This window comes from Pinus tabuliformis, chromosome Q, assembly GCF_031772625.1.
Source record: "Pinus tabuliformis cultivar Carrire ecotype Pingquan chromosome Q, CPIR1, whole genome shotgun sequence".
Taxonomy (NCBI): domain Eukaryota; kingdom Viridiplantae; phylum Streptophyta; class Pinopsida; order Pinales; family Pinaceae; genus Pinus; species Pinus tabuliformis.
Genome location: NC_142296.1, coordinates 1237612673 through 1238123482, shown reverse-complemented (window position 1 = coordinate 1238123482; position 510810 = coordinate 1237612673). Strand labels below are relative to the sequence as shown.

At 38.3% G+C, this 510810-nt stretch overlaps 1 protein-coding gene and 1 non-coding gene across 3 annotated transcripts; one reads left to right on the top strand and one right to left on the bottom strand.

The window, feature by feature from the left end:
* Positions 1–140383: 140383 nt before the first annotated feature.
* LOC149224287 (U6 spliceosomal RNA) lies at positions 140384–140489 on the bottom strand. The gene has a single exon (XR_016249799.1). It is a non-coding gene; the product is annotated as a U6 spliceosomal RNA (small nuclear RNA).
* Positions 140490–180099: 39610 nt separating this feature from the next.
* LOC149224286 (Phosphatidylinositol 3- and 4-kinase family protein) lies at positions 180100–508940 on the top strand. Of its 2 annotated transcripts, none has more exons than XM_089386063.1 (26): positions 180100–181336; positions 237083–237424; positions 237532–237693; positions 264949–265119; positions 265300–265458; positions 265629–265756; positions 266117–266423; positions 266642–266810; positions 266997–267214; positions 285521–285679; positions 285820–286002; positions 306333–306878; positions 307107–307466; positions 349258–349472; positions 350803–351001; positions 351129–351259; positions 351404–351557; positions 400904–401170; positions 401368–401445; positions 406867–406911; positions 407379–407551; positions 407662–407857; positions 457627–457767; positions 507111–507319; positions 507945–508106; positions 508216–508940. In XM_089386063.1, the coding sequence occupies exons 1-26, from the start codon at positions 180290–180292 to the stop codon at positions 508472–508474; spliced, it is 6180 nt and encodes a 2059-aa protein (XP_089242189.1). In that variant the 5' UTR covers positions 180100–180289; the 3' UTR covers positions 508475–508940. The 2 variants fall into 2 exon arrangements, with proteins under 2 accessions (XP_089242189.1, XP_089242190.1); XM_089386064.1 differs by lacking the exon at positions 180100–181336 and adding an exon at positions 181405–181479.
* Positions 508941–510810: the final 1870 nt, after the last annotated feature.

Sequence of the window (510810 nt, the reverse complement as noted above, 5' to 3'; positions counted from 1 at the left end):
TGGAGAATTCTTTACAAGTAGCTTTCGAGTTTGAGGCCAAAGCTTCAGAAGAAAATGTACTAAGCCTCCACCAACTAAAGCAAGGTTCTCGAAGCCTTATCTTTTAGAAATGTCTCTATTAGTAACTCAGAGCAGCCTTTAAATCAGGGAAATGATTACACAATAGATAAAATTGGCCAGCACTTATCAAAAATTCCATCCAGCCAGATAGTCGATGCTCAATCCTACTTTATATTTTCTAAGGACAACCAATAACTCCACGAGGATAACATGATCCCTATTTAGCAAATACACCAGCTGCCCGCTCAAATGGCTGGTACCTTAAATCATAGCCCTGTATGGATAAAAACTGATGACTACGAGTTACATTGGCTCTATATATTGATGACAGTTTCTTTAGCTTTGCCAACAATCATTGTACTCTAGTATAGACTAAATGGACACTGGAATTTCCATTATCCAGAAGATGGAATCTTACCCAAGGCATTCACAAAAGTTGTTGCCAACCCACAACTGGTTGAAAATAATCTCCATCATCATAATAAACTTTATGCCCATAATATGCACAAATGGTAACACATGATACATCTCCCAAACCAATGGAGTCCAACTAAAGTCTAATCCGAGATCCTCCATTCTCAACACCTTATACATAAAAAAACTTGTTTGTAATCGGCCTCTCTTTGCACTTTTGGGGCAATCACTAGTTATATTAAGTTACTTGAAAAATCGGTCTCCTACAATGTATTTTAGGTATCAGAGGAGGGAAATGGTTATTTCTATTGATTGAGGAATCATTTAGGCAATTTCCATTGATTGAGGAATCATTTAGGCAATTTCAGTCTTGTAGAAAAGATTTGTGTTGGTTCAGCTTGGGCTCGAAACTTTTTCGTTGTCATCTAATTAATGAATGCATTAGGTTGACCATAACAAAATATCCATTTTCAGAATACACATTATCGTCCACCCTTGCTTTCAACAATGCCCATTCACATGTCGCTATTCTTCCCCACTCTATGCCTTACGGCGTTTCCTTTGCAACATAAGGTGCAAATGCTAGTATTACATTATCTACTTTAAATTTTGTTAGGTTTTTGTTATTTGTAATTTGTTTTTTTAATAATGAAAATGTTTAATAAATTTTGAAGTTTACCAGAAGTGCAAATTAGGGTTTACTTTTTAGGTTTTTGGTCAGTGAAGCATTGAATTTGAGTTGAGTCATTGAGGTATGAATGGTGATAATGGAGTGACTAATATGGTTGATCTTATAAAGGGTTAATTAGTCTAGACAACACTAAGATTTGGTCAATCTAGCATTGTAGTTATGTCATGTGGGAGGTGTTTAAAGGGTTTGTTCTCATTGGAGGAGGACATGCTAGATATTTTAAGCAAGTTGGCTCAAGGCTTAGCCACCAATGGGAGTAGACATTTGAAAGGATTGATTCCATTGGAGGAGGACATGCTAAACATTTTGAGTGAGTTGGCTTAAGGCTTAGCCACCATTGACACTCGAGGTGGATTACAATGAAGGGCAAAGGCAAAAGAATGAAATGGAGAGCATTTTGAGGGCCTTAATGGTGCATTTGATATTCCACCAATGGATGTGATGATGTTGATATCAAAGAGCTCAAACAAGGTTTCTCTACCCTTGACAAAGATGGAGCCATTAAGCATGTTAGTGATGGTGACATAATATTTATTTGTAATGTCCCCTTCTCTGAATGTTCACTAGCTTAGTAGCCTATTTGGTTCTTGTAGGCTATGAAAGGAAAAAGGGGATCAATTAATTTAATTATTTGACTATTATTCGTGTGAAAGAGCAACATTTGGAAGTGATAGTAAATAATTAAATTAGAAGGGTGTTATTAAGTGACAATGGGAAAAATAATAAAAACTTTATAAAGTCGCTTTATATTATTGAGCTAGAAAAATGTAAAAAGGGGATATCCATGGTATTGGAATGACTCGCGGTATTATGATGACCCATGGTATTCTAATGATAAAAGTTATAAAAGGAGAACTGGAGCTCACTTTTGAGCATGCATTGATTATTTGTCTAAATTAATTTGGTGAGCTTTTGGACCTTATGAGAAAAGAGTGAGTGCCCTCGTGAGGATTAGTTTTGGTGGTGAGACATATCCACCTGTTAACGGTGTTAGACCCGCCAACATGTCAAGGGGATATCCCCGGTAATAAGTCCCAATTAGACCTCTGACCGTTTGGTGTAGGAGTCCCAGCAGTGGGTCGTAAGGTAATTCCTTGACCGTGATGTCGCACAGAACCAAGTGAGATAACTCTGTCAGTAGCAAGGGTGTGACTGTTGCAGTGAATCAAGGAAGGTGAATGAGAGGTTCTAACACATGAGGGGTGAGATGAGTGCCCCCTTGGCAACCTGTAGTAATACTCAGTTGAGAAGGGAACACACGAGCGAAGATGCATCACAAGCTAGAAAGCAGGTCATCTGACAATCCAAAGTGATCGTTAAACCAACAACACATTTGCAACAAGATTCATATAATTGCATACGAAGCATTTCATACACAAATATGTAAGTTAGACAACATACATTGCTAAGCAACCGGAACAGTCCAACTACAATAACAACATATGCATGAAAATGTGTTGGCTCTTATTATATAAAGAAGTGTAAGTCCCAATCATAGAATACATCCATGTAAACCTGCTAGCCCCAACAGTGGAACATTACAGCCACATCCACCTGCTCCTCCAAAGAGATGAACTAGCTCCGTACAGTGGAGAAGCCAAGGCGTTTTACAATATTGTCTAAGCTTTCTCAAAGATAGTCTTATCAGAAGCTTGGCTGACCAAAACCTATATAATGAGTTATGAGGGACTATTAATAGCAAAAGGTGGGGTGACCCTTGACATTCCCTTTTGTGACAATTCAACTACCCTCATGACTCTTCACCTACTCTATGACTATTACATCCAACTATTGACACTTGACTTACACTTGACATGACTCGACATTACAATGCACATGTGCTCATGTGAGACAACATGGCTTGAGAAAGCCATGCAAGACATCACTGACACTCAGTCCACTGTGATGAGACCAACTCTTTGACATGCTTATGATGGTGAAGGTGGTGAGCTGATGCCAAGCTTGGTTGCCCGTGATGGTGTGCATGCACCTCATGGTGACATCTTACTGAAGCAAACTCTTGCCTCCGTTGCAACCGGTGCATTGGTTCGGCTCCTTCATCCAACTCGTCTGCTAACATGTGCATGGTCTTCTTGGGTGCAGTTGAACCGGTAACACACTGATGCATAGTGTCTGTGTTGATCTTCAAGTGTGTGTTGGTGGTCATGTGCATCAACTTGTCGACGTACATGTTCAACTCCAGTTGGAATTGCTTCTTGTCTTCGCCTTGGTGAGTGTGTTGAATGTGTTGGATTACATGCGTGCGCACAATGATATGCATGTTGTTGAATCTCTTGCATGCAATCAACAACATTGCTCACCATGTATGCTCCGTGTTTGCTGCTAGGATGGATCTTTAACTTGTACAGGCGCAGTTTCATCTGTGAGTGCATGTTGCGCCCACTGTTGTTCCTGTTCTTGTTGCAACTCATTCGTCTGTCTGTGCAGCTTCATGTTCTTCTTGAGTTGTTTCTTCAGCACATGCAACTCCTTCTTTGTTCCATTCTTTGTCTTTGCGTGATCTTCATGTCGCGTCATCACCTCATAGCCCAAGTCTCCAAAGTTTCTTTCATTATCAGTGGATCTGCTTGACCTTGCAACTTTGTTCCGCCTCTGTGTTGTCAACAACCTTCCTCTTGCATTCATTACATTCGTTGCATTTGTTGCATTCATTGTATTCACTGCGTTCGGTATGTTGCCTTCAACTATTATTCATGATGTTGCTTGTTGTGATATCTTGATGTTCTTGTCTATGAACAACTTGATATCTTCATGAGTAGGCAAGCTCATAGACATTTGATCGACTGCATCTACAGGCGTGCTCTGAACGGTGTCTTCAACTCTGCCCTCTTAGAAACCATTGTACCTTCACTGTTGAGAGGCAGATGGACACCTGCAATACCTAGATACATGGCAACACTCATGGCAAGCAATTTGTTAGTTGAAAACCAAACTAAACTTGAGAATTGACTTGCAACATCCCTGTGTGACTGCTCATGAAGGTTGCACAATTTCGGCCAGGAGGTCAGGAGACTAACTGCCAAGACTGCACGAGGCACATTTGGGCTGCTGGGAGACTGGCTGACTGTTGGAACTGCGTAATGCATAGTCCAGTCTGGTTGTTGACTGCTGGAATTGTGCGATGTGCAATCTCAGCTGGCAATGGTTGTAGGCTCAGTGACTGCATTGCGCAATTTTCTTGGCCAGCAGTCATTGTCCCTCAGGATTGCGCAAAGCAGGCCTGGGGAACAGCTGCTGGGAAGAAATGCACATTTCTAGAGAGGAAGGCAACACCTTCCCTCTCAGGATTGCACAATGTTGTCTAGTAAGGCAGAGTCTGGGTCAAGGTTGGCCAGACTCGTCGACGGGCAACTGAACGCGAATGTGAATGTGAATGCATGCTGATACTGAGTGTAAGAATAAGTGAATGATCATTCATGCAAATGGTGAATGATAGATTTAGAACATGGATCAACATGCATGTGGGTGAGGCGAGTCGTCGAATCGTGGCTGTTCGCGAAAAACAGTTTCATGCATGCAACAACAACGAGATGTTGACGAAACCGAAACGATGTTAAGACAAACTAATATACATGTAAACGATAGCAATCATTCAAAGAAATCAAGCAAACAGTACTCATACAAGCGAAACACAAAAAGTGACAGAAATGCAACACAAGGCATGGGAAGGGGGCTTACCCCAACAAAACTGAGTTAAATGTGCCGACTGTTCCTAGATGTGATGTGGGATGTCAGAATGTAAGGTTGATGTGAGGAATGAGCTTTGCAGCATCCAACTGATGAGTTTCGATAACATAGAGGTTGTGGCGTGCATGCCACAAATCTAGGGAAAATGACACATGGTGGGAGGTTTCTGAAATGATCCTTGCATGTAACCTCCACTTGCTAAACATAGATCCCTGAAACAAGGGATGCTTTTGCATGCTGCCTTGGGAGAAGCAGCCCATGCATGCAACTCTGTTTTGCTCGGTCCTAGAGGGAGTCAGTCAACTCAGCTGCACATGCAATAGGTTGTTCGACTACTTGAAGGAAATGCGCATTTATGGCTGGGAGCTGGGCTAACTACCCAGGAGATTTGTGCAATTTCTGGGCAAAGCAGTTGACTGCTGCCCAGATTTGCACAAACTTTGGGTTGAGCAGCCCTGCTGGGGAAAATTGCGCAATTCTTGTTGGGAGTGTTGACGAGAAGAATTGCGCAATTCTGGAGCCCAGCATGCTGCTAGTCAGGATTGCGCAATTTCTGGAGGGAAGGCTAGTTTCCCTCCAGAATTGTGCAATTTCTTGGGCGAGCTGCTTAGCCTATAGCTGGACCAAGTCTATGTGATCAGCCTGTGAGGGGAATGCATCCAGTTGTGATCGACAGGTTGCCTTTGTGCAAGAGAAACACTGAAGCTTTTGTACTTGATGAAGCAAGACAAGATGTTGTGCAAGGTTGGTAGGGAGGCTCCAAAACGAAGCTAAGGCAAAATTTTAGAGGGTGGTTGTAGCCGCTACAACACCACCCTAATCAATAAAGGAGGGGGAATCATCTAGATTTCTCACAGGTGTTTAGTGACAAGAATTTTGCCAATGAATGTGGAGCTTCAATAGGAATCGACTTATCCATTTGCAATAGTTCCATATTTTTCATAGGGAGGTTGTGGCCTTTTTACGAGATCAAAATTCTTTTAGACAGGTCGCAATTTATTGGAGAAGCATTATTCAACCAGCCAAATCATGCCATTTGTGGGAGTTATCTACAAGTTCCATAAATCAAATTTATGCATCTTAAATAAATTGTCCAACATATAATATTTTTATTAATATTATTAATTGATTAGCTAAGTTGTTACTATTTATTTGCCTATGGTATGAAGGTGAATTAATGCATTAGCAAAAATATTTTGTTGTGGCATTTTTTTTAGTTTTTGTAGCATCGAATGGTGTTTTAGTCACAAAGCTTTGTGGAGAGGCTAAAACACAAGCGTTCTCCAAAACCCATAAATAGTTTCAGGAAAATCCACATAGAAATGCCTTAATTAAGTTAATTAATTTGTAATTTTCTTAAGTCTAACTAATGGAAAATGATTAATTAATAACAACTAGTTGACGAATGTGAGATTTCTCTAGAAACTCACACGGATCAACTTGGAGATGATCTCAACCATCGTTTAAGTTTTAATCGTGGTCGTTGGAGTCCCAAATGGATATTATAAGAAGAGATCCATGGGTAGGTGGAGAAATAAACTTGGAGAGCGAGTTTCTTTGGGCAAGTTGATTTTCTCGAGAGCAACACTTTGTTAGAAGAGTTCGAGTCAAAGAGGAGACATAAAGACAGAGAGGAGCAAAGACACTGAGTCTGGAGGAAGTCTTCTAGTTTCAGAGACTCGGTTACAAGAGGGTCGAATTTCCTCAGTGGGGTTGCGCAGGGCCTGCATAGAAGATTCAGAGGCAGAGTTCAATTTGTCCAGTCGAAGGGTCAATTCAGTTGTTGGAGGCCGGGATAATTTCCGGAAGAGGCCATCGAGTCATTCTTAGGGGCCAAGTTGGGTGGACGGCTTGATAGTTTGCAGTTCCAGGCAAAGCATACAAGAGCCTACACATGTGTGAGGCAAAGGTTGACGCAGGGGTTTTGTGGAGCCCAGTTAGTGTCAGTTTTGGAGTTGGATCAGTGTTAGGTGAGACAAAATTTGTCTCACTAATTTTTGTTGTCAGTTTCTCTTGTAGAGGATTGTTAGTTTTAGGCATCCAGTTATACTCAGCATTTCTCACTATTGCATAATAATAAAACCCTCATTTGCTGCACCAATTTTCCCATAATGGGTTTTTTCGGGAACAATAGTCCAAAAATAATTGTGTCATTTTTATGTGTATGTGCTAGCATTTCTCAGTTCCTATTTATTTTCTTACGCATTATTTTCTTTGGTGAAGAAATTGTAGTGTGAATAATTCATTATTTTGTTGTAGACAAAATAAACTGCATAATTAATTTATCAGTTAGAAGAAATATTTCCAGTTGTTGCATTTCAAGGAACTTTCACATGGGATCAGAGCAAATTTGATCAGACAAGAAGCACATAAGCGGAATGAAGAAATTTTCCAGATTCAAAGGGAGTCTAGCAACTCGATTTCCATATTTGTGTTGAGGGTGGCCAGGCAACTCAAATTGTTGGGCAGAGGGTTCAATTTTTTCTATTTCAATGAAGCAGATAAATATTTCGCTGAGCAGATTTCTTGTCTGGGCGCAAAAGGGTTTTGCAGCAGTTGCTAAAGCAGAATCAATGTTAGGTGGAAGAGAAAGTGCACACACAAAGGTAATTTCTCTCAAAGGGTTTCTGGCTTCAAAAATCCAAATTTCCAATTGCAGCGGACATATTTTCTCACTCCATAATTGAGTGTGAATAGTAGAGCTAGCAGTTGAGCAAGAGAAAGAGGGAGATTTCAACCTCAAGTAGATTTTTTATAGAAATGGCCATATTCGGGCTCAGTGATCAAGACAGATTGGACGGTTCCTTCAACTATGTCATTTGGAAGGACAGAATGTCCTTTCTCCTTGATGAGCATAGTCTGAAAACTTATGTAGATAACATTGTGGTAGAACCTACTGATCAACAACAACTAGCAAACTTTAGAAAAGAAATGGTCAAGGCGAAATGGATGATTCTTGATGGGGTCCAGGACCATATAGTCTCGCATATTTCTGGAAAGAACACTGCAAAGAGATATGGGATGCTCTCGTAGGGCTATATCAGAATCCTTCCAAGCAGTGGAAGACGTTTCTGAAGGAGAAGATGTGAAATATCATGATGCAGGAGGGTGAAGGCGTAGATCCCTTTCTCACCTGAATTCAGGATATCCGAGATCAACTTACAGTTGTAGGAGAAGCGCCTCAAGATACAAAGCTTGTGTGTTTAGCCCTAAGCAGTGTCTCCGAGGATTTTGACATCTTTTTCTAAGGTATTGTGGGACGAGATACATTACCAAGTTGGGACAAGATGTGGTCAGATCTGTAGTAGGAGGAGAAGAGGCGAGTACTAGTGAAGAACTGCATAAGGGGAAGCAACAGCAAGGGATCGGAAGGTGTGAAGGAGGATGATAATGTGGCCCTTGTATAAAAGGTTCTTAGTCAAGGACAAGGTTCACAAGGGGAGAAGAAGGAAAAGAAGGATCTATCTAAGGTCAAGTACTTCACGTGTGGTGAGTTTGACCACTAATATCCTCAGTGTCTTCAAAGGAATAAGGACAAGTAGGAGAAGCAGGATCAGGTGGCAACATCCACAGAGATAGACAAGTTATCCTCCAGGCTAGAGGAATATTTTGCTATGGTTGCAGTTATACCTCCAAAAGTGAGGTGAAGCAATATGGAGCTTTAGTCCCAGAGCAACACAAAGATTTGGGCAGGGTCCATTGAGGATTGCATCAGATGGTGTTTCCTCATGGATCATTACCTTGCTATAGGGCCCACATTATTCAGTAGCAGGAGGATCAATGTCAATAGTTGTAGTCAGATTCCAAAGTGACAATTGCAAACTAGTTGTAGTCAGGTGTTGAGGAGCAAAGAGAAGGAGGCTCAGTGCTGAGTCAACAACAGCTCAAATTTCTCAATTGACAGTGCAAAGGCTAGTAATATTCAGATGCAGCACAGAGGCACATTTGATTGAGTATTTTGGATGCTTCTCAATTGAAATAGTTGCAGTAACAACAATAATTGAGAGGGAGATGCAGTGCAGATGTAGTGTTGGAATTAGTACATGATGTATAGTGCAATGTCAGCAACAACACAAATGCAGTAGGTTGGTTCAGCTATAGTCAGTAGTAGACGAATTAGAGTTAGCGTAGTAGTTGGTGGATAGTGGCAGGAAGCTACAGTTGTCAGACATCAGTAGCATGGTTGGAGGATGTTGCAAAGATAGGGTGTTATGACAGTTGTGCAGTACTAATTGGAGAGAACACCTTCCTCGCTAAGAGGGAGTGTTAGTTTTTGTAGTATCGTATGTCGTTCTAGTATTGAAACTTTGTGGAGAGGCTAAAACACATGAGCCCTCCAAAATCTAGAAATAGTTTCAGGAAAATCCACCTAGAAATGCCTTAATTAAGTTAATTAATACGTAATTAAATTTTTCTTAAGTCTAACTTCGGGAAAATGATTAAATAACAACAATTAATTGAGGAAGGTGGGATTTCTCTAGAAACTCACATAGATCAACTTGGATATGATCTCAACCATCGATTAAGTTTTATTCGTGGTCGTTGGAGTCCCAATTGGAGATTATAAGAAGAGGTCGATGCGTAGATGGAGAAATACACTTGGAGAGTGAGTTTCCTTGGGCAGATCGATTTTCCATAGAGAAAAATTTTGCCGGAAGAGTTCGAGTCAGAGAGGGGACGCAAAGATAGTGGGTCCGGAAGAAGTCTTCCAGTTCTATAGAATCAACTACAGGAGGGTCGAGTTCTTCAATGGGGTTGTGCAAGGCCTATGCAGAAGATTCAAAGGCAAAGACTGATTTGGCCAGTCAAAGGGTCGATTCATTTGTTGATGGTTGGGAGAATTTCTAGAAGAGGCCAATGAGTCATTCTCAGAGGTTGAGTTAGGTAGACGACTTTATCAATTGCAGTTTGAGGCAGAGTGTACAAGAGCCTGGCATGTGTGACTCAGAGGTTGATGCAGGGGTTTCGTGGAGCCCAGTTACTACCAGTTTTGGAGCTAGGTTAGTGTCAAGTGAGACAAAATTTGTCTCACAAATTTTTGTGGCCAGTTTCTCTTGTAGAGGATTGCCATTTTTGGGCTCCAGTTGTACTCAAAATTTCTCACCATTGCATAATAATAAAATCCTCAGTTGTTGCATTGGTTTTCCCACATTCGGTTTTTACAAGGACAATTGTCCAAAAATAATTGTGTCATTTTAATGTGTGTGTGATAGAATTTCTCAACTCCTATTTTTTTCTTCTGCAAAATTTTATTTGGTGAATAAATTGTAATGTGAATAATTCATTGTTTTGTCATAGACAAAATAAACTACAAAATTAATTTATCAATTAGAAGAAATATTTCCAGTTGTTGCATTTCAAGGAATTTTCACAATTTTGTTTTGTATACTAGCCGAGTTGGCTTCACTAGAACATGGATGTCTCTTACAAGTTAATATTGTAATATTGTTGGTTTATTTGTTGTATGGTCTTCATGTTTATTTATCAACAAAGTGTTTGACGAAATGTTTGCTTACATAGTGTTTGACATAATGTTTAAATGGTCAAAAAAAAAATTACAACTTTATTTCAGTAGGGGACATTATAGTGGTATCGGAGTTGGTTTTCTTGCCAAGAAGAGGGTTTCTAATTTCCTCCCAGTCAGGTTCAATGGCAATAAGTTCTCTCAGAGAAAAAGATGAACATAGTTATCTTGCAGAAGCACTTGCCGGAATTCTTACAAATATTTGAAGACTATAACAAGAACTTGAAAAAAAGTGTTTGAATACTATAATAATAACCTAACAAAAGTGATAGAGCGGGTTGGAGCATTGGCACTCCAATTGTTAGTTGACGAAAATAAGACACATTTATAGCTCAATAAAGATGATGTTCTAGATCAAGAGGAAATTAAAGGGGTGAGGCTTCAAATTATGTGGATGTTGTTGAGGTAATGAACAAAGTTTTGTATTTAGATTTTGAAGAGGAAAGCACTACAAGTTTTCAGCAAGATCCTTGAAGCTAATGAGAATATTTTTGAAGTAGAAGTAGATGAAAGCACTATTGGAAGAGACATGGTGTTGGATAAAGGAATTCATGTGTGTAAAGTTTTTTTACCTTTGAATCTAAGGTCATATATTATGCATTTCAAGGGTAGTTCCTTCTATGAATGAATTATTTTTTAACGTCCACGACACTGAAAATAGTCTATGGGACCACCAACATCCTTGCTTTTCACCTTTTTCAATTCAATCCATTTCTTATTCAAATTGATGATAAGTTGACCCAACTTTCTAACAGTCCCCTTGCTGAAAAGACAATGCCAAGGGACCGATGCTAAGATATTGCCACAATTATCTATGATTTCTCTGAAAGCATCAAATTCCAAAATGAAGTGTTTTTCTGATTCCACTGCCATAAGTGGAAAAATTATACACGCTTTCTTCCCAAGCTCCTTAACGTCTTTTCCATTGTCCCGTTTCACACCGAAGTTTATGTAAGTTAGTCTTAATTGACCAATAAGAATCTTTTCTCTCCACAAAATGCTAGCTCCAATGTACTCTTTTTGTTTGAGATCAAAGGTAGGGTTGAATTCCTCGACATAGCACTTCTTCTTTCTAACCAACTCTTTTCCCCATATACACTTATGGAAATTCTCCATAAAAAGAATCTTTAACTCCTTGTTATTTTTGGAAAAGGCATTGAGGTAGATATTCCATTTTTGCATCCATTTGTTGTTTTTTCTCATCCATGTTTTCTTTCTTTCACTCATTCCTTTATTAAAGATAAATTTAGGCCATCTACCCGCTCCCATTCGCTCAATTCTTTTTAGATATCTTATGAGACGCAACATAGAAATTGCTTTGATGGGAGCTTCTCCTGTTTCACTCAACATAATCTCATAAGGAACTAAAATTTTTATTTTGAACTTGCTCATGATCAAGTGTTTTTGGATTTTCTCAATTTGTTTCCATTTTGAGATGGGGGTGTTGTTAGCCCATAATTCACACCCATATAGCATCATTGGACGAACTAGGAGTCCAAAAAGCACTTTAATTATTTTCCAATCCCATAACTTTGCCTTTGTACATCTGTTTGGAAGAGAATATAATGCTTTCCACCCTCCTAAAATTCTCTTCATTCTGCAATCCTCCCTATTAAGCTTGTTGTTGAAATCAATCCCAAGGTACTTGTACTCATTTACTTATTCAAGAATGTTGCCTTCAAAGAAGATCATATGTTGGATTTGCTTCCTTTTATTAGAGAAAATCATTATTTTGGTCTTGTTGGTATTGACTTACATCCCCATTGCTCTACAAAAATGCTCAAGGGCATATAGGTGCATCTGCAATCCATGGGTTAATTTAGCAATCAATACAAGGTCATCAACATATAAAAGAAGCTTTATCACAAACTCCCCCAACCGAACACCATCTCCACCTTGCATATTTAACCACTCCTCCAATTTATCAACATATAAACCAAAAAGAGTAGGGGATAAAGGGTGGCCTTGCTTGACTCCAATGTCACTTCTAAAGCTTTCTGAAAGGCTTGTTGAAGCTCTAATTTTGACTTTCACCTCTTCATAGAGCCTATAAACAACTACTCTATAACACAAAGGAATTTCAAGTTCTTTCATTCTACGCTAAAACTCATCTCTAGGGACCATGTCAAATCCCTTTTTAAAGTCAATAAAGTAGAAAAATACTTCTTCTTTTTCCGCCAAACCTTTTCAACAATATGTCTCAGTGTGATACCATGATCCACTATAGAATACTTCAGCCTAAAACTTGTTTTCCCTTTTTCCCTAGTTTCTTTTACTTTTGCCCACTTACTGATTATATTTTCTACCATGCAACTGAAAAGATTTCCAAACAAAGGATTGATCATAATGGTTCTATACTTGGAAGGATTATTAATGCCTCCACTTTTAAAAAAGGGTATTGCTAGGCTAGTTATCCAATCTCTTGGGAATCCTTGTCGAATGATGTTGTTGAATATTTCCATGATGTGAGGTGCAAGGGTGTTCATTCCCCACTTTATATATTTTGCTTGAAGTTTAACCAAGTCCTTTGCCTTTTTTGTTTTCAACTTCTTGATTCCAATATCCACCTCCTATAATGTGAAAATATTTGTAGTTGTGTTGATCTTGTGGGGAGGATCAACCTCTGATTATTTCTCATAGAGTTGTATTGCATAGTCAAACCATTGATTAGTTGTAATATTATTTTCAGATTGCTTCTTCCTTGGCTGAAGTTCCTACCAAAAAAGCTTTGGTTTATTCTTTCCTAGATATATTAACGCTTCTCGACTTGTTTGCATGAACTCATCATTTTTTCTTTTTAAAATCTTCTTATATAACTTTACATTCATCTTCTCCTTGCCTACCTTTTTCAAGGTTTTCCTTGCCATTTTTCATTCCTCATCAAACCAAACATTTACAGGAAAACAATTTGATTATGATTTCCTATTTTTTGCTCTTTTGCACTTCTCAAGTGCACCTTGAATTATATTTTCAACTCATGACTATTGAGGCTCTGGAAATCAATTTTCTCCTTCCGAATTGATCTCTCTTGCATTGTCTTCAAGATAGTACAATTTTTTTGTGTTAGAAGAATTTCTCCCCTTAATAGTGATTCTCAAGAACATTGGGTTTTCCTCCTATGATGCCTTTCTTCTAACCAAGATAACTTTATATAAATTGGGTTATGGTGTGATTTTAAGTCCCAAATATGCTCTGCAATATTAATTTAGTCTATCTTTTCTATTAAGCTTTGTGAGTGAATGAGATAGTCAACGACACTTAGCCCATTGTATGTGTTGCAAGTGAAGTTCCTAGACCTTTTCCATCTATCTAGACCATCACAAATAATTAAGTTGAAATCACAACACAACGTAAGAAACTCCTCTCCAAAATGATAGCTAACTTTGTCATATTCTAAACACCTCGACCATTGGGGATTCTCCTCTTCAGTATATTAAAAATTCCAAAGAAGTGGACACAATGGTGCACAAGGTTGGGACTAATCTCGACGAAGCATTTCTACACCAATTTTTTTTATTGGTAATTTTTTTTTATTGCAACCTTGAAATTATGGAAGATGAGCAAAGACTTACACAACATCAAGGACGACCTAGCACCACGGTAGGAGCAAGAGTACAATCTAGACTCCATGAATATCTTAAATTACAATGGCAGGGAGCATATATCCAAAAATACTAGCAATTCTGGTCTAATAAATCAAACTCTTTCTCACAACAATCAGGCATGTTGGGTCAATGTTCATGTTCAATCATGGATGCACACACCCTGTAGAAATGTTGGTAAGCAATATGAAATGGTTGAAAAGGGGATAATCAAATTTATTTTCATACCAACAACATAGAAGGCCTCAACATGCAACTATCATGATTTTAATGTACAACTGTTTTTTATGGCAATAAAGCATAGGGGTAAAGGGCATTTCCCATTATGGCAATTAAACATAGGGGTAAAGGGAATTTTACAATAGATATGATGAATATGGATGAGGAGGATTATATGGGGTGTGCAAAGGAAATGGAGATTGAAGAACTACTAAATACCAAGTAGAAGGACAAGCTTGAACCTTCATATAAGGATTTATCCCATGAAGTGTTTACACAATCTTGTGTGGTTTATATGCTACCAAAGTAACACAGCCAAGGAAGTTTCACAATAGTCAAGATGGTTATGTAGTCAGAGCATCACGTAAGGCTGAAGATGGAATCTTACATCCATTGAAAAATATAATTTTCTTCTTTCCTAAACCACCAATGCTTGTTCTTCATGACGAGATTGAATATATTGAATCAAAGAGGTGTGGCACTAGTGGTGCTAGTAGTATATCTTCTCACTATTTTGATTTTATCATAAGATTGAAAGATGATCAAGAACACCAGTTCGCACATAGACTTATAGTAGTACTCAACAATGTAGATTTTTGTCCCAATTAGACTCCTTTCTATTGAAATGTCAATCCTAACTGGTTCAATGGGTCTCCAATTACTCGTTTCCTAAGATTAGCCTATACTAGGGTTAGCCTGTACTAACTATTATGTACAATATGCACAAGGATGCCCTTGAGTTTGTTTATGAGTGATGATTATTGAGATTAACAAATTGAAGGGAAAGGAATCCTTTGTATGTAAATACTTTAGAAAATGATGATTCCTTTAGAGTGACTAAAATCGAGGCTTAATATGGCCACAATGGGATTTTCTCCTATGCAAGGAGACTTAAATAATGAAAGAATCAAATGCAACTAATCCTATGATGCAAATGGACAAATATCTTCAAGGAGAAGGATAGCCTTACTCCAAGCCAAGAGATAAACATCTAATACTAAATGAGAATGGAGATAATTAACATGAATTAGTTGGAGCTTAAGATAAACAAATAGAGTTGACCAATCAAATAAGTGGTTCTAAGTTTTGGTCACTTAATGTAACAAATATGAGTAAACAATTGTTTAATCACCAAACCATCGCTTGCACATACACCTAAATTCAAAGAAGATTGTGCTCGAAGCAAAAGATTATGTCACAATTGTTGGAATAACCCTAACAGAAGAAAACAAGTGAAACCAAATTCTTATTTCACTAAGTTAGTAGTTAGTTATTTAGCTTAGTTAATAAGAGTACGCTCAAACGCAAAATGAAGATTCAAATCCATTTTTTGCCAACCTGCAAGTTAGCTTGATAAGATGTGAAATAAGCATTACTAATCCATCTCAGAAATAGTCCTAAATGGAAAAGCCACACTTATAAAATAGAAATGAATAAGTATAACCATAGATTATATTTATGGACAGAAAGAAAAAATACAACAGTGCTTAAACACTGTACATAAACGAAATTCTCCATTAGTTGGTTCAATTAAAAAAAACCAAAACCCATGTACATAAAAATCAATTCTCCTGTCCTCATGAATTTTTTATTTTGAAAGTTGAAAATAGAGAACCTCTCCGCATATTTCTTTACTATATGGTTAGTTAAAAATAGCTTATAACAATTCGATTTAACTTCTTAATATATGCAAAGTTGATTCTATTCGATGTGATTTGTGTTCCATGGGCTTGCCATAACACTGCAATTTAGGTAATCTCGATGGTGACTCCACAATCAATGAATTCATGTTAGAGTCCTTTATTAAATAATTCAATTTTAGGTGAAATTGTAGGGCTCTCTCTGCCATTGCATTACTATGGAATAAATGGAACTCCTTGACCAATGTGTTTGATTATAACTAATGAGGATGTTCATTATTAAGGAGAAATGGCCAAATGGACCATGAAACTCGGGATTCTCCCTAGATTATATGCAACTGAGTTGGTTTGTCGAAGATCCTTTCAATTTGCAGAAAGTGCCATAAACAACCTGGAATATACATTCAACACCGAGATGACTTCAATATCGTGACGAGATTCGCAATGGGGTTAGTTGCTTGAAATCAAATTAATTTTGTTGAGCCCCATTAACCAAATCATCGCTTACCTGCAACACGTGTAAAATTCAAAAATTAATTATAGGGGCAGTTGAAATAAATAAAAAACAACAATTAAAATATTTGCATCTAAATTGTGACAGACTCTTGTATTAAGAAGCTAGATGATAGGTTGAATATAACATATTTATTTATTTATTTATTTATTTTCAGTGGGGGAGAAGCATCTTCGCTGAAGAATCATCATACAACATATATCGTCAAAGCGAGCAGATTTCATCATACAACATTTATCGCCGAAGCGAGCAGAATTACATCATCATCCAAACACATACGTCATCATCGAAACAAATATGCTACAACATCGCGCAGCTCCCACAAGAATCGAACATGGCTGAAAGGTGCGAAAGCCAACCGCCCCAACCAACACATCATACACTGATACTGAGGACATCACAGGTATCAACCACCTTAATGCGGCTTCAGAGGGATGATAAGAGAATCGAGAAAATCATGGTAGGATTTAAACAATAATGTATAAATCACATAAAGCACACGACAGCTCTCAACTGCGACGCGGGGAATCGACTTGTATATTTCTCACTTTAATAATTGTAACCCTCGTATTTGTGTGAAACCTTATGAAATCAATGGTAATTAAGCTTTTAATGAGATTTAATTTGAATGGCGATTAAATTGTAAACTGAAATCTCTTTATTGTGATCAAACCAAGGAATGTAAATGTAATGTAAAGGTGAGAAAGACAATGTGGATGTCGTCATAATGATGTTGTAAGAATACACGAGATCATGAGTTTTGACTTATTTTACAATGTGATTAGCATGCATAATTAGTTTATGCTCGTTCGATAAATTTGTGTATCATGCCATGGCAATTTCACCTTAAGAGTTTGCGATAAGTTACCAAAATATTGTTATCGCAATATTTCATAATGAAACTGCAATGTAGGCTCAAATGCTTCACCAATGCACTTTCCATAGAACATTTGTGATATTATTTATGTCTAGATATCATCGCAATTTTGACCTCGGAGAATGTGACAGAATCACGGAAGACCTTTTCAAGGATTTAACTTTTCAAACCGAGATATTCTGAACACAGTTTAAATTCTTAGGGGCTTCACGAGACATTAAAAGAAAAAGCAATGGAGTCAGTGGAGACTTATAAACAAACCAAAAGAAGCCAAAAAGATATGAAAACGAATTATTAGATGTTAAAGCGAAATATGCTAGAATTTATAAGAAGGACTCCTTAAATTCGAGAAACTTTAAGAGATGCCATGGCCATAACAACTGGCAACACATGGGGATGAAGCAGTTATCTTTGGTTAAGATGATAGACTTAGGTAGAAGTTTCTAAAGATATTTGTACCTTATGCCACTTCCAAGGGTCCCACATGAGATGGAAATGAAGAAAGGGGAGTGCCTAAAAGATGAGAGTACTTGAATGTTTAGTGCTAAATCATTGAATCCAATCAAAAGGGAATATTCATTAACATTAAATCACATCTCTACTAGTGGATAGTGAAAACAACTAGGAGGATATTAAATATTAGTATCTATCAGTTACAAAATTACCTCATTACCTGACATTACTTTGCTATTAGCAGGCCTGTTCAATACCCCAATGAAGTTTGCATGGTACCATGTATGCATGAACCCGAAGCAAGCGGGCATGTTCAATACCCCGACAGGTTTGCATACATTTCCCGCACATGTGTGTTTCCAACTCCCTTTGATGTTACATTTATATTAGTATATTTTAAAATTGATATTTGAATTTTAGATGCAGGGAGCGGGGTGGTACGAGAGGTTATGAATAAAAGATACACATGTGATACTTAAAGATATACCTCGCTAGGATTATCCTCTTCAACTAGAGTAGAGAATTGTATGTGGAGGGTTTGGGAGGGATTCAAAATTTCAGCTTGGTATTTACTCATTCCTCTATATTGATGGAATCACAAACTTAGTTCATGACCCAATGTTCCCCATGACAAATGGTTAAGTGATAAGAAACAGGAAACTTGATAAGGAAATCCAATTGAAAATACAGAGAGTAAAAATTTCCCGGTGAGGACCAATTGAGGTTGCTTGATAACATAGTCCTTTCAAACAAAAAAAATGATAATTACATAAAAAATAAATAAACCCAAGCAAGCAGAAAAACTCAAAATTACAGTAAAAGAAATCAAACCATTGAGCCTTGAATGTTTTTAACAAGATAACACAAAATAATGCAATCTTAACTCATGGTTAATAAACATGTTTTGATAGATGGAGATGGTGATAAAGATGTCTTGTAGAGTTATGATTAATAAGGTCTTCCTACAAAACCTAACTAATATGCAATCATGTTTAACATTTGCTTATGATATCATAACCAAGATACTTGGGTTCTTGTAACAAGCCTTTTTAAAGTAAGTATTTGAGGATTGGAGCTAAATTTTAAACAAGCATTACCTTGATAATAACCATCTCTTAGTTCAAAAGTTACCATGATTACTCTATTCAAGAATGAAACAAAGCAAAACACAATATTCTAAACTAATTCTAATCCTACTATATACAATATGTACAAAAATTTGTATAAGTAAAATCGATCAAGTGTACGCATATTTCCAGTGAAGCCATTCCATAAGTTCAATTCCTACAATCAAAGATATGACATGCATCAATAAATGCAATAGAACAAAGCAATAAGAAATAAAATAAAAACACAACTATGTACATCTACCCTTACAAAATGAAAATAAATTAACTTATATACAAGAGTCTTTCCTTGGAATGAATCCTCCAAATATATTTCAAAAGGATCAATGAAATAAGGATGAATATTTGACATTACTTGGAGAATATCCCAAGGGGATGAATATGATAGGATTTGTAGGGATGTTGTACCTTTGATGATGAAGCATGTGGACACACAATGTTAGTATTGAAATTATCTATTTTATGTTAACTGAAGTTAGAAGGATAACTCCAAGACCAAGCTTTGTTTACATGGATAGATTTAATGCTAGGTAGAGGAGATGAAACCTTTTGGAAATATGCTTCCATTAGACTATCAAGGTAGATATTGTTGAAAATTTGGTGATCTAATTCATTAGTGCATACATAATTGTGCTTATATACAGGAGGAAAGGGAAAAATACATGAAGAATCCATTGAGAGGTCCAAACTTAGGTCATTTTGTGATGAAGGTAGCTCTATGACATTATCATCAAATTTTTTATCATAGATAACCTCCATTTCTTGAAAATGATGTGATTTATTTGAGTCGAGAGAATCAATAAAAGTACAGAAAGGCGGTTAAAAATTATTAGGGATGGGTAAAGAGTCATTCTCACAAAAAGTATGATCCTCAAAGAAATTTAAACTTGTTGAAGGCAAGTTTCATCAGAAAGATTTATAGGATCACTATTGGCTGTACTCTGATTTGCGAAGAGGTCTAGGTATAACAAATAGTGAACACCAGAGTGTTTCATATTAAGAACATCCATATGATTTTCTTCATCATGGATGTGGAAGGCGGTCTAATTTGATGGTAGATGTTTTGTTAAAGGAATAGGAATTAGTACTAAGTCTGCTTTCGAAGAAGGACTAATGCTCATTAATCATAGTTTGAGATATAGTTATTCCTACTAAACTTGCTCGAGGTTGATCGCAAACATTCGAAGATAAGACATATATATCCTCAAATTCCATGAATGGACTTCAATTATCATTTTGAAATTTGAGGATTTACAAAGGAAACTCCAAGTGTTTGAGAGTTTGTAAAAATTTCCAATTTGTTTGTGGGTTCAACAGGATTAAGAAAAATGTCAAGACTATTTTGTTTGCCCTTGTTAGATTTATTATGTTTACAAGAAGAAGAAACAATAAATTGAAAACATTGTAACAAATCATCTTCTGAAGGAATATCTTTGAGGTGAAATCTAAAACAAAGAGATTTAAATATATCATAAAATTCTTCGATTGATTCATCTTCTTGCATTGAAAGAGTTCTTATTTCTAAACATAACTTCTCATAATCATAACACCGATGAGTTGAAATAAAAATATCAATGAAATGTTCCCAAGATTAAACAGATATATCTGGAAGTGTTTTATACCATCCTCGAATCCGTCCTTTAAATGTGAGAGCAAACAACCTACATATCTCATTTTCATTAGTGATATTAAAATAATTACATTTAATAATAAATTGTAGAACATGATATACACCGGAAACTACATTCTCATTATCATATGTTGGTCTGATCAAGGACAAGATTGGTTTCCTGAGAAAACATCTAGTAGGTTCAAGAGAACTAAAAGCATGACCCAAAGTGCAATCCATACTTAGTAAAAATAAACATTCTACACATATAGGAATTTGTGGCCCTCCTTCTAGCACCAACTATGTTGAGGCCTAGAAATGTCATAGCTCAAACATGGGAGGAATTGCCTAGTCAGAGTCCCAATTAGCCTTGTTTCCGTTGAAATGACAATCATGACTAGTTCAATGGGTCTCCAATTACATGTGTCCTAAGATTAGCCTATACTAAATAGTATGTACAATATGCATAAGGATGACCTTCAATTTTTTTACGAGTGATGATTATCGAGATTAACAAACTAAAGGGAAAAGAATCATTTGTATGTAAATACTTTAGAAAATTATGATTCCTTTTGAGTGACTTAAACCAGGGCTTAGTCTGACCATGTGAGATTTTCTCCTATGCAAGGAAACTTAAAGAATGAAATAATCAAATACATCCTATGATGCAAATGGACAAATCTCATCATGAAGAAGGATAGCCTTACTCCAAGCCAAGAGCTAAACATATAATACTAATCGAGAGTGGAGATTATTAAGATGAATCGATTTGAACTTAGGATAAACAAATAAAGTTGACCAATCAAAGAAGTAGTTCTAAGTTTTGGTCACTTAATCTAACAAATATGAGCAAACAACTGTTTAATGAATTGTCACCAAACCACCACTTCACATATACCTAAATTCAGAGGATACTGCACTTGAAGCAAAAGATTATGTCACAATCTTTGGAATAGTCATAGCAGAATAAAACAAGTGAAACCAAACTGTTATTTCACTAAGTTAATAGTTAAATATTTAGCTTAGTTAATAAGAGCATGCTCAAATGCAAAATCAAGATTCAAATCCATTTATGCCCAACCTGTAAATTAGCTTGATAAGATGTGAAATAAGCGTAAATAATCCATATAAGAAATAGTGTTAAAAGGAAAAGCCACACTTATAAAACATAAATGAATAAGTATAACAAAAGATTCTATTTATAGACAAAAAAGAAAAAATACAACAATGCTTAAATCTTGTAAATAAACAAAATTCTCCATTCGCTGATTCAATTAAAAAAGATCAAAACCTCTGAAATACAAAGAAATTACAGTAGTGTTTTTTTCTCCATCTCCCCTAGATTTCAACTCCCCTCCTACAGACTACGGGCCAACTAATATACAAAAATGTTATTTACTATTCTGCAGTCCCTCTTTGTTAGATTCGAAAACCCCAATTACAGACTGCAAAAATGGCAATAATACCAAAACTCTCTTACAACAACCCACAATGTTGGATTCCCCAACCCCCAATCCTCATGAAGTTTTTTCCTTTTATAAATTTTGGAGTAGTTGAAGATAGAGATCATCTTCACAGCTTTCTTTACCAGATCCAACCAACTACTTAAAAATAGCTTATAATCTAGAACTTCTTTATAACTACGTTTGATTATAACCAATGAGGATGTTCGTTGTTGAGCAGAAGTGGCCAAATAGGCGATGAAATTCGGGATTTTCCCTATATTAGTATGCAACCAAGTTGGTTTGTTGAAGATCCTTTCAATTTGCAGAAAGTTCCATGAACAACCTGGAATACATGTTCATCACCGCAATGACATCAGTATCATAACGATATTTGCAAGGGGGTTTGTTGCTTGAACTCAAATTAATTTTGCTGAGCGCCATTAACCGATTTAGAGCTCACCTGCAACACCTGTAAAATTTGAAAATTAATTACGGGGTTGTTGAAAGAAATAAGAAACAACAATTAAAATATTTGCATCTAAATTGTGACATACTCTTGTATCAAGAATCTCGATTATATGATGAATATGAACACTTTAGTGATAACAAGTACATCGCAAGTATCAACCAACTTAATACGACTTTAAAGTGATGATAAGAGACACGATAAAATCATGGAAGGATTTAAACAATAATGTATAAATAATATTGCATGTGTAAGGATATTTTTATTATGAGTAAGAGAGTGATTTCTTATTATTGTATTTTTTCCATCAAAGCTGCGAGGAATATTGCTATAGTATTGTGTTAACTGAGGGTTGTGCTGATTGCGTTGAAAGTTGAAACTCTTTCATAGAACCTTAGTCAAATGTGGAAGCGATGAGTCTTCCCATACTACCTCAATGTATTGCCGCTACAATTAATTGTAAAACCTTCCTCTCACAATCTTCCATATGGAAGTTGTGAGGAATTTGAATGAGATATCCTAATCATGTGATAAACGATGACTCAAGCACGGTAGATACAATATAAAGTAATATTAATTTGTGTTATTAAATCATGTGGCTATTATTACAATTACTACTTCTTTTTCTTTTTTCTCTTTTTAAGAACGAAAAAGCATAATATTATATCATATGTTCAAATATACAGGATATGATCTTCATCATACTGTCTATTACAACATTCAGGGCATTTGGGTGAGCATATCATGCATCCCCACCAAAAAATAACAGGTTTAATAAACTAAACTAAACATATAATTCATCAGCCCAGTATTATCCATGAAAATAAATAGTAGGCAAGGATATAATCATCAGTAGAGGGTCCAATAATGGATCCATACCTTCTATCCAGGCAAGTGAGTAATCAGCATGTCTATTCATCCATACTAGTTGGAAAGCTGATGTGGATAAACAAATTCATCATACAAAAATTTACAAAAAAAAGAGTGGAGAAAAAAAGAAGTTACCCTAGAAATGGAAATTCTCCAACTTCAAAAACATTTTCTTCCCATGTTACCTCCATATGCATATTATCGATCTTATTGTGCAGTTCCTTTTTTGATAGGCCATCAGCTTCCTTGTTCTATTCTCTGCCTATATGGTATAATGTGGAGTCGCTGTGTTGTTGCCATAGAAGATCTATTCTCCCCAGCCAACCGACTAGCAAGGGATTGTTGATGGTTGCTTTGCCTTTGACATGTTCAATGATGATCTTGGAATCACCATAAATATGAATGTGAGGAATGCCAAGGAAATTATGGAACCAAAGGAGACCCCATAGTGCCATGGCTTCAACCCTGGTGTTGGTGCCCCTACCCCCATTCCAGTAAACCGTGTAGGACATATGAGTTGAAATTGCTATCCAAAAACCACAGCCACAGGTGTTCCTTTCTGCAGCCCCATCAAAGAAGCCCATTGGATATTCCATCTGTAGGTTGATTTGCTCGTGTTATCTGATTCTGGAGCATGTGGGTTGTGTGGAGTGTATGGAAAGATTGGTGATGATTCTTTCAAAAACCATAGAAAATTCTTCTATGGAATTCTGGAAAATGTACTTATTTCTCCAATTCCAAATCACCCAAAAAAGGAAAAGTGGGATGATTCTCCATATAGATTTCTGAGTGCTCCACCATTTCAAAGATTCCACAATGCAGTCATGTTGAATATAAGGAAAACCAATGTGTGATGAAAGTTTTTTCCATACCTGTACTGTATACGGACATTGGAGAAATATGTGGTTATTGTTCTCCACATCCCTTTTGCATATGGAGCATATGCCAGGTCCATGCCACTGCCTCTTCTGCAAATTTTCCCATATTAGATTTTTGTTGTGGTAGACCAACCATGTGAAGATGATGATTTTGTTTGGGATTTTGGTTTTCCAAAAGGCATATAAGACATGATGCTCTCCCTATCTAGCATCCATGTTGCATAGAGTTAAGTATGTATCAGCAACGATAATATTATCTGATACCATCTTCCTAGTCCATATGAATTTATCATGTGATCCCGTACGACAAATGCCGAGTTGCTTCATGCCAGCAGTGATCTGGTTCCACTCCAGGTCCATCTGCCCAAACAAACCTATATCCTGTGCACTTTTCCATATGGGGCGTGGGCCCTGCTAATGAGTAATGACTTGGCACCAGAAGTATATGCCACGACCATTTAAGAAATGTATAAGCCCCTCAAAAATATTACAGTCAATGCCAACACCCAGAATCTGATCAACACCGATGAGGATTATGTTGCCAAATTCCATCTTCCATGCAAGATGTTGGATAAAATTTTTAGCAATCTTAAAAAAACTAAGCTAGATAGTCGTTTCATGAGTGGTTCCAATGGTACCTTTACGATACCATAACAAGAAGTCTTGATCCTTAAGGTATTTAGGCTAGATGACCCTACTACAAGTGCCAGACCCAAATATACCCCTCCAAAGAGATTTGATCAATAGTGACCCTCCAAAACGACACAGGTCCATGACTCCCCATCCACCCATCCCCTTTGGATAAGAGATGTTGGATAGCTTGACCAAATGATATATTTTTTTTACCATGACTCCCCCCCAGATGAAATTAGCCATGGTACGGTTTAGACTGTTGATAATAGAGACATGGATATGAAAAAAATGTGCCCAGTAAACCCCCAATTGAATAAGGACAACTTGGGTAAGTATGACTCGACCCCCTAGAGACGGACACCTAAATTCTCACGTAGAATCCTTTTGAAAAAATGATCTACAAGCCATTGCCAATCAACAACTCTGTAACTATAAGGTTTAATATGATATCCAAGGTATTTCATACCATTTTGGATCATCACCGCCTCGATGCCAAAAGGATTTTTGATATATGCAATAGAATCCATGTCACATTGTCCATGATACAAAATAGATTTATGAACATTCATATGCAGGCCAGTGGCATTTGCAAATCTTTTGAAAATATGAAAAAGACATAACCATGCAAGTCGACATAACATACCCATGATGAGTACATCGTCGACGAAGAAACCATGCGATATGTTGATGTTGTTTCCCATCTGTAGAGCCTGGAATTGTTCTTGTGCGACCGCCTTTTTTATGTGCAAGATCAGCCCATCCATCGCCAAAATGAAAAGCAGAGGTGAGAGGGAGCATCCCTGGCGAAGTCCCCGACCAGCCCAGAAGAATTTAGATGGATATCCATTTATGATAACAACATAATTGACATTAATAACACATGCCATGATCCAATCGACACATCTGGGTTGTAGGCCAAGTTTGATGAGAACCGGTCTGAGGAAACCCCAATCTAGATAGTCATAGGCCTTTTGTAAGTCGACTTGCATAATTGCAACATTTAATTATTTGGAATGTATCGTATGCATGCATTCTTGAGCATTTGCAACAGTATCATGTATTAGCCTGTCCTGGAGGCAACCGTGCTATTAAGGTGAAATATGGTGTGATAGAGTGCATCGCATATGACCAGCAATGGTTTTTGAAATGATTTTGTAAATGAGGTTGCAGAGTGATATGGGTCTGAAGTCTGCAAAGCTTGTTGATGGAAAACGCTTCGGAATGAGTGCAATATAAGTGGAGGTGATATGGTTATGAATATTACTAGTGATCCTCGACTCCTCCACCATGCCCAATAAGTCATTTTTGAACAGATCAAAGAAGTGGGTGAAGAGTTCTACCATCCATCCGTCCGGTCCCAGAATTTTATCACCCTTGGAAGGATTTTTGAACGCTAAGTAATTCCTCTTACGTGACCTCCTTAAAAAGTTCTTTATTTGAACCCTCATCATACATAGTCAGGTATGGTTCAATCCCGCATATGAGTTCCTCCGCAACATTATCTTCATTACGACCATTTGCATTTTGGAAATGGGTGACAACGGCATTACTAATCTCCTCCTATGTTTGGATGTATTGTCCATCAATGTTTTTGATCCCCCATATAGTGTTAATGTTGCATTGGTGATTTGCAAAGCGGTGAAAAAATTTAGTGTTGCGATCACCTTCCTTGATCCATAAAGCCTGACTTTTCAACCGCCATGTGGGTTCCTGTATAGAGAGGAGTTGTTTCTTATTTAGCTCAAGGGCATGAATACGGGACCGAGTAGTTGCAGATAGACAGTTGGAGGTCATCATAGGGAGTAAAGAATCTAGTTCCCGCTGAATGTCAAAGAGATCCTTTTGCAGGGCCCTATACTTTTGTTTCTGCCAAGATTTGACCTCCCCGCGAAGGATGTCTAGATTGTCAAGTATGTTAACCATAGGGGAAGGACCATTTGCAAAAACACAACCCCATGTATCCATCACCAATTTATTAAAGTCTAGATCCTCAAGCCAAGTCCTATTAAATTTGAAGGGTATGCCCATGCGGATGTCCATTCTCCTCCATTGCAAAGTAATGGGTTTGTGGTCAGATATAAAATTGCTGATGATTTTCGCGTGGACATCACCAAGACGGCCCAGCAGCTGTTCATGAACCAAAAAACGGTCTAGTCACTTAGCAACATATGCCTCGCCAGTGCGACCATTGTCCCATGTGGGAGCCATTTTCGCAGGGCAGATATCCACAAAGTTGTGCATCAGAATGGCATCTCGAATCATCCCAGCCAGGGGATCAATCTTCCTGGTGCGACCCCAAACTTCATCCAGTCTGATAGTGCAGTTGAGGTCCCCAACGATGATGAGTGAGGCCAACTCCATCATACCAGAAGTTATCAACCTGTCCCAAAATACAAAACTATCCTTATATGGAGCATAAATGTTCATGATATGAACAAGACCATCAAGGTTGTGGATGTTTCCCCCAACCAAAATGACAGCAAAGCACTTGTAATCTTTAATCTTGACCCACTGAGGGTCCCATATGGCCACCAGACCGCCAGAGAGGCTTGCAGTAGCAATAGCAGTAATATACTAATTCAGAAACATTTTTCGAAAATATTGTACAACTTGTGGAACATAATGCACGGTTTCTTGTATAAGGATGATGTAAGGATGCAGAGTGGAAAGGAGACGCTTGAGAGCAAGGTATTTCGAGGCAACCCCTAGACCCCTGATGTTAAGGGAAACGATAAAAGTCATGAGAATTCGTTTTCAGGCATCCATGCTCTAAGGGCCTGTGAGGGAGGGATGTCAGCGATAGGTACATCGACCAAAAAGTGATCCATGGGAGAGGTATGCGGGTTAGGCCTGGGTCGTCCCCAAAAATGACGGCTACCACAATTTTGTTTCCGTTGGACAGTAATGTTCCTAGCCGAGGATGGGCTGATGTGAGGTGATGTGGATCCAGAAGGTTTATGAATAGTGAGAGTGCATAAATCCAACGTTTTCCTTTGTAAAAAGAAGTCCAGGTCACTTCCAACAAAGTTAGAGGGAGAGGCTAGTGGTGAATTAGGTGGAGTGACACTGTTCCTAGGACCCTTAGCCCTATTAGGGAAGCGGGAGGGTGACAGTGTTGGAATGTACGAAATATGTGAGGTGGATGGAACGTACAAAATATGTGAGGTGGATGGAATGTCGTGGTATAAATGGGGTGCTGAAAATGGAGCAGGGATTTCCTGACAGGGGTAAGGTCCCGGAGAAGGTTGACGGATGTGTGGGACAGGACTAACAGGAACCAAAAAATCAGATTTGGCAGAGGATATCAGGGAAGACAGAACTGTAATGGGCGAAGAGCCATATATGGAAGAACCAAATGCATGAGTTCTGTTTGAATTAGAGCCACATAAAATACCTCTATGTTGCCGATGTGGAGCACCATGTTTCCCGTTCGAACCAGGATGACCCCTTCCAGAGTGTGACATCGATGATCCGCCGAAACAATTCCATCCATGCAATCGACCTCCTGGTCGACGTGGGCAATGGGCCATCAGATGCCCAGTATGGTGGTAGAACGAGCACCTGAAGGGTACCCCCCAGTAATCCAGCCTCTGAGATAATTGGGTCTCTCCCTAGTGTAGTTCAATATGGTCTGGAAAACCCCCCCAATACCCCTTCTCAATAAGTATCGAGGCAACTCGTTTTTTTGGAGCCCCCAGACAGCGCGGGTCAACATAAACAAACTTTCCAATTGCATTGCCAATCCATTAGATCCTGCTTAGTCCATAATTCAATTGGCAAGCCAGGAAATTTCACCTAGATCAACTTGTTTTGCAGCGTGTTGTGAAGTGGATTATACTCGATATACCATGAGTGAAGAGCCAGGAAGCTCTTGCCATTTATCCACAGGATAACTTTGATTTTCTCCAAGTCCTCCTGACTGAGAAAATGAAATTTATAACAACCTTTCAACAAGCATACAACAGTAAGAAAGTACCTAAGCATAGATTTCCATTTCCTTTCGACCCAAACTTGCATCTCAGTCACTCATTTCAGAAAAGTACCACCTGCCGACAAGAGTCTGTTTCTGGAGGTTGGTTATACGATCAAATAGAACAACATTATCCAAAGCCAGAGCTGGAGGTGGGGTGGTGGTTTTGATAGATCGATGCCTCTGCTTAGAACGTCGACCATGAATTGCATGTGCGCCACCCTGTGGAATAGGAACCGCATGAGCACCATCTGGCACCCGGTCATCCCCTAGGATAGTGTGCCATGCATCGAGGGAGTGTGGGCCACTACGACATTCATAGCCATAAGTGTTTTTTCGAAGAGACTCAGCATCCAAGGTGGCTCAGATGAGAGCCTCATTGGCAGACACGTCGGATGCATGACCCTCCATAATCCAAATATGGAAAGAGAAACACACAAGGATACCCGTAGGCCCCTCTGACAGAGTAAATGAGAAGTACAGGGAAGTAGATGGGAAAATAAGGAAGGAATGTCCCGAATTAATCACTCCGTACCTCGGGATCAGGTAGGCAGCATTCACGAGGGAGAGAGAGCATGCAGGGAGTAAAGCATACAGCCCGCGAAGGATCAGGACACTGCCAGAAGGTCATCCAAAATGGGAAAATGCCAAGGATACTGACACAAGGAATAATCTGCTAGATTTGGTGTGATGAGCAAGGCCTGAGATCACATGGGGAAGCGTCCGGATGATGTGTGGCCATAAATGTGATGTGTTGTAAGGTGGTACATGCCACCTACCCACCGTGGATTAAGAAAATCGCCAGAAAAGGCAATATTCCAGCAATCGGAAAATAACCAGAGGGAGCCCAACACCGATGACTCGTTGAAACCAGTATCAAACTAGAGAGAAGGCAAGGTAATAATAGTAAAATGGAAGGCCTACAGTCCCTCACAGCAACAACAACAATAACACCCAACGCAGGTCATCCAATAGTTACAAATGCAAAAACCAAAATGCTTACAGGGCCTAGAAATAATGATGGAGTTGGTCCACTGGTGCCAATGCAGAATGAAAATGTTTGAATTCAAACAAGAGCACAGCCCAGAAGAAAATGTAGATAAAAATTCCCAAATAGTATCAAAATCGGACGACATATGGGAAAAAATGAGAGGATATAAGTGGGTAGTGAAGATGCAGCATAGAATGTAACTTGCAAGTGCAAATATCAGTAGAATGTGACAGAGTTCCGACAACAATAGATTGAGAATTAACATGCTAATACCTCTATAAGCCCATAGAAGTATAGACCTAAACAGAGTTAAGCAGGCAAAGAAGAGGTCAAAAATCCCAAACAATACGTCCAGATGCCAATAAACCCAACTATTATGGCCGATAGAAGAGCCTATTAACACTAGATAGAGGAATTCGACCCATGAACCAATGTTGCATACCTGGAATTTAATGAATGTAGAAGATAGTAACACAGTTGCAGTTTGTAATGACGTTGGTGCAGTATCAAGAGCAATACAATAGCCTTTTGGTGCTTAAACCCTAGTTCTTCAGCTCCTCCACACCCCACCTCGTCTCACAAACACGTTCTCAAATATCCTTTGCAGTTTGCCCACCACTCAAGTTGTTGTGTTGCAGATGTCTACACACCAAGAGAGGATCTAAATTGTTGCAGTTTTCTTTGTTTCAGGAAATCCCAATGCTTCAGGCAGTTCCTCTATTTCCTTCCAACCCTTCCTTAGCTTACCTACCTCTAGGGAAAGGAAATTTTGGGACCAGATTGAGAATTGTTAGAGGAGAAGACAACCAACACTCTAACATAGCGATAAAGTACCTCAATTGTATGAATTTTAGTGAAAATTTGGTTGATGGCATCAACTCTTATCAAAATCATGAATGTGTGGATCAAATAAAGCACAAGAGATCTCTCAATTGCGACATGGGAAATTGACTTGCATATATCTCACTTTAATAATTGTAACCCTCGTATTTGTGTTGAACATTAGGAAATCAATGGTGAAAAGATTTTATGAGATTTAATTTGAATGGCAATTAAATTGTAAACTGAAATCTCTTTATTGTGATCAAACCGAGGAATGTTATGTCAATGTGAGAAAGCCAATGTGGATGTTGTCTTAATGATGTTGTAAGAATACACAAGATCATGACTTTTGACTTTTTTTACAATGTGATTACCACATATAAATAATGTACGATTGTTCAATAAATTTGTGGTATCATGCAAAGGCAATTTCACCTTAAGAATTTGCTATAAGTTACCAAAATATTATCATTGCAATATTTCATAATGAAACTGCGATGTAGGTTCAAATGCTTCACCATCGCACTTTCCATAAAACAATTGCGATATTATTTATGTTTGGATATCTTCACAATTTTGACCTCGAAGAATGCGACAAAATTACTGAAGACCTTTTCAAGGATTCAACTTTTCAAAGCGAGATATTCTGAGAAGAGTTTAAATTCTTAGGGAGTTAAAGAGAAATTAAAAAAAGCAATGAAGTCAGTAAAGACTTTTAAACAAATGAAAAGAAGCCAAAAAAATATGAAAATGAATCATTATATGCTAAAGTGAACTATGTTAGAATTTACAAGGATTCCTTAAATTTGAGAAAATTTAAGAGATGTTGTGGCCACAACACTTCCTTAGAGCCAAAAACATATTTGATATTATCCTCTTAAGGCCTGTATTTTTACCCCTTTATTCATTCATAACTAGCCCTCTCACCATGCCCCCTTCACAATCCATCACCTATCATTTTCTAGGAAAAAGGGAGTTTCTTGACTCCCCTCTAATTTTAGAATCATTGTCACCTAAGGGGCCATAAATGAACTTCCATTTACTGGAGGATAATTGCATTGTCACTCTTTGCCTAACCCCAACCATAAACCAAGCCCAAAAAATAAAAGATCATAGAATATCAATTCCCCTAAAGGGACCCTCATAGAACCCACTTATAACACCTCGGAAATGACCCATATGTTGCATTTTACACATCTCTATCAGGCTTGTGAGAAAAGCTGAGTTGGGCCTACATGTCCATTCGTAGATACTTATTTTAGGGCTTGTGTGCGAATATATATTTCGTGACTAGAATTCCTATGTGATTAAATCCAATGATCCTAACAATACAATATGTCAATAACACCCATGTTAATAAAATACACCACTACTATAGACTAAGGACATGAGAGATGGGGGGCCTAAGACTCCACAAGAGGGAAAGTTGAGGTATGGAACCATGGCCTAGTTCCTAAACCATGAAAATAATATAATATTCATACTAGTCACTTCATGAATATAACCCAAGTCATTAAACATGGTCTAAGCCCAAGTCACCACTTGACATTATAAATCGAGTCTAAAAAGTGAAAATGGACAAGGTGGCTATGTGAATTCTTCATGCAACACTTCGTGGAAATATCACATGCATACATAATTTAGATATCCCATAATTCTTACATCATTACATGCTCATTTGACCATCGTTGTTGGTTGGTCCATTGATGGTTCATCCCTAGTTCATTATTGATATGTTGTTAGTGAATTGTTGGTTTATGCTACAGACGTTAGGGTAAGTGAATCAAGGAAAACTATTGAACCCTATGACCTAGTAAATTGTTGTGAATCCCTTAGTGGAGTTATGTGTCCAATTCTCCTTTCTCATCTTGAGTAAGGTTGGAGTTTGTAGGGGGAATTGGTTGGGTATAATTGTCCAGTGTGGAGCTTGAGGGGTGCCTGGAAGACTCATTAGGGTAGCTAGAACTCCTAAAATTAACAAATTTTAGACTTTTTGTCTACTTTGTGTTGGAATCCCAATGAGAATAGTGGCACAACCCATTGAACTACAAAAGTAGAGAAGGAGGTTCACTACCTTGTGTTTCACAAGTTGGAGGATCCAGGATTGTACGTAGGGAGACTAATAGAATTGGTGTCTATCCTAATACTTGTTTTAGTATCGTTTGTATGGTCGTAGTTGGATCTAGGTGAGCCTTTTCCCATGTGGAGTTCTAGCCTTGACTCAGGGGTGACCCACTACTGAGATATTTGGAGTGGTGTGGTATATGGTTGGGTGGAAGGTCCGAGGTCTATGACCAACGAGTGAAACTTTAGGAAAATAAGTGTTCTTGCATCTCATGTGCTATTTAATAAGTGTAATTATTTTATTAATTAATGTTTTTAATTTATGAAGTTGCACTTAATTTATATGTGCCTAAGTCATTTGCATGATAATGGATATAGTTCGACTTGCACATTTACGTCATTAATAGGACATGATTACCTACAAAATTTCAGTGTACGTAGTCAATGGATAATATAACAATTATGCAATTGATTGGAGGTTAACAATAAGAAAAATCCATGTATATTGTTGAAAAGTAGTTTACAGGTGGTAGATCCATTGGTACAACCAATGGGAAGTTGATCATGACTTTAGTTGGTGAATGGTCTACTTGAATAATAGTCAATGGGTGATAGATGAGATATGGATTCTCATGTAAACTCTAGGCATAAAATCAATTGAAAATTCAATATCTCTTTTAGGTGGAAACATTGGAATACCCTCAAAAATATCCTTACATTCCTTTAGCACCAGATAATCTTCAATGACGGGTACCTTATCGTTGGCTTCCTCCTCCATATGGGCCACATAAATCTAACATCCTTTCCAAAAAAATTCTTCATTTGCATTGTTAATATTTCCCTTTATGGAAATAGGTCGTGGAATTTCATGTGCCTCCCGTTGCTTCCCTTTTCCATCAAGACAAATAAATTCCTTGTGATAGAAATCTAAGATAGTATGATGCTTGTTCAAACCAATCCATGTGGTAGCTAAATGACCCCAAAGGAATGATATTAAAATATACTTAGTACTTACACCATTCATGTCTATCGTGTCAAGCTAATTTAAGTGCATAAAGTAGGACAAAATATTGGTATCAATCCGGGTGTTAGTAAACTTAGAAGCACAATACAAACAATAAAGAGATAGGCTATATTGGTTGTGACATTTTAGAACTAAGTACTAGAGCTAGTTTATCAATGTCAAAGCTTAGAGTTATAGCAAAAGTTGAAGAGCTAAGTTAAGAAAGCATGAAACAAAACTTAAACTAATCACACTACTTGGAAAATAAAGCACACATGTATGAAATATAAACACTTAGGATTTGGCATGCACAAAGGCCTCCCACACATGTCATAGTCTTCTACACAATCATTTTCAAAGGATTTGCAAGTTTTCACACTGACATCAAATGTTTATAAATGAAAAAATTGAACACGGATCAAGAGGTTTAATTTGATGGATTAAAAATGTACTAGGGCTTTTTCCACCAGTAAAAGCAGATGGAAACTCCAATAGTTGATTATCCAATCTATTAAACTCAACCTAACACCCCTTAAAGAGCCAAGAATGCACTATGTCATTTTCTACTTGTGAGAGAGAAAGTGGATGGATACTCAAGTAGTTGTTACTCAACTCATTAATTGGTGTATATTTAAGTCATTGGTTTAATCTAAAAAATTAATGAATGATAACGAATCTAAATAAATAGGGAACTATGATGTTTGTTGATGCAACACCAAGTGAAAATCTACGAGAGAGTTAGGGCCTTTTCCACCAAGAAAGGTAGTGGACTGCACTCTCGATCCTCTACTTAGCTTGTCAATTAGGATGTCTTCGCATGCGACAACTATTCTATGATAATTGTAGTCCATGAAAAGTACTTTAAACCACAAAATATGACCAATACATAATAAAATATAAACGATAATATGTAATCAATTATGGCAACAGGCTCACATGTAAACTACGAGCATAATAACATAAAATAACTAGTATGAATAAGATAATTGAAAACACATAAAAATATAAAGTTAAAGAGTATGAACATGAAAGAAACACATATTAACAAGATAACCAGTATGTGTGTTGTACCTCAGGAGACAGTTCCTGGCTGTGGGGGAACCAGTGCCTAAGACATTTTGAGATTGGATAAAAAGATAATTTGAAATCAATGGAAGGAAGGACAAGCCATGAGGGCTTGCAAGCAAAACTTCTATGTTTGAAAACCTAGCCTTCTAAAACAGAATGGCCAGAGACTATGAGAGCTGCAGGGTGGAGATGTAAAGAAGAAAATGAAGGAGATAAAGTTTTGGCACAGGAAATTAAGAATCTATGCTTCAACTTTGTAGAAAGAATGATGGATGAAGAAGAAAAGTATGAATGAGATTCCTGGATGTGGAGCACTTCATTAAGGGCTTCAAGATTAATTTTAATGATTACAACGCAATTTTAATGAGTACAATGAAGTAAATTCATTAAAAAATAAACTAAAGCACCAACTGCATCTTACACTGTCCAAGAGAGGAAAAACATATATGAATGCTGGAACACATGAGAAAAACAATCACTGCAACACCAATGTTGGAATCAAACTGCAATATCATGTTCAGATTTCAGAATGAATTTTGTCTACATTGTTAGTCATGGGTGACTATGCCCTTCCATCACTAAACCTTTCTTGCATCCTCTGCCTCTCCCGTACATAAATGGTCTCGAGAGTGATGTATATAATTTTCACAAAGTCATATAGGACATCTCCTAGAATGAGGGAAATTCACACAAAAATCTTGTAGCAATTTTTTTTAAAGATTTTTAATATTCTAGTTGTGCCAGATTGGTCTACAACATCTAGCTCCAACTGGGGACAACACGTTGGGCGCAAAGTGCTAATAACTATAGATCATTAGCCTTAGTTGGGCATGGAGTCATAAAACTAAATTTGCTCCCAATTAGCTCCAAACATGTAAAATACGAAAATCTCCCTAAACTTTGTTTTATCTGGACATCTGATCCTTATTCACCCTTTGAAACAAAAACTTTTGCAACCTAAAATGAAATGCTCAGTAGCAGAGCTTATTTATGTACAAATATCTACCTATTTACAAAACTGATTTTGCTTGAGTATAATCAATTTTCTAATGATACCACTCCATCATTTGAGCTTTGGAGCTCATACCACTTTGTACTTGGACTTTGAAAATGATAGCACACATGAGCAACAACAATGTTTCAAAATAAAAATGTAATACATACCCCCACATAGATATTCGTTGTTGATCGAAGAAAGCTACCATATAATCTGCTACATGATCATAAAATCCTTGGTGAACAACTCCAAAATCTTGCTTTAATTCAATAGAAATTTGCTTACATATATTAGAAGAACTTCGCCAACTAGGGGTGCAGTTTTCTCTACCATCATAGCGATTTAGGGAATTTATACCATCCCTACTTTTAAAATCTTCAATTTTGAGCTCTTCATGAAAATATTGTTGGGTAATTCTCATAACATTTTCAAATGGCAGTCCCATCTTTTCTCTTGGAAGAATATACTTATCATTAAATTTTTTTAGAACCTCTTGTCAATCATATCTTTCCCATTTGTTTGCAAACAAATTTGCATGGGAACTAGTATCCAACCCTCCCTTAGAACCATATGAATAAAAAATAGGGGCTTCTTTAAAATTGACAAAATAAGTTTTATTTGAGAAAACTTGCAGCTGAATGCTTTTTTTCAGTGACAAAGCCATGTGAGTCATGAGATTTGCAATAGTCTTCAAATAATTCAAAGGGCAGTTCTATGAGCTCTTTTGAAGAGAAAAGCATGCAATTAGAACCTAGGAGAAAATCCATATTTCTACTTGCATCAAAACCATCATCTTTGTTAATAAATTCTTTTTCAGCCAACTCTTTAATCTGGAAAGAGTCAATAAAAGTTTGCTTTGATAGACACTTACACCTATGCTTCATGACATCTTCTTGAACAATGATTTTTTTACTAGCATCTTCTTTACATATGGCAATCCATGACTTGAGATGTTGTTGTTCAAAAATACCCTATGGTTTATCATTACATTTGTTCGTAGATAAGGATACTGGAAAACATGTCTTTAATTCTTCCTCTGAATCGTTTGTATTATAAATAGGAGCATGCTTGAAATTTACAAAATAAGACTTGGAATAATTAATTTGAAATTGAATTTCTCTTTCGTTGACAAGGCCATATGAGTTACAAAAGGTGTGAGTTCTTTCAAGAGACTCAAGGGGTTGATCCACATATTCACCATATTCCATAACAATTTTTTGAACCAAAACTTCCTCACTTTCCTCATCATAAAGCGGTGGTCCTTTCCATAGGTATGGAATTTGATCATTGTCAAGAACTTCTTCTTTATTCCCAATAGAAATAAACACGTTGCCCTCTTTCCAATTGGTTGTCAACAATACTTCATTAACTTCTCCCAGATGATCTTGGATAGATTCTTTTTTAGAAAAATTATCAGTCTCTTAAAAAAAAATTGGTTGTCATTTTTAGAACTTTCTTTTGAAAAAAGAAAATTGGATGGTACTTTAGGCTCATGAGGGTTTGGCAAAGCTGCTTGAATATTTTCACATGCAACTTCAACCTTAATTTTTTGAAAGGTATTTTCATCATTTTTAAGAACATCTTCCTCATTTTCAGCAAAATTATTTCTTTATCAGGTTTGTCAACATCAATTCTCATCAACTTCATAGCCACAATATTGTTTAGTGGAGAAATATTCACAACAACCCTCAAAAATAAATTGTGATGGATATAGAGTTTTGCGAAAGAAATTAAATGCTGCATGAAAATCCTTCAAAGAGGAAATATTGGATTGAGGCAAGGCTCTATACCAAATTTGAGCATCTCCATCTAATGAATAGAAAAATAGCTTCATTAATGTGCCTTCATGTGTGATCCCCTGCTGGTCCATGCATACATGAAACTCCCTGAGGTGCTGAGATGGATCTTCATATTCATCTTCTTTGAATCTTGGAAGAAAAGAATTCCAATCATGAAAAGAAGGCACAAGATTTGGGAAGCTGGATATTGAAGAGAAATTTAAGGGAGCAAACATATTTGCCAAGAACACCAATATTGCCATTTTTGTAACTTCAAAAGAAAAAAAAAACCCCAAGTGAAGGCCACAGATGAGAATATACAACCAACTGCTGAATCTTGTCACCCTCAAGAATAACCTTCAAAATTTATAAACCCAAGGAAAAATAATTTCGTGTCTCTGCTCCCCGACAACGATGACAAAAAATGTTGTACCTCAGGAGACAGTTCCTGGCTGTGGGGGAACCAGTGCTTGAGAAATTTTGAGACTGGATAAAAAGATAATTTGAAATCAATGGAGGGAAGGACAAGCCATGAGGGCTTGTAAGCAAAACTTCTATGTCTGAAAACCTAGCCTTCTAAAACGGAATGGCTAGAGACTATGACAACTGCAGGGTGGATGTTATGAAACCAGCTCAAGAAAAGATAGAAAAGACAGATCAACGCCTTAGAATTCAACCTCTTCGAGGGGGCAACCTCCTTTACATTACATAAATGAACAATTCTTGGATGATTCAAATGACAAAACCTCCTTTCTATATATAGGAGTCTAAGGAGTCACAATATAATCCAGCCGACCTAACAATAATAATATAAAGCCACAAAAATAACAATAGAGGGATTCTATGGGGCACAGAAATAACAATATGGGGGTAATAGGGGCACAACAATATAAATAAGGGGTATAACTACAATAGTAATGGGGTAATCACTAGTATTATAGGGACCCAACATGCCCCTCTCCTTCAAAAAGTGTTGTCCTCAACGCTTGAGTAGTTCTGGATACTTTTGCATAAAATTCTCATCCTCCCATGTGGAATCTTCAACGGATAAGTTCTTCCACTTGATAAGATACTCTGAAATTGATCGATTTCGTAGCTGTCGAGTTCTTGTTTCTATGACTGCTTCCGGTTCCAATATAATTTTTCCTTCCTCATCAAGTTCTGGCAATATTGTTTGAACTGGGAGCTTGTCGCCTATAACCTTCTTTAAACATGAAACATGGAAAACTGGGTGCAATCGAGAAGCTGCAGGAAGCTCCAATTTGTATGCCATAGTACCAATCTTTTGCAACACCTTGTACGGACCATAATACTTTGGTGATAATTTATTATCCTTCTTAGCTTGCTTTAGGGACATTTGCTTATATGGTTGTAGCCGTAGGAATACCCAATCACCTACATCAAAACTTCTTTCACTGCGATGTTGATCTGCCTGTTGTTTCATTCTATTTTGTGCCAACACGAGGTTATCCTTTAAGAGTTGGAGGACTTGTTGTTGATGTTCGATGTGATGTTCCACTGCCTGAACCTTAGAATTTTCTCTTAAATATGATGTGATGGATGGTGGTTGATACCCATAAAGTGCCATAAATGGGGTCATTTTTGTTGCTGTATGGAAGGAAGTGTTATACCACCATTCAGCCAGAGGCAACCATTTGACCCATTGTGTCTGTTTATCAGATACAAAGCAACGAAGATATCCTTCCAAACATTTGTTTACTATCTCAGTTTGCCCATCAGATTGAGGATGATAAGATGAGCTATGAGCTAACTGAGTACCAAGACAAGAAAATAATTCTGTCCAAAAATTTCCAGTGAAAATGGGATCTCTGTCACTTACAATAATCTTTGGGTTTCCATGTAGCTTTTGAATTGTTTCCATAAATGCAGTAGAAACTGTACTGGCTTTAAATGGATGTGATAATGCACAAAAGTGTGCATACTTGGTAAGTCTGTCAACTACCACCATGATGACACTCTTTCCCTCAGACTTGGGTAAACCTGTGATAAAATCCATTGAAACCTCCTCCCAACGTTGGCTTGGAATGGATAAAGGTTGTAATAGACCCGGTGTCTTAATTGTTTCAACTTTATTTTGTTGGCAAACCAAACATTCCGCCACAAACTTTTGAATATCTGATTTAAGGCCATCCCAAAAAATTCCTTCTTAACCCTGTGGTAAGTTTTTAAAAATCCTGAGTGCCCTCCTAAGGGAGAAGTGTGCAATTCCATAAGAATCTTTTGTTTTAGCTGGGAATTCTTACAGAGGTATAAGCGATCTTTGTACCATAACGAATCATTTTTCCAGCTAAATGTATCAGACGTACTGGAATCTTGTTGTAGCTTTCGAATAAGTGCCCACACTTCTTCGTCATTCTTCCATTCCTCCCTTGCTTCATTTATCCAATCTGGTTGGATAATAGAAATGGCGCACAACAATGCTTCCACATCCTCATCCTTTCTTGAGAGTGCATCTGCCACCACATTTTGCTTCCCTTTTTTGTAGATGATTTCAAAGTCATAACCCAACATCTTTGTGACCCACTTTTGTTGCTCTTCAGAGGATAATCTTTGTTCTAAAAAGTATTTAAGGCTATCATGATCCGTTTTTACCTTGAAGTGTCTTCCCATTAGGTAGGGTCGCCATTTCTTAAGTGCATGGAGTATTGCCAACATTTCCTTCTCATAAATAGCTTTGCTTAAAAACTTTCCCTTGATTGGACGACTTTCAAAAGCAATGGGTCTTTCATCTTGCATTAGAACAACACCAATTCCATTTCCTGAAGCATCACATTCCACAATAAAGGTTTTTGTGAAGTCCGGTGCTTGGCACATTGCCTCTTTAAGATGTTCAAAGGCCTTTGTTGCTTCCGGAGTCCATGAAAATGCATCTTTCTTCAATAATGTTGTTAGAGGTGCTGCTATTCTCCCATAATTCTTAACAAACTTGCGATAATACCCTGTCAACCCAAGAAATCCTCGCAGATGCTTTATGGATGTGGGGATTTTCCATTCCTTAATGGCTTTAATTTTGCTAGGGTCTACCTTAACTCCTTCATGAGATACAATATGACCCAAATATTCCACCTCCTGGACTCCAAAGAAACATTTGGATCTTTTTGCATATAATTGTTTCTCCTCCAATAGTTGTAGCACCCTGTCAACATGTTCAACATGATCCTTCCAAGACTTGCTGTAGATTAGTATATCATCAAAAAATACTAACACAAATTTTCTAAGGAATGGTTTGAAAATTGAATTCATCAAACCTTGAAATGTTGAAGGTGCATTGGTAAGGCCAAAAGGCATGACCAAAAATTCATAATGACCCTCATGAGTTCTAAATGCTGTTTTCGGAATGTCTTCAATCTTCATTCTGATTTGATGATATCCCGAACGAAGATCCAACTTGGTGAAGTAAATTGATCCATGCAATTCATCCAGTAATTCATCAATGACAGGAATGGGGAACTTATCTTTAATAGTGAGCTTGTTGAGCTCCCTATAATCTGGACACATGCGCCATGATCCATCCTTCTTGTGCACCAATACTACTGGAGCAGAGAAAGAACTTTGACTCGGTTGAATTATACCAGCCTCTAGCATTTCTGCAACCATACGTTCAATTTCACTTTTTTGGACATAGGGATATCTGTACGGCCTGATGTTTGGAGGAACACTTCCTGGAATCAGATGAATAGCATGATCATGATCACGCATAGGTGGGAGACCTTTGGGAGTCTCAAATACCTTGGAATGATTGTCCAGGACTTTTGGAGATCTGGAGAAATAGATGATTCCGATGTGGAAACATCTAGCGAACATAATTGTGCAATTACACCTCTTTGCTCCTTTTTTAGAAGCTTTGTCATACCATTAGAGCTGATTATCTTTCCTGGTTTCCCTGCAATACCCCTTAATTCAACTTCCTTTCCTTCCGTAGAAAATTTGATGAAAAGTTCTTGAAAATTAAAAGCTATTGTACCCAAGGATTGTAGCCATTGGACTCCTAGTACAACATCAGCACCTCCCATTGGAATGGAAAGCATTGGGCTAGTCAATACATATTCTCCCATGGATAGCTTGATATTATGGCACTTTCCAAGCAATTTATTGTTCCTCCATTTGCAATCATCACTTGACACTCTGGTGCTGGATATAGGAAGCAATTCAATTCTTTTGCTACCCTACAATGAATAAAATTGTGGGTGCTTCCTGAATCAATCAACACTATTACCTTTTTCTTCTTGATTTGTCCTTCTATCTTGATGGTTTGAGGAGTGGTAATTCCCGCCAATGCATTACAAGATATGGTCGGATTTATTTGTTCTTCATCTAGGCTTTGTTCCTGGAGTATATCCTCTTCTTTTGACCTTTCTTGCTCCTTTTCTTCTTCCTCTTCACAATCTATGTAGAATAATTTCTTCTCAGCACACTTATGACCTTTAGTGTATTTGCTATCACAACTGTAACAAAGCCCTTTTGCTCTTTTTTCTTCCAATTGTTGTGGTGTCAACCTTATAGGTTGTGGAAGACTAGGGGCAAAAACACTTCCATCTTTATAGTTGTGAGTGGTATGCTTCCTGGTTGCCATAATTTTGCTTTCCATTTTTCTTGCTAACCTGAATGCCTTCTCTAATGAATCAGGTTCCCAAAGGCGAACATCATGTTGGATATTATCCTTTAAAGACCCTATGAACACATCAATCCTATGCTCCTCTGGAATATCTTTTACCCTTATGTTCAATTTTTGGAACTCCTCAATGTGCTCCATTACTGAACCCTTTTGTTTGAGACTTATCAATTGGCTAAAAAAAGTGTTGCTTTTTGTATCCTCATAATGTGCTTCTTTCGTAAAAATTGCCCAAGTGATAAATTGTTTACGAGAGCAAAGCCATTGATACCATACAAACTGATTTGGTTCCAAATATACAGTTGCCATACGTACCTTTTGTGTGTTTTGCACATTATTGAGATCGAAGAATTGCTCCATCTGTAATATCCATGTGGCAGGATCCTTGCCATCAAACTTCCTCATATCGATTTTTGGAATATGGTGAGTCTTCGATCCAACATTAGCATCTATGGAATCATGATTAACATTTCTTTTATTCTCATCATGAGTTTCCTTTAGTACCCTTTCATCCTTAGTGCCCATTTCTTATAGCAACTTATTCATATTTATCTTCTATTCGTCCATGTCTGTCTTCAAATCTACCATGTCTCTCTTCAAATCTGTGTTCGAATCATGCATCTTAGCTTCCATGCCCTTTATCTTAGATTCCACGCCATTTATCTTAGCTTCTGTTAGCTTTTGTGAGCGTGACATTTGTTGCACTTGTTCTTGTAATTTTGATATATCATGTAGCATTTCTTCCTCTTCTTCATGAGTCATGCTAGAGCTTTCAGGTTCCTTACTAGGTGTTTGCATTTTCTTTCCTCGGGGCATCAGTTACCGATAATAATGCTTTACTATGCCCTTTGAATTCCTTCAAACCAAGCTTATGCAAAAATTTAAAAAAAAAAACTACACACCTTTTTTCACTTTGTAGAAGCCTGATATTGAATCTGATGTATCTCTGTAATTTCAGATCATTCAGTTCTAAAATTGTGACCTGTAGTAGCCTTCTGAGTCCTCTTTCCAATGCCACAAGTCTGACCCAAATTGGTTTCTCCAAGGAAGAGTTATGCGAAATCTCCCACAGTGACTTGCTTATAGACTAGTTCAGTAGAGCAAACTTGTACGACGTGCCACGAGTCATTGTTTCGACCTATGGATCTAAAAAATGCATAAAAGAAACTACAGTCCGTCCTCTTTCTGTACCTTCTTACGAAATTTCAATCCGATCCTCAGAGAGAAAGTTATGAAAATTTTCCCCAGGTCACCTGTTTTGAATGTAATTCAGGAGTCTGCAAAAAGACCAACTTCCTCAGATCATATCTCTGCGAATATCACGCAAAAAGCTCTAAACTTCGGACCCAAGGTTCAGCACAATTTCTTCTCAAATGGATTTTTTTTGCGACTTCTGAAATGTCACAGAAAAAAAGTTATAGTGAAAATTCCACGATGACCTGTTTGGAGCAGCGAAACCCTAGAATCCAAAGCTCTGATACCAAATGTTATGAAACTAGCTCAAGAAAAGATAGAAAAGATAGATCAACGCCTTAGAATTCAGCCTCTTCGAGGGGGCAACCTCCTTTACATTACATAAATGAACAATCTTGGATGATTCAAATGACAAAACCTCCTTTCTATATATAGGAGTCTAAGGAGTCACAATATAATCCAGCCGACCTAACAATAATAATATAAAGCCACAAAAATAACAATAGAGGGATTCTATGGGGCACAGAAATAACAATATGGGGGTAATAGGGGCACAACAATATAAATAAGGGGTATAACTACAATAGTAATGGGGTAATCACTAGTATTATAGGGACCCAACAGTGGATATGTAAAGCAAAAAATGAGGGACACAGAGTTTTGGCACAGGTAATAAAGAATCTATGCTTCAACTTTATAGAAAGAATGATGAATGAAGAAGAAAAGTATGAATGAGATTCCCGGATTTGGAGCGCTTTATTCAGGGCTTCATGATTAATTTTAATGATTACAACGCATTTTTAATGAGTACAGTGAAGTAAATTCATTAAAAACTAAACTAAAGCACCAACTGCATCTTACACTATCCAAGACGGGAAAAATATGAGAAAAAAAATCACTGCAACACCAATGTTGGAATCAAATTGCAATATCATGTTCAGATTTCAAAATGAATTTTGTCTACATTGTTAGTCATGGGTGATTGTGCCCTTCCATTACTAAACCTTTCCTACATCCTCTGGCTCTGCTGTACATACATGGTCTCGAGAGTGATGTATATAATTTTCACACAAAGTCATACAGAACATCTCCTAGAATGAGGGCAATGCACACAAAAACCTTGTAGCAATTTTTTTTTTATAGATTTTTAATATTCTAGTTGTGCCAGATTGAGCTACAACAATGTGCAAGTTGAACAACAAATGAAATGGTGAGCATAGGCTAGGTTGTGGGGGGCCTCCATTCCTTAACAAGCAGACCAACAGGTTACCAACACTTGGGAATCAAGAGAGAAACATATCTTATATGAAATAGAGTTGAATAAAATCTTCAAAGTTTAAGTCTAAGCTCACAAAGTATTGCTTCAATGTCTTCAAATTACAAACTTACTTAGCAAGCACTATTTGTTTGCTTTTATAAGTATAAATGAAACTAAAAGTATAAATATTCTCCTTGCTAATTATTATGGGCTATATTGAGATTGTAAATAGATCAAATTGACCTTATGACGGGCTTAGATCACAGGGAGAATAAAAAAATTCAAATATGAGCGAGAACACAAAACTGCCCTGTGTTTTTGCTGCTAGATTGGGCGCGTTAACCAGAAATCCCAGGGTCGATTCAATCAAACGAATATGTGTTTATCCATCTTGGGACACTTTTCAACAAAACCCATGTCTCATATTTCACCCATGCAACTTGCATGTATGAGAATGAATGACCAATTATGAGAGATGTTTTTGTTGAATTAAAAAGTACCAACAAAAAACCCCAGGGAATGTATTTATTAGACAAAATATTACAAAAATATATCATAAGCAACTTGAAATGGATTTCCCAAGGCCAAATGGAGTGATAAACTATAAAAAATAAGTCATAAATGAAGGACTCACATATTGGATACTATTATACCAACTCATTAATCCTTGCTTTTCCCTTAGATCTAGTTGAACGAACCAAGTCCCACGATGCTTGGTCTTTTTCAAACTAAATTTTTCAACAAACTTTGGGTCCTTATAGCTATGGATAGCTCCAAAGAAATTTAGATTGTTGGTTTGGTCAGTAATCTTACCTCCAACTTCTCTAAGGTGCACTTGATGATCAGATTGTCGACTATCCAAGGCTACAAATATCTTGGGCATGCTTCTACTCATGTCTCCCATTGTATCAACTCCTTGAACATTATGCATAGTTTTGATTTTTGCGCCCTTATGAGGGTGTTCCTTAAATAGACGGTCTTCCAGATAACACGAACATTTAATCCGTGGATATCTTGACCTCTTTTCTAACGGGTCTAATTTATTTCACTAACTAGGTGTGGATTTTCCTTGCTAATTTGGCTGAGAGTTATTATTAAAAAATTAGGGCTTGTACACTTTCATCCTTTGCTCTGTCTTATCCTTCTTACAATTGGTTTACCATGAAATTGGTTTAAGTGAATTTGTTTACCATGAAATATGTCTAGAGGCTTACAAGTTGAATTAGTATCTCAGATGTTACTGCAACAAGCGAAATTAATGGTTTTTACTATGAATTTTTCTATGGTTTTGAAGCGTTGAACTTCTGGGGTATTTTTTAGGCCTTAAATGATGTATTTTGGTGGTGAAATCCAATGAAATTGTGTGGTACACACAATACGTATAACCCAAATGAAAAAGAGTGGAGAGGTATTTCTAATGAGATATAAAAAAATGTAAAACAAAGTTTGGATGAGAAAGTTACACCTGAAATTGTGAAGGGTATAATTTAGGCACCAATCTACTTATGGGAGGCATAACCCCCTACCTAGAGCTTAAATTCATGGATAGCTCGTGGATGGTAGAATTCATCCTTTGAACTGAATTTGAAATATGGGCATCCTAATTCTTAAGGAATCAGCCTAAAAATGCCTAATCGAATTAGGGAAAATGGATTAGACTAACAAAACTTCAAACAATCATAACTCTATGCTCCTTTGAATTTTGAGAAAATTAATAGTCGATGGAAAGCTAATCACTATTAGAATTTGAATTTCCACCTAGAATTTTGAATTGAGTAGTATAATTTCTTAGAAAACTAAAAAGAAAGCTCCTAATGACTATAGGGGTAGATTACATTTTTGGTGTTATGTGTGTGTGTGTAGTCAATTAGGGTTATCTTAGTTAGTTGGGAGGAAGAAATATAATCCTCCCTACCCAAGTTCTATTCCCACAAGTGACATGATGGATGTTGACAATATTGATAGTATATATATATATTCCTTGTGTGGAATATACAATATTTCACTTGTGAAAATAAATAAATAAATCTCTATCGCTCTATATATATATGTGTGTGTGTGTGTGCAGAGTTATGTTTGAATGATGTATAGTTCTACTTGAATCTAATTGTTATTGTTGACTAGCATAATTCTTTTATACAAATTATAGATTTGAAGTACCAATAAATTAAGTAGATCATATGAAGCCATTTTTTTTTTCCAAATGAGGACTAGAGATATGATAAATGTGCAAGCGTCCTATATCTATGAAGAGGGAGAAGTGAGTGGAATGAGACCTAGAAATGTTGTGACATAATCAAATGGTCATTACTAGAACAAAACAAAGAACCAACAATTGGCTAATACCACGCGAAGTCTAAAGGTGGCAGAACTCATTTATAAATCTGACAATGAATGGTTTGTTAGAGCCAAAGAATAGAAACAACTCATTAACACTTAGATTTGCAAAATTTAAATCATTTTTATCGAAAGATAGATCATAATTCTAAATTTTAGCAATTTATAAAACACCAAGCATATAGTAGAAGGGAGGGTATTGATGACTCAAGGCACTCTAGAACTATAAATAAGCTTCGGTCTCACTCTTTATTGCTATAAGTGTTAAGTGGAACTATGTCACACACACTAAATATGCTATAAATATATTTATATATAATTAAATTAAATAATATTTTTTATTGTGAATTTTATTTTAATTAATAAATTTAATTAATTAATTAATTTCATATATATATATATATATATATATATATATATATATATATATATATATATATATATATATATATAAAGTATTAAATAAAAATAAAACTTTAGTATACAAAGATTTGTATAGTTTAAAAAAGGGAAGTATATATTTATATATTTTGAGGCTTATATGGAAAAAAAATAGTATGTTTGACGCTGTGGAAGGAAGGTCAGGAAAAATTGGTCTACCTCCAATGAGGATTTGGGGAAAATGTAACCAGTGAAAGGATTTATTAGCCGAGTCGGAATCAATTCTTACGCCATGGATAGTTAGCTCTCTGCTAGAAAAGGGCCAGTACATGGTTGCTACTAGTGAGCAAACTTTTGAGTTTTTTTAGGCATAGCGAAATCAGAAAAAACATGCTTGAATTTCAAAGGGCCACGATTTTCAGCTCGTAAATTAGATTTTGACATATGACAAATCAAAAGAAACAAATTTTCAAGCAAATTGCAATTATCTACCCAAAATTTCAATATGAGGTTAGGAATTCTGAGAAAATCAGAGAGAAAGTTACAAGTATGTTAAACAGGCAAAAATGGGCCTAAAAGGTTGTAGCAATCTACAGGGCTTAACTTTTTGCCCCAGTGTCAAAATAATGCAAATAAGTAGTTAATAGAGAGCTATTGATGAGGACAATATTTTAGAAAAGCCATAATTTAGAAACAAATGAGATTGATGAGGGAAAATGTGATGAGAATTTATAGGTATTGGAAAATGGGTAGTTCACTTAGGACTTCTAGATGGCATATCTTTCAACCCAGGAATCAGAAATCGACAAGTGAGTAGTCAATAGAAAGTTATTAACTAGCAAAAAATGATGGTGAACCCATAAATGGAATTTAACACGAAATATCAAAGAAAACATCTCGAGAAGTTACAAGGCCATGATAGCCTGTAATAGTAACACGGGAATGGTGCAGGAAAGATTGGATAAATAGCTACCAGTATGACATATCAATGAATACAAATATAACTGTGATAGTAACAACTATGAGGAAAACAGGTGGCTGGTAAATTTGATCCATGCTATAGAATTCTTTCTTAGAGAGAAATTCAACAGGGCATTGCCATAAGTGTCAAGTGAACTTGCAATTAAGCCATGTCAAAGGGCTGTGAACTATAGACCGTAGAGGAGATAAAAAAAATTAGGTCGAGGCATGATCGACAAATTATTATTAAACACTGCTATATATATATATATAGATGATATGTGAAATGTCTAATTGGTGAATGCGTTGTGTATAAAGAGGAAATGAGTTTTAGTGCCACATATATATATATATAATATTTTATGTAAGGTTTATATAAAACATTGAATATATATGTGTGTGGGGCACTAAAACTCATTCCCTCCATATACACAATGCATTCACCAATTAGAGATTTCACATATTATAGTATTATATGTGTATATGTGAAATGTCTAATTAGTGAATGCATTGTGTATAGGTAGGGAATGAGTTTAAATGTTTTATATAAGATTTATATAAAACACGTTATAATAAAATATATACATGAAATATATACATGAAGTGTTATATAAGATTTATATAAAACACGTTATAATAAAATATATACATGAAATATATACATGAAGTGTTATATAGTCTTAAAATGAAATATATATATATATGGGGTCTTATGTCTTAAATAAGAGTTTCACATGTGGACTATGCATTGTGTATATGCCTACAAAAATTTATAATCACATTCCCTCCCCGCTGAATATGGAATGCAATATCTAGTCGAGTTCGAAAGTGGTACCGTGATCGATGGTATGAGCATTGAAGGGTGAGAGAAAAATTGTGGGCACTCTTTGTCGAGAAAGTTGAAATGCGTTGTGTAGACATGCATATTTTACTTATAATGTAAATTAAAATATATACATCTATATGGTTTGTGTATAATGGATTTCAGGGCGTGGTTACAGGGCATCACCCTTACCTGCCGCCAAGCATAATATGACTATACTGTGGTTCAGGGCCGCGGATGTGTTGTGGCATGGTGGCAGAGAGCCACGAGCTTTATAAAAACATGGTTTGGCGGTAGATCAAGTCAGACACCGCCATGGATCCAGGGAGGTGGAACCTCGATGAATCAATGGAATCAAGATTGGGTTGGAGGAGGCACATTAATGGGCGAGCAGGTTGGCAACCGAAAATGATCTCCACCATTGGATTGATGCAATCTCGGTTGTTACATATTTTCAAGCACCAACTTTACTGTTGATGTTTGTGCTAGTTATTGTTTGAAATTTTTTGAGTCATTCGATTGACAAGATCTAACCATCAAGTGATCGCTCATTTGAGGGTGGGGTCATTGCTTTGTTTTAGGTGTTAGCTATTTAATTCAACATTATATTAAATATTCCTTAGGTATAACGTGTTGTGGAGGAATTGAGGAGGGAGGCAATATTTTTTTAACACACCCATAACTAAACTAATTTGCATTTTCATATATATATATATATATATATATCGTATGGTGGTTTATGATCCATAAATATAATAAAATAATATTTTGTATTTTGTATTTTATTTAATTAATGAATACACTAACTAATTAATTTAACATGTATATATATTTAATTGAATATATATGTATATATATATATATATATTTAATTAATTTAAATTGAATTGTTATATATATATATATATATATATATATATATATATATATATATATATATATATATATATATATCATAATAATAATAATAATAAAGTGAATATTAAATAAAAACAAAACTTTAATATATAGATATTTGTATAGTTAAAAAAGGGGATATATCTATATGTATGTGTGGAGGCTTATGGAGAAAAGAAGATATCATGTTTGACCCTGTGGAAGGAAGACCAGTAAAAATCCCTCTATCCTCAATGAGGAGTTGGGGAAAATGTAAGCACCACAAGGATTTATTAGTCGAGTTGCAATCAATTCTTATGCCATGGGTAGTTAGCTCTCTGCTGGAAAAAAGGCCATTACAAGGTTGCTAACAGTGAGCAAATTTTTGAGTTTTTTTAGGCATAGCGAAATCATAAAAACATGCTTGAATTTCAGAGGGCCACAATTTTCAGTTCGTAAATTAGGTTTTGACATATGCCCAGTCAAAATAAACATTTTTTGTGCAGATTGCAATTATCTACCCAAAAATTTAGTGTGAGGTTAGGAATTCTGAGAAAATCCGAGGGAAAGTTACAAGTATGTTAAATGGGAAAAAATGGGCATAACAAGTTGTAGCGATCTACAGGGCTTAACTTTTTGCCCCGATGTCGAAATAATGCAAACAAATAATCAATAGAGAGGTATTGATGAGGAAAACCTTCTAGAAAAACCATAATTTGGAATGAGATGAGATTCATGACGAAAAATCTTATGGGAAGTTATAGGTATTGGAAAATGGGTAATTCACCTAGGACTTCTAGAGGGCGTATCTTTCAGCCCAGGAATAAAAAATTGGAAATTGAGTAGTCAATAGTAAGCTATTGACTAGAAAAAAATGATGGTGAACCCATAAATGGAATTTAAAAAGAAATATCAAAGAAAACATCTCGACAAGTTACAAGGCCATGATGGCTTGTAGTAGTAACAGGGGAATGGTGCATGAAAGATTGGCTAAATAAATGCCAGTATGACATGGCAATGAATACAAATATAACCATGATAACAAAAATTATGAGAAGAATAGGTGGATGGTAAATTTGAGCAGACAACGATGCTATAGAATTCTTCCTTAAATATAAATTCAACAGGGCAATTTCTTTAACCTCCTCATTATTGTTGTATTTATGATATTAAAATGATATGGAAGTTTATGCATTGTATATGCACGGATATATGTGAAGCATGAGCATGTGTGTGTTGAATACATGTTGTTTAACTACATTAGGGTGAGGTATTTATGCGATAGCTCATATAAAATCTGACCAATGTTATTTTATTGTTGATATTGCAGTCGTCATCATTGTTATCAAGATAAAACCACATGTAACACATGCCCTGCAAACATGTGCTCTCAACTTACGTGAAGGACTTGGTAAGATGGATCATCCAAAAATTGTTAGTCAGAGAAGGGGATGCCTGAGCCTGGAAGACCAAGTGAAAATGGACAGTGCGAAACATGCATTTTCATATGAAGTTAATGATTTAGTGGTTAAATCAGTTAGTGAGACTAGTATTGGACTCTGAAATTGACAGGAGTATGATTGTTCGACTCTTCACCCTTGATTCGATGCATCATATTTTGAGAGCCTAGGTAGCTATGAGAGCTTGATGAATCCAATTTATTTCTCGAATATCCATGAATTTAACATTCCATCGACACTTAGAAGATAAGTATCGATTCAACTACATAGTTTATTTTTGTATATTTGGATATATGATATGTGAATTGAATTTATATGAATAGAATATGTGTGGATCAATTATTGGTTTATGGAAAGGAAATTATTATTCTTCATAGAACTCATGTTTGGTTCTAGTAAATATACCAGTTAAAATGTTGTTAGGTGGTGCACAATGAAATAATATAGATATGCAAAGACATAGGTTAAGTGTTGGAAAAGCAACACAATGGCTACAAAGCAGGTATAAAATCCTGATAAGATTTGACAGTCTGATAACAAGAATTATCTATAAGTATGACAATTAGTGAGTTTTCCATGGATCAAATGCATGTACCTTATGCAGGGTTTGTGCACATGTTTTATTACAAGGATATGAGACGTAAGTGGTTAAACTAGGAAGTAGGCGATATAATATGTTTCCTACAAGAAATAACATATAGCAGGAGGAATTTCTTACATGAAAGAGAGAGCAACAATGGTAGAAGGACTTACTTACATGTTAAAGAGAGAATAAGTGTTAGAAAGACTCGCTTACGTGATATAGGGAGCAATAGTAGTAAGAGGATCTGCTTTAGTGTTAGAGGTAATTGACCTCTAAGGTTGAAATGAAGGATTATGGCCAGATACACTATTTCTTGGGATTGAAGATTCGAATTGGGTGGATCTCACTATGTACATGTATTTTATTAGATCATTAATGTACCTGGTTAACGCCAAGCCTGATATTTTATTTATATTGAACACCCTAAATATGGTCGAATTAAGGCAGATACATTGGGTTGCAGCAAAGCATGGTTGAGGCATCTGTGTGGTATATTGGATATGGTTTGAGTTATGTATTAGGCGTTGAAGTGAGGTTACATGATATAAAAATTTAGATTGGGATAAGTGCATATTAATTGAAAGAGCACCGTGGGGGTGCTGCTTAAGCTTAGGATTAGCTATGATATCTTCATCTAGCAGGAAGCAAACTTCTATTGAACTCTATATAACAAAGGTAGAATATATCGCAACCTGTGTCACAAGTTGTGAAGAAATATAACTTTGGAAGCTTCTTACATAACTCTTTGATTAGGTCACTCCATATGAGAAATGGTGCAAAGAGGATTAGTGGTGCTCCAGTACATATACATAAATGAGCAGATTGCAGACATTCTCACCAAGCCTCTGTCTAGAGTGAATTTTATATACTTTAGAGACAAGCTTGGAATGACGCAGAATGTATCCCTCATTGAGAGGGAGGGTTGATTTCTTTGTTGGATTAGTGCGGACCATCTCCTAAATCCATAAAAGACTTTGGCTAGTTAATAAAGGACTTTGACCAAGGGAGATGGATACATTCACCTGTGAAGCCAAAAGGACTTGGCTAGGTCATAAATGAATTTGAACAGAAAGGTGAATGGCCTAAGGCAATTACAGGGGCAAATTACAGGATTGAATAGATCTTCTCCTAAGAATCCAGAAGGACTTAACTAGCTCATAAAGGATTTTTACCAAAGGAGATAGATGTAATTCACCTGAAAATCCATAAAGAAATTTCATTGGGTGAATGTTCCAAGGCCATATTCTCTCCTGAGAAGCAAAAAAGACTTGGTTGGGTCATAAATGGCTTTGATTGGAGGAGATTAATACATTTTCCTAAGGAGACATAAATGATTTTGGATAGAGGTAAAAGGCCCCAGATACTCACATTTCTCAATCTATGATCAAATTATCTATAGACATGCATCAAATTAGCAAGCTCATGAACTTTTCTTATGAAGGAGAGATTTTAGCTAAGGGGAAATTTGTTGTGGCCAAGGAGAATTATAGTTAGGTTTCTCAAGATAGGTAGAAAATTTGTATATGTTAGGGTTGGATAAATGAGGAACTTAGATGAGACAACATTTATTTATGAAAATGAAATCCATAAAGAGTTAATTAAAATTGGGAAGTTGTTCAAAGTTGGTAGCTAGATTTGTGGGCCATTTGAAATACTGGAAAGGATTGACCCAATCGCATATCATATTGCATTGATACATCCATGCATATTCATGATATGTTCCATGTATATTTACTTAAAAAGTATGTATCTGATACTAATGATGTAAATGATTGGAATATGATTCATGTGGATCCCAAAGGGGACTTTCAAGTAGAAGCGATATCCATTTTGGACCAGAGAATTGAGGAACTCTCAAACAAGGCCATAGGGTTGGTAAAGGTCTAATAAAAATGTTACAACCTTGAGAACACTATGTGGGCGTTGGAGGAGGCTATATAAGAGGCATATCCACACCTATTTTGATTGTAGATATGTATATGATGGACTAAGGACAATTTATAAATATGGGGGAGGGAAATGTAACACATACAAAATGACCTCAATGTTGTATTGTGCATATCTTTATTAGGTTGGTGGGCTAGGTTGAGTTTGGCCTACATGCCAATGTGTTTATACTTGGTTTAGGACCTGTGTTCCTATATTTATATATTTTGAGGCTAGAATGCCTATGTGATTAAGGCCAGTGGGCCTAAAAATGTAATATGTAAATCACATACATGTTAATAAAATATGCCACTATTGCAAACCAAGTAAGATATTTGGAGGGGGGGGTTAGGAATCCACAAGAAGAAAATGTGAGGGGGTGGAATTATGGCATGGTTCCCAAGCCATGAAAACAATATAATATTCATAAAATCAATTTATGGTTATAATCCAAAGTCATGAAACATGGTATAATCCTAAGTCTCCACTTGATGTTATAAACAATGTCTAAGGGGTTGAAAGGAACAAGGCAGGGTATGTGAGTTCCCAAGTGGTGGGGGTGATTTCCTCATGTGGCACTTTGTGAAAATATCACACACCTACATAAGTTGTGTCCGCCATCATACATTCCACCATTCCATGCTCATTTAACCATCATTATTCATTCATCCCTTGTTCATTGTTGATCCATTGCTAGTGCGTCTTTGTTATGCGCTACACACTTGAGGGCAAGTGAGCATGGATAACTACCAAGCTCCGTGACTTGGTAAACTATTGTCAAAACATTGATGGAATTTTGTTTCCAATTCTCCTTACTCATATTAGGTAATATTGGATCTTGTAGGGGTTTAGTTTGTAGAATTTCCCAATGTGAGGCATAAAGGGTGCCCTAAAGAATACTGAGAATAGTTCAAACCCCTGGATCTATACTATTTTGTGACTTCCTAGCTCGTATGTGATGGAAGCCAAAGGACATTAGTGGAATGACTCGATGGAATCTAGAGATAGAGAATGGGATGCACTATTTTGGATTATATAGGCTAGGGGATGCAAGGGTGTAGTTAGGGAGGATGTTTGAGTTGGAACTTGACCTAATACTCATTTGGTACTATATATATGATCATAGTTGGGTCTAGATAAGCCTTTTCCTATGTGGATTTATAGTTGCAACTTGGGGTAACCAATTCTTGAGAGATTTGGAGTAGTGTGGTCTATGGTTGGGTGGAAAATTTGAGGTCTACAACCATTCAATGGATAATTACAAAAACAAGTATTCTTCTATCTCATGTGTTATTTAATTGGTATAGTTATCTTGTTAAATATTGTTGTTAATTTATGAACATGTTGCACTTAATTTATCTTTTCCTTAGTCATTTGCATGATTTTTCATATTGTTATACTTGCACATTTATATCATTTATAAGGCATGATTTCCTACAACATTTACATTTATGAAGTCAATGGATAATATATCAATTATGTAGTTGACAGGGAGGTTGATTGTAAGACAAATATATGTATACTATTGATAACTAGTCGACGGTTGGAAGATCCCTTTGTACAATTTATGGCAAATCTGTTGGAAAATTATATATTACGGAGCAATGGAACACATAAAATATTGCAGAAATATAAACAAAAAAAACGCATAAAACAAGAGAGACACAGATATACTTGGTTCACCCAGTTTGGGCTACGTCCACCCCGAACAGCCAGTCCTTCCTTTTTATTATCCAGCAAAATGAAGAGACACAACCTACAACAGATTCGTTGTAATATCGTTTTCTCTCACAGTCTCACCTCTCTACTTCTTGCTCAGAGAATACACATATATTACACAGACTCAATACAATACCCTCATACAAAGAAAGGGGTTGCCTTCTAGGGCAAAAAACCCTAAACTAAACATAAGTTCTAGTGTCAGATCATTCGCTTAATGAACGGCCCAGATTGAATAGAAATTACTATACTTTTACAAAGCAATTTTACATCTGTTTTTAGCTTCGGGGGCGCTGCCCCCGAAACCCCCCGCCAAGGGGGGGCTCCCCAAAGGTCGCAGCCGCCCCCCTGGACCCCCGCCTGCAACGAATATTTTACAGGCGGCGTTGCCGCCCCATTTCGAACTGGGGTCCAATGTGGCAATACCTTTGAATACAGAAGATAATCAGGCTCCACACCCAACAAAATCAACCATGTATTTGTTTGTTGGATGGTCAATTCAACTAATAGTCGGTGGGTCATCAACATACGATGGATTCTCATGTCTATTCAATGGGTTTGTTAAACTTATCAATCAATGGATTAAGTTGACCTCCAAAGATAGATAATGGAAGAAAACCTTAGTATTAAAATGCAAAAATTCAGATAATGATGGTTTTTTAGGTGCCTTGTATTTCTGGATTTAGGTGCTGCAAAAATTTTAGAAGTAAATATTGTATTTTCCCCTCACCCTTGAAAAACATGAGAAGGATTCAATAAAGGAGATAGGTATTAAATTGAAACACCTTCAAGCCTAGCACCAAATCCCAAGTTAATTACTGGAGCTTCAAAAAATACCTTGTGTATTGTTCCTTCAACAATGAAGAATTGGAATATTTTTCTCCTCAAAAGGATTCCTGAGGCCCTCATGCATTGGATTCACTAGATCCACTAAATAACATAAGTGAGGATTGGGTCAAATTGCATAGAATCCACCACCACCGTATCACTAATCACATAAGTTTTTTAACAACCCCATTTTGTGTCAAGTCTCCTTTTTTCTTCTAAAATCAAGGATGAAAAGGCATATAATAATCATTTACCACACACCCATAAGAAAAGAAACGAACACATTTAAATAAGACCACACAATTTCCCACAGTACGAGTAAAGGAAAAAGATCCCATAGCAAAATAAACTATGGAGCTAACCTCATGAATATCGATCCCCATAAGGATCTTACCTGTCAACATCAAACTCTAGATTTCATCCAATTTTAGCTTCATAAAATATGCTATGTTCATTCTCAATAGGTTTGGATACTTCAGAGGACCAAAACTTTGCAACTAGGGGAAAAATATTTACCCAAGTTTGCATGATTGCCAATCTTTATATTTCATAACTAAAAAATGGGGTCCAAGGTTTTACGAAAAACATAAACAAGACTCGCCTTCAAATAGAATCCAATATTTCTTTATTTTATGCACTTCTTACCTTTTTGATTATTTGAATCCCTTTGGTCACTAGATTTCCTTTCCCTTTTGTGCAACCCACACCACCCCTAGAACTAATGGAAACAACCTCATAAGTTGAGACTCCAAGGAAATGAAGATCCCTTGAAGGAAAAGAGAAATCCCCTCAAATTACAATAGATGAACTCCCATTAACACCACCTTCATGTGTCTCCAAATCCATAATAGTAAACAACATAGATGAAACCACATTGAACTAACTCCATTAACATATGGCACCAACCAAAGGAGAAGCTATAACCCCAGTTAAATGACCAACATTAGGTCTAGCCAACTCTTGTTGTGAGAGCACATTCCCATATCCCTAAAGGCATAATACTCCTATAAACCCAAAATCTAGAGGAAATGCATAGTTATCATTATTTGAATAGTCACGATTGAAAATGTATGTTGTACTTACCTAATTCAAATATTGTGTGCCCAATGGGTGAATTGAGATATTGATTGGAGATGTAAAGGGCTTTTGCTAGACGATCTTGTAGCTTGCAAAATTTCATTAACCAACATTGTTTCCTCCACACGTGTTTTGGCATAGTCATAAATCCCATCCCTTGTCATTTAAGATACTCCCATGCCCTATCAACCTTAGCTTTATAGATAGATAGTACAAAAGTTGATGGAATGGACACCGAGTTGCAACTAGATTCAAAACCTAAAATATGAGCCAATGAAACCCCTCACATAAGGGATGTAACCCAAATAGCTAGAACTTCAAGATGATTTGGTGTCAAATCAACCTCATCCATCTTCATTGTCCACCATTTATAAGGTCAACAAATCCCTAAAACCCTTTATTAAGCTTCTATATATCAATTTCAAGGTGATATGAGGTGAACATGTTTGTAATACTATCAATGAGACCTCAATAATTCCAATCCATATCTTATGCATGCTTGAACATTATTTAAAGCCTAAAAAGTCTAATGATTTATTCCACATACACTAAAAAATAACCCCCTCTTCATATGAAGGAGTTGTCAAGATAGTGAATGTACATGAAAAAGAGGGCATGGAAAGATTATGAGAGTGCATCAAAACAATTTATTATTATTTTTTTAAACCATAATTATTAGTGTTTATATATATATATATATATATATATATATATATATAAATTGCGTTCGTTCGCATGCAAAATCAGGATTTTACATCGTATTTTCGAGCCTACTGAGGGCTTCTGATACATAAATTTTACCCCATCCATTCCCTGATATTTTTCCCCATGTTTCTTACAAAAAATTCTCATTTCTTGTAGCCTATTACTATACAATCGACATAATTGAAATAATAAATATATATAAAGTGTGCCATTCAAAAAAAAATTTCAAAACCAGAGTGAGAGAACAGACTATTCTTCCATTAGCGTTGGACTGTTCAGATCCAGTCCAGTGAATTCTTCTTCATTTCTCTTGCTGCTCTCCTCCATCTTGAGCTTCAATTATTCAATTTTATGACGCAACACATCCACCTCATCTTCCAATTGGCAAATTCATTCCTTCTTTTCTAATTGTCGCTCCTGCATGGCTAGAGTCTCAATTTGCTGTTGATGGATACATCATTGCAAAATTTCCAAACCTTCTTAAATCTCCAAGTGTTCCTACACACAGTCATTATAGGTCTGCCTGTTGCTGTCACAAACCAGAGCTTCACCCTCCCTCGACCCCCATGTCCTAGGCCTGCGACAACCCCATGAGCCGGAAAAAGAGCTATTCTCTGTAGAATTGTTGTGCACGCTCATGATTTTGTCCAGAATTCCACTGATGCCCCACTCCAAAATGCCACAGACCCACAAATCCAATATACCATAGACCCCCAACTCTAGAATGCCTGCGACCCACAACTCCAAAATACCACTGACCCCCAACTCTAGAATGCACACGAGGTTCTGCTCCAAATCCCCCACCCAACTCTGTTTATCCTGACAATTTGTGGCCTCACTCAGACTACTAGCCCTCTATAATTTGACACTCAAGCTCCCTTTGCAGCAGCTAAATCCTCCAGTGACCCCCATGAAGGTTGGCGCTATGACCCAAAACTCAGAACAGATGCTCAAAGACCCCAGCTTCAGCTACCAAGCCTTCGCAGAGGCCACCTGAGCAAAGATTAACCTTAAACCATAATAGCATATCAAACCGTTACTCCTTAAATAAAAGGTGCAGGCCTGGATAATGATGTTGTACTGAAGAATGGTACTAATGGAGCTATGAACCCAATGTTCCTCCTTAATTTCCCAACTATCAACCATGATTTCCTAGCTCTTCTGCTGGTGCTTCATCCTCACCCAAGCCTTCCTCCAATAAGCGGACAAAGTAATTATGGGTAGAGGAAATAAATGTTTCTCCTAATTTCCCATTAACTTGCCTTCGCCTGTGATGGAACGCCGACCTTTGCAACAGAATCCAAGTCCTGGGGGTTGCATTATCACGCTGTGTGGTTTCCCAAGCACAAGTGCAGTACCAATATGAAGGACATGGACATGTTGCTGCAACAGACTAATATAACGCTTGACAGAAGGCACAAGGATAGGTCGGGCTATGCATGGGACGATGCAACAAGGATCAAAGAGCAGGAGGCTGAAAGAAATGGGGGAGGGGACTGTTGAGCCTCAAACCTGCACCTTCCTATACACCCTCTCAGCCTTCTTTTTCCACTTACTTCATCCACCCAGTTGTTAAATCATTTCATTATAGTCTAAAAGGAGTTTTTTATATGGTTTTCTGACTATGCTTATGACTGTTGTTTGGTTTAGTTTTTTGTTCATGCAGCTGCAGAAACTTGTCAGTTTCCGCAGCCAGCACAGGATTCCGCAGCTATTTTGTTAAAAGCTATGCTACAGGTGTCCTATGAAGAAACGAGCCACATGGGCAAGCTCCAGGTGATGGATACATGGAACGTGTCCCTTCAAATCAGCCAAATCATCCATGGAAGGTCACGGTCAACGAGGGTCAAAGGCAAAGCCAACCAAGGAGTTCAGCGGTGACACGTCTCTGTTTTGAGCACGTGAACGTTTACGTGGCACAGTCCTCAGCTCACGAAGACATCGACACACCTGGAGATCATCCCCGTAACCTGAATCCAATAGCTACCACTCCGAAGATTTAATAGACATGATGACAGTTACGCTAGATCTCGGCTGAAGGGATCTACGTGTCTTTGGCAACGCAGTTAATAGCGTAGGATTCAGTTAGTTAGTTCAACACTTTTTCATTATAAATAACGCGTCGATGAATGCTGTAGAAAGGCTTTTGGATATGTAATTTCTGAACTGTTATTGTTATCACCCCACTGTTTTATATATGTTGCTGCTTTAATATATGAGAAGACTTTTCTGAGTTCATTTGTGTGACTACTCGTTGACTGGCTGAAGTGGCAGAGGGCCCCTGCACGCTGAAGCCTTGTAAATTTTTCATTTGGTTTTATTATGTTTCTGCTTTCATAATCTTTAGCTTGTACATAACACGCTGTTTTAATGTTTCTTAACTCACTACTGTTTATATTTTCACCTCTGTTTTCTTATAGCTGTCAGCTGATCAGTGCTTTTCTGCAGGTTTTCTTAGGCAGCCCGGGCAAATTTTCATCTTTTTGATAACTATTGACATATGAGATCATCTTGTCCTTCCTGCTAACTTTCATTTTCTGAAGTTTAATTCCAGCACTGTCTTTTTCAAGTTGTGATTTGCTTATTTGTTTTTTCTATTATTTAGATATCATACTGCTCATCAGTTTATGGTTTCTTTCTATAGTCAAGTCACTCTATTAGCAAGAAATCAGAATATTACTAACTGTAGTGTGATTTAGTTATCATATTGCTTAAACTTATTCATGATTGCTTCCCACAAGGTAGATTGAGCTGAAGGGTAAAGGATCAGAAGAGTTGAAGTAGTGTGATTAGTTTCCTTTCTGCAATTTAATTTCTTGCAATTTAGTTATCATATTGCTTAAACTTATTCATGGTTGCTTCCCACAAGGTAGATTGAGCTGAAGGGTAAAGGACTAGAAGAGTTAAAGTAGTGTGACTAGTTTCTTTTATGTAATTTAATTTCTTGCCATTTAGATATCATATTGCTTGACTTGTTCATGATTGCTTCCCACAAGGTAGATTGGGCTGAAGGGTAAAGGATCTGAAGAGTTTAAGTAGTGTGAATTAGTTGCTTTGCTTTTAGTTTGAGTTGCTTTAAGTTCAGTTTTTACTTTCTTTTCATTCAACAGCAAGGATACTGGGCCATTGTCATTAGTTCACTGTTTGATGCATTTACTTCCTCTTAAGAATTGATTTCAGTTTAGTTGTTTTAAAGCTTTCTTCTTGAGCACTTTCAAGTTTGAGAAAATCACTGTAGAAACCACCATCACCATCCATACTACATACTTCACTTTCATTTTCGCAATCGCACATTAGGGAAAGATAAATCCAAAAACAAACTAAAAAAAACTCAAAAACGACAAAAGACTAAGGAAATGGTTATCTAGTACATATAGTACACTTCACTTCGTCAGTTTACGAATCTCGGATTGAAATTTTAAATAGCAATTTAGATCACACTAAATTGACCAAACATTTTGGCGCCGTTACCGGGGAAGTGAAATTAGGTAGCCAATTTCTTAAAAAAAAAAAACAAGAAAATTTCAAGGAAGCAAAATTGATAACCTCTCAAAGTATGCTCTCCTCTTGCACTTAGTGTGATCTCGAGGATCAGAAAAGAGAAAGTTATTGGTTTAATAGTTTCTTGAGTATGCTCTCTTCTTGCACCTAGAGTGACTTGGAAGATCAGAAAGAGAATTATTAGCCCGACTTGAAGAAAAATAAAAAAATGACATGCATAAAGCAAGAGATTCTAGGGGAAGGTTTTTAGCTAGAGCCAAGAGTTCGATTTTTACAACTCCATCTACTCCAAGGAATAAACAAGAGACACCTCTATCATCTCCAACATACACTCCTAGCCCTAGGATTCCTGGTATTCAAGAGGCAGTAGTTGACTCTCCCACACCATCCATCGAATCTGAATTAGGAAGAGATCCTTTCCTTCCTTCTATAGGGAGACAATTGTAATTGAAGAAGTAGAATCACCTGAAGAAGAAGAGGGAGAAATTCCTTCTCGTTCGCCCTTAATAGAGGAACCAGAGGACTCTGAAGTCTTTGGGGAAACTACCATGACAGAGGAAGGAGCAAACGGATTCGATAGAGGTAGAGGTAGAGGAGGAGGAGGAGGAAATAATGGAGGAGGTAGAGGTAACATTGAGGGAAATAGGGATGGAGATAACTCATTCGGATTTCCTATAGTCGATGAGGACTCTCGAGCAACAATGAAAAACATCTCACCATCTGTCCTCCCAAACTTTCATGGGTTAAGAAATGAGGATCCTGAAACTTTTCTATCTGAGTTTGAGGTCGTGTGTCGAACTTATGATATCTGGAAGACTCTCAAAAACTCAAACTGTTTCCTTCAACATTGAAAGGAGCAGCTTTGAAATGGTTCATGGGATTACTCACTCAATCCATTAGGACTTGGAATGATATGAAACAAACATTTTTGGATAGGTACCTGGACTATTGTATGCCCACCAATCACAAGGATGAGGTATTCAAAATGGTGCAACGAGAAGATGAAAATTTGGAGGATTTACTTGAAAGATTTCAATACAACCTGAAAAGAGCAAAAATGAGTAACTTAGATGAGGAGACCTTGAAAGCCCTTCTATTAAAAGCCATTAGAGATGAATGGATAGATATTTTGAACATGATGGGGAAAGGAGACATATCTCAACTTCCACTTCATGATATAGCAGAGCTATGTGTCCATCTCTCAAGGGGGGAATCTAAAACTCAAAAAGGGCCTAGAGATCCTTCTCTCATCAGAGCCAACAAATCTGCAACTGGATCAGTAAGTAGGGCTGAGATTGGCAACATGCTTGATGAATTCAAAACTGACATCTTAGGGAGTCTTAGTGAGCAACTAGACACTCTTACGATTCACAATAAGCAGAAAGCAGAAGTTGAAGCTTTGGCTATCTTTTGCCCAAAATGTAGAAAGAAACATGCTCTAAGGGAATGTCCCTTAGATGCAAAAGTTGTAGAAACATGTGTAATATGTTCAGAGAATCATGAGACCAAGGATTGTCCTTCAATTCCTGGGCTCAAAGCTGTCTTTCAAGAAGATCCAAATACAATCGAGTCTCTCTGTTTTGTTGCAAGGAGACCTTGGCAAGGGCAACAAAATCAAGGGTTTAACAACTCTATGAACTTTCAACCCCCACCAAATTGGAATCCTTGGCAACAACCTTGGTCCCAACCTCAAAATCCTTTTCAATCATGGGTACAAGGTATGCAAGATCCTTATGGGAGATTTGCTCAATTTTATCAATATCCTCCATCTTTTCAAAACCAACAAGCTCCAAAACTTCCAAATCAAAATCCACAATTATCATTGCCATTTCCACAACAACAACAACCTTCTCAATAGAATCCAAATTCTCAACTCTTGCTTCCATTCCAACAGAAGTCAAATCAACTTCCTTCTCAGCCATTGCCAAACCCCAATAATAAAAACCCTCAAAATGCTTACATGATGGAAGGTCAACAATTTCCTGCCTATATGATTGTTCCTCTCAATGATGTACAACTCAGATCAGGTAGAGTCTTAGATAAGCCTTCTATAGATGCTCAAAATCAAATCATTTCTAAGGAAGATTCTCTTGAAGCCAATAAGGATTCTGAAGCATCTCTTCAAAACCCAAGCACTCAAAAAGGAAAAGAAAAAGAGTTAACCCCCACAACTCCTATAGTTGAGCAACCTGCATCTTCATCCACACCTCCTTTTCCTGAAATATTACAAATTGACAAAGGGGTGGAAAAACAAATCTTGTTGCCTGACTATGATTTTCTAGATGAATTGAAGAATGTCTGTATCAAGATTCCCTTGTTACAAGCCATTAAAGAGATTCCTATTCTAGCGAAAACAATAAAGGAGTTGAGTCTTAAAAGACCAGGAAGGAAACCAAGAGATACAAGAAGAATCCACCTGGTAGGAAAAATTGCAGATATCATGATGGGAAAAATTACTATGCAGAAGTATGTAGATCTCGGTAGTCCAATTGTCAAAACACATATCAATGGGGTAGAAATTCCAAATACTTTGATTGATTTGGGGGCTGCTATCAACATCATGAGTAGACAGACTATGGAACAGCTGAAACTTCCTAATCTTCTTTTTACACCTACTTTATTGCAACTTGCAGATCGATCAATTATCAAACCAGATGGTGTATTAGAAGACATTTCAGTCTCCTTAGACTCTTGGGAATATCCAGTAGATTTCATGATTTTAACTCCCAAGAGTAATTTAGGAGGACATCCTCTCATTTTAGGAAGACCTTGGCTAGCCACAGCTGATGCTTTTATCAGTTGTAGGTCTGGGGATATGTATATTTCTGATGGTAATTCGACAAAGAAATTCAATCTGTATCCTCCAGCAAAAGCAATTACAGAAATAGGAGATAATGAGTGGATTGATGATGAAGATACTATACAACCTGTCTTTACCATTTCTGAGATCAGTGAAGATAGTCAAATTCTGAACACATTAGAAAACTTTGAAACATCTTCAGAATATGACCACACACAATTTCAGTTGGATTCTGACATTGAGTATCTATCATCTAGACAAATGTCTCTTTTCTCTATGGAAGAGTTTGGTAGTTCCGCCATTGAGATCTTTCCAGGAAAAACATTGAATATCAACAAAAACTTGGAAAAATCACAACAGGAAGAGCTAACCAAAATCTTGCAAAAACATTCTACTGCATTTGCATGGGAGTATACCGATATGAAAGGTATTGACCCTAAGACTTTTATTCATCACATCTACATTGAGGAAAACAGTTGACCAATCAGACAACCTCAAAGAAGGATGAATCCAAGCCTTAGGGAGATAGTGAAAGAAGAGCTCCAAAAGTTACTTAATGTGAACTTCATTTATCCCATATCAGATAGCCGATGGGTTTCTCCTTTGGTTATAGTACCTAAAAAGAATGGTAAATGGAGGGTTTGCATTGATTATAGGGAATTGAACAAAGCAACTTTGAAGGATCACTTTCCTTTACCCTTTATTGATCAGGTATTAGATACTTTAGCAGGCAAAAAGTATTTCTCATTTTTTGGATGGTTTTAGTGGTTACAATCAGATTCAGGTAGCACCTGAAGATCAGGAAAAGACCACATTTACCTGTCCATGGGGAACTTTTGCTTACCGAGTACTTCCTTTTGGATTATATAATGCACCCGCAACATTTCAAAGGGAAGTACTAGGAATCTTTTCTGATCTAATTCATGATTGTGTGGAGGTTTATATGGATGATTTTACAGTTTATGGTAATTCATTTGAAGAGGCATTAGAGAATTTGGAAAAAGTCCTTATAAGATGTAAAGAAACAAACCTTTCATTAAGTCATGAGAAATGCTTTATGATGTTTACTGAAGGGATTGTTTTAGGACATCATATTTCAGAGGATGGGATTAAAGTTGATAGATCAAAAGTTGAAGTCATCTCCAAGTTGCCTATTCCAAATTGTCAAAAAGATGTTAGAAGTTTTCTTGGATATACTGGATATTATAGAAGATTTATTGAAAACTTCACCAAAATAGCATCTCCACTCTTCAAATTACTTACAAAAGACTGTGAATTCAAATGGGATCCTGATTTTCAATCTGCATTTGAAACTTTGAAAACAAGAATATCTGAAGCACCCATTTTAAGAGGGCCAAATTGGAAACTTCCTTTCCATATTTCTACAGATGCTTCAAATACAGCTCTAGGAGCTGTGTTGGGTGAAAAGGATTTAGTTCCTTATGCCATTTACTACACTAGTAAAAATTTGACTCCCACTGAGTTAAACTATACTGTGACTGAGAAAGAGTTCTTAGTTGTTTTTCATGCAATCAACAAGTTTAGACATTATATAACAGGCTATGAAACTTTTGTCCATACTGATCATTCTGCAATTAGATATCTCATGAACAAACCTGTTACTAATGGCAGAGTTATGAGATGGCTTTTACTTTTACAAGAATTCAATATTACTGTGTTAGATAGACCAGGGAAACAAAATACAGTAGCTGATTTCTTGTCTAGAATCCAAAATACTAACAAAGATTCTCCTGTAGAGGATAAGTTTCCAGATGAATATTTGTTTGCAGTAACTACTAAGACTCCTTGGTATGCATATATTGCTAACTATTTGGTTACAGGGAAGCTACCTCCACACTTATTTCCTAATGAGAAAAGGAAAATTATTCAGGAGAGTTCAAATTATTCATGGATTTCTAATGAATTGTTTAAGACAGGGCTAGATTGTGTGATCAGAAGATGTGTTCGGGAAGATGAAATGCCTGACATCCTCAAGGCATGTCATGATGAACCATGCGGTGGGAACTTTGCTGACAAGAGGACGGCCTATAAAATCCTTTCTTTAGGATATTATTGGCCTTCTCTCTTCAAAGATGCAAAACAATATGTCAGAAGGTGTGATAGCTGCCAAAGAGTTGGGAGACCGACTCTCTCAAATGAAATGCCATTACAACCACAGGTACTCATCGAACCCTTTGAAAAATGGGCTTTAGATTTCATTGGACCCATTAATCCACCATCTAGACAAAAGAAGTATATATTGGTTTGCACTTATTATGTCACTAAATGGGTAGAAGCCAAAGCATTGTCTTCTGCCACTGAAAATTCAGTTATTCAATTTCTTTTTGAGGATATTTTTATTCGTTTTGGTGTCCCAAGAGAAATTATGACAGATCAGTGAAGTCAATTTACATCTAACTTGATGGAGAAGCTGATGGAAGAATACAAAATCAAGCACAGAAAATCTACTCCTTACCATCCGCAAGCAAATGGCCAAGTGGAATCTACAAACAAAGTTCTTGAGAGCATCATCACCAAAAATGTTCATCTCCATAGAAGAGATTGGGCAGAAAGGCTTCCTGAAGCCTTAGGGGCCTACAGAACTACATGGAGGAACACAACAGGACATTCTCCCTATGAACTTGTTTATGGGAAAGAAGTCCTGCTCCCCATTGAGTTTCAAGTCAAGACCTTCAAGATGGCAGTCCAGTTGGGGATGAATCTATCAGAAGCCCAAAAGCACAGAATGGAGCAGCTGAATGAGCTAGATGAGATCAGACAAGATGCAATTTTAAGGACTGATCTAGTTCAACACCAAAGAGCTAAGTGGCATGACAGATACATCAAAGAGAGAAAGTTTCAAGAGGGAGATTGGGCTTTACTGTTTGATTCCAAGTTTAAAGACTTCAAAGAAAAATTTCAGACTCATTGGCTTGGGCCATATGAGATTGACAAAGTCTTTAACAATGGAGCGGTAAGAATCAAGACCATTGATGAATTTCAGACTCCTCTTATTGTGAATGGCCACCGATTGAAAATTTATCATAAGCCACTTTCAAAAGAGGAGTTTGTCAAAATGTTCCAAGAGAATTCTGCAATAAGGCTGGTGGAGAAGAATCCTTCTCCCCCATCAGCCTAATCTTTGTTTCTTTCAGTTTTTGAAAAATAAAAAATAAAAAAAATATGTATAAGCCTAAAAACCAATCACAGATTGGCGGTCTTATGCAGAAAATGTAGAGTGAAAATCAGGGACACCTGACACTCTATATTTTCCAAAAAAATATCCTCTCCTTCTTTTCCATCTTCACTCCACCTCATTTGCCATCTCACTCCATCTCCATCTCATTCTCATTTCCATTTCACTTCATTCCACTTCATTTTCACTTCATTCCACTCATTCCATTTCATTTCATTAATAAAAGTCCCTTTCAGGACTATTTTCATTCAGTTAGTTCTTTTCTAACTATCTTTGTGCAGTCAAGGGGATGCTGTCTCAGTTTCCGCAGCTGGGAAACCGTTTCCGCAGCCAGAAGCAGTTTCCGCAGCCAGAAATGATTTCCGCAGCCAGCATCACTCTGTTTTCAAAATTTACAGTCAACTGTTAGTGCAATCATCATGAAATGCAGGAGTAATTGAGCTAAAGACATGGGGCATCTTCAAGACATCAAAGAAGAGCAACTGGTTAGAAGCCTTGAGCAAGAATTGACAAAGTTTCCAAAGGTATGATCAAAAATCTTTATCAAATAACAATTCAAGTCGTAATTACGCATAGTTATTAAACCATAACAAGTTCTACTATGTGCAATGATTTGATACGATAGCTCCACTACCACTCCCATTCCACGATATCACTCCACACACCTCGCATTCATTTCTCTAACGGTCTTATGATTATTCCGAGTTTAAACTCAAGTATGACTGCACTTCCATTTATTACCCGTACTCTTGAGACGTGACCTATTGTGTTACGGCTCTTCCCAGCCGTAATTTCCGCAGCCGTCTGTTGAGACGTGTAAAATCTCATACACAGTCATCCGACTCGAAAGAATCCCGCCGTTACTCCACTCGCTTATCACTCCACTCACACTCCACTTATACCATACTCCTCGCATGCATTCGCATTTTATCTTGAACTTGTTTACTGCTGCTCACCCTCTGTTCCTCCGGTAATACTTCCATTCCCTGTTCTCCATTTCCGACTGCAGTCACTACAGTCATCCTAAACCCTGACTGTAGTCACTACAGTCTATCCTAAACCCTGTAACAGAGCTATTTTTTCCTTAAACCCTCACACGCAGAAGAACTCTCAGTGGAATTTAAAACAGAGGATGGGAAAATCACTGAGAGCTGAGCCGGAAGGACCGAAATACTTGGAGGGTTATCCTCAAGTTAAGGAATTGCTGAAGAAATTCAGATGGCTACGATTTATCCAGAAGTTTAAAGGCTATAACAAGGAGGTGACCAAATCTTTTGCACGATCTTTTAATGGACAAACAGTGGAGGTTGGAGACTTAAAATTCACAGTGACCGAGGCCACAATAGCAGCTGCCACAAGCCTACCTCAAGAAGGTGAAAGGTGGTTTAAAAATAGAAGTGTGGACGATCAAATATGGAGAACCATGCTACAAAACCAAGGTATGGATACCACCGTATTTACAAGAGGCATCCCTGTTCATGTACTAAAAGAGGAATGGTCTAGTCTACTGTTAGTCATCCAGAAATTTATCACGTGTGAAGGTCGTTTTGGCTCTATGTATATGTATCATGTTAGACTGATGATGAATTTCATAGACGGTCACACTCTTAATTTGCCTCATTTTCTGCTATCAAGTTTGAAAAAGATGAGTTTTACAGTTCAAAAACACGTAGGCAACATTGAACCTCATCTCTACCATCATGGGCTCATAAAAATTCTTATTGAGGATCAGTTGAAGAAAACTAAGGATACTTGGGAGCAATTCTTGACAAGAAACTACTTCCAAGAGCCGTCTGAGGCCTCTGGAAGCAGTCCACCAAAGATTCCAAGGAAAAGTAGGAGGAAAGAAAAGAACATTACAATCCAAGACTCCCCTACAATAGAAATTCAAGAAACTGTCCACAAAGAAGAAGAAGACAGAGCTAAAAGTAAGAAACAGAAGAAAGAAAAAGGCAAAAGAACCATTCAAGAAGTCTATCCATCCCCTAAGCAATCCATAGAAGAGGATTATCAACCTCTGTCAGAAAGATTAATAGATCTTCAGGCTGCTGCTATAGCCAAGAAAAAGCAAAAAGGAAAACAGAGTGCACAAAAGAAGAGTACTAGTTCATACTTAAGAAGGAGCACTAGGCTAAAAGGGAAGGGGAATAAAACCAAAGAAAAACAGTCTCACTTTATTGATTTAGGTGAAGAGACACTTGAGAAATCTCCAGCCCAGCCAAGCATTGAGTCAAGTCCTCCACGTGAGGAAAGCCCTTTTCGGCCGGAAAGAGAGAGCAGTCCTCCTCCACCAGATTTTGAGTTTAGGCCGAGAAAGACACCTGAGGTAGATCCTAATCAGCAAGAGGTATATAACTACCTGGAATCCTTAGAACAATCAGCTGCAGGACCAAGTACCTCTCTGCCACTTGATGCACAAGTTCAGTCTTTGAAACAGGAAGTATTTGAGTTAGAAGTCCTAAATAGGCATATCATACAGGAAAATGAAGCACTCAAAGAGCAGAGTAAAGTAGACAAGATTGTCCATGATAACACTATGCTCCATTTAGGACTGTGGCAAAAGAAAAACAAAAAACTGAAGAAGAAGTGCAAAAAGTTAAGCAGAGCATTGATTAACCTCAAGTTCAAATGTCTAGTCAGGAAGCCAAGGATGATGTTAGCATCAAGGAAGAAGAAAAGAGGGCTAGATGTCCTTGCAGAAGCATCAGAACATATGGATTAGAGGGAAATAACTCAATTTTGGTTGCATGAGGACATGCAACACCTTCACAGTGGGGGTATGTTGAGCCTCAAACCTGCACCTTCCTATACACCCTCTCAGCCTTCTTTTTCCACTTACTTCATCCACCCAGTTGTTAAATCATTGCATTATAGTCTAAAAAGGGGTTTTTATATGGTTTTCTGACTATGCTTATGACTGTTGTTTGGTTTAGTTTTTTGTTCATGCAGCTGCAGAAACTTGTCAGTTTCCGCAGCCAGCACAAGTTTCCGCAGCCAGCACAGGATTCTGTAGCTATTTTGTTAAAAGCTATACTATAGGTGTCCTATGAAGAAACGAGCCACATGGGCAAGCTCCAGGTGACGGATACATGGAACGTGTCCCTTCAAATCAGCTAAATCATCCATGGAAGGTCACGGTCAACGAGGGTCAAAGGCAAAGCCAACCAAGGAGTTTAGCGGTGGCACGTCTCTGTTTTGAGCACGTGAACGTTTACGTGGCACAGTCCTCAGCTCACGAAGACACCGGCACACCTGGAGATCTTCCCCGTAACCTGAATCCAACAGCTACCACTCCGAATATTTAATAGACATGATGACAGTTACGCTAGATCTTGGCTGAAGGGATCTACGTGTCTTTGGCAACGCAGTTAATAGTGTAGGATTCAGTTAGTTAGTTCAGCACTTTTTCATTATAAATAACGCGTCGATGAACGCTGTAGAAAGGCTTTTGGATATGTAATTTCTGAACTGTTATTGTTATCACCCCACTGTTTTATATATGTTGTTGCTTTAATATATGAGAAGACTTTTATGAGTTCATTCGTGTGACTACTCGTTGACTGGCTGAAGTGGCAGAGGGCCCCTGCACGCTGAAGCCTTGTAAAGTTTTCATTTGGTTTTATTATGTTTATGCTTTCATAATCTTTAGCTTGTACATAACACACTATTTTAATGTTTCTTAACTCACTACTGTTTATATTTTCACCTCTGTTTTCTTATAGCTGTCAGCTGATCAGTGCTTTTCTGCAGGTTTTCTTAGGCAGCCCGGGCAAATTTTCATCTTTTTGATAACTATTGACATATGAGATCATCTTGTCCTTCCTGCTAACTTTCATTTTCTGAAGTTTAATTCCAGCACTGTCTTTTTCAAGTTGTGATTTGCTTATTTATTTTTTCTGTTGTTTAGATATCATACCGCTCATCAGTTTATGGTTTCTTTCTATAGTCAAGTGACTCTATTAGCAAGAAATCAGAATATTACTAATTGTAGTGTGATTTAGTTATCATATTGCTTAAAATTATTCATGATTGCTTCCCACAAGGTAGATTGAGCTGAAGGGTAAAGGATCAGAAGAGTTGAAGTAGTGTGATTAGTTTCCTTTCTGCAATTTAATTTCTTGCAATTTAGTTATCATATTGCTTAAACTTATTCATGGTTGCTTCTCACAAGGTAGATTGAGCTGAAGGGTAAAGGACCAGAAGAGTTAAAGTAGTGTGACTAGTTTCTTTTATGCAATTTAATTTCTTGCCATTTAGATATCATATTGCTTGACTTGTTCATGATTGCTTCCCACAAGGTAGATTGAGCTGAAGGGTAAAGGATCTGAAGAGTTTAAGTAGTGTGAATTAGTTGCTTTGCTTTTAGTTTGAGTTGCTTTAAGTTCAATTTTTACTTTCTTTTCATTCAGCAGCAAGGATATTGGGCCATTGTCATTAGTTCACTGTTTGATGCATTTACTTCCTCTTAAGAATTGATTTTAGTTTAGTTGTTTTAAAGCTTTCTTCTTGAGCACTTTCAAGTTTGAGAAAATCACTGTAGAAACCACCATCACCATCCATACTTCATACTTCACTTTGATTTTCGCCATCACACATTAGGGAAAGATAAATCCAAAAACAAACTCAAAAAAACTCAAAAACGACAAAAGACTAAGGAAATGGTTATCTAGTACATATAGTACACTTCACTTCGTCAGTTTATGAATCCCGGATTGACATTTTAAATAGCAATTTAGATCACACTAAATTGACCAAACAGGGACCATAATAAAATGGAGAAGAGGAGGGACGAGAAGAATGAGAGGATTAATGAGATGAGAGGAAGAAGGGTGAAAAAGGTTAGGGAGGAGAGGGGTTAAAGGAGAAGAGGGGAGGGGGAGGGAAAAAAGAGAGAGAATGAAGCTCGAGGGGGGGGGGGGTTAATGAAAGCTTATGTGAGACTAACCTTGCATAATCCTAAGTTGTTGATACTTTATAACCTCTTGGTTAAGCCAAGAATGCCATCCTCAAACCAATAATTCAAGCCTATGAATAATATTAGGGAATTCCTATCATTTCCTCGACCTCATTCACAATTCTTTTTTCTTCATTCAACTGGCAAGCCAAATTTACTTTCTTATCTGCTTCCTGGTTATTCCCTCTTAGGATATGAAAAAAGGACACAAAATCAAAGAAGGGAATCATCCCTTGGGATCTCTTAATAATTTGATTTAGGTTCATGTTTTTTGCTGATGAAATATAGTTCATATGCTTTATGATCAACATTGAGTCACCTAAGACTTGGATCTTTCTGATGCCCTTTTTTTGAGCCAATGTTAGACCGAGAAACAAACCATAAGCTTCAGCTTGATTGTTAGTCTTCCTACCCAGGCCCCAAGCATATCTATCTTCAATGATTCCTTCGGGATTAATGAGAATCCCTCCCCCTTCTGCCACCCCACATCAAAACAAGTTATTACTATGGGTTATATTTAAAATGATTTACAACTTCATTTATTTTGTCATAATCAGTGGCAATCTAAATTAAGTTTTGACATATAATAATATATTCTAATTAAGAAAAATGGAAAAGAGGCGGGAGGACATTGTCCCTATATTACTAATGATACTCCTACACATTTAAGCTAAAATATAGTACATAATTGGTGGAATGGAAAAAAATTAATAACCATATTCTTAAGTGTATAAGTAGGGAAGGCACATGACCAGACAATAGTGCATGGTGTGCATGTGCCAAATGAAGAAGAAAATGTAATCTTGGACTTCCTGTAATAAGGTGTTACTCTATGTTTCCATTTAAATGTCAATGACATAAAGGTTTGCATGCTCTCTATACTAAAAGGAAATTCCAATCTTTGGAGAAGTTTGCTTTCCCTTTTTTCTATACAAAAATGGTTTATTTCATTTGAAGCTCTCAATGGTTCTATTTATAAAGAGGAAAGAAGGGTTGTCTTTGTTGGGAATGGGGTTTCTTTCGCAATGTCCTAAAAATATATGTTATAAAAATATATGAAATATATGTTATAAATGTAGTCATGTTCATTGAATATTACAATCCCAAGGACATCATACTTTTATGTATGTGGAATAATGGAATCAATGCTATCAATAAAACTATCTTCATTGCATTATACGTTATCCACGATATTTTGGTGGTTTAATACAAGTCACACAGAAAACAAGAAATACATTATTTTTACTTGTAAGAAATAGGAAGATATGACATGTATATGTTCATTCTTTCTAAATGTGCTAAGATAAGTGTTCTCCATGCAATAAATCTCTCATATGGAAAGTGATGAGGGTGGATACTCATTTAATGCAAAAAAAGGTCGAAGACTCCAACTCTACACTTTACATTTTGTTGTTGCCATGATTTTTTATAAATGCAGAGATTAGAAAATGGTAAATACTCCTTGTCTCCTATTATGTCTATGCAATTGATGATAGTGTTTGAATGATGTTTAAATGGTGTTTGAATGTACACTTCATTGTTCCCATATTTTATACAAAATTCAAAGAATAGAGAATATCAAATAGTCTTTATCACCTCTTTTACATATGCAAATGGTAAAAACTAGTTATTTTTACGATTGCTAGAATTTTTACCTCTTGATTTTCTATCAAATGCTGGAGCTTTTGGTTAGCATTGTCAAGGAATTTAGTTTTAATAACAATGAAAGAAAGTAAGTTGTGTATTTTTTTATTGATAATATATGACATATAATGATGGTCTCCCACTAATCTTGTCATGAAATTTATTTAATATAGTGCAAAGGCCTAATTCATGGAACATGTTTAGATTGCTTTATTACAACATCTTTTGCATAATTTGGAAATAATGATAAACATAAAAAAATATGATGTGTTGTTTCCTTAATAATCTAAGATAAAAAAGAGATGTCAATGAACTAAAGTAGAAAATCTTTTAAGGACAATTATGGTTTGAATTAAGTGTTAATATAGTAAATTCAAGAATATAAATAAGCTTTGGTCTCCATATCTAAGCAATGTCAATAAAACGAGATGGAACATATATTACATTAAATCTAGAAAGTGCTTTCTTTAAGTTTATAAAGTGGTTTCTTTGGGATTTTATTCATCTAATACTTTTTTTTAATACAAAAATGAGTAGTATTAAGTAAAATATGTTCCTGGTCGCAGCAAAGGAACTCAGAGGTTACATCTTCTGAATTCAAATCCGACTGAGTATCATAAGCATCACTGACCATCTACTCATAAGGAAAAACTAACCCATCAAGAGAAACTGAGAACAAACTTTGAAGATAGCTACATGTTTACATATAGAAATCCAAACGACAACATAAGACTATCTATAATCTTATCAACATAATCACAATATACCTATGACCACTACATTCTACAGACCAGAGCGATTCAATTCTTCACTTCACAAAAGACAAAACGCAAAAAATCGCAACAAAGCTTACGAGAGTAGTTAATTGATGATTGAAGTTGACTTATTCAGATCAATTTCACGACCTCCCATATTATCCTCATGCTTGACTAGTTCTTCTGGTGCATCGTTTCTCAATTTGAGATCCATCACAATGCCTCTGAGGGCATCTACTTCATTCAACAGACAAGAGAACTCCTGAATATGACGAATTTATGAGCTTAGAATGAGAACGCCCAAGAATTCTTGTATTTTACTTTGAGCCAACAATCCCAAAGCGTCAGGTTATGCACGAACAAGGATGTTTAAGCCACCTTGTCAGCAAACCAGAGAGTTGCAGAAGACTAGATTGGAGCTCTTTGCAGAGCTTGCAGGGAGGAATCTGCCTTAACACCACAGCGAAGACGAAGAGCCAAACCAAAGTCAAAATCGAAGCCAATTGAGAAGATAACTATTTTGAGGAAAGGAACACATGGTTGAATGGGCCTGAAAGGATGCATCTCATCAATTTAACTCTCCAATTCCTGTCAATCCACACGAGTTCAACCAAACATTAAATTTTCCTACACGTCGACTAGATATGTCCATCCTTGTTCAGTGTGAAGCGTAATTCTAGTGCTCGGGCATATAAGCTTTGATAGTTCGAGCATGCAAGATCAGGCATAAGGACCTTGCATGACAATAATTGAAATAAATTGACATGTTCCTCTTGGAGAACAAGCCAACAATCGATCACATATGAATCAAACTTAAATCAAGATCATCATTACCAAGGATTGTGTATGATAAGAAAGGGAGGATCATATGACAAGGGGAATGAATACAATTTTTAAGGGTTGCTGACAAAATCCACGAAGCCAAATCCAAAAGGAATTCCACACATTAAATATCATTTGATCCATTAGGGAATTAAGCACTTGGTTTTATACCCATTTATTTCGAGATCAAATTCACCCATATAGCAAGCATGGTTTCCCTTCGCATCAACCTCCATATTTTTGTTTTTTGAGAATATGAAAAGAGTTCTTAGAACGAAATGCAATCAAAATACTTTTGATTCTTTGAGTAACCTACCTAGGGTGTTGTATTTCAGATTCCTCCCAATATTGAGATACTAGATCAAGATTAAGGAGTCACCTAAGATAACGATATCTTCCACGCCTTTATTTTTGGCGATGAGTAAACCATGGAGGAGTCCATACATTTCAACTTGATTGTTTGATCTTCTCCCTAATCCCCAAGAAAACCTAACTTCAATCATTCCTTTGAGATTGATTAAAATCCCTCCCCCTCTTGCCACCCATGGGTTTCCTTTTGAAGCCTCATTAAAATGAGGAATCAATTTTTTTATGTAATTACCATTCTTCCAATTCCTATTGAGGAAAACACAACTTCTAGTTGGGACTCAAAGGGTTTGAGGGAGGAGACTTAACAAAATAGAATTCAAAGGAGAGGAAACATACCCAATTGTCTTTCAGAGGATCTAAATAAGCATCTCTAGTAAGTGGATTGGCCTTAAGGCAGAAGGAGAGGGCCTTCAAAGGAACAAACATAGGTGACCAGGGGGCACCTTTGAAGATTACAAAATTTCTAGCTTGCCAGATTTTCTAGCATAGGTATTTGGGGATAGAAGTCCAGAAAGATTTGAAAGAGGTTTTGGATCTAAGGGAGCTCAAATAGAGTTTGTTCCATGTAGAAAAAAAATTCCTGAATCCCATTAGGCCACCTAATTTTTGAGAAAAGAGGTTCAAGGGAAAAAATACTAAACTAATTTAATGAAGGAGAAATCGAGAAAGAGGTGAGGGATAGATTCTTCCCAAACTTTGCACAAAGGGCACCTCGATGGGCCCAAAACTCCCCTCTTTCTTAAGTTTTCCAAATTAAGGATATTATTATGAGACAAAAACCAACAAAAGATATTAACTTTAGGAAGAGCATTAGGACTCCACACTTTGTTTCAAAGGGAATATTTTGGAGGGATTCTTGATTCATAGAGAAGTTCATAATATCCTTCTTTAACTGTGTATGTTGAGGATTTCTACCCTATCTTGTCCTGAAGGTGGCAATTGATCATAGTTCTTCCCAACCATTTATTTTCCAGAATTTCTACAATAGCATTGATATGCTCAAGAAGATCTCCCATATTCCATCTGGTCCATAATCCTTCCTCATTCCACTAGGATATTTGGGTAAGAGTTGATATTCCATTTTCCTTCATGTATTCTCTTAATGACCTCAATTCCTTGCATTTATCTAATGAAGATTGTTGTAGAATTGAGTCCTCCCATAGTCTGATAAAATATCCATTCCCTCAGATCCAATTGAAGTGTGTAATTATTAGGGAAAACGTCGAAGAAATAAGTTTCCAAATGGGGGAGCTTTGTCGGATCGAACCAATTTCTGACGGCCAATAATATTTTTCCCTAAGAGTTTAGGCCCACTAGGCATCAAGGTGAGCTCTAAGATTCCAATCTAGCTTTGCACCAAAGGCAATATTTTTCAGGGAAGGATCCATTATGCCCAAGCCTACATGTTGTTTGGGAGCTCTAATAGTGTCCCATTCAATGAGGTGGAACTCTTTTGTAGAGGATTTGCCTCCTTCCCATAAAAATTTCCTCATGAGGCTTCCTAGCCGTAAAAGAATTTGCTTGGGAGACAAAAAAGATGAAAATTGAATTTGCTTGGGAGACGCCCTAATGTCTTACTCACTTCTTGTCCCATTTTCCTTTGTTCTTTGCATTACCTTTCTAGTCTGGTTTAGTCTCATATCTGCGCTTCGATTCTTCATAGCAATGCTTTAGCTTTCGAATGGCCTCCTCCAGTGATCTAGGCTCATCGAACTCAATTCTGTCTTTGAATTCCATCAGTAACTCACTAGTGAAACTCTGAATCTTGGCCTTCTCCTCCTTGAGGTAAGGAACATACCTCAATAGCTCCAAGAAATTTTTGTGTACTCTTCATCTGTCATAGATCCCATATTTAGCTCATAGAATTCTTTTTCCCTGTCATCAAAGTATCTCTCTGATAGATACTTCTTCTTGAATAGCTACTCAAACTCACTCTAAGTCAAGTCTTTCTCATGTATACCTCTAACATTCTTCACATCTTCCCACCAAATGTATGCTTTACCTTTGAGAATGAATGTAGATACTATGGCTTTCATGTTATATGAATAGTCATCCAACTTGGAGAACTTCCTCATGCCAAGCAACCATGCCTCTGCATGCTGCGATTTATTCACCTCTCCATTGAATGTAGGTGGCTTTGCTTTCTTAAAATAATTCAAAAAATACCCCTTATCGCTCCTCCTATAAGGATGATAATGATATCGATCATCATGCTTTTCAGAACAAGAACTAGCGGACAAGTATCTTCGCTCCTTACTTTTTCTTTTCTAAATACCTGCCCAAGACCTAGTACCCTATACTTGGATGAATGAGGGGCTTAGGAGGTACCACTATAGACCCGGCATGGGATGGTATTTCACTACCTTACTCTTACCTTTACACCTTCAACCTAGGAGATAGAGTGATGGATGCGGATGCCCAATGGTACCTGTGTTTATCCCCTCTTATATCCGGAGTGTCCAATAATTTGCCATCTCTGACGTTGTCATATCTATCTGACCTGTGACCACCATGCGACCTACTTCCATATGCCCCATTAGTTTTTTCCTCCTTCTCACGGTTGATCTGCAATGTTCCATGTCACTACAAATCTAACAAACTCTAAAATATCATTGCATTTACCTGTGCTAGCTTCTCCCGTGCCTGTATGATTACGTCATTATCTGCCTTACAACTCTTTGTAGTCTACCATCTTGCTAGTCATTTGATATTACTTCCTGCAAGGTATCTCAAGTCAGCGAAACCAAATCACAATAAACCAACGTACCTTAGTATAGTTCAGGGAGGATACCTTGTCTACAAGATCAACAAATCAGCATGATACATGTATAACATAAACATGATAGCATATAGAAACATAACACATAAGCATATAACCATGCAACAATCATTCTAGCTAGAGTCCAATCACTAATGCATGACCATGTCAATCACACATACTATGACCTCATGCATGACGAAATCAACCGTATCAATGTACGTGGACAATGCACAACCATAAATGTAGACGATACACCAACATACATTCGGACAACACACAAGCATAACCATGGTCTACACACACTCATTAACACATATAATCAAGCATAAACAAACAATACTTGTAACAACAGGCAGCAACATGTAACCAATCATACAAGGACAATACATGTAAGCAACATGTAAAAAAATTTAACCAATCGTATACTAATAACGATGCATTCCACAACAACACCATCAACTTCCACATGGTCACATTGCTACAACCATGATCAACACCATGCAAATGCAACAAGCACATAGAATAAAAGCACAAGAGACACACAAGCAACCAACATGCATGCATGACCAACACGCAACCCATCCAGTTCGAGGGGTGAACCATGCTCTGATACCACTTTTTGGTATCAGTTATGACCCAACGAGAGTGCAGTCCGCTGTGATACCACTCAGTAACACCCTCCTCCCACATCTACCCAAGTAACTGGCCAACTAGAGTAAACATGCGACGAGAGGCCACTATGATATGATTTGACCTCCTAAGTTACGTTAAGGAAGTGGAACCGATGAAAACACACCATACAGACCTTCAACATCAGCATTAGGACCCTCAGGAACCATCCCAACCTTTCTGCCAACCAACCCTTGGGTCCCACTGAGATTTTGGACCACTTGACCCCCGGACGCTCCCATGCTATAGGCTTGCCAACGTCCAAGAGGCTCTGGATGCTCTCATGATAGGCATGCCAACATCCAGGGACTATTTTGCTCAGTGTTGTGCCAGCGTCCCCAGGATTTGAGCCACTTTTTCAGGCCTAGAGCCCAAGTCACTGCCCAAAATTGAATGACACCTTCAGAACAGTAAGATAACAGGGAAATGACAATACAAATACAATTACTTGAACAAGACCTTGACTGGACCCCTACTAGCCATGACAGGAATTTCATCAAACATATCACGAATATGTAATCTACAGGAGTAAATAATATATCTAAGCATAGGGGTCTCATACTTAGTTGAGAATTGCTAAGAAGCATTGATGCCTCAACACATTAACTGCCATTTCATCCATTAGGTCATAGATACATTTTTCATTCATTTACAAGTAGAAACATGATGAGATCCATACATAGCTACTGTCATAAAACATATACATAACCAGCATGATAGCAACAGAAATACGAAGGAAATCACAACCATATAATCCACACATAAACCAGTATAATACTCATAGAAATACAAGGATAAATAACCTCATATTGATGATACAAAATCCAAACCCGGGATGGGACTTCCACGTTCCACCCAACCATAGAATGGCTGAGCCAAATCTCTCTTTAGCCATTCACCTTTGTGCCATATTCCAAGCATGAATGTGGGATCTCATAGAACACATCAATCCAAAACCATCAAGGGCTTCCAAAGGCCATCCACCTTAACCCATAAAATAGTGATTCCACCTCACGGTCGGACATCACAAAACCATCATCAGATTGGTCTCTATCCAAGCCTTCCAGGGCTCCAGAGTGTTTGTCCAACCAAGGCTTCCAGGACTAGTAACTCAACCCACAACTTATTCTGAGCTTCTAGAGCGTTTGTCCAACCAGGGCTTCAAGGACTAACAACTCAACCCACCAAGGACTTCCAAAGTGTTTGTCCAACCAAGGCTTCCAGGACCAGTAACTCAACCCAAGGTAAGGAAACATGCGAACCAACCAAAACAAAACAAGGAAATAAATCCACAAGCACCATGGCTATCCAGGAAATAGCAAGGCTAGGAAATCCACTGTCAATCTCGGCCATCCTCCATGCCAATGAAATATCATGACCAATAAACCACATGCATATGCCATGCATGCCAAAACTAGTGAGGAAACATACATGCAACTCGGTACCTACAGGAAAAACCCGATGTAGATGCTGATCTCGATGTCCTCTTGTGCTTTCCTGCGCTTTCTTTGCCTTCTTGCTCCAAAAATCCAACTGTGCCACACCCTCCACGAGTGTTCCAAGAAAACTCTAAGTATCCAAGAGTATGAGAGAGAGAAAATAATGAGAGAGCTCCAAAACTAAACTGACAAAAGTTTGTGTACTGATCCTCATATGCCTTTTTAAGAATGAGGCCTCTATTTTATTCATTTTCCTCCTCACATGCAACTTGTGACCTTTCGCCTCCCTTTTCTCCTAAATTCCATTATTTTCATAAATAAATGTGCCAAAAAAGTCTTTTTGCCTTTCCAAATCCTTAGCCATTTCCTTTGCCAATTTCCTTAGCCATTAATAACCAAATGAACACCCACATTAGGATGTCTTAACAAACATTCATCTTGGAATAAGTGTGTCATCCACCATGGTTATTATTTTTCCTTTATTAACTTTTATTACATGGAATTTTCACTAGGGTTGTTACAAGATTTTCTAGGGCATCAAATTTATTGCTTGAGCCCTTTTGGGCACCGAATTGACTTGAGTTTTCCTTACTCGCACTAATCATGTTATTGTTTTTTTATGTTTTAGGTTGTTGATTTTTTTTTTCCTTATTGAGGGGCTTGTTGCTTGTTGGATCATATTCTTCTCTTTGATTGATGCCATTGATCCCTTGTTCTCCTTGATTTTCATTTGTTGTAGTGGCCTTAGAGAAAATCATGGCAAAGTGACCATATTCGTGGCATATCCTGCAGTTAAATGGTGGTTGATCATAATCAATTTCCTGAATATGAGCCCAATCGTCCATACAAAGGTTAATAGCCGCAGGGACACCTTTCTCCATATCAATCTCCATGGAGATTCTGGCACAAGCGAATAAACCCTCTCTAGGCTCTACACAATCAATATTTTCCCCCAAAGAGTTTCCTATTAATCTGAAGGTGGCGTCGTTCTAGAAGTGCAGAGGAATATGTGGAAGTTTAACCCATACTGGAACAACAGTGGGGATATCATAGTTAGGATTAAAATTAGGGTTCCATTGATCCAAATATAACCCTTGAGGGCGCATGAAATATGGTCCACTGCTAAAGATCATATCTCGATCCTCCTTGAATTCAAAGTAGAAAGTGAAGAAATGCTTTCCAACAAAAGAAGAAACAACATCCCCCTTCATCTTAGGTTTCCAATTGTCTCGATCCATGTTTTGATAGATCTAGGGGAAGGCCAAAGGCTTGTAAATTTCCCAATCAAACATTGATCTGCAAGCTGCAAAGCCTTAGTCTGAGCTTGAGGAACCCAAATCAAGATCTTTAGGATTTCATCAATCTTTTTTGTAAAACTTAGAAGGAGGGGGCTTCTAGAACTTAGGGCCATTAGCCACCAAGTTGTTGCAACCGTCTTGGAGAGCTAAGAATCATGCGCCATTCTGGCTTCCTGGCAAAAAGAACCCCAACATCAGAGTAAATAATAAAAAGAAACAAGGGCTAACTCCTCAACAAATGGTGGCTTTTATTTTGCTTCAAGGCCATAACCTGCAATGAAAACACTCCACCTGAGATATTTAGGCCCAAATCGATACTGTGAACCCAAAACATAAACGAAAATAGAAAAATCACAGCCAACACTGCAGGACAAGGCTTCAAACCCTAGAGAGACCGCAAACAAAACTTCACTATTATGAATCACATAGCTTTTGTAATGTCAAATTTATATTTTACTTAATTCAATAGTACATTTTTTTTTGGTTACAATGTCTTTAGAATTATAAATTCTTATATATTAGATAAATAAAAAATAACTAGCAAGTTCCCCTAAAGGTGCAAAAGTACACCGAATGAATAGAATATTTGGGAAGATCATCTCACCACAAACAAAGCCATTGTTGAATGCATTCAGATGAGGTTTGTCAAACTCTCCAATGAAATCAAAAATTAAAATATAAATTATTAGTTATTAAATATTTGTGATTAATTTTTTCGAGATTAGTCACAATTAAACATTATCACACTAATTCTTAACCACTTAAATTATAATTAATTTATAAAATATTGTTTTCCATATAGAAAATTAAATCATTCATTAAATTATTATAATGAAAATTTAATAGTTTGATATTTTTATAGTAATAAAAATTTCAAAAAATTAATAATATTTTCTTTCAAATTTATTGAAATTATATAGTTAATCATCAACTTTATTAAACTTAATTACACAATAAAAAGGTCAAATAACTTTATATTTGTATTGAAAAAAACCCTTCCAAAAAGTCTCATTTCCACCTAGATATTTCTTTTACATAAATATGGCTTGTTTCTTTATGGTGACATATGTTCAAGTCTGATTTTTTTTAACATTATAATTTTGTAACTAAATATATATTTTAAAAATTACACAAGCACAATTTATACATAATGCAGTGTATTCTAAACATATCCGTATATATTATTTCCCTTCAGAAAATTGTATCTTTTATTATTTGTAGAACTTATTTGAATTTCATTTTTGTACATCTTTGTGTTTGTAATAAATGCTTTTTTCATATTTGTAAAAAACAGAAATATATTTTGAAAAATACCATATCTCTTTGCACATTTTCTATATAATGAAAAAACACATATATATCAAAAATCTGTTTTGAAAAATACCATATCTCTTTGCACATTTTATGAAAAAACAAAATGTCGTTAGGAGATCCTAACACAGAATGTCCGTCCTCTTGGAGACACTGCAGTGGATGAATATAGATATAATTTTATAATTATTTACTACAACATAAATGAACAAACCATATTAGATTGCATTAATTAGACTACTTGTAATTGAGATGGTGGGACCACAACAATGATTTATTGTATTGATAAGAAAGTAGAAAGGTTGTAAAGAAAAGTTTACATATTGAATAAGGTCATTTGGCAAATTAGAAAATTAATTAATTTGCATATATAATTTGGTACTCTGTAAAATGGGATAGTTTATAACTCATAAAAGCTAGCGAGAATTTTATAAAATTCATTAAATATTAAAACTATTTTACATATAAAATTTACTAAATATTTTATTTCGAAATAAAATCACAGAATTATCCCATGTATTAAAAATATTTATTAAATATTTAACGTGTTTTATATATAAAAATATTATTTAAAAAAAAAATAACGTGATTTCAACTTTGAGATCATTAAAGTCTATTTTAATATATAGTAATTGTTTTTAAAGACGAATGAGCAATTATTATTATAGCTGCGGTAGATATGGTATTTAATTTTTGTTTTGATTGTATATTAGTTTTTCTTCCACCAAACATTTATGACATTATTCATAGTTTAACATTGATAATTTAATTTTTGTTGTTATTAAATTTATTTGTTTGTAAGGGAATTGGTTGAAGTTTTATTATGGGTTGTTTAGTAACTCTATTTCTATTAGTTACTAATTTTTTGTTTTTTGTTTTATTTCTTTTTATTTTTTCATGAATTATAATTTTTTCATGACTTTTTTTTTGTATAAGCTTGTTAGGACCCTTTTTCTATTTATATTTCATGAAAATAAGTATGATTTCTACAAAATTGCAAGTGGCCTCAACCTGCCCGTAGGAAACCAGGTCTGTTGGCCACCTGTCTGCATCGAACGCTATCCAAAATTTAAAAAGAGTTTTTCTTACCATCCATGCTACATTGGCAACTTTATCAATTATATAATTCTTGCTAAAAAAGTAAATTCTAGTCGTCATATAGACAAAATTATACTGACTGATCTGCTTCATTCATCTGAAGAATCCACAGGCGCTGGGGCTTTCACGCTTGAACCTGGAACTTCACTTCTCATCATATTCTAAAGGCTCTGTTCAATCCTGTTCACAGTGAGGTTGTTGTTATACAATTGCATTTGGACAGATTGTATCTCCCTTTGCAGGTCCTTCATACTTGGCTCAACTGGTCTATCCTCCTTCGGGTCTTCTCTTTCGTTATAGGTTGTCATAGCGTGCGCCAGAATGTTTTTCATGACCCAATATTGTTGGATAGTTTGGCGAAACAATATTTGGCGTCCTCTGTTATTCCCAGGGTCTTTCACGATTGTTTCCCATTCCTCTGCCTCGATCTCTTGATTTTCAATGTTAGTGTTTAGTTCTCTTTCCTAGGTTGTCATAGCGCGGACCAGAATGTTTTTCATGACCCAATATTGTTGGATAGTTTGGTGTCCTCTGTTATTCCCGAGGTCTTTAATGATTGTTTCCCATTCCTCTGCCTCGATCTCTTGATTTTCAATGTTAGTGTTTAGTTCTCTGTCCCATTCAGAGATTACATCTTTCACCTTAGGCAGGGTTCCTACGTAGTATGCATTGATCATGTTCTGCATACTCTCCTTCTCTGTTTTCCTGCCTCTTTTGCTCGGAACTTTGCTTGAAGTCAGTTCCAATTCTTTCATCTTTTTTCCAGCCTTTCCCAGTCTTCTGTTTCCTTTCCTTCTCGGTTGGTTAACTTCGTTCACCATCCAATTTTCCTTTCTTCTTTTTTCTTCCCTTTCCAAGCGGCGCACCTGTACCAGGGCTGGATCACGGTTTATGTGCCGAGTCTCTGAAGTTCTTTGCACTCTGATTTTTAAGCTACCTACAACAGAAACCAGGACTACAACATTGTAAGTCATCATCAAATTAACCATAATGAACAAATAGAAATTTGTTCTATGTGAGTTGGTAACGAAATTGAATTATTTCTTTCTGTTCCTGTTTGGATACTTGGCTTGATAATTGGCCTCTCTCATTTTGGGATTCCCCAAAAACTTCCCTCATTCCAGGAGGGACTTCTCTGGCACGAGCGTTTTCATCTGCTCCATGCCCTGAGAACTGTGATAAACCCCATTTACAACCTTATTCCTTGCTCCCTCCACTGAGATTTGAAGGATATTGACCTCCCCAACATCCTGGTTGCTTCCCATAAGAATTTGAAGAGCCCGACTAATCGACTCCCATAAGGATTCCCTACACCTCCACCCTATTATAATTGCAACCCTGTCCCCCGAATTCCCAATATTCTTTCTGCCCTGGTTATTGCCACCCCAACAAGCAAGACATTGCTTCTTAATCTCGCACTAGACTACAATTATTATTCTGGTCCATGAGAGAGCTATCCTTCGCCATTGGGTCCCCTCAAGGGAGCTAAGAAAAAACCTACTTAGATTAGTTTCTCTCCCCTAGTTGTGTCCCCAGTTACTGCACCTATTCCAGTGAACCTTATCTAGGTCCAGCGTTGGCTCTGGATTGAGGAATATCAACCCTATCAATAAGTCAAAGGAAACTTCTAACCTTCCGCCCATTTCTGAGACACTTTCCTTCTCGAGCCCCATTCTCAACCATAACAACTTATAAAAATTGTTTCGACAGATGCAGTGGAAATCCCTTTGGATGACCCAGCTGGTCGTTGAACGAATCAACTTTCTACCCATACCCCAGGACCTATCTACCCTGAGGCCAAGATCAGGGTTCCCAAACCCCCTTCCCCGGATGACAAGCCTGTTGATCTCTCCCTAAGATAGCAGGCCAAAACCCAAGAAGATCAGGAGACCTCAACAGTGAAAACAATTGGGGGCACCATTAGAAATATCCAGTGATCCGCTACCATATTCATATTTTCCAGACAATGATGAGTGAGAGTAGAGATGACATACCAGTTCTTGCAAACGATAACCGAACGTTACTCAACATCCTCCAACCCTCGGCTTTCACCACCTTCAGCTACATGTCTTATCTTGTCTTGCTGCATGCGAATGCCTCTCAACCTATCCTTCTTAACATTTTGTTTTTCTATCCACCTGCCCCGCATGTTGCCTGAAGGACTTGCCACGTGATTTCTTCCTTTGTCCGCTGCCCTTTCTCCCGCATGTCGCCCGAAGGACTTGCCACGTGATTTCTTCCTCTGTCCGCTGCCCTTTCTCCCGCATGATAGTCTTGGGATGGGGTTCCACTGACTTTCCCATTATTGCAAATCATTAATTCTCTACTACCGTCGGCTACTCTTGCCATGAGTTTTCTCCAACCGCCTCTCCACTTGTTGACTATGGTTGCATCTTTCCTTGCCCTCTTCCCTCTGCCATTCTTGAAACCTGACCATCCTCTCTTACCTCTGCCCTCTTAAGCGACTGCCCCCACCCTGTATTACCCATTACCCCATTGTAATTTACTAGCTCTCTTGGCCCCTGACCAACCTCTTCTCCCTTTGCTCATCGTGCCGACTAGCTGGCTAGTCCACCCTCGGCCCACCATGGCCGCTGACCGTCCTCTCCCTCCTCTAATCCGCAAGGCCTGTCACACGCTGATCGAGAGTTTCATGACTTATTATTATATTAAAAACATCTTTCAATAAACTAAATTATAAATAATTATATATTAACAAATGCTACGTAGTAGCTGGTACCTGCTGCTCAATTTAAATATGAAACTATTATAAAACTATATAACTTTATTTAGTGATAGGTTTAAGTTAGGGAATATGATTTTTACCAACAACTAAATTAATATATCCATTGACCCAATTTTTGGGAAAAAATAATATATCTATTGACGCTGAAATTATGGCAATCTAAATGAATTTGTTTTGTGCTCACTATTGTAATTAATAGAAATGGAGCAAAAATCAAAGTCTTTATAAATTTTGTTGAGATTCTAAATTTATTAATTCTCTATCATTTCAAAAAAATAAGTTAGTAATAATAATATATATATTTTAGTAATAATGTGTAAAAAAAAATTAATAACAATGTTTATTGAATAGTTTAAATTTTAATTTTAAATTAAAATCATTATTATTTAAATAAATATATTCAATCTATTTAAAAATCTCAAAACAATTAACTTATACCATTTAAACAATTAAAAACTTATTTTAATATTTTATTATTAAATTTAAAATTAATAAAAATCTTCAGATACAATCTTTATATTCACACTTTAAATATATATATATATATATATTGTAAACTATAAACAAAATATAATGTAATAAGATAATCAAATGTAATTGGGCTAAGATAAATAAAAGATATTTGAATTTAATAAGGCATGTGAATAAAGAATATGTGGAATTACTTCAATTGGATGAAAAAAGTTTATAAAATTAGGTAAATATATAAATTTTCAAAAAATTTACAAACGAGTTATTTGTTGTGAACCTCAAAGGTTTAAGTTGTCTAAAACCAATTTGCATTCCAAATAACAAAACTCTCCTTTAAAATTATCTTTGGTAAAAAAAGGAAAAAAATACCAATTTGTATTCCAAATAACAAAACTCCCCTTTAAAATTATCCTTCGAAAAAAAACAAGAAAAAAAAATCTTTGGAAAAGAAATTATCTCTGAATTAAAGGCCAGAGAGGGGGGAATTAAGTTGATCCCTGGATCCTCTGATCTTGAACACAACACAGTCACATGCGAGAGAGAAGGGCATCTTTGGCTGTGTTAAAAGTGCCTAACACAGTCACATGCGAGAGAGAAGGGCATCTTTGGCAGTGCTAAAAGTGCCTAGCCAAACTTGAGAGCTTTCACTGGAATGGACGAATCAATAAGTGATAACTCTTCTTTTCCCATGAATTCCCCAGAAAAGAGAATATTTGCATCTATTTGTAGTGCAACAATTAGTACAAGAGTAATTGCACATTTTATATATCTCATATTCAACTTCAGAGTTCCTAAATTACATCAAAGTATAGCCTATAGATACATGTTGAAAATAATTAAATTCTAAGAATAGAAAATGTTGTAATACTTGACTCCAGATATAGGTGCAGGCTAATGGATGAGGAAGTCCAATTCAGAATTTAAAGCCAGTTCTTTTGGACACCTAGCGTTGCTTGAGTGAAGGCAAAAATCGGGAACATAACAAATGTATGGATTCAGTTACGTTTCTTGAAATTGATTTTAGTCGGAGCAACATGACAGTACCACAATTTATTCCACGGAAGTAAGTGATTCTTTATCAATTGTCTCCTAAGTTCTTTTGAAAAATCCTTCTGTGGATAGAATGTTCTAGACATACCACCTTAGAAACACCATTCTGAGTATAAATGAAAATAAAAAAATCCAAAACGATTAGAAATGAAATATAAATTGCATCTACAAAATTCCGGTGCAATTCAAAGCTTGCTGTGAAAAAACAAAACATACCATTTTTCAGATTAAGTCTCTAACAAGGTGTTCAAGTATATCATTCTTCAATCGACAAAAAGTAATTCAAATTGATCTGAGCTTCCCCTCTTTTTCTCCTTTTTCACTTCATTTATTCCTGTATTACCATTTCTATGGTACTGCGTTACAGTACATTTTGACATTACATATTTGTTAGATACTTTTTTTCAGAAAGAAAAGCATTATATTTATATTAAGGCAATATATACATCATAATTCTTATGGGTCTCATGAAACAAGACCGCCACTGAAAGGTCAAATATTTTAGGAGAAAACAACATAGCATCTAGAAAAGGAAGAGTTGTAGCATCACATAGGAACATATTGAAAACTTGAGGAAAAAGTCATCACCACCATTGACTCATTGTACTTCAGGAATGGGAAAAGAAACCCACAATATTTCTGATTACAACCTTCAGGATCAAAAATATAAACTCAATACCCTCCAAGACGTGCTGCAGTCATGAGATAGGAGGATAGAGTGCTGAGATAGAAGACAACACATATTTGAAGGAAATGTTTGAATCCTCAAAAAATTTTAAATTCCTCCATTTCCAAAGGCACCAGATTGTTGTGGGAAGGATTGGGCGTTTGATAGCATCTTGTCTTCCCCACCAGGCAAAAGCTGCATCAACAGAAGTGAAGTTAGGGTGCTGAAAAGAAAAATACGAAGCAAGATCATACCAAATTTGTTGGGAGGCCATGCAATTGAAGAACATATGGAAGTTCGTTTCCTCCTCCGTTTTGCATAACACACATCTGCTGGGACCATGCCAAGATCGCTTCCTCAAGTTTTCCCAAGTTAAATTCTTGTTGTAAAAGACTAGCCAAGAGAAAATGATCACTTTGAGGGGGCAGGCGAGCTTCCACCATAACACTGGGAAAATCTTTCTAGCCGGCTTAATTTTCTTGGAAATGAGATTCGAGTAGATGTCCTTGACAGTTGCTCGTGAGTTTGAGAGAGATAACGACCATACCATATGGTCAACAACCCCGGCCCGCTTCAGACCTGCTTGATCAATGAATAATTTGAGGTTATCCCAGAGGAAAGACAATGCAGAGGGATACCAAGATCAGCTGCATTCTTAAGTAGAGGATAGGGTCCTCTCCATTTATCAATAATCCTGTTCCAAGTGAAAATACCAGACCTGTGGAGATGAAAAAGAAGAGGATCTGGAACCTGTAGATTTCCTTTGAAACCAACAAAAGAGTCGAGACCAATGAAGATCTTCCTACCAGAAAAAATTCTCCATTTAAGATTGTCAAGAAAGTAATGCTCAATTCTCCTGAAACTAAGCCAAATAGCAGACCCCTGTTTGATACCAATAGAGCCAAACCTAAACCAGAACTCCAAGCTCCTTCCTTTTGATATTTATGGCGAATAATTGCACTCCATGGATTTGTGTCAAAAATGCCTCTCCATAAGGATTTATAGACAAGGGCTTTTCCAAAAATCCTTATATCCTTCAGACCCCAACCACCCAATTTTTTTGGCAGAGATAAGAAGTCCAATTTTGAAAGATGGATTTTGCCTCTTTCCGCTTTTGCCCCCCAGATAAAATTGGCAGAGATTCTGTTCATGGCCTGAATAATGCTAGCCGGAAGAAGAAAGAGGTGGGCCCAGTAGACCGACAGCTGCATCAATACTGCTTGGGCAAGAACTACCCTTCCACCCAGAGATAAGGACCTGAATTCCCATAACGATATCTTGCTATGAAAACGTTCAATAAGCCACCTCCAATCATCCTTTGAATATGCCTTAGGTTTAAGGCGAAAACCCAGATACTTGATTCCATCAGACAACGGCCTGGAGATAATCCCAAAGAGCTAGGAAATCCAATTTATGAAGACCTCATTTGTATCATTGTGGAAGAGGACCGATTTTGACTTGTTGATGGTAAGCCCAGAGGCCTTCTGAAACCGGTCAAGAATAGACTTGATGCATATCCAAGAGACTTTAGAAAGCATAGCAAATAACAGAACGTCGTCTACGAAGAGGTTATGAGATATATGGATATGCTTGCAGATTTTGACCAGAACATAATCTTTTACCTCCACTGCGCGGTTGATATGCAAGCTCAGAGGATTGATGGCCGAAATGAAAAGAAGAGGCGACAGTGGGCATCCCTGTCACAGGCCCCTTTCCGCCCGAAAGAAAGGAGAGGGAAAACCGTTAACCAAAACAGCATAGTTAACATTTTCAAAACAAGCCATAATCCATCGAATCGGGCCCTGCTCCAAGCCGATTTTTGCAAGGAGACTTTGCAGATATCCCCAGTCCAGTACATCGTATGCTTTCTGAAGGTCAATTTTCATGATAGCTGCATTTGTTTTGTGCATAGACATAGAATGTATGCATTCTTTTGTACTGGAAACTACATCAAGAATATTACGGCCCTTTAAAAAAGCATGTTGGTTAGGAGAGAGAGAAGATGCCAGAGTCCCTTTAATTCTCTCTGCAATAATCTTAGAAATAATCTTGAAAGTTATGTTGCAAAGGGATATGGGCCTAAAGTCCAGAAAAGATTGAGGCTCTTCCTTCTTAGGAATAAGAGCAATGAAAGTGGATGAGGTGTGCGAATGAATGCTGCCTGAAAGTCTGGATGCTTCCACCATGCTGAGCAGGTCCTTTTGAATAGGTCAAAGAAATGAATAAATAAGTCAATTGACCATCCATCAAGGCCAGGGGATTTATGCTTCTTAAATGATTTCATAACATCAAGGAGTTCCTTTTCAGAAACTGGGCAGAACAGGGCTTCATTTTTCGCTTGGTCAAACATCTCTGGCATCAAATTTATGCCCCATCTTATGTCGTTGAAAGCAATCTCACCATTCCTGCTGTATTGTTTTTTGAAGAAGCCCATAGCCTGCTTAGTAATATCCTCCTGTGAGACAGCTAAATTGCCCTGGTCGTCCTTTATTTTCCATATGAAGTTCCTTGCTCTCCTTGCATTTGCATATTTATGAAAAAATTTCGTGTTTTTATCTCCATCCTTCATCCATAGTGCTCTGCTTTTGAGCCTCCATTTGGCTTCCTCCTATTTCAGCAAACAGTATTTCTCCTTTTCCAAATTCCTAATGCGGCATTTCATCTCAAAAGAGCATGTGGAGTAGTCTGTAGATGCCAGTACCCGGTCCAATTCCTGTTGGATCCTTTGATGTTTTTGAAATTGGTCCAATTCCAGTACCTTCTGATGTTTTTGAAATTGCCATTTTTTCACCAGACCCCTTATCTCTACCAATTTATCTCTGAATGAGGAGAAAACAAAATCTTTATCTCTGTCCTTTATCCTGTTCCATGCATTCTGAATATCCTGTCCAATTTTAACACTACAAATTGATATGAAAAACTCGAGGAGTAGGGATATTCAGGAAAAGTTGGGCGAGAGTTCAATTTATAAGAAAATGGGGCTTCTTCTCAGTGATTTATATTGATTTGTTTCAATCAAATCATGTTGTCCATGTTTTAGCCACATGATTCTTTCCTTATCCCGTGGACTTAAACAAAAATATTACAAGGACTAGAGCGTAATATGTCAATTACGTTGACCATTTGGAGACTTTTGCGGGTTTTTGTATGTAGGTTGAGTGATTGTGCTAGAGGTGCTTTCATTATTTTTTTCAACTTAGAAGCCAAGAGGCAGATTTAGTGGTAGGCCTTTAATTTTGGGAAATACCAAGACAATGAAACTTTGGTTTCCTAATTTCAATCCAACAACTATGCCTGTGACAATGGCTGCACATTCAAACATCGCATGCACATAACCAGGATATCAAAAGGCTGACAATATGTTCAAAATTGAGGAATTCCAAGTCGACATATGACAAAATAAAAAAATAAAATATAAATAAATCGAACAATTTTGAAATGACAGATTCAAAAGATATAACATTTAGTCATTGAAAGATCTGAAAATCTGAATCTTGGCCTAAAGAGATTGAATAGCACTGTCAATGGTCTATGCGCATCCAAGCAGCGACCATAAAACACCAAACCCTACCGCTATGTTTTTCTTCCTTTGTTGGTCTGTAACTTTCACGTTTTCACCAAACCCTTGAATCTACTCGACCAGAATGGTGATTTGGAGGTTACATATGTTTTTAGGTAATTCATTAAAAATATAGTAACCTATCCAAATGTTGGCAATGATCTTATCCAGGGGAGCTAAGTCCGCAATCTTCAGGTCAACTGGAGTCTTCTTCCACTTCCACTTAGCCTAATATTTCTATTATAAAATCAAGAAAAGAAAGAAACAGTAACCAAAAAAAACAAAGATAATTAGGAAAAAAAATTATATTTAATTTCATTCATATGAAAGTCCAGATTGTAATATTAAAATTTTGCATCCAACTTCGAATTTTTTTTTTCTTTTTCTTTTTTTAATTAATATTGATATGGATTTTATATATTTTGTTTTAATAGAAAATTAAAAATTAACAATTTTCTAATAAAATTTATTAATAGAAAATTAAAAATTAACAATTTTCTAATAAAATTTATTAGATCACAAATCATTTATAAAATCAGGATTAATATTGATTTTTTATAGGTTTTTTCTACAAAAAGGATTTTAAAAAATTATAAAAATCATATGCTTTCTTATTTCTTTTTACTTCTAAAAAATAAAAATAAAAAGGTTAAAAAAGAAAACAAAAAAATCATAAAATTAAATAAAAGGGAAATAAACTAATAGATAAACGATAAAAAAATTTGGTCAAAGACAAGCTAATAAGAAATCAAAAGCAAAAATGCATTATACCATGTTTTATATATATATATATATTTCTTATATTTTGGTGAAGACGTTCAACAATACAATATTTTATGAGTTGTTTTATTTTTGTGAAGAAAATTTTGTCTTTGTTATTTTTTTGTTTAATTAAACTATACTTAAACTAAGCAGCAAGTACTAGCTACTATGTAATCCTTGTCATATAACACCAAAACTCTGATTAAAAAAATAAGAATAAAAAATATTATCTTAAATTAGTTTGATTTCAACCTTTAGATCATTAAAGTTTATTTTAATATATAGTAATTGTTTTTAAGGATGAATAAGCAAGTATTATCACATACATAACGCCAAAACTCTTATTTGAGAAAAATCTTGAACAAAACTAATATCACTTCAACCAATATTTGACATAGTCATGCTTTATTTGAATACCATAATAGAGGGTTTGTTTGAGGTAGAGGGTCATGCTTTTGGGTCATTACAAAGAAACTCTTATTTGATATTTGACATAGTCATGCTTTATTTGAATACCATAATAGAGGGTTTGTTTGAGGTAGAGGGTCATGCTTTTGGGTCATTACAAAGAAACTCTTATTTGAGAAAAATCTTGAACAAAACTAATATCACTTCAATCAATATATTACATAGTCATGCTTTATTTGAATACCATAATAGAGGGTTTGTTTGAGGTAGAGGGTCATGGTTTTATGTTATTATAAAGAAATTTATTGGATTGATCTTTTTAATAATAATTTTTTTGGAAAGAGATATTTATGTAAGGTAATGAATAGTATGTGAGATTGTTGTTAGGGTAGTTTAGGTAAATTCGATTTGGTCAAGTTACTAATGGTTTTTGAGTTTCAGGTTCATGAGAATTTATGGTTTTATCTATGGTATTTATCTCTAATACATCCTATTTAAAGGTCGAAAAACGATAAGTTAATTTGTCCTAGTGACTAGTGGGATCCCAACAACAATATCTTTAGATACCACTATTTCTCTCGATGTTTCGTGATCCTAACAACTACTATCATAGCCAAGGCCTAAGAAAAGAGTTTTGGGTAGTTGCAGAAGCATGGAAATATGTTGTGTGGTTGTAGTGGTAGAATAGTGACGTAAACAAGTTTTGGAGGCAAAGGGGGGGTTGTAGAGAAGATAATGTATATGTGCAATTAAAGGCTACGGGGACCCTTGTAAAGGAGAATGATTCCCACTAAAGTGGACGCGAGCATGAATAAAGAAAGATCACATGGATTCAATTAGTGCAAATAATGTTCAAAGGATAGGTCTAGATATGGATCAACAAAGCTAGAGATGCAACAAGCGAGTGGTTGTATGGATAAGAAAATGGAGATTGAGTCAATGGTTTGAGGATAGTGAAGGAGCTAGTGTGTGATGAGAGTTGTAATGGTGAGTGAACACCCGAGGGATTTTGGCCCAAGGAAGGTGTATTTCCCTAGGAAGTTGTAAGACCTATTGTTCAGGCATACATGTTGTGCAAGAGCACAGATTGTTGTAAGACCCTAAGACTTTGATCAAGCATACATGTAGTGAAATAGTGCATGGCGTCATCACGTTGTGGAATGGACCATTTAGATAGGTACAAGAGCGATAAGTGTACTAGTATCCTAGCTTGAGGGGGGGAATGTGAGATGGTTGATGAACCATGTACATGACAAGGTGTCCTAGATAATTAGCAGATACAACAACTGGTTGCACATTTACTTAGTTAGATGTTAACCTTTTTATATGGACTTTGACACAGTGATCGGAACCAGGTTAATCTACCAAGTCAATTTTAAAGGGGAGATTGTTAAGATAGTTCAAGGAAATTTGACTTGATCAAGTTACCAATGGTTTTCAAGCTCTAGATTTATGAGAACTCATAATTTTGTCCATGATATTACTCTTTAATATAGCATATTTAAAAACTAAAAAACCCCATATTATTTTTTCCATAACTAATAAAATCCCAACAACAATGTCTTTAAAAACCACAATTTCTCTCGATATTTTGTGAACCTAACAATTATCAGATTTAATTATTTAAACAACATTATAGCTTTATGTTTTATTGCGAACAACTCTAGGATATGTTTAAAGGTTACCTCATGCAATGGGTTTAAAGGAAAATTTAGGCATCCTCGAATATCATGTGGATCATGTAGGATTGTCAGATTTAATTAGCTGGACAACTTTATAGCTTTATGTTTTAATGTGGACAACTCTAGAAATTTCTAAAAATAATGCACTAGCTTTAAATGAAAATTTAGGCTCTCAATAAAGTATACTTGAAAGGTTGCATAATGCACTAGGTTTAAAGAAGAATTTAAGCATCCTTCTATATTTAACAAAGTTATGTTAATGAATATCATGTGAAATCGTGAGATTTAATTATCTCGACGACTTTAAATGAGGTATCCCTAAAAAGGTTACAATGCATCACGTTTTAAGGAAAATTTAAGCATCCTCGATGAAATTTAAAATATCTATGATATATAATTAACAAAAAAATAATTAATAGTAAATTAATGATTAAATATAATAATAGGAATTTTTTAAGTAAATAATATAATATGGTAAATTTTAAATAATTTTATATAATAAAATAACAATTTTTATTATATTTGGTGAAAGGTTTAAATATAAATATATAATAGTTTTATAGAGCAATTTGATTGGTCATAGTTTTGTTATGAAGTATTATGTATACTATGAAATTTGAGATTCAAATCGAGTGACTAATCCATGTTTGTGGAAGAGGCTTATATAAGCACAAAAAATTAGATCCATATTAACTCTAGATCTACCAAGTGCCTAAAGGGATCAAATATCTTGAAGTGCAAACTTCTTTTAGAGTGAAAATAGAATTGATCTCTCTTGGTGCTTGTGAAATCCAGCGTTAAGATGGATCTAGATTGGTCTTTCCCCCCTTAAATAGGCTATATTCCATATGAATACCATGGATCAATACATTATTTTTATTTTTCTTATTTTATTATTTTTATTTAAATAATGTAACAAGACATGACATTATATAATATTGTAGGTTACCATTGGATCTCAGTTTGCAAGCAGGAGACAAGGAGCTCAGGAGGGGTCAGAGGATTAGGTGGAGTTGCTTGTTTGGCTAGTGACTCACTCTGGAACAGGGTATCTTTGGTAGTCGAAGATGAGTTTGTCAGGTTTATGTGGATTCAGATTAGCGTTGGAGTCTCTCCTCTGAGGGACATCTACATTGCAGTTTGTTACTTCCCCCCAGCCTCTTCACCATTTGCCATCCATAATGGCTCAAATGGGGAACCATTTATAGACTTGTACACCGACATCACCCAATACTATGCTCTTGGGGAAGTCATCCTCTTAGGTGACTTCAATTCTCGCACTAGAGATCTCCAGATCCCTCTCCACGACCGATCGAAGGATGTGTTTTACACCCAGGGGATAGATCCATATTCAGTAGCGCTTCACCGAATGTCAGATGATGCTTTGGGGACCACTACAGTTTATGGTAAGCATCTATTGCAGTTGGGGGAATCCCAAGAGTTGTTGATTCTAAATGGTCTCCCCTATTTACCAGACTCTCGCTTTTTCACATGCCGACCATATGGCAGGGGTGCTTGTGTAGTTGATTATGAACTCACTAGACATAACTTACTCTCTTTTATTCACCATTTATTAGTCTCCCCCATCCCCCTTGTTGATCATGCATTTCTTCCCTTCTCTATCCGGTTTGACCCTCCCCTTCCACCCCATCCCTCCCCTCGGGTCCCACCCTGAATTACCTTCCAATTTGATGAAGGAGACCCTGAAATCTTCTCCTCTACCCTATGCAAGATTCTCCCATCAAAGACCCAGTTCTCCTTGGTTGATTCTTCTTCCACTAAATACACTTGTCTTTCATCTGCCATTTGGGAAGCAACACTCAAATCCTTCCCCCACTCCACTTGTTACACTTCCATATCCCCTAAAGTTGGATCTTTCCCCATGAACAAATGGTACGATGACGAATGCAAGACTCTACATCGAGAACTTCAATTTGATTTCACCCACTCTCAAATGTTCTACTCCGACCTCAAAGCTTCTTATCGTCATCTCCTTCGTCACAAGAAACAACTCTTTGTCTCTCATAGAAGATGAGAACTTTCTGCTCTCCTTGTCCACTCCCTAAACAATTTTGGTGTATCATCCTTCCCCGATGCTCCCCTCTTCCACTTGACCTCGACCCTATATCCATGTTCTCTCACACTTCCAACCTTTATAGTATTCTCGGGGAAGCCCAAATTCATGTTACTCCCCACCCTCTTCCTGCTACCTATTCTCAGACATACATATTAGAGAATCCATTTGGGTGATGAACAACAACAAAGCAGCTGATGAGGAAGGCTACCAAGCATAGTTCTTTAAGCATGGTTTCTGTGATTTTCTTAGTTACTTGGTTGATCTCTTCAACCATGTAGTTTGTGAAGGTTTTCCACCGACATGGTCACACCACATCATCCATCTGATCCACAAATCAAGTTCCAGATCAAATAACAATAACTATAGAACAATCATGGTGGGCCACACGTTCTCGAAGTTGTATGCTATTTTTCTACATAGGAAGCTCTCTAGTGACCTTGAGCAGAGACAACTCAGAGCTAGGAGACAGGTAGGGTTTCGACCAACTCATCAGAACATTGACCACATCTTCACCCTTTGCGCCGTGATTGAGGAGGCACTACACCTCTCTTCGAAATTCTACTATTATTTTGTAGATTTTCGGAAAGATTTTGACTCTGTTCCGAGGGAGGACTTGCTCCAGAGACTCAAAGATATTGACATCTCTACAACCCTATTGACTGTTATTATGCACCTATATCAGTCCGTTCTTGGTCATCTTCACGCGGCCCATGGGATATCTAATTTCATTCGAAACCCTATTGGGGTTAAACAGGGTAGTCCACTATCCTCTACCCTGTTTGGGATCTATATTGATGAGATGGAAGCATTTCTACATGATCGTATCTAGGAAACTGATGGATTCCTTCTTCACCAAGTTCTGATATCTATTCTACTCTTTGCTGATGACGTCGTCCTCCTCTCCTCATCCCCAGAAGGATTACAGAGGTAGCTGGATGCCTTAGCTCTGTTTTCTGACCATTAACAGTTGACGATCAACCTGGGTAAAACCAAGGTTATGATCTTCAATGGGGTGAAGAAAACCTCATACCTTCACTTTCTATTCAAAGGGGAGGAGATTGAGATCACCGACATGTATACTTACTTGGGGGTGTAATTTTAAGGTCCCCGCTTCAGTTTGCGACCAGTGCTTCAACCATAGATCAACAAAGGATATGGATACTTAGCCCTTCTCGAGAGACAGTGCTTTCGACATCACTTCAAAGACATCTCGTCTAAGATGAGCCTCATGGACACCTTGATCCATCCCACTATTCTATATGGCTAAGATATTTTGGGACCGTCTTTACTTGAGTTAGATTGGGCTTCAGCTGAGAGAGTCCAAATTCTTCTTCTCTGTCGCATCATTAGGAGCAAACTGACAGTACCGTAGCACATCATCCTTGAAGAGTTTGGAGCTCATCCCTTTCGGCTTGAGACAATATTTAGATTGGTTTCATTCTTGCATCGTGTCCAGGGCTTTGCAAACTCGATAAATAGTAGGGACCAATATCCTTACTTGGCATATTTCTCTTCTGAGACTATTACCCATTCTACTCCCTCAGGCCAAGCCATATGTTGGTTTACAGGAGTTTCAAATCTCTTAGATTCAGTGGGAATTCAGTTGGATTGTCTTCGTCCTTCCCAATATTCCTTAGATGCTCCTAGTCACATTTTACCTACTAGACGGGAGCTAAACAAGATCATCATGGAGGACATTTACAGGCAGTTCGTCTAGGTCACCTGGGTCAATCCTCTGAGAGGGTTGCGCCCAAAGATGGCCTTCTACACTGAGCACTTCTTGGAGTTAAGAGACGAGCTCATTGTTCAACCCCAGTATACGTTTCACCACTGGATGCATGATCTTCGCATTCCTTTAGGGCAGTTCAGAGTAGGTTCTCATAGACTTCAGGTAGAGACAGACCACCAGGTGGATAGACCAGATAGACTCTGCCAGGTATGTCATTTACAGGAAGTGGAGACCGAGGTGCACTTCATTCTTGGATGCCCTTTCTACTACGAGATCAGAGGAAGGTTTCATTGCTTTTTCAGAGATCTCAGACCCTCGCTAACTTTTTTAGGTATCCCGATCAGAGATGTTTGGCCCTATATATGAAGGAGGCTCTCAGGTTCCGAGTGCATATTCTTCAGCCTCCCATCATACCAAACACCACAGAGAGGATCACGACATTTTTCAGGGCATTACCTTCAGATAGGGGCACCAAGAGATTGATTGATATTAGTACGTATCTAGACCCCAGATCAGTGGGGCTCCGTGGGACCTCGCCGTGACATACGAGATCTCAACAGCAGATCCATCTCAAATCCGTTCCTGGGAGACGGATTAGGTCCTCCAACATTCAGCAACGCGTGAACCCCCCAAAAAACGATTTAGTGGACATTTTGCACTTGCCACCAACTCTTCATCGGGCCAACAAACTTTGTTGAGTTTCTTCAGTGTTATTCATTCAGCCTCAGATGTTAGGAGAGATGGGTTTGATCCTCAGACATATTAGCTCCTGGATCTTCTTCGATAGGGCCAAATGTTGATTTAATTCATGCATTGTATCTTTTATAGGAGACCGTTTGGTTCTCCCACTTTGTATGGACATCATTGTACTCAACAGTCCCTTTGACCTACTTTCTGGTCATTAGTTGGACACAAATATAATTATCTTATCTTATAACATCTCTTTCATACTAAAGTGGATATCTCCTCTCAACGCAATAATAATAATTGGAATTAACTCAATGTCATATAAATATGAAAGTAAGCCCCATTACCAATTCTTCTTAATACTTATATAATCCAAAAATAAAAAACTCAAACTCTTCCCAAAAAAAAATGAATAAACATGATTTATCATTATAGCAAATAAAAAATTAAAAACTTAGAACAACTCAAAATTGATTAAATGTCCATGTATAAACCAACACAGATCCATATTAAATACAGATCTAACATGAGCCAAGAGGGATCTAATTTCTTCACGTGCAACTTTTTTTACAAGTCGATATTAATTAAATGTTTTGTATAGTTATTTAATTTTTTTTTAGATATTTTGAAATTTTTCATTTTGACCGACATGAACAAAATTTCATTTTTTATAATGGACGGACAATGTTACACATCATACAGACTATATAATAAGTCTCTTAACTCAATAATATAATATCAACACAAAATTCATTACAATAAATATAAAATACCATAAATATAATCTATTACGCTATCAATTTAAAAATAATAATTAAATAACCTAAAATTGGTTAAATATCAAGATACAAATAATAAAATATCAATAAAATAAAACAAATATAATTTATAATAATATAATTCAAAAATTATAAATTATATATAAAATTTTAAAATAGCCTAAAGTTTATTAATGTTATTGGGCAAATAATAGAATATCAACCCACTAAATCCTTTAACAAGGACTAACAACTTTTTCCCATGTGAGACTCATACATGTATAAATGGTTAGTTATAATTTTATGTGTAAGACGGTAAGAGAATTGAGCATTCAATTAATATTTCTTTATTTTAACATCGAAATATGTTAACCATCTTTGCTTTTCCATTTTAATTTTTATTCATTTTCATTTTCATGTTTAATTGTTTTGTTTATATGTATGTTTTACGAAAATTAGCTACATCTTCTGATCAAATTTTCTAAATAATTGATGATTAAAAATTAAAGTATATATAAATAATATTTATAAATTAAAAATATTATTAATATTATTAAAAATTTTCATAATGGGTAGATATATATATGAGATAAACGAGTGAAGTGCTTACTGCCCAACTGACTCTATAGACAACTAAAGAGGGTGGCATGCCATGTATAAGACACCCAAATGCATTTATAACAAACACATGGATTATCATATTCTAGAGAGTTCTCTTGTAGCTTCTATGCAATGGAGAGGGACTTTGGGCTTGGAGAATAGAATTACCTTATCATTGGTGGGACTCTTGCATCCCCTTCAGAGTTCAACATCCTTGAGATGTGAGGTTGGGCAGCCAAAGAATTGGGTAGTGAGTTGGAAACTTTTGGAATGGAACAAGCATGCCATAATTCATGTCAAGTCTGTGTTTTTTAGTAGGTCTAATGCCCTGTATCTTTAGGAGGAAGGAGATGATGGTAATCTCAAGGAAGTAGATAAGATTGACACATCTGCTGGGTTGAAGAGATCTCATGCGGTGGCATGTTGGCTTAGTTAGTGTTAGTTCCTCATCATGGTTACAACCAGGTGTTGGTGGACTTTTTATTTTTGGTATTTGTTGCTTCACTATTTTCAGGGGTTAAAATGCCGCATCAACGCAAGCACGACCATCATGGAGATGGGGTTTGTGGCCAACAAAGCTAGTCACATGTCGAGATGCATGCTCAGGAAGGAAGACATGCTTATCACTCCACTACTTCACCTAGTATGCAACAAGAGATCCAACAACTAGAGTGACATGTTTTTCAAGATAGACAAGTTTACTCATACTCATAACTATTAGATGAGGTTACTCACTACTTCCTCGACCCTGGCCACACTAAGGGAAGGAGGAACTAGTACATGCATGTTATTACTCTCCATCGGCAGTTAAAAAATCGGTTGGGATGAGGGTTAAAGGAGAAGCACGAGGACAAAAATGACATCATCTCTTTTCAGAACGACATTCAATGAACCACTGGAAAATGCAAGTTTGTTTGGATAGGTTGGAATCTCTAGTAGCTCACATCGAGAAACACATTCAGTGTGAGTTTAAGCCCTCAATGCCTCCTAGTATGATCGTGAAGGACCCGAATCCAGTTATATTATCGAACTCTTGATATGGATGCATGTTGTGGATTTTTGTCAACAATTTACTTTTTGGTTGCATAGTCTTTTATGTTTAGTTGTTAGTTGTGGTCTTTTTGTAAAAACTTAGAACTACTATATACCGGCCAAAAATATGGTTTCTAATATGGTAAAGTGAGGTCGATATATTTTGAGCATTAGTTATCAGTGATGCAATTTGACTCTTGGAGAAATACAACTAACTTAATAATAATAATAATAATAATTGAAAAAATATTAATATTAAAACCATTAATAATGTTATGTTAGTATTAGAATGAAAATTGTTGTTATTAAAGGGTTTTGCAGCTCTCCAATCAATGGTGAATTCTAGTGATTCAGAGAAGAAACCTAGCGAAGGAATGGCAGTTCAAACCTTGATTTGGTATAGTGCCATGCTAAAATCCGGATCTGTTCTTTTGGTTGTTCAAGAAGTTCCAACCCTTCATGTTCCTTTAAAAGGGGATGCCTCTAATGTTGAAGATTTATTTTCAGAATAGAGTATGGTCCGCAGATTTGATGGGTTTTGGCTGCGATTGAAAGGTCCCTACAAGTGGATTTATGATACGTGGAAACTACTCTTGACTAATGATCTGAATATTTACCCTTTGGTTCAAATTTTTTTGTTGTGGTTCTTGATAATATTGAGGATAAGTAGAATATTTGTGAATCTAGGCCCTGGTTTTGGGGCAGTGCTGGCCTTTTCATGTAGCCCTAGTCTCCCACCTTTGATATGATTATGATGTCAATTTCCACAAATCTTGTTTGGGTAAGGCTCCCAAACCTTCCACTACATCTTTGGAACCTTCCAACATTATCTTCCATTGGTAATGCATTGTGGAAGTTTTATTGTCGTAGCCCAAAATCTGTTAATTTTTATAAAACCACTTATGCTTGAATATGTGTTGAGATGGATTTCAACAAGGGTTTTCTTGCTGAGATTAATCTGACAACTCTAGACTATGTGTGGGTTCAGAAGATGGATTATGAAAATGTTTCATTTCGATGTCAAGCATGTTATGAAACAGGGCATGTAATAAAAAACTGGCTAAAGCATTTGCAGAACAACAAAGTCCGAAAAAAATAATTGGAAGCCCAAATGGTGGGATGGAGCTTAGAGAAAACATTATGCGGTATATAAAGAATAAGAGACTCAGGGTAAGAAAGAAGCAAATGAAAAACATGAAGAATTTATTTATAAAGTAGGTTCACCGAAGGAAACAAAAATGAGTCAGGAAGAGGTGTATGAGGATCTTATAGATTTAGCGACGGTGGAAGCACATCATACCCTAGTAAAACCCGAACCCCCCTCTGAATCCTCAAGGGAAACAATTAGAAAAACAACTTCTTGGGCATATCAAGCAAATAAGGAAGAAACAAAAAACAACAATGCTCACTCATCAAAGGGTGGTACATTGAATACAACAGAGAATACAACAGAAAATGTGAGTTGGATTCAAGTGGGGATGAAGGGAAAAAATATTGCGCCAAGAAAAACCAAAAGGCATTCAAATTTAAACAAAATTAGTGAAAAATGGAAGGTAAATGTATGTGGATCTTAGGAGTCTTTTGGAAACATTTTAATTGGAATGAGACTGAAATTTTCGTATCATTGGGCAATCATTTGAGGGATTGGATTGAGCCTCATGCTCGATCTCAAGCCCACAAAGAATATCGGTAGCTTAAAAGAAATGTAACAATTTTGGGCCGGATCCCAACCCTGTTTTTTTAATAAAACTCTTATACCCTTGCAAAAAATGTTGTTATTACATTATTATAAAAATTCATTTTCAAATTATAAAACCAAATTCATAAATATAAATATTTAATTTAAAAACTAAACAAACAATTTTATAAATATAAACATTTTAATTAAGAAGTTAAACAATAAATTACATGTAGCATGGTATTTTAAAGTACTAATTTAGTTATATATAGATTTATTAAATACATGATTACACAAATGTCACTAATAGAAAATAACAATCATAAATGCATGTACTAAGAATTAATCCTCATTTTGAATGATAAAACTTGATTTACATCAATATTGTTTAGCACAAAGATTACAAATTATCATCCCTTATAAATAATCAATTTTATATAGTTTTTTGGTCCCAAGGGGCAACTTAGTTAGTAATCTGAGACATGTGAAATCATTGAAACTCAAGAGACCCTGGTTCAAATCCCCCTATTGCGACCCGGGCTACAAGGAGGAGGACATATCGTAACCCCCATAGGTTTACTGACAATTGCGTGTTATGTAGACTGTTGGGTTCCTCTGAGTTACAAAAAAAGAAAAGAAAAGAAAAAGAGAGCAAAAACAACTCTATATAGTTTCTTGACTCAAAGCTCTCTTTCTCAATGGTGGTTTTGACTTTTTAACCTCTTAACCATTATCTTTTATCATTTTCCCTTGCAAATTCAAATCTTCATCTTCCTCTCTTTCTTTACCATTCATGTATGACTATTCACCCTCCTACCACAATGCTTCTTTCTATATTATTTCCTTTTACATCAATTCACAAATCCTCTAACACCATTTTAGCCCTGTTCTTATCTATGTGTTAGTACTTACTCCCTTTAACTCTTCTCTAAGTTCGATTTGTTGTGCTTGCCTTTCCTCTTGTCTTCTTTGCATTTCTAGCATGTTTTCCTCCTTTTGGTTAAGATAAATGTGTTAGTTTTATATTTCACAATCTTGATGTTATTTATATTTTTGTAAAAAAAAAATAAAAAAATTAAATATATATATATATTCTAAATAAATTTAAAATGGTTTCTACATTTATAAAAATAAAATTAAAATTATACTTTATAATATATATTTAATTACATTACTATTAAACAATGTATAGACCAGTGTAGATCCATTTTAATTCTAGATTTACTCAGTGTCGAAAGGGATCAAATTTCTTTTCAATATGAAAGAGGTTTGCACAATGTTTTACGTAATTTGACTTAGTCAAAATGTTTTAATTAATAATTATAACTATGAATTCTAGTTTTATATTTTAATATTTTTTAATTGTAATTTATTTTATTATTATTATTATCTAATTTAACAAAATCAAAATATTTACTTAACATAATTTTACAACATCACCCGGATGCGGGTGTCTTTAATAGTTGTTAAAGCCTATGCATGCGCAGCCGGCAACTGGCAAGCACACACGCAAGGCAAGTCGGTTTAAGGCAGGTAATTAATCGTCATTAATGCAGCCACAAGCTCGAGGTACGCAGCTGGAGGTTAACAGGATGGCGCGCATTCTCCAGGCTTCATTTGTTCTGGTTCTTGCCGGAAGCATCGCTGTATGTCCGATCTTTGCAAGTAGAGGTCTCCTCTGGTGGTCTTGGTTTCAAAGTCTCAGTGTTATCCAGAGAATTAGGAAGTCTTCTTGGTCTCTTAACAATTCTCAGTTGGTTAGTCTCAGGAATACAACCCTGAATCTCTTCGAAGGTGTTGGGCGCTCTTCGTTAATTTCTGCCTTTTGTGTCTGGTGTCTCAGGTCTGTCTTTGGCATTATCTCTGTAAGGCCTTTGGTCTCTGTCCCTGCTGTAGGTGTCTGGTTTGGGAATTGGGTTCACTCAGTCGTGGTTGGGAATGGTCTGGTAGCTGGGTCTATCTCACGTGAGCTTAGAGTCTGTGTCTTTCATATTTCAATCTGGTTCTCACTTTGGGTCCTATTAGTCTGTCAGTTGTTTTTCCCTTACCCTTCGTCCCTTAGTTTCATCACTCTGCTGTTATACTCGATTATGGCCCGTCGTCGGGGCATTCCCAGGCGCGGGAGCAATTCGGGGTCCAGGGGAGGGCCGCGGGGGCGTGGGAGCTCTGCACCTCGTCGTATTACACCATTAGCCACTGCCTCGCCTTCCTCTCTGCCCTCAGATGATTCTGGTCCCTCCCTTAATAGCTCTCTTCATACATCCAGGTTCAAATTCAAAAGCAGGCTCAACAGACCGCTCATCTCTGCCATAATCACGGTCATCTTCTCGGAGGAAGAAGACGAGGTTGCCAGCTTAGACGAAGATCCCAAGGAACAGTCGTCTTCTCAGAACGCCAGTGCCTATTAGAGCAGTTTGGCGGATGCTGTCCTCAAGGTTTCTGTTGAGGTGCACGAAGAGGATAATCAGGAAGAGGCTGGCACTCAACTGAGCTCTCCTCAGGAGCAAACCATTGCTTGTGAGTCAGGGCACCTATACGAAAGTGTCCTGCACCTGGTGCCTCCGCCGGATGGCAAGTTGATGGAAGTCGAAGACGAGGTGATGGTTACCTGGGAGCGCTTACCGGACCAGGTCAATGATAATGATGCAGGTGAGCATAAGCAGGTCTAATTCCATTTGCCTTCAGCTTCAGGACGGTTTATCAGTTTTGGGTTTCAGGATCTTGTGGTTATTCTCAGTGCGCATGGTACCTCATGGACTTTATTTTGGATTTCCTTTTTGTAATAGGATAGTAATCAGTAGTATGGCAGCTCTCTCTGAAGAGTTATGTACTGTTTAGCTTCATCTCTATATAGGTCTGTTCAGGGTTTAAAGTTATGACTACCATTTTTGTAAGCAGAAGGAACAGCAATATCTGCACAGGTTTTTTGACAGAGGGCTGGCTACGGTCCCCTCAGAGGTTCAAACCTCTTTGTACATATTTTTTCTCTTTTTAATCTAATAGAATAGCCTTTACATAGAAAAAAAAAAAAACATAATTTTACAACATCTCTTTCGCACTGTGCTCAAGAACGCCTCTCAATACAAAAAAACATTTAAAAACATCATAACAAATTTAAAAAATCATATAAATGATTCAACTAAATTTAACATATAATATAAAAGTGAATTATCATTCTAAAAATGTAATTATATTTCCCCATTAAATGTCATTTAGTGAATTAATCTATAAATGATTAGTTGGCAGTAGTTTGTACTCTTAAAGCACTCCTTATAATGTCATTGACCTAGTGCCCTAGTGAACACTGCACGCATTTGCCCATGTGCCCTAGTGAACAGTGCACGCATTTGTGTACCCTTTCATAACATTGATAACTTTTGGGTTTCTCGCTGCACTTTCTCTCCCCATCAACAAAGTGGAAGTACTCAATTCCATTTGCATGAAGTCCTCTTTCCTCTCATGAGGGGTTCTATATCCTTTCTCTCGTAGAAATGGTTTACGAATGGTTCATGCATGAACGAAGTAACCAACAAATGCCAACTAGGTGTTAGTTCGATGGTTCGGGTCAATATAGTGTTGAACTATTCACAAAGTTCTAATTCTTGCAGTGATCAACCTCATACATATGGCATGAGTTTGAAAAGGGACGAGGCCAAGTCCAAGTGTGGGTGACTAAACTTGTTATTCAATATACAACGACTTCAATCGACTTGTCACTGAAACAACTAGGTTGACTCAACTTGGCAAAAACGTGGTGGTGTTAATATATTGTCTAAGTGCTAAGTAGTTGAAACTTGACAAGAACTTGAGATGCAAAAAATACTTGGCAAAATATTTTTCAAGCCATTGAAACTTAAAAATGGTTATTATCATTTTTAGTTTTTTTAAGGTTTTATAAGTTTGGTATAAGTTTGAGTCATATTCTTATTCTCGAGGTTCATTGTGTTAGTTTATATATGTTTTGTTGGAATCAATACCTTCATTTTTGGCACCTAAGTTGTAGATAATCCATTTTTTATAGTGTGGTACATTTGGGCATGTTCATGGAAGTACTTTTCCAAAAAAAAAAAAAAAAATTATGGAGAAACCAATCAATGGAATTTATCTAATGCTCTGTAATTTATGTTTCAACTTGTGAATAATGATGCATTATTATTGAAGATCTTACTTTACAACTACCATCAAAAGCTAAAAAAATGGAAACAATGTTCCAAGCAAAGATAATTTGCTTTCAGAATTCCAATTTTCAGATACTCTCGTTTTATCTAGTAGATAAAATAAGTAACACATCTGTGAAATAGATTGAATTTAATTTATGTATATGGGTATGACAATTAAAAATAACAAAATGAAATTTATGATAATTAACTCTAATAATATCACCTATGATACTTTTATATATGATAACAACTTGGAGGAAGTGCCTTCATACAAATATCTTGGAATTTATATTTATGACAACCTCAACTAGAATTATAACATTGAGAAAGGGATAAATGGAGGGTGGAAGACTTATTATGGGTTTGAAAACAATTTAAATATGTGGACCTTTGAGTATGGGATAAGAAAGAAACTCCTCTTTGGCTTTCTCATTCCTCCTATTATTGTATATGGGTGTGAAGTTTTGAAATTCAGTATCTCTAAAGAGTCATGGGGAAAGATAGAGTATATCCAAAATAATTGTATACCCTATGATTTCAAAATTAAAGGAAATATACCTTATCCTATCCTCCTCATATAAACGGGGCTTCCCCTGTTGAGAGCATAGTGATGACCATGTACCTAATGTATAAGAACAAGTTAAACAACATGGAAGACAAGAGGCTTCCTAAAATTCCCTTAAACACCAACCAAACCCACCTTCCAATCAAATGGACCTAGCATGAGGATGCCCAATCTTGGCTAAACCTTTAGGGAATAACGAAAGAGATCATTTTGCAAAATAAGGATAATTTTAAAAATATTATTACATCAGAATTTAATGAGAAAATGTGGTGCGATAAAGAGTTAAATGGAAAAGGAAAATTAAGATATAATAAGGACATGATCAACCCTAATCTAGAAGATCAAAAGTATTTCTTTGTTTTGATGTGTAAAGAAGATAATATACATTGCTAAAATAAGATTAATTTTCATGAGCTCCATAGTGAAATTAGGCTTTGTAAATTCCCAAAATGCCTTGGGATGAACGAGTTTATCATCTTTGAGACACTAAGAGGGTTGAAGATGAGAAACACTTTGTTAGAATGCCTTACATATTACGAGATTATATCTCATTTCCAAAATAATTGTCATATTACCAACTTTTTATCCTTTTCACTTAGTAAAACTATGGTGGCCTTGGAATGATTCTTATAATTATTTTTAGTGTAAAAATAAATTTTGAAAAAAAATCAAGTAACCTCTTACCTTTTTACAGTTTGAGATCAATATGGTCTCAATGGATGTTAATCATCATCATAATCATCATAATAGTAGCTAAGTTTAATTTTGAGATTAGTTTTTAATTTGGTTGACAATTGGACATGGTTCAAAAAGTAGATTCCAAATGGAAAGGTTGAAAAACGGGAAAAACATCACTCACATTAGAGATAAGTTGAAGATTAGGTACTACAAAGTAATTATGGAAAAAAGTTTTAAGATCACCAAGCTACCCTTTCACATGTTATGACCAAAAGAATATATGGATGGTATAAGCACAAAACAACAATGTGAAATCTCACATACAATAATAGAAAATCCATGAGGGAGATCAAATATGCATGTAGAGAGGAGCTTGCAACAATGTACACATTTTGTACTCTCATTTGTGTTACTTTATATAAAGTACACAATGGTGAGGAGAATAATCAATGTTGACCTAGTCTCCAATAAAATATAATGAAGTGGGCAAGTGATCAATTTAGACTATAGTAGCAAGATTTGAATACAAATAAGATTAGGTGCAGAGAAAATACATTATGAAAAATCGAGTAAGACTTTGTTACAAAAGTATATATTTCATAGATGCAAGAATTCCATCCTCGTGGTCATGTAAAAAATTAGAAAAAATAATTATTTTTTTGAAAAAATGATCATATAGTTTATAATTTTAGGTATATGGGGATTTTAAGTTTTTCTTTAGAGTTTTTGGGTTTTGTGTGTGTGTGTTTTATGGGTGTATTGATATCAAATACACAAGGTATGTTATCAAATATATTCAAAAGTATGTTAACCATAGCAAATCCATGTTTTTTTTCTTTTCACATAGGAAAAAAGTCGTAATTTTATTCATATGAAGAAAATTACATTTTGTAGATGCTTAGAGCATATGCATATGAGCTGTTCCTGAAAATCAGGACGCATAAGAATACAAAAACAAGAAAAGAAATATTGTGCCAGCAGGCCTATATTTTCCTGCCTTTTTTTTTCTCCACTTTTCGCCAAACTCCAGTGTTGGCAGTGGGAACAATTATAGTAAGCTGGTTTTCCTCTATATACATTTGTTGTTCCTTATCAGATTCCGATCCTTCGGAACTATGTGCTCGTTTGGCACCGCTTATTTCCAGCTGTAATTCTTGTTGCCGTACCAAGTTATTTGGCCCCAAAATGGGCCCCCCGGTGCTCTCTTCCTGTATTTTTTCCTGTCTCCTTTGCATGTCTGTGGGTTCTGTCTTTAGTGCCTCCTCCTCCAGTGGTTCGGTATGCTGCCAACCTTTGGGTTTTTTCTGTTGTTCCTTGTTCCCTTTTTGCTCCTTACTGGCCAATGGACAGGCATATTGTAGGTGCCCTGTCTGTAAGCAGCCGCGACATCTGAATGTCGTGTTCTCGTAGTCAAGTGGTTGTGTCCACAATGTATTATTAAAATTCAATGTGATGTGGTCTGGGAGTCCTTGACTTAGATCCACCTCTACACATATTCTGGCATATGTGAAGATTCCCCGGATAGCTCTGTCTTCATCTGTTTTAAGATGTTTTCCTAAGGAGTTCCCAATGGCTGTTAAAGCTTTTTGGTGCCAAAAATGCAGTGGGAGGTTATGCAGCCTTACCCAAACTGGCATCGTTGAAACTACCATGGTATTGGCATCAAAGTCCGGGAACCAGGGGGTGATAAAGAGACCAGCACTGCCCCAAAACCAAGGCCCCTGATTTATGATGTTGTCTCGTTCCAATTCTGTGTTGAATCTGACTATGAAAAAACCCTTAGGGCATAGATATATTTCACATTTAGATGACCATGATGTGAAAATCCATTGATGCAGTGCATCCGCTTTTGGCCAGTAACCATTAAATCTACATATAACAACATTGTGGATTAAATTTGTGTAAAGATCTGTTACCTCCGGCAGAGATACAATAAGCATGGGTGATTCCGGCTTCTGTTCCACAATGTAGGGGCCTGGAAGCTCTGTTGTGGGTGCTGGTCTGTGTTGTAATGGTTCCTTTCCTTTGACTGCATCGCGAAAAGAGCCTGTAGTTTTTGAGCTGGCTCCCTTACACCCGCCTCGCAGTCTCAAGTTGAGGATGATGGTTGAATCTTTAACAACTCCATAGTCCTGGAGTGTGTATTGGTCCTACAAGCAGAGTCCTGAAAATAAAAGATTTTGGTATGTTACTGGAGTTCCCAATTTGATCTGGATCTCCTTTTTTTAATCCATAACATTCATCCCTTTCCTGATTTGTACACAGCAATGATGCCTTCTATCGATCTGATAAAAATTTGCTTCAGATCAGATGGATCAACCTTATCTAGGCCCTGATTTGCTGGGTTGAATTCCAGATCTGGCGGATCGATGGCAGATGTAGGGTTTATATGTCCTTCGGTTGTGTAAAAGGGTTGTCCACCTCTTGTCAACAGTTTTTCAGGTAGAGTCGTAGCAGATCCAGAGTGTGTTTCAGCAAATCCAATCCATTCAACAATAATATCATGAGATCTGCTCGATTCATACCTAGTAGCGCACATTTTTCCCTTCTGGTGTCCATTCGCCGTAAGGATCTCGGTTTTCAGATCTGGATCGTCCCTCATTATTCTAATGGGAAGTAGAGTCGCTACATTCTGTTCGGCTCTTGTTCGCACAGCCATTTCCGACAAGATCGTTGCTTCACTGTCTTTAAGCACAGTTAAAAGATCGAAATTAGGGTAGAAATGGGTTTTTGTTTGCAGATCTGGTCGATGGTGGGCTGCATCGTCCATGCCATGTCCTGTTACAATGGATTCAAACGGCACACAGTGAGAAAAACCCTGAAACAGGTAAGGAGAGTACGCCTGTGACCTGAGTGAATATCGATCTACCGTAGGGGACTGATCAGCCACAGGGGATTTGTTGTCTGGCTCACTACGGAGCCAAGTCCTTGGCAGTGTGTTCGATTCGGTTAATCCATCGACCGATTTCCAGCAGGGGATTCCTGCTATCACTCCCCCATTGCTGATCTGTAGTGTGACGGTGGCGCTGAGGAGATCAGAAACCCTAGCCATCCTATTCTCCCGTGATTCCAATCACTCTCACCAAGTTCCCTCTAATTATAGCAAATCCATGTTATATGGAACATTCACCCAATTTTGTACTATTGTTGAAAAATTGCACAACAAAAATCAATATGGCCAAATCTTGGTACTGTGATTTAAACTTAGTCACCCATAGAGACAAGGATAAAATATGAAGTTGTTGATGTGTTTTTCTTGATTCTAATATCCTAACTCATTAATGATTAACCTCATGTTTCAAAGAAACCATATAAGAGCCCCTCTACCCTTTGATAGTCTCCTTGAGAATGCTTAATCTTGTGTCCAACTTGGCCCTTGGACTCCTTAGTGACAAGAAGTAGGTCTACTGATTTTCCTTATTGAAAAGTTAAATAAAAATAAAAATAAAAAAACCAACCATATAAGATCCCTTCTCCCTTTTGATAGTCTCCTTGAGAATTTTACTTGTGTGTTGTGTCCTGAGAATATTTCAAGGTGCTTTCATTTTCTAGTGAAAGAATGAAAAAGTAATTAACTAAAGGAGTGGAGAGATATTTTCCAAAGGGTTTTGTCACTTTATGGTGTGTTTTTGTATGTTTCATTGGTTACCAATGTGAAATGGAAGGCATATTTTCTTCCTCCTCCCTTCTCCCTTCTACACACTTTGCATCACCTTCAACATGCAAAATGTGGATTACAGGAGGAAGGATCACACCTTCACAACCTCACTCTAGCACCAATTCCATATCCTTGTACTCTGAAACTTGACTTATGTTCACTCCATGCCTTTGTATCCCTATTACTTTTGCAAGTTCACTATGCATTATCACATTCATATTATCACACATAATCAATCTTCTATAATCTCCCCTTTGATCATTCAATCCTATAACTTTTTATATTGGCATCAATTTTAGGATGCAAAATGTGAAGGTCTATCACTACATTAATTCCATTCACCTCACCTCCTATCTCCACCTTTTTGTTTTCTCTTCCATAGAAAAAGACACGTAATTTTATTTATCTTGAGGAAAAATAAAATTACATTTTGCATATGGTATGAAGCATTCCACACATAATTGCCACATGGGCATAGAACTAACAACAAAAAAGACATACATATTACACATATATTGGAAACTAACATAAATAAAAAAGCATTTATGGATTAACCAAACTTCTTTCCCTTCTTTTTTTGCACCTTGCGCCAACCATCTGTAGCATGATTGATTTGAACCAATGTTAATGCTCCATCTGCAGCCTCTCAGGGACCTTCTTTTTCCTAATAAAAAATTTCAGAGAAATGGGCTCTTTTAGATCCCCTGAGCCCATCCGAAATCAACATACCAGTGGGCGGAGCACCTTGATGAATCCAAATGTCTGGTCCAAACCAGGCTAGGGAAGATGAATGACCTAAAGCCTCACCGACTGGGAGATCACCTTGATGAGTTGGGACTGATATTTCTTCTTTTTCATAAGGGATTTCCTTGGTTTCTTCAACTTCATCATCCAAAGGAGGATGGTGTGGGAATTGCCATCCCTTTGGCCTCTTTGACTTCCCTTTCTTATTCTTAGGATTCTTCTTTGCTTGTCGACATGTACTCTGTAAATTTATTATTTGGAAACATATATGACATTGAAAAGTAGTGTTCTCATAGTCTAAAACCTTAGACAAGTGAAAGTTCTTGTGTTTAGAATAAATGATCTTGGATCCCTTTGTTGAGATCAATCTCCACACATATTATGGAAAATGTAAAATTCCATTGTATGTTCTCTCCAAATCCATTTTTTCGAATTTTCCTAAAGTGTTTTTGATGTTCTCCAAGACTTTGTATTATTAGAAAGGGAGAGGGAGGTTACGAATCCTCACCCAAACCAACGTAGTAGATACCACCATGGTTGTAGCATCAAACTCAGGGAAACATGGAGTGATGAATAATCTAGCACTGCCCTAGAACCAAGGCCCCTCATTTAAAACAAAGTCCAAATTATTTTGTGTAGCGAATTGGACTATGAAGAAGCCCTTTGAACATAAGAAAATGTCACAATGTGTTTTCCATAAAGAGAAAATCCATTCAAGTAAGGCTTCAGGTTTTGGCCAGAAGCCATTAAATCTACTTATAATTGCCTTAGATTGGAGTATAGAGAAGAGAGACGAAACCTCCTCAATATTGACTTCATTAGCTGGAGCCTCCTCCCTTTATTCTATAATAGAGGGACTTTGAAACTATTGGTTTTAATCAGATAGGGATGAATTTTTTCATTGTAATACTTCCTTGAATGAAGCAAATTTCCCAACTAAGGGCCTGACACCCGATGCACCCCCACACAACCTTATGTTTAGTATAATGGTTGGGTTCCTTTTGATACTGTAAGTTTTGAGCTCTAGAGGATCCTCGAGAACCTTCCCTTCAAATTGCAAACATTGGAACTGAAGAGGAAAGCCCCATTTGTCATGGATCCACTGCTTTAGGTGAGAGAAAAAGTTTGTATCTCTAACCCAAAAAGGAGAGGAATTCCCACTGATATTTTTTACAATGGGCTCCCAGAGGAGGCACATATGGTGGAGTCACCCCCAACTCCATTGAGCTTAATATATAGCATATCAGATAAAAATAGGAGAGATGATAGAGGATGAGAGGCCAACCCCTATTATAAGAATTAATTACTTTGAAAGATATTATTTCATGTGATTAACAATTTTAGACCAATAAATTGAGATATTAAAACGGAAAAGGTATTTTGCCTACACAATTTAACTGGTTCAACCCTCAACCAGGACTAACCTATGTTTGTGGAAGGAGCTTAGATAAGCACAAAAAATTATAACCAACCTAGATCCATCTTAACTCTAGATCTACCAAGCGCCTAGAGAGATCAGCTCTCTTGAGGCACAAACCTCTTTTAGAGTGAAAAGAGAATTTATCCCTCGCAGTTCTTGGTAAGTCCAATGTTAAGATGGATCTAAGTTGGTCTTTCCCCCTTTAAGTGTAGTGTCACTTCTTGGTGAGATAACTTTGATGACACTTGGAGAGGGTGATTTTTATGCAGTGATATAAAGATTATGCATGTTAGACTTATGTATATGCTTGTATTCTATAGACCTGGTTTAAGTCACATGGTTGCTACGTGCTTATGATAAAGACTGGTTTTGGTTAAGTGCATATTATCAATGTTTTCTCTATTGGTATCCTAATTTGGACATTGGTGTATGACATGGATGGTGATATAGGATTAAGACACATAGATCCATGGATGATCATGGTTATGTGGAACATATGGTTAATTATGATTTATGGATGATACATGATTTGTATGATTATATATGCTTAATCTTGTATTGAGCAAGATGTGGCAGGAGATGTGATTATTTGCAAACAAGGATGTTCAAATTATAAATGGTTATGGAATTCATTTCTTCAAAACCAAAATGACTGTGGAAGTCATGCACAGTTCTTGGTCTTGGAACAAGACCTTACTATTGAGCCATCAGATGGGTATGAGCTGACAATCAGTACCTTAAGGTGAAGCGCGGAGTTTCAAAGCAAAGTAGATGAGAAGCCATGGAAATTAGGGTGAAGATTCCTAAGCTCATGAAAGATAAAGATGTGGAGTCTTGGATCTATAATAAAAGGATTAGGGTGTAGAGTCCTAAATCCATGAAAGATAAAGACGTGGAGTCTTGAATCTATAAAAAAAAGGATTGGGACATAGAGTCCTAAATATGTAAAAGATCAAGGTGGGAAATCTTGGATCCTTGGGGTAGATCAGGGCACAAAGTCCTCAATCTACTGAGGCACAAAGATGCATGCAATAGGGATGTGAAATCCCTATTCTTCGAAATAAATATACCACTCATGGGCAACTCAGGGATGAATTTCCTTAATAAAATCTCATTCTGACAATTCTGGAGCGACTTTCTAAAAATAGAAAGTGAATTCAAGCATCTCAAGTATGACTTTCCAAAAATAGTAAATTACCTTGCATAAATTGGTAATCAAGCATAGTTGAAGGAAAATCACTTAAATTATCATTAAACAATCTTAACAGTTCAATCTCGACTTAATCCTCAATATTATTAATATTATTATTATCTTTTATGAGACTACTATATTCTTATTAAAAAGGGAATTATAAGTCACCTTCATCTCCTCAAACACTTCACACCTCTCTCTTGTATGATTCTCATGGCTCTACGTAACTCTCTCTCTCTTTTAATAATACATTACACTCTCTTTTATGCACTCACCAAAGAAAGACATATTCCTCTTACACTTATAAATACATGTCATAAAATATTCATGTTACACTCTCTTTAATGCATATGTTACACTCTCCTTTCTAAGGCATGCATACCTCTCCTTAATGGCATGAGTTACCCTCCTTTAAATGGAATACAAGGCATGTATATTACATCTCTTTATGAAAAAAATTGCTCCTTCTATATATGTGTCTCATGTCTTCTCACTTGAGGGGAGGTGCATTGTGATACCAAGAGTTGGAGAGATTAAAAAGAAAAAAATATGAGAGGGAGAGACTTGGAGAGTAGCCAATTTCTTTCGAAATGAATTTGAAATTCCTAAACTAAATTACTAAGTAGCTCTACCTGGTGGAGCTGACCATGAGTGGTATTGGGAGGAAGTGAAACTTATCTTCCTTGGCTTGCCTTGTATATCTCTCTACTACTATATTTTGGTATTGCTTGTGAGCTTATACAGCTCGGGGGTTCCAGGGGGAGAAGTTCTTCTTGGATATGGTTGGGAGGAAAATCATATGGTTCAAATGAGTTGGTTAAAGAATCAGAGATGGATCATATTCTCAGCGATTGGAGTTGAATATCTTATCAGGTATAATTTTAATTGTTCTAAAATTGTAGTATAACATTAGCATAAAAGAAAAAGTAGAAATTTAAATTGTTGTAAGCATCTAATTTTGGTTTAAGCTTATGTTATCTGGAATCTTATTGGCTAGTTGAAAATGAAGACTAAGAGCAGTCTATATGTATGGATGTTTAGATCTCAAGATTGGAATTATTATTGGTGTAGTTTATGGTACTAACCTTGGTATTGTAGCATTTGAGAAAGGAAAGCCAAATATTGCTAAATGTAATTATAATGAAGAATTGTGAAAGAGGTTGGGTAAGAGTTTCATGACTTATGGTTTTGTGTTGTTTTAATTGAAATAGGTAATTAAATGCATTTTAGAAAGGATTCCATAGTATGCTTGTAATTGTTTGACAAAATCTCTGAATGGGTAATGTTATCAATTTATTTATGCATGAATAAGTGCTAACTTGCAACTTGCAAGAGAAGAAAATGAACATGTACCCAAAATATATTTGGAGGAATTATAGAATCAGCCCTTAAAAGAAAATGCAAAAATAATGGCAGCTAAAATATGGTTTGGAAGATCAAAGGCTTGAGGTAAGTTTGAGGTAAATTTCAGTTATGGCTTATGTTTGATATTCTTATCAATAATTCAATGTTTTGTGATTCAAGTTTTTGGTATAGTACTATTAGAATTTTGACAGAAAGCCTTAATGGTTGTAGCATTCAAGGTTTCCATGTGTTTGTCAAATTGTAGCAATGGTTGCAATAAGCTTGTCAAATTATGTCAAAGGAATTAGCTTGCAGGTTGTAAAATGTTTCAAGAACTCATATGGTGGATTTAGAAATGTGTGAATTCAATTAACATATCTTAGTAGCATAACTTTGGGTTGTCTTTCCTCATGTAGAGTTGTAGATGAAAGTTTGTATTCCATGTGTTTGAAAAAAGTGGTAAATGAGACATTAAGGATCTAATTTTTTGTTGTTTTAAAGAATCACATCCCTAGGAGTTTTGGATGTGATTCAGCCCAACATCAGGGGGTATCCATGCCTTTTGGACCTGTAACCCCCCATTTGATTCCAAATTAACACTTTTCAGAACCCGGATCGTAAATCTGGGTGACTTTTTCAATTATTGCTACCTACTGTGTGTGTCTGTTCTCGAGTTTTTGGTGAGGGAATAAAAGGATTTAGTTATTGTTTTAATGTGCCAATATTTGAAGTTTTAATTTATGAATTTTATGAGTTAGATAGGTTGAGTAAGACTATTATATTCATGTTGCTAATGGTTGTCAAAATTGTCTTACAAGATGATGGTTGCCAAGTGTTTGACAAAATGCCTCAATGGCTGTATATTGTATGCTTGCAAACTGTTTTGTCATAACGTTTCAATGGCTGTAGCTATTTACATTTATGAATCGTCTCTAAAAATATTCCTAAGTGAAATTAGGATTTGTAACCAAGATGTTTCTGGAATGTCTCAATGAATATGCATGATAATCCCATTGAGTTAAAATTCATGCTGATAAAGTCAAATTTGGGTAAGTGAATTGTTGTAATGTCAACTTACATATGAATTCATAATTATTGGATACCACTCCTATAGAAGTTGAATTCTCCTTTTAAGTAAAGAATTCATAAGCATGTTATTTAAAATAAAATCAAATTAGTCACTCTTGAACACATTTAATTGCAACAAAAGTAACAATTAGCTTGTTAGAAATTGTGGCTCGTAAAGTTTGATATTTATTCATCCCACTAAAGACTCTTTCTTTTAAATATGATTTTTGAGCTTGAGGATCAAGTGATGGTTGTCGTTTGGTAGTTTGGCTTTGGGGTTTGAGTGAGACGTTGGCTTTGGGCTTGTCTTGGGATTTGGAAACAAAAACATTAAAATAGCATTTTGAGTCTTAGTGTTCAATATTTCTCTATAATACTGATGGTTGGTAAGGTGGGACCTTACATTAAGTAAGCTATATTCCATATAAATACCATGAATCAATACATTATTTTTATTTTTCTTATTTTATGATTTGTGTTTACATAATATAACAAGATAAGATAAGATATTATAACATTTCTTCCATACTAAACTGAACAACCCCTCAATATAATAATAATAATTAGAATTAACTCAATATTATATAAATACGAAATAAGTCCAATTACTAATTCTTCTAAATACTTATGTATTCCAAAAATTAAAACTCAAACTCTTTCATCCAAAAATAAAAATACAAACTAAATTAAAAAAATTAAAACAACTTAAAATTGATTAAGTGTCTATGTACAAATAATATAATAGAACACGAATGCAAAATTCATTACAATAAATATAAAATAAAATAAATATAATCTATTAGAATATTAATTTAAAAAAATTAAATAATCTAAAATTTGTTAAATGTCTAGACACAAAACACAAAACTCACTCATTACAATAAATTAAGGATAAAATAAATATATCAATTCAAAAATTATAAACTATATATATAATTTTAAAATAGCCTAAAATTTATTAAATGTTATTGAACCAATAATAAAATATCAACACTTATTGGACCAATAATAAAATATCAACACTTATTGGACCAATAATAAAATATCAACCCACTAAATCCTTTGACCAGGACCAACAACTTTTTCCCGTGTGAGATTGATACATGTATAAATCTATAATTTTATTTGTGTAAGATGGGAAGAGAATTGAGCATTTAATTAATACTTCCTTATTTTATTATGGAAAATATGTTAATTATCTTAATAAAATATGTTAACTGTCTTTGCTTTTCCATTTTAGTTTTATTCATTTTCATGTTTAGGTGTTTATATATATATAGTTCGACGAAAATGAGTTATATTTTCTGATCAAATTAAAATAAAAAAATATTAAAAAATAAAAAATATTTATAAATAAAAAAATATTATTAATATTAATATTATTATTAATATTTAAAGAGTTTTTGGATAGATGAATATATATATGAGATAAATGAGTGGGGTCCTCGTCACCCTACTTACTTTACAGACAATTAAAAAGGGGTGGCATGGTCTCCCACCACATGCATGAAACATCCCATTGAACTTCTAATGAACATATGGATTACCATATTCAAGAGAGTTTTCTTACAGCTTCTATGCAATGGAGAGGGATTTTGTTCTTGTAGAATAAAATTCCCTTATTGTTGGTAGGACTATTACATCCCCTTCTGAGTTCAACATTCTTGAGATGTAAGGCTAGGTAACCAAAGAATTGGGTAGTGAGTTGGAACCTTTTGGAATGGAACAATCATGTCAAAATTCATGTTAAGTCTGTGTTTTTTAGTAGGTCTAATGCCCTGCATTTGTAGGAGCAAGGAGACAATGATAATCTCAAGGAAGCATATTAGATCAACACACTTGTAGGGTTGAAGACTACATTTGGAAACAAATTGGTTTCATTGGATGGTGGGAAAAGATCAATCGTTGAGATCTCAGGTGGTGGTGTGTTGGCTTAGTTAGTGTTTGCTTCTCCTCGTGGTTACTACTAGGTGCTGGTGGAGTTTTTATTTTTGGTATTGTGTTGCTTCACTATTTTTGGGGGTTAAAATGTTGCATCAACGCAAGCATGTCCATCGTGGGGATTGGGTTTGTGGCCAACAAATCTAGTCACATGTCGAGATGCAGGCTCGAGAGGCCGGGAACACAGATCACTCTACAACTTCTCCTAGTATGAAGCAAGAGATATAGCGACTAAAATGACACGTTCGTCAAGATGCGTAGGTTTACTCAGACTTAGAACTACTAGATGAGGTTGCTCACTAGCTCCTCGACCCTGACTGAACTAAGGGAAGGAGGACTCGAGTAGCTCACATGGAGAAACACATTCAGTGTGAATTTAAGCCCTAAATTCCTCCCAGTATGAGCACGAAGGACTCAAATCCAGTTACATCATCAGACTCTTGATATGGATGCCATGTTAAGGATTTTTGTCAGCAATTTACTTTTTGGTTGCATAGTCTTTTATGTTTAGTTGTTATTTGTAGTCTTTTGTAAAACCATAGAACTACCATATATAGACCAACAAATTTGGTTTTCGGTATGGCAGAGTGAGACCAATATATTTTGAGCAATAGTTGTCAGTGATATAATTTGACTTTTGGAGAAAATACAATTAATATATATATATATATATAGAATTATTAATATTAATACCATTAATACTATTATATTAGTATTAGAATGAAAATTGGTGTTATTACAAGGTTTTTGCAGCTCTTCGATCAATGGTGAGTTCTATTGATTTAGAGAAGAAATATATTGAAGGAATGACAATTCAAGCCTTAGTTTCGTACAATGTCATGCTCAAATCTAGATCTATTCTTTCAATTGTTCAACAAGCTCCAACCCTTAATGTTCCTTTAAAAAGGGATGCCTCCAATGCTGAAAAATTCTTTTCGGAACAAGGTATGGTCTGCAAATTTAATGGATTTTGGCCGCGACTAAAGAGTCTCTACAAGTGGATTTCTGATATGTGGAAACCCCTCTTGACTGATGATATGAATATTTACCCTTTGGCTTGGTTTTTTGTTGTTGTTGTGGTTTTTGATAATATTGAGGATAAGCATAATATTTGTGATACAAGCCCTAGTTTTGGGGCAGTGTTGGCTTTTTCATGTAGCCATGGTCTCCCACTTTTGATATGGTTACAGTGTCAATCTCCACGACTCCTATTTGGGTAAGGCTCCCGAAATTTCCCCTGCATCTTTGGAACCTCCCAACATATCTTCCATTGGTAATGCATTATGGAATTTTTATTGTAGTAGCCTGGAATCTGTTAATTTTTATAAAACCACTTATGCTTGAATATGTGTTGAGATGGATTTCAACAAGGGTTTTCCTGCTGAGATTAATCTGGCAACACGAAACTATGTGTGGTTTTTAGAAGCTATATTATGAAAATGTTTCCTTTCGATGTCGAGCATGTTATGAAATAGGGCATGTAATAAAAAATTGTCCAAAGCATTTGCAAAACAACAAAGTCCGAAAAGATAACTAGGAGCCCAAATGGTGGGAAGGAGCTTAGAGTAAACATTATTAGGTATATAAAGAAGAAGAGACCCAGGGTAAAAAGAAGCAAACGAAAAATATGAAGAAGTTATTTATAAAGTAGATTCGCCGAAGGAAACAAAAACTAGTGAGGAAGAAGTGTATGAGGATCCTCCAAATTCAACAATAGTCTAAGCGCATCATACCCTAGTGAAACCCTGATCCCCCTATGAATCCTCAAGGGAAACAATTGGAAAAGTAACTTCTTGGGCATATCAAGCAAATAAGGAAGAAACAAAAGACAACAATGCTTACTCATCAAAGGGTGGTACATCAGATACAACAAAAATTATGAGCTGGATTCAAGTAGGGATGAAGGTAAAAAATATTTCGCCAAGGAAAACCAAGAGCCAATAAAATTTAAATCAAAAGTAGTGAAAAATGGAATGTAAATATATATGGATCTTATGAGTCTTTTGAAAAAGAAAAATAGTTGGAACAACACTAAAATTTTTGTATTATGAGGTAATCATTTAAGAGATTAGATTAAGTCTCCGTACTCAATCTCAAACCTAAAAAAAATATTGGTAATTTTTAAAAAATATAATGATTCTTGACGAGATCCCAACTCTCTTTTTTAATAAAATGCTAATACCCATCTATTTTAAAAAAATGTTGTTATTACATTATTATAAAAAACCATTTTAAAATTATAAAACCAAATTTATATATATAAATATTTAATTTAAAAAAAATAATAAAAAAATAAAAAATTATAAATATAAACCTTTTAAATAAAAAGGTTGAACGATAAATTACATCTAACATGATATTTTAAAGTACTAATTTATTAATTTATTTGTATATACATTTATTGAATACATGATTACACAAACGTCACTAATAGAATCTAATAATCATAAATGCGTGTACAAAGAATTAGTCCTCATTTTGAATGATAAAACTCGCTTTGCGTTAATATTGTAGAGCACAAAGATTACAAATTATCATCCTTATAAATATAGTAAACTCAACATAGTTTTTTTTACTGAACTCTTTATTTCTCAATGGTTATTTTGACTTTTAACATCTTGACCCTAATATTTGGTCAGTTTCCTTTTCAAATTCAAATCTTCATCTTCGTCTCCTTTACCATTCATGTCGGATTATTCACCTCCTTACCACACTGTTTCTTTCTATATTATTTCCTTTTACATCAATTCACACATCCTCTCACACCATTTTATAAACATGTTCTTAGCTTTATTCTACATTGTTTTTGGATTTTTTATATATATTTTGAAATAAATATTAAAATTATTTTTAAATTTATAAAATAAAAATAGAAATTATACTTTATAATATATATTTTAATCTCAATACTATTAAATAGTTTATAGAAAACACACATTTAAAAACATCATAACAAATTTTAAAAATTATGTAAGTTTTTTTTTAATTAAAAGGGAGGGGCTAGTTCCCAAGAGAAGCAGAATGGGGCCCTTTTTTTATTACATTTCTATTTTGTCAGACGCGCTGACAACCATCACATCATACATTACATTCGTAATGGATCACATTGAACGTTCACCATGGAACCAGCATACAGCGGCAGCAGGGGGAATCGAACGTGGTCGGGGAGCGAGACAGCCGACAACCCCGACCGCCCGATCATGCACTCATGTGCAAAAATTATGTAAGTTATCAAACTAAAATTTAACATGTAAAAATGTTAATTATATTTCCATATTAAATGTCATTTAGAATGACGTAGATTAGTTGATAGTCGTTAGTACTCTTACGACACTCCTTGTAATGCCACTGACCTCGCGTAACCCATGTGCCATAATTTAGGGATATGTAGTATAGTGGTAACCTTGCACTCATGTGTACCACTTTTTCGTAACATTGATAATTTTTGGTGGTTGTTTTGCACTTTCTCTTTCCATCAGCAAAGTGAAAGTATTCAATTAACTTAACAAAATAAAATAAAATAAATAAATAAATAAAAAATAAATTGAAAAATATCTTTCAAGTCATTGAAACTTAAAAATTGTTTTTTTAATCTATTTTTAGTTTTTGCAGAGGTTTTATTAGTTTTTCTAAATTTGATTCATATTTTTATTCTCGAGGTTCACTGTGTTAGTTTATGTATGTCTTGTTGGAATCAATACCCCATTTTGACACCTAAGTTGTAGATCATCCATTCTTTATAATGTAGAACCTTGGGGTATGCTCATGGAAGCACTTCCCCCCAAAAATAGAATAACATGGTATGGAGAAACCAATCCGTAGAATTAATTAGTGCTCCCTACTTTATGTTTCAATTTGTGAAGAATGATGCATTGTTATTGAAGATCCTACTTTATGACTACCATCAAAAACTAAAAAAATGGAAACAATGCTCTAAGAAAAGATAACAAATAAGTAACAATGCTCCAAGCAAATAGGTAACAAATATGTGAAATAGATTGAAGTTAGTTTATGTATATGGGTATAACGATTATTAATGAGAAAATGAAATTCTTGATAATTAACTCCAATAATATCACCTAGGATACTTTTATATATGACAACAACTTGGAGGAAGTGCCTTCATACAAATATCTTGGAATTGATATTTATGAAAACATCAATTAGAATTATAACATTGAGAATAGGATAAATGGAGGGTGGGAAGCTTATTATGGGTTTGAAAACAATTGTAAAACTGTGGATCTTTGAATATGGGATAAGAAAGAAACTCCACTTTGGCTCTCTCATTACTCCTATTATTTTATATGGGTGTGAAGTTTTGAAATATAGTATCTCTAAAGAGTCATGGAGAAAGATAGAGTATATCCAAAAGAATTTTATACCCTATGATTTCAAAGTTAAAGGAAATACACCTTATCCTATCCTCCTCATATAAACAGGTCTTCCCCTATGGAGGGCATCGTGATGACCACATACCTAATGTATAAGAACAAGTTGAACAATATGGAAGTTAAGAGGCTTCTTAAAATTCCCTTAAACCCTAAACAAACTCACCTTCAAATCAAGTGGACCTAGCATAAGGATGCCCATTTGTAACAACCCTGGTGAAAATTCCATGTAATAAAAGTTAATAAAGGAAAAATAATAACCATAGTTGATGGGACACTTATTCCAAGTTGAATGTTGGGCAAAATCATAGTGATGGGGATCACTGGTGATTGATTAATGGCTAAGGAAATTGGCAAAGGCAATGGAAAAGGCTTTGGAAAGGCAAAGTGGCATTTTGGCACATTTATTTATGAAAATAATGGAAATTAGGAGAAAAGGGAGGTGAAAGGTCACAGGTTGCATGTGAGGAGGAAAATAATGGAAAATGAAGAAAATAGAGGCCTCATTAATAAAAAGGCTTTTGAGGATCAATTCACAGACTTTTGTCAGTTCAATTTTGGAGCTCTCTCTCTATTCTCTCTCTCTCATACTCTTGGACACTTAGAGTTTTCTTGGAGCACTCTTGGAGAGTGTGGCATACTTGGAGTTTTGGAGCAAGAAGGCAAAGGAAGAGCAGGAAAGCATAAGAGGACATCAGGATCAACAACTACAACGGGTTTTTCTTGCAGGTACCAAGTTGCATGTATGTTTTCCTCACTAGTTTTGGCATGCATGTCATATGCATGTGGTTTATTGGTCATGATCTGTCATTGGCATGGAGGATTTCTTGGATTGACAGTGGATTTTCCTAGCCCTGCCATTTTCTGGATATCCATGGTGTTGTGGGTTCATTTCTTTGTTTTTTTAGTTGGTTCTCATGTTTCCTTTAGCTTGGGTTGAGTTACTAGTTCCTAGAAGCCCTGGTTGGACAAACGCTCTGGAAGCCCTATAACAGCTTGGGTTGAGTTACTAGTCCTGGAAGCCTTGGTTGGAAAAACACTCTCAAAGCCCTTGGTGGCTTGAGTTACTAGTCTTGGAAGTCCTGGTTGGACAAACACTCTGGAAGCTCGGAGGAAGTTGTGGGTTGAGTTACTAGTCTTTGAGCCTTGGTTGGAACAAATGTTCTAGAGGCCTTGAAGGCTTGGGTAGAGAGCAATCGGTGATGGTTTCTGATGTCCAACCGTGTGGTGGAATCATTGTTTAATGGGTTGAGGTGGCCTCTGGAAGCCCTGGATGGTTTTGATTGATGTATTTTATGATATCCCACATTCATGCTTGGAATATGGCATGTGGGTGCCTGGATGAAGAGAGATTTGGCTCAGCCATGTCTATGGTCGGGTGGTTCGTGGAAGTCCCGAACTTGGTTGGTCTTTGCATAATTAATATAAGGTTATTTCTTCATGTTATTTCATGAGTATTGTACTAGTTTATATGTGGATTATATGGTTGTTGTTTCCTTGGTATTTCTGTTGTTATTATGTTGGTTATGAACATGTATTATGACAGTGGCTATATATGTTTCTCATCATGTTTTTACTTGTAAATGAATGACTCTAACTAGAATGATGTTTATATGGTTATATGGTTATGTGTTATATTTTTATATGCTTTCATGATTATGTTATACATGTATTAAGCTGATTTGTTGATCCTGCAGATAAGGTATCCTCCCCGAATTATGCTAAGGTATGTTAGTTTGTTGTGATTTGGTTTAGCTGACATGATATGCCTTGCAGGAAGAATATCAAAGATGACTAGCGAGATGGTATACTACAGTTCCTGAGACTCTCACTATGGATCAGATGAGCAGCATGGTGTTGGGCACTCTTCTGATTTGGAAGACACGTCGAGAAGCTTAACAACAAAAATAAGGATGTGTAAGGCAGACAATGATAGAATCATACAGGCACATGAGAAACAAGCAGATGTAAATGCAGCGATACTTAAGAGTTTGTCAGAATTGCATCAACAAGGACCCCTTCATATCAACCATGAGCAAGACGACATAACTAATGGGGCATATGGAAATAGGTCTCCTAGTGGGTACAAGTCAGATAAACATGACACGATCAGAGATGGCAGGTCCTTGGATACTCCAGATAGGAGAGGTGATGAATGCAAGTGCTATTCTAGTTATGGTTCTCACAGGCATGATCAATATCGTTATCATACTTACATGAGAAGTGACGGGAGATATTTGCCAGATGAGTTTAAGAAAGCAAAGCCACCTACATTTGATGGAGAGATGAAGAAATCACAAGATGCAAAGGCATGGTTTCTTTGTATGAGTAAGTTCTTCAGGTTGCATGACTATTCAGAGAACATGAAAGCCATAATAGCTACATTCAGTCTCAAAGGTAAAGAAAATATTTGGTGGGAAGATGTGAAGAATGTCAGAGGTATTCATGAGTAGGACTTGAATTGGAATGATTTCAAGAGACTATTCAAGAAGAAATACCTATTGTAGAGATATTTTGGTGATAGGGCAAAAGAATTCTATGAGTTAAAGATGGGATCAATGAAAGATGAGGAGTACTCTAGCAAGTTCTTGGAGCTACTGAGGTATGTGCCTTACCTCAAGGAGGAGAAGACCAAGATTCAGAGATTCACTAGTGGATTACCGATTGCATTCAAAGATAGGATTGAGTTCGATGAGCCTAGATCATTGGAGGAGGCTGTTATGAAACCAGCTCAAGAAAAGATAGAAAAGATAGATCAACGCCTTAGAATTCAGCCTCTTCGAGGGGGCAACCTCCTTTGCATTACATAAATGACCAATTCTTCGATGATACAAATGAAAAGACCTCCTTTCTATATATAGGAGTCTAAGGGGTCATAACATAATCAGAGCCGACATAACAATAATAATGTAAGGGCACAATAATAACAATAGTGGGCTTCTATGGAGCACATTAGTAACAATATGGGCACTACATGGGTACATCAATATAATAAGTGGGTTGTACTAATAACAATAAGGGGTTACACTAGTAGTATAGGGGCCTAACATGCCCCTCTCCTTCAAAAAGCGTTGTCCTCAATGCTTGAGTAGTTCTTGATGCTTCTATATAAAATTCTTGTCCTCCCATGTGGAATCTTCAGCGGGTAAGTTCTTCCACTTGATGAGATACTCTGAAATTGATCGATTTCGTAGCTGTCGGGTTCTTATTTCTGTGACTGCTCCAGGTTCCAATATGATTTTTCCTTCCTTTTCAATATCTGGCAATATTGTTTGAATTGGGATCTTTTTCAACTTTTGAATAAGTGGCCATACTTCTTTGTCCTTCTTCCATTCATCCCTTGCTTCGTTTATCCAATCTGGTTGGATAATAGAAATAGCACAAAACAATGCTTCCACATCCTCATCCTTGAAGAGTCTTCCCATTCAGTAAGGTCGCCATTTTTTAAGTGCATGTAGTATTGCCAACATTTCCTTCTCATAAATAGCTTGCTTTAGATGTAGCAGTAAAAATACCCAATCGCCTACATCAAAACATTTTTCACTATGATGTTGATCTACCTGTTGTTTCATTTGATTTTGCACCAAAGTGGTGTTATCCTTTAAAAGTTGGAGAACTTGTTGTTGATGCTCGATGTGATCTTTCACTGCTTGAACCTTTTTCTTCTTGATATGTCCTTCTATCTTTAGAGTTTGAGGAGTGGTAATTTCTTCCAATCCTTTACAAGATATGGTCGGATTCATTTCTTGACGCTCGATGTGATCTTTCACTTCTTGAACATTTTTCTTCTTGATATGTCCTTCTATCTTGATAGTTTGAGGAGTGGTAATTCCGACCAGTGAATTACAAGATATGGCTGGATTCATTTCTTCTTTCTTGATGTGATCTTTCACTTCTTGCACCTTTTTCTTCTTGATATGTCCTTCTATCTTGAGAGTTTGAGGAGTGGTCATTCTTGCCAATAGTTTACAAGATATGTTCTGATTCATTTATTCTTTCTTTGGGGTCAGGTCCTGGCATATATCCTCTTCTTTTGATGTTTCTTGATCCTTTTCTTCCTCCTCTTCATAATCTATGTAAAATAATTTATTCTCAGCACACTTATGACCTTTAGTGCATTTGCTATCACAATTGTAACAAATCCCTTTTTCTCTTTTTTCTTCCAATTGTTGTGGTGTAACCCTTGTAGGTTGTGGAAGGCTAGGAGAAACAACACTTCCATATTTATAGTTGTGAGGGGTATGCTTCCTGGTTTCCATAATTTTTCTTTCCAATATGTCACAAAGCCCTTTTACTCTTTCCAATTGTTGTGGTGTTGCTCTAAAGAAGGTGTTGCTCTTTGTATCCTCATAATGTGCTATCATTTCCTCCGTGAAAATTGACCACGTAACAAGTTGTTTACGAGAACAAAGCCCTTCATACCATAAAAATTGATCTGGTTCTAAATATGAAGATGCAATACATACCTTTTGTAACAGTTGTACACCATGTAGATCAAAATATTGCTCCATCTGAAGTATCCAATTTACCGGATCCTTGCCATCAAACTTCCTCATCTTGCTTTTTCTTGATTTTAGGAGCTCGATCTTGAAATGACTCTAACTCTGTACTTTCGGATCTTTAAGTTCTGAAATTGTGATCTGTAGTAGCCCTCTATGTCCTCTTTCCAATGCCACAAGTCTGACCCAAATTGGATTCTCCAAGGAAGAGTTATGTGAAATCTCCCACAGTGACTTGATTATAGACTAGTTCAGTAGAGCGAACTTGTACGACGTGCCACGAGTCACTGTTTCAACCTTTGGATCTGAAAAATGCATACAAGAAACTAAAGTCCGTCCTCTTTTTGTACCTTCTTACGAAATTTCAATCCGATGCTCAGAAAGAAAGTTATGACGACTTTCCCTAGGTCACCTGTTTGGAATGTAATTTAGGAGTCTACAAAAAGACCAACTTCCTCAGATCATATCTCCGCAAATATAGCGCAAAAAGCTCTGAAATTCGGACCCAAGGTTCAGCACGATTTCTTCTCAAATGGGGTTTTTTTTGCGACTTCTGAAACGTCACAGAAAAAAAAGTTATAGCGAAAATGCCATGATAACCTGTTTGGAGCAGCGAAACCCTAGAATCCAAAGCTCTGATACCAAATGTTATGCAACCAGCTCAAGAAAAGATAGAAAAGATAGATCAACGCCTTAGAATTCAGCCTCTTCGAGGGGGAAACCTCCTTTACATTACATAAATGACCAATTCTTCGATGATACAAATGAAAAGACCTCCTTTCTATATATAGGAGTCTAAGGGGTCATAACATAATCAGAGCCGACATAACAATAATAATGTAAGGGCACAATAATAACAATAGTGGGCTTCTATGGGGCAGATTAGTAACAATATGGGCACTACATGGGTACATCAATATAATAAGTGGGTTGTACTAATAACAATAAGGGGTTACACTAGTAGTATAGGGGCCTAACAGAGGCCATTTGAAATTTAAAGCATTGCTATGAGTAGTCGAAGCGCAGATCTAAGACTAAGCCGGACTAGAAAGGTAATGCAAAGAACAAAGGAAAATGGGACAATAAGCGAGCAAGACCTCGGGGTACAGGTAATAAAGAGAATGCAACACCATCTAAGAAGTTCAATGCATCTGACAAAGGACAAAGACTTTGATCTGAGGAGTAGAATAAGGATGAAGGTTGGAAGCCTTTACAGTGTTGGACTTGTGGAGGAGAGCATTGTAGGAGAGATTTTCCACAACATCAGGGTGGTAGACCACAAATCTACAGTGCTCGGGAGGCATAGACAATGGGAGATGTTGGGCAGAGTATTCCTAGGATCAATGCAGCGCTAAATAACGGACAGGAAAACCATCAAGCATCTATCATTGAGATGGAAAATAAGCTTGTGATCAAGTTATTTCTATTTTGATTGACCATGGATCTAATTATAATTATGTTAATCCTCACCTGGTGGATAAGTGTGGTTTGAATAAACAAGTGCATGTAGAGTGTTCGTTAGTGGAGTTGGCTACAGGTACCAAGAAGAGAGTTCATCACTCAGTAAGATATTGTACATTTGATTTGAATGGTATGCCTACCGCAACACATTTGAATGTATTACCATTGGGATCATACAATATGTTGTTGGGCATGGATTAGTTGTACCTTCGTAGAACCAAGGTGGATTTTTATGACAAAGCCATTGAGTGCTTGAATGACAATGGGGAAAAAGAGTCTTGCAAGGTAAGAAGAAAGCAACATCAATTAGAATGGTGACATCTATGCAAGCCAAGCATAGTCGGAGGAAGTGGTGTGTGATATTTGCAATGCACATTTCTAATGACAAAGGTAAGGGATTTGAGGCTGCAAATGTTTTGAGTAGGTACCAATTTTATAGGAATTTTAGGATGTATTTCCTACAAATATTTCAAAAATTCCACCTCACAGAGAAGTAGGCTTTTATATTGAGTTGGTGCCAAGGGAAACTCAGGCATCAAAGGCACATTACAAGACGAATACACCTGATTTGGTAGAGTTCAAGTTTCAGTTGAAGGAAATGTTGGACAAGGGATACATTAGGCCAAGTGTATAACCATGGGACACACCGGTAGTATTTGTGGAAAAGAAGGATGGTACTCTCAAGTTGTGCATTGACAATAGGAAATTGAACAGAGTGACCATCAAGAACAGGTATCCCTTACTGAGGATTAATGGCTTTTTCGATCAATTGAAGGGAGCAATAATGTTCTCGAAGATTGATCTGAGATCCAGATATCATCAGGTATGCATTAAAGAGTAGGGCATCTACAAGACAACTTTCTGTACCATGTATGGGAATTATGAGTTTGTTGTAGTTCCATTTGGTTTAACTAATGCTCTAGCTACCTTTATGTGCTTGATGAATAGTGTGTTGCGTTCGTATATGGACAAGTTTTTTATTATGTTCATTGATGATATATTGGTATATTTAAAAATTGAAGAAGAGCATGCCGAGCATTTAGTAGCAGCGTTGAGATTATTGAGAGAACATCAGTTGTATGCTACGCTCAACAAGTGTAGTTTTTTTTAGAATGAGGTACACTACTTGGGATATGTGGTTTTCGAGGATGATATAGAAGTGGACCCAAAAAAGGTAAGATCTATCATGGGGTGGGCAACTCCCACGAATGTGGATGAGGTGATATCTTTCATGGGGTAAGTAGGTTATTATAGGAGTTTCATTAGGAACTTCTCGTAGATTTCTTATCCTATCACATCATTGTAGAGGAAAGGTAAGAGGTTTGAATGGACAGAGGAGTGTGCGACCAATTTTGAGAAGCTCAAGTAGTTGTTGACACATGCACCAGTGCTAAAGATTGCATATTCAGACAAAGAGTTTGTAGTATGTACATATGCTTGCAATAGAGGACTTGGTGGAGTCTTTATGTAAGATGGATAGGTGGTATGCTATGAGTCATGGAAACAAAATGAGCACAAGCAGAACTACCTAACACATGATCTTGAGTTGGAAACGATCATACATGCATTAAATATGTGGAGGCGCTATCTTCTTGGCAGGAGGTTTGTATTGATGAGCGATCACACTGGTTTGTGGTATCTATTTGAACAACCGAATATATATGGAAGGCAGGTTCGGTTGTTGGCCATGATCAACGAGTTCGAATTTGAGATCAGTTATATGAAAGGTAAATAGAACATGGTGGAAGATGCTTTTATCAGGCGGATACAAGTAAATCACATAGCAGCTATGAACTCCTTTGGGACAGATTTATAGGATAGGATATTGTAGGCAGGTCAGCAGGATGACAGGTATATGGAGATTGTGCATAGATTGCAACAGAGTACATGTATAGGTACATGTACAGGTACAAATAATGGTACATGTATGTACAAGTAGTTGTACTAGTACAGTTACAGATGCAGGTGCACAAGATGTGGACTATCATCTCACGACAGATGGATTGGTTAGATTTAGGGACAAGATATATGTGCCAGATAACAATGAGCTCAAGAAGGTGATCTTGAGGGAGTTTCATGTGAAACCATATTCAAGTCACCCAGGATATCAGAAGACACTGACAATAGTGAAGAAATTTTATTATTGGCCAAATTTGAAGAGAGACGTAGCAAAGTTTGTGGCTAGGTGCTTGGATTGTCAGCAGGTGAAGGCAGAGTGTAAGCATCTAGGTGGACTACTACAGTTGATTCCGATTCCAGAGTGGAAATGGGAGGTCATTTCCATGGACTTTATCACAGGTTTTCCGAGGACAATGAGACAACATATTCCATCATGGTAGTGGTGGACAAGTTGACAAAGGTAGCGTACTTCAATCCAGTGAAGTCTACATTCTGAGCGAGTGATGTAGCATAGGTCTTCATCACGGAAGTGGTCAAATTGCATGGAGTTCTGAAGAATATTTTGTTAGATACATATGCAAAGTTCACTTCCAAGTTTTGGAAGGCTTTATTTGCAGTTTTGGGCACAGAGTTGGACTTCGACACAACTTATCATCCACAGATAGATGGACAGACAAAGAGGGTCAATAGGATATTGGAGGACATGTTGAGGATGTATGTGATGCATCAACAATGGAAGTGGGAAGGGTACCTTCCACTGGTAGAGTTCACTTATAACAATGGGTATCAGGAATCCTTGAGGATGAATCTGTTTGAGGCATTGTATGGGCGGAGTTCCAATACTCCCATCAGTTAGAGTGAATCAGTGAACAAGGTGTTGATTGGATCAGACATGTTGATAGACATGGAGCAGGAAATGCACGTAATCAAGAAGAATTTAAAAGCAACACAAGATAGGGAGAAGAGATATGCAAATCAAAATAGGTTGTTCAAGGAGTTCCAGGTCAGGGAACATGTGTACTTGAGCATCAAACCGAAGAAGAGATCCTTGCGGATTTGATCATGTGCCAAGCTGGAACCTCGTTATATGGACCTTTCAGGATTATTGAGAGGATTGGGTCAGTAGCTTATGAGTTGCCTTCGATAGTGAAACTTCATGATGTTTTCCATGTGTCATTGCTTAAGAATTATGTTAAAGATGTTGATCATGTGATTGGATGGTCTGTATTGCAAGTGGATCCAGAAGGATAATTCCAGACGGAACTGCAATTTATTTTATAGAGAAAGATTTTCATGCTCCAAAATTGAGCAATCAAGCAGGTTAAACTGCAATGGAAGCACTTTGGGCCCGATGAAGCTACATGGGAGATGATGGATCAGATGCGGGATATGTATCCTTCCTTATTAGCTAGTTAAGCGAATGTTTTGGTATATGTCTTATGTATATGTTTTTTGTACATGTTTTGGTGATGTTTGGTACATGTACATATATATATGGATGTAAATATAGCCATGAGCTATGTTATAAAGCTCCAAAAAGCGGTATGGGTGTCATGACATTATGTTGTTATACTTGTTATGTTGTTATGTTGGTTTGCTTCTTAGCAAGATGATCATTGTAAATATTTTAATGAGATAAGTTGTAAATCTCCATGGGAAGTATGTTTTTCTTACAACAACCTTGTTGGTTGTAGGTGTTGTTGAACACCGAGGATGGTGTTCCCCCAAGGGGGAGGGTCCTTTAACAACTCCAGTGAAAATTCCATGCAATGTTGGATGGATTAAAGATCTTGTACAAGCATCGATGAGAGGTTTGTAGTACACAGAAAACAAAACTTAGCAGAAAAAAAGGTTGAAGATTCGTTTATGGGAAAAGAGAAGGGCTGCAGAGATTGGTTTTTCTTCCTTTGGGACCATTTACGAATCTGCACTACGGACATGCAGTGGTCAAGAGCTGCATGCAAAGCAAAAGGACAACTCTAGTAGCAAAGGGCATAGTGCGATGGAACGAGAAAAGGTCGAGATGAGCATGGTCCCATATAACCTGGGGTTTTGGACCCAATCATCAAACGCAGAGCAAACCAGCACGAGTTTAAATAGGGAAAAAAAGTCCAGAGGCGATGGTAGAGAGGCAGACCCAGATCCGGAGGATTTGTATCAAATTTTTATCAAAACTATCTCTGGGAAATCGATAATGTTATGGGTCTGGAGTACGAATCAAGTGACAGATCTGAAGCAAAATGCCCAAAATGTCACAGGTATTTCTGCTTCATTACAAAGTTTGATTTTTTTCCCTAGAAAGTGTTACAGGAAGATATCTCTTTGAAAGACTATGGTATTCAAAGGAACTCTACCATTATCCAGAATCTACAACTAAAAAGAGGAGCCCCAAGAGTAAGCACATATGTCAAATCAACATCAATAGACAAGGGTCAGGCATCTTTTAAAGATGTATTAAGAGGGAAAGCTGGTACTCAAGCCAAGAAAACCCCAAATCTGACAATTCCAGGTTTGTACATAGTAGAAAAGATGGATCAAGCTCCATATATGTCCATAGAATTACCAAAAGTAAGTGGTCTCTTCAATACTTTACAAGAAAAAGCTATCATTTGTCGATTTAATGGTTTCTGACCCAAATCTGAAGATCTAAGTGAGTGGATCTATCTCAACTGGACCAGAGACTGTGATATTTATATGTGTGCAAAATGTTTTTTTGTGGTTCAGTTTGATAGTCAAAAAGATTACAATCATGTCATAAATGACAGACCATGGTTCTGGGGAAGGGCGGGGCTCTTCGTAACCCCATGGTTCCCTAGTTTTGATGCAAACTCAATGGTGGTCTCAAAAATGTCGATTTGGGTAAGGCTTCACAATCTCCCACTACCTTTTTGGCACCATCTGGTCCTAGAAGGCATCAGAAACTCTTTGGGAAGGTTTTTAAGCTAGATCGAGAAAGAATGGACAAAGGGATCTTCACCTTTTCCAGTATCTGTGTGGAGATGGACTTAAGAAAAGGCCTTTCGGAATGTATTCATTTGACACACAAAGATTTCAAGTGGACACAGTGGTTAGATTTTGAAAACACTCCCTTTAGATGCTGGGTTTGCCACCAAACATGGCACTTGCAAAACACATGCAAACAAGCAAAGAAAAAAACAAAAAAGAGACCGCAAAAGCCAAAAGGATGGCAATTCCCATAATCCCCATCGTCAGATGAGGAGGATGAAGAAATGGATGAAACTCAACAACAATCGAAGACAGAAAAACAACATGGCTCTCTAGAGGAGGGAGAAGGAAAGGAGAAAGAATAGAACAATCAAGTAGAGAATCCAAATAGATCTACAGTTGTTCTGACCCTCGAAGACCCATTAGAGGAAAAAAATAACAATCAAGGCACATGTGGAGTTAAGTGATCTCATGTATCTAAAAGTTCTGATTCAGATAAAGAAGTTCCAAACATCTCTAGAAATAATGAATTGACAATTGTCTCTACTACTCCATCACCTGGGATCTGGCAAAAATTTCAAAATAAAAAAGGGAAAAAAAGAAAATTCCATTTCATATGCCAATCTATAATTTTATTTTTATTTTTATTTTTTGGTAGCTTTGCTACTATGCGTGTGCCTTGTACACACATGGGTCCCTCGGGACAAATTCTGAATGCTTTATGCATATACTCAATGTAACTTTTCATTTTTATTAATAGAAAGTTATTGATTTTTTCTTTGGAAAAAAAAAATAGATCATGATAGTCTTAAATACTTTTTGAAACAAAGATTATCTTTAGAAGAGCAACAAGAATGGGTGGCAAAGATGTTGGGTTGTGACTTTGAAATCATCTACAGAAAAGGGAAGCAAAATGTTGTTGCAGATGCACTCTCAATAAAGGATGAGGATGTGGAAGCATTGCTTTGTGCCATTTCTATTATCAAACTTGAGTGGGTAATCGAAGCAAGGGATGAATAGAAGAATGATGAAGAGGTATGATCACTCATTCAAAAGTTGCAGCAAGATCCTAATACATCTGATACATTTAGCTGGAAAAATGATTATTTATGGTACAAAAATCGTTTATATCTTTGTAAGAATTCCCAACTCAAATAAAAGATTCTCTTGGAATTGCACATCTCTCCCTTAGGAGGGCACTCACGATTCTTAAAAACTTACCATAAGGTCAAGAAGCATTTTTTTTGGGATGACCTTAAATCTGATATTTAGAAGTTTGTAGCAGAATGTTTGGTTTGCCAACAAAATAGAGTTGAGACAATTAAGACCCCGGGTCTATTACAACCGTTAACCATTCTAATTCAACATTGGGAGGAGGTCTCAATGGATTTTATCACAGGTTTACCCAAGTCTGAAAAAAAGAGTGTCATCATGGTGGTAGTTGATAGACTTACCAAGTATGCACACTTTTGTGCATTATCTCGTCCTTTTAAAGCCAGTACAATTGCTATTGCATTTATGGAAATAATTCAAAAGCTTCATGGAAACCCAATGATTATCATAAGTGACAAAGATCCTATTTTCACTCGAAATTTTTGAACGAAATTATTTTCTTGTCTTGGTACTCAATTAGCTCATAGCTCATCTTATCATCCTCGATCTGATGGGCAAACTGAGATAGTGAACATATGTTTGGAAGGATATCTTCGTTGCTTTGTACTTGATAAACAAACACAATGGTTCAAGTGGTTACCTCTAGTTGAATGGCGGTATAACACTTCCTTCCATACTGCAGCAAAAATGACCCCATTTATGACATTGTATGGATATCATCCATAATCCATCACATCATCTTTAAGAGAAAATTCTAAGGTTCAAGTAGTAGAAGATCACATCAAGCATCAACAACAAGTTCTCCAACTCTTAAAGGATAACCTCACTATGGTGCAAAATTGAAGGAAACAACATGTAGATCAACATCGCAGTGAAAGAAGTTTTGATGTAGGTAACTAGGTATTTTTACCCCTACATCCATACAAACAAATGTCTCTTAAGCAATCTAAGAAGGATAATAAATTATCACCCAAGTACTACGGTCCTTACAGGTTGTTGCAAAAGATTGGTACTATGACATACAAATTGGAGTTGCCTGCATCTTTTTTAGTACACCCAGTTTTCCATGTTTCATGGTTAAAGAAGGTTATTGGTGACAAGCTTCCAGTTCAAATAGTGTTGCGAGAACTTAACAAAGAAGGAAAAATCATATTTGAGCCTGAAGCAGTAATAGAAACAAGAACCTGACAATTGCGAAATCAATCAATTCCAGAGTATCTCATTAAGTGGAATAACTTTCCCGTTGAAGATTCCACATGGGAGGATGAGAATTTTATACAAAAGCATCCATAACTACTCAAGAATTGAGGAAAACACTTTTTTGAAGGCGAGGGGTATGTTAGGTCCCTATAATACTAGTGTAGCCCCCTTATTGTCATTGTTAGTTTACCCCCCTTATTGTTATTATTGTGCCCATGTAGCCCCGATATTGTTATTGTTGTGCTCCATATAAGCCCACTATTGTTATTGTTGTGCCCTTGCATTATTATTGTTATGTAGGCTCTAATTATATTGTGACCTCTTAGACTCCTATATATACAAAGGAGGTCTTGTCATTTGTATCATCCAAGAATTGTTCATTTATGTAATGTAAAGGAGGTTTCCTGCGCGAAGAGGATACTTTTTAAGTCATTGATCTATCTTTTGTGATTTGGTTGCATAACATTCATGATTCTCTTGCACCCATAGCCATAAACAAGAACCCACAATAGAGGAATTAAATCGAAGTCTCTCTTCTTGCAATGTAAGAGGTGCACACTTCCTTAGCCAAATTTTCTTCCATATTCCATTACCTCTGTCACCCATCTCCACCATTTTTTCTCTCCAAATGTTGCACTTAATTTTTATGGGTCACGTAAATTCAAACCACCAACTAGCTTTGGGTTTACAAGTGTCTCCCACGCCACTGAGGACCACATTTTTGCTTTATTTAATCCACGCGAGAGAAATTCACACCACTTTAAAATGAAATTGTTCCAAACAACTATTTCGACCCTGACATAACAGACATCTCGTAAATTGGAAAAGCTTGAAGAACTGATTTTGTAAGAATCAATCACCCTGCGAAATTGAGGGCTCTAATGTCCAATTATTGACCTTGTTTGTAAGTTTTAAGAGAAGATCATGCCAGCAAGAGATTCTCTTAGGATGTTTCTGCTAATTATTTTGGGGTTCCTTTAGTGTTAAATTCAACTAAAACATTTTGAATTATAACTAATATGCTTAAATTTTATAATGCTTTGCAATGTTTAGAAAGAAAATTTCCTTGAATAAAAAATTTAAAATAGTTTTATTTTATTTTATTTTTAAGTTAGAAAACTTTCTTTTATACTGACGAGGGAGCATAAGTTGATAAAATATTCTTGGATTTCGATGGAATTATTTGAGTCTAAAAAATAACTACAAAAATAAAATACAAGAAAAATATTGAAATTATCCCTTGTATTGGCGACTAAGGGAACACAATGGTAGCTATTTTCATTTATTTATTTTGTACTTCTATTCATTTTTTTAAATTTCATGTTCTTCTTAACTATCATAGATACATCAAACATTAATATATTGTTGTTGTTATTGGGTTATTTTTTTTAACAATTAAAAAATTTGGACCATTTTTTTTTGCTATGTGTGTGTCATCCTTGCGTAAGGTCCATGTTAATATTCTTTGTATTATTCCAATTTTATTTGATGTCTTGGGAGAGACCAATCCTTAATACAATATTAATGAAAGCCATGCAAGAAGCTGTCAATAGGTGTTCCATCATAAGATAAAAAAATTGGTAGTCATGGAATCAAGAGGCAACAAGATAGAAGTTTTTAATGAGGCCACTATAAAGGTGGTATTATCTTATCTACATGTTTACTCTCTTAAATATAATAGATTACAGTTGTTGTCCTCATTTATATTTTTCTTGGGAACATAGGGGTTGGGGCAAGTGATTTTCTTCATAGAGTGAATCATACTAGGTGGTGAAGTCCCCTGGTGGATTTTTTCTAGGAGCTCAATAATAATGTTTGCGACAACACTTAAGGCAACCACATAGTGTGGAGGAAATAAGTTTATAAAACTCCGATGATGGTAGTTGGACATTTTGGCAATGATCACGACATAGAGACAAAAGAAGTATTGAAAACCCTTAATAGTTCAATGGAAGATAAGGTTAACTATAGGGATATGAATCACTTATTTTTCTTTTGTTTCAATATATGCTAAGATCCTTTCTGGGGGGGTTAGGGAGGCAGGGTGTGTTTAATTTGTTTCTTTGATTGATTTCAAGAAGAAATAACTTTGCAACAGCCATGGAAGCAGAGGGATTTACCAAAGTGGGGAAGGGTTTTTTTTTTTTAGTAAGACTAATTCTATTAACAAAGTAGAGAAATATAATTACATGGGGACCGAAGTCAAGACTCTGCTCTGATGAGAGGCAGAGTTGTCAAGAGAAAATAGATGAGAAGACAGAATTCAGCTCCCGCGCAGGGGACCAGGATGATACTCTCTTGGTACTTCATAGTTAACAAAAACATCAAAAAACACACAAGAAATCCACAACACAGTTTACATAGCATACTAGCCCGAAGATAGACGAAGCATAACCAAAAAACGAAGCCGAGGGAAGCTCGCTAGTCATCTTGTGGTTCTTCCACGATACGACACCATCCATATTCTGGCATATCCTTAGCTTGAGCCTCGTGCTGATCAGAGGGACCAGGGTCAACCGGCATCATCTCCGCATCCTGAGTGCTGCAACCCGGAACATTCAAATCCTGCTGAGGCGCGCTACCAATTCCCAACTGGATGGAAGGAGAAGGAACAGAGACTGCCCCCGAACCTCCCGGATGAGAATCAGAGTCCTCCAACTGAGTAGTCTCATGGAAAGCCACTGTAATGTGAGTCGTAATCCTAGGCCGATGCAGGGAGCTATTAAAAGAGAAAATTGTTGAGCCAGATGAAGAAGGAGGCCTAGGGTGGTGTCTGGAGGCACGGAGCCGCCCTCTCCCACTGCGCGTGCTGGGGTAGCGACCGGAAAACATCTCACTGGAGAGGGAAGGCGAGTCAGAGGACGAGCTTGTTGGCACGCGCCAGGGCTGGCCTCTTCGGCACCCCATTCTTTGGCAAAGTCGAGGCATCTAAGAGGGGGCAACAGTGAGATGCGAGACAGGCAGAGCAGCTGTGATGCAAGCGAAACAACAGAGACACCGAGACCAGGAAGGGAGCCTGCAGATACCCCTAGCCGGCGAAACCAAATTGATTACTAATTGATTCTCTCCAGAAGACGTTCGGGCGACTTTAGGATAGACAGTGCCTATCTCCCGCCACCCTGAGTCATAAACGAGGCCTGAGACCAGATACTTTGGCGTAGGGACAGAGGCTATGACAAACCAACTTAAAAACCACCACTCGAAGCCAGAGACAAGACCTGAGACCGGATAATGAAATGTCACGACAAAGACCACCAAACAACAGCTTGGAACCCAGTAGAGGAACAAGAGGAGCAACATGAACCGCTTCAGAAGGGCCGAGTCGAGCTCTAGATAAACTTTCCCCTTCAAATGCCGAGAGGCCTCAGAAATAACAGAGCTGACCTCAAACAAACTAGAAATCGAAATAAGTCCAGAGGCGAGGGAATGAACCAAGTGAAACGGCCCGAAAGACTTCATCGTGAACCCAAGACAGAGCCGGGCCTTAACCCATTCTGGCATGCCTCGAGATGCCTCTACCATTACTGCAGCATTCAAGAACGCCGCCATCTCTTGCAGGTCTAAGCGTGCGGAGGGAGGAGCCATCGCGGTGGACAGGAAATATGAACCGAAGCCACTGGAATGTGAGTTGTTTAACCATAAACTACGCGCATGCCAAGCGCTCACCAACTTACAAGTTTTTAACACATTGTACTGAGTGGGCAGGTGTCGGACAGCCTCGCCCCACTCTTGTCTCTTCACCTTAAATGCTGCCTCAGACACCTGCATCCGAGGGGGGAAGGTTTATGGTTGGTGAAAGTCCATAGCATCAATATGTTAAGAATTTTTGTTTTTGTTTTTGCAACTCTAATTTGTTTCTTTGTTTGCTTTCAAGGAACACATAATTTTGCAGTGCTCATGGTAGCAATGATGAATATAACAAGTGATACATCGAGGTTTTATATTCCTAGCATGGTCACAACATGATGACCAAAGTTGCATAAGCTTTTGACTAGCGAAAGCCCATACCAACAATGGTTGGGTAGTTAAGGGGATTTATTTATTTTCTTTCTTTTATTTACATTTTCAAATGCTTAAGGAACAATACCAAATGAAACTATATAATTTTGTTGCAGATAGGAGGGAAAGGAGTCATTCGTGAGTTAATAGATACTAATAAAAAGGGGACTTTGTTGACACAATGATCAACTTGTGAATGATTGGAACCGATGAGGTGGACATCAATGGCATGTTGTGTAACTTCTCAAGAATAAGTGAGCTTGATAAGGAGGAAATGTATAATCACAAGAATGACCTTACAATGGTTGAGACCAATAAGGTCAAGCGCTTAAAAAATAGAATAATGTTCCATATCATTATATTAGACTTAAGAGAAAGAAAGTTAATGGCATTTAATGACACAGAAAAATTTAATACCTTATTTTAGTTTCTTATACTGCACATCTATAATTATGTAAAATTATACTTATATGACTTTTTGCCCAAATATATATGTATATAAACTACATATACTCGTTTAAAATATAAATTTATTCCAAGTATCATTTAGGAGCCAAAACAATGCCTTTTAAAATATTAAGCTCAAGGCTGTGATAAAGTTTCTCAATTTAATTATTTTGATATATATATATATATGCAGCGACCTAAAATAAATATAATAGGAAGAGTATATAGATTTGACTTACTAGGTTATAGGGAGATGATGAAGAATTATAGATTTGACTTACTAGGTAATAGGTAATAGGGAGATGATGAAGAAAAGTAGGAAAACATGAAAATATTGTATCTCACCGCTTTGTAACTTACCCCCTTTAAATAATATAAATATGAAAAACAAGTGGGAAAAGTGAAAGTGGATAATATTTTATTTATATCATCATTTCGTTTTCTTAGCTTACCTTTTTTAAATATTTAAAAAGCGTCAATATGAAGGTTTGACAACTAATCTTGTCCATAAAAATATTCACTTTTACTTGATTTTTTTGTGGGTTATTTTCTTCTTTATATTTTTATATAATAATAAAAATGAGTTATTTTATTATTGTATTATTATTACTAGTTTAAATTTATTTCAACTTTAGATTTATTAAAAGGGATTAAATCTTTTCTCATGTAAATATTTTTAGGAGTGAAAAGAAATTTGATCTCTATAAGAACTTGATAGATCTAGAATAATTGACATTAAAATATTGTAATATATATGTAGTTGACATGGAGATATTTTATTTATAATTTGTGTTCTTTATATTACAATAAATTACATTTTTTTTCTCGTAATAAAAAGTAAAACATTTTTTTTACTCTTCTTCATATTAAATAGTGAAAAAATTGCTTCTTCTTCATACTAAAAAATAAACTATTTTTTTTTTTACTTTTTGTTACTTTATATTTCTATATAAAATGATGTAAAATTAAAATGCAAATTAAAATATTTTAATTATAATAGACATTAATTTCTTTTATTGTTACTATTTTTAATTTATTAATTTAAATTATTATTTTAATATTTTTAAATATAATATTTTGTAACATCATTTTCCATATAATAAATTATAAAATGCATCGAAACCCCCCATATATATATATATACCATGTATATGGATTCATGCTAAATCGTATAATATGAATTTATGGTTGAATTTGTTAGTAACCAGTTCTTAAATAGGTGTTTGTTGAGCAAAGCTTTCATAATATCGTGGTTTGATTGAGACTTGCAATAGATTATGAAAAATTAATGCTGGTATGGGTAAGTTAAGTGGGTCATAGCATGCATGGAGTTAAGCCCTCTGGTATGGAAAAAGTGCCGGTAAAAAGTGTCATACAAATAACTTTATATTAGTTTTGGAACATGGAATATTGTACTTGGGCTGCTGTAAAAGTTAAACTGCCCATGAGCGTAGTACCTGTATAACCTATGTGACGTACCCTTTTTGAACTCTAGAAAGCTGAGAAGAAAGACGGGAGAGAGGAGAGAAAAATATTTTAGCTATCTCATCATTTTAGTATAGCTTACTTCTTTTTGAATATTAGAAAAATGTTATTTTTAAAGGAAGATTTGACACTTTATTTTGGATATGTTTTTTTTAATATTTTTTTATAGAGTCTGTTGAGGTATTATTATTATAAGATAAATGTGTTTGTGCGTAGTGAATTTATTGCTATATATATAAATTAATAGTAAGTTATTATTAGCAAAAAAATATTATTGTGTTGAGAGGTATTTCTCAACACAGTTGTGGTGGGTTTTTCCGGTGAAAATTCGATAGCAATTTATTGGAATCACAAGTTTGATAGCTAATTTCTGCACAATGAAAGCGTCCCAGGGGTTTTTCAGGGTGCTGAATCCAAATATGTACTTAAAAAACCATTTTAAATAATACAAATCAAGATTTAACCTCAATTTTTTCCGTCGGTTTCGTCACCATAATCTCCAAAAAGTCGCACTAAAGACAACTCCCTTTCCAACCTAGTACGTAAGAGATGTTGCGTCGTTATTTTCTGTAAATATTTTGACTTAGGTAAAATAAAATAAAAATAACTTTATAAAAATAAAAATAAAAAATACGCTATTATTTTTAGTCGATTTATATCGGATAGTTAAAGTAAATTAGAAATTAAACAAAAATAATCTTATGTTAAAATAAAAATAAAATTATGTTTATGTTATTATTTTTTAAAATTAATTTTTGTTGGGTAGTTAATGTAAACTTGACTTGGTCAAGTTACGGGTGGTTTTTGAGCTCCAGGTTTATGAGAACCCATGATATTGCCCATGGTATTCATGTGGAATATAGCCTATTTAAAAGGGGGAATTAAACTACCCTGCTTAACTCTAGATCTACCAAGTTTCGAGAGGGATCAAATCTTTATATTTAAATTTGCTAATCATGAACTCTTGGGAGATGTATTAGTTGAATAAAGTTCTTATTAGTCCTTGCTAACACAGGACAACTTCTAATGTTTAACTTTATAAACCATTATAGTATTTTTTATTTTCATTAAAAAAAATAATGTGCTAGGATGTAATTGGGTTAAAAGTTTGTGTGTTTTATTTCAGCTTTCTTGACATGCGTTCCATGTCATCCTTTGGTTATTTCAGCTTTCTTGACATGTGTCCCATGTTATCCTCGAAATTTGGTTACCTTGAGAATTCACAAATTTTCATGGGGATCATAGTTGGCATCTTGTAATCAAAATAAAACTAAAGCTAAAAATAGGAGTTGTCTATAATGCGACTTTTTGAGATTCCGGTGACGGAATCCGGCGAAAGAAATTGAGATGAGATGAAATCATGATTTGTTGTAGTTAAAATGGTTTTTTAACTGCATATTCGGATTCAGCACCCTGAAAAACCCCTGGGACGGTTTCATTGTGCAGAAATTAGGTATCAAACTTGGATTCCAATAAATTACTGCCGGATTTTCACCGGAAAGGCTTTCAAAAAGTCGCGTTAAAGACTACTCCCTAAAAATATATTTAAGTAAATTATAATCATATCACCTAAAACTAATTAGTTCTTTTCATCCAATTTTGCTCAACCAAGTACCATCGCATTTAATATTTTGTTTACCGTTGTGCAGGAAAGCCTTTACAAGTGAGACTTGAGATTTAATTTCACTTTCATTATCTTCATCCTTTTTGAAAATTTAACATAATTTGCAGGTTTATTTTTTCTTTCTTTCTTTGATTATTGTTGGTTTTCCCACTTAAGTCTTCGAGCTAAAAATATTGAGTCTCAAAACATATTAATCTTTATGTAAGACAATGGGATTATCTTTACTTAACTTATTTATTATTCAAACAATAAAATATTAATGTTTTGATTGTTATGAGTAAGTACCATTTAAATTAGCCCCAAGGGACAGCTCAAATGGTCGAGTTCCCGTTGCTAAGCCCTCGGGATTAGGCTTGTTAACATTGGCTGACCGGAATGGAACTGCCCCGATATTTACCGTGGATGTAGCGGCCATACCACAACTTAAAAAAAATACCATTTAAATTGATATGCATTTATTTTGTTATTAAAACAACTAAATATAAATAAATTGATGCTTTCATTATTAATATTTTTATATGAGGAGAGTAAGAAAAAGTATTAACATTTTACAGAGTCAATTTGCTGGGCTCATATCATCTCTAATCTAAAACACCAGCTTCATTTATTTTATGAGATTGATGCACCAGATGTCCCCATTAATGAGTTTTCCCTCGTACTTCTTTATATGCAGCATACCTCTCAATTTGTACAAGGTGGGATTTCGGGTCAGAAATAAAGGATTGATACCCATCGACCAAATTCAAACGGTCGGAAACGTTTCGGAATGAATGGAATATCTCTCCATCTTGGCATGTCGAGTGAGTTCTTTCGAATGAGTTGCACCTCAGACATGGTTTTTTGAGATAAATGTTTTACGTTTCGGAATGAATGGAATATCTCTCCATCTTGGCATGTCGAGTGAGTTCTTTCGAATGAGTTGCACCTCAGACATGGTTTTTTGAGATAAATGTTATAAAAACATGTGTAAATTTATATTTAATATTAAAGATTTACATATAAAAATAAATAAATAAAGTAATTATCTTACTATTTAAAGTTCAATTTTTTTCATATTATTTTTTATTTTATTAATATAAATTTATTTAATTATTTATAATTTATAATATATTTTTTCTAGATTTTTCAATTTTTTAAGAAATAGATAGATTATATTTGATTTAATTGGAGTACGGGTAAAACTTTTACATATAAAGATAATAATTCTTCTGTAGTAAACTAGAATTGTTCACTAAACATTTTATTTTTATCTGGTCTTTTCCATGCAAGGATTCTTACAACATTTGTGCTATATATCTATAAAAAAAACCCCACAATATTTAGAAAAATTGAAAAATTATAAAACATTCAAACATTACTAAATTGTTTGTCCACTTGCTTCCATTTCCGCTTGTTCACCATCAACTTGCTCGTTCTCAACCACGTCCATCTGGTGCAGGGGAGGTTCTTCTAGAGTTTGTTTTTGGGGGTCATTGGTTGCTTCTCTTCGTGAGCACTCGGAGGGGGAGGGAAGCAAGGGGGTGCATAGAGACCATAGACTTCTTTTAAAACACCAATAGTCGTTGTTTCCATTGTAACCTCAATATTGTCCACTTTGAGATTCTGATTGTCACCTTCTTCGCTAGATTCCCCACCATGAGTTGGAGGCACTCCAATTCTTTTCTCATATCTTACAATTGTAAGTTAAGCAGGGCGAAACGTGATCGAGCTTCTAGAGTTAATTGCTCCCTAAGCTTCAACATCGTAGCCAAGATTGCTTCCATTATGGACAACAGGTGATCCTTGTTGTTGTTTATGCTACTTTCTTGGCTCAGGGAGGCCATAATACTAGACACGGAGGCTCTAACATAAATCATTGAATATTTCAAGGATAATGTGCTTCTTTTATATTGTATAATTCCTTCTCATGTTGCTCCAGCAACCAATGCTTCATATTTAATGCCCTTGTCTAAGGTTTGCATCATCAAGTCACAATATCCCTACTCAACTCCTTCACCCAACTCTTGGTCACAGTCGTACTAGAGTATATCAACGCTGCCATGGATTCGTTATTCCTGCTTCCCTATCTAGAAGGCCATTCCCAATAACTTTGCCTGCTCGAAGAGCGAACCACCGGTCTAATCATATAATCGGGATTAGAGCCAGTAATAAATAGATTGACGAGTTGTATAATCCACTTGCTCATACTTTTTATGGGCCTTAATCTTCCTAAGGACGTTAAGTCGAGATTCATGGAACATGAACAAGGAATTGATCGCCTTGATCCTGAATAATGTTCCTCTCTTATAGATTTGCTCCTTTATTGGCTTGTTTGTCGACAGGTGAGTTATTTTCCCTTTTTATATGGTAAAAATCAATAGTTTCAAACTTTTGAATCTGGATCCATATTCTTATGATCAATGGCATCTAATATTTCCCAAGTGAGCTCTTACTTTGGTGAAATTTTAGTATTATTATCATAGAGTCTCCAAATACAATAAATTGATGAATTCCCTTTGCTAAGGCTATCCTCAGCCCTTGCCATAGTGTTAAGGCCTTTAGTTGATTGTTTGATGTCCATCCCATGCCCTAAGCGAATTTCGTCACTATTTCTCCTTCGGGGTTGTACATGACCCCTCCCGTCCCCTCCCCCCTTCAATTTTATTTTATTAATGTGAAAAATATATATTACAATTTTATTTACTATGCTAATGAAATGATTTTTTATCTATATATAAAAATTATATAGATTTGAAATCTATTTTTAAAATTTTTTGATATATAAAATTAAATATATGTATATTAATTGTATATTAATTCATTTATAAATAGAAAGTTAATATATAGTGTTGATAAGATTTAATTTACATTTAAGTTTAATTTATATGCTTTCTTCATTGGATTCCTAGTGTCACACATTTCAATTATGTTTTTGTTAGTATATGACACACAATGCCAAAGAAAAAGACATAATTGTAAAAGCTATAATTGTATAGGATATATTTTATTTCTTATTGATAAATAAAATCTTTAGTTAATAAAAGAAAAGGAAAGTTTGGTTGGGGTAGCTTAGTTGGCAATGGTTGTTGAAATGAAGTCTCACAAAACCAAAAGTCTTGGGTTCAAATCTTGTGCTAATGAAATAATTTTTTATCTATATATAAAAATATATATAAATTTGAAATCTATTTTTAAAATTCTTTGACTTATAAAATTAAATATATTTATATTTATTCATTTATAAATAAAAAGTTAATATATAATGTTAATAAGATTTATTTTACATTTAAGTTTAAATTTTATATGTTTTCTTCATTGTATTCCAAGTCTCATACATTTCAATTATGTTTTTGTTAGTATATGACATACTATGACAGAGAAAAAACCATAATTGTAAAAGCTATAATTTTATATGATATATTTCATTTCTCATTGATAAATAAAATCTTTAGAATTTATTAATAAAAGAAAAAGAAAGTCTACTTGGGGTAGCTCAGTTGGCAATGGTCGTTGAAATGAAGTCTCAATGAACTGAAAGTCTTGGGTTCAAATCTTGTGCTACCCCCATCGGGGTGAGAATATGGACATGATGAAGATGCAGTCCTACCAAGCTTACTAAACAAAAAAAATAATCATATTAATATATGATAATCTCATATTAAATATATTATTATTATAATAATAAAAATGTTTATTTTTAGTAAGCTTGGTAGGACTACATCTTCATCATGTCCAACTTCTCACCTTGATCAAGGGGGATAGCACAAGATTTGAACCCAAGACTTCTGGTTCGGTGAGACTTCATTTCCACGACCATTGTCAATTGAGTTACCCCAAGAGGACATTATTATTATAATTTTGAATTTTCTTATTAAATTTTTTTAATTTAATAACACTCAGTATTATATCTTTTGAAATAATGTAACACAACCCTGTCTTAATTGACTTTCTAAAAAAATAATTACTCTTAATCAAGTTTAGACATCTGAAATGTTAAATGCGGGTTTTCTGAAGGAAATCCTAAAAAAAAATTGATTAGTTTAAATGTCATTCTTAATTGTCCCCAAATGCAACTGGAGAAAGCTCGACTATAGTTAAGCCTAACGTAACGAAACATATTGTCTAAAATTTTCAAGTAAATTAGTTTAAATTGTACCTAATTATATCAATTTGGCCTAAAATTCTCAGCTCATTCAAAGTGAATTATGAAACTTTGTAGGTAACGAATACTTGCATAGTTGAGCAAATTCATGACATAAAGGGAAGTTGTGAAGTTTAAACATGTGATCGGATGTGTAATCGTCAATGGAATCGTTGAGTTTGTTTGGTTGAGGTTCATCGTCTTCTTGTATTGTCTTAAACCTCATATATCTAGCAACTCTTTGCCATTTATTCAATCCGCCAATCTTTAAGCTTCTTAATTGGGTGTCTAAGTACAATATTGGTTTTAGTGAAGCTAGTCGGGGAGAAGTAGAGGACACTTACCATTAGTAGAGGGTAAGCTTAATGGTCTCCAAGTGCGTAACCATTATCTACATATCATGGAAGCATAGGTAACATAGTAACATATTTGATGTTGGAGTTCTTAATTCGCAAGAAACATAATTGATTTTTTAGTTTTTTAATTTGCAAGAAATATAAGTGGAATGTAATAAACAATTATGTGACAACTAAACCTTTGAATGGCACAACAAAGTAATCATTTTTTACATAAAACTTGACATACATGAACCTTGGTGCAAATATTTGGATTGCATGCTTCACTAAGCTATCATAATAATTTTATGAGCATTTCTTATATTACTGATAGTCCAAATTCATTTAGTTTTGTGTAAATCAACTACACAAAATCATTAATATAAGACCACACAGTTTCAATTTATATAAATTCATACATAAATTGAATTAAATTCTTTTGTAATAACTTGATTTAGGCTAATAATTAAGTAATATTTTTTGGGAAATTTCTACGCCAAGGACTACGCTATCATGAAGTCCTGGTTGGTATTGTGGTTGATTAAAAATTTTACGCTAAATTTATAGTTTAGTCATGAAGGGTTTCTCAACACGATAAAGTTTGATGGTGAAATAACAAAGCTAGGTGGGTAATGGCATGGGGTAGAGTCATATATGTTGAGTAATGGTCCGTAAATGATGTTATATGAATTGGAGATTCATTAATAGCTATAAATAACTAATTTGGATCATGTGACATTATATATAAGGTTATGTAAGAGTTAAATTACTTATGGGTGAAGTTTTTTCCCTGTTGCTTTATAACTCATTTGGGAAGGTATCCACGTAATCCTTGTGACTAAGAGGAAGTTGTTTCTACACAATTGATTCCATATGCTCAAAGGATTAACAAGTAGTCATATTATTACTTTGTATGATTATGTCATTAATATTGGAATGTTGTTTCATATGTTAAAAAGTTTCATGCTCTTATTTAAATTTGCTTTATGTTAAAAAGTTTCATGCTCTTATTTAAATTTGCTTATGTTGTCATGTTATTGTTAAAAATACATAAATTCAATGGAATGTAAATGAATATATATTTATTTTTATGAAAAAACATTATATTTAATATCAACGCTTCAAATCAAAATATACATTAATTTGTTTTTTCAACTCTTATTTGGTCACCTTAATTTAAGAACATACCAAAAACATCAAATCATTAGTTCTTCATTTTATTAAAGAGAAAGTAAATGAAGATATGTGAGTTGCTAATAAGTTAATATAGATGGCATGAAATCTATGGTTAGGTGGAGTTGGAAATTCCAAGTATAATTATTGTTGTACTTTTATAGTGTGGATGCTCAATTGTTTGGAGGGAATGTACACTATATATTGGTACAAGAGCATGGTTATGTTGTACCCATTATGGTAGCATATAAGTATATTACATGAATTATTGCACGACAATCTCGAGAGTACAATTAAGGGAATAGGTTATTTGTGTAGCAAACAATCTTTATTATTTATGGTGAGTTTTTTTCCTAAATAATTTTTGCAGTGTGATGACCCTAGTTAATATTCCTTCATTTCAAATAAATTATAATTAATTAAAATGGTTGAGAGAGGGACACAAATTCCATTGCATGATGAAGGAGAATGTTTGAGGGATTTGTTGTTTTAAATATCAATCCCGATTGGTTGAGTAGTTTTAAATGGGTTGACTATGCCATAAATAAACTGAAAGAGAAAGGGATAGGCCCAGGTGTCCTTTAGCTCCAACAACAAGCAAGAAGAGGACAAAAACTTAAAGGTAGCATAGGTTGTGATGTCTTGAGGGGGTTGACTGGCATGGAGCTGGAAGGAAGAGGGACGGTTAGTTTGTTTGAAAAGAGGACCTTCATTCACGACTCTCTCTCTCTCTCACACATAGAGGGCATGGGTAGAGAGAACAAGTTCTCCGAGGTCATGTAGAGGCAGTGGAAGGAAGAACACATGGAACACTATAGTAAGAGAACATAAATTCCCCCAAGGGTGGAGGCGAGAACGCAAAGAAGGCAATGACAAGAATTTGTTCTTGCTAAGCTTTGGAAAGATTATGAACTAACTAAAGAAGTCTCATGATGGTTTTGTTGGGTAAAAGCATGAAGGTTGAAGAACACACTGGGGAGCTTGTGGATTAATGAAACTACTGGTTAAGTGAGAGACACTCTCATATTTGTGTGGGCTAATGAAACACCCAAATTTACCTTGCGGCTAAATATCTAGTGTTTGACTCACTTATGAAGTACCTGGAGAGGTAGTCTCTTTACCACAACAATAGCTTATCCAACTAATGAAACTTCCCTTGTAAGTGGACTCTCTTCTCTTGATAGTGAGCTGAGACGCTCTGTACTATGGTATCCTAGTATGGATGTTGATCTTATTTGAAAGCCCTGAAAAGACCTGTAACTGGTGGATGCAGGCAGGGTAGCCTTTTGACATCTTATTTCAGTTGTTTATTGGTTGAAGATTCCCCTTGGAAACACTCCACCTCAAGCTTTGGAATCTGCTTCGAGGGTGACAACTACACGTAACTGTGGTTGTAGCTTGTCTATGGTTGGGTGGAGAGTTGAAGCCCCACTCTCAATTGCCAGCCAATTTGCCACATAAGATAAGTATTTAATCATGTTCCTAACATTTAAATGACATGTACATGTTTATCATGTTGGCTAAAAGCTTATGTTGATTTAAGGAGTGTGATATCATGCGTGTTAATGAGATATTAAATCTCTTATACACGTGTCTGAGAATTAGTGTAAATATTGTATGTTTAAGTGTTTGAATCTCTATGTTGCTTTCATTAAATTGACAAGTATGAACTACTAGTCCTTTTGTTGTTTATTTTCTCTATGTATGCAATTTGATTGATTAAATACTCCGAGGTTGAATTCAATCTAATTAGTTGAGCATGAAGGATGAGTAAATTCTTGTTGTTGGAATGTTATCTTTGTGTTTTAATGACCTCCGTAATTGACCTGTATATATGGTTGGTGTTTATTTATAAGCTCAAGAGGATTATAAATTATATATATAGCTACAGGTTGAGTTGGGTCAAGATTTTGCTAAGCTCAAAAGAAACAACACCATGTTATATGCATATATCTAAATGTGTGTGTGCAGAGGTCTAATAGCCATGGCTGAGTTTCGTTTAAGCACATATTTCCAGGAGGAAAATTGGTTAAGTGTGTGAAAAGGTGGAATAGTCGGGACCTTTTGAGGTCGAGTAGCCTCACAAAACATAGCTAGCAAGGAGAATTGACCTTAGTTGGGGTCAGAGCTTCAACGAGATTATAGGTCAAGGGTTGGGACCTAGGCCAAGTTGGGGGTCGGGGCCATGGGAAGAGTTAGGTTTCATGGACTTGCGGATTAGGCAGATCTCTGACTACCTAGAGTATCACACCTATCTAAATGGAATTGTCCATGGTGACAGGGTCACCACGTAGGATGCCACACAGGTTGTGTCGAGTTTCCACGTGGGAACCATTGATAATGTGGAAGACTTATAATTGGCCTAGTTGTGGATGGTTATAAATTTCTAGCCATAAGTGAAGTTTAGGAAAATTCTATGTCGTTGGAAAGGTCTCAATGAGACAAACAAAATGACGATATCCATTTTGCGTCATGAGGGAGTCGAAAAAGGTCAAGAATTCGGACCCCATTTCCATAATTAGACCATGGAGATTGTGTCAACATCGTAACCACCTCCTTATAACCTTCATTTTTTGTCGGGGTTAGTAGAGGGTACGTTACAGGTAGTATTTTTTATGGCTTGTTGGAATTATAAGTTCTAATCATTTAATTTGTAGTATGGGTTGTGTTGATAGAGATCAATTAACCAACAATAGTGATAAGGGGTTTTATCTGGTATGAGGTCCAAATTAGGCCTGGCATTGTTTAGGGTAAGAGACCCATCCAGATTCTAGCCCAGTAACCATGTTTGTTTTTTTAGATGCTGTGAGATCTGAAGTTATCATCACAACGACAAGATATCCATTCTAAGCTAAAAACTATCCCAATGTGAGAATGAAACTAATATAAACTAATTAAAATTTGAAAGTTAGATAAGGACTAGGAAGCAATGAGAAAATAAAACACCACAAATACACATTTAAGGAAATAGTTAGTTGATATCCATGACCACAATGAATGCTTAACTTACTAGAGCAATACTAAATAGTTAGTTTTTGGTATAACAAGTGCTCATTAATGAATGTTATGGAATTGAAATAATAAACATGTGATATGAGATTATTTATTCCACAAATTAGTCTGTGACCTAGTAGTTTTACATCTCAAAAAGTACATACAAGAATAAACTTCCTAATTAATAGTCTAAAACAAACACACAATGCAAGTCAAACTATGACTTCAGTATTGGCTAATAAGGCTTCTCAATATACATTACAACGAATACAAATGCACTAACTTCGTAGTTGTAGACTGTAGGGATTTCAACAAGATTTAATATGTCCTTAATACTGAGAGTTTTACAACATTTATATACTAAGTTAGTAACTGCCCCTTGGGAATGTAGGACTTCTCTGGGGTCAGTTACAATTCTTTAGCTTTTCATGACTTTCAAATATAATAGAGGAAAATACCTAATCCTTAGAAATGAGACTGACAATAAAGGCATCTCCCTTGCATTCAATAACTCATCCAATTCTCTACTCACTTCTTCACTTGCCATGGCCTCTCCTTGGGCCCTAATTGATGGGAGCTTGTTCATTTTGATGATCCTCCCAGCCAAGGAGTAACGTTGTTAGTATTGTGCCATTGAGTGGGCTATGTATTTCTCTAGTTTCTCTAGTATTTTCAAAGCTCGATTCACAATCATAGTGTTGAAAAAATGTAGCAAGAGAGGCTCAATTTGACTTCAACCTTAGTCAAATTGAGTAAATCAAGTTTCCACATCAGCAGGACAACTTGGAGGCATTTAATTGGTGTGACATGGCTCTTGTCACTTAGTTAGCTCAGTAAATTCAAGTTAGAGGGCTTGGAGTTAGATTATGCATGTGTGATTGCTAAATTTTAGTAATCCAATTCAGTGATTTTTAGTTATATTCAATTAACTGACCTCTAACTATTGATAGAGTCGGTTGAAGGTCAATTGAGAAGTGGGAAAACAATATGACTCAAAGAATTTTCAATTAACTGATCAATCAACCCAAAATAGCTAATGCATGCAAGGAATTTGAATTCATCAATTTGAAGTGGAGATGAAAAGGCAGTGTAACATGAGTTGTATACTAGTTTGAGTGTACAAATTTTACATGAGGTCAGGAGATCAATCCTTGGGAATTGCGCAATCAATTAGGAGGAAATTACTATCTTTTAGGGGCTAATTTCCTTAGGAATTTCACAAGGAAATAGGAGGCTAGGATAGAAAATATTTGGCCAAGTGTTGGCCAAAGTTTCCCGTTGAGTAGAGAGAACAATTATTATTTTCAGGTTGAGCTCAAAGTTGGAACAAACAATTGTAATAGTTTTTCTATTCAAATGATTAATGCAAAGAGGTTTGAGGGGATTTTCCCAGTTGAGTTCCGTGAGAAATCACTGTGTATTTGTGGTTTTGATTATTGCATGTCTATGCATGTTGTTCTAAATTGTGATTTACATTCCACACATCAATAGAGTATAATTGTGTCTCTTGTTTTCCATTGTGAAATATTGAGCAGTTGCAATTTATATCAAATTTCGACATGGTATCGGAGCCCAAAAATGACATTAGAACCAATATTTTGAACTCGTCTCTCAAGAATTTTGATTTTGCAGCTTCAGTGAAGCAATTTTTCTTCAAGATCAGGAGAATGTCTTTCAACAGACTGATATTGGAGTATGCCCTGGAGGGTAGCTCAAATTTCATAGCTTGGAACGATAAGCTGGAAGTAGTGCTCAATGATAATGGTGTGTTAGAATATGTTAAAACTAACATTGCACAACCTCCAGAGTTGGATGCACAACAATTAGCTTAATGGAAGATGTTGCAAAGACCAGGATAATTCTTTTGGAAGGTACGAGAGACCATGTGGTCTCAAATCTCCATGACAAAGAGACACCATTTTCTATGTGTAAGACACTAACTAAATTATTTGAAAATCCCAGTGACCATATAAAATCGGCCTTGAAAGATAAACTTCCAAACATAAGAATGTAGAAGAATGATATTATTCCGTAGTATCTCTCCATATTTACACAAGTTTGAGATGAGCTTGGAGGGGTTGGGGTGATTGTTGCGGAAGACAACCTGGTGAGCCTAGCTCTTCTAGGCCTTCCAAAATCCTGGCACAACTACCAAGACTTTATGAATGGAAGGGAAAAATTACCGAATTGGGAAAGGTTGTGGTCCGATTTGGTTCAAGAAGAGTTCAGGAGAAATAACAGGGATGGAACATCATCCAAAGCTGAGGATGAAGAGAAATTTTCATTAGCTGGAAAGGGGAAGAATAGAAAAGGAAAGAAGACCCAGAGAAAACCTGAATCCAGCCAAAATAATGGCAAGAAGAAAGACTTGAGCAAGAAAAAATGTTTCCCCTGCCATGAGTTCAGGCACTATGCAACAAAATGTTCACACAAGAAGCCTTCAGGAGGAGTAGTAGGTGAAGCACTGGCTTCACAATTCAAATTAGACTTCACCCTAATAGCATGCATGGGAAACATTGTTATGGGGAGTGTGTGGTAGCTTGATTTTGGTGCCTCTTTCCATATGACAGGGTCCAAGGACTTTTTCAGAAGCCTACAGGAGAATGATCTCAATATGCATATCGAAATGGGGGATGATGAGAGGTACAATGCTACACGAATTGGTACTATCACCTTTGAGAGGGAGAAAGCCTTTCCTCTTCGCCTCAAAGATGTTATGTTTGTAATTGGGCTGAAGAAGAACCTGATCTCTGTAGTAGTATTGGAGGATTGTGGCTATGATGTTATTTTTAGTAAAGGGAAAGCCTTTATGAGACACATAGCTGCCGAGCAAGTGAAGCAGATCAGGGTTCGTGTGAAGAACCTACACAAACTTAAGGTGGGATATTACACTACATTGAGCAGTAAAGCCAAAAAAGTGCAAAGTCGAGATGTTGGAGAACTCTGGCACACAAGATTGGGTCATCTACACCACAACGCCTTAAAAATCATGCAAAAAATTACCACCGGTCTCCCTAAAGGCTCTCTTGACCAGAAGGATGTCTGCAAGGGTTGCAGATTGGGGAAATATATAAAAATCCACTTTCCATGACCAAGAGAGCAGATCAGATGCAATCTTAGAGCGAGTCCACTCTAATGTTTGTGGACCCTTTTCTATAGCCTCCACAAGAAAATATAAGTACTATGTTATCTTTATTGATGATTTCTCTAGAAAATGTTGGATCTTCTTCATGCCGAAGAAGTATAAAGTTTTATGAAAATTTATTGAATTCAAGGCATTAGTTGAGAAGAAGACTGTGAAGAAGGTGAAGGCTCCCAGAAGCGACAATGGAGGTGAATTTGTTTCGCATGCCTTCAAAGATTTCTATGTGAAAGAAGGAACTCGAAGAGAACTGACAACACCCATAACCCATAGCAGAATGGGGTAGTTGAGAGGAAGAACAAGAACATATTGGGAGAAGAAAGGGACATGTTGCATGACCATGGGCTGCTATTACATCTATGGGTAGGAGCATGCAGAACCAGAGTCCTCATAGGATACTTGGTATGATCACACTGGAGGAAGCTTTCTCTGGGAGAAAGATTGATGTGTCTCATTTCAAAATTTTTGGAGCTTAAGTTTATTTTCATGTATCCAAGGATTCGAGGAAGAAACTTAAGCCTACAATAGAGTTGGGAGTTTTTTTAGGATACACCGATACTCCACACAATTATCGAGTGTATATACCTTCACTGAGGATGAGAGTTGTAAGGAGAGTTGTCAAGTTCGATGAGGAAAAGGCTATGAGATGATCTTTGGAATGAGAGTTGATTATCCCACTAGAGCAGGAGATTCTAGCTCCAAAGGAGGAGACTCAGGATGAGCTTCAGGAGCCATTGGAGCAACCACATGCAAAGGAGCAGACAAGAGGTAGAGTGGACACACCCACTTAACCATAATCTTCCAGAGAGGGGAGAAAGAGAACCTGAGAAGTTGATAGATTGGTGTAGGATTCTAGGGAGAATGTGGGAGCCCCTACATCGCAGCAGAGGCAAAAGAGTTAACCTAATAGGTACACTAGGTACACGGATCTCATGACATAGCTCATTGAGATAAAACCTTCTTAATTTGAGGAAGTAGTTCATCAACCTGTTTGGGTTGATCCCATGGTAGAAGAATACGAATCCATCATAAAAAATAGTGTATGGGAGGTCGTGTTGAGACCAAAAGGGAAATCAGTGGTTGGTCCAGATGGATCTATAAAGTGAAGCATGTAGGTGATGGGAGCATCGAGAAGTATAAGGACAAATTTGTGGCCAAAGTATTCTCTCATGTAGAGGGAGTGGACTATGAGGAAACATTTGTACCAATTGCAAGATATTCCTCAAACAGATCCATTCTAGCATTAGCTGCGCTAATGGGGTGGAAAATCCACCAGATTGATGTGAAGACCACCTTTCTCGACGGTGTTGTTGAGGACAAAATTACATAGAGCATCCATAAGGTTTTGAGACATATGATCGAGATTCACATGTGTGCATACTCAAGAGAGCATTTTATGGTCTCAAATAGGCGCCTCAAGCATGGTACACGCAGATCAACAATTATCTCAATGGATTGAGCTTCACCAAAAGTGAAGCAGATGCAAATCTCTATCACATTGTGGTAGATGGTAAATTGCTTATTCTTGTTTTTTTATGTTGATGATTTAATATTGACAAGTGATGAGCAGTTGATTTGCTCTTGTAAAGAGGATCTTGCAAGGGAATTTGAGATGAAATACATGGGCCTAATGCATTACTTCCTCAGGCTGGAAGTATGGCAAGGTGATGGTGAATTGTTTGTGTCTCAGGGGAAGTATGCCTCTGAAATACTTCAAATATTTCACATGGAGAATTGTAAGCCCATGGACACACCTCTAGCTACAAACTAGAGGAAGGAGAATGCCACTTCAGGTGAAGAGGTTGATGCTACCATTTACAGGCAGCTTGTGGGGTCTTTGATGTATCTTGTGAACACAAGACCCAACATGTGTTATGCAGTAAACCACCTAATTCAAGCCATGGTGAGGCCTACCAAGTTGTATTGGAAGGCAACAAAACATGTGTTACAGTACCTCAGAAGCACTACTGAGTATGGATTATTGTACAAGAGGACAGAGGGTGTGAAGCTTCAAGGCTTCACTGATGCATATTGGGTAGGAAGTCCATCAGACAACAAAAGTAATTCAGGTGCTATCTTCAATGTTGGGTCTGCAGCTATTTCCTAGTATAGCAGGAAGCAAAGGTCTATGGCGCTCAACTTAGCAGAGGTTGAATACATGGTTGCAAGTTGAGCAACATGTGAGGCCATATGGATCAGGAAAATACTTAGGGGTCTTTTAATTCAGGAGATGGATCCAACAATGATATGTTGTAATAATCATAGTTGCATTAATCTCTATGAGAATCTGGTATTCCATCACAGGTCCAAGCACATTGATATCTGGTATCATCATTTGCAGGATTGTGTGCATAGGAGAATTTGTTGCTATAATACATTCCAACTGAGGAGCAAGATGTTGACATATTGACAAAGGCATTGTTAAGAGGTATATTTGAATTCCATAGGTGGAGGATAGGGGTGGTGAAAAATCCCTTTTTTGCTAAGAGGGTTCAATTTGACTCCAACCTTAGTCAAATTGAGTAAATTGAATTTCCACCTCAGTAGGACAACTTAAAGGCAATTAACTAGTGTGACATGTCTCTTGTCACTTAGTTAGCTCAGTAAATTCAAGTTAGAGGGATTGGAGTTCAATTATGCATGTGTGATTGGTAAATTTTAGTAATCCAATTCAGCTATTTTCAGTTAAATGACCTCTAACTATTAATAGAGTCAGTTGAAGGTCAGTTGTGCAGTGGGACAAGAGTCTAACTCAAAAATTTGTTAGTTAACTAATCAATTAGCCTAAAATAGCTAATGCATACAAGGAATTCAAATTCCTCAATTGAAATGGAGATGACAAGGCAGTGTACACATGAGTTGTATACTAGTTTGAGTGTATAGGTGTTGCATGAGGTCTAGAGGCCAATCCTTGGTAATTGTGCAATCATTTAGGAGGAAATTCCTATCTTTTAGGGTCTAATTTCCTCGGTAATTACACAAGGAGATAGGAGGCTAGGTGAACAAATATTTGGCTAAGTTTTGGCCAAAGTTTCTTATTGAGCACAGAGAATAATTATTCTTTTGCAGGTTCAGCTCCAAGCTGGAGCAAATAATTGTAATAGTTGCTCTATTCAACTGATTAATGCAAAGAGGATCGAGGGTTTTTTCCAGTAGTGTTCCCGTAGAAATCACTATGTATTTGTGGTTTTTATTATTGCTTGTCTATGCATGTTGTTCTAAATTGTGATTTACATTCCGTAGATCAATAGAGTAGAATTGTGTCTCTTGTTTTTCAGTGTGAAATCTTGACTAATTGCAATTTCTATAGATAGATTCATATGTCAATTCATGTGTTTTGGTTTTGGGGACTTCTGACAGGGCTTGAGGGTATTCTTTGCGCCACAATTTCAATTGGTTTACCACATTCAATACTTCTTGAAGTTGCTCCTTGGCTAGCTCCTAAAGTGGTAGTAGCTAAGTTAAAATCTCCTGCAAAATCTATAGACATGAGTACACTTATATGACCAAAGACTTGTAAGAGTCATGTACTTTTGAAGTGCATACTTTGTAGTCCTACAGCTTGATGCTTGTATATCTCATGTTCCCAGTGCCTTCAACAATTTATCTTGCTACTCTAGCTCAACTATATGCACATATTTCTTCTTTATATGCTCTAATAAATCCTGCACATTTTTCTCATTGGCTTGAGAGAACGTTATGCTTATTGAGGCCATGACAAGTAGGTCCTTTCAAGTGTCAAGTATTGTGGGTACTAGTGGTAGTTGCGGCATAACATGCACCTTATTTTCATGCTCCATGATCCTATTTAAGTTGTGATCGAACCTTAAATTTCTCAAATTAACCATTTATTTCCTTTTGGCTAGTGTAATGCTTATCTCTGTCATCAGTAGGTGGTGTCTTATACTCTTTAGAACTATGAGTGGCACTGAGTCAATCTCTATAGCATTTGAATCTTGTTGAGCTTATAGTTATGTGTAACACCCCCTCCCACATTACCCGCTTTTACAAGCTCTCCTGGGTAAACATGAGTTGAGTGTCACTATTACATGACTCGACCTCCAAGTTCTAGTTATGGAAGTGGGGCCCACAAACTGAAAGCTTACTGACATCCCTTGGGACTACAGATCACTCAAAATCTTGACAACCACCCCAGGTGATCAATCCCTAATTTGGAACTCCTTTTACTGACTTAACACCCCAACCACACCGTTGACACACTGTGTGTGGGGTTATGAGGCTCCGACCACACCCATAAGCCTGCCTGCCAGTGCTTGTGACCAAAAATCTGTTGTTATGTACATGTGGTCGCGAGATCTATGCCACTTTTTCAGGAAAGCCCCAAGCCACTGTCCATAACTACCTGTAACTTTCTAGATTCATCAATAAGGTGTTGACAAGGCTAACCATTCAAAACTTGTACAATTTCTTGACCAGAACATGCCTATTGCAAGATAGACATTTCGTCAAACACATGATAAACATATAAGCTACAAGTCATGAATGCATATATGATCATAAGACCCTGAACTTCATTTGAGAATCACCAAGAAGGCTCAATGCCCTCTCTAGCTAGTTGCAACAATACTTGTTATCCCATGCCTTCATCAACCATTCAGTGACTTATCAAATCATAAAAAGGATCCATAGCTAGAGCACATCATATAACCATAATAGCAACCATGACAAACCAACCATAAAATCCACATAATAACAAGTGCATGTGCTCATTAATTACATTAGAAGAATAACTCATATTAACTTATGAAAAATCCAACCAAGTCAAGGACTTCCATGTACCACCCGATCATATATTTAGTTGAACCAAATCTTTCTTTCAGCCAAGCAACCCTATGCCATATTCCAAGCAGAATGTGGGATCTCATGGGATAAACCAAGACATGACCAATAGGGACTCCAGAGGTTAAACCACCTCCACCCTTAAGCTATCGTGATCTCACCTAAACTGACCCTGAGACCACAAAACCAAACCAAGCTTGGATGCTTCAGAATTCCTTCACCATACCTTGAAGAATTTTCCCGTCTCCACCCACATGTCGAGGGATTCTCGGAGAAAACCATCTCTACCCCCAACCCTTGGGATTTTTTTAAAATCACCTCACCTGGTTCCAAAACCTTCAAAGAATCCAAAGCTCAACCAAGAGTGAATCCCATTACACCATGACTATCTAGGAAATGGCAAGGAAAGACTGAAACCACTATGAAACTAGGAAAAACCCATGCCAATGACAACAAATGAACCAAATAAACAAATGCATGTACCATGCATTCACATCCCAGTAAGGAAATCACACATGCAACTTGTTACCTGCAAGAACTTCCTGTTGAAGTTGTTGATCCACCCTTCTCCTTGCTTTCCTTCACTTTTCCTTTGCTTGCCTGCTTGTCTTTCTCCAAATCCAGGTGAATGCCAAAGTGCTCCAAGAATGCACTAAGTGTGCAAGAGTGTAAAAGAGCCAAAAGTTAAATTGAAAAAAAAACTGTGAATTGTTTCTTTGATGTATTTTTATCATTTATGTCTCGTTTTTTTTCATTTTCCTCTAATTTCCCCTACATGCAAATTTGTGTCTTTTCACCTCCCTTTTCTCCTATTTTCCTTATTTCCCATAATTAAATGCCAATTATTGCCTCTTTTCCTTTGCCAATTCCTTTTTCATTTTCCATAGCCATTATTGAACCACAAGTGATGTGCACTAAAGTGTTTGCTCAACATTCAGCTTGGAATACATGTCCCATGACCTTGGTCTTATTTTACCTTTATTATCCTTTATTACATGAAACTTTACCTCAGGGATGTTACATTATGGTTCCTCTTGTTGAACCTGGAGAGCCTTTTATTTGTCTTTAGCCTTTGCTTCATCTTGCAGCATTTTCTCTTCTTCTTCTTGTCTTCTCCTTTCTTCCTCAACTCTTTTCCTCTATTCATTATCTTTCCTCCTCTTGTTTTTTGAGTTCAAGTTCTTGAGATATTTTGGCAACTTCTTGGTCTATCTAGATTGCTTCTTGCTCTTGCTCCAATTTTTTTTTTTTAAATTATTTCTTGCTCAACTTTTTACTATTGGGCCAATGCTTCTCTTTTTTCTCGATCCCTTTCCTATTTAGTTTGATAGGATGGTAACTTATCCTTGGAACAACCTATGAGAAGTTTAAGGCATTCTTCTACTTCTCTTCTGCCAAAGTCTTTATTGATAATCCCACTTGTGCTTGCATCAATTGCAATGATATTTTACTATATACCTTGGATCATACCCATGGAATGTAAGGTCCTTGAAATGAAAAAAAAATAAAAATCAATGCCTCATAATCTTCTTTAGCTCTCTTAATATCCTTTAATTGTTGAATCTTGTTGAGCTTATAGTTATGTGTAACACGCCCTCCCACATTTACCCACTTTTACAAACTCTCCTGGGTAAACATGAGATGAGTGTCACTATGACATGACTCGACCTCCAAGTTCTAGTTATGGAAGTGGGGCCCACAAACTGAAAGCTTACTGACATCCCTTGGGGACTACAGATCACTCAAAAGCTTGACAACCACCCCAAGTGATCAATCCCTGGGTTAGAACTCCTTTTACTGACTTAACACCCGAACCACACCGTTGACACACTGTGTGTGGGGTTATGAGGCTCCAACCACACCCATAAGCCTACCTGCCAGCGCTTGTGACCAAAAATCTGTTGTTATGTGCATGTGGTTGCAAGATCTATGCCACTTTTTTAGGCAAACCCCAGGCCACTGCCCATAACTACCTGTAACTTTCTAGAATCATCAATAAGGTGATGACAAGGCTAATCATTCAAAACTTGTACAATATCTTGACCATAACATGCCTACTGCAAGATAGACATTTCGTCAAACACATGATAAACATATAAGCTACAAGTCATGAATGTATATATGATCATAAGATCCTGAACTTCATTTGAGAATCACCAAGAAGGCTCAATACCCTCTCTAGCTAGTTGCAGCAACACTTGTTATCCCATGCCTTCATCAACCATTCAATGACTTATCAAATCATAAAAAGGATCCATAGCTAGAGCACATCATATAATCAGAATAGCAACCATGACAAACCAACCATAAAATCCACATAATAACAAGTGCATGTGCTCATTAATTACATTAGAAGAATAACTCATATTAACTTATGCAAAATCCAACCAAGTCAAGGACTTCCAAGTACCACTAGATCATAGATTGAGTTGAACCAAATCTTTCTTTCAGCCAAGCAACCCTATGTCATATTCCAAGCATGAATGTGGGATCTCATGGGATAAACCAAGACATGACCAATAGGGACTCCAGAGGTTAAACCACCTCCACCCTTAAGCTATCGTGATCTCACGTAAACTGACCCCGAGACCACAAAACCAAACCAAGCTTAGATGCTTCAGAATTCCTTCACCATACCTTGAAGAATTTTCCCGTCTCCACCCACATGTCGAGGGATTCTCGGAGAAAACCATCTCTACCCCCAACCCTTGGGATTTTTTTAAAATCACCTCACCTGGTTCCAAAACCTTCAAAGAATCCAAAGCTCAACCAAGAGTGAATCCCATTACACCATGACTATCTAGGAAATGGCAAGGCAAGACTGAAACCACTGTGAAACTAGGAAAAACCCATGCCAATGACAACAAATGAACCAAATAAACAAATGCATGTACCATGCATTCACATCCCAGTAAGGAAATAACACATGCAACTTGTTACCTGCAAGAACTTCCTGTTGAAGTTGTTGATCCACCCTTCTCCTTGCTTTCCTTCACTTTTCCTTTGCTTGCCTGCTTGTCTTTCTCCAAATCCAAGTGAATGCCAAAGTGCTCCAAGAATGCTCTAAGTGTGCAAGAGTGTAAAAGAGCCAAAGGTTAAATTGAAAAAAAAACTGTGAATTGTTTCTTTGATGTCTTTTTATCATTGATGTCTCATTTTTCTTCATTTTCCTCTAATTTCCCCTACATGCAAATTTGTGTCTTTTCACCTCCCTTTTCTCCTATTTTCCTTATTTCCCATAATTAAATGCCAATTATTGCCTCTTTTCATTTGCTAATTCCTTTGTCATTTTCCATAGCCATTATTGAACCACAAGTGATGTGCACTAAAGTGTTTGCTCAACATTCAGCTTGGAATACGTGTCCCATGACCTTGGTCTTATTTTACCTTTATTATCCTTTATTACATGAAACTTTAACTCAAGGATGTTACATTATGGTTCCTCTTGCTGAACCTGGAGAGCCTTTTACTTGTCTTTAGCCTCTGCTTCATCTTGCAGCCTTTTCTCTTCTTCTTCTTGTCTTCTCCTTTCTTCCTCAACTCTTTTCCTCTATTCATTATCTTTCCTCATCTTTTCCTGCTCTTGTTCTCTGAGTTCAAGTTCTAGAGATATTTTGGCAACTTCCTGGTCTATCTGGGTTGCTTCTTGCTCTTGCTTCAATTTTTTTTTTTAATTGTTTCTTGCTCAACCGTTTACTATTGGGCCAATGCTTCTCTTTTTTCCCGATCCCTTTCTTGTTTAGTTTGATAGGATGGTAACTTATTCTTGGAACAACCTATGAGAAGTTTAAGGGATTCTTCTACTTCTCCTCTTCTACCAAAGTCTTTATTGATAATCCCACTTGTGCTTGCATGAATTGCAATGATATTTTACTATATACCTTGGATCATACCCATGGAATGTCAGGTCCTTGAAACAAAAAATAAAAATAAAATTCAATGCCTCTTAATCTTCTCTAGCTCTCTTAATATGCTTTATCTGATATGCCCTTAGGTGTAAAGACATGTGTCGCCAAATATACTTCTTGATTCATGAGAGGGCTTCACCTACCCATGTGTAAACCTAATATGTTATTTCTCGAAGTACCACTTTGTCAGTTACAAACTTGGGAAATAAATGGGGAGCTTTAGTTGTTCTACATATTATAATGTAAGTGCCATCTTGGTCCACAAACCAATCAATAATTCAGGGCACCAATTGCCTCGAACTTTCAGACATACACAAAACAACTTCATTGAATATGACTTCATACAATGGCACTAGTTAGTCTTAGCAAATCTATGCGTATGGATGTATCTAATTATCTTCTCAAAGATATTTGTGTAGATATGGATTGGCTCTTCGTGAATTGTCCACCTCATGTTCATTGTTGGGAATTCCATCGTCGCACAAAACATGTGAAATAGTAAGAGGCCACGAAAATTTGAGGTTGCTAGCCTTCTTTAGGATTATAAGCCTATTCAAGGTTTTCCCTTGGAGAGCACGATAGGATTTCTGCCTACTTAAAATATCCTTCCCTTGACAGTTGCAATGTACATGAGAAGAACCCATCCTTCGGGGAAGGTCTCAACATTGGAATGACCATATAACTGACACAACATGACAACTACTAGCTGGAATGGGGTTTTCAACATATTCACTAGATATTACTTGTTTTTTGATGTCCTGAAAGTTCCTCTGCTACTTCACCATGTCTTCAATAGTTTTATAGTCAAAATTTTAAAATGTGTTAGACAATTTCCATCTGAGCACACTACTTGTTTGGGTAGCTACAATACATTTCAATATGAGATGCACTTAATGAAGCTATGGGCTTCCCACAATTTTCCTTGATCATGGCTTCTTTAGGGTTAGCACGTTTCACTAAGCATTCAACTGTCTCTGCACATGGGAGAAAACTTGAATGAACAACCACTTTAGGCAGCCAAGATCTTTTAGTAGCCTTGTAAACCTCCGAGTCCATGTCATTTGGAGGCATATTCTCTCTCTGAAACAATTGATATACTTTTGACCATGTGTATGTGGTATATTTATCAATGAAGCATGGATTATTCTATAAATCAGGACTGTATGAGTTGCGAGGTTCTTCTTCATTTGGGGTCCTAGATGTTGGAACTTTGCAATCTTGTTTCTTAGACATGTACATGATCCTCCTTTAAGTTCAATAAAAACAACCAGCTCTTGTTTTGTGGATTGGCTCATAATGTTAGATACAAAGAATTGAAAGGTTTGGGTTTAAGGTTGATTATGCCCATGCAAAGGTAGCAGGTTCCAATAATGAGGGAAACAAATGACTATAAAATTTAACTTGGGAAGCACACTTAACCATATGAGTTAAAAATATTCACAATCTTGACTAGGATGGCTATGTATCTTTCTATGAAGAAGTTGACCCATGTTATAAGGGGATAAAACTAGGGTTTATGGGTGAGAAAAACACTTGTTCATGTACCCAGCCTTGAAAACATAAAAACTAGTTGAGAGTTAATCTAAACAGTTGAATTATGAGCATTGGGATGGCCCTAGGCATGAAATCCTAGGTATTCTTGCGGGAAAAACCTTAGGCAACAAAAGAAAACAAGAGTTGAGAACTTTCGAGCTAGTAGGGAAAAGTTTCCAATTTTTGTTGCCATGAGAAAATACCTTAGAGGCCAAAAACAAACTTGTGGCTACCTTGGGCACACCTTTGGGGTTGAATTGAGAAGGAAAATCAAGAGGTAAACTGATTGGGAGGTTGCGAAGGCCTTTCTTTCAACTTAGAACATTGTGGTTGTGTCAAAAGTTTTTTCTTCTTTTCATGAGTTGCACAATGTCACTCAAGTACATGGAAAACTAGAGAGCGTGATGGTTGAAGGAAAAAAGTTTAGCTCAACCAAAATCCTAAGAAAATTACCCAACACTACTCAATTGATTAAGGCAAGAAGCAAGGAAGAATTTTAAGCGAGTAAAACAACTACTAGGAAATTAGCCATTCACAAAATAATTATATAAGATATAATTGAGGCTAAATGAATGTGAACAATCATATACTTGAGTTGAGCTTAGTTAATTTAGTGCTAAAGAAGACAATTGAGATGTATTACTCCGTAAATGAATCATTTTACACCCCAAAGACAAGCGATGTGGTGAAATAAGGTACTATCGGGCCCTTTTAAAGAGTCATCATGGTCTTTATTGCATTAATTACTGGACTAAGTCATTTTTTCCTTAATACGAGCATGTAAGCTCCCACAATCCATAATAATTGTGAATGTTTTTTTGGAGATCTTTACTATGTATGTGATGCGAGGATTTGTCCAACGTTTCAGTGGTCTCTCCACCCATCCTCAAGGACCAAACAAAGCAAAATGATTAGAAAATAGTGCAATTAGTTTTATATAGATGTTAGGAGAGGCAAAAAATGAGTGTTAGGTTTCAAAGTTCATTGGTCAATGGTCAACTAAGTTTCCAAAATACGATTAAGAAATTGGATAACAATATATTATTATTGATCAAATCAAGATTAAAGTTTTATTAATAAATGAAATTGGTTGGCTAGATTAAATAATTAATAAAAAGGCTCAGTGTAGTAATACATGACTGAAGAAACAAGTTTACAAGAGAAAAAATTAGTTACGATTTCCTTCCTTGAGTGATATTTCACTAGGCTAAAGAGCTACTGGATCTCGTGTATCACTAGATTGATCCTCAGTATCCCTCTATATCATTGGGTTGAGCAACAATGCTCCCCATGCTTTAAATCCTTCAAAAAGGGTCTTAAGTTCCACACATGCTGAACTTAATTAGATAAAGGTTAATCGAGCATTATAATTTGGGTTAGGAGGCCTTTGATCAAGTGAGACCCTTTCAATTCATACAGACAACAAGATATTAGAGGATTTAAGGGGGTATTATTGTAGCAGCTACGGCATGGTGTTATAATGTGAAAGGGGTTTTACAAATTGATTCCAATGTCATCATTTGTATTATTGTAATTTTTTCTTGTCAAAATCACAATTTTCCATTGTCAACTTTTTTCAACTAACCTATTTGACAATGAAGTCTTGGATATAGATAGATTGTTCTAAAGCTAAGCATGAGCTATTAGAGTTGTTACCTCCAAAGAGGATTCACTTTTTTTTTTTTAAATAGTATATTGTGTAGCTAGTATTGATAGTCCACAAGTTAGTACTAGCATGAACTTGTGACTTGTCAAGGGCCAAGATATCTAAAGACACTCCCATATGGGAGCCCCAACAAAGAGGATGGCTACCCTTCAAGCCTCATTACAACGAGCAAATAACAATCATTTACCATGTACAAACTTTACCCTCCTCCAGTTTTGAAGCTCAAAGTAAATTGTTAAATCATATCTATGAACATAAAAGAATCCATATTGTACAAGATTTTGAACAATAAGAACGAATTAAACTTACTAGAGAATTCATATATGGAAGGTTAATCAAAATGTATTAAATGAAAAATGAAAAGAAAGATATAAAAATGTCTACTTTTATTTATTTATTTATTATTAGTATTATACCGAAAAGGGAGTGTAGATCAACTAGACTCTATTTTAGTGTGATAGAATTACCTATACTTTGAATTATTAATGATGATAATGACTATAAAGTAATATCATATTGATTATATGAATGCAATCCAATTTTAAGAGAAAATTTTCTTTACAAGCTTCATCTCTTATGACCACTTAATTATAACAAGTGTGAATTTTTCTTTACAAGCTTCATCTATCGAGACCACTAATTGTAATAGAAATGTGAGAATCAATAGTGTGTGCCTAACAATCTAAGTAAATATAAACAATATACCCTTTACCCATATAAAAAAGAACAATAAGCAAAACTTAGACAATGTCTTAATAAGTCCACATATTGCCAAGAAAGAAGCATGCTTTAGCACATAGAAATAAATAAAGAAATAAATTATTTTAACATCCAAGAGGCCAAAAATAGCCTATGGGACGAGCCGACTAACTAACAAATTTATGCATTTCAACCCTCCTTTTGTTCAACGTAATGATGAGTGCCCCCAACTTCTCAACCATCCCCTCACTAAATAAATTATCCCAAGAGCTTGTTGTGAGGATATTTGTGTATTTGTCCCTATTGTCCTTGAAAGCTTCACATTCTAAAATAAAATGTTTTTCAGTTTCCACTTTTCCAAAAGTGCAAAAAGTGCACACTCTTTCTTCCCAATCTTCTTTAGGTCTTTTCCAATGTCCAGTTTCACAACGGAGTTGGTGAGAGTTAGTTCTTAACTAGGCAATGAGAATTTTGGCTCTCCATGATATATTGACCTCTATGTACACTTTTTGATGATGATTGTAAGTGGGATTAAACTCTTCAATATAATATTTTTTCTTTCTCCCTATCTCTTTATCCCAAATACGCTTGTGGAACTTATCAATAACAAAATATTTTATCTCTTTACCATTCGTGGGACACATGTTTAGGTAAATATCCCATTTACTGAACCATTTGATATTTTGCCACATCCAAGTCTTCTTTCTTTTGCACAAAATGTCATTGAAGACAATCTTAGGCCATTTGTCCTCTACCATTTTCTATGTTTTTTTTTTAAATATCTTATGAGCCGCACCATAGCAAGTGCTTCAATAGGGACAACCCCCATTTCACTCATCATGATATCATAAGGGATTGAACTTTTAATTTTGAACTTGTTTGTGATCAAACGTTTTTAGATTTTCTCAATTTGCTTCCACTGTAAGTTAAAGGTATTACTAACCCACAATTCACACCCATAGAGAACAATCAAAATCACTAAAAGCCCAAAAAGGGTTTGGGTAGTCTTCTAGTCCTATAACTTTGCCTCTCTATAGGGATTTTGAAAATCATAAAACACTTTCCAACCTCCCAAAGTCCTCTTCTTCTGTAACTTTTCCAACTTAGATTTTATTGAAGTCAAATCCAAGGTATTTGTAATCTGCTACTTCTTCAAGAGTGTTTCCTTCAAAGTAGAACTTATGTTGATCATGATTTCTTTTGTTAGAGAAAACCACCACTTTCGTCTTGCTAATATTGACTTGCATCCCCACCATTTTACAAAAAAGCTCAAGGGAAAGTAAGTGCTCTTGCAAGCCAAGAGCAGATTTAGCAATCAAAATAAGGTCATTTGCATACAAAAGAAGCCTTATCACAAAATCACCCAAAAGGGCACCATCACCATCTTGATTGTTTAACCACTCTTCAAGTTTGTCAATATATAGACCAAAAAGTGTAGGTGACAAAGGACACCCTTGCTTGACCCTAATATCGCTCCTAAAACTTTCAGATATGCCAGCTGAAGTTTTGATTTTGACTTTAACCTCTTCATATAGCCTATGGATAGCTACTTTGAGATGTAAAGGAACCCCAAGTTCCTCCATTATGTGCCAAAGTTTATCCCTAGGGACCATGTCAAAAGCTTTCTTAAAATCAACAAAGCAGCAAAAGACTTCCTCCTTTTTCTCCCACACTTTTTCAATGATGTGTCTTAATGTTATACCATGATCAACCATGGAATGCTTGGGTCTAAAGCCTGCTTTCCCTTTAGCATGTTTACCCTTTTCTTCTACCCACTTGTTGATTCTATTTTCTAGCATACTTCCAAATAACTTTGCAAACAAAGGATTTATCATTATGGTCCTATACTTGGAGGGATTATTGGTGTTATCGCTCTTGAAAAGAGGCATTACTAGGCTAGTTGTCCAATCTATAGGGAACCCTGCTAAATGATGCTGTTGAAGATTTTCAATCTTCAATGACACTTATAAAAAAGATTTGTGTTATAACATTTTTGTCAAGTGGAGTCTCTCTTTTTTTTTTTAACTGAAACATGTATGTTTTATTTATTGGGGAAAAGATTAGACTTACGCCATGGCAGCCATCATTACATTGCTTCTGTTTCTGTTTCTTGTGCTATTACAAAATGCAGATTGCTCATGGATTACAAGAATGGAATGAGCTTTCGTCATTTACGAGGAGTTGTCCTTTCCCAAGAGTGCAACCTTTGTTCGCCAACAGGTCTGCTTCGCTGTTCAAGTTTCTAAGGATATGGATGAATTTGTAGGAGTTGAAGTCGAGCAGGACTCTCTTTAATTTGTTCAGAGTTTTGTTGAGGCTTGCATTGGTGAACAATTTGCCTGTGTTTAAATTTTTTATTAGGATCTCTGAGTCTCCAAAGGCTTGGAATCCTTTGTCTCCTCTGTCTCTGGCTATTTGGCAAGCTTTGAGCAGGCCTTGGATCTCAGCTTGATTGTTGGTTTTCTACCCGATGCCCCAGCAGAAGCTGTCCCTTCTTGATTCGGCCGAGGCATAGATGACCCCTCCTGCTCCTGCTGTCCTAGGATTACCTTTGGAGGCTTCGTCGAAGAAAATCGTAGTAATTTTTTGTTTTCACCACCATTCTTGAATAGTAGCTTCGGAGTCTCTTTTGTGCCATTCTGGATTCGCTGCTTGAGGGGCTGATAACTGCTTCCGAGGGTAGGGGGAAAGGGGGCCCAACCACCTCTCTTCTTCAGGGAGAAGCAAAGTGTCATCTGAAAAATATTGTTGTTGAGCTTATTCCAGGAGGAAGGATTTGGCCTTTACCACTGTCGAGAATGGAGCTTGCACCTTTTCGTGGAAAATCAGATCATTCCTGGTCAGCCAGATCTGCCAGCATACGTATTTGGGGATAGCGTTCCAGACTTTTCTCCAAAATGATTTGTTGGGGATTTTGTTGGGATAACATTGATTCCATGCGTCAAATAGATCTGCTACAGAGTTAAATTGGGGGACTGTGATTTGTAGCTCATGGAGTATGAGTCTCCAAACTTCTTTAGCAAAATTACATTCCATGAAGAGATGCTTGGCTGTTTCTGAGCTGCTTCTGCACAGCTCACATCTATGCGGCCCAGCTATGCTTTTTTTTCATCAGATTGTCTCCTGTTAACAACTTGTTGTGAACCAGTGTCCAAAAGAAGAAGTTTACTTTAGGTAAAGCTAGCGGATCCCAAACTTTCCTCCAAAACTCCGGAGATTTACTGCTATTCCTGATTGGCTGGAGGGCGTTGTAAGCTTCTGCTGTTGTGTAGCTTCCAGATTGCCCCCACCCCCAGCTATCATTCATTTTCCTGTTCACTGGGGCCGCTTCTTCCAACAATTCTTCAAGGATGCGTTTTTGCTGGTTTAAGCGATCTGGAACTCCAAAGAAGTCCCATCCTTGCCAATCGTCATGACAGTCCCATTTGGATAATTCATAGACGTTGTTTATCCCTGCGCGTTCTAACCAATTTTTTAGTTCTGTGATTTCTTCATTTTCCAGTGAGGGGGTCTCGATCCATTATACAGTCATGCCACAAATTTGTTTGCTTGCCATTGCCTGGGATCCTGTACGCCTTTCCTTTGAAGAAGCTCAGACTTTTACTGCATAATCGCCATACTTGAGTACTGTAACTTGATTGGCTTGCCTGCAGATTTCTGAGCGGCACTTTGTGGGCATACTTCGACTTCAACGTTTCGCTGACAGGATGCTTGGGGTCTTTGAAAAGATTCCACATGATTTTGCCTCCCATCGCCAGGTTGACTAATGCAGGGTCGCGGATTTGCAAGCCTCCCTCAGAAGTTGAGAGTTTGACCATGTCCCATTTCACTAAATGAAATTTGTGTTGATTTCCTTTCCCCCCCTGCCAGAGGAAGTCACGAAGGATTTTGGAGATTTGATTCGTCACACTTTTTGGGGCGAGAAGGAAGGCTGCTTGGTAAATTGGGAGTGCGGATAACACAACCTTGATCAGGATGACCTTGCCTCCTTTTGGGAGCCAATAATCTCCCCAAGCTGAGATTTTTGATTTAATTTTGCTGATAATTTCGGACCACAACGACCTCTTGTTGCAACAGTTAGTGATGGGAAGGCCGAGGTATTTAATCTTCTCCCAATGGGCATGTCCGTTGAAGCCAAGAAGATTGGAGATACATGTGAGCTCTTGTTGGCCAATGTTCTAACCATAGATTTCACTTTTTCTTTCATTGATTGAGGCTCCCGAGACCTTGCAATAGCATTTTAGGACAGAGTCAAAAGCTTTGGCTATTCTAACAGAGGCGCCTCCCATGAGGAGAGAGTCATCCACAAATAGAGCGTGGTTTTGAGCTGGAGAGGTATTGGAAGGTTTGAGGCCAGGAAGGGAGCCTGAGACTTTTTTAGCTGATAGCTTTCTACTGAGAGAATCCGCCATCAGGATGTACAGGAAGGGAGAGAGCGGGCATCCTTGCCTGAGGCCTCTCTGGGCTTGAAAAAAAGGAGTAGGGCGACCGTTTACAAGAGGGGCAATCCAGGGGTTGTCAGTACAAGCAGAGATGAGATTGACGAAATGGGGGGAGAAGCCATAGGAATGGAGGACTTTGTAGAGGAAGGAGCGATTGACTCGGTCAAAAGCATTGGCCATGTCGAGTTTTATCAGCATGCCTTTTTCTTTTCGCTGTTTGCTTGAGTGAATTATCTCCTGAACTTGGATGACATTATCCAGTATGTGCCTGCCTTCTACGAAGCCACCTTGATTGCTTGAGATCAGCCTGTTGAGCAATGGCTTGATCCTGTTTGCTAGGAGCTTTGCCAGAATTTTATAGGAGGCGTTGCAAAGCGATATAGGCCTGAATCTGGCGAAGGTTTCGGGATTGGTTTCTTTAGGGATAAGGGCGAGGTAGGTGGAGTTAGTTCCTCCTCCTACTTTGGATTTTTTCATGAAACCTTTTATCATCTTTAAAAGGTCCGCTTTGATGTTGTCCTAGCAAGTTTTATAAAAGTGAATTGTGAATCCATCAGGCCCAGGGGCCTTGTCCGAATCCATAGACCAGATGACTTTTATGATTTCTTCTTCAGTGATGGGCTTAATGAGAACGGAATTGTCTTCAGGGCTGACCAAGAGAGGAATGTTGGAGAGGAGATCAACATTTTCTTCCTCGTTGGTTTGAATGTCTGCGGTGTAGAGATGTTTGAAATGTCTTTCAGCTGCCTCTTTTATCTGGCTGAACCCTTTGCAGATCTGCCCCTCTGCTGTTGTTATTTCAGAGATATGATTTTTGGAGAGTCTTGCTCGGTATTGGCGATGGAAGAAGGAGGTGTTCCGATCGCCAGCCTTCAACCATAGACTTCGAGATTTGATTCTCCAATACTCTTCCTCCATTCGGAAAGATCGAAATGATGAGCATTGTATTTTAACTTCTTTGTTAAGCAGCGTTGGAGTAATATCTCTGGTTTCCATTTCGACTTGAAATGCCTCTAAAGACTGAACAATTTCTTTTCTTTGACTGGTTGGATTTGGGGCAGGTTTCTTTATCCAATTCTTTAGGGCTTGCTTTGTGGCTTTGAGCTTTTGTTCCCACACATAACTGGAGGACCTTGTGAAGGATTTGGCCCATGTTGCTTTCATTGTGTCAGTGAATCCGTCCCTTTCTATCCAAAGAGGGCTGAATCGAAAGGGGATTGGACCTAGGTCTTCTTCATCTTCCAGAATGAGCTGAACTGGTTTGTGATCTGAGGTCAGTTTGGGTAGAATTTTGGTGATGATTATCTTCTTGTTCATCATCAGAGCGCCTTGGACTAGGAATCGGTCCAGACGGGTTGATATATGGTCCTCTCCCACTCTGTTGTTGGACCATGTGTAGAGCCCTTTGACTGGATTGAAATCAAGAAGATCCCACTCCTGTATGAGGTCTTCCACCATGGGGAGCATGGTATCTCTGCTGTTAATTCCTCCCCTTTTTTCTTTGGATTTTAAAACAATGTTTAAATCCCCAGCAAGAATGATATTACTTGGGGAATGCTGCTCTAGAAATTCATTAAGTGAATTCCAACAATCTCTCTTTTCAGAATACAGGACAGGTACATAAAGATTGAAGAGGGATATGGTCAACTTACTTAGACAATGCGTTAGTTCCGTAAAGATCCAGTGCTGGGTCTCATGGGATTTGTTCAGCTGGAAGAGATCTTCTGTCCAAAGAGTTGCAAGCCCTCCGGATGAGCCTCTTGAGCTGACTGCTCTTCCTGCACTTTTCTTCCATTTCTTCTTGCTGATGTCTAGAAGGGCTTTCCCCTCTATCTTAGTCTCTTGGAGCATGAGAATGTCTGAGGGTTCTATTTTGAGCAGATCCTTGACCGCTTCTGCTTTCGTGGGATTGCCCAGACCTCTACAGTTCCAAGAGACGAGGCACATTATTTACCAGGGGTGGGGTGGGAGCCTCCCTTAGGGGGCCTGTTCCTGGAGTTTCTCCCAATAGACATCTCTATTGTGGGCTGGCTTCCTTGGGTTTTGAGCCTTTCTGCCTCCTCTTCCCTTGCTTCTCTACGGGATTTCCTGTCGACTTTTCTTGTGGGCTGCTCGTAGGTTTCCTCCTCCGAGGAGTCGGAGCTATCAGCTGGTTTTTTCCTTGTGACATCTGCATATGAGGGATTGGAAGGGATTCCTTGGGGGACTTCCAGGTGAGCCATTTCCTCATCTTCTTTGTTAGAGATAGGAGGAACAGTCTGATCCAAATTTTTCGAGACTATTGTAGCTGGCTTGCTCTGTCTGTTTTCTTTGTCATTTGAGTTCTTTTCTTGGGTGGGGTTGGAGCTGCTTGGTGCCTCTTTTGAAGTGCCTTTCCATTGCCTTTTTTGTGATTGGTGGTTTTTTGTATTAGGGTCCATTGCTCGTCGTTCTGTTTGTCTGGCTGTTCTTCTGCCTTTTTCTTGCAATGTTTGGCGAAGTGCCCGTAGCCATGGCAGTGTCTACATTTGAATGGAAGTTGTTCATAATCCAACTCTTGGACATGCGTCCATCCTGCGACTGTTAGTTTAATGGCTTCCGGTAGACCCTCCTCCAGGTCAACTTCGACACAGATGCATGCACATGAATATTGATCTTTTCTTGCAGCTTGATCTATGTATTTTCCTAATCCATTGCCGATGATCTGAAGAGACTTCTGGTTCCAGCAGTGGAGGGGAAGATGGGGAAGCTGCACCCACACTGGTACAACAGATGGGACATCCTGAGCTGGGTCGAAATCTGGCGACCATTTGTTGAGATATAGTCCTTGGGGGCCCATAAAATAAGGTCCGTTTCTGAAGATTAGGCTTCTGTCCTCAGCACTTTCAAAGACGAAGACAAAGAAACCTTTACCTACAAAGTAGCTTTTTATTCCTTCTTTGATTAACGACGTCCAGTTCCTTTGAGTCCATTCCTCTACCGACTTAGGCGAGGGCCAGAGGCCCGTGAACTGGCCTATGAGGCCTCTCTCAGCAAGATTTAGAGCTGCTTTGCAGGTTTCTTCTTCAGGGAGGGCTACCGATGGTATGGAATCCATCTTCTTGACAAACTTCTGTTGTCTGGCTGAGGGCGGACGCTTGGTGTTCGAGTCAATCATTGCTTTGAAAGCAATCACCTCCGGGGGAGGGGGCAGGGGAGGGTCCAATGGATCCAGACCCCCTGAGGGCGGCATGACTGACTAATCGCAGTAGATCTACAAAGTTGGCCCAATCGTTCAGCAGGAGGATTCGCTCAGCAAAAGGGGATGTCGAGTAGGAAAGAGAAGTTGGAGGCGGCCCAGATCGGGGGAGGCCGAGAGCGAGAAGGCCCAACAGCAGGGGCTGCCAGGCGGGGAGGCCACAGGAGGCAGCACAGGGGAGCAGAGCGGCTAGGTCGAGCCAGCTAGAAAAAAAACATTTAAACAAAATTATCCACTTAATTCATTAGATTGTCAAGTAAAGTCTTAACCAATTATAAATAAGATTAATAAAAATATAGATTACTCTTAAAAGATATATGAAAATTACATAAATTAAAGTTATAAATAAAAATATGTCCATGACAAAATTTTGTTATAATAATAATTTTATTAAAAATGAAAGAAGCAATCACACAAAACATAATATATTTTATTTTACTATAAATAATTATAAAACTAACTTTACTATATTATTTAGAAAACATAAAAACATTTAAAAATTTATTTAAATAAATAAATTAAAATTAAATTAAATTATCAACTATATATTAACTTATAAATGTGGCTTCCATATATATTTTATTTTACTATAAATAATTATAAAACTAACTTTACTATATTATTTAGAAAACATAAAAACATTTAAAAATTTATTTAAATAAATAAATTAAAATTAAATTAAATTATCAACTATATATTAACTTATAAATGTGGCTTCCATTTAATAAAGTTTCAGCAAATCACAAGTTAATATATATATATATATATATATATAAGTTTTTTTTGTTGTCTTCAAATTTTTTTTGAAATATCGAAATCTTTTTAAAATATATTAAAACCTATATAAATGTATTTAAATAAATAAATTAAAATTAAAATTAAATTAAATTATCAACTATATATATTAACTTATAAACGTGGCTTCCATTTAATAAAATTTCAGCAAATCACAATTGAGTTAATAGATATAAGTTTTTTTTGTTGTCTTAAAATTTTTTGAAATATCGAAATCTTTTTAAAATATATTAAAACCTATATAACTGAATAGGTTTTTCCACTCTCGGAAAAATTTCACCCTCCCCTATATATTGTTTTAAAAATTTCAATTATCTCAATCTTTTTTTAAAATATATTAACCCCTATGCACAAAGAATTGTAATTGTCAACTAAATTTCTCGTGAATTAAAAATTCATTTTACCAAGGAATAATTGAATTTTTTATAATATTATCATGCACCTAACTTATATCATAATTCCCCATCAATAACTCCATTTGTTTCATGTCGTACGCTAAAATTAAGGATTTGTAACAGAATTATAACAGAATTGTCATCCCAACGAAAAAGGAATAGACCCGTTGTCGAACATGGTGGAGCCTGACATTTAGCTGTCTCTACGTATGAAATACCATTTCAAATACATGTTTGCGTATGTAATAGAATACGGCGCATTGAAAAATCCGTATCGTATTCTTCCCGCATGCCTGCATGTCCAATTTTGACCTCCATCAATGCCTCTGAATTGAAGCACACGGACGTCATAAGCATTTAAAATCAATTGAATGCAGTAGGTTCACACCACTGGCCAGGCCGCGCAAAAATTCGACGGACAGAGAAACACCTCCACAGACCCACCCTCGGCCGCTGCATCGTCTCCGCCAACTGGCGATTCAGATGAGCGGAACGCCTTCGTCTCCAAGGATGGCGGCTGAGATGAAACTATGATTCTGGCCGTCCACAGATTAAGCCCTCCGAAGATGGATGCTTTGACAGAGCTCTGCGACGTCCTGGCGCAGCACCCGCAGCTAGCGGTCGAGAAAGTGGGCTGGATTCGGAGCAGATGCCCTCCGCCGGGCTCCCTGAGAGACGGATCTCCCAGGGTCACAAATTCTCACATCAATGCAGTGCTCGCCATGGCGAGGTTTCTCTCACAGGCGCCGGCCAAGGCCGCCAAAGATCAGTTAAAAGTCGTTCTGGAGTTCCTCGAAGCGGTGCCTCGGTCTTTCAATAAAGATTTCTGGCCGAAATCCTTCGGATTGGAAGACATTGCGGGATTCTTTACAGACCTGACAAAATATTTGGCGAAGATCGTGGATTCGGACGGGGATGTGTGTGCAGAAGTTAGCAGTGTAATTGCCGGTGTTATACAGAGCATTCAGGGTTCTTATTACGATTCGGCCATCTGCAGGGCTTTTCTCACTTCCTTGCCTCAAAATTGCCCGCGGCTCGAGCCCGCGGACGCAGAGAGAATAAGTGCGTGCTTGCTGGATCACTGGATTGTACCGACTACGAGCAGCAATGCTTTGGTGGCCTCGTCGCCGTCGGACACGTCGTCATCTCAGAGCTCTTCGCCTTATGCGAGAAAGCAGGCGTCGTTCTTGAACGGCGAGGGTTCGAGTCCCGACGGGGCTGAGACACCCTGTTCGACTCCGAGAAGCACGCCTTCGAAGATGAAGGGGAAGGAAGAGTACAGAGAAGGCGGGGACGATGTTGTCAAATCTGCCAGGGCGAATGGAGGAGCCGGCCCGGCAGGTCGCAGTAGCCTAGATTACTTGGCCCTGACTTATGGCTTCAATGACGCAGCGGCAGCAATGAAACAGCACGTGGCGGCATTCGAAGAAGAGCCAGTCGAGGTCTTGGAGAAGCAGGAATTTGCCTTCAGATTGTTCGCGAATTTCTTGGAAAAAGGATCCGTTAAAGACCTGCATTTGCAGCAGCTCAGGGTTGCTGCGGCGATACAGCTCAAATCTTTACCTGCTTTTCTAAAGGTACGTGGATGAATAATATGGATTGCATAAAAAAAAACGAAAATGTTAATTTTGAGAATCCTGAGGCGTATTGCAAAAATTGAATGTACCAAGTGAAATTTAGGCCGGTGTTACTGGTCAAACCTTTACCTGCTTTTCTAAAGGTACGCGGATGAATGGTATGGATTACATGAAAAAGCGAAATAAAATGTTAATTTTGAGAATTCTGAGGCGTATTTCGGAAATTTAATGTGTCAAATGAAAATTATGCCATTCTTGATTAGTAGCCAGAAAATATGCCGTTCTGATTCGTTAGGTTGGGGTTTAACATATTGTAGGCAATGCATCACGGGGTTTAACATATTGTAGGCACTGCATTGCGAATGATATGAAATTCGTCTGTTAAAATCACTCTTTAGAACATAACCTTTACATACTGCATTATGAAAATTCTGAAATTTGAGAGTTTAAAGAACGGATAAAATGCTGAAATCTTTACTTGGTTATCTGAAGACTGAAATTACATGTATGAAAAAATAATTGCATGAAAAGGGATGCATATTTGTTAATTTCAAGGCATGTGAGGCACTGAGGTGCCAAATGAAATTTAAGGCCCACTTGTTTAAAAGTTAGCTTTAAGATTTCCTAATGTGGTATCTAAAATTTTCTTTTAAACTCTAGTCTGTCAAATCAGATGCAAAGTTTACAATTTATGGCATTACTGTCTATATACCCAGAATATTTGCCATTCTGATTTGGCAGGCCAGGGTTTAAAATTACGGAAATCTGAAATTTTACTGTTCAGAAAATTCTTTAAAATGAAATTTTTGGTACCACGTTATTAAAATTCTGAAATTTGACAGTTCAAATAACTTATAAACGCTGGATTCTTTACATAGTTTTCCGAAGGTCTGCATTCAAATGGAAAACATGTTGGTTTTGAGACCTTAACTGGCTCCAAACAGTCTTGAGAGGTCCCAATTTTAGGTTTATTTTACAAATCTGATGCACTGAATGCAATTTCTGCCATTCTTGTTTAGCCACCAGAAAACATGCCATTCTCATCTGGCAGATTAGGGTTTAACATAGTAAATAAACTCTACATTATGAGAAATCCGAAATTCGACTGTCTAAATAACTCTTTAACACAGAATTATGGATACCACCTCACGAGAATTCTGAGATTTGACACACACTCACTGATAAAAAGATGAAACCTTATATTTTGACTTTTAGAACTACAAATATGGATTGCAAAACAGGGAAAACAATTGTTAATGTTGAGACAAAATTGGCCCCAAACAGTGTTGGATGCTCCCATTTTGTATTTTATTTTGAAACTCTCATACAGCAATTGCAAAACAAGCCATCCTTGTTTAGCATCCAGAAATTACTCTATTCTGATTTTGCAGATTAGAGTAAAAGCTAAAGAATTTTAGTTACTACATTAAGACAAATGTGTAATCTATCATTTTGAAAGCTCTTTAAAACAGAATTACAGCACCACTTAATGGGAATTTGGAAATTTAATAGTTCAAATAATTGATAAAAAGCTGAAATCATTAACTATTTTTATGGAAGACACAAAAAAACATGGATTGCATAAGAAGGAAACAAAAAACTATTATAACAAATTTGTGACCTCAATTGGCCAACTGGCCCCAAGCTTTTGCTGTGGAGACTGGAGAGTCCCATTTTGAGGTTTATTTTTGAAACTCTGATGCATCAAATTCGTTCAATAGCTAGATAACGTGCAATTCTGAATTAGCAGATTATATCATGAGAAATCTCAAATTTAAGAGTTAAAAAAAATCTTTAGAACATAATTTTATATACTTTATTATCAAAACTCCGAAATTTGATGGTTCAAAAATCCCCAGATAACTGATAAAAAGCAGGCTTAAATTTCGACTTGTAGAAAATAGACCCCAAACAGTGCTGGACAATCTTGTTTTGAGGTTTATTTGAAAATGTAATGCAAGTATGCATTTAATAAGTGTTAAATTTAGTTAACGATGGTATGTTCTATGCTTAGCACAATTACTTCAATGTATTTGAAGCAGCCCAATGGCAATTTCAAAATTAGTTTCCAATAGCAATCACATTAACCATAAATCACATTGACAGTAACAGTAGATAGAACATAAAATAAAATGCAGAAGACAAGCCAAGATAAGAGGACACCAGATTTGGCAGATGCCAGGGAAAACCCCCAATGTGGGGAAAATTCTTTGATCAATTCTTCTTATTATTATATGAAATGTTCATCACAGAGAGAGAGAGAGTACAAAAAGTCAAAATTGACTTGCCAAATTAAAGTCAAACAGCCTTGTCAAATCTGCAGTCAACTGCAGTCAAACTCAGCCCTGACCAGAAAGTCAAAAATGGTCAACGCAGCTGTCAAACTTCTCCTTTGAAGCTTGGTCAAAGGCAGTCAAACTTGGCCTCTAGCAGTGGTCAAAGTCAGCCCAAAACAGTCATAAAATCTGTGGTCAAACGTGGTCAACATGAAGTCAACCCTGTCGTCATACAGACCTGCGGCCAATGCAGGCCAAACAACCCAGAATTTCTCGATTTCTGTGCCAATCAATGTGGCCTGGTCAAACAGTCAAACCTTTCAAAATCACAGTCAAATTTGGTCAAACAGATCCTGGTCAATGCTGGTCAAAGCTCATCAACAGTCCTGAAATTTGGCCCTGCAATCTGCCCAGAAAATTCGTCTTCCTTGCCACACATGTGAGAGAAAAAGAATGCCCAATAGCTGTACGAACCAATGAGAAAAGGAGAGAGAAGAATACGTGAGTGATGATAATGCTCAATGGGGTGAGAGGTCACTTGTATTTATACAAATTGTTGAGGGTGAAGCGACACGTCCATTGGGCTTCATGAGACTACATGATGATGTGGCCGACTTGAACAATTTGCACGTGTGGGCATAAATTAAAAAACACACTTCTGCTTGTCCAAATTAGATGATCTTTATATAAATTTTGGTCCCCTCGAAAAGAGGAATTTAATGCAATCATCATCTCCATCAAATGAGCTGTCCAAAGTGGAATTTGGCCATAGTTGCTAATTTTAACAATAAGCCATTCTGATTTGGCAGACTAGGGGTTAAAATAGAATTATAGATACAGCATTATGAGAAACTTGGAATTTGACAGTTCAAAAATCTCTTTAAGAAAGAATTATAGATATAGATATTGAGAATTTTGATATTGGAGTTCAATTAAGACAAAAGCATCTGTAGTCTTTACCTACTTTGCAGCAGGTACGTGGATGAAAAATACAGATTGCATAACTAAGGGGAAATTGTTAATTTTGAGACTGCAATTGGCCTCAAACAAAGTTGGACGGTCCTGTTTGAGGATTTTTTTTGGGGAATCTGATGCTCTGAATGCAATTTAAGCCATTCTTGTTTAATATTCAGAAAAGATTTCATTCTGATTTGACAGATTATGGTACAACAGAGCATTGACTGTGTTAGCATGGCTTTTCCAGCCCGAGTTGACCTTAGGAGTGACAATCCACAACTTCAGAACGATCAGACATTGGCTCTATGGCCCAGCAACCTTGCTCGCAGTTTGCAGCCTCGAGAATGGTTAACAGGCTGTTTTGTTGTTTGAAACGACCTCAGGAAGATAAAATTGGCTGCAAATATTTGGCTGAGATAAATGCCTCCTTCGCTGTCTTGACGTTATGCCTCAGGAAGTATAGGTGGATGAAGAATTTACACCATAAGTTCCTTCACCAACGAACCATGGAAAAACCCTCATTTTGCTTGCCAAATCAACAGTTGAACGATTTCCCTTAGAAGAATTATGCCAAACAAATGATGAGGAGAGAAGGTTGACTAGGGTGGAATCTTTCACCATCGAAATCAGTTAGAGAGAAGGGGATCAACTAGGGTGGGATCACCTCCATTGAAACTAATTAAAGAAAAAGGGGTCTTAAAACCCTTAGAGCCGCAACTCAAAAGAAACAAAGATATTCCCATCCAAATCGATGATGATAAAATGATTCTCTCTCCCTCTCTCTTATTTATAGATTCCTCATGGGGTCTCCTTTCCTTATTTAATGAGAGGGGTTGCAAGTTTAGCCCCCAAATTTGGCTTTTTGCCGTAGCTACCCCAAATTTACCCATTGTTGCCCCCAAAACATTGGATAATGGGTTTCTCCTTTATCAATGACTATAGCCTATGGGGTTGAATAGGCTATTTTGTCCTCCTTTTGGAAATTAATCAATAGGGAACAGTACAGAATCACTGCCATGTCTGTACTCTGAACATTCCCTCTCTTTCTAATTATCATTGCAATAGTTAATTTGATGGATTTTGAGGAGACCAATTCTTATGTTGGAATTTCCAAATGCTGATTGAATTTCGATTGTGATAGGACTTCGAATATTGAAGCTCGACTATTTGATATTCCCCCTGTTAGGTGCAAGTTGAGAAGTTAGTTGAGGGGCTCCAAGCTTTAACTTTCGATTCCTTTGTTCTTCAATAATTCCGATTCGTAATTGAAATGATCCAAGCTAGAGATTTGGATTCTTTTGTTTTTGAATGATTCATTGTTGAAAGGATCCACGTTGGACTCTGGAGTTTTATATTCTTCATGTTATGGTTTTGTTGGTTGACCACTAACCATTTTGGTTTGAACAATGTGGTGGTTTTGGGTGATCACTAACCAATTTGCTTCGAACAATCTGATGGTTTTGGATGAGCATTAATGAATTTGATTTGAATAATGTGGTGGTTTTGGTTTACAACTAATCATTCACTTCACTCGTGTAGGAGAGTTTCTTTTTATTAATGTGCACCCCCCTTAAGTGTAGACGATACCATCTTTGACTTTAGAGAACATATAGAATTGGATGGGGATCAAGACATCGACTCTCCACGCGACAAACTCTTTGACAATGTTGGAACTTATTACCTAGAAATTGAACATCTTCAAGAAATCCAGTGCTCACAAACTAAACTGGTTTGAAGTAATTTGGGATATGAAAGATGGTGCCTTTGCCATATCCTAATCCATGTTGATTTTTGTTGAATGATAATTCTTCCCAAAGTTTGACAAACATCTTGGAAAGATCATTTTATTGTTCTTTTTCTTCTTCAATTTTACTATTGTTGTTGCCATCATTTTGTCCTTGTGACTCATTTTCAATCACTGTTTCCTTCATCAATTCACTGCATGATTCTATCTCAATCATATTTTCTATTTCCTCTATATCAACCATCAATTCCTCTGTATCACATTTAGCACGAATCATCTGCGTTATGTCCTGTCTGTCACAAATTACATCAATCATTTGTATAATGTTTTCTTTGTCACATGTTTCATCAACCTTTTCAAGAACCTCCTCTGTATTACATTTTGCATCAATCTTCTTTACTCTAGGTCTTTTCTATCACAACTTGCATCAAATTTTTGGACCGATTCATTTTTATCACAAGTTGCATTAGTTGTTTGGATGAGATTTTTTGTGTCATAAATTGTTTTGATTTTTGTATGAGGTTATTTGTTGCAGATGTTGAATCAAGCATGTCATCAATTTGATTATGCTTACCTCTTAATTTTATTCAAGTGCACCAATCAATTGATCCTTCATATCTATTTGATCTTGAAGATGAATAAGCCAATTGTGTAATTCATTTTTGTAATCTTGTAATTTCATGATTTCTTGAGACATGTTTAATAACGTCTTTCTTGCTATACCAATTTTTTTTTCGCACTTGCTTGCACTTTGTTTATTTATGTCATTCTTGCTTGATTTTAAGTCATCGATCATGCACCCTTGAAGTGCGATTACAATGTCTTTATTTTTGATGATTCACTAGACCTCCATATTCAATTTTAGGTAGGTCTTTTACAATTCACTTTTGTCTTGAATAGAGTTTTTTACTTGAAAAGGTTTTAGGCAATTGTATTTGGACAATGATTTAATCAATTTGATATTAACACGCCTTATTACTTAATGTGTGATGTGACGATAATCAAGTACCAAAACTAAACCAGATAGAGTATCACACATTTAAAATCGTACACAATCAACTAAGTACAAGTATCCTTAGATCCTCTTATTCATTTTTAGGTTGAATTTAGGATATGTCAATGGAAAAATTCTCCTTTGAAGATATCCTTCTTACAATTGCAACCAAATGAGCTACAATGATAATCATGTCTCATCATGAATTATCCTACAAACTTATTTGCAGGTAATAGTAAATTTGAACCTTTTACAAAATAAGGCTCACACTAAGTCTTCTTTTGTTGAGAAGTGTAGCAAGAAAGTCTCAATTTGACTTTGCCTTGGTCAAATTGAGAAAATTTGAATTTCCACATCAACAGACAACTTGGAGGTAGTTAACTGAGGTGACATGGCTCTTGTCACTCAATTAGCTTAGTAAATTCGATTTAGAGGGAGGGCTTGGAGTTCAGTTAAGTATGTGTGATTGCTAAGTTATAGCAATCCAGTTCAATTATTTCCTGTTGTACACAATTAGACTAGTTCCAACTGTAGGTAGAACTAGTGGAAGATCAGTTGTGTAGTGGGACAACAGTCTAACTCAGTGATCATCTAGTTAACTGATCAAGCAACCTAAAATAACTAGTGCATGCAGAGAACTCGAGTTCCTCAGCGATGGTGGAGATTCCAAGGCAATGTACAATTAATTATATACTAGATTGAGTGTACAATTTAGAGTATTGGTCAGGTGATCAATCCTTGGGAATTGTGCAAGCAAATAGGGGGGAAATAGGGTCCTATTTCCTTAGGAATTGTGCAAGGAAATAGGAGCGAGTGCAGGCGGTGCGAGTGCGGGGAGCGCGAGTGCAGGAAGAGTGAGAACAATTGTCCTCAGAGCGAGAGATCACAATTGTAATTGTTTCTCAATTGACTTGATTAATGCAAAACAAGCTTAAGGGGTTTTTAGCAGTTGCTTTCCCTTAGAAACATCTGTATACTTGTGTATTTGATGTGCATGTTTGCACATGTTGTTCTAAATTGTGAATTAATTTCTGCAGAGCAGTAGAGTAGAATTGTGTCTCTTGATTTCGATTAAATTTCTTGAGCAATTGCATTTCTATCACCATATTTTTAGATCTTTTGTTTTTGAATGGTTTCCTTCTTTCATAAAATGTCTCCAACCCTTCATAAAAAATTTCTTCAACCTTTAAACTAGATTCCCATATAATACTTTGTTGATCAGTGTTTGTCATTGATGTCAACCCAAGCAGCACCAAGGGCTACCCTGATCTTGCAAGGGCATTTTGACTTGACAACTCATATTATTTTGCGTCAAAGATCTTCTCGATGGATTCTACTCATCGAGATGTTTTTGTTGATATATGGTACGCCTCCCAGTTCTTCACGGTTTGAGAGTTATTTGCGTTTGAAGTTAGTAACCCAGTTAGTGGGCTAAAACCCTATGGGGTTGTGGCATGGCACTCATAATTGGTTGTGGTCATTGAATAGTCAATAATTAATAGTGTTTTTTTGCTCCTAAAATCCCTCCAACGTTCACTTATTGAGGACCCTCTCAACTCAAGACATTCATATAAATAATGACCCTCATATCCTCCTCTAGTAGGGATTTTGTGGCTTCAAACAAGTCATCGTGGCATTTTCGCTATAATTTTTTTTGTTTTGTTTTGTTAATATCCACAAAGCTTCAGAAGTTGAAATTAAAACCCATTTGAGTCGAAATCTTGATGAACCTCCTGACCCAATTGCAGATCTTGGTTCGCTATATTTTCGGAGATATGACCAGAGGAAGTTAGGGTTTTTGCAGACTTTCGAATTCCATGTCAAAAAGTTGGCGTTGGGAAAATTGTCATAACTTTCTCTCTGAGCATTGGATTCAAATTTTGTAAATAGTCATAGAAAGACGACGGACTGTAGTTCGTTGAGTAGCATTTTTAGGGCCGAAGGTCGCAACAGGACACGTGGCACTTTGTACAAGGTCGCTCTACTGAACCAGTCTATAATCAGGTCATTGTGGGAGATTGGGCATAACTCTTTCTTGAAGAATCCAATCTTGGTCAAACCTGTGGGGTTGGAAAGAGGACTCATAGAGCTACCACATGACGAAATTTCAAACCCTGGAGATCCGAAATTACATAGATACAACAGATTCAATATCGAGCTCCCAGAAGGCAAGAAAAAGCATGCATTAAAGGATCACTGCAGTAAGGACCACACATCAACAGTCAAGGGTAAGTCTCCTACAACAAGGTATGTATGATTAGTGTTTACATTTGAAATATGAGTATCATCTCTGACATATGTTTTTGCAGGACAATGTAAGTATATACAGGGTCTTGGTTATATCTCTATGTCTCTATATGTCACAGTTAGTTTTGATACCACATTTCGGATGTCCTATTCTTGATACTACACATTTGATGCTACATATTCTTGATGCTACACCAAGTATGCCAAAACTATATGATGTTGTAAGTTCCTGTTACTTGTCTTTTCATGGTTGATAGAATGGTCTCTGTTGTTGTTTCTTAGAACTTGGTCCATCACAAGTCTAGGGTCTGTCATCAATTTTTATTATATATATCCTATGAAACCGGATTCGTCCTAACCCCTGGACGAATCCCGAATCGGACGAATCGGACACGATTCTGTCCTGACACGTGTCATATTTCCATGACTCGTCGTGTCATATCCGGGTACGTCGTGTCATGAGCGTGTCAGAAAAATTTGGAACGTGTCACGATTTTTGGAACGATTTTTGGTTTCGGATTCGTTTTTAGGGGTTTAAGTTCGCTGTTTTCATTCGCATTCACTGCTTCTGTATAGACCAACAAGACCACTGTTTCCAAATTGGAAGCTAATACTGATATACATCAATGACTCTGAGACTGGGAGTTGTGCAAAAGCTCTCTGGCAATGACTGTTTTGCTTTATCTTCTTCCTTTTCTTTCATATCAGTCACTGTCAGGCTTCAGCAAATGTTTGTTTCTTGAGCTGATCCCTGGTGGGTTTGCAGAAGCATTGAAGTTAGGTTCTCGTGCAAGTGGGTTCTAGACTTCTAGTGGTTGAGCCTCCAGGGTTTGATCTCCTAATGTTTCCTACTTCATCATTTTGCTACAGCTGTCCTATTAGTTTCATAACAGTGAGAAAATCAAACTTAAATCAACATAAAAACCCCTCACATCTGCAATGTGCATAAATCTAATATGACAGTGGCATAACCTTATTATAATTTTCACTGTTTGTTTCAAAGTGCTCCAGTACAGCTCAGAAAGTACTGAAAATTTTCTAATTATTTGGCACACTTGGCACAGGGAAATTTCATTAGTAACTCATTTATGTGACCAGTACCACTGACATTTATTTGAATTTTGTATGTAATATGCATGCTAATAGCTATAGATGAAGATCTATGTTTGAAATCAATAAATTTGTATCATTAATTAAAATTTGTGTAAGAAATATGCTAATAACTAATTTTTAAGATATATATATATATATATATTTTAAATATATATATATATATATATATTTTAATAAAATAATATATAACGTGTCCTAACCGTGTCTTGTTCCGGGGTCAGCGTTTCCCGAATCCGACACCACGAATCCCGAATCCTACGTGTCCCGAATCCTCGTGTCAGGTGACTTAGTATATATCTTTAGGTCAGTTTTGGATATAGTCTTGCATAGAGTCCAGGCCTCTATCAAGAGTGAGAGTCTTTGTCTACTGCTGCAACAAGTCAACAACACAAGTGACAAGCACACTCTAGGTACACATTGTAATTTTAATTTGTATTTATTCATTATTTTGCACTTACATGTGTTTTGCAGGTAGAGGTAAGTTGAAGGGTATTTTGTTTTGTTTTGGGATTAGTTTCGTCAGGCAAACTTTGCATGCAGGTAGAAGAAGATTCAAGTACAACTTCAAGCAAGAATTCAAGAGCATAAGTATCAAATCAAAGGAAACATTGCAGTGGGACATTCTTTGAAGACATGACATCCATCCACATATTGTAAAGAAGTATCAAGGCCAAGAGTCATCATTGTAAAGTTGTAAAAGAGTCATTTGTAAAAGAGTCATCATTGTAAAAGAGTCATTTGTAAAAGTGTCATCATTGGAAGAGTCATTATTGTAAAAGAGTCAATCTGCCTAGAGTCGAAAAGACATTATTGGGAGGTATAGGAGTCTCTATTGGGATGATGTCAGGGTTGGGTTGCAGGTCATAGTGTGATTGTGTGTTATGTCAAAATCATTGTAAATCATATTGTATCGTGGATCATTGTCCCTGGTACGGGAATCCGCACTCTTGTCTCATTTCAATCATTATAGGGTGGCAGGGAGGTGCTAGGTTGGTGCATGAAGTCCCCTATAGGTTGGAGCTTGTGAACACTTTAGGGTGGTAGGTTGGTCTAGGATGTTGGGGCATCCATTCAGTTGACTATTGAAGAAACCAGGGCGTTGGGGCGTCCTTCCAGTGGGAGCTGGAGAAGAATGCTTTTCTAGAATTCTAGGAAGTTGTTGCTTTCATTTCAGTTGGGGCTGAAGATTAAATAATTTATTAGAAAAATGTTTAGTGGTTTTTGGCTCGGAGGGGGTTTTCCACCTAAAATTCTTGTGTATACTGTGTTATTTTATTTACTGTTATTACTGCATAAACATTAATAATAATTGAATATTAACTAATGCTCTGAAAAGATTTAAAATTGCTAATTGCCAAGGAATGGTGATTCACCCCCCCTCTTAGTATTTCCAACATTTCTTTTTGCTCTATAGAGGAATTGACAACTGGGCTAGACTCGTACTTGCGTGACATGTGGTTGATTCCAACCGCTACCACTATAATCTCTAGGTGAATCCATACGTGCCCCCATGCATGGCCCACACCATAAATCAAGGGATTTGAATCTTGAACCTCAAATTTGCACAATATCTTCATATCATGGCGATCGTCGATCGAACTACACCCTTGGTGGCGATTCACATATAATACTTATCAATCTAATGATCCGACCAATTGTTTTCTGAAATACCCCTTTAATTAATTTTTAATAATATATGGAGAAATATATCATAAATATAACACAAAATGATTTATTGACCCAATTCGCAAATTTGCCTGTCAAAACTTGTATGTGGTGAGACGACTCCATAGCGAGCTTGATTTTGCCAAAATAATGGATTCCAATGACTGCTACAAATTCGTTGGTTGATCTTGTTTGCAAGGTGTCGAATGAGAGACTATTGGTTAGGAGAGAGATTGAATCTTTAAAATTCACCGAGATTTGGAGTCATGAACGTCCACTACAAACTAAAGCCTTGAAAATCCTTTATGAGCTTCCTTTTGCCTTATCAAAGGAAAGGCCCTTGATAAAGTGATAAATATTTCATTGCTCACCATGCTTGGGAGTCAATGACGCAAGTTTACTTCACATAAAATTTCCGCTTCACTAGACTATCCAAGCATACTCCTCAAGCCTTATGAAACATTATCATTACTGGTGGCACATAATTCTGTACTTAGAATGTTGTTCCATGAAAGCTGAGCATGTACAAGAGTGTCTCATTTGAGTGAAAGGAGAGATATAAAGTTCACTATTCCAAGGTTAGTGAAATTGTCGGGAGACATGGGAAATCTGAGGCCAAGGTTGTTGCCTTTCTTAGCTCAATGCAAAAAAATGAAATCAGAGGAACTACCTATTGCTTCTTTGGGTCTTGCGTTGGTTGATACCATCCCATTTATCTTTTTAACTCCCACATGTTCTTCATTTTTGCTAGCAGATTTATCCAAGCAACCTTTAGAAAACAAATATACTCCCATTGTGACTGTGCAAGATTCTCAGGGTTGCAATACCCGTCCCCTAGGGTTAGAAGAGCAACAAAACAATCAAATCCAAACTACAATAACCCAAAAATAGATCGTATATTTACCTGCTTGAATATGAAATCAAAATCCCCTCCACATAGACAAATTCGATCGCTTAAGCTTATTCGTAAATAAATGGCATGGTTCAGACAACATCAAAGAAGGAATTTTGTTCATATTTCAAATCTATTTGAGCTTTTGTTTGGGTGATTTCATGACCAAATCTAGTAGACCATAGGTCACGCAAACAACAAAATGAGAAGGTTGGATTTGATTCATATCAAATGGCTTGAGAATAAGCAAACCGCAATCGTTGAAGAGTAGATTGCGTGGATTAATAACCAAATCTAAGCTACCAAGATGTAAATATTTATCGATTAATTCTTCTATGGAGATCGCTCTCTTTGTAGAGATGAAGATGCTAGATCAATATTCAATGCAAAGATAGAATTTATAATAAATTAAGATGATCTTCGATGAACAAAAAACTTTTAAACTCACGCTTGCGTTCTCAAGATATTGATAAGAGGTGCATAATAACACACCATATGAACTTTTATCATACTTTCCATGGAAAACCCATCGCTGTTCGAAGCGGGAGCGAGGAGCGACATTTTCAAAAGCTCTCACGCGGGGAATGATTTTGGGAGCGAATTTTATATAATATATATTTTTATATATGTTGATGCATATATGTCAACAAAAGCATGTAGAATGATGAATTAGTGATAAATAACATAAAAACATGGATTAAGCCATATAATACCATTCATCTAGTAGTTATAATCTTCATCAACCACAGGTCCACAAATTACAAGTTGTCATTTATATAGCATGTAAGGGTGCACATAACCAAAATAGCATCCAGTGCAATCCATTTTTGAATCAAAAAGACATCAACAAATAGGCTCTAGATGGCCTCTAGCATCCAAAAAAATCATGCTACAATAAATAACTACATATCATCAAAATTATTGTCTATCATGGGATCTTTGTCACTAATATTACCCTTTACGCATTAACATAAGATAGAAAAAACGTAGCATGTCAAGTCAAGGTTTTGTTTGAGTGATGGGTGTATTTTTAGTGCGGGCATGATAGAGGAGTTTGACAACCAATGTCACTAACATCAAGGTACATAGTGGGCTTGGTGCTCTTGATTAAATATGAGTTCCATACCTTGTGATATTTTCACCATTGCAGCAACTGTAAATTATTTGTCTAACTGAATATTATTATGTGCAAATTATTTGCTATTACGACAAACAACGAATAAAATCACTATTGCAATTTTCAACAAAAATAATGCACTGCGGAAAATAAACTAGAAGCTGAGAAAATAGATGCACATGATAGAGGAGTTTGACAACCAATGTCACTAACATCAAGGTACATAGAGGGCTTGGTGCTCTTGATTAAATACGAATTCCATACCCTATGAAATTTTCACTATTGCAACAATTTATTTGCTATTACGGCAAACAACGAATAAAATCGCTATTGCAATTTTCATAAAAAATAAAATGCACTACGGAAAATAAACTAGAAGCCGAGGAAATAGATGCACACACAATAAAAATGACGCCATTGTTTTTGGACAAAAGTCTTTGGAAAAATCCAATGTGGGAAAACTGGTGCAACAGATAAGGGTTTTATTATTATTATTCAACAACAAAATCTGAGTACTATATTTGGATGCCAAACTGGTAATTGTCTCCTGAGAAATCACTGGCACAAATATCTGAGAGATTTTTCTCTCTCACCACAAGCAATCCTGGCTTGATTTGGGCCCACAATTAGCTCCCAATCTGCCTTTGCTTCACTGCGCAGGATGAAACTCTCACTGCCTGGAATAACTGCGATCTTCCTCTGCTGACTGTCTCTGACACTAAGAAGGATTTGCTGGCCTTCTGGAAGAATTTTCCCCACACCGCTACTGAATTGATCTCTCCTCTGATTGAATCAAACTGCCTCCTTGAGGCTCAGCACAACCTCTGTGGAATAACTCGACTTCTTTCTGCTGACTCTTCCGACGCTAGAAAATCCTCTGGATTCACTCTGTTGCTGCTCCTCAACCTTTGCTACTCAATCATAGGCTCAAATTCTTCCCTAGTTAAATATCTGCTCTCTAGGAAATTCAATTTGCCTTGATATTCCTCTCACTCGATGTCTATCTCCATCCCCATTGTCTTGCTCTTATAATCTCTCGCTAGTGAACCAACAACCATGATTAGATCTCTATCAACGACTAAGATCATCTCAAACTCAACCCGTGTGAGTTTCTAGAACATTCTCACATTTCCTTAGGAAAATTGGTTAGACTTAAGAAAAAATTAAATGATGGTTAATTAATTTAATTAAGGTGCTTCACAAGCTTATCTTGCGAAATATTTTTTGGGTTTTGAAGATCACGTGGCCCTAGTCTCTCTGACACATCGAGACTAGAACACCTGTCTAATGCTACAAAAACTAACATACCCCAAAGTACATGAGAAAATCCAATGGAAACATTGCAATCCCCCCAATCGTGAAATCCTGAAAACCTGATAGTATTGCTGGATTTTGAGTGAGATGTAAAATTCTACTTTCTCCATACGAAATCCAATGAGGTTGAAACCACTCTCAAACATCATGAGTCATATCATGGTGATGTTAAAAATTTAAGTGAAAGGATGAAAATGAAAGATAAAGAAGAATATCACTTTTACTTTAAGAATTTAACATTACCATGAATTGGATATCAATACTAGGGCCATAGGCTTGAATATTAGGCCTCCCACTCAAAAACTTTTGTTTCTTTGAAAAAAATTGCATTTGGAACGTCTTTGTGAATTTGTTTTTGAGAAATCCAGGGAGCGAATTTTGGGAGCGCGTTCTTAGGTCGCTCCCATGAAGAGCTATCTCATTTTTGCCATTACTCATCTGGAGTGATGTAGATTTGCATTGGAATGAATTTCGGAAGCATGCTCCCGCTCGGAGTGCGCTTCAAGAGCGATTTTTTTTTTTTTTTTGGGGGGGGGGGGGGGGCGCTCCCTTGTAGCCTTGAGAAAAAGTACCATGAAGAGCTATCTCATCTTTGCCAATGCTCATCCGGAGTGTAGATTTGCATTTTGTTGGTGTAGGCGACATGACTTCTCTCATGGATCACTACCATGGGACAATTTTAACTTTACCACTTCATAACCTTGCTCTGATATTATCAACCTCCCTTAAGCATCTCTTTGATACCATGTTAAGAATTGAGCATAAGTGAGGCAAAAAGAAAATGACGGAAAAAGCTTAAGTCATTCTTTTCTCATTGTATTGATCTCATGATATGAATTTATAGTACAATATTTTGACCATTCTAGATCTAGATCTCACTGATAAGTCGTCAATGGATCATGACAACACCTCATCAAATATAGGGTTTATAATTCATGAAAATTGTGGTCTTGGACTTTGTGATTGTTTAGGGTCTCATAGTCTAACAATTAATGCAAAAATAGAACAAGGAAATGAAGAGGGAAGAGGTTCCTCACTTTGACTTACTCTTAAATGAATAGGCCTTCATATAAAAATTATAACAAGAGGTTTCTACATTGAATTTACAACAAATGAAGAACAATAAAAATACACCTCGCAACACAGTAGATACAATACTTCATTTCTTCATTGAGTCTTCAAAGGTTTGACATGTAATAAATCCCATCAATCATCTCCAAGCTCCAAACTTCAATCACTTCTCAATCTCTCTATAATCCTCCAATCTCCACTCACACAAATGAATGGAGATGAAGCTCATATTTATGGAGGGTGTTTCTCTTTTTTACAATGAAATACAATATTTGCTAACTAACTCCATGACAAGTCAATGAAACAATAAACTAATTGAGAAATTAGATCATAGGACTTAAATCTCTCCAAAGGAGTTTGCTCTATCTAAAAATATCAAGAAATATACAAGATAAGAATACATGAAGGGGGTGCACTACTAAAGTAAGCATTTGATCATTTCAGTGTTAATTTATGTCAAATTGAGCACTTGATAAATTATTAACCTAGAAGATTATAGATTTATTGAATAACTTACACAACTTGGAAGCAAAGATAAAATAACCATTCTTGTAAAAAATGACACACAAATCTTGCCCAATCACAACTCTTCATTAATAAAACCTTAGAACTTACTTGGGTTCCCCTCTTGGGAAAACGACCCAACTTAGAAAATAGAAAATACAAAATAAATTCAGATCTGATCCAATAGATTTGCCCTAGATCGGTGCTCAATATTTTTTTCAGCTATTGGATGAGGTTGTTAAGGAGGTGGGGGTGGCTAATGTTGTTCAAGTCATCATAGATAATGCCTCTAACTATGTTCTTGTTGGTAAACTGTTAGAGGAAAAACACAGAACCATCTTTTGGACCCCGTGTGCTGCACATTGCATAGACCTCATGCTTGAGGATATTGGCAAATTAGATTGGGTCAAAAACACTATAGATCATGCCAAAAGCATAACAAAATTTATCTACAATCATTCATGGATTTTGAGCTCGATGAGGAAACACACAGGGGGCACGAATATTATTAGGCTTGCCATCACTAGATTTGCTACTCATTTTTTGACATTGCAATCTATGCTTTCACAACATAGAAACTTGCAAAAAATATTTTCTAGTGAAGAATGGAATCAAAGCCAGTGGTCTCATAAACAGGAAGGCAAAGAATTGAAAAAGAAAGTTGAAGAAATATTTTGGAGAAAGGCAGTAGAGATTGTGAAGCTTGCTAAGCCATTGGTTAAGGTGTTGCAGTTGGTGGATGGGGAAAGATTGGCTATGGGCTTCATTTATGAGGCTATGGATCAAGCAAAGGAGCAAATAAAGAGGGCATACAAGGATAAAGTGGCTAAGTATGGGCCCATTTGGGCAATCATTGATGAAAGATGGAACAATCAATTCCATCGCCCTATACATGCAGCTGGGTATTTTCTGAACCCATGGTATCATTATAAAGCTAAGGAAACAAGAGCTTTGAAGGGGGAGGTTAGAGATGGATTGATTGACTGCATTGATCGCATGATCGCATTGGAGTCTGATCAGTTAGAGATACACCGACAGTTCACAACCTTTAGCAATGCGTCAAGTACCTTTGGGAAGAACCTAGCAAAGATTGCAAGGGAAGCAGGTGAGCCAGGTAAACAAAAATTTCAATTTTCAAATTCTTAATACTTATTTTGTTAAATCGTTTATAATTTTAAAGTTGGATATAATTTGTAATTTTGTTGAGCTAACTCATTACACTCCTATGTTTTTTGCAGCACAATGGTGGGAGGCTTTTGGTAGCCATTGTCCTGAATTGCAGAAGTTCGCAATTCTTATTGAGTCAAACTTGCAATGCTACTGGGTGTGAGCGCAATTGGTCTGTCTTTGAGAGGATTCACACAAAGAAGAGAAACCGTTTGGATAAAAAACGGTTAAATGATTTAGTCTATGTCCAATACAACCTTCGACTTAGACACAACCAATTGCTGAACAAAAGACCCGATTCAGATTCCATTGTGTTGGAAGACATTGATCCAACATCAGATTGGGTAGTGGAGAGTCATCCAACAGAGTTTGATTCTGATGAGGATCTTGATTTGGATTGACAGGTGGAGGCAGCACTCGAACATAATGTTCAGTTGAATGCAGACCCTGATCCACTTGTACCAGCCTCAGCATCAGGGCCAACAAGTCCTCCAGTTGCAGGCGCTTCCTCTACTCAGCCACGACAAAAGAGCATATCTCATCTATCTTAGCTTGCAGCTACTGAACAGCCTGTTAGTGCTACCACTTCTATAGTTGCAGTTGGAGATGGTGATGAGTAGGAGCCATGGGGTCCCCTGTCTGACTCTGATCCAGAGGTTGATCCAGATGATTTTGGCTCCTCTAGCGGTAGCCAGTAGTACTGGTCACAATTTACTTTTGTTGTAGAGGCCATTTCTAGCCTCCTTGGTTATGTGTTTTTGTTTTGATCTCTATATCATCATCATGTATGTATTGGACAATGCATTAGGTGCCATTTTGATATAATGGATATATTCATGAGCCTACTTTGATCATATGTTTTCTTCTATCTATATTCTAATGTTGTGTGTTTGGAAACATGAATGAAAATCTTTAAAATTATGTTTTTTAATAAAAAATAAAAAATAAATATTTAATGTATTTTTTACAATGACCGAGTCATTGAAATCGAGTCGGCCGAGTCGATACCGAGTCGGAGTCGGAGTCGGAGTTTTAAAACATTGGTGGTCGCATGTCACTCCAAGAAGTATCCCAAGCCCCCAAGAGCTCCCGGAGCTCAATGTATGCATCATACACGACCCTCATAAGAGGGTCTCTCAACGACACCAAGTCGTTCTTGGAAAGTCAAGAATTTGACCTTTCCTAGGGGCTTTGTCAAAATGTTGGCGACCTGCTCATCTGTACTGATATGTTGGAGCCTTATTGCTCCCCTTTGCACCATATCCTGGATATAGTTGTACCTGATATCGATATGCTTGGAGCGATCATGAAATACAAGATTCTCTGATAAACGAATCCCGCTTTGGTTGTCACACAGGATCATGGTAGTATCCAATGTAAATCCAAATAGCTCATTGAAGAGCTTCTGCAACCAGATTGCCTCACAAGAGGCCATACTTGCAGCAATGTACTATGCCTCAGCGGTGCTAAAAGCCACTGACTTCTGCTTCATGCTCATCCAGGATATCGAGGCAGATCTCAAAGAGAAACAACACCTGAAAGTGCTCTTTCGGTCCACCACATTGCCTGCCCAATCAACATCGGTATATCCATGTAGTCTCACATCTCCGGCAGTGTATCTCAACCCATGAGTGATTGTGCCACGAAGGTATCTCAACAGATTCTTGGCACCAATCCAATGTGTGTGGTGAGGCTCAACCATGTGTTGACTTAACATGCTGACTACAAAACATATATTCGGATGGGAGTTCACCAAGAACATCAATGCTTCGATGAGTTGACGATATTTGATAGCATTTTGTAGAACAGGCCTAGCAGCACTACCGCTTAACTTCTTGAAGTCAAGCTCCATCGGAGTAGTCACGGGCTTGCAGTCCACCATACCGAATCTCTCTAATACCTTCACCGCATATTTTCCTTAAGAAAGAAAAATCTCCACTAGTTTCTGCCAGACTTCTAGTCCTAGGAAATAGTGCATCAGTCCCATGTCCTTCATCTCAAACTCAGAAGCCAACTCTCTCTTACATTTGTGAATGAGAGGCTCTGTGCCTGTCAGAAAGAGGTTGTCAACGTACAACACCAGTATGAGAGGTTTGTCATCTTCAACCTTAAAGTAAAGGTTAGGGTTAGCTTCACTCCTAGTGAATACCAACTTCATCAAGTAGCTATCGATCCTCTCATACCACGCTTGGGGTGCTTTCTTTAGCCCATAGAGGGCTTTCTTCAACCTACACACATGAGATTCTCGATCATGAATCTCAAATCCTTCGGGTTGTTCCACATAGACTTCCTCGTTGATGGAACCATGCAAGAATGCGGTCTTGACATCCATCTGATGTAGGTTCCATCCTTGCGAAGCAGCAAAGCCCATGATTGAGCGAATGGTGGTGTATTGGGCAACAGGTGCAAATATCTTGTCATAATCTATGCCTTCCTTTTGAGAGAAGCCACGAGCGACAAAACGAGCTTTATACTTTTCAGCACTTCTATTAGCTCCATGCTTTATCTTGTAAAGCCATTTCGAAATGACAACTGCTTTGTCCTGGGGTCTGGGGACCACATCCCAGACATCGTTCTTCATGATGGACTCATATTCCTCAGTCATAACATCCTTCCATACTTGATGCTAGACAGCTTCTACGAATGATGAAGGCTCATTTTGAATGATCGTGCTCATGAGGGTCAAGTATTCCTGATACCTGGCCGACTTCTTACTTTCACGGAAAGTCCCTCTAGGTGCAATGTGTCCTTCGACATCATCAAGTGTCCCCTTGAGCCATTAAGGCCTCTTCCTAGAAGAGGAAGGTTCTTGCAAAGGGGGATCAATAGGATCCATAGGTTCTTCTACATTGGGCATCGTCTCATCTTCCTTTTCCTCTAGTTTCTTGGTGACAACTTCTCGAGATTTCCTCAATATAGGAAGATTGTCAACTTTGCTAAGATCCATATCTTCGTCAAAGGTGACATCATGGCTAATCTCGACATCCCTTTGACCAACCACATAGATTTTATAGCCCTTAGTATTTTCGCTATAGCCCACGAAGATTCCTTTCTTTCCAGATGCACCCAATTTATTCCTTTTCTCTTTCGGCACATGAAAATATACAGGACTTCCAAAAATTCTAAAATGAGATACGTCAGGTTTCTTACCAGTGAACATTTCTTCGGGAGTCTTGGAACCCAATGCTTGATGAGGGCATCGGTTTTGCACATATATGGCGGTATTCGTAGCTTCGGCCCATAGAAACTTTGGGAGCCTTTGATCATGGAGCATAGCACGGACAACTTCCACAATCATACGATTCTTCCTTTTGGCCACACCATTCTGCTAAGGAGTATATGGTGTTGTAGTCTCCCTCTTAATGCAAGCCTCTTTGCAAAAGTCATGGAACTCATTGGATTCATACTCACTCCCATTATTAGTCCTTAAGATTTTGATCTTCTTTTCGGATTGATTCTCGATCAAGGCTTTGAAGTGACGAAACCAGGAGAACACTTCATCCTTCTTTTTCAAGAAGTATATCCAAGTCTTGTGAGAATAATCATCAGTAAAAGTGAGGTAATATAAATATCCTCCCAAGGAATTCACATGCATCATACCAGATATGTCGGAGTGAACCAACTGTAATATATCAGAGGTCTTGCTATGGCTTGAGGGGAATGGTCCTCTTTTGAGCTTTCCTTCGGCACATCTAGGACATACACCTTCTTGCTCTAATTTGAACTTGGGCATCCCGGTCACCATTTGTCTCACATCTAGTAGAGCTTTATAATGAAGGTGGGCAAACCTCCGGTGCCATAGTTCGGACTGAAGAGATGTGTCACAAGTCATGACACCCAACGGACTTCCTCCGACATGATATAAAGAGTCAACCCTAAACCCAAGAGTGAAAGCATCTTTGAAATTCTTTTTCCATACACGTACCTTGCCATCGATGAAGGCCACCTTGTAGCCTTTGTCTTCCATTGCCGAAAGGGACACCATGTTCTTTTTGAGATCAGGTACATATAGGACTTCTTGCAAGTGAATTGTATTACCCTGATTCAATTGTAGAGAGACATTCCCTACGCCTTTTACGAGATATTTAGAGTTGTCCCCAAGAACAATTTCCAGGTTGGTCTCCTTCTCTATCAGATTAGAGAGAGTTTCTTTGTAACTAGTGAAGTGCCTTGAGGCACCACTATCAATAAGCCAATTTCCCAGCGAGTCCGGGGAAGTAGTAGTAGAGGGGCCGCTGGTAGATAATATTCATCTTGCTTATTGTTAACAATGTTAGATTCATACCTGGAGTTTCTTGCCTTCTTGGAGGGTTGACCATTTCCTTGATTTCCATCATTCTTTTTTCCTTTGCCATTGAACCTGCTCCTCTTTTGATTGTTGTTGGAATTGCCTCGGGAGTGATTTTGATCATCGTCATGAGATGTGTCCTTTCTATTTGGGCACTCCCTCGCATAGTGGCCATTTTTGTTGCAAATGTAACATCTACCTTTCCTTCCACCTTTAGGTCCGACCTTTCTCTTAGATCTTGCCCCATAATTATTTCTCCTTTTAGCATGAGAGGAGAATGCAACGAGATTGCCTCTAAGTGCAGGCATTTCTTGCTCTTCCATCCTAGTTTCTTCTTGAATGCATCTTGCCATCAATTCCTCAAATCCCGGGATTACATTATTGTTGAGAAGAGTGGTTCTAAATATATACCATTCAGATGGGAGCCTTCCGAGAGTTGTGATGGTCAATTCCCTGTCAGCAACGACTTCCCCAATTGATAGGAGATCATTCTTGATCTCGATGATCTTTGAGAAGTATGCTTGCATACTCCCATCTTTGCCCTTCTTAATTTCCTTCAACTTATTTCTAAGGAACAGAACTTGAGTTGCATCATTAACTTTAAATAAGCTTACTAGTCTATCATAGATTTCCTTGGAGGTGGTCAGCTCAGAAACATAGGCCACTAGGCATTTGTTGATAGAGTCTTGGATGATCTTCTTTGCTTTGACTTCTCCCCTGGTCCACTTGTTCCTAGCAGCAATAGATGCATTTGATGGAGGCCCAACGATTCTGCCTCTCACATGGTCCAACACTTCCTGCTCTTCTAATGACAGATCGAGAGACATCTTCCATCTGTGATAGTCAGACTTCTCATGGAGCTTGTCTTCAACGGGGAAGTGTGATGAGGACCCCATGAAGTCTTTGAGATTGCTTCAACAACGTTCGGTGATTGCTCTTGCTCTTGCTTGGGCTTTGTCTTCACCTCAGCTTTGATACCATGTTAATTTATGGTATGTTTTATACTTGTCGGAATTGGATGATCGTTAGATCAATCCTACACCTCTTGATGAGAGGAATCAAGGAAAAATATCAGCTGCCATAAATAAGATGACCCACATGGAGTTTGGCTCTAGTTGCCAATTTTAACATTAACCTTTGGAGCTACCTGTTTCATCTTCTTTGTTACGACTTTGCTTCTTGCAGTTGCTCGAGTAGACATGCCCTTTAGTCTATACAAGTTGCTCTCTCTAAATCCAATGACGTGGCCATTGTTTAAGATAGATCCCCTGGGTTTGGTTAGTGCTTGTTGATCCTGGAATGCTACACCAAACCCCTTCTTCTCGATCATTGAGTCTGAGAGCAAACTCCTCCTGAGTTCTAGCACACATCGCACGTCTTTCACTTCCATCCTGCCTCTTGACTCAAGTTGGAATAACATGTTCCAACCTTTAACTGCATGCTTCGTATAAATGCCTAACTTCACATCCAATTCTGAGTCCCACTTAGTCAGGGTGGTGAACTGCTCTTGTGCTCCTATCATATGTCTTGTGTGTAATGTTCCAAACTAGAAAATACAATGAATATCAGGACATGCACTAAATTGCAACCAGGAATTTTCACATACGCAGGCACAATTTTTCACAAATATAAATAGGCCAGAGAGCCATAGAATAACAAACATAAAACTGAGCCATTTTATTGATTTTAAATCTGGAACTGAATACAATGGAGTGAATAGATAGAACCTGGGCTTGCTATTGCAAGTATGCAATACCCAAGTGAGAAACTAAGTGAGATCTCCAACTAAAATAGCTCAATCTATCCAAACCAGTGAAGTGCCACCTGTATAAGGCCTGTGAGTACCCGCGGGTTTTGGTGGGTTCTATATCGAGCCGGGTCACTCGCATGGAACACGCGCTTAAGACCTGGACTCGACAAGTATTTTATTATACTTGGCTACTCGTATAAGATCCGCGACTATACTATAGAACTTGTATCCGACCGTTTTTGGTCTAAAATGCGGATGCAAATTAGAGTTTAATTTACTGTCAATCTTGGTAAGTAAACTTCAAGGATCATCCAATATATATGGACTTAGAGACAAACTAGACTAAGCTAGGTGAAGAAATGCCAAAGCTCCCGTACAGGAGGTTTTTCATTGGGATCTCTAACATCCATTTAGTCATTTAACAAAATGAAATCTAAAAATTAAAAGACATTGTGATAAGTGTAAGAAATATTACAGCTCCCTTACAGGAGACTGCTCATTAATATTTCTAATCATCTTAATCAACAAAACCTAATTCTGATTGATTGCATGAAATATTAAAGCTCTCTTACAAGAGACTATTCATGTATATCTCAAGCATATAAATTAGAAATTTAAACTAATGAAATCAAACATTAAATAACAAATCAGATTCATTGAAGGAAACATTAAAACTTTCTTACGAAAGGTCATTCGTTAATATTTCAAACATATGATCCTAATAATTTAATCTAATGAAATTCACAAACAAACATAAAATAAAAGCCTACCAAAATAAAAGTGTACTTGCTAGGCAATGGGGATCCTTCCAAGGATTCACAAGCACACCAAAAGAGAAGTCAAATGTAGAGGATCAAAGAAGCTCCGTTTTATTCATCATCAATTGCAAATTGCAACTACAACCATTACAATGATTCTCCAAATCTAACTTCTCATTACCAACCTATAAGATACTAAGATTCTAAATTAGAAATGAAGGACTAGGTTCTAAAATTCTAAAAATTAAGATTACAAATGAAGGAAATAACACTCCTATTTATACAACAAGATGAGATAACAAAGTCATAATGATGATCCACTACTCCCTCTTCAAATCCACATATCTCTCAACCAATGGTGACACATAACCTTATCCTTCATGATCTCCTCCATGAGGTCCATGATCTCCTCAAATTCGAATTTGAAGATAGAGTGCCACATAAGGATGCCATGGAATCTTGCTTTGTACCTACACATGTCAAATTTCTCATTCCATTTGTTAGGTATAAGTATATGGATATTATTTTTTAAAGTTTAACCACAAATTCTCTTAAAAATACTAAGAATTAATAATGTTTTGGAAAACACAATGGTAACCCATATAATGATGAAAGTGAAGCTAATGTGATGACATGGTGGTGGAATAGAGGTGAGAAAATGTATGAATGGAGAGAAAGTGGATGTTGAATGGAGTGAAAGTGGATGTAGTTTAAGGATAATTCTTAGGCCCAACAGACCCCTATAGAACTCGTCGAGCCTCAAAAGGCACATTTTTTTTGATCTTTCGATTTTTTGGAAATGAGGTGGAGGGAAAGGGAAATTGGAGGGAAGAAAATGCTTTATAAGCACCTCTCTGCCTTCTATTTGTCATTCACTTGTCATTTGAGTGTTTGGATAATTTTTATGATTGTTGAGTGACTCCATTGCACAACGAAGGAGCTCTTGGAGGAGCCTAAAGGAGGCTTCATCGGATCAGACCCAACTTCAGGTAGGCTTCATGAACCTTGTTTGAATGTTTTGGATGTAAATTTTTTGTATTCAATTTCGTTTTTTTTTTTTTTGTTTTGAATTTTTTTATTTTTATTTTTTTGTTTTGTATGTTTGGGCTTGTTTCTCAGCCACATAGCGGCCCCGTGTGGTTGAGAAACTCAGCCACAGGGCCAAAAAACTTTGCAAATTAAAAAAATTCAAAACCAAAAAAATTTTGAAAAACCAAAAAAAGTTTAAAATTTGTTTTTTTTTTTTCTTCCAGATTCTGTTACCATGCCACCAAAGGGTTCTAGAAAGTCTCGTGATTCGGCATGGACACATGGTCAACGAATCATTGTCGGTAATGACCACCATGTCAAGTGCAATTATTGCAATGCCACAATGCATGCATGCATAAACAGGCTAAAATACCACCTAGCCAGAATTCCTGGGAATGGTGTGGGATGTTGTCAAAATTGCCCTGATGAAGTCACTACTGAAATGGTAGCTGCTTTGGAATCCATTAAAGAAGAAAGTTCTAAGAGGGCGAAAAGGAAGGATGAAATTGTTGGGATGGGTAGATCTTCATGTCAGAGTGAAACACAAATTCAAAGTCCAGGTATTGGTAACTCCTCCTCAAGTGCTGTGGAAAACAACAATATAACCTCTTTTTTCTTTAGTCCTCATACAACTCCAAGATTTCAACCAACCTTGGATAGTTTTAATGAAAAGAAGAGGAAGTAGGCAAATATGGCAGTGAGGAGGTTTTGGTACCATATCAGTTTTTCATTCAACTATGCAAAGTCTTATTTTTATCAGCCCATGGTGGATGCCATTGCAAGTGCTGGCCCTGGATACAAAGCCCCATCTTATAATGCACTTAGGGGGAAAGAGCTAGATGAGGAGCTTGAGTGTGTAAAGGAACAATTGGAAACCATTAAAATCTCATGGAAATTTACAGGTTGTACAATTATGTCTGATGGGTTGACAAATCATAGGGGTAGAACAATAATAAATTTTGTTGTAGCTTGCCCTAAAGGAGCCAACTTCCTAAAATCCATTGATGCATCTGCAAATGTAAAAGATGCACATTTGATTTTTACACTGTTGGCTGATGTGGTGGAGGAAGTTGGGGTTACAAATGTTGTCTAAGTAATTGCGGACAATGCAAAAAATTATCTGGCAGCTGGAAGGTTGCTTTGTGCCAAATAGCCCACCATTTTTTGGACTCCATGTGCTAGAGGACATTGGGAAGTTCGAGTGGGTGCAAGATGTTGTGCAAGAATGCAAGCAAATTACCAAATATATTTATAATCATGCTTGGGTGTTGAACCTTATGAGGGAATTCACACAGGGTGAGCTCAGTCGCAGAGTTGTCACACAGTTTGCTACAAACTTTCTTTCACTCCAAAGCCTTTTGTATGAGTACCAAGCTTTGAGAAGAATGTTTTGTAGTCAGCAATGGGTATTTTGGAAAGATATCACAAAACTAGAAGCATTGTTTGTGAAAGCATCTGTGTTTGGTGATAGTTTGTGGGACAAAGTCACTGAGATTGTCAGCTTCGCTGAGCCCCTTGTGAAAGTCTTGGGATTGATGGATGGAGAGAAACTTGCAATGGGATATATTTATGAGGGCATGGACAGGGCCAAAGAGGCCATCAAGAATTTCTATAAGGGAAATGAATCTAAATATCTCCCTATATGGAAAATTATTGATTCTAGGTGGGATAGGTAACTACCTTCACCATTGCATGCAATAGGAGCATATCTCAATCCGAGCTTATTCTATAATAAGGGGGCCTAGCATTCAAAGAGATCCTGAGGTGATGAGAGGTGTCATGATATGCATTGAGAAGATGTTCTCGAATCAAGATATTCAGGACAAAATCAACATACAACTAGATATGTACAAGGAAGCATCTGACATGTTTGGATTCAGCTAAAGCCAACGTCTCAAGGACAAGAAAATGCCTTGTAAGTGCAAATTGTTAGAACTTAGCTTGTAATTTTGCTAGTTCTCTTTTAAATGTTTGGCATTGCAAACTGATAATATTTGTTGTTATTATTATTATTTTTATTTTTTATTTGTTTCGGTTCATTGGTGGATTGATTGTGGCATTGAGGCACCACAATTACAAGAATTCGCCATCAGAGTTCTGAGTCAACCCTGTAGTGCTTCTTCTTGTGAGCGCAATTGGTCAGTGTTTGAGCACATCCACAACAAAAAGAGAAACATGTTGGAGCATGAGAGGTTGGAGAAGTTGGTTTTCATCTATTACAACCTTCGAATGCTCACAAAACAAGTGCAACCAAAGGATACTGATCCAATTTTATTGGATACTATTGATTTAGAGTTTGATTGGGTTGTGGAGGAGGAGTCCTCTGATTTGAGTTGGCTTGATGAAGAGACCGAGGATCTCTCTAGTTTGCCATCTCAAATGGAGACTCCAAATACACCTGCCTCATAGTCGCTTCAACCTTCCGATTTTAGCACTAGCTCCACGAGGGCTTATTGTAAGTGTAGTCATCCATGAGTGATGAGACTCAAGATTGTTATGAACTTACGAGACAATCATTTATCATTTATATATTTGAATTCTGAGCTTGCTGACATTTTTGATTTTAATCACGGAATCACGAGTCCTTTTCTTATTCTGTATCTGAATGTTTTGCTTACAAAAATCGAATATGTTATGTTGTACTTTTATAGATATGAGATGATGTTATGAATTATTGCATATATTGTAGTTTTTATAACATATAAGGATTGGAATTGTCATTAGTTTCTTTTTTGTGTTTAAAATTTACCATATTTTAACGTTTTTTTTTTGTATTTCGACGAGTCTTATAAGGGTCGTTCCCGAGTCTTATACGAGTCGACAAGTCAATGTCATGACGAGTCTTATATGAGTATGATTCGTGCAACATTGATCCAAACACATTGCTTAGAAATTGCTGTTGTTGTTGTTGGAAACAAACTATGAAATGAACCCTCAAAATTGCTCCAAAATTTTTGAAAAATTAGAGAGAGACTCCTCACATCCCAACAAATAAAACCCAGAAACCTTTTGAGCTAATTCCAAATGACCCGAAATACCCAAAATAGTGCGAAAATCCCAGCGAAACCAGCAATTCGCCTTGCTATCTGGGATAATCACCCTCAAAATTCTAAAATTTAACCACGAACTCCTCTCATAAAACCCTAAAAACCCAGAAAAATCTCAAGTTGAATCCACCAGTGACTGTAACCCCAAAATCAACATTTGGCCCTTCACAGTGTGCTAGTGAGCTATAGAAATCGATCTGTTGCAAGAATGCTCAATTTCCCCAAAGGGAAGCTACTGTAAATCCCAAACAAAATTCCTTCCTCAAACTATCGGCCAAAATCAGCTCCAATACCTGGCAAAACACTATTGCTCAATCCCTGCCAAGAGAATAACCAGTAAACACCAACGCAACCCCAAAAGAGAAATTACGGCTACAAATAATGCTGATCTTTGCCTTGCAAATCCTATACAAATTCACTAGCATCAATATGGAAAATCACCTGCAAAATAGTTAGAACTCCAACCCACAATAGTTGATCCCCCAATGAGCAACTCGAATTGCCTCTGTGCCCAAGGAGTGGCAAACTGAGTGAATACCTGCAATAAAGCTTTGTGGAAATCCTGAATTGGACTCCCCAAATTACCTCACTAGGGAGACACTCAAAGTTCAAAATGAGGGTGGAATTTCCACTTGGAAATTCCTTGTGCTAAACAACACTGGTTGACTTGGCTAAGCATCTTAAGCAAACTCTCCAATTCTGAAATAAAATGCCAAATAGCATACCCAAAATGAGGCTCTAACCTTCCTTTTATTATTTGCTTTACCTTCTTCATACCATGGGTCAATTTCTCTCACACTATGCTTTGATACCATGGTTTGATTCTTCCCATGGTTCGATTTCCATTTTGGTAACCTCCACAACTTATCTTCACTTTAATTTTTCTTTTCTCCTAAGTTTGGCCTTCTTTTCTCTCCAAAAATTATATTGAGTCCTCATAACTCATTTTACTAAGTTTATTTGCAAAAAAATATCTATTATTTGCCAAGATTGCAAAATTGAGAATTTCACTTCACAAAACTATTAATTGGGGACATGACATTGTGGCTTTGCTATACAGTAGCTATGCACTCATTGGTAATGTGGTCGAGGTAAGGTAAGAAACAAGTGTGAATTTTGTCTTGAACTTCTTGGCAAACTCCTAAGCTTTCGTCGATGCAACTACAACTTGTGGCATGCCTTTCCCCCTTTCCTCCTCTTCAGACACTATGAAGCAATGTCTTGTCTTACGATTATAGAAACACTTGACCTTAGTTAAGTGCTTATTCTTCATTGGTAGTTAGGCCAACTCCTCACTCCTACTCGAGCTCTTTACTTTGCCTTTTGTAATCAATGCCACACTCTTGTCGTCTACTTGCTTGTTGATCTTGCCTTTTGATTGTAACTTGATTTCCTATTGTATGTAGTCATCCTTGAATCTATCAAATGTAGGTAGTTTATCTCTTACACAAACTCCTTTAGTGAATGGATCCCATGCCTCAGAGAACCTGTTCTATGCCACATTTATTGGTTCTGAGTCTTCTATATTTTTTCCCATTGCTGCAAGTTGATCACCAATTTGCATGATCTTCATCAGATAACTCATCATTGAGTCGGATTTGGTCATCTGCATAGTCCGTTGCATATCTTTCAATATCATTTTCCTGTTTATTGTCTTGCTTCGGTATAATCCTATCAATGCTTTAAACATCTCCTTGGTTATCTTCTTCTCAATTAAGTGAGGGATCAAACGATCCTTCATGGCATCCATAAGTACCTTCTATGCCTTTATTTCCTTCTTTGCTAGAAGGGCCTTCTCCCACGAATCTGACGACTTTGGGATCTTGGTCTCAACAATCTCCCAAAGATCGTTTTCCTCGAGTACCAAGGTGACTCTAGCCTTCCAAGGTAGGAAGTTTGACTCTTTGTCTAACCTGTTCTCATATGGAAGACCAACTGTGGCAGTTTAAACCAAATCTTGCCAAAGATTTTTTGAAGAATATTATGCTTGGTCCTTTAGGCACCCAAATTTGAAATTAATATGTTGGTCACTTTGGTAACTTAATCCACATTGATTCTGTTTGGAACCTGTGGCTTGATGTCTCGACAACCTTTCTCATTCTCGCCCTTGATCTCTTGCTCAAACTCGTAGCTGGCCCGAGTTGTAGCCCTTGCAAACTTCGACACCTTGTCTTGTGTTCAACAATTACTATCTTTTGCTCAAACTCACAGTTGGCCCGAGTTGTAGCCCTTGCAAACTTCGACACCTTGTCTTGTGTTCAACAATTACTTTGTTGGTTGGCTTCTGTTGCGTTTGCATGCAACGTTGTTTCCCCACGGCTATGGCTGCGATGACTGGAACCTCACTACGTCAACATGTGCTTTCTTCGCATGTAGCTTCAATTGGCATTGACTTCCTGCATTTCAACAATGGTTGTTGTTCCCATGATTTATCCACAATTTGTTATGGTGGTTGGGGTGTAGTTTGAGGTTGCGGTGTTGTCCTTGCCCCACGACCCCAATGCATTATTTCTTGGTGGTTTTGTCCTTGTGCTGCAACAACCCGACTTTTTTTTTGTATAGTAACTTCAAAAAAAAACTTCAGCCTTGTTTATGTTAGAACCTGCTACCTTATGCAGTCGTACTCAACTTTCGACCCACCGTCAATCCATATAGGCTTCAGAGTTAGGCAAAAATTTTCTGCCACGTACGATTGCGCTTGATCTTGGCCCTTGCAACCCATGTAAGAACTTGGCACCTTGAGATTGACTTTTCAGAGTTTACATTCTGATATCATGTTAATTTCTGTCGAACCTAGCACTTCATAAATTATTAACCTCGCTGATTGCAGCTCTACTGAATAACTTATACAACTATGTTCTTAACATTCAACAAAAGCAAAAGTAAAATAACCATTTTCATAGAAAACGACACATAGATTCTGCCTAATCACAACTCTTCATTATTAAAACCTCAAAACTTACTCGAGCTCGTATCTTGGGAAAATGGCCAAAATACAAAATAAACCTCGATCTGATCCAGTAGGTCTGCCTTAGATTGGTGCTCGATCTTCTTTGTTGATTTGGATCTCCAGCCTCTCTACACTCCCTCGAACCAAGCACACTGCTCACTAAGATGCCTCTCTGAGTCTTGTGTTGTCGTAGTGTGTTTTTTCCATCTCTGTAGCCTCCTCTTATAACTTTACATTGGGCCAAATCCCTAACCCTAATCTCCAAAGCATAATATTCAAAACAGGTCGGGTTGAAGCAGTAATTGGTTAAATCGGTTGGTTCATTTGCTGCCATGGTCAAACCGGCCATAAACTGGTTGATTACGTCATAAATTGATCGATTCATTAGCATCTCGGTTGCAAACCCCATCGGATACTGTTTTGGGCATACTTGAGCGGTTTTGAGAGAAACTAGGGGCCGTTTCTCTTCAAAAACAACCCTCCAAACCTTTAGAAACATGCTTGCCTTCTCATTTGCCTCGCACATCTCAACCCTAGCAATGTTGACAATCAATGGTAATGTTAAATTCTTAAAGTGACATTTCATTTTCATCCTTTTACTTAAATTTTTAACATTACCATAAATTGACTCAGGATGTTTGAGAGTGGTTTCGATCTCATTGGATTTCATATGGAGAAACTAGAATTTTAGATTTCACTCAAAATCCAGCGAACTTGATGAATTTCAGGATTTGGGGGATTGCAATGTTTCCATTTGATTATGTTATGTGTGAGGTTATGAGATTTGTATTTGAGCAAGAGCATGAAACCCTTTAAGTATCTTGATGTTGGTGGCTATAATGACCAAAAGTCGTATACGCAACAAAAATATTTAAAATACTTATTAGACAAGACATCCATCGTAGGATAGTAATTGTAAATTGTATATTGTATAAAGAATTGATGTAAGGTGGTTACAAATGAGAATGAGGGTCCTGTATATATAGCCAGGTAAGTACCCTTTCACGAACAAACATGTCTCTAAGAAATGCCTTTTCATTATTAACTAACTAACCATTAGTTAATTTACTTATTATTTATTATTATATTTATATTATTATGATTATTATTTATTATCTATTTTTGCATAATTTATGTTCATAACATTGCCTTCCCCTTCAAAAAAACATTATCCTCAAAGCTTGTTGATGAAAGAACTTGATTTCTTTTTCTGTTACGAATGTCTTTTGCCTGATCTCTTTTTCTGCCATGCATGTCTTCTCATCTCGGAACACTCATCTTTGTCGATACAAGTTGATATGATCCTTTAAGTGACATACAAAATTGTCACACTGAGAAGGGATCAGACCATCCAAATTAATCTTTTGTTGAATCTTGCAGTGACTGGAAACTTGTGATGAATTGTTATCACATGAATGGATTGCATTGGCATTCGTATTCTTCGGAACATCAGGTTGTTGTTTCTGTTCTGAATATGTAGCTTGATTGAGTTGTCTACTCTTGTGATTCGGATGTCGATAAGGAATTCTGGTGATTTGATTTTCCCTTATCTGATTTCCTTTAGCTATGGAAGTTGCATGGTTAATTTCTGGATCTTCACTTGAATCTTTTGTTGCTGGAACTGCAATTTCTGAGCACATCTTTACTTCAACTAGCTTGTCCTTTTCTAGAGTTGTGATGTTGACGGGATCAATATTTGTTGTTTTTTCGTCAACCAAAATTTCTACATTTGATGCTTCCTTCTCGATAACTTGTTGTACCTTGTTTTCTAATGACTTCTTTTTCTTCTTAAGCTTTTTAATGTGTCAGTGATTTTTCGCTATGGTCTTTAAGCCGAGAACTTCTTCATTTTTGTCGGTGGTGATCTTGTCTATTTCTCTTTGTAAATTTTGTAGTACTTTTTTACCTTCTTGATAAATTATTTTCGAAATATCTTGTATGTCCTCTGGTGTTACTGAATTTGGTTTTAGATTAACATCCTGGAGTGTTATTTTCTTGTTCTTGTAGGAAAATGTTAAAACCTCTTTTTCGTATTCAGGATGAAGAAACCAAGGGTTTCCATCCATGACGAACCCATAATAATGTCACCTTGATTGCTCCATAGTGTTTGAACTGAGAATTGCAAAATAATTGTATAATCTTCAATGTTTAACTGTAAATTGGTTATGCCATATTTTTTGTTGCCAAAATAGTCTAATTTTTCGATTATATTTGACTCTGGAATCAGTGACTAGTTTTCGATTTCATGCGTTACATAATTTTTATCTTCGACAGGGGAGATAACAATAATGACATCTTTTCTCGCAATAGACCCTTTAATTCTAAATAGCACAGAAACATAATTACGTGAAGTTTCTGGAAAATTTCCTTCATTACTGGTCTCCATTTTTTTGTCTTAAATGAGCCTTAGGGTTTTTAAGGTAACCGTCTCTAATCTTTATAATAAATTATTATTATTTTTTTGTATCTTTGGTGATTGTCTTCACAAATTTCAATCAAAACTTCTTTCAATTCCTTATTAAAATTTTGAATATTGTTTTATAATATTTCTTTTTTGAATATCTTAATTAGTATTTTGGGGAATTTGTAATTAAATTGAATAATTTCCCTATATCTTTTATAATATAACACCCCCTTTTTGTTTGATTTTACAAGTCTAAAAAAAATATGTTGAGATAGAAAAAGTTTATAGCAAATAATGAAAGGGTGGTTGTATGGATGAACACAACTGTATGTGGTTGTATAGATGGTGAAAGTGATGGTTGGTGATTCAAACTTGAATGGCTGAGAGGCAAGACGATGGCGACAGGGGACGGTTGATAGGAGGCCACAACATGAAACAACGATGGTAGCTGGAGAATGTTAGGCATGGCTAGAGCAACTATAGGTCAATGGTGTTGGCTAGAGAATGTTGGACAACGACTATTCAGAAGTCGAGGGTGGTAGTGAGGTCGTGGGACTACGACTCGACGGGTAGCTCGAGTAGAGTAGTCAACGAAATTGTAGTTTGGCTGGGGGCTCAAGCAATATGTTGGTGGTCGTGGCTCTGGTAAGGTGACAGAAGGGCGACTGCGGATGGACTACTACGGTGTGGAGGGTGCGGAGTCACGAGGGACGATGGTGTGAAATAACTATGGTGACTGTGGTATGTAACATTGGCAACAGTATCAGAGAGGAACGATAGGTATTGTGGGGCTTCTTGCAGCGGAAGAAGTGGTGGTGTGCTGCACGTGGGTGGACGACACCCTGCGTGCCGTGGGCAACGACTTGACGATGGTGTTGTCTAGAGGCGGAGGTTGCGGCGCGGATAGGGTTGCTGTGGCTGCAAGCGGTTAGGTGGCGGTAGTCGTGAGCCGGTCAGTCCGACATGAGTTACTATGGCGGTCTGCAGAAGTGAGTCTGTTTGATTGTCGACCAGGTAATATTTTTATTTTTATAAATTTATTTCTTTATACATTTTTTTTTAATACATCTTTTAATATGATTTTAATATATTTTTTTTCTTTTCAAATTTTTTTTTTTTTAAATCTCTCTCTTTTTTGTGTTTTTTTTTAATGTCTTATATATATTTTTAATTATATATTGACTTCTTCCTTTTTTTGTTTTTTTTTTAATAGCGAAAAATGGAGAAGCTCCAAAAGCTGTAGCGAATGCTTCAGTCACGACAACAACAAAGTTGATGACGATTGGTGGCCTAACGCTGGATCAGACGTAGATTTGATACAAATGTAACGACCAAAAGTCGTATACGTAGCGAAAATATCTAAAATACTTCATAGACAAAGACATCCATTGTAGGATAGTAATTGTAAATTGTATATTGTATAAAAAATTGATGTAAGATGGTTACAAATGAGAAAGAGGGTCTTGTATATATAGCTAGGTAAGTACCCTTTCACGAACAAGCATGTCTCTAAGACACGCCTTTTCATTATTAACTAACTAACTAACCATTAGTTAATTTACTTATTATTTATTATTATATTTATATTATAATGATTATTATTAATTCTCTATTTTTACGTAATTTATGTTCATAACGGTGGCATTGATTGTTGAACTTCGTTGATATTGGTGGTATTGATTGTTGAACTCCTTTACCATTGCCTTAACAAAAATGTACCCTTCACTCAAAGGAAAATAATTGTTTAGGCACGCTAAGCTTTTTCTACCATATTATAAGGTTAAGGAGATGCACCCTTCACTCAAACCAAAAGAGAAAGAGGGTCCTGTATATATAGCCAGGTAAGTACCCTTTCACGAACAGGCATGTCTCTAAGACACACCTTTTCATATATATATATATATATATTTTCTTTCTCTAAATAAGACTATACTATTATTCACAGTAAAAGAGTAAAATTACAGCATGCTGAGCATAGTGAGCCAACTAGCCTGAAAGGAAGGCCGTTTGAGACAGACAATATCCAAAACTGAGAAGTTGGACTGGATTTTGTTTTGCATTCCCACGCAGGGGATCCTGAAAAACATAAACAGCAAGGAAACACAACAGAAACTAGAGATTGACCTCGACACAATAGCAGAAACTGAGTTTGACACATTTAGCAAAAAAGCCCTATCAACTGGGCCGCAAAACCTGTTAAGACGCTGCAAAGCTTGACTAAGCATCTGGTATCTCCTCCACGATCATGCACCAACCCCCTTCAGCCAGGTCCTGAGCTTGGGAAGCCTCACTTTCGCGTGTGATCGGAGGAACAGGCACCATAGGATTGACATTGACAATGCTGGCCGACGGTTCCATCTCTCGCTGCAAGCCTGCAATTGACATCGGAGCACTGGGTTCGCCCTCTGCATGGGCATCCTCTGTAATTGGCATTGGAGCACTAGGATCGCCCTCTTCTTGGGCTTCCTCTAGAAAGAGGACAGAAACTTGTGCAATGATCCAAGGGCGATTAAGGGAGCAATTAAAGGTGAAGATAGCAGAGCCGAAGGAGGGCGAAGTCGAAGAGCCTGGAGAGTTGGGTTCAAGGAATTGGCTGGGCCTCAGAATGCCCCCTCTTCCACTGTGTGATCGAGGTTCCTGACTCGAGGCGGCGTCACCAGAGGAAGGGCGTGAAGGAGCGCCTCGTGCTGAGCCTCTGCCGCTGAGCATCCTTTGGCGGAGCTGAGGCATGACAACGGCGCAAATGTGAACACAAACACTAGGGGAGGTACCGCGCGGGCCGAGCTCACCAGCTTGCGGACGAGTGCCCACAACCACAGCGGAGGACAGTGAATCAGAGCCAAAGCCCAACCACCACGAAGCCTTTGCACCAGCAAAACCCGCACCCTTCCAAAACAACATAAGAAACAGTGTAAAATAACCATGGCGGAAACTGGCTGATATACACTTTCCTTTACCTCGAGACCCTCCCACCATAACTATGGCATTCATGGGAGCCGAAGGCTGATAACAGTCATCGCATGCGAGGAGGGACGGCATATTAATGCTGGCCTCAAACATTCCCTTACATTCTTTCAAGCCCACCTGCGGACAATCCTCCCTCCACATGGCCTTCCGTCCTCTGTTCATGGCTGGCAGATGGCGCATTGACTCTGTCCACTCCAGTTCCATCACTGTAAATGCGCCTCTAATCACCCGCATCCGGGACACCTTTTCATTATTAACTAACTAACTAACCATTAGTTAATTTACTTATTATTTATTATTATATTTATATTATTATGATTATTATTTATTATCTATTTTTACATAATTTTTGTTCATAACAGTGGCATTGATTGTTGAACTTTGTTGATATTGGTGGTATTGATTGTTGAACTCCTCTACCATTGCCTTAACAAAAATGTACCCTTCACTCGAAGGAAAATAATTGTTTAGGCACGCTAAGCTTTTTCTACCATATTATATGGTTAAGGAGATGCACCCTTCACTCAAACCAAAATAGGCATGTTAAACTTTTTCAGTTTCTACCATATTATAAGGTTGAGCAATCCAAATATGAAAACTTTGAGCTACATGATGTTTATGTAGCTCTTGTTGATGATCCCATTTCTAGTAGTGCTGAATCAATTATGAGTTTAATGACCTCTGCAAGTTGGTGGGCTAATGGAGAACGAAATAACCTATATTACCCACAACCCCTCACATTCTGGAGCCTATGGAAAATATATAAATATAGAAGGGTTGAGATCAAATCAAATCATCATCAATTTGGAATCAAATCATCTGTTCTCTTGAGTTGTAGCTTTGAGGGTTTTAAGACCCTTTCTCTTCTTCTGTGGTGGAAGGTTCCACTCTAATTAGTTTTATTTCCTTTTATTTTTCTACTTTTTTTTTTGGCAACAAGGTTTTCTCTATACAAGGAGAAGTGAAGTATATTTTATGGAAAGACTTTGTGGCAAGGGAATCGAGTCACCTTGAGGCTGGACGAATTGTTTCCGAGGCTAATTCTTGGACATTTCGGAGTTCTCAAGTGTTCATATCTTGCAAGATCAGTTCGTGGCAAAAGAAATACCCTTTGAAGTAGGTTGGATATATTATTGAGGTTGGATAGTATCTTTGAATAAACTCTGCCACCGAAATTGTGGAATGGATCCAATTTTGTGACCATTCAAAATAGTTTGAGGTTGAAAGGTCTTCTAAGCCAACTTAGACACTCATTGAGGCCAAATGAAAGTCTAGAACAGGTCCAAAGTTTCTGAGGTTGATGTAGAAAACTTTGGGAAGATTTTGGAAGGGTTCAAGCAAATTAATGCCAGTTTCGAGTTCAGTCACCACTCAAACATCTCACTATCTCTTTGAAGCAACTCAGAGTCCACTCCTGAGTTTCCATTGCATCTCAAACAGTCCCCGTGGTGGGGTGAGGATTTCGTACTGAAGTCAGAACTGCCCAAACAATTAGAGTGTAGTTTGGTTCAATTGAGTTAATCAGTGGTCACGTTCTGAATTAGATTGGCACTTTTTGGAACTATTATGGAATTGGTTAGTTTATGCTGGAGCCTGAATTAGATTAACATTGTTTGGAAATGTTATGGAATTGGTTGGTTTATACTGAACTGTTGGAATTGGACTACATTAATACTGTGAATTGTTGAATGATTGAACTATATGGTTGACTGTGTTGATAAATGAATAATATCAAATTTTGAAGGATATATTTATACTGGAACAACGTGTGTCATTTTCTAAGTAGAAAAGTGTCTTAAGAAATCCTAGGCAAACAAATTACCCTAGTATATTACAATGAGTTTCATGGGTGATCATGTTGATCAATGATTTGTAGTTTTGAAGTCTAGTTTTGTTGCTACTATGATTTCTACTGAGGTTGTAGAGGAGTCTGATGAGTCCTCAAAGTTTGAGCTAGATGATTTATGTAGCTCATGTTAATAATCCCATGTCTAGTAGTGGTGATGAGTTTGATCATGATGAGGAGTGATCACTGATATGTAGACTTGTAGTAGGCCATTGGCCCCATAATTTGTAGCATTGTTTTGGACTTTAGAGGCCATTTAGAGCCTCATTCATGGTGTATTTTGTCGCTAATATGTATTGCACTCGGTGCCATTTTGATATGTATTTACCTTTACATGGTATATAGATGAGCAAAATCTTAAAAATAGTTGTGTTATTTTATTTTATTATTTTATTTTTATTTTTTCCATTAAAAATTAATTATTTCATGTATTTTTTTAATGAATTGTTCATTGAGATCTGACCAGTCTGGTTTTTCCGATTCCGATTCAAAAACCAATTGAATAGGTGGACCAGTCTGGTCAGCGGTTCTGGTTTTGAATACTATGCTCCAAAGTGATTGATGGCCAATATTAGATCTTATCTCACTTGAGGTCAAGCGCTGAGATTAAAACATATTCACCAAAGTAATTTGCTTTACTGTAAGAGGATTTTTTAGAAAGGAATTGTGTTCTTGGACAAACTAAATTTGCAAACATAGTTCCTTTGCAAAAATTCATCTTACAATATGAATAACTGTGAAAATCTGCATAAAATAATTTACTTTACTTTTCCTAAGTTTCTTTAGCTCAACAAGACAACGTAATAGTATGTGCTTTTCCTAAGTTAAAAGCTTAGGTTAAGTTACATTAACAACTTGCTCACACTAGAGCAAGCATCTAAGGAGTTTGTGGGTAACTTCTACATGCCTAGACACAAGGGCTGTGCAAAAGTACCTAACCGAGCTACAAACATCAACATTCAAGATGCTTAAAGGGCCACATACAAGGTGTCCTTTGAGATGCTAAATCAACAATATATATAAAATAATCTTTGACTTGGGAGGATGTGTTCCAAGGTCCACCTAAGAAAATTCACTAAATGCGCGCTCCAAGATGCATGAATGAAAAAATAATAAAATAATCCTTCTCATGTATCCACTCCCATGAGACGAGTTTAACAAATGATAAAGTAATGAAGTATTTACAACCGCTGACATGCAGGGCTTGATCAAGTAATAAAATATTCTCCTCTAAAATGTACCCGCTGTTGAAATTTGGTACCGGATGACAGGTGGTTCCCTAAGGCTTTTGATCTTTGGCCTAGGGAAAAGTGTCCAAAAGAATTTAAATTTTCTCCTAAAGTGACTTTATAATTTTTATAAAGTCAAATCTAATTTAAAAGTGACTTTAAATGATAAAGTTACTAAAGTCTAATTTTAAAATGACTTTAATAAAGTCAATGTAAAATTAGAAAGGAAAAGTGACTTTGAAAATAAATGACTAAGTGGGTCTTTATTAAAGTGGGTGAATTAAAAAATAGAAAGTGAGATTTAAATGAGCATTTAATCTCAGCCTTAGATTTCAATCTATTTCAACCATTGGATTTAGGGATTCCCCAAAAGTCACTTAGGGATAGATTAAAGGAAGGAAAGGAGGAAAAGGTCATTCATTCTTTCATGAGCAGATTGAGAGGAGAGCAAGAGAGCAAGGGAGATTTCTGGATAGTGAGGAGAAAGAGGCAACAACTTGGCACACATTCCAAGGCAGTTTTACAACAGTCCGTACAACAGTTTTGGAGGAGGCCGTACAACAGTTTTGAAGGAGGCCGTACAATAGTCCGTACCACGTTTTGGAGGAGGCAGTACATCAATTTTGAAGGAGGCCGTACAATAGGTCGTACAACAGTTTTGAAGGAGGTCGCACAACAGTTTTACAGCAGTCCGTACAGTAGTTTGGAGGAGGCCGTACAACAGTTTGGAGGAGGCCGTACAACAGTTTCCAGTTGACTGTGAGGCACGAAAATGAGATAACTTGTAAAAGTTTGCTTGTTGATTTTTGTTGAATATTTCTCTCACTGTAAAAGAATTTTCCAAAAATAAGAAAGAGCTTTCGAACTGGTTTTTCCCAAGAGTTGTAGGGGGTTTTTCCAGGGTCACCTTGACCAAAAATCACTGTGTTTAAATGTGTTAAATGGCTATTTGTATGTGCTGATATCTATTTTTGCATTTTCTAGCATTCTGTTATATTTCTAGAATTTGTGTTTTCAGCAAAATTTATTTTCCTGTTGTTGAATGTATGGATATGGGAAAGGGCATTTAACTATTTTGGAGAAATAAGATGAAACTGAAAACTGGGGTGGGAAATGAGAAATTTTTACATGGTATCAGAGCTTGAGTGCTAAAGTGCAGTTTGGGACAGCAAGAAGGAAAATTACAGTCTGTTGATTTTTCACTCAGAAAATTCCAGCAAGCTGATTTTTCACAAACATCAGTTTTATCCTTACTACAGCAGTGCTATTTTTCAGTTTTAGGACAGCAAGATGTCGTTGGGATTGAGGGTGGAGAATAGGTTGGATGGGCATTCCAATTACAGTGTTTGGAAGGAGAGAATGCAGAGTACTTTGAGGAGGCAGAAGTCTGGGACATCATGGTGCATATCACACAGAACCCTGTTGTTGCGCCTACTGATGCTACTCAGTTGGCTGCTTATAATAGAAAGAACAATAAGGGTAAGAGACTGATTCTAGACGGAGTCAAAGACCATTGCATTCCTCATGTGAGAGGAAAGAGAAATGCCCATGAGATGTGGACAACATTGTCCAATTTCTACCAGAGTACCAATGAGAACCGGAAAATGGTCCCGAAGGAGAAGTTGAAGACCATTAAGATGGGCAATGATAGTGCAGCTGGATATCTCACAAAGATTACTAATATGAGAGATGAGTTGGCAGCAGTTGGAGAGGTCATTCCACCCACTGAGTTGGTGCGAATTGCCGTGAATGGCCTCCCCCGTTCATGGATGAACTTTGCTGATGGGGTTTGTGCACATGAGACCCTTCTCACATGGGAGAGGTTTTGGGATGATTGCATTCAGACAGAGATCAGGAAAGGTCAGCTTGGGGCAGCCAAGCCAGTTGAGCAGGATGAGGATGTAGCACTGTTGGCAGGAGGCAAGAAAGGCAAAGGGAAGAAGCAGGCTTCCACAAGTAATGGTGGCGGCAAAGGCGAAGCTAAAGGTAAACAGGGTAACACACAGAAGGACTATTCCAAGGTGAAGTGTTGGAATTGTCAAAAGATGGGACACTATGCAGTTGTGTGTCCGGAGAAGAAGAAGAAGAAGGGGAAGAACCAGAGCATGGCAGCTTCAACAGAGGTTGAGGACTTTGCAGATCGTTTTGACCGGGAGTTTGCGTTCACTGCGTGTAAGTCCTCTAGTGCAGGATCACCTGCCACACAAGTTCGAGGGAGCATGCTTTTCCCTTGATTAGCAGAGCATCTTCGGGTATCTGGTATGTGGACAGTGGGGCTTCATGTCACATGACATGAGTTCGTGAGTACTTCTCAGAGCTTTCAGAGAGTGGCACTGATATACAGGTAGTACTCGGTGATGACAGAGTTGTTAGAGCAGTCGGTGTGGGGACACTGACATTTCAGAGGGAGTCCAAACCTCCCTTGAAGGTGTCAGATGTTCTTTATGTGCCAGGGATGTGGAAGAACCTCATATCCGTATCATCTTTGGAGGACAGAGGATATGAGGTACTGTCAGGGGAAGACAGGTGTTGATGTATCCCAGGGGCACTCCCACTGATTCAGCTAGAGTGATAGGTGTACGCCAGGCAAAGGTGTACAAGTTTGCATTCCAACCTCTTTTGGCATTGAGCAATAGTACCAACAGTAGAGCTAGCAGTTCTGAGCTGTGTGAGATTTGGCACCGCAGGATGGGGCATATGTATCATGGAGCCTTGAGGACCTTGCGGGAGATCACTACAGGTGTGCCAGATTTCAGTACTGATCACTTTGATACTTGCAGAGGATGTGTGATGGGCAAGTTTGCCAAATCCCCTTTTCCCAGCAGTTATAGCAGAGCCATTGAGATTCTTGGTTTGATTCCTTCTGATGTGAGCGGTCGAATGTCTCATGTTTCCTTTAGTGGATATGAGTACTATGTTTTATTCATTGATGATCACTCCAGGAGGACTTGGATTTATTTCTTGAAGATCAAGAGTCAGGTTTTCAAGCAGTTTCAGGAGTTCAGAGCTCTTGTGGAGACATAGACAGGTCGAAAGATCAAGTCCCTGAGGTCGGACAATGGGGGAGAGTACACCCTTGGAGAGTTTGTTGACTATTGTGCGGAGGCAGGCATTAGGAGGGAGTTCACTGTTCCTTACAACCCCCAGCAGAACGGGGTTGCGGAGAGGAAGAACAGATCCATCGGAGGGGCTGCCAAAGCCATGCTACATGATCAGGGGTCGCCATTGTTCTTGTGGGCAGAGGCCTGCAACACAACTGTTTATTTGCAGAACAGGAGTCCACATCGTGCACATGACTTTAGAGGAGGCTTTTTCTGGGAAGAAGCTTGATATTGGTCATCTTCGTATCTTTGGGTGCATTACATACTCCTACATACCCAAGGAGAAGAGGACCAAACTAGAGCCCACCGCAAAGAAGGGTACCTTTGTGGGCTACAGTGAAACCTCAAAGGCCTTTCGGATTTACATTCCTGCACAGAGGAAAGTTGTTGTCAGGCGGGATGTGAAGTTCGAAGAGGAGAGGGCCTTTAGGAGATCACGGGAGTTAGAGTATCTGGATCAGCCAGACCCTCAGCAGCAGTTGAGTCAGTCACAGGGATCCAGTGGGCAGGGATCAGGAGGATCTGGAGGTACATCTATGAGGATGTCAGGTCCGTCAGTGAGCAGTGGCTCGCCGAGCCAGAGGGGTGGTGCTCCGGGCAGCATGTAGAGCAGTTCACCAGGGAGTCCACTGATGGACAGTTCACACGGTACCTCAGCTTCTACAGGTTCAGGTGCAGGCAGGAGGACAACAGACAGACAGTCAGGAGTTTGGGTCCTGATGATGATGAGGAGGAGTTTCATTCTCCAATGGGAGAAGTACGCTCAGGGAAAAGGAAGCCCAAGTGGCTTCAGGAGACCTTGAGAGATGCCACATCTGTTGTTGAGCCTAAGAGGTCGGTCAGAGAGAGTAGACCACCTGAGAGGTTTTGTAGCTATATGGCAATGGCTACCAGCATCCTTGACTTTGAGCCTTCTAGCTATGAGGAGGCAGCTAGCCAGCAGGTCTGGAGAGAGGCCATGCAGGAGGAGTATTCTTCTATCATGAAGAATGATGTTTGGGAGGTGGTGCCGAGGCCTGAGGGCAAATCCGTGGTTACTTCCAGATGGCTTTACAAGGTAAAACATGCTGCAGATGGCAGCGTTGAGAAATTCAAAGCGAGGTTTGTGGCTAGAGGGTTCTCCCAGGTAGAGGGAGTTGATTATGAGGAGACCTTCGCTTCCGTGGCTCGATATACTTCGATCCGCTCCATTATATCAATAGCAGCAGAGATGGGTTGGAAGATCCACCAGATGGATGTGAAGACTGCATTTCTCTATGGCTTCATACAGGAGGAGGTGTACATTGAGCAGCCACAGGGCTTTGAGGTGCATGGGAAGGAGTCCCATGTGTGCAGACTGAAGAAGGCCCTTTATGGCCTGAAGCAAGCTCCCAGAGCTTGGTACTCCAGGATAGATACATACTTGCAGGGGATGGGTTTCACAAAGAGTGAGGAAGATCTGAACCTTTACTATATTGTGATAGGTGAGGAGCCTCTCATTCTGGTGCTCTATGTGGATGACTTGGTCATTACAGGTGCAGAGAGACTCATAGAGCATTGCAAGAGAGATCTTGCGTCAGAGTTTGAGATGAAGGACATCGGCTTGATGCACTACTTTTTGGGTTTGGAGGTGTGGCAGGAGGAGGGGCATTTCTTCATGGGGCAGGGGAAGTATATTGTGGACATCCTTGGCAGATTCCACATGGAGGATTGTAAACCCATGTCGACACCGATGATCACCAACTAGAAGAAGCTTCATGCTTCGGATTTCGAGTTGGTGGATCCCACATTGTACATGCAACTGATTGGTTCCTTGATGTATTTGGTCAACATTAGACCAGATATTTGTTTTGCAGTCAACACGATGAGTCAATTTATGTGTGAGCCTAGGAAGGTTCACTGGGTGGCTGCAAAACACATTTTGCGGTACTTGCAGGGGACAGTGGATTATGGTCTGGACTACAGGCAGGGGGATGGAGTGAGATTGGCAGGTTGTGCTTCTGATAAGAAGAGCACTTCAGGGTGCTGTTTTGGGTTGGGTTCGGCAGTAGTGTCATGGTTTAGCCGGAAGCAGCAGTCAGTAGCATTGAGTTTAGCGGAAGCAGAGTATATGGCAGCCAGTCTAGCTAGTTGTGAGGCCATCTGGCTTCGCAAGATGTTGTTTGGCTTATTTGGTCAGCCGTTGAGACCTTCAGTGATTTACTGTGATAATCAGAGTTGCATTAAACTCACGGAGAATCCAGTATTTCATGACAGGTCAACGCATATCGGGATCAAATATCATTTCATCAAAGACTGTGTTCAGAAGGGCACTGTGAAGCTTGAGTATATTCCCACTGATGAGCAGGTTGCAGATATTCTTACCAAAGCCTTACCATGGGGCAAGCATGACTACTTTAGAGACAAGATGGGTGTAGTGCGGAACACCTTCTTCGGTAAGAGGGAGTGTTGAAATTTGGTACCGGAGGACAGGTGGTTCCCTAAGGCTTTGATCTTTGGCCTAGGGAAAAGTGTCCAAAAGAATTTAATTTTTCTCCTATAGTGACTTTATAATTTTTATAAAGTCAAATCTAATTTAAAAGTGACTTTAAGTGATAAAGTTACTAAAGTCTAATTTTAAAATGACTTTAATAAAGTCAATGTAAAATTAGAAAGGAAAAGTGACTTTGGAAATAAATGACTAAGTGGGTCTTTATTAAAGTGGGGTGAATTAAAAAATAGAAAGTGAGATTTAAATGAGCATTTAATCTCAGCCCTAGATCTCAATCTATTTCAGCCATTGGATTTAGGGATTCCCCAAAAGTCACTTAGGATTAGATTAAAGGAGGGAAAGGAAGAAAAGGTCAATCATTCTTTCATGAATAGATTGAGAGAAGGAGAGCAAGAGAGCAAGGGAGATTTCTGGACAGTGAGGAGAAAGAGGCAACAACTTGGCACACATTCCAAGGCAGTTTTACAGCAGTCCGTACAACAGTTTTGAAGGAGGTCGTACAGTAGTCCGTACAACGTTTTGGAGGAGGCAGTACAACAGTTCTGAAGGAGGCCGTACAACAGTCCGTACAACAGTTTTGAAGGAGGTCGTACAACAAGATGTACAACAGTTTTATAACAGTCCGTACAACAGTTTGGAGGAGGCCGTACAACAGTTTCTAGTTGACTGTGAGGCACGAAAATGAGATAAGTTGTAAAAGTTTGCTTGTTGATTTTTGCTGAATATTTCTCTCACTGTAAAAGCATTTTCCAGAAATAAGAAAGAGCTTTCGAACTGGTTTTCCCCAAGAGTTGTAGGGGGTTTTTCCAGGGTCACCTTGACAAAAAATCACTGTGTTTAAATGTGTTAAATGGCTGTTTGTATGTGCTGATATCTATTTCTGCATTTTCCAGCATTCTGTTATATTTCCAGAATTTGTGTTTTCAACAAAATTTATTTTCCTGTTGTTGAATGTATGGATATGGGAAAAGGCATTTAACTATTTTGGAGAAATAAGGTGAAACTGAAAACCGGGGTGGGAAATGAGAAATTTTTACACCCTCCAAAAAGAATCTCCAAATATAAAAGGGAGGCCAAGCAAATGCATGCAAAAACCACACTTGTGGCCTTGCTCTAGCTCAAAGATCATGCAAGGTGCATGTAAAAAGACACTTGTCGTTTTAATGTGCTATATTCTCCTCAAGAATTCTCCATATAACCATCTCCAAATAAAATGATATCAATGCCAAGTCAAAGCAACACCTAAAAGAGGTGTATCCTAAAAAAACGTGCTAGAGAGCCACCTCATCCAACTTACAAATAGTAAAATATCTTCCAAATGAAGTGCACCCTAGGAGAATGTGCCAAGGGTGGTTACACTCCATCAAAACATGTGCCAAAACTGTGTGTTGTTTTGCAAATCTGTCAATTGATTTTCCAAACCACATGCACAAGAGAATAATGCCCTAGAGAAGTGTGCAAAGTCAATGACAAATAAAATATTCCTTCACAATGATGCTTAGCCAGCTAAAAGAGGTTTGCTCTATAGAAGTGTGCCATTTTCTCGAAAATAGTAAAATGATACATGTATGCCTTGGAATTTGTGTCCAGAGAGAGGTGTGCCCCACATAAAAGCCTCAATCAATCTTCCAATAACCCCTCCAAGTGTGACAAGACACCAAATGAAGTAGGGAACCCAAGTAACTAACCTCGACAAAGATAAAGAATAATCAATTTAACCATCAAATGCTTAAATTAATCTCAACATGTAACCATTGCCCACATTTAATAATCCTTGGATGTTTAAATCACAAACATTTGTGCCAATGAGGGTTTGCTCTTTAATGAAGTGTTATACCATGCAAATAAAAGATGTTCTCCCTAGCAAAATCCCACCATGATAACAAAAAAACATACAGCACAACTCATGGGGCATCATCACCAAGGGATTATTACATAAAAAATGCATCATCCAACCTCAGGAAAATGATAGATTACCAAAATATATATAGTAATTGTTAACTTTTTTTTTTTAACAGAAACAATTGAATTTTATTAAAAGATATGGTTGGGCCTGAGCCAAACAACCTCTATTACAGTCAATTGTAAGATTTCTGGCGTTTTAGAATCCACAAAATCTGGCTTTTGTATTGGAATTTCGCTGTTGCATTTGATTCTTTTTGGGATATCTGAGAGTTCCTTGCTTTGCGCTTAGAGTCTAAAAAACCTGGCTTTTCCTTACCACTTTTCTTTGGTGGATTAAGACAGACTTGACTTACCCAGAATCACTTCCAACAACTCGAAAATTGTAACCTCAGACATTGCTATTCGGTGGCAAGCCAGTTGCATGGTTCGATTTGTGCTGTTGGAGCAGCGATGAGTCAAGACCTGTAAGGCTGCAATGATTGACTTTCTAGTAGCGTTTGTCTACCTGTGGCGAACGCATTAGCTGTGGCATGCCAGTTTCGATGTTTGATTTGAACTGTTGGAGCAACGTTGAGTCTAAACTTGCAAGTCTGCGGTGATTGACTTTCCAACAACGTTTGTCTACCAGTGTCAGAGCCGTGGGTCAACGTCGGTCTTCTGCATTCAGATGTGGTTTGGGTGAGTGATGTGTTCGCCAAGGTTTGCACTTTCATGGAGACAGATCTGTTGCGTAGGGAGTGCGAAACAGAGACATTGCCTTCGCTACCCTGTCCATGCTCAACTATCCTTCTCTGTTAAGGAATTGAGTGCCTTTCGGTTTCAGCATCCTTGTTCAGAGTTCAGAGGATATGCTAGAATGAGCACGAAGTGAAGTTTTGAAACATCTTTCTTATTCTTTCAAGGGTCCTGTTAAGCACAGAGCTATTGAGTTGGTCGCCAGTGTTAAGGATTTTAATTAGGATTTTGGAATCCCTGAAGACTTGAATGTTTTCCCTTTTGTTCCTCTGAGCAAGTTGACACGCTTTGAACAGTCCGTGAATCTCGTCCTGGTTATTAGTGCTCTGTCCTAGGCCCCAACTGAAGCTGTCCTTTTTGTGCTCGTCTGAGGAGTAGATTGTTCCTCCTGCACCTGATATCCCCGAGTTTCCTTTGGAGGCTCCGTCGAAGAATATCGTGACTTTGCCCTGATTTTTCCACCACTTATGAAAGTCCGCCTCAGAGATTTGAAGCCGCCACTTTGGATTGTGGCAAGGCAGGGAGAGGTTCTTTTTGTTGCTGGCCCGTCTCTAGGATTCACCTAGCTAGCTGAGCTCTTCAGGGAGTAGAGAATTGTCTGGCTTGTGAGGTCTATTTTCGTAAGTTTCCAGCAGCAGAGCTTTGGCCTTGGTTGTCACTGTATTGATGGATTGTAGTCTGTTGTTGAAGATGGCTTCATTCCTTGCCAACTAGATTCCCCAACAGATGTATTTTGGAATTGTATTCTAGATTTTGGCCCATGTTGATTTGCTCTTCAGAGTGTGTGGATAACTCTCTTTCCATGAGGCGAAGAGACTAACTATTGGAAGTTGCTTTGGAATTTGGGCTTTGAGCCCCAACATTGCTTGCAACTAGACTTCTTGAGAGAAGGGGTAGTCAATGAACATGTGTTTAATCGTTTCCTGAGCCATGCAACAGAGGGCATCTATGGGGACCAATAATTCCTCGTTTCTCTAAATTATCTCCAGTGAGGACCCTCCTGTGCATGAGAATCTAACAGAAGAAATTGATTTTTGGGAGGCCAAATGGGTCCCAAACAAGCTGCCAAAGCTTTGTAGAGTGGATTTGTTGCAGTTGATCTTGAAGAGCTGCAAAGCCCTGCTGTGTTGAGTAAGCTCCGGTCTTCCCCCAGCCCCACTTGTCCCTCGAATGGAGATGCACATGACCCAGACCAGAGAGCTTAGCTAGAAAGAGATGGAGTTGGGGGAGCATCCAGTCAGGGGGGTGATGGAGAGCTCAATTACTCCAATTCCCAGCAGAATCCCAAGTGCATATGTCAGCAAGTTTGTGAATACCTTTTTGGATGAGCCAGTTACGCAAATCTGCAATTTCCGGAGCAAGATTTAGGGGTTGGAGGCCCATGATCTTGTCTTCCCACAGTCCAATTCTTTTCTTGTTTCTTGGGATTTTGTAGAGCTGGTCTTTAAAGAACTCCCAACCTTGGCTGCACAGCTTCCACAACGTGGTTCCTTTGTGGGAAGCTCCTTCTTCCATATTCTTTATTGAGAGTCCGTGCAGATATTTTTTAATTAGAACTTGACTTACAAGATGTCTTTGATTTGAGAAGATTTTCCAGAGAATCTTACCTCCCAAAGCCAGATTGGCCAACCCAAGATCTCTTACCTGTAGTCCACCTTCAGATATTGGCCTTTTCACTATGTCCCAACTTACAAGATGAATTTTTTTGGTTCCCCTTTCCTCCTTGCCATAGGAAATTTTGAATCAGCTTAGCTAGCTGTTCGGTGATCATTTTTGGAGCTAAAAGGAATGAAGCCTGGTAGATGGGAAGGGATGAGAGAACTGACTTAACAAGAGTGAGCTTCCCGGCTGTGGTAAGCCACTGCCCGCCCCATGCAGTCATTTTTGCCTTGATTTTGCTAATAATTTCCATCCAATGAGGGGCCTTGCTGATTCCCAATGTTAAAGGCAGGCCTAGATACTTAAATTTTTCCCAAGAGACATAGCCGGTGAAGCCCAAGGCTTGGGCAATCCTAAGAATAGTTTGTTGGTCTATCGCCCAACCATACACTGCACTTTTCCTCTTATTGACCATAGCTCCGAAGACTCTGCAGAAGCTTTGGATTACTCCATTGAAGGCCCTTGCTATTTTAATGGAGGCTCCTCCCATAAGGATAGAGTCATCGATGAACAAGGCATGATTGATTGGGTTTGTTCCGTTTATTGCCCTGATGCCAGGGAGAGTCCCATTGAGGTTCTCTGTTGAGAGCTTTCGGCTCAGGGAGTCTGCCATCAGAGTGTACAGGAAGGTGGACAGAGGGCAGCCTTGCCTAATGCCCCTCGAAGCTTTGAAGTATTTTGCCAGCATGCCATTTACTAGAGGGGCTATCCAAGGTTCTCCAATACATGCTTTAATCAATTTTAAAAATTCAGAACTGAAACCAAATGCAAAAAGAACTTGGAGGAGGAAAGAGTGCCTTACTCGGTCAAAGGCATTCGCCATGTCCAGCTTGATGAGCATACCTTGCTCTTTGCTTTGCTGGCTAGAATGGATGATTTCCTGCACTAGTATCACATTGTCCAGGATATGACAAACCCTCCTTCGTTGGGCGAGATGAGTTTTTCCAGCAGTGGCTTTATTCTATTTGCAAGTAACTTGGTGAGAATTTTGTAGGACGCATTACATAGCGAGATTGGCCTGAAGCGGTCGAACGCCACTGGGTTGGCTTCTTTGGGAATTAGTGCTAGGAAAGTGGAGTTTGTGCTTCCTCCCACTTTGGCTTTTCGGAGGAAGCCTTTGATCATTCGGTACAAATCAGCCTTGATGATGTCCCAATAGATTCTATAAAAGTGTATGGAGAACCCATCGGGTCCTGGAGCTTTGTCTGGTTCCATCTTCCATATGACATTGCTGATTTTGTCTTCAGTGAAGGGCTTCAGGAGTGTTGAGTTATCCTCCTCGTTAACCAACCTTGGAACGTGCTTGAGGAAGTCTTGAGCTTCCTTGTCATCCTCTGCACCTTCTTCTTTGTACAACTGCTGAAAATGAGAGGTTGCATCCTCTTTTATCAGAGTTGTGCCTTTGAGAACAACCCCATCCGGCGAGGTGACTTCGGCAATTTGATTTCTAGAAAGACGGGTTCGAATCTGCTTTTGGAAGAAGGCTGAATTTTTGTCTCCAGACGCAAGCCAGAGATTGCGTGATTTGAGCCTCAAGGATTCTTCCTCCTCTCTGAATGACCGAAGGGTGCTGATTTGGAGTTCTTGCTCGCTCTGTATTTCTGAGCAAGTAATGTCTTGCATCTCTAGGCCCATTTGCAGATCCAGCAGTTGCTTTGTGTTCTGTTTTCTATGACTAGTGGGGGAGTCTGTGGGCTTTTTTATCCAATGTTTCAAGGCTGTTTTGGTGGCTTTTATCTTTTGCTCCCAGACATAGCTGGGCGATCCGTGAGCATGGATGGACTAGGCCTTCTTGACTGTGTCCATAAACCCTTCTCTGTTTGCCCAGAGAGGGCTGAACTGGAAGGGGATTGGCCCCAAATTTTCTTCTTCTTCCAGCAGAAGGAGGATGGGTTTATGATCTGAAGTCCACTTTGGCAGAATTTTTGTGGAAATGATCTTCTTCTCGGAGAGGAAGGTGCTCTGAAGTAGGAATCTGTCCAACCGGGCTGAGATATGCTCCGCCCCTACTCTGTTATTTGTCCATGTGTAAAGCCCTTTTTTTGGCTTGAAATCCAATAAATCCCATTGTTGAATCAGGTCTTCCACTAAGGGGAGGAAGTGGTCCCTGTTGCTAGTTCCTCCTCTTTTTTCCTTTGGGTCGAGGATTAAATTGAAGTCTCTCGCAATAATTATATTCTTGAGGGAGTAGGCTTCAAGGAAATCGGTCAGGGTTTGCCAGCATTCTTTCTTTTCTGCATAGAGGACAGGTACATAAAGATTAAAGAGAGCAAAGTTAATCTTAATTGGAAGATGTCGGAGTTCGGTATAAATCCAGTGCTGTGTCTGAAAGGAGCTCTCAAGCTGAAACTTGTCCTCCTCCCAAAGAGTGGCTAGCCCACCGCATGTACCTCTAGCACTTACAACTTTTCCAACTTTTGTTTTCCATTTTACTTTGCTGACTTCCAGAAGGGCTTTGCCTTCTATTTTAGTCTCTTGGAGCATGAGGATCTCTGGGAATTCTTATTTCAATAGGTGACTCCTTCAGCTTTTGAGGGGTTCCCCAGTCCTCTGCAATTCCAAGAGACTAATCGCATTATTTACTGGCAGAGTGTGGGGCAATACCTCCCTTGGGAGGCCTGGTTCTAGTATTTCTATCGATAGACATCTCAATCGTGGGCTGGCTGCCTTGCATTTTTTATCTCTCTGCCTCTTCTTCTCTGGCCTCTCTGTGAGATTTCCTCCCCACTCTTTTCGAGGGCCTCTTAGTTGTCTCATCTTCCGAGGATCCCGAAATCTTTGGGGTCTTCTTCCTTGTCATATCTGCATAGGTTGGGGAACTAGTGACACCTTTTGGAGTTCCGATTTGGAGAGGGCCTGTTTCCTCTTGCCTTTTGTTTTCTTCCATGATGATGGCCTGCTGTTCAACCTCTTTATCTGTTGGATCTTGGAGTTTTTCTGGTGTGCTGAGTATTTCAAAGGGATTTGTGGGTATGTCTGCTCTTGGTGGGACTGAGCTTCCCTCTGCTTGGGCTTCAGGAGGAGCACCCCTCCCCGTGAACAAGGCTTTCCCTTTGTTTCTATTGCTCTGCTTAGCTGTTCCTGGTTTCTGAACCTGAGTCCATTGATCTCCTTTCGCATTATCGACCCCATCCTCTGATTTCTTTTTACAATGCCTGGCAAAGTGCCCATAGCCATTGCAATGTCGACATTTAAATGGGAGTTTCTCGTAATCTAACACTTGTATGTGAGTCGAGTCAGCCACTGTGAGTTTAATAGCTTCAGGGAGACCTTCCTCTAGGTCTACTTCTACACAAATTGTCGCACAGGAGTACTGGTCCCTTCTTTTTGCTCGATCGATGTATTTGCCAAATTTATTGCCTATGGTTTCTAAGGATTTGGGGTTCCAGCAATGCAAAGGTAAATGGGGCAAGTGCACCTAGATAAGGACAGCCGAGGGCACATCCTGTGTCGGATCGAAGTTTGGAGTCCATTGATTCAGATACAAACCCTGAGGCCCCATGAAATACGGGCCGTTTCTGAATATGAGGTTCCTATCTTCTGTTGCTTCAAATACGAATACAAAGAAGCCTTTGCCGATGAAGTGACTTTTGATACCTTCCTTGACCAGAGATCGCCAGTTCCTTTGCACCCAGGCATCCACAGCTTTAGGCGAGGGCCATAGCCCAGTGAACTGTCCAATAAGCCCTCTTTCTGCTAGGTTCAATGCCGCTTTGCAGGGTTCTTCAGTCGGCAGAGCAACTGTGGGGATGGAATCCATTCTTTTGACAAACTTCTGCTGGTTTTCGGTTGCTGGCCGTTTATTGCATGCCACAACCAGATCCTGGAATGCAGCTAGCTCAGGTGGAAGGGATGGATCCAATTTGCGGCCCCTCCTGGGGCCATGCCGCTGGAGCTGTTGCTCCTCATGCGCGCCCAGGGCTCCTGATTGCTCCTACCGTCCTCGGATGCACCAGTCTCCCTCTGTCTGTGGCTCCTCGTGCACAGAGCACAGCGCTATGTTCAGTAACTGTTAACTTTTAATACCATATCTGATTTGATTTTCTTAGCTCTTTATTTTATGCCAGAAAGTAATATTTTACCCAGAAACTATGCTTTTCTGAAAACTGCTGAAAATGAGTACGCTTGTATTTTAACATTTAAATAAACTTGCACCAGTGAATAAATGGAATACCAGTCACATAACACAGCAGAAAAAATATGCCCAACAAATATTCCTTCATTTTCTGGTACACTGGAAAGTTAGAGCCTCCTTTAACAAGGAACTCAGCTTACAATGAATATATTACAGAAATTACAGCATTGGAACCTAGCGATTAGGCCCCCAGAAATTCAATTTGCAATTATGTTAGCTGTCTCCAGAAGTTTGGCACACCTGAAGTTGTTCAGCTACTACACAAATGCAGCGTCAACCTTCTCGGCCTCTCCGCATTCACTGTTTGTCTGCTGGAATTTGGCTTAAGCCTTAAACACTCTCAGCCTCCTCCTGTGCACAGCAAATTTTCGGCCTTGACCCCAAGCAAACTCTGCCCCTTCACCGATGCACTCAGCCTACAAAACTCTTGCTCACTCAAACCTCTAGCTGCACACCTTTGTCTTCTCCAGTATCGAGTCTCTCTCTCTCTTGAGAAAATAGCTCTCTCAATCACAATGTGTCTTTCACCTCTCTCTTAGGTTTATTTTATAATTTCATCAAGCCAAATCTCTAACCCCAATCTCCCAATTGATGAATGGCTAGGATTAGATTCTAGGCCTTACTTGAGATCAATGGTAGAGATTAGATCTTAGTCACACTTAAATAATTAAACTATCTATTCGTAGAAACTTGGCTAAATAGTAAATTAATTAATGTACTTTACCTTAGTTAAACTTAATAAAGAAATCATAATAGTCACTTCTCATGAGCAAGCACCTAAAGAGGCAATCTGACATCTTTTGCATGCTTGATAACTAGCCTATGCAGAAGCACCTGTCCGAGCTAATAACATTAGCAGTAACTCCACCCTCTAACTCTAACTATAGAAAAAGGACATCAATCAAGGGTACTGACATCATCAAACATATCCCTCTAGGTGATGTCTACAAAATCCCTCAAAAGCAAGATGTGTCACCCCACCATAGCAGCATTGTAGAAGAAAGGGACTAAGAAAATACTAGCTCCAGCCAGTCATCAAGTATGCTCCTCATCGCACAACTTACACAAGAGGATCATGCAGAACACCCCTTCCCAGTGACAAGCTAGCATCATAACATCAACACATCTAATTACTTGGATGCTCCCTGGAGAAGATAATCCATGAATTAGGAAGCATTCATGTGTCAAGAGAGTGTTCCATCAAACAAAATATGAAAGTAGCAACAAAACAGTGATATGAACATCAACCATGACAATCCACTGAGAAGATAAATGAAAACCCTCTTCCAAGCTGTCCCTATCAAATGATCAAAAGCCAAGGAGAGAAGAAGAAGCTCCATGAAGGTGTATATCCCCCAAATCCATCAAAAGCTCCAAGGTACTAGCGGTGAACTCCACTAATATGATGTGTAACAGAATGTATTACGGGAAATCTGAAATTTGACAATTCATGTACTCTTTAAAATAGAATTATAGACACTAGATATTGAGAATTCTCAAATTTGATGTTGTAGATTATCCCGAAAATCTTAAATTTTTGACTTTTAGAAAATACAATAATCTAGTGTTACATGGTAGCTCCAAGTTGCATTCTTGTTAGTGCCAAGTTTCTTGAGGGCTATTGATAACCAGCCTTGTTTTCACTACAATTGTGTTACCCTGAATTGGTCTCTTATTTATTCTTGTACAATGTCTATGTTGTAATTGCTGTGAATTGACAAATAAATTTAATTTTTTCATAGCAAGTTATTAACTCGTCATAAATTTTGAATATATCACATGGGCATATCCTTCATACAGCAGTGGGAAAACCACCACACGGTAGAAAATAGGAATCTCTCCGGCCAAAATCCTTTCAAATTGACCACCCCTATCTGATACTAACAGGTTTGCATGTGGGGGATATTTCCGCGTAACCCAAATTGAGTCAGGATTGTCTATCTCAAGATGGTTAAGATGATTGGGCCATTTCAGCTATCGTAGTTTTGCTTTATCCTGCATGTGATTTCTTATCCTCACTGGATATTTAAGTATAATTATTCTAGAACTTGTTTCTTTTGAATTCCCAGCATAAGCTATTCCTTATACACAAATCTGCAAAGTCTTTTTTTCTGGACTGGCATACACTTTTGGGAACTTGTTGCATTTTTATCCTTTCACAATCCTTTCCGCTTTTTGATGATTTAGTCCTTTGTGGTTTTATGGGGCTTTTGATTGTTTGGGGAATATCTTTGTATTTCTCGAAAGGTATAAATTATAAACTGGTACTTAGGATCCATATATATATATTTTCAGACTCCTAGCATTTTTGGTGTTTACCATGCTACAGTTCATTGTATTTGTTGTAACCAAGTGTGAAACCAAGAACCAGTGATATTGTTTTGCTTTCTGTGCTTTGGATAACTTGTACAGATACGGAAGAGGGACTGGCCTGAACAAGGGGTACTTCTCAAAACAAGAATAAATACAAAACTGTCTGTCTGTCAAGCAGCAGCAGTGGTTCAGACTAAAAGTCTTCTATTATCTGACTTAGATGGAAAGGCCACCAAAACACTATTGCGGGAAACTCTTGCTCTTTTGTTGGATGCTGCGGATGCTTGTGTTGTTTCATATTGGCGAAAATTAAGGGCCTGTGAAGAGCTTTTCAGCTCCTTGCTTTCTGGTGTAGTACAAGTAGCTGTTACAAGTGGAAATCAAGTGTTAAGGGTCTTGCTTCTTCGTCTCAAAGCACTTGTGTTAATGACTTGCACCCAAGTAAGTGTTGTGATACAAAGAACTATGTATACTAAAATTATTCTTAAAGAAACTATAGTCATATTGGTGTGTGGATTTCCGCATATTTAATTCATGATTTCTTGTAGGCTGATACCTGGGGCAACAACCAAGGAGCTATGTTTGAGAGTGTGACCAAAGCTAGCTGTGACATTATTACTTTTGGTTGGGACAAAGACCATGCACCAATAGAATCATTTATTCTGGCATTAGCTGCAAACATTCGGGAGAGAATTGACTATGGCGAGCAGGTTTGTTATAAGTTATTTGGATATCTTTGAAAACACCTACAAGTGATTCATAGGAGCGGTTTTGTCATGAAACCTTTATCACGGTTTTATACCTATGTTCTGATGTTATACTTACATAGGTTTCTTTCTTTATATTATTTTCGGCATTTTCTAGGAGTTGCACTGCCGCTCTGACATTGTATTCATACTGGTTGTAATTTTCAGTTCCATTGACGTGCTTTTGTGGTAATTTGTTGGACATTAATAAAATTATCTTATCTTTTGGTAATACTGACTGCAATAAATGATATTTGATATGGCCCCATTCCAGGCATAATCATCTTAAATATTCTAAATAAGATAGAATAAGGAATATAAACTATGTATCTTGAAAGCATCTTGGATTCCATACAGTAATTATTTATACATAATAGTAAACAAAATTAATAACTGAATGGTGGGACCTGAATTAAAAAAGAATAGAGTCATTGTAAGTTAACACACCATTATCAAACAATAAAATGCTACGGCTTAGCACCATAGTCTATGGATCTTCAAGTTCACACCATCATTACAATCTAGGTTGCCCCAGCCTCCAACTACTACACATGATTGCGTAGGATATCTTGTCTTGAGCATTTCCTCATCCTCAAACCTCGAGGAATAGGGATGCCCAAGCATTGATGGGACTTTCTGTGAGCATCTGGAAGGCCCATAAATGTTAAGCTCCAAGGGACAGGGATGCCTATGCATCATTTGGACTATCTGAGAACATTGGAGATGTCCCCCAAATGTCCCCTTGGGCTTGAGGATGAGGAAATGCTAGGGATGGTTAATCACACCAAGTTATGCAGAAACTTGACAAGCATCTGTTTAACAACAATCAATGCTAAACTGAAGTTACAAACAAGCAACCAGATTTATGCAGGATAATGCTCAAGTAAAACCCATACAAAGTGCACGTGAATTGATCTAATTAAGTGCGATAGACGGTAAATAAACATAAACCAAACCCAAAGCAATTTCACAAAAGGGTCACTGATTTGGCTGGCTGTAACAGGCTGAATCTGTGCCGATAAATAGTTTTAGTCAAATACAATGAAAAAGATCCAGAGTTGTCACCCGATGATCTTACAGAATACATCAACAGGTTACAAATGGAGTGATAAAGTCAAAACAAGTCATCCTAAATTGTGCGACTTGGATCTGAATCATCTTAAATCCTGCTACCTGGGTCCCACAATCGACTCAACAAGGGCACACATTGCATTAAAATGCAATATAATAAAATGTTTTGCAGCAGTCTTCAAAAGAATGTGGAACATGATATGCCATCAAAAACCTTGAGTAAGGGCTTCTACTCCAGCGCTCAGTAAATTTTTCTAGCCTAGGTGACTGCTGTGCTAATGTTCTCTTATTATACGCCATCGAAAACATCATGTAAGTGCTTCTAGCCCAAGCATAGTGTCAGGCGGCAGGCCAGGATGGTAACTCCGAAACTTAGATAGGATTGCATTAATGAGAATAGACTTATATAACTTATGAGAGCGACCCTTATGTTTCATCTTTGGAGGCCGATTTCTATTCTTACTGTTTGTATTTCCTTTTATTTATATTTACAAATTATTCACCCAATCCCAAGGATTAGGTGTCTAAAATTTCCCCTCTTAATCTGAAGGCGTATTTGTGAGTCCAAGCATCATTCTTATTTTTTCAAACTTTTCTCTTCCAAGTGCTTTGTGAAGATGTCTGCAATTTGCTCATTTGTGGAACATTGTCTTAGATGAATAGTTTTGGCCTCTACATGATATTGAATCAAATGATACTTTGTGTTGATATATTTGGTTTTATCATGGAATTTGGGATTCTTGGCCAACTTAATTGCAGAAGTATTGTCAATCAGAAGAGCAGTACAGTTCACTTGTTTCTCCTGCAAGTCTTCCAAAATTTTCCTGAGCCACACAATCTCCTTTGTTGCTCTGCAGCTGCCATGTATTTTGCCTCCGTCGTGGAATTTGCTGGAACTAACCCTTTGTGACTTCCAGGAGACAGCTCTTGATCCAAGATGCATAAGATAGCCTAGAGTTGACACTCCATTTTCCTCATCTTCGTTGAAGTCTGAATCAAAATATCCAATCAAGCTGAAGTCATCCACCTGTGAATATTTGAGTCTAAAGTCTCGAGTTCCTTTCAAGTACTTTAGAACTCATTTTGAAGCAGACCATTGTCCTTCACAAGCCTTTTGCATGAATCTTGAAGGGACTCGAACATCAAATGACATATTTGGTCTGCTAGTGGTGAGGTAGACTTCCCACAAGCTGTCTATACTTGGTTGCATCCTCAAATTCCTTCCCTTCTTTAGATGTGAACTTCAAATTTGTTCCATTGGAGTAGACAAAGGATTGCATTCAACCATGCCAAATTTATTCAACAATTCTCCAATGTACTTCTTTTGAGAAAGGAATATAACCTTGGATGTTGGGTTACTTCAATGCCCAAGTAGTAGTGTAGGTGTCCCAATCCCGCCATCTCAAATCCTTTCTTCAATGCTTTGCTCTCTTTATGGATGGAATATTGTTTTCATTGTTCTCTGTTATCAACAAATCATCGACATATATTACAAGATAAATGACAATTTTGCCAACTTTCTTGACAAATAGAGTTGCATTGTCAAGATTAAAGTGTTTGAAATTTAATTTCAAAAGATGGTCAGTCAACTTTTCACACTAGGCTCGTAGTGCTTGTTTTAGGCCATATAAGGATTTTATGAGTTTGCACACTTTTTGTTCTTGTCCCTTCACAACAAAACCTTCTGGACTAGACATGAAGATGTTTTGTTTCTGTTGGAAATATGGTAGCCATGGTCAGTATTTTCATCATTTGAATAAAAGAAAAAGGGAATTAAATTTTGAATTTATAACTCCACATTTGATCAAGTCGGCCCCTTGGAGGCACCCATTTGACCCCTTTGGAAGACAATAAATATGTGAGCCTCTCCTCCTCATTTGGCACATCGATGATACATAGTTCTGTCTATGTTCTAGCGAAGGAGTGAGGAGGATGAGGCCGAAAATCTCAAGGAGACTTGGCTTATGTTTTTGGTCAACTGTTATGTTTTGTTTTTCTGATGTATAGATGAATTTTGAACTCTCTCTCATAAGGAAAGATTTCTGGGTTTTTCCCTGGCCTCAGGCCTAATTTTTGCGTTTCTTGTCTCATTGTCTCATGGTTAGCTTCTACTGCTCTTTCATGTTTATTGGTTGAAATTTTCTTTTGTATAACTGCTTAATGATATGTTGTGAATGCTATGTGGATTTAATGCTAACTGATCATTGGAAGTAGTTATCTGTTGAATAAATTTATTCAAGCTTGTTTGCCCTAGAAATATAAACACTTTCAAGTGTCCATTCAAGAAAGCGGTCTTCACATCCATTTGGTGAACTTTATCCATTTTGTGTTGCCAAGGGAATGAGAGTATGGATGGTGGTCCATTTTGTTGTGGGGTCAAAGGTCTCTTCATAATCAACACCTTTCTGTGCAAATCATTTTGCCACGATCCTTGCTTTTGTTGAATGGTGTTGTCATTGATGCCAACATCGATCTTGAACGCTCTTAAAATACGTCGTGGATTACAGTACTTGGAAACTCCAATGGACAAGGAGCCCTAGTAGGAAGCATGCCTCTATAGTATGGTCAAGAAGTACTGCTTTCAATGACAAAATGACAAGGAGGACTGAGGCCTTTAGGGTCAAACTCACCTACATTTGATGGTCCTAGTCATGCTGATTCTAATGGTATGTAACACACCTCATAACTCCTCACGGTTGAGGAGATATGATCGTTCAAAATTGGTGCCCACTTCATTTGGTCAAAGTCTCCAAAAGCTAGATGATGTGGCAAGTTATTTTTGGCCTAAAAATCAATGATGAACCTAATCTTGTCAAGCTCATTCACGAAATGGTCAAAGGAATTTTATTTAAATTTATCTTTATGGCCCCTAATTAAATTTAGGCTCCAAGTTAAGTCGGCCTCCAATCTTTTGGCTCCAAAATGAAATTTAAAATTAACTTTTGAAATTCTCCTTCCCTCTAATCTAAGGTTGGCTTCCCTCCAAAATTTGTTCAAGTCGGCTTCCTTTAAGAAACCTCCTTTGATCTCTATATAAGGGCATTTGGATCCTCCGTTAGAGAACACAATTCCTTGCAGATCATCTGAAATTTCTCTGTAATTTTCGACCTAGAGTAGTCCTGAACATTTGAAGAAGCAGGTCGAAATTTTTGAAGGATTGTGGGACGTTATGTTTATATTCTTTTGGGTGTGGCTTTCATTAGGGTTTTTGAGGTCATTTGGCGTCCTGTCAAGACTAAAATGAGGCATTGTTGCTAGCACATTCATACATTACTCCTGGAATAAATGCTCTGACTCTGTGGCTTCAACACTGTGTTTCTGAGACAAGATTGAGACCCTTTCTGAGATCATGCGGCGCTTCCTTTGAGACAAGTCTGAGGTATCTTCTGAGGACAAATCAAGACTGATTCGGTGGTAGGATACTTCTGTGTTTATTTGTTGCAAGTTGATCTACTTATGGCATGATTTGAGGCAAATCAAACTAGTAAATCTTGCTCTTTTAAAGGTTGATTTAAAACATGAATAAGGGTTTACCCTTGAGGTCCCCTTGAGGTCCTAATTTAATCTCCCTTCTGGCTTATTCTATGATTACTTGTGTGCATGCATAGAAACTCTTTCTACCCTTCAATTTGTGGCTGTAGCCCTTCATTTTTTTCAAGAGTTTCCCCTTTTTTGATCTGTGTAACATTCGAAGGCACACTTGAGAGGCTAATCGGAGTTGTTTTTTTGTTTTGCTGAGCCCTAGTCCGAGGCTGATCCAGACCTTTTTGCAGACTGTAAGGAAATTACAGGCCTGTTCTATGCCCTAAACACACAGTATATTCGCACATATTATCTGAGGAAACTTCACTGAATTTGAGTAAGTGTATCAGTGCTATTCTTGACAAGTTTTGGCCCTCCAAGAGCAGATCTCTATGGCATCTCATGAGGTTGAATTGACTGACACATCAGGTTATCTTTGTGTTCCAGTTTGAGACATCATTTGAGCCATCCTCATTGAGTTTACTATGCAGATCGTGAAGAACTTTTACCAAAGCTTGATCCAAAGCAAAAAAGAGCCCCTGAGGTAACTTCGGCATTGTAGTAAGGCATGTCTGACCTGTCTAAAGCATATTGAAGACTCTAGCAGCATCATCACTAAGGGCATTTGGATGGCATCAGAGACTACTGTTCCTAATCACTGTTTCTGAGTAAAGTCCAAAATCTTTTGGACACCAAATTTCGTTTCGATGTATTCTGGTAATGATTGCTACAGTTTCCTTCGAATTTGTGGCTTGGGGTGTTTGTTTCAGTGACATCTCTGAAACAGTATAGAAGGTTGTCTAGACTCTACAGTAAGGATAGAGTCCTTTTAAAAGGTGTGTTGACTGGAAGCAATTTTGTAAGGTGCATTGAGTAGTGTAATCAAAGCCTAATATATGCATCTATGCAGAGATCCTTTGGCAATCTAAAATGTGATGCGTTGGATTGAAGCTTTGTGCAGACATGTGTGGGGATATTTCCTTTGGAGCTGTTGCATTACAGAATATGTGTTCAGAGGCAGAGTGTTGTTGCTAGTATTCATTTGATCTGGAAGTTTTTCAGAGCATTTGAGCATGTACAAATGATGCTACTACTATGGTTGATGGTTTGATTCAAGAGATAAAGTGGCTTGAAAGTTGTTAAGAGTTTTGACCATCAACTGAACAACCTCCAATTTTGAGTGTGAGTCATATAGATTTTTCAATTTCAATGTACGAGAAGAACTTGTAACTGAAACTATATAACGACTGACCTCCTCACTTACAAAAGCAACAATTAGGTCCTAGGTTTTGTTGGCCTTGTTCTCCTAAATGGCTAGTTCCTTATCTGATGTGGGCTTGGTGGGTAAAGTTAAAATTATCATCTTCTTCTTCACAGATGCCTTTTGCATAAGTCATTAAAAATGAGGGTATCTCTGATTTTTGAGGACCGTTCTCTATAATTCTCCTTGTCTATGAGCACTATGCCAACAATAAAAATGGGGAATGCATCTTAATTTTTTTTCTTGAACTGAGGTCTTCGTAATGTATGATTAATCTTTGATGGAGAAATGCACGAGATTTCAGAATTTCTTACATAAGCCAAAAATTATTAAACCTGATATTAAATACCCAAGTTGTAATAGCATATTCAACTCAAATTTCCATTGCAAAGCAATGAGTTGCTCATACAACAATAAAAAATCGTGGGTCACCTAGAACACTAGGTTTGAATTTTGTGGCAACTTGACAAGTTGGTGACTGGGTTCACATATTCTATCACAAAAGGAGTTGTCATTCTAATGTGCAAAGAATTAGTAGTGGGGGTTGGCACACAGTCTACATATTAAGAAGCAAGAAGCATAAATCCAACGATATCTAATAAAGCAAAGGATGCATTATAGAATAAAAAATAGAACATAACTCAACAATCGAGGTTTGTATGTAGATTTATATATGGAATTGAGGAGAGAAGTGTTCGAGCTCCATTTCAATCTTCAACAACAAACACAAGCAAAGAGTGAGGTCTTCGTTCACATCACATAATCCTTAAATTCAATAAATTCCTCGGTAATGTAGTGCCGATCTTCACTAACCCTAAATCCCCCTTTTCTTCTTAGAAAACAACGTAAAGAGTTGGCGTTTGTGGTGGTTGTAGCTGAGTGCTTCATACAACAATGCAAAACGAATCATTCTCATTGTTACAGGGAAGAATGCGTACTCCCACTGGCCGAAACTCATGCAGATGTGTGAACAAAAGGCAATCTTTGACCAATACAAGAGGAAGCACACTTAATCATGTAGGATCAACTTGAAAAAGAGGAAAAGCTTATGTGAGAACTGATGCAAGCAACCTATTAGAATATGCCATAAGAAGGTGTTTCTCTGATCAAAGAAGAGATCTTGCAATTGCATATAGGAAAGCTCTAAGCACAAGAGTGGATGGCATAAACAGAAAATATAGGCAATGAAACCAAGCTTGGGGAAGGGAGACAGGGCTGGGTGTTACAACTCATGGAGAATATGAATGAGCCATGCCAAAATAATCAAGCACCCAATAGGTTGCAGGTCTGAGAGGCAGAGTCTAGCCATAATGACAGATTTGACGAACAGAGTGGGCAGGAATGTTTCTGAGCAGATGGCAAAGAGGCGTTACAACAGGACAAACAACCAGGTTTTGATACCATGTCAGGCTAGGATGGTAACTTCTGAACTTAGATAGGATTGCATTAATGAGAATAGACTTATATAACATTTAAGAGTGACCCATGGGTTTCATATTCCAAGGTCGATTCCTATTCTAACTATTCATATTTCCGTTTATTTATATTTAGAAATTATTCACCCAATCCTGATGTTTAGGTGTCTAACACAATTTAAAATCTGTCTGGTTTGAACCGGTGACGTGCCAAATCGGTTGGTCAACTCGCCTCACACATTAGACAAGTAAATGAATTGAGGATTTGGGGACTAGTTGGTATGAGCTAGGTATCAAACCAGTCGGTTTGGTACTTAATTGGTACCAACTGGTCCTAACAGGCTAAGTTTGGTAAAATTGTCCTGATTTATTGTTGGTGCACGTGGCAAGGATGGGACTTGCAAGTGATGTTTTAGGTGTCTTTTTGGAAATTGTGGGAAATTTCTATCCAAAATTTGCTCCCAAGCTTATAAAAGCAACCCTGAGCTTCTATTTGCCTCACACTTCTCATTTCTAGATTTTGTGATCATATGAGAGCTTGGAGAGTTCTGCAACAAGAATAGCAAGTTTAGAGGTTCTTTGTCATCTTGGAGCTGGTTTGGAGCTGTCTAGTGGAGTTGTCATCTTTGGGAGGAGGCTTTGGCAGCTGGTTTTCATTGCTAGGTATGGTTTCTTTCTTGAAAAGTTCTATTTTTGATTGCTGTCCCCGTTTTTAATGCGTTCCCCCCTTTTCAAGTAAAAACAACCCTTCTTTGTAGGCTAAAATTGTATCTTTTTTGTTTTCAAATTTATCATAGGTTTTATAATTTTTTCTTTTTGACTAGAGGAATTGGCAACTGGGCCAAGTCTTGTACTCGTGTGACATAGGCTCAATTCCCACTCTTACCCTATAACTCCTAGGTGAACTATGCCGCGCCAAGCACATGGCCACAGCTAAACTCGAGGGATTTGAACTTGGAATCTTGTGGTATATAATACTTCATTTTCATGGCGATCACCAATTGAGCCGCCGTTGGGGGCTACCATATGTTTTGTATTTTACTTATTAGCATTTTTTTCTCATTTGCAGATCTCATTCCCTTCAAAAATGAAACTTCATCATCCACTATGGCCCCCAAAACCAATGATGTTGCATGGGTTCATTGTGATGTTATTGATGGCTAAATGTTGTGCAAATATTGCCAGTGCTTAAATGGAGGAGGGGGCATCCAGAGGTTGAAAGTTGAAACTATGCCTGGTTGGTATAAGAGGCCATGTAAGACCGTTTGATGAACTAGATGAAGTGATAGGACCTATTAGGGTAGAATACTTTGAAAAGTTTGAGGAGGCAACGACTAGGGAAAAGGCTATACAAGTAGAAATTAGAAACATAAGTTTGATGAGTGATAATATTGATCAATGATTTTTAGTAGGCCAATGTCCTAATAGCTTGATTTGTAGCATTGTTTTTGGACTCTAGAGGCCATTTCGAGTCACATTGATTATGAATTTTGTTGATGATATGTTTTTCACTTGGTGCCATTTTGATATATGCACCCTTACATGTTGTACACGTGAGAAAACTTTGCATATTTTGTCTCTAATGGTTTGGAATCATGGTTTGAAATCTTAAAAATAATATTTTACCCTTAAAAATTTATTATGTTGTGTATTATTTTCAATTCCTGTTCATCGAATCTTGTTTGATACAGTCTGTGTTGAGAAATCTAGAGAATTAATGATTAAGAGATTTCTCTTCTTGATAATTGCTTGTGATATGCTTTTACTTCTTGTATTATGATCTTCTCTTCGTTATATTATCAATGTGTTCTCTTCATTAAGACAATTACTAAATAAACAATAGAAGATGAGACACAATATGTAAGCTTGTCAGCTAGGGCCAAAACCTCTCTCTCTTTGAGAGGAAAACCCAATCAGAAAATTCTTCTTATGGATCTTCAATTGACGAATACCAAGACCATGACAAAGACCCTTGCCTCTAGTGTCCTCCCAAGACCCTTGTCACTAGCCTTTTCCCTTTCTTGGCTTCTTCTAGATCTCGAACTGCTCTCCTTGACTTCTTCTAGAGAATCTCAGTCTCTATTCTCTTTCCTTGGCTTTTTCTAGAGAATCTCGGTCTCTATTCTTCCACATTACTCTTCTTGGCTTCCCCAGAGAATCTCAGTCTCTTAGGTTAACCCTATTTCAGAAACCCTAGAATAGTATATGCTCCTTGATTAGTTTCTTCAAGAGAGAGACCTATAACACTTCTCCTCGGCTTCCTTCTGCGAGATCCTATACCCAAACAAGGTCACTTCAATGCAACAACAAGTTCTTTGATCTTCTCTCTATGCCTTCAGTTCTTCTTCTTTTGCACGCGGGAGAGAATGTAACCCAAATTAGAAACCCCAGAAGAATCCTTCCTTTGCTATACTTCCTTTGTTCTTCGCTTTACTTCTAGTCCTTTCTTCGCACTTCTGCTTGTAGGCTCTTCTTCACTGAATTGCTTGCTTCTAAGTGAGGCCGAGTGTGGCTATATATACATGCTGTCTCATGTCCTTTAGGCTGACATGATCATAAGGAGGAGAGCCAATATCATCTTCTAGGTTCTTCGTTTGTTGTAGGCCGATTTGGAGAGGGCTAGTGACAAAGTCTTGGAGGAATACTTTACATAGACAAGTGTGACTTTGTACAATCTGTAACATGACTTCATTACATGACAATGACTCTTTTATTCTTTTATGACTAGATGACAAAATTCCTAAAGGCTCTCAATGCGAGCCTTGACTCAAAAATAAAATCTCTTTGTCATGAAACCCATGATGCAAGCATTACAATGTTTAATTTTTCTTCTTTACATCTATTTACATAAAATCACAATTATATGTCATTACGAAGACCGAGCCTAGTTACACTTTTCAACATTTTGATCTAGTTCCAGTTCGAACCCTAGTTTGATAGGTGGCCTGGTTCAAAACCTGGTTTTAGATTTTAAAACTATGAGCGGCGAGCCCAAGGGCACTCTGTAAATTTTTCTAGCCTAGGTGAGTGTTGTGATAATGTTCTCTCATCAAATAACTCAAACACTGGAAAATTAAATTTATGACCTTCACAACTTGCTTTGAACCAACATTTGCATGGTCATTAAATCACCTCAGATAGAAGTATATGGCATGTATAGAAGAGGTTATATTTACAACAATGTTGCTTGCTAGTTTCTGCGTTTCCTAGACAACAAATTGCCTTTTCTCCCCATTTAACTATAAAACATGCTGAAACAATATATTGTATGACTATATCTAAAGGTATATGGTTAGATTTGAAGACGTACAAGTTGTGCATAAAGAACAAACAACTCGAACAATGTTATAGACTATAAGGCCTACTATACTTGCTCATCTCTTTATCAAATCTTGTTGAGAGATAAAAATAATACGAGAGAAATAATGATAAAAAGCACGTCCATATCAACAACACCACACATAAACTATGCCCACCATGATTTACCCTGGAAAACCCCAACTGGGTAAAAATCGGCCTAATAGTATATCTATTATTATCTTATGGCTTAACCGTATCCATTTCTTAACTTAAAAGTAGTCAAGCTGACTCACATCTTGGCTCAGTCAAGTGAGCCCTCCGCTCAACTTAGGCACTTTACAATAAAGAATCCCCAAGCCTTTTAAATGCTACATCACATGTAATCCATGGGTTCTAATACCACGGGTTACAAAAGCCATGCGCCAGAAACCGCCATTGGGACATAACAACTTTGACTCTTTCATTGAGTCAAGTTTACTGTAACATTCCCCCCTTTAAAATCGATAGGGGAAATGCGCATGCTCTCTCCTCCTATCACTTAGGTCTACTCCAAGACTTTATTGATAGGGGTGCCCATGCTTAATTAGGTCTTACAGTTGTATGACTATATACATCTAATTTATAAATTTCATCTCCAAAGTATATTTTTTCTTTGTTATTGTTGTCCAACACTTATGTAACCATTATCTTACATCTGCACACCTTCTCACAATAGGTGCTCTCCTCCCCAGATCTCGTTTTTGTAGCTGCATCTCACCTTGTTGAACCTCTATTTCCTCTCAGACAATCTTTATGTATGCTAGTAAAATCCCAATTGAGCTTCTCTATGTTGACTTTTGCCTCAACATACAATGTGTTGACATTTGCAACCATCACCTTCTACAGGCGACGATCTTTTGGCTCTAATACCACTTGTTAGAGATAAAAGCAATACAAGAGAAACGATGATAAAATCACATACATAACAACAACACCACACATAAACCATCCACGCCATGATTTACCCCAAAAAACACCAACTGGGGATAACCAACCTAATATATCATTTACTATCTTATGGCTTAAATGCAAACATGCCTTGACTTAAAAACAACCAAGATGGCCAATATCTTGGCTCGACCAAGTGAGCCCTCCGCTCAACTCAAGCACATTACAATCGCGAATCCCCAAGTCTTTTAAAGGCTTCATCACACATGTAATCCATGTGTTCTAATAACATGGGCTACCAAAACCATGTGCCCAAAGCCACCATTGTGGACCTAACAACTTTGACTCTTTCATCGAGTCAAGTTTACCCTAACAAATGTACTCCTTTTCTCCTTGATGCACTCTTCCTTTCTGTACCTGCATCTCGATGGATTTCATCACAGGGCTACCCAAAATGCAAGGGAAGGACTGCATCTACATGGTGGTAGAAAGACTAACTAAATTTGCACACTTTTTTGCCATCTTAGCGATTATTCAGCCAAACAAATGGAAAAATTGTTTTTCAAAGAAGTCTTTAGATTGCATGGTCTGCCAAAAAATATAGTCAACGATTGTCATAGTAGATTTATGGGCACATTTTGGTAGGAGTTATAAGGCTTGGGGGAACTGAATTGACCCCTAACTCTAACTATCACCCGAAAATGAGTAAGATAGAATTGTGAATAAGTGGATTGAAGGGTACGTACGCAACTATGTGACCGGTCACAAAAGGCGTGGATTAAGTGGTTGTAAATTAGGGAGCATTGCTACAACACCATCTACCAGTTATCCATTGGGCTTACTCTCTTCAAAGCTCTGTATGGATATGATGCACCATATTTCATCGACAAAATTTTTGGAGACAACAAAGCAATTCTTGCCAAAGACTGGATACAGGCGAGTCGGTACATTCTCAAGGTACTCAAGGAAAACATACAGGTTGCTCAAAATCGGTAGAAGTTGTATGCAGACCAGCATAGAACAAAACACAATTTTGAGATAGGAGATCTTGTTTTCTTGCAATTGTAGCCCTATAGATAGTCTACTGTCAAGAAGAGCGAAGCGGAAAAATTGAAGCTGAGGTTTTATGGGCCTTACAAAGTTATCTGTAGAGTGGGCGAGGTGGCATATGAGTTGGAGCTACCAAGTGATAGCAGAATCCACAATGTATTCCATGTATCATGCCTCAAGAAGGTTGTGGGTCAACAGGTCACCACCTTTGTCGAATTGCCACCATTAGATGAAGAGGGTCAATTGGAACTGACTCTGGAAACGACCATGGCCGTGCGGGAAAAGAAGTCAAGGGGAAGAGTAATTCTGGAATACCTCATCAAATGGAAGAATTTACTAGAGGAGGATGCGACATGGGAAGGAGAGTGGATTTTGCAGCACCCAAACTTGCAATTGTTTGAGGGAAAGCAATTTCGGGTGGGAGGGACTGTAATGTCCTCAACAAATTGAGGACAAAATAAGGCTCATTAGCCTATCCTTCCCCGTAGGCTATGGTCCACCTAAGAAGGGGAAAACCCCCAAAACACCCATTGTTGCGCAAGTTTTGGGGTAGTTGGGGTTAAAAACGTAGAATTGGGTTTTGAGTAAGATTTACTCAACCATTTATGAAGACAAAACCCCTCAAGGAAGCTTATAAATAAAGGAATATTGTATTCATTTTGGCGTCAAGTGTGGATCATCTCATCTGTTTTTGAGCATTAGCTTTGAGGTTTTTAAGACCCCTTCTACCCTACTAATTTTGGTGGTGAAAGATTCCACCTTAGTTAGTAACTTTGTTTATCTTTCTCTTCTTTGTTTTGGCAAACAAGGAATCATTTCGCTGAACGAGGAACGAGGTCACTTGTATTTGAAGCAAACCAATCAAAATATCTTGCAGTACCTATGAATTCGTTCTGAGGCCAAGGTGAAACTTTTTTTGAAGCAGACGAAATTTTGAGGTAGGGGAGATCAAAGGAAAAACCCTTGTGACAATTCGAAGTTTCCAACATCAGGAAATATTAAGCATTGGCATTGTTCCAGTACATGAAATTTGAGTGGGGTTAGGTAGTGAGCGAATCTGGTGGCATCCAGATTCCGGTGGTAAGCTAAAGACTCAAGGGAGTGAGGCGAGGGCCACCGAAACACTCTGACATTGCAGTAGGTCAAACAAGGGCATGCGATCAAATCATGCTATGAAGGAGTTAGCAACCGACATTCAACCAAGGGTTCTGAACAACACATTTATTTCTGAGTAGGAATCTAGCAAAGCGTTGAAAATATTAATTGAGGAATGAGATCTTGTTTGGCACAGAGAGCGAGCAAGGGTACGACAATCGCTCATCTCAATTTTTGGTCGTCGAATGCACCAAGGGAAGAATAACGCGAAATTTGGAGTAGCATTTCGGAGTTAGAAATTGCATGATGGACATAGCCCGAGGATGACACCCTTCTGTGAAACAAATCGTTTTTTACATGTAGGAATTTCCTATGACGCGAAGCATTCCGTGAAGTTCGAAATTCGACCACATGAAGAGCCTAACAGAACCGAGGTCACTGTTTCGACGAGAATAGATATTGCAGTAGTCCTCCTGTCTATGGTGAGCCAACTAGTTAAAGTATGGTCAATTGTCTAGTTAGAAGTTTTTGTTTTACTGTTGCGGCTTACTGTGATTATCTGTGAAGTTTCATGACTACTGTGGGTCCACTATTTTATTGAATTTAATAAAAAAATAAAGTTGTGATTAAACCAGCACTTGGTTGAATCTTTATGCTATTATATTATATATATCTCTGGACAATTGTTGTGGGTCCGCTATTTGGAAAAAATAGATTTTGTGGAATTAATGTTTGGTGGAATACCCACGTTGTAATGTGAATTTTGATAATTTATTATCACAAAAGGATATTTTGATGAGTGTAAAGAAAATAATAAGGCTTGGTAAAACCTTATCATCTGAAGAAACCTAGGGCAAAATTACCATAGCATTTTACATATGTACATGTGTTGTACGCTAATTGTATCAGCTATATGTAGAGTATAAAGTAAGGGGATGGTGAACAAAATCGACCAAGTGCCCAATAAAATACAATAAAGTGGGTGATTAGTCAATTGGACTAAACCACATATAGGAGGAAAGATAAATGTCAGTACAAAATAGATGAAGTACATCCATGATACATTGATACATGTTCACACATGTTCACCAATCTAATTCTCATCTAGTAGATCCAAATATTTGTTAAAGTTTGAATTGAGGAAAAGTGCTAAATGTCTTTGATCAGAATAAAGCCATCAATTACTACTACAAAAATTTAGAAGATGCTTACTCAAGTTGGAGAAGCATGAGAGAAGAAGCATGTGAAAGTGTGTTCAAGACCTTGCAACACTCAGAGTTTCTCTGGCCATTCTGTTTTGGCAAGCGAGGCTTTCAGAATTAGAAGTTTTGGTTGCAGGCCCTCGTAGCTTGCCCCTCCGGCCATTGATTGTAACAATTTCCTTAAATTTTAAGATGTCTCAGGCATTGGTTCATTGCAACCAGGAACTGTCTCCAAGAGTTACAACAACAAGAAAATTTGTAGAGATGCTGCACGAGTGAGTGAGATCAAACTGATGAATCATGGGTTGCAGGTGTGGAAGAGCAAAAGGGTTTTGCAGGCCACAAGTGTGGGTTTTCTGAGTGTTGGAACTCCACAAGTGTGAGGAATAATCCGCTGGTGTAGATCTAAAGTTTTTAGGGAGCCAAAATTCTCAGGTTCTAACTGCTGTAAATTTTTTTATTTCTTCGTGGGACATTTTCTTTGTAAGGGAGCCCTTATTTATTCTGAGAAATGAAAGTGAAGGATAAGTTGGAGGGTTTATTTTTTTGTTGTGTGATTGATTTCCTAATGCTTTCTCATGTCAAATTTTACTGTTAAAAATACCAATGTATTTTATTCAATAATTTCAAAAAATAATCTACTGGGTTAGATAAATTTCTGGGTTATAAAAATTACTTGGGATATAAATTAGATCTGGTATTAGGACATTACCATGGTATCAGAGCATCGACTTTGAGAAGTGGGAGATCGGTTTTTTCTATGGTTGAGTGTTTGATTTGGAAGGATAGTCGCAAATGGAAGGTGCATCAAAGATTGGTTGGAGGGTGCATCAAACTATGGTCCTTGGAGAGGATAACATTGATACTAATGGAGAACAACATTTCAGAGTCTGCACATAGGAAATTAGCCCCTCCTATCGATGTTACACAACTAGTTGCCCATAACCAAAAGGATGTGAAAGCCAGGAGGATTGTTTTGGATGTGGTAAAGGATCATGTGATCCCTCATTTATCCAAAAGAAGATTGCCAAGGATGTGGGAGGCTTTCACGAAACTATAGCAGATTGAAAAAAAAATGGGAAGATGGTGTTGAGAGAGAAACTTAGGGGCATTGAGATGACGAGATCAGATGCAATAGCTTCTTATTTCACCAAGATCACACAAGTGTGTGATGAGTTGCGGTTTGGGAGGTTGTGATAGAGCAATAGTTTGTGAGGATGACCTTGAAAATTTGTAGAAACGCTGCACAAGTGAGTGAGATCTAGCCGCTGAAGATTGGGTTGCATGTGTGGAAGTGTAAGAGGGTTTTGTAGGCCACAAGTGTGGGTTTTCTGAGTGTCGGAACTCCACAAGTGTGAGGAAAAATCAGCTGGTGCAGATCTAGTGTTTTTAGGGAGCCAAAATTCTTAGTTTCTAATTGCTGTAAAATTTTGTATTTCTTTGTGGGCCATTTTCTCTGTAAGGGAGCCCTTATTTATTATGAGCAATAAAAGTGAAGGATAACTTGGAGGGTGAATTTTTTCTGTTGTGTGATTGATTTCCTATTGCTTTTCTCCTAAGATACCGGATCCGGCAGAGGCAGGTGGAGAACCGCCGGATCCACGGATCTGAACCGGATCCGGATCCGGATTCGGCAAAATACGTTGAAAAATACGTTTTTTTTAAATCGCGGTTTTTTTGAAACGGCTCGCCTTTACCGGATACGGATCCCGCCGGTGACGCCGGAAGCGGTGGATAGGTGGCCGAAAAGTTAAAAAGCGAATCGTTTTTTAGGTTTTGTGGTCCCGCACGCGGTGTTTTTTAGGTTTATTATAACCCTTCTTTTGTCCGACTCGACTGTCATTCCTGCACAAACTGTTTCGTTCCGACCGCCGGCCCCTCCTGCACAGTAATTTTTGGTTGATTCGTTCCGACTCCGGCCCCACTGCACGCGGTGTTCACTGTTAACTCAGTCGGGCAGAGTGTTCACGCCGGTTCCCCTGCACGCGGTGGCGGTGTTCACTGTTCAGACAGTCGGGTTTACAGCTTAACAGGTATTCTTCTGCGCGTGTTTATTGTTACAGTGATTTAATATTTATATTGTTTAATATTTGTGTTTATTATATATATATGTTATATGTATAATGTTATATGTTTATTATAATATTTATGTTAAATATTTATTATATATATATATGTTATATCATTATATGTTATATATGTTATTAATAATTATATTTACGGTCATATAAACAGTTATATATGTTATACGTATCAGTGTGTCTATTATTTAATATTTATATTATTTAATAATTAATATTTATGTTTATAACTTTATATTAATATAACTTTATAACTTTATGTTTATAACTTTATAACTTTATAACTTTATGTTATACGTATCAGTGTGTCTATTATTTAATATTTATATTATTTAATAATTAATATTTATGTTTATAACTTTATATTAATATGTTATATTAATATAACATAATGATAATAATAACAGTTATATTAAAATTTAATATTTAATATATGTTATTTAAATTTTTTAAATGTATTTAAATTTTAAATTTAATTTTTTTTAATGTTTTAATTTTTAATTGTTTATAAATAATATTAATATATTATAATTTGATTTTTAAATGCAGTTGCAAGTAACTCTAGAGTCTATACCATTATCATAATGGAACCATGACAAGATTCACAACATGAGCATGGTGAAGGGGAAATCATCAAAACAGATCCAAAATCTCCTCTGTGGCAGTATGTGGAGATTATTGGAAAAAATCCCGGAGGTGGTTCATTTAAATGGAAGTGCAATGAATGCCAAGATATAAAAAATGGCTCATATACTAGAGTGAAGGCCCATCTCACCGGTCAAACTAACACAGGGGTGCAAGTATGCACCGGGCCAAAAGATGCAAATGGCAAACCTGGCCAAGGTTTGAGTCCTGGAAAAATGAAATTCTATGCATCTTTGCAAGAAGCTGCTGATAGGAAACTTGCTAAGGGAAAACACCCTGTGCAAAGTTCTACAACTAGGGCTCCATTGCCATCTAGGCCTGTTGCTACATCTAATAAAAGGGCCACTCTAGGCCCTCTTGAAGCGTGTTTCAATAATCAAGGTAGAGACATCGCTGATGAACATGTAGCTCGTTGCATCTATGCAAATGGGCTAGCATTCAATTTGGTGCGTTCCCCTTACTGGCAACAAATGATTAAGGCAATTAATGAAGCGCCAAAGGGGTACAAAAGCCCTGGATATGAAAAGGTCCGCACTACCTTGTTGGCATCAGAAAGGCAATCCGTGGATAGACAGCTACAGGCAATCCGGGATACATGGGCAGAAACAGGGGTGTCCATCATTTCTGATGGATGGAGAGACCAAAGAAACCGCCCATTAATTAATGTTGTTGCAGTATGCCCCCAAGGGGCAATGTTTTTGAAGGCTGTTGATTGCAGTGGAATAGAGAAAGATGCATCTTTCATATCCACAATTCTTATTGATGCAATAGAAAGTGTGGGGCCACATAATGTTGTCCAAGTCATTACGGACAACGCACAGGTTTGTAAAGCTGCAGGTTTGATTGTGGAGGGTCGATATGACCACATCTTTTGGACTCCATGTGCAGTCCATTCATTGAACCTGATGCTTGCCAAGATTGGTGAGATTGAATGGATTAATGAAATATATGTAGCATCAAAAGAAATCCAAATGTTCATAACAAATCATTCAATGTCCCAAGCCATTTATCGGGGTTTTGCAAAGTTGGAGCTACTGAAGGTAATTTTTTTAATCAATACTATTTGTATTAGAAATAATGAAATTCTTATTTTTAATTACAAATTTATATATGGTTTCTCATTTGAGATTTGGCCTTTTGAAACTTATAGGTTGCTGAAACTCGTTTTGCCTCCCACACTCTTGTCATAAAGAGACTTGTGGAGGTGAGACAAGCACTACAAGCAATGGTCATTGACCCTCTTTGGGAATCATGGAGGACTTCCACTTCTGATAGAGGGCAAAAAATCAAGTCCATCATTCTTGATGATGCATGGTGGGACAAGGTTCAATATCTTCTACGGTTCACTGAACCAATCTTGACCTTGATCAGGGCATTTGATACAGATACACCTTGCTTGGGGGAAGTTTATGAAAACATTGATAGTATGTTGGAGAGGATAAGGGAAATTATCAGGGCAAGTGAAAATGACCCTCATGAAACATTCTATGATTTAGTGAAGGACATAGTTACAGAAAGGTGGAACAAAATGACCACGCCATTACACCTTCTGGCATATGCATTGCACCCTAAATACTATCATTCTAAAACTTTGTCTTTACCTGGTAGAGCAGCACCAAACAAAGATTCTGAAGTGGTACAAGGATACAAGACAGCCTTGAAGAAAATTTATAGAGATATGGGAGTTGCAATGGAAGTCCGCCAAGAATTTGGAGGGTTTGTACAGTCTACTGGTAGCTTTTCAGATCCAGTAGCTATGGATGATCGAGGACATCTTGATCCTATTACTTGGTGGGGCTTCCATGGTGGGGATAGCATTCATCTGTCTACTCTAGCCCCACTAGGTTGTTATCACAGGTTGCTAGTTCCTCATCAGCTGAGAGGAATTGGAGTACATATGGCTTCATCCATTCAGTGAAGCGAAACAGGTTGGGAGCGGCAAAGGCTGAGGACCTTGTTTATGTTCATTCCAACCTCCGTCTTCTATCACATGTTGAACCAGAGTATAAAAAAGGTCCGAGCAGGATGTGGGATGTGGAGCCTGAGATCTCTGACTTGAACCTGACACTGAATGCCATGACTCACCTCAACCTACTTGAGGATATTGTTCCACCACCAGTTCAGCCTACTGATGCAACTTCCTACATTCCAGGACCCCCATCATCTATTCATGATGTAGAGTTGCAATATGCAGAAGATATAGATCCATTTGAGGATATGTAAATGTATTTACTATTATCATTCATGATATTATGAATCATGATCCTTAGACCTTTTTGTTACTTTGTATGAGGGACGATGCACCATTTCAATGTTTTAACTTTTAAGTTTTAATCTTCATATTTATGATTTTATGATTTATCATTCAATGTTCTAAAAATGTTTGATGGTTTCATGGAATATTTGATTTTTTAGCTTTAAGGTGTTTTTATATATATTGATTGTACGTGACGTATCCTTGCCGTATCCGGATCTTAGATTTTCAAAAAACTAGCGGATCCGGATCCGGATCCGTATCCGTATCCGTATCCGTATCCGAATCCTGGTAACTTAGCTTTTCTCATGTCAAAATTTAGAGTTAAAAATACCAATATATTTTATTCAGTAATTTCAAAAAATAATCTATTGGGTTAAATAATTTCTAGGTTATAAAAATTACTTGGGATATAAATTAGATCTGGTATTAAGAAATTATCATGGTATCAGAGCATTGACTTTGAGAAGTGGGAGATCGATTTTTTCTTTGGTTGGGTATTTGATTTGGAAGGGTAGTCACAACTGGGTTGAGATTTGAAGATCAGTTGGAGGGTGCATCAAACTATGGTCCTTGGTAGGAGAGGATAACTTTGGTACTAATGGATAATAACATTTCGGAGTTTGCAAAATGGAAGCTTGCCCCTCCAACTGGTAACACAACACTGAGAATAAAAACCTCATTCCAGGGCATGGGGGATTGAGAACAGGTCACATAGAAATTTTTCCTTGGGATATCGACCCTTCCTGGGTTACGAAGGTACTAATCAAATAGTCGATGCTATGCAACTAATGGCCCATAACCAGAAGGACGTGAAAGCTAGGAGGATTGTTCTGGATGTTGTGAAGGATCATATGATCCCTCATTTATTCAAAATAAGATTTCCAAGGATGTGGGAGGCTTTGACGGAACTATAACATAATGATAACGAAATGGGAAGATGGCGTTGAGAGAGAAACTTAGGGGCATCAAGGTGACGAGATCAGATACAATAGCTTCTTTTCTCACCAGGATCACACAAGTTTGTGATGAGTTGCGGTTTGGGAGGTCGTGACAGAGCAATAGTTGGTGAGGATGATCTTGAATGCCTTCATTAAGCAATGGGATCCGTTTGTCAAAGGCATTGTGGCACAAGAAAACCTTCTTAATTGGGAGAGACTTTGGGATGATTTCATCCAAGAAGAGATTTGAGAGGAAGCTTTGTATGGAGGCTAGTGCAAGGGTAATAATAAGAACCTTGCATTTGCTTGTCAGGAAAGGAAGGGCAAAGGGAAGGCCAAGAAGAATTCAGGTGGAGAGGCTACTGCTCAGGTTGGAAAGAAGAAAGATATCAGCAAGGTTAATTGCTTTGCTTGTTACAAGACCGACCATTATGTAGGTCAGTGTTCGAACAAGAAGAAGGGGAAGGTAAAGGCACAATAGGTTGCAACTTCACCAGACACTCATATTCGTGAGTTTGCCACCAAGTTCCAAAAGAAGTTCTTGTGGGTGTGTTGCCTTTATGGCACCATAGCCAAGGGTGCCTGGTTCATGGAAATTGGTGCTTCTCCTCATATGATTGTATCAGGGGATTTATTCACTAATATATCAGAGGATAAGTCAGATCTATATGTGGAGCTTGGGAACAATACCAAGTGTACTTTAGAGGGGGTTGGGACCATTTAGTTTCAGTTGGAGTTGGGAGATCCGTTGAAGGTGACAAATGTGTTGTATGTTCTAGGTCTAACCAAGAACCTACTTATAGTCTCAGTCATGGAGGACAAGGGGTTTGAGGTCTAGTTCAAGGATGCATAGGTACTTGTCAGGCCAAGAGAGTTTGGTCTCAACTCACGACGAGTAATTGGAGGAAGAGAAGGTAACCTCTACATGTTGAATGCTTAGCTTGTACGATCCATAGTACATGATAGTGACAACTTGTGCAAGTTGTGGTAGAGGAGGTCACTTGCATCACAGAGCTTTACCCATACTAAGGGAGATTGTCACTGGTCTTTTAGAGTTCAATGTAGAGTAGCAGGGTGTACTTGGCAAATATGTGAAGAATGCTTTTCCTAGTGATAACAAGGTTATCAGGTTTGGTGCAGACATGTGTACATGTGTGTTCCTATGCCAGTGGCATCTTTGAGTGGTTATAGTTACTATGTGATCATGACATGATTTTACTTCATGAAGATCAAGGATGAGGTCTTCACTTGGTTTTGAGAGTTTGAAGGCTCATGTGGAGAACTGAATAGAGTAGAAGATTAAAGTTTCGAGATCAGATAATGACGGTGAATATACCTACAATGACTTCAAGGATTTGCAATGAGGCAGGAATCAGGTAGGAGTTGACAATACCTTACAACCTATAACAGAATGGGGAGAGTAGGGCCATTGTTGGAGCTGCCAAGGTAATGATTCATGATCATGATCTGTCCATGTTTCTTTGAGCAGAGGCATGCAATATGATAGTATATGTGGAGAACATGAGTCCTCATGAGGTCTTGGGGGACAAGACTCCTCAGGAGGCATTTCACATTTAGAGGAGTGAAATTGGAGTTTGTCCATTTCCTCGTCTTTGATTTTCCAATATATGTTCATGTACTTTAAGAAAAGAGGATGATGTTGGAGCCTTCAACACAAAAGCGCATCCTTGCAGGGTATAATGAAACTTGAAAGGCCTACAGGGTATACATTCTAACGTAGATGAAGGCTATGGTAAGTTGGGATGTCAGGTTTGAGGAGATTCGAGCCTTTAGGAAGTCACATGAACCACTTCCAACAACAACAAAGGATAAGGAGCAGGAGGCTTCGGAAATTGAGGAGAGACCAGTGCTACCTACAACAAGAATGCAGTCTTTAGATTAGGAGTGAGGAGTAGGAGGCTCTTTCTAGTTCTGTCAGGAGGAAGTTGAGATGGCTAGAGCAGACTCTCAGAGATGCTTATGAGCATGCAGTGGCTCCTAGGGGTACCTTAAGGGATTGTAAACCACCAAGGGAGTTTCCTAGTTACATGGCTCTCAAATTAGCATCATTGGTTTCGAGCTTATCGGCTTTGAGGAGGTAACAGGTCAATAGGTTTGGAGGGATGCCATGATTGAGGATTATAACTTCATCATGGAGAATGATGTGTGGGACATTGTGCCAAGGCTAAAAGGGAAATCAATGGTGGGCTCTAGGTGGATCTTTAAGATCATGCATGTTGTGTATGGAAGCATTGAAAAATATAAGGCGAGGTTTGTGGCAAAAGAATTCTCCCAGAAGGAGACAATGGATTACTAGGAGACATTTGTTCCCGTCGCAAGGTATACCTCTATACGAGCTGTTATATCTATTGCTTTAGAGATGGGGTGGAGGATACATTAGATCGATGTGAAGGCAACCTTCCTCAGCAGAGTGATTGAGGAGTTGGTGTACATTGAGCAACCTCAGGGCTTTGAGGTGCATGGGAGAAGTTCTGATGTGTGCAGATTGAAGAAGGCATTATATGGACTCACGCAGGCATCAAGTACATGGTAGTCGAGGATTGATGGGTATCTGCTGAGCATGGGTTTCAAGTTTCAACAAGAGTGTGGCAGATCCCAATCTGTACCGCATACTAGTTGGTGATGATCCACTCATCTCGATACTTTATGTGGATGACCTATTTTTCAGAAGGCTAGAGAAACTCATTGAGACGTGTCAATAAGATTTAGCTTCAAATTTAAGATGAAGGACATCAGCATGATGCACTACTTTTTGGGACTGGATGTGTGGCCGCAGTCAGATGAGGTTTCCATGGGACAAGGAAAATATGTAGTTGATATCCTAAGGATTTCAGGATGGTGGATTGCAGACCTATGTCTACACCCATGATTGCTAATTTGGAGAAGCTAAATGCTTCAGATTCAAATTGGTGGCTCCCACTTTGTATAGGCTGATTGGTTTTTTGATTTATTTGGTCAATAGTAGGCCATATATATGTTTGTTGTGATTCTGTGAATACCCTAATCTAGTTTATGGTAGAGCTAATGAGGGTGCATTGAGTTGCAGAGAAGCATGTGCTTAGGTACTTGCAAGGTACAGTGGAGTATGGGCTGAGATATGTTAGGAGTGGTGGAGTGCAACTGCAAGGTTATACTGACTTAGATTTGTTGAGAAATCAAAGGGTTTGCAGATTAGGTTTTGATTCCCCTTACTTGATAATTACTTGTGAGATTTGTTGGCATTTAATTACTTTATTATATCTTCTTCATCAAGCAATTACCAAAACCATAAAGTACATGAAGATCACAAGAACAAAAGGAACACAAGATATAGGTTCCAAGCTAGAGCAAAAGCCCTCCAAGGGGAAAATCCAGAAAAATTCTTCTCTTCCTATAGAATCAGTTCAAAATGAGACATTTGAGACCCAAAGACCAAGATCAAGACCTCCTCAAGCACAAAGTCAGCCCTCCAAAATATCCTTCCTCAAACAAGTCAAAGTTCATAAGATCAACAACTTCAAAACTTGCCCAACTTCAGAATTTTGGCCCAGCTTCACAGTATTTCAGCCGTGCAGCTTCAGAGATTTTCAACCCTGCAACTTGTAAAGATGCCCCAGAACATTGCACGTGTGAACAAAAAATAACAAAATGAGAAAGATCTTCTTCTTGCTTTCCCTTCTCTTCTTCTTCTTGACATTTGCACTTGATTCTGCTTCTCTTGTTTGGAGATCGAACTTGTGAGTGACAGTGTCCAAATGAAGTCAAAGTTTCTTCCTTATATAACCTTTCATGTGGTCGAATTAGGCCTCCTTTAGGCTGACTTCTCTTTTGTAGGGCTAACTTGGTCTTGGGGTCCAATAGACTCTTCTAGACTAAAAAATAATATTTTCTTTTCATTACAAATTGCTTGAAAGGGACTTTGACTCATGACAAAATTTCTTGTTGACTCAAGAAACCCTAGAAGCATGAAGAACATGCTTATCTAGAGTATTAATAATAATAATAATAAATTCTCTTTTTTCTTTTGTTTTTCATAAAATTTACATTGATACAAGTAGAAATACAATTATGAAGACCGAACCTAGTTACATTTTCTAACAAGATTGAGTTGGGAGTGTAGTGGGTAGGAAGAGTACCTCAGCATGTTGTTTCAGCTTGGGATCAACAGTGATTTCATGGTTTAGCAGGAAATGTTCTTTTGTGGCAGTCAATTCAGCAGAGCTAGTGAGTTTGGCAAATTGTGAGGCTATTTGGCTTCGCAAGATGCTCACCAAGTCATTTCGTCTTGAGTTTGATTCTACTATGATACTATGTGATTATCGGAATTGCATCAAACTCTTGGAGAATTTAGTGTTCCATGATAGGTGCAAGCATATAGAGATCATATATCACTTCATAAAAAATATAGGGTCCAGAGAGGAGCTATGGAGCTTCAGTATATCTCCATAGATAAGAAGGTTGCATACATTCTCACCAAGCCCCTGGTAAAAGGGGAGTTTGTCTTCCATAGAGATAAGTTGAGAGTGCTGCAGAATGCCTTCCTTGCTAGGAGGGAGTGTTAATATTGTAGCCGTGGATAGGTACTTTCCTAAGTGTCAAGCATGCAAAAGTTGTCCAAGCTTTCTAAGGAACTTGATCCTGTTGAGTGTCTGTTAAGATCTTCCTAAGTCTAACTTAGGAAAAGCACATTGATTAGTTGCACGAGTGAGGGAGATCGACCTGCTAGATGCCTGAGTGAAAATCGGCTGCACGTGTGAGGACAGATCCAAACGGGCCACTGTGTGGAAGTGCAGGGGGGTTTTGCAGGCCACACATGGGGTTTTCTGAGTGCTGGAAGGCTGCAAGTGTGAGGTAAAATCAGCTGGTGCAGATCCAGAGTTTTCAGGGAACCAAAATGCTCAGGTTGAAGCTGCTGTAAAATTCTGTATTTCTCTGTGGGCCATTTTCCCTGTATGGGAGCCCTTATTTATTCTGAGAAATAAAAGTGAAGAATAAATTGGAGGGTTTATGTTCTCTGCTGTGAGATTGGTTTCCTACTTGTGTTTGTGCTGTCAAATTTTACTGCTAAAAATACCATTATATTCAGTAATTTCAGAAAGTAATTTACTGGGATAAATAAATTTCTGGGTTATAAACTTTACTTGGGATATAAATCAAATATGGCATATTGCAAATAAACAGAGTTTGGGGATTGGGAAGTGCTGCACTCATAATGTTGGTACATGCTCATGACTTTGTGTTTGGCTTGATCATGTGTGCAGACATGGGACGGGCAGGAGGTTTGAGTGTCTGGGACAGTGGATTGGCACAGTGAGGTTGTGTGGGCACATGGAGATGAGGGCGTTCAGATTTTAATGTGGCATGATTATGACATTAGGCAGAATCAAGAGAAGAGGAGGGAGGTTGGGACATGAAGTTTTTCCTTTACTTGTTTGCTTGGGTGGCAAGGAACTTGCTTTGGATTCAACCTTCTACCATTGGGTTTGGAATCTCTTTTTTGTGTAGGCATTCACTGTTCACCTTAGTCTTCTTCATGTCTTAGCCGTTGGTTCTCTTCCTAGGCCTTGTGAGTAAGCTGTTATATTTCACCAACTGTTTATACTTGCAATGGAGCTCAAAGAGCATTTGTTACCTCTCCGCTTTAAAGCTTCACGGATGTTGGTGTTCCTCATGACATAGGCTGATTACTCCTCACTCTGAAGTATGCCGTGATATGTTTGAACAGATTCCATATATACTTGCATTCTCTATTCGTAGTGATATTCAGCAAATGTCATCTCGATATATTCCTTCTGTGGGGTGGTGTGGTATTCAAGAATTATTTGTGAAGGTCCCAATCAACACTGAATATCCCAATCATAGAGAGGAATCATGTTTGCCAAGATTAAAAATAATAATAATTAGTAACTCCTAATATAGTAGAAAAATAATTCTCACAACCCCACAGATAATAATATCAAACAAATTATATACAATTGTGTATGAATGATTATAAATTTATAATAATTTGCTATATATACTAATCCTCATTCATTTTCATGCAAACCCAGTTGTAGGCTGATTACTCTTTACTTATAGAAGTGATCCCTTATATAAGCTAGAGGGCCATAACGGTTTTGCCTGCTTTGTTTGAACATGATGGTTCTCCAGGATGTCAAACAGGCTTTGTTTCTCTTTTGTTTATATGAAATAAATAGCAGTTTCATAATGATAAAAGGATACATTATCAGAATGTTGTCTTTGCATTTAAAATTTGAGATTTTCTGTTCTGCCATGACTTGTGAAAGGAATTTAGTAGGAAGTGTTAGTTGGTGTTCGAACATTTTTGACATGATGTTGTCATATTTTTAGGTATATAATATTTATACCTATTCCAGAGCCTCTAAAATTTCAATTTGAAATAAGCAGATGGATTTGTTTTGCTAAGTCTTTTTTTTTGTGTGTTGTTTTCTCAGGAGGAAAAAGAGAAGCAAAATGTCCCTGTAGTCCAGTTGAATGTGATACACTTGTTAGCTGACATGGCGCTTCTGCTAAAACGGCCTGAAGTTGTGGAGATGATATTACCTCTTTTTATTGAGAGTTTGGAAGAGGGTGATGCTTCAACACCTAGCCTTTTGCGGCTTAGGGTATGGATATTTGTTACTTACTCTGAATGGAGCCTTTGTCAGTATGTTTGATTTAGGGAAGCTGTATAAACAATATATATTTTTGTAGTTTTTGATTAAAAATAATTCCCTACTTTGCTGTGACACAGCCATAGAATGTGCGACTGACAATGATTGTGCACATTACATATCATTTTGCAGCTTTTGGATGCAGTGGCTCGCATGGCCAGCTTAGGTTTTGAGAAATCATATCGTGAAACAGTAGTATTGCTAACAAGGAGCTATTTAGATAAACTCTCTACTGTTGGATCAACTCAAAGCAGAACATTAGCTCCAGAAGCTACTACAGAAAGGGTTGAGGTTTGTATCAGGTCTATATGCTTGTGACTTGCTACAATAAAGTATAGGTGAAAATTTGTTACCAGTCCAATCCTATTTTACATTTTTTGACAGAAATGAGATGCTTGGCTTCATTGTAATAGACTGCAATTTTTTAATCAGAGACACTTATCCTGTTATGATTGATGCAGACTTTGCCTGCCGCATTTGTTTCAGTTGCCTCTGGTCTTACTGATGCTAAATTAAGGTCTGACTATCGTCACCGTCTATTGGCTTTATGTTCTGACGTGGGTTTAGTAGCAGAATCAAAGACTGGCAGGTATTAAAACGATGATTAAAATAAGTGACAGAAACTCATGAAACAATGTAACAGGAGATAGATTCCTTAGAGAGATGCAGAGGAAACATATTTTTGTGTGTATAATCCATATGGTTCTTGTGTTCATGCCTTATGATGCATAGCTCTGAGTTCATTTTTGGTTGCTGAAATTGAGAATGAATTAATCTTCTTGGTTTGCCCTAATGCAATTTGTTGTGGTATTTGTATACTTGCACGATATAAGATATAAGCAGTGAAGCACTCAACCTAAAAATATGAGTATTAAATACTTGTTGTTGTACTTGCATATAGAAAAGAGGCTTAATCTTTCAATTACCAATGGTTTTTCTTTTAATGCAGGAGTGGAGCTGATTTGCTAGGGCCGCTTCTGCCATCTGTTGCTGAGATATGTTCAGATTTTGATCCTACCCAAGATGTAGAGCCTCCTTTGCTAAAATTGTTCCGGAATTTATGGTTTTATATTGTGCTGTTTGGTTTAGCTCCACCTATCCAGACAAATCAACCATCTTCCAAGTTGCTTTCTACAACCATGAATAGCCTAGGGAGCATGAGTGCCATGGCTCTTCAAGCAGTGGCAGGACCCTATATGTGGAATGTACAATGGTCATCGGCAGTCCAGAAAATCACCCAAGGAACACCGCCGCTTGTAAGATAAATTCACTACCAACAGCATGGTTTTGCTAATTGTGTTCTACAAAATATGAAAATTTTTGTTATAATTTTTTGCCATATGGATGCCAAACTAAAACAGTTATATGCATACGTTGAAAATGTTGGATGTCAAACCTTTTTCTAAGCTGTTTCTATTTCCTTATTTTAGCATTTCAGAGGGTTGGAGCAAGCTTTTAATATATTGTTCTCCAGGTAGTGAGTTCTGTGAAATGGCTGGAAGATGAGTTGGAGCTCAATGCACTACATAATCCTGGCAGCCGTCGAGGTAGTGGGAATGAAAAGGCTGCTGTAGCCCAACGTGCAGCCCTTTCAGCAGCTTTAGGGGGGCGGGTTGAGATAGCATCAATGGGCACAATTTCGGGTAGAATTTTACTTTCAGCTTGTATGAATCTTTAAGCCATTTTTTTGTGTCTTCTAGCTCTAGACATCACATGGATATATGGCGAATCCGATGCTTCCTTGTCAAGATCTCTTATTGAATCATGTGATGAACTCATTCTAGTATTTAATATTTGATCTCGACTCATGTATTTGCATCCATAAACAGGTGTCAAGGCTACTTATCTTCTGGCTGTGGCATTCTTGGAAATTTTACGTTTTAGCTGCAATGGTGGCATTCTTAAAAGTGATTCAAGGGAAATTCAGCATAGAAGTGCTTTTGGTTGTGTTTTCAAGTACCTCGCTACTCCAAATCTCATGCCAGCTGTCTATCAATGTCTCACTGCAATTGTTCACCGGGCCTTTGAGGCAGCTGTATCCTGGCTGGTATTCTCTTTTCTCTACTGATTATATTTTTAATTTTCCTATTTTCTTCCGTCCTGGACAGCCTATAGCTTTGTATGCCTGATGCCCCAAACACTGATACCTACAATATGACATGGCATCTACTGTCTTATGGTCCATTGAAATTGGATTTGACATAGACAAGTTGTGTCTGGTGATTATAGTTATTAGTCTGAAGTTTATAGCACTTTCATTTTCTGTAGGTATGGTGGTGAGATAACATATAGTTAATGGGAACATTCAATGTTGATTTGTTCTGGTTGCAGAATGTGCCTTCACATGTACCTGTCTCTATTTTTAATTGGGCAATTATTTATATGCAAATTTTCAACTACTTGTGACATCTATGTCCATGAATAGATGGACATATACGATACTATTAAAATCTATAATGATCCATCAGATCCAAATCCATGTTATATATATGTGTGTGCGGGGGAGGGGGGGCACATTCTAAAAATTACAGTATTTAAATACTCACATGACTGAATTTTGTAATTATGATATATGTTCTATATTGATATCTTTGCAAATTTGAAAATTCACTTTGATATTAAAAGCCATTTATTGTTGTTCTAGTATTTAGATAATATTATTCTATGCTCATTTAGGTAAACAAATTAAAATTCTATTAAAGGAGCATAATGTACAAGATTACATGCCAATCATATGCTTTTGCTGGTCTGCTATGTGGTATGATATTCAATATTTGAGCCTTAGACAACTTGGCTACAAGATTGATAATCATTTTCACTCTGATAGTCAAAACATAGATGTTTCATAGTCTGCAATTGATGCAATTTTACAAATTGGATTAGCCACTTTAATACTTTTTATGGAGATAAATGTCCCTTGAGGGCTGCAAATTTTCCTCGATCAGAAAGTCAAAATTGGCAATAAGTGTGCTTTCCTTCTTTTCTTTTCCTTTTTACATCAATCCACCCCTTATCTTCAACAGCCAAAACAGACTGGTCCTTTGAAGCTTATGAGTTCTCTAATGGTCATGATTGCTTTTCACAATTGATGCACTTCACTTTTCCATTTGATCCATCAAACCCCCCGCTCTTGTTGTTCTTATCCAGGAGGGATACTCATGTAGATAAGGTCCAAATAGGGCACACCTTATGCAAGAATAAAACAATGCATGCACTGCCTAGATGAGTTCCTTCCTTCATTGAATAGCGGAACTTTTCTTGAGGAACAAGGTATTCAAAAGCGTTTCCCATAATAGAATTTGTCTTGAAGTACAAGTCAATATGGGAATAGCTTTGGACTACAAGCCAAGTCAACATGGTGACTTCTTAAGTAGGGTGTGTTACAACAAAAACTAGCCCCAATGTGGAAAAATCCCTGTCACCAAGGTGCAAGCTCATGCTGAACCTAGGGGGGCTTCCTGCTGTGAGTTTGTGACCATAAAAGCTCTTCCCTACTTTAGGCTAGCTCTTTTACTCTGAAACCTGGTAATGCGTTTTCAATAAGGTAGATTTAAGATGTACAAATGAACGTGCAAGTCTAGTATAAAATGAGTATGTTTGAGGTGCAAATCTGATTTTAAGTGATGTTATTGTCATTAGTTTTCAGGTTTGCAAAAAAGTGAAGCTGGATAAAGTTTATGATTTGGAAATGAAAGTTTAGGTGCTTAAATGCAATTTGGAATTTACAATTTCTGAATTAAATATGATGCAAAATTGCAAAAATTTATAACAGAAATCAAGAAGGTAAATTCCAGAATGCAAAATATGTGAAAAAAGTCTAATTCTAGGTCTAGAAATGAAGTATTTATACTCAAATGCGATCTGGAAATTAAAATTTGTGTGTTAATCTAAATTCTGGAAATCCTTAAAATAAAAAAGAAAAACTAAATTTAATTTCCAGAATGTAGAAATTTAGATTTTTTAGTTTATGGTCTAAATTAGGTTCTAGGCAAATGTGCAAGGCTGGAAAATGAAATTTTGGAAATGAATAATGCACAAAAGAAGCAGAAAATTCATAGTAGAAATGCACATGTATTTTCCATATTGCAAATGAAGTAAAAAGAAGGTTCAAGAACTAAGTTTTTGGTGGTGAGAAAGGGTGTACTAGTGCTTCACTAACATCCTAGGAATCATCAAAAGTCTGCATATATTCATGCTATAGAAATCCTAAGATTTGGAAATTAAATCAAATGAAATGAGATGTAAATTTCAGAATTGAGCCTAGGTGTGTTTGTTTAATTTTCTCCTAGATCTGGCTATTACTACAGTGTAAGAAACTGTATCAAAAGAAAACAACCACAAGAATTCAGAGTGGGGTTTCACACCTAAATAAGCTTGGCCATTTGAAGTAGTGTTCCTCTTGAGTAGCCTTGGTCTACCACCTTCTTTTACATCTGTAGCTTTAATCTCCAACATAGATAAGATATAAGCCTTGTACAACATGAAGAAAAATTGCTCCAATATATGCATACAGAAATTCTTGTAGGAATTTACAGGGTAAGTTCCTCAGAAAGAATACCAAAAGGACACCGCTCACAACCAGATCTCAAATCAATACACCAGTATTTTTGACGTGGTTAAAACCCTCAGAGTGCAAGGAGGGAAACAGTCCACGGCCTGTCCCAACGTGGGTACAGACAATTTATTAATCAAAGAATGAAAATTTACATAAGCTTCTCTCATGCACGGATTACCCGAACAATGACCCTCCATGCGCTTTAAATAGAACTCATGGACCAATCGGGTGTCAAGCCACGGATCAAGTGTCGGTAATACCGAGGTGAGAGTGAACCGTCGGATCACTACATATCGTGACCGTCGGATTGTAAGTTACAAAATGTACAACGGTAAAGAAACACACTTTACCTAACTCTAACCTAACTCTATACTAGACCAAGTTGAACTTAACTATATCCTATGTGTCGGAATATCCTAACATCCCCCCTTAAGAACAACTTGGGATAGGATTGAAGGATTTACAAATATGACACAATAGGAGAAGGAAGGAGGCACTAGAGCCTATCCCCCCTTAGTGACAACTTCCTGAACTCCAAGCATATATCGAAGTTTAGTGAACTTCGCCTCTGTGAGAGCCTTTGTGAAGATGTCTGCAACCTGATCATCTGTTGGACAATATTGCACTTCAAGAACATGGTCATGAATGAGCTTTCTGATGAAGTGCATGTGTAGTTCAATGTGTTTGCTGCGCTGATGCTGGACTGGATCTTTGCATAGCTGAATGGCACTTTGATTATCACACCAAAGTGTGGTTGGATGCTGCTGCTCAAAGCCAAACTCTGATAGGATCTGACGAAGCCACAAGGCTTCCTTACTAGCTTCCACGGCACCACGATACTCTGCTTCTGCTGACGAAAGAGAAATGGCAGCCTGTTTCTTACAAGCCCATGTAATAGGTCCTGAACCAAGAGTGAAGACATAACCGGCAGTAGACTTCCGATCATCAAGGTCACCAGCCCAATCAGAATCAGTGAAACCAACTAACAGAGGAGCTGCTTTGGCACTGTAATGAATCCCAAACTGTACTGTACCTCGAACATAACGAAGTATTCTTTTAGCTGCTTTCCAATGACTTTCACGGGGGTTTTGCATAAAACGAGCAACAAGGCCAACAGCAAAGGAAAGATCAGGACGAGTATGGGTTAAATACAAGAGTTTTCCGACAAGTTGACGGTATAAGGTAGCATCAACTTCAGGAGAAGTACAAGAGACTGAAAGTTTGACTCCAGACTGAAAGGGAGAAGGGGCTGGCTTACAGTCTTCCATGTGAAAATGACGAAGAATATCACAAGCATACTTGGACTGGGAAAGGAAAATACCTTCTTGGGATTGCAAGACTTGAAGACCGAGAAAATAGTGTAAGTGTCCTAAGTCTGTCATTTCAAATTTCTTTTTAAGGCTGGACTTCACATGGTTTATAAGGTTGGGATCACTACCAGTAAGAATAAGATCATCAACATAAAGAACAAGGATGATAAGAGAGTTGCCCACTTTCTTGGTGTAGACAGTATTGTCAGAATGACACCTAGAAAAGCCAGATTCTAAAAGAAAGCTATCCATTTTGGCATACCAAGCCCGAGGAGCTTGCTTGAGGCCATAAAGGGATTTCTTAAGTCGACAAACGAGGCTGGAGTCTGTTTGTATGAAGCCAATGGGTTGTTCCATATAGATTTCTTCCTGCAAGTCCCCATGCAAGAAGGCAGATTTAACATCCATTTGATGGACTTCCCATTTTAAAGAGGCAGCAAGGGAAAGAACAAGGCGGATAGAGTTCATTTTGGCAACTGGAGAGAAGGTTTCAGTGTAGTCAATGCCTTCAACCTGTGAAAAGCCCTTAGCAACTAGACGAGCTTTATGTTTATCAACTTTCCCATCTGGTCCATACTTGGTTCTGTAAACCCATTTGCATCTAACAAGTTTGCGTCCCTTTGGTAGAGGAACAAGATCCCATGTATCATTTGTCATCAATGAATGATATTCTTCATTCATAGCTGCTTCCCAATGTGGATGGCCTGAAGCTTCTGCAAAAGTGTCAGGATCATGATTTACTGGAGCTTGAGCCAGTAAAGAAGAGGCTCTTTCAAACTGAGAACGTGTACGTCGCTGATCTGTAGGATCACCGGCAAGATCACCTGCTGCATCCCGAGTAGCACGGACCCATCTTGGAAGTTGAGGATCCTGAGAAGGTGGGGGAGGATTATCATCCTCGCTTTCATCATCAGAAGAAGAAATGTTTTCAAAGATAGAAGAGATAGGAAGAGGTGGCACATCCGCCGGACTAGGCTCGCAGGCCGATTTATTTTCATCAAATTTTACATCTCTTCTAATGATAACATTTTTGGACTTAAATGGAATAAGTCTATAACCTTTTACATCTTCAGAATATCCAACAAAAGTACATTTCTCACTCTTAGGTTCTAAAGCTTTATGCTTTTCATCTGGAATATGGGCCCATGCTTCACTTCCAAACACACGAAAGTGACTTACATCTGGTTTAATGGAACTCCAAGCTTCTTCTGGAGTGATATTCTCTAGAACCTTAGTAGGAGTGCGATTGATTATATAATTTGCACAATTAATTGCTTCGGCCCAAAAACTAAGACTGAGTCCTTTAGATTGCAGCATACAATTAGCCATTTCCTTTAAGGTGCGATTTTTCCTTTCAGCTACACCATTTTGTTGTGGAGTGTATGGAACAGTATGTTGCATTTGAATTCCATTTTCGGTGCAAAAGTTGATGAATGCGTTTTTAACATATTCTCCACCATTATCAGTTCTTAGCTTAAGAATTTGATGTCCAGATTGTTTTTCAACAAATGCTTTGAAGGCCAAAAAAGTGCTAAATACTTCGCTCTTGAGTTTTAAGAAGTATACCCAAGTGCGTCTGGAGAAATCATCAATGAAAGTTAAGAAGTACTTGCAGCCAGAGAATGAAGCAACAGGAAGAGGACCACATAAATCACTGTGCACAAGCTGTAAAGGGGCTGAGGCGTGCCAAGAGGCACGTTTGTCAAAACTGTCCCGATGATGTTTTCCGAGTACACATCCGGAACAAACACCATCTTTGCAAGATACCATAGGAAGACCTGTCACCATGTTTTCTTTACATAGATGCTGAAGGGAGCGATAGTTTAAGTGACCATACCGCTCATGCCAAAGTTTGCTCACTTCATCATTATGAGCAACAAATACTGAGGGAAGATGGGATGACCCAAAGTTGTGAAACTTATACAACCTTTTGGAATCATCAGCAAGACCAGTAGCTAGAATCTGTTTAGGATCTTTTAGATCCTTGATTACAACATCATGAGGTGAAAATTCAACAATTTTACCTTCACCTGAATGAGTTATCTGATAGACAGATAGAAGGTTGCAGGATAAGTTTGGAACACATAATACATCATTGAACTGACCATTGTCTAGATGAACAGTTCCAGTCCCTACAACATTAAGAGATCTATCATCACCAACATATATATTTTTGGTGTTACAATCATTTAAAGAAGAAAACATGGCTTGGTTTTTGGCCATGTGACAAGAGGCTCCAGAATCAATGAGCCACTCATGAGAATGAGAAGAAGAAGAAGATACATTTAATGCATAACCAGACTGAGATGATTGACGATGACATGCAGAAAATGCCGTTCCGGAAGTTGAAGTTGAAGTAGGCTCCAGATGGATGTTATGTTTCTTCATTGCGGCTTCCAAGGCTTCCATCTTCTTAAAGCATTTAGATTCTAAGTGGCCATCTCGATTACAAAAGTTACAATGTCTGTCAGTCTTCTTCCATTTGTTTTTATTGGTCTTGTCATATTGCTGAAATGATCTTTCATCTTGAGGCTGAGTTGGTTTAGGACCATTCCTTTGAGGATAAGACTTCTTAGGATTCTTTGAATTTGGTTGCTGCTGGGCGGCTAACGCTTTCGAGGAAGAGTTTCCAAGATTAAGAAGACCAAGGTGTAAGAGTTTTTCTTGTTCTCTTATTAAGGAATCACAAAAGGAGTCAAAGGAAGGGGGCTTGTAGTCTTTGCCTTGACAAATGAAAGCTTCCCTGGTAGAATGGAAAGTGGAAACAAATACAGAGTAGGCTGGTCCCAACTTAGTAAGGATGGAATAAATAAGGTTACCATCTTCTTTCTTAACTTTAACACCTTCCAAGAGATATCTAAGGGTCTTGAATTTGGACAAGAAATCTTCAATGCAAGAAAAATTATTAGGATCCAAAGTAAGCAACTCATTCTCAAGTTGATGGGCTCTAATTTCATTTTTAATCCCAAAAACTTTAGCAAGTTTTTCTAATGCTTCATGAGGAGTTTCAATTTCTGCAATGTGGAATCTAAGATCAGGAGAAACAGACATTCCTATCAAACCACGTGCTTGATCTTGTCTATTTTCCCATTTTTCGGCCTTGTCTTCATCTTTGGGTTTCTTCTCTTGGTCTGTGGCTATTCTGAAGAGACCTTTACTTCTAAGTAAATCTCCCATGTAGGCTACCCATTGGAAGTAGTTAGTGCTGTCAAGAATGACTTGGCATGGACTTTCCATTTTTTGAAAAACAACTGAAGCTGAAGATGCTGAAAGTAAGTGGTCCAATGGATAGATCTCGAAAAAATAGGCGGTTTTAAAAAAAACGGCTCTGAAAAAGGCTTCCGGATGAAGAAGTTATGGCTTTTTGAAAAAAAATTGTTGACGTTGCCGGCAAAGTGCGCGAATGTGCGGGAATGAAAAAATCCGCCCCCACAAAATGGAGACTTGAACCCAAGACCTCTACTCTCTTAAAAGGTCTTTGAACCAATTGATCTATACAAAATATTTGAGAGAGAGAGAGAGAGAGAGAGAGAGAGAGAGAGAGAGGGGGGGGGGGGGGGGCCTCGATTTGCGTGCTTGCCTTGGGAAGACTCTTTTCCCCTACAAAACACAAAACACAAAACCCAACACGAATATCCAAAGAAAAACGAACCTTACGGCTCGAAGTTAGCTTTAGCCAAAAAACTAGAAATTTTTAAAAAAAAATCTCAAAGTTAGCTTTTAGCCGAAAAACTAAATATTTTTCTCAATGTTTCTGATTTTCCGAGATCACACTAAGGTGCAGGGAAAAGAGCATACGCATGAGAAAAATCCTTTCTTTCTGTTTCTGATTTGCCCAGATCGCACAGAGTCGCAGGGCAAAGAGCATACGCAGAAATGAAAGGTATAGATCCGGAAAAAAAAGGCTAAATAAACCGAAACCGAAATAAGCAGAGAGAAAATGACAGTAAACTGCAAAAAAAAACACTGTATACCTCCCGATCTGAAAAATGACGCAGCTAGGGCTACCGGAAACCTTTTCGCGTGAAACGAAAGGGGTTCCTCACTGAAACAGATGCTCCGAACGCAACAGAGCAGTCCTCTCGGCCCGAAAGCAGTCAGAAACAGCAGATCTAGGAAACGACAGCCGCATGCAGTTCTACCGGCTTCAGATTTGGATCACCAACGGACGCGGCCCTCAAATAGCTCCGATACCATGTAGGAATTTACAGGGTAAGTTCCTCAGAAAGAATACCAAAAGGACACCGCTCACAACCAGATCTCAAATCAATACACCAGTATTTTTGACGTGGTTAAAACCCTCAGAGTGCAAGGAGGGAAACAGTCCACGGCCTGTCCCAACGTGGGTACAGACAATTTATTAATCAAAGAATGAAAATTTACATAAGCTTCTCTCATGCACGGATTACCCGAACAATGACCCTCCATGCGCTTTAAATAGAACTCATGGACCAATCGGGTGTCAAGCCACGGATCAAGTGTCGGTAATACCGAGGTGAGAGTGAACCGTCGGATCACTACATATCGTGACCGTCGGATTGTAAGTTACAAAAAGTACAACGGTAAAGAAACACACTTTACCTAACTCTAACCTAACTCTATACTAGACCAAGTTGAACTTAACTATATCCTATGTGTCGGAATATCCTAACAATTCTATTATTCCAAAATATGATCACTCTCTTAACAACCATTACAAGTAAGAGGGGCCTCAACTTTATAGAATTCCAGGCTAAATCTCGTCACAATAAAGTAATAATATAATAGTGATCAAGTTTGATATGTCAAACTTAAATAATATAGTATTACATGGACATGAATTTATCATCAAATAATCTTTTATCTCTCCACATGAAAGCTCCAAGAGAGATAGGGCACATTCTAAAAGACTTGTATTGAGAAATTGTTAAAATAATTTTGTACAAGTGGGGCACCCTAAAGGGAGGAGTCAAAGTGGTTACAGCCCTCTAACAATGATAAAATAATCTCCATGACGAGTGCACCCTCTAAGTTTCCTCCAAAAATAGCATAAGTGGTCTTCGAGGTCCAACAACCATCTTAAAATAACGATCCATAGGAACATATGCATTAGGTCCACATTGACCATGTGAGATAACCATAAAATATTCCCCATAAGAGATAGTATGCCGTAGGGAGATGTGCAAAAACTCCCAAAGGTATGGTGAATTAGCTCAAGTTGGTTAACCTTTCAATAATGTGGAAACACAATGTGAACAAGGCCAATTAAAAGTGGAATGCTTTAGCTAGAAGAACATGTAAAAGAGGACAAGAGCACATAACTAACCATCAAACTATGTGCAAGCTTCAACCAACTCCATAGGAGTGTGTGCTAAGGGATGAGAGGCCAAAGCCTAGTCAAATGAGGTGGCACATGTGAGTAAGAAAGACATTAAAAGATACACCAACGAATTGATGGGGAGGGCAACTTCTACAAAATATTATAATGACGAAAATCTGCCATGTAACAACCAATTGAAAGTAACAGCTAGAGCATCGTGAGTAAGGGGAACAGTAATATGATATACTCAACAAAGATCAAGCATTGAAAAACAACTTTGACAAGATAAAAGATATGTGATAAACAATTGAAGCAATCTCCACTAATGGTACAAACATAACCAATCCATCAAATATGCTAAAGAGAGTGAAAGGGCATGACAAACTTATTGTGCAAATTTATTCTCCATGGTTACCCTCATAATTACATGTGCACCATGATAATGCCCATGATCTGCAAATTGGTCCATAGAAAGTTCATATGTATCATGCTTTCAAGTGTCATGAAAATGGTCCTTGGACACCCCATACGAAATATACCGTAACAGGATGCGCTTCCTTTTCAACTCAAAATAGTTCAATGAAAACTTAAATTGGTAGGTTGGAGATCTCGAGTGATGCACCCTTTTATTTAGGTAGATTTTGCTTCAACGCTAGTTCACTAAAAATAGAAACTCCTAGAATAACATGTGTCATGAACTAAAAGTCAAATAAATTGAAATGAAAAGTCAAACTATAGAGAAATGATAGTGCAAGTCATTTGCTTGAAATATTCCCTAAGATAGATGCACTCCTCATGTTGCTAATAATAGACTACGTGGAACCAAAAGTAGTGGAAAAGCACCTCCTCAAGTGATGCATCTCCTTCCAGATTGCAATATCTTTGGACCACAAGTTAACTTGGAAAATGGTTGCTTGGTGTGCAAGTCAAGTGAAATTGATGCAAACTTGCACTACACGTTGTTGGAAACCTAATCCGCTAAGGGTTAAGGTGTGGAAATTGGACAGTCAAAGGGAGTCCAAGAGACGTTGGAAGATGAATCCAACAATCACAAGAATGTATTATAAATGCACATCTATGCTAACAATAAATGCAATTAATGATTTACCTTTCCTATCTTGACTATGTTTAACATGGTACCAGAGTAGGTGTACTCCTACCCTGCCCAAATATGAGCCACTAATTTTGTGACCTCTTTGTGCATGTCAGTTTTGCATTTCATGAATATGTTGTCAGCTAAATTCTAGTTGTGAACTCTGCCCAGTTTTGTAGTAGCTCTAAGAAACGTTCCATGCATAATTACACCTTGTAGAAACGCATCCGTTCATCCTAGCTACCAAATGCACATGGGCTTGTCATATCTGTTTTTGCGCTGTCTTGAAGAAGAATACGCCTCCTCTGCATCCCTGAAATTTATGCAGTCACTTAAATGACCCTCAGTAGGGAATTTATGTGCTGAATTACATTTGCGTTGAATATCATTTGCTGTGAACCATTGTTGAGACAGTCATTCCATTGAGAGTCAGTTGTTCCAGATGCGATGGCTCTCAGTCAAGAGAAAATTGTTGTTGTGTTGTTTATTATCTAAAGTTGTCATTGTTATTCAAGGACTTGTTGGTTCATATTATATAATGTTGTTAGTGCTATTCAAGAGCTATCACTACTATAACAAGTCGTTGGTTCATGTTATTCAAGTTTACATTGAGTAATGTGCTTTGAGTTTTGTGCGTTGAACTTATTTGTGTTGCTACACCACTAAGAAACTTGTTTTGTTCAATTCTTGAGTTTCGTAAAACATTGGCAGAGGAAAAGACACGCCAACCAAGATTTCCTGCACCACGAAAGTATCGAGCTTTTGTAGGAAGATATATGGGTCTTAAAAAGAGAAGAGTTCCCAGAGTTTTTGTCTAAGGAAATATAAGATTGTAGAATTGATATCCTTGTAGACTTTGGAGGTGTGTCCATGTCTGGTACTGAAATGAGGTTGTCGAAGTTTAATGTTGCGTTGAAATTCTTTGTGCATTGAACTGTTAGGCTTTTGCTGCATGCGTTGGCTCATATCGTGAGTTACATTCCATTCATATGCTTGTTACCTTGCATTGAACGTCGTGCTGATTATGTTGACCACGTTGGCTAGTCCTTGCTGCGTGAATAGTTCATGAATTAATTCTGAAGTGTGAATACCTGCATGGGATGGTGCGTAACACCTGCAAGTTCTGGTGAACGCTGCATCTATTTGAATGCTTTACATGGAAAAAAAACAGTTGTGCGAGCAGAGAGAGAAATAATTGACGACTCCTGCATTGTCCAATTAGAGGTAGCCTCTAGCATTGAAATATGAAGTTGTGATATGAGCTTCCAGTAATAAACCACTTGAATTTGAATTTGGTGGTAGCGCATTTGCGTGTTCATCAGGTTTTGCATTTAATTCACCATTTGGGAGCAACATATTTTCAAGAAGAACATCATCAATGATGCCGCGAGTAAGGTAGAAATTATGTGGACTTTCCTTCGGCGCATTAACATCGGCTTCAACATTTTTTTTGTGTAAGGATTTGAAAACCCCATCGCTTTTATTTACTATGCTTTGGTTTGAATGATTTGATCTCAAGACAAGGACAAGATCATTTTGACACATCAACGAGAGACTTGAAACATGCATTGTCTCCTAGATGGTTGGACAACATACTAATGTTGGTGAAGAAACCATAAGCTTGAATGTTATTCAAGAATATGTAAAGACACGCCAAGAGGTCTCAGTTTTGTGAGTGCTTAAGTTTGTGTTTTGGTTTCTTAATTTAAAATTTGTGGGCTGGAATATTCAAAACACGCCAAGTTCCATGCAATTAAAAAAGGCATTTGTGTCCTTTACAAATCGAGTGATATTCGAACTATTTGAATTTTCCCACGACTCATGGAATTTGGCCTTTCAATCACTTGGAAGATTTTGTGAGTATTTACATGAGAAAAAGCTCGGCGTATTTTTTGAAAATTTTGTTGCAATCAAAGATGCGAAGAGAGAAGGTACATAGTGGTTTATGTGTGCGTTGAAGGCCTAGTGCACTCCAAGATTAGCAGATATAAACTTCTATGGCTTGACATAAGGATTACATAAATACAAATCTTTGAGTAACCAATGAGTAACTTTGGGTCATTGACTGCATCAACAAGGTTTTTGCAAGCTTTTCCAAATCCTATTCAAAGTTTTTTGCGAGCTGAGTCAAGCTACTCTCGACTCTTCTGAATTCGACTTTGTGTTGACCCAAATCAAAACATATAATTTAATCTCTACAGTTGTCGAGAAGGCTTGGTCAAAGGCTTTTGAGAGGGGATATGAATTACTTCATGGGGAGGAACATAGCGCAGTCAGATTTCCTACACAAGAAGCTCTGTTGTATTTCTTTATTGTAATTTTTGCTCCATGCAATAAACTGAAGTTATCAACTAAAGCAGTGAATCTCGCACTGCTCGAGATATCCAAACTATTTCATGCATAGGATTGAAGAAGGACATTCTCTCGGTGGCATCACTAAATGATTCAAGAAAAAATTATGCCTGCATTATATATTCAATGATGGTTTGATGCACAACTCGTATTCTTCATTTTTGAAATCTTCAATAGTTGAGGTTTGTCTAGCCCTGCTATAGTCTCCACTAGGATTGTTGAGCCTTTATTTCTTTGCTGAGAAAATGGCCAAACTTGATCATTTGCTAGACTTATTAAGCAATCTAATCCTGTCTACTGATGACAACACAGTCGGAATCGACAAAGACTCTCTCTTTGAAATTTAGACCTCTCTACAATATGCACAAGAACAGATTGATTTTTGTAGTCCGAATCTCAATTGCAGCAAGAAGAATTATAGCAGTGGAGTCATCATTCTGAACCTGTTTCTGTTCAGAACATTGGAACAGACTCACATAAACAACAAGTCAATAATGTTATAGTTGATTTAGATCTAGTGCCCAATGAAGCACTGAAATTACATGCAGGTGCAAAAATTCAGCTTGCACTTCCCAAGTCGATCATCATACCTTGGGAAGAGCTTGTCCATAACAAGTACAAAACTGGTCTTGGATATAACAAGGATGTGTCCTTTCATATTCTAGATTACTCAAAGCCCATCCAGTTTCAAAGTGCTGGATTCCTTCATGACAGTTCACCTTCACCTGTTCTAGATTCTGCTCCTCCACATTCGCAGCCAAAAGTTGTTAAATGCCAACACTGTGATCGAGTTGGCCATATGAAATATCACTGTTTTGATCTTCATCCATATGAGCACTGCCGTAAAACCACTCATTCTTAAACAAATTCTTCAAAAACAAGCCTCCTGCAAGAACAAAGATTCATCTTGGATTGATTACTTCTTGGCAATGGGCTTCAACAACCAAGAAAATATTTTAGTCATATGTCAGAATTTCTTCTAGAATATTAAAAGGTCTTGCGGTTGAGTTTTCTCCATCATCTCACCTTGTATCTGACAGGGGGAAGTGATTGTCATCTACAAGCTTCTAAGCCACATCAAGCGAGCCTGAGCCACAACCTGCCATACGAGATTCAGAGTTGTAGCTAGAGACAAAGATGCCCTTGAGCATGCCTTCGGTTGGTGATCAACCTTAAACCATTTATGCGGGGTTGAGACATCTCTTCAAAGAATTGGGGACACTTCCTCTAGCAGAAGACTTCAACTTCTTGCTAGTGTTGGAAGAGTTCTAGGAATTGGATTAAGCATTTCAGAGTTAGTGGTCATCCTTAAACCATCACAGGTTGAGACCTCCCTTTTCAGGTTGAGATTCTCCATTTTTTGCGGGGTGAGACCTCCCTTTCAAGGTTGAAGGTTTCCCTCTTCAAAACATGAGGAGCACTTCCTCTAGCAGAAGACCTCAACTTCATGCTAGATTTGGAATAGTTCTAGGAACAACACTAAGCATTCCAATGTTGGTGGTCATCCTTAAACCACCCCCCTTATACCAACATTTCAGAGAGCACATTTAGTCTAGTGCTGCCATGCATTTTGCACGTTTTGTATTACAACTCTCTTCTTGGACTCATACATACCCCTTTGGATTAGGGGGGGGATGTTGGACACCTAATCCGCTAAGGGTTAAGGTGTGGAAGTTGGACAGTCAAAGGGAGTCCAAGAGACGTTGGAAGATGAATCCAACAGTCACAAGAATGTATTATAAATGCACATCTATGCTAGCAGTAAATGCAATTAATGATTTACCTTTCCTATCTTGACTATGTTTAACACACGTTAAGTTGAAAAGCTTGCTTTGTGTGCAAATCAAATTAATCTTTCAAACAAGGCACATGATCTTAGAGTAGGTGACATATGGATTGCATCTTCAATTGTGGGCACTGGTTTTCAAAACACATGTTGTCTTTCTCTTGAAACCTTATTGCCCTACATTCAATCCTTATGTAGATACTTTTAACTTCAACTCTAGTGGACTTAGAATTCCCAAGATGACTTTGAAAGTTTATGCACATAAATCATTGAACTTCATTTCGAAATGCGTTCGGTAAGTTTCACACCCCCAAAACACTTAGAAGGCTTATGACAACTTATGCTAAATTGTGTATTAAAGTGGATTTTGAAATGGGGTTGACTTAAATAAATACGAAGTGAGTTGGTTGATAAGGTTTAGAAGCAAAAGTTGGAATACAAATATGATTCCTTTAGATGCAAATAATGTTTTTCCTATGGAAACTTGTTGGTCTCTTATCCAAAATATGTGCTAAGGCTATTAAAGGATCTTTGAAAATCTTTTGGGGGAGGAGTAGAAAGAAGAATAATTGTAAACCTAGTTAGTAGTAAGGTGTTGAGGAACATCACCATCTAGTGGAGGTTGTGGTCAACAGAGGCAAAATTTGCAACCAAGAACCCACAAGCACATGGGTAATAAGCTTCTCCTTGAAGAAGAGTCTTTCATACTTGAGAAATTGATTGATGTAGGTTTGTAAGTTGAGGCTAAAACCTACTAAAACAACGTATCAAATTGCAAGTTAAATAAAACTCCTCTTGGTCCAAAATCTCCTAGAGAAGTGAAAAGGTTAGATCAATATAAAAGTTCACGTAGTAACCTAACCTCCACCCAACTCAAACGTAGGAAATTACACATCAATGGGAGTACATACATGAAAGCCTAAAGGTAAGCAAACCCTCAATACTTGATTAGGGCTACAAGGTTTATCTAGACTTGACCTCTAAGGTGAATTATGGAGATGGGTTTAGCAAAATTCCTCTGTTTCCAATCTCCTCAAAACTCGATTATGCCACTACCATCAATTTTTACTCAATGAGGGCTTTCCACTGATATAGACCTTATCCAAAACAGAGTTCCAATTATGCCACTACCATTGGTTTTTACTCAACGAGGTCTTTCCAGTGATATACACCTCATCCAAAATGGAGTTCTGGATAGAAATTACGCCCCTTCAAAGGTTGGCCTTGCTGGCACATTCTTCATATGTCTATGCAACCCCACCTTGGTGGATTGTGCGACAGCCTGGGCAACTCAGTATGTTGGCTATTGCTCGCCTCTTAGGCATACTTGAATTGCCATATGGAAGCGGTCAATGTCTGGTGGCTCGATAATCCGATCACTTGACACTGTTGTTGGGCGGACCTCTCGATGCTCGAGTTGCCGATGGGTTGATGGTTCGATTGGCTGACCATCTAATGCTCAACTTGTAGAAAGTCTACGAAATTTTGCAACTGCTAATATCGACAATCTGAAACTAATTTCTTTTCATATAGACACAAAATTTCTCCACTTTTTTTGCAGCGGAATAAGAACAAAAATAAATACACAATCACACAATTCAATAACAAATTTTTCTAGGGAACCCAACTGGGAAAACCCTCTGCTTGCTTGATAATTTTATTGATAGAAGACTGAGCAATAGATCTCTTACAAATACAACTTTGTCTCAATAGAGAATATAATGATCTCCCTGCTTGAACTAAGGTTGAAACAATCTACAAGACCTTGATTTCCTTTCCTTCTCCTTTGCACACACTTGGAGGCCTATTTCCTAGCGCAAATCCTCCTAAATCCTAGCGCATAGGCTGCCCCTATAAAATAGGAATTTCCTCCTATTTCTTAGCGCAATTCCCAAGGAAAATTGCTCTCTACCAACTCACACACAAGCTCGTTCTTGCACACACTCTCTCACAAGCTCACACACAAACTCTTGCTCAATAATGATACAATTGTGCCTTCGCTCCTCTTTATAAAACCGTTCGAATGGCTAAAATCTGGCAAATTATATTTTAGGAAATTGATTTTGTGATTTATGAGTTAACTGAGTTGAACTAACTCATGCAATGCGTCTCATCTAAATTCTAGAACTTGAGATTCAATCACTAGTCCTTTTCCCAAATTAACTCGCACTAGAAGACAAGAACTTGGCCTTCCACTTCAGCACATTAGTTAACTGCTTCATAACTCATCCTAACTTTTAGGAATGAATCCTAAATTATAGGAATTCATTCTAACTTTTAGGAAATTGGAGCATGCTAAGGAGAAACTTGTTGTGGTTCCTTTGATTAAGGCGCAAATCAAGGAACCCTTTCTCACTATCATTTTCAACACGATTTGTCGATGGTAGGATAACTGATTTGCTGATGGGCCAATGACTTGATGACTCAATAGCCACATCACTACCATTGCGGCTGCCACATGACGTCTAACTTGGTGCCATGTCATTGACATGTTGGCAACATGTTAGCAACATGTCTGCGCCAAATTGTTGATACATCATGTCCATGTTAGCTCCTGCAAGATCACCCTCTTGATTGGGTTTTTGTGATGTCGGGGAGATGTTTTTGGTTGAATAGAGGTAGTTTTCCTTGACACCCGACATGCCAATTGCCAGGATATTTCGATGCCTGGTAGCTCAACAGCCCTTTGAGGACTGGCTCCTAGTCGCAGCATTTGTCGGTCATAAGACTAGGGGTAACACCTCCAACCCATTAAAACGTGCTCCTGATTCTCCCGAAGATTGCTAGAGGTTTTCGCTTTTCCAAATGATCCAATGCTAAGATCTCCTGTTCCTTGACAAATCTATTAGGATGGCTGGCATCAGGGACTTCCACTTTGGGTGTTTTGGTGAAGTGCCCGATCCCTCCCAATTACTGATGTCCAATACCTGTGAGCATTCTTCTCTGCCTATCCATTCTCAATGTTAAAGGGGACAACCCCTTTAGGATTTAGGGATCGCACTTCAATGGCTGTGTTGGGCCTCTTGACACAGCAAATATGGCCACCCAAGTATGTCACAGCCCCCGATGTGCTGGACTTGTCAGTGTCGGGGAAATTCTGAGTGACTACTGCTGAGGACACCCAATATTTGTGCTCCCATACCTTGACAAGGAATTCCGGGCCTGTTCTAAAGTTCTGAATCTGACTCTGACAAGGCAGAGGCTTGCCCAGAAAACTTTGAAGACTCGGAAAACTTTTCACCATGCTGAAAGTCACTAGGAAGTTCCAACAACATCATGAAAAATGCACTTCCTAACATCATCATCTAACCTGGGGGGCTAGAACCATAATCCATGAACAAGATGTAGCACCTCCAATATAAACAAGTATGCCAAAAGCACACCATGATGAGATAGCATGCTCCATAACCATCAAATGTGGAACCAAGGGGTGATCAACAAGGCGAGCAAATGTGTGAATACCACCGAACCAGCAAGCATAATCCCCAAAGAAGAGAAGTGAAGCTCCTCAACCAATGATCTCCAATGCCAAGAAGAAAGGATTCTCAATGAAGGAGTGTTTTCCCCATTGTCATCAAAGGCTCCAAGGTACCAGCAGCAAATCTCCATCAATGAAATCAAAATCACAATGTGAAACCTCATACAAGCAGAAAGCATAAAAAGTGTAAATGATGTGTAAGAAGAGATTATATTGTTCAATGTAATAATGTGATACACAAACTAATGATGTCTTGTTTGAGAGAAAATCACATGTACAACCACCTATCAAAGTGGCAAGACATAAAATAGAAGCTAGTTAATACTTTACTTTATTACAGATTCTTCTTTAAGTTAAAAGTACCAAGTATGATACATAATAATATGACTTTATTAAACATAAACTCTGGCATCAGATTATTAATTGATACAGATGTAGTCATCATTTTGATGAACGAGTGGGTGTTATTTTTAACTCCAGGAAGACAGGATATCTGCAACTGGGGATGAAGCAGAGAAGAGAGAGGCTATAGTTTCTGCACATGCCTGCTTCTTTATACAAAATGTATCTCACCGGGATGAACATGTCCGTGACATATCTATCAGTTTGTTGAGTCAGCTGAGAAATAGGTTTCCACAGGTAGACAGTCTAGTCTTTGTATGTTTAAATCTTCTAAAAATGCTTCATTTGGATTAATAAATTCATGATTAATGCATTGACTTACATTGCACAGTGCGGATTGGAAATTTTGATAGGTTGAAAATTTGTTCTTTTTGCAGATTTTGTGGAATTCATCTTGTTTGGACTCATTGCTTTTCTCAGTCAATAATCATGTACCATCTGCACTTGCTACTGATCCAAGTTGGGTGGCTACAGTACGTTCTTTGTTGCAGCGGATTGTTCGGGAATGGATTTTTCATTCTCTTTCCTATGCTCCTTGTACAGCTCAGGGTCTTCTACAGGTATACCTGAAAGTTACATTGTTTGTGGTGTTCGTTTGTCTGCCTCATGTTTAGCTTTTTTTCTTTCTGAATGATAGTATCTTCTTTTAGAGTTCAGAGGACAGCATCCATTGACATTAATATGGGTTATATGGCTGATCAGTACAATTGTTGCAGACGGAAGATCTGATGTTAGAATTTCTGTTAATTTAGGGTTTTTTGCCCTAGAAGGCAACCCTCGGTTTATACGAGGGAATTGTATTGCAGCTGGGTCTTTTTCTGTATCTATTCCTACCTTTTGTTAGCACTTGATCACAAGTTTTGACTCATACAATTTTATAATATAATCTTGTAGAGATGCTTTCTTACACAAGTATATGAATTAGTGTAGGTTGTTTTACAATGGGAGCATGTAAAATTTGTTGTTCCAACCCTTTTCCTTCTCACTAGCTTTGTCACATACTTTTACAAGGGTGTTGAACAGTAGAGCCATTTTTTTTTTTGCAAAGAAAAGAAAAGAAATCTGCTTCCAACTCTTCTAAATGTAAGGCTCCATCCTCCAAATTATCCTCCTCTAGGTTGTTGTCCCAAGTGATATATGCTCTATCAAATTGAGCCCGCTCAGAATAATGTGTCAACAACCTCAAGTTGTAGTGTACATAAACCAAGCTTTTTGCTCATTTTCATTGGGATAGTTTCTTTTGACATTCTGGATTAAGCTATAGGTGCTGCAACACCTCTATGTAGAATAAGTATTAACCACCTATGAAAACACTAGGGAGGGAGCAATTTTTTTTTTTGGCGGGAGCATGCTCCCAAAAATTGCTTCCAAATGGGAGCGGTTTGGGAGTGCACTTCCTAGGTTGCTGCTTAAGTGCTTCTCTTTGGAGTATCAAAGAAGACTATCCATCACATCCCAAGGATCATATCATCACAACTCTTGGAAGAAGAAGAAAAGACCTCAAGGACCCTACCTCCAAGAAAGAAGGACTCTACACTTGAAGTATTCTTGGAGGCCTCCACATTCTACAATCATCAACCAAAGGAAGCAAGAAAAGCACTTCATCATCAAAATCAAAGTGATCTCCCTCTCATTGAAGAAAGGATCACATCTCAAACATCTTTGAATGAAGAGGATCATCTCCCCTTATATTGAAGTAGAAGCATTGTCATTCTTGAAGGAGGAAGACATCATCAAGGAGGTATCTTTGTTTGACAAGTAAGTACTTTATATTTTATGTCTCAACCTACAAACCAAATGACTTTTTTTTGCAAGGAGAACAATAAACTAGCTGGGACATCAAATTACCTCTCATAGAAGAACATAATAGATTTACAGCATGCTTCATACGGCATGAAGGTATTTCAAATTAAAGACCAACTTCAAATTTGCAAGGATGCTAGGACACATGTATTCCATAATACCCAGAAATCGTTTTGGTAAATTACACTCGAAGACGAGCAAGTTTTCCTAATCTGGAGAGTAGAAGGCACAGAGGGCAGAAAGATGTCCAGAGAGGCTGACGCGGGGCCACACAGAGTTTCAGAGGGAGTCTGAAATTCTGCTAAGCAATAGTGGGGATCTAGCGCCGGAGCCGGGGTGTGAGACTGGGAGGCCAGAGGGCCGAAGTTTTCAGCCAGCACAGGATCGAGAGGAGGTGCAATGCAGTCCCAAAAGTAGTGACGCATTGACTACGTGGGTGTGACACAGTATTGCATAGAGGCAGCGTAGTCCCATCAACAACGACGCAATGACTGCGTTTGTTTGACACAATACTGTGCAAAGGCTCATCTCTAGCACAGATAAATGCCAAATCTTCCAGTGATAGGGTGAGATCATCTCACTACCTTTTTGCCTAGTTAGATCTTTGTATAGGATTGCTAGTTTGGGCATCCGAAGAATTGTATTAGGAAAACTACTACTTAATAATACAAATCCTCAATTGCTACATCGGTTTTCCTGCATTGGGTTTTTCCGGGGACATTTGTCCAAAAAAATGGTGTCAATTGTGTGTGTGGTTATTTCTTCTTGCTCAATTCTTGTTTCGGCATATCATTTAAGTTGTGAAGGTTGCAGTTGTATTTATTTCGATGTTTACTGTATAATATTGTAAATAACTTGATTCAGTAGGAGAAATATAATCAGTTGCTGCAGTAGGGATTTGGGGATTTCAAATTTTCACACAGACGACGAAGAAGTTGAAGCACAAGGGAATCCTTTGGAATACAATGCAGTAGTGACGAAGTTCTTTCAGCTTGTTCGACATTCTTCTTCATCTCATCTCACAAACAAGAAACGGAAAAGGAACATATTTGATAAAGATATATGATGTAATAATGAAATCCTTCATCAACCAAAGAGAATCAGAATTCAACAAGGAATGTTTGATAAGCAACCTATGGATTCACTAGAGAGTGGACAGGTTCTCTGGATTGAACCATAGGGATGACATTTGATGCCATAAGACATCCTTTGTATCATATCTTGTAAAGTTTTGTAGATGTTCTATGCTAAGAGCAATTTCACTTTTCTCACAGCAATCATACAAGTAGATAAGCAAAATGCAGATAGAACATATAAGCAGATCTTACAGAAGACAAATCAGAAACAAGAAAAATGTATGTGTTTGTTTCGGCGGTCAACAGGATGCTTCAACCAGCAAAGTCTCCTTTGGTCAGCCAGCCCAGCATGTGTCACAACAGCCCTCCAACCAGTAGATGAGTCAACCCAAGTCAGTTCTACAAAAGTCAACGCTGTCTTGAAAAGTCAACGCAGGGGCAGCAAGCTAAAAGTCAACGCAGCAGCAAAACGGTCAACCCTTTGACCTCGATTTTTGTGCCAGGTAGTATGGCCTTCAAAAATCGAACCTCCCACAAGTTTTCAGCTTGTTTGGACCAAGCGTTGACCAAAGTCAACGCTGGTCAAACTTCTGCGAAACCCTAGCAGCAGAAAAATCCTCTTCGTCCTTCCCACGTGTGGCTGAAATTCGTCCTCCAGGTAGCTCGTACTTTTTAGGATGAGAGAGGAAGATGTGAGTTGTGTTGTGATCAAATTCTCTCCAACTTTTCCTATATATATATATATCCATCAATGAGGGTGTGTGACACATCTGTTGGGCATGTGAGCCTACATTACAAAACTGGCTGACCTTTGCACATATAATTTATTAAGAATAATAAATTCAAATTATAAGTTCTGCTCATCGGATTAAGACTATTTTTATATGGATTTTACACCTCTCAGAAAGAGGAATCCAACAAAAATATTAGCCTCTTAATCTGAGCATCAGAACATGGAGTTTGGACCTAGTTGTCCAAATTTAACACTCCCTCTCAACTAGGGAGAACTCCATCTATTAGTGCAATTAACATCGTGAGTCATCCCGCCGAAACTTGCTTTGCTGGCTTCTTTATTTCAGAACAGAAGTGGGTCAGTCACAAAGACATCATTCCCCGACTGACATAATCAGTCCAGAGGTCCCAGACCTCACAAATCTTGATCCCAGATCAAGTGGTTGGACCATGCCATCCTAGATAGAGAGTACGACAATCTCTGATGCATCCATCAGTCTTTGCTAATAGTCTCTAGCTTTTCCACACCTCATTGGCCAAATGAGAGGTACTTCCCATGAGCCCTGAACTCAATGGGTAGGATGCATACGGGGCACAGATTAAATGAGTGGCGAACCAGCTCAATAATCACAAGGGTGGGGCAGAAGCATTATGAGTGCTTATAGCTCCGAGAAGCTATCCCCAAAGCCCCCCAGAGCTCCCAGAGCTCATCGTCCAACAGGACCCACATCATAGGGTCTTTCCACGACACCAAGACTCTCACGGAAGGTTAGGAACTTGACCTTCCCCAGGGGCTTAGTGAGAATATCCGCGACCTGCTCATCAGTTCCTATATGATCGAGCCTTACGGCGCCTCGCTGTACCATATCCCGGATAAAGTGGTACCTGATATCAATATGCTTGGATCGGTCGTGGAACACAGGATTCTCAGTCATACGAATCCCACTCTGATTATCACAGAGTATTACAGTGGTATCTAGCACATGTTGGAACAGCTCACTAAAGAGCTTCCTCAACCAAACTGCTTCACAACAGGCCATACTAGCAGCAATGTATTCGGCCTCCGCGGTGCTCAAAGCCACCGACTTCTGCTTCCTGCTCATCCATGAGATCGAAGCAGAACCAAGATTGAAACAGCATCCAGATGTGCTCTTACGATCCACCACACTGCCAGCCCAATCGGCATCAGTATATCCCCGGAGTATCACACTCCCGGCAGTGTATCTCAGCCCATGGTTTATCGTGCCCCGAAGATATCTCAAAAGATTCTTGGCACCAACCCAGTGAAAATGATGAGGCTCAACCATCTGTTGACTCAAAGTATTCACTGCAAAACATATGTCCGGACGGGTGTTCACTAAGAACATCAAAGCTCCTATGAGTTGACGATACTCAGTAGGATTGGCCAAGATAGGCCCTGCAGCGCTGCCACTCAACTTCTTAAAGTTGAGTTCCATTGGTGTCGACACGAACTTACAGTCCACCATCCCAAATCTTTCCAGAAGCTTCACAATATACTTTCCTTGAGAAAGGAAAATCTCTCTAGGTCTCTGCCAGACCTCCAGGCCTAGGAAATAGTGCATCAGTCCTAGGTCTTTCATCTCGAACTCAGCAGCAAGCTCCCTCTTACATTGATGAATGAGAGGGTCATCACCTGTCAGGAAGAGGTCGTCCACATACAGCACTAGAATGAGAGGCTTTCCTTCCTCAACCTTAAAGTAAAGGTTTGGATCAGCATTGCTTCGAGTGAAGCCCAGCTTCATCAAGTAACTATCCATCCTCTCATACCAAGCTCTGGGTGCTTGCTTTAACCCATAGAGGGCTTTCTTCAACCTGCAGACATAAGTGTCTTGATCTTGAACTTCAAATCCCAGAGGTTGTTCTACATACACCTCTTCCTTTATTGCACCATGCAGAAAAGCGGTCTTGGCATCCATCTGATGAAGACTCCATCCTTGCGTAGCAGCAAGGGCTATGATGGATCGGATGGTGGTATATCGAGCCACAGGTGCAAATATATCGTCATAGTCAATTCCTTCCTTTTGAGAGAAGCGACGGGCAACAAATCTTGCCTTAAACTTTTCAGCACTCCCATCAGATCCATGTTTAATCTTGTAGAGCCATTTAGCGGTGACAACAGATTTGTCCTTCGGTCTCGGGACCACATCCCAGACATCATTCTTCATAATAGCCTCATATTCTTCATGCATAGCATCCTTCCAGACTTGATGCTTGATGGCTTCTTCAAAAGATCCAGGTTCAGATTGTATAATAGTACTCATGGCAGCTAGATACCCTTGGTATCTACACGGCTTCTTGCTTTCTCGGAATGTTCCCCTTGGGGCAGCATGACCCTCAGCATCTTCGAGGGTGTCCCTGAGCCATGATGGCCTCTTTCCTAGAGAAGGGGAAGGATCAATAGGGTCCATTGGCCCTTCAACATCAGGCATAGTCTCATCCTGGGGTTCTTCCAGATTTCCAGGTCTTTCTTCATGGTTTTCTTCAGATCTAGGAAGATCTACTACTTTCTTCAGGGAAGCATCTTCGTCAAAAGTGACATCATGGCTTATCTCTACTTCCCTTTGACCAGGTACATAGACTCTATATGCCTTAGAAGTCTCACTGTAGCCCACAAACATTCCTTTCTTCCCAGTAGCATCCAGCTTACTTCTCTTTTCTTTCGGCACATGAAAATAGACAGGACATCCAAAAATTCTAAAATGTGAGACATCAGGTTTCTTACCAGAGAAAACCTCTTCGGGAGTTTTGGAGTCCAAAGCGGAATGAGGGCATCGGTTTTGAATGTACACAGCAGTATTTGCAGCTTCTCCCCATAGAAACTTTGGAAGACCTTGGTCACATAGCATGGCACGGGCAGCTTCCACAATAGTCCTATTCTTGCGTTCAGCAACACCATTCTGCTCAGGAGTATATGCAGTGGTAGTCTCCCTCTTAATGCCAGCTTCTCTGCAAAAGTCTTTGAACTCATTTGACTCATATTCAGTGCCATTGTCAGTCCTCAAAATCTTGATCTTCTTTCCGGTCATATTTTCCACCAAGGCTTTGAAGGTACGGAACCACATGAAAGCCTCATCCTTCTTCTTCAAGAAGTATATCCAGGTTTTGTGAGAGAAGTCATCAGTAAATGTCATATAGTAAGAACATCCCCCCAGGGATGTTACAGGCAACATACCGGAAAGATCAAAATGGACCAGTTGCAATATCTCAGATGTCTTTGTGACACTTGAGGGGAAAGGTCCCCTTGTATGTTTTCCTTCAGCACAGCCCTTACATACACCTTTATGATTATTTCCAAAATCAGGCATCCCTGTCACCACCTTCCTTGCTTCGGGAAGAGCCTTGTAATGAAGGTGTCCAAATCTTCGGTGCCATAGTTCGGTTTGACGGATAGTATCACAAGTCATAGCTCCCAACGGACTCCCTCCAACCTGGTAGAGTGTACCAACTCTAAAACCAAGTGAGATAGCTTCCTTGAAGCTCTTCTTCCACATGAGTACCTTTCCATCAGAGAAAGTTACATTGAATCCTTTGTCTTCCATGGCAGATACAGACACAAGGTTCTTCTTCAATTTGGGTACATAGAGTACATCTTGTAGATGGAGGACTTGTCCTTGAGACAAGTGGAGGGTCACAGTCCCGGTCCCTTTCACAGGATAAGTGGCATTATCCCCAAGGATAATTTCTATATTAGTATCCCTTTCAACCATGTCAGAAAGTGCTTCCTTGAATCCGGTGATGTGTCTTGAGGCACCACTATCGATTAGCCAGACATCCATAGTGTCGGGCGGAGATGCAGCTGAGAGAGCAGATATTAGAATATACTCATTTCTTTTATCAACAACATTAGACTCCTCATACCTGGTATTTCTGGTCCTTTTAGAAGGTGGATGGTTTCCTTCAAAGTGAGCCTTCCTCTTTCCTTTGGATTTGTCATTTCTTTGATTCCCATTCCTTCGGTTGTTGTTGTTGTCGTCACTATCGGGAGAATTCTTCTGGAAGGGGCATTCTCTAGCATAGTGTCCAGTCCTATGGCAGGTGAAACATTTACCCTTCTTCTTTTGAGTCTTAGTCCTTCCTTTGTCCTTGGAACCACCAGAGTTCTTCTTTCGGGAATGAGCAACATAGGCAGCATTTCTTTCATTATCAAATTCCTTCATCCTTGTTTCTTCTTGCATACATCTAGACAGAAGCTCATCAAAGTTAGGGATGGTATTATTGTTGAGAATGGTAGTTGTGAATACTTGCCATTCATATGGAAGTCCTCCAAGTGCGGTGAGAACCATCTCACGATCAGCTATTGTCTCCCCGATAGCTAGCAGATTGTACCTGGTTTCGGTCAACTTCATAAAGAAAGTTTGAATAGACTCGTCTCGGCCCTTCTTCATATTCTTCAACTTGTTCTTGAGGAATAACACTTGGTTCACATTGTTTACTCGGGACATAAGTATCAGTTTGTCATACATCTCCTTGGATATGCCTAGTTCAGATATGTAGGCAACCAGACTCTTATTTATGGATTCCCTGATCAGCAGTTTTGCTCTGATTTCTCCCTTCTTATACTTGTGTTTAACAGCAGCAGAGGCATTTGATGGAGGTTCTTGAATCTTCCCTGTCACATGATCTAGGAGATCATGATCTTCTAATTTGAGATCTAATAACATCTTCCAGGCATGGAAGTCATCACTTCTAGTCAGCTTGTCATTCTCCCCGAATTCAAGCTTAGAGGAATCCATTTCCTTCGATGATGATTGCTATAGATAGAGTTTGTCTTCACCTCAGCTCTGATACCATGTAAAGTTTTGTATATGTTCTATGCTAAGAGCAATTTCACTTTTCTCACAACAATCATACAAGTAGATAAGCAAAATGCAGATAGAACATATAAGCAGATCTTACAGAAGACAAATCAGAAACAAGAAAAATGTATGTGTTTGTTTCGGCGGTCAACAGGATGCTTCAACCAGCAAAGTCTCCTTTGGTCAGCCAGCCCAGCATGTGTCACAACAACCCTCCAACCAGTAGATGAGTCAACCCAAGTCAGTTCTACAAAAGTCAACGCTGTCCTGAAAAGTCAACGCAGGGGCAGCAAGCTAAAAGTCAACGCAGCAGCAGAACGGTCAACCCTTTGACATCGATTTTTGTGCCAGGTAGTATGGCCTTCAAAAATCGAACCTCCCACAAGTTTTCAGCTTGTTTGGACCAAGCGTTGACCAAAGTCAACGCTGGTCAAACTTCTGCGAAACCCTAGCAGCAGAAAAATCCTCTTTGTCCTTCCCACATGTGGCTGAAATTCGTCCTCCAGGTAGCTCGTACTTTTTAGGATGAGAGAGGAAGATGTGAGTTGTGTTGTGATGAAATTCTCTCCAACTTTTCCTATATATATATATATCCATCAATGAGGGTGTGTGACACATCTGTTGGGCATGTGAGCCTACATTACAAAACTGGCTGACCTTTGCACATATAATTTATTAAGAATAATAAATTCAAAATATAAGTTCTGCTCATCGGATTAAGACTATTTTTATATGGATTTTACACCTCTCAGAAAGAGGAATCCAACAAAAATATTAGCCTCTTAATCTGAGCATCAGAACATGGAGTTTGGACCTAGTTGTCCAAATTTAACATATCTCTAACCTTACTCTCTTAGATAGGATTTCATTGATGTCATTAGTTAATTTTCTTTTTATGCATTTATATTTTATGTCTTTATGTTTCATTGTTAGTGTAGGTTTTCTATTCCAACAGATGTTTCATATAATTGATATACATGATGATTTTGATCTAGAGTGGATATCTATCTCATGTTACTTTTTTTCCTTGGATATAGGATTCTGGATTCTCACATTCCTTCAATCTAGAATCCTATATCCAAGAAAGCAGAGTAGAAAGCAACGGATCAAAATTTTTCAAATCAATGTCATCATTCGGTTTCCAGTTGTATCATCGTAAACCCAATTTCTTTCAGAAATTATTGTAAATGATGCTAGTATGACCATTAAGCCATGTAACAACACCTAGGTAAGCCTTGTTGAAGAAAGTGTAACTAGGTTCGGTCTTCATAATGACATGATCTTTGTATTTGATGTAATAAAAGAGAATAAATTATTTTTGTAATCTTGTTGCATGGGTTTCATGAGCAAGAAGTGTAATCCAAAAGACTTCTTCTTGATGTCTTTAGGATTTATTTATCTGTCAAAGAGTCATGTCATGTATGTAGAAACTCTTTATGAGTTCATGTAAATATGTACAAGTCTTCTAAGTTGTCTAACAACCCTCCAAGACCAAGATCTATGCCTCAAACAAGCCTTCCGAAGTCTGCAAGCAAAGCGATAAGGAAATACATCATGTCGGCTTCAATGAATAAATTAAATATATATTTAAATGACACATCAGCTTAAGACAAGGTCACGTCGGCTTGGATATATAACACAACCACTATAAATACCTCGTTGGGGTATCCGCAAAGGGGCAGGACTGAATTCGCATAGGGTTGTAACTGCAGAGAGCCACAGTCAAGGGTTGTAACCGTAGAGAGCCGTAGACAAGGGATGTAGCCGCAGAAGCCGCAATCAAGGGTTGTAATCGGAGAGAGCCGCATACAAGGGATGTAGCAGCAGAAGCCGCAATCAAGGGATGTAGCCGTAGAGAGCCGCAATCATGAAGAGGAGCCGTAGTCATCTGAAATTCCGCATGAAGCTGAGTTGCAACAAAGGGTTTGACTGCACCTCGTTTGGGCTTTAGGTGTAGTCATAAACTCGGGTGCTTAAGGACAGACAGATCTCACATTATGGATGTATCACTGTGTATTTGCATAAGAAAACAAAGGTACTGTCTTGGCATCATAATAAACAGTATTCGGTCTCCTAGCAGCCTCAACGTATATATGTATATGCTTGTATTTCGGTGCTCTTACAATAGCACTCATTATAGACACAGTCAAATCATTATTAAGGAAAGGCTACCATGATACAGTCTCGACATTACTACATTAGGTCTCAGAACAAGGAGATCTTAGTCTAGGATAAAGGATAGATACAGTCCTTATGACTATCACAGTCTCGGTGCAAATGATGAGGAGCAGTATCTTCATAATGAGAGGAAGCAATACCATACCCTCAACATAGTTAGAAGAAGCAGTCTCATCAATGAAACAAGGACTATCTCAGTACATGATAATGAAGGAAAAGACTTTATCATGGCACACGCATAGTCAGGATCCTATCCCAAGTTATGACTTCAGGACTTGAAGGTCATAAGCTCAATCTAGCCAAGAGATCTCAATGACATGATGAAGAAGCAATCAGTATAGATCTCAGTGATGCAACAGTAACAACTTGAATGGTGCAGCAATGAGGATGATCTCAGCAGCGACAGAAAGGAGGATTGATATCTTGGTCTTGGAGAGGCAGAGTGTGTCAAGGGTCATGGTCTTGGTATTCGTCAATGGAATCTCTATAAGAAGAATTTACGTATGGGTTTTCCTCTCTAAGAGGGAGAGGTTTTGGCCCTGGCAGAGAGCCAAACATTTTTGTTCTTGTCTCTTTTTTTGATAGTAGTTTGATGAAGTTAATTTACACATGCTAATAATGAAGTAAACAATCAAGCTAAGATGAAATTGGATTAACACTTCACAAATTGTTATCATGTATCGAAGAATCACCCTAAATATGCCTGCCCTAGATTCTTCAACAAGCCTGTGATTTTTGTCAAAGGATTTCATTCTAGAAGTTTTTTAACCTCCCCGAATTATGTGTGTTTGTAAACATGAATAAGCGACAAAGTTTTTCTTCCAATTATAACCCCAAAGCTAAGGTGGAATTTGTTGACAAGGTCTTAGTGTTTATCGAGTCTATGTAAAAGTGTGTTTAGGAATATTTTAGTGCATGGTTACTCATAGTTAGACACCATTACTAAATTATTTTATTATAGACACTTGGTTTCATACTAGATCATATTGTGTTGCAAAATTGGGTAGTGTCTTGAGGGTCTATGTTTTAATGTGTATTTCCCTTTCCAAGGGTTGAATATATTTGTAATATCTTGATGTAAAATATATTTTAGTGCATGGTTACTCATAGTTAGACACCATGGCTAAAATATTTGAGGGCGGAAAAAATTAATTAATCACCTCTAGTCATTTAATGAATTTTTTTTGGCAAAATTAAAAAAAATCCTAAGCCAGAAAATTAATTACTTTTGAGTAAAAAAAATAATTTGAGAAATTAAATTCTCTCCAGGTGGAAAATAATAAAAAAATCGCGGGTCAAAAAAATAATTAATTTTTGGAGGACTCCCACCAAGGGAAAAATGGATGTATTAAGAAAATTTGACCCTTAGACCTTGGTGGTTAAGTCAAAGTGAAATTTTTGAGGATATTAATCCAAAAAAACTATAATATCTTGATGTACAATATATTTTAGTGCATGGTTACTCATAGTTAGACACCATGGCTAAAATATTTGAGGGCGGAAAAAATTAATTAATCACCTCTAGTCATTTAATTAATTTTTCTGGCAAAATTAAATAAAAATCCTAAGCCAGAAAATTAATTAATTTTGAGTCGAAAAAATAATTTGAGAGAAATTAAATTCTCTCCAAGTAGAAAATAATAAAAAAATCGTGGGTCAAAAAAAGAATTAATCTTTGGAGGACTCCCACCAACGGGAAAATGGATGTTTTAGGAAAATTTGACCCCTTGGACCTTGGTGGTTAAGTCAAAGTGAAATTTTTGAGGATATTAGTCCAAAATATTATTTTTTGGATTAATAAAAAAGGGGTTTTAAGAGAAATTCAAATTTTTCCTCAAAAAAAAAATGCAACGACAAAGATCAAGTTATTTTCAAAGGAAGATCAACATGTGAGATTATTTTGACGAGGATCAAGCCAACTAGCTGTTATTCCCACTTGGAGGGGTTCTATTCTCCTATTTTCTATATAAAGAAGCTATTAAGCTCCTCATATCATCTTTGGATGATTTAATATGTGTTGGGATCATGATTGCCGTTACACCAAAACCCACAGGTGTTAGTAAACGGACGCATCGCCAGAGTTAACAGATCCTCGAGAGGTGGTTAGTCCATGTCACGAAACACAGGGGAGCGCTGGATTATCCAATGCCCAACAATCTCCCCCCCAGCGTGCGCCGGGTGTGATTCGAACTCGAGACCTTTGGGTAACACATGTATTGAGCCTTGCTCTGTTGCAATTGTATTTCTCATAATAGAAAGGCTTTGGGGTTTCAATTACATGGTGTTCTTCTATCTGCTGATCTGTGGTATGGGCTAATGATTTTTATGCTCAATATTATACGTGCTTCATAAAATTGTTATTTCATTTGTTGGATGACGGAAAATCTATTGGTACAAGTATCTTGCCTTATGTTGAGCCTCATGATTGTTTCATTTTGATACTCTCCCTTACCTATTCTTCCTTTCTTTGACCATCATCATCAAATCAATAAGCATCAAAGTACAAGGTTTTTGACATGGTAAAGTATTTAATTGTCTTATCTTTCATATTTAATAATGTTCCTTATTATTGAAGTTAATATTTGTATTCGCTACGAATTCGCATGATTTTGCAACTAATCTATGTTTTTGTAGCCAATTCCGAGGTTTACCAAGATCAGAGGTGCCAACTAAGAGGAAAAAGATATGGACAGGTGGAGATTGATCCCTTTAACGATTTCCTCCTATTCATCCGAACCAGATCATCAAAGGATTGTTCGATTGTGTGGTCAAAGGGTAAAGTCAACTTGTTGCTGAATAGGTGAGTGAGAGTCCGAAATTCCTACGCTTCACGATTTGCTTTGCCAAATAGCAAATCGTGAGCAATGATATCTTGATATTTGTTAGAATCTTAATTTAGAACTCTGTTAGCTAGGGTAGGCGTAAAAGCCTCGAACAGTTATTGACACGGGCTTTTATAAATACCGTGCAACAAACATGAACAAAAGGTTAATTATATATATGCAACAATATTGTTTCAAACTTTATTTTATCTATTAATGAAGAATGAAGCTTTGATGCTAGCTGACTGTTCGATTAAAGTTCTATGACTGCCTGTTTGTGGAGGGCCCCTGCAAACAGTGAAGGTTTTGCATTTTCATATCTTTTCTTTATCATTTGTTGTAGTTATTTACATGTTTTAGAATCGTTCTACAGTCTTGATTTCAATCAAATAGCAATAACAAGATTTCACTAATTATTCATTTTTTTGAATTGATTTATAATGATGCTAATGGTAGTGTGATTGCTTTCCATAGATTTCTTTATAATTTTAGAGTATTTCATTTTAGAGCTTGAGTGATTTCTTTATAGTTTCATTTTACAGTATTTCATTTCAAAGCATGTGTGATTTCTTTATGGTTTTCATTTCAAAGCATGAGTGATTGATAATGAGTAAATGTGTGGTTTTCATTTTGAATAGAAGTCAATTTCATTTTTGTTTTTATGCAAAGGATTGCTAGAATGTTAGATGAATAATTCTGCTTTTAGAGATTAAATTTGTGTTGCAATAGATCAATTAATTTTTCTTAATGAGATAGTGTGAGTTTGCTTTAAGTTTCATTCTGCAAGTGTGAAGAGCATTTTTGATTTCATTAGAAAGGAGTGAGGAAATTTTAGGTGTTAAATCCATTTTCTTTGAAGAGTAATATAGAAATGAAAAACATCCTTAGAAGTAAATTTCAATAACTCAATCATGTACATTAATAATCTGATTTAATAAAAGGACTTCTAGCATATATAGTGCACTTGCACTTCATAAGTTTACCAACTCCAGTCGATAATTTATGTAACAATTTAAGACAATTAAATTGACAAGCACCTTAGATGTTGGGTTTGGTTCTATAGGTCTAAATCTCTTATGATCTAACAATTTACCTTTAAGTTTTGAATAGCGATCCATAGGCATGCTAGCCTTTTGTCTCCAAGTTCACAGATTGCGGGGAAGAATAAACCGTGTTTGGATTCTGAGCTTTCATTTTATGGGGTACTTTGCAACATTGTTTTAAGAAACGGCCGTTTCGATACCGAAACGGCCGGGTTGATCCGAGCCATTACCCTCTGCTGTGACCCGGCCCTTGGAACGGTTCGATTGGCCGAGTCAGCCATGACTCGGCCGAGTCATTGAATGACTCGGCCGAGTCATTGAATGACTCGGCCGAGTCATGGCTGACTCGGCCAACTCGGCCGAGTCATGGCTGACTCGGCCAACTCGGCCGTTTCTGTTATGACTCGGCCGAGTCACAAAAAAATGCCCAGCATCATGTCAAACTGCAATTTAATAAAATTTTAATGGATTTTTTAATTGTTTTTTGGTTGGTTTGGACTCCAAGCAGTTATAAATTTTCATGGTAATGTTAAATTCTTAAAGTAAAAGTGACATTCTCCTTGATCTTCATTTTCATCCTTTTACTTAAATTTTTAACATTACCATGAAATGACTCAGGATGTTTGAGAGTGGTTTCGGCCTCATTGGATTTCATATGGAGAAAGTAGAATTTTAGATTTCATTCAAAATCCAGAAGACTTATCAGTTTTTCAGGGTTTCAGGATTGGAGGATTGCAATGTTTCCATTGAATTTTGTCATGTATTAGGGTATGGATTCTGGAACTCGTATTTAATCAAGAGCACCAATCCCTCTATGTACCTTGATGTTAGTGACATTGGTTGTCGAACTCCTCTGGGATTCGCTCCCAAACCAAGAGCTTCTCAAAATGTCGCTCTCGCTCCCGTTTTCGCTCTCGCTCTCCACTTTCGCTCCTGCTCCCAAGTAACACTGAGCCAGATGATGTTGGCAACTCTAGCAGTAGCAAGTAGTACTGGTCACAGAGTTTTGTTGTAGAGGCCATTTATAGCCTCCTTGGTTATGTGTTTTTGTTTTGATCTCTATATCATCATCGTGTATGTATTGGACAATGTACTGGGTGCCATTTTGATATAATGGATATATTCAAGAGCCTACTTTGATCATATGTTGTCTTCTATCTATATTCTAATGCTGTGTGTTTGGAAACATGAATGAAAATCTTTAAAATTATGTGTTTTTATAAAAAATAAATATTTAATGTATTTTTTACAAGGACCGAGTCATTGAAATCGAGCCGACCGAGTCAATACCGAGTCGGAGTCGGAGTCGGAGTCAACCCTCAGCCGAGTCGGAGTCGGAGTCGGAGTTTTAAAACATTGCTTTGCAGAAGGGTTTTGGTTGGTGATCTATTTACATACATCATTCATATTAAAATCACTCATTTTTTTTTAATCTCTTTCTCTTGTGCTATAACGAAATTTACATGCTATTAAGGGAAAATTTTATTTTGTAAATATTTGTAAATAATTTTTCTAACCCTTGTATTTTAATTCTAACCCATTTTAATTTTTGTATAGCATTTGGGGTTTGGGGTTTTGAGTTTTGAATTTTTGTATATATTGGGTATTTGGGCTCTCCATTTTTTCATTTGTGTAGTTGATAGCTCAAGAGTTCGAAGCAACAATTGATTTATGGGCTATTCATTCAAGAGCAGAAGACTGATCTAGGTCCTTGAGGGTAAGATATAACCTTTTATCTCCCATCAACTCAACGTCTAGCCTGAAGAAGGAGGCCACTACCTTTTTGAGGCCTTTTGGAATGATTTTGCAGTGAAAAATATGTGTTTCCAGGGGGCCGAGTTCTTTTCAAGGGTGCTGTGGTGTTTTTGGGGCCTTTTAGGCCTAGCCGCAACCCCTGGGAGGGCGTAGAACCCTAGCAGCAGCCCTTAAGGGCCTAGCTGCAGGTCTTAGGGCCTCTCCTAGGCAGGCTGCAGGCCTAAATGACCTTGCCTAAAGCAGCTGCAACCATTGTGGGCTTTTTATGGGGTAGCTGCAGGCCTCAAAGGCCTTCAGCCCTAGGTCGCAGGCCTAGGAGGCCATTTTCCTTTAGCCGCTAGCCCTATTGGGCATTTTTCTTCCATAATTGGGCATTTTTGAGCAAGTTATGGGGTTTGGTACTCATTTTCTGACTAATTTTTTGTGGTTGCAGGCTTGGGGCATCATTGAGAGTTATCTGGGACTGATATCTATTGTTTTGGATCATAAATTTTGAGTTTATTTGGCTAACAATTTGTTTGCAAATTAACTAGCTTCTTGGGCCAGGGTTTCAATGGCCAAAGCTGCTAAACAAGCCACCAACCAGCCATAAAAGCTCTAGCTTCAGTCATAAGAGCTCTGGTCCACTTAATTTCAAGCTAACAAGTTGTGTTGCAGGTGTTTGAAGGAGTTCTAGTCCATTGGGAGGTCAACTAGCCATCAAACTAGGCCTCTAGGTGTAATGGTTCGCTCTCCAACCTTGTCTCTTCCTCACTGTTTTATAAATTCGATCTGAAGTAGGTTGTTAACAATGGCAGTGGCATAATTTCTGAAGTAACATTGTAAAAAGCCCTAAAAAGCACATTCATATAAGCTCATAACTAGTGCACATTAATCTCAAGCAATAAGAAAGACTTGTCTCATGGTTTCTAGGGTTTTCTAGTTGATTTTGGAGAGGTGATATGCATTTTCCTGAGTCTGATATATTAACTTCTGAATCTGATATAAATGCTACAACACTGAAGTTCATAAGTTTTGGTGCTAAAGTTTTGATCCAAGCAGTCCTGACTCCTAATACATTTAAGAAGTCATAATAAGCTTGGTAACATAAGTCGGTTTTCTCTAAGTGGTTGAACTAATCATTGTTTTCTTGCTGATCACTCTTTGCATTTTGCACCATTGGCATAATTTTGCAACTCAATATTTACATCCAAGTGTGCTCAACCTCATTTGTGAAGAGAATTTAATTGCACATGTCATTGTGAACCTTGAATAATTGTTAATGCTCTAAAAGATCATTGTTCATCTTGCTTTGTTAAGTCACTCTTAGTTACCTCATCTCAAGAGTATTAATTTGACATTCGCATTCTATTGATATCATTTTGTTGCATCTTACTCTTGCAAGTAACCTATTGCTTCTAATTGATAAGTGACATAAGGAATTGGATAAGAACATCATCTTGCTTAACATCATTGTAATCTAAAGATAATCTTGTGATATCATCTCCTTTGGGATAATATCATGATTCAGATTGTGATATTGATAATTGCTAATTGTGTTTAAATTCATCTTGCTCCATTAGTATTGCTAATCCCTGGTTTCCAATTTACATATCAAATTGATAAAGGATTCATTTGAGCATATATTACATTGAGATCTCTGATCATTGAATAGATCTTGAAGTGATTTGTATTTGGGCATTTTATTGATCTTATTCCATTAGCACATTGTCTTGGTTGAGATTGTTTCCATAACTACTCTCTTTAAGTACTTATTTGTGCTATTGAATTGAAATTTGACTTGACAGTACTCAGGAAGATCATCAAATAATCTCATTTAAGACCCTCACTCATAACTTGCATTTCATCCGAGGATTAGTGGTGCATTAATTAATTTACCGCCAAGCATAAGCTTTGTTGATAGAAAGATAGGACCACCTTTCTCACCCAACTTGCGAAGTTTATACCCTCACTTATGGTTAACACGGTGACCTTGCAGTCGTCAAGGCCACAGTTTCTGCAATGCCAAAGGTATTTGAGTGGTTAGAACTCCAGGGGAAGTATTGTTAATAAAGCGATAGCTTTCTTTCCATGGGTTTCTTTCCACAACCTACATTTGAGACTAACTCCAACACAGTTGAGAGAAAGGATTCACTTAGAATAGGCATCTAATCTAAAATTAACAAAGAGTTTGCATTTGACTTAGTTCCAGGTGTTGCATTTCATATAAGATAGTTTTCATCCTAAAGGCCACTGTTCATCCAGTAACATGCTATCTTAATTCATATTGTGCAAGTAATTTGACTTCTAAGACACTGGTCTCATACTTAAGAAATTCTTAAGCTAATCAAATTGTGCTAAATAATCTAAATTTGCCAATCATCATTAACCAAGTTGTTAGGACATTCAGTTGTGTCACCTGAACTCTTCATCTCATCCATAGGGACTACCCCCTTTAGCCTGCTGTAGGGAGACATCTTAAATGGAGAGGGTCGGGATCAGAGTGATAGCCGCTGCCCCGAGTGTTGTCGCCTTCACCTGTACAATTTAGGCGACAGCAAGGTGCATGACCTCCAAGTCTCTTGCCGTACCTTGTAACTGCCACTGAACTCCAAAGATCCTATGCTGTGCTGGTGAGATAGGAGAGCCCTTGAAAATGTGGAATAAGATTTGCATTTTCAGGTGGTAAGACACCATAAAAGTGACTATTTTGAAAAAAAATCTAAATTTGAAATTTAAATACATAATGAGGACAAGGTAAATTTTTTTTCCTACTATCTGGGTAAGAAATAAAAATATACAGTAGCAATTGGAGTTGAAATTTGTATTAATTTCCTCTTATGACCAAAATAGGTCAAAGGAACTAATGATTACGGCCACTGCCAGAACCAAAACTGGAGTGAGAAAAATTACACCGCATCCCATAAAAGAACTTATAATTTTTTGTCTATCTTGTATATAGGTTAAAATACATAGACTAGAGAACAATCTGAAATTTTTTCACGCTTTAGCAAGGTGTAAAAGAATGCTAGTCTGCCAGTCTGCTTTGTTTTAATAGTGTTTTTTGAGTTTTAACAAGGGTTGCATTCTCCAACACTGTATAGTTCTTAGAAGACTGTATTTTGATAGATGATTTTTTTATAAACCGTGTGGTTTAAACCAGTGATGATAATATCGGCGAGATATCGCCGAATATCGTGATATTTTCGTCGAGCCGAAATATCGCCTAGAAAATATCGCGATATTTTGGCTCCCGAGCAGGCTAGGCCTAGGCTGTGGCTAGAAAAAGGGAAATTTGCCTTTTTTTTCCTCATTTCTGTTTTTGAGTGTTGGAGAAGGAAGGGGAAGAGTTTTGTGGTGGTTGTCAAGGAGGGATTGAGGATCAAACAATGATTATCACCACCAACTAAGAGTTTTTTGTGGATCAAAGATTGAAGAACAGTGAGACGAACTTCATTTCTTCCATTAATAGGTATGTTCTTAAAAACCCCGATGTTAATGATTTTTCATAGATTTAGGGTTATGCTTGCTTGCCTCTTTGCCTACCAACAATTTGTTTCTTTGTTTTTTTTCCATTTGCTATGATTTTCATACCCATTGGGTTTTCTCCATATTTGGACAGCAAACTTCATTTTTTTTTTCAACTTTCTTATGCACCCTCTTATTGCCATTTTTCATTCACATTGCAAATAATGTAGTAATTTTTAAAAAATGAGGTGCTTATTACTTATTTTTTTGTGTTGGGGGTTTAATGCCGATTTTTTGTTTTTTGTTTTTGTGCCCTAGGTTTGAATTAGTTCATTACAAATGTCAAATATGCCAAAAGCCTTGGACCTATTTTGGGACTATGGAGAGCCTGTTGATGGGGCGAATCAGGCATATCTATCATGCAAATTGTGTGGGACCAAGATGTCAGGAGGGGTTACGCGATTGAAATACCATCTGGCTAGACTCCCTGCACATGATGCAGATGTAATGCCTTGTATGGTTTGTGCAGAGGTTATACAAAAAGCTCTTGAAGCAATCACTGAACAAGACAGAAAGTTAGCTGCTAGGGAGAGGGCACTGGTCTCAGATAGATAGGAGCTAGTTTTATTTGTTTTGCTACATATAAGGTTATAACTCATGATGATGAGATACTTTTATATATGTGATGTTATTTTGTATTGGTTCTCCACATTTGAGCCCTTGATTGGACAATTATCATAGATCAACAGGATTTGGTATGGCCTTTGATGTATCATTTCTATTTGACATCATATATATCAGTGCTTTCTTCATATTTATGTGCCAATGTGTTTAGTTCATGTTTTTATTGCTTTATATGTTTAAAAATCTGAAAAAATTATTATATTATGCATTTTTTATGCTTGCCAATATTTGCCGATATTTTCACCCATATCGCCGATAAGATGTTTTCTGGACCCTCGCCGATATTTTGTCGATACCGATATTGTCAACATTGGTTTAAACAATGTCAATCTGGTGTTTCACTGTTAACAATGCATTTAGGCATTTCTTCAGAATCTCCTTGTGGAGGTTATTACAATATTCAGATAGATTTTAACATGATTGTAAGATTGTTTTTCACTTGTAACAGATGACATGTAAGTTTCATTTTGTCAAACTTTTGTTCCTTCTGTTGTAAGATTTTAATCACAGAAATTGCTGACTACCTTTTATAGGAAAAATTCTGCAAATTGAATACATGGCAGAGAGCACCTCAAACGAGCGATGTAGTCTCTTTGCTGTCAGAGATAAAACTTGTTCCAGGCAAGACAGACAGCTGGAATGGTATCCAGACGGCTAATATTCCTGCAGTCATAGCTGCTGCTGCAGCAGCTTCGGGTGCCAATATAAAAATGGCAGAAGCTGGTAATTTGGAGATTCTGTCTACTGGAATTGTCAGTGCAAATGTGAAGTCCAATTATGCTGGAGAAATTGCTGGTATGAGAAGGCTTTATGTCAGCATTGGTGGTTTTCAATCTCAGACAAAAAAGCCAACAGTAGCTTCAGAGTCCTTTTACATAATGAGGAATGCCAGTCAGAAACCAATTAGCAACACACAGTTGTTGCAGCCTGAAACTGAGTCATTTAATGAGATGCTGGTTACTAGGTTTCTACACCTTCTACAGCAATTTGTGAACACAGCTGAGAAGGGGGAAGTTGTAGATAAAGCATCTTTCCATGAGACATGCTCTCAGGCCACTGCCCTTCTTCTTTCTGACTTGGTGAGCCTTTCATTTGTAATGGTTCTGTTACAATACATTACCTAGGATATGCTATGTTACTTTTGTAGGAAGTCTCCCTCACAATATGGAATCGCCAAATTTCCTTTAGAAGTATTCTTATAGAAGTATTCAAAGAGTCTATTCATCATTTATATGCTAACGAATACTGCAATTCTCAATGCTATTCCATGTATAAGTATGGACTAAAAACATTTGTTGATATTTCAGGGCACTGACTCAAAGATGAAGATGGAAAGCTTTTCACAGCTACTGCGTTTACTTTGTTGGTGCCCAGCTTTTATTTCGACATCTGGATCAATGGAAACAGGGATGTTTATATGGACATGGTTAGTTTCTGCTGCACCTTACTTGGGATCCCTTGTTCTTGCAGAATTAGTGGATGCCTGGTTGTGGACAGTAGACACAAAACGTGGTCTTTTTGCATCTGGAATTGATAATTCAGGGCCTGCGGCAAAATTGCGTCCTCATCTTACACCAGGCGAGCCCAAACCACTTCCAGAAAAAGATCCAGTGGAGGGCATAACTGCTCATCGACTTTGGCTTGGGTTTTTCCTTGATCGCTTTGAGGTGAGAAGATGAATGGAATTCTTGAAAATGCATTTTTGCTTGAATAAATGTATTCATCATTTGGTCCTTTATTTGACATATATTATCTTTGTTTATCATTTCAATTTATATGAGTTCTTTTGAAGCTTATCAGATTTCTGCTTCATAGTTTGAAATTGCCAATTTCAGACGTTCTTTTCTCAGCTCCACCCATGTTTGTTGTGAGGCTGTAATACTATTGGACTCAGAATTTTTTAATTGCTTTCTATCGATTTTGTAAAACCACATCATGGATGGATTTTCAATAATTTCCTTGTAATAGGAACTATGGGTATTGGCTTATGAGTTATTACTGATGGTCCTGATAGTGTTGGTTATCATGAATATCAGTGAATTTTCCACCTGTGACTGTCCTGACTGACTTATGATTGGACCCCAAATCCCTGAACCATAAAGAGCTTTGGGTGTGACAATGTTGTCGAGTAAGTGGTTGTAATCGATGTTCTCAAAGGGGAGGGAGAACCACTTTCATTGTCTAGAGCAGAGAGGCAACATCCTCCTTATGCAGCAGGGCATATGGTGTGACTACCTTAATTGCTTGTCCCTGAAAAATAAGGTTTGTAAAACCTGTTGATTTTGGAATTTAAAATCTTAACTTTGGTTTTGCTAGGATTTACTCTCTTTTGAATCAATAAAACTGGGACAAACTTTCTAACTGCTTTTGGAGCCCCCAACTGTATGAGATAAAAATTCCATGAGCAAATAAAATGATGTAGATCATTATACTAAACATAATACAACCATAGCTTAATCATATGTTCCCTTGGTAGTCCTCCAGCTCATCAACGTGTAATTCAAATAGAAAAAAAATGAAATTTATGTTAGTGCCAAGCTAAATAAAAGGAACTAGTGACTACAACTAGCAATAATAGCCAAACAAAAGATGGTGGTGCCAAGAATACCTGTAAAATTAGATCAAATGAAATGAAAATGAGTATGTGATTAACAGGGAAAAAATGACATCTAATAGGCACAGAGCCTAGTTAGAGATGTAGCTGCCACAAGGAGAGTAGGGAGTTATCCTTGCACATCTTTGCTATCTCAATTGTGCAAATGTCATTGTCAAGTGTTTTGTTGAATAATGTTGTCAGGAGAGTGACTTTCATTCATTGGGCCTTGGGGACTACCCTGGTTGGCATTGACCCTCTCCTGATGGTGGTTGGGGCTGATAAAGATGGGAGAGCACTCCAGTGTTGAAATTTTCAGCATTGGGAAAAATCAGAGTGTTTGGGGCATTGTTGAAAGCATTGACATCAGCAAAAATCACCAAGGGCTTGGGCGTGGGGACATCAAAAAAATCAATGCAAAAATTGGCAAGCCATCACAAATATTAAAAAATCCAAAATAAATGATTTTATTTTCAATTTTTTTAAAATATGAACCCATGACAACATCAAATATGCACATTATCACGTAAGTACGCAAAACACACACACACACACACACACACTCACTCACACACACACACACACACACACACACATCTATATATATATATATATAGAGAGAGAGAGAGAGAGAGAGAGAGAGAGAGAGATGATGTAGTGGATTCCAAATTAAAGTTGATACTGAATACTTAATCCAGATAGTTGTTCAATCAAGGACTCAAAACGGGACAACCAATACAAATTAACATCAAATATTCATAATGCTAAGTTACCAGGATTCGGATCCGGATCCGCATTCGGATATGGATCCGCCAGTTTTTTGAAAACCTAGGATCCACAAACGGCAAGTAGAAGCAAATATAAAATATTTTATAATTTTTAAAATTAAACTTTATATAAATACAAAATTAAAAACTAAATTTATATAAATATAAAAATAAAAGGATATGCTAATTTTAAATATACAATTTCTACATACAATAAATAATTATTATATAAATAATTCCTAATGTATCATTTATAAATGTTAAATTTAATTAATATAACATTAATTAAATTTATATAAAAATAAAAAAACACATGTGAATTTTTAAATATATAAGTCCAATATAATACTTTAAAAATAATTATTAAGTTAATCATATATATATATATATTTTTTGTTATACAGTGGAATTGGCAACAGGGGCAGCCTCGCGACTCGCGTTACTCGGGGTCGATTCTGACCGCTACCTTTATAACCATTGGGAGCTGCGCCTGCCCCTCTCCACAACACCGGGTTAGTTCGGGGGAATTGAACTCGTGACTTTCAGTACGGAGCCCGCCTTTCTAACGAACTTCATCGCAGTGTGATTACCAACTCGCCTACCCTTGTGGGGCTAAGTTAGTCATAATATAATTAATGCATCATTTATAAATATTTAAACACTAATTATTAGTTATAATTATTTATATTAAGAAAATTATTGAACTTATAGTTATTTTAGAAAGGTACTTTTTAAACTTGATGATATTTCTTGGTCGTGGCTTAATATTTTTAGGAAAAGTCACGAATTTTCCATTTTTTTTAGACATTTGATTTTTGCCTCATGATTTTTGGTTTTCATGTTCAACTCATGATGTTTTCAAGACATTAGTGATGTCTTCAACTGTGGTTTGAATGGTGAGAAAATGACAAACCTTAACAAACATTAAAAAATAAAAAATAAATTTATTTTTTTTCCTTTTTTTTTTTAACTATAAACCAACAAGAACATCAAACAATCACATTGCCACATTAATACAAGAAAAACCATTGATATATAAGATGTATAGGATGCCAAGTCACAAATCAAAATTGATATTGAAATATTGAATCTGGATTGTTGTACAATTAAAGACTTATAACTAAATCCACAATACAAGATTGCATCAAATATATAAAATTTATGTCATCATAATGAGTCATCTACAATGATCAATCTAGAAGCTATTTATTGATTCCCTTTGCCTCTTTAATAAGAAAAGATAATGACTCCTCTGCTACTAGAAGGTATAGTGACATCAATTTGATGACCACAATTTGGTGTATGAGCATCAATATGTGTAGAAGTGGCATTGAAGTTGGCATATCAATGTCCTCACACCTAATTGTTTCCCTCTCAATTGTTTCCGGTCATCCTTTGTGCCAATGCGCTTAGTCCTCCTCCTTTAAGAAAATAGGTGCCTCCAGAACAAGCCCTCTGATCTTGACCTTCGATTGAGACATGCTTTTAATGTTTTTTAGGGAAACACACCCACATAAGGGTGTGTCTCAAGTTGCTTCACCCACAATCGAAGATTGTAGGGGACATAAACAATATCGTTGAGGCATTGAACTCTAACCTATAGGAGAGTCTTAATAAAGTTAATGGGTCTCAAGGGTCAAAAATTTGAAAAATTGTAATTGCTAACTCATTGTGCTTCTTTTTGTGTCAGTTTTCAAATACACTCCAATTGCACTTACACCTTGAAGAGCTAGAAGTTTGGCTAAGTAGTTGAATAACAAATTTCCATAGAAGTGGTGCTTTTCCACATTAATTTCTCCACAAAATATCTCTAACAATTAAGCAAAAAATCCTTAAATTACATTTCATTTGAGTAGAAAATGTGAAATATTGTAAACAAAATCCATCTTTCAAACAAAATATGTAATTAAAATTGTAAATTCTAATGGTTTAATTAGCATCACAATATTCCTTTCTTGGTCAACAATGTTAATCCAAGTAGTATGCTTGTATTCTTATACAAATCTATCTTTTGATGAATTGTTTCTTAATCAATGAGAGTAGGGACCATCCTCTAAAGAAAAGTATGGGACCCTCCCATACTACATGAGTAAACAAAAGTGGGAATGAAGAAAAACCATGGTGCATGAATGGGACGATGGCGCATCTTATTCCATTGGTCATCAAAGAAATATTGGATTACTGGATTTTTTTCAAATCCAGGATCACCTTTGTCCTTATAAGATTGGATAACTTCTTTGGCATATCCATGGCTTCATATAGGGAGCACATTCGGGTCTTTTCTCCATCAGCCAAGGAAATAACCTTTACCAAAGGTTGCTTAAGTGTGCACACTTCCTCCACTCACGTGCAGAAGGAATCTTGGTACACTAGTTTAGCAAAGGTAAGAACAAATGCATGGCTATATATAAGAATCTCCTTAGTCTAAATATAAATGCATGGTGAGGTAACTAGGGTTTTCTGTAGTAGCCGAAATTGCAGCCATAATTGTACGTCCGAAGTTGAGGTCAAAAAAGAGAGTTGTAGTAGTTGTGTAGCTAACTTAACTTGGGTTGACATTACAAGAAGAAAGTTCTTCAAAGGAGAAGTTGACTTAGTCTTGGAGGGGTCTTGGTCAAGGGTCATATGTCTTGGAATTCGTCATTTGAAGTCCTATAAGAAGAGAAGAGTTCTTGTGGGTTTTCCTCTCAAGAGGAGAGTTTTTGGCCTATATCTTGTGTCCTCTTGTCTTATTGTTCTTTATTGTTTGGTAGTTCTTTGATGATAAGAACACTAATTATAATCAAGCGAAGGAAGCTAATCATGTTATGTAAAACTACATCACAAGCAATTATCAAAGTAAGAGAAGTCACCTAATCTAGCTGCCTCTAGATTTCCCAACATGGTATGAGAGCTAAGGTGACAAGACAAGAAAAGGCAGCTTGAAGAAAGAATCTAAGGAGCATCAAGGAGGACTACCCATCTCATCTCAAGGATCATACCATCTAGAAGCAACAACAAGAAGAAGACCTCAAAGACTCTACTTTCAAGAAGGACCTCACCTCCACTCAAAAAAGGACTACACATTTGAAGCATCTTGAAGTCTCCATATTCTACACTTCTACATACCAGGGAAGCAAGAAGAAGCATTGCCATCATCATCAGAGAAATCAAGGTGATCTCCCTCTCTTTGAAGAAATGATCACACTTCAGGGATATTTGAAGAAAGAAATCTCAAGAAGAAGTATTGTCATCTTCAAAGAAGCAAACATCATCAATCCTCAAGAAAGGCATGAAGTTGAAGATATCATCATCAAAGGAGCATCTTCACTTGACAAGTAAGTATCTTTATATCTATGTCTGAATCTACTATCAAAATGACTTGATTCTGCAAGGAAATCAATAAACTGGTTGGGTCATCAAATTTCCTTGCATGGAAGAAGAGGATAGATTTAATCCTCAAAGAGAATGAAGTTATAGGACATGTTAAGGGTTCAATCTCCAAACCATCACAAGAGGATGCAAACATCATCAATCATCAAGAAAGGCATCAAGTTGAAGATATCATCATCAAAGGAGCATCTTCACTTGACAAGTAAGTATCTTTATATCTATGTCTGAATCTACTATCAAAATGACTTCATTTTGCAAGGAAAGCAATAAATTGGTTGGGTCATCAAATTTCCTTGCATGGAAGAAGAGGATAGATTTAATCCTCATAGAGAATGAAGTTATTGGACATGTTAAGTGTTCAATCTCCAAACCATCACAAGAGGAGGCTCAAACATTATCGAAGTATATGAAAGGGGAAATAAGGGCTCAAAGAATCATTTTAGAATCAATCAAGGATCCCCTCACGCTTTATGTAGCAAAGATGGAGAAATAAAAAGAAATATATGATAAATTGGTAAAATTGTTCTCCATAAGCATTGCAGGAGAAGTTATATCTTTGAGAACCGAGCTATACAATATGAAGGTATCAAAAAAAGAATGGATAGCACATCTTATGAGGGTATCACAAATAAGAGACCAACTACAAGAGTTGGGGGGAAATAATGTTCGACAAAGAAATGACCATTGTTGTGCTCAATGCAGTGTCTGATGAATGGGGTAACTTTGTATCAAGTATCTATGGAAAGAAGGAAGCTACTCCATTTAGTGAACTTTGGTCTTTATGTAATATAGAAGAAACTAGATTGAAGGCAAAAAGTGATGTTGGATCAACCGAACAAGTTGAAGCATATGCTGCCATGGACAAGAGAAAAGGAAAGTTTGGAAAGTTTGGTCTTCATAAAAAGAAGAAGATCAAAATGTCAAAGATACAATGCTATGAATGTAATGAATATGGGCACTTTAAAAGGAATTGTCACAAACTCAAGAAGGACAACAAGAAGAGAAAGGAAAGAAATGAAGCCCATGCCACTGAAGAAGTGGAAGAACCTCAAAAGAAGAAATCAAAGAAGGGGAAGTGAAAGATCTCTACTATGACTAAGATAATATTCTTCACTTAGTTCTTTCCAGTTTTGTAGAAGATAACTATCATGATAGAAAGCATCACTTGCATCAAGATACATTAGAGTTGAAATAGAGATGACATTGCCATAGAAACTTGGAAGGATAGCTGAGGTAGAAGTCTACATAGTTGTGGCAGTCATCATGATAGAAAGAAAGTAGTTCATGACATCTCTATTCAAAGCATATAAGGATAACCATAGTAGTAGTATGTATGGTTTGAAGGAAGTCATTTAGCATGATAGAAGATAAAGAAATCATCATACATCATCATCATTAGAAAGGAGCATTTGCAGAATAGGGATCATCTAGATCCTCCACTAGAATCTTTATAAGAAGGTTCACCTCTACTTGGAAGAAGCAAGTGTCTCAGTGATAGTCTACGATCCACCTTGTGTGAGATCCATTGGTAAGGTATGATGATGAACATGTGCAACATGTTGAAGTTGTTAAAATCGCGATATTATCGGTTTATCACGATTTTTTCCCAAAGACGAGAATATCGCGAGTAGTACTCGCGGGTTTTTTTTTTTTTATACGCGATTTTTCGAAAAAATTGCGATTTTTTCCCAATTTATCGCAGGGTGTCGGGGCAGCGCGGTTTTATAAGGCAAAAAACGATTTTATTTCATTTCATTTGCACAGCTGAGCGCGCGGAGGGCAGTGGAGTGTTGGAGAGGCTTGGAGCTAAATCAAGAGCGTGGAGGAGAAAATCAAAGAGTGTGCTAAGGAGGAGACCGATTATCTCCATAAAAACGGTATGGGCACCAATTTTTTTTTTTTTTGTTTTCATTGTTTTGAAACTTTGTTTTTGGTTGGATTTGGAATGGGGTTTTTGACATTTGTCCATTGTAATTTTTTTTAGTTTTTTTGGTTGGGTTTGGAATGGGGTTTCGTAAAATGTATGTAATTTTTTTTAGTTTTTGTACAATGTAAAAATTAAAATACTAAATTGTAAGTTTGTAACTTGTAAATACTAAATTGTAATCCTTATTTTCCCATAGGTTCACAACTTCACTGAAACACCATTCAAGTTTTCAACTTCAAAGTTCAAAAACAAACATGCCAAGGAAATTGGACCCTTTCTGGGAATTTGGTGAACCTGATGCTCTGAATGATAGACTAAACTTGAGATGCAAGTTGTGTGGGTTCCCTATGTCCGGGGGGGTGTACAGATTGAAGTATCACCTTGCAAAAATACCTGGATTTGATGTAGGGCCTTGCACAAATACAAATCCTGAACTCATCTGAAGACCCATGAAAGCATTGGAAGTTTTAGACCAGAATAGAGAGGCCAAAGAAGAAGTGAAGAGGCAATTAAAAAAGTCAGCTGAAGCAAGTGTCACTGGTTCTACTGCAGCATCAATCAATTCGGTAGCTGCCACATCATTTTTTGTTCCTCGAACCACACCTGGTTCACAACCATCTATCAGTTCAATGCTAAAAAGAACTGAGAAAGAACAAGCTGACAAGTTGCTGGCAAAATTTCTCCTTTGGAGTGATATTCCTTTCAGCATTGTAAGGAATAATCCATTTTTCCAATTTGCTATTGATGCTATTGCAACTGTTGGCCTAGGGTACAAAATCCCTTCTTATCATGATTTCAGAGGCCAGATTCTTCAAAATGAAAAGCTTGACTGCACCCAAAGATTTAAGGATTTTAGGGCATCATGGACACAAACAGGATGCACTGTTATGTTAGATGGTTGCACTGACCAAAAGGGGAGAACCCTTATAAACTTCTTGGTTAGTTGTCCCAAGGGGACTGTTTATCAAATCTGTTGATGCATCTGCACAAATCAAAGATGCAAGAACTTAATGTGATTTGCTAGATGTGTTTATTTTGGAGGTGGGTGCAGAAAATGTTGTCCAAGTCATAACGGACAATACTGCAAATTATGTTGCTGCTGACAGGATGCTTATGGACAGGCATCCTACTTTATTTTGGACACCTTGTGCTGCACACTGTATTGATTTGATGTTGGAGGACATAGGGAAAATTCCCTTTGTCAAAGATATTGTTGAGTCATCCAAAAGCATTACAAAATTTATATATAACCATACATCTGTGCTTAGCTTGATGAGAAGATTCACCAACAACAAAGAGTTAGTGCGCCCTGCCATTACACGGTTTGCCACCAGTTTCATATCTCTTCAATCCCTCTTGAATTCTATGTGGGATGTGAAGAGAATGTTTCTTTCAGAGGAGTGGTGTGTTTGGCCAATGAGCCGCAAACCAGAGGGAGAGGCCGTATGCAGACTAGTTTCATACCAGGAAGACTTCTAGGCGGGAGTGTAGGAGGTGTGCGTCGTTGCTAAAACTTTGGTAAAGGTTCTTCGGTTAGTTGATGGTGAGAAGCCCGCAATGGGATATTTGTATGAGGCCATGGACAGGGCCAAAGAAGCCATTCGGCCCTACTATGATGATAAGGGAGATGATGGGTTTCAGAGACAACTCCTCCTATGGGGAGTGATTGATGAGCGATGGAACAACACACTCCATCGTCCCATTCATGCTGCTGGGCTTTTCCTGAACCCCACATTTTCTTACGCATATGGGTTTGTATTTGATGCTGAGGTCATGGATGGATTCTTACCCTGTGTCCAGAAGATGGTGCGATCCCCAGCAGAACGTATAGAGATCTCTAAAGAAATTGAGACATATAGGATGGTAGGTGGCACATTTGGCTTTGAGATGGCTGTCATTGATAGGATGATTAAAATGCCAAGTATTTTTTAGTCTGTAACTTTGTTTCAAATTTCAGTGTCTCTTCAAATTCCATTTTTTTCTTATGTTTATTTAAAATTTTATTTGTAATTTTGTTGTAGATGCATGGTGGAGAATGTATGGTGGCAGGGTACCCCTTCTGCAAAAGCTTGCCATTCGCATCCTCAACCAAACATGTAGCTGCTCAAGATGTGAGCGCAACTGAAGTGTATTTGAAAAAATACACAACAAGAAGCGCACCAAGTTAACATTTAAACATTTAAAATATTGCAAATTTCAAAATAAATTTTTGAATTCATTAAACAATATATATATATATATATATATATATATATTTTTTTTTTTTTTTTTAATTATTAATTATTATTTCATGATCTTTGTACAGGTTGGAGTCCCAACGACTTAATGACATGGTCTACGTCTACTACAATCTTCGATTGTGGGTGATGCAACTTGAGAGGACACCTGATGTGGAGGTCATCTCATTGGATGGGATTGACACCACTGCTGCATGGAGGGTTGAGGTCGAGAGGCCTCTCATGGAGTCTGCTGATGATTGGTTAGTGCAGGATGTAGTGGAGGGGGAGGAGGAGCAGGAGGAGGAGGAGGAGGAGGAACAGGAGGAGGAGGTGACACCACCTGCCCGGGCTACCCCTGCCACCAGTAGAGGACGTGGTCTACCTCCTATAGCTCCTACTTCTAGTTCTTAAGCTTCTAGAGCACAATAGAGTCCACTGCCAGCTCCACCAGCGCCAGCATCTATATCTGGAGGGAAAGGGAAAACTGTGGCATTTTCTTGCAAGAGGGGCAGAGGAAATCAATAGTATTAGACTTTAGTTATTTTCTTCATTTTATTGTATATGACATTATGACTCATGAGATACATTATTATAATTTTTGTTGATATTTTGACGCTGAGTTGGGACTCAGGAGTCAGGACTTACTATTCAGGACATGATTCACTGTTATGTGTGATTTTAGCACTAGAAATAATATTAAACATCTTATATATTAGTTATTTTATCATATTTATGTGTCAATGTATTTATTTTATGTTGTAGATGGTTTAGATATTAAAAAAATTGAAAAAAAATGAAAAAAATTTAATATTTTTGTACCAAACGATTTTTTCCCAATTATTTCCTATTTTTTCCTCGCGCCAATATTATCCTGATAACGATTAATGCAACATTGGTTTGAAGTACTTTCATCTTCAAACAAGAAAAGGAAGTTGCTAGAAGGAAAGTCTAAATGACGAAAAGAAGGAAAAGGTATGCATATATTTGATAGAGTCATGTCATTATATAGTTACAGACAGCTTTGTCGAATTGCTCCATCTTATGAGCATGATCGAAGAAGGTTCTCTTCCATTAGAATGATGCATGAAAGCATGTAAACAATGTACGTTGAACTCTTCTACATATTGATAAGATGAAATCAACATAATATGACCTCATATGGAATATGAGGTGGTTGATAATCATGGTTCCTAAGTTGAAAGAACCATGTAAAGAAAATCTTGAGGAAAACATGTGAAGAAAGGAAGAAGAGTTCGTGGAAGATGCAACTATACTCCCATAAGATAACTAGAAGAATTAGCTATGACATCTCCATGGAGAAGGTATGAACTTTGAAGACCTTGATGAAGTCTGAAAAAGAGGGAGACCCTTGATATTGAATGTCTTGGAGATGGAATCATACATTTGTAGGATGTTGATGTTGCAAGAAGCTAATGTCACGATGAAAGACCATCTTAAAAAGGTAATTTTAATTTGATGTTCATTTTTTATTTTTGAAAACATTTGGCTGGGTTGTAACAGGGCTACTAAAAGATAGTTTTAGATGTCACCTACAACTAACACTCATGTGATTGGATAAAAGATCCTGAAAGAAACATGACTTGGAAGAGGTAGCTGTATGAAGAAAAGACGGATGTGGAATAGAACATCACTTTCTGATGAAAAGAAGGATGACACGACTATTGGTTTAACACCATGATTCTTTGAAGGGAAAGTGATGGAGAAGTTGGTTGATGTCCTACGATAAAGTGACAATGAATAAGGTTCCATGATGAAGAAGATAAAGTTCATGACATTGGAAAGAGGAGCCCTACAAGCAGCTGATAGTGTACCATGTTTGTTAGTTTCTATAGCATCAGATGTGTTCTAGCCAAGAAATTTGGTGGAGAGGTTAGAATACATAAGATCTCTAAGACCCAGAAATCGTTTCTGGAAATTCCACCTAGAAGTGACTTAATTAGATTATTAACCAGTTTTTAAATATTTCCTAAGTCTAAACTTAGGGAATATGGTCAATTAATCAAAATTAATTAAGTCAAGGTGAATCATCTAGAAACTCACACAAATCGACTTCAAGATGATCCTAGCCATTGATTAAGATTTAATCTTGGTCGTTGGAGTCCCAACAATGGATTACAAGAAGACGACAATTTGCAATTGGAGAAGACACTTTTGTAGTTAGATTTTCTTGGCATATTGATTTCCAAAGAGCAAAAACAGTTGCCGGAGAGCTAGAGATCAAAGTAGGGGTCAGTTAGGGGCAGAGACAATGATCTTGAGGAAGTTTTCCAGATTCGGAGAGGGATTAGGAAGAGGTCGAGCTATTCCCAATGAGGCAACGCAGAGGACTGCGCAGTTGCTTCAAAAGCAACTCGATTTTTCTTGAGAGAAATTCGTTTTCAGATCCAGATGCTTGGCAGAGGGTCCATAGTGGTGGAGAAGCAATTTCCTCAGCAGAGACAGGACAAAAGACTTCATCAAAGGCAGTTCAGAGGCTAGACGTCATAGGGTTTGCGCAGAGCAACGGACATGTTGACACAGGGGGTCTAGGAGGACAAGTTTTCTAAAGGCAAGTTGTGCCAGGGTTGCTTGTGGAGGAAGGTTAATTCCCTTAAATAAGTTTGGCCAGATTTACTTGCTGTTTGGATTGCCAGTTGGGCATCCATAGATTGTACTAAGATTTTGCTGCTGCATAATAAAATAAAACCCTCATTTGCTGCATTGGTTTTCCTGCATTGGTTTTTTCTGGGGACTTCTATCCAAAAATAATGGTGTAATTTTTGTGTGTGTGTGCTAGATTTTCTCAGATTCCAACGTTATTTTATTTCTGCTGTTTTTATTTGTGAAGGTTACAGTGTGTTTATTTCGATATTGACGTAGCAATAAACCGAATAATTAATTTATCAGTTAGGAGAAATACCAACTGCTGCAATAGGATTCCAGTTGTAGGAATTTTCACAATGTTCTCCACCGAAGAGGAGAGAGCTGTTGTTGGAAACAAGTCCCCAATTAAGAGGGATCTTGGGCAAGTCCCTAGTTAAGACGAATCTTTAGTATATTCCTTTTTATAGGAACGAGTATATTCTCCCCAGTTGAAAGGGAGAGATAGACACATCATTCTTGTCTTCATGTTATGAAAAAAGAATGGGGGATTGCGTATGCATCTAAGATTAATTCCGATACTCTTTGAGGATGTGGTAGGGCATCCAATAGGGAAGAGTAGTTGAAGAGTGGACATTCTCATACTAAAGAATTCTCATAAGAAGAGTCGGATTGGTAAGCCATCTTATAAGCTATCTTATCAACTTATACTAGTGCGTCTCATTATACCAGCCAACATTGTCACATAGCAAGGCCTTGACTAACAACTCTATCTCTCCACAACATCATAGCACAATGCCGGTGAGACCAATGATTTATACACCTAAATCATTGTCTCTCAAGGCACATACCTGGGTGGGGTATGTGCCTTGAGAGACAATGATTTAGGTGTCTATAAATCATTGGTCTCACCGCACATACCTGGGTGGGGTATGTGCCTTGAGAGACAATGATTTAGGTGTCTATAAATCATTGGTCTCACCGGCATTATGCTCTGATCTTGTGGAGAGATAGAGCTATTAGTCAAGGCCTTGCTATGTGACAATGCTGGCTGGTATAATGAGATGCAATGGTATAAGTTGATAAGATAGCTTATAAGATGGCTTACCCATCCGATTCTTATGAGAATTCTTCAGTATGAGAATGTCCTAGTACCTTGTATGGATTATGAATACCTCCCTAGTTAAGAGGGAGTGTTGAAATGTGTAACTAGGTTCGACCTTCATAATGACATATGTAATCATGATTTTATATATTTAATGTAAAGAGAAAAATAAAATTATTATTGTCATTCTTGAGACATGGGTTTCATCCTTAAGGTTATTTAATTTATAGGTCAAGCACCCATTGGGTGCTTCTAGGGCTTGTCATTAAGTCAATTGAGTCATTGTCATGTATGGAAGATCGTTTTGGGCATATTGTATATTGTAAAGAAAAAATTATTTGAGTTAAAATTAGAGTCAAAGACCTGCCAAGACCTTGTCAACGTGCAAGCAACAAGTCGACCTATCAAACAATGAAGTCGACTTCCAAGTTCCTAAAAATGACATGCCAGTGTAATGAACTCTCTAGAAGCCTATATATAAGTGGGAAACTGACCACATTTGAGACCATCCATCATTATCAAGAAGTTCAATCACAAGACAAGAAGAAGTCCCATATCAAGCAAAGGAGGAGACAAGAATAGAGATTATTTCAAGGACTGTTTTGGGCTTTCTTTCCTCACACATGTGAAGTTAGGGCATCAATCTTGTTGCATCAAGTACCGAATTACAGTCACACAAGTAAGCTGAGATTTGTCTCTAAAATAAGTCTCCTTTGCAAGCCGAATTACCTAGGAGAAGAAGCCATCTCAAGCAAAGGAGAAAGAAAGGGTAAACCACCATATTCTTCCACACATGCAGAAACTAGGGTTTTCTGCAGTAGCCGAAATTACAGGTTTGAAGTTGAGGTCGAAAAAGATTGCAACCGCTGTGTAGCTCACTTAACTTGGGATGACTTTACTAGCAGAAAGTTCTTCAAAGGAGAAGTTTGACTTCGTCTTGGAGGGTTCTTTGTGAAGGGTCATAGGTCTTGGAATTCATCATTTGAAGTTCTATAAGAAGAGGAGTTCTTGTGGGTTTTCCTCTCAAGCGGAGAGGTTTTGGCCTGATTGATAGCCTATATCTTGTGTCCTCTTGTCTCATTGTTCTTTATTATTTGGTAGCTGTTCGATGATTAGAACACTAATTATAATCATGTGAAAGAAGAAGCTAATCAGGTTAAGTAAAAATACATCACAAGTAGTTATCAAAGGAAGAGGAATCACCTAATCTAGCTGCCCCTAGATTTCTCAACATAGTTTATGTTGAGGATCTCATTTTGACTAGTGGTGTTGAGTTTGATGATTGATCGTGTTGAACAATGATATGTAGTAGGTAAGTAGGCTGTAGCATGTTGTTTTTTGGACTATAGAGGCCATTTATACTCTTCTTGATTATGCATTTTTCTTTAGATATGTATTGCATTGATGCCATTTTGATATATTCACCCTTACATTCTATATACATGAGAAAACTTTGCATATTTTCTCTCTAATGGTTTGGAATTTTTAAAATATGATTTTTAATTAAATTTTTAATATTTCATGTATTCTTAGTAAACCGAGTCATAAAATTCAAATAGGTTTGATTTCAAGTCGAATCCAAGCAGGGTTTGAGTGGACCCTTGGTCAATTCCAAATTTGAATTGGAGTTTTAAAACATTGTTTCAAATCCCATAAGGTTTATATGGGCATGTGTTTTTACGTCTTGGGAGGTACCCTATGTTTTTCACGGACAACACCATTATAATTCCAATGAGATGCAAGTTTAAATCCTTGTAGGGCATGTGAGGATTATGTATATAGCATCATAGGCCTCTTATGGTTGGCCATCCCTGATCCCTTTAGTGCTCACTCTCATTTCATTTTGTTCTCTATAGGATTGGAGGCCTCGAGATGGATCTATTGGGACACATGGCTTAGGGAAGCCATTAGTTTTCTAGGGGTGATCACAACAAGTAAGCCTTCTTCGAAATGTGTTTAGTGCACCTATGTCTTTTCCACATGGCCTTGTGTCATAGAGTCTGTGTGCATCTCCTTGGATGTGGTAAATATAACTCAATTTCTCCATAGGGCCTTCCCATAGTTTACAACATTCCATGTTTAATAGTGACTAAAAAAAATGGTTGCCCCTTGTTTAAGAAAGAGAAAAGCTATATGGTGCACAAACACTCCTAGAAGAAGTCCTTGCAATAAATCTTTGTGTCATCTCAAGTGGAAATCAACAATGAAGAGGTTTGTCTTATGGAGGATGACAGGGTAGTTGTTGATGTGAAAGAAGATATGTCTAACCATACAGACAGGGAAGATGAAGTCTCCGTGGCAGGGAATAATGATGAAGAATCTCCAATAAGAGCTTATGGGGCCAAGAAGGAAACCCCTCTTCAAAACTATTCAATTTTATTGAAGGATTAGATTGAGAAAACTAGGGCTAATTGCTTAATAGTACCATCTCTAATCAAGATAAATAATGAAGACCAAGGCCCTACAAGGACTCCTCTAGGGACCTTCACTAACAAAATCAACGATAGCTTGATCAACATACTCAATACACTTTCTAGGGTACCTAATGGATGGACAAAGCAAGGAATTGAACAATTACCAAACTAACAAACGAAGAAGAATACCCCAAACCATCTTCCGTCCAATAGATATAGTTTAACGCTCAATGGATCGATCTTGTTAGCTTCTAGAAAACTTGAACATTCACCATAAATATTTATGCATCAAATAGCAATGAAGTGAAAAGATTGTCAAGAATGGACACCAAAACACCTTAATAGCTAGATATGCAATCTAGCTAACTCCATGATATTCGTGCTGGTAAATGGTGAGGATTATGATTTCATATATCATGTTTAACAATTACCTATATATTTTCCCTTGCAAATATATTTGTATATGCAATGTGATTTATACTTGTAATTATAGTGCACTTATATTTATTTATACATATATTTATTGACGTGAAAGAAGATACGTCTGACCATACAGATAAGGAAGATGAAGTCTCCGTGGCAGGGAACAATGATGAAGAATCTCCAATAAGAGCTTATGGGGCCAGGAAGGAAACCCATCTTCAAAACTATTCGATTTTATCGAAGGATTAGATTGAGGAAACTAGGGCCGATTGCTTAATAGTCTCATATCTAATCATGAAGACCAAGGCCCTATAAGAAGGGCTGCTCGAGGGACCTTCACTAACGATAGCCTGATCAACATACTCAATACACTTTCTCGGGTTCCTAATGGATGGACAAAGCAAGGAATTGAACAATTACCAAACTAAGAAACGAAGAAGAATAGTTACCCCAAACCATCTTCCGTCCAATAGGTATACTTTAATGCTCAATGGATCGATCTTGTTAGCTTCTAGAAAACTTGAACATTCACCATCAATATTTATGCATCAAATAACAATGAAGAGAAAAGATCATCAAGAATGGACACCAAAACACCTCAATAGCTAGATATGCAATCTAGCTAACTCCATGATATTCGTGCTGGTAAATGGTGAGGATTATGATTTCATATATCTTATTTAACAATTACATATATATTTTCCCTTGCAAATATATTTGTATATGCAATTGTGATTTATACTTGTAATTATAATGCACTTATATATATTTATACATTTGATCATAGATATATACATATTGGTTATAGGATGTAGTTATATATATGTATATATTTATATATTTGTCTTTATTTATTTGGACCTCAATCTATGAAATACTATATCATTAGATGAATTTCCTAATTAGTGTATATAAATACACACACACATATATGAACTCCGCGGAGCTTAGCCTAGTAAATGCATAAATGTCTCTTTTCACAAAGTTTAGGTTTTTGGCATTTTGTGTGTGTATATATATATATATATATATATATATATATACGTGTATATGAACTCCATGATATTCGTGCTAGTAAATGGTGAGGATTATGATTTCATATATCATGTTTAACAATTACATATATATTTTCCCTTGCAAATATATTTGTATATGCAATTGTGATTTATACTTGTAATTATAATGTAGTTATATATATTTATACATTTGATCATAGATATATACATATTGGTTATAAGATGTAGTTATATATATGTATATATTTATATATTTGTCTTTATTTATTTGGACCTCAATCTATGAAATATTATATCATCAAATGAATTTCCTAATTAGTGTATATAGATACACACAAATATATATGAACTCCGCGGATCTTAGCCTAGTAAATGCATAAATGTCTCTTTCCACAAAGTTTAGGTTTTTGGCATTTTGTGTATATATATATATATATATATATATATATATGAACTCCCACTGAGCTTAGCCTAGTAAATGCATTAACGTCTCTTTCCGCAAAGTTTAGGTTTTTGACATTTTGTAACTTGGTGTCTTGATGATCATCGAGGAATTTGAGTTAAAATGTTAGTAAGATCTCCCATAAGCCATAAAAATACAAATGTTAGGGTAGGTAGTGCTACACAGAGGTGTGCATCACATATCTTGATGAGATATCTCCCTTGGAGGATGCATTACTTGGCTAGCCATCTACTTGGCACATGTGAGTGTTCTTAGGCTTCCCTTGACTTGGATGATGTTGGCATGATTTGAGGAGGAAGTTTTCCATGGAGACCTTCCATATGATCATTGGAGATGATTTGGCTAAGATGATTATGTATCATGATTAGCTAAAAGTGTGACAATTTTATCTTATGTATTTTGCTAGACCATGCTTAGTGATCTGTGAAAAGTGCTTTTTTTTGTCTAGATGGTTATTTTGGACTCATTATGGTTTGTCATGGCCTGTCCTCTTAATCCCCATTTCATGTAAGTCCTTGCTCTTATGGCTTGTACTAACCATCTCATGTAGGTCATTTATGACTAAGGTGGGTGTGTTGGAATCTTGAATTAGGCACATGACTTAGGGAATCCCTAGGTATTTTTTTTTTTCACTTAACTCTTATGTAAAAGTTTTGCTTATATATTGTAATGATTGTTATACCTAGAGAGTGCACTTATTTTATATCTAAGTATGGATCTTTATGTATTTGTTACACTTTTCCTTAGGTGATCATTTACGTAGCAATTTGGCATCTCTTGACATGTATCTATTACTTGGTCACTCTACATATTTTCATGTGGAGACACAACTCCTAAGGCAACTTTACAACTCGTGAGGCTCTAGTCACAATGCCCTAGGCAGACAAGGCCCCTTCTACATGCACTTGGACTATCCATGTCAAGCCACATCATAGATATTGGAGCGCTTAGCCAGTTTACACATTGGATGGCATGTGTAACACATCTTGATGAGACGTCTCCTTTGGAGGATGCATTACTTTGTTGTTGGAGCACTATTTGGCACATGTGAGCGTTCTTAAGCTATCCTTGACTTTAGGATGTTGTTGGCATCATTTGAGGAGGGACATTACATGTTGGAGACATTCCATATGACTGTTGGAGATGATTTGGGTGAGCCACTCCTTTGAGCCTTCCACATGCCACACATGTGGACTTCCTTCATTTTGGGCATAACCATTGGCGTATTTGGTGAATTTATCTTCATTGGAGGCACATTTTGAGAAGGTTGCCTTGCATCATGAAGGGATTTTGTTTTATGTTGACCTCCTCTTGGCTATTTTAGTTGGACATCTCCCTCTCTTGGGGGGATATTGTACATATAGCACACCTCTTCATGTATTTTATGTATTGTTTGACATTGTCTCCTTTTAGTTGGAAAACAAGTCTATTGTGAGATCTCCTATACTAGTTCTAAGGAGATGAAACTATTATTGTAATATGAGGGTTGTTTAAGCCTCTTATATAAATGAGATTCTCCCCCCTCACACTTCAATTTGTTGTTAATTGGTTATTGAGAATACAATTTTGTTGGATATCTAGCTATTGAAGTGTGTTGGTGTCCATTCTTGATGATCTTTTCTCTTCATTGATTTTTGGTGCATAAATATTGATGGTGAATGTTCAAGTTTTCTAGAAGCTTACAATATCGATCAATTGAGGGTTAAAGTATACCTATTGGAAGGTAGATGGTTTCGGTTAACTATTCTCCTTCATTTGTTAGTTTGGTAATTATTCAATTCCTTGCTTTGTCCATCCATTAGGAACCCTAGCAAGTGTATTAAGTACATTGATCAAGCTATTGTTGATTTTGTTAGCAAAGGTGCTTCCTGGAGGAGCACTTCTTGTAGGGCCTTGGTCTTCATCATTTATCTTGATTAGAGATGAGACTATTAAGCAATTGGCCCTAGTTTCCTCATTCTAATCTGTCGATAAAATAGATTAGTTTTGAAGAGGGGTTTTTTTCCTGGCCCCATAAGCCTCGATGTCTAGATCATTCAAGAGCACACCCTCCTACCTCCAGATGAAAGCACAAGTTCAACATGCTCCACTACTTTCCATGCATTTGATATTCATGACACATCTCTCGATGATTTTGTTAGACACCTAATTTTCCGGGATTATTGTGAATTGTAAATAGTTGTAAATATGAAACTGAAAAGTCATTGGGCAAACCAACAACCCACGTAGTTGGAGAATTGTTTCTCCTTTGTAATTAATTTGTGCCTCTCATCCATGAATAATACATCAAATTTTGAACAATCCTTAGTCTGACATGGTATCAGAGCTGAGTGCTCCTCTGCCAAAACCTGCTTTTGCTGTCCTCCTGCATACCTGTCCGCCAACATTTATTCTCTTTGCTTGTTGACAATTGTGTAATGTAACCATAATCTCTATGTGTCCTCCACCAAGGCCTATCATCTTTACAGTGAGGCAAATAAGAAATTCATACTTTCTAAAGATGTCATATTCCTTGAGTCCACCAAAAGTGATGACTCTATTGAGAGACAACTTGATTGTCTAGAAAGGATTTCTCCGATGAAGACATATCATGAATTTGATAATGAGATTCCAAATGTTGAAAGGGAGAGCCCAATTCTGGGTCAATCTTTGGAATCTCCCTCTGCAGAACCAACTCCTCATGAAGAAGTTCCAGACACCTCATCATATTTGGTTTATGTTATAAGTAGAATTGTGATGTTGAACATTGATGATGCTACACCCTCAGAGGAGCCATCTAATCCTTCTCCAAAACGACCAAAAAAGTGGTTGATCAAGACACTTGAAAGTGTCCATCCTGATGAGATCAGAAAGACTAGAACCAATTGTTCTGCTAGAGATGACAATGGAGGTGCAAATTCAGGTGATGTGGATGGCACAAATATTTTGTGTAATTGGGAACTGAATTTGTCCACTGACTTTGAACCCACTTCCTTCAAAGAAATTGCTGCTCATGATGAAAGGATATAACCGATCTAGAAGGAATGTGATGCACTCATAAAAATGAGACTTGGAAGTTGGTAGGCCCTCCATATGGAACCAAACCAATTCACTGCAAGTGGGTCTTCAAAAACAAGTATAAATTAGGTGGCTCACTTGACAAGCACAAAGCAAGGTTTGTGGCAAAAGGATTTGTGCAAAAAGGTGTTGGCTATGAGGAAACGTTCACCCCTGCAGCAAAATGGGCGGCTATCTGAACCATATTATCTTTGGCAACATAGAATGGATGGGAAATCCATCAAATGGACTCTAAGACAACTTTCTTGAATGGGGATTTGAATGAAAATGTTTTTGTCTCAGCCTGAGGGTTTTGTTGTGAAGGGACAAGAACAAAAGGTATGCAAGCTCATCAAATCCTTGTATGGCATAAAACAGGCAACACGAGCATGGTATGAAAAGCTAATCGAGCATCTTCTGAAGCTAAATTTCAAACACTACAATCTTGATGATGCAACTTTGTTTGTCAAAAAGGTTGGCAAAAACAATTGTGTATCTTGTAGTATATGTAGATGATCTGTTAATAACTGGAAACAATGAAACCTATATTACATCCGTGAAGAAAGAACTGAAGAAAGGTTTTGAAATGATAGACTTGGGACATCTTCATTATTACTTGGGCATTGAAGTCAATCAAAATCCAAAATACATATTCATTTCCCAAAAAAAACTACATTGGAGAACTATTGAATATATTTGGCATGACAGAATGCAACTCTCTCTCCACTCCAATGGAACAGAACTTGAAGCTTACATCGAAAGAAGGGAATGAATTTTAGGATGCAATGAAGTACAAACTTGTAGGAAGTGTCATCTACCTCACCACAACCAGACCAGATATCTCATATGTTGTTAGCATCCTTTCCAGATTCATGCAAAAACCATGCGTGGGACATTGGTCTGCTGCAAAAAGAGTCCCGAGATACTTAAAAGGAAGTCAAGATTATGGACTCAAGTACACCAAGGTGGAAAAATTTAGTCTTATTGGACATTCTGATTTAGTCTTCGGCGGGGAAAAGGAAATTGAGTATCAACTTCAGGATATCTCATGAGTTTAGGATCAACAACTATCTCATGGAGGTCACTTAAACTGTTAGTTCCAACAGATTCCACAACAAAGGCAGAATATGTGGTGGCCACAAAAGCAATAAAGGAAATTATGTCACTTAGGAAAATACTTAAGAGACTTGCAGAAGAAACAAGTGAACTCAACTCCTTTACTTGTTGACAATACTTCTGCAATCAAGTTGGCCAAGAATCCCAAATTCTATGATCGAACCAAGTGCATCAACACTAAGTATCATTTGATTTGATACCATGTAGAGGCCACGAATGAGAAAATTGCAAACATCTTCACCAAAGAACTTGGAAGAGAAAAAATTGAAAAGTTCAGAATGATGCTTGAACTTACAAACACCCCTTCAGATTGGTGGGGGGGGGAATGTTAGACACCTAATCCTCTAGGATTCTGGTGAATTGTAAATAGTTGTAAATACAAAACTGAAAAGTTATTGGGAAAACCAACAGCCCACGTAGTTGGAGAACCGTTTCTCTTTTGTAATGAATTTGTGCCTCTCATTCATGAATAATACATTAGAGTTTTTGAGTGATCCTCAGTCTTACAGATTTAGATGAGGAGGATATAGAAAGCAAGCCTATCTTTGAGGAGGATTGTGATAACAACGAGATTGAGAGTTTTGACACCTTTCTTCATCTTGGAAGACACAAATGGGATACATGATGCTTTTAGCTATATATATATTTACACCTCACTTTCACGTTTTATCACTCCTTTTATTTTCAATGATAATTGTCCATTGTCAATTTTCAGTTTTAACATTTGAGTCTAGACTGTATATACTGAAGTCCTCAAACCAAGTCTTTGAGTAGCCACTCTTTACTATTTTTGTGTTTGTTTAATTTCAATTTAATATTTCAGATTTTAGCATTTACTATTTTTCTTATTACTGATTAGATTCTAGAATGAGGACTATAAATCAATGTATCAATATTTTACTCTGTTACACCAGAGCCGCTACCGAGAGGTGGGAAACCCGTTCCAATGTTTCGCGTGCTCCCGGGAGCTTTGGAACTGTATGGGAATGTTACCTTTTCAGCAGATGGGGGCTGGGGAAACTTCCGGGAGCTTTGAAGACTCGTTTTTTTGGAGTTTCGACATTCCCTGGGGTTGGGGAATACAAAGCCTGTAGAGAAATATGCTGAACTGCCCACAAAACATGAGCCTATGTTGAAACCTTCGCAGGAAGAAAGGCCAAAGACATTCTTAACGCCGATATCCTTAATTAAGAAACTGGAGCAATCTCTTGATGGGTTAAGGAAGCATTTGGCACCTCGACGTAAGGGCGATATCTGGGATGTCATGCTGATGAGTATTTCTTTTGCTGTTTATGTATATATATAGCAGAAGATTGTGTGTGCATATTGTATGTGGCAGTCAATGCTTAAACATTAGAGTTGTTTTTTCTTGTAAGAATAACTAGAAAAACATGTCAGAGAACTGATAATGAACTTGACATTTTATATATATAAAAGGGGAGAGACTTAGGGAGAAGAGACACCCAAAGAATATATTTATATATAAGAGAGATTATATATTTATTATTTATATATTTAAATTGATTTTAATATTTGAATATTTTGAATCAATATTAATTTTGATTATTATATAAATTATATAATTAAAAAATATTTTTTATTTTTATATATATATATATTTTTATTATATAATATTAGCGCTCCTGATTAGCCGTTTCCTGTAAATTTTGGGGAAACCTCTAGCCATTCCGGACACCCGTACCCAAGTTCCCAACGTTCCCACATTATAGAAACTCATGCAACATATATGTTTTACTATTTCTGTTTCATTTATGGTTTATGAATCAATGCATATTATTACTGAATTTGAATTACGTTTATATCATTTTCACATTTTAATTTAGTACTATTTTACTGTTTAGTATTTACATTGCAATGATGAATTTACATGTGTTGGATTTTAATTGTTGGGATTTTATTGTTATTTTTATATTTTTGGTGACAGGGTCCCCGATATCCTGCTGCCCCCCTTGACTTTCCCCAAAATAGTGGGGTACTTCCACTCATCCCACCCTGTGCATCTCCCCGCTCTCATGCTCCCCTGTCCTGGAAGCTTGGTTGAACATTTATTAATATTAGTGACAGCTTATTTAATATAAGGTAATACTATTAAACACGGGTCTCTAGTATTGGAGTGTTGTTACCCCAACACCATTATATTTTTCTCTTTGGAGCTTACAGAATATGCCTTTTAAACAGTTGAAACTGGAAATATTCCAAGGTAAGTATATAATGCACACTGTCACCTCATGCAATCTCTTGGCACTTTGGGTTAGTCCTTGCTAACCTTTGGGAAATCCTTTTGTAATCTGGAAACAAAATATTAACATAGAAGACCAAAGAATGCCTCCAAACTGCGAGAAGCACTTGCTGTTATACGAAAAATCAGAGCTATAATCTGCAGTAAATCAATCTGAAGAGCATGTAACAATGCAGATTTACACATAAGGATGGAATTCTGCCTTGAAAACTGTACAAGTTGGCTCTTAGATGTTGGATTTTCCTTGCACCCTAGGTCAGGTCTATGCCCTAGCTAGGAACACAAACACACTAGAGATGACCAACAATAAAGTACTTTGCACAGCGGAATATAACAGCAGTGAAATCAACAATAGTACACAAGAATTGTGGCCCAAAACATGTTCTTATCAGTCCATCAATAAGAAAATCATAGGGCTCCCATACCAGGCATCATGGCCCTTTACAACGCCTGTACAAATGCTAATATGCAATAAATTACAAGTCCGTCCTTTGACTGAAACAATGACGGCTGAGGCCTAATCCATCAGGCTCTCATCTGCCCATAAAAAACAAAGAATGAACAACTTAACTTGCTGTTGCTGTCCTTGGCAACAAGTCTTTTCAGTCCCTTGATTCTGGCTGTCCTTTGCCACCAAAAACTGCCCAGCCAACTCACTTTAGGTTCACAGTCTACTTCTGCCTACCTGGCAGCTCTACCATCAGCTCCTTAAGCCTGGGCTTATCCCTTCAACCCATAGGCTACTGCTGTACCATAATTTTCTCCTCAGCCTGCTCTTCTTATGCCCTCATAGGCCAGAAATCCTTCGCTGTCCAATACAGGCTCTCCATTAATACTTTAGCAGTCTTCTGACAGGTATCAGTACCATGTTCAACACCTTAATATGCCCTAACCAGACCTTGGGTAGGTGTATTCGAAGTGCTGTTATGTTTGCGGTCTGCTCTTAATCGACAGAAGAGGGCTTCAACCTGCCTCGGTCTTCCAGACAGACTCTTGTTCTACCTATGGGTAGGGTCTGCTAGGCCAATTCAGGCTTTGGCCTCATTTAGGAATACTCAGCCTTGCCTGTGGCCTTCTATCACAGACTTCAGCCCTCTGATCCTCTTCTTGTAACCTCAGACAGCCCTCGGTTCCTCTTCTTGAACAACCCTCCAATCCAGCCCTTCTTTAGTCACAGAACTCGGCCTCAGCTGTCCCTTGCTGCAGCCTCTTTTAGTAAACTTGAGACGTCCTTAGTCTGATGCGAACAGAGTTCGTACTTCCTGTTAACTACTCCAAAAGACTTGGAATATAAATATCTCCATTGAGATACAAGAATATAAATTAGAAAGTATGAATAAGATGATGATACAAATGAGAGTGAGGGGCCTGCTTATATATTAAGCAGGTGCCTCTTCATGGAGAGTCATGTCCCATTTAGACATGCCTCTTCAACCTAATTACTAATTAAGTAATCATTATTAAAATTATCCTCATTATTTATATATATTTTATTCGTAACATTGCCTTCCTCCTCAAAAAAGCTTTGTCCTCAAAGCTTGTTGATGCAAAAGGCTTGATTTCTTTTTCGGTTTCAAATGTCTTCTCGTTTTAGGACTGTCATCTTTGTTGATAGAAGTTTATATGATCTTATAAGTGACAAACAAAATTGTCGCACTGAGAAGGGATCAAACCATACTAAATTAATCTTCTGTGGCACTTGGCAATTACTTGATAACTGGGATAACTTGTTATTGTCAAACTGGATTGTGTTGACATCATTTTTCTTTGGAACATAATTTTTTGTTTATGTTCTGAATGATACGAATTCGTAGATTGATTTAGATCTTTGTTCTTGTGATTCGGGTGTAGATAAAGGGTTCTTTTGGTTTGTTTTTCCCTTATCATATGTGAGGCAAGATTTTGATTTACTTCAGGCTTTGATACCAAATGAAGCGAACAAAGTTCGCACTTCCTGTTAACTACTCCAGAGGACTTATAAAGATCTCCATTGAGATACAAGAATATATATTTGAAAGTATGAATAAGATGATGATACAAATGGGAGTGAGGGGCCTGCTTATATATTAGGCAGGTGCCTCTTCATGGAGAGTCATGTCCCATTTAGACATGCCTCTTCAACCTAATTACTAATTAACTAATCATTATTTATATTTATATTATTTATATATATTTTATTCATAACATAGTCCTCTTCTATTGCACTTGCCACTATACTTCAACGCTGTGGCTTCTTTTATGGCAAATCTCCTTGCACAAGTGTAATCCATCACACTTATGAATAGCCTCTTCCTTGGCTCCCTATTTATATTTCTCTAATGGTTGACTAAGGAGCTCCCCTTCAAAAGACCCCATTACAAAAATTATAATATAATATTAGTTTCCTTGTGTTATAAACCCACACCTTTGGGTTCAAAACCCGCAAAGTTGGGTACTTTGCCCACAAAGACATCCATTTGTGGGTTTTCTCCACACAAACCTAGAACCGAAGGCTTCTAGGAGTACCTCCAAAGCTACCCAAATTTCAACATTAGAACATGAAATTTGGCCCTTAAAAGTTTAGATCTATGTGTGGAAATATAAAAGAGCAAGCTTAAAGGTCGAAATTGTGAATAATGATTGTAGTGGAAAGAGCTCTATGGGTTATGAAGATATGGATTTGCAAGGTCCACCCAAGATTCATTCGTAAGAGTGCCACTATATACATGTCCTATTGTATCAACCACTGGTGCTGCATAACAACTCTCTGATACTCTTGTTCACGAGGCTCTTGTTTGAGCACCATTGGGCTTGTTACCCACTATTTTGTGGATGATATCCCTAGGAGAAAATTTTCTCCAAGATGGTCCTCAGTTGGTAGCCAACAACCCCTTGCAGCCACCAACTACCTCGTTGTGCCATTTCTCCGCCACTTGAGCCAGCCATGTGGTTTCTCACACATCTTTAATGATCGTATGTTTGAAGGTGGGCCTCCTGAACCTAAAGGTATGCCTTGTCATTTGGTGATTGAGTATTGAGGTCTATGCTCTTGTCCCCTAGACTTCTTTTGGAAGTTACCCTTGCACCCTAGTCTCGTGGGATCTCTTTTACTAACATTTGGGCTCTTTGGATGGTACTTCATGGGAAACCCCAATTTTGGTTGCGTGTTTCCACTTCTTCATCTACATATATCACTCCCCTTCCACTCATTATAACCCCATTCATCATTTTTGTCACCCAGGTCCACATTCCTCCACTAGGTCCACACTCCCCCAGCCCTTGCCCACACCTCGGGTCGGGCTTGGAATGATGCCCCAGAGGTTGATGCAGCTGAAAAGAAAAGTAAAAGAAAAAGTGGCCACATTCAACAGGGAAATGTACTACAAAATGCAAAATATGGTCGGGACAAACACATTTAACACATGGGCAAAAGCAAATGCATGAACTCTACCCCGTCATCATGGCCAGCACCTTAGTTCCTATAGGCCCTAGATGAGCCTCCTTTATCATTCGGGAACCCATGATTGTCCCAACCCCTGGTAGGCAATGCACCACCCTACCTTAAAAGGGGTATTCACTGCTATTCTTACACATCATGCTCTTATCCTTTGAGCCCTGAGCAGTTAATCAAAGAAAAGTCATAAAAGGCAAAAGGCATATAAAGAAGGGGGGTAAAATCAAGGCCGGGGCACCTCATGTACCACGATTTCTCCCTTCTATACATTATATACCCAGGTGTGGGCTTCCCTTTTTTTAGCTATCCTTATACCCCGATATGTGGCCTAGGATTGCGTCTCTTCATTCCCTATTCCATTCATCTCTTTGCCACATGCCAACACCATTTGAAGGGTGTACCTTGGACATATTGTCCCCTTTAAAGGTAGAAACTATTTAATAAGGTTCTTGGTTAACCCTCTTTGGAGCTTGGAGACATTGGCACATGCCAAAGCCCATTATGGAAGGGCATGCCATTACGAAGTGTCAACTTGTTTTCCATGGTTTGTAAGCTCTTTTACCTGATTACTTTAATGACTTCTTGTGCTGGAAGGCTAGGGGACGCATTGGATCTTATGCAGGATTGCAGATGGTTTCCATTCTAAGTTTGGTCTCCCTATACGGGCTCCTAACTATCAAGAGGGCTGCATTAGCACATGTAGGGTGTGTGTAGAGAGCCGTGAGCCTCCACAACAATAGACACCACTCCATGGATCCCCAAATATGGTCAGAGATTGCTCGAGATTCGCCTATTGGACGGGGAAGATGCATCTGGTTCATCATGCCCAGCCAACCCCACAAATATACCATGCACTTGGCAGATGGCCTTAGACTTGTATGTTGATGTGGCATCACTTATATTATCATTTGAGCCCTTACAAATGGTTTGCAGGCATCTTCGATCTACTTGGAGACCCATGAGGTTATTTGGGTGCCCCCACACCCACTAGGAGCACCACAGATTTATTGTTTGGAGAACAAGGGGCCACCCCCTTGTCCATCACTTTTGAGAGTCCTATTCATTAGTATGGCACTTATGGACTTCATCAGGTCCTTTGAAGGGCCCAACGACATGTATTATTCATCATTTGACCTCTTGAGAGGCTTATTATTTTGTTTTTGAGCTAGTTTGGTGGGCTTGTCACCAAAAGTTAGTTATTTTGCACTTTATTTCATTTTAGGGGCTAATGTAGGCCTAATTAGGTAATTTGAACTCCTAAGAAGTGTATAAATAGGAGTGATGTGAATTCATTTTGAATCATCACTTGGATTGGATCATATATTCTTTTAAGATTTTCGCTATCTTTTGAGGATGAGACTTTTTGGATGAATGGATGAATTTCGATGTTTCGCTGTTCTTCTTTGTCGTGGAGCTTCTATAATTGGCATATCTTGGTGATTGGATATATTCTTCTTACATGTAAGTACTATGCTGATGCTATTTTGATTCTTTAAGTTGTTGCATTCATGATATTGCGGTTTTCACTATTTTAGCATTAATTTGTTTCTTTTCTTGGAATGAAATTGTGGAAATCGAATCTCTAAATAGTGATATATCATGTATGGGCTATGTTGGAGTGAATGAATGTTTCCAGAGGCACTTTGTCTTGATAAGTCACCAAATATTGTTGAACGAAGTATAAAGACCTTGAAGCTCCTTCCATTAAGCCCTAATTACACAAGGAAGTTGCTTTTTAGGCCTTCTTGACAAGTGGAAATAAATCCAAACTCTTGATCTTCCATGACTTCATCTCTCCCAAAGGATTGGGCACTAGTCCTCCATAGGTGATCACCTTAAAGCATATCTTTTGCACCTTTTCCTCCTCTCTAGGTCTAGCCACTCTGGGTCACCTAGGGCATCATTTTCCCAACAAAGTACCCATAGAAAAAGTTCGATCTCCTCGCCTCTCCTGCGCTGGTGTGTCCCTAAGGTCTCTTCCAAATTTGAAGAAATTCCGACAGTGGGATTGTGAGATATTCCAAGCCCTAGCCCTAAGATCAAACTTTGCTGTAGATTTCCCTAGGGTAGCACTTCATAGGATCATTTTGGCATCTTTAAGTGGAAATTCTTTCTATGATCCTCTTACCCTCTTCACTTAGGTTAAAATCGTCATTGGTTGCTAAACTCCCTCCTCTTAATCGAAGTTGGGTCCACTTGGCCCCGTGTGGTCCCATTTCTCATCAAAGTCAATCCTTCAAAGACAACTCGAGAATCCAAGTTTTGCAAGGATTTTAGGGATTGGGGAGCTCCTTCACAAGTCACACTTCTTTAACCTAGCCTTCAAATCCTCACATCCTTCCCCTAGAAGGCCTTGTACCTCGCTTAAGAAGCAAGCAAGCTCCAACATTGACTCCCTCCTAGGAAAGGATCATTGAGGTCACTTCATATTCATTGTTGATTTATCCTTCACAAGTGATTCTCCATACATCAGGTATCCTTTGTTAGGGTCCAACCCTAACCCCTTTATTTATGTATTAGGGTCGAGTCGTTATAGTTAGTTAAAGAGTCAATAGAGGCCATATTAATAATTGTAAGTGGTTGACCCGCATTTAAGAAAGGGACCACAATTAGTTGCAAACAGGCCATGGTATTAGATAGATGGTATTGAGAGAACCAATGACCCATGGTATTGTATGTATGAATCCTATATAAAGGATAAAGACTCCCCATTGAAAAATATTGAGTCTTATTTTGTAATCGAGCTCTGCTCTGCTGGAGGTTGCCCCCTCGAAGAGGCAAGTGAACATTGCTTTCATCTCTGAATAATAAAATACTTGTTGTTTTTCTCATTTTATTTTGTTTTCTGGGTTGTATTTCTTTGCATATTTGGTATTTTGGAATTTCTCGCAGGTCAAGAGCATAACATCCTCCTATTAGGTGAAAGTCCGTAAGGAGTAGGGAGCCTTGGCTGAGGTGACAGTGGGCTAAGTCTCGATTGTTGCCCTTGATCTAGCAGTTGCCCCTTTAGGATTCCCTTTTAGGTTCCCTGCTAGTTTGAGTGGTAGCGTTTCTTGCGTCGTTGTCGGGGACATGAAACGTGTGTTTTTTCCCCATATGACATATTGACATATCATTATTGGTCACTGCATTGGAAGAACGAAGCCCTAGTTCTTTGTTGAACTTTAAGGTCGATGCTTGTAGCTTGAAGCAAACACTTTTCTAGGCATGTTTAAATTCACCTTGGTGACCTCTACGTATTTTTCATGTATATCTCAAATAGGTTGTCTTTCTTTGATAAATTTCTCGCTTTGGACATTGCTAGCATCCCTGGGCACCCTAATCATGTCATGGGAAGGATGGTACGTGGGGTGCCCATGTTTGATGGTGATCCACTCTTCGCAATTGACCACGTACAAAGATTTAATGCACATGCTTCAAGAGAGGAGGTTGTTCACCAAGATGTCCTTATGTTGTTCATGAGATCTCTTGGTGGTCATAACTCATGGCTGCATGATCATGAACCTAAGAGCATCTCATCTATTGAGGAGTTCGTTGATGGCTTTCTTAGACATTTTCAAGTATGCCCCACATTAAGCATCCAAGAGGAAGCCTTCATTGACCATCATCAAGACATTGAGAATCTAAGTAATGATCAGGGAGACGAGTCTTCCTCGGGTCCACATGACAAAGGGGATGATTTTGAGAACACATGTGTTAGGAAGGATGAAGTTAAGACTAACCTTACCTTTCTCGAGGATATTACTCCTGATGACTCTCCTTTTGAGAACCTTGAGGAAGGTGATCCCATTTGCCCCTTAGAAGATGCCATTGGAGGTTACTTCCATATTGAAAAGGATAAATGGGAAATTGTTGGTCGTCAATATGATTGTGCTCCCATTTACGATACCGACAAGGAGGATGAGGCTGAAATTGGTCCTCCCTTTATCTCGGGTATTATTTATGATGACATATCCATTGATGCCCTTGCGAAGGAGAAATTTTATTTCCCCTTGCATAAGGAGGCAAAGTTGGAAGTGATCAATTTTCTTGTTAGTAGAGGCCTAATCTGTGATACTAAGGAAATCGATGTTGAAATTTGGTAACGGAGGACAGGTGGTTCCCTAAGGCTTTGATCTTTGGCCTAGGGAAAAGTGTCCAAAAGAATTTAATTTTTCTCCTAAAGTAACTTTATAATTTTTATAAAGTTAAATCTAATTTGAAAGTGACTTTAAGTGATAAAGTTACTAAGTCTAATTTTAAAGTGACTTTATAAAGTCAATGAAAAATTAGAAAGGAAAAGTGACTTTGGAAATAAATGACTAAGTGGGTCTTTATTAAAGTGGGGTGAATTAAAAAATAGAAAGTGAGATTTAAATGAGCATTTAATCTCAGCCATTGATCTAAATCTATTTCAGCCATTGGATTTAGGGATCACCCAAAAGTCATTTAGGGTTGGGTTAAGGGAGGAAAAGGTGGAAAAAGATCATTCATTCTTTCATGAGCAGATTGGGAGAAGGAGAGCAAGAGAGCAAGGGAGATTTCTGGACAAGGAGGAGAAAGAGGCAGCAGTTTGGCACACACACCAAGGCAGCACTTCAGCAAATCCGAACAGCATAAAGAACAAGCAGAAAAAGGCAGTTTTGTGAGCAAAATAGTGGAAAAAAATATTTTTCAGCACGAATATCGAGGAGGCGATTTTCTGCACTTTTTCCGAGGGCTGTCCGTACAAGTCCGTACGGCCGTCCGTACAGTCCGTACGGTCCGTACAGTCCGTACGTCCGTACAGTCCGTACATCCGTACGGTCCGTACAGCTCTTCCAGCATTTTTCAGATTGTCGTTTGGGCTGAAAACAGATAAGTTTTGCTTGCTGGAAAATTTCTGTTTTGCTGATTTTTTGCTGAAAAATTTTCTCTGTAAAAGGCATTTTCCAGAAATAAAGAAGAGCTCTCAAACTGGTTTTCCCCAAGAGTTGTAGGGGGTTTTTCCAGGGTCAAGTTGACCAAAAATCACTGAGTTTAAATGTGTTTTAATGGCTGTTTTAATTGCTGATTTTTTATTTCTGCAATTTCCAGCACTCTGAAAAAATTTCCAGAATTTGTGTTTTCAGCAATATTTATTTTTTCAGTCTGTTAAATGTATGGCTATGGGAATGGGCATTTAACTATATGGGAGAAATAAGGTGAAACTGAAAACCGGGGTGGGAAACAGAAAATTTTTACATGGTATCAGAGCTTGAGTGCTGAAGGGCAGTTTGGGACAGCAAAAGAGAAAAAATACAGCTGCTGATTTTTTCACTCAGAAAATTCCAGCAAGCTGATTTTTCATAAACAGCAGTTTTATCTTTACCACAGCAGTGCTATTTTTCAGTTTTAGGACAGCAAGATGTCATTGGGATTGAGGGTGGAGGATAGGTTGGATGGGCATACAAATTACAGCGTTTGGAAGGAGAGAATGCAGAGTATCTTTGAGGAGGCAGAAGTCTGGGATATCATGGTGCATACAGCACAGCACCCTGTTGTTGTGCCTACTGATGCTACTCAGTTGGCAGCTTATAATAGAAAGAACAACAAGGGTAAGAGGTTGATTCTAGACGGAATCAAAGACCATTGCATTCCTCATGTGAGAGGAAAGAGCAATGCCCATGAGATGTGGACAACATTGTCCAATCTCTACCAGAGTACCAATGAGAACCGGAAGATGGTCCTGAAGGAGAAGCTGAAGAACATTAAGATGGGGAATGATAGTGCAGCTGGATATCTCACAAAGATTACCAATGTGAGAGATGAGTTGGCAGCGATTGGAGAGACCATTCCATCCACTGAGTTGGTGCGTATTGCAGTGAATGGCCTCCCCCGTTCATGGTTGAACTTTGCTGATGGGGTTTGTGCACGTGAGACCCTTCCCACATGGGAGAGGTTTTGGGATGATTGTATACAGACAGAGATCAGGAAAGGACAGCTTGGGGCAGCCAAGCCAGTTGAGTAGGATGAGGACGTAGCACTGGTGGCAGGAGGCAAGAAAGGCAAAGGGAAGAAGCAGGCTTCCACAAGCGGTGGTGGAGGCAAAGGCAAAGGTAAAGGTAAACAGGGTAACTCACAAAAGGACTATTCCAAAGTGAAGTGTTGGAATTGTCAGAAGATGGGACACTATGCAGTTGTGTGTCCGGAGAAGAAGAAGAAGAAGGGGAAGACCCAGGATGTGGCAGCGTCAGCTGAGATTGAGGACTTTGCAGGTCGTTTTGACCGGGAGTTTGCGTTCACTACATGTGAGTCCTCTAGTGCAGGATCACCTGCCACACAGGTTCAGAGGGAGCATGCTTTTCCCTCGATTAGCGGAGCATCTACAGGTATCTGGTATGTGGACAGTGGGGCTTCACGTCACATGACAGGAGTCCGGGAGTACTTCTCAGAGCTTTCAGAGAGTGGCACTGATATTGAGGTAGTACTCGGTGATGACAGAGTTGTTAGAGCAGTCGGGGTGGGGACAGTGACATTTCAGAGGGAGTCCAAACCTCCCTTGAAGGTGTCAGAGGTTCTTTATGTGCCAGGGATGAGGAAGAACCTCATATCCGTCTCAGCGTTGGAGGACAGAGGATATGAGGTACTGTTCAGGGAAGGACAGGTGTTGATGTATCCCAGGGGCTCTCCAGCTGATTCAGCTAGAGTGATAGGTGTACGCCATGCAAAGGTGTACAAGTTTGCATTCCAGCCCCCTTTGGCATTGAGCTGTAGTACCGACAACAGAGCTAGCAGTTCTGAGCTATGTGAGATTTGGCACCGCAGGATGGGGCACATGTCTCATGGAGCCTTGAGGACATTGCGGGAGATCACTACAGGTGTGCCAGATTTCAGTACTGATCACCATGATACTTGCAGAGGTTGTGCGATGGGCAAGTTTGCCAAATCCCCTTTTCCCAGCAGTGACAGCAGAGCGACGGGGATACTTGATTTGATTCATTCCGATGTGAGCGGTCGGATGTCTCATGTTTCCTTGAGTGGATATGAGTACTATGTCTTATTCATTGATGATCACTCCAGGAGGACCTGGATTTATTTCTTGAAGACCAAGAGTGAGGTCTTCAAGCGGTTTCAGGAGTTCAGAGCTCTTGTGGAGACTCAGACAGGTCGAAAGATCAAGTCCCTGAGGTCGGACAATGGAGGAGAGTACACCCTTGGAGAGTTTGTTGACTATTGTGCAGAGGCAGGCATTAGGAGGGAGTTCACTGTTCCTTACAACCCCCAGCAGAACGGGGTTGCGGAGAGGAAGAACAGATCCATCATAGGGGCTGCCAAAGCCATGTTATATGATCAGGGGTTGCCATTGTTCTTGTGGGCAGAGGCCTGCAACACAGCTGTTTACTTGCAGAACAGGAGTCCGCATCGTGCCTTGGGGCACATGACTCCGGAGGAGGCTTTCTTTGGGAAGAAGCCTGATCTTGGTCATCTTCATATCCTTGGATGCATTACATACTCCTATATACCCAAGGAGGAGAGGACCAAACTAGAGCCCACCGCAGAGAAGGGTATCTTTGTGGGCTACAGTGAGACCTCAAAGGCCTTTCGGATTTACATTCCTGCACAGAGGAAAGTTGTTGTCAGACGGGATGTGAAGTTCGAGGAGGACAGGGCCTTTAGGAGGTCACGGGAGTTAGAGTATCTGGATCAGCCAGACCCTCAGCAGCAGTTGAGTCAGTCGCAGGGATCCAGTGGGCAGGGATCAGGAGGATCCGGAGGTACATCTATGAGGATGTCAGGTCCATCAGTGAGCAGTGGCTCGCCGAGCCAGAGGGGTGGTGCTCCGGGCAGCATACAGAGCAGTTCACAGAGCAGTTCACTAGGGAGTCCACTGATGGACAGTTCACACGGTACCTCAGCTTCTACAGGTTCAGGTGCAGGCAGGAGGACAGCAGACAGACAGTCAGGAGTTCAGGCTACTGATGGGGATGAGGAGGAGGAGTTTCATTCTCCTATGGGAGAAGCATGCTCAGGGAAGAGGAAGCCCAAGTGGCTTCAGGACACCTTGAGAGATGCCACATCTGTTGCTGAGCCGAAGAGGCCGGTCAGAGAGAGTAGACCACCTGAGAGATTTTGTAGCTATATGGCGATGGTTACCAACATCCTTGACTCTGAGCCTTCTAGCTATGAGGAGGCAGCTAGCCAGCAGGTCTGGAGAGAGGCCATGCAGGAGGAGTATTCTTCTATCATGAAGAATGATGTTTGGGAGGTGGTGCCGAGGCCTGAGGGCAAATCCGTGGTTACTTCCAGATGGCTTTACAAGGTAAAGCATGCTGCAGATGGCAGCATTGAGAAATTCAAAGCAAGGTTTGTGGCTAGAGGGTTCTCCCAGGTAGAGGGAGTTGATTATGAGGAGACCTTCGCTCCCGTGGCTCGATATACTTTGATCCGCTCCATTATATCGATAGCAGCAGAGATGGGTTGGAAGATCCACCAGATGGATGTGAAGACCGCATTTCTCAATGGCTTCATACAGGAGGAGGTGTACATTGAGCAGCCACAGGGGTTTGAGGTGCATGGGAAGGAGTCCCATGTGTGCAGATTGAAGAAGGCCCTTTATGGCCTGAAGCAAGCTCCCAGAGCTTGGTACTCCAGGATAGATGCATACTTGCAGGGGATGGGTTTCACAAAGAGTGAGGCAGATCCGAACCTTTACTTTATTGTGATTGGTGAGGAGCCTCTCATTCTGGTGCTGTATGTGGATGACTTGATCATTACAGGTGCAGAGAGACTCATAGAGCACTGTAAGAGAGATCTTGCAACGGAGTTTGAGATGAAGGACATCGGCTTGATGCATTACTTTTTGGGTTTGGAGGTGTGGCAGGAGGAGGGGCATTTCTTCCTGGGGCAGGGGAAGTATATTGTGGACATCCTTAGCAGATTCCACATGGAGGATTGTAGACCCATGTCGACACCGATGATCACCAACTGGAAGAAGCTTCATGCTTCGGATTCCGAGTTGGTGGATCCCACATTGTACAGGCAGCTGATTGGTTCCTTGATGTATTTGGTCAACACCAGACCAGATATCTGTTTTGCAGTCAACACGATGAGTCAGTTTATGTGTGAGCCTAGGAAGGTTCACTGGGTGGCTGCAAAACACATTTTGCGGTACTTGCAGGGGACAGTGGATTATGGTCTGGACTACAGGCAGGGAGATGGAGTGAGATTGGCAGGATACACTGATTCTGATTGGGCAGGTTGTGCTTCTGATAGGAAGAGCACTTCAGGGTGTTGTTTTGGGTTGGGTTCAGCAGTAGTGTCATGGTTCAGCCGGAAGCAGCAGTCAGTAGCACTGAGTTCAGCGGAAGCAGAGTATATGGCAGCCAGTCTAGCTAGTTGTGAGGCCATCTGGCTTCGCAAGATGTTGTTTGGCTTATTTGGTCAGCCGTTGAGACCTTCAGTGATTTACTGTGATAATCAGAGTTGCATTAAACTCACGGAGAATCCAGTATTTCATGACAGGTCAAAGCATATCGGGATCAGATATCATTTCATCAGAGACCATGTTCAGAAGGGAGCTGTAAAGCTTGAGTATATTTCCACTGATGAGCAGGTTGCAGATATTCTTACCAAAGCCTTACCACGGGGCAAGCATGTCTACTTCAGAGACAAGATGGGTGTGGTGAGGAACACCTTCCTCGGTAAGAGGGAGTGTTGAAATTTGGTACCGGAGGACAGGTGGTTCCCTAAGGCTTTGATCTTTGGCCTAGGGAAAAGTGTCCAAAAGAATTTAATTTTTCTCCTAAAGTAACTTTATAATTTTTATAAAGTTAAATCTAATTTGAAAGTGACTTTAAGTGATAAAGTTACTAAGTCTAATTTTAAAGTGACTTTATAAAGTCAATGAAAAATTAGAAAGGAAAAGTGACTTTGGAAATAAATGACTAAGTGGGTCTTTATTAAAGTGGGGTGAATTAAAAAATAGAAAGTGAGATTTAAATGAGCATTTAATCTCAGCCATTGATCTAAATCTATTTCAGCCATTGGATTTAGGGATCACCCAAAAGTCATTTAGGGTTGGGTTAAGGGAGGAAAAGGTGGAAAAAGATCATTCATTCTTTCATGAGCAGATTGGGAGAAGGAGAGCAAGAGAGCAAGGGAGATTTCTGGACAAGGAGGAGAAAGAGGCAGCAGTTTGGCACACACACCAAGGCAGCACTTCAGCAAATCCGAACAGCATAAAGAACAAGCAGAAAAAGGCAGTTTTGTGAGCAAAATAGTGGAAAAAAATATTTTTCAGCACGAATATCGAGGAGGCGATTTTCTGCACTTTTTCCGAGGGCTGTCCGTACAAGTCCGTACGGCCGTCCGTACAGTCCGTACGGTCCGTACATCCGTACGTCCGTACAGTCCGTACATCCGTACGGTCCGTACAGCTCTTCCAACATTTTTCAGATTGTCGTTTGGGCTGAAAACAGATAAGTTTTGCTTGCTGGAAAATTTCTGTTTTGCTGATTTTTTGCTGAAAAATTTTCTCTGTAAAAGGCATTTTCAGAAATAAAGAAGAGCTCTCAAACTGGTTTTCCCCAAGAGTTGTAGGGGGTTTTTCCAGGGTCAAGTTGACCAAAAATCACTGAGTTTAAATGTGTTTTAATGGCTGTTTTAATTGCTGATTTTTTATTTCTGCAATTTCCAGCACTCTGAAAAAATTTCCAGAATTTGTGTTTTCAGCAATATTTATTTTTTCAGTCTGTTAAATGTATGGCTATGGGAATGGGCATTTAACTATATGGGAGAAATAAGGTGAAACTGAAAACCGGGGTGGGAAACAGAAAATTTTTACAATCGATAAGGCTCCTACTTATGATTCTATATTCAAATCACCTGAGCCTTTGGATTATGATTTTGGGGAAGATAAACCTATTGGATATAACATTCCACTCTCCTCTTGCCTTCTTCTTTTGTTCATCATTTTGAGAGTGATCCCGCGCTTGTTCTCATATGATCTCAAGTGACCTTGATCCGTTTCCCCTTTCTTAGTATACTATCGAGGAAGAACCCCTCGTTGAATATTCTTTATCTCCTTAGGCGCCCCCTTAGGATCATGATCAATCTATAACCTCCCCTTTCCAGTGTGATCTTCATGGGCAACCTACTTGTGTTTCTCCATCTCATTAGTCTCTCGTTCCTACTAATCATAACCTTGTAGAGGCCATAAAATATGACATAAATGATAAGGACCATCATATGCCCGAGGTTGCCATCCATCAAAAGTTTATGGGCCTAATCATTGACATCTCTATATTTTGGTTAGAAAAGAGGATCTCATGGACTAGATTACATCCTTTTCTTACCTCTTCTCACATGGTCATGCATGTGTGGGCATTCAATTTTCCTACCTCCCATTGGCCTTATCATCCATATGAGTCTGTCCACATTCGCTTTGGCATTTGCTGCGTTAGTATTCATATAGGCTGGCATATTTATATTGATTGAGATGATGATGTTACAAATGAGGGGCCCACTTATATACTTATGCAAGTGCCCTTTCACTAAATGGTCATGTCCTTAGAACATGTCTGTTCATTAACTAATTATTAGGTAATTAATCATTAATTATGGTTGTTATTGTTTATATTAATTTTATATAAATTATATGTATAACATTGCCTTCCTCTTCAAAAAGCTTTGTCTTCAAGCTTATTGCTGATAAGGCATATCATTTGTTTCTTTGTCTTTTAATCTATCTGTATCTTTCGGATTTCTTCGAATTGTCTTCTTTGATGATACAAGATGGTAAGATCCTACGAGTGATAAATAAGATTGTTGAACTGAGAAATGATATGACCATCCTAAATCAATCTTCTTTGGAATCTTGCAGTTGCTAGAAACTTATGATGAGTTGTTATAACAAGACTGGATTGTGCAAACTTCAGTGTTCTTTGGAACATAAGTTTGTTGTTTATGTTCTGAGTGATATGGATACGTAGATTGATTGTGTTGTGTATTCTTTTGATTTAGAAATCGATAAGGAGTTCTTTTGGTTTGAATCTCCCTTATCATGTCTGTGCCATAAAATACTACATAAATGATAAGGACCGTCATATGCCCAAGGTTGCCATCCATCAAAATTTTATGGGTCTAATCATTGACATCTCTATATTTTGGTTAGAAAAGAGGATCTCATGGACTAGATTACATCATTTTCTTACCTCTTCTCACATGGTCATGCATGTGTGGGCATTCAGTTTTCCTACCTTCCATTAGCCTTATCATCCATATGAGTTTGTCCACATTCGCTTTGGCATTTGCTGCATTAGTATTCATATAGGCTGGCATATTTATATTGATATGAGATGATGATGTTACAAATGAGGGCCCCGCTTATATACTTATGCAAGTGCCCTTTCACTAAATGGTCATGTCCTTAGAACATGTCTATTCATTAACTAATTATTAGGTAATTAATCATTAATTGCAATTGTTATTGTTTATATTAATTTTATATAAATTATATGTATAACATTGCCTTCCTCTTCAGAAAGCTTTGTCTTCAAGCTTATTGCTGATGAGGCATATCATTTGTTTTTCTGTCTTGTAATCTATTTGTATTTTTTGGAGTTCTTCGAATCGTCTTCTTCGATGATACAAGATGGTAAGATCCTATGAGTGATAAATAAAATTGTCGAATTGAGAAATGATCTGACCATCCTAAATCAATCTTTCGTGGAATCTTGCGGTTGCTAGAAACTTATGATGAGTTGTTATAACAAGTCTGGATTGTGCAAACTTCAGTATTATTTGGAACATAAGTTTGTTGTTTATGTTCTGAGTGATACAGATACGTAGATTGATTGTGTTGTGTATTCTTGTGATTTGGAAATCGATAAGGAGTTCTTTTGGTTTGACTCTCCCTTATCATGTGTGTGCCAATTTCCTGATTTACTTCAGGTACTAATGTTGTTGAGTTGGTTACAAAATATTTACACAGAATTTTCATCGTTTGAACGACAACATCTGAATGTAGTTCATGTGTGTGCCAATTTCCTGATTTACTTCAGGTACTGATGTTATTGAGTTGGTTACAAAATCTTTACATAGAATTTTCATCGTATGAACTGGAACATCTGAATGTGTTTTTTTTCAATTGACTTGTCTTCTTCTTGAGTTGTGATATTCACTGGATTTGTTTCCATTCCTTCCTCTTCAACTTGAATTTCTACATTTGAGGATTTCGACGCTTTTGTCTTGATAAGCTGTTGTACCTTGTTTTCCAATGACTTCTTGTCCTTCTTAATTTGGGTTAGTAATTTTTCACTATGGTCTTTAAGTCGAGAAACTTCTTCATTTTTGTGAGCGGTGCTTTTATCAACTTCCCATTGCATATATATATATATATATATTTTTATTTTATTTTATTTTATTTTATTTTTTTCTTACTTTCATGAGAAATTACTTTTGAGATATCTTGTATATCTTCTGGTATTATTGAATCTGAATTCAATGTAATGTCTTGTAGTGTTATTTTTTTCTTCCTATAGGAGAATGTTAAAAACTTCTTTTTCGTATTTAGAATAAAAGATCCTAGTGATTCCATCTAGGATGAACCCAGAATAACGTCACTTTGATTGCACCATAGGGATCGAATTGAGAATTGCGATATAAATGTATAATCCCCAATGTTTAGTTGTAAATTGGTTATGTCATATTGTTTTTTATTCCAACAGTCTAATTTTTCGATTATATTTGACTCGGGAATCACCAATTGGTTAGCAAGGTTAGGGTTTATATAATTTTCTTCTTCGGTGGGAGAGATAGAAATAGTAATATTTTTTCCTGCAAGAGTCCCATTAATTCTAAATAGCACGAGAGCATAAGTTAATGAAGTTTCTGGAAACCTTCCTTTATTTCAGAATTAGACCCCATTTTTTTATATGAGCTTTAGGGTTAAAGGTAACCCTTCTAATTTTGTAATAATATATTTTTTTCTATTATAAAACTCTGTCAGTGCCTCTGCTCCAAAATTTTTATCTTCATGACTAGGTGGTTTTCCTTCGGACGGCCTTGGGATGTCCATGTCAACATCCTTATTGGCTTCTTTAGTGTACGCCTCTTCCGTCAATTTTACTGTGGTGGTGGAGCTGGTGGAGGGACTTGTTGGTGTAACATTATTTGCTTCTGTGGCGGCAGTTGATGCGTCATTTGTTGATGCTGATGTGGTTGGTGCTGTAGTGTGTGGTTTGTGTAATTGGTGTGCCATTCATTTATCATGGTTTCACATGATATCCATGAATTCATTCCAGCTTCGCATTATTTCATATCAGTACTGCTTGAAGTTGTCCATACAAATATTTAACTTCCTGATTGCTTCATGAATTTAGCCTAGTCAAGGGCTCTGATACCAATATGTCACAATAAATGTTGTGCTCAAAAGAGAGAAAGGATAATGTGAATGTGTATCTGATAATGGTCAAATGATTGATGAAGATGATGACAAAGATGGAGGTATCCGTGTATAAATGCACCGTAAATGTTCTCTCTCTGAAGAGTTATGCCTCGACTTTTTAACTAACTTTGCATCATATTATTATGGTATTTATTACCATTTACTGTTATTCTATTTATATCCTATTTTATTATTTATTACATGTCTGGTATTCGTTACAATTAGACTTTCATGTGTACCATAAAATGTTGATTTTGTTCTCTAATGTCATATCACATTGACAGAATTGATAGCTGTTTATATTTTCTTATGTTTCTACATATGTAGGTTGTTCGACATGGCAGTATAGAACAACTTCTGCTGTTTGGTCGCATGTTGCAAGGTTCATTAAAGTCTCCATCCCAGTTTTCATGCCATCCAGCTGCAACTGGTGCTTTTTTCACTCTGATGATTTTGGGGCTCAAGTATTGTTCTTGTCAGTTTCAGAACAATTTACAGAATTGTATGTTGGGGCTTCATCTGCTCGAGGACCGTGTTTACCGGTAATATATTTTATTTATTTCTTTTTGGTGTTGCAAACTAAACTTGAGGAGCAAGCTGAAAAGCAGACAAAATGTGCAAATATTTCTTGAATCACAAAGTAAACTTGTAAACATTCCATAAGGATAATCTAAAAAAATTATATTTCAGATTAGTGGGCATGTGTTGCCCCTACAGTTGATTTAAACAATGTTGCAAACATCGGCATCGTTATTAAATCGACAAGGGTCTGAAAAACCAAAAAATTGTAAAAATCGAGAAAATATCAGTAAAAGTTGGCAAACATAGGCAAAATTAAGATACCTCTAAAATATTGGTAAAAATCAACAAACATCGGCTAGGCCAAAAAAATGCGATTTCGCGATAAAATCGGTATGTTTGCAACACTGGTTTTAATTTGTATAGTTACCTAAACCTTAGACTTTTCTTGTGTGTGTATTTACTGGCAAATGAACGATTTATGTTTTTTGTTCAGTTCAAGATGTAAGTGGCAAAGCTAAAGAAATAAATTGATTTCAATCAACTTTTAACAAGACGTTAATGAAAGCATGGCTAGAAATCTGAAGGATCTCCAGATCCAAGGTCTTTACGCACTCTTTCAGTTATCTGGTTTACAAACCGTGTAATGTCCATTGATACTGAAAGATGCCTTGTTGTCTTATATCTACACATCATGATCACATTTAACATTTTGGGACATGATTCTCTATGCCATCAACTATGATGGGTGTATATTGGCTTATGCTTCTTGCTATAGTAATACCTCACATTTCATGCATTGTTTTGTTTTGTTGTGTTCTTCTCTTTTCTTTGTTTTTAGGAGTATTGCTGACACCCTGACAGTCATGGGTGAATTTTGGCTTATGCTTTTTGCTTTAATAATATCTCACATATTATGCATTGTTTTATATTGTTCTTCTCTTTTATTTGTTTTTAGGAGTATCCCATCGACCTTTCTCATTAGTAATGTGGACAGTGATAAACCCATCTATCTCCTCTGTATAAAATTATAAATCAAGCCAAACCAAGACTTTAGATTTGCTATTATCAAATCTGCAGAGTCCATCTGGGAAATCACTTGGTGTTATAGTGAAGGCAGTCAAGTAGACTTTCAAGTGGGACTTTAGAGTCTCTAGTCCATCTGTCCTAGCTTTTCATGCCCTGATGCCAATCTCGTAACTGTTTTAGTTGATTTCTTTAATATTGCCTTGTTAGCGTTTTTTTACATAATTAACAGCTAATGCTTTCACACTGTGTCACCTATAAATGAAGTTGTTCCTTGGTATCTATTGTTGCCTTCTAACAGTTTATTGCGATTAATATATGCACTAGAGCCGCATTGGGTTGGTTTGCTGTTGAGCCAGAGTGGTATGATTCCGAAATGAATGGACTGGCCCAGGCGGAGGCCCAGGCTGTTACTGTTTTTGTACATCATTTGACTGCAGATCGAGCAGAGTCTCCTCATGTTGAAGCAGGCTCCAAATTGCGCGAAAAAGAAAATGGAACTCTGTTTGGAAACATGGTGGGGCAGGTGACCAATTCTTCCCAAACTGTGTGCAAACTACTACATTTACTGATGTTCTTTTCTACTGACCTTTAAGAAGGATAATTTTATCTAGTATTTTGGATGTTTTACAGAATATTGCTGTTTCTTACAGATAGATGATTCTCATCCAGTTTGGGGGAAAATGGATAACTATATAATGGGAAGAGAGAAACGAAAGCAGCTTCTATTGATGCTTTGCCAACATGAGGCGGACAGGCTTGATGTCTGGGCAAATCCTTTAAAGTATGCTCAGCATTCTGACAGTTTCCTTTTGCTATATACACTTATTTACAAATATTGACCCCATTTTCATTGCTTTTGACTAAATCATTTAACAATATTTGAAGGTTACTCTCCGACTGAGTGTTCAGAACATTTTTGGCACAGGGAAAGTTCAGTTTCCAGGTCCAAAATTAGCTCGGAACGTTGGGTAGAATATGTAAGAACATCATTTGCTGTGGATCCTAGAATTGCAATTAGTTTGGTTGCCAGGTTTCCTTCCTTACCTTCTATAAGGGCTGAAGTCTCATCGCTGGTGCAGGTACATTCATGTGGCACTTTTGTTATGTTATTTTATTGCCTTAGCTTTTCTGAATTCTATGTAGGCAAGGCTGTTAATTATGACAGGCAGCACATTTTCTCACTTGCCATGTATTTGAGGACCAATGCTAGTTCTTTAAAACGATAGAAAAATTACTGTATTTAAGATTGCAAAAATATAAAACAGTTTTGGGTTTTGCTTGGAAGAACCCTGGAATTTTAGGGGATATCACATGGGAGGGAAGCATCCTGGAAGAGAGAGAGAGAGAGAGAGATTTATATTAATGTCCATTAGAAATGAAACTGGGTCAATTGGACTAGAGACTACATCCATCATGAGAAGCAAGAAGCCCATACAAAAACAAGGTGTAAGGGAAAACTTCTAAAACAGAAATGAGTACAATCACAACAGAAATGAAGCAACATAACTTGGGCATACAAGCTTGAGCAGGCTATCCCCAGGGGAATATCCATAGAAAGTGGAAGTGTGCTGCTGAAGAAACAAAGTCCTGATATACGTGCAACTGCAACCAGGTGAGGTGGGAGCTAGCCCTGTTCATCCACTCAATTAATAATGCGGATGTCCATACCTATACCCTGCCTGATAGTGCTGTCTACAGAGTGGCTGATGCTGATGGGACACTGGGATATGGACCAAGGATGATGATTTTCATGTAGAGAGAGATGAACGTAATAATGCATTCTTGAGAAGGTAGATGGCTCTTCTGGCTTGCTTTGTTTCTTCCATAAGCTCTTGGTATGATGCAACAAGTACCCTGGGTGTTGCAAACTAGAGAACAAAACATGATGAATCTAGTGGTAGTGTCCAACTGAGTGTCCATGGGACATTTCATCTCCCAATTATTGAGACCGGAGAGAAGTAATCTGCTTATCTGTGGAAAATGGTCTGTAAGAGCACAAACTTCCCTAATGTACAACGCAAAGCACTGCTGATCATAGTATCTGAAGAAGGTTGATAAGGACTGGTGTAAACCTGCAGAGACAGTCAAATATCCCTCTATTCTTGTAGTATATAGGATATTGAAGGAAGGCGTTTGTCAGTGTCTAACTCACCCAGGGAACAAAATCATATTATTCTGGGAGGACGATGACCTTTCTGAACCCTTAACTTTGTGTGAGCACAATTGAATATGACTAAGTGGTGAGCGCGGCCTATCTAATAGAGATGGAGCCATGGTAATCATAATTGGCTGGTTTGGCCTACGCCAATTTTTTTAGAACCAGAACTGACCAAGAGCCAGAACTTGGATAAACTTGAATTGCTCATAAATCCAAATCATTAGAAACCAAATATTTAAAGTTTTCTCTTATATATAGTATGTAAGGCTGAATTTATCAAATTGGCACTGAGTACAATACATGTCTGAAACAAAATACATAAATATTGAGGCTATAAATTGCCTCTAGATGGATTTGGATTTCCAATTCCAGTTTCATTGGTGACAATCTTTCTTCTTCTCCCTATCCCATTATTAATCAGAAATCTCTTTTCACTTGGTCTTTTCTGCCAGAGCATCCTCTATAGTAAATATTTAGGCTATAAATTGCCCGTTGATGGATTTAGATTTCCAATTCCAGTTTCATTGGTGACAATCTTTCTTCTTCTCCCTATCCCATTATTAATCTGAAATCTCTTTTCACTTGGCCTTTTCTGTCAGAGCATCCTCTATAGAGACTACTATTTGGTGTCTAATCTCAGTCGAGAAGGAAGGACATCATGTAGCATTCCCACGTTTGCCAGCTAAGTAGCTAAGTGATCTTACACTCTATTCCCCCCCACCCCCCCGCCACTGTACATTTGTTCTTTTTCTTGGGTTTTTCAGTTTTTTGAGCTTGATGGCTGCTAGCAGGACCGGCTCTGTTCAAAGCTGGTCTTGATAAGAACCAACCTCTCTTTTTGATATGGCTCAGACTCTTAGACTGGGATTTGTTTCAGGGTAATTTAAGGCCCTTCAACTGTACTTTTTGTGCTGGTAAGTTTTACAATGGTTATATAATTGCATTTTCACAGTGAGTACATAGTGGCAATACAACAAATTTTACAATGCCTAGACAATGGCGAGTGCCCAGTGTTTTGTCAGAGGTAGCAGAATGAACTGTGCTGATACTACTTGTTAGAGACTTAATGTTATATACACAGAATTGTATATATAAAAATTATAATATTTTGAGTCAAGATTGATATATGTTGAATGCAATGTACAAGGTGAATGTTATTATTATGTGTAAGAGGCTACAATAGATAGTTGTGACCTGGTACTGCTTGGGTTCTCACTTAATGTAAAAGTCCCGATTCCCAACAATAAGTGTGAGACCCCAAAGATGGATTGAACGAGCTCCCACTGTCACCTAGGTAGCCTTACCTCTCTCATTAGGCTAAGTCTCTATGAGCTCAAGTGGGGAATCTCTAAGACAATCTATGTCCAACAATGTCTGAAGTACAAAGGTTGTCAAAGGACTTGGGACAAATATGGTTTTAGTGTTTGGGTGTAGCAAGTGAAATGCCAGATTTGTACTTATGATATTTAGCACAATTAAAGAGTACAAAACAACTAATATTCAATGTTCCACAAAGTCTCCGGGACGGGGAGACGCGGGTGCGGGGAGACGCACAAAGGGGACGTGTGGGAGAACCCTGAAATTTTAGGGAAATTTAGGGGAGACGGGGAGACGTCGAGGTATATATAATATAATTTTTAATTATATATATTATAAATTTATATATATGTATATAATTTTGAAATTTTCATGTTCATATTCATTGTTCAATAATGCTAATTCATCAAGATTCAATACCATAAGGTTCAATAATAAAATTCAATATGAAACTCAAATATTCAAATACAATGTACATTGATCCATATCATTCATCATTCATCAATCATCATTCTATAATTTACATCATTCTATAATTTACATTGAATCATTGATTTAAAAATTAAATTGAAAATTGAAAATTCTGAATTCATCATTCATCATTCTAGTCTTCTAGATTCTAAATTGAACACTAAGTCTTCACATGGCTGAGGATAACAGTGGTCTACTTCTTGCCTCAGGACCGAAGTTGCAGAGATCTGCTCCTTGCCTCAGGGATGAATTGAGGTCTGTAGGTTGTAGCAGACCTTTTCCCAGCATTGAGACTGAGGTCCGATAAGAGTATGACAGCAGTTCCAAAGTGAAAATACTGCTCCAAAAAACAAACCAGAAATTATGACCAGAAAAGCGCAAGACTTGTGACCAGATAAGCCCAACGAAACCACCTCAGAGATAGCAAAAAATCCACGAAATTACTTCACAAAATCACCTCAGAAACGAGTTTTTTTTGTTTGAATTCGGTAGTCAAATGAAGAGGCCCAGCTTCAATATATTCAAGATTACGCTAAATCGTTGATATGTTGCCGCCTGCCGCCTGCGTGGAGCAAGAGGGAGGATGCCACTGCAAGTTTGCAACGACTGTTAACTTATTCGGTAGTCAAATGAAGAGGCCCAGCTTCAATATATTCAAGATTACACTGAATCGTTGATATGCTGCCGCCTGCCGCCTGCATGGAGCAAGAGGGAGGATGCCACTGCAAGTTTGGAACGACTGCTAAGTGCTAACAGCAAGTCGCTGCGTGGAGAAGAGTGAGGATGCGCTGAAGCTCTCGTGGGCGCAGTGAGAGCAGATGGAAGAAAAAAATGCGTTGAGGTAAGAGCATAATGAATGGCGGCAGAATGAAAACTTGAAAAGTGGAGTTAACCCTAACTTGTTCATGTAAATTTTTATTTGTAATTGTTAATTTAGTTTATTTTTATTTTTTATGTTTTTTTAATAAATTAATTTTCATTTTTTTTAATTTTTTTTTTTGGTTTATAAAGGGTCATTAGACAAAAATGAAGGGGGGACGCCCAGAAGAACCCCATTTTCGGGGGGACGCCCAGAAGAACCCCATTTTTGGGGGTGACGCCCAGAAGTACCCCTTTCGGGGAGTCGAGTCTCCCACATTGGGGAAACGCACCCCCTTGCGTCTCCCCGAGTCTCCCCAAAAGGGGGACGTGGGGAAACGCACCCCCGAGAGTCTCCCCGTCCCGGGTGCGTGGGGTGCGAGGGGTGCGCGCACCCCACCCTGGGGGACGCGTCCCCGTGGAAAACTGCTAATATTTCTTATGCCGATTAGTAAATCTGATTTGAAATATGTTGCTAGAAATATTAGATTTGCATGAAGAAACTTTAAGTCTAATTTAGGGTAACAAAGTGAGGATTTATTATATTTAAGAAACAATCTGAAATGAAGTAGTTTCTGTTATTAACTTTCATATTGCAAAACAGATATTAAATTGGGTTTTTTATGAGTTCTTTTGGTGCCAGAGGGGGTCAAGTTGGGCTATGGTGTCAAATGGTCCTTTTGGAGGGCTGTTTTAAGAAAGTTATAGTTACAAACCTAGCTACAAATTGTGTGCTACAACAGCTCTAAGTTGTTTGGAAATTACTGCAGAATTTGTAAAAGGAAGGGGTGTCTAAGAGATCCACCTTCAAGTAGGAAGCTAACTAAAGTAACGACTAAGGAACTATCACACATAGTTTTCTTTTATTGTAACAAATATGCTGCTCCTTGGCTTCTTGTACTGTCTTTCACAAGTGCAATCAACAATAAGATCGAACAGTAGCACACGAATAAAATGGCCTCACATTAACAAGATGGTAACATTCATTCCTCAAAAGCTTTCACAAGAATCTAGGGAAAAATAATTTCCAAAAATTACAAGCACTTTCAGCAACCATTACAAGCGGAGAAGCCTCAAATATATAGTTTTTAGGTTCAAAACACTCCACACTAAAATAATATATCTTCTAAAAACCTCTAGATCTATCCTAGGAGAAATTAGACAATCAATATTCCCCAACTAATTTAAGAGGAAAAGTCAAACAAATAGTAAAATATGGTGGACTAATGCCACATGTATAATCTCCAAGAAAGATAGAGCTTAACAAGGGGGATGCCTTGTCAATCTAAGTGAGAAAGCAAGTTGAAAATGAACAAAATACTCCCTAAGAGTTCCCCTGCACTAGACGAGGGGATAGTCATGCCCAAAATGGGTGAAATGATTAGTGCTTGAGCCTCCTAGCCTCCACATGTTTGATGGAAACATAAAATGTGAGGGCTGTTACCTCAATCTCCTCCAGGACCAAGTTGCATCGCTAGAATAAGCCTCCAAAATCATGCCAAGGATGTGGTGAGGTAGCATGTGTAGCCTCCCAAGAGAAATATCACAATCAAATGATATGCTATGTTTGAAACAAGGTGCTCCAAGTGGCATCCCAAGGTGACATGTTCTCTTCATGTGTAACAAACATGTGTCCAAATGGATGAATCTAAGGGAGGATATAATAGTGCCATGATCTAAGTGCCAAGCGAACAAAACCGTAACCACCTCCAAGGAAGGAGGGGGACGGCCTCATATCAAGAATAAATAACAATATGTAAGAAGGGGCACCTCGACATGTTTGCACTATAGGTGGCGCTCCATAAAAATGTCGTGGGCCACCTCCAAATAGCACACTTCTAATGTGAAAACAAGTAATTAAACTCAGACACTCTAGCCAAGGAGGCATCCTAATTGTATTATAAGGGAAATTGAAAATGGGGACATTACAAATCCTCCTGCCCCAAGATTGCTTGCCCTCAAGCAATCCATATCTATTAACTTTAAAGGTGTTTTCATACAAATACTCGGGTCCCATATGTACCATTGTACCACATTATGTTTGCATGCCATCTAATCATGAGTGGATACCTCAATACCTAGATCTTAGATAAACCATGTACTCCTCTTCCCACCAATAGATCCACCTAGATCTCATTGCCAACTTGAACTTCTCATATCCCTCATGTCTAAGGGCTCTTGCTATGTTGTGCCCTTAGCTAAGAATATCCTCCCAAAAATCACACCATAAATAGAATACCAACTCATAATATCTTGCCAATCTAACCCGTGGGAAGGATTGAATGCATGCACACCTACACATGGAACAAGTCTGTTATGTCGATGCTACTCCATGCTCAACTCATGCTGTTCCGCCCGGTCAAACAACAAGATCCACCTAGAAAACTTTGCCCCTCTCTCCATTGTACAAAGGTGGAGTGATAGTGTTGCAAGTCGTGTCTATGTTCTCCTGAAGAAGGTTACTTGTGAGCAGAAGCGGGACCAGGGAGCACATTTTCAAAAGCTCTTGGTTCGGGAGTGAATTTTAATATAATATATATTTTTATATATTTTGATGCATATATGTCAACAAAACCATATAGAATGATGAACTAGATATAAAAAACATAAAAACATGGATTGAACCATATAACATCAATCATCTAGAAGTTATAATCTTCGTCAACCACATCCGCAAGTTAGTAACATACAACATATCAAGTCTCATGATTCATCAATCTTAAAGTTTCAAGCTTTCAAAATTCAACATATAACATTTATCATCATTGATCACTAAAGTTGTAACTTGTACTTGTTACCATTACCATTATTACCAAGTAACCAAATGATAACAAAGAATATCTAACATGAAATGAAATGTTTCAACTTTCAACTTTTACGAAGCATCATATTCATAATTCATTACCAATTCTAATTTCAAACTTAAATTGTCATATATTGTTTACAAAAAATACCATAATAAATATGAAAGAGTCAATAGTTTTAAAAAATAACAAAAACTAGAAAAGACAAGTAAATCTATTATCTACTACTTCCCTTTTGCCACGAGAAATTTCTAATTTCTTGTCTTGTGCATTATTGGGAGTCTCCTGCATAGTCGAATGGCCTTGGTGTTCTTGATTAAATACAAGTTCCAACCCTAGTACCCTAGGTGCTCTTGATTATTGGGAGTCTCCCCCGCATAGAGGGCTTGGTGCTCTTGATTAAATACAAGTGCCATATGTTAGTACATGACAAAATCCAATGGAAACATTGCAATTCCCCTTATCCTGAAATCTTGAAAAAATGATAAGTCTGTTGGATTTTGAGTGAGATATAAAATTCTACTTTCTCCATATGAAACCCAATGAGGTTGAAACCACTCTCAAACATCCTAAGTCATTTCATGGTAATGTTAAAAATTTAAGTAAAAGGATGAATATCTTTCATTTTCATCCTTTTATTTTAAGGATTTAACATTACCATAAACTGCATATCAACACTAGGACCATAGGCTTGAACATTAGGCTGCCCCAGCCAAAATTTTTTGTTGCCAATATTCAATAGCTCCCTTTATCACTCCTGAATTGACAGGGACTGTTTTTTTTAGGGAGCGCACTCTTGAAATTCGCTCCGACAGGGAGCGAATTTCGGGAGCGCGGTCCCGTGTCCCTCCCGATGTGCTCCCGCTCGGAGCGCGTTACAAGAACAGGTTCAAGGGGGGTGGGGGCGCTCCTCCCGCAACCCTGCTCCTGAAGAGTGTTGCTCTGAAACTCCCTATCATGTTCGTCTTGCTGCCTTGCTAAGGACTTTAGCGGTTCCTCAATGCTAGATAGGTTGGTTGCTGACTCGACACATACCACTCTAGTGTTGTCAATTTTACTATTCTGTTGCAAGATGGTGCCTCAGACTATCAAGATCCTCTACTTCAATACCATAAGATCGGTCTTAAAACGCTGAATCTTCTCCTGACAACTCTCACCTGAAAGTTCTGTAGCCCCATTGGATGCCTCTGCATTTGTTTGCACCTCATTAAGGGCTGGCCCCAAAGATAGATGCTCAACTACCTCGATCATGACTCCAACTTGAGCCTTCAGCTAGCTCTCCAAAGGTGACTCATCATGAATACTACGCGTGTCATCCTCCTCCTCATTTCCATGCACTTCTGTGTGCTCTTCATGTCGGATTATTATCAATGGCTTATCTCTCAAATTTTCTTGAGTGTCTTTGTCTTGGCCTTTTTCACACATGGGATCAATCTGTTGCTTATTATCTTCAACCATCAAATATGGATGCATAGGTGAGCTGTTATCAACATTTTCTTCAAAGGTATTCTCGAGAAGATCAATGGACTCAACTATTGTAGAAGAATCCTCGTCAAAACAGTTAGAAGGAATCTCCTCCTACTCTTCCCTTGTCACCTCCTTCATTTTACCTGACCATAAGTGGTTAGGCCCCCAAGGTTCCTTACACATAAAGCATAGACCTTTCCTTCTTAGTTCATTCTTGTTGCGTGTCTTACCCTTTGCATCCTTGTCTTCAACACGAATTCTCATCAACTCCTTCTTGGTCAACTGCCTTTTGAATAGTTTCATGTTATACTCAACCAACCTTTTGGCTAGTTCATAAGCATCAGTTGATACAACTTGTTCCATTCCTCCAAATGGCCAACAACTTGGATTGCAACTTCTTTCCAATGGCATCATGGTTATCCATAACTCTAGCCACGATCTCTAAGATCTCGAGCCTCTTTCCATAGGTAGGACCCAAGGTGTCATGCAACCCCTGAAAACTTTCTTCTATCTGCTGAAAAACTTCCCACATAATGTCATCGTTGTAAGGAGGCATGGGTGAAATTATCCATATGAGATCACTAAGACAAGAGGCAACAATAAGTCTGATTGCCTCACAAGTGTTCTCCAAGAATTTTTGCTATATAAAGGCAATCGTTGTTGGTTTTAGAGCCCAATTTAGAATCCTCAAATCTGATTGGCTCACCTTGGAAAGTTGTGAATCTAATTTTTCCATATGAAGGAGCGTTTTTTCGGTCACCTTCATGTTCTTCAAATCTGACCCAAAGTGCAAAAATTCAATTCCCCATCTATTGTTCTTTCTGTAGATCCCTCAGCTGCTCCAGCTGTAGAATAACATGGACTCCTTTTGAGAAGGGTCTGCTGTTCTATTTTGTCCTTTCGTTCAAAGAAGCATTGCATCCAAAAGAAACAATTAGTGATTCCATCTTCTTTTGAAGTTATTGAGGGTATTTCTAAGGTCTAGGGTCTTTTCAATATCCATCTTACCATTATTTAGCAACAACATATACAAGGCTATAACACAATGCTATACAATATCAAAATCTGACTCTCAACCACAATCAACTCAACTATACTTTGACCCATAAACATCTTATACTCAACTCAACATATCCTGATTGTCAACTCAACAACAATTTACAATAGTACTTTGACTCAATACAAACACAACAATAGACTTTGATTACATGGCTGACTGTTAATTTTAGTTAACAATGGTATGTTCTATGCTTAGCACAATTTACTTCAATGTCCTTTAGCAGCCCAATTTCCAATTTCCAATTTCCAATAGCAATCACAATAATCACATTGACAGTAAAAGCAGATAGAACATGAAACAAAATGCAGAAGACAAGCCAAGACAAGAGGACCTCAGATTTGGCGGATGCTAGAGAAAAACCCCAATGTGGGGAAAATCCTTTGATCAAATCTTCTTATTATTATATCAAATGTTCGATAGAGAGAGAGTACAAAAGTCAAATTGATATGCCCAATTCAAAGTCAAAACAACCCTGTAAATTTCTACAGTCAACTGCAGTCAAAATTCAAGTCTAACCAGAAAAATCAAAGATGGTCAAAGCAGCAATAAAATGTCCATAAAAAACTTGGCCTTCGCCAGTCAAATTCTACTTGATCAGGAGGTCAAAGTCAACCCAAAATAGTGAAGTCAATGGTCAAACTTGGTCAAATTGCTGTCTGAAATCTGCGGTCAAAGTGCTCAGAATGCCTCGATTTTCGTGCCAAAATATGCGGCCTGCTGAGACATAAATAACCCCAAAAAATTGAAGTCAAATGATACCTGGAAGGTCATGGTCAATGCTGGTCAAACTGTAGATTTTTCGTGAATTTTGACCCTGCAATTATGTCTTGTAATTTTGTCCTCCTTGTGCCACACGTGGGAGAGAGAGAATGCCCAATGTTGTACTAACAAATGAGGGAAGGAGAGAGAATGTGTGTGAGATGAAGATGCCAAATTAGGTGGGAGGAGGCTTGTATTTATACAAGTTGATGGGGGTAAAGAGTCATGTCTATTGGGCTTCATGAGTCTACATGATGATGTGGCCGACCTGAACAAATTGTACATGAGTGGGCATAAATTCATAATCATACTTCTGCTTGTCCAAATGAGATGATCTTTCTATCAATCTTGGTCCTCTCGAAAAGAGGAATCTAATGCAATCATCATCTCCATCAAGAGAGCTATCCCAAGGTGGAATTTGGCCCTAGTTTCCAATTTTTACACTCCCTCTCAACTAGGGAGAATTCCATTTGTCAATCCATCCATCATCATCGATCATCATGCCATCTTGTCGTCATGACACATCTTTGTATTTCATCCGTGCTCTGCTGAACATTGCTGAAAACTGATACGGATAATCAAGAAGAATCGATCAAGAGTGAGTTACAAGACCTTACCACTCCACTAACAAAAGTCAGTCCAGAGGTAGAACCTCAATTAGACTTGATCCTAGATCAAGTGGTTGAACACCATGCATCCTAGACACAGGGAGTACAACAATACACGATGCGTCCATCGGTAGTGCTATGGTCCCTATCCACTTTTCCCAACTCATTGGCTAGATGAGAAGTACTTCCCATGAGTCCCAAACTACATGGGTAGGATGTATGTTGGGGTGTCAACAGGAGAAGGTGAACCACTCATCTTGCTCATATGCCATAGGAAAAGGTAAACTACTCATCGCATGCATATGCAATGGTAGGGGAAGGGGAACCACTCACGCTACACACATGTCAATCGTCATGGGGTATCACAAGGGAAGGTGAACCACTCACCCTGTATACAACGCACCAATAGGGGAAGGTGAACCACTCACCCTATGGTTGCTCAAAGCTCCAAGAAGTACCCCAAGCCCCCAGGAGCTCAATGTCCAACACAAGCGAGACCCTCATGGGAAGGTCTTTCCACGACTCCAAGTCTGTCACGGAAGGTTAAGAATTTGACCTTCCCCAAAGGCTTCGTGAGGATATCTGTGACCTGATTATCAGTCCTAATGTGTTGGAGCCTTATTGCTCACCGCTGTACCATATCCCAGATAAAGTGGTACCTGATATCAATGTGCTTGGAGCAGTCGTGGAACACGAGATTATCTGAAAGGTGAATCCCACTCCGGTTGCCGCAGAATATCACAGTGGTATCCAACACGTGCTCAAATAGCTCACTGAAGAGCTTCCTCAACCAAACAACTTCACAACAGGCCATACTAGCTGCAATGTATTTGGCCTCGGTGGTGCTTCGAGCAACCGATTTCTTCTTCTTGCTCATCCAAGGAATTGAAGCAGAACCTAATGAGCAACATCCAGACGTGCTCTTATGATCCATGCAACCTCAAATTCCCAGCAGTGTATCTCAATGCCTAATTGATTGTGCCCCAGATATATCTCAAGAGATTCTTAGCAACAATCCAATGTATGTGATGAGACTCGACCATAAATTGACTCAACGTATTCACAACGAAGTATATGTCAGGATGAGAGTTTACCAAGAACATTGGGGCCCCCACAAGATGTCTATATTCGGAAGGGTTTGCTAATTCAGGCCCAACCGCACTTCCACATAGCTTCTTGAAGTTGAGTTCCATTGGAGTAGACACAAACTTGCAATGCACCATCCCATTTCTCTTGAATAACTTCACAATGTATTTTCCTTGAGAAAAAAAAATCTTACCTGGCTTTTGCCAGACCTGTAGAAATTTCTGTTTTCCCACCCCGGTTTTCAGTTTCTCCTTATTTCTCCCATGTAGTTAAATGCCCATTCCCATAACCATACATTTAACAGACTGAAAAAGATAAATATTGCTGAAAACACAAATTTGGAAATTTTTCAGAATGCTGGAAATTGCAGAATTAAAAATCAGCAATAAAAAACAGCCATTAAAACACATTAAAACACTGATATTTTTGGTCAACTTGACCCTGGAAAAACCCCCTACAACTCTTGGGGAAAACCAGTTTGAGAGCTCTTCTTTGTTTCTGAAAATTGCCTTTTTACAGTGAGAATTATTCAGCAAAAAATCAGCAAGCAAATTTACAACTTATCTCCTTTCCCGTGCCTCACAACAATCTGGAAATTACAGCAAACAGGACAACAATAAATGCTGTACGGCCTCCGTTTTATGTGGAGAAAAAATCAGCAAACTGCTCCTCGATTTTTGTGCAAAAATTTGCCTTTCACTATGTGCTGAATCAGCTGTACAAATCTGCTCAACTGCTGCCTTGGAATGTGTGCCAAGCTGCTGTCTCCTTCTCCTCCCTGCTCAGAAATCTCTCTTGCTCTCTTGCTCTCCTTCTCCCAATCTGCTCATGAAAGAATGAATGACCTTTTCCTCCTTTAATATAACTCCAAGTGACTTTTGAGTGATCCAAGTGACTTTTGGGTGATCTCTAAATCCAATGGCTGAAATAGATTTAGATCAATGGCTGAGATTAAATGCTCATTTAAATCTCACTTTCTATTTTTTAATTCACTCCACTTTAATAAAGACCCACTTAGTCATTTATTTCCAAAGTCACTTTTCCTTTCTAATTTTTCATTGATTTTATAAAAGTCACTTTAAAATTAGACTTAGTAACTTTATCACTTAAAGTCACTTTTAAATTAGATTTAACTTTATAAAAATTATAAAGTCACTTTAGGAGAAAAATTAAATTCTTTTGGACACTTTTCCCTAGGCCAAAGATCAAAACCTTAGGGAACCACCTGTCCTCCGGTACCAAATTTCAACAAAACCTTTAGGCCTAGGAAGTAGTGCATTAAACCTAGGTCCTTCATCTCAAATTCGGAAGCCAACTCCCTCTTGCATTGATAAATGAGAGGGTCTACACCTGTCATAAAGAGATCATCTACATAAAGGACCAGAATGAGAGGCATGTCCTTTTCAACCTTGAAATATAGGTTAGGATCAACTTCGCTCCTTGTATATCCCAACTTCATAAGATATCTGTCAATCTTCTCATACCAAGCCATGGGGGCTTGCTTCAACCCATAGAGGCCTTTCTTCAACCTGCACACATGTGTCCTTTGATCCAAAACTTCGAACCTCGAAGTTGTTCCAAGTAAACTTCCTCCTTAAGCGAGCCATGCAAGAAAGAAGTCTTAACATCCATTTGGTGTAGGCTCCATCCCTAAGAGGCAGCAAGATCAATAATCGATTGGATAGTGGTATATCGGGCAACTGGTGCAAATATATCGTCATAGTCCACTCCTTCCTTTTGAGAGAAGCCTCGAGCAACAGACCTCGCCTTATACTTTTTAGCATTCCCATTAGCTCCATGTTTGATTTTGTAAAACCATCTAGATGTAACCATAGACTTGTCCTTGAGCCTAGGAACCATGTCTCAGACATCATTCTTCATGATTGATTCATATTTCTCATTCATCGCATCCTTCTAGACATGGTGCGTTATGACTTCTTCGATTGTACATGGCTCAGATTGAACAACAATACTCATAGCAATTAGGTACCCTTGATACTTGTTTGGCTTCTTACTTTCACGAATGTCTCTCTTGGAGCAACATGTCCTTTAGCATCTTCGAGAGTATCCTTGAGCCACAAAGGTATTTTTCTTGAGGTAGAGGGATCACCAGGTGGTGGATCAATGGGATCCATCGGGCCTTCAACATTGGGCATAGATTCTGCCGAAGATTCAACTTGTTTATCTGAAGCATTATCATTCTCCTTTCCTGGAATGGGGAGATCTCTGGATTTCCCAAGGGCAATGTCTTCATCGAATGTAACATCATGGCTTACTTCCACATCTCGTTGACCAGGCACATAGATTCTATATGCCTTTGAATTTTCACTGTAGCCCACAAATGTTCCTTTCTTCCCACATGCTCCCAACTTGTTTCTCTTCTCTTTAGGCACATGAAAATACATGGGACAACCAAATATTTTAAAATGAGAAAGGTTTCTTACCAGTGAAAATTCTTCAGGTGTCTTGAAATCCAATGCTTAATGTGGACACCTATTTTGATCATACACGACAGTATTGGCCGCTTCTCCCCATAAGAACTTTGGTAGACTTAGATCATGGAGCATGGCACGGGTGGCTTCCATGGTCGTTCGATTCTTCCTTTCAACAACTCCATTTTGCTCAGGAGCGTATGCAACGGTTGTCTCCCTTTTAACATCAACCTCTTTGCAAAAGTCATTGAATTCATTTGATTCATATTTGGTTCCATTGTTGGTGCTCAATATTTTGATCTTCTTCCCTATTTGATTCTCCACCAAAGCTTTGAAAGAACGAAACCGTTTGAAAACTTCATCCTTCTTCTTCAAGAAATAGATCCATGTTTTGTGAGAGAATTCATCCAGAAAGAAAGCATAATATAAGTATCCTCCTAATGATGTTACGTGCAACATACCGGATAGGTTAGAATGGACGAATTGAAGAATATCAAAAGTTTGACTTTCTCTTGAAGGGAATGGTCCCCTTTAAGTTTCCCAGTTGCATAACCTTGACAAACTCATTCATGATTCATGTTGAATTCAGGCATACCTGTGACCATCTTCCTTACCCCAGGTAAAGCTTTGTAATAAAGGTGGGCAAATCTCTGATGCCATAATCTAGATTGTAGCGAAGTATCGCAAGACATGGCTCCCAAAGGACTTCCTCCAACTTGATAAAGACCATCAACCCTAAATCCAAGTGTAAATTCATCTTTAGGGTTTCCTTTCCAAATACGTACCTTTCCATCAATGAATGCTACCTTGAAGCATTTATCTTCCATCGCAGAAATAGATACCAGGTTCTTCTTCAAATCGGACACATACAATACTTCTTGTAGATGAATGGTTTGAATTTGATTTAAGTGAAGAGTGACATTACCTATAACTTTTATGGGATATGTGGCATTAATTCCAAGAATGATCTCCAAATTATTCTTTTTTTTCGTTCGAATTTGAGAGGGCCTCTTTGTACCCAATGAAGTGCCTTGAGGATCTACTATCATTCAACCAATGATCCAACGTATCCGGAGGAGAGGCAGTTGATAAAGTGGAAATAAGATAAAATTCATTTTTTTTTCTATAACATTACTTTCCTCATACCTGGAATTTCTTGATCTTTTGGGAGGTCGACCATTTCCATATTGAGCAGCAGGAGCATTCCTCTTTGTCCGGCCAGGGTAACTCCAGAATGGGCAGAAGAAATTGATTGATTATTTCATTAGACAGCTATTGTTTATATACATAAAATGGACGGATCAGTTCATCTTCTTGATGACTGTTCACGTTCCAGGTTACCCAACCGTTGAAGATTAGGTGTGAACATTCCCCCCCTTAATCTGAAGGGATGTTGGTGAGTCCAAGCATTGTTCTGAATCTTTCAAGCTTTTCTCTTCCAAGCGCTTTGGTGAAGATGTCTGCAATTTGCTCATTTGTGGAACAATGACGGAGATGGATTGTTTTGGCCTCAACATGATGTCGGATCAGATGATATTTAGTATTGATGTGCTTAGTACGATCATGGAACTTTGGGTTCTTGGCCAACTTTATTGCAGAGGTGTTATCAATCATGAGTGGAGTTGATTGTACTTGTTTTACCTGCAAATCTTCAAGAATTTTTCTGAGCCACACAATTTCTTTCGTTGCTTCAGCTGCTGCCACATATTCTGCTTCTGTTGTGGAATCTGCTGGAACTGATTGTTTGCGTGATCTCCAGGAGACAGCTCCTGATCCAAGACTCATAGCATATCTTGAAGTAGATACCCCAGTTTCTTTGTCTCCATCGAAGTCTGAATCAGAGTATCCAATCAAGCTGAAGCCGTCCACCTGTGTATACTTGATTCCAAGGTCTTGAGTTCCCTTCAAGTACCTTAGAACTCTTTTTGCAGCAGACCAGTGTCCCTCACAAGGCTTTTGCATAAACCTGGAGAGGATTCCAACAACAAATGAAATGTCTGGTCTGGTAGTAGTGAGGTAGATGAGACTTCTTACAAGCTGTCTATACTTTGTTGCATCCTCAAATTCCTTTCCTTCAATAGATGTGAGCTTCAAGTTTTGTTCCATTGGAGTAGAAAGAGGATTGCACTCTGTCATGCCAAATCTGTTTAACAAATCTCCAATGTATTTCTTTTGAGAAAGAAATATGGATTTTGGATGTTGGGTTACTTCAATGCCAAGATAGTAATGAACATAGCCCAAATCAGTCATTTCAAAACTTTTTCCTAATTCTTTCTTTATGGATGCAATATAGCTTTCATTGTTCCCTGTCATTAAAAGATCATCTACATATACCACAAGATATACAACTGTTTTGCCAACTTTCTTGACAAATAAAGTTGCATCATCAAGATCAAAATGTTTGAAGTTGAGTTTCAGAAGATGCTCAGTTAGTTTTTCATACCAGGCTCGTGGTGCTTGTTTGAGGCCATACAAGGACTTCACAAGTTTGCATACTTTGTGTTCATGTCCTTTCACAACAAATCCTTCAGGCTGGGACATAAAAACATTCTCTTTTAGATCTCGATTCAAGAATGCAGTTTTTACATCCATTTGATGGACTTTCCAACCGTTCTGAGCAGCTAGTGCAAAGAGTGTCCGGATGGTGGCCCATTTTGCTGTGGGGGCAAAAGTTTCCTCATAATCGACCCCTTCCTTCTGTGCAAAACCTTTTGCCACAGCCTAGCTTTGTGCTTGTCAAGTGAGCCATCAGCTTTGTACTTGTTCTTGTAGACCCACTTGCAGCCAATTGGTTTGGTTCCAAATGGAGGATCAACCAGCTTCCAAGTGCCATTCTTTATGAGGGCATCATACTCCTTCTGCATCGCTTCTTTCCATTCATCATGAGAAGCAGCTTCTTTGAAGGAAGTTGGTTCAAAATCTGTAGACAAGTTCAATTCACAATCATAAGTAACATCCATATCAACAGGTGAAATAGAGTTATCTACATCACCTCCATCTTGTCGGTTTGTATTTCTGGTTCCTGTTTTTCCAATTTCATTAGGATGAACACTTTCAAGTGTCTTTGTCAGCCACTTTGGGGGACCTTTCTGAGATGGTCCAGGCTGCTATGTTGATTGAGTTGGGACTGAATCAAGATTGAGTCTCCCAATTCTATCAATTACATCACTTAAAGGATCATCCGGTGTTGGAGTTTCATGCAAGGGAGATTGTTCTTCAGAGGAAGATTCCACATGTTGATCTAGTATAGGAATCCCCCCTTCAAGATGTGGAATCTGATTATCAAACTCTTGAAATGATTTCGTTTTTGTGAATCTATCCAAGCGATCAAGTTGCTGCTCAACAACACTGTCAGATTTGGATGATTCAAGAAAAATGACATCTCTAGATACAACAAACTTTTTATTTACTTCATCATAGAGACGGTATGCTTTAGAGGTGTTTGAATACCCCAGGAAGATACACTTACGACTTCTAGCACCAAGTTTGTTTCTATGTACCTTTGGTATTAAAGCATAACAGGTGGAACCAAAAATCCTGAGATGTTTTACCGAAGGAACATGTCCATACCACAATTCATAAGGAGTCTTGTTTCTTATAGTACTAGATGGACATTTATTCTTTATATATGCAGCACATAGAACAGCATCAGCCCAAAACATTATCTTTACATTTTTGAAGAAAAGCATGGATCGTACCATATTGAAGATTGTTCTATTCATTCTTTCTGCTACACCATTCTATTGGGGATTATAAGGTACAGTTGTTTGATGTTTGATCCCATGTTGGCGAAGATAGTTTTCAAATTCATTTGATGTATATTCTTTTCCATTATCAGTGCGAATAGACCCAATATGAGATTGTGCATCATTTTCAATCCACTTATGAAAATTCTTGAATGTTTGAAAAGCATCAGATTTGTTCTTCAATAAATAAACCCAACACATTCTGGTGTAATCATCAATAAATGTCATGATATATTTATTTCCATTTGCAGAAGGAACAGGCATTGGACCACATAAATCTGAATGAATGAGTTCAAGCTTCCTATGTGCTCTTGAATGTGAATCATGAAAAGACTGTTTGCTATGCTTTCCTAGAATGCAAGCATCACATTGCTTATGTTTTCTAGGAATGGTAGGCAAACCAGCAACACCATTTTTCTTCAACAAGCGGAGACTATCATAGTTTAAATGTCCAAATCTAGCATGCCATAATAAACTTGACGGAAGTGTACCTTCTTCATGAAGAGAAATATATGAGAAATGTTGGGCATGAGCAGAGGTTCCTTGCAGTTTAAGAAGTCTTTCTTCTTCTATTCCCCTCATGACAAGTGAGTGGTCAGATGCCTTTCTTACCTCAAGCTTTCCATCAAACATATGAATGGAGTGACCTCGCTGGCGGATGTGGACCAAGGACAACAAGTTTCTCTTGAGCTGTGGGAGATATAGAACATGATCCAGAAGAAAGTCTGGAAGACCAGGGAGTTTAAGCCTGATTGTGCCAAGCCCTGATGGCTTGATTTTTGATTGATCTGCAAAGTATACTGCTCCATCAACATTGTCAGTGAAATCTTCAAAAAAATCTTTCCTATGAGTCATATGACAGGTTGCTCCTGAATCAAGCAACCAATCATTTTTCGAAGAAGCAAGTGAAGCATTCAACAAATCTTCATTTACTCCAATGTTACATTGTGCCTCAATATAGTGAGCGGATTCAGGTGCTTTACCTTTGTCTATGTCATCAGTTTTACCTTTTTGCTGATTTCTTCTCTGCTCGATTTTGTCCCATGGTAGTTTGCATGTAGAAGCATCATGTGATCCATTTCGTTTGCAGCGAATGCAATGCAGATCTGCCTTTTCTCCTTGAGAATGTCTGCCCCCCTGCCTCTGAAGTATCTTCCTCTTCCTCTTCGTCCACCTCTTCCTCTTGTAGAATCTTGAGCATGATGCTTTTCTTTATGAGCAAGGCAAACAGTCTCTTCAGAAGATTCAGGGACTGTCTTCTTTCCAAAGGCTTTCTCTCTTTCAGCAAACTTTTTCACAAGAGTCAAAGGTTATATCTTTAAGATTTCCATTTGCTTGTAATGACTCAAGATAATTGGAGTAGGTAGGATAGAGTGCTTTGAGAAAGGCAATAAGAGAGATATCCAGCTCAACCTTAGTGGATTTAATATCATGCATTATAGACTTTATTTCAGATGCAAGAGCAAGAGGATCATTATTTTTCAGTTCAAGAGTGAAGAGTTTAATCATGAGCTGAACAACTTCAAGTGCAGTATGTGAATCATAGAGTTCTTTCAACTTTTGTAAAGCTTCAAAGGCAGTGGAATAGGATGAAATATGACGACTTACTTCTTCATTTACAGATGCTGCGATTAATGCATAGGCTTTGCTGTTCTTGTTTTCCCAAATGACAAGTTCTTTATCTGATGTAGGCTGCACAGGGTCTTTGTCTTCTTCTCCGACACACACTCCTTTCCACAACTCATTGTAGATGAGGGTGTGTTTTACCATCCGAGACCATTCATAATAGTTCTCCTTGCGAGTGAGAACTATTCCGACCATAGAGATGATTGAATGCATTCTGTAAAAAAAATGTCTTTGCTGATAAAAAAAAAAAACTTTCCTTACGTTACAGCCTTCAAATCCCTCTAATGTTTGCTAGAAGCATCAACATTGAAATGATAACTTTTCAATGCAACATTATCATTCAAAAGAAAACTGTGTAATAAATTGCGTAATATCAAACACTTTGATTGATATATATAAACACTTTGAAGAACAACGCAATACTCTGAATGATAAATAAACCCTTTGAAAACTGCACAATACTTTGACTGCTTTGAAAGACTGCTTACATAAACTGCGCAATACTTGACTCACAACATTACCATTCGGACATCCACACTCACATGGAATAAAACGCACAATTCCAAATTATTTACCATACCATATCCTTGCGGTCGTGAGTGATGACAAACAAAATCCGAACTGCTCTCAAATAATAAATGATGACAAAACTGCTCTCAAATAAATTACAGTGCTCTCAAATAATAAGCGATGACAAAACTGCTCTCAAATAAATTACAGTGCTCTCAAATAATAAGTGATGACAAAACTGCTCTCAAATAAATTACAGTGCTCTCAAATAATAATCAATGAGCGAGCGGATGCAATGTACAGGTACCATGTCATAATTTGGGCACTGCGCTGGCCGAGAAAGAATTCTAAGTCTTTCTCTATTTCTTCAGGCTGCATGTTTGCACAAACTAGAGTAACAACATATTCCGTTACGTCCTCAATGTACTCAAGACCATCATATTCAAAGAGCGCCAGCTTTTCCTTCACTTCATCTTCCTCCAGCAACCCACATTCAAGTAACTTGTTTTTAATTTCCTTTCGCAACCGGTGCGCCTGGTCACTACGACGGCTTCTCTCCTCGCATTGGACCTCATAACCAAACTTCTTGTTAATATAGAGCCACCCCTTCCACTTTCTGACTTAAAAACTAAAAATTGGATTTAAGCCCAAGGTGGTAGAGATACCAAAGAATCATGGGATCAAGCAGACGTATTTTAATGAGGAACGCAAGGCTCTTAGAATGTTGGTGAAGCAGCATATGGTTAAGCGCTTCGGATGTGGAGGGAAAGCCAATCCGTTTGTGTATATGGCGCTAATTCCCCCTAATATGAGCGAGCTCGAAAGGCTGGAAGAGGCAAATGCCGTGGGAATGATATGATTCGGTCACGAGGAACTCGAAATTGCCTTCAGGAATCAGCTGTAAGTTTTAACGATTCAAAATGGGCAATAAGGTATATGGTGTGGAGAGGCAACAAAACGGATACGCAAAGAATCAATGAGGCGCAGACAATCAATGATGCGCAGAGAATTAATAACACTCTGGGCGGATGCAGCGCTCAGGGCAGAGCAGCGCTCAGGACTGAGCAACGCTCAGGACAGAGGCATGAGTTACAACCAATTTTAGAACCTGGGACCTGTGCTCTGATGCCATGTCAGGCCAGGGTAACTCCAGAATGGGCAGAAGAAATTGATTGATTATTTCATTAGACAGCTATTGTTTATATACATAAAATGAACGGATCAGTTCATCTTCTTGATGACTGTTCACGTTCCAGGTTACCCAACCGTTGAAGATTAGGTGTGAACACTCTTTCCTTTATTGTTGAACTTGTTGTTCCTTTGATTGCAATTGCCTTTGTAATTGTTGTGGTTGTTGTTGTCACCATCCCTTGGAGTATCATTCTTGTGAGAACACTCTCTAACATAGTGGCCAAAGTTGTTGCAATTGTAGCACTTTCCTTTCCTTCCTTCTTTGAGTCCTTGGTTAAATCCTTGACCTTGTTTCCTTAGACCAACATTGTTCTTCCTCTTAGCATGAGCGGGGAAAGCAATAGGATCATTTCCATTTGAAGGCTTATCTCTCTCCATCATCCTTGTTTCTTCTTGAGTGCATCTATCCAATAAGTCATCGAAACCAATAATCCTCTCATTGTTGAGGATGGTGGTGTTAAACACATCCCATGCTATTGTTGTTGATTTGTGTAGCTTGGGAGGTACTCCAAGCCCCTGGGTTCAGGGTTTGGAGAGAAAAGCGCCACATAGGCAGCTTGTGGGCTTGGAACCCAAGTATGGGGTTTTGACACCCATTGAGATTTGGGACAAAACATTGATGGATTTACATGTGATGGATGAGGATGATGGCACTTGGAAAGACGATTCTAACAACAATGAAAATCGTCTGAATCCAAGTAGTTGTTAATGAGATATGAAATTTTGAAGTTGACTAGTAATTATTGGTTGTCAAGTAGGCCGGTTTGAGAGCCAATGGATGTGTGACTTCAAATGTGACGTTGAGCCCTTGTATGTGTATAAATACAAGGCGTATTGAAGTTATTTGAGGCATCAAAGCATGAACAATACACTCTCAAGGGATATCTCTGAAATTTTGTGGAGAAGAAGCTGCAGCAAGGGAGCACAAGACAATGTGAAGGAGGCTAGGAAATAACGTGGGAATTTATGTGATTGAGACGCAGTGTTGTTAGTGACAACGTGGCATTTGGAGGGCTGTTTGGGCTTGTGTTAGGGGTTGTTCTTGGTGCATTTGCAGGGCAAGAGAGCCACAATTAAGAGAAGGGTGTTGCTGCGGTTTGAAGAAAGAATTGGGAGTGTGCGAAGGAGACAATTACCATAGTCCACTATTGTGCTAGGCTGCAGGCCATAGCCAACAAGTGGAGCCTATAGGAGTTGCGTTCAGGGTGGATAGCAACCCTATAAGGCAGGAGGAGTCTCCTTAAGGTGGACCGCAGTGAAAAAAGAGGCTAGTTACTAAGGTGCATGGAGGTTAAGGGTTGCACATTATGCCCTAACTAGAATTGCAAGAGTAGCAAGTAAACAATGGAGGACAACAATACTTGGAGGTGTATTGGGTCAAGATCTTTGAGCAGTTTGGATCATGTTTTGAGTAGCCAGCTGAAGCCAAATGTAGGACCTTCCGAGGTGGAAAAGTATCGTACTAGGAGCAGATTTAGCAATGACGATGTTAGGTCCCTATAATACTAGTGATTCTCCCATTACTATTGTAATTGTAGCCCTTATTGTTATTGTTGTGTATTGTCCCCATATTGTTATTATTGTGCCCCATAGAAGCCCACTATTATTATTGTTGTGTCGTTATATTATTATTGTTATGTCAACTTTGATTATATTGTGACCCCTTAGACTCCTTCATATAGAAAGGAGGTTTTGTCCTTTGTCTCATCCAAAAATTGTTCATTTGTGTAATGTAAAGGAGGTTTGCTCCCTCGAAGAGCATGATTTTGAAGGCGTTGATATATCTTTACTTCTATTTTGTGAGCTGGTTGCATAACATTTGGTATCAGAGGTTTGGATTCTAGGGTTTCGCTGCTCCAAACAGGTCATCGTGGAATTTTCGCTACAACTTTTTTTGCGACGTTTCAGAAGCTAAAAAAACACATTTGAACCGAAATCCCTCTGAATCTCGGGTCCGAATTTCAAATCTTGTTTCGCTATATTTTCGGAGATATGATCCAAGGAAGTTAGGGGTTTCGCAGGATCTCGAATTATATCTCAAACAGGTGACCCGGGGAAAATCGTCATAACTGTCTTTCTGAGCATCATATTGAAATTTCATAAGAAGTTACATAAAGAGGACGATTTGTAGTTTTCTGTGTATCAGTTTTAGGTCCTAAGGTTGAAAAGTGACATGTGGCACTTCGTACAAGTTCACTCTACTGAACCTGTCTATAATCAGGTCATCATGAGAGTTTTTACATAACTCTTCCTTGGAGAATCCAATCTTGATCAGAATTGCGGAGTTGGAAAGAGGACTCAGAGGGCTACAATAGGACTTAATTTCATACCTTGGAGATCCGAAATTACAGAGATACAACAAATTCGATATCAAACTCCTACAAAGTGAAAAAAGGTGTGTAGTTTTCTTAAAATTTTGCATAAGTTTGGTTTGAAAAATTAGTTTGAAGGAATTCAAAAGGCATAATGAAGCATTATTATCATTAATCGATGCCCCGAAGAAAGAAAATGGAAACACCTAGTAAGCAACCTGAAAGCTCTAGCATGACTCATGAAGAAGAGGAAGAAATGCAACATGATATATCAAAATTACGAGACCAAGTGCAACAAAATTCACTCTCAGAAAAAGTAACAAAAGCTAATATGGATAGTTTAAAGAAAGACATGGAAGCTAAGATGGATGGTATAGAAGAAAAACTTAAAGGCAACATGGAAGATTTGAAGACAGGCATGGAAGCTAATATGAATGGTATAGAAGAAAAACTTAAAGGCAAGATGGAAGATTTGAAAAATTTGCTTCAAGAAATGCTTACTAATGGCGAAAGTGTAGTAAAGGAAACTCATGAGAAGAACAAAAGAAATGTTAATCATGATTTCATAGACTTTAACGGTGGATTGAAGACCCACCATGTTCCAAAGATCGATATGAGGAAGTTTGATGGCAAGGATCCGTTAACATTGATACTACAGATGGAACAATATTTCAATCTCCATAATGTGCAAAACACACAAAAGGTATGCATTGAAACTTTATATTTGGAACCAAATCAGTTCATATGGTATCGATGGCTTTGCTCTGGTAAACAAACTGTCACTCGGGCAATTTTTATTGAAGAAATGATAGCACATTATGATGATACAAAAAGCAACACTTTTTTTAGCCAATTAATAAATCTCTAACAAAAGGGTTCAATGATGGAGCACATTGAGGACTTCCAAAAATTGAATATAAAGGTGAAAGATATTCCAGAGGAGCATAGGATTGATGTGTTCATAGGGACTTTAAATGATAACATCCAACATGAGGTTCGACTTTGGGAACTTGATTCATTGGAGAAGACATTCAGGTTGGCAAGAAAAATGGAAAGCAAAATTATGGCCACAAGGAAGCCTACCACTCACAACTATAAAGATGGAAGTGTTGTTGCCCCTAGCCTTCCACAACCTACAAAGTTGACACCCCAACAATTGGAAGAAAAAAGATAAAAGGGCTTTGTTACAGTTGTGATAACAAATACACTAAAGGCCATAAGTGTGTTGAGAAGAAATTATTTTACATAGATTGTGAAGAGGAAGAAGAAAATGAACAAAAAACATCAAAAGAAGAGGATATACACCAGGAACAAACCCTAGAGAAAGAAGAAATGAATCTGACCATATCTTGTAATGCATTGGCCGATATTACCACTCTTCAAACTATCAAGATAGAAGGGCATATCAAGAAGAAAAAGGTAATAGTGTTGATTGATTTGGGAAGTACCCATAATTTTATTCATTGTAAGATAGCCAAGGAATTGAATTGCTTCCTATATCCAGCACCAGAGTGTGAAGTGATGGTTACAAGTGGAGGAACCATAAATTGTTCTGGAAAGTGCCATAATATCAAGCTATCCATGGGAGAATATGCATTGAATAGTCCAATGCTATCCATTCCAATAGGGGGTGCTGATGTTGTACTAGGAGTCCAATGGCTACAATCCTTGGGTACAATAGCTTTTAATTTTCAAGAACTTTTCATGAAATTTTCTTCGGAAGGAAAGGAAGTTGATTTAAGGGGTATCACAGGGAAACCAGGAAAAATAATCAGCTCTAATGGAATGACAAAGCTTCTAAAGAAAGAACTTTAAAGGATAACATCCAACATGAGGTTCGTTTTTGGGAACCTCACTCATTGGAGAAGGCATTCAGTGTGAGAAGAAAAATGGAAAGCAAAATTATGGCAACAAGGAAGCCTACCACTCACAATTATAAGGATGGAAGCGTTGTTTCCCCTAGCCTTCCACAACCTACAAGGTTGACACCCCAACAATTGGAAGAAAAAAGAGCAAAAGGGCTTTGTTACACTTGTGATAAAAAATACACTAAAGGTCATAAGTGTGCTGAGAAGAAATTATTTTACATAGATTGTGAGGAAGAGGAAGAAAAGGAACAAGAAACGTCAAAAGAAGAGGATATACACCAGAAACAAACCCTAGAGAAATAAGAAATGAATCCGACCATATATTGTAATGCATTGACCGAAATTACCACTCCTCAAACTGTCAAGATAGAAGGACATAGAAAAAAGAAAAAAGTAATAGTGTTGATTGATTCGGGAAGTACCCATAATTTTATACATTGTAAGATAGCCAATGAATTGAATTGCTTCCATCTGTAAAGGGCCATAATGTAAAGCTATTCATGGGAGAATATGTATTGAATAGCCCAATGATTTCCATTCCAATGGGTGGTGCTCATGTTGTACTAGGATTCTAATGGCTACAATCCTTGGGTACAATAGCTTTTAATTTTCAAAAAATTTTCTTTGGAAGGAAAGAAAGTTGAATTAAGAGGTATCACAGGGAAACCATGAAAGATAAACAGCTCTAATGGAATGACAAGGCTTCTAAAGAAATAACAACGAGGCGTAATTGCACAATTATGTTTTCTAGAGGTTCCCACATCGAAATCATCTATTTCTCCAGATCTCCAAAAAGTCTTGGACAATCATTCCAAGGTATTTGAGACTCCCGAAGGCCTCCCACCTATTCATGATCATGATCATGCTATTCATTTGATTCCAGGAAGTGTTCATCCAAATATCAGGCCTTACAGATATCCCTATGTCCAAAAGAGTGAAATTGAACGTATGGTTGCAAAAATGCTAGAGGCTGGTATAATTCAACCTAGTCAAAGTTCTTTCTCTACTCTAGTAGTGTTGGTGCATAAGAAGGATGGGTCATGGCGCATGTGTCCGGATTATAGGGAGCTCAACAAACTCACTATTAAAGATAAATTTCCCATTCCTGTCATTGATGAATTATTGGATGAATTGCATGGATCAATTTACTTCACCAAGTTGGATCTTCGTTTAGGATGTCATCAAATCAGAATGAAGACTGAAGACATTCCAAAAACAACATTTAGAACTCACGAGGGTCATTATGAATTTCTGGTCATGCCTTTTGGCCTTACCAATGCACCTTCTACATTTCAAGGTTTGATGAATTCCATTTTCAAACCCTTCATTCGAAAAATTGTGTTAGTATTTTTTGATGATATAATAATCTATAGCAAGTCTTGGAAGGATCATGTTCGACAAGTTGATAGGGTGCTCAAACTATTGGAGGAGAAACAATTATATGCAAAAGCTTCAAATGTTTCTTTGGAGTACAAGAGGTGGAATATTTGGGTCATATTGTATCTCATGAAGGTGTGAAGGTAGACACTAACAAAATTAAAGCCATTAAGGAGTGGAAAATCCCCACATCCATAAAGCATCTACGAGGATTTCTCGGGTTGACAGGGTATTATTGCAGGTTTGTTAAGAATTATGGGCAAATATTTGCACCTCTAACAACATTATTGAAGAAAGATGCATTTTCATGGACTCCAGAAGCAACGAAGGCCTTTGGACATCTTAAAGAGGCAATGTGCCAAGCACCGGTCTTAGCTACGACAAACTTCACAAAAACCTTTATTGTGGAATGTGATGCCTCACAAAATGGAATTGGTGCTGTTTTAATGCAAGAAGAAAGATCCATTGCTTTCGAAAGTCGTCTAATCAAAGGAAAGTATGTACACAAAGCTATTTATGAGAAGGAAATGCTGACAATACTACATGCACTTAACAAATGGTGACCCTACCTAATGGGAAGACACTTCAAGGTAAAAACAGATCATGATAGTCTTAAACACTTAAGATTATCTTTAGAAGAGCAACAAAATGGGTCATAAAGATGTTGGGTTATGATTTGAAATCATCTACAAAAAGGGAATGAAAATGTTGTGGCAGATGCACTCTCAAGAAAGGATGAGGATGTGGAAGCATTTCTTTGCGCCATTTCTATTACCCAACCAGATTGGATAAATCAAGCAAGGGATGAATGGAAGAATGACGAAGAAGTGTAGGCATTCATTCAAAAGTTACAACAAGATCGCAGTACATCTGATACATTTCGCTAGAAAAATGATTTGTTATGGTACAAGGATCGCTTATACTTATGTAAGAAATCCCAACTCAAACCAAAGATTCTTATGGAGGGCACTCTGGATTTTTAAAAACTTACCACAGGGTTAAGAAGGATTTTTTTTGGGATGGCCTTAAATCGAATATCCAAAAGTTTGTGGAAGAATGTTTGGTTTGCCAAAAAAATAAAATTGAAACAATTAAGACCCCAAGTCTATTACAACCTTTATCCATTCCAAGTCAACGTTGGGAGGAGGTTTCAATGGATTTTATCACAAGCTTACCCAAGTCCGAAGGAAAGAGTGTCATCATGGTGGTAGTTGATAGACTTACTAAGTATGCACACTTTTGTGCACCATCACATCCATTTAAGCCAATATAGTTTCTATTGCATTTATGCAAGCACTTCAAAAGCTACATGGAAACCCAAAGATTATTGTAAGCGACAGAGATCCCATTTTCACGGGAAATTTTTGGACAAAATTATTTTCTTGCCTTGGTACTCAGTTAGCTCATAGCTCATCTTATCATCCTCAATCTAATGGGCAAACTGAGATAGTAAACAAATGTTTGGAAGGATATCTTCGTTTCTTTGTATCTGATAAACAAACACAATGGGTCAAATGGTTGCCTTTGGCTGAATGGTGGTATAACACTTCCTTCCGTACTGCAACAAAACTGACCCCATTTACGACACTTTATGGATATCATCCACTGTCCATCACGTCATATTTAAGAGAAAATTCTAAGGTTCAAGCATTGGAAGATCACATCGAGCATCAACAACAAGTTCTCCAACTCTTAAAGGATAACCTCACTTTGTCGCAAAATAGAATGAAACAATAGGCAGATCAACATCGTGGCGAAAGAAGTTTTGATGTAGGTGACTGGGTATTCCTACAGCTACAACCATATAAACAAATGTCCCTCAAGCAAACTAAGAAGGATAATAAGTTATCGCCAAAGTATTATGGTCCATACAAGGTGTTGCAAAAGACTGGTACTATGGCATACAAATTGGAGCTTTCTGCTGCTTCAAGAGTGCACCTAGTTTTCCATGTTTCATGCTTAAAGAAGGTTATAGGTGACAAACTCCTAGTTCAAACAATACTGCTAGAACTTGACGAGGAAGAAAATATCATATTGGAACCTGAAGCAGTCACAAGAAAAGAACTCAACAACGACAAAATCGATCAATTTCGGAGTATCTCATCAAGTGGAAGACCTTACCTGCTGAAGATTCCACATGGGAGGGTGAGAATATTATACAAAAGCATGCAAAACTGCTCAAGCGTTGAGGACAACACTTTTTTGAAGGAGAGGGGCATGTTAGGTCCCTCTAATACTAGTGATTCCCCCATTACTGTTGTCATTGTAGCTGCTATTGTTATTGTTGTGCCCCTATTGTCCCCATATTGCTATTATTGTGCCCCATAGAAGCCAACTATTGTTATTGTTGTGCCCTTATATTATTATTGTTATGTCCGAAGGAGGTTTTGTCCTTTTTCTCATCCAAGAATTGTTCATTTGTGTAATGTAAAGGAGGTTTCCCCTTTGAAGAGGTTGATAGACGTTGATCTATCTTTTCTTCTATTTTGTGAGCTGGTTGCATAACAGACGAGATTGGATGTCATAGAGCTAGTTGGAGGGCAACGAGTTGCCCACCCAAAGTAGCCCTAGAGTAGCAGAAGGACTTTGTTAGTGTGAGATTGGATGAAGATCGGTGTTGAAGTGCAACAGTTTGATGGATGAAAGTTGTTGCTAGCCTAGAAGATTGGAGCTCGGACTAAGGCACTACTAGTGAGTAGTACGGAAGCGAAGGACCGGCAAGACGAGATACGACATAGAAGCTACAACGACGTTTGTCATTGTATCTTGTAAACCATAGACTGTTGTATTACTCAGTTTGTTTAATATAACGAAGATTGGGATTGTACATATTGTACAATCTTGTTTAAAACTGTGTATATTGTGCGTATGTGATTTACTGCTTTATATTTCCGCTGGGCAAAGTAGTTATGGTTGAGATTCTTGGTTTGGTAGCATCAGTGATTTTAAGACTCTAACCTAGACCCAAGGTCGTGGAAATTCAACACTTGTAAGACCTCCAAGTGCAATGAGAGTGAGCTCTCTGTCAGCAACGACCTCTCTAATAGATAGAAGGTCAGTCTTGATTTGTGTGATCCTCATGAAGTAGGATTGGATAGGCTCCCCTTTGTCCATTTTGATGTCCTTCAACTTGTTCTTGAGAAAGGGGATTTAATTTGCATGGTTCATTTTGAACATCCCAATCAGCTAGTCATACATCTCCTTAGATGTTTCCAAATAAAAAATGTAGGCAACCAAATGCTTTTGAATGAAGTCTATGATAATCCTCTTAGCTTTGACCTCACCTTTTTTGTACTTCGTTTTTGCAGCAGCAAGTGCACTTGAAGGAGGCTCCACCACTCTTCCCTTTACATAGTCCATTGAGTCATGCTCTTCCAAAGTCAAGTCCAAAGTCATCTTCTATGCATGATAATCAGATTTGTCCTTGAGCTTATCCTTAGATTTTAAGTAGAATGTAGAATCCATTGAAGCTAGACCAAGATTTTTGTCTAACAACTTTCATTAGTGATTGCTTTTCTCTCTCTTGCTTGGGCTTTGTCTTCATGTGGGCTTTGAAACCATGTTAATTTTAGTTAACAACGGTATGTTCTATGCCTAGCACAATTTAATTCAATGTTCCTTAGCAGTCCAATAACAATTTCCAATTTCCAATAGCAATCACAATAATCACATTGACAGTAAAAACAGATAGAACTTGAAACAAAATGCAGAAGACAAGAGGACACCAGATTTGGCGGATGCCAGGGAAACACCTCAATGTGGGGAGAACCCTTCGATCAAATCTTCTTATTATTATATCAAATGTTCAGCAGAGAGAGAGAGTACAAACATCAAATTGACTTGACCAATTCAAAGTCAAAACAGACCTGTAAATTTTTGCAGTCAACTGCAGTCAAACTTCAGCCCTAACCAGAAAAGTCAACTCTGGTCAAAGCAGCAATAGAATGTCTTCAAAAACTCGGCTTGATCAGGAGGTCAAAATCAGCCCAAAACAGTGACAAAGGCAACAGTCAAACTTTGTCAAACTGCTGTCTGAAATCTGCGGTCAACCTGCAATTTTGGTCTGCAGTCAAAGTGCTCAGAATGCCTCGATTTCTGTGCCAAAAGATGTGGCCTGCTGAGACAGAAATAACCCCAAAAATTCGAAGTCAAATGATGCTGGAAGGTCACGGTCAATGCTGGTCGAACTGCAGAATTTCTGTGATCTTCGGCTCTGCAATTCTGTTGTGTAATTTTGTCCTCTTTGTGCCACACATGGGAGAGAGAATGCCCAATGATGTACAAACCAATGAGGGAAGGAGAGAAAATGTGTGAGAGATGAAGATGCCAAATGAGGTGGGAGGACACTTGTATTTATACAAGTCGATGAGGGTGAAGAGTCATGTCTATTGGGCTTCATGAGCCTACATGATGATGTGGCCGACCTGAACAAATTGTACATGAGTGGGCATAAATTCAAAATCATACTTCTGCTTGTCCAAATGAGATGATCTTTATATCAATCTTGGTCCTCTTGAAAAGAGGAATCTAATGCAATCATCATCTCCATCAAGAGAGCTATCCCAAGGTGGAATTTGGCCCTAGTTGCCAATTTTAACATTGACAGACTCAATACATACACCACTCAGTGCTCACAAGTCACTCTCAACAATTACATAGAGGTTCAAATATGATATGAACACCTCATGTAGAGTCACCATCCTCTCTTAGCAGCATATAAAACTCTGACCTTACAATTTCTTTTACAGTGCTCGATATTAGTACAAATCTATGGCTGAAGTATAACCACACCTATGACTACAACAGCCATACACTCTCATCATTACAAGACAAGGCTCTCTGCATCATACATATGCATACTCACTCAAACTCTGACCATGGACATCACTGTCAATTCTCTGACTAGCAAGTCCAATGGTGTGACCTCTGGTCACAACAATGTATCAAAACCTTTCTTACACTTAGCTTAGACAACAACATATATAAACTCAACTTTGACAGTCATAAACATTACAGGGTACACATATATACATAAGAAAACATAGTGGGATATATATCCTTCATTAAGTCACTGAGCCATCAATCCTGCAATCACAAACTGTTAGCAGCATGACTGTTATTTACACCAGTAAAGCTTTGCCTCTGCCTCTGATTAGCTACAGGTGCCTCTGTCTAAACATATGCTCTGTTTTTGTCATAAAAATTAAGCCATATAGCAAGCAGCATCACAAAAATGCAACAAACTCGCTCCTTGTCTCTGCCAATGCTCAGCTACAGGCCTCAAGATGTTCCACCACGATCCTTTGTCCATACACAGAGCACATGCACAACACAGTGTTTAAGTTCAAATGCAGTTACAGAACATGCCTTCGCTGGATCTAGACAACTCCTTTTGTCATGCATCGAGGCTTTGTTTCTTTATTAGAACAATACAATTGTGTACTACATGCACATACTTTGCAATCACACCTCTCCCAGCACAATAATCTCACCAATGTGCTTATTTACAGATGTGATCATACCTTGATCACTGTGCTACTCCATGTATACATGCTCCAAGAAAATTTCATCAATAATTTGTTTGATAGTAGTGCGTGATCTTATTGTGCTTTGTCTTGAAGAGCTCTACTACATCCACCCCACATCCCAATTCATTGGATGCTGGTGCACGCTCCACTGGTATATTCGATCAAACTTAAACAATGATCATAATATCACTGTGCTATTGGCATTCACAATGATCAATTCGACTCTTCGGGCAACCATCTCAGGCATTGCCCAGGTTATTCATTTGCATGTATTTTGACCAAGAGATTACTTGACCACAAAAAATGACTCTTAGAAATGTCGGCTCGATCCTTTTCTCAACCACAATCCTGACCACAACTTACGTTCAGTGGTTTGACTGTAATTGCAAAACACATACAGCTCAAACGTCATATCAACGATCGCCCATGGACCCTTAATATAATTTGGCTTGATAAATATGGTGGCTCCCTTCAACAATACGGATTCTTCAAATATGCCAATTTCGGAGGCAGTATATCAGACCATAATCCGGAGACTTCTCTGATTATGACACTCAGACTTTGATCCCAACAATAGATGGCACAGATCTGATTAAGTTTCTTGAAGTGGCAAACTCGGCCTCTGGAAGTCGATTTCTTTGGTCTCTTGTGAACACAAATCGACCCTGGGATTTTTGACAGTAGAGAGAGGAATCGACCTTTCTGAAAATGGTTCTATGTAGGGTTTCTTTGTTGATTTGGCTAGGACTTTGTATACATTTCAAGCACTTTCTGTTGGTATAAAATCAGCCTTCTCAATGCCTCTAGCTAGAATACATACATGTTTTTGTTAGTAGGATTTCATAAGGAGTGGAAAATTTGCTCTTCAGAAAGTAAGTGGCTACGTGCTTCTGTACCCTCTCTAATTAACTCTGCTTGTTCTTACATATGCTTGGGTGCCATATCTCTTAGCCATATAAGAACACTGGTGTGATCATTGTTGTAGGAAACACCCCCTCCCCCGGATCTAAACCAGGGTCTGCTTCATGTATGGATCCGTGGTTTGGAAATCCAGAATTGCGGATTGGGCAGAAAAACACGGTTCTTGAAATTTCGAAACCGTGCCGGTTCGATCCGCGGTTCTAGATTTTTGAACCGCATATCTGGTGGTGGATCTGCGGTAGATCGGGTACAGATCCCGTGCAGATCCGATGCCCGACAAACACATCGTGTGGCCGACCCAAAAAATTCATTTTTTTTGTCTAACTTGAGTTAGGGGTGGGTTTAGGTTGAGTTAGGGTAATGATAGATGGGGATAAAGTTCATTTCCCCCTTTCATTTCCTCACTCTTGTATTTTTGAAGAGCTTGGGGAAGTGAGGAGAAACAGAGGAGAAGAGAGGCTTGAGGAGAGCTTGGAGGAGTGAAGGAGGAGGAGCTAGGAGCAGTGAAGGAGGAGGAGCTTGGGTCAGTAAAGAAGGGCTTCCATCTACAAGAGCTAAAGAGGTAAGTGCAAACCCCAAACTCCCTAATTTTTCTGCCATTGTTGTTTGTATTTTTTCTCCTCCCTCTCCTACACTTTCCCATTCTTTCTTCTTGCTCATTTCATTGCAGTTTGTCCATTTTATATTTATATTCCAAGATGGTGTTCTTTTGGCTTCTATGTATCATTCCACTTTGGTTTTCATGATGGCAAGGGGGAGTAGGAATAGAAGGGAAGAAGAACAAGAGGATAGTGGTCCCCATATGAGTGACCCAATGTATGATGAGGAGGAAGGGTTTGAAGATGAAGGGGGTAAAAATAGCACTGAAATGCTAGAGGGGAAAGATGCTTTGACACCCTTGTGGATTTTTTTGACCAAACTTGAAGGGGGAAAAGGTGGTGGAAGCCACAAATTTTTGTGCCCTCATGGTTGTCATGAAGGAAAACCATATAGTGGTTCATATACCCGTGTGAGGAGGCATCTTTGTGGGCTGTTGGATAGTGATGAAAAAAAGGATGTTGTGGGGATCACAATTTTCTGAAAGGTTCCAACCGAACAAACAAGAAAATACATCCAAATAGAGGAGGTTGCACAACAAAAATACAAGAAACAAAGAACTCATTCTCAATCAAGTGCAACCTCTAGATTTGGTAGCTCATCTCCTCATGATACTTTTGCAACCTCTGAAAGTAGAAGAACAATAGGGTATTTCTTGAATGTTGCTGAGAGGAATGATGTGGATGGAAATATAGTCCGGTTTCTTTATGCTTGCAGTGTACCATTCAATGTTCTTCGCTCTCCCTATTGGCATGATACGATTAAGGCCATCAATGAAGCCCCAAAAGGATACAAGAGCCCCAACTATGAGAAAGCTAGAACAATGTTATTAGAAAGAGAAAAAGCAAAGGTTCAAAGAGCTTTGACACGTTTTACAAATGAGTGGGTGGATTGTGGGGTATCCATTGTATCAAATGTTAGAAACCAACATTTGATAAATGTTCTTGGTGTTTTTGCTAGTGGTGCAGTGTTTATTACATGTCATGACTCCTCCTCCATCAGTGCAACTTCCCAAAACATTGCAGATCTCTTATTGCAATCAATCAAAGATGTTGGTCCTAATAATGTGGTTCAAGTGATCACTGATAATGAGCGTACTCATTCTCACATCTTTTGGTCCGGGTGTTTGGTGCACACATTGAACCTTTTGATGCATGATATTGTGAAGCATAAATAATGTGGATGGATTAATGAGATTTACAAGAGAGGGAAGCAACTCATCAAATTTATCGTCCCGCATACAAGGGTAAACTACTTTTATGGCACATACTCCAAGTTGCAGTTGCTTAAACTTGCAAAAACAAGATTTGCAAGTTATTACCTCACCTTTAGGCGGCTAGTGAAGATGAGACAAGCTTTAACTAATATGGTGATGTTTGAATCATGTGAGGAAATTAACATTGATAGAGATGGTGCTAATGTAGCCAAGGGCACTATTCTTGATAGTTACTTTTGGTAACAGATTAAATATGTTTTGCAATTCACTAAATCAATTTATTACATGATCAAATTTGCAGACTTAGATTGACCAATAATTGGGGAGGTGTATGAGCAAATGGATAGCATGTTGGGGTAGATTAAAGACATTGTTGAGCCTAGAGATATGAATTCATGCAGAGGTGGAAAAACGTTGGCATATGCTAAACATTCCACTGCATGCCTTAGCATATGTTCTGAGACCTAAATACTATCATCCATCATGGCTTTCAACACTAGCACTTGGGGGGGAGGGGGGGAGTAGGAGAAAACCACACCTAGGTCTAGAGGTTCTAAAGAGTTATATGAAAGCATTAGATAAATTAGTCCCAGATGAGGAGTCATCTGCCCTGCGACGAAAATATTTGAGCAACTATATACTTAGCATTGGTCCATTTGGGAGCATGCATGCAATTAGAGATCGAGAGAATTTTTCTTCTCGAGTGGTGGAACATGCATGGTGGTGCTACTCCACTTCTACAAACTTTGGAATTGCGGGTGCTATCTGTTAACGCTCGAATTTGCCCCAGGCTGAGGAAGGCAAAACTCAAGGCAACATCAAACCACGCTCAGCCTCGTAGCTAGCCCTACGAGGACAGGAGAGGGCTCTCTCTGGGTCAATCTCGGAAAAATATAATCAATGAGGCTCGAGATGACTGAAATTGTAACTAATCTTAAGCTAGGTATTAAGTGCAGAGGTTTAAAAGTGATTTTTTGGGGTTTTTGTTGAATCAAAGGGAAAAGCAATTTTGGGTGTGGGGATGAGACACAGTTTCTGCAGAGGACTGATTGGAGCAAGGTAGGCAATTGTTTGATGCCTTAAAAGCTAATGAGGTGAGTAGATCAGACAGGTGAGGAGCTAAGGAGAGCAAGGAAACCTCAAGAATTCTCCTTAAACAGATGAAAACATAGGAGATCAAACAAACTTAAAGGCAGAGCATTACAGATTATGAATTCTACCTTAACACTTCATTTGTTCAATTACAGAAGATGAGAGAAGGAAAATGATACACATAACAACCTACAAGTACTGAAAGAAGCACACCATCAAGACATAAAGCCACATGAATTCCAAACAGTGCTGCAAAACCCTGGTCTTTCCTTTGCCAAAATGCTGAAGTAAAATGTACAATAGAGTCTCAAAACCTTTTCCCCAAGAGTCCAACCATGAAAATGACTAAGAAAATACATAATATAGGCAAGCCAACCCATTCCTTGCCTCTAGGGGTCGAGCTCATCATCCTAGGAGCTGTTTCAACCAATTCTAAACAAAGCACTACAATCTAGGTAGTCAAAACAACTTGTCTCTATAAGGTAGGAAACTGATTCATTCATTTAATTTTCACTTTTTAGTGAATGAATCTTCTAGAACAAGTAATAAAGTGCCAAAATTACATCATGTTTCATTAATTACATCAAGAGGAGTGAAAAAATCACATCACAAGTCAAAACTGGTCAAACTGGCTTCGTTTCCTGAGCTGAAGATGAAAATTGTGCCAAAAAACCCTGTGCGCCGCGCGCCTGAGCCCTATGCGCCGCACGCCTTTCCACCTGTTTTTGGGGCACTTCCCGGCATCCAAATTGAGCTCAGGTTGGCTTGTTGGAAAGCCCTGGATGTCTACTTTCCAACCCAAGTGGAATTTTCCAATTTGGTGTCCATTTGCCCTCCAAAAGTGCATTCTCCCGGAAGTACTTCCTGCTGGTGCAAAAGGTGGCAGAAAGGTGATTTTCATGGTGTTTTTGAGCCTTTTGGTCACCCAGAACTTGATGAAATGCTTTGGCCATAGCTTAGCATGTATATTTCATCATGACAAATCCAACACTACAAGCCATTTGTGATTTGGACCTCCCAATCTTATGGGTCGCACGCGGCGCGCTACGCGTTGAGCCGAAAAACCTATTTTTAGGACAAAATTTTCAAAAATGACAAAAATTTCTCCGAATTTGCTCAAATTCGGAGTAAAGACCCTCTATCATGTATTGTGCCCCGCCAATGAAGCCTCAGCGAAAATTTGGAGTGGATCGGGCTTTTTCCGCCGTTTTAGTGCCTTGCTCAATCGCCTCTTAAGGATCTTCATTTTTGCTTTGCAAACATGCATGCGACCCCAATAGTGAGTTTTCATATGACGAAGCATGTCCTTGTCTCTGTTTGCCTTCACCAACAATTTCTCCAAATGAGTGTTCACCCGAATGAGCATAGACTCTCGATCAATCGGTGTCAAATCACCGGGTCTCTTTCGGGCCAATTCTCGGTCTTCCCGGATTTTCCGTAGCTCATAAAGTGTATGTTCATCTTCCAGCTGTTTGTTGCGCTACTCCAAGTAGTTGATCGTCCACTTAGCCAGCTGCGATTTCTTTTGCAGCGAGTCATTTTCAGCCCTTTGCTGTCGGATGATCTCTTTTAGCTCCGAGCTAGGAGAGCTCGCATCAAGATCAATGATATCCGTGTCCTGACCTCCTGAAGGACCCTCATCAAACATGGGCCTCTTGCCCCTATCCTGGATCTGTACCTGTGCTGAAGAAGAAGGCGAGACCCTTTCCACATGATGTGGAGATAATACTCGCTGTGCTGATGAAGTCAACGAGACCCCTTCCACCCCGGGTGGAGATAGTACTCGTCGTGTAGATGCAAATAAGGCCCTGTGGCCTCGCTGGTATGTCACATATGGAGGAGCACTTATATGCTCAGTCTCGGGAATGCCTGGCTGGTGTGAAGGCGCTCCCTCATCATGAACTATCTCGGGAGGCGGCTGTAGCACTGCGAAGTAATCACGGGAGATGAAATCCTCCCAAGTAATGCCCTGCTGTGCCAACTGATGCATCACTATGATTTTGATCAACGCATAATGATATATGCTCTTATGCTGATGTGCTGGGCTCTTCCTTTGTACTAAAGGCACCATCCTCTCTATGTTGCGACACATGAAAAACGGAATGTTCATCATACGTACCCTCGTGAAATGCATCAACAAACGGACATGGTACGCATAGAGACGCGAGAATCTGCCCTCACAACTGAAATATCGAATGATGAGTTTCATCAATGGTGCATACTCATCCCTCAGGAATCTGAAAGGAAAAACTGCGCTCAATTGTCTCATATACCCGGATTTGATATATGGCTCATAGTAGAATCTGTCTAATAGCTGGCGTTTACTCCATTCCTCCCCTACATTTGGTATCCTGGTGGCCTGAGCAATAGTCTCGGGTGACAAGGTGAAATTCACTCCGGCAAGGTTTACATGACCATCCTGTAAATGTAGAACAAATAAATGGACTAGTTCCCGATGATGCTGGATCTGTGAGATCATCTCACAGTATTGGAAACATGATTGACGCCGAAAACATTCCATTGCAAGTGGGCAAGCTTGCAATCGGGCCAAAGAAGTAGGCTCCTCCCCGACATGCTGACCACTTTTGCCACCTTTGTGACACCTTCGTGGCACATTTGGCACATTTACCTCCGGTGTAGAATCACTATCATACTCCTGCTCATAGACTGACTCGGTCTCTGACATGTCTTTGAAAACAAGATAGCCGGAATATATATGCTGATGTATAAACTGCGTGCACAATTGCCTGTAAACTGTTCTTTTGCTCTAAAAATGCTGTGACCAAGGGGACACAAATGCACAAGGGAATATTAGGAAAGGGGAAACATTAGGGAATTAGGGAATTTGGAAATAAAAACAAGGGACTTAGAGAAGGGAAGGGAAATGATAAGGATAATGTGTTTTGTAATAGAGGTGAGGGACTAGGATTTGAGGGATTATAGTGTAGGATGAAGGAGGAAATTAATGGGGAAAAATAAGGGTGAATTTGGGAATGTGAAACAAAGGGAAATGGAGAAATAATGACAACCTTGGTTACACTCTGTTTTTGAAACCCTTACAACAATTTTTTGCATTCAAACCCTACAGCAATTTCATTGACAAGGAGGGCTTTCCACTTGGATTTCTAAGGCAAACATATCATGAACCCATTACATTTATCTTTCAAAAACCAAGCACAAGTGGTGGATGTGAGCCTACCTGCAAATTTGTGCGGAGAGGAGGCGCGTTCATGCGTTTCCAAGCAAATTTTGGGCTTAAACCCCAGTGCGCCGCGCGCCTCACCCAACGCGCCGCACGCGTGTATTTTTACATTGCGATTTTTTGCCTGATGTGTCGCGCGCCTAGGCCAATGTGTCACGCACCCCTGAAACTGCTCCAACTTCCTCACAAACTCACAATTTCGCTTTGGAATGATGTTCTTCACTCTTGGCATGCAAAATGAGTTGAAAATGTCATGAAATATGTTTATAAAGACTCCCTTTTGATTTTTGCTTGGTCCATGACCCATTTTGTAATGTTTTGTCGTTGACACTTTTTCAGGATTAATAGACTTCTGACCTTTTTGGTTTCCTCCTTAAATTTGGTTGAAATAATGATTTTCTTTGCAATTCTTTGCAGGGATAGCTGTGATATGATCTGGCAAAGGAGACCAAGGCTGCGCTTGGACGATTCAAGAACTGAAATTTTTGAAGATTTTTACAAAAATGAGATGACGACTTATCTTCAAAACATAGTTTTGAAGAGAAGTCCTAATTTATCTGTATAATGATGAAAATTATTGAAGTAACCACCTATCGAGGACATCCCTCTGGCCTGCTGGTCTTCTTAGACTTTGCAAAACAAGACTGACTCAACCCAAGACCTAATGACCAAGAACCATTGTTATGACCCAGAAATTTGAAACAGGACTGTACATGACCTTTGAAGACTTGTTTTTATGAATAGACCTGAACCAGCAGTGCCAAGCACGAGGGGAATGAGTAACACAAACCATTCCGTCAGAGTTATGGCATGCCTAACGAAATGCAACTAATCGAAACTGATGGGACACCTAAACATGAAATGCAAAAAAGAGCTTTGATCTCTGACGGAGGGATAACTAGACCGACTCTAACATTGGCTCCAATGGGGATGGTAGCTCCTTGGAGATGCCAAGAACCGCAGATCTCTGCAAGAGCTAGACAGTGCCTTCATCCATTGGGCGATGGAGTCATTATTCCAACAATTAACACAAAACTTTGACACATTTATTGACTGCAGATTTGACTGAAAACTGAATACAACTCTGACAAAACTGACTCAATTTTAAAACTGAAAGGACTAATCAACTGACTCGACAAACTGTACTCATAAATACTAAGACCTGAAACTTAAAACAAAAGCTTGGTGGCAGTACATGGCCACCTGTGTTTCTTACAAGACAATATATCCTCAAAATATATCAAAATGCCAATGCAACCAATCAAGAAGATGGCTTCTTGACTGATTCTTCTTATCAGATCTTCTGGTCAACAGTACAAACCTATCACTGGGCATCCAAAAACATAGTTGACCATGGCTGCAACAAAACACTGTAATAAACACTTTCACTACTGGCTGCAACAAACTTGCTAGAGGATCGTAAAAAACATGAAGATTTGCCATTGCCACCTCCTGCTGAAAGATCAAGGTGTCCTTTGTTTCAAATTTTGATCTGCCTTCATCATGTGCTTTGGTAAAAGTATGCTCATGGGCTTCAAAAAACTCTGAACAGGTAGATGAGCAGATCTCCTCTTGTATGCTATGATCTTCTGTAGTCTGACAATATGGTAGGTCATCTTCATATGATATCACAACCAAATTATCAAGTTCCTTATTACATTCTTCAATATTATCAAGCACAATATTATCATTTATATCGTCTGCCACAAATTCACTCAGAGAAACTTTTTCACTTGCTTGAGCAAAGATCTCACCTTGCTGTTCATGAGCAGACTGAATGACCTCCTCATGAAGACTCTGTTCTGATGAGATGGGAGCACTTAGATTTGTAACTCTGTTTTCTTCATGCCAGATGATCTCAACAGCCGAGTTTTTCTTTATAGGATTCGACACAAGGTATTCTTGGTCATCATGATCTGAATGTTGATTTAAAAAAGTTGACTTGACTGCATCACATTCTGAAATTGAATCTTGACTACCCTGCACGTTGTCTTCTTCTGTGGGCAGATCTGAAATAGAACCCTCTCTTTCATCATCTTCCACCATATGACCATCTTCAGCCTGCTGATCTTGATTCTGCTGCAAAATGTCCTGATCATCTGGAAGAAGAGGGATCAAATCAGATCTGCTCACTGGGCTTAACGTGGAGATCGCAAGGAGAGGTCAATCAAATTTCTTGCAGGGGCATAACATTGGAGGAGCTATTGTCAACCATACAAATATCTTGCTAGACTTTTAACAGGTTATCAAAACCATATTTGGCATGTATTACTAGATCCATATTTAATATAATAAGGCTGAATTTTTGATAAGTATTATCTGTGTTTTTCTTGATAAGTTTTTGCATAGTGTCGTGGCGTTATTTAAATTTTCAACAAAATTATCTATGTGATTTTTTTGAAGAAATTTGAATAGGAAATTTATCAAAGATTTTAGGAAATAATTAAAAGAATATTACAGTGGTATCCGAGTTGGTTTTCTTGCCAGCTTGAGGGTTCTAGGGGTGATTTCATCAGTGCTTGGATTCATAAGTGTTCGTGGTAGTTGAATTTGTTATGCAAGGCCGATTTTATTTCATGGGAGGTGAAAACCAAGGTGAATTGAATGGCCTTAGCTGAGTTAACAAAAACTGCAAAGAAGAGGCCAAAAACCCTAGCGCAGGTCAAAGTCTTGGCGCGAGCAAGCAATTGCGGGAAAAGCCGAATAATTGTGGGGCTGATTTCATTGCAAGAGCTAAGTTCAAGCGAGTTTATTTTTAGGGCCAAATTCGACCACAACCTTGTGCGTTTGAAGGACACATTATTTCACACAAGGACCAAATTATTTAAGTTTGCCACAAAAGATTCATTATTTTGTTGGAAGGGGCCGGTTTTGTGGAACTCAGATTATCCTTTTGCATTGTGGCTGAATTCCTTTGTTTATAGGAGCTGAAGCTATCGTTGCATTTGAAGCCAAGTCGTGTTCTTTGATCCATTGCTTGAGGGTGAGATAGTAGGGGTTGAGTGCAGCTTGTTCGCATAGTTGAGTCATCACTTCTTGCAACGGTCCAATTAAAGGGGAATATCCATTGCCTGAGGTCGAGCTCGTAGGGATTAATGTAGCCAATTCATTGAGGCCAAGTTTGAATTGTTTATGTGGTCGAGTTGCTATAATTTGTGAGGATTCATATTTTCAGAAGAGGGCTGAATTGCTCTTAAAAAACCGTGCCCAAATTGCCAGTTTGTTGCTGAAGGAACAAGTTGATAAAAACCCTAGCGTGAGTGCAGTCAACATGCTTATTTTCCATTACCCCCATAACCTAAAATTGAGGTAGATTCGTTGAATTAACTGGAAGGACACATTGCCAGTTGCAAGGGCCGAGTTTCTTAAGCAAAATGGAGGACAAATTTGCCAAAATGCATTAATTTGTAGCGGATGATTTTTGCCTAATTTGGAGGGCGAATTTTCCTTGAGAAATGGTTGCCAGTTTTCATATCAAGGGAGGCCAAGTTGTGGTTTTAATTTCTGAGTCACATTACTAGTTGCTAGGTCGAATTGATTTGCTGGAAAGGGCAGTAATGTCTAATCAAATATTTTGAGTAAAAGGAGAAAGAGTTACAACAATCTTGGGCAAGTCTTCTCGAAGCATTTCTTCCAGGTTCTAACTCAACAATTTGGTAAAATTCCTCCAAAGATTTCCATTCAATAGAATAATGCCGAAGTTTTGGCATTTTAATTTTGCGTTGCATATTGTTTTAATTGCTGGTGATTTTTGTTGCAAAATTTTTGAATGAATTTTGATGGTGTTTTTCAAGCAAGATTATGCCATAATTTTTTTGAAACAAACCCTTGAATTTTGGGAAGGCTTTTTAATGGTTGTTAGCATATTTAACAATAATGAAAAGTGGAAAATAATCCCTTCAAATTACTAAAGAGGAATTTGGGAATTTGCAAGTTTATTGCCTCAAGGACCATAGATGGAAACAGGCCATAGATGGCCTTGCAAATGCCATAGAAAACTTGGCAGGAGGGCAATAGTAGTTCAACAATAATTTGTTCTTTGGATAGCGATGCTCTTATGGAGCAAAGAACAAGACAAATCAACAAACCCTTCTCCAAATGGAGTTCATATTAATTTTCAGCAAAAATAGTTGGCGAATCTACAGAAAGAAAGGGACGTGGGAAATTTGATTTTTGTAATTGGATTATATTTAAAGTTTATGAAGACAAGGGATGTTCTCTCTCAATTGGAGCAATTGGAAACATGCTTGTCCAAAGTAGTCCAATTTGATTGGAGGATATTAAGTTGGGTAGCGAAGTCATGAATACGTGCCTTGATCCGACGCCGGTTTATGGAGCATCCTTGTAAAGAGGTAAGACTTACAATTGCTTCTTGCCTTTGTGAGATCATAAAGATCACTACTCCTGTTCACCCCTACAACGATGACATTCCAAGAAGGGTGTTATAGCTGATTGTGGGGAGTTTCCGAGGATTGTAGGATATCGAGGCCTTACCATTGGTAAGAAACCCAAGATATTGGATATGTGGCTAGAACTAGAATGGGTGCCATTATGTTCGATCTAGAATGCAGTAATTTGATTTTCAGATATTCCACTGTTTCTTCACCAACATTAGAGAATATCATCCTGGCATTGTAAAAATCAACATGCTAAATATTTTGCCTTTGATTCTAGGCGATGACGATGCCATTTGCAAGCAACTACAATCGAAGGTGTTGGCTATTTCGAGGACTTTTAAGTCACATGGCAAAAAGGCAAATGCACTAGGAAACACCTCCTTAGTACCCTTTTCTTCAACAAAAATCAGAAGTCAAAACTATGGCGTAGGGGCATCTCTGTAATAATCAGAGTAGCACAACGTTCACATGGTGGCTTGTTTAAAGGATTGCTGATGAATAGTGATAGTTGACATCTACTATGATAGAGGTCCTGAGTAGTTAGAGTAGAGGGAGATTATGAGTTTGTATCTTATCGAGTGGGAAACTTATGGGAGATTACTTCTAGCCAGGGGTACAACACAATTGGAGTGTTGGGACATTGGGGATTCTATATTCCCTATTTGGTAGTGGGATCTAGGGATCTGTCCTGGCATACAAATTCTTGATTCCATATCAATGTTGCAACAGGGATTCTTCAGATTCATTTGGGATATTGGTATTGAGATTAGAATTGCTTGGGTCAAGCAATTTCGAGAAGCGAGAATTGTAATATGCCTTTTTCTGGATATTGGGAAAGGAGAGTATCTCATTAGCTAGGGTTACAAATTAAAATTAATTATGGGCTATGAGAGAATCAATTAATTAAAAGTGACTAAAGAAAAATAACTATTATAAATCACTTTAATAAAAGAAGAAAAAAGACTCCGTGCTATTCAAATGACCCATGTAAAGCCTCAGTTGGAGTTAATATAAATTTGGATTTCCTTCTAAAATGTCATTTATATGTCTCATTCTTTATTTTCTTGGAAAATAATGTGTTATTTAATATTTGACTCTCTCTCTCTCTCCCATTTCGGAAATTTCTAGACGTTTCGTGCAACTTAGGTTGGCCTTTAAAAATATAAGATGAGTCCTTCTCCGTAAAATAGGTTTTTTTTTAAAACATACATTTTCCTTAATGGTGATTGGTGGATGTCCCGCATTAGATCTATAATAATTGAAGAAACATAAGAGTCTAAAACTTCTTCAAAATTTAATGTTCTTAAACGCGGAAATATTTATGTGGTTCAATATTAAGATGTGCTCTTGAAAAGCATTTTCCATGAGTTTTAGTGGAGAATAAATCATAGTTTTAAAAACCGGAACCATTGACTGAACCGGTCCGCCTAATAAACTGGGTTTCAAACCGGAACTGGTCAAACCGGGACTATGTTAGGATTTTCCTACACATAGGAAATAGTTAAGTATAACTTGGTCTAGTGTAGAGTTAGGTAAAGTGTGTTTCTTTACCATGTACTTTTGTAACTTACAATCTGACGGTCACGATATGTTCTAGACATGAAGTGATCGGACGGTTCATTCTCTCCTCAGTATTATCAACACTTGATCCGTGGCTTAACACCCGATTGGTCCATGATCTCTATTTAAAGAGCATGGAGGGTCATTTGTAGGGTGACTGTTCATGAGAGAAGGTTATGTAAATTTTCTTTCTTTTACATTAATAAATTGCCTAAAGTGGCCGAGTTGGCTCGGGGCATGGACTGCTTCCCTCTTTGAGGGTTTTAACCACGTCAAGAATACTAGTGTGTTGATCTGTGGTGTGTTTGTGAGCGGTGTCCTTTGGTGTGAACACTAGTGTATTGATCTGTGATGTGTTTATGAGCGGTGTCCTTTGGTGTTCTATTTGAGGAGCTTACCCTCTAAATTCCTACAGATTGGTCATATCTAAATGAACCGATCTTTAAAAAAATACATGAAATAAATAGTTTTTAATAAAAAAATTATTTTTAAGATTTAAAATCATGATTCCAAACCAATAGAGACAAAATATGCAATGTTTTCTCATCTATATACCATGTAAAGGTGAATATATCAAAATGGCATAGAGTGCAATACATGTCAGCAACAAAATACATAATCAATGAGGCTCTAAATGGCCTCTAGGGTCTAAAAACAATGCTCTAAGCTATGGGGCCACTGACTGACTGCAAGTCTACATATCAAATAATTACAACATGGTCACTCCTTGTTATGATCAAACTCATCACCACTACTAGACAAGAGATCATCAACGTGAGCTACATAAATAATATGGCTCAGAGTTTGAGGACTCCAGTGGTAGTAGTAGTAGTAGTGGCAAAAATAGACATATAAACTACAAATCATTGATCAACATGGTCGCTCATGAAACTCATCATTGATTTAGCGCTACTAGAAATGGGATTGTCAACAAGAGATACATAAACATCATCTAGCTCAAAGTCTTCAGACTTGGATTGCTCAACCTCATAACATGATAGAAATTGAAAAGGTTTAACATTCCTAACCAATGATTTTGGTTTGAGTGAAGGGTTCATGTCCACAACCTTATAATGTGGTAGAAAAAGATTAGCATTCCTAACTAGTTGCTTTCCTTTGAGTGAAGGGTACATTCTTGTTAAGGCCATGGTAGAGGAGTTCAACAATCAATACCACCAACATCAACAAAGTTCAACAATCAATGCCACGAACATCAAGGTTCTTAAAGGGCTTCATGCTCTTGATGAAATGCCAATCTCATACGCTCATGCATGATAGAATCAAATGGAAACATTGCAAACCCCCAAACCATGAAATCCTGAAAACCGTGAAGTCTGCTGAATGTTGAGTGAAATCTAAAGTTCTAGTTTCTCCATATGAAATCCAATGAGGTCGAGACTCGAAAGCACTCTCAGACATCCTGAGTCATTTCATGGTAATGTTAAAAATTTAAGTAATTTCATCCTTTTACTTTAAGAATTTAACATTACCATTAATTGCCAACATTGCTAGGGTTGGTATGTGTCAAGAAAATGAGAAGGTAGGCATGTTTTTCTTGGAGTGACTATTTTTGGAGGAAAACAACCCCAAATTTACCTCAAAACAGCTTCAAAACTCACAAAACTGCATTCTGCGGGGTTTGTAGCTGCCTTGGCAATAAACTAGCCATTTTATGATGGAACCGTCTGGTTTGACCATAAACTGGTTGGTTCCGTCATAAACCGGTCGGTTTGGTCTGGGTCTGGTCAAATCGACCGGTTCCGTCATAAACCGGTCGGTTTGGTCTGGGTCTGGTCAAACCGACCGGTTCCGTCATAAATTGACCGGTTTGGTCTGGCTTTTGTGAAATTTGGGCGAAATGGACCCTTCAACCGGGTTTTTTGGCTGGTTTGACCCGGTCGCCCAATGAACTGGATGGTTTGACTGGTTTCTTGTTCAAGCCGGCTGGTTTTTAAAACTATGGAATAAATAATCTATTTTCGCTTTGGTAATAAACAAATACTTTAAGCACTTGTTGTTGTGTATTCTCCCTTGTTGTAAGACAAGGACAGACTATAAGTATTAAGATGGTTAAATATATTTAAAAGATTAATAATATTTAGTTCCGGTGAAAGAGATTCATACTTTAGCTATGAGTGAATGCCTTCTCTGTTTGCCTTAAAGCTTTTCTTAAATGCTAAATAATTGCAGTGTGCTGTCACTTTTTTTTGGAAGCACTGCTTCTAGATACTTACAGCGGGCGTATCTATCCTGTCAAAGACACCTAGAATTGCACCCAATCTCATTTGCATCCACTCAGGCGGATTTGAACCCTGATCTTTGTGTTAATACAGGCCGAATCACCTCGATGTTTGCTGCCAGACCACACTTCCATGTGCGAACAGTGATGTTGTCTAGGAATAGCAGTGCATTCCTTTTCACAGTGTTACTTGGGAGCGGGAGCGACATTTTCAGAAGCTCCCGGTTTGGGAGCGAATCCCGGAGCATTTTTTATATAATATATATATTTTCTATATTTTGATACATATATGTCAACAAAAACATGTAGAATAATGAATTAGATATAAAAAACATAAAAAAACATAAAAAAACATAGATTGAACCATGTAACAACAATCATCTAGAAGTTATAATCTTCATCAACCACATCCACAAGTTAGTAACATAGTAATATACAACATATTGAGTCTCATGATTCATCAATCTTAAAGTCTCAAGCTTTCGAAATTCAATATATAACATTTATCATCATTGATCACCAAAGTTGTACTTGTAAGCTAAGTGTAACCATTACAACAAATAATATCTAACATGAAATGAAATGAAACAACTTTCAACTTTCATGAAGCATCATATTCATAATTCATTACTAATGAGTTATAATGGCCAACTTCAAACTTAAATTGTCATATATTGTTTAAAAAAATATCATAATAAATATGAAGGAGTCAATAGTTATAAAAACTACTAGAAACTAGAAAAGAGAAGTAAATATATTATCTATTTCTTATGCTTGGGCCTCTTGCCACCATGAGAAATGTCTAATTTTTTTTAGTCTTGTTAGAAAATCAGGATCTTTGTCATTAATATCACCCTCTAAGCATTAATATTCAGAGGTATCTTTGTCATTACCTCTGTATCTGTATAGGGATCTTTGCCATTAATATTACTCTCTAAGCATTAACATAAGATAGAAAAAACATAGCATGTCAAGTCAAGATTTTGTTTGAGTGATGCGTACATTTTTAGGAGGGTCATGATAGAGGAGTTCGACAACCAATGTCACTAACATCAAGGTACATAGAGAGATTGGTGCTCTTGATTAAATAAGAGTTCCATACCCTAATACATGACAAAATTCAATGGAAACATTGCAATCCCCCAATCCTGAAATCCTGAAAAACTGATAAGTCTGTTGGATTTTGAATGAGATTTATAATTCTACTTTCTCCATATGAAATCCAATGAGGTCGGAACTACTCTCAAACATCCTGAGTCATTTCATGGTAATGTTAAAAATTTAAGTAAAAGTGAATGTCACTTTTACTTCAAGAATTTAACATTACCATGAATAGCATATCAATACTAGGGACATGGACTTGAAAATTAAGCTGCCCCACTAAAAAATTATGTTTCTTTCAAAAAAAATTGCATTTCGAACATTACTACAAAAAAAATTGCAAAAAAGGCAAAACGCTCCCAAAAAGGCAGGGAGCGAATCTTTTTTTAGGGAGCGCGCTCCCGACCCGCGCCCGAGTTGCTCCCGCCCGGAGCGCGGATTGGGAGCGGGAGCCGGGGGGGGTGGCGCTCCCCCGCAACACTGCCTTTTCATGTCTGTTCAGTTTATGATCATAAATACATAGCTTTGGGAACACCTGGTGTTTGATGTTTGGTTACAATAGAATCTGGTTTAATATTGGGCATGTTCTTTATAGACTGAACATACATGAAAATGACTCTGCACACCTGGTGTATAATGTTTGGTTACAATAGAATCCGGTTTAATATTGGGCATGCTCTTTGTATACAACAAAGGAGGTCTCTAGTGGTGTTGTGTGTATTGCATTGTTCAGGATGATTAATAATGCCTTCGATTTTATCCTTACCTTTATGCCCTTGTTGTTGGTGGTTTATTTATTTATTATATTTTGAGTGACAGTCCATGTGCCCAGCTGGCTTTTCTTTTTCTTCAGCTGTATGGGCAACTCTGTAATATTGTTATGCTACTATGTAGAAAATGATTTTGTATTGATTTTCTGCAGCAAAATATCTTTCAAATGCGTAATATTGCAGAAGCCCTTCCTTTCTTTGTTACTGCAAGAGCTGTCGAAGAGAACTCACCACTCCTCCAGCAATTACCACACTGGGCACCATGTTCAATTACAAGAGCGCTTGAGTTTCTTACTCCAGCTTTCAAGGGACATCCACGTGTTATGGCATATGTTCTTAGGGTTTTGGAATCATATCCTCCTGAAAGGGTTACGTTTTTCATGCCTCAGCTTGTGCAGGCTCTGCGCTACGATGAGGGTGTAAGTATTTTTCTTTCCTGATAATCATTTTATTTCTCAATTTTTTTATCAATCCTTTGTAAGCAACATCTTCCTGAAGTTGGGTTCACTTTAACAAAGTGGCATTTGCATGGTTCTAAGAAAAGTAAGAGTTTGCCTGAATCTGGAGATATTCTTGCTGCTTGTTAGAAGTTGACATTTATTCCTTTTATTTGCAGAAGCTTGTAGAAGGTTACTTGTTGGGAGCTGCACAGAGGAGCAATCTGTTTGCACACATTTTGATATGGCAGCTTCAGGTAGGGGACATAAAGTGATTCCTTTGCAACATTTCTCATGTAAAAGAAAGAAAAGGGAGTGGATGACAGAGAGTTGAATCAGGTTAATTTGAGTTCTACTTGGACTTTCAGAGGTCTGTAAGTTTGAAGTATAGCTAGTCATCGATTCAAAAATAGACTTGCTAGTTGCTATTTCGAGAGTCATTATTTATGAAAGATGCAAGTTGTGAGTCACTGGATCTAGTTATAGTTCCTATCTAAAATGCACAAAAGAAGAAGTTTAGCATGGAGTCAGAAAACATGCAACTTAGTAGATTATATTCTCTTTTACCCTCCTCTGAAGTCTTTCTTATTGGTTGTTTATTTCTGTGACACTAGTGCAGCCTTTTTTAATGCCTTACCTCAATAATTTTCAGATGCAGACTGTGCAGCAGATTTTATCTGTCCAACGTTTCAAGTGGACACTCCACCAATCATCAGGGAGCAGAAAGCTTTTTAAAGATGATTAAAGCAAGTGGTGAGAAGCCCTTAAATAGAAAACACCAGGTAGCCATTAGGGAAATCAAGGGTTACAAGTCAAAGGGTCAAATGTAACGGATAATTAATTAAGCACAAAGATTAAGAATCAAGGGTACAAGTCAAAGGTTCAAATATAACGATTGATTAATTAGCTAAAATGATTAACAATTTAATGAAAGATTAAAAAGTAAAAATAACGATTATAACTTAAATTTTTAATCTTTTTGCCTAATTAATTAATCATTATTTTTGAACCTTTGACTTGTACCCTTGATTCTTAATCTTTTTTAGCTAATTAGTTAATTGTGATATTTGAACCTTTGAATTGTACCCTTGATTTTTAAAGTAACATCCCTTGTGATGGACCCTTGTTTTGTAAATATAAATGATAACTGTGTGAAGCATGGAAGATCACGACTGGCTGGGATATTTTGTAAATGTCAAATATAGATAAAATTTGATTGGCTGGCTTGTGGGGAGAGGGTTGATGGATCGATGGTCGAGGGTGAGTTGCGACTGGTGGGCAGGCGTGATAGAACACCCCAACACCAGGCAGTTAGAAACAAAAATGATGAGGCGGAAATGGGCCGCCGTCATGACAGTCTTCTTGATTCCATGACATAGAGATTGTCTTCTTGACAAGGGGAGAAAAGGACGTAAGCAAAAGCATTAGTCAGAAAGAAGTGCTCGCGAGAGGAATGTTGTGAGAAGTAGAGCACAAGGAGTGCAAGGTAGAGCTGAAGAACACTTCTGTTCAACTTAGCTGAGGTATGTTGTACTCAGAATTGATGCATGGGAGCAGATGGACTGTGGTGTCCAAGCTGGAGAGATCAGTGGGAGGCTCAGAAGAGAAAAGTTGGGTGAGGAATGCTTGCCGAAAGGGGTTGATAAACCACTTGGGTGCTTGCTGAGGAGGCTAATAAACCACCCAAGGCAGAGCTGAAGAACTCTTCTGTTTAGCATTGCTGAGGTGTGTTGTCATCAAAATTGATGCATGGGAGCAGTTGCACTGTGCTGTCCAAGTGGGAAAGTACAATGGGAGGCACAAAGGAGAATTTTGTGTGAGGAGTGCTTGCCGTAAGGGGGCTGATAAACCACTTGTGTGCTTGGTGAGGAAGCTGATAAACCACCCAATGCTTGCTCAGTAGGCTGATAAATCACTCAGGTGCTTGCTCTAACGCTGATAAATCACTAGGCAAGGTAGTAGTCACTAGGAGTTCTTGCTTAAAGGGGATGATAAACCATTGGGTGCTTGACGAGGAGGCTGATAAACCACCCAGTGCTTGCCCAATGAGTTGATTAACCACCCAGATACTGTGCTACTGGACTTGCAGTGGTTGGCTTGAAAAAATAACTGATAAACGACCATAGAGAAATCCCATATTGTTAGAATTTCCTGAGCCCAACACTCGGTATTCCGTTCCCAACAATTACTAACTGAACAAATACACTACTAGGTTCCTAACCAAAATATTTAGCGGAAGAAAATTTATTCAATTTGAATCACTTACCCATAAACATATTTTTTCCCAATCAACAATACTTCATTAATAAATTGATCACTAAACTTACTTGGTCTCCCATCTTGGGATAATGGTTGAGAAAATGCAAATTACAAAACTGATCACCAATCTCTCTGCACTCTCTCGGACCCGATACATGCTCACTGAGAAGCCTCTCTCAATCTTGTGCTACTGTTGTGTCTTAGTTTCAACACTTAAGACTCAATTTATAACTTTACTAAGCTAAGATTGACGACCAAAATTAGCTCGACAAGTTCACTGAAGATAAATTGACATTAGTTACCTATCCCAGCTTTAGCTTTCTCTAATTTAACTCAAGTACAAGTCATAAATTTAGCTTGATTTACATGCACATCTCATGCATGTCACATGCAACACATTCACATGCAAGCTCCTAAAGAGGCAAAGCAAGCCCCTTCTAATCTAGATACATGACTGGAAGTACCTTCCGAGCTACAAAACTCAACATATACTCTTGGAAGGCTGAGCAGTACGCCAGTTGAATCTAAGTTTGAATCTCGGAGAGGACACTCCCCTGGACTGTGGATTTGGCTCGGGGGCAGACAACTGCAAGAAATATTTGGCAGTAGTTGGCCTATGGTTGGGTATAGAATTGTATATATTGGTTTTACATGGCTTGGAATGCATTAACACTGATTCGATGGACTGGGCATCTCTGCTTGTATTTGCAGTGAGATGTGTTTCATGAATAAGTTTGTATGCTCAGAATGTGAGGGACGTGCATGTTCCTATGAATAATGGTATATCTTCGATTAAATGCATGACTCTGGCTAACTGTTTAAGAGTCTAATTCAAGTATTACGAATGGGTGAATGTCACAAATTAATCATTTTGACCATTAGAAACCTGTGAATGGGCTCTGAAGGAGCTGTTGCTGATTAATGAACTTTATGGGGCTCTTTATGTAGTATTGATGGAACTCAATATTTGTAATATATGGGACTCTTGCTTTCTTGCGAATAACTGGTAGATATCAAGCTTTATGTATATATATATATAGTAAGAGTATGTGTAAATCGATGGGGTCTGGTATAAGTGTACAAGGTGTTTCAATCATGGATTGGCTGGGTCTAATCTTAGTTCAAAAGTAGCATCAAAGTTGTGCCCTTGTGAGCACGCTCTTTCTGTAGGCAGTGTTGTAGTTATTGCGCTTGTTTGCACAAAATGTGAATGCTTTCTTGCGTTTAAATGGTTATTGGACAAGAATTAAGTTCTCAGAAGAAGAGTTAACTCCCTAAATCTATCGGAGAAGACCTAGAAGGGCATCTCAATGCACTAAGGAAGAATTCGCCCTATGAACAGGGCAAATGCAGGCTAGGTCGAACTAGTCTAGAAGCTTAGGTTTTTGGGAAACATGGTGAGGGTGATCCCAAGATAGAGCCGATCCTTGAACGGGCCGGACTTAGCAGAAGTGGAATAAATGTTTAAAGAATTAAAACTAAATTAATTAACTGAGGTTTTATTAGCCATGGGGCCCAATGAGGCTAATCCTTTTGTGATTCGAGGCTAAACATGACTCGTGTAGGAAGAATCGTGTCGTGTGGTGGGGCCTAGCTAAACTAGAGGTTAAGAGGTTCGAAACCGCACATATTGAACGTTTGTTGGAGGGCCTAGATGGGTGAACTTTTGATTCGGGTGTCGTATTTTGATAAATTTTATATCTTTGGAAAGCTCTTGAGGAGTTGGATGCGATGGTGGCATCCAAAGTGAGTTCCACACGCTTTGGAAGAGGAAGAATTTGGAGCCCCTTTTCCGTAATGAGACCTTGGAGATCGGGTTAGCTTGATGTAACAACCTTCCACTGCTCGGGAATAGCTTAGCGGGGTGGGAGGGTGTGTTACACTTAGTCTTTGTGCTTAATTAATTATCTGTTACATTTGACCCTTTGACTTTTAACCCTTGATTTCCCTAATGGATACCTGGTGTTTTCTATTTAAGGGCTTTTTTAACACTTGCTTTACTCATCTTTAAAAAGTTTCTGGTCCTTGATGATGGGTGGAGTTTCCACCCGAAACGTTGGACAGATAATATCTGCTACACAGTTTGCTTCCAAAAATTATTGACAACATGAATAACTGTGAAAATATGCATTCACTAATAATGTTACCTGTTCCTCATGGGAAGGGTGTCTAGAATTATTTATTTGAATCCCATTTATGTATGTTAACATAGATAGGTGTCAAAGGATACATACATGTTGTATTGGTCTTAATTGAATAGTGATATTTCTGATGACAAGGTCTAGATACACTTTAATATGCTGATGTTGCAACCTAGCTATCAAGCAATAGATCATCAGTGGACGGTATGGATTCCTTTGACTAGGTAAAGGTATGATTGTTGTGCCAAGAGGCCCTCTACAGCCCAGTATGAGGTGGTGGTTTTCACATTAATGTTAGTTTGGTGTTATATATTTGTTACATTAAAAAGTGATAAAAAAATAATTAGACCAGAAACTAAAAAAATACAAATTGGCTTTAAATTTTGACTTCAAAGGGTTTGTTATATTGCAATTTTGTTTTAATTAATAAAATTATAATTTATAACCCTATTCTTGGGAATACAATTCATGGTATGCACATCCCATTAAGAAATCAAAATGATGATGATTCATATGATTAACCATGATATTTGAGAGTCTCATGTTTAAATTTAGTTAATAACCATTTAAAGACGTAATACAAAAAATAAATTCTTTTACTAAGATATATATATATATATATATATATATATATATATATATATATAATTTATGTTAAAAAATTAAAATAAAAAATAATAAAACATGTCAAAAAAAATGCGATGCATATATGTATGTAGCTATATGTATTATGAGGGTTTTAATATTTTCTTGCCGCAATGAAATACTTAATGTCCATGTTGTATTATCTTTGTTATGTACTTGACCCAGTAATATTCTTAACAGATTATTGAAATTTTAAGGAAGGGAACATCAAATATAAAGAAGTGAATATGGTTAACTTAATTATATGTCGGTTCAGGAATTTTTTTATTCATATTTATAAGAATGATATAATATCAAGTAAATAGAATTAGAAATAAGAATATTTACATATAATATAAATAGTATTATAAAGAACTAGCATAGATCCATCTAAACTGCAGATCCATCGAGCGCTGAGAGGGATGAAATCTCTCAGGACTGTCTCAGGGTGCAAACCTTTCCTCAAATTTTGCAATCAAAAAGAGCTTTGCACCTGGAGAGAGTGGATCTCTCTTGGCTCTTGGTAGATCCATAGTTAAGATGGATCTATGCTAGTTAGGCCATCCTCACATTAATGCTATACAGAGTAACACAGTTTTTAGTGTTAGAGATGAGATATTGTAGTTTCAATGACCGACTCTTTCCAAATGGCAGGGGGAGTGCTCTACTGAAGTAGGAAAGGATGCTGGTACAACTAAGGTACGTTGCATTCTTTAATTTAAATAGATTTGTAATTTAACAGAGCTAATCATGTGTAGTCCATACAAGGTAATGTGCTATTGAATGAAACTTCTGACTGCAGTGCTTATTTAGTTGTCCATTGATACTTGGGCTTCAATAACTTTTTTGGCCTTTTGAGATTCTAAAAATCAGTAGCTATGCTGTCTATTGGCCTTCATAGATTGAAGAAGTTTCGTTTTCCAAACAGTGAATTGTGTCTCAAATTTTATCCATTGAGATCAACTTAATTGCAGATTTTTAAATATGCATTTTTAGATAGATATTGATGCACAACTGAGAAGCTGTCAAACTAAACATATAACCAAGTGTCATGTAGAGCCAGACACTGTATGGCTACTTGAGTCTACCATTATGCTATTTACGTTTCTGTGTATGGTCTGCTACCATGGTATTCTAATTTTCACTGGCACATGTTAATATTGTAGGATAATTCATTCAATGAGCTTTTGCCAATTATCAAGCAGCGTATCATAGATGGTTTCACTCCTGAAGCATATGATGTGTTTGTTCGAGAATTCCGCTTTTTTGACAAAGTTACTTCTATTTCTGGAACACTTTATGATTTGCCGAAGGAAGAGAGGCGAGCTGGCATTCGGAGGTTATTTTATATTTTATGGATTTTGGATGAATTAATACATTTAAAGAGATGTGGATTTCACCAAAGTAATATACATCTTGAGAGACTATGTGGTGTTTTCTTTTGTGTAGGGAACTGGAGAAAATCACACTGGAAGGAGATGATATTTATCTGCCAACAGATCCGCACAAATTGGTCCGGAGCATTCAGTTGGACAGTGGGATACCATTGCAATCTGCTGCAAAAGTTCCAATTATGATCACATTTAACGTTGTGGACAAGGATGGTGATCCAAAAGATATAAAGCCTCAAGCATGCATTTTCAAGGTCTTCCAGAGCCTTCAAAGCTTATTTTGATATTTGTACATTTATTTTCTTTGTTGATTAACATTTCATAGTCAGTTGAAGCCTCTTTGTCTCTGATGCTGTATCTGCAAGGAAATGTAAACATTTAGTAATCACTTTTGTTTTTGTACTGGTTGGGCACATCAAGGAAGAACTTTGCTGGTGTTTATGAATATTGAATCAAGTGTTGCATCGTTATCAGAGTTTAAACTTATTCTCTAATTGTCCTTAGAAAGTTGTCTACTTCAGACCCTGAATATATTAGTAAGCCAAATTTTGATTCAAAGCATTAAGCACAATAATCTTTTCCATCAATCAGGCATAAATCAATAGGTAGGAAATATTTTTGAGGTATACCTCATATGTTTTTGCACACTTATTTCAGCCTTCATGAAACTTGGTCTTGTAGTTTTGCCAAATTTCAACTTCTGATGGATACCTTATAATGAATATTGAACATTCAAATGCGGTTTGTCACTATGATGCATATTGCATCCCAATATTATATGTAAGATGTAACGCTTCCATCTGATGGGTTCTCCATGCAAATAAAGATCGGATAAGATAAATGCTACTTGTGACATAGATTGCCATAAATGATAAAACAATGTTAGTGCCTCAACTAACTTGAGGCTTGTTAGCTAGGTGCAAGGGTTAAATTTCACTAAGGTTTGTCACCCGCAGAATGCTTGTATAGGATAATGTTACTAGTGACATAGATTGCCAGAAAAGATCGAGTGATCATAGTTCTACGAGCTAGTTTAAGGTTAGTTCGCTGGGTGCATTTGTTGTTTTCTCACAAAGATTTGTCCTTTTTGAACCGTGTATCAAATGAACTACATGAAGCATTAAAGGAAGCTGTAGCTCTTGTTTGTATCTTCATTGAATATCAATTCCTAGCTCTTTTGAACAAAGTTATTGTGATTGCTTGGGCATTGTATGAGAGTGTTGCACAAATTTTAGGTTCTACTAGAAATTACAAATTTTAAGTTGCATAGATTTGATGGTTTTTAAGTTGGAGATTTTATCTTTGACTTCTTTGTCATCCATTTTTTGGATGTTGGCCTATTGTTTTAGCTTTCCACTAGATTGTGTTGTAGGGATTTGCCATGATGTAATTTTGTAGGCATTAGTGTCATCCATGTAAGTGTATTGTGGATCTTCGATTTCAGTGATTATGGGTGTTGCAAGTCTTTTGTTCTCACAATGTTAGGTTTTCAATAATACTTAATTCCTAGTTCCTACAAGATTTAGTCCATATATGTATTATACTTGTATATTACCCATTTTTTGTGTTTTCTATTTGACCTACGTCATCGTAAATCTGTCATTGGTGACTTTTTAAAAGTTGATTAAGCACATTGTAATGTTATTTGTAGTCGTAGGAAGACTTGGTCAAAGATGATCACTCTTCACAAATTTCGTACCTTTATAAATACCTAATACAATAGTGTATAGCATGTATAATTGTGGGAGAGGTTTTCATTGCTCGCATTTTTCTTGTCTTTTTTATGTGGGTCATGACATTGCTATAACTTTGTGCATATCCATAGGCATCAACCTAGAATGTAGGGATTTATGGAGTTCTGCAACTGTGATACCGTAGGTCTCTCCTGAATGTTAGATTACCTTGAACCCAACACCTGATATTTACTTCCTAGTAGGAAGCTTACTATATAAACACACAACTAGATTCCTAACAAAATATTCAGTAGAAGCAAATATAATGATCTCAATCACAATGACACACATTTTTGCCCAATCAAATCTGTTCATCATTAACAATGACTCAAAACCTACTTGGGCTCCCATCTTGGGATAATTGCTCAATTGAGGAATTACATATACAACAATAAAACTGGAGTTATCCACTTGATTTGGATCTGTCCCCCTTGCTTCTTCTTGTACCTTCCTTAGACCCGACACACTAGAGTATGACACTCCTCCTCTTGAGGCTAGTGTCGTTGTATGGTGTGTGAAAATTTCATCTATCACAACAACTGGAAATTATTTTTCTTATTGTTAATTTATTTAACAATTTTTTTGCTGTTTGCTATGACAATTATCAAATAATTCACCTTGTGATTTTCACAAATAAATTGTGGAAGAAAATAGCGCTAGAAATTGAGAAAATCTAGCACACACACATAAAAATATTACAATCAGTTTTGGACAGAAGTCCCCGGAGAAACCCAACTTGGGAAAAGTAATGCAACAACTGAGGGTTTTATTATTATGCAGCAGTGAGAAATTCTTAGTACAATAATCTGTATATCCAAATCTGGCTATCTTGTAGAGGAAATACTGGCAAAAATTGGTGAGTCATTAATGCAATGTACTTGTCAAAAGAATGAAAAATAATTTTTTTATTATTATTACAATGACATATTAAGGCATGGGTTTCATGCTTGGGTCATCTTTTATTAGTCAAAGTCCCCATTGTGGACTCCTAGGATTTATATTGAGTCATTAGAGTCATTGTGTATTTTATGAGAGCCTTCTTGGGCTTTTGAATCTTGTAAAAAGATTTATTATTGAGTCAAATTAGGTATTTGACACCTCCACACCAAGTCGGCCTCAAACTGGGTAATTCAACCTCATGAGAAGCCTATATATTGGAGCAGTTCAAATTCATTTGGAGCATTCACTCTCTCTCACACAAGTTCAATATCCAAAAGGAAGAGCTAGACAAATGCGAAGTAGGAAACAAGGCTAAAAGTTGTGCGAGGTTGGAGAATAAGGGAGGAAAAGGCAAGATCGAAATTTTGGGCTATCTCTCTCTCTCTCTCTCGTGTGGATTCCTCTAGGAGATCGAAGTCTTTATTGTCAAGTTGAAGTTGCTGCTGCTGCCATTCGCTGGGTCAAAGTGTTGCTGCTTCAAGGTCGAAGTCGCTGGAAGAGGAGACTGACTTGGTGGTTGGAGGAGGTCTGTGTCTAGGTTGAAGAGTCCCAAGAAAACTATTGAAGGAAGAGATTTTGACTAGGTTTTCCCCTAGATAGGGGTTTTTCCTCGACAGAGTGCCTACATCTTGTGTTTTGTGTTTTTTGTGATCTTCATACACACATAATTTGGTAATTGCTTGATGAAAGATAATATAACAAAGAAGTAAAAGAAGGCAACATAATTCACAAGTAATTATCAAGAAAGAGAAATCTAACCCTAACTCTACTAGCATTGATTTCTCAACATGGTATCAGAGCTAAGGTCAAGGAAGATTGAAGATCACTCTGTTGGCTTGAAGGAAATGGGTACTCCCTCTATGATAAGTTATATGAGAATGGGATTCAATACTGCATGAAGCTGGATCAAAAAGATCTTCTACTACTTATTCAACAAGGTCAAAAGTCAAGGGTTCTTGGCTGCACTTACAGGTTCACTTAATGATGATAATGCATGGATTATTGACAGTGGAGCATTAAGGCATATGATAAGGGAGAGTAAACGACTTCACACTCTATCAAAGGAACCATCTTCTCATGTTGTGGAATTGGGAAACAACAAAAGCTATGCTGTTAGAGGCCCGGGATCAACATCTTTGAAGCTGAAGAATGGAGCTAAGCTACATCTCAACGATATACTATATGTTCTAGGCTTGAAAAATAATTTTCTTTCAATTTCTTGCTTACAAGATAAAGGGGACAGAGATGCTTTTGTTGATGGAAAGGTTTTGGTTTGGGGAAAGATTCAAGTATTGATAAAGATAGGGTTATTGGAGTTCGTGAAGGAAGCTTATATCAAGTCGTAACACCATCTCCTCAAGCTCTAGTTCTTTGGAAATCAATCCTATTGAGCTATTGCATAGAAGATATGGTCATTTACACTCAAGGTCATTCCCACTATTAATCAACTAGTTCATGCCACATGGCATCCCCAATATCAAAGAAGATCATGAAGTAGTTTGCAAGGGATGTTCTTTGGGTAAACATACAAGAAAACCATTTAGAAATAGTGAAACAAGGTCTAAAGAAATATTAGACCTCATTCATTATGATGTGTGTGGGCCTATGTTTGACAAATCACTTGGAGGTAATCTTTACTATGTAACATTCATTGATGATCACTCTAGAAAGACATGGCTCTACCTTCTCAAGAAAAAATATGAAGTAGGAGTTTAGATGTGAAGTATAAACCCTAACTGAAAGGAAAATAAAGACTTTGAGATCCGATAATGGTGGAGAATACACTTCTAAAGAATTGATTGCATATTGTAAAGAAGCAAGAATTAAGAGGGAGCTCATTGTTCCCTACTATCCTGAACAAAATGGAGTGGCTGAAAGAAAGAATAGGACAATTGAAGAAGGTATATGAACAATGCTCCTTGATCAAGACTTACCAAAATTCCTATGGGGAGAAGTAGCATATGACAACAATATATATTCAAAATAGAAGTCCTCATAGAATTCTTGAGAATATAACAACTGAGGAAGCATTCACAGGGAAGAAGCCAAGTGTAGACCATCTCCGAATCTTTGGGAGTCTTGCCTATATCCATGTTCCAAAGGACAAATCAAAGAAGTTTAATTCTACAAGCATCAAAGGGATCTTCGTTGGCTATAGTCTCTCCTTAAAGGCATATAGAATCTACATCAAGGGAAGGAAGACATATTGGAGTAAGCAGGGACGTAATATTTGATGAAAATCGTGCCTACAAAAGATCCAAGGACATTCCTATTGATTCTGATGACGAAGATATACCAATATTCGAATAAGAAGAAGTACAACACGACAATCCATCTACAATTCAAGAAGAAGAAGGACCAAGTGAGCCTATTCAACCTGTGATCATACCAAACACAAGGAAGAGGCCAAATTGGTTAAAAGACACTCTTGAAGATGCTGAAGGACATGGAGCTATGAAAGGAACCTTTAGAGAAAGTCAAAGATTGAAAAGATATTCTGGTTATGCTGCATATATGACAAAACTGATTGACGCTGAACCACCTACATTTTTAGAAGCTGCTCATCAAGAAGTATGGAAGAAGGCAATGCAGAAAGAATATCAATCCATCATGAAGAATGGAGTTTGGGAAATCGTTCGTAGACCTAGTGACAAATTGGTTGTCACCTCCAAATGGATCTATAAGATTAAGCACGCTGCTGCTGAAAGTACAGACAAATACAAATTTAGATTTTTTGCAAGGGGTTTCTCTCAAAAGGAAGGCATAGATTATGAAGAAACTTTTGTACCCATCGCAAGGTATACTACCATTAGATCTTTGGTTTCATTGGCTGCTACAATGGAATGGAATATCCATCAAATGGATGTAAATACAACATTTCTGAATAGAACCATCGATGAGGAAATATACATGAACAACTCGAAGGCTTTGAAGTAATAGTAAAGACACTCATGTCTGTAGACTCAAGAAGGCCCTATATCGTCTGAAGCAAGCTCCTAGGGCATGGTATGCAAGAATGGATGCATACCTTCCAAGAATTCGATTTGTGAAGAGTACTGCTGATCCAAGTCTCTACATACAAGATTGCAAGAAGATGTTGGCATCTGAATTTGAGATGAAGGATCTGGGACTGATGCACTATTACCTAGCTTTGGAAGTATGGCAGAAGCTTGGGGAGATATATCTGGGGTAAGACAAGTATATCATCAAGTTGTTGCAGAAATTTGATGGATTCCAAGCCCATGACTACTACTGTGATCACCAATCTCAAGAATTTGAGGAGCTCTGACTCAAGTCTCGTAGATCCTACCTCCTATCTTAAGTTGGTGGGTTCTCTGATGTATTTGGTAAATACTAGACTGGATATATGTTTTGCTGTGAATATTCTTAGTCAATTTCAGTTGGAGCCTCGTCATGATCACTGGATAGCTGCTAAGCATATATTGAGATATCTTCGTGGCACTATACATGACTGCCTAAGGTATGATAGCAAGGAAGTCAAGCTGATTTGCTTCACAGATTTTGATTGGGGTGGCAGTGAGACCGGTGGAAGAAGCACTATAGGTGGATGCTTTAGTTTGGGATCTGCCATGATCTCATGGATTAGTAGAAAGCAAGATCCCATTGCTTTGAGTAGTGCTGAAGTAGAGTATGTGGCTGCATGTGAAGTAGGAAAGGAGGTTGTATGGTTGAGGAAGCTTCTGACAGATTTGTTTGAGAAGCCTCTGGATCCTACTGTGATAAACTGTGATAATCAAAGTTGCATCAAGATGTATGAAGATCCTGTGTTTCATGCTAGGATGAAGCATATCAACAATAAGTTCCACTACATTAGGAACTTGGTGCAGGATGGGATCATGAAACTACAATATGTCCCGACAGACGATCAAATAGCTAATATACTAACAAAGTCTCTTCCTAATAAGAAATTCGAATATCTTAGAAGCATGCTTGGTTTAGTTGATATTGTTGATCTTGTTGACGATGATAAAAGTTTGGAAGAGATTTGTTGAGGCTTTGTGTGTGAGACACATTACCTGGGAGGACATCTGGCCGACATTATGTGTTGATGTCTAGATCCCGAAGTAGGGAGGGTGGCATTGGTCATGGAGCTCTGACCACAGATATACACCTAGATCCCTGGGTTGATGGTTAAAAGTAACCCTGATGGTACATAGAGAGGCTGAAAGCTTTAGTTCATCTTAGTCCCACTTCGATAAATTTCCCTGGTCAGGAATCCAGTCCATGGCATTGCGGTGCCTAAAATCTTCATAGTTCATATGTTTTGAGATCTTCCTTGTACTTGTATATGTTGTTATGAATACCTCCCTAGTTAAGAGGGAGTGTTGAAGAATGTAACTAGGTTCGGTCTTCATAAATGTATTTGAGTTATTATGCAATGTACTTGTCAAAAGAATGATTTTTTTTTTAATTATTATTATAATGACTTATTAAAGCATGGGTTTCATGCTTGAGTCAGCTTTTATTAGTTAAAGTCCCCATTGTGGACTCCTAGGATTTATATTGAGTCATTAGATTCATTGTACATCTTATGAGACCCTTCTTGGGCCTTTGATTTTAATCATGTAAAAAGATTTATTATTGAGTCAAATTAGGTATTTGACACCTCCACACCAAGTCGGCCTCAAGGATTTCAAGTTAGCCTCAAACTGGGTAATTCGACCTCACCAGAACGCTATATATTGGAGCAATTCAAATTCATTTGGAGCATTCATTCTCCCTCACACAAGTTCAATATCCAGAAGAAAGAGTTGGAAAAGTGCGAAGTAGGAAAAGAGGCTAAAAGGAGTCCAAAGTTGGAGAAGAAGGGAGAAAAAAGCAAGATCTAAATTTTGGGCTATCTATCTCTCTCTCATGTGGATTCCTCAAGGAGATCGAAGTCTTTCTTGTCAAGTTGAAGTTGGGTCAAAGTTCAGCTGCCATTTGCTGGGTCAAAGAGTTGCTGCTTCAAGGTTGAATTTCTAGGTCGAAGTCGCTGGAAGAGGAGGCTGACTTGGTGGTTGGAGGAGGTTTGTGTCTAGGTTGAAGAGTCTTAGGAAAACTTTTGAAGGAGGAGATTTCGATTGGGTTTTCCCCTAGATAGGGGTTTTGCCTTGGTAGAGTGCCTACATCTTATGTCTTGTGTTTTTTGTGATCTTCATACACACATAATTTGGTAATTGCTTGATGAAAGATAATATAACAAGGAAGTAAAAGAAGCCAACGTAATTCACAAGTAATTATCAAGAAAGAGAAATCTAACCCTAACTCTACTAGCATTGATTTCTCAACAAAAATGTCTAGAGGGAAATTACCCGCACTCCGGGCAATTTCGACATTGAACTGCCTCTAAAAGGCAAGTTGTCCAATTGGGTCTGTGCAGGCCCTATGTCAACCTGAAGCTGCCTGTTGCTACTACTGCTCGAATCGTCAGCTAATCAATCTGTCTTGCGTGCTACTGACTGGGAAAATGTCTCTCCTGCACTCTGGAATTTTTGTTTGGCCTCTGGAACTGAAAACGTCTACCCTCTTCAACAAATCGAATTGCTCTCTGAGGCTTCTGTGCTAGGAATGCACCTCCTGGAGAAATTTCTTCCTCTATGCAAATGCACTCGCTGGATCAAGAATACTTCCTCTAGCCTCACTGTGCTTGCCCCTCAATATCTCTACTTCGATCTCTAGCTTTCCGACAACTGCTGCTGCTCTTTGGAGATGGCTAAGGAAATCAGACTTCTCAAGTGTTTAAGTGTATTATCCAGGTGCCCATCGACTTCTTATAATCCTCTGTTGGAACTTTGACGACCAAGATTAAAACTTAATCAAGGGCCTAGATTAATTCCCTATCGATTTGTGTGAGTTTCTAGAGAATTCTCACCTTATCTCAATTAATAGTAATTGATTAACCATATTCCCCAAGTTTAGACTTGGGAAATATTTAAAATTCGGCTAATAATCTAATTGAGCAATCTCTAGGTGGAATTTCTAGAAACGATTTCTGGGTTTTAGAGATCTCATGTGTTTTAGCCTCTCCACAATGTTTTGAGACTAGAACATCTCTGATGCTACAAAAACTAACCCTCCCTCTTACCGAGGAAGGTGTTCTGGTGTTGCAACATTGTTGCTACAACACCCTATGTCTTTGTATCACCCTCTATCACGCTGTTGATGTTTGGCTGTTGTTGCCCACCAACCACTATTCAACTTCGATGCTGCATCTGTGCTGCTGCTGACACTGCCATATTGCTACCAACTTTGCATTTGCACTACAATTCCTCATTTGTCGCTATTGCAACTACAACTACTACAACTCTAACTACTGCAACTGAGAAGCATCCAAAATACTGAATCAATTGCGTCTGCTGCATGTCTTCTGGGTTCTGACTGCTACTAGCTATTGCAATGTCATTGAATAATCTACGCTACTGCTGACTCTGCATTGTGCCACTTCGCACTGCTACCAACTCTACACTGCTCTCCTCAACACCCGACTGCAACTAGGCTGCAATTGTTTTTTGGGAATTTGACTGCATCACTAACACTGATCCATCCTGCTACTGAATACTGTGGGCCCTCGTAGCGAGGTTATGATCAATGAGGTGGACTCCTCAATGGACCTTGCCCTATCTTTGCAACTCTGGCACTATAATTCCATATCGCCCCACCTCTCTCTTGGAGGTATAGTTGCAAACATAGCAAAATAAGATCTACTCATGCTGCTGCTGCTATTGCTCTGCTGATGCTTTCACACTGTTGCTACAGCTACTGCAATAATGAATCTGATCTCCCCAAATCTTAAGTACTAGCTTCCATAAGGCTGCTCCCTCTGAAACTACACTCCCTCTAAGTCTCAATCTCCCTATGGGAGATCTCTTTGCTCCCACTGTCCTCTTGTATTGGAACCTGGATTGCGTAGCTTTGCGTTGGGAATTTTCCAGTTGGAATTGCAACTGCAATTCACACTACCTGTGTCACTACATCTAGCTCTGCAACTATCTCTCGGGTACTGACTACAACTAGATTTGCAACTGTCTATTGACAGATTGCGTGTGCTGACAGTAAACCTGCTACTATGATACTATGGGCTCCTGTAACAAAGGTGATGGTCTCGCTGCAACGAATTGGAATTGATCTGATTGATCTCCTTGTTGCAACTGCATTGGACCTTGCCCATCTGACACACTGGAGTTTCAGACTCGTCCTAGATTTGGTGCCTCACAATATCCTTTTGAGCTTGGTCCCTGTCTAGGACCCAACTTCGCTTTGCAACTTGCACTAGGCAACTCGCACTTCCTTCAGCAACTGTCTCTGGTAACTGGAAGTCGATCTGTTGTCTAGATCTGTGTTTTGACTAATTCGCACAACCTCCTCTGGCACTCTCGTATGACCATCTCTGCAAAGCTGCAAAATCTACGAAACTCAAAAAATGGGAAAATAAACAGGAATCTCCTCTTCTCCTGCTTGGCTACCCGCTCTGCAATTTGCACTCCCTTCTGGAGTGAGAAAATATGCTTGCAGCTATTGCTGACTACAATTGGAAATTTGGATTTCTAAACTAGAAACCATCTGAGAGAAATTTCCCTCTGTTGTGTGTGCTTTTCTCTTCCACCCAACGTTGGTTCCGCTACTGTAAACTGTTGCAAAACCCTCTACGTCCAACCAAGGAATTTTCTTAGTGAAAATCTGAGCTGCTGTTGCTCCCTTTGACTGCTGGATTCACTATTATGGGCAAATCGATTTTTGTGCAAACATGCAATTGATAATCGAACCCTTGCCCAACAATTCGATCTGCCTGTTTGGGTACTGCGCAATGTTGGAGAATTTCAGACTACTACTCCTCTTGAACAACGAAATTCCCTTCTCTACTTCTGGGTTTCTCGGCTGATCACTCACGCTCTGATACCATGCGAAAATATCATCTATCACAACAACTCGAAATTCTTTTTCTAATTGTTAATTTAGTTAACAATTTATTTGATGTCTTCTACGACAAATATCAAATAATTCACACTGTGATTTTCACAAATAAACTGTGGAAGAAAATAGCGCTGGAAATTGAAAAAATCCAGTACACACACATAAAAATAACATAGTTATTTTTGGACAAAAGTTCCCGGGAAAACCCAACTTGGGAAAACCGGTGCAACCACTGAGGGTTTTATTATTATGCAGTGGTGAAATTTTGAGTACAATAATTTGGATGTCGAAATCTGGCTATATCATGCAAAGGAAATATTGGCAAAAATGTCTAGAGGGAAATTCCCTCACTCGGGGCAATTCCGACACTGGACTGTCTTTGAAAAGCAATCCGTCCAACTAGGTTTGTGCACGCCCTCTGTCAACCTGAAGCTGCCTGTTGGTACTGCTGCCTGAATCGTCTGCTAATCAAGCTGTTTTGCCCGTTGGTGGTTGGGAAAATGTCTCTCGTGCACTCTAGAACTTCTGTCTGGCCTCTAGAACTGAAAACATATGCCCTCTTTAGTAAGTCGAATTGCCCTCTAAGGCTTCTGCGCTAGGACTGCGTAGGCTCCTGGAGAAACTTCACCCTCTCTACAAATGCACTCGCTAGATCTGGAAAACTTCCTCAAGCGTCATTGCCCTTGCCCCTCACCGTCTCTGCTGCAACTGTTGCTGCTCTTTGGAAATCGAACTTCTCAAGTTTTCAAGTGTATTCTCCAAGTGCCCATCGACTTCTTCTTATAATCCTCTATTGGGGCTCCAACGACCAAGATTAAAATTTAATCAAGGGCCCATATTAATTCGCTGTCGATCCGTGTGTTTCTAGAGATTTCTCTCCGTATCTCAATTAATAATGATTAATTAACCATATTCCCTCAGTTTAGACTTAGGAAATATTTAAAAATTGGCTAATAATCTAATTGAGCCTCTCTAGGTGGAATTTCCAGAGACGATTTTTGGGTTTTGTAGATCTCATGTGTTTTAGCCTCTCCACAAAGTTTCGAGACTAGAACACCTCTGATGCTACAAAAAATAACAGGGCGTGTCTTTCTCCTCTATTCAACCTTGCTTTTATAACTTTGCATTGTGCTAAAACCCTAAATATAACCCTAATCTCAAAATGATTGGCGGTTGAGATTAGATATCACATAACTTGATATCAACAACCAAGATTAAAACTTATTAAAGTAAATTTTGTTATGTTTCCTATGTTTCTATTAGCTCAGTAAGCCAACATATTAATATGTGCTTTTTCCTAAGTTAGACTTAGGCTAAGTTACATTAGCAACTTGCTCATATTAGAGCAAGTGTTCTAAGGACCCTAGACACAAGGCATGTGCAAAAGTACTTGCCTGAACTACAAAGTCAACACTCCCTCTTAGCGAGGGAAGTACTTGTGGAAGAACATCCTCCACCTAGATCTGACTCCAATCTCACCACATCATCGACTACTGTAACTATTCCTTTTGAATTGGAAGACTTCTGTGCTACCTGCCTTGGAATTTGATCTCAAGACCTTAATCTCAAAAACATGCTCCTAGGAGGCTACTCCTGAGCATGCATCAATTGTAGCTAGCTCGCACGAACCCGTTCTAACCGATTTCGAATAGGCTCCTTACCCATCTTCCAAATTAGAAAACTGAGTCCCTGATATCAACTCAATTTTTAGAGCATTTTGCTCAATCTCTATCACTAACATCAATCTTGTGCTAAGTCCTTCTAGCACTGCTATGGGTTTGTCTCGGTCTTTTGAGACACACAGACTTTGCTGCCAATCTCCGATCGGTACAACCTCTGTCTCCCTTTGAGGGCTGACCTCTGCCAATCTTGCTGGCAAGTTGGTACTTGTGAAAATTCCAATATGGAATCCTATTGTAGCAATTGGTGTTATTTTTCCTAATTGTTAATTAATTTAACAATTTATCTGCTAAGACAAATATCGAAATAAACGCACTACAACCTTCACAAATAAAATACTGCGGAAAAATAATGCGCTAGAAACTGAGAAATGCTAGCGCACACCCATAAAATATGAGACAATTATTTTTGGACAACTGTCCCAAGAAAAACCCAACTTGGGAAAACCAGTGAAGCACTGAGGGTTTTTATTGTTATGCAACAGTGAAAATCTAAGTACAATCTGGATGCCTGAAACTGGCAATCCATAGCAAGAAAATTTGGGCAAAATTATTGAAGGGAATTTACACTTCCTCCACAGGAAATCCCGACACAATTTGCCTATAGAAAACTCGGCCACCTGAAGCTTCTGCGTCACCCTCTGCACTGGACTTCACAGTCACTATGATGTCTAACCTCTGACTGGTTTCTGATGATGTCGTTCTGCCTTTTGTTGCCGAGAAATTTTGTAGGAATTTACAACGTAAGTTCCTCAGATAGAAACACCAAAGGACATCGCTCACAAACAGATCATAGATCAATACACCAATATTCTTGACATGGTTAAAACCCTCAAAGAGGGAAACAGTGCACGGCCTGAGCCAACATGGCCACTTCAGGCAGTTTATTAATAAAAGAAAAAAAATTTACATAAGCTTCTCTCTTGAACGGTCACCCTACAAATGACCCTCCATGCTCTTTAAATAGAGATCATGGACCAATCGGGTGTTAAGCCACGGATCAAATGTCGGTAATACCGAGGAGAGAATGAACTGTTAGATCACTTAATGTCTAGAACATATTGTGACTGTCGGATTGTAAGTTACAAAAGTACATGGTAAAGAAACACACTTTACCTAACTCTACACTAGACCAAGTTATACTTAACTATTTCCTATGTGTCGAAATATCCCAACAAATTTGTCTCTTCGACCCTCTAGAACCTTTGCTCGGCCTTTGGATATGAGAATGATTTCCTCTCCATCAAATCAAACTGCCCTCTCTGAAGCTGCCGTGTAGAGCTCTGGGCTGCCTCATTGGGATAACTCGGCCCTCTTGCTACTGCTTCTCCGTATCTGGAAAACTTCCTTCGGATCATTGTACCTGTCCCTCATTCACTGCTTCGATCTGTCGTTCTCTCTGATCACTGATTGCTGCTACTATGGAAATCGATTTGCCAAGAAATTGAACTGCTCAAGCGTATTCTCCATCACCACATCGACATCGTCTTATAATCCATTGTTGGGGCAGCAACGACCAAGATTAAAACATAATCGATGTCTAGAATCATCTCTGGATCAATCCGTGAGAGTTTCTAAATCATTCTTTCCTTATGTCAATTAACATTGATTAATTAACCATATTCCCTAAGTTTAGACTTGGGAAATATTAAAACAAATGGTTAATAATCTAATTGAGAGACTTCTAGGTGGAATTTCCAGAAATGCTTTCTGGATTTTGTAGATCGCATGTATTCTAGCCCCTTCACCAAATTTCGTGGCTAGAATACATTCGATGCTACAAAAACTAACCCTCCCTCTTAGCGAGGAATGTGTTGTAGTGCCGCACACCCTGCCACAACACCCTGTCTCTGCATCATCTCCTGTCGCACTGCTGATGTCTAGCCATATTGGCCACCAACCACTACGCAACTTTGATATACGCTGCATCTGTGCTGCTGCTGACACTGCCATATTGCCGCCAACATTGCATCTGCACTGCAACTCCCTCTCATCTATTGCTGCCGCAACTGCAACATCTGCAACTGTAAATCATGCAAGATATTGAATCAACCGTGTTCAGTATGATGCATCCGTATCCCGAGTCCTGACTTCTACTAGCCTTTGCACTGTTTCTGAAGAATTTGTGTTGCTGCTAAGTCTACATTGTGCCTCTCTGCACTGCACTCCTCAGTATCTGACTGCAATTAGTCTGCTACTGTCACTCTGGAACCAACTCCGTCAACTACCACTGATCCATCTTGCTATTGAATACTGTGGGCCTCTGTAGCAATGTAATGATCCAAGAGGTGGAATCCTCCAGGACCCTGCCCAAACTCTATAGTTCTCTAGGACTACAGTACCAAATCTCCCCACCTCACTCATGGAGGTATATCTGTGGACATCGCGAAGTCTTCCTCCAACCTGGAGAGCAACCTATCGATCTTTGCAGAAGCTACCTACTGGTCCTGCTTCTCCTCCTCGTCCTTCTTCCTAAGAGGACACTGGGTACTGTAATGACCAAGCTCACCACATCTGAAGCATTTGACCTTTGATAGGTCCTTTTTCTTTCTCTACTCTCTCTGTCCCTGACTGGGACCCTTAGATGTGAGGGCCACATTCTCCTCCTCCTTCACCACCTTCAATCCGCTGCTGCTGCTAGTGCCACCACTGATGGAGCTCTTTAACAAAGCTCGTCTCAACTCCTCTTGTTGCATATCAACCACATCTTGTCCCATTTTGTTAGCCTATCTCTGCCCAATATGCTTTGGACAAGGACTTGCCATTCCTCTAAGACACTGTTGAGTGCCAATCGCACTAGCTTCGTGGGTTGAGGCATTGCCCCAACAACTGAAAGTTGGTCAATGTGAGGCCCACATTCTTCTCCTCCTTCACCACCTTCAATCCGCTACTGCTGCTGCCGCTGCCACTAACGGAGCTCTTTAACAGAGCTTGTCTCAACTCCTCCTACTACAAATTGGCCCACATCCTGTCCCATTCTGGTAGCCTATCTCTGCCCAATATGCTTTGGACAAAGACCTGCCACTCCTCTAAGACACTGTTGAGTGCCAATCACACTAGCTCCATGGGTTGACGCGCTGCCCCAACAACTGACAGCTGGTCTCAGACCTCCTAATTCTTGGTTAGGAATGGATTTATGCCTTCGCTTTCTGCATCCGGATGCATCTCAACTTCTCCTCAAGAAACATCTTCCGCTACTCGAAAGTTCCCTCGTACTACGTGGACAGAGCATCCCACATCTGTTTGGAAGTATCTTTGCCAACTATATGTGAGACAATATGATCCCAGACTCCATTGAAGATCAATCGCTTTGCTCGTGCCATCTCTTTTTTGTATTCTTTTTGCTAATCTGCATCCTAGGGAACGAACACTACATTATCAATGTAGGCTTTCAGGCCATATTCATCTAGAAGGAAGGACATCCTAGACTTCTAGATGACATAGTTGGAAGCTCTATCCAACCTATACTGATCAAGAAGCCCTACAGTTGCCATCTCAACGAACTGTTGAAAACTCCCTCTTTCCTTTTGCTTGGCTAGTGCTCTGCTATTCACACATCTTTATGGAGTGAGAAGATTTGCTCACAACTACTTCCAATTTTCAAGGAAAAATCGAACTTCTAAGACTTGAAGTTCCCTAAGGAAAATTTTCCCTCAACTGTGTGTGCTTCTCTCTTTTCCACACGACACTGGCTTTGCTCTAGCTAACTGTTGCAAAACCCTCTGCATCCAGCTAGAGATCTGCCCAATGGAAAATCTGAGCTTCTCCCTCTGCCTTTGGAATTACTTGATCTAGAAAATCGAGTTTTTTCTGCTTTGAAAAATCAAGTTTTCTAAAGCAACTCGTACTGCCTAGTCAAACACTGCGCTGCCCCTAGAAATTTCGGTTTGCTGCTCTTACTGAACAACGAAATTCCTTCTTTTGCTTCTGAGCTCTCCGACTGACAAATTGCGCTTTGATACCATGTGAAAATTCCAATATGGAATCCTATTGCAGCAACTGGTGTTATTTCTCCTAATTGTTAATTAATTTAACAATTTATTTACTATGACAAATATCGAAATAAATACACTGCAACCTTCAGAAATAAAATAGTGCGGAAAAATAATGCATTGGAAACTGAGAAATGCTATAACACACACATAAAATATGAGACAATTATTTTTTGATAAATGTCCCCGGAAAAATAAAACTTGAAAAAACTGGTGCAACAGTGAAAATCTGAATACAATCCCAATGCCTTAAATTGGCAATCCACAACAAGAAAATCTGGGCAAAATTATTGAAGGGAATTCACCCTTCCTCCAAAAGCAATCTTGCCACAACTTGCGTACAGAAAACTCGGCCTCCTGAAGATTTTGCTTCACCCTCTGCGCTGGACTGTGCTGTCACTAAGACGTCTACCCTCTGACTGGTTTTTGATGAAGTCGTTCTGCCTTCTGCTGCTGAGAAATTTGTCTCTCCGGCCCTTTGGAACCTCTGCTCGACCTCTGGATATGAGAACAATTTTCTCTTCGACAAATCAAATTGCCCTCTCTAAAGCTACTGTGCAGAGCTCTGCGCTGCGTTACTAAGATAACTCGGCCCTCTTACTGTTGCCTCTCCAGATCTGGAAAACTTCCTCCGTGTCGCTGCCCCTGCCCCTCACTCACTGCTTCGATCCCTAGCTCTCTCCGACATCTGACTGCTGCTACTATGGAAATTGATCTACCAAGAAATCAAACTGCTCAATTGTATTCTCCATCACCACATCGACCTCGTCTTATAATCCATTGTTGGAGCACCAACGACCAAGATTAAAACATAATCGATGGCTAGGATCATCTCTGGATCGATCAGTGTGAGTTTCTAGATCATTCTCGCCTTCTCTCAATTAATACTGATTAATTAACCATATTCCCTAAGTTTAGACTTCGGAATATTTTAAAAAACGGTTAATAATCTAATTGAGACACTTCTAGGCAGAATTTCCAGAAACGATTTTTAGGTTCTGGAGATCTCATGTATTCTAGCCCCTCCACCAATTTTCGTGGTTAGAACATCCAATCCTACAAAAACTAACAGTATTGCCCTTCGTACCTCTTGCTGTGTACTGCCAACTCAATCATTTGAGCCCTTCCTAGACTTCTACTAACAACCTGTCGTGGTAGATCCCGTGCCTAGTGACTCCTTGTTGCCGACTAAATCTTGTAGTTACTTGATCATGCCAATGTGGCACCCTGTTTGCAACACATTTCTCTATAGACTAGCTGTAGTACCCGCAAACTGGGGTCGTTGTATGAGCTACTATTTTTTTAAAATTATGACTTTCTAAAAAAAATTGGCCTTATGTTTTTTTTTCTTTGGCCCCTAAAAAGAATTCTGCTCATATGATCATGGCCTGGCCCTGATGATCCAATATGAACCTAGTACTTACAATTCCAAGATTGGTTTTCTTTAGAGTTCCAACTCTAATACCATGTAAGATTTCCTTGAACCTAACACCAGGTATTTAATTCCTTGCAGAAAACTTACTGAATCAACACATAACTAGATTACTAACAAAATATTCAGCTGAAGCAAATATAAGGATCTGAATCTCAATGACACGAATACATTTCTTCCCAATCAAAGTAATTCATCTTTAATAATGGCTCAAAACCTACTTGGGCTCTTGTCCTGGGATAATGGCTCAATTGAGGAATTACATATACAACAATAAACTTGTAGTTATCCACTTGTTCAAGCCTTGGATTTGTCCTCAATCTCGTTGATCTGGATCTATCTCCCTCCCTGCTCCTTGCACCTTTCTTGGACCTGGGACATTGGAGTATCATACTACTCCTCTTGAGGCTAGTGCCACTTTATGGTGTCTTTCTCCTTTCCTCAACCTTGCACTTTACATTGAGCTAAAACCCGAACCCTAACCCTAATCTCGAAGTGATTGACGATCGAGAGTAGATCTTGCGTCACTTGAGATCAATGACTAAAATTAAGACATACTAAAGTAAATTACTTTACTTTTCCTAAGTTTGTATTAGCGCAATAAGCCAACATATTAATATGTGTTTTTTTGTAAGTTAGACTTAAGCTAAGTTACATCAACAACTTGCTCACATTAGAGCAAGTGTTCTAGGGAGATGTGGCCAACTTATGCATGCCTAGAGACAAGGCGTGTGCAAAAGTACTTGCCCAAGCTACAAAATCAACACTCCCTGTTAGCGAGGGAGGTACTTCTGGAAGATCCTCCTCCACTTGGATCTGTCTCCAATCTCACCACATCATCTGCTGTTGTAGTGACTCCCTCTAAATTGGAAGACTTCCTTGCTACCCACTTTTGCAATTTGATTTGAAGACCTTTTTTCTCCCAACCATGCTCCTTGGAGGCTTCTCCTAAGGATCCATCAATGTTAGCTCATACCAATTAGTTCTAGCAGATTTTGAACAAGTCTCTCGCCCATCTTCCAAATTAGAAAACTAAGTCTCTAGTATCAACTCAATCTTGAGAGCCTTTTGGTCAATCTTTGTCACTAACATCGATCATGTGCTAAGTCCTTCTAGCACCACCATGGGTTTGTCCAGTGTGGAATCCTGCTCGCAACACAATTCTTTGTAGACTAGCTGTCACACCCACAAAATTGGGTTGTTGTTTGATCTCTTTTTTATATATTTATGAAATTATGCCTTTCTAAAATATTTTGTTGCCTTTAATATTTTTCTTTCTCTTTGGTTGTTTGGTCGATTTATTTTGGGCCCTAAAAAATATTCCGCTTGTATACTCGTGGCTTGGCCCCAATGGTCCAATACATACCTGGCACTTGCGATTCCAAGATCAATTTTCTTTAGAGTTCCAACTCTGATACCATGTTCGATTTCTTTGAACTCAACAATCGATATTTAGTTCATAGAAGAAAGCTTATTGAATAAACACACAATTAGGTTCCTAACAAAATATTCATCGGAAGCAATTATAACAATATGAATGACAATGACACAAACAATATTCTACCAAATCAAATCAGTTCATCATTAATAATGACACAGAACCTACCTGGGCTCTCGTCTTGGGATAATGGCCCAATTGAGGAATTACATATACAACAATAAACCTAGAGTTATCCACCTGATCAAGCACTAGATATGTCCTCGATCTTGCTGATATGGATATGTGTCCCTTGCTGTTCCTTGCACCTTCCTCAGACTTGACACACTCGATTATCACACTCCTCCTTCTCCTGAGGCTAGTGCTGCTGTATGGTGTGCCTTTCTTCTCTCCTCAACCTTGCTTTTATGACTTTACGTTGAGCTAAAACCCTAACTTCAACCCTAATCTCAAAGTGACTGATGGGCGAGATTAGATCCCGCCTCACTTGAGATCAACGACTAAGATAAAAATTACTAAATTAAATTGCTTTAGTTTTCCCTAGTTTCTATCATCTCCATAAGCCAACATATTAATATGTACTTTTTCCTAAGTTAGACTTAGGCTTAAGTTATATGTGGGCTAAGTTAAGGAGATGTGCATGACTTCTGCACACATAGACACAAGGCCTGTGCAGAAGTACCTGCTCGAGCTACAAAATCAACACTGAATTCATGCCCAAGTTGTTCAAGTCATTCATAACACATTGATATTTGTTTTTCATATTTTGAGGTCATTACAGATATCAATGTTACCAGACTCAGAAGCGGAAATAAATCAGTGAGGAAAAAGAGCGAAGAGTTTTAATTGGATTGGGAAAAAATCGGGAAAAAAATGGTGAATTCAATAAATAAGATATATACATTTATTTAATTAAAAAAAACATTTTCATTGATATTCAATAAAGCCATGTCCAAACAATGCATAATATCAATAGATGTCCAAAATATCATGAATGAATAAGTATCTCATATATGTTATGAGTCCAAACATGATCCAAAGTACCGAGCCCCGACTCCTAACCAGTGATTACATAGAACCAGAAGCATCTGCTTCTAAAAGTTTACAAAATATTGCATACTAATCAGTGAAAATTCAGTAACTAAGAGTCTAAGACTCTAAGAGTGAGAACTAGAAGCGATTCCTCCCACTCCTTTGCTTGCTTGACTCTTGAATTTCTCCAAGTCATGTAGGCTTAAAAGAGGAGCCTCCTCTAATTGGACCCAATTTGATGCATTTGTAGTTTGCAGATCTATCTCTTCAAGGTCGATTGGTGAATGATCCAAACCTGTCATTATCATGAGACATTGAAATGTGAATTAAAGTTTGAACTTTAAAGTGCAAATCAGATTATCAAACTTTAAATTCAGGGTCTCACCTAGTATTTGCTTGTTGCGAAGTCGTAGATTGTAATGAACAAATACAACGTCATTTAAACACTTTTGTGTTAATCGGTTGTGCTTCTTAGAATGTATTTTCTTAAACATGCTCCAGTTGTGCTCTCAACCTGAAACACTGCATGATTGGTTTAAGATTTGAATGGCGAATCTCTTCAAATTTGGCGTATCACTACCAAAGTTTTGCCATCAAAGACCTTGCAAGTGGCAAGTGTTCATGAGTAGTAAGTACTAAATACTAAATAGTAAAAACTTAAAAAGACAACAAATATTAATATAACATTTAATGTACAAAATAATGTTTAGAACAAATTTAATGAATTGATGAAGCCTTCAAGCCTCAAAGGGTGCATGGCAACATCTTAGTCCTTTCTCGTATAACATTGGCATAGGAAAATAATTTAGCTGGCGCCCTATAATCCCGTAGTTGGGCAAAGACACAACTTTGAAATTTTGGAGCAGGGAAGCACCTTTCAATGCATGTCATAAGTCCTCTGCCAACCTCCCCATCCTCATTAAATTTGCGCTTATCATAAAAATACTGTGGGTTTAAGAAGTACGCAGCAGCATGTAATGGGGAATGAAATTGCCTATCCCAACGTGCATCAATAATGTCCCAAAGAGGCAGATACTTTGTGTCCTCATCCCCATATCTTCTTTCGATGGTCCCCTTTGCGAGATCCATCGCCTAATAGATGTAACCCATAGTAGGTTTGTCACCATCAACTATCCTGAACGTTCAAGGTTTCAAACTTAATGAAATATGAAACATTGAAAATAAAAAAAAGCTTGAAATGAAATTTCGAAAATGAAAATGTTAAAAGACTTGAAGTACTTGAGAACTTTGAGAAGGGACTCTGTAACAACAATAATCTCTTCGACATATTTCCAAAAACCATCATTAAACACAAGCGCAACAATTCTAGTGTCTTCAAGGGCCTTGGAATGTTTAGGTGTCATCCACTCAGGTCCCAAGAACATCCTCTTCAGATTTATCTTTTGCTCAACCACAAATTGCAAAGATATGAAATTTGTTGCAAATCTAGTCACTGCAGGTCGAACAATTTCTTTACCTTAAGTGTATTTTCTCATGGTGTTTAGGACAATAGTGTGGTTGTATAGGTATTTGGTTATGGATTTTGCCTTATCCACAACCTCATGTATCCAATGAAGTTTACCAGTGTCCTCAAGCATTAAATCTATGCAATGAGCAGCACAAGAGGTCCAAAAAATAGTGGGGTGCCTAATCTCAAAAAGTCTACGAGCAGCCATATATTTAGCTACAATGTCGGGGACAATTTGTACATGTTCTTCTCTCACTTCTTGAACGACTTCCTCCATCATTTCACAAATAAGTTGGGCAGTCTTAACCTTTTCTGAGGCATCCACTGGTTTGAGAAACATCGGGCCTGCTGGACAAGATACAAGGAAATTTCTTAAAGTTCTATTCCTCTGATCTGTCCATCCATCACTCATGATGGTGCACACTGTTTCTACCCATGATGAACGAAACTCAGATAGCACAAGCTTGACATCTTCAACACTCTCTAACAACAAATCTGTCCTAAGGCTCTCTGATGAAGGTGCTTTGAGTCCTGGACCTGCAACAACAACTGCATCAATCATAGCTTGCCAATAAGGACTTTTGGCACAGTGGAGAGGTACGTCAGAATAATACCAAAAGTTAGCAATGGCCTTCCTTGCTTGACTATGGATATTTTGTTTCCAACTAGTGGCATCCAATGTTGGATGCAGGCGGATTCATTTGGCCTTGAGTTTGACTTGGACTTGGAGGCATGTGTGGGAAACTTGGGAATGACAGTGAGGATTCAACAGAGGGAGATAAGAAGGGGGGGTATTGGAAGAAGAAACGTCAGCATCAAGAGTTCCTATTTCTTTTTTTTGCTTTGCTTTCTTGGCATTATGCTGACTCAACATATGAAGGGCCAAGGTTGCTTGGTGTTTGACATTTTCGTCAACCTTGTTGCAGAGACCTATGTCATGGCCAGGTATCTGTGCAAGGTGGTACTTGAATCTATGAATGCCTCCACTACATTTTGCTTTGCAAAATTTACAGAGGAGCCTGGGGTTTCCGGGAATCTTGTCACAATAAGCCCAAGCAAAGTCTTTTTCCCTCGGCATTGTTGTTGTTTTGGACTTGTGTTTAAATTGTGGCTTCTGTTAAGAATCAAGATCTGAGATTGTGGGTTTTGTTTAATTTGTGGCTCCTGTAAAAGACAAAAAAAAAAGATTAAAAATAAAAAATGCAGGTATTCTGATATAAGTTAAAATTTAAATGATCATAAAATTTAAATCATCACTGTTCTTTTGACCCAGTAAATACCTCTAGTATATTAGTAGTGTACTCAGTAAACTACTAAACAGTAAAATTTAAATACTAAATACGAAACCAGGCAAGCTGACAGTGAACATGGTGACTGTAGCTCAATTATAAATATATATTGTATATAAATATATGTCGCTGGACTCTTCATAAGTTCATTGACTCAAATCTACAAATAAATTGTTAATAGCCAATAAATTATCAATCTGGATATTACATTTATATCCATAACAGTAATAGAAAACTTAAAAGTTAAGTCACTACAACTGATATATCACTCCATATGCTCGTCATGACAGATAGAGATTAATGTTCTGAGGTCGATAATTCTTAACATATCGCTGACCTCATAAGCATGCATCAGGAACCAAAAATGGTTACACTGTCACAAAGCCCTTGCCAATGGGTACCACATATTCACTTAGGCAAACAATGGGTACCGCATATTCTCTCAGGTAAACATGTGAAAAGTTCAGAGCAATATCCTCCAGTAGAGTAAACATGGTAGTTCAGGAAATGAAGTTATTTGTCTCTGATGTAATTGCAAACAAATTTGATTGAAACTTCAATACCTTCGGCTTCTCTAAGTGGCAATTATCCAAATTCTTCCTGGACAGAAAACAGAGAGACCGTGAGGCATGTATATCAATTTGTACCTGAAAACATTACTGACCATTGCAACATCTAGCCAGCTATAAAGCAATGATAACATTTCCCTACACAGTAACCATAGTGCTTCTCGTAATAAAATCACAGTGAACCGCGAAGGCAGACTCCAGTGAAATTCAAGCGGCGGCGTATCTGTGAAATGGCGTGGAGAGTAAACGGCAGGTGAATAAAACCATAGCAAATTAACCTAAAAACTTGCAGAGTCAATCTGGGATAATTGCCGAAGTCGTGGAAGTCGCATCTAATCGCCATGTTGCGAGCCAAACTTGTGTTGACCACGAGTCAAACTTGGTCAAACGAGTTTGACTCAGAGCCAACTCTGCTCGTTTGGCGGCCGAGCTGACTTTGAGTCGTGATTAATCGCCAGACTCACCGATTACTGTTTCACTGACATATAGTTAACTCTTGTTGCTTGAACTTCTCTTCTCTCTTTTTTCGTTTTTGCTTTTTGCATTTACTGCAATTTTCTTCAATGTTCCCCCACTGGTAGTATCCATCTAATTGTAACTAGTGGCACTGTAAATTCCTGTAGCCAACAACATAAAATTTCTGGGCAGGAAGTTTTAATGCATATCAAAACCATTGTACTGCAGACTTAATCTGTGATAAAACCTGTGATTCGTTTGCAATCCCTATTTGTGGAGCGACATTTTCTGCACCTAAATCAACACAAAATTTTATTTCATTATTGCGTCATAGCTCCCCTTAGCTTTAGATATTCAGATAGATCTCAAGATTCTAGATTTTCAGATGGTGAAACTTGCTATCCAATAAGAACAGGATGAGCAACTTGCTATCTGATGAAAACGACAGAATGAGTTTTAGGCCAAAATGATGGAGGACATGATGAGAAAGCTTCATTTGCCAATGACCACACAATGATAGAACTTGCAGGAACAACCACTGCCTTAGCCACACAATATTGGTTTTCCCTTTCTTCATTGGTGCTGTAAGATAGACAGCAAGCTATTTGTCCCAGAATTTGACAGAGCTCTAATTGGGGACAAGTTGGATTCTTGCCTTTATAGCCACAAGGCTTACTTCAAGACTCAATCCACGTAATGACAAATTTGTAGAAGGTTTTTGAAGTGGAGGTAGACATGGAAGAGCATGCCCTTGCCTGGGCACCCTAGCATCAACAAATCAACCTCTCAAGTTGTCATTCCCTGCTTGCTTCTCCTTTAATGCATCTGTGAGTTTCTCAAGGCTCTGATCTTGAGTTTCTTTGATCTCATTTATTTGAAGCATCCATCTCTCAGCAAGGTCATCATACTTTTGACAAGCATTCAACTAAATGACCTTTAGTACTTTTCAAATCATTTCTTGTACAAGAAAGGTCCTCATCCAACAGAGGAGATCATAATAATTCTTCAAGTCCTATTACTCATCAAATAGATTGGACATTACCGTCTTGAACTGGGACATCCTCTTCATGACATTGGGTAATAGAGTCCTGCAATTAATGGACTTCTATGTCAAAGTTGGATATTAGTTTCCTGCAATGAAATATTTTGCTCACGAATATTGAAAGTATCATTTTGTAGAAAAGTAAGTTTATTGTTGCTGGAAAGACAATCTTTGGGGGTTATGTAAGTTTGGAATATTCCGTTGTTTGGAAGGAGGGAATGCACAAGTGAAGTTGAAGAATCATGAGAAGTCCAAGAGACCTCTTGGAATATGAAACCAAAGGTCATTAAAATTGTGTTTTTATGTGTATCATTTAATGATATCAATATGGTATCTCACGCTTTATCTTATATTTTTTCAGGTTTGTGAGTCTAACAGTGGTATCAAAGCTGAGCTTTTATCCTTATTTTTTGCTTGTGCTATGCCAGAATGGCAATGGACCTGCTTGTGGTTGTCAATGAATGGAAAATCCTTTTGTTGGGCTGTGCTCTCTTTGGAGGAGTTAGAAACCCCATTGGTTGTAGATCTGCTTATTCTCACACATGGTATTCTCTCATCCCGCTATGTTACTGTTCACACCAATTTGTATCTGCTAATACAATTTTGATTGCATGTTAGAGATGCCCTTTGCATGGCCCTAGAGCTGCTTCTTCATAGTTCTATGGCCTATAGATCATATTCTCAGGCTTTTGTCCATAGCGACACTTCAGATTAATTTCTCATCTACTGAAAATTTGATGTTTGATACTGCATGCTTGAGTTTGGGTGCTTAATACATCAAAGCTCATTCAAAGGAATTAGCGATTATTGTCTTTCTCCATGATCTTTTGGTGCTCCTTTTGAAGGACTAGCTCAACATCTTAATCAATAACCATTATGCCTAAGTTCAAGTAGTAGGGTTTTCTTCGCTCAAAGGTCTCGGACAAGCCGGATCACCACCAAAATCATTGGTGATATACATGGTGAAATCTGGATGGAAATACTTTGATGTCGAAGATGGAATCCGAGATTGAAATCATCTCACTGCTAACGTTGATTCTGTAGAGGGAGACAATAGAAGGTGTTGAGGCAATTGTTCTTTTCATTTTGCATCATTTCTACCTCTGCTCCATTAGGCACAAGGTATTAGAGCATAACTCTAGTCATTATCGTTCTCGTGTGGGCAACAGAATCAAAGATTGAACCTCTTGCTTGGGTTGATTCAAATCATAAACCGGTCAAACCGGCTGGTTCATTAGGCCGAGCCATCCAACCGACAGAAATTCCGGTTTTTAACCTTGCGGGCTAGGGTTTTTGGACCTAACCAGCGGTAAACTGGCTGGTTTTCCCATAAACTAGTCGGTTCTGCCATAAATCAGTCGGTTTATTGCCAGGTCGGCCGCGAACTGCACATAAGGCGATTTTGTGCGTTTTGAAGCGGTTTTGAGGGAAACTAGGGGTTGTTTCGCTCCAAAAACAACCCCTCCAATCCTTTAAAAGCATGCCTCCCCTCTCATTTGCCTCACACATCTCAACCCTAGCAATGTTGGTAATAAGTGGTAATGTTAAATTCTTAAAGTAAAAGGATGTGATTCTATCATGCATGAGGGTATGGGATTGGCATTCGATAAAGAGCATGTAGCCCTTTAAGTACCTTAATGTTGGTGGCATTGATTGTTGAACTTTGTTGATGTTGGTGGTATTAATTGTTAAAATCCTCTACCATGGCTTTAACAAAAATGCACCCTTCACTAGAAGGAAAATAATTTGTGAGGCATTGTAAGCTTTTCTACGATATTATTAGGTTGAGGAGATGAAGCCTTCACTCGGACCAAAATCATTGGTTAGGCATGTTAAAATTTTCCAATTTCTACCATATTATAAAGTTGAGCAATCCAAGTTTGAAGACTTTGAGCTAGATGATGTTTATGTAACTCGTTGATTATCCCATTTCTAATGGTGCTGAGTCAATGATGAGTTTTATGAGTGATCATGTTGATCAATGATTTGTAGTTTTGAAGTCTAGTTTTGCTACTACTACAACTGGGGTTGTAGAGGAGTCCGAGGAGTCGTTAGACTCTGAGCTAGATGATGTTTATATAGTTCATGTTCATGATTCCATGTCTAGTAGTGGTGATGAGTTTGATCATGATGAGCAGTGATAATGTTGATCATTGATATGCAGACTTGTAGTAGGCCAGTGGTCCCATAACATGTAGCACTTTTTTTGGACTGTAGTGGCCATTTAGAGTCTCATTGATTGTGTATTTTGTTGGTGATATGTGTGGCATGGTGCCATTTTGATATATTCACTTTTATATGGTATATAGATGAGCAAACTTTGCATATTTTTCTCTAATGGTTTGGAATTTTGGTTTTAAATCTTAAAAATATATTTTTTTCATTAAAAATTAATTATTTCATGTCTTTTCCTTAAAGATTGGTTTATTTAAATCTGACTAGTCCCAGTTTGATAGGTGCACCGATTTGGTCACTGGTTGCAGTTTTGAATACTATGGTGTTGATTATCTGATAGATAGTGAGGGAAATCATGGAGGTCTTTCCACTGCTAGACTAGGCTTGCACAATAACATCTCTGCCATTGACTATGTGCATCACTCTTTGCTAAATGGCTGAAGGCTTCTTGAGTCTATACTGGGAAATACCTCAAAGGAGGTCGTCACAGATGCCCATTTGATCAAAATTGGAGATTGCTTCCACTCTCGAACTTGTTTTGAATATTAGGTTTCATTCTTAATTGCGTTTAGGTTCTGTCCTCCATTGTTGTTGTTACAGTTGACTTTTTTGCCTAGTTGAATTCAAGAGTGCTCGAAGATTTGGAGTCATGGCCTATGACATAGTAGGAGAATATTTTATAATTATCATCAATGACCAATTTTGTGCAGTTGTATAGTGGAAGTGTGGCTGACCAACATGAACCCTATAAGTCAGCTCAAATCTTCTCAGCTCCTTAGTGTTTTTTTGTCTCTCTCTCTCTGGCATGCTCGGTGGGACACATTTATGCATTGAGTATCTGATTTGTGGTAACATGTCTTTCTTTTGAAGGTTCCAAATCATCATGCACATCAACAAGAATAGAAAATGACAAATAGGTTAGCCCACAACAAACAATCTGTTACATTGAGTTCTAACTATTTAGATTCCAACTTCTATATAAACCAAGTTAATTAGAAAGAGAAGACCCATTGGAACCATGGATGAGTGAGGAATTAATATTTTCAATTCCTTGGATTCCATTGATAGTATTGTTGAAAACTCACAGAAGAGACAAAACCTCTGTAAGAGAAGTGATTTTATGAATTTTCAAGTTTAACAAAGACCAAATAAATAAAACTAAGCTAATCTTCTATCGCCATTGTATCTCGAGCATTCAAGATGCTTCGATTATAAATCAAGTTGGGTTGTTCAATGTTTTCTAGAAGAATGCCACACAGTTTAGAGTTATCTTTGATATTTTGAAGTAATGCCATAACATATTGTAGTAACTCGGTTTGCTTAGACCCTTATTGGGTGGGTTCATTTGAAGGATGCAACCACGCGTTAAGCTATGCCTTCTTAGCTTTACAACACATCCAAAGACGGAGGGGCATGGAGCCATAACCGCCCTTTTCACACACATTATTCGCATTGTTAGCCCAACTTCACCCACATTCTTAGCAGCATTTGATCCCCCTTCATAGAATATTATATTTATCAAGCCAAGAAACTACAACATCTATCTACACCAGGTATCATTGAATTGGAATAATTTTCGAACCATTTCATGGTTTGGCTTTAGGAGCCTCTTTCTCTTGTAACTTGAAAATAGTATTTTTGTAAGTTTACCTATACTGTTATGAAAGTAAGTTTAGTTGCATTGTAAATGGGTGCATTTTCAGTTGAAGTGGACACTTTTCATTTATTGATCTTGAATAATTGAGAAAATGGCTTGAATTGATGAGTTATTAAAGTTACTGAATATTTTAATACTCTTGAGAATTTCTTGCTTGAATTTGAGAAAGATTCCTGTCAACAACGAGCACATGACACCACTTTAGAAGTAGATTTGAATGAAGATGCAAAAGTTCAACTTGCATTTCCCAAGCCCATCATCAGGCATTGGGAAGAAGTCATTAACAATAAGAACATAATTGGTCTTGGAAAGGGAGTGACCTTTCACATTCCAAATTACCCTAAACCCATTTAGGTTTGGAGTGTTGGGTTTCTTCAAAATTTATCTTTACATGCTCAACATAATATTTAGATTCTCGAATGGCAACATTCTCATTCAGTTGGCCATATGAAAGATCAGTGTTTTGATCTTCACCCTTCTGAGCATTGTGGAGAACATACTGTTGATTTGGGGTAGCATCGGATTTGCTCTAGCCCGCATTGCTTTTTTCCGTGGACATTGGTAAAAAAATAATGGTGTCATGTGGTGTGTTTGTTCTTGTTTCTTTTAGTTGCTAATCTATAATATGTTGAGCATGCACTGGTGTTTATTTTCAGTATTTACTTTGTAAATAACTTGTTAAAGAAAAGTAACAAGTAGGTAGGAATAAATCAGAAAAAGTGCATGAAGGGTTTCTAAACTAAGTAAACTTAGAAACTTCAACATGGTATTAGAGCGTGATCGCAGATCAGAGGAGGACTAAAAGACATCAGCCAAGCGGAGCAATATCAGTAGAAAACAACTGTCTCGAGGTGACATGAGCTGTTTCTAGCAACACAAAAGCCAAGAAGTGACGCAGAGCCAGCCAAAGCCACGTAGAAGAAGCTGGGAGCTGCGCAGAGCCTCAGAGAGGCCATCGTTGTTGACGCAGAGGGCTAGAGGGCTAGAGGGTTGACGCAAGGCATCTCAGGGCTGACGCAGGGCCAATGTGAGGCAGAGAGGGGCTAACGTAGTTCACAGAGAGGCAATTGCTGGAGTCTAGAAGGTTGTAGAAATATTACAGAGTGGAGTTGGTGAGGTACTGTAGTCAGAACAATACCTAACAGAGCAGGGCCAGAGGAGTTGTTACCAAGGGTTTCTAGCCGAGGAACCTGGATCAACAGTGCAGTTGCACAAGATGATCAGAGTAGGGGGCATCTCGACAAGCGGCAGAAGGATTTCCAGGAGGGAAATCAGGACTCAGAGGGAGTCCAGAAGAGAATTTCCAGACGGGAAGTAGAGACTCAGAGGAGTCGAATAGAGAACTTCTAGGAGGGAAGTAGAGGAGCGTCATGGCACTACACGGGGTAAGAGACTAGGATAGACTGGACAGAGCATTGAACTTCGCAGTCTGGAAGGTCAAAATATTATCAGTGCTTGACAAGAATCGTGTGAAGAACTTCGCTTTGAAGGTTATAGCTATCCGAATCGACCCCAATGATAATGACAAGTATGAAGAGGCGATGGTGAGGGCCAAGTGCATTATCCTTGACGGGGTCAAGGATCATGTGGTACCAGATATAACCGAGAAGGAAATGACTGTTGAGATGTGGGAGGCTCTCATTAACCTGTACCAGCGTACTTCTGTGCAGAGAAGAACGCTGCTCGAGAACCAGATGAGGTCATATTAGATGAAGAAGGGTCAATCGATTGACTCCTTCCTCAGAGGACTGAATGGGATCTAAGACTAGTTGACTGCTATAGGAGCGACACCGGATCAAGAGCTTATGGTGAGGACAACCTTGAATGCTGTCTCAAAATATTTGGAAGTGTTTGTCCAGAGTATCCTAGGCAGTGGGACTCTCCCACCTTGGGACGAGATGTGGGCAGCTCTTTGCCAGGAAGATGTCAGACGATAGCCGAAGACAGGTAGCAACAACAAAGGGATCAAGGTCAAGCAGGAGGAGGAGGATGTGGCCCTAGCATCTGAGGGAAAGCAGGAGAAGCGGAAGAAGAAAGATCTCTCCAAGATCAGGTACTTCCACTGTGGGGAGATGGGTCATTATGCGACCTAGTGCCCAAGGAAGAAGAGTAAGGGAGAGTCTTCCGAGACTAAGGCAATGCCAGCACGGGCAGAGAAGGAAGTTTTGAAAGACGATGACTGTGCCATGAGTGCACATGCACCACTTGAGCGAAAGTGGGGAGACATCAAATTGTAGTCAGACGGACTACAGGCGATGAGGGGCATGATCCTCGAGGTACCCAACCTCTTGGATTAGACCTTGCTACGGGAGCCTTGAAGAGGAGTAGCAGGACAGGCTGAGTTGGGTAGAGACGGATGTGGATGGAGCGGCAGAGAGAGCTACAATGGAGGAGTCTCGAGACAGTGCGAGGCTAGCAGGCTGCACCAGTGCAAGAGGCACGGGAGTGTTTCACTAGTGCAGGATGGCATAAAGAGGTGTGCAACGGTGCGAGATGCAGGGAGTTGTTGCAGCAGCGCAGAGGTCAGAGAGGGAGTACTTGTCAGCGGTAGAGGGAGCTTCAGTATCAGTGGGTGTCTCTAGCCCAACAAAGAGGTCATCTAGTAGATTAGTTACTTACTTCTCAGTAACTGAGTTGCGGTGCAGTAGTGGGCAACACGATGCATCATGATGAGAGGAGGTGCAGTGCAGATGCAGTGCTGGGAGAAAGGACCAACAACAACACAGATGTAGAGGGAGCTGTTGTACAGATGCAGCAGTGGCAGTGGCAGAACCACGGGCAACAGTACAGGATGCAACAGTGTAGAGGATGTTGGGCAGGAAGGCTTAGCATCAGCACATGGACCGATGCCAGATGATCAGAGTAATACTCAGTGAGGAGTATTGCTAGAGCACAGTCCTCGCTAAGAGGGAGTGTTGATTTGTGGTAGCATCAGATGTGCTCTAGCCACAAAATCTGGTGGAGAGGTTGGAGCACATGAGATCTCCAATACCCAGAAAGGGTTTGGGCAGATTCTAAACATGTCAGGGGATATTAAAATAATTAATATTTTTAATGGAGTCCCTAAGTCTAAACTTAGGAAAAATAAAATATTAATGCGTATTAATATGAAACTGTGTAAGAATGGTCCCAAAGACATGGATCAAGCCAGATCTAATCTTAGCCGTTGATTAGGGATTTAATCTCTGTCGTTGATAGGTCAACAGAAAAAGTATAAGAGGAGGCTTGAGGGTCACTTGGAGAATACACCAGAGTGATTAGTCATTCTATTCTCTAGAGCGGGGTTTGCTAAGAGAGATAGAATTAGTGATTGGGAGAGCAGCGGAGGGGCGTTGAGTACAGAGAAACAGAGAAGGCAGATATTGTGTCGGGAGCATAGTTTTAAAACTCCGACTCCGACTTCGACTCGGCCGAGGATCGGCTCTGACTCCGACTCCGAAACGGTAACGACTCGGCTGGCTCGATTTCAATGACTTGGTCGTTGTAAAAAATACATTATATATATATATATATATATATATATATATATATATATATATATATATATATATATATTTTTTTTTTTTTTATTTATAAAAAACATAATTTTAAAGATTTTAAACATAATTTTAGAGATTTTCATTCATGTTTCCAAACACAACATTATAATATAGATGGAAGACAACATATGATCAAAGTAGGCTCATGAACCAATCCATTATATCAACATGGTACCCAATGGCAATACATAGTCAACTGTCATACATGATCAAAGACTCAAAACAAAAAACACATAACCAAGGAGGCTAGAAATGGCCTCTACAACAAAAGTAAACTGTGACCAGACTCCAGTACTAGTACTACAGCTACTGGCTAGTAGTTATTGCTAGAGGAGCCAAGATCATGTCGATCAATCTCTGGATCATCATCAGAGTCAGACAGGGGGTCCATGGCTCCTCCTCATCATCATCATCTCCAACTGCAGTTGTAGAAGTGGTACCACTAGCAGGCTGTGCAACTGCAGCAGATGCACGCTGAGATAGAGTAGATATGCAGCTGCGCTTTTGTCGTGGCTGAGCAGAGGAAGCACCTACAACTGGAGTCCTTGCTGGCTGTGAGACTAAGGCTGGTGGATTGGGATCTGCATTCAACTGAACATCATGTTCAAGTTCAATTGATGTCTCGATATCTAAATCTAAATCAAGATCCTCATCAAGATCAAACTCTGCTGGACGACTCTCCACTACCCAATCTGATGTTGGATCAATGTCTTCCAACACAATGGGATCTGAATCAGGTCTTTTGTTCAGAAAATGGTTTCGTCTAAGCCGGAGGTTGTATTGGACATAAACTAGATCATTTAGCCGTTTTTGATCCAAACGGTTTCTCTTCTTTGTGTTACTTGGGAGCAGGAGCGAAAATGGGAGCGGGAGCGACATTTTCAGAAGCTCCTAGTTTGGGAGCGAATCCCAGAGGAGTTCGACAATCAATGTCACTAACATCAAGGTACATAGAGGGATTGGTGCTCTTAATTAAATACGAGTTCCATACCCTAATACATGACAAAATTCAATGGAAACATTGCAATCCTCCAATCCTGAAATCCTAAAAAACTGATGTCTGTTGGATTTTGAATGAAACCTAAAATTCTACTTTCTCCATATGAAATCCAATGAGGCCGAAACCACTCTCAGACATCCGGAGTCATTTCATGGTAATGTTAAAAATTTAAGTAAAAGGATGAAAATGAAGATTAAGGAGAATGTCACTTTTACTTTAAGAATTGAACATTACCATGAAATTTGAATAGCATATCAATAGTAGAGAGCATTTGAGTGTGTTAAATAGGGTTTGGGAGGGGGAATGGACCCCAAATGACATTTAGCAAATTCATATAACACCTTGGAGTCCAAACCAATCAGAAATCACCTTAAAAATCCATTAAAAAAATATTAAATCGCTGTTTAACGTGTTCTGGGCCGGCTTTTTGTGACTCGGCCGAGTCATAACGGAAATGGCCGAGTTGGCCGAGTCAGCCATGACTCGGCCAAACGTACCGTTTCAAAGGCCGAGTCATGGCTGAGGGTATCGGCTCGGATCAACTCGGCCGTTTCGGTATCGAAACGACCATTTTTTAAAACAATGGCCGGGAGAGCAGCGCAGCAGCTAAGGAGAGTGATGCAGAGTCAGGAAGGGCTCATGCAGGGCCATGCAGAGGCAGCCAAGTGCTGCGCAGAGCACTAGAGAGGCTAGCGTGTCTGACGCAGAGGCCCAGAAAGCTGACGTAGGGTCTCTTGGGGCTGACGTAGGCCAAGAAAGGCTGACACAGGGCCAGTGTGAGACAAAGAGGGGCTAATGCAGCGGTTGCAGAGAATTTTTGTGTTGAGGAGTTGCTGGAAGGATTTTCTGGGGTTTCAGCTAGGAGATTTCTCTCAAACTATGAGGTATAGCTACTAAGGAAATTCTCTGTTGGGTAGGCCAGTTTCGGCACCCAGATTGTACTTTGGTATTTCTTAATAAGAAAATCCTCAGGTAACTGAACCGATTTTCTCACATTTGGTGTGTTTGTTCTTGTTTCTTTTAGTTGCTGATCTGTAATATGTTGAGCATGCACTGGTGTTTATTTTCAGTATTTACTTTGTAAATAACTTGTTAAAGAAAAATAACAAGTTGGTAGGAATAAATCAGAAAAAGTGCATGAAGGGTTTTTAAACTAAGTAAACTTACAAACTTCAACACATACTCTTCATTTAGATAGATGTTTTAGACACGAGGCTCTTGTAAAAGCAAACATTTACCTTGGATGGATCGCTTCTTGGCAATCGTCTTCAATAGCGAAGAAGATATATTGATCATACTGCAGAGTTCATTGTTGAGTATTGACACTTGCAATGGATAATTTTTTATCTTCTCACCTTGTATTTGATAGGGGGAATTGATAGTTAGGTACTAGTTTTGAGCTCATATCAAGCAAGCCCGAGCCACAACTAGAACTAGAGCTAACAACTAGAGTGTAGAGCTAGAGTAAGCCTGAGCCAGAGTTAGAGCTATAGGTAGGGATTGACTCATGTTCCATGAGCACGATTTGGTTTGCGGACATCCCAAAATCACCAATTGGTTTGCAATCCCCCTTAAAAACCACCACTTAGTTGAAGACTTATGCTTTTGCTAGACAACAATTTGTGGTCAACTTTGAACCACCATTTCAATAGTTTGTGGTTATCTTTAAACCATCATCATGGAGCACTTCCATCTTGTAAATGACATTAGCTCCTAGGCATACTCAAAATTGTACTAGGAACTACTTTGAGCCAAGTTCTAGACTTGGTGGTCAACCTTAAATCACCACCAATAAGAGGATTTGGCTTCTACTACCCATTTGGTTTGTGGTCTTGTTTAAACTACCAAATTCAAGCAAGACATCCAATAATTGGCTATTATTTACATTCATATCTCAGCTTTATTCTTGGACTCACATAAACCCCTTTGGATTAAGGGTGGAGTGTTGGAAACATAATGCTTATGGGTTATGTAAATTTGGAATATTTACTTGTGTGGAAGGCGAGAAGGCAAAAGTGAAGTTGAAGAATCTCGAGAAGTCCAAGAGACCTCTTGGAATATGAAACCAAAGGTCATTGAAATTGTATTTATAGGTGTGTCACTTAAGAATATGGCATCTCACACTTTATCTTATATACTTTTAGTTTTGTGAGTCTAACAATTTTTGAAGTTGAGCAATAATATCTCATTGATTGACATTAACATCATGAGAATAAACAACTTCATTATGAAGTTGGGTTTTAGAGTCTTGCAAAGAAAGAATCATGTCCATTAAACTTGGATGTAATGCTCTTCATGGAAGCAATGTTGTGAAAATCGCGATTAAATCGCGATTTAATGAAAAAATTGCAATTTTTTCAGCTTGCCGACCAAATCACGATTTTTATACGAAAAAATCGCCTACCTTTTTTTTTGCCGATTTTTACTGAAAAAATCATGCGGGGTCGGGGCAGCACGATTTTATAATTTTTTTTTTGGTTTTTCAGTTGCTCATTTGGACAGTGGTGCACGCGGAGGGAAGAGGAGCTCTTGGAGAAGAGGAGGAGGAGCAGGAGGAGGAACAGGAGGAGGTGACACCGCCTGCCCGGGCTACCACTACCACCTGTAGAGGACGTGGTCTACCTCCTATAGCTCCTACTTCTAGTTCTTCAGCTTCTACAGCACATCAGACTCCACTGCCATTTCCACCAGCACGGGCACCAACATCTACATCTAGAGGGGAAGGGAAAGCTGTGGCATTTTCTCGCAAGAGGGGCAGAGGAAATCAATAGGATTAGACTTTCATTTTATTGTATATGACATTATGACATGATGAGATACATTATCATATTTTTTGTTGATATTTTGACGCTAAGTTGGGACTCGGGAGTCAGGACTTACTATTCAGGACATGATTCAATGTTATGTGCGATTTTAGCACTAGAAATGATATTAAACATCTTATATATTAGTTTTTTTTTATCATATTTATGTGTCAATGTATTTATTTTATGTTGTAGATGGTTTAGATATTAAAAAAATTGAAAAAAAAATGAAAAAAAAAGAATACTTTTGTACCAAACGATTTTTTTCGATTTTTTCCCGATTTTTCCGATTCGTTCCCCGCGCCGATTTAATCCCGATCGCGCTTTTCACAAAACTGCATGGAAGTAATTTTCTTCGAACATATAGAGCAATGCTTTTTCTTCTTCAAGATTGTCCATGATAAAAGATATAAGGCTATCTTGCAACAATTAATATGGTTGGTTTATCTTGTAAAATGTGTGGTGTGGCACAATGTTGCATGAAGCGAGGACGTTTTTTGGAAGCAGGGATGTGGAAGCATCATTTTCCAAAAATCTAGGAAGCAAAGTGTCTACGGAAGCGTCTGCTATATATATATATTTATATTTTTTTTGCATTTATATTCAAAGCAAACATCCCAAATGCCAAATTAGTTGTAGAAGACATGAAAACATGCATATTTTTGCATAAATCAAGATAGGCATGGAATCCATGATTCCATTGTAGTTACTAGTATGTACGTCAATGATTAATTATTCGTGCATCAACCATCTTTATTCTAGCAATTACAAACATACATCAAATTTTTAAGGATATTATAAAACATAAAACATAGAGCATATTATAATTTATCTAGAAAGTGAGTAGCTGTCAACATTTGTCATGTCCAAAATTCAAATAATAATGTTTACAAAATAGGTCACTTGGTCACCACCAAGACAAAAAGGTTCAAATTCACAAGTCTACAAGTCTAATGATTAATCTATGACAAAAGTAGTAAATTGTGAATATATCTACTAATCTGTCCTCCTCCCACCACGAAGAGAATGTGGTGGCGGGCCTCCATGTGGTGGCAATGAAGAAGATGGTGCCTATGGAAGTTGTGGCACTGAAATTGATGAAGACGAACCCCCTGCTGTTGGTGTTGAACCATGGAACCTAGGAACCAAGGGATCAAATGGGGGTGGCATCTCAACTCGATCATCATGATCCTGGAATCGCTCAAAAAATTCGTACAAAAAAAAAACCACTAGTTAATAAAAAAATTAAAAACATGAATTAGAGAAATGCTTTATAAGCAAAATTCATACCACATTGGACATACCTGGGTAAGGGCATCCTTTAATTTCTCTAATCGCAACACTCCATCCTCCAAATTAGTCTCCTCTAGATACCTGTCCCAAATCTTAAGGTCTTTATTAGTCTTTGCATCATCACAGTAATGGGACAACAATCACAAGTTGTAATGAACATAAGCCAAGCTCTCTGCCCGGTCTAAACTCAACCTGTTTCTTTTAACACTGTGGAAGAAAGAATAAGAGCTCCAACACCTCTCTGCAGAAGAAGTGTTTACCACCTGTGATAGCACCCGCAATGCCAAAGTCTGTAGAAGTGGAGTAGCCCCTCCATGCATGTTCCACCACTCAAGAGAAGAAAAAGTGTCTCGATCTCTAATTGCATGCATGCTCCCAAATGGACTAGTGTTAAGCGTATAGTTGCTCAATTGTCTTCGTACTATGGCAACCTCCTCCTCATCAGGGACTAATTTACTCAATGCATTCATATATTTTTTGTGAACCTCTTGATCTTGGTGTGGTTTTCTCCTGCTCCCCCCTCAGGTGCTGGTGTTGAAAGCCATGATGGATGATAGTATTTAGGTGTCAAAACATATGCTAATGCATGCAATGGAACATTTAGCATTTCCCATCAGTTTTCCACCTCTACACAAATATAATTTTTGTACAAGGTGATATCTCTAGGCTCAACAATGTCTTTAATCTGCCCGAACATGCTATCCATTTGCTCATACACCTCCCCAATTATTGGTTGATCTGAATCTCCAAACTTGATCATGTAATAAATTGGTTTGGTGAATTGCAAAAACATATTTAACCTGTGACCAAAAGTACATGTCAAGAATAGTGTCCTTTGTTGCATTAGCACCATCTCTATCAGTGTTAATTTCATCCCATGTTTCAGCACACACCATATTAGTTAAAGCTTGTCTCACCTTCACTAGCTGCCTAAAGGTGAGGTAATAATTGGCAAATCTTGTCTTTGCAAGTTTAAGCAACTACAACTTGGAGTAAGTGTCATAGAAGTAGTTTACCCTTGTATGCCCTGTGATGAATTTAATGAGTTCCTTCCCTCTCTTGTAAAGCTCATTAATCCACCCACATTCTTTATGCTTCACAATATCATGCATCAAAAGGTTCAATGTGTGAACCAGGCACCCAGACCAAAATATGTGTGGATGAGTATGCTCAATAATTTTTCCTGCGTCCTTACAATTTGTTTCATTATCTGTGATCACTTGAACCACATTATTCGGACCAATATATTTGATTGATTGCAATAGGAGATCTGCAATGTTTTGGGAAGATGCACTGATGGAGGAGGAGTCATGACATGTAATAAATACTGCACCACGAGCAGAAACACCAAGAACATTTATCAAATGTTGGTTGCTAATATTTGTCCACCCATCTCTGATACAATGGATACCCCACAATCTACCCACTCATTTGTAAAACGTGTCAAGGCTCTTTGAACCTTTGGTTTTCCTCTTTCTAATAACACTGTTCTAGCTTTCTCATAGTTGGGGGACTTGTATCCTTTTGGGGCTTCATTGATGGCCTTTACCATTTCATGCCAATAGGGAGATCGAAGCACTTTGAATGGTACACCGCAAGCACAAAGAAATTAGACTATCTTTCCATCCACATCCACTTTGAATGGTACACCGCAAGCACAAAGAAATTAGACTATCTTTCCATCCACATCATCCCTCCCAGCAACATTAAGGAAATCCCCTATTGTTCTTTTACCTCCAGAGCTTCCAGAAGTACCATGAGGAGATGAGCTACCAAATCTAGAGGTTGCACTTGATTCAAAATGAGTTTTTTGTTTCTTGCTTTTTTGTTGTGCAACCTCCTCTATTTGGATGTATTTTCTTCTTTGTTCAGCTGAAATGTTTGGGCAAATTTGTATCCCCACAACACCCTTTTTTCATCACTGTCCATCACCCTACAAAGATGCCTCCTCACATGGGTATATGAACCACTAAATGGTTTTCTTTGATGACAACCATGAGGGCACAAAAATTTGTAGCTTCCACCACCCTTTCCCCCTTCAAGTTTGGTCACATAGTTCCACATGGGTGTTAATGCGGCTTTCCCCTCTAGTGTTTCAATGTTCCCTTCATGTTCAATTTCATCGCCTTCCTCTTCAAACCCTTCCTTCTCATCATACATTGGGTCACTCATATTGGGACCACTACCCTCTTGTGCTTCTTCCCTTATATTCCTACTCCCCCTTGCCATCATTAATACCAAAAGTGGAATGATACATAGAAGCGAAAAGAACACCAGCTTGGAATATGGATATAGGTGGTGGACAACCTGCAATTAAATGAGCAAAAAAAATGTCATAAAAATAAGGGAGTTTGGGGTTTGCACTTACCTCTTTAGCTCTTGTAGATGGAAGTCGTCCATGCTCCTACTCCAAGCTCCTCCTCCTTCACTCTGTTCTCCTCTCCTCTCTTCTCTTCTCATCTCTTCTCTTCTCCAAGCTCTCATAAACTCAATGTGAGAAAATGAGAGATGAATGGGGAGTTAAATCCCTTCATTCCTCACCCTAACCGTAGGTGGACCCAACCCAACCTTTAAAAAATAACAAAAAAAAACAACGATTTTTTTGGCACGCGACGGAAACGACGGAAGCTTACGGAACCGGTCGTGATCCATACGGTTCGGACTCCGTAGCGGCACGCTTCGTACGACGAAACTGTCGTACGAAGCACGTTTTGGAAAAACCAAAACGCGTTTCGGTCACATGCTTCCGAAAATTCCAGGAAGCGTGTTTATCGGCCCGAAGTGTGTTTTGATTTTTCTGAAAAGCGCTTCGTATGACGATTCCCCCACGCATCTGTATGGATCGCGGATCGGGGTTTTGATCCTGGGGGGGGGGGACGTTTCCTGCAACACTGGTGTGTCATATAGAATGCAAGACCCCCTCGAAGGTTTTAGGTGCACAAATTTATGTTCCTCCTTCAAAAAATAAGGATAATACACAAAAAAAATGCAAAGGTACTTTCAAAAGATAAAGTTTCCCCTCTCAAAGGAATAAATTAGGCTTATCCTAAGGTAAATAGTCATCTCCTTTTTATAGTGTTAGTTTTTAATCATTCACTTTATGATTTAAATAAGACATACCACCACTATAAATTACCTAAAATTTTAGCTCATGATGCACACTAAGTTGAGAGATGTCTTGGTCACAATATAGAGAACTATTTTTCATCAACAACATAGGTAGTCTAGAAGGTCAAATTTTAAAGACATATCTCCCTTGAGATTGCTTAAAACTTTTGTTATGGCCCCATTTTTGCTCAATCTGTCATCTTAAATGTGTAAAAGCTAGGTAATTAAGAGCTATGTCACATGGTTTAGGTTTGAATTGGAGCTGGACCATGATGATGAAGTTTGATTCGAATTAGATTTTTTTGTTATGGTTTGAATGCAACTTACCATTAAATTGGACTATACATTTTTATTTTTATTTTTTTACATAGTGGGAAAAACTATCATAACTCACTGGTCAAACGAGCAGTGGGGACAATATTATATTACAATATAAATAACTTCGATAATAAATATTATATCTATATAATACAACATACATGTAATTAGTATTGAACATGTCGACACATCCTCAATTGAAGGAAATGGTAAATAAAGAAGTTGAATATAACATACATGTAATTAATTTAATTTTAATAATGTAATATGGTAACTTCAATTGACCAGGGTCTAAAACTAATGATAAAAAAGAATTGGAAGAATGTGGTGATTGATGATAAACGATACATTTGGCTATTGCGTCATTCGTGTTGGAATTGTAACTAGGTTTGGTCTTCATAAATAGTATTGTATCAATATATATTTTATGTAAAAACAAAAGATGAAAATTATTATTATTTTCCTAGCATGTTCTTCATGCTTTATTTTGGTTAAAAGAAAATTGAAAGGGCATGTTCTTCGGGACCCATTGAAAAGAACAAAAAAATTGAGTTTTTATAAGTGTGATTTCTTCCTTCAAGCTCCCTTCAAGTTGCCAAGTCGGTCGTCCAGAAAGACAAGTCGGCCTGCCCAAAGGACATGTCCCTTCACATGAGCAAACAACTATATATTGGCACCTATCCTCCACCATTTGGCATCAATTCGAGTCTCTTTTGTGAAAAGCAAAATTCAGGGTTGTGGCATGAAATTTGAGGCACATAAAATGAAGTTCTTGTGGCATATTCCTCTCTGTGAATCGAAGTTCGTGAGGAAAAATAGTTCCGTGGAATTTGAGTTTTTTGAGGCTTAAGAATGAGTTTTAAGGTACATTTTGGTGCAGATTTTAGACGCATATTCTACTGTAATGATGCAAGTTTCAGAGGTACACAACGATGTGATTTTTTGAGAATTTGGAGGGCTGACTTGGCATATGGATCACTGGCATGTTCTACTGTAATGATGCAAGTTTTAGAGGTACACGATGATGCAATTTTTTGAGAATTTGGAGGGATGACTTGGCACTTGGATCACTGGCATGTTCTACTGTAATGATGCAAGTTTCAAAGGGACATGATGATGCAAATTTTTGAGAATTTGGAGGGCTGACTTGGCACTTGGATCACTAGTTAGATTAACTTGGACTTTTCTTGTTGATGAAGAAGCTACAAGGAAAGGATTGATGGGTTTTCCCCTTGTGGGTTTTGCCTTGGCCTCTGGCCTAATTTATGGTGTTTTTTGCCTTTTATGCATTGTATTGCTTGATGGCCTAATGAATGAAGTAATGGCTAAAAGAAAAACATATAAATAAATAGTCACAAGTTATTATCATGTCTAGAAATTCTCCCTTGCATTAGAATTTCAACAATTCGATGATTGGAGGGCACATCCAAGATGTCGATGGAATTTTATAGTGGGATTTTTATTGACAAAGAGCACATGTGAACAAAAGGAGTTTTATATGAAACAAAGGGCATGCATATTGTGTGCAAATGGAGGGCAGGAAACAGATCGATTGAAATTGAAAATTCGTAGACTATACGAACATATGGTTGGGGGACATCAACCACACTACCCACTTTTATAATCCGCCTTGATGCACCATACCATGCAGTTACTGAGTAGAAGCAAACTTGGGTGAATTGAAATGAACATGAACACATTTTTTGAGGATTGTTGAAGTTTGAACCTTAAAGTTTGAATTTGGCAAATCTTGTGACATAGACTAGGAGGTTGGTAGCAATCACCTCGCCAACCCTCCTTGACTCTTCATGCTGACTCAAGGGGGAGGCTTATGTAATTAGGGCTGCTGTAAACTTAGCATTCAAAATTGACCGGTTCAAACTGTAATCGGTCAAACCGGTTGAAAAACTGGGTCATATAGGGCTGGGAGGCATTTTTGGGGTCTGACTGGCCATATGACGACCGATTTATTACAGAACCGACTGATTTTTCCATAAATCGGTTGCTTTCGTCATAAAATGGTTTGTTTATTGCCAAGTTGGCTACAGACCCCACGGAAGGCTGTTTCACAATTTTTCAAGTGGTTTTGAGGGAAATAGGGATTGTTTCCCTCCAAAAACAATGCCTCCAAGCCTTTTCCAAGCCTTTAAAAGGATGTCTCCCCTCTCATTTTCCTCACACATCTTGAGTGGGCCTAATGGTTAAGAGCATGTGTTTCCTCCTAAGAGTATGTATGCCTTCGTAGACTTAGCATGGAGGTCTCATACACCAATTTGGTATCTGGCTTGGCCGTGACCTTAAAAATTGAATAATAATAATAATATAATCTCATTTTTAGTTTTTTGAGCTTCATTGTGGGCTTGGAGAGTTTTGAGTTTTTGTTGGAGTAGTGTAACAACAAAGAGTTTGGGTTGAGTACTAGTGGACATGCCTCCAAAAGCCCAAGGATATTGCATGGGCTCATTGTGATATGACTGATGGCAAAATGATCTGCAAATATTTCTAAAAATCTATTGAAGGAGGGGTTATTTACAGGTTCAAACAACACTTGGCTGGGATAGGAGGCCATGTAAAGCCATGTAGAGGACCAAAAGAAGTAATAGGGCATATTAGGGCAAAGTACCTTCATAAGTTTGAGACTCAAGTCACTTAACTAACTGAGAAGTTTGTGTGAAAATTCCTTGAATTGCAACAATTGGAAATTATTATCCTAACTTAACAATTTATTTGTCTTCTATAATTATTATTATGACAAATAATGAATAATTCACACTGTAATTCTCCACAATAAAATTACGCTGCAGAACTATAAAACTAGAACTGAGAAAACACAAAAATGACATTGTTAGTTTTGGACGAAAGTCCTTGAAAAAAACCCGAAGGGAAAACCAATGCAACAGATGAGGGTTTTATTTATGCAACAAAAATAGAGAACTACAACTAGATGCTCAATTGGCATTCCTCCGATAATTTATCTGAATTTGAAAAATACTAGAGATCCAAGATCTCCTTTGCAAATCAACTTGACCTCCTCTGCCTTGCTCGCACTTCTTGCATTGGCTGCCAAAAATGTGCATTGTTGGCTCTGAGTAATTTGCACAACCCCATCCCATAAATGCTCCCCGGTGAGCTGTCTTGCCTGTCTCTGCCTCTTGAATCAATTTGTTCACCCTTCTGGAATTGATCCAACCTCTAGCAACTAAATCAGTCCTCTTCCCGACAACTCACACTGGCAATCTGGGCACCTCGCACTACTCTATATGACCTCCTCTTCAAATAAATTCGGCTTCATGTCCTGACTCTAGATCATTGGTAAGCCTCTTGAGAATTTCTTAAGAAATTATCACTTTATCACTGTTGCAAACCCTTGCTACTATCTCTCCCTTGGCTCAAACTGCAGCCTGCTGAATACCGCGAAATAGGTGATTCAAACTGCCTTGCTCACTCGATGTGTCTTCTCCAATCCCTTCGACCCGCTCTTATAATCTCTTGCTGAAGCATCAACGACCAAGAACTATTCATGATCGATGACTCATATTAACTAGACTCCGTCAAGTCACTTTTCTGAAAGTCTCTAGAGCAAAATTGATTTCTTGTGTTAATACTTGTTAACTAATTATCAATCAATTAATTTAATTGAGGGATTTCTAAGTGTTTTCTCTTGAAACCTTTTTTGGGTTTTGGAGATCTCGTGTTCCTTAGCCTCTTTGACACCTTAGAGACTAGAACACCTGTCCGATGCTACCATATCCATAAAAAACTAACAGTTTGTGACTCAAGTAGTTGAAAAGTTTAAGAGTTGAGACTCAACCAACTGAGTTTGATCATGATGAGAAGTGATCATGTTGATCACTGATATGTAGACTTGTAGTAGGCATGTGGACCCATAGCTCACAACATTGTTTTTGGAATCTAGAGGCCATTTAGAGCCTCATTGATTATGTATTTTCGTAATATCTCCAATTTTGATTTTCTGCATTAGAGACAATTTGGAAAAAGGTATACATTTCTTGCATTGGGACTTAGGAGGAAAAAGGAAAATTACAACCTTAGTGGAGAGTGGGGTCAACAAGGAGAGAAAATCCACCCAAGAGGCAATTCACACTAGTGAGAAGGGAGAGACAAAGGAAGGGCTGCGAATTAGTGGAAGGTGGGGACCACCAAGAGAGAGAGAGCTAACAAATTATAAATAGAGCTTGGAGGCCTCCATTTGGTATCCTTTGATCATTTGACAATTCAACATTAGTTCTTTTGAGCTGCTTAGCCAAGGCAACCCGTGCTGTTCAGTGCAAGGAATTTCCGATTGGGAATTCCACCCTTATTTCCGACAACTTAAGAGTGTCTCCCTAGTGAGCCAATTTGGGGAGCTCAATTCAGAGTTTCCATTGGGCAAATTTGCAGGTTATTTCTGTTGGTGTGTGTTTCTTTTCGGGCACAAAAGTGGTTCGAATTGCTTGTGGGGAGATCACTTACGGAGGAGTAGAACACTAGAGGATTTGTAGGTGCTTTTCATCATGTTATCTGAAGATTTTGTGGTGACTAGTAGGGCTGAGTTTGAGAGAATTCTTGGGTCAGAAATTCTGGAAGTGCACAACTGTCTCCTAGTAGGCTTGTGTAGGGGCTGGAGGAATAGAGGTTGAGGAGAGATAAGGGCTGGAGATAAGAGGTATTTCTCAGTGGAGAATTTAAGCAGAGTTGGGAGAGATTTCCAGTGGTGGATTTGCCATATCAACACTGTGGAGTGTTTTCTGGCTAGATTGGGCAATTCACACTTGTTAGGGGTCACCAAGGGTTGGTGGATTCAATCCAAACCCTTTTTGGGTTTTTGTGGGTTTATTGGGAGGAGTCTCCAGCTAATTTTACAGATTTTTTCGCGCAATATTTGGGCCTGAACTCCACATTCTTATATCAGGGCGTACTGTTGGTTGGCTGAGAAATTTGCATCACTTGGTGGGCTCTGTTTTGGCTTGGAGTTGGACCAAACCCTTTTTGGGTATTTCTGGGGTTTTGGAGAGGAGTCTGTGGCTGCAATTTCAGGGTGATCTGGGCATTCTTCAAGGTAGAATCTTTTGTCCTATTCCCGCAGCAACCACAATAATTTTCTGGGTAGTGCGCAATACTAGTTTGGGCCAGTATTTCCTCTAGACCAGAGTTGTACTGCCTGGGGTTTGCATAGCTTGCATAGCAAACCCAGGTTCCTTTGTTCCTACTTGCTTATGCACTTTGATTTATCATTATTACTAAAATGGCTCAATTGTTTGGAGTATTTTCTCTGGCATTTTGATGGTTAAGTTTATCTTTTAGTTTGTGGTTGTTGTATTTGTTGCATGGTCCCTGTTAATTGCTGTCGGTTAGTTCGTGTTCTTGATTTTCACTGTTAATTCCTAGTTTGGAACATTACAATTTTGTTGTTGATATGTATTGCACTCAGTGCCTTTTTGATAATTTCACCTTTAGAGGGTATATAGGTGAGCAAACTTTGCATATTTTGTCTCTATTGGTTTGGAATCATGGTTTAAAATTTTTAAAATAGTTTTTTTTTTCATTACAAATTAATTATTTCATGTATTTTTTTTAAAGACTGATTCATTGAGATATGACCAGGCCTGGTTGGAAACCAGGTTTGATAGTTGGACCAGTCCGGTCACTGGTTTCAGTTTTGAATACTATGGTTGTAAATTACAGCTCTGAAGTACAAGGTGATGTAAAGGGTAATTTCCATCAAAACAGGTTTGGAAAAGTTGTAGGAAAAAGTGGATGGGAGGACCGGAAATTAATGGTTGATCCATTGGGAAAATTGAGTCATAACAAGGTTAGACTGGGAGGCTATTCTAAAGATCATAGAGAGGCACAATGTTTTAAAAGTACAATCCCAAAGTGTGCTTTTCCTTGCTGCCCTATATTGCAGAAATATATTCAGGGAAAGTATTGGAGTAGATACCATCCAATACTCAAGGAAGTTATGACTATCAAGAACAATGTCAAAGTATATTCATCCAAATCTGGAGAAAGAAATGCAAGCATGGGCACTTTCCAATGACAAACTAGATTGAAAATGGAAGGAGTATACCGGGTTCTTCCTCCTTGAGCATATGTATACGTGTTTCACCATGTATATTCATCCAAAGGTAGAGGAGGAAATGCAAGCATGGGCAATTTTCCAATGACAAACTAGATTGAAAATGGAAGGAGTATACTGGGTTCTTCCTCCTTGAGCATATGTATACGTGTTTCAACAAATAAAGGGACAGCAATAAAGATATACAAAATTCTCTTGCCCACGAGAGAGTTGCAGAACCTCTGAGCACATCCCAACAGATTGTCATTAACCCCTAAGGGAGAGGAGTCTCCCAAATCCAACTATGACAAAAGAAATGAGGGAGCTACTCATTAAATAGAGTCTCTAGCTCAACCTGTTACAATAAAAAAATTATACTTCCTGTATTCGAGAAGGTGTTAAAGTTGTGCTACTCCAATATTTACCTTAGGTACATGTCCATGTATGCAGTTTGAGGCATCATTGCTGGAATCTTTGTATTCAAGGAAATGGCTCAAAGAAGAGAGATATGATCCCAACCAATGATTCATTTATGCAAACAACTTTACACAATCTAGCTGTTTCTAGGATTCCAGATCGTATTGGATCAACAACTTCATAAAAAAGAAGGCTCTAAAAAACAAATTGGCTCACTTCATGTATGTGGATGGATTGATTTACTCGTGTAAAATAGGCCATTGGTTTGAGAAGGGGGTGGTCCCTTAGTTCAGCCATTCATCGAATACAAAATGACCCCCTCGTCATCACATGGGTCCCATCCATGTCTAGCGTGTTATCTTTTTTTCTTCTGAAATGAGGAAGTGACTCACTTCATATAGTTCGTAGTCTATGGTAGAGGGTGACAGCTTGGCAAATGACATATGTGAAGACAGCCCAATTCAAAAATCCATGTGGATGGATACCCTCTTCATACACCATTGGTTCATGCTTGATGTATGTCCTGGGTGTATACAATGGTTAAATCCAGCATGAGAAATCCCCACCCCACACAATAATATTATAATGTATCTTCAAATCGAGGGTTATGTTTGAAGGTTATGGTAGAGGGTGACAGCATGGCAAATGACATATGTGAAGACAGCCCAATTCAAAAATCCATGTGGATGGATACCCTCTTCATACACCATTGGTTCATGCTTGATGTATGTCCTGGGTGTATACAATGGTTAAATCCAGCATGAGAAATCCCCACCCCACACAATAATATTATAATGTATCTTCAAATCGAGGGTTATGTTTGAAAATGTTAATGGCTCCATGGGAAATTTGACGTATAATTTACGTACCCCCTTCATATACCTTCTTTGAAACGTTACAGAAAAGCCCCTTCATTTATTATTATAATACAAATTTTCATGAACATAATTTGCACATGGGAAAATAAAGTATTGTTTTTTAAAGTTTTGAGTATTTGTTGGTTCCCTGTGAATGTTTTAAGATAATGTATTTAAGCTCATCTATGTAGAAAATGCTATCAGAATTTACAGGCCTGTTTCTGTGCAAAGATTGTTGCTCTCTGCATGCACAATGCAATGAGGGCAATATTGCTTACTTTGATAGCATGTTAGGAATTGTAAAACATCCATAATTATATGGGTGAAACATACTAAACCCAATTCACTAATTGTTTCACGTTGTAATGAATGACTAGCATAAGAATTTTTGTGCACAATAAGTATCTCAGGATAATATCAATAGTGATATATTTGTTCAAGTGAGAGGTGTGGATGAAGCTTAGGCTTCTTCATAAAAAGGGATTAGGGTCAAATGTGATGTGGACCCTAACTCGAGGAGGGGTGTCACTAGGGGGCACCCACAATCACCAATGTGGTCCACCCCTAAGGGTGTAATAAACGGGTCGGTGGACCCACAGGTCAAGGTTAGCCAACACATCTGTAGCAGGGTGGTACCCCCCTCGTAGTAGCATTGTATCGGGAGGTTTCTCTCTCGATGTGGCATTCAATAAAAAATCCGCTTTGACATTCTGTTATTTTCCTGTGAATGTTTCATTGCATGTAACATTCTTTTTTTCTTCTTCGATATTTTCAATTTTAGTAGATACAGGAAAAGAAGATCTATTCCTAGGCCAAGCGAGTAAATTTAAATATCACCCTTGGTGCTTATGGTTTGAAAGAATAGAATTGCATCTTTAATACTTGCTATTTGCTAGAAAGATTGTGTATAAGGAATTCGGGTTATTGTACATGAAATTAGAAGTAAATTGGAGTGTAGTTCTTTTGAAGGTGATCTTGGAAGGGTTCCAAAAATAAACTTCCATTCTGTAAAACATAGGAGCTCATAATCAATTCATTAACAAGAAAATCGACATAGATAGGGATGTGAAGAGGAATCATATTAAACTACAGCAAAATTTAAAGGTTCAAAGGAATCTTGAGTGGAACACAGCTTGGCATTGGTTGAAATATTTACTCAACTACATTGTTAAAAAAAAGCCCCTTGGAATCTCTAGAGATGGTTGTCACTTTCTTTGTTTCTTTTATTTTCATACCATGGCTCATGAGGCCTCGCTCACAGACATTTATTTTATTGTTAACTATTTTTTATTTTACATGCTATAGACAGCAATGTTGCAAACATTGGCTGGTATCAGGATAAAATCAGTAAGTGTCTGGAAAACTAAAAAATCATAAAATCTCGAAAATATGTGTAAAAATCGGCAAACATCAGCAAAATTAAGATACCACCAAAATATTAGTAAGAATCAGCAAGAATTGGCTAAGCCAAAGAAATTGCATTTCTGCTATTTTTTCATGATAAGATTGGGATGTTTGCAACACCTGATAGACAGTGAGTCCTTAATATCAATGGTTTTTACAGTAAATTATTGTAGTGTGTGCACAGAAAGCTGGATGCAAGTATGTTTCATGCTTGTTGTGTGTCATGTTTCCTCTTTTATTAATCTCACATGTAAAAAAACAAGATATGCACAAAAGGGTTTTATGTGAGATGGATGCAATGTTAGGCCTTGAAAATTGGGTGAGTGTAAGCACTTTCAAAAATGTATTCGTTTAGTTTTTCATTAGTATTACACTGGAAATAACATTTTGTGTCAATTGGTTTGGACTAGGTTGGAGATGATTGCCGACAAGATGTACTTGCTCTCCAGGTGATTTCTTTATTGGGAGATATTTATGGAGCAGTTGGGCTGAATCTTTATTTGTTTCCTTATGGTGTCCTTCCAACTGGCTATGAGAGAGGCATAATTGAGGTATGGTTTCTCATCCTTTCCAAGATCAGTGTGCCTCAATATTATTATTATTATTATTTGGAAAGGCTGCATATAGAAACTTATGGCTGTCCTTTGGGAAGGCTACCTCGCCATCAGGGATGATTCTATGCCAGCGGGATCACCTATGATTTGCACTTGGCCTCATCTGCACCCACACTGGGCTTTGAACCTTGTTCCCTGCATCAATAGATGTTCAGTCGCTGGCTTCATCTGCACCCACAAAGGGGCTTTTGGACCAAAATTCTTGCATTAATACTAGTATTATCAGAATTGGTGGACTGAACTGTTTCACGTTTCACACTAAGGTGACCCCAAACTAGAATTGTAACATTTTTATTGGACTTCATATGAAAAAAATAGATTTTCAGATCCCATTCAAATTCAACAGACCTAACTCTTTAAAGGATTTCAGCATTTCAGGCCTGGCAATATTTGATTTTATCAAGTATGAGGGCATGCTCTTAGCATTTAATCAAGAGGACCAATGCCTCTTTTTACCCTGATGTTGCTGGCATTCACCATCAAACTCATCTGCCATGGGCCTTAGTAAAATTGTACCCTTCACTTGAGTCAAAACTACTGGTTAGGCATTGCTATGCTTTCTACCTCATTTTAATGCTTGGATTAGCCATTTTGATCAAAACTGGAGGGTGTTAACTTGGGAAGCAACATGGTGGATTGACTTGGATCCACAAGTGGCAGCAAGCACTAGGGTTGATGTCTCCGGAGGATTGGTCAGAGGAGTATGAGGATCCCAATATAGGCGATTATTTTGATGTATGCAGTTGTTGGTTATAGCATGATGTTGTTTGAAATATAGAGGCTATTTAGAGCCTTGATATTTATGTATTTTGTTTGTATTTATGTATCGCATTTGGTGCCTTGTTTGCTATATTCAATCTTACATGCTAAATACATGAAAAAATCTAGCATAACTGGTGTCTAATGGTTTGGATTTACATAGTTCTACATCGATGTATATTTTTTTGACTAAAATTTGCATATTTTATGTATATTTAGTAGATCAGTTCTTCAACTTGGTTTTTCAGCTGAGTTTCGTCTGGTCCCAGTTTGGTTCTTGGTCAGTTCTGGCTTTGACATATTGGTTAATGCAAGTCCAATTGCTGATGTGGGTTTTTGATCCTTGTCAATGCACACAGGTCTGGGATAAAATCCTCTAAACATTATTCCTACCTTTAATGGGTGGACCCTCCAGGTTGTAATACTGGCTACCAGATTCATTTTAAGAGTTAAAATTTGTGTTTTTTTTCTGTATAAGATTCAGAAATAAAATGTGCAAATCAAAATCCTAGCACTAGGAGCATATTAAGTGAAGTGGGTTTGAAATGAAATACTGAACCAACTGAAAGCATGAATAGTTAATAACATTGGACTAATTTGATAGTAAACACAATAAATATCCAAACTATGGTTTAACACAATCGAAATCTATCCTTGTTCAAATACCATGTCTGCAATAAATGCAAAAGATGAGAGCCAATGCTAAGAAATCATTCGAAGGCGCAATTCACATTAAATTAAGGATGCCATTCACAAAAAGGAGATAGATTTCATTCAGTAAACAAAAGCTTCAGATTTATTAATTAAATTACCAACAATGCCTCAATCTCAGCTACAAGGTAACTTAGCTTCCAAAATGAAAAAGCTTTCTTCTAGGTAATTACACCTTTTATACAATTGAGATTAGGAAGATGAAGTGATTCAACTTCCCTACTCTTCACCGTCCCTTGACTAGTCAACAAAATTTAATTGCTTGTATCCTCAAATCGCTCTATAGAGTACTTTGGTGGAAGTCCGTAAAGAGCAGGGAGCTTTAGACAAGGTGACAGTGGGCTATTGCTCCATTGTTGCCACTTGACCTAGTAGTTTCTCTGTAGGAACCCCTGCTAGTTTGACCAGTAACATTTTTGGCACTGTTGCCAGGGACACGAGACATGTGTCTTGTTACCCATACAACAATATTGACATATCATTCCTGGCGACTCCATTGGAAGAATGGAGCCCTAGTTCTTCATTAAGCTTTAAAGGTTAATGCTTGTAGGGCAAAGCAAACATATATCAAGGCGGCTCCATTTTGGTTTAATATGCAAAATCATGAAAAATGGCCGATTGTGAGAAAGAAAGTATCCATGACATTAGCCCCGAAGATGTCCAAAGCTTATGGGAAAGATTGGATTTGTGGGCTGAGCTTTGTGACCATTTGATAGAGCATGAGAACGAATATTTCATACTCAATTTCTATAACAAGCGCAGGTTAAACCTCCACAATATACAACAAGAGTATGAAGAAAGCCCTACAAAATATCTCTTCTTTGAGCTTGCCAGCTATACTGGTGCATTCAATTCGTTGTGTCACAAAATCAAAGAAAATATGGCTCATTACCCGATGGGGATTTGGATGACCAAGATGACCAGGAAAGTGAGGAAGATGTAGAGGAGTTGTCAAAAGCAAATTTGGAGACTAACAATGATAAACTTGAAGGCACCTCCTCTGAAAAGGAAGATGAGGACCTGGACCCTGAAAGCCTCCAAGTGTTGCAAGAAAGGATGGTGGAATATGGTGAGTCTTGTAGGTAGCTTATGGCAACATATAACACCAAGGAGATTTTCTCCCACTTATATGGGCAATCAGAGAGGCTCTATAATATGAAATGTGAATATAGCAAGAACCCTATTGATGCCCTTCTCCTGGAAGTATTCTATCCAACTCATGTAGTAGAGACCTTAGATAGTATTCTTCGAGAAAAGAGGAAAGAGGGAGAGTCCTCCACGCTTAACAAAGAAGAGGATAATTTGCAGCTTAGCCGACATAAAAAACATAGTGAAGAACTGGATGATTTTGAGGAAGATTGCAATCATCAAATGGATAAAGAATTAGTGAGTGATTTTTGGGCTGCTGATTGGGGAATTGGGTATGATTATAAAAATGAAGGCTCCATAGTATCTCAAATCCATAAAAATGAGCCCTTGAAAGAAGAAAATGCTCCACCCCTTCCGATAAACAATATTGGTCCTTGTGAAGCCCTTCCTAATCATTGGAAAGGTCTCTTCTTCATGTTCCAAGATGATGATGATTCGGTTAAAGAAGATCTTAACACCATTGAGGATAATTGCAATTGCCCTTTGGCGAAAGGGATTGAGGAAGATGCTTCCCGTAGCCATGCCATTGATAAAGGGATTTTCTTCATGTTTGAGCAGTCCTCCCCTTATTGTGTTCCTATCCCAGAAATAGATGTTTGTGATGAGGTTCATTCCCCTAGTTTTGATGAAGAGCTGGTTTCCCCTATGAAAAATGGAGAATCATGGTTTTTCCCTAGGTACAATGATGGTTCCACCTCTTGTTTTCCCAATAACCAAGATAATATCATCCTAAATGTGTCTGAGTCATTCACTCCTTCTTACCTTGAGGATGATAGGCTTGAGATAGTTCTTCATCAAAGGTTCATGTACTTGATCATTGACATTTCCATCTTCTGGTTAGAAGAACAAATTCAATCCTCTCAGTTGGTGTCTTTCCCTTCTTCCAAGGTTCCTTTCTATGACATATGGGTCTCTTATTTTCCCACATACTGCCCTCATAATCCCTCATATTATTCGTCCCATTTGTGTTTTTGGATAGGTAGCATGAATAATCATAGATGCATGTGTTCTCATACTATTCAATTAACATGTTGGTTGCATTGGACCTATGATTACACTTAGCACTTGCATAATATAATATGCATGTTAAAGTAGGATGCATTGCATGCTGATTTTCGCATTAGAACTAATGTCATATTCTTTTATCGTGATAGAGTAGTTGCATTTAGATTAAATTGCATTTAGAATAAAATTTTATTTCTTGTTGATTTTTATGGCCTAATATAAGCATGGGCGATCATAAGATGTCGTAAAAACATGCTACCCCGTGTGCTTGGTCTTTGATATGTGTAGGTAATAGGTCTGCGGTCTCAAGAGATTGATGGTGTTCTCATGACCTCCCCGTTCAAGTACGTCTGTGCACTCTTTTGAGAGATCATTTCCCAATTGGAGCTAGATGTTACCCAACACAAGTGGGCGATATACATAGGAGAAATTTTTTCTCATAGATGATCCTCAGCCGATAGCTAGCAACCCCTTTCAGCCACCAGATAGCTCGATATGCCACTATCACCATCACTTGAGCCAACCAAATGCTCCCCCGCCCATCTGTTATGATTGCATGTTTGAAGGTGGGCCTTCCAACCCCAAAGTTACGACTTTCCATTGTGTAATTGGGTATTTTTGTTTACTTATCATGGACACTTTTAGGCATGGATTAGTAGGCGGATTCAACGGAAATACTAGGCTTGTTTTGTACTCTTGTCTCCTCTGTCCAACTTGATGGTTAACCTCGTATCCTAGTCCTGTGGGAACTCATTTATTGGCTACTAGCTTTAGGGGTGGCACTAGATGGGAAACCCCAATTTTGGTTGCATGGTCCCACTTCCCGACACCACATATATCACCCCCTTCCACTCATTATCTTTAAAATCATATTTCATATCCGGGTCCACATTTTTCCATTGGGTCCATAAAGGGTTAGCCCCCCCTCCCCTTGTCCACACTTTGGGTCGGGCTTGGAATGATGCCCCATAGGTTGATGCAGCGAAAAACAAAGTTAAAAGCATAATTTGGCCATTCTCAACAGGAAATGTACCATAAAATGCAAAAAATGGTCAGGACCTACAAATTTAGCATGTGGGCAAAAGCCAAACATGAGCTCTACCTCTATCATCATGACCACCACCTTGGTGCCTAGGGCCCCTCATATTGGTCCCTTACATCATTAAGGAACCCATGATTTTCGCAACCCGTGGTGTGCAAGGAACTGCCCCACCTTGAGGGGGTACTCACTACTATATCTTACATATCATGCTCTCATCCCCTAGAGCCCCGAGTAGTTACAAAAGGAAATCTATAAAAGGAAAAAGGCATATGAAAAAAGGTGGAAAAAAAATGGCCGAAGTAACTCATGTACCACAATTGCTACCTCCTACATTCATACACCCAAGTGTGGGCTTCCCTTATTATAGCTACCCTTGTACTGTGGCATGTGGCTTGGAGCCTTTCCTTGATGCCCCACTCCATTCCATCATTAAATCATGCACCACCTGCCATTTGATGGATGTACCATGGACATGCCCCCCCCTTAGAGGCTGAAACCACTTAATAGGGTCCTTGGTTAATCTTCTTCTAGAACTTGGAGACACTTGTACGTTCTGAAGCCCATTATGGAAGGGCATGCCACTCTGAAGAGTCCACTTGGCTCCATGATTTGTAAACTCATTTACTCAATTGCACTAATGTTTGGTTACACTGGGAGGTGAGGGGACACATTGGATCTTATACAGGATTGCAAGTGAGTCTTCATCTGGGGTCTGGTCTCCCTATACGAGGTCCAAGCCCTCCAGATGATCATATTGACACTTGTAGGGTGAGCGTTGAGAGCCATAGGTTTCCACCATGTGAAAATTCCTACCCTCAAGGAACCCCTACTACAACAAAACTGAGTTTACTTCACCTACTTGATTTTAGAGTTACATTCATCAAGTTATTCTTCTGAATACTAAAGTGTGAAAATTCTATCACTGCAACAACTGATTTACTTTATGTTAAAATTGGCAACTAGGGCCAAACTCCATGTGGGTCATCTTATTAATAGCAGCCAATATTTTTCTTGGATCCCTCTCATCGAGAGGTGTAGGATTGATCTAAAGATCATTCGATTCCGATAAGTATTCATGTAGATATGAATTTATTTGTGTTATGGGACAATTCGTCAAGGTCGGCTAGCAACCAAATAAGCCCCACTTGTGCTCAACGTTTTAGTATAAATAGAGGTGCCTTGAAAGTCATTTGGACACACATCGTCTTGGTGATCTCTTCCTCTCCACTTGTCTTTGGGTTTTGGTGGGAGGAGAGATCTAAAAAGGATACGCTGCCCTAGAGGATGCCTTAGATCCTAACGCTATCGTGGAGGAGATTTTAATGCAATGAAGGAAGCCTACATAACGCAGCAAGGAGAGATCTAATTGCTGGTCTAAAAGAGAAGCCCTACATTGCCCTATACACAACTCTATTGGATAGCCCTATGCTTCCTTATATATAGCTCTATTGGAGAGCCCTACGTTGCCCTATACACAACTCTATGGAGAGCCCTATGCTGCCCTATACACAACTCTATTGGAGAGCCCTACGCTGCCCTATACACAACTCTATGGAGAGTCCTACGCTGCCCTATACACAACCCTATGGGAGAGCCCTACGCTGCCCTATATGCAGTTCTATGGACAGCCCTACGCTGCCCTATACGCAGCCCTATGGAGAAACTCTATGCTTCCCTAACTGCAGTCCTCCAAGTCATAAAAAGGAAAACTATTCAAGCATGCCCCAGTCACAACCATGGAGGAAGGAAGCTCTGAAAGCGGCTTGTATGACATGGAGAAGAGTGCCGAAGGGTATACGTTGATGTCTATCCTGCAAGGCAACATATGTTAGGACTGTGTTGATCATAGTACAGTCACTTGGATGGGGAAAACAATGATGATACATTGAAGTAGCATGATGTTGCAAGCAGCAGATATATTGCAACAACATGTTGATGAATGCTGCAACATGATGGGTACAATGATGAAGTGTATCATAACATAATGAGGGGCAGCACAATGGTGAGGTACAGCAGTATGATATAGCAAGTTCATAGTGCCGCTAGTATAACACATTGGGACAACAACATGATACTTAGTGCAACAAGTTCAACTAGCATGCCAGGGACAACAAGCATGCTAGGGACAACAAGCAAGCAAGGGACAACAAGCTAGCTAGGTGCAACAAACACATAGGTCGGTATGGCAACATGGTGCAACAAGGCACATGATGCAGTACAGTGATGGGTACCGACATGATTGATGAAGCATGATGAGATGCAACATTATGATGATGGGTGCATCATGGTGCAACACGGTGAGGCGCAGCATGATTGATGAGATGGGACACGATGATAGGTGAAGGAGTCACCTTGGAGAATCAGTTGAAGCAGCATGTCTTTAACTGATCTCATGTATCATCTTCTTAGAGAAGATCTATGCTCTCATTTAGATAAGTCAAAATGTTGACTTTAGTTGTAAATGTACTATCTCTCTCTCTCTCTTTGTGCTGAACTATTGAAGAACATATAAGAGGAATTGATCAAAGGTTTCCCCACATTGGGGTTTGTCCCTGGTTAGCGCCACATCTTGTGTCCTCTTGTTTTGGCTTGTCTTCTGCGATTTATATTTATGTTCTACCTGCAGTTTACTTTAATGTTAATGTGATTACTAATTTGGAAAAGATATTGAGCTAACTGTGAAAATTGAAATAAATTGCTCTAGCGTAGAACATACCTAAACTTAACACTTTACCTACTTATTTTCCAATAAGTTATTTATGAAATGCCTTCAATAAACATTAAAATAAATTTTGTTGCAGATATTGCACCATAATATAGAAACAAACACATGCACAAGAATGCTCATCTGGCAATCCTTTACAGAGAAAATACTGGCAAAAAATCCGAGTGAGTTTTACCTCACTTCACCTCGGCAAAATTTCGGCTAATTCGACACAAGAATGGCTAACCCCGACTATTTCTATGTTGGCTCTGCGTCAACCCTGCGTCACCTTCTCTGCCCTCTGCGTCAACTCTACCGGCAGTTCCCGGCAGTTCCGATAGTGCCTGGTAGTTAGGGCAATTCCCGGTAGTTTCGACAGTTCCGACAGTTTTGGATCCTGCGTGACAGGAAACTTTTCTGCTCTGCGCTGGTCCTTTTGGCTTTGCGTCAGGATTGCGTGGGCCTAGACTGGCCCAGCGTCAACTCTCCTGGCTACTGCGTTACTTCTCTGCAAGCTCTGTCCGCCTCTCTGTTCTGTATTTTTCGGAAAGTGCTTGTCACAGATTTTCTCTGCCTCTTAGCTACAAGATCTCCCCAATTTCTTTTCCTCCTGAGAACTTCTCACCTCAGAAAATCGATTTCCTCAATCTCTCTGTGTGTGTTTCCAAATGAACCCCAAGCCTAAGTCTTCAACGATCGAGATTAAGTCTCTAATCAACGGCTAAGATTAAAACACGACTTGATCCGCCTTCTAGATCATTCTCACCCATATTTTGATTAATACCGATTAATATTTTAATTTCCCTAAGTTTAGACTTAGAAACTCCATTAAAAATAGTAATTATTTTAATAAAATACAATTTGGGTGGAATTTCACAAAACGGTTTTTGGGTTCTTTAGAACTCATGTGCCTTAGCCTCTCCACCAATTTTCAAGGCTAGAGCACTTCCGATGCTACCAAAAGCTAACACTCCCTCTTAGCAAGAAAAGTGTTCTAGCAACAATATCCACCTGCATGCTGCTCTGTTTTTGAAGCACCTCCTTTCTGCATTGTTGCTACCACCAACACTGTGCTGCTGCTGCTACTGTATTGTTGCCCATGACACTGCCACTGCCACTGCTGCATCTGTACTACAACTCCCTCTCAAATGTTGCATCTGCTATGCTGCTAGCACTGCCACTGCTAACTGTGCATCCTTATTGCAACTCAGTTGCTGAGAGAAGCAATTGAAAAACATCCAAAATTAGCTGAACTTAATTGTGTTCAGCATAATACAATGAATGTTGGAATCTGACTGCTGCTGATTTCGACCCTCTGAATCTTTTGCGCTGCTTCTGAATTCCTGCATTGTGCCAACTGCACTGTTGCCAACCTTGCTCTGTGCTAATTAGTTTCTAGTCCCCAACTACTGCATTTGTCCTCCAAAGACTCCACTGCATCATCTGACACTAAGTCCATCTCGCTACTATTGAATCTTGAGCTCCTGTAGCAAGGAATTGATCCAAGAGGTGGACTCCTCAAGGATCTTGCCCACATGTAGTCCTCTTGATTACAGTGCAATATCGCCCCATCTTTTGCTTGGAGATGCGTGGGCACTCATGGCAAACTCATCCTCGTTAATCTTTGTTGAAGCAGCCTTAAGATCATGTTTCTCATCCTTGTCCTTTTCCTTCAAAGGACATTGGGATGCATAGTGGCCCAACTCGCCACAACTGACATATTTCACCTTCGAAATGTCCTTCTTTCGCTTCGGCTTCTGTTGTCCCTTCGATGCCAGAGCTGTGTTCTCCTCCTCTTCCTTCGTCTTTGTGCCACTCCCACTGCTGCCGTTGAGGTTGACCTTTACTAGGTCCCTCCTTAACTCCTCTTGTTGAAGAGCCGCTCGCATCTCCACCCATGAAGGTAGTTTTTCTCTGCCAAAAATGCTTTGGACAAAAACTTGCCATTCATCTGAGACTCCATTCAGGGCTATCCTCACCATCGCAATTCGTTGAGGAGTGGACCCCACTATAGCAAGCTAGTCTCTAGTGTCTTGAAGATGTTGAAGATAGAGGTTCACTCGTTCTCCTTTCTGCATCAAAGTCCACTGCAACTTCTCCAAATACATCTTTCGATGTTCGGAAGAGCCTTCATATAGTGACGACAAGGCTTCCCACATCTCTCGCGTTATATCCTTGCCCTGCAAGTGTGAGACCACATGATCTCGAACTCCATCGAAAATGAGCCTCTTTGCCTTCCCCTGCTCGTCTTTCTACTTGTTCTTTTGATCGTTATTAGCATGAACAACTACAACACTATTGACGTAGGTCTCGAGATCATATTCCTCCAGCACAACTAAGATTCTAGTCTTCCATATGACATAGTTGGAGGCGCCGTCCAACCTGTCTTGATCTCTGAGCCCATGAGATGCGATCTCACTGAACTGTCGAACTGACTCCTCTTGTCACTGCTTAGCACTGTTCAGCTGCGCAGCAAGTGAGAAATTTGACCTTTCAGGTGGAAAGGTCTCTGAGGAGAAAATTCCCCTTCTACGTGTCTTCATTCTTTTCTAGCGGATTTTTGCCCCGACAGAAACTGCGCCCTTCAAGCACTGTGCTGAGGATTTGCGTCACTTGCTCTGCCTCTGCAAACTCACGAATTGGAAATTGTACCTCTCTGTTGTCTCACTCAAAAAGAGATTTCCTCGGATTTGCTTCCCATCAAGGATTGTGCAATCCCTTCAAGGGGATTCGAATTGCTGCCAAGTGCAACTTTTGGCCTCACTGCTCAGCACTGGATCTGCTCTTCCTGTTTCAACATCAATGCTCTGATGCCATGTGAAAATTACTACCCTCAAGGAACCCCTACTGTAGCGAAACTAAATTTACTTCACCTACTTGATTTTAGAATTACATTCATGAAGCTATTCTTTTGAATATTGAAGCAAATTACTTTTGCAGCCTACAATAATTAAATATTTGATCTCATGAAACAGAAAACAGAGCAAAGAACAAAATACATAGGACACACTTATTTTTCGACATAATAGTCCTTGGAAAAACCTAATGCGGGAAAGCCGGTGCAACAGTTCTGAGGGTTTATTATTATGCATGAGAAATATTTGAATACAAATCTGGGATGCTCATCTAGCAATCCTTTACAGAGAAAATACTAGATGAAAATCTGAGTGAGTTTTACCTCACTTCACCCGGCAAAATTCTGGTTGATCTGTTGGTTGATCTAGCACAAGACAGGCTAACCCTGGCTATTTCTGCGCTTGCTCTACGTCAGCCCTGCGTCACCTTCTCTGCCCTCTGCGTCAACTCTCCTGGCAGTTCTAATAGTTCCCAGCGGTTTCGACAGCTCCCGACAGTTCTGGCTGTTCCGACAGTTCTGGATTCTGCACGACAAGCAACTTTTTTGCTCTGTGCTGGCCCTTCTGGCTATGCGTCAGGACTGCGTGGGCCCAGACTGGCCCAACATCAGCTCTCTCGGCTACTGTGTTGCTTTTTTGCAAGCTCTCTCTTCCTCTCTGTTTTATATTTTACGGAAAGTCCTTCTCTCGGATTTTGTTTGCCCCCTCAGCTGCAAGATCTCCCCAATCGATTTTCCTCCTGCGAACTTCTCACCTCAGAAAATCGATTTCCTCAATCTCTGTGTGTGTTTCCAAATGAACCCCAAGCCTCCATTTTATACTTTTCTTGTTGAGTCTTCAATGACCGAGATTAAGTCTCTAATCAACGGCTAAGATTAAAACATGACTTAATCCGCCTTCTAGATCATTCTCACATATATTTTGATTAATACCCATTAATATTTTAATTTCGCTAAGTTTAGACTTAGGAACTCCATTAAAAATATTAATTATTTTAATAAAATACAATCTAGGTGGAATTTCACGAAACGGTTTTTGGTTTCTTTAGAACTCATGTGCCTTAGCCTCTCCCCCAATTTTCAAAGCTACAGCACTTCCGATGCTACCAAAACTAACACACCATAACAGAAAGCAGATTGCCACTTTCCTAATTCAGATCCTTTCCTTGTAAGGTTAGATAATCTGTAAACGAAACATCAAGAAACTACATCTCATAGAAGGCTTTTCAATGATATTTACAGGGTTTGTAACTAACACATTAGTATATTGGTAGAACTTGTAATCTGGAAAAATGGCAGGTTTTGAGAATTGTGGGTATTGAAGCATCTAGGGCTTGTAAACCTTAGGAAAAGTTTTAACTAAGAAAACCCAATGGGAAAAACCCTAGGATTGATCATTTACATTGAAAAAGGGAGCTCTAGTTATTGGCAATGACAAGAATGACATCATGTTGATGTCAGGAAAAGGATAAAATTATAAGTAGTATAAAATTAAGAGGGAGCCGATTCTCTTCTAAAAAAGATAAGTACTCTATATCTCCTCTGTTTGATTACTATTGTTGTTGTTGTCTTTATCTTTGGATACTCTCTTATACTTTGCTTAATTGTATTTGTTCTTCCATGGCCTTGTAGTGAGGATTGCAAGTTGTTGACAAAAGGCTGCTTAGGTCTTGGCAACAGATGAAGGAAATAGAAGAACATAGCAAAGCAAGAGGACTCTCGAAAATTATAGATGACTAAAATGCAGAGCAACAGGTAGTCTGAAGTATCCCTTGATTATATCTGAGAAGAGTCAAGATCTAGTGTGCACTAGATGATGACATGGAAGAAAAATTTAAGAAGGTTCTCCCAATAAAAGGAAGAAGTTCATAATAAGTCACTTGCCTCAGTTGGAAAGGTTACTCCCGATTCTTGAAAGACATAAAAAAGGAGTCTCATGATCAAAGAAAACCTCATATTTTGGAATAAAATTGAATGATTCAAGAACTCATGAGTTAGAGATATTATCTTCAGAGGGAGCTAAAAGCAGAATCTGACATATCTTGAATGGATAGACTACTACTTGAGGTCTAGCAAAGAACTAAGAGAATCTTGTGACCAAGATCCTCTAGAAAGTAGGATGACAAATTATAGACCTATAACAACGCCATTTAGCAGAAGTTGGAAAGCTTTGATCCATCATTGTACCAGTTGCTGGTTGGTTCCTTGACACATTTGATTCAAGGACACGCCGATTGGGTTGGCAATGCTGATGATGGATAAAAATACTACTAATGGTTGATTCTGCTTGGGATTTGGTGTGATTTCTTGATAAAGTATGAAGCAAGATTATGTTGCACTAAAAATGAAGAAGATATGGAAGTTTGTACAATTAGCTATGAAGTAGTTTGGCTCCATAAAATGTTTCATGGACTGTTTGATGACATGTTGGATTCGACCATGATACTTTGTACTGATCAAAATTGTATGAGGATTGGCAGAGAACCCGGAAGGCCAAAACACATTATGATTCGTGACATGATGCAGGATGGAGCCGTGAAGCTACAATATATTTCCACTGACGAATAGCTAGCTGATGAATTGACAAAGTCTCTTCCTAAGGGAAAGCATGAGAATTTTCAAGGTAAGCTTGGGCTTGTGGATATCTCCTCCCAGGTTGAGAGGGAGTGAGGATGGACACGTAGTTCTCCATGTGTCATGTAGTATGACTAGGGCTAACAACCATAAGTCAAGTACATGAACACATATAGGGAGAATGACAGATTGGATAATCATCATGGACCAACATTCTTGAGTCGTAAACTGTGGCTAGAACTAACATTCACAAGTCAAGTACATTGACCCAGTATAAGAATGGTCCGGGGGACCTACATTTCCTTGTGTCAAGTATTGTGACAATGAATTAGGAAATGGTCTTGTGGAGGACACACTTTGGTGAACCTAGGTGGAGTATGTGCCTCAAAGAGGTGGTTGTGTGGTGTCCTATTGAATTCCTCCCAGCATTGTGCTCTGATCTAGTGGAGAGATAGAACTTACTTGTCAAGGCCTTGGTAATTTGACAATGCTGGTCATGATGATGTTTATAAAGATGCTTATCAATTTGGATCCTTTCTTATATGAATATTTCAACTTGAGATTATTCAGTTGAGTAATTATGAATACCTCCCTAGTTAAGAGGGAGTGTTGAAGTTATAACTAGGTTTGGTCTTCATAATGTAAATTTATCGTTCATATTATTTTTGTCAAAGCATGTTCTTCATGCGTAGAGTAAAAAAAGTAAAAAAGAGTCAAAAATAATTTATTACGAGCAGTGTTGCGGGGGAGCGCCCCCCCCCCCCCCCCCCCCCCCCTTCGAACCCGCTCCCGAAGTGCGCTCCGGGCGGTAGCGGGTCGGGAGCACGCTCCCAAAATCGCTCCCGGACGAGAGCGATTTTCGGGAGCGCGCTCCCTTAAAAAATTTACACTCCCTGCTCTGATAGGGAGCGTTTCAGTGAGCAATCGCTCCCGAGCTCCCGGAGCGTTTTTTAATGCCCGGGAGCGATCGGGGAGCGATCGCTCCCTGATCGCTCCCGGGCATTAAAAAACGCTCCGGGAGCGGTTCGGCGGAAAAAAATTCCGCCGGACCCGAAAAATTAAAAAAATTTAGCTAATTTTTTTTGTTTTATAAGCCCAATGGGCCAAAAACTTGTCATTACAACTTTGTTGAGCAAGTGATTGAGAGCTTGAGCAAGAGATTGAGAGCTGGAGCAAGAGCTGAGGAGCAAGGAGCCAGAGCTGAGGAGCGAGGAGCAAGTGCCAAGGAGCGAGGAGCAAGCTTGCAGAGGTAAGTAACTTAATCATTTAGTTAGTTTAGCTGGTTAGGTAGTTAATTTGGTTAGTTTAATTTACCTGTTTGAGTTTAAAGATCATTAATTTAAATTAAATTAATAAATTAAATGAATTAATCCCAATAAACTAAATTAATTTGCAGATTCAAGACTCAAACCCTACAAACATCAAACACGATGGACCTGGGGATATTTATTGGCATTTTCCTCTTCCTGGTCCCTTTTCTGGTTATTATGGTGGTGGAGAGTAGGAAACGAAGGGGGCCTGAAACTGAAGAGGTGGATGAAGAAGCCGGAGGAAGTCAAATGGGTGAAAACCCCAGTGAGGAGGATGTGGAGGAGGGTGAACATGAGGGTCAAAAAACTAAACAAGACCAAAGTCCATTGTGGAAATATGTTCACAGGGCTGAAACAGGGAGAGGGGGTGGAACCACTAAATTTCATTGCCCCCATTGCAACACTGATTACACAGGCTCATACACCCGTGCTAGAAGACACCTCTGCGGGAAAAGGCCATGGGATGGAGAGAAACAAATAGGAATCAAAACTTGTGCAGCGGTGTCAACAACAGATAGAGCCAAATACATAAAGGAAGAGGAGGACGCCCAATACAGAGCAAAAAGATCAAGGGGTTTCTTTGAACCAAGCTCACAAAGAACTCCTTCAGCATCCTCCCAAGGCAGTGGATATGGACATGGAGGCACAGGGTCATCATCTTTACGCCGTAGAACCATATCAGATTTCCTTGATGAGGGGTGTAGGAATGATGTGGATCCAAAAGTTTACAGGTTCCTCTATGCATGTGGGATACCATTCAATGTTCTACGCTCACCTTATTGGCACGAAATGGTTTCTGCCATAAATGATGCCCCTAAAGGATACAAGAGCCCTGGGTATGACAAGGCAAGAACTGTTGGCCTTGATCATGAAAAAGCAAAAATATCACATTCTTTGAATAAAATGACAAGTTCTTGGACTGACAATGGGGTGTCCATTGTATCTGATGGATGGACAAATGTAAAAGGCAAGCCATTGATAAGTGTTCTTGCTGTGTCCCAAAGTGGTCCCATCTTTCTAGCTGCACATGATTACTCAGACAAGTTCAAGACCGCTATCAACATTGCAGAAGCATTGCTTGAAACAATTGAGCGTATTGGCCCATACAATGTCATCCAAGTCATCACTGATAATGCTCCTAATTGTAAGGCAACGGGAGCAATTATTGAGGATAAATACCCGAACATATTTTGGTCTGGATCAATGTTACTTGGGAGCGGGAGCGGAAGCGGGAGCGGGAGCGACCATTTTCAGAAGCTCCCGGTTTGGGAGCGAATCCCGGAGCGATTTTTTAAAAATATATATATTTTTTATATTTTTTAATTTTTGATATATATATGTCAACAAAAACATGTAGAATGATGAATTAGATATAAAAAAACATAAAAAAGCATAGATTGAACCATATAACAACAATCATCTAGAAGTTATAATCTTCATCAACCACGTCCGCAAGTTAGTAACATAGTAACATACAACATATTGAGTCTCATGATTCATCAATCTTAAAGTTTCAAGCTTTCAAAATTCAATATATAACATTTATCATCATTGATCACCAAAGTTGTACTTGTAAGCTAAGTGTAACCATTACAACAAATAATATCTAACATGAAATGAAATGTTATAAAATGAAACGAAATGAAACAACTTTCAACTTTCATGAAGCATCATATTCATAATTCATTACTAATGAGTTATAATTGCCAACTTCAAACTTAAATTGTCATATATTGTTTAAAAAAATATCATAATAAATATGAAAGAGTCAATAGTTATAAAAGCTACTAGAAACTAGAGAAGAGAAGTAAATCTATTATCTATTTCTTATGCTTGGGCCTCTTGCCACCACGAGAAATGTCTAATTTTTTAGTCTTGTTGCAAAATCAGGATCTTTGTCATTAATATCACCCTCCAAGCATTAATATCCAGAGGTATCTTTGTCATTACCTTTGTATCTGTATAGGGATCTTTGTCATTAATATCACCCTCTAAGCATTAACATAAGATAGAAAAAGCATAGTATGTCAAGTCAAGATTTTGTTTGAGTGATGCGTACATTTTTAGAAGGGTCATGATAGAGGAGTTCGACAACCAATGTCACTAACATCAAGGTACATAGAGGGATTGGTACTCTTGATTAAATATGAGTTCCATACCCTAATACATGACAAAATTCAATGGAAACATTGCAATCCCCCAATCCTGAAATCCTGAAAAATTGATAAGTCTGCTGGATTTTGAATGAAATCTAAAATTCTACTTTCTCCATATGAAATCCAATGAGGACGAAACCACTCTCAAACATCCTGAGTCATTTCATGGTAATGTTAAAAATTTAAGTAAAAGGATGAAAATGAAAATTAAAGAAAATGTCACTTTTACTTTAAGAATTTAACATTACCATGAATAGCATATCAATACTAGGGCCTAGACTTGATCATTAAGTTGCCCCACTCAAAAACTATTTGTTTCTTTCAAAAAAAATTGCATTTCGAACATTACTACAAAAAAAAAATGCAAAAAAGGCAAAACGCTCCCGAAAGCGCTCCCGAAAAGGCAGGGAGCGAAATTTCTTTTAGGGAGCGCGCTCCTGAAATCGGGAGCGATTTCGGGAGCGCGGATCGGGAGCGGGAGCGAGGGGGGGGGGGCGCTCCCCCGCAACACTGGTATGGATGTTTGGTTCACACATTGAACCTTCTGTTGCATGATATTGTCAAAAACAAAAATGAACAATACCAATGGATTGGTGATTTGTACAAGAAAGGAAAAAAATGATAAAATTTATTACAAATCATAGCAATACCCATGGCCTTTTCCGCAGTCACTCGAGATTGGAGTTGCTGAAGATTGCGAGGACTAGATTTGGTAGCTATTACCTCACCTTCAGGCGCCTTTTGAAGGTAAGAGAGGCATTAGCTAGCATGGTATCAAGTCCACATTGGCAGGTGTTAAAGGAAAGGGCTACAAATGTAGCTGATATTGCAGGTTTTGAAACGGTGGAGGAGGCCGCTCTTGATGGGCAGTTTTGGACAACTGTGAGACAGGTATTGGATTTCACCAAGCCAATTTATAACATGATTCGGTTTGCAGATACAGACAAACCAGTGATTGGCGAGGTGTATGAGCAAATGGATACCATGTTGGGGGAAATAAAAGACATTGTTCATAACAGAGATCCCGACTTGTACAAACTGATTCACGATTGTGTGTGTGAACTGTGGAATAGGCTTAACCTTCCACTACATTGCTTGGCGTATATCCTTACGCCAAATACTACTCAGATTCTTGGTTGGGCAAACCTGCAGCAGGGGGTGGTGTTAGGACCAAACCCCATTTAGATCGAGAGGTAACTAGAGGATGTCTGGAAGCATTAGAAAAGTTGGTGCCTGACAGGGAGGAATGTGCAGCTGTGCGCCTTGAAATAGGCAGATACTTCACTGGCAGTGGTTTGTATGGTAACTTCCATGCAATGGACGACAAAGATAAATTTGATTCTCTCACATGGTGGGAAACATATGGCGGTGACGGACATTTGCCAAAATTGGCAAAAAAAGTTCTTGCACAGGTTGTAAATTCTTCTTCTGCAGAGAGGTGTTGGAGCACCTACAGTTATATACATAATGTGAAAAGAAACAGGCTCAACGAAAACCGAGCAGAAAGCTTGGTTTATGTGCACTACAATTTGAGGTTGTTGAGCCATTACTGTGATCGGGCTAATGAAGATCCCAGATATAAAATTTGGGACAATCACCCTGAGGACGACAATTTGGAGGATGGCATTGTACATATGGAAGAACTAGAAGAGGAGCTTGTACGGGATGAAGCTGAAGCAGCTGCTGCAGCCATGCCACCTCCACCTCCACCATCCAGTAGCAGTTCTCGAGGCCCGAGTCTTGTTCCATTGCTGTCGCCACCTCCATCATCACCCTCGCGTGGAGGCTCTAGTTCTGGTCGTCGGTCTGTGCGGGAGACTCCTAGAAGACCACCACGACCTACTTATACTCCTGGAGACTCTCGTGGCAAGGGCCACTTGTAGATTTACAGTTTACTTGTATTTTTTAGTTTCTATTAGACTTTAGTTTTCATAACTGTTGAGTTTTGAGTCCTTGACTCTTGACTCTTGACTCTTTCATATCATTATGACATTATGATATTTTTTGTAAACATTATATCACTGTGACAATGAAAATTTGAAGTTTGAAGTTGGGCCTTGGCAATTATAACTCATTGGTAATGATTGTGAATTATGAATATGATGCTTTGTGAAAGACTAAAGTTGTTTCATTTCATCTCATTATTCATGTTTCATTTTATAAATTTTTAACATTTCATATCATGTTAACAGTTAGAAGTTAGGACTTAGAAATATCTTCGATATTACTTCTTGTAATGGTTAAACTTGGCTTACAAGTACAACTTGTTACTTTGGTGATCAATGATGATAAATGTTATTGAATTTTCAATTCTGAAAGCTTGAAGTTGAAACTTTAATATTGAATTTGATGAATCATGATTTATAAGACTCAATATGTTGCAGTTGTAATATGTATTTTAATTTTACTAAGGTTGATGACGATTATAATTTCTAGATGATTGATGTGATATGGTTCAATGATCAATTTATGTTTTTTTATGTTTTTTATGTCTATTTCATCATTCTACATGTTTTTGTTGACATATATGTATCAAAAATTAAAAAATATAAAATATATATATATATTTTTAAAAAATCGCTCCGGGATTCGCTCCCAAACCGGGAGCTTCTGAAAATGGTCGCTCCCGCTCCCGCTTCCGCTCCCAAGTAACATTGATTACGAGTCAAAAGAAAAATTATTTGAGTCATGTCCCATTTGGGCATTCAAAAGAAAAAGAATTTGAATTTTATTGTGAGTCATTAGTCCACAAGATGACCAAGTTGACCCTCCTTGGACAGTTTGGCCTGACGCTCTAGAGTGACACCTATTCAACCCTCCTGGACAACTATACACACACACACACACACACAAGATAGTTCGATCTACTTGGAGAAAATTACCAACACATCATAAGAAGCATTTTATGAACCAAGCGAAGGAGAGAAGAAGACAAGTCAAAGGAAAAAGAAAGCAAGTCAAAGAACAAGAAGAATATTCCTTGTAGATCGAATTTCAGACCTATTACATCTCGCATGTGTGAAGAGGTAGAGAGTTTTTGAAGTGACTATAGGTCGAATTTCGCCCCCCTTGTACTTGGACTTGGTATCTTGGTGGCAGTTTGGTCTTGGTCTTGGTCTTTAATATCTCTCATTTTGATCAGATTCTATAAAAGAAGGATTGTTGGGTTTTCCCCTTGTGGGTTTTGCCTTGGCTACTAGCCTAATTTTGGTGTCTCTTGTCTCATTGTGATCTCTATATTTTCCTGAAAAATTGAACATTTGTATAATTGCTTGATGAAGAAGACATCTAATTTTCACAAGTAATTATCAAGGAAACTTCATTACACTTGGTTTCTCAACACCTAAGATAGGAGCCCTTCACCAAATGCTAAATAAGAAGGGAGTCTCCCAAAACAGTGAGAGAAGTTACTTATTTTTCTTTCACTAACTGAATCCCTTGGTAGATGGCATAAACTTCAACTGGGTTGTTTTTCATGCATCCTAATCCCCTTGGATACTTTGCAACTTTAAGGGGGTCATAGAGCACCCCTCCCCCTCTTGCTACCCCTCGACCCATGGAATGCTTTTTTTTTGGGTGGGGTTAACACCCATGGGGGATTTGCACTGGTGACCATCAATACAAAGCTCATGGGCTCTCAACTCACATTTTTTTTTTTTTTTTTGGTGGGGTAAACACCTATGGGGGATTTGAACTGACAACCTTTTTGTATGGAGAGCCTTAATAATGTACCCATTCACCTTCAATCCAAAGCCCTGTGGGCCTCAACCTAAGGAATGTTAAACAAGATGTAGAAACACAATTTCAAGGGGTTGGTTTTTCTCTTAGGGTTTCAAGATATAGGAATTTAAGCTCAAATAGTAACTTAATATAAGTCTAGAAAAATGAAACAAGAAATTAACTTAATGTTGGATTAGGAAGGAAATTTAATGATTTTTCATTTCTTAATCTGTAGATTTTTTTTTGGCAAACAGAAAGAGAAAAAGAGATTTAGATTTCGTAATTTTGGTTGGTTGTTGGGAGAAGACAAATTATTTGTTGCAACTATGGCTTATAGGGTCAAGAAGAAAATACCTCTTCAAATTTGGTTTGTTTTATCTAAGGATTAAGATTAAAAGATTAGAATTTGGTCTGTTTTATCTAATCAAGATAAATAAATGAAGACCAAGGTCCGATTAGAAGGGGTCCTCAAGTGAGCACCTTCACTAACAAGATTAACTATAACTAAAAGGATAGGTAAAGCAGGGGATGAAATAGTTATCAAACTAACAAAAGAAGAAGGTGTAATATTCCTATGTGCAATTCAACAATAAATACCAAAGCAATGACCTAGGAACAACAATATAAACTAAAAACCATGAACGCAAATCAAAACACCGAGAAATCCAAGAAAACAAATTGAGACATTTTATTGATGATGCGAACTAGGTACATAAAATGATTATAAATGAAAAAACCTAGGCTTGCCATGCAAGCTATTAAAAACCAGGTGAAATATCTTGGACCCAGATGAAGAAATGGCCAAGAACAAGAAATGCACACTGTCCAAAAAATATTGGTGCTGGCTGCCAACTAGAACAAAAGATTATGCCAACTAGAAAAAAGATTCTGCTCTGAATACTGCTAGGAATGCCTTGAAACTTCAGCTCCAGACGCCACTCCTAAAACCCACAGAAACCAAGAAATATTTTGGGCTAACTTTAGGCGATGATGAAGCCCTCCAAATGGTGTGAGTGGCTATTTGCAGACTGTGTGTGCCCCTTGTGAGAAATCTATTGCTGGTGGCAACCCTCCAACCCCAGTTCTGATAAATCTTGTCCAAGTTAGAAATCCAGTTCCAAAAGGCCCTAGTCCTTCGTACTTCAAGCTCCCAATAACCTTGCTCAAAGGACTGTGCATGCACTGCCCAGTAAGTTCCACGCACAACGAAAAAATTGGAATTTGGCCCTCAAAAATGGCCCCCAAGCTACATCTGCAAAAAACTCCAAAATTTTGGCTCCAATTTGGGAAATACTCCTGCAATTTCTCGGCTCACCCTTCTCACTATAGTTGGCCCAAAATTTGCTACTCGAATTGCCTCTACACCTTGGTACTGTGCACCATTGGAAATTCTATTACAAATGTGACTCTATGGAAGCTCAAAGTGGAGTCCCCAAATTCCTAGCTAGGGAGACACTCGTAGTTCTTCGAAACTTGGGTGGAATTTCACTTGAAATTCCTGTGCTCAACAACACTTTAGTCCCTTGCGCTAAACAACTTCAAGAGAGGTGAAATTCTGAAATGTAATTGTCAGAAGGTGAGAGGAAATGTCTCCCCTTTTGCCTTTTATACTCTTGTCTATGCGCACTCCCTCGGTGGCCCCCACTTTCCACTAATTCGTACTCCTTCCCTGAAGGGGTGGATATTGCCTCCCTTTCTTGAGCGTGGGACGCATTCACCACTTTTCCTAAGTCAAAAACTACCAAAACTTGCCTCTAATGCCAAAATTGCAAAATGAGGTATACTTAGCAAAATTTAATGTAGAAATTCCTTGTAGATTCAAACATATTATGTAATATTCTAAAACAAAAGACTTGAATCTACTCTACTCATCAGCGTAAACAATTAATCAATCGAGAAATCACAAAACATGAGACAAGATTATGTCACATATGTTCACAGATTTATCTAAGTGGAAAGCTTGTTGCTGAAAACACCTTCCTATCTGTATATTGCATTAGATCAGAAAATAGAGAAGAAATACAATGCTTGTTCAAGCCTGAACAATCTCTGCAAAAGTATAATCTATCTCACTGCTTCCTAGACAAGTCTTGGTCAATACTTAACCAATTCCGCTGCCTGCCAAGCTCCTATTTCCTTGCAATGTTTCTCAAGGAATTAGCCTCCTATTAATTAGGGAAATCCCCATCTTGAACTGCGCAATTCTTATAGTCCTTCTCTGATTGCATGCATCACCTGTACAACTCAAAAAATTATACCACTGATAGTACATTGCCCTTGAACTCCAATCACAACTAGGTAACTCGTAGATCACACATGCATGAGTTATTTATGGCTAAATTATCATTTAACTGGTTGAACACTGAAGCTGCACCCCACTGCTAGACCTCCTACTAGTTCCTCCAACAGTTGGCACTAGTTTAACTGATTTTAACTCAATTAAATTGAATTAATTAATTACAACTCAAATTAAACTCAACCAGAGCTTCTATAAAGTAGGAGCCACTCTACATGACTCAAGTTAGACCCTCAACTCGAATTAACTGAACCAACTAAGTGAAGTTAACTTAGTTAACTCGTACAAGTTGTCATGTGATGTGGAATTACAATTTTTCTGCTAATTTAATTCAAGTGAAAATTTGAACAAGATTTTCTTTTTCATTTTCTATAGTCCCTCTCAACAAGAAAGGGATTCACGTCTACTGCGATCTAGCACCTTTGGAATGTACTTCATGTAAATCTTCTCTCTATTGCTGCGGCAACTGAGAAGCATCCAAAAAAAACAAACTGAATCAACTGTGTCTGCAATTCTCTACTGGGAAAACTGTGCTGCTGCTGACTCTGTTGCTGACTTTGCAATTGTCAACATTGCTTTGGACTCCTCAGTATCTGACTGACACTAATCCTCCTGCTACTAAATATTGTGGGCCCCTGTAGCAAGGTAATGATCCCTGAGACAAAAACACCTCAATGGACCCTGTGCAAATTTCTGCACTCTTGGACTTTGATCTACTCGTACTGCTACTGCAACTACTGCAATAATGACTCTGATCTCTTAGATCCTGAAGCACTAGCTTCCATAAGGCTGCTCCCTCTGAAGCTAGACTCCCTCTGAGTTTCGATCTCCCTATGGGAAATCTCTCTGCTCCCTCCTGGCAACTCGCATTGTCCTCCTACACTGGAAACTGGACTGCAAAGCTCTACACTGGGAATCTCTTGGCTGGAATTCACCTGCATACTGCATCTAGGCAATTCGCACTGCGTGTGTCACTGCAACTAGTTCTGCAACTATCTCCTTGGTATTGACTGCAACTAGTTATGTAGTTGTCATTTGGATGGTTGTGTGCACCCACTAACATTGAATCTGCTACTATGATATTGTGGGCTTCTCTAGCAAAGGTGGTGGTCCCGCTGCAACAATTTGTAACTGATTTGATTGATCTCCTTGTTGCAATTGTGTTGGACCCTGTCCACATCTCTGCACTCCTGGGACTAAGAATCTACATTGCTCCACCTCACTCCTAGAGGTATAACTGCATGTGCTCCCTTTGCCCACTTGGATCGAACTCGCCTCCTACTGGAGGTCTCTGACTGGTACTCTTCCTCATCATCCTCCTGGTTAGCTCAACTGTCAATTAGATGAGGCTTCCTCTTGAGAGATAAATCATGCTCCCTCTCAACCACAACATCTCTAATCCCTGCCTTGCTCCTCAAGGATGTGCATGCATCTTCCTCTAATGTGTAGAGGCTCTTGATCCTGACACCAAATTGCTTGATTTGACATGAAGCAAGATGCTTGAGGTAGGCCTTCCCATCTCTAAAGACTACCTCATACCCTTTGTCTTCAATCCTCAATTTGTTCATCAGTTCAAGTTTCTTGGCTTCATTGCTATTTCCGAATAGCTCACTAAGAGTCTTCCACATAGCAAAGGGAGTCTCTTTTCCATGTAGTTTCATGACTATGTGGTCTCTCACACCTTCCAAGTTGATCCTCCTGGCTCTAGCTACACACTTCTCCCAATTTGCTAGATTTTGAGCATCAACTATTGCCAGTTTCTGGAGATCTCAATGAATTCCTTCAACTCGTTATCTTCCAGCACTGCCTCCATGCAGATCTTCCATGCAACATAATTCGAGCTTCCCTCAAGGGCATACTCGAGCCTTAGTCCATAGAAAGCCATCCTGCTAGATCTGAAGAAATGATCCTGCAAGTTCGATCCTCGTGCAATAAAAAACTCTAATCCTCTGTTCTATTGTGATCCCTGCTCTGATACCATGTAGGAATTCCTTGTAGATTCAAACTACTTATGCAATATTCTAAAACAAAACATTGGAATCTGCTCTACTCATAAGCGAAAACAATTAATCGATTGAGAAATCACAAAACATGAGTCAAGATTCAATCACATATGCTCAAAGATTTATCTATGGGGAAAGCTTGTTGCTCGAAACCCCTTCCTATCTACATGACTCAAGTTAGACCCTCAACTTGAATTAACTGAACCAACTAAGTGAAATTAGCTTAGTTAACTTGTACAAATTGTCATGTGATGCGGAATTACAATTTTTCTCCTAATTTAATTCAAGGGAAAATTAAATAAGGATTTTCTAGTTGCGCTTTGAACATTTAAGGAATTGAGGATATCAAAGTCCTCCCCGCTTGTCCTCAAGCAACTGCAATGCTGGGTGCTGTGACACTTGCTCTCCCTTCGATGTATCATCCTCCTCAGGTAAGCCTCTCCATCTGACTAAGAACTCCTTGATGACCTTGTTCCTGAGCTTCCTCTCTCTCACCTCCAAAATGGCTTCAGGAACTAGTAGTAGATGTCTTTTCTCATCCAAGGGTGGAAACTCTGCAGAAGTTGATACCTGCTGCCCCAAAGCCTTTCACAGGTATCGCACATGGAACATGTTATGCACCTTTCTCCTTGGTGGAAACGCTATCTCGTATGCCACTTCTCCCACATGACTAGTCATCATGTATGGCCCATAGTTGCAATGATTGAGCTTCTCGACCCCCTTCTACTTAAGAGTCGGTTGTTGGTACGATTGTATGCGTAGATAGACCAAGTCTCCAACTTCAAATTGTCTCTCAACTTGGTGTTGGTCTGCATAGACCTTCTGCTGATTTTGTGCATCCTATAAGGTATCCTTGAGATCCTTGAGTATCTCTTGGCTCTATTGGATCCAATCTCTACTTCTGGGGCCCTATTGTCTCCAAACACCATGTCAAAAAAAGATAAATCATCATACCCATAAAGAGCTCTAAAAGGGGACATACCGATAGACATATGATGTGAGGTGTTGTAGCAATACTCCCCAAGGTATAGCCAGTTCACCCATTGCTCGCTGTCACCCTGTCACATAGTTTCTCAAGTAGCCTTCCAACCACTTGTTCATTACCTCTGTCTGTCCATTGGTTTGAGGGTGGTAGCTGGTACTTGGTGTGAGCTTAGTACTTGCCAATCTAAAGAGCTCTTGCCAAAAACCCCTCATGAACCTGCTATTCCTGTCACTGATAATGGCCTTTGGAAGACCATGCAATTTGAACACGTCCCTGAAGAAGAGCTCGATTACTTGCGAAGCTGATTGCCTAGATGGAATAGCGAAAAGTACATTGATAATGGTCTTTGGAAGACCATGTAGCCTGAACACCTCCTTGAAAAAGAGCTCGACTACTTGCGAAGCTGAGTGCTTAGATGGAATAGCGAAAAGTGGGCGAACTTGGTCAACTTGTCCACTATCACATAGATCCAGTCCCACCCTTGGACAACTAGGAGCCTTGTGATGAAATCCATGGAGAGGCTCTCCCATTTTTGCTCCATAATAGGTAGAGGCTGAAGTAGTCTTGCCGGGTGCGCGTGCTCTACCTTATTCCTCTGGCATGTGCTACACTCCTACATGTATCTCAAGACATCCCCCTTGAGACCTCTCCTTGTGAAGCGCTCCTTAACAACCCTGTAGGTCTTCAAGAAACTAGGATGCCCTACAAGAGGTGAATCATGTGTTGCCCTCAAGGCCTTCTCTCGAAGTTGAGACCTTGGAACCAGATAAAATAATTCTTGTAGTATATCACCTCATTCATGAGACTATTTTTGTCATCCCCAAAGGTCCCATCCAAAATCTCACATGCACACTGGTTGTTGGAGTACTCTACCAGAAGCTGCGCCCTCCAATCCTATGTGGTATCCATGAGAGAGAGTGTCGAGGGTCTCCTGGAAAGCGCATCAACTACCACATTGTGCTTCCCCTTGACGTACTCTATCTCAAAATTGTAAGCTTGGATCTTGCTGACCCACTTCTGTTGTCTGTCATTAAGCTCCTTCTGCTCCAAGAAGAACTGTAGACTATAGTGATAAGTTTTCACCCTGAACCAGTACCCCACTAGGTATTGCCTGGACTTTGCCAATGCATGCATGATGGCCAACATATCCTTGTCATATGGAGTAAAACCTCTCATAGTCCTGGAGTTTTTGGCTCTCATACGCGATAGGGTGATCACCCTGCATTAATACTGCCCCAATACCTCACCTGATGCATCACACTCCAATATTTAGGGCTGTGAAAAATCTAGTAGTGCTAAGACTGGGCAAGAACTCATCACTACCTTGAGGCATTCAAAAGCCTCCTGTGCTGCACCTGTCCACTTAAGCGCCCCCATCTTTGTGAGATCTGTGAGGGGCATTGCCAATTGTGAAAATCACTTCACCAACTGTCTGTAATAGGTGCATATACCCTTGGAATCTCGCAGCTCCGTCACACTACACACTCTTGGTGAACTTGTACTCATTCCTCCTCGATCACGTGGCCTAAGTACAACATCTTAGTCTAGCCAAACTCACACTTGGCCATCCTAGCATACAACTGTTGCTCCTCGAAAATGTGCAACACCTCCTCCAAGCACTGCAAATGCTCCTCCTAAGTTCAACTGTATATCTGTATGTCATCGAAAACAACTAACACGTATCTGCGGAGTTGCTTGTGGAACACATGGTTCATACAAGGCTAGAAAGTAGCTAGAGCTTTGGTTAGCCCAAAGGGCATAACTAGGAACTCAAAATGCCCATAGTGGCATTTGAATGCTATCTTTGGGATATCTTGCTCTCTCACACGAATCTGATGGTACCTTGAGTGTAAGTCTATCTTAGAGAAGTATGTGGCTCCTCTCACCTCGTCCATCAACTCATCTATGCATGGGATGGTGTTCTTGTTCTTCAACATCTTCTTATTAAGGGCCCTGTAGTCAATACACATATGTAGAGTCTCATCCTTCTTCTTCACCAACGCCACAAAAGAAGAAAAATAGCTAGAACTCGGCGTAATATGCCCCAAGGTTGGCAACTCTTAAATGGCCCTCTCGATCTCATCTCAGAACGCCTTGGGATGTTTGTATGGAGTGGTGATGACCGCCTACACCCCCTCGTCCAGCTCAATAGTGTACTCAAACCCTCTGTCTGGGAGATATGACTGGGAGGAATCTCCCCAAAAATTTCCTGATGTCTCTGAAGAACTGCTAAAATGTCTAGATCTGGCTATCGTGCATGAGCCCTTGTCCCTATCTCCGAATTTCGTAACTCCACTGCCCAGGCTATATCTCCCTTGTGTAGGTCTACCTACATCCCATTAGCTGTCACAAATTGTGGTTGGTAGGAATGCATGTCCCTCAACAACACCTTCTTCCCATCTGGTTCCATAAACTCCATCTCTAGGGCTTTATAATCTGTAGTGACACGCCCAAGAGAGTACAACCACTAAATGCCCAACACCACATTGGTGTCTAGAACGTTCACCACAAAGAAATCGTCGGAGACTGAGTAGTTCCCCATCATCATCGTCATCTTCAGGATCATCCTGGTACACTGCGTGGTCCTATCCCCTAGTACTAGTATTGAGAAGCCCTCAAAAGGATTTGTGTAACTCCCTTCAAATTACTAGGCAGGCATTTATGAAGTTGTGGGCGGCTCGACAGTCCACTAAAACTGTCACTCACTGCCCCTTAATGGTGCCTCTGACTCGTAATGTTAGGTACCTTATAATCCCTGTAAGTGAAGTGATGATGCCTCCCTTGGCACCCAAGCAACTCTGCTTCCCTCCCGTGTCCTAGGAATCCCCCTCCCTTTCTGCCCTTGTGCTCAGCGTCCTTTGGCGCGCTATCCGAAAATACCTCAATGTAATGGGCCTTGCCCTTAGTGCATCTGTGTGTGACCTAGGGCCCACGACTCCTAACATGTGAAGCAAAGCTTCCTCCTCCAAAGGTCCCTCCTATTCTCATCTTCCATTTGCCCACGCCCTATCTACTCCCTCTGAGGAGGTCTAGTGTCCTTACCCTTCTGAGGAAAGGTAGGTCTAGGAGGTACTCTGGTCTTAGTGATTGCATCCAACATGTCCCTTGTGTGGGAGATCACATCCTGCAAAGTCGTGGTCTTATTGTTGAAAAGTGTAACTAGGTTCGTCTTCATAATGACATATGTAATTGTGATTTTATGTATTTGATGAAAAGAAGAAAATAAAATTATTTTTGTAGTACTTTAATCATGGGTTTCATGATCAAGGAATTTTATTTTAGTTAAGGTTCACATTGTGAACCTTTAGGTTTTGTCATCTAGTGATAAAAGTTGAATTGAGTCAATGTCATATATGAAGGACCCTTCTTGGGCATGTTACATTTTTGTATGAGTCATTAAATGAATAAGAAGTCCCTTCAAGACCAAGCAAAAGCTCCTCGTACAAGTTAGCTACAAGATGGAATAAATAATCTTCACAAAAGGACATGTTAGCTCACCCTCTCTCAAGTCAGCCTAATTGAGGGGGAAACAACTATAAATAGGGCAGTTTGGATTTCATTTGGAGCACAAATTTTCGGTGAAGAAGAGGACTGAAACAAGAAGTGTGAAAGGGTCAAAGAAGATAGTCTTATAGCTAGTGAAGAGAAGGGAAGGTAGAGCGAAGTCTCTAGTATTTTTTTTGGTTATGTTTTGGGATAATCTACTCCACACATGCGAGGAAAGAGTGTTGTCCACTGCAGAAGAAGCCGAGCTCTTGTTGTGATACTCGTAGGTCATAATAAGGAGAAGATCAAGGTATATTACAAGCCGAGTTACCAAGGAAGAGACCTCCTACTAAAGCGAAGGAAATCAAGGCATAAGAGAAGGTCATATGCATGAGTTAGGGTTTTTGAATTAGGCTCAAAGATTGCAGACCTAATTCAAGGAGGCTGAAATAAGTGAAGGTCTGAAGCAGAAAGAAGCCAAAGTTGAAGAGAGGTCGAGGAGGAGGAAGGAGCAGAAGGTTGACTATCGTTGACTAAGGATCTCATCAAGGAAGCTTTGTGTCTTGTTTTTGGAGTGGCAAATCGGTCAAAGGTCTTGGTCCTGGTATTCATCAATTGAAGTCTCTATAAGAAGAATAATTTGTTCGGGTTTTCGTCTCAAGTGGGAGAGGTTTTGGCCTTGGATGATAGCCTATATTCTGTGTAACATAAGTAAAAGAAGATCTTAATCTAAGAATTAAAAAGCAATCAAAAACAGTTGTCAATAGAAGAGAAATCACTTAATCTCGATGCCCAAGATTTCTCAACACTTATAAGCCCTCACCCACCCATGTAAAGGGTCTATCAACCCCTCAACGAACAACATAATCAGTGAATCCTCTGAGATGTCAGTCACCATTTTCGCTAATCTTTGGAACTTTGCAATATATGCCTCTATGATGCCTGTCTGCCTCAGATGTGCCAACTCCCAGAAGTGCAGTTCTGGGTCCTTCCTATCAAATCGCTCTATGAGCCTTCGTGTAAACTTTGTGTAGAAAGTAATGGCAATGTGACCCATGGTGATCAATCCATGATACCACCACTCTTGTTCGTCTCCTTCCAAGTGCAAGGTGGCGAATTTACTCGCATTTGCCTCCTTCATGGGCTTTAGGTGGAAATAGGTGCAACTTTTGCACCCAAGCCCTAGCAGAACTCCTAGTTGAATCATCGAAGTTGGGGAGTGTTATCTTTGCCATTGTCTTTTGCAAATCCTGATTCTTTTAACCTCTTCTGTGTGATGACCCAACTCCAGCTTTGTGCTTCTCTTTAAAGTGGAAGAGCTCCCCAAAAGACATGGCCATCTTAATCCGAGGGTCCAAAGCATCATACTCATCGATCCCCTCTGAGAAGGACCTCAACAATGTTGTGAATGAGTTAGGTTCTCTTGAGGGCCCATCTACAAATTGGGGCATAGTGGGATGACTAGAATGATTGGTTACAGGCGGGGTCTCTGGCTGGTTCGTATATACATGTGTGGGTCCGTTCACCCGTTCGAGATCCTCCTTCCCCATGATTTTTTTGCCTCCCCTAGTTCTGTAAATGAACGCTAGCCAACTACTCCAACATCTCCATAATGAGCTTTTGTTGCCTGGCCAACTCTGCCAATGTCAACTACTTGCTACCTTGTTTAGGCTCTCCTTCATTTCCATGATTTCCTCGTCTCAGTTATCGCACTCTCTCGCGTGTTCTACCTCAATGTCTAAAAATGGGTCAGGCCCACGCCCTCTACCACATCCTTTTTTGCCTCGACCCCCGCCTCTGTGAAACACTACACCTCGAAACAAGGTGGCATCACCAGTTCATGCTCCCACAGTTGGCTAAGAACATTCTTTGATACCTCTATAATATTCCTAAGTGGAATTTAATTGTAAATACCAAAGCAGTAAACTAGGAACAACAATATAAATTAAAAACCACAAAATCAAATTATAACACCAAGCAATCTTGTAGAACAAATTGAGCCATTTTATTAATGATGAGAACTAGTTACATAAAATGAGTAGATATCATAGAACCAGGGCTTGCTATGCAAGCTATGCAAAACCCAGGTGAAATATCTTGGACATAGATGAAGAAATCACCCAGAACAGGAAATGTGCACTGCCCATAAAATATTGTTGTTGGCTGCCAATTAGAACAAAATATTTTGCTTTGAATACTGCTCGTAATGCCTTGAAACTTCAGCGCAAGACTCCACTCCTAAAACCCACAAAAACCCAAAAATGTTTTGGGTTAACTCCAAGTAATGATGAATCCCTCCAAATGGTGCAAGTGGCTCTCTGGCAGACTGTGCATGCCCCTTGTGAGAAATATATTGCTAGTGACAACCATCCAACTCCAGATCTGATAAATCCTCTCCAAGTCAGAAATTTAACTTTGGAAGGCCCGAGTCCTTGGTACTTCAAGCTCCCAACAATCTTGCTGAAAGGCTTGCGCAAGCACTGCTTGATAAGCTCCATGCACAACGAGAAAATACGAAATTCGGCCCTTAGAAATGGCCCCCAAGCTACCTTTGCAAAATACTCCAAAATGTTAGAAAGTCAAAAGGCATAAAATATTTTCTTACTTTGATAATAACTTGTGATAATTATTAATTATATTGTCTTCTTATGTCTTATTTTCATCAAGCAACTATCAAACCATAAAGAACATGAAGATCAGACGAAAATAGAACACTATGTAGGCTCTTAGCCATGGCGAAACCCCTCTCGTAGGAGAAAATCTAGTCAAACCCTTCTTCTTCTTATAGAACCAAATCAAAATGAGACAACCATGACCCATGAACAAAAAACTAGACTTCCACCAAGCACCAAGTCAACCCTCAAAAGTATCTCTTCCAAAAGAGTCAAAGTCTATCCAAGTCAACGAAGGTCAAAGTTCTTTATTTCTGCAACTTGACAAGGTTTTGGCCCTCTTGATTAGGTTTGCAACTCGACTTGCAATTCACTAGATACCCTAAAAATTTCGCACGTGTGAGGTTAAGTGGTTCAAATTTGTGTCTCTACTTCTTTGCTTGTGATCTATCTTTGATTCCATACCTTTGTACTTGATTTTCCTTTTGTTCTAGGTACAGATCGAACTTCAATTAGTGACTTATTAGGTCAAATATTCTTTCAATATATACCCATCTTGTATGGTCAAATGGGCCTCTCCTAGGCCAACTTCACTAGTAGGGTTGACTTGGTCTTGGGAGTCCAAAAATGACACTTTGAAATCAAATTTAATATTTCTTTCTACATACAATTTTCCCATAAGGGTCTTATACATATGACAAAGATACAAATGACTTGATGAATCGTAGAGGCATGAAGGACATGCTTTGACCTAATTGACAAATAAAGGGAGCATGGAACCCATGCTTCAATTTTTTTTCCTCTTTCTCATTTTTACAATAAATATATAATGATACAATAGCACTTATGAAGACCGAGCATAGTTACGTTTCTCAACACAAAATTCCAGCTCCAATATGGGAAACACTCTTGCAATTTTTCGGCTCAACCTTCTCACTGTATTTGGCCCAAAATTTGCTACTCGAATTGCCTCTACGCCTTGGTAGTGTGCACCACTGGAAATTTTACTGCAAATGTTACTTTATGGAAGCTCAAAGTGGAGCCCCCAAATTCCTAGCTAGGGAGACACTTGTAGTTCTCTGAAACTAGGGTGGAATTTCGCTTGAAATTCATGTGCTCCACAACACTTTAATCCCTTGCATTGAACAACTTCAAGAGAGGTCAAATTCTGAAATGTAATGGTCAAAAGATGAGGGAAAATGTCTCCCCTTTTGCCTTTTATACTTTTGTCCGTGTGTACTCCCTTGGTGGCCCCCACTTTCCACTAATTCGCACTCCTTCCCTCAAGGGGTGCGTATTGCCTCCCTTTCTTGAGCGTGGGACCCATTCACCACTTTTCATAAATCAAGAATTACCAAAATTTGCCTCCAACGCCAAAATTGCAAAATGGGCTATAGATAGGAAAATTTAAGGAATTCGAGATATCACAGAAGGAGATGAGGTACCCCGAAACCTCTTCCTTCCAAGTGGTAGTCCTACCCCTCAATGGATCGACTTTGTTAGCTTGTAGTAGTCTTCAACAACCACAATCGATCTTTATGCACCAAAGTAGAAACCAAGATAAAAGTGCTTCAAGAATCGACTTAGACACCTCAGTAGGTATTGTTGAATGGTGTTGTCATTGATGCCAACGACACTCTTAATATATGTCATCATTGGGAAACTCCAATAGACAAGAAGCCCTTGTAGGAAGGAAGGAAACCCTAGAAGCCTCGCGCTTGTTGAAGTTTCTGAGGATGAAGATCAGTGAATTTGCTGTGGAGACCTTCATCAATTGGTGCTATTGATCATATTGATTCTAGTGGTATGTGGCATGCCTCGTGGTTCATCTCGGTTGAGGAGATATGGCTACATGAAGTTATTGCTTTGAAAGTGTGGTCAAGATCTCCAAAATGAACAGATAAAGACAACCTATTGACTGGCTCATTTAGGTCAGAAATAATTAAAGGTTTGTGACTAAGTCAGCCCTTAATGGAGTTTAATATTTTTGCTCTGTTACTACTCAAACTAGTAGGGGCTTTAGCAGGGAATCCTAAAGGGACAATTGCTAGGTCAAGGGCAATAGTGGAGCAATAACCCACTGTCACCTTAGCGAAAGCTCCCTACTCTTTACAGAATTTCACCGATGGGAGGAGACTTGGTATGATAAGGATCAAAAAGATGAATAGATCAAAGATAGGATGAAGGGTGATCCTAGAAGCCTATTCACAAGAGAGGCTCAAGATTGTGGCTTGCTTGTCTTGGAAGACAAGATGGAAGGCTCTCTAGGAAGGGCTTGGGGAGAATTTCAAGGGTTAGGTTTTGAGTATGTGTCTTATAAAGGAGATCCCTAAGCCCTAGAATTCTTGTGGAAACTTGGGTTCCAGGTGATCTTTGAAGAATTAACCTTGATAGTGCATGGGACCACATGAGACCAAGTGGACTCGAGGTTAGGTCAAGAGGATAGGATTTAGCAACCAATGATATACTTGACCTAATTAGGGAGGGGAAAGGGATCAAGGAATTAATTTTCAATGAAAGGCAATGCAAGGATCCCAGTGAGGTTTCTAGCCTAAGGGAAACCAAGGGCAAGAATTGGTCTTCAAGCTAGGGCTTATGATATCTCAAGATCCCACCGTCGGAATCTCATGAAATTTGGAGGGCTTTTGGAGAACACACCAACACAGTTGTGGACTAAAAATTGAAGTATTTGGATGGCTAGATTGTGAGATAATTGATGCCCTAGGTGAGCTATGCAGGCTAGGCCTAGAAAAGAAGAGGAAGGTTAAAGAAATAAGCTTTAAAGTGATCACCAGAGGAGGACCAGTACTTTTTCCTTTGGGAGAGATGGAGTCATGGAAGGTTTAGAGTTTGGATTGATTTCCACTTATCAAGGAGGCCTAAAAGACAACTTTGTTGGGCATTAGGGCTTAATGGATGTAGCTTCAAGGTCATTTATACATTGCTCAACAATATTTGGTGACTTGTCAAGACAAGGATGTCTCTAGGAACATTCATTTATTCAAACATGGCCCAATCATGATACAACACTATTTAGATATTTAATTTCCACAATTTCGAGGCTTAATGGATGTAGCTTCAAGGTCATTTATACATTGTTCAACAATATTTGGTGACTTGTCAAGACAAGGATGTCTCTAGGAACATTCATTTATTCAAACATGGCTTGATCATGATACAACACTATTTAGAGATTTAATTTCCACAATTTCGTTCAAAGAAAAGCAACAAATTAACCCTAGAATAGCGGAAATTCCAATATCATGAATGCAGCAAAATAAAGAATCAAAATAACATTAACATAGTACTTACATGTAAGAAGAATATATGCAATCACCAACATATTCCAATCATAGAAGCTCCAAGACAAAGAAGACTAACAAAATATCAATATTCATCCATTCATCCAAAAAGTCTCATCCTCAAAAGATAGCGAAAATCTCACAATAAGATATGATCCAATCCAAGTGATGATGCTAAAATGAATTCACATCACTTGTATTTATACACTTCTAATGAGTTTGATTTAGCTAATTAGGCCTACATTAGCCCCTACAATAAAATTATGTGCAAAATAACTAACTTTTGATGACAAGCCCACCAAACTAGCTCATAAACAAAAGAATAAGCCTCTCAAGAGGCCGAATAATGACTAGTGCATGTCATTGAGCCTTGGAGGAGGCCTAATGGAGTCCATATGTGCCATAATATGTAGATGAACTCCCAAAAGTAGTGGACAAGGGGTTGGCCCCTTGTAATAACTTGTGGTGCTCCAATGACATGTGGGGGCACACGAGTGTTTTCATCGGTCTCCAAACAAATCAAAGATGCCTGTAGATCACCTGCAAGGGTTAGGATGATGGTGTAGGTGAGCCAAATCATCATGCAAGCCCTGGATTATCTACCAAGTGTATGGTGCAATTTTGGGGCCAACTGGGCATGATGGATCAAGTGCATCTTACTTGTTCAATAAGTGAACCACGAGCGATCTCTGAATGGCTGTGGGGATCCACAAAGTGTTTTCTGTTGTTGTGGAGGCCCATGGCTCTCTACACACACCCTACATGTGCCAATGTAGCCCTTTGCGGTCAGGACCCCGTATAGGGAGACCAAACCCAAATGGAAACCACCTGAAATCCTATATAAGATGCAATATGTCCCATGCCTTCCAACACACCAAGTTATTAAAGAAAGTAAAAGAGTTTATAAACCATGGATAACAAGTGATCACTTCATAATTGCATGCCCTTCCATTGTGGGCTTTGGCATGTGCTAATGTCTCCCAACTCCAAATAGGTTTAACCAGGTATCATATTAGGTGATTTCTACCTCTAAAGGGGGTGGTATGTTTGTGGTACATCCTTCAAATGATGGTGACATGTGGCATAATGATGGAATGGAGTAGGGAATGAAAGGGGGCAACCTGGATCACATGCCATGGTACAAGGGTAGCTAATAAAAGGGAAGCCCACACTTAGGTAAATAACGTATAGGAGGGAGAAATCGTGGTGCATGAGTTACTCCGGCCTTGATTTTTCCACCCTTCTTTATATGCCTTTTGCCTTTTATGATTTTCTTCGGTTAACTGCTTAGGGCTCTAGATAATGAGAGCATGATGCATAAAGGATAATAGTGGATACCCCCTTACAAGGTGGGGCAGTTCATTGTCCACTGGGGGTTGTGACAATCATGGGTTCCTGAATGATAAAGGAGGTTCATCAAGGGCCATGTAGGAACCAGGGTGAGGGCCATGGAATGGGGTAGAGCTCATGTCATGGCTTTTGCCCATGTGCTAAATGCTTTTGTCCCGACTATCTTTTTGCATTTTGTGGTACAGTTTCTTGTTGAATGTGGCCAATTATGCTTTTTCTTTTTCTTTTAGCTGCATCAACCTCCGAGCATCATTCTAGGCCCGACCCAAGATGTGGGGCAAGGGGAAGGGTTGGCTGACCCTATGTGGACCCAATGGAGGAATGTGGACCCAGGTGGGAGGAGAGATGATTGGGGGTGTAATGAGTGGAAGGGGAATAATATATGCGGGGAGCAAATTAGGGTTTCCCATGTAGTACCATCCCTAAAACCAATAGGTCAGTAAAAGAGATCCCACGAGACTAGGGTGCAAGGTTAACATCCCAAAAGAGACTTAGGGGACAAGATTACAGACCTAAACCACTCTTTTCACCGAATCACCCCATTAATCCATGCCCAAAGTTTCCATGATAAATAAACTGGAATACTCAATTACCAAATAATATGGCATACCTTTAGGCTTGGGAGGCCCACCTTCAAACATACAATCATGACAGATGGGTGAGGGACCACATGGCTAGCTCAGGTGGCAGAGAAATGGCACATTGAGCTAGTTGGTCACTGCTGGTTGAGGCCCATCATGGAGAAATTTTTTCTCCTAGGGATATTACCCACAAAATAGTGGGTAACAAGCTCCAAAAAGTTGACATTCAAAATTAAAATTTGAATTTTGAAGGGTCGGCTTCCCTCCAAAAGTCCAGGTCAGCCCCCTTGGTTCCCTTTCCTATTGGGCATGTCGGCACCATCCTAGAAGCCCCCTCTTTAAGTACAAATATGCGACTCTTTTCTTCCATTAGACACACTTTCACACCTACACTTCTCTGAAATTATGAGGCCTACTCTAGGGACAAAACGTATGATCTGGAGCAGAGGTCAAGAGTTGATGGTTGAGGTTTTTATCTTTGTCCTTTGTTCTTATTTGTGGATTGCTGTTTCAAGGATCAACTAGTTCTGAGTCCATCTAGCAGAATTTTAAAATATCTGTGTGATACGATAGTTGTATTGAAGTGTATATATCGATGTGTGTATCTTTGAATTTGCATAATGCACATATTTGACAATGCATGCATAGAAGAGCTGACTGAGGACCATCATGGAGAAAATTGTTCTCCTAGGGATATCACCCACAAAATGGTGGGTAACAAGCTCCAAAAAGTTGACATTCAAAATTAAAATTTGAATTTTGAAGGGTTGGCTTGCCTCCAAAAGTCCAGGTCGGCTCCCTTGCCTATTGGGCATGTCAGCCCCATCCTAGAAGCCCCCTCTTTAAGTATAAATATGCGACTCTTTTCTTCCATTAGACACACTTTCATGCCTACACTTCTCTGAAATTATGAGGCTTACTCTGGTGAGAAAACATATGATGTGGAGCAGGTCAAGAGTCATTGGTTTGAGGTTTTTATCTTAGTCTTTTGTTCTTATTTTTGGTTTGTTGTTTCAGGGGTTAACTAGTTTTGAGTACATCTCTGTATATATCGATGTGATGTGATAGTTACAATGAAGTGTATATATCGATGTGTGTATCTCTGAATCTGCATAATGCACATATTTGACAATGCATGCATAGAAGAGCCATTTGTATGATGAACGAGAAATCTTGTGGTCGCAGAGATATAGAAGTTCAAACATTTGCTCAGCCTCAATGAAAATTCTTTTGTTTCGTTTGCACTTTGAGTTTTTGGTAGAGGCCAAGACTTGCGAAAGTCGAGCCATAGCAGAGGTGGCATAAACCCAAACATGTCTATAATTCTTTGGCAAAATTGTGGTCAAGGCATTGACTTGATCACATCGGACGTGACTTTATATAGTCACTGTTTGTGTTCTAACAAAGGATTGGTGCTTTAATACATGATGGACACACTTGGACACTCACATTGTTGACATAAGTCATGCTCTGGGTTGAGTCAGGTATTGGTTCTGTAATGATTCATTCTGTGCTATGAATAAATATATAGGAAATAATGTAAAATAATGTAAATGATAATAATCATAAATAATGATTAGTTAAACTAGTAATTAGGTTGAAGAGGCATGTCTAAATGAGACATGACTCCCCATGAAGAGACACCTGCTTGGTATATAAACAAGCCTCTCATTCTCATTGTATCAATCATTCTTATTCATACATTTAATATAATATTTGTATCCTCATGGATACCTTTATATTCCAAGTCTTCTAGAATAATTAATCTGTAGAAGGAACCTTGTTCACTTCATTCTGCACCAAGGAGCTTTGGTTGTTGAGATTTGACTGCATTAACCTATGTAGTTGAAACTCGTTGCAAAGGATCTGCGGTCTCACGTTTTGGTTTAGGCTTGAAGTTCTATAGTTCATATCTATGGTCTGCTTAATTTTTGTTATGGTGTAAGTTCCTATGGGCTTGAAGTTCCATAGTTCATATCTACGGTCTGCTTAGTTTTTGTTGTGGTGTAAGTTCCTATGGACTTGTCCAGGTTGATCATCATGTTGTAATATATGTCTTCGAAAACTTGGTTTGGAAGTCAAAGTCAATGATCTGGGCACAAACGAAGGTTGAGTTTCAAGTGTTGCGGTGGATTGTTGGTTCAACTTGTGTCATGATTAAAATGCTCTGAGCTGTACGTAGGCGGGCTTGGTTGGTAGTTAAGCACACAAACTTGTCAGATTGACTATAATATGGCAAATACGTAGGATATACAATGAGCAGGGGTCCCATACCCATTTTGTTGATAGCTGCATTATATGGCATCAATTTAAATTGACATGCACTATATAATATGCAACAGTGAAGCACAGTTGGTATTCTAACAGCATTAGACCACATAGGTTGGGGACTCGAATTTGGTCACTCAACAGGTTAGAAAAGTATATTTTATTTTCGTTCCTAAGTTTCATTTTGTCTCTGTGGTTGGTGCCAGATTTGAACAAAATTCAAGTGCAACCCTTAAGCAGGTCTGTGAAGACCATGAGACAAGGAACCCTAAGGGCAGGATGGTATAAAACAAGGTAGAATTTGTCTTCCTTCAAGCCAGATTTTGAATTCATCACCGAGCCATGGTCAAAGTTAAGAGAGAGACAGTGGCTTGTTGCTGTTGACATAGCAGACTTGGTTATCTGTGGAAACTGGTTGAGGTTTATATGATATTGGGGCCACAGTAGCTGTAAGGTTAGTAATCAGACTTAGACCTCCTCTTTAAAGAGACATCTACAACAATCACAATTAAAGGCAAAGATATCAGTGTTTGAGGGCAGATCAGCAGTAGAGGCATCTTCAGTGACTTATATGATCTTCACATTTAACTATTTTGCATAAGAAAATTTGAAGGCATCATTTGAGGTACGAGGGTTGTTCAGGAAACATACTGTAAAGGCACTATTGCAGAGTGAGGCATCTGTACATTTTGCCACTACTCCATCCTTGCATTTGTTATGAATAAAATATATATAAATAATGTAAATTCAAATAAATGAAAATAATCGTAATAATGATTAGTTAATTAGTAATTAGGTTGAAGAGACATGTCTAAATGGGACATGACTCTCCATGAAGAGGCATCTACCTAATATATAAGCAGGCCCCTCACTCTCATTGTAATCATCATTCTTATTCATACTTTCTAATATATATTCTTGTATTGCAATGAAGACCTTTATATTCCAAGTCTTCTGGAGTATTTAACCTGAGAACGAACTTTGTTCGCTTCATTTGGTATTAGAGCAGTTCGGTCCTCTAGGCTGCTTAATTGCTGGACAGAGCCACCTTCTTCGATCAAGGTCTTTGACCATCAAATTCATCAACATGTTGCCATTAAAGCATTTCGCTACCAGTTTTTGGAGATTCTCCATACTGCTGACAGGCGGCCATTAGAAGAATTAAAAAAAATTCATATAAAAAAAGAGTATTAATTTTTTGTTTGTGTGTTTTATAAAAATAAAAATATATAAAAAAGAGAGAAAATAATATTTATAAAGTCAAATAAAAGAAAAAGGAAAAGGATCTTATTATATAAAAATTGGAAAAAAAAGGTGAAAAAGAAAATAAAGTATAAAAAGGGTACATATTTAAAAAAAAGATCATATATAAAAAAGAATTATTATTTAAAAGGAATTATTAAAAAAAAATTTAAAAAACCCACAAAAAAAAAGAAACAAGAGGAAAGCGACTTACCTAGGCTATCTGCAGCCACCGTTGCTCGATTGCAATACATAGCCACGAATCCCACTGCAGCGCCCACAACCGATATTGGTTGTTGCACGAAAGACCCGTGACCAATTTCTGACTCCACCAACCACTATTTATTCTCATCGACGCTCAAGTTTTTCTAAGCCGCATGTTCGGTTGTCCCACCTGCCCGTAGTTGCGTGATTCCCACCGTCGTCCACCATCCAGACAGTAGCCAGCCGTCGGGAAATATCATGTTCCATCGCTGCACTCGTTGAGCACCGCCACCGATTGGCATACCACAATTGATGCAGTGCCCTCTGCACAGACCACCATTCCAATAATTTAACAACCGCTATTCATGTCTGCCATTCTGAAAGTGTCTTGCAAATATTATTAATGTATTGTACAAATTCGGGAGCGACTTCCAGAATTACAATTAAAATTAAAGATAGTGTACTACAAAAGGGTTAGAGTGAAGGGTTTTGAAAACTGAGAGTTAACAACGACTGGAGAATCGTACCCACTGTTTCATAAAGAGTTTGAAACTTATCGTAGCCACCGTTTCATAAAGGGTTTGAAAATTGTGAGCTAACGTTGGGAGAACCGTAGCATCGTTTCATCAAACAACTAAGCAAACTTGATAATTCCAGCATTAAAAAATATTATAAAAGAAAATAGTATAGGAATTACAAGGATAGTAGAAAGTGCAAATTAAAAGGTATAAACTACACTTTAAAAGTGGCACCCTATATACCCTATATACTTATATTGACAAAAAAGAGATTGTTAGTAAAAAAGTACCTTTAATAAATGATAGAAAAATATAAGATAAAAGAGGAGATTGTTCCATTATTCAAGCCACCATAGCTGGAATAAAACGTGAGACTTGGAAAAAAAATAACAATTCATATTAAATTTAGGTTATTATAAGTATAAATAGGTTACCCTTATACTTGGGGCTTGTCCCGAGAAAGTAAAATGGAGACTAGTAATGAAAGGTTTCCTAAAACCTTTAATAAATGTGTTGATACATTATTTAAGATCAAAGGATCACTCGCAAGAAGAGATATCATAATCTCTATCATTCCTACTAAAAGAAGTAATTATGTTAGTCCTAAATGTGCTAACCAATTAGTGATTCCTGAATCAAATATAGTTGAAACGAATTTTGTTGACACAAGTGACAAACAATATGACATAAGCAATCTACACCTAAGTATTGGAGATTATACTTTTACCTCGCAATTCACCGTGAAAACCTTGTTCTTTGACGATAGTGACATTGTTTTGGGCTCACCCTATATGGAAACTCTAGGGTCCTTTATTCTAAATACAAAAAATAAGTTTTTGACATTTTTCCACAAAAAAAGAAAAAAATAACGCTACAAGATGTTACTTTGAAGCCAGATTCAGTGACGCCAGAAGACATACAAGAAATCTCAAAAATAATTCTTCAAGAAAGTAAAAAAGCGATACACAATATGTAAAAGGAAGTTAACAAAATCACCGTTGACAAGAATGAGGAAGTTTCTCGACTTAGAGACCATAGTGAAAATATACTAACGCAAATTAAGAAGCTTAAGAAGGATAAGAAGTTGTTGGAAAACAAGGGACAACAACTTGTTGAAAATGAAGCGTCGAAATCTTCAAATGTAGAAATTCAAGTTGAAGAAAAAACGAACATCAATCCAGTGAATATGACAACTCAAGAAGAAGACAAGTCAGTTGAAGAAACGACACACTTAGATGTTGCAGTTCAGATGATAAACATCCCAAGTTAAGTTTTTGTAACCAACTCAACAACATCGTTGCCTGAAGTAAATCAGAAAATTTCCACACACTTAATAAGGGAAAGTCAAACCAAAAAGTTCAATATCAACATCCGAATCATGAGAGTAGACAACTCAACCATGCTACATGTCGGGACCATTCAGAACAAAAACAACAACCTGATGTTCCAAAGAATATTGATGTAACCTCAATCCAGTCCTATGATGACAATTCGTTACAAAATGCCAGTGATCAAAATATTCCATAGAAGATTGATCTAGGATGGTCTGATCCCTTCTCAGTGCAACAGTTTTGTTTGTCACTTAGAGGATCATATTAACATGTATCGACAAAGATGACAGTTTTGAGACAGAAAGACATTTGAAACCGAAAAAAAGATCAAACCTTTTTTCATTAACAAGCTTTGAGGACAAAGCGTTTTTGTGGAGGAAGGCAATGTTCCGAATAAAATATATATAAATAATGTAAATATAAATAAATGAGGATAATTGTAATAATGATTAGTTAACTAGTAATTAGGTTGAAGAGGCATGTCTAAATGGGACATGAATCTCCATGAAGAGGCACCTGCCTAATATATAAGCAGGGCCCTCACTCTCATTGTAATCATCATTCTTATTCATACTTTCTAATATGTATTCTTGTATTTCAATGGAGATCATTATATTCCTAGTCTTCTGGAGTATTTAACCTGAGAACGAACTTTGCCCGCTTTAGCATTGTCACATTGTTGAGAGCATTTGTTGTTAGAAGTCATAGGAGATTTATCAATCATGTTGTAAAAGTCTGGAAAGTCAAAGCTGCCTCCAGATATTGCTTGTGTTGAGGAAAAATTTCAGAGCTGTTGAGATTGTATGTTAGTCAACATATGGATATGTGCGTTGATATCTGTGGTTTTGAACATTGAGCATCATAGGGCTGCTTGCTAGGGTTTTGACAGTGGAAGGTTCAAAGTTCACTAGCAGGGCTTAATGTTATCTAAGGATTTGTACTGCAGGATCTGACTATTAGGATTGGACAAAAGTTGCACTACATACAATGATTTCATCTCAAATTGCTAGGGTTTGTATGCTATTATTGGAAACGCTGTTGATGTGTACACCACAAGATGTGTTGAGCAAATTTGTTGTTGCAGCTAGGGTTTGAGACAACAGAGAGAGTATGGTTTGGTATACTGCTGGTCAGAACCATTGAGTGCATGTTTGCTGCCAATATATGGTAGAGCTAGGGTTTGATGATATTACTGTAGATTGATGTAGCTTGAGCAGTGGTGCTATCGTTGTGGACTTGATAGAGTACATTGCTAGGATTTGTCATGTTGATGAGAAGAAAGGTTTATGATGAAGAAATATTTTGTCTTGAGATTGGTTTTTGGGGCAGTTAACTAGATGCTAGTGGAATTGAGGGTTTGTTATTGGTGAGATTGTTTGATGGCTTACAAGATACAGTGAAATTGATTCAAAAATGATGTTTTGTTATTGAGCACAAGTGGATCCTTAGAAGTGACACACAAACAATCCTTAGAAGGAGATGTTAAGTTTTATTAGGGATAAAACAATTAATGGTCACCTAAGACAAAATACAGATTTTAATAAATAATTGGATAAAATAGAATCCAACTGGAAAGTTGAACACCCAACACTGCTCCTAAAAGACAATGTAATTTAGTATACCGAGAAACTGTAGTTGGAAGATCAAGAGAATTCACATATTAAGATTTTAGAAGATGAAATAACCAAACTTAAGAAAAACAAGAAGGCGTCACTACAGAAACATAAAGATCTTAAGGATATCCATTAAAAGGAAATAATAAAAAAGGACAAAGAAATTTCGCACCTTAGAGACCACAATGAAAAGTTGCTCAAACAAGTAAAAAAAGCTAAGGTTACAAAGAAAGAACTCAAGAAGCACGTATCGGGACAAGAAGAGGAAATTTTACACTTAAAAAAGCCTAATCAAAGGTTATGAGAACAAATCAAGTGTTTAAAAGATGAGAAGCTTGAATGTCATAATAAAGTTGACTTAAAAAATGAAGAACTTTTATGTCTCAAAAATCATAATCAAAGTCTACTCACTCAAATTAAGAAACTTAAAAATTATCAGAAATTGTTGAAAAACAAAGTAGAAAAACTTGTCACGAAAGAAATATTGAAGTCTTCAGACATATAGTCCAAGTTCAAGAAAAAAGGAACGAATACTTATCCAGTCAATATCATTAGTCAAGAAGATGACAAATAGTTGAAGGAAAAAACATATTTAGATGTTATAGTTCAAACCACGGAAATTCCAACTTCCAAGTGAAGATTCTAAAACCAATTCAACAACATCAATGCTTGAAGTAAATCAATAAATTGCCACACACATGATAAGGGAAAATCCAATCACAAGAACTCATCTACATCTGAATCACAAGAACAAACATCTCAATCAGTCTGCTTATCTGTATCATTCAGAATAGAAACAACAAACTTATGTTTCGAATGATATTGATGTCAACACAATCTAGTCTTACGATTAACAATTTATCCCAACTACCAAGTAATTGTAAAGCCCCACAAAAGATTGATTTTTGATGGTTAGATCATTTCACAGTGTGACAATTTTGTACCACACTTAGAAGTTCATATCATCTTGTATCATCGAAGTTGACAGCTCTAAGACGAGAAGACATTCGAGACCAAGAAAAAAGAAGAGTTCAAGCCTTTTCATTTATAAGCTTTGAGGACAAACTTTTTCTAAAGGGGTAGGTAATGTTATGAAAGTGAAGAATTAATAATTAAATAGTTAACAGTGATTAGTATACCAAAGAGGTATGTCTCAAAAGACATGAACGTTCATGAAGGGGTTCCCACCTAGGTATATGCATGGACCCTTAGTTGTAACAATCTTATATAACTTGTATTAAAACATTATTATGTAAATATATTATCTGTCCCATGGTGGACGTTCTTATATTCTGAATACTCTGACGCGCATATGAGCCTTGTTTGTAACAGAGAGGTAAGGTGGTTATAGGCCACACTGTTTTTCTTAGCAATCCAATTGACCTATTTGTGATCATTTGAGAACATTAATACAATCGTCTCATCTCATCTTATCTATCTCGTAACGTTTCATACTCCCATGCATTTGGTTACAATGCCATAGGTTAGAGCCCAATGAGTCTCCATTCTTAAGGTAACAGGTTTTACCTAAGTAACCTAACACATGGATTCGGGATTCGTTAGATACGTGGATTCAAGTGTCGGATTCAGACACGTTGACCCCCCGAAACAGGGCACGTTCGGATACGTTATATATTATTTTATTAAAAATATATATATTAAAAATTAGATATTTCTTACACAAATTCTCATTAATGATACAAATTCCTTGATTTCAAACATAGATCTTCATCTAGATGTAAGTTTTAATGTTTACAAAGTAAGTTAGTAACATTATAGCATGCATAGTACATACAAAATTCAAATAAATGTCAGATAAATGATAAATCAATGAATCATAGATTCTAAATTCATAAATGATAATACATAAGATAAAGACATTGACAACTGTAGTTTTCTCGTTAAGTCATCAAAATCAAAATGTGTTACATAGGTAGTGTAATGCCAATGACAAATAGAAATAGAAAATACAAAACAACTACAAGTATACAAGCTTCAAGGCAGTAGGTAGCTCATGACTCATGAGTCATCAATACTCATAGTCATCACCAAAATCAACATCACCGTCCTCATCATCATGGTCACCACTGCTCTCCTCTACTGCATCCTCCTCCCCTCTATCCAAAGTCGCCTCTACATCTTGCTAGTGTGGAGGATGACCCCTCTGCAGTATCACCATCATCAATAACAGGCTCTAGAACTGGATCATTGAGATCCATGTTGGCCAATGCCAACTCAACACTGTTGTCCAGACCCATATCATCAGGAAAGACATCCAACATATTTGTCTTTCCCTTCAACCACTCTTCCCTCTGCCTGTAAATAAGACGAAGGTTGGTGTGCACATACACCATTGTCTCTGCTCTGGACTGCTCAAGCCTGCTCTTCTTAACACTATACAAATTCCTCTCGCAACAAGAGGATGAAGTCACTTGAGAGGGGAGCCTCATGGCTAACTGTTGTAGAGGAGGGCTTGTTGCCTCATGATTTTCCCACCAAGAAAAGGGCTTCTTAGCCCTCCTGTCTCTAATCACATGATATCTTGCAAATCGACCAGTGCCAGTGGAAAACTCTGCAAAGGCATCCTCCACCTCATCAAGCAATGCTCTATCCTGAAAAACCCGCCTGAATACATCTTTCCTCCCCTGTGAGTTTTCACCATCCATGTGAGGAGGGTATCTGTGTGAAGGTCCACCATTCAACTATTCATAGCTGTAGTATTTTGGGTTCAATGAGTGAGCCAAACAATATAAAGTTGTGCAATTCTTGTCCCATCTGCTGACAAGAATATCCTGTATAGTACCACAGAAGGCCTCTGGTGAAGTCTAATACTCGGGGCACTCACTCTGTAAAATAAGCCTCCTCACAGAGTCAATCATGGAATCCCATCCCTCATAAACCTATCCTAAGATGGGTTGGCCTGTATTTGCAAATCGAAGCAAAGAAATGATAGGGTCCATGATCTAAATAACTAGATCTACCCTCTCCCACCAAGCATCATCTAGCACCGTGTCCTTCACTCTTTTAGAGGCTACTTGATCTGTCTTTCTCCAAAAAGACCAAAACTTTGAAATAACCATGGTTCCAAGAGCGGTCTTGACCTCGCTCAACCTCTTCAACATGATAAATGAAGAGGCAAACCGTGTATCCGCAATCTTCAACAATGATAGATTGTTGTACTCCTTGTAGATAGTGTGGGTATTTGTATGGTTTTGTACAAAGTTACGAATATGCCGCGCATCCTCAATACTGTTACCAATCCAAAGCACATTAGAAGCAATGGATTTCCGTGATAAGTTCAATGAATGGACAATGCAAGGTGTCTAAAACACTTGTGGATATTTAGCTTCCACAATCATGCACCTACATCTTCAATAACTTTAATAAACAACTCACCCATATATTGTGCATCCTTGTATTCTCCAAGTGTATCCACTGCTTTCAAGAAAACTGGACCATTCAAGGAAGACACCATGAAGTTGATGAGTGGGTGTTGTGCTGGATCTGTCCATCCATCAGAAACAATGCTAACCCCAGATGTTGGCCATGATGCTCTAATAGGCTCAAGCATTTTTTGCACCTCTTTTTTTGTCTTTGTCAACAATGTGGTTCTAAGCTTCTCTAAACCAAGAGGCACATACCATGATGGAGCCCCTTGAGTTAGAGCTCGACACATCTCAATAAATAGAGGTGAGCGTGCAACATTAAAGGATATGAAGTTTTGATAGAAAAAGAGGCAATGGTGAGATCAAGCTCTTCCCGTTTCTCCTTTTGAAAAATCTTGTCCATTGAACCAAGTGAAATTGCCTTTTTTTTTTGTTGCTTGTCCCCCACTAGAACTCTCAAATGGGAATTTGTTGCTGCCTTTTCTCAAAAATGGAAGGGGGTCATCATTCTTGGTTTTTTATTTTTTTATTTTTTATTTTGCAGCCACATTTGTCATACCAACATTGAACTCTCTTTCCATTTCTTTCCTCTTGTGTAAAGGAACTTTTGTACAAGCTCCAACTCCACAACCTGGTAAAGCCAACAAATGACCTTTCACACAGAAATATGTGCTTGTGAAAGTACTGTGGCAAAAGTTGCATCTCCAATTCACATTGCCTCCTCCCTTCACCTTGCTGCTTGGCCCATCCTCTCTTGTGACATATTTCCACAAGGGATATTTCTCAATGTTACCTTTAGGAGGAAGTCTTCCCTCAACATTACTTGCAATAGAGGGAATACTTGCAGCAGACTCTGATGAAATTGGGGGAGGAGGGACATTTCCAATGGAGACATTCTTCCCCTTCCTTTGCCCCTTACCTGCTGCCCTTGATTGAGCCATGAATACTGTAAAAAAATAAACAAAACATGCACAAATTTGTAAAAGAAATGCATATGCAAACTGCTGTAATACAAATGCAAAAAAATAGAGAGGAAATGCACTTGTTGCTTGAATCTCCTTGAAAATGCTCCACACCCTTTGTTTCTTACTCCAGAGTCCAAACTCCTCACAGCAAATCCACAACCCACCTATTGCAAAAGAGATGAGTGAAAATGATGCAAAGAAGAGGGATTTTCGCCCTTTTATGGCCGCATGGGTCCCTTTTTTCCGGATTCGTGTCTGGAAATGGGGACACAATCCGGATTCAATCGTGTCCCAATCGGACATGATGTGTCCTGATTTCCGGACACAAATTGGCACAAATCGTGTCTGATTCGCCGGATTCGGGACATGTCAGCCTGTTAGAACGAATCCGGTTTCAGAGGGTTTTACTGAGAATTAATTGCTGGAGATTTGTCATCTATAGTGCTTCTCATGAACTATTGAACTTTATTAAAATTAACAGCTGATTTAGTAGGTTTCATCTATTGAACTTTATTAAAATTAACAGCTGATTTAGTTGGCATTCCAGAGGTGCTGTGACAGAGCCAAAGTGGGTAGAAATTTCTTAGTGTGGGTGAAGGGCATATTTGTGTGTCACCATGGATCCAATCATATGGATCTGTGCAGCATATGTTGCATGTGCACCTGTGTTGTAAACCATGTTGGGCTCATTGAAGGCCCACTTGACTGGTGAATATATGTTGAACAATAGTGAGTAGATTTATGTCAGTTTCCCCAAAATTTGCTTGTTATCTGTAATAAACCTCTCTCCGGTGATAATAAATAAGCTCAATTTTTTTCTTTCTGATGACTCTTGGATCTGGAAGATAAACTCACAACCCGTATTTTTCTAAACTTGCTGCTCTTGAAATCTTTAGCTTACTTTAATGATATTAATTCAAAGTATCACATTGTTATTAAATCTAGCCTCTCCATAGATCTCTGTATATTTAAATCTTCTATTGTTCCAGAGGTCAGCTACATGCTTTTTCCACTTTTGACATATCTTTGATCACATGCTTTGCACACGACTTTTATTTGCTTCACTTCTATGCATGCATGTTTTCAGTTTTATAGTTTGCGATGATGAAGTTCTGACTTCATTTTTTTATTGTTTTATGTGATTATTTTTTCAGGTGGTTCCAAATACACGAAGTAGAAATCAGATGGGTGAAATTACGGATGGAGGTCTCTATGAGATATTTCAACAAGATTATGGTCCTGTTGGCTCTGTGCGTTTTGAGCAAGCTCGTGACAATTTCATAATAAGTAGTGCTGGCTATGCTGTTGCCAGTCTCTTGCTTCAACCAAAGGATCGACATAATGGAAACCTTCTATTTGACAAGTATCTTTCTTTTTGCTTTTCACTGACTTGCATTTTTATGCTGCCGAGTTGCTTGTTTTGTTTATATTATTGCTCCACATTATTTTTCCAGACTTACAAATGTTGATATACTTTCATCTCAATAATTGCTATTTCTCATGTGACCTTCATGGTGACCAGTATAGGAGAACCTTCCATCTCTGCCGAGGCTTGCATGCTGATTTCTAGGCCTTTTTTGACAGTTTCTTTGCAGTTTTAATACCCCCGCTGCCTGCTACAACTTAATCTTCCCCACCCATCGCTGCATTTTTCTTCCCTTTAGGTTGCTCGGGAAATTTTGCATAGTAGCGGAATATCTGCTTTTGAAGTTTCAAGATACTCATGGAGGTTTTAGCCATCTATTCAGAAGAAAATAATTATTAAAGGAAGAGGCGGATTTTATTTGCTTGTCCATTGTTGGCTCTTTTCAGTAGAAACACATTTTTTCCAAGTGATGATCTTTTAGTGGCTAGATGTCCAAGGGTTCAGACCTCTACTCTTGGTTTACATGTGTGATAATAATGTTTCGAGTCATAAGATAAGTTGTTGTGACGTTTATCATGCATGCTGCTTACAACCTGACAGTTATTTTTGGATTGTGTAACAGCATGGGCAGGCTCGTCCATATTGATTTTGGCTTTATTTTGGAAACTTCACCTGGTGGCAATATGCGCTTTGAAAGTGCACAATTTAAATTGAGTCATGAAATGACTCAATTGTTGGATCCTTCTGGTGCAATGAAAAGTGAAACGTGGAACCGGTTTGTCAGGTTTGTTCTCTGTGGACTTATATTGTTTGCTCTCTCATCTGGCATGGTAAGCTTTTTTTGTCTTGGTCATAAGTTGCCTTCATTTTGTAACTACTTGCATATTCACCAGGTTGGTAGTGAAGGGTTATCTGGCAGCTAGGCGGCACATGGATGGCATCATCAATACTGTGTTATTGATGGTTGACAGTGGGCTTCCTTGCTTTAGCCGTGGAGATCCTATAGGAAATCTACGAAAACGGTTCCATCCAGAGATGAGCGAGCGGGAAGCAGCAAATTTCATGATCAGAACTTGTACTGATGCATATAACAAGTGGACTACGGCAGGCTATGACCTTATTCAATATTTACAACAAGGCATTGAAAAATGATTCTAATCAAGGATTCTGCCATTTTGGTCTTTGTGGACCAAAGAAAAAAGTATTGTAAACTTATCCTCATGTGGTGTTGCTGCTGTTAAAGCTGGTGACATGTAGTTTATTGTAATTGGAAAAGAAAGCATCTGCAGTTCAGGCTTTAAGCTTGTATCTTTTAAGATTTTGTAGTTGTTGTAGATATCACCATTGTTTGTGTCCCTCGAGACACATTGTAAAATTAGCTCTATCATTCTGTCAGGATTTATTAATTTGAGTTTAGTTTGTCGTGCTGGTTGAGGATTTATATTATTTTTTCTCCAGCAGATTAATACAAGTTTACTATGTTCTGCTGTCACATGTAGCCTTTTTCTCCATATGACCTGGAAATCACCTGGGAGACATCTGACTACATTAATATTGTATTCTTGACAATGGTCCTTATTCCTTTTGGACAATATATAACCACTGAGTGAGTTGTTAAGAGTTGTATTGTCCCTTACTGAACAGTCGAAGGCTTTTGGTGACGGGTAGGTTAAATATGTCAGACTTCTAATTTTCCATTTTATGCTCAGAGCTTGATAAGAAATTACTTGTTTTGAGAATAGCTTTATCACAAGATTTCTGCTTTGCTATTAAGTTGAGAGCATATCTCTCAAAGATACATCCTCAATTTCATGTGACATGGATCTAATCTGCATTTTAAAAGTATTATGTGCAAACCCAAATGCCAGGTATAAAATCACGAGGAATTTTAAGTGATGATTCCAATTTACGAGTCATTGATTTTCTATAATCGCAGTTACGATGTTCTCCTTTCTTGCCATCTCATTTGTTGAGATCTATTTATGTCATGTATATAGTCATTGAACCTCTACAAAAGGGGGTGACCTTCATCGAAACCTAACAAGGATAAATTACGAAAGTCCAGCAAAGCAAAACTGATGAATAAAATTAAGTAAAGGCATGTAATAAATGAAGGGTTGGCAGTGAACTGATTGGAAAATTCCATGAAGGTAATTTGGGGACAATTTGTGTAGATTGAAAAGACACAAGCTATTGTGAATGTTCACAACGTTCAACCTTGAAGGAACACAGTTCTTACTGTTGTACATGAGCATTAGAGATGCATTACAAGAAAATTGTCATAGTAATTTTGTTATTATCATGGTAGCACATAAGCAGAAAGATATCCAAAATAACGCAGCCTAATGGCACCAACATATTCATAATAATACAGAACGACTTCAATAACAATCTTTCTTAAACATAAGTAGAAGATGATTACATGTAATCTTTCTTGGAAACATAGTAGCCATGGTCAGTGTTTTCATCACGAAAAAAAAAGAAAAGATTTTTTTTTTTTTTTTTTAAATTAATTATTCCACGAGTGTCAAGTCTGCTAGGCCTCTTTGAGGCATCTATTCAACCCCCTTTGGAGTCTATCAATATAAGTCCTCTCCTCCTCACTTTGGCACATAGAATGGTCTATTGTTTTATCTTTGTCCTAGTGAAGAAAAGAGCGAGGGGAGGCTGAATTTCAGAATAAAGGAGGAAAGGCTCAGCACTTATGGGAAGCTTTTGTTACTCATTAGATGTTATTTTGATGTTTTGTTTATGGATGAATTGATGAATATTCACTCTCTCTCATAAAGAAAGATTTATGGGTTTTCCCCTGACCTCAAGCCTAATTATGTGTGTCTTGTCTCATTGTTATTTCTACAGCGCTTTCATATATATATATATATATATAATTTAATCTGTATAATTGCTTGATGATATTGAATGTTATATGGAATTGATATTAATGAATCATTGGAAGTAGTTATTAGAAAGAAGAACATTGTTCTAGTTTGTTTCTCTAGAAAAATCAACATGGTATCAGAGCTAGAATTGGATCGCTAGACATATCTGTTGTTATGCCCTAGCTCAAGTTGATCTGGAAGGTTGAGTAGAAGACGAAGTCACCTATATCATTGCAGACTTGAGGAAACATACCTCGTGAATCTATTGAATGCAAAGTTTTGTGGCTTTGTTTGTAATATGCACAAAAGTCTGAGGCACATATCTCTTGTGCAAATTTGCAAGATTTGAGGCACAAATTGTTGTGGAATGATGCGAGGTCTAAAACACATGTCTTTGTGGAATAATGCAAGTCCTGAGCCACCTCCGAGGCTCGAATAGTCTTGTAAACAGTGCAGATTTGAGGCTCCAATAGTCCTTGTGAACAGTGTAGATCCGAGGCTCGAATAGTCCTGTAAACGGTGCAGATATGAGGCACCAATAACCTTGTGAACAATGCGAGGTCTGAGGCACTCTTATCTCTGTAACTTGGGACGAGTTTTGTGGCACTC

Coding starts and splice junctions, on each gene's coding strand:
- LOC149224286 (XM_089386063.1), top strand. CDS start 180,290: ATGATTCTGGCCGTCCACAGATTAAGCCCTCCGAAGATGGATGCTTTG. Junction 266,424..266,641: donor CCCAAGGAACACCGCCGCTT/GTAAGATAAATT, acceptor ATTGTTCTCCAG/GTAGTGAGTTCTGTGAAATG. Junction 266,811..266,996: donor ATCAATGGGCACAATTTCGG/GTAGAATTTTAC, acceptor ATCCATAAACAG/GTGTCAAGGCTACTTATCTT.